The sequence below is a fragment of the Culicoides brevitarsis genome, chromosome 1, assembly GCF_036172545.1.
Source record: "Culicoides brevitarsis isolate CSIRO-B50_1 chromosome 1, AGI_CSIRO_Cbre_v1, whole genome shotgun sequence".
NCBI lineage: Eukaryota > Metazoa > Arthropoda > Insecta > Diptera > Ceratopogonidae > Culicoides > Culicoides brevitarsis.
Window position 1 is genome coordinate 21,724,777 of NC_087085.1, and position 445,136 is coordinate 22,169,912.

The 445,136-nt window shown below is 31.5% G+C and overlaps 53 protein-coding genes, 3 long non-coding RNA genes and 7 other non-coding genes across 72 annotated transcripts; 37 read left to right on the forward strand and 26 right to left on the reverse strand.

The window, feature by feature from the left end:
- Window positions 1-5,551: 5,551 nt before the first annotated feature.
- LOC134827422 (uncharacterized) lies at window positions 5,552-6,448 on the reverse strand. The gene is made up of 3 exons (XR_010161790.1): window positions 6,175-6,448; window positions 5,838-6,097; window positions 5,552-5,688 (listed from the first exon to the last, which is right to left on the reverse strand). It is a non-coding gene; the product is annotated as an uncharacterized LOC134827422 (long non-coding RNA).
- Window positions 6,449-7,277: 829 nt separating this feature from the next.
- On the forward strand, window positions 7,278-8,990 carry LOC134832622 (protein slit). The gene has a single exon (XM_063846716.1). The coding sequence runs from the start codon at window positions 7,331-7,333 to the stop codon at window positions 8,750-8,752; it is 1,422 nt and encodes a 473-aa protein (XP_063702786.1). The 5' UTR covers window positions 7,278-7,330; the 3' UTR covers window positions 8,753-8,990.
- Window positions 8,991-16,108: 7,118 nt separating this feature from the next.
- Window positions 16,109-16,851, forward strand: LOC134827004 (general odorant-binding protein 56d-like). The gene is made up of 3 exons (XM_063839526.1): window positions 16,109-16,219; window positions 16,285-16,524; window positions 16,602-16,851. Exons 1-3 carry the CDS (start codon window positions 16,166-16,168, stop codon window positions 16,701-16,703), a joined length of 396 nt encoding a protein of 131 aa, XP_063695596.1. The 5' UTR covers window positions 16,109-16,165; the 3' UTR covers window positions 16,704-16,851.
- A 192-nt stretch (window positions 16,852-17,043) lies between these two features.
- Window positions 17,044-17,680, reverse strand: LOC134837447 (uncharacterized). The gene is made up of 4 exons (XM_063852822.1): window positions 17,617-17,680; window positions 17,376-17,510; window positions 17,206-17,310; window positions 17,044-17,145 (listed from the first exon to the last, which is right to left on the reverse strand). The coding sequence occupies exons 1-4, from the start codon at window positions 17,662-17,664 to the stop codon at window positions 17,044-17,046; spliced, it is 390 nt and encodes a 129-aa protein (XP_063708892.1). The 5' UTR covers window positions 17,665-17,680.
- A 590-nt stretch (window positions 17,681-18,270) lies between these two features.
- On the forward strand, window positions 18,271-20,031 carry LOC134838338 (peptidyl-prolyl cis-trans isomerase, rhodopsin-specific isozyme). The gene is made up of 5 exons (XM_063853848.1): window positions 18,271-18,376; window positions 18,438-18,570; window positions 18,627-18,946; window positions 19,596-19,699; window positions 19,754-20,031. The coding sequence occupies exons 1-5, from the start codon at window positions 18,302-18,304 to the stop codon at window positions 19,896-19,898; spliced, it is 777 nt and encodes a 258-aa protein (XP_063709918.1). The 5' UTR covers window positions 18,271-18,301; the 3' UTR covers window positions 19,899-20,031.
- On the reverse strand, window positions 19,177-19,295 carry LOC134828244 (5S ribosomal RNA). Its single transcript, XR_010161874.1, has one exon. It is a non-coding gene; the product is annotated as a 5S ribosomal RNA (ribosomal RNA).
- LOC134828245 (5S ribosomal RNA) lies at window positions 19,444-19,562 on the forward strand. Its single transcript, XR_010161875.1, has one exon. It is a non-coding gene; the product is annotated as a 5S ribosomal RNA (ribosomal RNA).
- An 8,458-nt stretch (window positions 20,032-28,489) lies between the features above and the next one.
- LOC134828246 (5S ribosomal RNA) lies at window positions 28,490-28,608 on the forward strand. The gene has a single exon (XR_010161876.1). It is a non-coding gene; the product is annotated as a 5S ribosomal RNA (ribosomal RNA).
- Window positions 28,609-36,749: 8,141 nt separating this feature from the next.
- Window positions 36,750-40,717, forward strand: LOC134827988 (toll-like receptor 7). The gene has a single exon (XM_063840909.1). It carries the CDS (start codon window positions 36,810-36,812, stop codon window positions 40,554-40,556), a length of 3,747 nt encoding a protein of 1,248 aa, XP_063696979.1. The 5' UTR covers window positions 36,750-36,809; the 3' UTR covers window positions 40,557-40,717.
- A 66,784-nt stretch (window positions 40,718-107,501) lies between these two features.
- Window positions 107,502-107,620, reverse strand: LOC134828247 (5S ribosomal RNA). The gene has a single exon (XR_010161877.1). It is a non-coding gene; the product is annotated as a 5S ribosomal RNA (ribosomal RNA).
- Window positions 107,621-130,468: 22,848 nt separating this feature from the next.
- On the forward strand, window positions 130,469-131,365 carry LOC134836899 (trypsin-1-like). The gene is made up of 2 exons (XM_063852171.1): window positions 130,469-130,972; window positions 131,040-131,365. Exons 1-2 carry the CDS (start codon window positions 130,481-130,483, stop codon window positions 131,313-131,315), a joined length of 768 nt encoding a protein of 255 aa, XP_063708241.1. The 5' UTR covers window positions 130,469-130,480; the 3' UTR covers window positions 131,316-131,365.
- A 307-nt stretch (window positions 131,366-131,672) lies between these two features.
- LOC134837448 (trypsin-1-like) lies at window positions 131,673-132,498 on the forward strand. Its single transcript, XM_063852823.1, has 2 exons — window positions 131,673-132,160; window positions 132,217-132,498. The coding sequence occupies exons 1-2, from the start codon at window positions 131,675-131,677 to the stop codon at window positions 132,496-132,498; spliced, it is 768 nt and encodes a 255-aa protein (XP_063708893.1). The 5' UTR covers window positions 131,673-131,674.
- Window positions 132,499-149,016: 16,518 nt separating this feature from the next.
- On the forward strand, window positions 149,017-236,329 carry LOC134838053 (calmodulin). Its single transcript, XM_063853497.1, has 5 exons — window positions 149,017-149,031; window positions 227,372-227,447; window positions 231,894-232,068; window positions 232,673-232,915; window positions 236,027-236,329. Exons 2-5 carry the CDS (start codon window positions 227,445-227,447, stop codon window positions 236,053-236,055), a joined length of 450 nt encoding a protein of 149 aa, XP_063709567.1. The 5' UTR covers window positions 149,017-149,031; window positions 227,372-227,444; the 3' UTR covers window positions 236,056-236,329.
- Window positions 153,215-153,333, reverse strand: LOC134828248 (5S ribosomal RNA). Its single transcript, XR_010161878.1, has one exon. It is a non-coding gene; the product is annotated as a 5S ribosomal RNA (ribosomal RNA).
- On the forward strand, window positions 153,486-153,604 carry LOC134828249 (5S ribosomal RNA). Its single transcript, XR_010161879.1, has one exon. It is a non-coding gene; the product is annotated as a 5S ribosomal RNA (ribosomal RNA).
- LOC134838173 (protein Wnt-5) lies at window positions 201,294-204,169 on the reverse strand. Its single transcript, XM_063853646.1, has 3 exons — window positions 203,955-204,169; window positions 201,724-203,890; window positions 201,294-201,659 (listed from the first exon to the last, which is right to left on the reverse strand). Exons 1-3 carry the CDS (start codon window positions 204,002-204,004, stop codon window positions 201,633-201,635), a joined length of 2,244 nt encoding a protein of 747 aa, XP_063709716.1. The 5' UTR covers window positions 204,005-204,169; the 3' UTR covers window positions 201,294-201,632.
- Window positions 204,265-204,990, forward strand: LOC134827406 (uncharacterized). Its single transcript, XM_063840027.1, has one exon. The coding sequence runs from the start codon at window positions 204,360-204,362 to the stop codon at window positions 204,918-204,920; it is 561 nt and encodes a 186-aa protein (XP_063696097.1). The 5' UTR covers window positions 204,265-204,359; the 3' UTR covers window positions 204,921-204,990.
- LOC134827405 (protein preli-like) lies at window positions 205,573-206,914 on the reverse strand. The gene is made up of 4 exons (XM_063840026.1): window positions 206,519-206,914; window positions 206,241-206,457; window positions 205,964-206,119; window positions 205,573-205,908 (listed from the first exon to the last, which is right to left on the reverse strand). The coding sequence occupies exons 1-4, from the start codon at window positions 206,608-206,610 to the stop codon at window positions 205,762-205,764; spliced, it is 612 nt and encodes a 203-aa protein (XP_063696096.1). The 5' UTR covers window positions 206,611-206,914; the 3' UTR covers window positions 205,573-205,761.
- Window positions 207,033-208,716, forward strand: LOC134827404 (AP-1 complex subunit mu-1). The gene is made up of 3 exons (XM_063840025.1): window positions 207,033-207,077; window positions 207,174-208,301; window positions 208,361-208,716. The coding sequence occupies exons 1-3, from the start codon at window positions 207,036-207,038 to the stop codon at window positions 208,457-208,459; spliced, it is 1,269 nt and encodes a 422-aa protein (XP_063696095.1). The 5' UTR covers window positions 207,033-207,035; the 3' UTR covers window positions 208,460-208,716.
- On the forward strand, window positions 208,820-209,871 carry LOC134827403 (uncharacterized). Its single transcript, XM_063840024.1, has one exon. It carries the CDS (start codon window positions 208,908-208,910, stop codon window positions 209,787-209,789), a length of 882 nt encoding a protein of 293 aa, XP_063696094.1. The 5' UTR covers window positions 208,820-208,907; the 3' UTR covers window positions 209,790-209,871.
- Window positions 212,784-216,047, forward strand: LOC134827881 (uncharacterized). Its single transcript, XM_063840744.1, has 5 exons — window positions 212,784-214,923; window positions 215,029-215,145; window positions 215,204-215,379; window positions 215,441-215,648; window positions 215,704-216,047. Exons 1-5 carry the CDS (start codon window positions 212,897-212,899, stop codon window positions 215,921-215,923), a joined length of 2,748 nt encoding a protein of 915 aa, XP_063696814.1. The 5' UTR covers window positions 212,784-212,896; the 3' UTR covers window positions 215,924-216,047.
- Window positions 216,056-217,741, reverse strand: LOC134827883 (transmembrane protein 39A). The gene is made up of 5 exons (XM_063840746.1): window positions 217,026-217,741; window positions 216,899-216,967; window positions 216,642-216,838; window positions 216,403-216,569; window positions 216,056-216,343 (listed from the first exon to the last, which is right to left on the reverse strand). Exons 1-5 carry the CDS (start codon window positions 217,670-217,672, stop codon window positions 216,101-216,103), a joined length of 1,323 nt encoding a protein of 440 aa, XP_063696816.1. The 5' UTR covers window positions 217,673-217,741; the 3' UTR covers window positions 216,056-216,100.
- On the reverse strand, window positions 218,967-220,628 carry LOC134837449 (probable cysteine--tRNA ligase, mitochondrial). Its single transcript, XM_063852824.1, has 3 exons — window positions 220,563-220,628; window positions 220,439-220,503; window positions 218,967-220,345 (listed from the first exon to the last, which is right to left on the reverse strand). The coding sequence occupies exons 1-3, from the start codon at window positions 220,577-220,579 to the stop codon at window positions 218,967-218,969; spliced, it is 1,461 nt and encodes a 486-aa protein (XP_063708894.1). The 5' UTR covers window positions 220,580-220,628.
- LOC134827882 (DNA repair and recombination protein RAD54-like) lies at window positions 220,943-223,687 on the forward strand. Its single transcript, XM_063840745.1, has 5 exons — window positions 220,943-221,016; window positions 221,079-222,074; window positions 222,135-222,962; window positions 223,103-223,266; window positions 223,324-223,687. Exons 1-5 carry the CDS (start codon window positions 221,014-221,016, stop codon window positions 223,643-223,645), a joined length of 2,313 nt encoding a protein of 770 aa, XP_063696815.1. The 5' UTR covers window positions 220,943-221,013; the 3' UTR covers window positions 223,646-223,687.
- LOC134827884 (B-cell CLL/lymphoma 7 protein family member B) lies at window positions 223,644-224,468 on the reverse strand. Its single transcript, XM_063840747.1, has 3 exons — window positions 224,296-224,468; window positions 224,101-224,223; window positions 223,644-224,041 (listed from the first exon to the last, which is right to left on the reverse strand). The coding sequence occupies exons 1-3, from the start codon at window positions 224,341-224,343 to the stop codon at window positions 223,814-223,816; spliced, it is 399 nt and encodes a 132-aa protein (XP_063696817.1). The 5' UTR covers window positions 224,344-224,468; the 3' UTR covers window positions 223,644-223,813.
- A 3,455-nt stretch (window positions 236,330-239,784) lies between the features above and the next one.
- LOC134837450 (probable cytochrome P450 6t3) lies at window positions 239,785-240,859 on the forward strand. Its single transcript, XM_063852825.1, has 4 exons — window positions 239,785-239,922; window positions 239,986-240,316; window positions 240,379-240,539; window positions 240,596-240,859. The coding sequence occupies exons 1-4, from the start codon at window positions 239,785-239,787 to the stop codon at window positions 240,857-240,859; spliced, it is 894 nt and encodes a 297-aa protein (XP_063708895.1).
- Window positions 239,793-246,402, forward strand: LOC134838052 (juvenile hormone esterase-like). The gene is made up of 10 exons (XM_063853496.1): window positions 239,793-239,922; window positions 239,986-240,316; window positions 240,379-240,539; window positions 240,596-241,550; window positions 243,931-244,206; window positions 244,718-244,809; window positions 244,863-245,117; window positions 245,176-245,515; window positions 245,572-245,969; window positions 246,032-246,402. Exons 4-10 carry the CDS (start codon window positions 241,512-241,514, stop codon window positions 246,312-246,314), a joined length of 1,683 nt encoding a protein of 560 aa, XP_063709566.1. The 5' UTR covers window positions 239,793-239,922; window positions 239,986-240,316; window positions 240,379-240,539; window positions 240,596-241,511; the 3' UTR covers window positions 246,315-246,402.
- On the forward strand, window positions 241,948-243,804 carry LOC134830542 (ubiquitin carboxyl-terminal hydrolase MINDY-3 homolog). The gene has a single exon (XM_063844058.1). It carries the CDS (start codon window positions 242,142-242,144, stop codon window positions 243,450-243,452), a length of 1,311 nt encoding a protein of 436 aa, XP_063700128.1. The 5' UTR covers window positions 241,948-242,141; the 3' UTR covers window positions 243,453-243,804.
- A 1,739-nt stretch (window positions 246,403-248,141) lies between the features above and the next one.
- LOC134838224 (uncharacterized) lies at window positions 248,142-254,559 on the reverse strand. The gene is made up of 9 exons (XM_063853704.1): window positions 253,848-254,559; window positions 250,071-250,216; window positions 249,819-250,007; window positions 249,430-249,487; window positions 249,305-249,362; window positions 248,996-249,044; window positions 248,787-248,936; window positions 248,653-248,726; window positions 248,142-248,591 (listed from the first exon to the last, which is right to left on the reverse strand). Exons 1-9 carry the CDS (start codon window positions 254,044-254,046, stop codon window positions 248,393-248,395), a joined length of 1,122 nt encoding a protein of 373 aa, XP_063709774.1. The 5' UTR covers window positions 254,047-254,559; the 3' UTR covers window positions 248,142-248,392.
- Window positions 254,560-254,837: 278 nt separating this feature from the next.
- Window positions 254,838-261,847, reverse strand: LOC134828164 (proteasome-associated protein ECM29 homolog). Its single transcript, XM_063841157.1, has 9 exons — window positions 261,818-261,847; window positions 261,484-261,614; window positions 261,302-261,415; window positions 260,984-261,246; window positions 260,423-260,920; window positions 258,916-260,360; window positions 258,676-258,857; window positions 255,679-258,406; window positions 254,838-255,268 (listed from the first exon to the last, which is right to left on the reverse strand). Exons 1-9 carry the CDS (start codon window positions 261,837-261,839, stop codon window positions 255,069-255,071), a joined length of 5,583 nt encoding a protein of 1,860 aa, XP_063697227.1. The 5' UTR covers window positions 261,840-261,847; the 3' UTR covers window positions 254,838-255,068.
- A 48-nt stretch (window positions 261,848-261,895) lies between these two features.
- On the forward strand, window positions 261,896-262,377 carry LOC134828165 (uncharacterized). Its single transcript, XR_010161851.1, has 2 exons — window positions 261,896-262,078; window positions 262,139-262,377. It is a non-coding gene; the product is annotated as an uncharacterized LOC134828165 (long non-coding RNA).
- A 722-nt stretch (window positions 262,378-263,099) lies between these two features.
- Window positions 263,100-264,117, reverse strand: LOC134837451 (lipase 3-like). The gene is made up of 4 exons (XM_063852826.1): window positions 263,945-264,117; window positions 263,389-263,706; window positions 263,251-263,335; window positions 263,100-263,108 (listed from the first exon to the last, which is right to left on the reverse strand). Exons 1-4 carry the CDS (start codon window positions 264,115-264,117, stop codon window positions 263,100-263,102), a joined length of 585 nt encoding a protein of 194 aa, XP_063708896.1.
- A 2,086-nt stretch (window positions 264,118-266,203) lies between these two features.
- On the forward strand, window positions 266,204-267,101 carry LOC134827828 (large ribosomal subunit protein eL21). Its single transcript, XM_063840670.1, has 3 exons — window positions 266,204-266,250; window positions 266,481-266,626; window positions 266,689-267,101. Exons 2-3 carry the CDS (start codon window positions 266,498-266,500, stop codon window positions 267,037-267,039), a joined length of 480 nt encoding a protein of 159 aa, XP_063696740.1. The 5' UTR covers window positions 266,204-266,250; window positions 266,481-266,497; the 3' UTR covers window positions 267,040-267,101.
- Window positions 267,102-267,161: 60 nt separating this feature from the next.
- Window positions 267,162-268,776, reverse strand: LOC134827825 (ubiquitin carboxyl-terminal hydrolase 46). Its single transcript, XM_063840668.1, has 5 exons — window positions 268,646-268,776; window positions 268,441-268,521; window positions 268,006-268,381; window positions 267,608-267,942; window positions 267,162-267,543 (listed from the first exon to the last, which is right to left on the reverse strand). Exons 1-5 carry the CDS (start codon window positions 268,646-268,648, stop codon window positions 267,274-267,276), a joined length of 1,065 nt encoding a protein of 354 aa, XP_063696738.1. The 5' UTR covers window positions 268,649-268,776; the 3' UTR covers window positions 267,162-267,273.
- LOC134827826 (uncharacterized) lies at window positions 268,743-270,009 on the forward strand. Its single transcript, XM_063840669.1, has 2 exons — window positions 268,743-268,815; window positions 268,893-270,009. The coding sequence occupies exon 2, from the start codon at window positions 268,912-268,914 to the stop codon at window positions 269,653-269,655; it is 744 nt and encodes a 247-aa protein (XP_063696739.1). The 5' UTR covers window positions 268,743-268,815; window positions 268,893-268,911; the 3' UTR covers window positions 269,656-270,009.
- Window positions 269,680-271,982, reverse strand: LOC134837453 (mutS protein homolog 5-like). Its single transcript, XM_063852827.1, has 4 exons — window positions 270,524-271,982; window positions 270,265-270,373; window positions 269,888-270,208; window positions 269,680-269,833 (listed from the first exon to the last, which is right to left on the reverse strand). The coding sequence occupies exons 1-4, from the start codon at window positions 271,971-271,973 to the stop codon at window positions 269,680-269,682; spliced, it is 2,034 nt and encodes a 677-aa protein (XP_063708897.1). The 5' UTR covers window positions 271,974-271,982.
- Window positions 271,983-272,055: 73 nt separating this feature from the next.
- On the reverse strand, window positions 272,056-280,729 carry LOC134827642 (uncharacterized). Its single transcript, XR_010161802.1, has 4 exons — window positions 280,469-280,729; window positions 280,260-280,294; window positions 272,257-272,416; window positions 272,056-272,194 (listed from the first exon to the last, which is right to left on the reverse strand). It is a non-coding gene; the product is annotated as an uncharacterized LOC134827642 (long non-coding RNA).
- On the reverse strand, window positions 272,843-274,670 carry LOC134835276 (eukaryotic translation initiation factor 2D). The gene is made up of 2 exons (XM_063850151.1): window positions 274,324-274,670; window positions 272,843-274,265 (listed from the first exon to the last, which is right to left on the reverse strand). Exons 1-2 carry the CDS (start codon window positions 274,645-274,647, stop codon window positions 272,919-272,921), a joined length of 1,671 nt encoding a protein of 556 aa, XP_063706221.1. The 5' UTR covers window positions 274,648-274,670; the 3' UTR covers window positions 272,843-272,918.
- Window positions 275,058-278,135, reverse strand: LOC134838475 (85/88 kDa calcium-independent phospholipase A2-like). Its single transcript, XM_063854012.1, has 2 exons — window positions 277,450-278,135; window positions 275,058-277,390 (listed from the first exon to the last, which is right to left on the reverse strand). Exons 1-2 carry the CDS (start codon window positions 278,053-278,055, stop codon window positions 275,312-275,314), a joined length of 2,685 nt encoding a protein of 894 aa, XP_063710082.1. The 5' UTR covers window positions 278,056-278,135; the 3' UTR covers window positions 275,058-275,311.
- LOC134827641 (E3 ubiquitin-protein ligase RMND5A) lies at window positions 278,447-280,252 on the forward strand. Of its 2 annotated transcripts, none has more exons than XM_063840375.1 (5): window positions 278,447-278,675; window positions 278,795-279,078; window positions 279,140-279,679; window positions 279,742-279,896; window positions 279,951-280,252. In XM_063840375.1, the coding sequence occupies exons 1-5, from the start codon at window positions 278,540-278,542 to the stop codon at window positions 280,030-280,032; spliced, it is 1,197 nt and encodes a 398-aa protein (XP_063696445.1). In that variant the 5' UTR covers window positions 278,447-278,539; the 3' UTR covers window positions 280,033-280,252. The 2 variants fall into 2 exon arrangements, with proteins under 2 accessions (XP_063696445.1, XP_063696446.1); XM_063840376.1 differs by having other exon boundaries at window positions 279,742-279,890.
- A 39-nt stretch (window positions 280,730-280,768) lies between the features above and the next one.
- On the forward strand, window positions 280,769-283,761 carry LOC134827639 (ornithine decarboxylase 1-like). The gene is made up of 5 exons (XM_063840374.1): window positions 280,769-281,139; window positions 281,549-281,689; window positions 281,761-282,291; window positions 282,594-283,370; window positions 283,432-283,761. The coding sequence occupies exons 3-5, from the start codon at window positions 281,852-281,854 to the stop codon at window positions 283,523-283,525; spliced, it is 1,311 nt and encodes a 436-aa protein (XP_063696444.1). The 5' UTR covers window positions 280,769-281,139; window positions 281,549-281,689; window positions 281,761-281,851; the 3' UTR covers window positions 283,526-283,761.
- Window positions 283,762-284,732: 971 nt separating this feature from the next.
- LOC134833063 (spondin-1) lies at window positions 284,733-288,816 on the forward strand. Of its 2 annotated transcripts, none has more exons than XM_063847240.1 (10): window positions 284,733-284,819; window positions 285,134-285,335; window positions 285,396-285,508; window positions 285,570-286,008; window positions 286,073-286,212; window positions 286,270-286,890; window positions 286,952-287,054; window positions 287,212-287,628; window positions 287,682-288,161; window positions 288,586-288,816. In XM_063847240.1, the coding sequence occupies exons 2-10, from the start codon at window positions 285,158-285,160 to the stop codon at window positions 288,759-288,761; spliced, it is 2,667 nt and encodes an 888-aa protein (XP_063703310.1). In that variant the 5' UTR covers window positions 284,733-284,819; window positions 285,134-285,157; the 3' UTR covers window positions 288,762-288,816. The 2 variants fall into 2 exon arrangements, with proteins under 2 accessions (XP_063703310.1, XP_063703319.1); XM_063847249.1 differs by lacking the exon at window positions 284,733-284,819 and adding an exon at window positions 284,872-284,984.
- Window positions 288,712-289,762, reverse strand: LOC134833076 (uncharacterized). Its single transcript, XM_063847260.1, has 2 exons — window positions 289,353-289,762; window positions 288,712-289,298 (listed from the first exon to the last, which is right to left on the reverse strand). Exons 1-2 carry the CDS (start codon window positions 289,717-289,719, stop codon window positions 288,976-288,978), a joined length of 690 nt encoding a protein of 229 aa, XP_063703330.1. The 5' UTR covers window positions 289,720-289,762; the 3' UTR covers window positions 288,712-288,975.
- A 54-nt stretch (window positions 289,763-289,816) lies between these two features.
- On the forward strand, window positions 289,817-292,998 carry LOC134827010 (vacuolar protein sorting-associated protein 11 homolog). Its single transcript, XM_063839533.1, has 2 exons — window positions 289,817-289,869; window positions 289,938-292,998. Exon 2 carries the CDS (start codon window positions 289,962-289,964, stop codon window positions 292,953-292,955), a length of 2,994 nt encoding a protein of 997 aa, XP_063695603.1. The 5' UTR covers window positions 289,817-289,869; window positions 289,938-289,961; the 3' UTR covers window positions 292,956-292,998.
- A 275-nt stretch (window positions 292,999-293,273) lies between these two features.
- On the reverse strand, window positions 293,274-294,705 carry LOC134835287 (small ribosomal subunit protein mS31). Its single transcript, XM_063850161.1, has 3 exons — window positions 294,593-294,705; window positions 294,127-294,522; window positions 293,274-294,064 (listed from the first exon to the last, which is right to left on the reverse strand). Exons 1-3 carry the CDS (start codon window positions 294,625-294,627, stop codon window positions 293,413-293,415), a joined length of 1,083 nt encoding a protein of 360 aa, XP_063706231.1. The 5' UTR covers window positions 294,628-294,705; the 3' UTR covers window positions 293,274-293,412.
- A 40-nt stretch (window positions 294,706-294,745) lies between these two features.
- Window positions 294,746-298,499, forward strand: LOC134836931 (dynamin-like 120 kDa protein, mitochondrial). 2 transcript variants are annotated; one of them, XM_063852215.1, is made up of 8 exons: window positions 294,746-294,885; window positions 294,975-295,172; window positions 295,235-295,446; window positions 295,503-295,634; window positions 295,783-295,815; window positions 295,893-297,967; window positions 298,028-298,232; window positions 298,297-298,499. In XM_063852215.1, exons 1-8 carry the CDS (start codon window positions 294,857-294,859, stop codon window positions 298,359-298,361), a joined length of 2,949 nt encoding a protein of 982 aa, XP_063708285.1. In that variant the 5' UTR covers window positions 294,746-294,856; the 3' UTR covers window positions 298,362-298,499. The 2 variants fall into 2 exon arrangements, with proteins under 2 accessions (XP_063708285.1, XP_063708287.1); XM_063852217.1 differs by lacking the exon at window positions 295,783-295,815.
- A 2,867-nt stretch (window positions 298,500-301,366) lies between these two features.
- On the forward strand, window positions 301,367-306,684 carry LOC134827126 (protein chiffon). The gene is made up of 4 exons (XM_063839674.1): window positions 301,367-301,868; window positions 301,974-302,089; window positions 302,562-302,771; window positions 302,836-306,684. The coding sequence occupies exons 1-4, from the start codon at window positions 301,802-301,804 to the stop codon at window positions 306,253-306,255; spliced, it is 3,813 nt and encodes a 1,270-aa protein (XP_063695744.1). The 5' UTR covers window positions 301,367-301,801; the 3' UTR covers window positions 306,256-306,684.
- A 742-nt stretch (window positions 306,685-307,426) lies between these two features.
- On the forward strand, window positions 307,427-320,831 carry LOC134827675 (G protein-coupled receptor kinase 1). Its single transcript, XM_063840436.1, has 13 exons — window positions 307,427-308,167; window positions 308,691-308,767; window positions 308,838-308,911; window positions 310,315-310,416; window positions 316,342-316,478; window positions 316,545-316,596; window positions 317,042-317,233; window positions 317,733-317,888; window positions 318,924-319,250; window positions 319,308-319,627; window positions 319,697-319,903; window positions 319,966-320,116; window positions 320,181-320,831. Exons 1-13 carry the CDS (start codon window positions 308,055-308,057, stop codon window positions 320,361-320,363), a joined length of 2,091 nt encoding a protein of 696 aa, XP_063696506.1. The 5' UTR covers window positions 307,427-308,054; the 3' UTR covers window positions 320,364-320,831.
- On the reverse strand, window positions 310,389-315,891 carry LOC134827673 (uncharacterized). The gene is made up of 5 exons (XM_063840434.1): window positions 313,433-315,891; window positions 312,165-312,355; window positions 311,400-312,110; window positions 310,811-311,340; window positions 310,389-310,748 (listed from the first exon to the last, which is right to left on the reverse strand). Exons 1-5 carry the CDS (start codon window positions 315,612-315,614, stop codon window positions 310,604-310,606), a joined length of 3,759 nt encoding a protein of 1,252 aa, XP_063696504.1. The 5' UTR covers window positions 315,615-315,891; the 3' UTR covers window positions 310,389-310,603.
- On the forward strand, window positions 318,764-318,835 carry Trnaq-cug (transfer RNA glutamine (anticodon CUG)). Its single transcript has one exon. It is a non-coding gene; the product is annotated as a tRNA-Gln (tRNA).
- A 6,766-nt stretch (window positions 320,832-327,597) lies between the features above and the next one.
- On the forward strand, window positions 327,598-359,380 carry LOC134827674 (uncharacterized). The gene is made up of 14 exons (XM_063840435.1): window positions 327,598-327,895; window positions 334,155-334,331; window positions 354,923-355,153; window positions 355,236-355,372; window positions 355,447-355,715; window positions 355,963-356,040; window positions 356,255-356,446; window positions 356,519-356,738; window positions 356,926-357,092; window positions 357,166-357,293; window positions 357,396-357,500; window positions 357,575-357,726; window positions 357,789-357,979; window positions 358,041-359,380. Exons 3-14 carry the CDS (start codon window positions 354,931-354,933, stop codon window positions 359,176-359,178), a joined length of 3,000 nt encoding a protein of 999 aa, XP_063696505.1. The 5' UTR covers window positions 327,598-327,895; window positions 334,155-334,331; window positions 354,923-354,930; the 3' UTR covers window positions 359,179-359,380.
- LOC134836748 (fasciclin-3) lies at window positions 336,186-350,583 on the reverse strand. Of its 4 annotated transcripts, XM_063851953.1 has the most exons (10): window positions 350,265-350,583; window positions 349,897-350,194; window positions 343,236-343,550; window positions 342,858-343,169; window positions 342,392-342,573; window positions 342,170-342,311; window positions 341,792-341,902; window positions 338,840-338,870; window positions 336,817-337,051; window positions 336,186-336,567 (listed from the first exon to the last, which is right to left on the reverse strand). In XM_063851953.1, exons 2-10 carry the CDS (start codon window positions 349,949-349,951, stop codon window positions 336,367-336,369), a joined length of 1,584 nt encoding a protein of 527 aa, XP_063708023.1. In that variant the 5' UTR covers window positions 349,952-350,194; window positions 350,265-350,583; the 3' UTR covers window positions 336,186-336,366. The 4 variants fall into 4 exon arrangements, with proteins under 4 accessions (XP_063708023.1, XP_063708022.1, XP_063708024.1 ...); XM_063851952.1 differs by having other exon boundaries at window positions 349,897-350,583; XM_063851954.1 differs by lacking the exons at window positions 336,186-336,567; window positions 336,817-337,051 and adding an exon at window positions 337,089-338,138 and having other exon boundaries at window positions 349,897-350,583.
- A 3,327-nt stretch (window positions 359,381-362,707) lies between the features above and the next one.
- LOC134837087 (limbic system-associated membrane protein) lies at window positions 362,708-375,146 on the reverse strand. The gene is made up of 12 exons (XM_063852401.1): window positions 374,326-375,146; window positions 371,567-371,675; window positions 366,033-366,176; window positions 365,766-365,966; window positions 365,567-365,653; window positions 365,420-365,454; window positions 364,752-364,837; window positions 364,476-364,537; window positions 363,814-363,911; window positions 363,564-363,685; window positions 363,150-363,501; window positions 362,708-363,069 (listed from the first exon to the last, which is right to left on the reverse strand). Exons 2-12 carry the CDS (start codon window positions 371,622-371,624, stop codon window positions 362,878-362,880), a joined length of 1,437 nt encoding a protein of 478 aa, XP_063708471.1. The 5' UTR covers window positions 371,625-371,675; window positions 374,326-375,146; the 3' UTR covers window positions 362,708-362,877.
- Window positions 375,147-376,402: 1,256 nt separating this feature from the next.
- On the reverse strand, window positions 376,403-377,819 carry LOC134837968 (ragulator complex protein LAMTOR1). The gene is made up of 5 exons (XM_063853365.1): window positions 377,664-377,819; window positions 377,398-377,567; window positions 377,268-377,338; window positions 377,065-377,201; window positions 376,403-376,880 (listed from the first exon to the last, which is right to left on the reverse strand). The coding sequence occupies exons 1-5, from the start codon at window positions 377,739-377,741 to the stop codon at window positions 376,788-376,790; spliced, it is 549 nt and encodes a 182-aa protein (XP_063709435.1). The 5' UTR covers window positions 377,742-377,819; the 3' UTR covers window positions 376,403-376,787.
- Window positions 377,820-377,860: 41 nt separating this feature from the next.
- LOC134837967 (GDP-Man:Man(3)GlcNAc(2)-PP-Dol alpha-1,2-mannosyltransferase) lies at window positions 377,861-379,680 on the forward strand. Its single transcript, XM_063853364.1, has 2 exons — window positions 377,861-378,184; window positions 378,255-379,680. The coding sequence occupies exons 1-2, from the start codon at window positions 378,168-378,170 to the stop codon at window positions 379,669-379,671; spliced, it is 1,434 nt and encodes a 477-aa protein (XP_063709434.1). The 5' UTR covers window positions 377,861-378,167; the 3' UTR covers window positions 379,672-379,680.
- A 1,933-nt stretch (window positions 379,681-381,613) lies between these two features.
- On the forward strand, window positions 381,614-388,836 carry LOC134837454 (fibulin-1). The gene is made up of 24 exons (XM_063852828.1): window positions 381,614-381,617; window positions 382,275-382,531; window positions 382,730-382,892; window positions 383,067-383,235; window positions 383,292-383,407; window positions 383,539-383,571; window positions 384,270-384,455; window positions 385,062-385,250; window positions 385,378-385,490; window positions 385,553-385,799; window positions 385,861-385,926; window positions 385,988-386,062; window positions 386,952-386,972; window positions 387,029-387,073; window positions 387,181-387,272; window positions 387,349-387,385; window positions 387,449-387,504; window positions 387,562-387,618; window positions 387,679-387,763; window positions 387,825-387,944; window positions 388,012-388,087; window positions 388,154-388,207; window positions 388,263-388,499; window positions 388,587-388,836. Exons 1-24 carry the CDS (start codon window positions 381,614-381,616, stop codon window positions 388,747-388,749), a joined length of 2,661 nt encoding a protein of 886 aa, XP_063708898.1. The 3' UTR covers window positions 388,750-388,836.
- Window positions 388,837-391,956: 3,120 nt separating this feature from the next.
- Window positions 391,957-396,936, reverse strand: LOC134827025 (trace amine-associated receptor 1). The gene is made up of 8 exons (XM_063839551.1): window positions 396,651-396,936; window positions 396,468-396,593; window positions 396,265-396,381; window positions 394,863-394,935; window positions 394,523-394,728; window positions 392,704-392,832; window positions 392,527-392,652; window positions 391,957-392,444 (listed from the first exon to the last, which is right to left on the reverse strand). The coding sequence occupies exons 1-8, from the start codon at window positions 396,867-396,869 to the stop codon at window positions 392,034-392,036; spliced, it is 1,407 nt and encodes a 468-aa protein (XP_063695621.1). The 5' UTR covers window positions 396,870-396,936; the 3' UTR covers window positions 391,957-392,033.
- A 6,275-nt stretch (window positions 396,937-403,211) lies between these two features.
- Window positions 403,212-408,081, forward strand: LOC134838027 (prominin-1). Of its 4 annotated transcripts, none has more exons than XR_010162340.1 (13): window positions 403,212-403,305; window positions 403,844-403,988; window positions 404,208-404,278; window positions 404,510-404,757; window positions 404,818-405,005; window positions 405,076-405,171; window positions 405,231-405,442; window positions 405,507-405,663; window positions 405,719-406,545; window positions 406,602-406,855; window positions 406,908-407,180; window positions 407,548-407,710; window positions 407,941-408,041. XR_010162340.1 is itself a non-coding variant. In XM_063853467.1 (13 exons), exons 1-13 carry the CDS (start codon window positions 403,303-403,305, stop codon window positions 408,050-408,052), a joined length of 2,664 nt encoding a protein of 887 aa, XP_063709537.1. In that variant the 5' UTR covers window positions 403,212-403,302; the 3' UTR covers window positions 408,053-408,081. The 4 variants fall into 4 exon arrangements, 3 of the variants coding, with proteins under 3 accessions (XP_063709537.1, XP_063709538.1, XP_063709539.1); XM_063853467.1 differs by having other exon boundaries at window positions 407,548-407,625; window positions 407,941-408,081; XM_063853468.1 differs by having other exon boundaries at window positions 404,223-404,278; window positions 407,548-407,625; window positions 407,941-408,081.
- Window positions 408,082-408,351: 270 nt separating this feature from the next.
- LOC134837455 (uncharacterized) lies at window positions 408,352-409,185 on the reverse strand. Its single transcript, XM_063852829.1, has 2 exons — window positions 409,174-409,185; window positions 408,352-409,080 (listed from the first exon to the last, which is right to left on the reverse strand). The coding sequence occupies exons 1-2, from the start codon at window positions 409,183-409,185 to the stop codon at window positions 408,352-408,354; spliced, it is 741 nt and encodes a 246-aa protein (XP_063708899.1).
- A 2,704-nt stretch (window positions 409,186-411,889) lies between these two features.
- On the forward strand, window positions 411,890-412,597 carry LOC134837456 (pupal cuticle protein C1B-like). The gene is made up of 2 exons (XM_063852831.1): window positions 411,890-411,901; window positions 411,968-412,597. Exons 1-2 carry the CDS (start codon window positions 411,890-411,892, stop codon window positions 412,595-412,597), a joined length of 642 nt encoding a protein of 213 aa, XP_063708901.1.
- Window positions 412,598-413,357: 760 nt separating this feature from the next.
- On the forward strand, window positions 413,358-416,535 carry LOC134838251 (ER degradation-enhancing alpha-mannosidase-like protein 2). The gene is made up of 7 exons (XM_063853743.1): window positions 413,358-413,540; window positions 413,601-413,708; window positions 413,770-414,284; window positions 414,353-414,644; window positions 414,714-414,800; window positions 415,101-415,438; window positions 415,493-416,535. Exons 1-7 carry the CDS (start codon window positions 413,419-413,421, stop codon window positions 416,473-416,475), a joined length of 2,445 nt encoding a protein of 814 aa, XP_063709813.1. The 5' UTR covers window positions 413,358-413,418; the 3' UTR covers window positions 416,476-416,535.
- Window positions 416,536-416,642: 107 nt separating this feature from the next.
- Window positions 416,643-420,181, forward strand: LOC134827752 (succinate dehydrogenase [ubiquinone] flavoprotein subunit, mitochondrial). The gene is made up of 4 exons (XM_063840542.1): window positions 416,643-416,792; window positions 417,353-418,020; window positions 418,461-419,538; window positions 419,605-420,181. Exons 1-4 carry the CDS (start codon window positions 416,739-416,741, stop codon window positions 419,782-419,784), a joined length of 1,980 nt encoding a protein of 659 aa, XP_063696612.1. The 5' UTR covers window positions 416,643-416,738; the 3' UTR covers window positions 419,785-420,181.
- A 3,424-nt stretch (window positions 420,182-423,605) lies between these two features.
- On the forward strand, window positions 423,606-441,459 carry LOC134837457 (uncharacterized). Its single transcript, XM_063852832.1, has 7 exons — window positions 423,606-424,277; window positions 434,034-434,263; window positions 435,336-435,479; window positions 437,135-437,241; window positions 438,196-438,369; window positions 439,427-439,861; window positions 439,941-441,459. Exons 1-7 carry the CDS (start codon window positions 424,145-424,147, stop codon window positions 441,457-441,459), a joined length of 2,742 nt encoding a protein of 913 aa, XP_063708902.1. The 5' UTR covers window positions 423,606-424,144.
- The last annotated feature ends 3,677 nt before the right edge of the window (window positions 441,460-445,136 follow it).

A 445,136-nucleotide genomic window follows, 5' to 3' on the forward strand; every position in this document is an offset into this window, starting at 1 on the left:
AAGTAGTCGCAGGAAAAAATTCGTTGAGGAAGATATGAGGAAGTTAAAAAAAATGTAAAATGTTATCAAATTGAATGCCATGCAACAGAATGGATTTTTTGAGGTGAATATTTAATTTCTCATCTCCCTCTCGCTCTGTCCAACCAAATTCGAGAACCAAACGGTTAGCCAATGAGAAACGTCCATTTGTTCAAAGTATTTATTTTGACTAATGAGCGATTACGAATGAAGCACATTCCCTCTTAGGTTAAATATAATTTTCGTCGTGTGCACGTATGCGTCTGTCTGTATATGTATATGATGTACATAGTACGAATTTCATGAAAATGCATAAAAGTTCAACAAAATTAAAAGTAATTAAGAGTAAGTTGTATAATTGGGTAATTTTTTGATCTTTTTTCGAGCTAGAAATAGCTATTGAAAAGCAGGTAATATTTTTTTCATTTTTTGTTACATTCTTCATATTTTTCCTTTTTTGTTACATTCTTCATTTTTTACTCATTTTATAACAGAATGACAATCCAAGATAATTCCACCGAATACCTGATGCATATTGATGACGTAGTCTTACGATAAACATAAAAAGAAAAAGTTGATGACGATTTGTGCTTGTATCAAGACATCTTGAATATTATAAAGTGTTTTTCCTACATCAAACAAATGAAATATTTTTTTTCAGATCGTTGAACATCAAATTGTATTAAGGTAATTGCATATGGTGTGACGCGTGGTAGTAGATTAGAAATAGACTGCTGGGAGAATCATCGGCCACCCGTTACGCCTTATTCGTCTGAAACATCAGGAGCTTCAGGAGTTGTGGTCCCACTTGCTGAAGACAAAATATATTGTCCCAAACAAAAAATAAATTATGTGTCAGTCTAATACTTATGAAAAAGTGTGACATAAAATTCAGTGCGAGAACTCCATCATACTTTGCTGGAAGCAAAATAAATTATTTAATTTTTAAAAATTAAATTAAATAAATTTAAAGAAAAAAAAAACACGACAAGGTAAGAGAAATAAGTTATTAAGTTAACATAATGGAGCGTCCATACATGGATGTTAGTGAGCAGGAATGGAAAAAATTCCAAAAAGACTATGCACTGATGCAAGCTTCGGACGAGCGTATTGTTCTCGAGTCAGATCTTCGCGAAAGTTGTCTCATGAAAGCAAATAATGACGGAGTTGCACCACTTTTGATTGCAACAGATAGTGGCTATGGCAATTGTTGCGACCCGCACATCATGTCATGCCACAAGAACGCTAGCACCGTTCCATTCTGTTCGTCTGAAGAGAAATACTTCAGTGAAGTGGTGGCCAAAGTTGAACTAGAGCTCTGCAAAAACGTGATAGCTCAAGTCAAGAATAAATTTGGAATTTTTCGGCGAGGCCACACCGTAAAAAGTTTCGAATTGATTCGCGACTTGAGTTTACTCGCTTTCGAGCTCTACAATTATTCGCTTCAAGAAGATCCTTCAGAAGAGTACAAGACATTTTGTCGAATACTCGCCGAACTCGAAATTCCAAAGTGCACCGGTTTCCTGGCTGCTATGAGTGCCGCAGAACGTGGTAAGTTGGGTAGAAATACTCAACTTGCACTTCAAAGCAACCAATGAAACAAAATGCCTTCGGTGAAAACGTTCGGATCCACTTCCGCCTCCTCCTCCGTCTCTGCTTCTGCCACGAATGCTGCACCGAGATCCTCAGCAGCAACAACAACAAAAACCAGCAATGACAACAGCAGCAGCAGCAGTAACAACAACAACAACACAAACAGCATAAAGAAATGCACGGTCATGCTGGTACGTATAGGAGGCAACAACACAAACAACAGCAACAACAACACAAACAACGCAAACAACATTAATAAATGCGACCCTTGTTTTTAGACGTGTGATTCATGATGGCATGTTCCTGTACAAAGTTGTGGATGGCATCCTCGACACTACTGTCAGAAATTCTCTGGTATTTCGTCAATGTACGGAATATGTCTTTGTTCGGATTATGTTACCACTCGATAAACTGCGCATTCAATAATGTCATGCCAAGAACAATGCGCCTCTACAACACTCTCTTTGGAGGCCGTTACATCTTTGATGGCTCTCCTGAGTTGTTTAAGAAGTACTGGACCGAAACCATCACAACACGTGGATGTGGAAGTTTTGCTGCATACATTTGAATGTGTTATTTTTTCTACTGATATTTATGTTTTTTAAGCTGCGGACAAAATTAATTTTTTTCTATATTATATGAATATTATATGTATATAATTCGTATATTATTTGTATATAATTTGTATGTTATATGCATATAATATGTATATAATATGCATATAATTTATATATAAAATTTTTATATACTAAATATCAAAAATTTTAGCATAAATTGAAGTTTGAATTATATAAATTAAATATAAACACTCTTATTGAGTTATTTTTTCATCGATTAATGGTAAAATTTTTAATTTTTAGTATAAAAAATTTTTATATATACATATTATATGAATATAATATACAAATTATATACGGATTATATGCATATAATATACGAATTTCATACATATTATATACATATAATATGCATATAATATAGAAAAATTAATTTTTTTCAAAATTTATTTTCAATAGAAAGAATAGACGAAAATTAAATCGATTTTTCTCAGTTTGTTAAAAATGTTAGTTGTGCGATTTATCCTTTTCGCCCGGGAAATTATATGCATATTATATGCATATAATATACATATAATATAGAAAAAATTAATTTTGTCCGCCACATTAATGTTCTTCTTTTGAATTATTTCTGTTTTTTGTCATATGTGAACATTTGTCAATTTTCATGAAACGTTCATGTCACTGCATTCATTTTAATTTAAATTACTCAAAGTGTAACGGGGTTAAATTGCGTCTTGAGCGTATTTCGTTTAAATTGAAAAGAAGGGAAACAAAATCTTACACCCACTCAAAATTGCATGATAACTTGAAGGCTGACATTTTTAATGTTTACTTAGCAACAATTTCCAAAAATTTTCTCATTGAACAAAACACATATATACACTCGCCTCAATTTTTACCACAAAATCAACAAAGGATCAACAAATGAGTAGAGGAGTAAAGTGGAAAATTGAAAAAAAAGAAAAGTTTTTAAATATTTTTTTTTCTTTTTTTATATTTTTTTTCTGCGAGTCCAGTCTCGAGCATAAATTCCATCCACTCACCCTGTTTTTGCTCTACGGGATCCAAGTCCTCTAAAGCAAGGTACTTGCACAACGCCAAGTTCGTGTCTTCGGGATGTGGAGGCGACGGCGGAGGACCGCTAGAGGGCCCAGGTTGTAGCGAAGCAGGCAACAATGGCAAGTCTGGTGACAGAAAGCAGGCTAGAGAATGAGGCGTAGAGCAAGGAAGACTGACACACTTTAATGGTGCTGCTGCTGCCGGCGATGACGTTACTGCTGATGTTGTTGCTGCTGCTCTAGCGGGAAACGGGACGGTGAAACTAATAATAACCTTCACAAGCGGGACAACAAAGCCGGAGCCCCGTTCCATTGATGTAAGTCGTCACTTCCTCATTCGCCTTCTCAGTGTGTCTCACGGTATTTCACACCGCCTCGTTCTCCGTCTCCTCACTTGGTATTGTTGCCACCATCGCCTTTACCTGGCCCCTTCAGTGGTTCTCCGTCGTACCCGACCCAGAGGAGAAAAAAAAGTGATTGGCATAGGATCGAGGCAGGACCGACAAAAAAAGTTTTTTTACAATGCGTATCGTCGCCGCTTTTGTTGTCTCCGTCTTCACCGTAGCCTCCGCCTGGTCTTTTCAGAAGCAACCGAGGATTTGTCACCTGAAAAGCAAAAGAGACAAGAATGACTAATGTGAATTTAAAGCAAAAAAGTAAAAACAAAGTCTTAAAGTATAAAATAAAATAGCGTGTTTAGTTAATACTTACTTAATGTGCCCAATATATTTCACCCTTAGGCCGCTCCAAATTTTTTTCTATGTTTTTGTCCCCTGCCCCATTTCAAAAGCCAAAAATCCAATGGGGCAAAATAAAAAAAAAAGTTAAAAATTTCATCAAAATTGACCATTTTTTGGTCCTTTTCCTTACTTTTTCAAGGAATTTTCGAAAATTTTTTAAAATATTTTCAATTTTTAAATTTTTTTTGTGCTGAAAATCGTATTTTAACATGAATTTCTTCTTTAAAATTTTTTTCAAAAAAATTATTTTTCAAAATTTTTTGACAGTTATTTTTATGAAATTTTTTTGTTAAAATTTTTAACTTGAAATACTTTCAGATCAATTTTAAATCATCAAATCTCAATGTAGATACCATAAAAACATCTAAAATATTCATAAAAGACCAACATTTGTTAAAATTTTTTCATTTTGTATGAAACAGTATTTCAAAACTATTTTTTTTTATTTTGCCCCCCCCATTTTGAAAAAAATGTTTTGGGACAAAAACATCGGAAAAAATTTGGAACGGCCTTAATAAAGTTTTCATAATTTTTCACAAAAAAAGGTGAGAGAAAAGTAGATCAAGTTAAATTGAATGGATTTTTCTGCATTGCATTGAATGTTTTTTCATCCCTCTCGTTTGACCAATAAAATTAAAGTATTTTTGTTTTGACCAATAAAATTAAAGTATTTTTGTTTTGTCCAATAAGAAACGATCATTTGATTGAAGTACCTATTTTGACCAATTACTGTTCACGAATAAAGTACATTACCTTTGTGAAAGACATAGGCCTCTGTCCGTTTTTTTTTAACATTAAGCTTTAGGAATTGTATTGAAATTCATCAATATCGATAAAAAAAACAAAAACCTTTACGAAAACTCAAGTCAAAATGAACTATTCAAGTTCTTTTTTCATGATCATTTTTTTTAAAACTTCTTCAATATTTTCTATGAATAATCGTGATAAAAATAAAATACATTTTCAATCATAAATTTGCTTATAATTTATCTTCAGACTAACCCAAAACGATTTTTACATTCGTTAAGTTTTGAATGCTGTATTTAAGCCGAGACATGAACCTTAAATTTGAATTTATGACATAGATTACAACATCAATTTCATTCGACTCAAAATTTTAGTGTGGATTTCATCATGATTTCCAGATCATTCTATATAGTGAATTAAAGTGAAAATGTGAGAGCTCGAATCTCAATTTAAAACTGCGAGTACTAATACGAATACTAAAGATTGGGTTCGAATCCATTCAAAGATCTTAAATATTTTTCTAAAATATATGAAGTATGTAGAAAATTTATAAAATTAATGAAGATTGAATCTTTCCTACGTAAGTTAACAAAAAAAAAAAAATAAACTTTTAGTTTTCTTACCGGGTCATACTATTTTTTCGTACTACTTTAAGGATTTTATGTCAAGTTTCTCTCTAATCGCACATCTTTAATTTCTTAACGATAATCAGAGCTGTAAAATTATTTCATTAATTTAGAATCTCTTATCATTTTAAAATTTCATTTTATTAATTTAATTTAATTTAATACTAATTAACAAACATTTTTAACTAAATAAATTACTTTGCTATACCAACTATGTTTTTTTGTTAAAATTTTAAATTGCACAGGACACAAATTTGATTGGCATCGGCTACACTGGGGAATATTTCGTTGTAGTTGTTAAACTTTTTAATTTTTCTCCCTGCTTCCTTTTGATACTGACGTACTTCTGAGGAAAATAAAACGAAATACAAGATAAAAAATTTTAAACTAAATTATTTCATTGAAGAACAAATTTGATTTTTGCCATCACAAGAGAAATCCTTCTGCGGAAGGATGATAAAAGGGCTAAAATTGAGTAATTTTATCAATGCTTACCTCTTGTTCTTTAGATTTTCGTTCTATCGTTGTGTAAGTTCCTCGTATACTATTTTGGCGCATTAGTATAGCACGACGTCTTAGGTATTCAAAATATGCAAAAGTTAATAAACCAGCCACTATCATGCATACTATTAATACTGTTAAAATAAGTTTACTGTCAGCAGATCCGACAAAAACAGGAGTACATCCCAAAATAAGTATGAGAACTATTAATAGTGAAATTAAGACTCCGACACGATAACAGCCATAATGCTTTTCTATAAAAAAAATCATATCGAAAGTGTAAAACCAAAGAATTTATGTTAATTTTCTTTTTATTTGTAGTACAACCAACCTGTTACTAGCTCCTCATTTTTTTGAATAACACCGCTATGATGATGACGATCTTTGTTATTGTTATTATTGATCGTGTTCGTGTTCACTAGTTGAGTTTTGCTCAAAATAGCTTTATTATTGCTCATTTTATTCGTTGTTAAGAATGTAAAAAGTCTAATTACTGTTTTAAATATTTTTTCTTGTCATATTGGTATAATTTTGTACAATTCAAAATATTTTACGCACTTGTTTTAACTTATGAAAAAAGATTTGGATTTGAACACCTATCTCATTTCACGGTCGAAGCTTACTGAGCATATAACTCGAGACAAAAAGACTGTGTAGATCGTATAGAAAGAAGACAAAATACACTGTAAACAATTTTTGTACCTTTTTTTGTGAAATAAATTCTAATATAGGTACTTCTTCCATCCAATATTAAGCAACATTTGCAAACTTTGGTACATTTCATTACGGATCAATTGCATAAGTTAATTTCACAATTTACATCAATGATAAAAATTTTGTTCAACGTTTGTTTAACAGTGAATGTCTTTTAAAAAATATAAACAACAAAATACATATTTAAATGATTTTCAATACAAACACGTTTTTCTACACTACATATCATGTTTTATACACTTTACAACACTTTCTTGCACAAAGCTCCATAGCACCTGTAGTACCTTCAGTAGTGTTTGTATGTTTTGTTCTGTTGTCTGTAATAAACAACGTGATAATAATTACATATTTTTTCTCACAAAAAAGTAAATCGATTTGTTTAGAGTGGGGACATAACATAAACGATTACGTTTAATACACTATTACTAAAATACACAAAATAAGCCAAGATTTTTAAAGTCTGACAGTGTGGTATGCAATGAATATTAACATTTAGTTGAAAACTATTTTCCATAATAGTCGATATTAAATTTTTAAATTTTATGAATGAAAAAAAGTTAGTACGAAAAAATTTTAATTTTTGAAATAAAATGAACAACTTTACAATGCTGAATGAACTCAAGAAGCTTATCTTATCATATCGTTAGTAATCTACATTGATAAGAGCATTGTATTGCTATACAAAGTGATATCGAAATTAACTTCGCAGTTAGCGATCTCATTTCAAACTCAACTGTTCATAAGTAAACTAGAAAAAGTTTATTTTCACAAAAATGACACAAAAATTGAACTTTTTAATTAACTGCATCATTATTATATGTTTATTGTACCAAATTGAGTGCAAAATAGTAACGAACTTGTGCGAAAAACCAATTAATAATCCAGTTACTGAGTCACAAAGCTTTTGCGAATGCGTCACCGAAAACTCTTTAAGGTGGGGCGAGCTTGTATTGGTTATAAACTGTGCTGAAAAATCACTTAAAAGTGAGGACTTTAGAGCCAACATTTTACCAAACTTCACAGTATCATTGGATCTATCATATAATCAATTCAAAGAATTACCGTTATTAGAAGGAGATGAACTTAGTTTTTTGGACGCTTCGTACAATGAAATTGAGAAATTAGTCGAGAACAATTTCGCAAGAATTTCTAATTTAGTTCATTTGGACCTCAGTAATAACCATCTTGCGGAAATTGATAAAAATTCATTTAGTGCACTAAGCAAACTTACAGAATTGAATTTGGCGAACAATATGTTACACATTTTACCGGAACAGTTGTTTTCTCCTCTACAAAGTTTAAGTTTTCTCACGTTAAGTGGAAATATTGGACTAAACGAAACTTTTAGTCAAGTTGGTATCGATTTATTCCTAAAATTAGGAGTTACGCCGACATTGAACAAGCTGGAAATCGAGCGGTGTAATTTAACTCGCATCGATTTAGGACGTGGAAGTTGGCTGAGTGAGGTTTATTTAGCCAATAATCTAATCACTAATTTAAAAGAAATGCCATCGCGAATACGGATATTGGATTTTAGCAACAATAATATTGAACGGCTTTCTGAATTGTTTTTTAGTGAAATGATTAATCTTGAAATGATTTTGCTGCAAGATATGCCAGAGTTGACAACTGTTGAAGCTAAAAGTTTTTTTCCGTTGCTCAATTTAAAGCATGTCAGTATTAGAGGTTCAAAGAAATTGACCTATATCGATGCCGAAGCTTTTGGTCCAGTTACAGGCGATTCAAAATTGCCAAGTTTAGATATCCTGAATTTACAAGGAACAAAACTCACGTCACTTAATGAGTCTTTGTATGCTTTGTTGAAGGACACAAAAGCCATCGATCTTAATGGAGTGCCGCTGGAATGTGATTGTCATTTGCGTTGGATAAAGAAACTTGCTGTGGAAACAAATGGACAATGCCGATCTCCCAAACATTTACGAGGTGTTCTGCTATCAGGAGTGCCAGAGAAGAACTTTGAATGTCGCCTCTTTCCCAAATGGGTTTACACATCCATAAACGGAGTGCTTATCTTGGTTGTTTTGATTTTATGTTCTCTTGCGGTCTGGTTTGTCACAATGAAACTCAAAAGGACAACAGATAACCGACACAAGACAAATGTCCATTCATCAAGTCCATACGCACCCATTACCATGGCAACAAATGTCAGAGAATCCAACAGTCCGTATTATTAAAACGAGCTCAGAAGTATATCAAATGGTCATAAAAATGCACACCATAAAAATACTTTTTACTGGTTTTTTTTTTGTGCTCATGTAATGTAAGTTGCTCCAACAAATCTGTGAGAAAATGAAGAAAAACTTTTTTTTATTTACTTGAATATTCTGGAATATAATAATAATTGAGAAGTGTAGCAAAGTCTATGTATATTTTTCTTTTGAAATTAATTAAAGCACGTATTCTACGAAGCCATTAACGAAAAGGAGTTTTCACTTTGAGGATTCATTATTATTAATCATGAGCGAGAAGAAACATAATTGCGACGTGCATTAAAATTCATTTTGTTTGTTTTCTTACTCAGGCATAAAGGACTTAATTTTCACGCACGTACTTCCATGCTCACGTATTTCGTAAATGTTCCTTTTCTACAACCTACTCCACTTTCCTCATTGGAGACGTACTTTTTGAATTTATATTTCAAAATAATTTTGAAAGAACAGACCGAGCTCATTAAAAGATTTCAAAGATAATGTGATAAGGAACAAACATACCAGAAGAAAATTTTCTTCGTACCTACGTACGATACACACAGTAAACACACTAATTCAATTGCGAAAAGTTTTGTCACAAAATTTTAAAACGTGTATCGTCCTTTTGCCAGTCGCTACACGTATGACGTACCTGCCTTCCCTTTTCTGTCTATTAAAGATGATAATTATTTACTCAATATGCGACACCCGTATTTTATGCTGCATGATTGCAAGTGAAAAATAAAAATACGAAAAAAAAATGAGGATGAGACATTAAATTATATTATTATTAGTATTGCTGCTACAACCGGGGTAACCGTAACTTTTATGTTTATTTTCCTTCCTTGGTGCTCGAGAGTTCACCAATAAAACACAAAAATCGATCCGGCTTGCGTTTTTCTTCCCGTGCGTGGTCACAAGCAAACACTTAAAAGTTATCGCAACAAACTTTACTTCAGACATTTGAATATATACACAACGAACGAAATGCAACCGCCAAAAAATTCCATAAAAAGTCGTGAAATGATAAATTCGAGTCACGTATCGACTTTTCCATTACCGTGCGTATAGGTGTTAAAAAATTGATGACTTAGTTGGCGGCGGTACATAAAAACTTTATTTCATCCGCTTCTCGTCGTTATTCCCATAATTTTTACACGAGCAGGAATTTTTTTTTCTTCACGATTAAAAATTCAAGTTATGTGTCTTGGGTGGATTTGGATGCGCCTAATTGATGGATACGATAAAGAGACAAGGACTAATGATATTTGTTTGGCAACACAAGAAAAAAAATACGCAAATGAAAATTTTACCCTATTAAAAAGTTATTTGTAAAACATCTCAGGTAAATGAATGAAAAAAAAGTTGATGAAAAAGAGGAAATAGCAAAAAAAGGTTGATACTATTTCTTGTGATGATGACGAGAGTCAAAAGAAATTTGTTTCAAAAAAACACCAAACAATGTATTTTGTGTGTGTAGTTTGAAAATTCCTCAAATTCTTTTGATTTCATTAAAATTTTCCAATCAAAGATACTCGCATAGCATGTTCGTATCCAATTTTTCATGTTTGTTTCTCCTTTCCTGAACTCTTAATGGAAAGGAATGTGCAAGGGTTATAAACTTTTATATGTCGGCCGTTGTGAATGCTATACACAAACATGATCTTAGAAAAAAAAGGTCTATATTTGCTCTTTTGTGTTTTATACAAGAGTGACTTTCAATAGATATTTTTCTTTTGACAGGTCATTTTTACAAGAGGGAACATGGTTGACTTGCATAATTGTCAAATAGGTCTGAAAAGTTTTTTGCTTCACTTGCGGTTCCACACAACAACAAAAAAAAATAAAACTCTTGAAAAAGAAACACAAAAAAAATATTCAAAGAAGTTTTACGTTAAAATTACATTCCAGGTTTTTCTATGTTTTTCTGGATCCTCTCTAATGTCTTTGACAAATCACTTGAAAATATTTCAATTTTTTCAGATACTTTCGTAAATTTAATTGAATGCATAGCTATTTCCCATCTCAAGTATCCTTTATTGAGATTCTTATTACAAAAGCAGTGGGTTCCTTTGTGCACAACTCAGTTTTCAATTAAGTACCGTAAATTCATTAAAATTATTCGATTGGAAATTCGTAGCTCATCGAATAAATAATTTGCTTTTTTACTTATTTATTTATTAAAAAAATCATAGCATTTTTAGTTGATTAAAAAAATGTTTACAAATATTTGCTGCTCTGATTAGGTTTTGTCTTCTGAGTTATTTGCTTTCTAATCATAAGAATTTGAATTAAAATGTTTGATGATCCATTTTTGAACAATCATTAGGTAAAATCTCAATAGAATTACTTAACAATGTGTATTTTTACTGAATAACATCAATATTTAATGAAGAAAAATTGTCAAGGGAAAATTAATATTTGTTTAACACCTAGTAGAGTACAAAATTGGTTTCTTGAATATTTAAATGAAACAAGGGAGTTTCTCACTTGTATTTAGTTATATCTGCATATTTTAAAATTAAAACTCAAAATAATTAATTTTGTAACAAAATCACTCAAATTCTGCTTCACGAATCTCCTTGAGGACTTTCGTAGTGTGTCAATTTTAGCTCAAAGGAGGTTTAAGAACGAAAAAAAAATAGAAGAATGTATGGGAAAGTTTAAAAATTAATAAAATCTCTCAAATATGTTGTGTAAGATTCATTGCATATTTCATCACAATTTTAAATCAAGGTTGGATCCAGAGAGCTCTGAAGGGGCAGGCAAAAAAATAAAAAAAATATCTTTTTTGTCAATTTTTGTAATTTTTATCACATTTCGAGCTGAAAGGAGGGAGCAAATCAATAAAAAATTATCTTTTTTGTCAATTTTTTGGGTGTTGTTAATAATTTTTAGTACATTTTGAGCTGAAAGGGGGGGGGCAAATGCCCCCTATGCCACACCATGGATCTGCCCTTGCATTAAATGATAATTGATTTTTGTTCCGAAAAGGAGAAAATCCAATAAAAGTTTTAAATGGCACAAAAGGATTATTTGTCTCATTCGATAGATTATTTATTTCGCTTTGAAGAAAATGAATTAAATGACTTCTAGGTAAATCCTTCTAATTACACGTCTTAAGTCGTCTTTGCGAATCTCAATTAAAAGTGTTTCTGTCCTAAAGATTAGCCACTATTTTTGTTGCTGTTTGTAATGATACATTTATCTGTATGTTTTGGAATATAGCAAATAACTAACAGCAAAACGACGACTAAGACGGCTTTTGAAATAAATCGTACACATTTATAAGTCTCAACAGTGTACACGGACAGCTGTCTGACGAGCGACAAAAAAAATGTATTTATGTACAAACAGAATAAAAAATTACATTCGCTGAAAAATTCAAGTTTAATAGCTGAAATAGTGTTAAGACAAGCAACGTAAACACCTTTTTATAAATTAAATCATTAAATTTGCATCAAAAGATTTGGAAAGTTGCTTCTGCAATTTACACCCTGATTACAGAGAGTTTTGTTTGGATAACGTTGTTAGCTTAACTTCATCTCCTTACTTTTTTTTTGGCGACATTTATTTTTACTTAAATGTTTTTATCCATAGAAAATATAAGTGGCAAGCATTAATCTTGCTTATTTCTTGTCTCTGCTGAAATAAATACTAGAAATGTTTTATCACTTCACTTTCTTAATGTTTCTTTTTTTTCGCAATGTGAATGTATTAGAAATTTCGCTAAGAAACAAATTTTCAGTTTGATAAACAAAACGTTGTAGATTTTTTTTTTGTAATCCAAAATTGAATTCAAAAGAAAATTGGATGTTATTTTTTGCCCGTTAAATATCGAGTAATCTTTCCTATATTTACTCGTCCGTTTAAAAAAAAATATACTTTATTGTAGTTTAATTACTTTCCTTTTAAACATTTTTGAACGTTTTGAGGCACTTTGAAAGTTGCCGTTTGTCTGTCAAGCCATTCTATGAAATTTTAATCGCAAAGAAGTATAAAAGGACGTAAGTTAATTCGCACAACAATTACTTTAATTCGATATTTTCTGTTCATCTTGCCAAATCATCCACCAGAAAATTATGTTGTTATTATACTTTTTGCATTATTATTAATCTATTGTTATTTTTTTTCGTGCGATACATAACCAATATAATCGGTTTTCTTTCAAGATTAGTTTTTTGGTAATGACAGATTAGAATTTGATTAAGACAAATGAATGTTTATTGTGTTTCAAGTATCATCCACATGGAATGTAATATATTGACTTTGCGCAAATTTGGAGAAAAGTTTGTTCGTGAAGTGTTGTTGTTAGTAAAATTATAAGAGCATCTTGCAAGCCACTTCATTTTCCGTTAATTTAATGCTGTGTGTTTTTTTTTTTGCTTGAGTCAATCATGATATCCAATTTCTGGAGTGTTCACTTCTCATTTTATCTGACACAGAGCACAACAACCCCCGATATCAGTGTTCGTTTAAACTGTTGAGAAATCATCATTTCACCACCGTTGGTGGTATCTTCAACATGCCATTTTTATATCAGTGTTGTATAACATTATTGTTCCATTTATGATATCTCCCCTTCTCCTTCTGCTTACAACGCGAAACGTATCATTTCACACTTAAAATGCCTATCTCTACGTATGGGTGTGTAATGAAAATACACGACGCGAACCGAAAAAAAATACTTATTTTTGCATCGTTCAAAAAGACGACAACGACGTGTTTCCATAACGTAATAACAGTTTTTTGTTGTTATACTTGTACATCTTTTGGATATTAAGTGGCTGATAGGATTCATTTGATATGAACTGTGATAGACACTTTTGTGGCAGCCAGATACGTTTTACAGCAAAATGTCTAAGTATAAAGTACAAAACATCGTGAGGGATCATTTCAAAAAATGTTTTATTAAATTACATGTTCTTTTATTTTCCTCATCTCAAGAATTCACGCCGAACGAAAAAAAGAAATCATTTACAGAGCTCCTTGTTTCTCTCCTCTTTATTGACGTCTATTACATTTTTGCATTGATTTAAATGAAGGCGATCATTCATTTTTGATTGAAAGGGCCGTAGCACCTAATTTTCATCAAAAGGCGTGAGTTTGATGAGAAACAAATAATAATCAAGCTTCTAACAAGAAAGGAAAGAAGAAAAAACTGTCAAAAGAGATAATTTTTACAAGCAAACAAACTTTTTTTTTCGTATCGTTTCCCTTGTTCAAATGTTCGACAGATAAAAATTTCGTCGCTGAAGTTAATGACAAAATGATTACTATGCTGGATGCTGTGTATTTTCATGCAATATCTGGGTTTTTACTGTCGAAGAGATATAAAATCCTTTTCATACGGATACATTTATTTAAATTTTATGATGATGAAAAGGTGAAACAGACGATATCAAAAATTCCATCAAAACTTTTATACAGCAACACACACCTTCATTGTTGATGAGGCAACACGGCACAACAAGAGAAGAAAATATTTTCCAAATACAACAGATATTATTATTATTATGTGATGTTCTTTTGCGTTCTCTCTATTTTTTTGTGTATAGTAAGTATGTATATGGCTCATCACCAACAAAAAATTTTTTGATTAAATTATAGTAATATATTTTATGCGAAAAAGATTTACCCTTTTGGATGATAAATAGTTCAATTTCCTTTGTTGTGCCAATGCAAAACAACAAAGAAAAGAAGTGTGGGAGTGAAATTATGTGCCAAATATTTCTTGCTAATGGTGAGATATTTCACCAGATAAATTTTATAATTCCTTTTTCTAATTTCAAGAACTTTTAAGGCCAGTGCAGTTTTGACAAACGTATCAAATAATAAAATTTTTTAAAAAATCACATTTTTTTATTTGCAGGGTATTTAAGGTAATAAATATGTATGCGAGCAATTTTATTAACTTTTATTTATTCCTGTTAACCCAAGAAGGTGCCCTCAAAAATCAATCAGCTCTTCCATAAGGTTTGGCGCTATCCATTTACGGCGTCGGATAAAATAGGGCAGTTTTTGACCCCCACCCAAAAATCGGAAACCGTCGAAATTCAACAACCCAATTCAACAATTTACGGCGTGTTTTTTAACCCCTCACTGAAAAGGAAATTTTTAGTATCAGTTCAAATTTCAATGAAAGCTCATGAAAAATTTGAAAAAAAAACTCAAATTAATGAAAATTAAAAAAAAAAAAGATTACAAAGTCTGAAATACTTCAAAAATTATTTTAAATAATTCAAAACGAAAAATTTTTAAATCGTGAATATGGCATATTTTTTTATACGTCGTACATTTCTGTTTACCCCCCTCCCCCCCTCGTCTAAATCCGTCGTAAATTTGATGAACCCCACCCCGCCCCTAATCTGCCGACGCCTTTAATGGATGACGCCTTTTACAGATTTTAATTTTAAATTGTAAAATTTTCAAATTTTTCTTTTAAACATTAAAAATTTATTCATGATTTTTGTAAATTTTCTGGGAACAAGATTTCCAGGTTCTTGCCCTTTTTTCACGATCAAAAATAGATGAAAGAAAATGATTTCATATTTTAAGGTCAAAATGATACAAAACATATTTTAAAATTATTGAATAATTTGAGGATATAATGAGAACTTTTGAATATCAGACGAAAGAAATATTACATCCTTCAATTATAAGAAATGTATTAAAGTACAAAAATGCCTTCAGTTAAGATAAATAACAAAAAAAACGGAAAAGGCTATTAACTGATTAATTTGATTAATTACAATACAGAAGTCACTCATGCAAAACTCGGAAATTATTGACCTATGATATAAACGCATCAAGGAAACCAACTGTCTGAAAAAAGTTTGTTATGTAATACATACACAAACCTCATACTTACAATTGACTTGCTAGAACAAAGTCAGAAATATTTCAGCAGTTTATTTGCTCAATGCAACAGAAAACAAATTAATCAATCAATCATTGTTATTTGCACAAAGTCACACACAAAAAGTAAACTTGAATGTTTCCACATTTCGCAGCAACAATTATTATGTGAATGAATGTATTAACCTAATCTGTAAATGCAAAAACTTTGTTCACCTACAACTTGATTGTTCAAATGTGTATTCAATACAAACATGAAAGAAAGTCAAGTTGTGCATTGGCATCTGTCTGTATAAAGAAGTTATCATTGCAATTATTACGTATAAATATTGTATGCATTGATAAGTGTTTGTGTTGTTAGCTAAACAGAAGTAAAGTTAATTACTTAAATAGAGAGAATTAGCAATGATAATCCCCTCTACTTAAATTAATATTCTAGACTTTTAGGTATAAAAGCAGCAGAATTTGGCGTTGAATGCATCAGTTGAGAGTCTTAACTTATTAACGTAAAGTAATTTATCAATTATTTATCCTTTTACAATGAAAGCCTTTGCACTTTTCGTCTGTGTCGCAATTGCCGTAGCTAGTGCCGGTGTAAGTATCTCTTAAATGTTGTGGGTGGAGACGGATGGTTAATTTTTATTTGGTAAATTTAACAGACAATTACTGATGAACAAAAACAAAAGGCTAAGGAACATGCTGCCCACTGCGTAAAAGAAGTCGGTGTGCCTCCAGAAACCCCAATGAAACTCCAAAAGGGCGACTTTAGTGCCAACGACGAAAAGACACAATGTTTCGCCAAGTGCTTCTTGGAAAAGGCCGGTTTTATGGATTCGCATGGAAACCTCAACGATGATGTTATTGTTGCCAAGTTATCTCAGGCAAATGACGAATCAAAGGCAAGTTTAAGTGCATTTTGAATAGAATTCAAATTTTATTTAACAAAACTTTCCACTCATTTCCTCTATGCGAACAGGTAAAAGCATTGTTGGCAAAATGCAAACAAGAAAAAGGAAATACTGCATGTGAAACTGCTTACAAAGTTTACCAATGCGCTTACACAAACAAGGCACTGTAATTCAATATCTCTACATCATTCCTCACATGCATTGACTACGAATGGATAAAATACCTTCGAAAACGTTATACAACTGTGTTATACCTTGTTACTTGATGCGTACATTGCCACAGATATTCATTATATTTGCAAACAATGTACGGCAAAATTAATTGTTTCCGTTTGAATAAAGTTTCAAATTGAATCAGAACTTTTGTGTTTTATGCTTTTCACATGGGAATCTGACTTTACAGATAACATTTGAAATTTTAAAATAAAAAAAATCTTCATTTCCTTCAATTTTGGACTTTAAGTCCGTTAACATTTATTTTTATTAATGTCACATAAGAACATTAATAACTTAAGCATTTTTTTCTGCTTTCATGACACATTCCATAATTTTGAAGGCCTTTTCGCATGGCTCGGCGGCACTTAGTTTGGCACAATCTGCAAGTGCTGTTTGCTAAATTTCCAAAAAACAGAATTGTGAACATTTTTACGCAAAAATTTGTAACGAACTTACCATTTCAGCGGGTGCTGCTCCTAAAAATTCTTTCATCTTGTCCTCGTTTAAATTCATTGAGGTGTCTGCCATTCCAATATTCACAAAGAAGCATTTGGCAGCGCACTGTTTCGAAATTTTAGCTTGTTTAATTTTTTTTTGCTAAACAAAAAAAAATTAAGTTGACTTACTTTTTTCTGAGCGTCAAAGCTACTTGAATCTCCTCCAGCAAACTGCTTGAACATTTCATCAGTAACTCCATGTTCAGCTCCACATTTCATACCAACTTCCATTAACATTTTTTTAATTTCATCTGATCCAACAACCTTAAATTAAAACATTTATGATATTAATTATTTTGCAATTTTTTCGTTCTCACACGATACCGAATTCTTGATATTTTTTAAATTTTTATACGCGTGAAATACTCACAATTTGAATTGCTGCAGCGACAATTAAAATTATAGTAAAGCACTTCATTTTATATTATTTTTTTTTTAATTTTATAATATCAAAGAGTGACAACTTTATTAATCCCTTTAAATTTAATACTGAGTCTTTTCGAAAAAAATATTTTGCTTTTATACAAATTTTAATAACATACCATGACATTCAAAAAAATTAAAATAACGATTTTGGGCAAAAATAAATATCTAAGTTTATACATTTCCTCTATGGAGCTGATCTTCAATATGTCATTAAAGTACAATAACGTTGCTTGAAATAATATGTGGACTTGATATATTGAATCGTGACTCTTCAGGATTCTTTTGACATTGTATCAATTTCGTTCACCTTGACAAGAAGCTCTAAAAAATTATTTATTGGAATAATGAAAGTAAAACTTTTTCCTGAAAGAAGTTTCTTATGTTGCATCATTCAAAAAAAAAAAAAAAAAATGAAGAAACCCAAATAACTTGGCAGGGAAAATCAATAGTATTATATTTAGCCAGGGGATCGCACAGGTATAAATTTATAAAATTGTCAAAGAAAATGCTCTATGCCATTATTGGACAACGCCTTTGAAAAAATATTTTTGCACTTTAATGGTTTGACTAAGCTTACTTTTGTTTTTAGTCGTGTTTTCATTCGGTAAGTGAAAAGTCTCGTTTCTAAAATGAGAATTTTCTTTGCTTTTTTTGTTCTCATCATCGCCTTTGTCTATGGATTATTCAGATTGACATCAAATAATGTGAGAATTTTTTCTGCGTTTTTTTTTATTTTTTCGGCACTATAATTTGTTTGCTCTGTAGCAAAATGTCCGATCATTTAAAGTGACGTCGCAAATATACATTGATGTGTCGCATGGTAGCAAGCCACTGGGTAGGATAGAGATTGGATTATTTTCCGAAGATGCTCCAAGAACAGTAGAGAACTTTCGTGAAAGTAAAATATTTTTTAATGTTCTATCAATGCAAAATTATTAACGCATAAGTTCCTAGTTTGTATCAATGGAATCAATGGGAAATCATATAAAAATAGCGTGTTTCATCGCGTGATAGAAAAGTTTATGATACAAGGTGGTGATATTGTGGCTGGCGATGGTTCGGGATCCATTAGCATTTATGGAAAGCAATTTGAGGACGAGAATTTGCAGATTAATCATACAGATGTGGGATTTGTGGCGATGGCGAATCGTGGACCCGACACAAATGGCTGTCAGTTCTACATCACGACGATGCGTGCGCCATGGCTTGACGGAAAACACACAATTTTTGGTAAAGTGGTAGCGGGACAAAGAGTTGTTCACATGATTGAGCAAGTAAGCATGATTTGAACAGTTTTCTAACGTGACCTGACAAAAAAAGTTCGAAAAAAAAAATTTCAGAAAGTGAAAATTCATATTTTCGATTACAGCTGATTTTAGAAATTTCACTTCCTCTGTCAATAAAAAAAATTATTGAACAATTTATTACTTTTTAAGAAGATCAAATTTAAATTATCTTTTCATTTTTAAACTCCATAAATTCCATAAAAAATTAAAAAAAAAAATGCCAACGACACGCGGCGTTCCCAAGCGGTCACCCATCCAAGTACTAACCACGCCCGATGTTGCTTAACTTCGGTGATCGGACGAGAACCGGTGTTTTCAACATGGTATGGACGTTGACGAAAATCTAACGCATAAAATCGGTACACATAGTGAGAATATTTTCTAATGATGAAAAATCTATGTACAGAAAATTAAAAGTTATTTTTAGATTTTCATACAATTTTTGATCATTTTGCATGTGTACCGATTTTATGCGATAGATTCTCGTCAACGTCCATACCATGTTGAAAACACCGGTTCTCGTCCGATCACCGAAGTTAAGCAACATCGGGCGTGGTTAGTACTTGGATGGGTGACCGCTTGGGAACGCCGCGTGTCGTTGGCATTTTTTTTTATTTATAAATTTATTTTTAAAAAGGTTAAAACAGATTCTGATGATATTCCAATAAAACCAATTGTCATAACTGATTGCGGAGACTCACCCATAGAGGCACCATTTTACGTGTCTGACAATCCTTATGAGTAAGTTGACCTATTTTACTCACTGCAGATGATTACGCAAACTTTTTGTTTCAGTGTTACGGGATGGTTGAAAGCATCAGTTATTCCACTCGGTATGTCATTAACTATCTTGATAATATTTCAATATTTCATCAAAAAACTCGAGAAATTAACTGAACCACACAATGATGATGATGATGCCGAGGAGGAGCAAAAGTGAAAGGATAGCAATTTATCTGCGGTAGTCATCAATTTCAAAAGACTCTTTGATAAAAAAAAAACTCAATTCGAAAAACAACAACACAATACAAAAATAATAATAAAAAAATGTCCAAACCAAAAATTTTCTCTTCTTCTTCTGCTTCTCTCTTGTTGTATTAAAAAAACAAACAACTGCAGTAGTTCTCAAAGGAGGAAGGTGGATGTGTCGTTATAGAAATTAAGGACGACAAAATAGAATAAAAGAAAAACCAATGTCTGAATTTCCTATGACGAGTATTGTTTTGTTAATCTGAACGCAAAAAAAAAATCCAGAGCACGAGTAGACATCACTGCGAATCTTCAAACTGTTTGTCACGTAGATTGCATTTGTTTGAAAACCCAGGAAAACATGTGGTGAGTGAGTTGTTTTTTATGATCTTCGACATATCTTGAATTGAATGACAGAACGATAGTGGAGACATACATACTTAAAGTGAAGAGGCAGGACAAAAATAATAAAAGAAGAAAAATAGAGAATGGAGCATAATGTAAATATACTGCTTACGACTTGTACAACTGCTTGCTAAGATAATCAATATTTAATGTGGAAACAGCAAACGTGTTTTTAATGCAGGAGAAATTTCATCATGAAAAAAGTATACATTTGAAGGATTTTTTTATCTCCACTTTATCTCTTAGTATATATCGAAAAGACGGAAGATTTGAAAAAAAAAATAGTTTTGTGTCATCAAACTTTAACGTTATCGAAGATTCTTTTAAATATAGAGATACCTTTTAGTGTTCATTTAATATTCCATGGAAGAATTCGTTTTTCGTATTAATTTTTTTTTGCTTTTCAACAACACTTGAAAAAGTCTAATTTTATTTAAACAAATCAAAAAGAATAATTTTAAGACCATGCTTAAGTGATTGCACGAAGCTTTCAAAAGAAATTTGTCTTATGAGTTTTTTAAATTGAAAAGTCCTTTTTAGTTTTTTTATTTATTTCATTTAAAGTTTTTTTTAATTTAACAAATTGTTCAGGGTCGAGAAACTTTTAACTTTTACTTAATGGACCTTAATTTTAGACTTGAGCAAAAGAAGTTAAAATTATTTGGCTTTATATGTTCAAACAGAGGCCAATTTTAATCAAAAAAGGGCCGAATTTTCAGAAATTTCCATATAAAAATGATAAAATTTTTGAAAATGGGTCAATTTTGGGCCTATATTCCCGGTAACTTTTTCCTTCCCAGTCCGCCTCTGTGTTGGAAGATCTAATATAATGAGGTAGGAGTATTATCAGGAGTTTCTAAAATCTAAATTGAACACATTTTTGATTTTTTTTTATTTTTAGGTATTTGTTGATATATTTTGAGTTATTTAAAAAACATAATTTTTAAAAATAATTTTTTAAATTATCAAGCAAAATCATTGATTCACTCCGCAATAACTTTTAAGTAAACTCAATTTTCGACCCTGCGAACAGTTTGTCTATAATTACAATTTTATTTTTTCATTCGTTTTTTGATCATCTTCCAAAAACAATGACTTTTTTATTTTAAAAGCAGTCTTTTATGCACTTCATGATTACACGTTCAGGATGCAATTTTCTTCTGGGAAACTCCAATATGAATGCCAACAAATGCTTGAAGTAAATCGTGTGGAAAGAAACGTATTTGCTGGTATAATGAATCGAAAACATTTGTTTTAATGTCAATCTAATTGACTTTCATTAATCAAAGAGTACTTTTTCCGTATGCACTGCAGCAGCACCGATAGCGTTGCAGTGGTAAAACAAATATAAAAGTTTTATCCGTTCATTCGAACGGGAAATTTATAGTTTTATTCGTAGATAGAAGACATTAAAAAAAAACATGTAGCATTTATTTAATTGGAAATCTAATGTGTTTACTCAGTTAATAAAATTAAATTAAATTAAAACACAAATGGAATGATATGCCTTGTGGTTGTTTAAATGGTGGTATGAGATGATAAATAATTTTACTGTAAATATCAACCCCTTTTTCATTATAAAAAGTAAAATTAAACGATGAAAAGTTACAGCCAGTGCAAGTGAAAATGAATCGAAGCGATAAATGTTTTCTTCCTTGAATCACTGTAAAAGGTACTGACGCGGAAAATACACGTGTAACTGTCAATTTTTTTAATCGACTACAATATTGCGTCTCATTTAATTCGTCGTACGTGTCGCAACTCAGATAAAGAGACTAAAAGTCTGCAAACAAAATGCACTGCCACTATATGTGTCACACAAAATTACGTATTCCATTTTTCTTTTTCCTATTCATCCATCTTCCTTTGTATTTATTTTTTGGAAATGAATGGCAAGGAGAGACGCAAACCATGCTTTTTGACAAGTGTGATGGAAAAATAAATTGATTTCGGGTACTTTATTTTTTTTTCTGTTGGTGAGAGTCATTTGTAAATATCATCGATAGGATGGCTAGAAATCGTGTAGCAAATAATTTTCCAGACCTCTTGTAATTTATTTTAAACAAAACAAACAAATTTTCCAACTAGATCTATATTTTGATTAATAGCATACGCAAACTTGTAGGCATTGCGTCACATCAATTATTTTTTACGCCCTCCCCCCTTTGATGGAAAACAACAACAGTGAGTACGACAAACTCATTGTAAAATGACATGTTTTTTTTTTGCATACCTACAAACAATCTGACAATTTACTCTGCTCTACAACAAGAGAAAGAAAAATTGTTGTTTAGAATCTCGTAATAGCTTTCTTATATATCATTATCGTGTGTGTGTGTGGTGTAAAATGCTGTTTTGTTGAATGTGTTTTGCGGTAGCAATTTCCATTGTTCCGCCGAAACAAGATAAATGTGTGTAATTCCATAACTAAGTTATAATCTTACATGAAGTGTTAAACCAGGGATCCGATTTATTATATGTTTGATGTGTCAAGACGAGAGAAAAACGTCTTAGAATGATTGAGATTTTTGTTTTTTTTTTCTTTGCAGATAAAAAAGGATAGACGAAAGTTTTATCAAAAAATTAGATTGACCTCTGCGAAAAAACATTTATTTTCATTATTGGGGCCAACGACCTTTTAAATTTAATAAATTCTACTTCAAGGGTTGATTCTTTAAACGGTTGGGAATCAGAATTCATTGACTTTTAGCATGGAATAAACATCTAATTCTTTCCTTAAGCTCCACTCTGTGCACTAAATCCGTTCCGTTTAAGACAGTACTATAAAAGTTCAAAAATCCTTGTGAAATAAACTTTTTTAAATTTATGCTGCACACTCTTGTATATGCACAACATGTTCATCTTTCAGGGGATTTTATAGAGAAAAATTTGTCGTTTTGAAAGTTTCTTACAATATTGGTGCATTTTGATTTAACCACGTGATCCATTCTCTTGTTGAAAGAAGTAATTGTAGTTTTGTATTCATGTATGCTGTGATAATTTTAATTTAAGTTAATTTTAAGTAGAAAAAAAAATGTTTAAGAAGACGAGTTTTTTGAAAAAATTTTCTCGTCAAAACGAAGGAAGGCGAACTACGTCACTGTTAAAGATCATTGTGCTGAAAAGAAGTGTTTGTCTCGATGCAAATGTGTTAGGCGTCATCCATTAATTGCGTCGGTAGTTTAGGGCGGGGTGGGGTTCATCAAATTTACGACGGAGTCCGACGAAGGGGGAAGAATTTTGAATTATTTAAAATAATTTTTGAAGTATTTCAGACTTTGTAACCTTTTTGTTTCAAATTTTCATTTAATTGAGTTTTTGTTTTTAAAAATTTTCACGAGGGCGTCTCAAAAAAAGTCCATTTTCAAATTTAGTTTCAGCTTTGAAACTACAGATCGCCACACAAACGATTAAAACCCATTTTTTATTTAAGAAATGCGTTTAAAAGAGAAAACTACTACGTCGTGTCGTCATCGTCGTCGTCGTCGTCATTTTTAAAATGACGTTAGACATATTAAGTAAACTTCTTATGCAGATGTATTTTCGGTAAATAAAATGTTTTCTTTGTATTATTCACATTTAATGCAGGTATTAGTGTATATTCCAAACTAGGAAAGTAGTATTATATGATATGTTGCTGCAGCATACAAAATGTTTGAAATGAGGTAAACATCACATTCACCTCCGTAGTTTTCATTTTCCGTGCACTTTTCTCTATGGAAAAAAAAGATTTATATTATGCAGACATTAAAAAGCAAATACGAAAAATTCAAAAGTGTACGTTTTACATACCAAAAGTAGGTATACCTTCTGTACATTTTCCGAGATGCTTTTTCTTCGTCGTGTTGCTTTCCAAACTTTTTTTCTCGGTTTGTCATAAAAAAAATTCCGTAGGTCAGAAAAGATTTTTGAAACTTTGCCTAAGCTCATTTTCTCATTGTTACAAATAGATTTACAACTTGATAGAAATCAAAAATTAGCATTTTTGCTCTTCTTGCTTTGGAAGTCAAATGAACAGATTTAAAGGAATTATTTTTTTTCAAACGTGCTTACGTTTATTCGATTAGAAGAAATGTAAAATTTAAATTTTGCATGGTTAGCAAATAACAATAAATATAAACAGGAAATCTAAAATTAAAATCTATAAATTCTACTTTTGCGGCTAGTTTCTATCTCTTTTAAGAACTTAAAATTTTACCCTTGATTTTTTACTGATTTAATAAAAATTAAAATTAGTTTTAAGGTTCAATGAAACATAATCAAATCAGATTTGTGTAACTTTTATATTTTACGTGAAAAGACCTCAAAAGGAAGAAATTTTAATGAAATAAGAATGGATTCCGATCAGAATGTTTAATGTTGATTGCATACTTTTAAATGTTCAAAGTAATTTTTGTTTTAATTAGCGTTCAGTTAGCGTTTTTTCGTTTCATTTCCTTAAAGATAAACAGCATATCGAGTGCTGCATTCATGGAAAAATTATTCTGAAAAATTTCACCAAAAACTAAACTTTACTAAAACCATCAAATAAAGATATTAAATGACCAAGATATCTATATTGAATAATCACGAACATAAATCGTCATTACTCTTACTTTGACGTTTATGTTTTAAAACTTTTTATTACTTTAAACTTAAATTTATTCTTTTCATCATATTTTGCGGCAATCGTCGTCGTCGTCCTGTAGTCTGTATACATGATTCCTTCTGTTCTAAAATGTTCAATAAGGCATTTAATGGTTTCAGTAACAGCTCAACATCATCAAATTATTTTTCATTTCATTTCACATGACTTGGCACCACCTCCCAGTCACTCGCGCCACTTCCATTACGTCTCGTACAATTTACATATAGAGAGAGACTTTTCCTTTTACCTCAATTTGTTATATTAGCTTTTTATACCTTTTAAAGTTTAACATAAAAATTACTTTTCTATTCATCCAGATTTGTGTAATCATCGTATCAATTTATAATCGAACACATTTTCAGCTGTACGGTGCGTCGCTTGTGTGCACGATTGAAATTCAATGACTTATAGAATCGTTGCTCTGTTGAGGAGATAGCATGAGTGGCAACCTTATCAATACACTTTTGTGAGTAATTTTAAATCGATGAGTCTCTATTTTGCGTGCACTATAATTAAACTTTTTTTTTGCTAAGAGGGGCTGTCGGATGATTGTGAGAAAAACGGAAGAGATAAAATTTTGTTTACAGTGCAAATGCGGAAAATGTGTATCATTTATCTGCCTTTTAAGAGTCAAATTCAATGATCATCGATTTTGTATACTTGTATTAAATCATCACAGTCAAAAAAAGATATATTTGTTACAGAATATGTTAAATCATGTTGTTCGTTTTTTTATGTGCATTAGAGAAATGAAAAGGAAATTCAAGGATATCTGCGCAAATTTATTGTCAAGACTAGAAAATAGATATAAAAAAATTCGTCATTTTCAACGATAAAGGTGTTTTTCTTTTAAAGTTAAGTATTTTTTTTTACCGCGATTGAGGACTTGAGAAATCACGTGGTTTATTTTTTTTTAGGTCCCGTGGTTTAAATTTTTTAGGTCACGTGGTTTGAAGATCTTCCAGATCACGTGGTCTAAAATGCAATACATTTTTTCAGATCATTTAGTTTGAAGATTTCCAAGTTTGTGTTTGAAAAATTTTTATAACCACGTGGTTGACGAAATCTAAATGATGTGTCCATAATAACTTTTAATATTTTTTTGAAATAACATCAAAATTTATTTTCTATTCGAAAACTGATGGACGGATTTCGATATTCTAGAAATAAAAAAAATTGAAGCTCTCATACTTGCAATGATGATGGGGTAAATCTTTCATAAAATACACACATCCGATGAAGTTTTCGTAATCCTTTTACATGCTGGAATTTTGGGATTTTGTTATTGATTTCTCTTCGATTTGGGAGAAAATATTTGATAAAATATGTGCTAAGCAAACTGTCTATGATTTCGATAAACAATCAATAAATTAAAAAAAAAATGTGCAAAAAAAAAATTGTAAACCTTTAGAGCATTTGACGAAAAAATTAATTCATTAATTATTCACAAGTCATGCATGCATTAATGTTTGTTTTACTTGATTCCTCCGATTATTCGATCGGATAAATAACGACAACACATAAATAACAATTCCATGCGGATGGATTAACTTTGCGAGTTATGAAAGTTAAATGTATTGAAAAATTGCTCCTTATTCCTCTATATGAATCGGAAAAATTTCTCTCTCTATTATTAATTTTTCTACTCAGCTCATCTATCTCTTTTACAAACAATAAAATTAAATGTGATTTGCACAATTCATTGAATTTGTACACTTGTATTCCTCCGTTGTATGACATGAGAGGTATTGTACTCTACAAACAAAAATGTTGTGAAACGTGGTTTTTCTAATAGCTTCATACGCACAGAGGAAAAAAGAGTGAGCACACATTCATTGTTGATTTTTCATTATATTAGGATGCAAATTGCTTTTATTGAATTATGTGTGGAACTGGAGAGCTAGACGATAATACGGCACATATGTCCTGTCCAGTGGTACAAGTCCTCTTGTTTATTTTTCCTATCGACACGCATTACGAGAGTGCCGGAGCAGAGTAATAAATGTTACTGTCGTGTTTTCATCCCATTCATGTATTTTTAACGTTTGCAGGATACGTTAATGTGTCGTTAAATTGTTACATATGTCATTGTATGTGTTTTTACTTTTGGTCCAGCGACTAAACAAATAATAAATGGTTTAATTACAAAATTTTGTATGCGATGTGCTGACCCATTTTACATGATACCGATCACACAAATGGTTAGATTTTGCAGTATTAAATGCATTCCGAAGGGCATTTAAAATATTTTTACTTAATTACGACATTCGTTTCGTTTCTGCTTCATCGTTAAAATTGTTTCCTCACCCTCTTTGAACCCACAAAATTAACGCAGAAGAATCGTTAAAAGCCAAAATTAGCACATGTTAACATTTCTAAAAGGGATGCAAGAGACAGAGAAAGAGCCTCTTGTAATTGTTAAATATGCATGTTAATAAACAAACAAAATTCATCTCAACAAGAAACAGATGTTTCAACTAGAAATAGATCCAAAAACAAGTTAATGTCATTTTCGTTCCGAAATGCAAAAGATGTACAACTTAGGAGGAATAATTTTGTATTTTTAAGGTCTGAGACATTCGTCAGCAGGCATGTTTTTGACACACATATGAAAAGAGACATGTATGGAGTAAAACATTTATTCCGCCCAGTGTCTAGAGTCTAGACTTTATAATTTTTGAATTGAATTCTCGTAACATTGTACAAAATTTATGGGTTTCCAGTAGCAACTATTGTGATATTTTTGTGTATAAAATAGAGAAATATTCCTTTTACCAAGTGTAAACACTTTATTGGGTTTGTATTAATGTGACTCGATGTAATTTTATAAACTGCCGTAGCAACGTAACAAGTGTTTGTATCATTTTAGACATTTCAGCAACTCTTTTCTTTAACAATTTCAAAACAACTTCACACAAATTAATAACCAAGGAATTGTTAACAAAGTACTTAGACATTTGTTCTACTTCAATTCTTAGTGTGGTTACGAAAATCACCGGTAGCAATTCTTTGAATATGACTCCTAGAGTGTTGCTTAGTCAGGACAAAACGATAATTAAAATGTTTTCAATTTTTCTTCTAACCTATCTGTTGAGAAATTTATTCTAGTTTAAAACTTAATTTTATTTAATTTTAATTTTTAAGTTAATTTTAATTTTATTTTTTGAATTAAAAAGCAAAAAATTTCATAAAAATGATCGTTTCAGTTTTTTTCATAATTTTTCTATTTCTATTTTTTTATTTTAATTTTTAATTTTGATCTTTTTGATAAATTTTTGTACTAAAATAAGTTTAATATGGATCTTTTTACTCAAAAAATATTTTTCTTAAAGTTACTGAACTAATTTTTAACCATGGATAAAAAGTTCAAAAAAAAACTAGCTTGCTTGCTTTTAAAAAGTTACACATGGTAAAAATTTTGTCTAATGATGAAGAATCTATGTACAGAAAATTAGAAGATAATTTAAGACTTTCATATAATTTTTGATGATTTTGCATGAATGTGTACGAAACTTATCTCTGTTGCTTTTGTCAACGTCCATACCATGTTGAAAACACCGGTTCTCGTCCGATCACCGAAGTTAAGCAACATCGGGCGTGGTTAGTACTTGGATGGGTGACCGCTTGGGAACGCCGCGTGTCGTTGGCATTTTTTTTTATTAATTTTTTAAGAAATTTATAAAATTTTTAAAAATTACTCAAAAATACTTTAGATTTAAATTTGAAATATTTTCTTACTTTTTCAAATTTTTAGTAAGAAATAATTAATTTAGCGAAGAAACAAAACCACCCCTTTTTATTTTAAAAATTTATACAAAGAGATACAAAAACATGTAAAGTCATTAGAAATTCTAAGTAAAATTCTTTCTTTTCAATATATGACCCAATTTTTTTTTAAAATATTTTAAAATTAAAAACATTCGATTTTTGTATCGTCCTTAATTGTTCCAAGCGTCGAACACGTTGTTGTTTTTACTTTGCGCACAGCAAGACAGCTTTTATCAAAAATGCTCTTGTTCTGGTCTGTCGATGACAAAATCGACGGCAAAATATCGCAAATTGTTGTTTTCAGCTAAAAAAAGAGACTCAATCCCATATTGTTTCATAGAATTTGTTCATGGACAATTTTGGTTGGCTGCTTGTTTGTTGTTTATTTAAGCAAAATGTTTTGTTATCATTTGCCTTGTGCTTGTCTGGCTATGCATTTAGGTAAACAATGTGCTTGTAATAATAACAAGTATATACATCGATTAAGAGCGATGGACCTTTAAACTAGCAAATTTCGCCGCTGGGCTTGGTGTGTAGTTATAGTTTCCGACATTTTGTCAATATTCTTGCCCAAAACATACACAACAAGATAACAGAACGGAAGTTTTACAAAACTTATTGGTTTTTTGACTCATTCGATTTTAAGAGGTTGTTTCCCAAGCTTGTTAAAAATAATTAAAGTAACCGCAATAAAAGTGATAACTTTGTCGAAATAACAGAAAAACTATTCAACTGAACCCTTTTGAAAGGAAAAAAGTGCATCACTGCACATATTACCATGCCTGTGACAGGAACATGTGTTTTTTGGGTAACTTTCTCCATAAATTATCATTCAATTATAATAATATGAAGTCACAACTAGAACTAATAAAGAATTTGAAACCAATAAATATGAAAAGGGATCACATATAATTACCATGTTTGTTTTTTCTGTCTCTCTAAATGGCCTTGTTAATGTTTCACAGTTCACAATTCCTTCGGTGTAAATGGGCCAGACATTTTTCGAAGTAAAAAAACATGCTGGAAACATAGACAAACCGTGTCATGAATAAAAAGTCATCATTTTAGATTATCAGCTAATAATATTTAAAAAAAAAAGTAGAAAGAAAGGAAGGTAGCGTTTGGGTAGCATTTAATTGTTTCAAGTATTAATAAATGTCACAAAATATAAACTCACATATGGAATTGATAAATATCTCCAAGATTTATGTGTTCTTTCAACAGTTTTATATATTGTATAAAAAAAAGTGATAGAAATAAAAATAAGAGGGAAAGACTTCCAAAAAACAGGTTTTTCGTTGCATAGACAACAATATAACAATAATAATAGAGACAAAAAATACGTAAAATTTCGAAGGATATTCTTCTGTGAAACTGTTGACGGCTGTTTCGGTTGTTAAAATATTTTTACATATAATTTTCGGTAGTTTTATTGCTCCGACCCGACGATTGAGAAGCTGTAAACAAGGATGCAAACAAATTATTTTTGTTCTTTTCATGCACCTGTAAAACAAAAACAAAAAAAATCACTTGTTCCTTCCATAAAGACGAAAAAACAGGTCAATTTTGCCGACAAAAATCATATTTCTTGTGAAATGACTTCTGTTTTACAATCATTGCCAATTCTTAGATTACAAAATGTCCCAAACGGACTTTTATGTCTTCTCGGTTTCGTTTTTATGACATTTGAGGAAAAAAAATTCTTATCCTTATAATTAAAGAAAAGGACTTTTTTTACATCATTACGGAGGCGACAATATCAAAAAAGGGCCAGCCGTCTTGTGCCTTTGAAGGAAGGCGGAGTAATTCAAAGTTCCGTTATTATTTTGAAGATAAATGGATATCTTTATAAGTGCTAAAAAGATTTTAAAATTTTATTTTTTTTTTCACCTCTCTTTTTAAATATTAATGGAGCTACAGATTTTTTGAGTCATTAAAACGTGGAGGGATATAATTACAAACAGCTGACAATCATAATGTAATTTCAGCAACTCTTATAAATATTTTAAAAATGTCACAAAATTAAATTTCATTCATTTCATTAACGCCAAAACGTCAAAAGCAAAACAGCGAAAGTGTCACAAAATTATCATTGTTATTATTATTGTTATGGGCCATTTAATGTGTACATAAGTAGCAGTTAAATAGCGATTTGGAGTCCTTTCTTTTAAACAGCGGGTGATTGTAAAATTTACGGTAGCACACGTAAATTTCGCATCGTTGGGAATCAATAAAAAAATGTGTCACCTAAAATGATGGAGAGAGAGAGAGAGGCAAGAAAAGGTTGACAGTCGTTTTTTTTTCTTCGTTTGACCTTCCGATTCATAAAATATTCCATTTTATTAGATGTTACAAATGATTTTTTGTTACACACAAAAAAATAATTAATTAGAAAATGTAATTTTCCCTTTTTTTACATTTCTTTTTTTTTTGTCTTCTAGATCGAGAAAGGGTTTTTTTTAAATGAGTTTCATGTCCAAATTTGAGCCAAAGGACGAAAAAAAGAAGAATAAAAACGAAGAAATTGTTGATGTTCGAACAGTAAGTTAATAAATTTTCGTTTTTGTTCCGTGTTACACATAAAAAGCTTACCTGAAATAACATTTTAGGAATTCCTTTCATTGTTATTGCCTTTGGTTTAGATTTAATAATAATAGAATATTTGACAAAAATGTCCTGTGTAAGCAACACCGCTCATCTTGTACAGTTAATGGACCGTACGAGTATCACAAAAAAAACAACACGAGAGAGAACAGCAAAAATGCGGAGAAAGGGATAACTTTGGGGGACAGCGAAGATTTAATAAAGTGAACGTATGTTTGTGTCTGCGATGTAAGTTAGTAGGCTATCAAACGATCACCATATTTTTTCATTAGATTTTATGAAACAAAACAGCAAAATAACAATAACCGCACGGCAAATGACAATTTTTCCACAGCAAAAAAGTCTCTAATAAAAATGAAATAAACGCATAAAGTCTAGGAGAAAGAAAAAAGAAAAAAAATAGAGTAATAAAATAGCTTATCTTACAAATCTTGGTTCTGTCATTCCATTCTTTACGACGATATAACGCTGCTGCTGCTGCCACACACAATGCTTGCCACTCATATCATCGAGTGAAATGTTAAAATTAATTGAAAATTATAGAATAAAGTTTTTTCTTTCAAAACATAGAAAATTACTTTCCTCTGATGGTTTTGTGGTTCCCTATCATCATTTCATTTCGGTGTCTCTCACTCTCATTCTACCCCGCATCACCATAAAAAGATATATAAAAGCCCCCCTTCCCAAATACCTTCCGTTTGTGCCACATATTCGCAACTCACGCAAAAAGTAGAGATACAACACGGACAATGACGACGACGACGGTGGAATATCTAAGGTAACAAACAGAAATAAAACTTCTATTTTATACACATTTGTGATGAGCAGCAGCGGTGAAGAAATATATTTGCGGTGCGTTGCCGTTGTTGTTATTTTTGTTGATATTATTGCCACTCTACCTTACTACACATTTGTTTACCATGGGGAATTGAGACGAGCGGTTTATTGTCAGAAAGATACGAACCAAAAGATACTAGACAATGGCATGCAATGCAAAACAACACTTAAATTCACTCAAATTTCACTTAGAATTTCAAATGGTAACCCTTAATGTTTGCAGAAAAAATTTACGCTTCTTCCTTTTCCCCATTTGCAAAAAAAAAGACGAAAGGAAGAATGGGAGCAAATAAAAGTGAAGGATAGATTAAAAGGTAGGATGTATTATCATTAATAGTTGATTATTATTTTTCATGGCTTTTTCTCTCCTTGTGCTCTTTGATGCATTACGTTAGACTTGCTTGTTTGCCATTCGGGTGAGTAAATTTTCTTTTTGTAAATTAGAACAAACAGTACACGAAACACTGTGTGATGATTTAATTTTTTCACTACTTTTTACTGCATCTTTTAAATTTTTCTTAATTTTTTTTTATGTTTTGAAATACTTTTCATACAAAATGACAAAATTTTAACAAATTTGGGCCCTTTATAAATATTTTAGTAGTTTTTGAGGGATTTAAATTGAGACATGATGATTTAAAATTGATTTCAAAGTATTTCAAGTTAAAAATTTGAACAAAAAAATTCCATAAAATAACTGTCAAAAATTTGCAAAATATTTTTTTTGAAATTTTTTTCAGAAAAGAAAATTCATGTTAAATTCGGTTTTTCAATAAAAAAAATTCTTAAAAATATAAAAAAAGAACAAAAACGGTCAATTTTGATGAAATTTTTAACTTTTTTTTTATTTTGCTCCATTGGATTTTCGACTTTTGAAAATAAAAATATAAAAAAAACAAAGCGAAAAAATAAAAAGAAAAATGTGAAAATTAAGAGAAAAAAAGTAAATGCAGAAAAAAGAAGAAAAAAATAAAAAAAGCAAGAAAAAGTAGAGAAAAAATAAAGTGAAACCACGGTATTTTAAGAAAAAAGTATACAATATTAACACGGAGATTTTCGCAAAACAAGTAACTGCCTCATTATTATTGTTTTCCTTTTGAATATTATCTCCGTAAAACAAAACAGCATCTAATAATAATTAATTAGGATGATTAACAAAACGAGCTTCGTACATTAAATACGGAAGTTGTGATAATTCGGCTTTTTTTGCTCCAACAATTCTGATTAGTAATTCTTTTGAGGATTGAAAATTGATAAAAGTGCACAAAAAGCTGAAACAACAAATTATTGTAACTATCCTCGCAAAATGCAGGTTTAACCATATTTTGACCAAAATATAATCCGTAAATATAATAAAATAATCCAACAAAAGTCAAAAACTGTCCTTTCGTTATAGATATATTTTCATTACACACTAACTGTGAGTGTCTCTATGCATCTTTTATCACACACATACTGCGTCCCATTCATTCAAAAACTGTTCCAGTGTCGGAAATTAGGGGATAAATTATTTAACAGTATGTTTTCTGAACGTGCCATTACAACAATAGTTTTTATTTAAGGAAGGGGATTTTGTAATTGAATTTACGTAGATTATGGTTAATATTTGCCATTTAGGAATGGTTAGTTACGTTATAGTTGCACTATTATCGTACATCCCATGCTAAATTTCATCTGTTGTATTAATACCTAGTAAACGAAGGGTAAAATGTGTGTCATTCATTAGTAAATTAATATATATAACCGAGAGCGACGACCGCATCTTTGAGTCTATTTTGTGTATTTAATACACACATGTTTGGTAACAATGCTCCTTGTAGGTACTGCGACTACATTATGTGCAGATGCTCGTGTCTCGTGGAGGAAGAGATGAATGAAATTCTAATAATAATGCAGGCGTATAATATTTTTTTAGCAGTTTATTTATTCATGGTGCCTGTATCGAGGATTACCGTTAGGATCAACATATATTTGATTTTGTATGATTTATCAAATCAGAGTCGCAATAAAAATCAATGCGTTGTTTTTTATGTCCATTTTTTTTCGTTCGGGTAAACTGTTTAAGCTGAAAACGAGAATAAATCAACAATAAATTGCCCATTTTTTTACGCCATTGTTATCAGTATTTATCATATTAGTAATGCCTGTGAGCGGATAAAAAAATTAATCATCTGGGAACATTTTTACAAGTTTACGAATTTTTTTGGGTGCTAATTGCGTCTTTCACAATCAGTAAATATTAGCCTGGCAAAAATGCATTTTTGTCGTTTTTTAAGACTTGGTAGCAAAATTCGTTTCATGTAATTTGTAGTTCCCTGAGCTCAAATTAATTTTAAATTTTTGCCAATAAATGCACAATTTGAACAATTTTTATAAGTTTGAGAAAATATATCAGAAAAAAATTTGATTTTTACAAAAAAAAGTTAAAAAAATTTAAATTTAAGACTTTTTCAGAGAAATACGAGAATTTTTTTGTATGTTTGTTAAAAAGTTTGAAAATGAAATATAAATAAAATTTTTGTTAGCTTATACATAGATGAATCAAAACTTTGAGGAATATTTATTTCCTAACTATTTGAAACATTATAATCGAATTATTTCGAGAATATAAAAATAAAATTAAAAATCACAATATAAAATCTAAATACAATTTTTTTTCAAACTTTCAAATATTTAAAAAAAATCTATAGAAATTATATTTTGAAATCATAAAAGGACGAAAGTTGTGTCATATTTCAAATGTTGTCTAGTGTTTTGTGTCTCGTCTAAAATCATCCTTTAATGATTTCACAAGCCGAAGAATTTGTAAGGTTCCAAAACACTTTGAATATACAAAAAGTGAAATAGTAGATAGCCGACAAAAATCGTAATAGAATGAGAGAATTTACCATAAAATAGAGAGAGAGAGAAAGGGAGAAAATCCGTTCAAAATTCTCTCAATCACAACGTCGGCATCGTAGTACGAAATACTTCAAAGCCGTATGAAAGGAAGTTCATTATTATTTATTAGAACAAAACAGAATTGTTGATATCATTAATGTTGCTATGCATGTAACATCGAAAGGATATGTCATTCCTGTGTTCTAACTTTATGACTGCTCTTACACGTTAAATGCATAAAATGTACACGATCATTAAATCATTAACAAATATTACAGTGGTGCACACTTACTTTGATTGCTATGTGTGATGTTATTATCATGTGCATTAAAACACATTTTATTATGCAGTAATTATGCAACATTAATATGCAAAATTTAGTAAGTAGGTGTTTTAATGGTGAGCGAGACACATTTTAAGCGGTCTTATCTGTTCTTATATGATCCGATCTCGGCAAAGTCAATTGCTCCACATGCTCTATAAGATCTTAAATCGGTTCTTTCAATTTTTTTCGTTAACAATTAGATGCCTGCGGCTTACACGTACATTGTGGTGATGTCGATGCGGTATTGAAAATTATTTGACAAAGTGACCAAAAATTTTATTGTAACTTAAGGCGGCATTTTTACAGCGTGCGTTTTATGTCTCGTATCTTGTCTTTTTATAAAAAAAAAAATAATATTTTGTATTGCATGGGAAAAACTTCTTCTTTTTATTGCCTTTTATGTACAAAAAGGACGTCGTTTTTAGAACGGTATCTGTGATGTGTATGCGTACGACGACGCAAGACGAAGGACGACAGACGAAATTTATTTTTTAAAGTACCAAAAATATGTACAAACAATATTAGAGCAAAAGCAAAAAGGTACCTACACCTTAACTTAATTGTGCAGTAAAAGGTCTTTTTAAAAACATGTCTCAAAAATTCTTACTGGTGCGTACACAGCAGCACCCATACGACGAATATTACATGTTACATGAGACTTCTTGCAACTGAATAAATACCTGAGGCAAACTCTTGAATTGAAAAAAAGTTTTATATGGAAAGACAACAAAGAGTAAAAATGAGAGAAGGAGTGTGCGACAGAGACAGAGAACACTCATGTTATTTCATTCATGCTTTCCACCGTATACATTCGTGTGTACATGGTGAGCGCTCACATCAGTAATTTTAAGGTTTAATGCAAGTATTTGTGGAGAAAATATTCAGTTGGAGTGTGAACGTGATTGAAATAGGACGCACAAAATTGTGACGGAAAGAATAAAATCCTACACTTGAAATGTAAAATAATATTCAATAAAATATATAACATATAATCACAAAAATTAAATTAAATAAAAATACTACGGAAAAAAAATAAATATTTGAAAGATATTTTTTTGCAAAGAAAAAAATATGAAATAAATTAGCAAAAAAAAATTGTGAAAACAAAAATGAAGCGATAGCAATAAAAATAAATGAAGCTGCAACAAAAATAATTAACAACAAAAAAAAGTTAATAATAATAAAATATGCAAAATTATAAGGATATAAAAAAAATATGATATTGGGCCAGTTCCTAACTTGATACAAAAAAGTATTTAAAGTGAATATTTTTATTTGTTGTTTCGACTGCATAATTTGTACAAAAAAAAATTGTCAAAATGTCATCCTACTTAAATTCAACTTTATTCGTTCTCATCAGTTTGCTGATCCTTCTCTGTTCAACAAAAACAACACAAGCCCAATGCCAATGGGAATACTACAACGAAACGACAGTTATGTGTGTAGTAAAAAATATCGATGCAACACTAGGATTAGATTTATCACCTGCAGAAGGCCGATCAAAACTAATAATAAAATGCATGGAATCGGTGTACCAAGAAAGCCGATTACCGCGTAATGTGTTTTCAAGACTAAAAAGTATAAAAGAACTGAAGATAAATGAGTGTAAATTACTTGAACTGAACGATTCAATATTTTTTGGACTTAACTCATTACAAAAACTTTCTATTAACACAAAAAATTTGGAATGGGGTGTGTCAAAAATATTAAATGTGCACCCATATTCGATGAATGGACTAAAAGAACTAGAAATATTAGACATGAGTGATAGTAATATAATATCATTACCTGAAAACTTTTTGTGCCCAATGACAAACTTAAAAGTGTTCAATCTAACGAGAAATAGAATAAGGTCCACAAATAGTCTTGGGCTAGTGAATAAAACGTGCAGTAATGCATTAGAAATTGAAACGTTGGACTTGAGTTTCAACGAAATTGAATTAATACCCGAAAATTGGGGCATCTCAAAGCTACGTCGTCTGGCGCATCTCTACCTGCAATTCAACAATATCTCAAAATTGTCGGGAGAATCGTTTGCCGGCTTGCACTCATTAAGTGTGCTCAATTTGAGTTACAACTTTTTGGATACATTGCCAGACAATCTGTTGGCTGGTTCACGCGAACTCCACGAGATTCATCTGCAAGGAAATCAGTTGTACGAATTGCCTCGCGGCCTGTTTCACCGACTGGAACAACTGCTTGTGCTTGATTTGAGCAGAAATCAATTATCTAGTCATCATGTGGATGAAACAACGTTCGCTGGTCTGATACGATTGGTGATATTGAATTTGGCTCACAATGCCGTAACACGTATCAGCGCCGGTACATTCAAAGAATTGTATTTCCTTCAAATTTTGGATTTACGCAACAACTCAATTGGATTCATTGAGGAAGGAACGTTTTTGCCTGTATACAATTTACACACATTAAATTTAGCCGAGAATCGCCTACACACATTAAATGACCGCATATTTGCCGGATTATTTGTACTAGAGAAATTAACACTGAATAATAATTTAATTACTATAATTGAGCCAAATGTCTTCAAAAATTGTTCAGATTTGAAGGAACTCGATTTGAGCTCGAATCAATTGACTGATGTACCGGAAGCCTTGCAAGATTTGTCTGTATTAAAAACACTCGATTTGGGAGAAAATCAAATTTCAACATTCACCAACGGATCATTCAGAGGACTGAATCAGTTGACGGGTCTCCGTCTTATCGATAATCAAATTGAAAATATCACAGTCGGCATGCTTCACGATTTGCCGCGTCTCAGTGTTCTAAATGTGGCAAAAAATAAAATTCAAAACATCGAGCACGGTGCATTCGATAACAACAAAAACATCGAAGCCATTCGTCTCGATAACAACTACTTATCGGATATTAATGGTATTTTTGCGGGATTAACGTCGTTGTTATGGTTAAATTTGGCAGAAAATCATTTGACGTGGTTTGACTACGCATTTGTGCCCACCAATCTCAAATGGCTCGACATTCATGGAAATTACATCGAAGCCCTCGGAAATTACTACAAAATGCAAGAACAAATAAAAATAAAGACACTCGATGCCAGTCACAATCGGATGGTGGAAATCGGTCCAATGAACATCCCGAATAGCGTTGAATTGATTTTTATTAATAACAACCACATTAATAAAATCCTTCCTAACACATTCGTTGACAAAATTAATTTGGCACGTGTCGATCTGTATGCGAACGCATTAAACAAATTACAATTACACCAATTGCGTATCGCACCCTCGCCGTCGCACAAAGCATTGCCTGAATTTTATTTGGGCGGTAATCCGTTTGAATGCGACTGCACAATGGAATGGCTGCAGAGAGTTAACAATATGACATCCCGCCAACATCCGAAAATAATGGATTTACCCAACATCGAATGCATCATGCCACACGCAAGAGGGGAACCAATTCGTGCCATATCTAAATTAGAACCAAAAGATTTCTTATGCAGTTATGAAAAGCACTGTTTTGCTCTGTGCCATTGCTGTGATTTCGACGCGTGTGATTGCAAGCAAACATGCCCGCATAATTGCAGTTGTTATCATGATCAAACATGGGGCACTAATATAGTTGATTGTGGAAATCAAAAGACATATAACATGCCAAAACGTATTCCCATGGATGCCACTGAAGTTTATTTGGATGGAAATGATTTTCCACTGCTCGAGGCACAAGTATTTATTGGACGTAAAAATTTGCGTGCACTCTATGTAAATGGCAGCAATGTTGCATCAATACAAAATAGAACATTTTCTGGGCTTCCGTCCCTCGAATTGTTACACTTGGAAGATAATCGCATTCAAAAGCTGTATGGCTACGAATTCGAAAACATGACGCACTTGAAAGAGCTATATTTGCATAATAATCATATAACGTACATCGATAATAATACTTTTGGATCACTAGTTTCCCTCGAAATTATCAGAATTGATGGAAACAGATTAACATCGTTGCCATATTGGCAATTCCAAGCAACATTTATGCGACAACTGAATTCCATTTCTCTGGGAAGAAACAATTGGAGCTGTAGATGCCGTAATTTACAAGAATTGACATCATTTGTGGTAGATTATGCTGTTATCATACAAGATTCGCAAGATATCTATTGTGTTGATGGTGCCGTGAACAGAGAATTGGATTTCAATGTGACATCTGTGTGCAGCGACTTTTATGCTGGCAGTTCCGTCTTGCACTCGGCATTGACAAACAATTATTTATCATTATTGATCATTGCACTTGTGACAATTTGTCTATTGTTGCTCGTTGTAGTTATGTTTGTCTTCCGAGAGCCATTACGAGTGTGGTTATTTGCACATTATGGCGTCCGTATCTTCGGACCCCCGTGCGAAGAGTCTGAAAAATTGTACGACGTCGTGCTCTTCCATTCCGCAAAAGACGCTGACTTTGTGGTACGCGGCATTGGAACTGAACTCGAAAATGGCCGACCACCAGTCCGTCTCTGCTTGCAACATCGCGATGTCGCCAGCGATGCAGCGTACCGTCAGTTACTCGATACGGCACAAGCATCGCGACACATTGCCATTTATTTGTCGCGCAACTTCCTGCAAACCGAATGGAGCCGCATCGAGTTTCGACGAGCATTCCACGAATCATTACGCGTCCGACCAAATAAACTTGTTGTAATCGAAGAGCCTGATGTACTTTTGGAAACGGAAATCGATGCCGAACTACTGCCATATTTAAAAATCAAAACAATTAATCGCATTCGCAGAACTGATAGAAATTTCTACGAAAGACTACGATACGCACTGCCCGTTCAAGTACAATATCGTGGAAATAATTACACAATCGACCATCACGAACACCATGAACGTATTAAGCAGCCAATTAGTCCTGGCATTATGTACAGACAAGCGCCACCACCTGCATATTGCCCAGAAATCGACGAAGCAAACTACTCATCGGCTACAACAGCAACGCCAAGTCCTCGTCCAAATAGACGCGCAACAATCGATGCCATTCATCGTCCACCCTCGGAGCACATTTACTCTAGCATCGACTCCGATTACAGTACTTTGGAATGTGAGAATATGATGGCCGGCATTCATCGACCAAACTGGCGGAATCACACACTCAACCATCCAACGAATCATATTCCACCAAACGGGCCTCCAGTTCAAGCTTACTTAGTGTAAATATGTTAAACTATTTTTTCCTTAAACCCTTATTTACCAACTAAAATACACACGAAAGAAATTGTAAAACATTAATTGCTATAGAAAAAAGGAAATAGAATGACCTAAATATTGTATTTAGGCTGTGCCAAAACATTTATTTAAAGACTGATTTCAAAATATAATGCACACTATTAGAGTAACATTAAAATAATAAAATATTTTCAATTGCACAGCCGATATACATTAAACATTATCACAGACACTCTTTTAAGTTAACACTACAAATTAGTTTCTCCCAAATGTAATAATTATCATTAAAATCGAATCAGTTGAAAAAAAACAATAGGATAAAAAACTATGCATTGATGTAAAATAGATATATGTAAATTTTGTAATTATTTCTAATTATTTATAAGACGACAAATCTTCCAGGAATGAAAATAAGAATAAAGGAAGTTAGGAGAGTGCACTAGATGCACGAGTCTGTATTATTGTATATTTAAAAGAAAATTGTAAAGCTAGATTATGGTTTATTTCTGCCAATAAGTAGGAGAACAAAAAAATTATATTATAAGCAAACTTTTTGTGATATTTAAGATTAAAAATTTGAATAACTGTACACATTATGAATATTGTAATTAATTATATTATATATACCAGAAAAATATTTAAAACAAATAACACACAAATTCCCACAAAATAAACAGCGCCTTTTTAATTTATTTCCATTGTCTCCTCCATCTTTTTTTCCTTTTTATTTTGTTTCGAAGAAATTGATGTGATGAATAGTAATGTATTTATTTAGCCGCATTTTATCTTTACTGTTGATCAAAACTTGACAAATAAACAACTTTTTTTGGGACTGCACGATTTCGCATAAATAATTTACATTTTTGCACACAAATTTGATGAAAAGTTAAATCTCTATTGAAAAGCGCAGGCTTTACACATAGCATTCAAAGAGGTCATTAATGATTTTAAGCTCATGATAAACGCTTTTGTTTATTAGTATATGCCTCTATAAAAGTTCGTGCGATATGTAAATTAATCCGTGTCTCGCAATTTTGTAATAACCAAAAAGTTTATCAGATCGTTATCTTCCTTATAAAAAAATATTTTATACGCATCCATATAGTTAAAGTTATTATTATTATTTGGCAAAAATTTAGCATTTTTTGTGTGTCTTTTTCACATTATCATCGTTGTGCATAACACACAGTCAGCAACGTGGCACATTTATATATGAGTAATTTATGACAGAGCCAAAATAGTAGCGCAAATGACACAAAAAGTGTCGTCGTTGTTGCCTCTCAAATAAATAAAGTGTGTGAAGCACTTTCGACAACGGCGACGAAGAAATATCATTATTTTGCTGGATGTCACGAACATACAGAAATTCGATGTGACATGTTATTTCGGTATATTATGATAATACGGAGGTACCTATATATCATAATATAATAATAGAATGTAGTAAAATGCACAGCAACAAATAAATTACTTTTTAGTCAACCTTGTCTATACAATAAAAATATATCTATTCTCAGAATGTTTTTGTTTTGTCTCTCCACATTTGGGATTTGATTCCGCTGGGACACATTTTGAATTCTATTTTTGTTTTGATTCATCCAACAATCCAACCGCATTCATTTACGCAGACAAACTATTTTCTTATTATTTATTTTTCACAAACTTTTACACTCCCCTTTGCTGTTGGCTGCCTTTGTTCCATGTATCTGTATGCCATATAGACTCCCGTTATTATTTTATTATATATAAAATGTCAAGTCAACTGGACTTTCATTAATAATAATAATCTTACGATGGAAAAGTTGTCTGATGTACCTACGGTGCGCTGTTTAAAAAGGGAGTGTTACATTTCTTCGCACACGTGTTTCCACATAAATTTCATGCCGTAGAAATGCGATACCATTTTATCATTAAAAAAATGATAAGAGAGTAGATTTGAGGGAATGTCACATCATGGCGAATGAACACGTCTGACATTCGAAATTAGACAAATGATGGGCTTTTCCATCACTCAAGCTTAATTACGACGACACTAATTTGCGCTGCATATGTGATCAACTGCCACAGGTTTGCAGGAAGTAACTCACTTAGCTGAGACTTTTATGCATTAGCTAATCATCACACCAATTACTTTGCGTCATAAAATAGCATAAATGAGAGAAAAAAAATCTAAATTTTCCGTCATAAATAACCCAACAACTGCATAAGAAAAATAAATAAACACAAATGAATGTAAATATAAATAGAAAAACAAACTTAATGACAAGTGTACTATAAAAATGTATCATAAATATCTAGACAAGAAATAAGCTTTTATTATATTATAATTTTATACCTATAAATATATTTATATATAAATGTAAAAAAAATAATTAATTTATAGAATAATGTACGATATTTAAATAAAATAATAATATCAAGAACACTTGAGAAGAAAATCAAAAGCGATTAAAATATGAAAACATAAAAAAAAATCTTATTACTTTTAATGAACTCAAATAACGAAAGGTTTGTATATTAATGACAATATTTTGACATCTTGCAAATAAGAGCCTCCTTTTGAATGACACAAAATTCTCTTGTCATCAAATACGCAGATGTTTAAACTCCATTTATCTTTCTTGGTCATCCGCATACGGAAAAAATAACGTTTGATACAAACAAATATTCCCTCGGGGCACGTTCAAATGAAAAAAATTGCTGATCCATGCTGGTCAACTCAAGGATATTTCAGTGAAACCCTTTTCTATTTGGTAAAGAGTAAACTTTTTTTTTATTGACGTTGTTACTCTGTTGTTGTTTTTTTTTGTATTTTTGCAAATAAGGTTATGAATATAACACAAATATTTGGTTTTAATTATAATCGATTCAGCGTTGCATAAAAATTGTACATGTTTTAATTAAAAATAAACGCACATACACCAAAAAATACACAGACACAATTTGTGCACTCAATTTTTTTTTCTCTCTCGTAAAAAATAAATATAACATGTGCTTTGCAGTTACTTTTGTGTGTGCGAATGGACATTGGAAAATTTTTCCTCTGGTACATATCAAAAGAATGGATGTTTTCAATGAATGTCCAGATTAGACAAATGGGTTTCAATTTTTTCGACAAGTACGGGATTTTAGTAAAAGGCAATCAACGAAAACGCATTTCCAGAAAAAATGCATTTTATTTCATGACCTGACTCCAACTATTTTTATTTTATACGAAATATAAAAATGTAAAAATGGTGAAAACAACAAAATAATAAAAATAATAATAGAACATCGTTAAAAAATTGGAATAAAATAAAATAAAATTTTAATACGCATAAAAACTCATAACGTTGACCAAATATCTAGTAGTTTTTTTTTATTTTGTGCAATCGATATGTATCATATTATACAAGCAAATATTTTTTTTTATTTTAAATTAATACACAAAATCGCTGGTTTGAACACAAAAATAAATTAAATGCACAATGTAAGTTTCCTATAATAAAAAATAAAATTTTACGCATGTGTCATCAATTGTTTATGATTGTGGTTGAAAAGGTTGGAAATTTTAGCTCCGGATGAACTTCTCGAGTTCTCTGTGACAATCTCAGGTGTTTTCTCAGGAGATTTGAAATCAATCTGTCTGCGAAATACATTATTTTTGCTTCCTGTAAACTGAGTTGCACTACAAAGTTCTGTAATGCGAATAAAAAAATGTCGCTGACAGAATCATTCAATAAAATTTCTTGCATCCGGTACTCAAATTACTGTATTTTCGTGACAACGACAAAAATCTCTTTTGAACAAACACACAACACAACCTTTATATGTCGTCTACCTGTTCAATATTCACACAAAATGACGCAAAGTATGGCTCTGAAAAAGAACGATCCTTCAAAAGTTTCACGCTTGTTGATGGTGGATTTGAGAGTGTAAATGCTAGCAAACATCACCAAGTGGTATCAAAAATGCAAAAGCTTCCATTAATATTTCACGTTGGATTTTTTCATGCGTATTTCAATGGGAAATTTTCTCATTAGTGGAATTTTTCGGTCTGTAAAGTTTGGAGCAAATGCGCTTACATTGCCTTTTTAATCCCTTCGTAAGGCTTGCTTGGTTAGGACAAAGTACATGATATGAAGCAACGCGTGAACGATTCACGTAGAAATGTAAAGTTAACGCAAAGTGTAATTTTATGTCAATATGTGTGCTTTGTGAGATGTGAAAAGCTGCCTTTTGCTGTGCACACAGAATAAAAATGACTAGGGAATCTCGTGGCGAAAAAGGAGCCACTCGAGCAACTTTTCTTCCCTATTCTAAAAAGTTAAGACAGGAAAAAAGGATCCCAGTAGAAAATTTGGGCCTTTTTTAAATTCTAAAATTCTCAATTTTTCGTTGTTTTTTGAGAAAATCAATACAAAAAAATAAATTTGAGTTACTTTGATATTTCAGGCCTTAATGATTCGATTTTTTTGATTATAGGAATTTTTTTCTATAAAAGTTGAATTAACTCAAATTCACATTTTGTTTCAATTAATTTCTTCGAAAAATAAATTAAAAATCATTTTAAAAAAGTTAATAAATCTGTTGAGGAACTAAAAAAACTCCTAAAGGTCCGGAAAGGGTCTAAATCTTTCACTGGGAAAATAATGAAAAAGAAAAGCTCTAATGATTTTTGTCATCTCTAGTCATTTTTGTCACCACTAGGCCTAGTGACTTTTCAATTTGATGTGTAAATACGAATGTGACATGACGGTTTCATTTCATTCTAATTTTTGCGCCCTTCTACTATTTTTTTTTTTCTTCATAGATGTGTATTTTTTCTGCTTTGCTAGTTTTGGTCCAATCACGCCCCTACTCGGCAATAAAAGTAGAACAGATGTGCATTCATGTGTGATTGTCGAAACGAGTTAGGAATCAAGTAACCTGAAGTTTTTTTTGAAGGGTTTGTCCTTTTTCCCCCGGATGGATGGAGAAAAACTGGCTCCCTGTTTTCGATACAATAAAAGTATGATTTTGATTTTATTATGACCGCTATTAGTATATTTATGTTTTACTTGCCTTTTTTTGTTTCCAACGGATATTGGTTTGATAAAAAAAAAGTTATCGATTATGATGGAAAACGAAGGGAAAAAGGGGAAATTTTATTTTACGAGCCTGACAATTGTGACTTTATTGTCAACATCATAGGAAACTTTTGTTTGTTCGAATCAATCGAAGTAGTTAAAATTATATTAAATATTGATAAGCTCGGGATTTACAGTGAAAACTTTTGAAATCCCTCTGAGATTTTATTCTGTTCAAAGTTGACTGTTTTCATATATAAAAGGGAACGAATTAAAGATGACGAAAATTGTTTTAGGCTACTTGGAAACAATTATTTAATAAAAAAAAGGATGTGAGTCACAAAAATAATCATTTTCATGCGGTGTGGTGTGTGCAGAATATGCATAGCTATTTTGCTGAGTTAACCGCCCGGCCTTTTATATGATCGCGTGTTTGACAATTGCGTGACACTTTTCGTATATTCGCTCGGTGGTATGAGATGGAGCACAGATCCATGAAATAATAATATACACACATTCAGTCAGCCGAATACTCACTTTTTTCTCCATACAAAAAGTAAGCAAAATGTTTCCATTAAATTTCTGCTGCTCTTGCTACGACGCGAACACGCTGCAAAGTAATGTATGATACAATTACACGTAATATTATATATGGTTTGGTAGTAAAATATAATAATAATAATAATAAAAGACGAACAAACATTTATACTATACCGATGTATATGTAACTAAGCGGTGTCCCCTGAGTAATGTTATGCAGCAAAATATATATAATATTTACATTTTTGTTTTGTGTGTGCTCTTCTACGGGAGGGAGGATAGATTTGCGGTTGCATTTTACTACGGTAGGCTACAACATTTTGATACTAAACTTTTTTGTTTGCTTGTTTGTTTATTAGAATGTACCTGCATGCAAAATAATAATGATTACTTTATTCTAAGCGTTCGCGATGTGTTTACTTTGGCTATGAAATAAAATCACTCTAGAGAAAATATGGAAAAAACTTGATTCAAACACATATCCCACTTGTGTAATTTTGTGGAAATTTAACACAGCAATTTTTAAGACATAAAAATGCGTTAATTTAACGAAAAAAGATTTAGAACTAATTTTTTTATTTTGATTTAAAATTTTATGATTCTCAATCGTGATTAAATTATAGAAAACTACGATTTGGAGCAAAACCTTGTCAATTATATATGTTTTGAAGAGAAAAAAAATTAGAAATATTTTAAGGTCTCATTTTAAAATTAACTGGACAAAACTGCTTAAAAATTGTTTAAAAACTTCCACTCAAACCTTTTTCTCAAAAATATTTTAAATTTGCAGAAAAATCTCAAAGTATGTCCGATTGCCAAAAAAAATTGATTTAAATTGTTCTTTTCATCATCATTAAATATCGCTTGAGAATCAAAACTTTAACTTTTTTCATTTTTGATTTTTAATAAGTTAATTAACAAAAAAAAATATTTTAACATACATAAGCATGTCAAAATAACAATTTTTTTTTAATTTTTGGAAAATTCGACTATTTTAAGTTTCAACAAGATTTCGCAAGTGGGATATGCAACAACGGCAAAACAAACCAAACCGCACTTCGTTCACGTGCAAATGTCATGAAAGTAAGCGAACACAAACTTTTTTCCAAAGAATCAATTTTGACTCCAAGGAAAACGTTCTTTCTCCTCATTATTATTGTTACCACTTATCGTTAGTATTAGTGGTTATGAATGAATTTTATGCACACACATTTTATTATTATTGAAATATATGGCGGTACGAAATGTATTTTTCATGCAACAAAGCAATTTTCAAAACTGTAACTTTGTTATTGCGCTTAGTTGTGTGTTTGCGAATGCTGAATACGAAAAACTTAATGAGTACTGCCACTGCAAGCACGTACAAAAAATTTTTGCAGAAAGATACAAAGTGTAGAAAAGATATAAATTACGTTGTTATTGTTTTTTACTCAAAAAAGTTACTCGTCGTACGGAAAAACTGACGACGGAGCAAGAAATGCAAAGTATAACCATAAGTTTATAATATTTTATTTGAATATTTCTACCCAACTAATATTGAAATTTATATAAAATAGTCTTAATACGATTTTCATTACTTTTCATGGTGATATTTTGTCTTTATGTTTCCAGCAAACTACGCAAACTTTGTTAGTTTGGAATTTTGTTTTAATTGTATAATTAGGTTTGCATAAATTTTTATTAGCTAAATTTAGATTTGAATATTTACAAAGAAAATGAAATAAAGTTAATTAAGTAACTAACTTTGGTAATTATTTTTTGTTTCGCAAAGTTAAGACGTTCTTTGAGTAAATTTTAATATTTTTTTTCTTTCTTGTTTAATTGAGAGACTTGTAATCATATTTTAAAACTATTTTAATACTACAACTCTGACCATAAGGCCGTCATGTACAACAACTTTTCAAATCTCAAGAAATAAAACTCTAACTGCATTTAATGCAAATGTCTCAAACTGGTTCAAAATAGGTGTGGTTGCCTATACAACACACATAAAATATCAAAATCTAATAATAAAAAAAAAATAATAATAAAATGTAAAAAAGAAATCATAATATCGAGAGAGTAAAAACTGCTTATAAGACCTCATATAGCGTACAAGTGTTATTTTAAACGCATAAAATATCAGCTACTTTATTAAAATATCATGCCCTTATGAAATACACACTCAGGCGTCGTCGTTGTCGTTGCTGCTGCTGCGTTGTGTCGTGTTCACATATCACAATATCAAATCAGTTGCTTTATTTTTTCCTTTTACACATTCATATTTTGCGTTTTTTTTCGAAAAGAATCTATATTACCTACAGAGAATCCACTTGCTACACTTTTTTTTCCTTCTCCGGGATACAACTCATAATATAGTCAACAGAAAACTCTTCTTCGTCTTCTTCGATATCGCGTCGTATATGCAAATTCAGGAAACTGTGTTTACTCTTTTTTTTTATTATAGCTTCAGATACGCCAAATTCATGTTGAGCAAAATTGCCGTTTGAACACACACACTCACTCTATGTCATCGTGTAAATTGTATTTGCAGCAGAGATTCATTTTTTTCGTGTTGCTGTTGTGTTGTTTATTTGCAGAATTGCCTCACGGTGAATGCGTGCACATAAGAAGAATATAATCTGCATGATGTAAGGTTATAGAATGTGAAAAGCAAGTGGATTTTATTATTATACAGACACACATGTAATATTCATTCCGTTTGAATAGTCATCCTCTTAGCACCTAATACACGAGATGCTGGAAAAAAACATTGAAGACAGGCAATAAGAGCAACACCAACAAACTAACATAAAAGTTATTAAAATGAAATGAGGAGAACAGCAACAACAACAACAACGCAACTAACAAATAAATATAATCAAAACGAAATAAATAAATGTAATTCGAAATGAAAAAGAATGTAAATCAGCTAACTGGTTCTCGTTTCACATTATTAGATTACTCTTTGTGTGTGTTACTTCTCGGTGTTCTCTTGAAGTGTCAAAACTTGATATATATTTAATTGTAATTGATTATAAAATAAAATGAATAATAACACGAGTGAATGAAGCAAAGAGAAAAAAAGTAAACAACATTAAAAACATAAAATTAAATTTATTGCAAATTAGTCCATAAAGGTTTCTACTTTGACCTCTCTTTTTCTTCCCCGCGATCAAAATTACATTAACACATTCCAATAAAGGTCATTACGCAAATATTTAAACTGACATCAGATAGTTACAATTTTGCCGGAGACTTCAGTACCGGTTCTTAAATCTCGGGTTTTATAATTTGAAATGTTTCAACAAATTAAATAATTTTTTTTTTAGTTTTTTATTTCTCAATCAAAAACTTTTGAAATTATTTTTTTGAAGTAATAAGAAAGGAACTATTTCTAAATAAAATTTTTTTAAAATAATAATTGTTTGTTTTACATTTTTACCGGGTGCGAAGTCTGATTTTTCAAAAATAAAATTTTCAAAGTTTATATTTTTTTTCGTAAAAAAGTTTTTAATCATTTTTTTTTTATTTTTGAAAAAAAAAATTTAAAGAATACGAATTTTCCTAATTGTTTAAATTAAAATTCATATTTCCTCATGATTTTACAATATTTATGTAAATTTTGGTCGTGTAATCGAGAGATTTTTCGGGTATCGGTGAGCTATTTTTTATCGCATTTCGACGAAAAAATGTGAAATTTGGAGTATACAATTATAAAGTGAGGAGTACGAAATTGTTATTTGAGAGGTGTCTAATATCGAAATACGGTATAGTATGTCGTTCTTTAGACGACTACTTCTCTATTTTTTATCAACTTTTGATTTTCGTACAATTAAATTTTTAAAATATTTTTTTTTAAATCAATTTTTCAATTTTTTGAAAAAAAAATCATAAAAAAGGCACAAAAACATATTAATTCCTTGGATATGATTTTTTGGTTGCTCCCGAAACAAGAATCGGGTTCAAGCTCTTTCAATTTTAAAATCTTCCGGAAACTGTAGTCTCTTAACTTTGCACATGAACAAGAAAGAAAGAAAGAGAGAGAAAATTGCGAGAGATTCAACATATTTACTTATCTACCACAGACTAAAGTGCTGTTATGATATTAAATTTACATAATAAAATAATCAAAAATTTCATCATTTAAATTTTTTCATACTCTCCTCGCTTATTCATTCATGTTTTTTTTTGCTGTATGCGATCTAGCTGATTAAAGTCTTTATAAAGACATAAAAAAGAATCACCTGAACAGAAACCAATAATATCATTATAATGTTAATATATTAAAATCACCTCCAGTAAACTAAAGTATTTTTATGTCAATAAAATATATATTGGCGGCCAAGCTTTTAGAGTTTGGCAAATTAAATGTATGATTAGGCTTACGTTGAAGAAGAAAAAATTAATCTGGTTTTGACGAAGTTGGAAGTTTTTTTTTTCATTATTAACGTTATTATTTTTTTAACCGTTAGTCATTAGAATAAATTTTGATTGAAAAAAATTAATGGCATAAGTTGAGCTTATACTTAATCATATTTTCTCTTTTTTCTTCTTTCAAATTCGACGCGAGTTTCTTGACTTTGGCTTAGATATATGTGTAAATTATCACACTACATAAATATATAGACAAAGACTTGAAACAAAAAAAATCACAGAGGAAGTAAAAAGTGAAGGAAGATAAATATGTAAAACAAATAATAATAATTTCATTCATTAACTTTTAGGAAAAAAAAACTATAGACAATGAACTGGTTTATTATGTAACACCTTTGTTTTTAGAATTCTTTTTTAACCTAAAATAGAAGGAATGTTTTTGTTATATTTAGACTAAAAATTAAACCAGATCACTTTGAATATATTAAAAAACGAGAAGAAAAAACTAATAAAAACCATTCAAGCCAATCAAATCGAGACCAAAAATCTTTTACATTTTTAATTAACACTCAGTAATTAAAAATACTTAAGCTCACTTGAGATTGAAAACACACAACGAGCGTAAAATATGCAAAAAACCACATGTTTTGAGTCACTTCGTGGGTGGATCTTAATAGCAGTATATAATTTTTATTTTATGTTCCTGATATTTGCATTCATTTTTATAAATACTACTCATTTAAATCTTAATTTACTCGTTTTGCTTTGCATTTCTTCAACGTGATATTTACACCTGACGACCACGATGTTGTTTATGAGTGCCCAACATTAAAACAAGGAATGTATAAATTTTGTTGTATTCCATGCAAAGCAAGGAATAAGAAAAACAAAAAATTGATGAACATGCCTCAGAAAATTAAGCAATAAAAATAATAAACGAAGCGGATCTGTAAAAAAATTTACGCGATTGCATGTTGCGCGTCCAGTCATGTTTAATAAAAAATTATTAATATTATCTCTTGATATATATTTCACATTTTTAGCGAGCATGAATCTGCATAAAAAACAAACATTGAATGGGCAAAAACTTTTTTTTTCTTTCATGAAACTTTATAAATCATTTAAACCAATTAAAGTTTAGTATCTTTCACACTTTTTTACTGCTTTTTCAGGCAGAATATTCATGACGGTTAAGGAAGACAAAGAAAACTGCTGTTGACAAAGCTTCCACTTTCTTCATTCTTTTGCACCACCATGCGCACACTTTAAAATAAATTAATTCTAAAAAGTTTTTTGGACAAACAAACGGGTTTTATTTTCTGTTTATTGTTTTGACAGCTAATCAATGTCAATAACAGAGGTAGCAGTTCCTCGCGCTGTACGAAAAACGTCGATGACGACGACGACAACGCTTTGGCAGTCGAAAAACTTAATTAATCCATCATTGATTTTATCAACGCCCATAATCAAAGATTGTTCTCTATCAAATTTGAATAAATTTAAATAGAATACCGAGCGAGAGAATATTGATGTGACACGCAGACTGAGCTTTAATATAAATAAACTTTCGTCTATACGAACCTACATCAAATATTTAATGTGATTGAAGTGAGTTTGACTGGTTTGATAATTGTCAACTCTCTTCCATTCTTCCATCCACATTGAATTCTGTTATGAATTATTATTTTTTTTTTCCTATCGTTCATCTACCAACCGAGCTATCTGATGGAGAAAATAAAGTCGAAAGACATGAGAGAATAAAATGCCTCGAGCATTCCGGAACAAATATGAATATTAGGCAACCAACTGAGATATATAAAATTAATTATACCAATCAAGAAGAGAAAAAAAAATGTAATATCGAATCGAGCAATACAGTTCACTTTAATGGCGTAACAAAAAAAGACATCGTTGACATGTTTGTGCGCTTCTGTTATAATGAATGCGTCAATAAAAATATGAAAGATAACGTTTTCAAATCATTTATATACCAAAAGGAAATTGATTTACTATGCCAGTTGTTGTTGTTGTTGCTGCTCTATAGCTCGATTGAAATAACTATTCAAGGAAAACGATTCCGATAGACATCGAGCTAGGACGTTACAATTGTAGAAAATGTTTAAGATATCTCATTTCTAATTATTTTAAAAATTTTTTAGAAGGATATCGAGCATCAAATATGTTAAAAGTAAAAAAAAACAACATTTAGTTTTTGACCAATTTTGAACAAAACTAATGGTCAATTAGCCATTTCAGTTAAATTCTGTCATACAAGTTTTTCATGGAAGTCTTCCCACTTCCGCTACGGACAGACAGACGGACGAACATGGACATATATAATAGAACTTTTTTTAGAAATGCGCTGAAAACATCAAAATTTCTGATAAAATCAGTTACTTATAATAATACAAAAGTTCTTAATTTAGTAAATTTCCAGTGAAAATGTTAAATTTTTGTACAAATCCTTAATTTTTAAAAAACTTATATTGAAATTCCTTAAAAGTGATACTTTTTATACTGCTCGATATCCTAATAGTTCTAATACCTATGAAATCTAAAACATTTTCGACAATTGTATCACCTTTATCGTTTACATACAAAAGTTGCTGATGTCCACATAAAATAATTTTGCGTTGGAGCCCGAAAAAAAATAAAATGTATAACGATGCCTGATTTTATTTTACTGTTTTTCTGTTATTATTATTTTTATTTTTACTGCGTTGTAATGACTGAAACTTCCGTCCGTTTATACATGCGTATTTTTGGTTCAGAACATTTTTGCCGAGCAAAGTGATGTTTCATAAACCAATAAATATGAAATCAAGGCGTAAATTTTGATTTTCTGTTTCATGCTGCTTTCAAAATAGAATTTTTAAACAGTTTCACAGGAAATTTTCGTCAACTCTTTTTAAAGAGAGAGAGAGGGAGTTAAAAGGAGTACATAAAAAAATATTAATTTACGAACAAAGCATATGCTTGGGTAATGAAATTTTCCGGTCAAGTATTTGCTTTGGATAAATTGATGTCTTACTTAAAAAAAAGAATTCTAATTAAATTACCAAGTAGGGTATTAACATTCCGAAAGCCTAATCCAATCAAAATATTCTTTCGAGTATTTTCCTCTCGAAATTGCTTCATTTTTATCCTAGATAAAAAAAATTCCATGCAAAGGTCTCTACACCACTTTCACATAGACTCTATTTTGTGTCTATTTTTGCTCGCAACTGAAAAGGGACGTTTGCGGTTAATATCTTTGGCAAGGTTTCCATTTATCAAATGTTGACTGCTCTGTGTGTAGGTTTTTTGGCTATTCACAAGTTATTCACATAAGCGGCTTATTTTCTTATAGTCTAACTTTTTTTTTTCTCTCTCTCTCTGACATGCATTTATTTTGTGACGACGACGGTATGGTCGATGCGGCAAAGAAACGTTTGTTTTAACGAATGTACAAAGAAAGCAGAATAATATTTACTGCAAAGAACAAAAGGGGTGGATCACGTTAATTAAAAGAATATGTGATAGATAGATGAAATTGAAATGGAAATGGGAGTGAAAGAAGTAGGGCTTTACGAAAAATAATAAAGGTTTTTTTTTCTCTTCCGTATTAGGATGGATGTCCAGTTCATATTATAGTTTCCTGTAACGATAATTATTCTTCTTCTTTATTTATTTACTTTTTTCTTTCATCTGCTCGTAATGATAGACAAGAATCTCAACATAACAAAAACTGTAGATAAAGATTAAACGAACACATGTCAAAGTATTTATGTTGACTTAGAGTCAGCTTAGTTCTAGTTAAATAAGTTTTAATGAGCGTTTTGTGGACAACCACCAAAAAACCAATATCGGAATGTCGTGCAAATAAAATGATGCAATTTCGCAGTATTTTTAGGTATTTGTGTGAAAAACAGCATGAATTAAAACCGTTTATTAGTAAATATCACAACAAAAAACACCAACAATTTGGTCGAGTTCTGAACACAAATAACAAAAGAAACATGAATAATAATAACATTTAATAATAAAATTTATATTTACATAACAACAAAAAACAAAACAACATAAACATCAAAATAATGAACGCAGCACAACAAATCATACAAACCGCAAACTGTAAAAAACATGCATTGTAGTGCGAGTTGGTATGGGGCGATTATAGATTGTTTATTTATTATTTACTTTTTTTTAAAACAAATCCACTAGATTTAAAGTATCTTAATAATATTCTTATTATTACCTTTTGTCTTTATTAAAAGTATAACTTTTTGCGTCTTGTTAAATATTTATTGTTTTAAAACTAAACAACACTAGGTATATTTACGGCAAAGAGGAAAAATATAATACAAATAAATTAAAAGAATGTTGAAAAAGTGTGTACAGACAGCAAGAGAATAAAGATATCGCGCACCAGGTGAGCAATTTATGCAGTCTCCCCGCGTGTATACGTGAACAACAAGAGCAATAATAATATAAATACGGCATTTAATTGTATTTAAAGACATTCATGTCATACTTTAAAACATAATTATAGTGTATTGTTGTGGTGATGAGCCCCATCACCCATTCTTTTTGTCTGTAGTGTACGATATTCGACAAAAAAATGCTAATGTGTCTTAAAAGTCGTCGTTAAATGACTTTAGCGTATTTGTATGAAATTATTATTTAAGACTCTATTTAAATGAACGATAAACTAAAATAAACCTAAAGAAAGTCAATTTTACATATTTTAAGAAGAAAAGGAAGGATGGCGAAAGTAGTAGCTGAATATGTAACGGTGAGTTTATTGAAGTTCCAACGCAACGGGTTCATGGCTTTGAATTCCCGCGGAACCTATGGTCTAACCTAAGTCTCTTCCGTACCGGCCATATACGATGCAGTTACATCTTGAATAAGTGGCGTTTCGTGGATGATTCCTTGTGTTCTTGTGGCAAAAGGTAGCAAACAATAGCTACAAGTTCTAATGATACTCCACATAGGAATTGTACAAGCGGACAGATGAGCATAGAAGGGGATAGAAGGCAGACGATGAGTCAAAGAATTGAATAAGAAATCTCGATACTACTTTTTAACGTTATGACTGTCTTACGATGATAATAACTCCATTTTAAAATAATTTAAAATAACTTAAAATAACTTAAAATAACTTAAATTTAACTTATTTAAAAACTTTTCTTTTTTTAGGTTGAGAAATACATCACAACAAAACCACCTACCAACAATACGCGAATTTTTTTTATTAAGATGTCCCTATAAGGGTTGCTGATTGCAGTTTTCAAGAGAAGCGCATTTAAGAAATCATAAAGATCATTTTCATATAAGAAATATGCAACATTAATTACATTTGTGTGAGAAGTGCAAGCAATGGGAAATGCGTAAACAGTGTCTGTACTTTAAAACAATATAAATTTGGTAACAAGAAAAAAAGAAAACTTTAGAAAAGAAGAAATTATAAACAAAAAAAAAATCGGTCCAAAAACTCTTGTTGGATTTAACTCAAAAAATAATAGAAGTGAAAAATGAAAGTGATTTATTTAAAACAGAAGAACTTTTTGTTTCAAATGCGTTAAGTGAAATAGGAAAGTTTAAAAAAAATGCAAAGTCGTCGGCCACATCGATCAAAAACAGGAGAGACCTTTTACTTTATCTTCACGCACATTTATAATTTAATACATTCAAATATTCAATACTCACTTAAAGTTAGTTATATTCCTCAAATAATTATTAGCAAATTTGTTAAGCTTAAGCTGACTTAGGGGCCCTTTACATTAATATTCTTTAACAGACCAAGGCCAAGTCAGGCTGGAAACGTAAGTAAGCAAAGAAGAACTAAATCAGAGGCGGACTGGAAAGAAAAATCGGCACGCGCATTCTGTATTTTCACCGGCCCATTTCATGATTTTTAAGGATTTTTCGAAAATTCGGCCCAAAAATTCGTATATTTCGTATATTCGTATAGGCACATATGGCCAGTCCGCCTATGAACTAAATAGACATTTAACACCGCAAAAAAGTGCTTTTTTTCTCTAATATCTAAAATGCATTAAAAATTTTTTGAATGAAAATACCGTTTAATTTTTCTTTCATGAATTTTTTCGTTGGTGGCGTTTGTAAACATTCACACACAATCACATGTACTTTATTTTGTTCGCACATTTATATTGGCACAAAATTTGAATACATTATGTCTGTTGGGTGTTACTTTGCATTTATAACAAAAAAAAACATTGTTGTCAGATAAGAAAGTTATTTGCAATTCGAAGAAAGCAAATCAAATTTTAAGGTTTGGCAGATGTTTTATTTGCTGATTGCACACGAACGACAGCTAAGGCGTTGCTTAGACCAAATTTGTCAACAAACATAAATTTGATAAAAAAAACTTTGGTGGCCATGTCCAAAAATAAAAAAAAACACACATAACTAATCATACTTTTGATTTTTTTCTTGTTAGGTATTCCTTGATTGGCATTTCTTCTCGAGAAACAAAAAGACTCATCAGTTTATTTGTTGAAACTCGATGCGTGGATGCCAGAGGAATTCGATTCCTTCAAAAAAGATAAGTATCTTTTCATTTTTTCGTTGCACTGTTTGTTCCTCTTAAATTGATTTCAACAGAATATGCTTCCCTAAGGGGTGATAAGAGTTCATCAATGTTTCTGTTGTTCATGTGTTTATACGTGCAAGCTTATCGAGTTTTATTACTTTTTTTTTATTCGTCAGCCGAAATTGAAGACATTTATTGAATTCCTAGAACTTTCTTTCGCCAGAGTTTTTATTTTTGTTTTGGAGTAACAATCCAGAACAACAAATCCAGGTACAATTTATTTAGTTACAGTGATTTTTTAAAGGTGAAAAAAATTGTATCATTAGTGTGGTGTTGTGCAATGTAACCCTTAACCCTATTTTCGCTGGCAGCGTGAAAAATTGCGTCGATGATAACAATTTATTTGTTTCAATTTTTTATGCGAATTCGATATGTTTTCACATTTACACCCTTTTTCACACAGCAAATACATGCTGACATCGCCCTGGCAACTGACTTTACTGACTGATTGATGAAAGTGAACGACATATTTTAAATATGGTATAAATAATAAAACATTCCAATACACTTTTGAAAATTTGATATTTTCCCCCTAATCTTCGCAAATCGATGATATTGAGAAATGATAGCGACTATATGTGTGTGCATTTAATTTGCATTTTATGAAAAACACATACCTCGCAGTCGACGAAAATATTCCTTTTTGTGCGTGTTTGTCACAAATTATTTTGGATTTTTCATGCGTAATGCAATGTGACATTCTTCACCATATAATGTCGGTATCATATGGTTTTGTAGTCTATTATTATCAACTCACTTTTGATTTATTGAAGGGTGATGACAACAACGGGCTTACTCAGGTGTGTGCAAGCTAGAAACGACAGTTTCCAATTTCTATAAAATGAGCCGACAACATTTCATGATGAAAATACTTGAAATGCGAAAATTGTTATACATAAGTGCTGGAAAATATTCTGTATGCAAGAAAAATGTATGATAAAATTGAAATTCGATTGCAAATAGTGCACAGTGAATAATCTACGTCTCGCGTTAGATGTGAAAAATTACATTTTTGAAACAATGGTAAGTTTAGAAGTTTTAATCTCTAAATTTTACGATGAAAATTCTCTTAAATAATCCTGCCCAATAGAAGGTTGAGTTAATTTTTTTAAAGTACAGGTCTTTATGATCTAATGAGATATATGGCCTTTTTCAAGACCTCGGAAGCTTGAAAATAAGTCCTTCAACTTTTAGGTACTTCAAAAATTTTACACAACCTTAAATTTTTGGGACTCTTTAGATTTTTTTCAAAAATTAAATCAAAATTTTTGAAATTTTAATTTTCAATTAAATTTTTTGTTGTCTCAAACAGATTATATTCATAACCATAAAAAATATTCGCAATCCTTTTTGTGCCTCAAAAAACCAAAAATATGATTATCCACGTCTCGCATCTCCTCTTTCGGTGAAATGTAAATTTTTCACTGTGTCCTAGAAATTGCATGGAAAAATAGGCAACGGTCCAGACCGTTAAATGATACTAAACAGAATGATAATAATAATAACATGGCGGCAATGGCGTGATATATAATGATGTGGTAATTCAAAACACGCATGATATAACAAAATGATTGTGTTTCTCAAAGGTCCGAGAGTGTTTGTGCGAGCCATATGCGAAATCATGTAATAATTGTTTTGTAGCAGCAGCTTGCGACTACAACTGCAAGCAAACAAGCATCTACCTTGTGGGTTTTTGGCTCTTTTAATGATGATGAGTGTTGATTCCGACACACTACGTTGTTGTTGTTTATTTAAAGGTCTGCCCCGACGTCATCATGGGCATGTGTGTTTTAGCTCTAAGGTAGGATAATAATTTTCTGAATTAGAAAATACTATATTTTGTTGTTAATATTAGATGCTCGCACATGGTCAGACAGAGAAATTGTGTTATACAAAACAACTATTTACAAGATTATGCAATTATCCTATTATTTCAAAATAATCCTCAAGTTATCACGTAACCATTTTAAAGACACTCGTGTTTTCGTATTCACAGTTGGTGAAACTATACAAAACGCACAAGGAGTGTTAGAAACAGGTGAGTTTTGTTAATTTAACATCAAAATAAAACACATATGAAATTTTCGTTAGTTCTGCCATAAATATATAATGAAATACCTTGACCATTTATGGATTTCTTATAATAAGGAAAACATTTATAATAAATTTATATCTTAAAGATAATAATCGCAAACAAGATATTGAGAAATTGTTATTGGCTCAAAAATTTGTGCATATTTTTCGATAACGATTGGGAAACATGCAACATTTGTTTGCCTTGCATTCCGTTAAGTTGATTACTCATTCTGGAAAATATGGAAATAAAGAGATTTTCAACTTAATTGAATTTCTGCAAAATAAAATAAATCCTTCTTACAGTTAAATGGGGAATTATGGGTAATGCAAAGCAATCTAACACTATTTTTTTTTTGTATGAGAAAGTTTCGAGCAAAGCAAATATTTCTTTAAAAGGTGTTGTTATTTGAGAGAAATTTAAAATTAAAAAGTATTTTATCCTTTAAACAGCTTAACTCCTAATGCGTAAAAGCAATACAAAGTGTCAGATTATAAACTTTAACTTTTGAGTTCCATTTCCAGTCCGACGTCGTAACAGGTAAGATTTTGTTTTTTGACGAATGTCAAACACAAATTTTGGCCGGTCAAAGATTTCTGAAATCTCTTTTTCTTTTTTGAGCAATTTAATCTTCGATGCTGGGTAAAAATTGAAAAAAAAACGACATTCTGTGAACTTTGTTATTTTAGGTTTTACCATCATCAGAAGACAATTGTTTTAAAATAAATATTATTTTTATTCCTTTTGGATAGGTGTTCATCATGTGAAAGTTGAGCAAACAATTTTAACAAATTTTGTCTTTTTTAAATTCTTCTTTTTTTTAATAAATATTCATTTTTTGTTATTTTAGTGTGTGTTCGTTTCACCATAGAACTGTCAATATCATTAAAAAAAGCACTTATTACATCCCACACAATTTGACATTTTCAACTATGGTAATGTGATTTTGATATGTTTAATAAGGTAATTTCGGAAATTTATTGGTTTTTTTAAGAGTATTTTTTGTTCACCTTTATCTTTGACAAAACAGTCAGATATGGATGTGATTTTTTTTTCTCATTTGTTTACCTGTGTTTAATTTGGTATACGTGTGTTGTTGATAAGAATGCTTGTTTTTTTAATTACATCTCCTTCCAAAAATTTACACAAAAATATAAATTACACAAGCTACATGTTTTCACCTAGACTAATTAATCTTATGGCCATATTAAATCAGCAATATTTATTATCTCAAGTCGACCAAATGTATGTCTGCTACAGAATTAATTGCGTAGATAAATGAATGTGTTACATATTTTACCCTTTTAAATATTTACATGTTACATTTACAAGATTTAACCGATAATACTCTCTGCTCTCTATACATGTTCAAAATTTACATATATTCTCAATTACTTTCAAAAAAACACATTCATTTTTTTTTTGTACTCAATCAAGTACTTGCGGCAAGATATTTGTATCAAAAAATGGTCTTAAATAACGTGTTCTCATTTTGTGGCATATAAGCAAAAAGGAAGAGAAATTAAACAAAAATATTAAAATTAGCACAAACAGAATTTTGGTATAATTATATTTGAAAGAATAACGACGTTTTTTGTTACAGTTATTATTATTCAATATTATAGGTAACGAAATGATATTAAACATTCCGGCACACAAGCATCCCTCGTGTAATTAAAGTGTGCTTTTTCCACAAAACTTTTTCCATCGTCGTGCACACAGAATCAAAAGCTACTGGGTTTTGAAGAGGCATGTGATATGGGAGTAAAACAACGATCTTATACTACTCAATATGGGTCTGGATGAGGCTCTCACAAGCAGTTTTTGCTCAATTGAGACCAATATCCTGCTCAACACAGTCTGGAGACAAAATTTCGCATCTTCAACTCAAATGTCAAATCAGTTCTTTTATATTAAGTAATGAATTAAGTCAACATTGAATTGGAACTACTAAAGTCGTCATTAGGATGCCATGTAGGTTACAAGGAAGCATTTTAAGCTGAGTTCAGTTATTAGTTTACCAACTCTTAGAACTCCTAATAAGGTCCCAATTCTGAAAGAGCTGAGTGTTTTTTGAGGGCGCCTTCTTAGCTAAGACCCATACCTCGGCGTTTACTGAGAAAGCTTACACAGATTTTACACTTTTACAGTATGAAAGACTCTTTAGACATCGCGGTGCGAGCCGTATCAGACCCTAAAAAGGAACTAGTAATACCCTAGCGTATCGGACTGACGAGTATAAGGTTGTTCAATGGTGCTCAGAGTTCAATAGGATTATTTAGAAACCCTTTTGAGGCGTCTAACACAGGGCAGATCGACCGACTCGGGTCATTTTTAGTTGTACAAGGCCAAGTGGTTTTTCATTCGATGTGTGAGCTTCTGTAGTTTTTGCAATTCAAAGTGCAGCAAGCAAAAAGAAAAAAATTGAAATTAACTGCTTTCAAAATATAAATCTTGAGCAAACATACGCGCAATGCACATTTAGGCAGCCAGTGTAATTAATTAAATTAATGTTGTGGTGGAGAAGTACAACAACTACTACCTCTACTACTGCTAGACACGCCACAACGAGACGCATTGCAAAGTGAGCTAGATACGCTGTGCCATGCATATTTATATGCTTTCAAAGAATATGGCCACATGATGCATTTAATCACACTTAATGGTAATTAATATGCACAGAAAATAGATGTTCATATAATATTATATATATAAAATCTTAAAAAGGAAATTAATAGCATATTGTATGCAGTTTATAAGCGCGCATGTTTACATCACATCAGCCTTTATTTAGAGCAGGAATGCAATATAAAGATAAAGAAAAATGGAATTCAATGCATTTAAATAGGTAGCTGATGTTTGTTTCATGCATTCTGTTGCTGTTGTTGTTCTTGCTGTTCCTCTCGCTGCGGAGCTTCTTGGGTAGACACTTATGTTACATATTTTATATGTACTCACATATTGCATTATTATGAATGCATACGTTGCTGATGATGTCGATGTAAAAAATAATTAATTTAACATCCTCTCTTTTTTATAATATTCTACACCACAATAGCAGTGGAATAATATGCAAAGTTCGTTTTTTCTTCTGTTATCATACACTCTTTATTTATAAACATTTTTTTTTCTTGAATAGTAATAGCAGCAAGTTCTAGTTTTCTTTGAAACAGCTTACAATTATAGTGGTGCTCTGCTCATTTAAATGCGAAAAAAGTTCCCGAAACGTGTACACAAAAACGTATGGAGGGAAAGCAATTAAAATTCATGTAAAGAATTTCACTTTGAAACATCAAAGCGCCTCCAATGAAACTTCTAGACAGTAATAATAATATGTAGATGATAAATTCACCTGTCCCGCATCCACAAGACGATACTTTCGTCGATCTGACCATATTACGGACAAATTGCTTATAAATTATAATATTACAAGCTCTGCATTATAATTTACTTGATATGATGATGATGATGACGACGACATCGACGCAACATGTTGATGATACGGGAAAGGATTGCTTATCTCGAGTTCATTTTTATACGAAAATATTCTTTTTTGTCTCCTTCTTCTTCTTTCTCCATAATAACTTACATTTAATTCCTTGCTTTATGTTAGAAAATTAATGTCAAATGCATAAACAATCCGGTGATAAAAATTGCGTTTATTTTAATCTCCTCTCAAAGTATGCATGAGAGCATATCTTCAAAAGAAAGAACAAACTGCTAACCGTAATTTCCATTTTTATTAACATTTAATATTTTATTCATATAATCATGTACTGATATATTTTCACAATTTTTCTTGTCAGAAAACCACGCATGCATGCGGGTACCGTCATACGAACTACCGTGAAATGGGATTAATTTTGAAACAGAAAAGACAAACAATATTAGGTTGAAGCATCTGAATAAACAAAAGTTTTTATACATCGCGGAAAAGTGAAATTTAAAACTTTTTATACCGCACTTAGAGGAAAAAATCAATATGACAAAGGTCACGTGGTTAAATAATTTTATGTTCCACCACGTGGTTAACAAAATTGAATTGACCCCTAAAAAATAGAGACCACTTGGTTTAAAAAGTTCAAATCACCACGTGGTTAATATACTATGAAGAGTAAGTGTTAAATAAAAAAAAAATAAAGAGACCACGTGGTTATAAATTAAAGATCTAAGTGAATAAAATGTCAGGTGACTAATTTAACCACGTGATTTAGATGACTAAGTTAACCAAGCGTGAATAAGGAAACGACAACTTTTTGTAAATTTTTCATATATTTTTTCTTTTTGTAAGTTACCCCATTCAAGAGTATTTCTTTCTTTTGCCAACACAAGAAAAAAGTCATTGAGCGCAGAATTTGTATTATGAATTTAATAGCTAGTTATAGTTGCATTAATATAATTTTGCCGTCTTTTTACATTCATTATAATGTTTCTCAAAGTCTGCATGTAGCAACATACGCGCGCGTCGTAAGTCGTTGTACCATACACAACAAGTTTTGATCCACTTGATACAAATAACATGCTTGCGCAAAAGACAGGTACATGTTCCTTTGCCTATTACTGTCTGCTAGTTATTATTATTATTCTGTCAAAGCTATAGCTATACACACGGGCACTACACAGCATTTACATAACATTCTTGGAGCAGCGACGGCAGCAGCAGCAGCGACCAGCAACAACAACCATCATCCACTTGCCTTGTCCATAAGAGCTATAAACTTTAATAGGGAAAGTAGGAGAATAATAATAATAATAATGGAAAAAAAATACGAGATTGTATGCGATGCTTGACTAGTAACAGTAGCAATATAAAAAGTATTAACGCACAATATTCTTATAATAAATGCAGTCATGCAAGTGTACACGGGATGCAGTTGCTCTGGCATGCATATAAACAGATCAAGATGGTAAAAAAAAAATATTGTTCGCTGTTCTTCTTTTTCTTTATTCATTTCGCATTTTGAACGAAAAAAAATAAATAGGATTGAAACCATCATAACGATAATCAGTCATGTACACTTATAATATTTTCCTGCATAAAATTCTTGTCAATATCGCCATATCTCATTGCAAACGACAAGACATTTCTTGTCGACACAAACACTCGAAACATTCACGCACTGCAAAACATGCAAGTTATCATGCAGCATTGCCAAAAGAGACTGCTGAAGAAATCTAATTGAAAAATTGCTTAGAACTTGTAAGCAATTACCAGTCAACGAGCGGTCACATTCCACAATATTTATCATTATTATTTTTTTAAGTTGAGTCAAAATTAATAAATCGACGTAAGTATGCGCGAAATTATTCTCTCGAATCGCTCATGCATTATACGTGAGATGTATGATTAGTTGCGTTATATATTTCTCCTTGTCGACATCTAGATGTATTGACTGCACACCGCACATTCAAATGATAATTTGAGCATGTTGCAATTCCTTTTTAAGCCAGAAGCACATAAATGGTGCTTTGTGTTAACATTCTTTCAGATCAAATTATTATTATATTATATACAGATACATGTAAGTGAGTACAAAGCGCGCTGTTACCATTAATTTTTTTTTTTTTGCATTTAAATAATCTATATACCTTTGAATGTATAAATAAACTCGATTGAAAGGTTTTTTACTATTAGATAGTATAATTGAACAACAATTTTGCTTATGCATAAGCTGACATAGCAGGGTTTGGAAACCACTTTAGAGCAAAAATACTTTGCGAACAACAAAACAGTCTTAAGGCCCCATCCATTAACGGCGTCGAATGAAAAAGGACATTTTTTGACCCCCACTCCCAATCGGCAACCGTCGGAATTTAAACACCCCCTAATTTACGACGTACTGTTTAGTAAAATATAAAAGAAAAATTGTTTAAAAATTAACTCAAATTTTTATGGAAATTTGTGAAAAATTGTACATGTTTACTCAGTAAGTTAAAAAGCAGATCAAAAAAGTTTGAAGCACTTAAATATTTCTGACAAATTGAAACAAAAAATCTTAACTATAGAAAATTTATACGACGTCGTATTTTTCTTTTACCTCCCCTCCATCTTCGTCGAAATCTTTTGGAAATTCATGGACCCCCACCTCTCCTCAAACTTCCGACGCCGTAAATGGATGGCGCCTTAAGGACTAGAATCGCTGCTGTAAAATTTAATGGAGGATGCTTATTTTCTGGTAAAGTAACTGATCAGTTTCAATCATAATTTAGTTTGTACTTCTTGTTAGAGTCCTTTTAAAGTTGTCTTAAAGCTCTTTAAATACCAATATACCAATTTTTCAAAAAAAAAAAAAAACTATGAACTCTGTAAAATTTCCGATGGAAGTTTGCAGGGTCTTAAGAAAAGCCATATCGTTCTACTAGATTTTAAATTAGCTAGAAACATAATTTTAAACTTTAAATTGCGCTCTTTAGCAAATCGTATTGTATTTTGTGAGAAAATCTGTTTACAACCCTGTTCATCCATAATACATATAAATTGGTTTGAATAATGCGTTGACACTTGAGTGAATTCGATTTAGATTTGATCATGTATTCTATTTTTCACAAAAAAAAAAACTCACATAACGTTAAATTGCACTTTTTCCTCTACTTATAGTACCTATAAGTCAAACAGCAACAACAACAAAAAATTATAAAGTAAAAACAAAAAATATTTACAAACAAACTAGACTTTCAAGTTTTCCTATAAATGCAAAAGATTAGACTTGCATTTATAACTTTAATGAATTTCAGTGCAATAAATGTATTCATGTTCGGTTATGTCGGTGTTCATTTTCTGCAATTCCTATCAGCGGTAGTGACATGCACCAGTTTAATCAAAATCACTGTCTTTCAAATAAATTTTTAAAATCTTGATAAAACACAAACAACGAACACATTGAGCAGTGGAACAGAGAGAAGGCGAAACAGGAAAAAAAATAACAACATGAATATGAAAATAAAAAGAAATGATGAATAAAAAAAACAAACTAAATGACTGTATGATAATAATAACAACAACTTCTGTACCAAATATGCAAATTAATTTTGATTAAGAAATAACAAACATCTATTTATTTTAACACAGACAGAGAACACCATGACAAATATTTTCTTTTTTAAAGAATAAATTAAACGTCGAAGGAGAGTTGAAAAAAAAACAGAAGAAGCAAAACCAAACAAAAACCAATACGACTAATTTGAATCAGAAAAGAGAGCGTTTCAAGTGTAAAAGTTCAACAAAACTCACAGTAGACATAAAATGATAAGTGGCACAATCCTGCTTCGTTCTGTGATGCACATGTACATGAGTGGTGGAAGGAGAAAAAAATTATTAAGATTACAACTTACTTTATTTAAAGCATTTATAAATACTATACACTACCTACATCATTCAATATTATATTATATCGTATCTTTCCGTTTTTTATTATTCATAGCGAAACTTTAGAGGAAGAGAAGAGTGTACAAAACAAATATTTGAGTATGGCTTTTTTTATTATAATAAAATAAGCATGCGGTCGAACACCTACCCAAAGGTTTGTGAAGGATTTACACACCTATAGCTGTTGAATATTCCGAATACTTGCTGCATGGTGCAATTTTATTGTATTATCTCATATTTAGCCATTCATGATAATCATTGCATCCTACAGACATTTTAATATTAAAAAACAATAATAATGCAAGACAAAAAATACGACAGGAAAATAATAACGCTAATACATTCTTTTGCCTTTCTGCATCAAATTAAATATGGATGAATTTTCGCAAAGAATTCTGACGTGGATGTTGAATAATAATCAATTAGACGTGTGAATTAAAAGGCAAGCGACCTCTTAAGAGTGTTTTTCTACCGCATTTCGAAGAAAAATATGGTGACGTGATTTGTAGATAGTTTATAGAAACCACGTGGTTAAAAAATTTAATAAACTTAATATTGATATTAAAATATAAAACTAACCACGTGGTTAGAAAGTCAAATATACCAAATGTTTAAAAAAAATTAAAGATATCGCAATAGAGGATTAATTTAAAAATTAAGTGAGTTTAGCACTTGGTTAAAATAATTACGGTTAACCACGTGGTTTAAAAAACCGTATTTAATGAACTCAAAATACGATAACATCTTTCTCTGAACGACAACTTTTTATTTATTTATTTTTTTTAATATTATGTTGGAAGGAAAAGGTTTCGGAAGTGAGAACCAACTATGAAGCAATAAATCTTTACGATAATTTACTTTTCACTGGTGCATTATTATTAATATTAGCAACAACAAAAAAAACTCTTTCCCCTTTTTTACATAATTTCACTAGGCTGCTTTTGATTTGCGTGACGTTCCATTCATATATATGTCAAAATTCATATTTTTCCTCGCGTTGTGTAGCAAACAAACAGAAAAAAACTGATACTAATAATGTGACAAATGTTTTATTACAAAATTATTTATTATCACTTGGCACGTGCATTCTGCAGTAAAATGTTTGTATTTTCAATTTAAAACAAGAAACGATGAAAAAAGAAGTTTTCCGAGACTCATTTCAATGCACGAACATTCAAATGCCAATTGTATTTTCAATTTAAAGCAAAAAATACGACTCATTTCAATGCACGAACATTCAAATGCCAATTGAAGCAAAAAATACGTTTATTGTTTCCACATACAATAAATAATAACAACGTAAACGCGAGTGCCTAAAGTAAAGTTAAAGAAAAAAAACGTAAAGTGGTTGTTTCTTTGTTTCTAATAACGGGGTTTCGTTTACTTAAAATTATTTAAAAGTACGCTCGCCGAAGTAGTTCAAAGAAAGTGAATTTTTACAGAATTTCGTAGCTCGTGGATATGTTTGATCTTAAATTACACTTTTCAGCTTTAATGTGTAACTCGGGCCAGTCTGTTCGACAAAGATAGATCGCTTTATTGATTTTTTTTACGATTTTTTTATCATATTATTTTTATTTGGCGAAGATCAAGAGTGTGTGTGCAAAAAAATTTACATGGGAACCCGATGCTCTTTGTCATAAATACAAATACTTTATATGAATATTGAAATTTATTTTTTTATCAGGTCCCAGATGCATAATGTTATGGAAAAATAAATCCTATGAAAACATCAGGGTACAGTACTGGTAAGCAACCCATTTCCACACATACCCATGTAAAATATCGAAATTCAATTGTTTTTTTCAGCTCCTTTTTTCATCTGTATTTCTGTATCCATGTGTAGGCAGAAAGGGCCTCTAGTTATTGCTTAAATCGATATCATAAAAAATTTAACAGCGTCTAACATATAAATATTGCGTACAATTCTATGTAACATAATTCAATTTTATTATATAATTTTTTTATTATTATATTGATAAAAAAAGACGAAGACATTCGTATTTTTTTTTTTTCAATACGCGCATACCCGTTCCATGCCAAATAATGTGCGAAATAAATAACCATTTTATTATTTATGATTTTTGTATTCTCGCAGCTCTTTTCATCTCATATGAACGAAAAAAAAATATTTTCCAACATAATCCCTTTGCTATCGATTTTCTTTTTCCCAAAACTCGTTACTCAGATTTTTCTGTATGTATGTGACTCGTCGTCGCTGATATTATATTAATATGTACAAAAAAAAAACGGAGTAATACAATAAAAATAAATCTACATTAAAACATTTCTTATGTCAAATTTTGCAGATATATTTTCATTTTATGCACCATAATTTTCATACATTTTAATCATTCAGTACAGAATATAATAAAAAAGAATTTTTTTGCTACTTAAATCAACGGTGTTGAGAGATGAAAAGTTATCGAGGTCACCTTTCGTTTATTTAATTTTCCCAAAATCAAAATTAATTGATTTACCGTTTTTGCTTTCCGCACAAAAAAAAATTAAATTTACGAAGAAAAAAAACGAATACCTTGAAAATATAATCAAATATTAGTCAAAGGTATTAACGTTTTCAACACCAACCACTTCCAGCATCTTCAAATAATTTCTCATTAGTTTTCTCATCCATTTATTCCAATTTCAGCATTTCCGTTGCTCATTCATTCAATTTATCCATGCATTGCTACACATAGAATGGAAAACCAAGAGGATGTATGAACAAGAGAGCCACGTGGGGTAAACTAGATCCACCAAGGCTTCTTCACTAGGAAGTACGAGAAAATTTTTATAGAAACTTTTGAAAGCAGAAACTGTATTCGTCAATGAATGCCTGAGACGGATCCTGAAAATATTCTGGCCCAACAGGATATCCAATCGACGGTCTTGGAAAAAGTGCGGGAATCTGGGAACCTGATTTAATAAAAACATAAAGAAATATAGAATTTTAAGATAAAAATGGGGAAATTTTATAATTTAATAATTAAAATTTGTAGAATTACTTAAAAAATGTATAAAATTGACTTAATTTATGATTTTTTTCAATATCTTAGGGTAAATATAATTTTGGGAAATTAGTTTGGTTCCCGGGAAAAAATAAACTTTTTCCATGTCTGCCAATCGTGAATTGTAAGAAAGCTGCGAGCAACAGCAGAAGGGTTTTTTGGAATCCTCGGTGCTTAAGGCAACACGGAGCTTCGAGCAGTAGTTTTTCATCCATTTGAAAAAGAACTTGTAACATTCTCGTGCCTCCTATTTTTCTGCTGCACCACTAGGCTTGGTAGTTTTTCATTCTGAGTGAAGTTGCTGGCTAACAAGCATCTGAATTTTCTATTGTACGAGGCACATTGTGTGAAACTCGTAAATTAATTTGGAAAATTAAATGTGCTGAAATAAAATATTTTCACATATACACAATGAATGTCCTAGCAAAATTAAATTATAGAAGTGTATGTTTTTTTTCGTTCGCCTTACACAGGACTGTAATGAAGTGTTGAACCGGAGAAAAAATACAAGTTATGTTGGCAAGATTGATAATAATTTTTCTTGATTAGTTATTATACGAAAGTATTTAATGAAGGAAGAAAAAAATGTCGAGAGATATAAAAGAATGATTACTGCATCAGTGTCTCCGGCGTAGTTTTGACATGTAATCGGTTGTGCTGGCGATGCTTATCAACGCGTATAAAAAGCGCATTACATTGTCCAAGCATAAATATTACATAAATCAAATTATAGACATTAATTTAACATTAAAATATTCAAGTCATGCACTTTTTTCATACATCAATGTTACCATCTAAAATATATTAATTATATTATTGCACACACACACGGACTAACCTTACACTTTTGTACACTGCATTTCTTGTGCATTTTCAAGTTTACATGCACGCAGTGCAACCCGTTCGCCGTATCTCATTCAAATGTTGTAAAATATAAAATGCAACCTGTGTATAAAATTGCAATTGAAACCTGATTTACCGGTAAAATTATTCTTGTACATATCTTTAAAAAGAAGGCATCTCGCCAGTCAGCCAGCATCTCTCTCTCACTCGTTCTCGCGCATATGGACATGAAATTACCTACCTGTTTGAATGCGAAAATAAAATATATGTAAGTGCGCGCACACAAGAAAGGAGCGAATACATGTACAAAAGAAACATCAATTATACAGTAAAATATATTAAAATGACAGAAGGTATAGAGGTGGAGAGAAATATCATTTTGCAATGATCACATAAAAACAACGTCTTTCAATTTAAATTTACATTTTTCATTGTAAAATAATTGCATTACAATTCTGTCAAAATTATGTTACAGCAGGAATGCAACAACAACGTCTCTTATTGCGGCTCTTCGTGATGCATAAACGAAGAATTCGCACACACAAAGATATGCGTTTTGATCACACACAGGCAACGCGCACCTGTAATGCTATAATTTTCCTCTGAATACGCGTTCGAGGTGGTAAATTTATTTAAATAACGTCGCACATACATTCGCAAGACATTGCCGCGCAACACTTGATTTTGATGTAGATTGACGCGTTCTATGAGTCATTTAATCACGCATACACAAATTACGTTGGATTTGGATGTCTTTTTTTATTTAATTACAGATCGGATATAAAATTTCACGAAATGAATCATTTAGCTCACATGAAAACATTTTTACCTGCACAATAAATGATTCAGAAATAATTACTAGTCCACCGTTTCCGAGAATTACGCGACCAATTTATTTATTATCATTATTATTAATTTTTACGAGCTGAAACGTGTTCAATTTTGAAATGGCTCGAAAGTTATACGTCAGAACTTTTTGAAAGCTCGAACAAATGCAATTTTCACATATTTGTTGAGGATTTTTGATTATTTTCACATGCAAAATGTTGTTGTTAACTTTTATATCATTGTTAATCGACTTTTCAACAATTTTACGAACAATATTTAGAGCCAAGAGCTTAATTTTTAATCCTGATGAACAGCAATCATTTTCATTTCCATTTCATTTATAATGTGGAAACCCCACAACCGTTACTACATTACCTATTTGTGATACGAACATTCAATGGATTAGAGGCACATTAAAATATTTATTTCGCATAATTGATGTTTTCCAACAAATACACACACACATCTCGTTTCATTTCAAAGTTATTTAATAATGCACAGAGAGTAATTAGAGTACCATTGTGTAATAAAGCTCGTTGTTTACACCAGGGCTACAAAATCTATGAATTCAATTTCAATTTGGGTAAAATAATTTAAAACTTTATTTTTTACATTTCTGACCTTGTTTCCAGTACTTGGTCTTGGTCTGTTGAAGAATGATGTTCCATTCGGATCGATTTTGTACCACAACTGTTTAGTGTATTAAATTAAGGGCCTTCCAATCTGCTTGAACGCAATCAATCTTTCTTGATTTCTGTCGCCCAGCACCTCAACCATGGGCGATCCAGGGCTCTGAAGGGGTGGGGCGGGGTCAAAAAAATAAAAAATTGTCTTTTTTGTCATTTTTTGTAATTTTTAGTATATTTTGAGCTGAAAGAGGAGAAGCCAATAATAAAAAATCATCTTTTTTGACAATTTTCAGGTCTTTTTTGTCAATTTTTGGGTAGTTTTTGTTATTTTTAATTTATTTTGAAAAAATAAGCTGAAATTCAGCTGATGAAATGAGCGGAAAGGGGTGGGAATTGCCCTTGACCTCAACGATCTTCAGCATCTTTTCTGCAGATAGTATCAAGGACACAGTTTCGATTCATTCATACTATATGATTTGCCTATCTCAATCGATAAATTAAAATGTAGCTGAATTCCAGCTAAACTCGCAAATTTTAATTTTTCACTGAAAATGATTTGCCAAAATACATTTTGAAAAAGTAGGTCTACGGATGTAAGTTTTTCAATTTAACTGAAGCTTAACTCAAAATTTCAATTAGTTTTGATTTAAAAAGTTTTGCAGCCCTGATATGCATACATTAAACATTAAAATGAAAATTGAATTTCATAAAAGTTGTTACTTTTCGAGATTTCGTGTAACAATCGAGATGCCAATTATCATTGACCATCTGCATCGAAAATTCGATCTGCTAGGCTGACACAGTTCCGTGTTTCATACACTTTTTTTATTGTTTACCCGAATCACATACAATAAATATCAAAACTAGTTATCGGTTGACACTGAAAAAATGCAGCAAAAGTGTAACAAATTTATCTTTTCTATTCAGTTTTTATTAGAGATCAACTGTAGACGCATACACACGAGCGAAATAGCTATTAAACCGTAAAATTTATTTTCTATGCAAGAAATATCCTCTCTAATACATAAATTTTGAACTGTAACACGGTCTCAAACATCCAACGACGACAACGACACAAAAACATGCATGTTTGTGTATTCAGTAGAAAAATTATGTTTGCAGATGCATCGATTTTTGTTCTACCGTGTATAATTTTATGTCTATTCAATTCCAGTAAAGCGAAGTGAATTTTTATTTCTACACACAAAATTTGTCGGTCTAAAAATATAATCTGATGTGTTCTCAAAAACTAAAGCTGCTCTAATGCCACGTGATTATAAAAAGAGATAAAAGCATGAAAACTGATTTAAAGGTTCACTTAGAAGCTCTTTAACAAATCATAAAAATAGTCATAAAAAATATTTCAGTTGTTGCTAAGAGATTTTTTTTGTCTTATGTAGTTTTTTCACACAGATATAAACACATTTTTTCCTTCCAAATGATAATAATGGTCTTAAAGAGCATTCTTACATCCTGATAACATTTTATTTGCATTATCAACTTCTTTGTGCACCTGAAGCTATACACTTTTTTCTTTTACTTTCTTTTTTTCTTCACTAAAAACAATTTCGTGTCATCTTGGCTACGTACCTATGTATTTTTTATATACTTTTATTTTCTACGAAAGCTTTTCTCTGTTAAAGTTTTATTTTACTAAAAATTATAGAAAAGAAGAAAAAAGCAAACAAAAAAGTCACTTGAAGAAAAAATACATTTTCAAGTAAAATTTGTTGGAATTTTCCTGCTTATTTGTTTTAAATATCAATTTTTGTAGAATTTAATATAATTTGGTACCGCATTCGGTCTCAAAAATCAAAACTGACCTTACTATTTTTAATTACTCCCACTTAAGATTTTCGGAAGAATTAAGTAAAATTATCTTCAGTGAAAAACATTAAAATTTGAATTTTTATCTAATTCTACTGAAATATGAGATTGATTAATTCCTATCTTAATCAATTTATTTCTCTGTTAATAGCCACTATAAAATTGTTCAAATTTAACTCTTTAGCTTCCTAAAAAACAATAAAACGTTAGTTTTCATCGCAAGCTCAATGGTCTTTAAGAATATTCCAATGTGTGAATCATAAAAAAATACAGTAGAAAAACAATAAAAATCTTATCAGATCGTCACAATCATGATAATATTATAATAATAAAATAAAAAAAGAAAGAGAATATAGATGAGTTATGATGCAATTTAAATTCAGAATAATTATTTTCTAACTTCTGTTCGGATTCATTTTATTATAATTTGTCACCATTTTGATAGTCTCTTTATGTGTGTGTGACTTTTTTTTCAACATCATTTCCATTTTGTGATTATTATGTTCCTATAATGATCAAAGAAGCAAAAAATAAATGAGTCAAAAGTTTATCCTTCGTCTCTATCGTTCGTTTTCCTCATTTTCCTAACACATATTTTTTCTGTGCGATTTATTTACAAACTTTTATCAATAGATGACCTACTTTTACAGGTTGCAACATTTTTTTCCTAATCATATATGTGAAATCTTTATTGTTGTACACTATGTTGTACACTAGTTGTTTGCTAAGAAGGATAGTCCATGTGTAAAGTTGATAAGGTGGGAACAATGATAACGCGTACATGCGGTGTGGCGCTCATAAGATCGGATAAAATACAAAGTTTTCTGTTTATTATGCAAATAGATTTTTTTTCTGTGTTATTTGTTCTGAAGGTTTGGCGCTTAGGTAGACGACTAGGCAGGATTTGTCAAATATACTTTTTTTTCTTATCATAAATATGTGTGTCTTTGTTCGGGTACAAAAGGTAGTCTATCGTCTTGATGAGCAAAGGCAAGTGAGTTTCGGTGTATTTTTAAAGTCATTATATAAAAATCTCCTCTTTCTTCCTTTTTCTTGCTGCTACTAGGTTATGAATAGGAGAAAATCATATTTAACATGTCAGAAATATAATCTAGGGCTTCAAAATAGTATTTTTCTTCTCTTTTGTATACAACTTTATATTTGGGGTGAATTATCATTATTCTTATGTGGATTGCAAAACAAAAAGTTACGGGATCCATCAAAGATTTGTGAAAAGGGAAGAAAGTATGTGTGTGTACATATCCTGAACCTTTATCAAATTTAATAATAAAAATATGAGATTTAAGTTTGAGTTCTGGAAAGATGAAACTTTAAGGTGCAAGAAAATTTTCTTCGCTACTGTTCTTAATCCAATGTCGTGTAAAACTTCAAATTTATATTAAATGACAGTTTATTTTTTTTAAGTAACTCAAATGTTTATTAATTCATTTATTTTTCGGTCTATTAAGAACGGCGTCCACAACAAACGAAACATTGTGTAAATCTATTTAAGGTCGACATTGTTCATAAAAAATACATTTATCATAATTATGTTTCACTTTTTTCTCCGTCTTCCAAACACTGTTTTTTAACGTTGACTTCCAAATGAATTATTAACCCCATTAACTAAAATATAGGCCGTATACAAACAGATTTGAGTTGACTTTATTTTTTTCGTATGTGTCTCAGAATTAAGGTTAATCAAAAAGATGTCGTTGACATTTAGGCCGATACAATAGTCAAAAATATTTTCAATTAACTTCTTTATCTTTTTTCAACAGGGGACAACGGAACATTGAGACGGTTAGAGAACAAAGTCATTCGTTAAATTTTCAACTTAGAATACATAACATCTCAAAACAAGATCTCTTTGGCAGAAACAATATTGAAGAGCCGATAAAATACAATTTTGCAATCAACAAAAAATCATCCTAAAAGTCCTAAAAAGAACAACCAAGCTTAAATACCCTTCCAAAGCTAATTTAAATCAGCATTATCATCATCATCATCAACGTTCTGCGTAGCTGAGAAATACATCGCCTGAAATTTTTTAAAAATTTTGTTACATTTTTGACTGAACTATTTTTTTTTCAACAAGATCTAAATTTCCAAATCTAAATTAAATAAATTTGTCTCAATCTTCAAAATTCAAAAACATGTAAAATTCTAAGTCGTAAATAGTGCATTCTAGTAACAAGAATCAACTAAGACCATCAAACGTTATACAACGAATTATCAAAAACCTGTGATATTAGTGAAGTGACATTGAATCAATTTAAAAAAAAGAGCAAAAGATTATGTGATTAAAAACATTAAAATATAGTAAACTAGCCCATATTAAGAACATGAAAAAGTAACATATCATCTAAATGATGGAAAAAATACAAGAACAACAAGAATGCTTAGAGAACATTTTTGATTTTTGTATCGGCCTTAGTTTCAATGTTTGGGAGATGTCGAAGAAATGTTCTTTCTAAGTTTTAACATGTACTCATGATTTGGAATATGCAAATTTGAGGAAAACTGCTCATCTCAGCATTCTTTAAATTTTATTATGAACTAATATTATGCAAAAATGTCCAAAGGGAGACAGCATCAAAAAAATAAAATAACGAAACAAGTACATAATATAATATAATAATCTACATTTTTGTCATGTTAAATGTCAAATTGTTAAAAAAAATGATGGTAGTAGTGTCATTTTGTCGATACTACATCAATCATGGGACTTGTGCTCGTTAGTGCTTAACATCAATGAAGAATTCCGTTTTGTTGTCTCTACCACGCAAGAATAATTTTTGTCAAAGGTGTCTGGCGGTAATGCAGATCAATTTGCCACTTTTATGTCGAGAGCAACGGAACAAGTGGATACCACCCCGATTTTTTTGCCTTAATGGGTACGCTTTTTTTGGAGTATTTTGCATGAGTTGTTGTACAAAATAATGTAACATGACTTTTTTTTCATGAATATTATAAAGCTTTTCTTGTGGACACATTCAACAACATCATGATGCATGTCGTAAATTGAGCAAAATAACCAAAAATTATTTTTTTATATCTTCAGGGATATTTTTTTTGTGTATGTTGTTATGTTCATTATTATTATTTATAATGATTGTGTACATTTTCGCTCGTACACGAGAAGAAGGATATGTGCGGAAGACAGCGACATGTACAAAAGTTTAAAAGAGGCGATCGCTTGTGAAATGAATTTTGAATCTGCCCATCAGCAAAATAATTTACACGACATACTGCCAGCCAGTATGCACACAAATATGCCTCGACTCCTCAATCAACAGACATTACCATAATTGAAGTGGCAGCTTTATTGAACCTGTTCGTTTTGCAAGCACAGAAAAAAAACTAAAGTACTTGGTGTCAATATCAAAACAGATACCATGTTATACAATTAGTTTGTGAGTTGAAAAAAGAGCAGAGACGAACATGTAAAGCAAAAAAAATTAGCATTGTTTCATTTTAGCTACATGTCAAAATGTACGAGGGAAAAAATGTCGTATGAATTTCGTAATAACGTCATTTTGGGAGAATATCATGTAAAACATAATTTGCAAGGTAAAAATAACAACATGTTGAAATGGAGATTGAAAGGTGGTTGAGGTGAGCAATTTTTTTCTTTGTACTTAATTTTTGTTTTCTTTTTTTAGAATATACACAAAAATGAGAACATGCTTCGTTTAACAAAAAATAATTTACTCCATTTTAGTGTCGATGTCGTCGTCGTTGTTGTTGTCATTATTATTATTATCATCCAATAAGAACGAAGCTCAACTTTAATTTTATAATGATATGTTTAGTGCACTCATTAAAATTGTACATGCTTTCAGAAATGAAGACGTAAGTTATTTTAAGCGGACACTTTATGTGCAACTCTTAAAAAGTTTAATTTTTTGTGCGAATTCCTTTTAAAACGATTACACATTTTGATTTTTACCTGCACTTTTCTCCTCTTGCGCGATAATTCCAATTTATTTGACAATAAAAAAGTAGTCACTGATGCTGGTTGTGCAAACAGAGACATTTTTATTCATCGCAGGAATTAAATTCCAAAGAAATTGTACATAAACTGTAAAAAATTTGTGCTTCTCAAATTAAAAAGTCTATAAGATCCTGTAAAATTTACAAAACTCTAGAAATTGAAATGAAAAATTTTGTTAAGTTTATGATTTCATTAGTTTTTAAAACTTACATTTAAAATAATTATGTATTTAAATGTAAATATAAAAAAAGATAAATAATTTTTTAAATAAAAATTATTTAAAAAACTAAATATTGAAGAAGATACTAAAAAGTACTAAAAATTGATATTTTGAACAGGTTTCTTACCATTTTGGTAGTTATTTTTATCGTTTGATGTTTGTGTGCTTGATGGCTATTCCTAAGAAAATCCTTCAAAAAGTTTAAAAACTTTCATAAAATCATAAAATTGTTAAATTTTTCATGTTTCGCAGATGTTTTGGATTGCGAGACACCAAATTTTTATGATGTACCTTCCTACCTTCTACATACAAGAAAGCGCACATTTCTTGACATAGCGTGATATTGAGCTACAAATTCATTGAAAGCACAACTCGCAGGTAACTGTAGCATTTTATGATCCGCAGTAATGCGAATTTACGTACATAAGAAACTAAGGTAACAATTACTATTCATTTTACTTCAATTATCCGAGACATTATAGTATAATTGGCTAAATAGCAGTAATAAAAGTACGATAAAGTTCATAGTTGGCCACGATTAAATACCAAAAGAGGTCTTTTTACCGTATGGAATTCAATAAGCATGAGCTTAAATCACGGTAGAATGTGTGCATTACAGGTGCATTCAACAAATATTATGAGACTTTAAAATAAAAGCAGTTACGTTTATTGCATTATATCAGCTTAAAGAACTCCGGGCTACAGTTCATTAGACGTTTTTTTTTGTGTGTCTCACGCGTCATCAGCGCGCCACTTTTAAGTCAGTTATCACCTGAAACAAAGAAATCTTGTTGTGCATGCCAAATCCGAGAAGATTTGTAGTTCAAAGGAAATGCAAATTGTGTTTATCTGAAACTTTACAAAATCCTATCAAAAACGTTGAAAAATAAAAAAAATCAGGTAAAAAAATTTTTCATGTTTCGCAGATATTTTGGATTGCGAGACACCAAATTTTTATGATGTACCTTCCTACCTACTACATACAAGAAAGCGCACATTTCTTGACATAGCGTGATATTGAGCTACAAATTCATTGAAAGCACAACTCGCAGGTAACTGTAGCATTTTATGATCCGCAGTAATGCGAATTTACGTACATAAGAAACTAAGGTAACAATTACTATTCATTTTACTTCAATTATCCGAGACATTATAGTATAATTGGCTAAATAGCAGTAATAAAAGTACGATAAAGTTCATAGTTGGCCACGATTAAATACCAAAAGAGGTCTTTTTACCGTATGGAATTCAATAAGCATGAGCTTAAATCACGGTAGAATGTGTGCATTACAGGTGCATTCAACAAATATTATGAGACTTTAAAATAAAAGCAGTTACGTTTATTGCATTATATCAGCTAAAAGAACTTCGGGCTACAGCTCATTAGACGGTTTTTTGTGCCTCACGCGTCATCAGCGCGCCACTTTTAAGTCAGTTATCACCTGAAACAAAGAAATCTTGTTGTGCATGCCAAATCCGAGAAGATTTGTAGTTCAAAGGAAATGCAAATTGTGTTTATCTGAAACTTTATGAATCCTATCAAACCGTAACAGCAAAAAAAAATCAGGTAAAAACAACGTACGTGTGTTCTGGACAAACCTTTTGTCTTTCGCTATGACTAAGAAGTTTGTCGAACTGTTCGGTGCCATTATCCTCACCTTTTGTCACATTAGAGAAGTTATTTAAGAAAATAATAAGCTTTGCATTGTTTCGCTTTCACAATTATGACAAAATCTCGTATGGTGGTATGAGGTCTAGTCTTGGTACATAAAAAAAACTAATTTTGTGTACACTGCAAAAGAATGTTAATTCCATCATGTATGCAAGCACACTTTCAGAGGATAATGTTTTGTATTGTGTTGCAGGAGAATAAAAGGCACAGTCGGAGTATTTTGATGTTGTCTTGGTGCTAATACGACTAAACATAAAATCGATGCTGGACACCATTTTTGTATGCATAACATTGATGGAATATTTGAAAACAAATGACAAGCAGGACTGATTGAAGATAAAGAGGAATGTCCTTCAAGCTCGCTGTTGATGCAAACGTGTCTTTAATGTTTGAGCAGCACGCGGCATTCGAGAGAATACAAGAACACCCTGGATTAGAAAATATTTCAAACAACAACATCCCAAAACAAAACTCTCTGCTTCTCCGTCTCTCAAGTCATTATAATAAAATATTTGTTTTTATAGGAGTACAGAGCCGTAAGATGCGACCTGACTATTAAGTAACATAAAAATAAACAAAAAAGGATTTATGCACATTAAAATAATATACTTTGAGCATCTTTGGAGTTTGTGTGCGGTACGTATCTACCTACGAAAATTTTAATGCAAAACACTTTACTCGTTCTAAGAATTTTTATTTTAGAAAATTTCACAAGATTACTATTTGCAAAGTCGGTGTACGCAGAGAAATGAAGACTTAATTTAGCTTGTGATTTGGCGCCAATTTTTATTAATACTAAGACAGTACTCAAGACTATGTCACCTTTATCAAGATTCAGAGTTACTTAAATCTTAATTAGCTCTTCTATACAGTGGGAGCCCATTATTAGTAAGGTACCTGTCGTGTATGAAGAAAAAGAGGAATGGCGGAAATGGTGGCTGGATAACCTTCCATGTAACGGCGATTTGATAAAAGATCCCACGGAACGAGCTCCAGCCTTTGATCTCCCTTGAAGCCTCTAGACCACCTTAAATCGATTTCGTACCAGCCATGGACGTTGCAACTACCTTATGAACAAATGGAGATTCGTCGACGACCCTTCGTGCTCTTGTGGAAACAACGAACAAACAACGACTCATATTGTGGTTGATTGCCCGTAAAGAAAGTTTTCCGGTGGCTTAAAGGGAATCCATGAGGTCGACGATGAAGCAGTGAATTGGATGGAAAATCTCGATTTTGTTCTGTGAATTTGATAATTGTTACATACGATGATAAAATTAGTAAGGTCTGAAATTTTTATTTTGAAACAGAAACAATAAAAGCTGCAGATTGTGCATAAAGATGAAGAGATATCCAGAAAAAACATCAGCGGTGGCAAAAACTGAGGATGAAGGTCTAACCTAATCACTTTAAAACAACCCGAAGAAGAGTATCGAGTTCTTTAACAGTCAGCTGAACAGCTTTATTTAATGCTAATATAACTTTAGATCTCTCTGGGTGTGTTAGACTGCTTTCCTTCTTTTACAATTGTGTGATGTTTGCACAGCTTTAAACAAAACACAGTGCTTTTACGGCGAAACCTTGTTGTGTCGTACAATAAAAGTAGAAAATGACGACTGCTCGCAGAGCATCTCAACACAAAAGATAACAATGCAACATGGCACAAATCATAAAATTTTTTATTTAGTTAGCATGTAAACAAAAAATGTCTCTCTGAAGTGTTTTAATAGGACCGAAACGGAAAGCGTAAATTTTTTTCTTCGAGAGGATGAAGAATAAACATGATCTTTTCTTAGCATTTTTTTTTCGACACAACATCAAACACTACACACAATAATTAACGAACGGAAAAAAATAAATGTACAACGAGGGCGCCAAAGACACAATCAAATCATTTCTTTGAAACTTGAGATTTATTTGTTTATTTATAGACAATGTATACGAAGGCACGGCATGTAAATAGAGAGAAGATTCATGATATGATAAGACTCGACGACGGATGCTGCTTGGTGTGTACACATAAATAATACAATATTAAAAGATGACAAAGGTGAAGCGGAATATTTTAAAATGATAAAAAGAGACGACCAAACGACTTTTTTTAATATTTAAAATGATTAAAAGAACATACTTTTAATGAAAATGGTGCGCTCGGTACCTTTTTACGATTATTATCATTATAATTTTTTTTACGATATTTGATAACAATATAAAGTGTACGCTTAAAATTATTTTGTTGTACATTTTTTATACATCTTCTCATTACTCTTTTTTTTCTTACGAAAAAGGTATGAAGACTTACACAACAAAGTTTTAACTACTGTTCTAAAAGCATCATAAAAACCCTTACGGAGAACACATTTCGACCATGCTTTAAATAATAAGATTTTTTTCTCATCTTGACCATAATAATAATAACAAAATATAATAAAAACTAAAATCGATTCCGCTTGATGATGTTTTAGGCTTGTCTTAACTGAATGCAGGCATTGAATAAAAAGAAGGGTCATTTTAACACACTAGCAACATGTTTAGGCAAGAGCAAAGGTAATAAAAGTTGATGGAACAGCTTGATGACTTCTGCTTTTTTATACTTCGTTTTTTTTCTCCCGAAAAAAATCAACCTTTTTATTATAATAATATAATAGTTTACGGGTCAGTTTGCTTACTCCTTTCTTATCTGCAGTAGAACAAAGCTTTGGACCTATAAAACGTCTTTTCTTTCGGAAGTTGTTGCATTTAAGAAACACGCCTGAACTATTTTTTCAAAAAAAAAAAACAATGTCGTAGAAAAGTGCAAGCATAATAATTGCATGTATTAGTTACACATAATAATTTCACATAAAAAAAGTAAAACAACTTTCCAAGAAGAAAAAAATTACGGTAGCATAAAATTCTAAAATTTCCTTGAATTAGCTTCACTTTAAATTCAATTACAACAAAAAAACGTAAAACAAAAGTACAAGTAAAACAATTGCATACATTTACATACATTTGCAAGGAGGAAATTTTAAAATGTTTTGTTTTTTTATTATACCGTACACAACACGTGTCATAAAATTTTAAAGCTTAGTAAAAGGTTCAAAAAGGCAATAAATTTCAGGAGCAACTTTTCTGTTGATGTTGTTGTTGTTGTTCGAATATTGATTCGAAAAGTCGGCTTTTATTACACAAAAAATGTTTTTAGCTTTCGAACAAAACCATTTTATTACCCACAACAGCATTTACAAGGAAAAAAAATAACAACAACACAAGAATACGGTAAATATATCCTTTAGGAAAAAAAAGTAAAAGAACGAGTAAAATCAAAGTTTGAAACAATGCACTCCAAACTACCAGCAGTGGGTTCGATTTGTGAATCAACTACGAACGAGTCAACATAAAAAGGACTGGGGGAATTGAATTAAGATTTAATTTGAAAGGGATTGGATCAATTTTTACAACATCGAATATTTTTTCTTGTTCAGTATTGATTTTTTTTTCTTGAAGGTAGTCCGTTTCAATTTTTTGCGAAAATTCAATGACATAGAGGAAGACCGTTTTTTGTATTATTTACACAATTTTTCAAAAAATTTTCTAATCTTCATTTATAAAAATTAAATTAAATCATTTTTGTGAGAATCAAAATTTTTAATTCAAAAAAAAAATTAGGAAAAAAACTTTCGAGCGTCCTTAATACGTTTTTTGCTTAGAACAAGGCTTTAAATAGAACATCTGTTAAATTTTACCTTTTCCATTTCTCAAATGAATGCGTCACATAAGGAAACTGACGTGAGCTTATATAATTTTTATTGATTATATTTTTTCTTAGCACATCGACACTGCACCGTGCGTCGACTTTTCTCCATCTCCTTTATAATAATGTAGTTATTTATCTTTGCCAGGATAGTAAATACTAGAAGCCCAACATTAACACACACACAGTCACAACAAATACGCCGAGCACAGGATGGAAGTAACATATTTCAAGATATAATATTTTATTCGTCGTATGCCGAACATTTTTGCTGCCATTGCTTTATAGAGTCATAGAGAGAAAAAAAATATATAACCTTATAATATGAGTTTTATCTGTAAAAGTTCAGTTATAAAATAAATCACATTCGAACATTTTGCCGTATCTTTCATCTTAACACAGTCCTTTGCTTGTACTTTTTTTTTTGCTGTTAGTTTTGTCGAATATAAACGAACAGAAAATGTAATAATATACTAGAAAAATGCCTTTTACGGCTGCGATGACCAAAAGTGGTCCGTGAAAGTTAGTTTTTATTACATATGTATGGGAAAACTTAATTTTTCTCTTTAACGAGATTTTCCTTCGAATAATTCTTTTCAATCTGTAATGATCAATTTTCTCTTGGATATTTTAAATCCCGGGCTTTTTCTGTGTGTGCGACAATTCATTGAAGGCATGCATGTGTGGTCCTTATTGTGTAACACTTTAAAAAAATTCCTCAATCGAATTAAAGGTAGGTCCTGCAAAAGTGTGACAATTTTTTTCTTTGTCTGATCTCAATAATGTCTCCTTTCATGATGGTGAGAAACTTGGCAAACAAATAAAATTGTTAAGTTCCTCTTCTTTTATTTTTTTGCTTCAGATTTTGCCTTTGCCTTCATTGACGATAGACGTCAACCTTGAATTTATTGTCAATTACAGAAAATCTCGTCGATTTTTTTCCCTTTCGTGAAGATGCCTAAATCTTCTCATTAAATCTCAATCTCGGCATAACAACGGATTTTCTCTCGTATCAGTGGCAGAAAAACGACGACGACTCACGATAAATACGCATGTGAAAATAACAATGGGAGTCTTTTTAAAGAGTGAAGGAGAAACATCGAAAATCTAATCAAACTAATCCTTCTGGAGATTAACGTTTTGTTCCCTTATTCTCATTTGAACGCAAAAAATGATAATTTGACCTCCGAGTAATGTTCTTCCAATACACGTTCGTGTCTGCCGCAATAACAACAGCAATAATAATAATAATAGAATTGTTTGTTAAAGAGGAGGAATGATATCTCTCGAAGATGATTATTGCCAAAATTACCGCCAAAGCTGTTTTTCTTGATCTTCCTCTACTCTGCACCGATAATACCAATATAATAACAAATAATAATCGTCGTCATAATAGATATATTTGTGCTTTGTGTGTGCGAGTACCGGCTCTCATACACCCGATATTTCTTTTAATAATAATTTTAAAAGTTCAGACCACCTGAGCGAATCAAATCTCTTGTTGATAAATTCGAACAATGCAGAATAAAGTAAAATGAAATACGAATAGAGAACTTTGTTTGAGAAAAAAATGTACAGCGGGACCCCTTAAATATTTATGCATTATTTTCTCATTCTTTTAGTTTGTCATTCGTTTATTATATTTATACTTTGTGTGCATGACTCTCTGTCTACACGTCTCTGTCCTTGTACATTTATTTTTTACGCTTCAACCTACCTACACCAGAATGTGTAGGCACTAAATGTTCATTTATATTCTTTGTGTCCTTTTCTCGAACGGGTATACGAACACGCACCTATAATCTTTTCATACTACAATTCAAAGTCTTTTTGTAACTTTGTGCCCAAAAAATATCACACACAGACCGAGAACGACCGACGGCATCGAAAAAAAATGTTAACAGAAAATCTCATCATACATTGTCAACGCTGTCGGAATTAATGTCCATTGAAATCTTTTTGTTTCTATTTGATGTGATGCGAAACAAATTGCGGTACTCTATGGAAAAAAAAATCTTTTTTTTTTGGCAGTGTTGCTTTCATGACATTGTAAAATTCCGTCCCTCGCACACATAGAGGATCTATCATTTAAAAATTAGTTACACATTTATGACATTTAATCACATGTCTCTGATGAGATGCGGAGAAAAAAGAAATGTTAGTCGTGTGGCCCGAACAGTATGTGGGTGGGTAACATAACTCACAGCAAATAAATCATGTTACACATGTTCTCTTACGCGCGCCGGACCACTTTCAGCACAGTAAATTCAGACAGCTTGTTACTCATCTCATTTAATGATAGGATCCATTTATCACTGGCGATGAAGAGCAAAAAAAAAGTTAAAAAAATAGCAACGTTGACTTTCTTTGTGTTAGAAAAAAAAACGAATTCAATTTTCTTAAAAGGATAAAAAACTGGATTTTCTCTTTTCTCGTTATTTTCATCATTATATTATTATGATACACACAGACTTTTCATTTTCAACAAGTTTGCCAAAAGACAAACATAATTCATATACGACGTGACAAATTTTCAATAATCTATTTAAAGTGCTCCATGTTTTTGTCGTTTCATTCGATCAGGAGAGGCACAAACAAAAGAAAAACTACTCACATCTCCTCTTCTTTCTTTCTTTTGATATGATTATTTTTCTTCGTCTCTGAGTGCCAGGAGTAAATTGGAAAAATTTCCTCTGCTCCTCTATTAAAAATGTGCTAAATTCCATCAATATTCATTTTACGCCTGAAAATTGTTTGCAGGAAAGAAAAAAAATTTCGAGCGAGAGAGAGAAAAAGAAAAGCTTATGTGTGAAAATGGTCTTATTTTGTTCACACACACACATGCACTCTCATACTCTTGAAATTTTTATAATGGTAAATAGTTATTTTTTAGTGTCCAATTTTCATTCTTGGATAGTGTCCAAGTCTCTCTAGTGAGCCAAACAGTGGGCATCAAGTCGACAATAGCAAATTTTATAGTAGCAAAAATATTTTTTTTATGAAAATAAAAAAATATTTTCGAGCCTACCGTTTTTCATGTGTATGGTTTGCTTGCAATCCTTTCCCAAATATAATAATATGTATTCTTTAGGGTGCACAATTTATACATGTGAAAAAGAAATTAATAATTGACCAAGCAACTTTTTATAAAAAATGGTTTTGCTTGCATGTGAGAAAAAAAAAACTAAACCTCAAACCTACATTTTATCAAAATTGAAAGTTCTTATTTGGGTTAATTGTTCAATGGAGCAAAATGGAACATTTTCATTATTTTTTCTGCTGTTTTTACCAGAAAAACGAAAAATTAAAAGCTTTCGTTTAAACACACAGTTTAACCGCATTTCAATTTGTTCATTTCATAATTTGGTTTCGATTTTCCACGAATTCACAGTGATTTCCGATGTTCTTCATTTTGCATAATGAACACGAGACTCCATCAAACATTTTAAGATTTTAAAAAATATTAAGTTTTCCTATTTTTAGAAAACTTCCCGAAATTTTCCATGAATTTCCCAAAACCTTCCACGAATTTCCCAAGACTTTCCACGAAGTTTCAGAAAATTTTCAACAAATGTTCGGAAACTTTTATTTAAACTTTAAATTAACATATGAAAAATTTGTCTCCACAATTAAAAAGTTTGAATTAGCGAATGGCAAAAAATTATACCGTTATGGACATACAGAAAGACGGAAATCATACATAATACCGCATTTTTCAAATTTGAAATGCGGTAAAAACGAAACTCTCCACCAAATTAATATTTGAACATTTATTGGCATTGTTAACAAACTGATTAGTGGATTTGCAGCAAAAAAAACTATATGCATAAGCACGAAAATGTTGTCCGACCGGCATTTGTGTACTTAAATAGCTTGCATTATAAACAAAATGCTTAAATTATATCGTTGACATATTCTAATCATCGGACACACCGCCACCAATATTTTGATGCCTAAATGTCCCAACAAATTAAGCATTGTATATTGTTATGATGATGGTCGTCAACGGCATTAGGATTAGTGCATATTATGTGTGATATCAAAGCAATTCAAAATTACATCATGCTGGCAAGCGTCCATAAGTGAAGTAGGTTTTTATTACTTCATACAGTAGTTATCGTGCATTTGATTTTTTGTCAGTTCTGTATGTACTTATATGCATATGGGAGCCATAGGGGGCCAATAATTTTTATTACTTCAAAACCTTATCTTTATAAATAATTTTATACATCCTTTTTAAGACGAAGACATAAATAGGTAGGAAGATTAATAAAAAAATAACTATTCTTCTGTGTAAACTTCACCTTATACTGCATCGGATTAGAGAACCAATATTTTAATGGAACTGATAATAATAAAAATATAACGTCTTCACCGCACAACAAATAAAAACCTGTTCTATTTTTTATCATTATTATTGAACACTAAAAAGCGGTCACCTTTAAGTGCTACCAAATTATAGAGAAGCTCTAATGCATCTCCTATAAGTTGTGTCATAAATTTTGAATGCTACCGAATATAATTTAACGAATATTACTTAATTTGTATTTCGTCTTCTTTTTTTTAGATTCTCATTATATTTCTATACATTTGAATATTCTTGATGAATATCAATATTTTAATTCAATTGTTTATCAAACAATTAAGTAGTTCGTTAGATGCCTTGATTATATCATCATATAAATGTGAGAGAAGAGGAAAAAGATAAGAATTTAATTCACAAAAGAAAGACATTATTGGGGATTTTGAACGTTTTCGTTTAAAAAAATATATTAATAATAAAAATATTGGTTTCTTAATCGAAATATTGTTGACAAGTTCAACAAACTCCAATAAAAAGAAGAAAAAAGCAAGTTTTTTTTTAATCCTGATATTTGTTTGAGAAATTATATTTATTTTTTTCAAGGTGTTTAAAATTAATAATTTGAATTTTTGTAATCCCTTCTTCATTTAGGTTTAAAGTTTTTTGAAAAAATCTAAAAAAAATTGTTAGAAAATGAATTTTTGAAAAATAAAACTTAAAAAATTCCATTTTATCATAAAATGATACAAAAAATTAACAAAATTTATTGTAAAACGCATCCACTTTTAGAAAATTTTATAATGATTATTAAACATTAGACAATTAAATAAAATCGAAATTTACCATTTGAAAAATTTAAACTCGAAATTTCTTCAATTTTTAATTGAAATTCAAAAACTACGTAAACTTAAAATACTTAACAATTAATAATTTAACATGCAAAATTTAAAATTGTAAAAATTAATTGAATCGCTCAAATAATTTTTTTTACAAAATACATTTTATTCTGAATTTAGCTAATAATAAATTTTCATCCATAACGAAGCGTTTTTTAGGAAATAACAATAAAAATTATAATTTTGTAAATCTTGCAACAATTATCTTATTCAATTCTCATACTTAGCCAATCAATAAAAGATGATCCTTATAATGGACAATGGAAAAAAAACTAAACATCAATTTGTTACATCAATCTAAGTGAGTTGGAGAATAACAAAAAATACAAAAGAGATAACTTTTCTTCATTTTTTTTTTCAAATTACCATACTTACCTGTTCCTTCTTCGACATACGGTATTACAATGAAATTTGTGTGAATGCTATTAAAATTTAATAAAAAGCTGATCCATAATTACATAACTAACTATTTTAAATGTCTATTCTTGATAATTTCTTTTATTAGACCTTTTATTAGAAATTAGGGGTAGCACCACGAGACGGATGAGGACAATTATTTTCTGAATAACTTTAATAATACGGTAGAGAAATCAAACATTTATAGAAGTTGCATGAAAAAAAAATCTAATATTACGCTCCGTGAAACTGAAGTATTTTCATGATTGAATAAATAACGAAAATGTACTCTTATTTCTAATATTATATTAATAAAGAGGTACAGTTTCTCCAGCTGATGCACATTCTTTTTTAGATCCATAAATTTTACATAAGTCATCAAGTATTCCAATTTAAACATATATTATACATACGAAAAATACAACGAAGCATGGCATTGCACAACATATTTTTGCCACAAAGTGAATTCTTCTTTGCATAGTTGTCATCAAATAGAAAATTTCTGTGGCGGCTGCGGCAACGTATCATCCGTTGTGTGTTTTAAATATTCGTCGTCGTCGTTGTTGATGTTGTGCTGCATACAAGAATATAATAATAAAATAATAATAATACACAATGCATAAAGTTATAATGCTAATAAATTAAAAAATATCTGCGAAGTTTTCTTTTAAATATAATGAAATGCCGACTTATAAATGCACTTTGTGTTCCTCTTGTCTTCCAGTATGACTTTTCATACAGCGAAGGCAAAAAAAAAATAAAACAGCAGAAAGATCACAAAATGCAAACACAATTTTTATTAATGCAAAATATGCCAAAGAATGTCTAAATATCATGAGGCAGCGAAGCAACAGCGGTGATGGTGGTACCATATACATAGCATAAAATAAAATGAATTATAATAATAGAAAAACTACTAATGCAGTCAAATCTTGTTTAATTTTTTTCCCTTCTTCATATTTTTATGATATTTTTCCTCTTTTTTTTTGTTATTTTTGCTGTTTGCTTTGCAATTCGAATGATAAAATAATAAAGTCAGCTCGAATGTGTATAAATTTTATGCAGTAGTCCCAGACGCTTATTAAATTCCTCGTCAAATCTTGATATTCAGCTGAATTTTTTTGATGTTGTTTGATCATTGATGCATTCAAAAATGAAAGAATATTTTATTTTTTGAAAAATTTCGTCGTCAGGTAGACAAAAATTAAATTTAGCGTATTTTTTTCCGACTTATTATATATAAATTTTTGATCACTAATGATAGTTTACTGATGTTAATTAATAGCAGCAATTCATCAATAAATATAATTTTAACTGTCAAATATGCAATAAATAATATTTCGGACACGATGGCCAAATAATCGCATTTTTCGCGAAAACGAATGAAGATTCGATGAAATTCGTTGATGATTTATTATTAAAAAATTATGACGTTTATAATTGTATGTTAAATACCGATACAAAAATTTACAAGGAAATATGTCTGAACTGGAACAAAATTTTGAAGAATAGCAAAAGGAAATACGAGAAATAATTTTTTTTGTTGTGAAATAAACAAACGTCAAGTTAGCAATCATTATAAGTCTGATTCCTGCCTGATTTTTTTTTAACTTTGCAAAAAGTTCCACAAGATGTTTCTGGAGTTAGTTTGGCTTCAGTCGCTGTTTTTCTTTGGAAAAAAAAGAAAGAAAGAAATATAAAACAATATTTCATGCTAGCCACGGTTTTCATGGCAGAAAGTTTACTTCGGAGAATTTTTCCCAGTTTCGATCTTTACCTTTTCAACTGCATGATAAATCTGTTTTTTATCTTTCGCCTATTCTAGAGAATATTATTTCTGTGTAAAATATCTGCAAAAGTGATACAATTTTTCTGCAATATACTATTATTATACATTTTATATACAAATGGGAAATACAAGAAAACAAAAACTTATCCAATTATGTACATATATTATTAAATTGGTTAAACTTTTGATATATTTATGATTATAAATATATATATGCAATTTCATAAAAGCAGTTTTTGATTTATTGCCCCTGTGTAGTCGCCTTCTTTAAAAAAAAAGAGCAAAGAAAAATGAAATAAAAATTATATTTAAATATAATACAACATACACCATACAAAACATAAATATAAATAAATAAAAATATACCAAAGAGTACATCATAACAATGCCGGATAATATAGTTTAAGCACGTAGCTGCATTTATTTCAAATGTTATTTTTTTATTGTTTTCCTCCTTATCCTTATCTTTTCGATTTCTGCAGGTATTTCTCGGGCAAACTTTGTGTGACGTGTATGCGGCGGCAACAACGGCAGCAGCAGCAGTGTTGTGTGCGATTAAAATCGGTAGCATTGTTTGAAAGTTCAGCAGCAAGCGAGTCGATTTACAAATCATTAGGGATATTGAGAGTAGATAACAACAGCAGCAGCAACGAAAAAATATGAGTTCAATGATGCAACGACGTTCAATTATAATCATTTGGAGATCATGAAATACATTTAACAAACAATAAATTACCTGCCACAAATATTATTCGATTATAATAAGGCAATCATTTGCAATAAAATCATTTTTGTTTGTCTTCCTCTGCACCCACAGCAAAGCTCACACATTTTCTCTGGGTGAGAGAGTGAATGGAGAAGATGATCAAAATACTTATCAAGTTCATGTAGGTGAAACAAATGACACAGAAAAAATAATAAGCATTCTTTTCATTTTATTCAAAAAAGTTTTTAAAGTTGTCGTGCGGAGAACTAACCAAGGATGAAGCCGCATTTCGATTTCAATTGCCTTAAAAAAATTTCAAACCACGTGATCTAAAATATTGTCAAACCACGTGACTTTAAATATCTTCAAACCACGTGATCTTAAAATTTTTCTAACCATGAGACTTAAAACATCTTCAAACCACGTGATCTTAAAATTTTTCAAACCACGTGACTTAAAACATCTTCAAACCACGTGATCTAAAATATTGTCAAACCACGTGATCTTAAAATTTTTCAAACCACGTGATCTTAAAATTTTCTAACCACGTGACTTAAAACATCTTCAAACCACGTGATCTTAAAATTTTTCTAACCACGTGACCTTTCAAATCCCGCGGCTTAAGAGATAATTTAGATCTCGTGGTATGGAAGGTCACGTGACTTGAACATATTTCAGGTCACGTGGTTTTATAATTTTTCACCTAAAATATCTACAAAGTAAAAAATTATTGAACCACGTGACCTGAAACGTATTTAAACCACGTGATCTGACACAACATCACTGTCAATATCAGAGTAAAATTTCGATTTTTTTCTCTGAAACGCGGTAAATTTATACATTTGATTGTGTCACACATATTGTTATACAAGTTCCTTTGTTTCACACATTGTGCTGTTAATAATGTTCTTTTATCTGGTTTATTACGTACTTGATCTTTATCATTATTTTGCAATTTTCTTATTATTATTACACCCAATAATATTTATATACTTTGCATTTCGTTTAGAGTGGAAGAGAATTTCCTCAATTGGCTAATCTTTTGCATAATGTTTTCGGTGTCCATGTCTGGCTAAGATAACCAAATTGTCCGATTACTTTAAACGTTGTGTGCATATAAAGTGCGAGTGATAAGAAAGACATTACCGTTTCGCCAGACGACGACGAAAGAAAAAAGAATGTAAGGGAAAAAGCCATAAAAACGGTTATTGCTGCGAAAGTAACGAACGAACACCATTACGAATTACGTACGAAAAATCATTAATGAGGGTGCCGTTTGAAAATGGGCAAAATCCAAAATCTTAATTGTTCTGTTCCATTTCGAATCAAATGTGCGTTGCCGTTTGTTATGGGGTGATTACGTTTTTATTTGTTTTATTTTATTGGTTTAATACATGTGACAAAGTCACCGTTGTCTAATTATGTACAAATGTTTCAAAATTCAACAATTGAGACCGAATTTTTCTTTCTCTGTTTTAATGCCATTGAAAGACAATTAAGGGTGACACATATTGGAATCGCATTAACTGTGGGGACGTAAGACGGGCGTATTAACTGATCATCTAGCTGTAAGTAAGTAATTATAAAACGCATTGTTCCGATGACATTTTTAAAAGATGGATGAGCTTCAGAACTAACAAAGGTTCTTTTTTTGTACAAAATTACTCATGAAAGTTGTAAATTCCATTAAAACACAAAAAGATTAATATTTACTCAACGATAATAAGTTGGAAACTAAACTTTTAGATACCAAACTCTTATTTGCTCAAACTAGTCACTTTTGTCGTTATTCACAGTTTGAGTCATAAAACAAAACTTTTGTCTTCGCTCAATCAAAAATTATACGCGTTGAACAAAAAAAACGAAAATAATTTGACAACTTTGATTTGTAGACTTCAATCCAACTTTAAACCTTTTGGGATAGCAATTAACATAGTCTTACAAATACCGGATGAAACACAAAATTTATTATTCAAAATCCATTTAACTCGCTTTGTAAGTTGATATCAAAATTTGGTTATAAAAAAAATGTTTGTGTTGTATGAAAGAAAGCAATCACAGACAGATTGAATAACCTAATATCATAAAACAAAATACATATATATTGGATAAAGCTTGCCGATCAATTAGTATCGAGGTGGTAATAGATCTATTGACATAATATTCAATGTATAAATATTTGAAATAGAAATAAATGAGCATGCATAGTGTGAGACGTGGAACAAAATGGTATTGTGTATCAGCAAGTGTTAAATCATAAAATTTAGGATCACTTGCCGTCCAAGCTATTCACTTTATTTTTTTGACGCGCAAACGAAGGAAATACAAATTCCACGAATTCTTTATCATTACATTCTCATTTATGTGAGAGAATCAAATTTAACCAATTAGAAGTGTTAAGGACTTGAATAAATATAGATTTTATATTCTCATTTTATTTACTTTTATGTACACACGTACTTAAATCTTTTTTTTTTATTTTTCGAGAAAAGTGAACTTTGATGTACGCAGTACTAACCCCGGATGTTGTGAACATATGCACCAGATAAACTTTTCTGTACTTTTTTTCCTCACTTCAAAGTTTTATATTTTTTTGTTCGAACAAGAGGAAAAAAAATTATGAATGATTCGTATTTAAACAAAGTTTTTTCTCTCTCTCCCCATTATGTATGCCATATAATTTTCTTATTCAAACAAGCTTGCTTCTGAAGTTATTGCTGCGCTACTTGAACAGAACGAGGTTTCCGATCAAATTTCGATTCGGATTGTATGTCTTTCAAAGGGTCCGTATGTAATATAAATTTTTTATTATATTTTTCCGTCGTTTTTATATAAGTTTGACAATAGTAGTGCCGCTTTCCGAATTGAATACAATGTCGATGGTAATTCTCTTTTTCCTCCGCTCAGAAAGTATGAAAAAAGAACTGTTAATTCTTAATTTAAATATATTCTTTGAATATCATGTTGAATGAAGTACGTAATATGTTTACTTAGAGCAAAGACAAACTTTTCGGTGAATAAATTTAGATAGTGATTTCCTTTTTACGAACCATCATCGAGACACGCATACCCGGTGTTTGTTTAACACAAAATAAAAAAAAAATTGAAGGTGCTGAAATCGATGGTTGTTTGTTCATAAATAAAATATTATGTATTGAATTGAATGAATAAGGCGTGACAACTTATTTCATTTTACGTTTTTAAATATTTAAGCTTTAATCAAAAGAGTATAAAAATGAAAAAAAAATTGTTTGGTTTATAAAACGATTAATAGCTTCCATTCGTTTTGTGCTTTTATCTGCTGCTGCTGTTGTTATGTTGTTGCAAACGAAGCCTCATCACAAAAGAGAATACTTTATCTGTGTATAACTTTATTCATCCACACTCGCGCTCATATAAATAAATCGAAATCTAAGCCAATATATCTTTTAAGTAGTATAAAGAAACTTATCGTTTTTAATATATATAAAGCTATTAACGGTCATCTATCTTAAATAAATGAGACAACATAATCTTATATACTGCGCCATACACTTCGGAGACATATTTATAAGGAAACAAATAAATGATAGCGAAAAAAAAAAAGTTTCCCTTCAATAATGCTATAACTCACAGTAGTGGTGGTGGCACTGCTACTTAGTGGTGGAGAAAGAAACAAAGCACGATTATAAATTACCAAACACTTAAGTAGTCTGTCAAGAAAAATGTTGACTACATTTGTTTAATCTTATCATCACGATTATATGGGTCAAAAGCTCTTTATTGCTCTGCCTCTCTCGTACACTCGCACGCTAATCGAATAACTTCATCTATACGGTTTGCCTCTGTACATCTAAATTTTTCGGTTGGTTCCTTTTTGGTTGGTTGATTCATCATCGCACCCGCGCCGCCGGCGTCTCCAAAAAGAAAACGAAAGCAAAAATAGAAATTAAATCCAAAGTTAAAGGACATTACAGATAAGATATTACGCGTACTGTCATTAGAATTTTATGTCTTGCTTGATAGCGCTACTATTGTATTCAGAGACATTTAATAGATAGAGTTGTTAATTTTAATAATACAGACATCTTTTGTTTTATTGGAATTCCTTTTGTTTATCACCGAAAAATAGTCACGAATTCGAGCGCAGGAATTTTTTCGTCTCTTCTTTTTCTTTGTAGATCTGGATACTTTGTGAAACTTGTTTATGTTACTGTTTTTTCTGTCGTAAAAAGTTTCTTCAAAGGCGCCAATGAAGAAGGTCCTTAGGTGCGTTTTTGTCTTCTTTTTAATTGTTTTTTTCTTTTCACAATTAAACAAAGTTAAAATATTTTGTGAATTGACTCGATGCTTTGACTTAAGAATCAAACAATTTTAACTTAAGCTTAATTTAAACTCATTTAAGTCATGATAGAGTTCAATTAATTGGCTTTCGTGACAAATTTTTTACAACTCAATAAATTGAAAATTAAATTTTAAAAAAGAAATGGTTTCAAAAGAAATAATTGATTAAAAATGGTTCAAAATTCAATAATATTTAATTGATTTTTTGGCATATTTTTACCACTATGGAATTCGTCATCTCAATAAATTGAAAATTAAATTTTACAAAAGAAATGGTTTCAAAAGAAATAATTGAAAAAATGCATATTTTTACAGCATTTCGAAGAAAAAATGCTCAAAAAATTTTTTTTAGTAATTTTTTGTTATCTGAGGTCTTTGGGCAGTCTCTTGGGTTGTGAGGTGTATGGAACTGTGAAATGGTCATGAGGAGTACAAAAGTGTGAAATGAGGGGAATGAAAATGTGACTTAAGGAATATAAAAATGTGACTTGAGGAGTATGAAAATGTGACTTGAGCAGTATGAAAATGTGACTTGAGGAGTATAAAAATGTGACTTGAGGAGTATGAAAATGTGACTTGAGGAGTATGAAAATGTAACTTGTAATGTAAATTGTAAAATGAGGACTACAAAAAAGATCGAGATGCGGTAAGTACTTATAGTATGTCGTTCTTTAGACGACTACTTTCTCTATTTTTTTAAACTTAAGCTAAAATAAAAAAAAAACTTTTGACACAAAAATATTCTTTGACTTAGAACTTAAGTTTAAGTTTTAGAATAAGCTCACAGGCTCACAGTTAAATCAAAAAATCTTGCAGTCCAGTTTTAAAATTAGTTGATTAGACAAAAGTAAAATTTTATTAAAATCGACTAAAATATTCTAACTCAAAAGTAGGTTTTTAGGAAATTAATTCGATTCTAAAAGTTTAATTTTAACAATATCATTTTTTGAAAAAAAGAAGTAATTTTTTTCAAAACGTTTTAATTTGCTTTTTTTTAAACGATTTTTAAGAGGAAAGGAGGAAAAACAAAAAAAGTCAATAATAAATTTTCCACATGCAACGGTTGTTAGTAAACTGGCTGTCACCAAAAGTAACCCTTTCTTCACTACTTTCCAGTAAAATAACTTATAGCTACGGCGTTTAATTATAATGTTCTTAACTATGCTATAAATTTAATTTTATTAAATGCATATCCCAAAATAATATCTTAATTACAAACAATTCCCCCCGAAAAAAACTGCCAAAAAACGTATCATTTGCATTCAAACAACGGCAAATTGAAATGAATAAATAAACAAAAATGTGAAAACAGGAGGGGGTTACAACATATAAAATTAGTTACATTTATATATTTGATTGGTATACTTTTCACAAATGAAAACAATTATTGTTTCTATTTGTATTATCAATTAATATCCTTAGCGCATGCAATTTGTGTAGCATTTCCCTTGCCGGAGTGTGGTTGCGCCGCATGGCATGCAATGACGCCGCGGCCGCTGGACATTTTTGTTGACTCAAACAATTGAAAATGCGTACCCATCGTTAATTAAAAGTATTTAACCCGAACATTTGACAATGTTGTGTGCACTATTCACTCTATAAATGTCAATAATATTGGTAATAATTGATATAATTTGATTATGAATGAATAAGAGTAATTGATTTAATGTGATATTGTAGAATATTTATAGCAACTTAATTTAATTTAAAATTTTGCATATTTGCACACACGAAACCAACACACTTTTCAATTATGTTTTATGCCAAATATTGAACTTTATTTAATGGCATCTAAAAAATAATAAATTTTCAGATTCAGTTTTAATTGAAAATTAATAAATTGATAAAATATTTCGTTGTTGATAAATCTGTATAAAATTTACACAACAAACTTTTTTTTTGTCAGTGATCGATATATATTGCAAACGACAGCTTCCTCTGAAATCCATTCTAAAACGAACTTCGTTATTTTTTTTATGCTGAATTGCAAAACTTTTTCATCCCATTTTTACCAGAACGAAACTTTTTTGTCGTTTCAATATTTTTTTTAGTCGCGATATTCAAGTGGGAGGGATAAGAATTTTTCAAGTACTTTTAATTTTAATAATTATAAATGAGCAGCAACTGTATAAACATTTTGTTCATCGATAATTCCTTGCCGTTGTCAATACATAATTAAGCAAGTATAAACAACAGATGCTACAATATATATAATGATGTAGAATATTTTATAGTTATTATTAAGAACTCAGCTACAACGGAATATTATAATTTATAATTCTCGGAGACATTTTTCTGAAACAAAATATTCTTTCTGTCCGTCTGGCAGCACGACAATGTTACGATAAAATGCACCACAGTTGACGTATCGAGGAAAATTATATATTCGTATGACATAATTCATAATATAAAACAACAACACAAAAAAATGATACTTATAATTTATATTTTGAAACTTGAGATGCACTTCTTGCAAAACTTTTATTATCATAAATTTTGATGTCTCGTCGCATAAATTTAATAAATTGTTCGTTTCGTATGATAATGAAGCTCGACTTTGTTTATTGGTTCGTTTGATCATTAGAATATCGACAAACTTCGTATTTATTGGCTAAAGTTAATAATATTTTATTGCAGCAAAAATTGAATTAAAGGACGACGTTAATGCATTTGAGCGTCATTATATGAGAAACCTTGCCGGAATATTTCATGAGAAACACTGCGGGTTTACTATAATCCCCATAACAGCAGTTTGAATGCATAAGAGAGAGAAAAAAAAGTCAATTAAAGCAAGAATTAAAACTGTTATTGTTAGGATTATAATATAAAACGGAGAAATTCGATTAATTTTCGGAATTCTCCTTTTTATTCCCCGTAGATTCATTAGGGAAAGACGAGCAGCGGGACATGCAGTCTAACTTTTTGAAGTTCTTTGAAAAGTAAAAAAAAATTATTATGAATCTTCTTTCTAATCAAAAAAAGTATAAAAGACTGAATATTTTTCATCATAAAAATCCATTCAAAAAAAGGATATCCACAACGAATCTCACTATTATTAACATAAAAAGAACTTTTATTACCTCATACGGTGGCATGTTCCTCTGCTACCTACCTTGATTAGTAAGTAGCAGAAAATAAGAAAAAGGACAGTGAAATATAATAAATAGATAACTATTAAGTTCCATATGTAGCATGTCGTGCACGATAAACGAACAGCATGTGTGTCCGTATATGATGCCAAGAAACATACAAAAGAGCAAAAATGCTTTACTCCAGAGAGAACAGATTAGTTTCGGAAGAAGTATTTTTAATAATGAACAATTTTTTCTTCGTTCCTGCATTACACTTAGCTAAAAATTATAAAAGACAGATTAGACATGATACAGTGAACTTTTATATGCATGTAAATTTATTGAAAAGAACTACAATGTTTAGGTGCTCTTGTGCTAAATTTGCACCAGGCCGTAAAAAATTACAGAAAATGTGTCGCTTTTGATAGGTTTTTAACTTTAAAACGTTAATAGGACGCTAGAATGACTTGTAACAGACAGCGCGATGAATATATGTATTTTTTTAAATAAATTCTATGACTGCGCATTTTTTTTGCTTGACATACCACAACTAATCCCTTGACACTTATATGAAGAGATAAACATATGTCACACTTCTTTCGTATTTTTTTTTCTTTTAACATGAATCTTCCTTCGCGGTAAAAACAAAACTTAATAATAATTACAAATTTACGGTCTGCTATGCGTAAAAGACAACATTTTAAAAAATATTTTTTTTTTGCTCACCCATAAGAAATGCCACCAACGTTATTAATTTAAAATATATATTTGAAAAATATTCAAATGGAAGAGACGGTGTGACGACAGAAATGCTTCCAAAGAAATTTATAATTTTAATTAAAAGCGTTACATTTGTTTTTATGCATATTAAATTCGAATTATCAGTGTTAGTTTTCAAAGAGAAATTTTGGACCTGCTTCGCTCATTTTCTTAATTATTTTTAAATGTGTGTAATTTTTATTACTCCTTAAGGATATCCTCGTTAGACACAGTTTTTTTCATCGACAGAATTATTTTCAGACATACCAGACATCCTGGAAGCATGGTATGCCAAAACCGCGCTGAGCTCATTAAATTTAAATCTATTTTTTTTTTTTGAATAAAAAACTCAACGAAAAAAGTCATCACAATTAAAAGGAAAAAAATACAGAAAAAACGGAGCAATGTAAACTTAATGTTAAAAGACTAATAATAATAATTTGGCAAATCACCAAAAAAGGAAGCCAAGCAAAAAATTAGTTCCCAGTAAAAAAAGTTTGTTTGCTCAAACCTCTTTGTAAATTTTTACGGATGCAAATATATCTCAATGATATATCGTCGCAAGTCCAACACTGAGATTGTCGATGTTTGTTTTTTTTGTGTAACCTTTAATTGTTTTTTTGCTATATAATAACATTATAAATAGCTTACAAAGGTAGCGAGCGATGCAAATGTAAATTATTTGATATTCAATTTACAAAAACAATCTTTCAATGTTAGTATAAGACACGATATAGAGCAAAAAATCGAACAAAAAGAATCTTAAAATAATGACCGTAATAATGTTATAAAGCCTATTCAATTCGTTTTGAAAGAGAAAAAAAATGTGTACTTGTGAACTGTCAATATCAATGTATAGTTACAACAATTAATGACTACAATGAAAGCTTGCTAATTAATTTAAATTTATTAATTTCTCTTCTCTGTGTTCGTCGATTCTGTCTTTGTTTCTACGTTTTCTGTGTGTACGTTCGTGTGTAGTGAACCATTCCATGTTTATTGCTATTCTGCGAGGCGAGCGCTTTTAGAAAAGGGTTAACATCGATATTCCGTCCAACATGCAATGATAAACATCAGAGTGTTAAAATAAATTGTGTTTTGCATAATTGAAAAGCCTCCTGTAGCCTCCCCACTATGTACTTAGGTTATGTTTACTTTTTCGTCTACTTGTTCATTTAACTCGCAATATTTATTTGTAACTCCTACTTCGCATTCATTTAAATATCTGTAATTATTTCAAATTGTCAACCGAATAAAAACGATACTTTTTTTCAACATACGCGACATGCACATCGTAATTGTGGTGATGTTTTAGTTTATAATATCTCATAATTCCTTCTTTGCAGTCGAGAAGTACATACCTACAGTTTTTTATGTTTATCCTTTGTAAACTCCAACATTGCGTGCATAATTTTTTATGCTGTATGAATATGAAGTATAACGTAATGAAAGAATGAAAACACACTGACGGAATGGTAAAATTATTATTATTAATACTGGTACATTTTTATTCATGCACGTAAATTAACATCAACAGCAGCAGTAACAACAACAGAAATATGCTTGTTACGTACACTGCTTTATTTTACAATTCAAATTATAGCTATTAATTTGTCTGGTGAAAAATGTAGAGTTTAAATTTTTATTACATTCAGAGTTTTTCTTGTTTTTTTTTTTGTATCACAACAAAATAGCGACACAGTGGTTTTTTATTTGATAAAAGATATGATTATTAAATTAATAGTATATCATACAATATAAATATTATTTTTTATTTTAAAAATGGTAAAAAAAAGTGAGATAGATATGAACGGCTTCACTGCGAATCAAAAGATTTTATTATCAGTAAACTAGTTGTGGATTATATTTTTTTATTTTATTTTTTTCGCAAAAATTCTAATAACGTACATCCCAGAATTAAACAAATGTCTTATTATTTAAAGGTTCAATAATAGAAATAGTAGAATAATAGAATAATAATAGAAAGTTTGGGACATGCAACGTTTTATTACAATTAATTATTTATTATTTTATTGCTAAAATTACCACTTCAGCATTTGCTATTTCTGGCATTAGTACACATAAATTAGGACGACAATTCGAAATTTTGACTTATTCTAATACTTAGAGCTATCTTAACATAAGAGATATTGGGACAGATCAGTAGTCGTTAGTCAAAACTTATAACATTCTTAGTTCATCGGATACTCGCAGGGAGTTGCTAAAAAAGTTTAAGTCCTTGTGAAAAATACTATGCCGTGAGTAGTTTATTCGGGATAGTGGGGTTAGGAGCTCAGATCTTCGCTATGTGTCATAGTTGTGTCGCTCTCAAACAAGAGGAATGGTAAAGTAAGTTTTTGTGTGACCTTTGATCATTTTGTAAATAAAAAGGCGCAAAACGTGGTGCGAGACGTGGCGCGAGACGTGAAAATTGATATTTTTGGCTTTTCTGAAGCAATGGTAGGTTTGCGGGCATATGTTTCATGGCCAAAAATGATCTACTCGAGACAATGAAAAATTCTAGTGAAAAAAATTTTTTTTTAAATTTCACCTTTACTTCGAATTTTGGCGAAAATCATGAATTTCAAGCAATTTTTAAATTTTTGGTCGATAATCAAAGAGCCGCGCGAGACGTAGATTTTTTACTGTGTAAAAAATCTGACAAAATTTAATGATTTGCAATCAAAAAGTTTTATTTTAATAAACTTAATATTATAAATTTAAGGAATACTTTTTAAATGGAAGCAGACCAAACACCCTTCTTGTGGTGAAATTAATAAAATTATTTCAATTCATAGAAATAATTCTTAATTTTTTTAACGTTACATGACTCTTACAATGCTTTAGTATTTAATATAATTTTATTTTAATCTTTTATGCTCAATTTACTAATTACCTACTTCAAAAAACTAATTGAAATATAACAATTATATTTTTACACTTCAACATAATATTAAGAAGGGACAAAACGCACTTAGTACTTATTTCTTAGTATGAAACCATTGAAGAGATTTCAAGCTCTTAAATTTTCTTAAAGTACCTTTTAATTGCACAAAAGAAAATAAAAAGGCATCTACACTTCAGACATCGTTACTTCGTCGTTCTTAAAAAAGCACAAGAGCAAGAATGCTGTTTGCAAAAAGTATTTTTCTAAGCTCTACAGCAATTAAAAGCAATTCGATTATAATCAAATAAAATATGTATGCGTAACGTATATTGAAAAAAAAAACAAGTTTCAACAATCTGCATACTTTAACATTCATTATAAAATCCAGAGCATTTGTACAAACAGTATAATAACAGAAAATTCAACATTTATATCTGTAACTCAATTAAGAATGTTAATAATTGTAATTCAAACAGACTAAGGGAAAAAACTTTACCTTGCTGAATTTTGCAATTTGTATTGAAAAAAAACTTAAATAAAAATAAAACAAAAATAAAATTGAACCACTGGAATTGCTTTCAAATATATGTAGGTAAATTAGTTGTCAGAAACTTTGACATTTTAAATTTTTTTCCCATACAAAAATTGTTAAAAGGATAATTCAAAGTGAACGGAGAAAAATTTATTATTATTATCATTGTTGTCATTTCATTATTATTATCGTAATATGCATTGAACGGGAATATAATTTTATATAATATAAAGTTTATGGTGACGATGAGGTTTAAATTTAATCTACATGATAAATTGATATTCATAAATAAAAGTACTGGCAAGGTCAACTTTTGTGCATATTCTCTCTTTCGCCGTGTACATGCAGAAAAAAGCAAGATTAATAAGGTTTATAATTGAACTGGATTTTTTAATTAATAGTATATGCGAATGTTTAATGTGACTAGTGGTTCGCGTTTCAGACAACGCAACGTTTAAGTGGCCTTGCTTGCATTTTACTACAAACATCAGGTCGTTATTTTCGCTATGAACTCGCTGAAAGAGACACAGCAATTTTAATTATAATTTAAATAATAACGTAGAGAGCTTATTATAAGACTCGGATTTTTCATCTAAATGATAATTTTTTCGTTTTTTATTGTTTTTGCTTCATTCTGTTTGTTTTTTTTTATTTTATTATATTTTTTGTGCATTTTATAGAAATACATTGGCTTAGCAAAGAGACACAGTTACATCATCATGGAAATAAAAAAAAGTAAGAGACATACGTCTATCAACATTAATGTGTTTTTAATAAACTTGAAATAACTGTTTAGCGTTTTTATGTCTTTTATTTTCGTTTGACTCGATAAATCAAGAATGCTTGGTAAAACCGAATGCGAGTCGTAGAGATAAATAGGAACGCAAGAATAACAATGCTTGAACAATAAAAAAATGTTTTCCTGTGTTACAACATTGATGAAACGAAATGCTGCTACTCGAATGTTTTTATATGATAAACATTGTTATTGTTATTTTTTCTCTCGCTCAAATATTAGTTTGATAAAAAAGCTTCAATTCAATTCTTTTTGTTCTATATTTTTGTTATTTTAAGCATATAAAGCAAATATGTAAATTGTGTTGCTAGCAAAAGGAAAGAGGAAACAGCATTTTACTTTTTTTTCTTCTCGAATATCACAATTCAAAGAAATCATTTTGAGCTCTTATTGCACACTCAATTGTATTTTTTTTTTTCAAATTGTGTCATTTTGTATTAAAAGACGTTTTTCTATAAATTCCTGTGCAAACTTCTAATTGAAAATAATTGAGTTTAAAATTTCGCTAAATAAATTATTTACTTTTTCTCATTAAAAATCATAACGGAATGCAGTCAAAAACAATGAATTACCTTAGTCTAGGGTAAAAAGGCCCCTTCACGGACATAATGTTAGGATTTTTATTGAAATTGAATTGCTCTGAATAAAAAAAAAGTTTTTAAGTTGAGGAACGGAAAATTAGATGAGCATACTACAAGCAAAAAAAAATTACGTAGAAACGGTACAACAGCAGTGTAATTTGAAAAAATGTTCAAAATAATGAAATGCCGAGTTGAAGTAAAGTTAAAAAAAAACTTGCATAAGTTTGTAAACAGGGTATAATAAAATTTTTACATTACTCCAGGGACCTATTTGAAATTATGAACAGAAATTTTTCTAGAATTTTCCACTTTTCCTCGTACTCAAGGAACATACAACTCGGTGGAATACGTTTTAATCCCATAAATTCACCGCTGCTGTCTGCATGTATTGTTACGGCGAGAAACAACGCAACGCGCCGCTCACCCCCGTACATGTGTGTGGCGAACAACTCTTGTGATAATTGTATTTAATGAGCGCAAATATACACTTTAAAAAAGGATGTTTATTGCGGTATATTTCGTACCTACGTACCTACATCATAAATAAATTCTGACTGTAAAATGTTTGTAGTGATTTTTTTTACAACATTCGGAATGCGTTTGGAACAGATGCGAAGCGAAAATCATGCGAGAATTTAAATAGTGAAAATTCTTCTTTGTTTTTCGGTGCATTATGAAAATAAAAATGCAAGTAGTTGAAAAATATTTTTAATTAAAATAAAATCTCATTAAAAAAAAGTCATGATTAACAAAGCAATGCTCATTCATTTAAAATTTTAGACCAAATAAAAAAAAATAAATTAAAATTGGTTTTGAAATACTAATTTTTTTTATAAAAAATGATAACATTTGATTAAAATTTGCAAAAAAAATCATAAACATTACTGTCTAAAAATTTTTAAAAATATAATATAATCTAAAAATATTTTTATATTTAAAAAAAATCAATCGAAAAATTTTCTTCGTATTTGATTTTTTTTTTCAATTTTTCAAAAGTTATAAAAACCGACCCACAAAAAATAATAGTTTTCAAGAAAAATTTTTATTTTTCTTTATTGGATTTTATTTTTAAGATTTATTTGGCGGCCTTACTGTCAATCAAACGATGATTTCATTCGAAAACGTAAAAACCAACAATGTTGTTTTTTGGAAAGAATACAAATGAAAAATAAAATTTATAAAAGTTGACCTTAAAAGACACTAACGTTTGACTATATTCCGTCTAATTTGGTATGCAGTGCTTCACACAAACTTATATCACTTTTTTTGTTTTAAATTATTGTCAAGAATTTTTTTTTGTTAGTAAAAACGTGTACAAAATAATGTTACACAGCTTTTGTGGCATAGGATAGGTTTATTTGTGCTTCTTGTTTATGGAATACACGGCGACAATAACAACTTATCCGCATGCAAAATAATTCTGAGAAACGAAAAAAAACCCAACATATTCTTCGTACAGCCTCTGTGTCAAAATAAATGCACCGCATAAATTTTTTGACTTAATAAAATTCACGTCAAGTATTTGCAATTGTATTATTATAATATGTAAGAATATATAACACGTAAAATGTTGAAAACACAAAAAAAAATACAACCGAAACGGTATCTACTTTGTATTATTCGCGCATAATAACAGACCGCAGACATTATTACTCGGTCTCAAGTAAGCTGAGGTTTTCTTTATTTTGTTTTATTTTATTATTTTTTTTTTTTACACATACTACAATAATAATAAAAATTATGCTAAAATGTTGTTCATATATCTTCTTAGTGTCGGAAAAAATATAAAAATTTTCATAAGCCATTTAACAAAATGTAGAAGATCATGATTTTTGACTGTGCTACATTTACTTACAGTAGAGTAAACTCCTCAAAGCACGACAACGTACTTCAAACCGCAGTTAATAAAATAAAATACTGGATTATCTTATGAGTGAACCGAGCATTATAGACCATTTTGCCGTAAAGCAACGGCAGCTGAACTGAATCCATAAACAGTAAACTATTCAAGTTTCGTTAGATTTAAATCATTTTTATCAAGTTCTAGATCAATTCTCTTTGTATCCCGCATGAGAAACTCACAAAACACACGAATTCACACACAACGCAGCATACAGAAAAAATATTTCGAAATATTTTTAACATTTTTTCCTTTTAATATTTTTATCAAAATTGTACTAATTTTAATATTTTAACAGTTAGACATGATCATAAATGTGACCTTCATGCATTTTATTTTATATTCACATATAGTTGTTACACTGAATAATGTTTGAATGTAAAGTCGTGTAAGACTTGCAAAACCACTTTCATCCGCATTTATATTTTCAAGAGAAGTGAATTCACACAAAACTACATTTTAATAGACATTTAATGAAGGTAGCCTTTTTAACGTGTAACTAATTTAACAATGCATGAATAAGATAGCAGTGTACGTGTACATTAATATTATATTAAACATATATTTAAATAAGATCGAATAGGATCAAGGTTCTCTACCATTATTGTTATTAAAAGTTGTTAATATTTTTTTAATGCCGTACAAAATTGTGAACACTTATTCATTAAATCAACACACTATTAATTGCATGCTATTATAATCTTTCTTTATTGTTTTCGAATATGTCGAAATTTTTGCTTTAAGTTTTTGAAATATGTTTATTTTTTTTAGCATATTAGCTTTATAGATTTATTTATCGTTGCATAAGAAGTTGTTTGTTTTCATGCTTAATTATTTTTTCATAAAATAACAAGTTGTTTAACTATTTTTTTTATCAACTAACCTGATTTTTGGATTTAAAAATTGAAATATTTTTATAATTTTTACCGCATTTAAGTTTTGTTTAAGTTTTTTGTTCAAGCATTGTTAGTGGGAAGTGAAAATTTCATACTTTACTCAGAACGTGAAAACTCATATTTTCGAATTTCACTTCAAATTGAATTTTTGTTTCACAACTGATTTTAGAATTTTCTTACTCCTCTGTTAATAAAAATAATTTATTTGAAAATCAAATTTTAATTACTTAAATTAGAATTTAGGCTTCTGAAATGCGGGTAAAAATACTGCTATTCCTCGTTTAAATTTAATTTAAAAATATTTTTGAGTAATTTTTAAATTCCATGAATTTAAAAAAAAAATAAAAAAAAAATGCCAACGACACGCGGCGTTCCCAAGCGGTCACCCATCCAAGTACTAACCACGCCCGATGTTGCTTAACTTCGGTGATCGGACGAGAACCGGTGTTTTCAACATGGTATGGACGTTGACGAGAATCTAACGCATAAAATCGGTAAACATGGTGAAAATTTTGTCTAATGATGAAGATTCCATGTACTGCAAATTAGAAGATATTTTTAGATTTTCACACAATTTTTGATGATTTTGCAGGAATGAGTACGAAACTTATCTCTGTTACTTTTGTCAGATGAATAAAAAACAAAAACGACCAAGACATCTCTATTTAAAATATTTCCTTCTCAGTTAAGGCAACGAAGCTATGGATTAATCCTCATTGAATGCAGAAAACTCTATAATCATGCAAGTGCGATCTCATAAATTACGAAAGAACCAACTTTGTTGCACCCAATAACCCAATACATATCATCGTTTATTCTAATTATCGCCTTTAATACTCACGGCAAATTACCATTTATATAACAAGTCCCATTGAAAATCACCTTACACAACAATCCGAACAATCGCATTTTGTACAAATTTTACTATTATTTCATGTATTATTTATTTTGTTAATGCCAACAATAAATTTTAAACCTTTACCTTTTCCTCTATATATACAATAAAATGCGCGAGCTACATTGCAGTATTGATGGTTTTTTTAACGCTGTGTTTCATACATGTTCTTTGGTAAAATATTTAGTTGTGAAGTAAAACCAACTACACTGGTTCGCTAAAAAAAAGAGAATAAAATAAAATATATATTTCAGTCAACAATATAAATTTCATATGAAATTCTGAATTATATGTTTTGCATAGCGGGCTCGATTATCGCATTGAATACCAAAATGCACTATTTCACAGGTGTACCGTGCCGTACAGCCACATTCAAAATTAAAAGCAGTAATAAGTAATAAAATGTTTGAATTAGTGTATGTAACGATAAACTAAATGTGTTCGCTGTTCAGATACTTATCTTCCGACGAAATTATTGCTCAATCGTAAAATAAAGTAAAGAAAAAAAACAAATTCAGGGGGACCGATTCTCAGATGAACATTTTTAATGTAAAAGGAAAAAAAATATTATTATTTTATTATATTTTAAAAAGCTTGTAAAGCATTTAAATGTTCATTTTCTGTTATTATTTTTGTTTTGTTGTGTCTATTCATGTTAAATGGCAGCAGCAACATATATGATCTTTAACATTTAAAATAGTAGTGAAGGAAGGAATTCGGTGTATAATTTGATTAAATGGAAAAACCACCAATCCGAGTGTTGTTTTGTTTACAAAAATGTTGCGCGATGACGTTTTAACGGCTTTTTAAAAGCAAAAATACTCAACAAGTTATTTCACGATTACGTTAAATTTTTTCATGATTTATTTGTCATCAAAAAAAAAATTGAGACTCGAATAAAATTTAAATTTACTCATAATATATTTATAGGAATTGTTACGACTTTTATACTGTTTTACGATCAAATTTAAAAATTTTCACTTTTTGCCATCGATTTTATCAAAGAAAAACAAAAAAAAATTGTTTGAGAAAAAAAATAAAATTTAAATCATTATAAATTAAAAACATTAAGACATCTTTCGGAATTTAGATAAAAAAAAGGTCACGTGACCAAAATTTTTTTTTTCAAAAATTTACAATTTGAGAAATGTAAGTTTAATTCAGAAATGGAATTCACACGGGATCCAAACTTTTTTCCCAAAACAAGATTTACAATTTCTTACTCCAAAGTCAATTTTATACATTTTTAAGAAATTTAATTTTCAAATTAAAATTTTTTTCATTTTTCAATGTGAATTCTTCAAAAATCCTGATGGAACAAAAATAAAAATATTAAATTTATTCGCGCGCTAAATAAAAAAAATCATCACACAGTATAAATTGGCGGATGTGAAATAAATAGAGCACACATTAAAGATAAGATGACAAACAAAATTAATTGCCATCCCGCTTTAAACCTGGCAATCTATTAGACAAACCGAACACGTTAAATGCCCCAATACACGCTGCAAGACATACATGATAATTGTTAGCTTCTATACATGATGACGGTAAATTATTCAAAACAAAAGATCTTTCGCCAATGCATATCTAACACAAGATATGTATTTGCGATTCCAAGACGTACGAAAACAAAAAAAGGTGTTTACAATTGTTACCCTGGGACAATAGACTCGTTTGTTGACGGATTTGCGTGAAAAATATTTGTTGAATTCACGCTTCTGCAAACAAAACATTGTTAAGGTTAGTCAAAAACAAACAATTCTTCGGTCCAGAAAAGGTATAAATTTTGAATAATATTATTTACACTCTCTTATATTCTTCGAAAGATCTGAAAACAGGCAGAAAATCACGATTTCATACATAAAATAAATAAAAATAAAAAATGTTAAATTTGATTTATTTTACGCGAGAAAAACGAAAATATGGCGTTTCCTTGAAAATACTCACCTTAATGGCCATCCAATTATGTCAAATATATATCACAAAAGGAACAACAAGAATCAATGATTTTAATTAAAACATTCCATATTTATTATTTTATTATATTAAAATTATGCAATTTCGATTAAATTATATTTAATTGGGTGAACACCTGCCATTTTGCTTGTCTTGACAGTACTTGCTCCACCTTTCTCATGTTAATGTCAATTCAAATGAATTTTATGCATTTAAATATTTAAAAAAAAGCGACTGACAAAATTTTTCACCGCACACACATAATAAAAATAATTTAAATCGCAACTAGTTTTGCTCGCGCACAAAATCAACAACATCTTGCAAGTAACCGATTTCTCATAACATTGTAATAAAAATAAAACCTTCAGGGAATTTGATGCCGCCGAAAGGATACAAGAGAAAAAAACGGCAAAAAGAGCTGAACACAAACAAATGCGCCTTATTACATAATATTATCATCACAATAGGCAAAGGATTATCTCAAATAAAAATATGCGAAGTGCATTTCAAAGGTAAAGCATTGTAAAATGAGCAGCATAAATACCTCTTTGTCGTAATAATAAAAAAGAGAACTTCAAAAGATATGATTTTTATCTCTTTCAAATAGAAAAAAAAATTGTATATCAAACATTCAACACTATTTCTTGGTACTATATTTGATGTTTCAAGCAAAATAAAACACCGTAAATACCCAAACGCAAGTTCTTAAAGAGATATAGTTTAGAGCACATAAGAAACATAAAATTTCGTGAACAAAGGGATGCAGTCTAGCAGAAATTAAAAGGCGTTAAATGTAATAAACAAAAAAAAATGGTTTGGCAGGATTTTGCAGCGACAAAAGGCATCAAAGTATTTGCTTTGAAGTAAGAGCTTTATAATTTTTTAAAACTGAAACGAGAGTTTATAAGCTAAATAGTTTCCTCGCTGTACTACACGTTCAACATGACAATAACAAAGAAAATAAATTTGAATGAAAACTACAGCCATTTTTAATTTTCATTCAAAAAAAAATTAAAACGCAAATTACTGTCGGTAGGTTTGTCAAAGTACAATTTTATTTCTATAGCAAATTAATTACTAGCTTTTATTGCATGAGTTTTTTTTGCGACCAGAATTTTTACATATGAATAATTCTGAAATATTAATTAAAATGCCGGTCGTTTGTGTGAGCGAGGGTTTTCAACAACTTTTCAAAAGGGTAGAAAAATAGTTTTGTTTGCTCAAAATATGAACAAAATAAAGCAAAATCGTTTGCAGAAATATTAAGTGCTTGATAAATTTACAGAACTGTCACTGCAAATAAATGTTAGAGTCGTCAAATTACTTCGTTTCTGAGAAAGTGATCTCTTTCGATCATTCTGAATACTTAAATGTTTACTTTTCGAGTCCTGTACAAACAAAAGACATTTTTTTAGGAAACCACTAATAATGTACGACATCTGCGGTATATTTTTTTTCTATCTTTTTGTAAAGAATAAAAATTGCAGTAGAAATTTAAGCAGTTGGTTATCTTGATTTAATTTCAAGATATTTGTCTTGAATCTATTGATCAATTGAGAGTATTATGATTGTTAATGAAAGAGATCTGTGTGTAGGATAGGTGCCCCTTGATTGAACAAAAGATGAATGGAAACCATGAAGAATTTTTGCTTACTGCTTCATTTCATTTTATTATTACTTTCATTATGAAAGTGAATCAGTCTCGAAGGAGAAGAAGGAAAAAAAACGTCAACAACAACCACAACAACAACATTTCAAGGGACAAATGTTGTATTTTAAAATTTACCTGCGCCCAATAACAATGCACAGAGCAACGGAGTGTCACCGCATGTCTTTGTCCTACTCTATATTTATTTTACACTGATGCTAACAAACACAATATGGTGAAAACATAAATTTCTTTACATTTTTTTTTGTATTTTCTTTTGACAATATGAACCACATATAAAAACAGGATATCAGCTAAAAAAATCAGATGACAAAATATTCAACATCTACGAAAAAGATCTCTCTTCTTTACGTTTGTCCGTCTATTTCAATGCTCTTGTTCACAATCTTTTTTCTGTCGTCTTTTTTTTTATTTTTTTAATATAATTTCAATAAACATGCCTACCTAAAACAGTCCCACGAATTATGATTGTTCAAACATGATAAGGCCATAGTGGGCAAGAAACACGTACCTACTTTTTTTTAAATAGTACGTTCGTTGAATTTACAAATAGAGCGACGAAGAATAATTCTGGAGAGCATTTCTCTCGCTCGCACTTTGAGTGTATCTGCCTCTGATAAATAATCTGCGGTAAGGAAATATAATATGTTCATTGAGCCCATTCAACGTTCTTTTTTAAGACACTAGATCAATATCTCGTACACATTTTTCCAAAAAAAAAATATAAATAAATAAATAAAAAAAGAGAAGACCTCTTGAAAACTATTCTAATGAATGCAATGAATAAAAATGAGGTTGTGGATTTCAAAACAAAACAAAAAATAACGTAGACAGGAAAAAATAACAAGAATGTTCTGTAATTGTCAACCAAATCTCGTAGTTCAAAATGATTACATATTTATGTGTTGAACGTGTTTTTGTAAGTTTTTTTTCTTTCTTTATTTATTCATTATATTTTTTTTTTTTGAGTAAAATGTAAAGAAATACGCGCGATTCTCAGAGATACAAAAGCGACATCCAAATAAACTAATAATAATAAAACGAGAATAAAAACATGAAAAAAAAACAGAACGAATCATGAACAAGAAAGACAATTAAGACACGTACTTTTTTCTTGAGTCTTTCAGTATTTTTAATCCGTCGTATGATTCATAAACTTTTTTTTTAAATAAAAAGAGGGTAGTTTAAACTTTTTATATTCCCAAAATGTCTTCCATCATCTCTTCATAATCACTCAATAAAGTACTGACTATCAAATTTCACAGACTTTTATGTTGAATAATGTGAATAAAACAATGAACGATCTTCCCCGTTGCTTCTGATTGGCCAGAAACAATGAAATAATTCCGTGTGCTCTTGAAATATGCATTATTATTTTATTTATGATTTTAATTCAAAGAGCAGAAAAAAATGGCGGGACTCTTCAACAATTGAATATTTTTATATGTTGTACAATTGAAGGAACGTGTTTGTGCATATTTGAGATTTTTTTTTTTTTTTGACATTTAATCAATAATTATTTTAATTTACATTTTTTGAGTGTTCATTCGGAAGGGACATTCAAAGTTTGATCACGAAAATACTTTACACCTTTATTTGTCTCCTTCGTGTGGAATATTAAAGTGACAAAACTTCCGTCGTCGCCAAACACCTGCAGGTATCATTTGAAGCTTATCATACTAAAGTATATGTAAAAACAAAGAAAAAAGTCTTCCATACACAAGAATTGAATTTTCGTACAAAATGTTACACCTGAAACCGATAGTATTCGCACCAAAAGCTGTTTGTGCAAGCGTCACATTAAAGCATCAGGCATCTTCGGATATGAAAATACAAATTTATTAATCCAGTTGTTAACATTTTACACCAAAATTCATTAAATTTTGTGTCAAATATTTCATATTCCTGGCTGCTGCTTCTTCTTCTACTACTTCTTCGCCTTGTTTTCGATGCAGACATGAATCATTCCCAACAGAAATTTATATAAAATATATACACGTCAGAGGAAGCACAAGGAGTAGAAGACGTAATATATTATTTGTGCATCCCGGAGGTGGATTTTTGGCATAAGAATGTGACTCAGAATCACATCCTTTTCATCATCGTTGCGCCGCATACGAAAGAAAATCTCTCTCACGCTCGAAATTTTTGATATTATTCAGTGTGACAACAAAACATTGCTTCCCATAGCTCATTTTATAATTGAATTGCCAGGAATAACCTGTATGCACTACCATTCACACAGACATCCGTGTATTTTATTATTGGAATATCAAATTCATGCATCCATACTTTATTTATTGCCTATAAATGGAAAGGCAGAAAAAGAGGAAGCATATTGGGTACATGCGGCAGTGACTGCACGAAGACTCGAGAATAAAATTTATATTCATGGTCTCTCTATATCTGTATAATAACAAAATAATAATAACCCCGTATATATTTCGGAAAATGCGACCATGTTAAATAGTACCGGCAGCACACACACACACATAATATACAAATAAAATAATTTATGAATATAAACCACTCATTTGTGCAATATTTGGACGTGAAGTGTAATTTATGCACATGTACCTACCCTATACGTGGAAGTGTGCAGTGCGAGTGAGAGTAAGAGGAAGAACGATTCCCCCGTGGAATAATGGGATCACAATTTTTGCATGACATTTTTTTTGTGTATTCATAATATTATATATTTATCGGAAATAAATAGGACACAGAAATGGATGATAGATTTAAATACACACCGGTCAACATTAATTTATGAGCTCAGCAGTGGGACCTGCTTACAGAGAGATAAAATGCATTTTCATAAAATTATGATTGATAGCGATTATTGGTTTTACCAGGTTTTTTCCATAAATATTTATTCATCTTTTAATTTCAGTAGCTGATTTAGGTTTGGCACCGCAGAACATTTGTTTTCAAACAAGGAAAATTTTCTCTGGGTGGACATTCAAAAAAAATAATTTTTTAGGTAAAACAAAGTTAACGGGTAACGCTCGAAGAAATGACCTTAAAAAATTGTAGTCCGCCACTGCTCCTTACATAAATAATCGTGTGCGTGGAACAAAAAGATGCACTTCCATTTTAATTGACTAACATTGACAGAGACTTTTTGAAAAATAACTATAATAATAAGTTTAATTTAAATTGCTTTTCATTGTATAAAAATATTTCCCGTTTTAATCATAACGACGCGACGACGAATCGCAGACAACAGAAATTATAATAAGTATTCTGCCTTTAATGGCATATCTTTTTTTATTGGTACATGACAGCTTCACGGTCATAAAAGTTCTCTCTTTTGTGCAGCAGTACTATGTAAGTGTAGGTCCATGTGCTTTTGGCCTTTACCCAACACTAAAGTACATACGCATCTTTTGTGCATGATGGTGTGTTTGCCGCATAGCGTTTGTAGCCTAAAGCAGCTTAACATTCATAAAATAAATCCCATAACATAAATCTGACATAGGTGATAAAAGTTATGTTTCTTTCATTTGTTTTTACACAGTTTTTAATATACTGCTATTATTTGGAGCACTCTGATGCTCCGCTAGCACCAGCAAACAGACAGACGTAAGATAAATGCTACCCTAGCATTCATTCATTGGTACTCAAGAGCAACATGAGAAACCAACAAAAATATTTGAATTGCAAATTTAAATTAAACGCGTAATTTCATTTCAAATTATCATTATTATTACTACATTAAAATTTGAATATGAAAAGAGTTAAGCTTTTGAGAAGCAAATGAAAATGTAAAATATAAGAGGAGAATTTTAGCATACGACCGAGAATGTGTAAGAGACAGCGTATAAGGATTGCAGATGATGGATATGTATGTCTTTCATTCAGAAAATACTTTACGGTTTTAAATGCTACGCAGCACTACTCCGAGTTTGAACTAATTCTATGTCATAACGACACGACACCAGAATGGTGATGATCATCATCATCATAAAATAAGTTTGATTTAAAACATTCTCCTTTTCATAACCGAAGAAATATTTTACACAGCGACGGAACAAATTTGCAATGCAACCTCAAGAGTATACATAATTTCTCGCAAAATGATTTATGAAGATGAATAAATATTTATCATTAATAAAATAGGTTTTAACACAAACAATCTAAGAATTTTATCATTAAGAAACACACAAACTTCTTCTGTACGTCAGGAAAAGTATAGCAGAAGAAGAAGAAGAAAATTTTGTTGATACAAAAACGCGAGTCCTTTCCTTACTCGTCTTATTATGATTATGATAATGCTACGGTAGGCACATAAACCTCTCTCATGACACAAAACGCAAAAAGATGGTAATCAGATAATTCATTTTAAGTGTTCATTTATTTCTTGTGAAGTGTTTACCTTATAACGTTATTTATGGTTCATAAGTTTTTTAATCTTAAATCAAATTGTGTTGATAAACTTCATCGATGTGCTTCCTCGCACGGAAGGACAGAAAACTCCACATCCCCATGAAAGAGATAGCAAATATGTGAGAAGTCCTTTTTGAGTATCCACTTGACCCAATTATTAAACTCTTGAAAACACAATTATGTACTTTGCACTGAAAATGACGTTCATAATATTCATAATTAGCTTTCATAATAATTGTTGAACTCTTGCATTTAATTTCATTCAATTTCTCTCGAGAGCAAAAAATGTTTATATAACAAAAAAAGGGACTCCAATATTTTTTTTAATAAATAAAATGTGATTAATACTTAATAAATGTTGTTAATTAATAGGAATTTTCAGTATAACACTCACCCGATTTATTTTTTTTTCTGGTGGTGTTGGTTGGCATATCAAAATATTTAAAAATCCCGACATATGAAATGATTGGTTTATTTATGACATTAATCCTATGTGGTATTCAACAGAAATAAATAAAATTTTATAAAAGTACTACATACAGGTTCACCTACAAAAATTTGATCGACATGCGCCTAAAAATATTTAATACAAATCAAATATGCTGACATTTTAAGCTTTAATCAAAAAAAAAACTGTCAAATTATTAACGAACCTCAATGAATGTAATAATCGATTATATCAGGGAAAAAACGGTGACTATATTTTTTTCGAATGAAACAATCGTTTCAAAATAAGAAAAAAAGTTTTTTAAAGTTGTCGCTTGGAGAACTATCATCGAGATTAGCGTATTTTGTTAACTCATTCGTTTTGACCACGTGACCTGAACAGCTTTCAAACTAATTTACCAGAGTTATTTTTTGAGCCCACGTGACCCGAAAATTTTCCAATATATAAAGTTTGACCTACAAAATATTTAAACCACGTGACTTGAGTATTTTTCAAACCACGTGACCTAAAAATCAAATTTTAAAATCTGAGGAATTGTAAAACCACGTGACCTTAATCCTATTTTTCTATTATCTATTTTTTAATGACCCTTAAACATTATAAAAACCACGTGGACTGAAAAAAATCAAACCACGTGACCTATTTTTTAAACCACGTCACTTGGTTCACCGCCACCGTCAATCCCATAGTAATACCGTATTTTTCTCCGAAATGCGGTAGAAAATGTATGACGAAAACAATATGTGTAAAAAATGTTCAATACATTTTTTTTTTGTATTATTTCAAAAAATCGCTTGCAACCTCACGTAGAAAACAATAAATTCGTGAGAAAAATTCGTCTGATATCGTCAATGAATCTTTACTTTTATTTTTTTGTTATCTCACTGTAAAAAATATTAGATTTTGAATATCATTGTGTGTGATGCTGTTAACTAATAATAATAAATCATACACGGGAATATGCCCGAAGCTTCATAAATGAGAGAAATGAGCAACAACTCAACAAAAAAAAGTATAACGATAATAATAATAATAACAAACATATTACAATTACCATTATACTATTATATGTACATTAAAGATGAATAGCTATCGAAGCGTCAACGTTCGACTGACTCTTTTTTACGCACTCGACAAACGATTAAAGTGTTTTTCTGTGTGTAGTTAGATGACTCATGTAGTTGTATTGTGTGGTATTTTAGTAATAATTAACTTGTGTCATTATTAGCCATACAGAGCCAAAAAAAAAACAGTTTATATAGACAAATATTGAGCGTCCAAAAATTATTCGAGTTAATTGAGCAATGAATGTATGTATAAACTTCTCCTTTATCTATGTTTTTTTTTGTTATTCTTATTTTTTTTTTCTTGTTGTTATTAACTTAATACAGAAATAAGGAGGTAACAAGTTGTCAATGTTTGATGGAATCAAAAATATAAACAACGAAAATAAAAAATTATATTTTTTTCTATCTGATGTCGTTACGACGAACTGAATAGGTTTGTCTACATATTTACAAATGATCATCGTTCAATAGAATGGAGAGCTAATCGCATTTTTCTCTTCGATTAAATAGGTATTCCACACAATTTATTCATATGGAAGATGTATAGTTAACCAAACCATGGTACTTTGTTTCCAATAAAAATAAATTAATGAAGATGAAAAAAAACCTGAGAATTAAATGTTTGTGTTTTTTTTTCTCAGTATCACTTCAATATTTTTAGTGTTAATGATCATTTTTGTCCCTTGTATGAAGATCTCTGTTAACAAAACAAGATTAACGATACATGATTAAAGGAAATTATCGAGAAATAGAAGTATATTTGGTCAGAAATAGAAAGTCTCGAGATACACCCAAAAATACGAACACTATTGATGCTTACTGAAAAGCAATTTAAATATACAAAATTAATGTTTTTGTTGTTATTGTCTATTGACACTTATTTTTTGTAGCACGAAAGCCACGACCTTCAAAAATATTCAAGTAAAATTTATTTTATAGCTAGCGGAATTCAGATAATTTGTAGCTCTAGTTTTTAGTCAAATAACATTAAATTTTATATGTCTAATTTTAGTCTTTTTTCCCAGATTAGTGCTCCAAAAACATAATTTATTATAATTTTATATAATTTTTTAATTCGTTTGGCTTGAGAGACTCGTTTTAAATTATTCAAAACAGAAATAGTTTTGCTTCTGCTCTCTGCAAACAAAATTCATTGGTTCCATTTTATTCGAAAAAAAACTATGTGATTCATTACTCTCGCATTTCATTATTACTTTATATTTTATAGAGTAATATGAGAAAATAACTAAATATTTTACATGATGTTTAACATAAAAAGACCACCAGCATTCATCAACTTATTTACACAAACCATGGATCACCATAAGACAACAAAACAAAAAAAAACGAAGACGAAAAAAAACTTTCAACAGCTCCAAACAACATAAATAAGCTGTCTCCTACATCTCCTCTATTGTTATGTTATACATTTTATATGTCTAATATATATTAAAACAGACAAGCATCGTGTAACAACACCAAAATACATAATTCACGGGTGTATCTTATCATCGTGTCACGTTGAAAATTTATAAATAGATCATTTTAAGTATTCTCTTCTATTATTATTATTTTTTTTAACTTTTTTTGTTGTGCTCTTGTATGTTTTCCAACAGAAGACGAGGTTGACAACGGGTGAGACAATTTGTGACACATGCAGTTTTTTATCACATCATGTACCAAACCTCGAAACGAGTTGATAATATCTTGTTAGAAAATTGAAACTAAAATGTCTCACAACGCCATTTTTTTAATGAATTTAAGTTTTTTTTCACATATTTTCCATCTCATATCTTATCGTCACCTCCATTAGTGTCTCTGTGTAATTTTATGAATGCATAACACGTCCATCAGCTCAGAACACCCGCATAACTTGTACATTTTGTATACATATCGACTGCAATAATCCTTTAGGTGAATAACTTCGTTTTTATTACATTATCACACTTTATTTTGGAAAAAAAAACTTAAAAACGCACATAAATTTAACGTTTACTACCGTTCCATAAATAAATTCTGGAAACTAATAATAATAATAAAAATGATAAGTATATGTCACCTGTCATATTTTTCAAACTGCTCCATCACATCACGATGATTGTTATTTCTGTATGATGTGCTGTATATTTATGCGAAGCTATTAATTACTCTCATGAATAATTTAAACATACTTGTCTTTGTTTCGTTCTCTCTTATTTTTTTTTCGGGTGTAATGTTGTTGATGATGATGATGTGCATGAGCCCTTTTGTTATCTTAAATATATTTATTTCATTTGTGTTGATAATGAGGTAAAATATACCAGATAAAAATTGTAAATGGACACAATAGGCGAAAAAGTGAATGGAGTGAAGAGCCTCACTGATTGCCTTTCAGTATTTCATATTTATTTGGTTTTCGACAGAAAAAAAAGCATACAATACAATAACAATAAAAATAAAAGCCACTTAAACATTTTATGGTCATATGATCTTTTTAACCCGTTTTTAAATAAATTTCGAATACATGTGAGAGTCTTTGAGATCTTCTTCATTTTTTCGGAGTGTTCTGCTCAGATTTTTATATGCTTTTTATTGTAGTTTTAATGTTGTCTTTCTTTCATTTTGTCATCGTGTCAATTTTAGATATATATTGAGTAACAATTGCATCAAGTCACTGAGCAAAGACTCAAAATGTAAATTGGGGTAAAAATATAAAATGTATCGTAGGAAATAATTTTGAAATGTACATTGGGGTATAATTTTAGATAATGCATTGGATCAAAATTTCAGAATATGCTTCGAGCAAAATTTTAGAATATGCATATGCCCTGGTTGCCCTGCTGTCCGGAAAGATGAAGAACTATATTATTGCTACAATCATGAGCGTTTTCAGTTGAATTTTGAAAAATTGAAGGCTCGCCGCGTGTCTCAATGAAGACGAGATGGAATTGAAGCACTTAACTTCTTCTTGAAACGTCCCCCAGCGACCAACGTTTGTGTGGGGATGTGGAATTCTTACGAGCGAGTGTCTTCTTGTTTGATGGTTGTGTATTGAGATGCCCCTCGGAAGAGAGATACTTGTTCTCAGAAGGCCGTTCCTGATTTTATTAATTGACATGCAAAAGTTGAAATGAAGCAGCGCCTGATCGCATGTATGTGTTTTGGGGTCACGGTTGTCTCTCCAAAAGATATATCGCATTGCTTTGCGTTGGATTTTTTCAGTTGTTTTAGCCTTGTAGTCCCTGTAGTTTCCCATAATGAATTTTAGATGGCAATTATGTGGGTAATTCGTTAAATGAAATTTAAATGTATTAAATTAAAGATTAAACAAATCCTTTAAATTTAATAATAAACCAAAAAGTAATAATAAAAAAATTAAGTAATAAACAAAACTTTTAGAAAACTTGAGCAAGAAAAAATATAAGCGTCTTTTCATAAAAGCATATTTTTAAAATATTTTTTTTATTTTATGACATCTGCTTAAATTTTTCCTGCATCGATAGATATTTAAATTTATTATCCAGCAATGTTGTTGCTGCCTTTTTTAATTGGAAATCTGGACTAATGCATTTTTTACGAGAGATTACAGAACATGTAAATGGTTTATATTTAGTCGACTTTTAATTTATCTTTAAGAATTATAAATTATATTTTGTAATTGTTGCTTCTGGCATTCAACCTACTTAACTGCATTTATGTACTAGCACTTCTACATTGTATATCTAACATCAGAAAAAAGTCATTGTATACTTTTTTAATGTGTTGTGTCCAGTTAACTTTTAGCAACAATGTACAAAGACATAATAAAAATGAAAATAAAAAATGAGTTATTACCATCGGAATGGCTTGCCACATTACTTCGATTCTCACGAGCGACGTAAAAATCCAGCAGGACATGTATTTGGAACGAAAATAAAATCCCAATTTTATCCAGAAAATGACCATAAATGTAGCGGAAACATGTGTTCACAAAGATTGTTATGATATCCATTGCCAACAGAGAGATTGTTATTACTGTTAAGTAAACATAAATATATATTGTACAAAAAAAATATATGTCAAAGATAAGTTATTTCCGCATTGTTGAACTCTTTTTATTATTTTATCATCATTAACATTAACAACAAAAACTTACCATTCGTATACCTTATGTTTCACTTTTAGACAACATTTTTATTTTTTCTTGTACAAAAATAGGAAAATACGGACGAAATCATTTTAAAACTATTACTTAGACGTATAATTTTCTCAACTACTCTTGCAAGGAAACATGAAACAAAAAAAATAATAACAATTTATTGGAATTAAAAAATTTAAGTAGACCTTTTCCTCTCATGCGTATAGACAACAACGGTAAGTCGGAACATGGTAGTTAGTAATCATCAAAAAATGGGTAGAAACAATATATATCATAGATTTTTATCAAACCAGACAAAAGATATTATACCACAACACGCAGTAAATGTGTCTAGGATGTAAGAACTATTAATGTGTCTCTGATGTTGCCTGCTAAAAGGTCAACATTTTTAGTGATGTTACCTTTTAACCGAAATTTTTAAATGATTGAGTGCGGCATGGAGAAAATGAATACATACAAAAATTGAAGCTAATAATTATATGTTTCAGAAGGCCATTTTACTATGAAACAACCAAACTAATTTGGATTAGGGTGTCAGGTTTCTACGATTTGTCGATCATCTTACTCTGAGAAATATTATACATGTCTTGAAATTTTAAATTTGGAGGGAGAAACAACCTAGTCATCTGTTTTTCTCAATGAAATAGAACAAAATCAAAACGGTGAGCAAAAAGATACTTTTTGTGTGGTCAAAAACTCTTTTACTGATATTTCCTTAAATTTATGAGATTCTGCATCCGAATCAATAATTAACTTGAATAAATTAAAAATAACTGGGAACTAACAGAATTTTTGTCTTTCATCAAAAATTTTTCGTTCCTGACCACTGTGTAGTTTTTTCTCCTCTTATTATTTTATGAGCCTCTATGTTTAGTAAATTATAATTGAACACTTCCGGTAATTACTATTTTAAAACATTTTTAAAAGGTTTTTCTACATTTTTGACCACAACAACAACAATATTCTGACCAAGCTACTTGTACATCAATTACAGACAATAAAAAAAAAGAAGATAATCAGCTCAAAAGAGTGTAAATTGGTGAAAGATGATGTTCCATTGTTGTGCTTCGCATAAATATATAACTGTGTTTGTCGTACAAAATAAATTTACGAAAGATAAAAATTTACATTAAAATATTAATGTTAACATTATTTGTTGAAAATGTTGTACGAAAAACATGTAATTACTAATTATTATATTTTTTCACTTCTTAGTTTTAATGTAAATTTTTACAAAAAAAAAAAACTTATTATAACATCATAATTACCTTTTAATAATGCAATAATTTATGTACTGCCACAAGCACTGGCCCTCCATTTTTTCTCTTAATTTTTTTTTTCATGAAATATGTTCAGCTCATTTTTATTTTTGTTGTCGTCTTTATCAAAGGCATCTATTAAATATGTATGATAAATATTATTGGATAATTCAGAAACAATTGAGCATCCTCCCTCTTTTCAATTTCCATTGTGCGTTCTATTATTATTCAATCTCTAATAAATGGAAAGGAATATATTTTAACTCGTTGAAACCTTTTATGTCATATTATGCCATTCATAGTTGTACATACGAAAAAAAAACAATAAATAAAAAACTTACCGCCACTTCGAATACTTACTATTATACAAGCAAAATAAATGTGTAGAAAAAAAAGAAGAAGAAGAGGTACCAACCATATTCCCATATAAAACACACATCACTCAACTTTAACAAAAAAAAGCATAACAAAAGCATGATATTCTTATAATATGCGCGTGTACATAATAATAATAATAATGACGATGTTCCCATATGTGTCTTATATACTCGTATTTTTAGGCATAGCTGATATTACAAAAGAAATTTTTATATAATAAAAAAGCGGCGTTTTAACAGAAAGAACGATGTCAATGTCATCCACAACTTTTTTTTAACTAGTCATTCAATATTTTTGATTGTCTAAGTCTAATCCTTCATTGGGTTTTTGAAAGTTCGCAACGGTCGGCAATCGAAGGTCACAGACATTTTTTAATTAGATGGTCTGCATTTTTTTTAATATTTATTGTTATTTTATGATTTTTGATTGACCAGCTTATTATAAAAATATTTTTAAATTTATTTCCTAATTTGGCGTTGCTTTGTACCTACAGAAAAATGCAAAATATATTTTTTTCAGAAGAAATTCCGAAGAAGAATAACAATAACTGTCATTGTGGTATAACTTATTTGCTCATTTTTAAGAAAATTGCTTAAATTAAAAGAGTGTGTGTGTGTTTCTTGTGCAAAGGTATAAAAAAGACATAACACAACACTTGTTATGCAGAACATTTAGTGGAATCGTGTAAAGCAGATGAACGTTTTTTCTCAGATGAAACCAGTTCTTAAAAATAAAATTATAAAAAAGTATCATGTTATGATATAATTCTTCACAAAAAAAAAATTAAAACAAAAAAAGTCACATCAATTTGATTTTGCTCTTGCTCTCTTTTTGTCTCTTTGATTCCAAACATCCTTATAATTTATTATATTTATGAAACATATGTAACTATGACGAAAACAGGTTTATTATTATTTTATTTTATTTTATTTAATTTCATAAAGAATGATGATGATCTTTTATATCATATTTTTTCATCTAGCTATGTTTATGTTTTTGTTTTGTCTTAAGCGAAATGAACGAGTTAAAATGCATAAATTAACATTGACTTCTGTGTAGGTTTTCATATATGTACAAAAGTACGAATAACTTATTAAATATGTATGACAAGTTTTTTTTTCAACTATATCGTGTAGGATGAGATATAATTGTTACATTTCTCTCTTCTATGTTGATATTTATTTTTATTTTATTCAAAAATAGTGAATGTTTAATTAATCATTTGTCGGAAATTATGGAAAGAATATTTTGTACCTACGACGCATTTTATGAACAAATTGCTGACAGTTAAAATTAGCAATCATAATGTTACAGAGATAAAAAAAATGTTTATTTTATAAAAGATAAGAATTTTTCCCATAAAAAAATAGAGAAATAGTGAAAATAATTATCTTTTTAGTGTCAAGTAATCTTGATTGTTTTTTTGAGTGACAACAAAATTTTCCCTTGTACCTTAGCTTTCCCCTTTCACTCTAATTTATTTTGCGTCTCATTGTAGTTTTTTGTCCTAAGCATGACACAGAATAACAAATAACTTGGATAACTTAAGATGAATAGGAAAATAAATTTTATTTTTTCCAAATAAATATATAGGACCTACGGAGGAAAAGATATATTGATAGACTACAGAATTTATTTTTTCTACGACCCATGTTATACATTTAAAATAATAAAATACATTGTTTTCTTTCCATTTTGTCTGAATAATGAAAACTTCATTAATATAATGATAGTAGAAACGAATTTCTTTTCTTTCTACATTTGTAATGGTGCACGCTATATAATCAAAGTGTGATTGACATTTTAAGTATATTTCTTAGCTGTTTTTTTTTCCTTGTTATTATTGTATTCTTCTCGCTGCTAGATGAAATATCCCTAGAGAATAGATTAGTTTTTTTTTCGTCGATTCAATTTGTCTCAACACGAAGAAAGAAGAAGGATGATGATGATCAAAAAGGGCATGTAGCCATATGACAGTGGAGAGAATGTGGTTAGAGCAAGGTGCATTCATGCAGAAAGGATACGACCGACAACGCATATCTTCGGTGTAAGACACAAAAGTTATAATTAGCTCGCCCTTCCTTTTTTTTGCCCAAAAGTTCTATGAATGTTTTCCCGTAAATGTAATGGACAAAAATTCCTCGACATTATTCTTCGGTGCGCTTTGTACGACGACGGCACGCACCTATTGTGTCTGCTATTTTCACTTTGTTAGACATATTCTATTTATTTTTTTGTTAGTTTAATGTATTAAGAAGTCTCTGTGCATGGGCTGTATTTGTTCCAATCATTAATTTTAGGATAGATGCCATTGTAAAAACAAAAAAAAAAACGAAGAGAAAAGAAACACCCACATAATTAATAGAATTTGTGAAAAAGGGATATAAAAATTATATGTGAGTAAACACAAAATGAATGTGTACGAAACAAGTTGATCCGATAGAAATCTAGATTCATGAATGAAAAACAAGATCCGTACCTGATCCATTCTAAAAATAAAAGATTGTACTCACTCAACTGTCTGACAAGTTGGCTTTTTTTATTCTTTCGTTACCTCAATTAATAAAAAGAATAATTGCTGCCATAGAACAGGTAAAAAATGTGAGACTGTGTTGTTTGGAGAAATACATTAACTCAATAAAAACAAATTAAGTGGCATCGGACATAATGATGATAATAACAGTTAGTCAAAAACCAAAATTTTATGAAGTTAATGTTACAAAAATGCTATCGAAAAATTTTTTATAACTTCTTAGAAACGCCATATAAAAATCATAAACGTTAAACTTGAGCGGTTTTCAAATTTATGTGACATTAAATTAATTAGAATACCAAATTTGATGGTCGATTGAAATTCTTTGCCATATTAGAGTTTCTTCTTTTTTTTTACCTTTTTCAAATAAACAAAATTAATGACCCTGATGCTACAATCTTGAGACACTGCCGCGACGGTTTTTTCTTAACTCTAAAACAATCATTAATTAAGCCCTTTTTTCACTTATCTAAACAAATGATCCTTTAATTACCATTCATATTTCATAAATGCAATTTATACGCGATTAACCTTTGCCACTTTTAAGTGCAGATGTAACACTGTGATTGTAAGAAACACAAAACACACACTTGAACGGTGTAGTAAAAAAAAATGTAGAAGGAACAGTAACCAAAGTGTATTTAAGATAATTTAATGTTTGTTTTATTTGGGAAGTCAGCCGGAGATTTTTACCTCCGGTACATGAGAATACACAAAAGGAAGATTATGATAATGATACTAGCCATTTTATTAGAAAAATATTAACTTTACAAGGTGGTAAGGCTAAAGGTTGCAAAAAGAAATCAAAGAAAAACTTTGTTTCGACAAAAAAAAAATAAGAGAAAGGAAACACTCCAAACTTCGTAGGTACTTTTTCGACTTTTATGGTCTCTATAACAATTAATGCCTTGCTTTGTCAATATTCGAAAAAGGGAGTAAAAACAAAAGAAAATTGAGCATAAAATATCAAAGAACCTGCGGCGTTTCCTATTTTTTTTCAGAGTATGTATTTTTGTCAGTTGTACCCTTTTTTATATTTTTTACACTGAAAAACTGATATAGAAATTTGAAAAAAAACTTACTTTAAGGAAAAATTATTATGACAGTGTAAAAAATTAATAAAATGTTCTTAGCAGACAAACAAACTTTTATTAAGCACATACAACTTCGAAAACTGTTTCACATAACTTCAAACACCAAAATATTAGGATGGAGTGACTACAAAAAATTTGTAAATTCGAACGATTTTTACCTTTTTATTATATTTTTATTTTCAAGAAAATAATTAAACATTTTTAGATTTTCAGAATCGATGGCGGTCAATTAATCTCATATTCAATGAGCTTCGGTCAATTTGAACCAAAAAAAGTAATGAGATATTTTGTAGTTTCAACTATTAAAGCTTAAGAAGCCACCTTGTCTCTTTTGCAAAAAAAAATCCAATAATTGCCGAAAAACTTTGTCCTAATGAGTTCATGAGTGAAATTCATCAATCACTTTAAACCTTTATTAGAGATTCTTCATTTCAATTGTGTTAGACGAATTTTCTTCGAGACGTCCAGAATTACCGATGCACGTCATGTAACCTTGACCACCGAAGTTGCGTAACCTAATTTTTCCAAAGCTGGAATGACTCCGAATTCCCTGTAAATATAAAAATTAAATTAAGGAAAAATAATAAAATGTTCAAAAAATTCACAAATTATGGCCAAAAGATCGATTTTTTAAGCATTTCTTCTCAACATGATGAATATTTTAATAACAATTACCTCTTTTCTCTCTCTTTGATGGTATTTCATACATATGCGCTGCAAATAAAAATTATTTGAAAGCAATTAAAATACTCAATTCTAATCGCATCATCTTTCCGATATTTTTTAATTAATGAAATATATTTTAAAATGTCAAATGAAATTCTCTACAATTCACACTTCTATATTGGATTCTTAAATTGCATAAAATCACGCGAACACGAACGTTGCAGTTTGCGTTTCTCCCTTGGCTTGAACAAGGAAATAATCCAAAAATCGCACTTGTTATCCAGACTAGTGTGTATGTGTTTTAAGCAACAACGAAAAAAAAAATCGGAGAAACAACATTTATGTTCATATATATTTTATTTTACACGTCTACTGTATAAGTTGCCTTTTTCACATATTTAATTTCTTTTCACTCTGTTCCTTTTTTTTTTTATAAAAGTATAGATTGTTTATCATTTTTCAATGTTTTATGTTTTTGTTACACATTAAAAACACTTTGTATGTGTTTTTGTATTCATGTCACTGCGCTGGAGAGAAGCAGCAGCAGCAGTGCAAACACCAAGTTATCGCAGTCCGGTTCCTACTGAAATCTTGAATAATTTTAGAATAAAATGTTAAATGCACGTTGTTTTATAATTTTTTTATATGCATACAAAGTCGCAAGCGATATTTTTTCTCTCTTTTATTGAATTGCATGTGTTTCGACCGATATCTCATTTTACATGAAAATTGCATGATTTCTTTGGTGCAAATTTTTTAGAGCATCCAGTAGCGCGAATGTGGCTTGTGAGTCACAAAACTATGTGCAAACGTCTAACCAAGGTGTAACTTTTTTTTTCAACGGTGACAGTATCATCAAGTACTCATCAACTTGCGATACAATCAGGAGCAAAAAAAACAGAAGGTGTAATTGAAAAAAAAAATAAATAAAACGAGGCTTATTTTAATTACCAGAACAATATAATGACACAACAACCCATTCTCATACAGTTATTTTGAATACATCACCTGACAAGCATAAATAAAACAATTAATAAGTCATCAGAGATCGAAACATTTATAGAATACCAATCAAAATATTGTATTGTAACATGACCGCATGATATAAGGGAAACACAAGCATTACATGGTACACTGAATGATTAATTGTTTTACCGTAACATATTGACATTCATATCGTTATTCTATATAAAAAGAGTAAACAAGAAAAATACTCGATAATGAGAATTGACAAAAGTTAAAAAGAAGAAAAAATTTAAATGTGAGACTTTGGATGTCAATTTTTTGAGTTGTTTTGGAGTTTAGTTCAAGTCAATCAATATACGCGTATAAAAAGGAATGAGAAAGTTCGTTGTAACTAATTTAAACAAATATTTTTTTCAAATCTTAAAGTGAGTTCATTATTAAAAAAAAAACATAAAAAGTACAAAAGTATGGTAATTACGCGTGTAAATGTTCATTGGCTTACAAACAACTACTTATTTTGACACGTAAAAGAATTGCTAATAATGGTACAAGCAAAAAAGGAAAAATAAGTGCGTGTAATGAAAGACGCTACATACGTTCATATTTATAAAATCAAAGGTATAATTATGTATATTTATTTATTTTAATGATCAACTGCGAGACTTTGGAAGCATGTGTATCGGGACTAACACATTTCACGAGAGAAGTACCAGGTGGTTACCATTTCAATCTATCAACTGTATTATTTTATGACACATTGATGATACTTTTGCTGCTGTGTACTCAATTTGATTTAATATCATGCGAAAAAAAGGCTTTTGCCGACAAAAGATCGGGCAACTGAGAATTCCGCAAGTACAGCACTTATACTTAGTAATGATGAATAATTGGAACGACTTGTTAAATTTTTTTTTGGCACAAAACAAGATAATTAGGAAGTAGAAACCAGATCGAATTTCAATAGCTCACTTTTTAATCAGCACCACGTAGATACAGCAAAAATTTTACTTCTCGCGCGAGACGTGAACAATCAATTTTTTGGCTTGTTTGAAGCAATTTTTCCATGGGTTAATGTCTCGTCTTAAGTAGATCATTTTAATGATAAAATATTTACTTGCCTTTTATTCAAAAAAAAAAAGTCAAATATTTGATTCTCATATCTCGCATCACATCTCTCGCCGCGAAACGCAGATTTTTTACTGTGCTGGAAAATATAACTCACCGTATTCTGTCTGGTAAGCACGAAATGCAAAAAAAAAAGTCAGTATATTGTGATACTCACTAATCATGACAATTTAATACCATAATTATATTACCGTGATTTTACCTTCTTACGGCTTTTGCTATAAGTATACACTAATAACTTTTGATTTATACCTTTCAAATTAGCTATTAATTATGAATAATCGCTCATTGAAGGAAAATACACAATACTTTATATTGTAAACTCATATATACACACGGAGATAATCCTGATTAGAAGGTAACGTTAGAAGCATACTTCACAAGGATCATTATTCCACTCACTGACTTTAGATAGATATTTAATTTGTTTACCGTACCGTATTTTGTTATTATGTTGTTGACCTCGAAATTTAAAGTTGAGAAAGACGGATGTTGACTAACGAGGGTTTTTTATCACAACAATTGCATAATTTTTTCTAATGCATAGAAACAATTTCAAGAGCTCCAGAAATTACGCTAAATGTACGTAATAGATTGCTAAAGTAACCATTCAAAACTTAAGTGGAGAGATAAGATGAATTCATTCATCAATAATTTCAAGAGGAACTTTCCGTACGTCAATTAAATTCCGTTCAAAGAATTCTTCGAACAATATAAAAGCACATTGAATTTTCTCTTTCACTATCAGTTATCAGTCTAAAGCCGTAAACATGAAAGTATTAGCTTCTCTCCTAATTTCAACTGCAATTATTGCATCTGCCTACGCAAATCCAATCCAACGAGTAGTTGGTGGCGAGGATGCCATTCCTCACGAGTTTCCTTATCAAATCAGTATTCGGTCGGCATCGGGTATACATCACTGTGGCGGAAGTATTTTGAATGAAAACTACATTTTAACTGCTGCCCACTGTATCGTCCCTGAAGGATCTTTGGTTGTAGCTGGAGCTCACAATTTATCAAGCCCAAATAAAAATGAACAACATCGCTTAATTGAAAAGTTCATCAGTCACGAAGATTATCCGGGATCAGTGGCTCCATTTGACATTGCACTCATCAAAGTTTCGGAGCCCTTTGTTTTGAACAAATTCGTAAAAAGTATTGCATTACCCAAGGCTGGAGAATATCCAAGTGGAAAAGCTATTGTGTCTGGATGGGGTTCAGTTAGCAATACTTCGAATCCATCGTACCCAATAATTTTACAAGTAAGGCTCACTTTTTTTCTCTTTAAAATAAAAAAAATAATAAGTAATATTTTCCGCACCTTTACAGAAAGCCATTTTGCCTATCCATTCGGAGGAAGAATGCTCAACTCTCTGGATGATTAGTCCTTATGAGGACACAAATGTGTGTGCAGGTGAATTAGATGGCTCCAACTCTGTCTGCTCTGGAGATAGTGGTGGTCCATTGGCACAAAAAGTTGGAAAGGAAAACGTCGTTGTTGGAGTTGTTTCTTGGGGGAACATTCCATGTGGATCTCCTGGAAAACCTGGCGTTTTTACTCTTGTGTCCTCTTATATCGACTGGATTCAACAAAACATGAATTAAAAACAAATTAAATATAAAATATCAGTTAATAAAAAAAAATTTAAATTTAATATATCCACAAATTTACTGTTTTACGTGATTTTTTAAAGAATTTGAATTAAATTAATTAAGGAGAAAAATTTTTTAATGCCAATGCCTGATTACAAACATCACCAGATATTTCTGCTTAAAATTATTGGAAATTTTACTAACTTTCATTTTGAGAGTTCTGTAAAGTGATAAGGTGATAACAAAAATTTTATCAATCAATTGGGTTTTTTCAAGTTGATGATATACTTTTCTTATCATCAAATCTTCTTAAAAACCAAGATAAATTTGAAAATTTGGCTCACTTTAATATTTACAATATAACAGTAAACATGCAATATTTCCTTTATTTTGTTGTCATAATTGCATTTTTGGCTTTATCAAGTGCCAATCCGGTACAAAAAATTGTCGGAGGAGAACCCGCTATTCCGCATGAATTTCCCTACCAAATCAGCATTCAGATTGAATTAGGTGAAACTCATTGTGGCGGAAGCATCATTAATGAAAATTATATTTTGACTGCTGCTCATTGCAAAGTTCCCGAAAATTCATCTGTTGTTGTAGCGGGAGCTCACAATATGGTCAAACCAAATGGACATGAACAAACACGCAAAGTCGCCAAATTTATTCGTCACAAGAAATACAAAGGAGGCGATGGACATCTTTATGATATTGCCTTGATCAAAGTTTCGAAGCCTTTTATTCTGAACGATTACGTCCAACGAATTGAACTACCACCGCGCGATGAATATCCCACTGGTGAAGGTGTTGTCTCGGGATGGGGAATAACAAGTGTTTCGGATCCAATTATTCTACAAGTAAATAATTATTTAAGACACATGATAAAACTTAAAATAACCGCATTTTTTTCCAGAAAGCAATCTTACCAATTCACAATAGACAAACATGCGAGAAAATGTGGTTTGATGTGCCAAACTACGATCAAACTCATGTTTGTGCCGGTAGACTAGACGGATCCAATAATGTATGTTCAGGAGATAGCGGTGGCCCTTTGGCACAAAAGCAGGGAGAGAAAAATATCGTGATCGGAATTGTATCATGGGGAATGATTCCGTGTGCGACTCCTCAAAAACCAGGCGTATTCACTCTCGTTTCTTCTTATATCGACTGGATTCATGAAAATATGCAACAATAAAAGAATTGCAACTAAGCTGAATTTTTTTTTTTTTTTTGAAATAGCAAATTTGGTGGTACCTAGTTGTCAATATTTTTAGGCGAAAGTGTCATTGGAATCATCTGTTTGCTGTAACTTATCTTTTTTTGATCTGGAGTTGCCAACCAACTGTGCGTATTGACCAGAAATGTTGAAAATGTTTGCATACTGTATTTGGTTTTCTCTTCAAACATTAGATCCCTTGTTTGTTCAAAGCTTTGAAAACGAACAAATTCAAAGTCAAATTATCACCTGCTAAAACTACTGTGGATTAAAAAAAAAGTGAGAAAATTCTGTGAAAGGACCTTGTTAGTGTCATGCATGATCTCAATCTCTGTAAATTTTTTTAAACACTATCCTAACATAATCTCGATTTCAGAGAATTTTGCATTGCTTTCGAAAATTGCATTGTCTGACGCATTTTTCACAGTACATATGTGTTCTCTTTTTTATGTGTATTTCACAATTTAACACCTTTTTATTGTGTATATTCTACTTTTGCAGCAACAAAACGTGCCTGAATTCGCACTTAATACTTTTTGCTTTTTATATTTTGCATATGTACGCAAAAAAATTAGTATTAGGTATTATTGTTTGTTTGTGTGTGCGATGTGTGTGTAAGAAACATGACAGGAACATAACAAAAATACACATCTGAATGTTGTTTCATACTCACACTCAACAATTATATACACATGAATAAATGGGTTTCGGTTTGCAATTTTCAAACATTCTGCAAGGTACATATCTGATTTTGATAAGACTGTCTGTCGTACTAGTAGTATACGTATATAATAAACACCAAAAGTCTGGACATGTGAGTTTGTGAAATTGTGTTTTGGCACAAAATAACACTAAACTAACGTGTGTGCAAGTAGCATGAAGTGTGTTGAGCAACATATAGCTTGTACCAAATTCTAATTTATTTTTTTCTTTGGTAAAGTTATAATGGTACGGTTCGGTCGTAGTATGAAAAATTAACAAGTATTTATGGCTTTGAAATGGTTTGGAGAAATAATATCGTGTGGTTGAGTACCAAACACATGTGGATATGTGTTCGCTTATCACTCATGTCAGTCTGCTAGTTACATTTAATCCCCTACACATCGATTCCATGGCCTGCAAACGAAAGGCATCAGCAAAAACTTTGGGTATAAAACTTTTTATGTTTTTGATTCGACTTAGACTTTCTCTCTCACAGGGTAAGATAATTAAACAAGAGTCTGCATATGACAAGTTGGATAGTGTGAATTTGGGTTTTATGAATCGATGATTAAATGGAAGAAAAGTTTGCTTTTCTTAAAAGGCAAGTTTTATGCGACTTTTAGACGACAAAGTTTCTTCTTGTACTTCCACGAAAACCCATATTGTATATAAATCAATATTTGTGTGTGTTTCTCTCTTGACGACAAATGTATAAACGATCGACTTTTTTATATAAATAAATAACAATGAACCTCATAATAAATAAATTGACACCGTAATGACTTTAACGCAATTATGACATTATATTCATTCAATTATACCATTACTTTGTTCAAATAAGGCCCAACTTTGATAGCAGCATACAAATTGTCTTATAACGATAAACTCCCTAATTACATTAGGAAACCATCAATTTTACTTTGTTCATAAATACATTTTGTATTAAAGCATAAAACACCAGGTTTGTACAGAAATCTGTTTATATAAATAATTTAATGGTTTGACACTTGTAAGTCAATCAAAAATTTTAATATAATTTTACACCCGATAATTTTTCATAAAGACATTTACACGGAAAATTACTAACAACCGTAAAAACTTAAATAATTAACTTACAAAACTTGACTCTTAGTTCTTTTCTAGTGAAATATTTATCACATCTGACTCGAAACATTTATCCTTTTTTTTGAGCAAAACAAATTTGCAAAATTTTTCTTACTCGCGCAAATTATGATTTATATCCTAGTATGATTTATAAATATTTTACACACAAAAAATCTATTTTGAGGGAAAAAACACCTTGTCGGAACTTTTTTTTTTCAAAGAGCAAACATACATTTAGGTGATAAAGAAAGTTTTAAAGCCGGAGCAGTCAAAGAGAAAAAAAAACAAAGCAAACATATGTATATTTTCCCCCTCAATTTTCTAAACCAATTTGCTAGATTTGCTACTTGTTAGCATAACATAGCAGCACACTTGCTAGCTCGCTTTCTATCTTTCTTATAACACAGCCTTAGAGTACGAAGAAAGCGCAGCTATTGTACCAGTATAGAAGAAAGTAAATAAAATTGCTTTGTTTCACTGCATACTTTGCTTTTTGATCTTTAATATATTATCGTCGAGCACAAAAAAAAAGATAAATATCAGACAAAATAATTTTTCTTTGTTTTTTTTTATTATTTTTAGTTTTTAAATGAACGACCTGATTTACCAGATACGGAAGAAAGTGTTCATTATAATTATTATTATTTGTAAGCCTGCCTGTCTAACGCGTGCAAAAAATAATGCTGAAAAGTATGAAATTTACATTGGAATCACGTAATAACAGAGGTACATGTAGCATTTCTTTCTGCAATTTGATGCAGTTCTCAATATAAATCATTAAATATTCGATGTGATTGATTCGACAACAAAACATTTTTTTTATTTTTTTTTCAGCTATCGCGTGAATGCTTATATTTCGGTGTTTAAAAATTCTTTCGGACTAAATTTTTAAATTGGCTCATTGCCTAGAGCTTTCTACGGAAAAAAAAACAAAATATAAAATTAAATGAGCGAGTCAAGAATTTATCATCGTTCATTCCGTGCAAGAAGAAAACATTAACAGAACATTCAGTGGATTGCCGGTCAGTCATTGGTGCCTTTGGTATTTTTGTTCTGCTTTATTTCTGACTGTGTCTTTAAGAATTATGGCATTTTATTACCAGAAAACAATGTATATAGCTACATAAACTTCCTATTCTAATGACTTTTAAATAACATACATTTTGGACAATCATGCAATTATCTGTTATTTTTTTTCTTTATAGTCTAGAGTCCTCGTAATTTTTTGATGCTACAAGATGAAGAGCAACAACAAAAAAAAAACACAACGCTAGTTATATAAATTATACGTGTTTGTGTATCATTATTAACATTATTATTGAGCAGGAGCATCCACAAATTAAACATGAAAACGACATACCACGGCTTTCCGTTTACGTGTATAAACAAGCATAAAGAACAGAATGCAGCAAAAAAAAAACGGCAAAACGAACGAAATAATATGACGTGTGATTCAATGCGTTTCGTAAATTCCGTGTGGATATAAATTCAAAATAAAAATTATGATTAATAAAGAATGTGCAAAAGCGTAGCAGCTCACTTACGGTGCATTTTGTTCACTCATTCGCCATAAATGGTGATTTTGTGAATGTAGACGCGCGGAGATGTATTATTATTATTATATTTGTGAAATGTTTTGCTTCATGGATCACGCTGACAGAACACAAATAATATTTTAGTCAAGTGGTACATTTTATACCTATACTATAGTGTTTTGTTGCCATAGAAGAAAATGATGATCAATGTTATAAAATTAGCACACAAACTGGGTATTTCATTTAACTATGTACATTTTATACACAGTGCACTTAATGTTACAAATATTATTTTAATGATAACCTTTTAATAAAACAACAATAAAAAATGTAAAATGCATTTTAAAGGAACATTTTAAATTATTTTCGACCTAAAACTGTTGGCAGGTAACTTTGAAGATTTTTTTTTAAATTTTCCTCATTTGTCAGTATTTTTGAGAGTATTTTAAAATTTAAAAACTTTTATGGAATGCTATCGGACAATTTTGAACAAAACATAGCTTAATTTTTATTCATCGATATTTTTGAAAAAGGTAATTTTTATTTTAATTAATTATTATTTATTTTTTTTATAATTTTATTTAGGAAGTTTAAAAACTCTTAAAGTAATTAGAGTTCGCTAAAAAAAAAATAGAATGGCAGACAATCAATAGACAAAATATAAAAAGCGACTTAGAAAAAAAAGTATGTAAAAACTTGAAAATACTCTGTACATTTTTTCCTTGCTATAAATTCTCTTCAACTTTCAAATATTATATTCAGAAATGAGGAATTGTAGATGAAAAATTGGTGTGCACTCTGTAAAATGTAGATTGCAGTGCATTCTTCTGCACAAACCACTTCATACGTAATGCTTATTTAATGATAAACGAATGAGCATTTAAAATTTGAGCATATCTGAATAAAACATTGCTTATAAATCATTCGCCCAAAAATTGATTGCAATGTGAGCAAAAATTATTGTAACAGAGATACTCATTCTTGTACGTTCGCCAAAATCATCCAACAATTTTAAAGCATTTTCATTTGAATAACCTTGCTGGATCAAGCGCATGGCTTCGACAGTAAAATTATTATCTGTTACGCACATATAAAACCTAAAATTTTTGTGTTTTTGAGTGTGACTTTATTATGTTATATTCTTGATGGAGACAGCGAGCAAAGTGCACGCACAACTCAGTGTGCATCAACATTCAAATAAATTAATAAAAGGTCGGTCAATTTATAAGCCATAAACATAAAATGAAACCATTGAACGAATAAACGTGCAGTATAAAAGGAATGCAAACCGTCAGACACAGATGAAAACTAATTTTTGAACATTTAATTCATCGCACACTAAATTTTATTTAGTTAATTTATGTTTATTATAGTTATTATATTTGTGCAAGACATTGTAAGGTTATTACGGACAAAACGCACGGCTAACCCTTCAATTACAAGCGAAAAAAAAGTGTATTTATTTCGGTCTGTATGTGTGGTTAAAACAATCATAATAAAATAATTATAAAGGGTAGCCAATATATTTTGTTATGCCGTTTAATTTATGCGTTTTTTGTGCATAGTACCTGCTGCACCCTATAATTTTCGACTAAAGAACAACGGAAACGAAGAACATTCGACACATTTATCATACGGATACGAATGAAGAAGTCAATCTTCCCAGAGTGAAATATAATGAAGCAGTTGGATGTCCTTCGCTTGACGCGAGATCTTCTATCTCAAAAAATGACCGTACATTTGGAGAAACAATGCAAGAGAAAAGAATTCATCATTCATATTAATTTGTCTCATAAATCCTGTTGGAAACAATCAAGTTTGCATCTTCCCAATTTATTTGTCTATCCATCAATTCTCGTACACAATAGTGTCATCTTCGTCGCTACAATTGATATGCATACCAGAAAACTATGCGACTGTGATGAAGATTACATCAAAATGTATTTATATTGAAAATAATAAAATTATATCTTTTCATTCAATGATGTGACTAAATCAAAAATTTATCACTCAAATCGATCGTCATTCTTCGTGTATACAGACTGTCGATGCTATTTCAAATATTCAATCTTTCAATTTTCTATTTGGTACGTGTACTGGTTATAGATCAGTATTAAAAAAAAGAGTAAAATAATAATAATGGGGCACATACAAAAAAAATGTTGATATGAATCAAAAATGTTTTACTATACAATGCAGTTGTTAGTTGTCAATGTGAGCGATTTAAACACTTATCAATGGTTTTCAATGAATAAATAAAAAAAATGTATTGTATTTTAAATAAAATGCAACGCGATGATAAATAAGAATCATGTTATGAACGAGACAAATAAAAAAATAATAATAATAAATAAATATATAAATGTATTTAATGTCGTCGTATAAATTTTTTTTTTGAGAATCAAGCGAAACAAAACCATTGTGATCAAAATCTTGATCTCTATTAAAAACATTATTTATAATAAAAATTCAATCGATCCGTTTCTGCGTACAGTCGTCTTATCTGATTGTGGTCAGAGCAGAGGATTTTATTCTGCCATAGCACTCAGGTACACACAAAAGTGACATTTTTTTTCTTCTCTTCGCTGAAACCACAACAAAGATTTAAATTTTAAAGTGTATAGATAATCATTTGATTATATGTAGCGAGGCTGCAACAACAGACAAAATGCCAAAAAGAAAACATATTAAAATGCAATGAAATAAACAATGTATTATATTATTATTGTATATTCCGCAACAACAACAAAAAAATCTTTTAGATTTTTAATTGCCCGATTCTGCTTTAATTTGCTTAATACTTTCATTTCCTTGTGATTGCATTTTTTATTATATTACCTGTCGTCGTTGTAGCTCTAAAAAGAAATTTTTTATAATGATTTTTTTTTTATTTATCAGCTAGGCAGAATGAAATCGACCAGCAGGCGACAAAAGAGTAAGAAAAAAATTAATTCCAATATATGAGACAAGAATTTTAAACATGATTTAGGTCTCAAATTAAGTCAAACGACAAAAAAAAGTGTAACATAAAAATGAAAACAAACTATATGATAGCTTAAATTTCATGCGGCGCGCCATTCAGCAGTGTAAATGACACAAAAATCTGTGAAAATTTGGTAGTCTGCTGTAATTATTATTATAAGTATCCCGAGAAAGTCCGCGTTGCGCTTATAACATGAAAGATGTTTAAATAACATTGTCAGCACCTTTACTAATTTAAAAAATGTAAATATGGATATTATTATTTATCAAAGTCTCCTACGTTTTTACGTTGTTTCTCGTACATTTTTAATGTATTTATAAAATAAGCGTGATATTTCTGTATTTCAACCACAATCATCCACTTGTTTGACGAAATAAATACATTTATATACATATATTTAGTCCCATCTTTTTTTGACTATAATCCGATTATTTGTCTCTTCTCCGCGGAAGATTCTTCACGCTACACACATTTTTATAAATTTAATGACATCGTTATTGTAATGGGCATATAATAAGGAATAACAAAAAAATATCGTCTCGAAAAAAAACTTTCATAAATTTCAGGTTTTAAAAATAAATTGAGTTGTCTTCTATACTTCTTTTTAGATACTTTTTTCCCGTATTTTTATCTGGCTTTTAGTCAACACTTATAAAAGTGTCTCACACACCGGTACATTCCACACCAAAAACAAATATATTAATTTATTATTTCACTTTGCTTTGTAGCATTTCAACTCAACTAATAAGACAATCACAAATCTGATATCTTGAAAGAATTTTTTTCTCCTTTGTTGCTTAGAGTAGCATTATGATGATAAATGCTACAAAAAATGTATTCTTATTTATGATCTTTATTAATAAAGAATTCAGTTGCATTTATACATTCACACTGTCATAATTCAATGACACTGACAAACACGATGACCAGGTACGTATGTATTAAAAATTGAGGTGTAACGTGAAGCCTAATTTGTTTGAACATTCTTTTGTCTATTTGCAAAACTTTGCGTTGTGTATTGCCATACTAAAATGAATTAATATCAAACAGGAAGACATCTCTCTTAAGCTATCACCTGGTATCCGATGTACATCAGAACCATCGTTGTCTAGAGTGATTGTTGAAAACGGGGAAGCATATTACTTAGCAGAAAAAAGATCAACTTCTTTCGTTAGCTTTAAATTTCTAGTAAATAATAATTTCAATTACTCATTTTGTACATGATAACAAAATGATACCTTACTACCCCGCTAATCAACAAACTTAACATTTCTAGTCATAATTTCACGTCATCTAATTTACAAATTATTCTCAATTTTAGTTTATATCAAAAAATTCTAAATTAAATAATTTCTTGTACAATTTCTTCGATTATTAACAGTTTGCGTCCTTTTTATTTGATCTCTTGTAATCCTAAAACATCGATTCGACGCCTTATAATAATATTAAAAAGCTCGATAGTCCTCCCTGTTAACGAGCCTATATTCCAGGTGGCAATTCTCAAGTTTTCAGAAGGAGGTCGTCAAGCTCACTTGTGATGTCAAAAGACCTGCATGTGATCAATTTCTTTCTTTGTAACGTGAAGAGCCCGTTTTGTATCGGTAGAGTGCATATTGAACAAAGGCTCAATCGTCCCCCTAAGGGTCCTCTACCAATGTGACAAATGTCGGGATCGGAAAAATAAAACGACAGTTGTTGTATTTCTGAAAGGTGAAATTAAAAAAGAGTGATTCCATTAAAGAACAGTGCTTTTATAGGAGATGCTCTCTAACGAAAGATACCTTGACGTTTTATGACTTACATAGAATAGGTCCTATTTTTTTGACTGATCAATTCATACAAGGGAAAATAATAATTATCCTAAAAGGACTTGTTCGCTGAAAAACGACTTTAAATTTTCGCTTTCTAACTTAACGCTATTTATTTCAAACTTCCCGCAATTAAATCTCAAATTTTATTGTTCAGATTTTTTGAGACAAACTGATGTACTGGTCACCGTGTTGTTCAGTGTAACAATAAAATAATAGAAAATGTCAGAGCAAATCGCATCATGAATTCATGTAGCAACGCGAGAACAAGTGGTTTTGCCGAAACCGAACGGTGAGACTTTTTCAATGGACATCTGTTTAGTAGTAACAATAGCTAATTTTTCCTCACACATTTACTATCATTTGTTTTATAACCACAACACTAATGTTCTTTCGACATTAATTAATAAGGTCTTTCTATTCTTATTCATGCCAATTAAGTTTTATTATTGTGTCTGCATGACATGTTACGCGTATGTTCACACACAACGAGAATAAAACAAAGATAGTCAAGAAGATTTTAGTGTGGAGGCAAATTGAATAAAATGATATTATAAGAGACTCGCATTTTGTTCGTACAAATAACAACAACAATAATAATAATGAGATGTGTTGATGTATGAATGTGAACAAGCACAGCGGTACACAGCATTTATTGTAATATCGAGAGAGCGACGTGTTAAGTTGTATAATAAACAATCCAAATTGAATGGAAGTTTTATTATTATTATATTATATTTCGCTAACAATAATAATAATATTAATATGAACATACAGTTGAACATGTGTTTTGACGAAACTTAAGAGATTTCAAATGAGACACAAGGCATATAAACATAAAATATAGTAGTCGGCAAAGTAGCAAACATAACACATATTAAATCATGTCATCAAAATTATGTTCATAAAGCGCACAAATCTTTCACACACCACATTGTTCTCCTCCGTTCCTTCGTCGTCGTCTTCTGCGTATGTTTGAAAAATTATGATGATGGCACTTAATAAATTTACGCTTCCTTTATTCCACTAATGATGTAGTTGATATGGAAGAGGATCATTCTAATTCGGTTCTCTGAATGCAGATTTTATTAAGAAGATGATGTGATGCACTTCATAATCTCCGTATCTGTCTCACATAGTGCCAGTAATAGATAGTAAAATGGTTCATTTACCAAGGTTATGCTTATGTCTGCTATTTCTGTCTGTTTGTTTTCCATCATTTGCTGACTGACATACATGCATTAATAACCATAAGTATAAATGTATGTTTTTCACACTTTTCGAGTCATTAATCATTTTAATTTAAGATCTAACGCGTTTATTTTCAGATTTCATGTGTCACATCCAGCATGCAGTCGAATGGTGCGAATGATAATAATCTCGGAATGATGTAAAAGTTCTCTTCACGACTCGTTAGACTTCTTGATTATTCAGGTTCGTATCTCGTGATTTGATGCTAATTTGGTGGTGACATCGTTTTATCTCCACCGGAACAATCATAAAATGCAAGTCTGAGCCAGGAGTGCATCTAGCGGGGTTTCAGAGATCTCTGAGAGAAAGGAGCAAATCAGGCTTGTATAATTTAATTCAAAATCAAAAAATGATCTGATTTTTTTAGGAGACAAATCAAATAATGATTTGCAAATCAATAAAAAAATTTTCAAAACTGAATTTTTTTCGATTTGAATATTGATTTAAATCAAAATTATTTCAAATCGAATCAAAACGAATCAAAAAGTCTCTTAAGGATAATTTTTTCTGATTTTTTACGGAAAGATGTTTCAATATTGTTAATAATGCTTTGCATCAAAAGCTTTTAAGTTAATATTAGTAGCTCTTATGCTAAATTTAAGTCTTATAGGTCGTTTATGTTTAAGCCTATTTTATTTTTAGAGCTCCGATAAGTTCTGAAACAAAAGAATTTGCATGTGATTGCATTTTATTTATTAATTGCTTTTATTTTCCGCTACGATTTATTCACCTTTTTATTTGTTCCTGCGTTTCTGACACAAAAACAATACTTTTGATAGTTGAGCACAAACATTTTCCGCACACAACCAAACTCTTTTGTATTTCCGGTAGAATAAGTTGTCTAATATATTGAAATGTTTTGTGGCAAAGACAAAAGTTTGAATTTATACTACATGTTTTAGAACAATTTACCTACTAGGCAAAGAGATGTGTAATATACTTGGTTGCTCCATATACATCTGAGTGTCGTCAAGCCAAACAATGATAAGATTTTACACGACGCTCAACATGAACTCTTCTTGTTTACTTTACAAAATAGTTTCTTTCTTTTGTACCGAAAAGCTGTATTTTATATTTATACACCTAGAAACGGAAAATAAGAGGAAAATTCTCTTTTCCATTCAATACTTTATGTCGAATACACACAGTCAAGCAGCCACTCTCTACACAATACGACTTTTGTCTCGAATAGCCTGAAGCATTAAAGTTGTTAACATTTTCTTACACACAGACACAAAATAAAGCCTTTCCTTTACGCGCTGTATCATGTCCTCTAATACTTTCTTTATATATCATTTCCTTTTTAAAGCATAAGCTGATAAATAAACAATGAACTAAGCACACACACATCAAATAATTTGCTTTCTTTGTTGAAAATAGGTAATTCTCACAATAGCCGAAAGCTACCGTTTAAAGTGTTTGGCTTCAAGTTGCTTATTGTCAAGGACTATCAAAGTTTTATTTATGTCAAAAGAGCTATTGTGTCTTTTTAAGCTTACGGTGTGCCTTGTTATGAAAACTTTGCAACAAATTTGCTCTTTATCACACCTCATTCTTGTCATTTCCTGTGACGATGACCACTAAAAGATGTTCAACAAACCATGACATATGGCCGGTGACAATATTTTTAGGTTACAATTAACATCACGACACATCAACAGCAACTTGAAAAGGGAGATATCGTAACACTAATAGGATAAAAGCACATCAAATCTGTAGAAGCTCTTGAAAGACGAACATGACCTGCATTTAAAAGAGGATGAAAAAGTGACGTCTAAGCATGTAGCAACGAAGAATAACGATATAAATTAACACTTTTGCGGTCATTAAAGAAGTCTGCTCTCGTAAGGAGCAAAAAAATGGAAAATGTATTTTTTTTAAAATGATTTTCCGTAAGAAAGAAACAAACAACGTTAAATTACATTGCAAAGAAATCGATATGAAAAAAGTGATGCAAAGAATAGTTGAATCATTACGTCAAAAACTTTCGCAATACAGAATAATAGCACACTTGAAATATTTCTCCCTCTCTATCTCTCCTTTCTCGCCATAACGAGCAGCAGTTGTTCTTGATGAGACTACAAAAATACGGGTTGCTGTAAATAAAGATGTTTTGAAGCATGGGAGGGTAAGGTTAAAAATTTGGCCCATTTTTTTCATATTTCTTGTTTATTTTATTTGTTGCAAACAAGATACGAAACCGCAAGATCTCCTCAGCGAAAATATTCATTTCATTGGTATTCCAATCAATAGTTGTTCCTATTTCTATTTATAAAGAAAACAAAATTAAATTCAATAATAAATAAATCTGAAAAGTCTAACAAGCTATTCATTTGATCTCTCTTTCTCCGTTAAATGCCACAGAAATTCCTAATTTGTCACCATTGTAAGTTAGACTTTATGTGGTTTTTCGACAATTTACTTAGAATTTATTTCATTTATTACACAGACACACATTTATAAGAATTTGCAAAAGATCTGTGTATAAACTAATATACAATAACTTCGTTATCGTTTCCTCTTTTCCTCTTTTTCCACTCATGTATAATAAAATCACATATGGTTTCAATAGAAAAAAAAATATAACTTGTGCACGTTTCTCCTACATCCACAGACAATTTCATCATTTTTGTATTCATCTTCTTGTTCAGACACAAAATTTGTCTCAGTTGGGTCTCTTTCCTTTATTTCCTTTTTCTTCCTTTGTACTCTGAAGTTGCTTTTATTTCATGTTTATCAGAAGAAAACGAATTTTCTACAATTTCTAGTCAAAAGGTTGCCTGACAAATAGTGGAGCAAGCAATTTTTCGAGACACCTTTTTGGAACGAAACAAATTTGAATATATTGAGTTTTCTTTTTTCCTATTCCTTTGCTATTTTGTAAATATTTACTTGTAGCTTCCAACAATAAATTATGATATTTTAAGAACAGTAAAGTCAAAATGTCACACACTCTTATCCAAGACGTCTTTATTTTTTTTCTTTCTTCATTTTTTTACTGCATTTCAAAATATGTTTCATCAGATTGTCTTTCCGTCAGTCCGTAAAGAAGTAAATTTTACCATGTGCTAATTCAAATTTTTAATTTGCATGAATAAGCAGAAGACAAATTCATAATGTGATTATAAATTATGTTAAAAAAAGAAAAAAAAGAAATCTTAAAAATCAGCAAAATTCTTTAATAAATTATAAAATTCTTAATTTTATGAGCATGGAAAAATTGTGACGAAAAAACTATTTTTTTTACTATTTTTAACTTGACGAATATAAATGATCTATTTTTGAAGTTGAAAACTTCTTATATAACATATTTTTTTAAATATTTTTTTTTAAATAATTTTTTTAATTATTTTTTTTAATATTTTTTTAAAAGATTTGTTTTGAAAAATTTTTTTTATTATTTTTTTTTTGAGATATTTTTTTAATATGTTTTTTTGAAATAATTTTTTTTATATTTTTTTTTATATTTTTTTTTAAAACTTTTTAGTGTTGTTCAGGTCCATTTTAGAGATAATTGCAAATTTTTAAAAATTCTTAAAAAAAAAAAAATCAGAAATTTAAAAAAAAAATCGGAAATTTGCAAAATTCTTTAATAAATTGTAAAATTCTTAATTTTATGAGCACGGAAAAATTGTAAAAAAACTTGACATTTTAAAATGTGATTAAGTTGTTCGTTTCAACAAATGCTTTTCAATCTAGATTCATCACTTTTTTTCTTATTCATTCATTTGCGTATTCGTCATATTGTTACAGACACGCCAGTGATTTGATGCAGTGCACCCCAATATAATTTTATTATTGTCTATTTCGTCTTCGCCGCCTGTACTTTTAATAATAATATAATACAAAAAGACGGAAAACTCAATATAACTCATTCCTAGATCCCTTTTATATCTACTCGAATATTGATAAATGTTGTTTTCAGTACCTATTTTCTCCAGGGGCAGACCATACAATACAAACGTACATGACAAGTGTGTTGCTTGTGAAGAATACATTATTAAGGAAAAAACTGTAGCATGCCTCTTTCTCGGATATCGACACAACAACCAGGCAGAGGAGCATCAATCGAGAACACAAAGAAATACCTAAATCAAATAATGATATTAGTAAAACTGAAATGTTGATCCAATTTAATAAAGGTATAGAGATGCGTGCGTGCTTTTGAAAATATATACACAACGGATACAAATAAAGTCACATAATATTAGATCGAGAAAAAGTATATTTGAAAATGTAGAAGAAAAAGTTGGTGTAGAAATGTCTTTCGTTCTATCTACTCGGAAAAAATAATGTAAAAATGTCCCTTTTGTTCTATTTCACGTTGCACAACAATGGCACAACATGGAAAAGAAAGAAGGAATTTATGAAAAATTGATGCACTCTCCAAATTGTAAACATAAAATATTGCCAAAGAAAACACATTTTCGAAATAAATGTACGAGGAAAACTGTTTTAAAAGAAAACATGCCACATCTTTCTTCTTCAATTCTATTTTATCATCTCTCGTACGTCTGTGTCGTCCAACTGAACTCGTGTAAAAAATTTCAAAGACACAGAAAAAAATAAGAATGTTTTATACAAATCACATACAACATTTCTAGTGATGTGTCATTTGTTTTGTATTATGTGTGGCAGATTACACATGTTATTCAAATAAAACAAATTAAATAGATCATTTACAAGAATTTCTAAAATATATCTGAATTTTCATGCAAGACGACGAAAAAAAAATTTTTCCTTTGAATTCATTTTTACGCTAATGATATTTTCTTTAATTACGTAAAAAAAAATATTTGTGTTAAATTATGACAGCGTTCGTATTGAAAATCTGTTTTGAATAATCTCTTTTGAACAAACATAACGTGATAATATTTCGGCTAAATTAGTTTCAAAAATTTCACACTGCTTTGATATAACACAAATGTCAAACACACTTAAGTAGAAAATTCATTTGTGCGCGCAGAGGTATTGCTCATTTGTTGACCTTGCAAGCATTATTCTTTGCTTCTTGTCACTTCACTTGTTACCTACATCGAGTTTTGACAGAAAAATCTCTTTTAAATGCACTAAAAATCCATTATTTGATTTATCTAAGACGCCCACCAATTTGTATTTTTACACGCATACTGTTTGTCCCAAAAATATCAACAAGCCGTGATTTATACTTTTAATATATTTCTTTTAAAATATTTTGACGTTTAGTGTAAAAAAAATAATTTTTGTACATCAAGTATTTCACTTATTACTTTTTTAATATTAATTCACCACTAAATGCCCAGCGGGACGAAATGGCTATTTTGAGGCCCTGCGGGTCATACTTTTCTGATTTTTTTTTATTCAAATATTTTTTTTAATTTAGAAAAAAAAAATAAAATTTGAAAGAATTTCTCGTTAAAATTTAAAGGGCCTGACTTTGAGTCTTTAAAAAAAGTCAATGAGCCCCACTGGGTGAAGATTTTTTTTTTAATATAGGAAAAGTTAAATATGAAGCCTTAGTAATTTGTCCTTTTAATAATGATCTCATAAAAAATCCAGACACAATTTAATGGTGAAAAATTCAGTTTAATTGGAGAATGTCAGGGAAAAAATTTATATTTCTTTCCATTTTATGACTTTATTTTTTTTTCTTCCTTCTTGATTTTATGACGACGATGATGACAAACACGAAGGAAGTAACAATATTTGGATATTTATGCGAACGAATCATAATGAAAACGCTTTTATTATGATCATTTATATTGCGAGACTCGCAGTATTGGAATGGGACATTCATGAATTTTAATTTTTGACGTTGATGCTTTTGTGATGAGTGTGATAATAATAAAATAATTGATGATGTCAGGGAGAAAAAGCATAAAAAATTTTTTTTTTGTTTGTGCTTGTCGAGTCTAATTGAAAAACTTGGAATGCTACGACACTAATAAAGATTTATTTATTTTATTTTATGTCTTGTTTTTAAGAGTCAACGTAAATTCAATTAGACCTCTTTATTTACGGAACAATTTTCAGTTTAAACAAAAGGGAAAAATATGTCTCGAATGCAAGGAAAATTTTATTGTTGGAATTACAGAACCCTTAAAATTGCCTTTTTTAAAATCTGGTGATTTTATTTCAGTTTCAATCTGATATATTAAAAACTTTTTTTGATGTGAAAATAAAACAACTGACTTTTTGCTGTGAAAAAACATTGCCGTTGGTGCACTTATACACAAACTGTTTTAATGTCATAATAATCTAAAATTGAATAAACTTGTTTATCTTCTTCCTACAAACTGTATTGTTTCTATTATTATTATTATTATAAGTCTCTTCCATTTAGCTTTACTCCTGAGAGACATGCAAGTGAAAATTTACTAAAGTTTCGTCTTGTTACACTGAGGATGAGGAGGCATCGAGCTACACACACACACATTTTTGATATTATTTGTATACGTGCTAAAAACCTAACTAAATTAATATTAATCACATGATGCAAGCGGCCATGTACCAGAGTATATTTTGGTTTTGTAAAGAGAAAACTTTTTCTACATTATCTCGCATGTAGATTTAACGTTACATGCCTATATCTCGCTCGCTTGTGTTGCTCCAAATGGAAAAGTTCTAACATGTAACAACAAATATTGTTTTTATATTATTTTTCCTTTTAGACTGTGCACGAATCCCCGTACGTAGATAGAGCAAGAGATGCATTAAAACTTAATTAATGCACTCAAGAGAAAACATTTTGATGGAAAATTTTGAAATACTTTTTGATATTTTGATTATGACTCGGCTTCAAGTTACAATTCGAGGAAACTTTTGATTCGTTATTGCACGTGGGAAATAAATTTTGATCTTGCAGGATTAAAATATGCGACCTACCTAACGTTATTTAATTTTGACTTGCATTGTTACATAATATAATATGGGAAAAAAAGTACGGGAGGCATCTGGTTCATTTTAGTTTAAATTTCAATAAGCAATTTTATGTCTTCAATCTGGGTGTACAAGACGATACACCGGCTTGTTGCGAGAGCAAATTTCGTTGTGTATTGCCTGATTACTTGTTTCATTTCATGCTCTCTTAGCACATGGGCCTTGACTTGTTTCATGTGAATCGTGTGTAAACCGAGATAAAACGCTTATTGTGAAAAGTTGTCGAAACAAAACCCATAAGGATTCTCAACTTTTTTTTTTGTAAAAATGAAATTTAGTGGCTTTATAACAAACCATCAAAAGTTACAGCTCATATGCCATTGCGGAAAAATTTTTATCAAACAATTTTAATTATATTCAAAAATAAAACTAACAATGTTAGAAAAAATTTTTTAAACAATTTCAATTTTAAAATCAAAAACAAAAAAAAATAACAGGAAATCCTCTTTTACAAGGATTTTTCAATAACAAACACGTTTTAAGTATATATTCAATATAAAATTCACGTAAAACCTATGAATAAATGATACAAAATATTTCCGAAGATGCTATACCATGATTACGATATTTTTCAATTAACTAAAAGTTGAACGTATTGTACTGCTTTAAAAGTTTTACTTTAAAAACTTTTCTTGTAGCTGTTTTCGAAAACTGTTTGCAACTCTTCTCGTGCATTTTTTGCTATATTTTCTACATTATTCACATAATTTTGCTAATTTTGTTTAATTTCACTAATTTTTCACGGTCTTCTGGAAAAATATTTATCTCTTCCATTCATAAAACATCAAAAAAAAAATTCAAGCTTAGATCATAGGGCGCAGTATTCGTGCAGAAAATTGACCACAAAATGAATTGGATAAAGGATTGAAAAGGCATTAAACTGTTTATTTAATATTATGAATCATAATTATGTATAATTACCAGTTATTATTTGTTGTTTTCTAAACGAGAATATTTTGTTTTGTTTTCGAATTATCGTTTAAAGAATTCAAAAGTCATTTAGACATGCCACAAACTCACAATGAACACACCAATTTTATCTTTTTAACAAACGATTCAGAGATTGGTAGGCCGTCATTTTCACGGTTGCGTTTTGATATCATTTATGATTTCTTATGAATAAATAAATGTTGCCTAATATATTTTTTTATTTTTTAACAATGAAATGCATGCTAAGCTAATGTTCTTTTAAAAATGTGTTTTTTTATTCTTATAGCTTTAAACCTGAAACTAACTTTTAAATGATCGCGTTTTTTTTTACTTTTATGATTTTTTGATGTTGTTATTATTATTATATAATTGGTTTAATTGAGCGTGTTTTACAATAAATATAACAACGATTTAGTCAAAAAGTATTAAGTTTCATCATATTATTACTAAATTTACCATTATAATAAATATCAAGATATAAAAAATGTTTTGTGTTGAAGTCAATTTTATTTATTCGAGAGAATTGTTGTTGCGAAATTTAATACGTTTTTAAATAAGAAGCTTAGAATAACGTTTTTTTTTAAGAGTTTCAATTTAATTTTAACTGGGTTTTGATTAAGAAAACATAAACTTCGATGGGTCTTATTTTAAAATTAAAAAAAGAAGCAATTTCATACATCCAATAATTTTTATTCAGCGTCCAATTTTTTTTTTATTTTTGCCCAAATTACACAAACAATAAACCAAAAATATTCATAATACAATTAATTTATTCCCTGCATAAACAACATGCGATTATATCGATTAATATGAATTCATGGCATCATCATCAGTGTTAAGCGCATCTGGAACAAAAACAGTCATTAAAAATTTAATCTTATTGTGTCTGCAGGGGTTTAATTTGCACAAACACATTATGTGTATTTCAATTAATTATTGATAGCCAATAAAAGTTGTTTTTAAAAAAGGCTGTTTTTTCAGGAATTTTTTTAATAAAGACATATTTTATGTAATCAGCATGCTGTTGTTTTAAAATTTATTTTTCCTTCGTCATTATTTTTTTTTTGTAATAATGAAAAGTGTCCTGCTGTAATAAAATATCATCACTGTCCGACACAACAACAACAAAAAAAAATGCTAATAAATATAAATACACTTAACATAATGATGGATTCATGTTGCTCGTCAGCCCAATAAATAATAATGCTGAAATAGAATACGCATGGTTAAAAAGCTTTTACATTTATTTTTTATAAAACACAAAAAAAAGTCTGGTACATGTGAGGTTCGGAAAATATTCGTAGACCAACACAAAGGAAAAAACTTGAAAAGTGGATCAACCAAAATGATTTATTATTACCGACATCCGTCCACTCTGTGAAAAATTTTAACACATATATTTACAAGCCATTCATCTAAATTTTTTTCCTAACCCAAACAGGATACTCTTGCATTGTTGTGGTACACTCGTACTTTTTTTTAATGTAATACAATAACTTACAATGATGTATTTCGCTGAAATCAGGCTTCCATATTCATTCAACAATGTAGGGCGGAATCTCTTGTGTATTACAATTACACAAAAAATCCATTTAACGCAAACAAAAAAAGTTTGGGGAAAACCCAATTTAATTGATATTTGTTTTGACGATGAAGTATCCTGATTAAATTATACGAAATATTTGGTTTAAATTCGATCGCAAAATTTGATTTGTTTCGAAGAAATTTTTTATTTCAAAATAAAAAACAACAAATAATCGCTTTAAAAGGAAAAATACATTGTGCATGAAAAATGTGAAAACTGGCAGAAAATCATACGTCAATGTTATTTTTACATGTATTCACATATCATCTACGAAGTGTCTAAAGTGAACGAATATTTCATTGTTATATTCTCACTAGTACGGCTCTTTTTCAAAAAAAAAAAGTATTTTTTGCTTAGATAAAAAATGTGTTTGTTTTTTTTTTCGTCTTTCACAGGCGTAAAAGGATTACTTGTCAAATAAGGTGCTTCATAAATTTTTTCTGAATTTTTTTGATTTCCCTTGCCAAGCAAAGGAGGGGCCAGAACATGACAGGAAAAATATATCATTTGACTTTTTATTACGTAGGTGCTATGCAAAGACACCCAAATTCTTTTTGTGAAAACGAAAACTTTAATTACATAGACTACATTATTTAGCTACTTCTGATAAATTACATCATTGTCGCACTTGATCTAGCATAAAGCAAGTAATTAATTCTTCTCGCTATGGAAAAACAAAGAAAATTGATTAGATCTTAGTGAAACATGTTGTCTTCAAAATGTTGCAGAAACACGCTTATAACAGGCGGCGTAGTACAACGTTGAATGAAATATTTTAAAATTTTATTAAATTCCTGGCCATTTTGGTATTTGGATGAAATATCTTGTAAACACCATCAAAGTTAGTGAACGGTTTCTTCCAACAATGCAATAGAGAAAAAAAACGTTGAAACCACAATTATTTACTGATAAAAACGTTCAAACGGTTGAAAGTTTCAGCCCCACCAAAATGAAATATTTTATCCATGATGAATATTCTCGGTTGGAACCCAAATCGCAAAAGTAAAGGTGTAATATGTGTAAAATAAGAAGGATCAAAAACAAATATATGGGGTGCGGTGAAAATTGAAACGCCAAACATTATGGGTCATTTGAGCTGATACCGATTATTGTTCACTCCCTACCTCCAATAAAGGTCCCCCGTTACGTATTGGAAAAGCATTTGAGGATATGATATGTGATGTTTTTTCGGTTAGGGTGAATGATATTACATATTAATAATATTATGCAAAAATAAATGCTCTTTAAAGCCTGAATGAATAGACCTTTAGGTATGGAAACTTGTTATTTACGCATTATTGAGGACAGGTGGCATTCTTACGTTTAAATAAGTGTCATAACGTTCAGACGACACACGATATGCATATTTTCTAAACTCATGAGGGCAATCGTATAGTATTAAGTTATATTTAGCACGTTCTTTAAAAGCGCATGAAAGAGTGAAAATGTCGAAGAAGAGGTGAAAATTGTAATTTTGGGGACAGAAAGGTCAAGAGATGTATTAAATTTCGCATTGAATCATATTTCTTTAGTGATTTGTCTGTGTCTGTCTCATCGTTTCACATTAGCATAGGAAAAAAGTGAATGAATAAAATTCAAATAAAACCCTTATCGTTATTCTAATTCATAACAATGGGCAAAAAAGGATACTTTTCTTCGTGAAGGTTTTTCTCAGTTTTCTATTCAATTATAAAAGTATCAAAAGTATGAGACTTGACGGAACATTTTACAAAAAAAAATATCTATAAAATTATATTTTTCTCACTATCAGCACTTTTAATAATTTGTAACCATTGATATAATTGAAGCGTTACTATTTTTACAAATTTGTTTCTAAAAATTATCAGAAATGGTAAAAATTATTTTTTAGAACAAAAAATGCCAACGACACGCGGCGTTCCCAAGCGGTCACCCATCCAAGTACTAACCACGCCCGATGTTGCTTAACTTCGGTGATCGGACGAGAACCGGTGTTTTCAACATGGTATGGACGTTGACGAGAATCTAACGCATAAAATCGGTACACATGGCGAAAATTTTGTCTAATGATGAACATTCAATGTACAGAAAATTAGAAGATATTTTTAGATTTTCATACAATTTTTGATGATTTTGCATGAATGAGTACGAAACTTATCTCTGTTGCTCTTGTCAACGTCCATACCATGTTGAAAACACCGGTTCTCGTCCGATCACCGAAGTTAAGCAACATCGGGCGTGGTTAGTACTTGGATGGGTGACCGCTTGGGAACGCCGCGTGTCGTTGGCATTTTTTTTTTTCTTAATTTTTCAAGAAATTTATAGAGTTAAAAAATTATTTATAAATAGGTATTTTAAGTTTAACTTTCACAATTATAAAATTTAAATTTGATTAAAAGAAGATTAAAATAATTTAAATTTGATTTATTTAAAATTAAGAAATTTTTATCCACAGAGAAAAGTGAAAATTTTAAAATCAGCTGTGAAAATTGGATTTTGAAGGCGCCTGCTCTGAAGTTTTCGAATTGACATTATAAGCACATAAAAACGCGATGCAAGCCATTATAAACCACTCACATTTCGAAAGTAGGAAAAATTATCAAAAAATACATGTTTTCAGTAAAACAAAAGTTTTTGCGGTATTTTTAGTCGAATCCCTCATACTTTCACAGTCGAATAAATCAGGCAAAAAAATAATGAATCACAAGATTTTTTTTTTATAGCAAAACCTTATCAGAGCTGTAGAGCACAAATATATTGATGGTGATATACAATAAATATGCTTAAACACGAAACGTATTTTAAGCCGGGCGAATGCGCTACACCACAGCAAGTAAGAGAAAAATAAACGAAAATATCATTGAGGATTATACCTCTCTATTATTTGCCTTTATAAATCCTAATCCATACAAATTCAGGGATGTAGTCAGTGCGTCAAAGTCGATTAAAAGTTTATTATTCCCGAATCGCTACAGCTAATCGATCATAAATTTCCTCAGACTCCAACAAAAATATTACTTTGCAAAAAGAAAAAAAATGTATAAAACGAAAATCAATTAGCACCAACTGGTCACACCTCTGTATGACTTTGTGATTTGCTTTTCTTGTACAAGAAAATGTTCCAATGAATCTTTTAGTAGGAAAGAAAGAATTAAAGTTCAATGAGAACTAATGCAAAACTTCTTCTTCTTCTTCTTCTGTGCTCTTTTTCTTTATATTCAGCATTGAACAAACATTTTTCTACCCCTTGTCAGAATGATTTTCCTTCTTCTTCCTTTTTTTATTATTATTACATAAGCACATAAATATATAGAAGACTCACCGAGTTTTCCCGATTCTTTTATTTCTTATACATTAAGCAAAAGTAATAAACTTTTTCTTTTCGATTCATCATCACACAAACAAACACTCATACTTAGAGACACGATGAAATGCAAAATTATAGAAGATTTATTTTGCCAGAAAGAAGAAAAAACTTGTAAGTAATTTGATCACATGAAGTTGAAATGATGATGATGATGATGATGATAACAACAATAATAATAAGAATAATGATTGATTTTTTTATGAGAAACTAGGAATTTTTCCACACAACTAAGTCAAAGTATTGTTCATTTTTGTACATATCCTCGAGTCGACAATTGAACCGAAATAACTTATGACAAACGATGGCACACATTTTTACCCAATGAAAAAAATAACAAGTAAAAAACATCCAATAATGACGTAATTTGTTTTCCTTTGATTGAAAACAAACAAGTTTTTGATGAAGAAATCTACTTTATCACACACACACACAAGCTCACGTCATAATGAAAATAGGAAAAAAGATACAGTTTGCACGTTATATTTGATGGAGTGTGTCTGATGTTATTATTATGTAAAAAAAACAGATTTTTTGTTCTACTTTTCCCCGGTGACGGTTGTGATAGAACATAGTGGTACAGTGGGCGTTACATGAAATAGTATTAGCGGTGATGAGTAATGATGTGATCAGAAATACATTCGATTCAATTAAACTTTGACATTCGAGGGCGAACTCATGATTGATCGAAGATATTTTCTCTTTTTCGCAACTTTTTTTTATGAATAGACTAATTTTCATTAAAATCGTGAACACATGTGAAGCCTTTTGAATAGTTTTTTATCTGAACCTTTTAGCCAATAATCACATATAAATAGAATCACTTACTTTTTGCGTAACACAAAAATACGAAAAAATCATAAATCAACTCGGAATATGTTGTTTTGAACATTTACATAAAAGATAAAAAGAAAACAATGAATAAAATTAATGATAGCAAGTCAAAGAAACAAGTGCAAAAATATAACAATATGTTTTCATTATAGATTTTTCACATTATATAATTTGAGTCAATAATTCATAAGTTTGTGTGTGCTGGCACAAACGAGACACCACCACCGCACGGCATGCAGACACGTCAACAAACGACACAAATCGTGCACATATGCAAAAATATGATATTATATATGCGAATGGAGTAATAAATTTTGCCCATGCTTTGTTTTTTTTTGTATTCCTCCACTACTCACACACACATGTCTGCAATAGATATTTTATTATGTTTCAGGAAAAGAAGAAAAAAACTTTTAAATAAATGTCTACACATAAAAAGTAAAATATTGAAACACAAAAAAAAAACAATAGAAGAAAAAAATGTTACAAATATATAAAAAGGTAAAAAATTAAATTAAATAAATGCAGAGCGAAGAACAAAAAGATAAAAAAAATAAATATATTGCAAGTTACTTGTCGTCGTAACCATTGTAGCGCGAATAAAAAAACGTTTGAAAAGATAAACGGCCTACATAAACATATTATATCGGTTGACTGGTGCATCGATTGATCATTATCAAAAACTTTTCGCTCTGAATAGTTTATAATAAAATACATATCTTCTGTGGCATTAGTATTCTTTCATGTATTTTTTTTTCTTTTTTTTTTAATAAGAAGAGCAAAAAAACTTAGTTGTGAGTTCGGAACCACCAGATATTAAATAGAGAATAAAAAAAAACATTTAATTTAATATATATCGTCGTTTGCGCTTCACTTAACCATTTTTATTGTTTTCTCATTGTTATTGATAAATAAATCAAGAATTTCAATTGACATAATAGCGGATACTAAATGATACTTGATAAAAAAAAAAGACTAACGAAGCACCAATATTTTTATTTATATTTTTTTCTCTCTTTTTACAAGTAAGACAATAGAGGAAAACAAGTTTGTGCTTGAGGTTATACATTACACATTTTGGTTTGAAGCATTTGAAGGCATTTGCAGATTGCACAAAACGACGACATTTGTTCACTATAAAAAATCCATGTTTCGTGAGACAAAATATCTGCGGCATTCTAAAATTATACTTTTTCTGCCCCAGTTTTCAATCTAAAAATTTACCCAACACACATTCTAAATTTTCCCCAAAAAGATATTGTCCCAATGCACATTCAAAAATATGTCCCCTAAATCTAAACTTTTTTCCGAATACAAATTCTGAAATTTCACCCCAATGCACATTTAAAAACCTTGCTCTAATACAAAATCTAAAATTTGTCCCAATGCACTTTTAGAAATCTTGGCCCAGTGTACAATTTTTTGTTGGTTTTGAATATTTTCTTCCTAATTTTCACCGTGACTCGCAAATATTTATTATCTTACGAAACATGCATTTTTTGTAGCGTTGTATTTTTGCACATGTGAATAAGAAGAACATCGACAACGACGACGACAGAAAAAGCACAAGTGGGCTTTGTTTCATTCTTTCTGTCGTTTTATTTATTTTTGACTTTAATATGTTTTAAATTATTGGTTATTGTTTACATTATGAGCTTTCAAAATGTTTTATTTATGAAACATTAAACACCGCCGCAATTTTTCATAATACAAAAATGGAATTTTTAATGATAAAACTGATAAATTTTTAAACTTCTAACACTGTTTATTTTAAATTTTTTTCCTGTGCACTTTTAGTTGGCCATGTAATACTTTTCAATAAACCATTGAATATTGGTGCTGAATGTGAAAATAAAAAAAAAATCTCATTAGCTTCCAGTGAATGTGAGTAAGCCAAACGGAGATTGTCATGCATCATATTCAATTTATATCTGATTAAAATAAAAAAATAACACAAGTATAATCGATACCTGATCACAAAAAGAATTTTTGAACCTGATAAAATCAAATGATATAAATTGTGTATTATTTGTTTTTTTATTTATTTATATGCGATCCATACGCAAATCATAATAACCATAAGTTATTCAATTTCGCATTCGGTCATGTATACACGTTGGTTTTTTGTTGCACTTTTGAAATGTAAATAAAATACAATAGCCGGGCAAAAAACGATCAAATTGGTGACCAATCGTTTCGTGAATGTGTAATCCGATGTGAAAAAAATGTTTTTAAATTAATTGCAATGATATCGCAGGTGGAAATGAATGCGTGTGTGTATGAAAGGCTCTTTCTCTCTCTACACACATATTTATAAAAATATTTTATCGTTCTTGTTATTCGATACCAACACGACTTAATTGACTTATAAGTGCCGTATAGTAATAATATGAAACGGCGTTCAATATTGAACTTGGTGACGTTACAAATGATCCTTAATCGCCCCATCCAATGGTAATGCCACTTTTTTAAACAGTATTCCTTATGCAATTTATTCTAACGCGATGCATTTATGCAGTGATATGCATTCGATTGAACCTGCTGCGGACCAGAGATAAAGCAGCAAATGCATGCAGAAGAGAAAAAAAGAAAATTATATGTGAATCCAATGACACCGAGGGAATATAAATATTATCAATCGATGAATATAATTTTGTTACTTGATATATGTTTCGGATTTAAATTGATAAAAGCAGGCAGGAATGCGTTTTTAATGCAGATTATTGATTATGAATAATTTATTCAATTACTTGCGAACAAACAAACCAGATTTTTTTTTCTTTTTGCCACAAATTTTTGCTTTCGCGTTTTTTATTATTATTTATAAAATGTTAAATATTTTATCGCCATGTCCTTAATTTTAACGGAGAATCATAATATGTAATATCAATGAATAACAACTGAAGCCATTCAAACGAATATGCTGAAAAAATTAAAAGGTGGGATGAAAGTTTAACTTTTATTTCCAGAAACATCTTAAAATTAAAAATGAATATGCAAATTTTTTAATTTGCAAAATAAAAAACGCGAAATATATGTAGGAAAATAACGTTTTTGGGTGCTTTTCGTGCAATTAATGCAACTAAATAAAGTGTATCTGATGAAATAGCGCCCTGTTTGACACAAGTCATTGCACGTACTTAATGAAAATATCATTTAGAGATATTCACGAACACGTTCAGCCACGATAGCACCTTTCATTTACTCATGTATCGCCTTAATAATTTCATTCTAGTTAATGGATTTCTTTTAATCAATTTAATGATCACTTTTAATGTCCACGTTTATCTTGTCGCGTATTGCATTTCAATTCTGCAGGTGTTCCCTTTATACGCTTCATCAAGCAATGCCATATTAAATGATACCTTTCCACGTCTTAGGTCTTTATTCTAGAACTAGTGTGGAGGAATTACTTTAATTGAAATACGCGGTTGGTTAAAATAAGTAATAATATTGTTTAAATTTTAAGACAAATAAATAATTCCTACACTCTGTTCTTAAATAGTCACATGAATTACGACGTTTTCTCCGTTGTCTTGTCTTGTTTGGTTTCAGTTCGAAGCACTCGGCAACAACAAAAATTAAAAAACCATTATAGAAACACTCAACGCCATAACACTGCGTGAAACTAGTTCAGTTATAATCTTTAGACAAAATCTTGCTTTCTTTTCATCGTACTTCAGTTTCATATCGCAAAATAATTACCGGTTATTATTAACATTTTACTCAGTGAACAGTTAAAGATAAGGCAAGGCATGTCATTCAAGAATACTTTTTTTAAATAACAAAAAAACGTGAATTGCCAGGCAAACACTTTTCGTGGTCAGTTACATTCGCAGGAAAAAACCCAGCATCTAAGCGACGATTGTAAAGTTTTTACTGGTGATTTTCATTTCAAAACATTCGTGTCTGGTATTTCTCATATACCAGTTGCAACTTCGCTCTCAATCGCTATACTTTGTAAAATGCGAGGCACATTGTTTATCTCTAAGCAAGATAATTTATTTAACTTGTTCGAAAAAAGATATTTTCTAATGTTGCTACATATCGCTTGGTAGTAATTTATAATAATAGATCGACCTTATGTTTTGGAGTAAAATACATTCCTATATAGCTAGCAGCTGATCGTGCCCTTTGCAAGTTGTAGTACAAGTTTAGCAACACACAACAACAAAAACGGTTTAATTGAAACATTGCATTGACGTTATATGACCGTGAAATAGATATGTTGTTAAATTGCATTGGTAGTTCGTCCTCGGGCACTTTACCAATTTTCTCCAAATGGGTGTGATCGTTATTATTATTACTTTACTTTCTCTAATTATTTTTCTTTATTTGTCTCGTACACATAGAATGAAAAACGATTAGGCTTTTTTTGAACTAGGAAAGGCGCCACAAGTTAAAAACAAGGGAATAACGAGGAAAAAATAAATATTACAGCATCGCATCCAGTCCTTGACGGGGCCATTCTGATGTCCAAAACTGCTTGTCAATTAACCACGATCTGAGACTCTAATCCCGATATTTCGACATTAACTTACTATCCATGAACACACGACCAAAACGGGATAAGACCAAACGGGAAAACCACATCAGGAAGATAGACCACACGCAACACATTGTCCAGGCAGTGAAAAACTACCTTAATACGCCATGGCGCGCCACAACAGATACAACGAATACTCCTGAATGAATAAACTCTGATGAATGAATGCGCCTTAATTCTACCTTCAACACTATCTTTTTCTTTAAATCTATCACTGTCCTATCTTTATTATTACTATGCACTCTGCAACATCTTTTTACTTCATGCCACTTGATGGGTTGCCGTGATGAAGAATTATCGGAACATATTCGGTACTACTGTACTGCATTAGAGTAAAGATAACGAAATATTTTCAACAGAATAGACGGTCAAATTAACCCCACTATGGATTAACCATAGTGGTTGTTCATTTGTAGTGAAATTATTCACTTGCAAATAAATAACAACTAGTTCTATTCAGATTTGGTCCATTTTTTTTTTTTGCCTTCATAACTTAAGGACGATCTCTCTATCGTTTCCATCATCATGATTAACTTTAATGATATAAAATGAGAACATTAAAAGTAACGTTAGACACGAAAAATATTGATAATTGGTGAATAATATTGAGCACGTACTAGCACGTTGCAAAATTATGTTTTGATCATGTTATCATATCTTTTATTCGTGTTATTTCCTATGCCAGGGCATTGTGAAAGATAAATCGATCTCTTTCAAAAAGTTCATGATTCAAAGGCATACGATTTTCTCCCGACTTCAGTGCACAAGTACCATAATAAATAATAATGTAAGAAGTAATAAATGAGGAATATATATGTATGTATAAAGATATTGTTTCTTCCCATTTTATTTACGGTTAAATCTGCCGTGATTAACAATCACGAAATCATTGACATCCAATTAACTATTATTTGCTGGAACGTCTCTATTTTTATTATTTTCTACGTATTTTCTTTGTACGCGCACACAGTATTTTACCCAAGAAAGGCAAAGATTTATAGTATTTTTATTTACTGCCTTAATTGACATATTTAATATTTTATATAAACAGTTATTTCGAAATGAAATTAGTAAAAATTTCTCAGCTGGCAGGTATTTCATTTTAATAAAGGGCCTCTTTGCAAACTTGAAGATAAAAATCGCTTATTTCGGTCAATCGATTTTGTAAATACAAAACCTAAAAGAGGGTAATCCAGTAAATTGTTTTAACGCTTTCTTTAATTATTGACGTATCGTGTATCGGAAGCCATACAAAAAATTTTTGTAAAAAATTGCAAAAAAAAATGTGTGGTAAAAAAATTATTTACTTTTAATAAACTAGAACGTTTAAAAAATTTCAGAGCATACTTACAAGTGATTAACATGGTTTAATCATTTAACAGACGTGTCCAAAAAGTGACGTGAAAGAAAAAAAAAATGAGCAGTATATTGGCCGTGTTTACAGACGCGTGAATCACAATAAATTTTGCATTTACACACAAGAACGAACGAAAAATTTTGCACAGACGATTTATTATCAAATTTTATGTAAAACAACTTCAAAGGAAATGAAAATATCTTATGGTTTCATTATGCTTGCTTTATATTTTTTTAGTGTTGCTTGTAATGGCAGCGAGAAAAAATATCATTTTTGCGAATACATGGTACGAAAAAAATCTTTCAAACCACAAACACTATACCGCTTAGAGTGCAGACACACACGATGATAAAGCCATTTCGCAAAGTTTGTTTTTATTATTTTCATTTTTTTTTTCACTTTTGCCTTTTTCATAATGCTTACAATAATACAGTAAGTATATGCATAAAACCATATGATTTTCTACGTGTGCGTACGAATGTACTAACCATCTCCCTCTTTTATTTTACTTTTTCTGCTGAAAATATTTTACATAGAAATTCACTTTCAAAATACATTCTTTTTTCGTTTGGATCTGTAATAAAAACATAATATTATAGCATCAACAACGTCTTTATAGAAATATTTGGTGAGTCAACATTATAAGCTGAAAATACTAGGATGGAAATTTTTTTTCAAGATGCAATATAAATGCACAAGGGTCGTGTTAGAACTACATAATAAAATATTTTTCTTTTTTTTGCAATGTCATATAGAGTTGATTTGAATTTTATATGATACGGAAAATTGTTGACATGGATGTGTCGAAATATGCAGATAACGAGGGTTATTTGATCTTTTATTGATATGTTATATTAAATATTTTTCATGATCCAAAGAAATTTTTATTTCACCTACTTGTGTGACCTTTTATTTATTCAGACAAGTTTTTTTTGTCATGTACATTCAAGTGGATATTCGGATACTTGTGTACATCAAAAATTACTTGCTGTGTTAAAAAATTGATGATTCAGCAAGAGAGCGATAAAAATCTAATTTAATTTTATACATTTTTTTGAGCATGCTTCCTTCTTATGGAGAAGAAAAAATTTAAAATGCACTAGACTTGCAGTTTTTTTTTTGTTCGACGGTAGATACTTCGACTTATCATTATTACTTCAATACCTGCAAAGATTATCTGGAGAAATTGCTGTCATGGTTTTGATTACTAAATTAGATTCTTATGCGTATTCTGCATCGTTTCAACCTTATTTTTACTTGAATTTCCACTGCTGCTCACACAATTGCAGTAGTAAATCCATTTATAATGATATAAAATAAAACGTGAATATAAATTGAACCAAATACTATACGGCGACCAGCGGATGCGAATAAACCCATTTCATTTCATTTTACACTCTTTGCCGTCCGTGAATAGGATAGTGTAATGTTGATTGTGTCGTGTGTACGTTCCATTCCTTCGTTTCAGTTTAATTCCTTTTGGTATTATTATTATTACGACTGACTGCTATATTATTATTATTATTATGCGGAAACACACTTAGGAATGCATTTTGATTAAAATTTTATGCATGAATCAACGTGCCGTACACGTTCACTGTTTGTTGTCATCAAAAAATGACTAAAACAGAATTTTTCAGATGAAATACAGTCGTGCAAGAAACAAAACCAGCTAAATTCAGAACAAACGTTTTTTATATTAAAAAAATTGCAAGCATCATCTTCATACGGAGCGCAACTATTGAAATTGCACGAAGAGTAAATTTAGGATTAAAAACATCTGTTTCTGCATTAAAATGAATTACATAAAATAGATTAAGCTTTTACCCATTCTTTCATATTGCATTGTTTTTAGATTACAAATTCATCTCTCTGCGGCGCACATACAACAGAGGAAATCATTGAACGAGAGAGCGCAAGAGATATGATACAAGTTCATCACATTCGAACATGATATGCAATAAAATATAACACAATGCACACGTTGTTGCCATTTTTTACCAATCTGATGAGAATCTTTTTTTTTTGTTACAAAACCCAATAAATGTGATTACTAGTGCCTGCTAGTAAAGTGTATTCAAACGAGATACAGACATGTAGAAAATCATGCTCTTCAGACATAATAATAGTGTATGGATGGAATCGATCCAGTTCCACATACACACAACATATCGCACGAATGTGTGAAACAAATAGTAGCACCCAACGAACTCTCAATTTCATTCAAACATTTTTTTCTTCCTTACATTCGCCAGATTTTGTGTGCTCGAGCCAGCAACACATCGCACACAAAACCAATATCATTAAATTGTTGTTGGATCAATGAGAGTAAATTTGTACGGTCGCAACAAATATATGGGTCTCTCGCATCACGAACAGAGTATCTTTTAAAAATGAAAACAACAACAATGTGAGCATACAGCGAGACGTGTCTGATATCGTTACAAATTGTGTAAAAAAAAGAAAATCATGCACTTTTACGAGAGAATCTCACAAGACATGCGCTCTCCCTCTCTCTTTCAATTTCAATGAGTTACCAGATCTAGTACGTTTATTCCCGTACATGGCTGTTGTAAGGTTCCCGGACACTCTTATTGGATACCAGTGGAATTAAATTTTATAAATCAAATGAATTCCAAGTCATCATCGGTAGCAAATTTAGATAAGATTTATTTCGTCATGTATTCTACATTCGACTCAGACACTTATATGATTAACATGCAAGAAATTGAACAAAATAATTTTCATGTGATGCAAAATAAATTTAAGTTTATTTGATCTCTTAATTAAATATGCCTTTTGTGAATTTCGATACATTTATAGGTATTTCTTCCGAAGATGAAATAAGAAGAAGCACACATGTTAAAGCAGATCACAACATTGTATGAGAATTATGCTACCACGGTATCATATAATATGCACGATAATCAACGCACGGAAAGCGGAGAGAAAAAGAAAAAACAAAAAAAAATAACATTAAATAAATTATAAAAGATAAGCTAAATTTGAAAAATCAATTTGATATTTATAATGGTTGAGTGTTGAATGCGCACACACTTTTTTTTTGTTTTTGTGAATCCTACAACTCTTTATTTTTTTATTTCATACAATTTAAAAATCTGTGCATGTTACAAAAGAATTAAACATGCATCTCTTATACATGGTGCGTTCTCTTCGGCATTCAATTAAGAGGTTTTACTTTGTTATCTCGTAGGCTGGTCCAGATTAAGTCAGAAGTCAATTATAATTAATATATTTAAAATAGTAATTTTTAATCGGAATTGCTTTTTTAGCCTCCTCTTCGACAAATATTTAATTTATTCTTGTTTTGAAATACCATCGACTTGGCATGTTTATTGCTAATGCTATATTTATTAATTATTAAAAGCGCCGTTGTATCAGTGCCGCCGCCGTCTTTCTTTGAACATGATTGATAAGTGATACAGCTTATATTTCTCAGATAATTTAGAATACTGATTAAAATGTTTACAACGAAATAATAGACTGTTGTAGACTGTCTGAAAAAGTAGACTGAATAAAATGCTTTCGTTTTCTTTCCATCTAATTTTTTTAGAAATTCTAACGAGGGATCGATTCATCAAAAATTTAAGAAAATAATCATTTTTTGGTACTTTATGAACAAAAAAATGTTAAAGATAATAAAATTTACGTTAAAAAAAACTTTAAAAATTTTTAGTAAAAACTGGATAAAAACTAAAAAATTTTGTGATAAATAAATATTTTTCCCCCATAAAAATCTAAAGAAAATTTGATTTTATTACATTGTTCGAAAATTACATATAAAATTTTGTACAACTTTCAAACATTAGGAAGAGAGATATCGAGCTATTTAAAAAAAATCTCTAGAATTTTTAAAATTTTACACGTTTTTTGTATTTTTTTTTTTTTTTTTTTTGAAAATTAGGGGAAATGAATATTTTTTTCACAAAATTCTGACACAATTTGTCAGTTTTGTTAACTTTAATGTTATTTTTGTTCAAAAATTGATTATTTTTTACATTTTAAACCCAGATTCTCCACCTGAGAATTTATCAAAAAAAAAATACTTATAAGGAAATCGAAATCATTTGTACATCAGCCTTACTTATAATTTCACAAGCATATAAAAAAGTTAGTTTGAAAAAATACTAAGTACTAAGTCTACCATAATAATTATCATATTTTTTTAATAAAATAAAAATGTATATTTTGCCTCATAAGAGATATATGTAGAAATTTTCAACGCTTGTTAAATAAATGACTTAATTCAATATTATATGTGCTATTGCGTTCCATCATTCGCACAGACAGTCATATTTTTTCACCTCACATAACAATGGAAAAAATCACAATCATATTTATCATGAAAGAACCTATCCTTTTTTCTCGCTTCATAAATACAAAAATAAAAATGTATGTGCCTTTTGAAGAAAGAAATTTAAACGTCCATGATAATAATTACATATATAATATGCATGAAATAAAAAAGGTAACTTATAATTAAAATGTAGATTTTTACTTTAACACGCCTGATTTTTATATCAGATTTATGTGATATTGTATGAATTTGTAGGTACACAGAACAGACATTTTATCGCGCTTAATTCTATTTATTCATACAAACATGACTTTATTACGTATATGAAAAATATAAACGCGTATATCCTCATTGTGCACGTAGGTACTTCTTCTTGATTCATTGCCTTTTTTGTGCTCTCTCATACATTGTTTAGTTTTAATTTAACTCGCATCTAGAGTGAGATATTCAACAAAAGCACCTATAAAAGTACGGAATAATGATGATTGTACTTATTTTATTGTTCGATATTAAAAGAGATCGACTCGCTATAAAAAAAAGAAAGAAATAGTGTAAAAAACACATCGACAGAATAATTCAAAAGTAAACCGGTTAATTTGTTCCGCCTTTAGGTACATGTTGTATCGTCATCGTTTTCTATACTTTTTTGAATGCCACGGACCACGATGGATATATAAAGATGTTAAATATCTTGATGAACGGTGTACGAACGAACACCTCGATTCTCTTTCGTTTTTTTTTCTATTCATATTATTGTTCAATAAAATTGTGATAGGTGTGAAGGTAGAATAGATGATGATGTAGCGACGACGAAGAAAATAAAGTTGTTTATTTAAATTACCCAAATAGATTCGCCTCACGAACCGCGTTATTTTGTACATGGCACATTAGTTACGCATAAAAAATCTTTATTTAAATATATCTCAAAAGCACACCGTTTTCAACAATTTTTTTTCTCGTATTATAACATAAATTATATCATCATATGCTATCCTCCGCATCCACACTCGATACTGCATATTTTTCGAAACTCGATAAAATCGAGCGAACCGCCAGACGGGTATTCACGAATTCACCTGAAATATGATTGTTATGTGAAAATTTTCCAGTCACTTTTACATTTCATCAGTTGTGAGCGGCTCAATTCACGCCGAAAAGAAAACAACCGCATATCGGCAAATCTCTTTAATCCGACAATTTTTTTCCACTAGATCATGCAGCACATTGTTTGTCACTGGCGAGCCCATCAGATATCTCTGCGCATTTTTCACTCCTTGAATACATTGTCATAAGCAGGTGCGAACATAGAAATATGCGAATGTTGAGATAAAAAAATATTTATATGAAAAGCAACCAAACATACGCTTTTTCCATATTAAATATGTATTTACTACAATAAATCAGCTATATTTTGTGTTTATATTGTGTGAAAAAAGGTAAATTGATATGGCAAAATTGGTGCACGAGTGCTAGTTCTAGAAAATATACATGTATAAAATAAAATATAGATATCAATAATCCTCTGCGATATTTTCCGGTCTAGACATCGTCATCAAGTCACAATATCGTGAATGAAATGTACAAAGTTCAGCACTAAAGGATATATTATATACCAATTGGTGAAATTGAAAAAAGCTTTCAATTTTTATAATGGTCTATTCAATAATATATTATATTGTTTGTATAATATGATGAAATTGGATAAAAAAATAAATGTTTGCCTGTGCCATTTGTGATGTCGTTGGAAAAGAGAAGTCTTCCATTGTATATTATTTTCTTTCGCATATGCGAGATTTTCAGCAGGGTACGGTAGCATCAACGAGTTAACGACATCTTATTGTCAAATAATCCATGTGATGGTTATTGTATCTAACAATGTTTTCTTTTTGAACCCTGTTTGGAAAAGAACAACATCCATGATTTATATATTTTAGAGAAAATAAAATAATATGACTGCTGTTGCAATAAAAGATGAAAATAAGTGAAAATAACTTATTTCATTTTTTTTTCTTCTCTCCCTCTGCAAGGTAACAAGCATCTTACACTGCTGGATGGCGTACTAATGCGATAGAGGCCACAAAATATACATTATCTACGGGAAAAAGATAAATTTTCATTATATTAACTTGGCAGTCAAAGGCAAAACTTTTGTACACAGAATTATGATGCGGTTAAAATCAAATTTATTTAGTTGAAGAATTTCCCTTCTAGACTTATTATTAGTACCTTCAATCTCTTTCTCTAATTCAAATTTATGTTGCAGAATATTCACTCACAACGCTAATAAAACTATAGAAAAATCATTATTCGCCTAATTTCAAGAGGGTAATTCATTAAAATGTTCAAACTAATGAAGAAACTTAACTTTATTACGTTTTTGAAATGTTCTGGGACTCAAATGGTGAAAGGTTATCCAAGTCAAAGTGAAAATTGATATACTACCGATAAATTTGTATCAGAATAAATAAAAGGTCGTCTCAGGGTTTTTCATTTGTATATGACACAAAATGGAAAATGTGACTATTTGTGGACACTTGTTTACCCATATACTTAATCTGTGTAATTATTTGAAGATAAAGTAATTTTCTTTCCATCTTTCCGAAGCATTTGAAAAAGGTACGTAACTAAATAACTAACTGGGTGTATGACTCTTCAGGGAAAAATTAATCAACAAGTAATTTTGATTTATCACAATAAGTTTCTTTCGAGTTACTTAGTCTCATACATTCATTCTTCCACAAGTATGCATCTGAAAAGACGAGGACAATTTTTGCTAGGAAAATAAAACTTTTTTAAAACTTCTTGTCGTACAGTTGCAATCCTTATAATACTATTTAAATACTTGAGACAAAAGTTTGCCATAAAAACCATTAAAATCTATTTATACGAAATGCAGACCTTTCTATTTGTGCAAAAAAGGGAAAACAATTTAGGTGCCAAGAAAAATTTTGTCATAAAGATCATCATTGGTTTCCTCAATATATGTGCAAACAATAGTTGTCTGAGAAACCTCAATCACTTGTCACGCAAAAAAAATAGTTTTTTTTCTTAGAAATTCTTTTCTCCAGTAGCAACACTGACATTTTCGCATTAATGTGAATGAAAAGAATTGACAACACTCGAGATTTTTGCCTCTTTTCATCTTGTCATTTTGACTATAATGGGGTTGAATCATCTCTACAAACAACAATTGCCACCATTTCCCTTTGTATGACTTTTATGACTGGATACACAATGATGTCACTGACAATATTTTGGCCCCAAGTGAAATTATTCCCATAAAAAATATCACAAGTTTCTTTATATTCGCAGTTATGGTAGACATAGGAGTTATTTCAAACATATTGCTAACGGTGAAATATGAGAGTTTTATTTAATGGCAGCTCTAGAAAATCATTTAGGTATGACATGAGTTCAAGATAATTTTACCTTTTGAATTATAATTAAATTGCATCCGTTTTTATTTTTCGTAACTGAGCACTTGGCACTTGGCAAACTGAGCAAAAAATTCAAGAAAAAAAATAAAGATTTTTAATTTTTCATATTCAATTTATTAAATTTAGAAAATATCCTATTATAAAATATTAAAAGTTCCTTAGAATTATTTACCAAAATATTTTTGAGTGGGCTCTACGTGTTTTTTTTTCTGAGGAAACCCTTCTTTGTCTGTCGTCTTTTCCTTATTTAAGGCCCTTAAATTAATATCCACTGGGAAACGTAAGTCATAACCACATAACATAAAAATTTTCAACTTAGGTACATTGTTCTACATCGTACACTCTTTTATTTCTGCAAAAAAAAAAAAAAACAGAACATTTTATTCATGAAAATTGAAGAGCATGTTTTTAACCTGATGTGCTCCTGCATATAATGTCATATCGCGTAGTAATAACAACAACAAAATGTATACTTATAAATACTATAACATGAAACATAAAAAAATCGTCTGCATTTGTGGCAATAATGCCATGTCATACCATTTAAACCCGAAAAGAACTCGCATGCATTGTATTGCCAACATCAACATCATGTGCACAAAAATGTGTAAAACGATATAAATTTTTATTATTTTTGATATTTTACTTAAACTGTATTTCGTATTTATATTTTTGTATACGAATGTGTGTTTGCCTCTCTAAATAAAATAACAATATGATTTCTGTTGTATTTGCTTTTGATACACAGAATTTTCATTTTTTTTTTCATAATTTAAATATGACATTTGATATATTATTATATAGATTTTGTTCACGTAATGACGACGATCGAGGACGACGACAGCGATACAATAAAATCCACATGAATAAAAACGTTTTTACTTGTAACGAAATGCACTTGTTTCTCGAGTGCTCGTACAAAATTCATATATTTTTTTGTAGTTTGAATTATTTATTGTTATTTTTTGTTGCATGATGCCAATAACTGTTACATAAAAGTATTTATTTTGATTCGAATTAAATCGAATATTTACTTTTTGCATTATGAGCAATGCATCAGTGCATCTCGACACACACGCACACACCGGATTAAACTGCCAATGTTATTCCACATGCCTAACATAAAATTCAAATCCAATGAAACTCGATACCGGAAGAAACTATTGTGGCCATTTTTCACAGTAAAATCTTAACTTTTGATCTTAAACCACATTTAACGAACAAATTTTTAACACACGGTGTTGTTTATTTTATTTTACCTAAGATAAAAAGTTGTAAAATTTATTTCCTTGAATGCTCGTAAGAAGCACACAAAATTAATATGACGCTACTTCATAAGTAAAAAGTTAAATATCAGCATTCCTTGAGGCTATCACTCAGCGATGAGTTGAGCATTTATTTATGTTCAACCAAAATTACCCGTCTCATATTTTATATAATACTACCGTGTACCTACTTTATATTATTACACTTTTAGCAGCACCAGAAGAAATTGTTGTTACCTTCATGTGTTGTACTCGAAAGAAGCAACACAAAATATACACTTTAAAGAATTAAAAATTGATGTAACGGGAGCTTTTGTTGGAAAATGTTTATGTATAGTTTTGGAAAATCTTGAAGAAAATAAATTAAGGTGGAACAGACATCAAGAGATACATGTACGTAGTTAGCACGAAACAAGAGAGATAACAGAAAAGAAGCCTTTATCTTAAATTCCTCAATACAAGAACAATACTCGCATTGTTTATCATAACTTTTTCATATAAAAAAATTTTTCGTCTCATATGAGAACCCTACGGTTTAAAAGTGGGTTAATATAACTCTTCTTTTCCTCTCGTATTCTTTTGACATGATCGAGGAGTCCTCACTGAAAAGGGAATTTCTGATTAAAGTTAAAACTTCAATAGAAACTTGTGTAAAATTTTAAAACTTTCAAAACTGAACTGAAAATGCTTTCAAAATCGGACGCCATTAATGGATAACACCTTTAAACCTTTGGAGATGTTATTTTTATACCCATTGAGGTTATTTTAACACCTTTAGGCCTTGAGATGTTTACTTAATCCTTTAAGGAATTATTATAATCCCTAGTGAGAACAAAAAAAGTAACAGATAGTAAAAAAAGTGAATTCACCTCTTTTTGATTCGTAGGGAATACTTCTGATTAAATTTACAACAACAGCCCATATATTTTTGCGTATCTTTGTTTCACGAAAAGACAAAAATGATGTGAAAAACATAAAAGAAGGTTTAATGTACTTGTGCACACACAGAAGTTCTTTATTTTGATTCATGTGCCTTTTCTTATTTTACACACTGCCATGTAGAACACGAAGAAACTTTCACACATAACGTGTTAAATCATTATTACTGCTGTTATTATATTTTAAAGCGACGCCTGTGTATTTACATGCCTGAAGAATTAAACTTTTTCACGAATACACACACATAATATTGATTTATATTCACAGAAGTTTATGGATAAATAAATTTATATATGAATTAGCATACCAATAATATGAACTTGACACATCGCTTCGTACATGGAGGTGTATAATTAGCACTTGTGCGGACGACGACGACAACGACGACGTAGATTCATTAATGCGTGCGCCTTAAAATGTAAAAATTATGTTTTTGGTGCGAGAAGGGTTTAATTAGTGGCTTGCAGTAATGCATTTATATGTTATGCTAACTCTTGCTTCATGACTCTGACACGATAATAATGAATTATTATTACGGTGTGAAATGAATGTGGTGCAAGTACATTAAAAATGTTCATACTGCATTGAGTGTACAGTTATTAAACACGAGTTATTTTGAAATTAACAAGTTAAAAGTTCTGTTTCGACGAAAAAAAAGGTGAAAAACAAAAACACCAGTAAACACGATTAGCCACAACTCACTACATACAACAATGTTGCATGCAACACAACTTTTCCTTTATTTTGTTTCATTTCTTATGTGTAAAAAGGGATCTTGCTTCAAGGGGTAAATGACCGAGTCATAAAGTATTACAAGAAGTCATAAAACGTTATCTCTTGAATTCCAAACAGAATACATTTGTTCCCTTTTTATAACATTTCGAAGAAAAAATGCGATATTTTCCTGGAATTGACGAAAGGTGTCCAGGTCACGTGGTCTAAACATTTTTCAGATCTCTTGGTTTGAAAATTTCAAGGTCACGTAGTGATCTTCTAGTTTAATCACATAGTGAAATCACATAGTTTACTAATTTCTCAGATCACGTGGTTTAATACTCCGATTTGAAAATGTGTAAGCCATTTAAGTTTTATTTTTCATTTTTCAATGCTCTTAAAACTCGAGTAGTTTACGAAATGAAAATACGCTCTGGTAGTGCTCCGAACGACAACTTTATATATTTTTTCATCTTAGACAAAATCCATTCGATCCCACTCCATAAAAAAAATCAATACACTTAAATTTGAGCTTCCTTCCATTCATTCATTCAGGTATTTGCAAATAGTAGAAAAAGATGAATTGATAAGAATTCCTTAAGGCTATATCGGTTGGTTTTTCAACTTTTCTCTATCCGGATAATTGTATCGTCATCAACATAAATCGACCTCTGGCATCATCAGTGGGTAGTTCAAAAAATAAACATTCCAATTCAAGGAAAACACAGAGATCAATACGTTGACTCAAAAATATCATTAGCAACAATTATTTCTCTGAAATAGAAATTTTGTACAAAATAAACAGACAAACAACATTTCAATCGCAAAAGGACTTTGATACACAGAGAATCAATTCGAGGAATGAAAATACTTGTTAGAGGCAAGACCAACTAGGTACCTCATTTTCAAAATATTTTATGATAAAGTTGATGAATACAAACAAAAAGTAGCCCGAAGTGATAAAGTGTTAGAAATCATTTCAGATCATTAAATTCATCATCTAAAATTTGCCTTCTTTGTACGTAATGTGCATGATAAATAAACATTGACCTGAAGATAAATTACATTTCGTCTTAGATCTTTTTTCCTTGACTCCTATTATTTATCTTTTCCCGAAGAATATGAAATATTATGATAATTTGATGTTTTGATAAGATTATTTGATTGGATACCTTTCGCTTCTTGTTGTGAAGAAATAAAGTGAATTTTATCAGCGACTAAAACTTTTGCATATATAAGCTCTTGATGAGTTATTTTTTAATTAATCATTTCATTTCACTCCAAACGATGATTGCGTCAAATCATACGTTGTCATGGCATTTTAATATTTTTCATACAAGAAAGAGTTTTAAAAATAAGCCGTAAAGCCAAAATTACAAAAGCACTAAGCCGACCTTTTTTCACGGTGTACGAAAAAAAAATATTTTATACGATAACTTCTATCACATGTCATATTATAAAAGAAGCCTTTTTACGTTTCACTGGAAAATTATGTTTTCCATACATGAGTTTTCAATGAACACAAATAATAAAAACTCACTTTTCAAAAGGATAGACTAAAAGTGCAGTTTTTCAGATTTCTTGGACTATAATTTTACCTTTAGGAATTTAAATTATTTTCAAGCTAAGATGAGAGTTAACGTGATACGAAAAATCATTGAAAACATAGAAGAAAATTAGCTGTTTTATCTCGACGTTTAAAATATACACTACGCCTGATAAGAACAAAAGCAAAAGATTAAGAGAGTTTGTATTTTCATAATATCCACGCATACATTTTAATTAATGGTGCGAGTCGATTTTCAGTCTGGAGCACTCTTTAAAAGACACATAGATTATCTTCTGAATCATGTGCTCGTTTTATCTAACAAATTGCATGTTTTGAATGACTGAGCGCAACCCATAGAATTTGGATGATCGCCATTTAAGAGTACAAACTCGTCAACACCATTCATGGTTTAATAATTTCATCGGTTTTTAATGCCACAGATAATTGAATTCTAAACATACATACTGTGCTAGGTACGAGATTAGGATGGTAAATTATTTGCCAGTTTTCAAACATTAGCACTTCCACTTTGCATCGGCACATCGCTCGAGATACATGAAGATAGGAACATTGTGCGAGACTTGTTAAAATAAAGGATTTCGTTAAAGCCCGTGATACACGGTTTTTGTCATTGGTTTTGTATCATGACGTATCGTCGCGTGCATAAAGGTAACAAAATCTATATAAAATAAATGTCCAATGTTGAAGGACGAGATATTCTGCAGCAACGATGAAAAATATGTATAAGCGAAAGCATTATTAATCATGTGAGCAGTGTGCAATATTACCGGGCGTTGTTGGCTGAAAAAGCACCTGCAGTATTAACTCTAACGCAGCACACAGAGAATTTATAGTTAAACTTTTAATAGGTTATCTTCAGTATTTGTTGAGTTGTCATTTTTTGAATAGGTGAGCACAGTATACAAAATTCATAAGAATACTTCTCGTGTATCTTTAGGAAACACAGAGTAGTGAAAATAGCAAAAAAAAAACTTTAAACACGAAAAATATCAAAAGTGATGCAATGCGTATAATTCAACCAGGGCTGCAAAAACTTTTAAGTCAACATTTATTGATTTATTAGTTAAACTTAGTAAAAAAAAACACTTCTGTTGTTGTTGTTGTGGTTTGGAGCTCCATCTTTCGATGATATTTCATGTAGGGCAGTTTCACACTTGATTTCGTTTCTTTTTTTCACTATTTTTGATTGTTTTTCTTCTATTATTTCACTTTCATTTTTTGGTTTATTTTTCACTGGGTTTTCTTTTTTTTTCATTTATTGGTCAAAACTTAGATATCACATAGTCTTTTAGTGCGTTCTTAAAGTTATTCACATTTTGGTGATCAATCAGACATTACATTGTATAACAAAACACCTTTGTAAAGGACGGAGTTATGGACGATTGATTAAGTGCACGCTGGAGGTCTTAATATATAGGAGTTTCTCAACTCAATCGCAAGGGTTGTCGTTCGCCAACGTTAGCAAAAAGTCTTGACAAATACTTTGGCAATAGACCATGCTGTACCTTGTAAATCATCAGCAGAACAGCTTGACAGACAGCAGTCGCATTTCTTCCAACATTGTTTGTACACTAGCGTATCGGTCACATCGCAAAATAATTCTCATAGCGCGATTTTGAACTCGTTGTAATTCAGCAAGGTCACTTTCACTTGAGAGAAAAAGTACTGTAGAACAGTAGTCCAGGTGGGACTTAACATAGTTTTTTAAATTATTATTTATATTAAATTATTATTTATATTATAATTTATAATAAATTAATTAATTAAACTAGGAGAAAGCACCTCAGCAAAAATCGTACTTCAACAGCCGTCAACTATCTCATACATGTCAAATCGAGTCCTATCTACGGCTATGGAGGATCACGATTACCAAAAAAGTTGTTCCTATTTTACACTATAAAGCTCCCGTTTTCAACAACTTAGTCGTTAACTTAAACTTATGTGAGACTTTATTTAAGTTTGGGTCAAAAGTTTTTGCAACCCTGCGACCTCATTCTTTCAATCGAAAGAAAACTCATGAATAAACCGAAACCACTGATAAAAGTCAATATTTAAATTTTTGTTAATTGTCAGAGATTGTAACAACAGAATACATATACATTTTTATTTGCAATCTGATATTCATATGTGATTTTCACTACATTCTAAACATATGTTTCCCAAGTCTGGAACAGTAAATCATGTCACCACTTAAAAATACATATACCACACATTTGCATTACAATTTATGCATAAACAACACTGGAAAATGTCCTATTCTACGGCTTATTTTCATACAACGAGAGAGAGAGCAAAAACGAACACGGATGCCAACTAAAATTCTAATAGAATTCTGCGTCAAATTTGAAAATACACAATGTTGTATTTTTCTAATTGAAATATTTTTGATGATATTCTTGTTGATCAAAACACGAGCAAATTTTCGCACAAATAATGACAAATTTTTGATATTTCATCCTCGGTTGGATTTAAATACATTCCTCTCTCTGCAAACTGGTTGAAAATTGAATCTAGTACTTTCTGCTGCAAATTGTACTTTAACTATCATAAAACGTGCCCCCATGGAATATTTAAAGGATTATTACTTTATATGGTGAAATAATACAAATTTATGATTCTCGTAAACCTTCCGTTAGATTTAGGGCTATTCCGTTGGAGTACCGTGAATTTACTGCACTTTTATTTGTGAAACATGTACCAACAAAAAATAAATTAAAAGTTTTCATGATACCTGGCTTGACAAACTGGATTTGTTTTTTTCTGCTCTACTTTTAGTTGCTTATCATTACACAAACTCATTAAAATCTCATGAATCAGACGACGAAAGAGCGCGGTGTTTTTTCAAAGAAAAAATTATGCTGGTGTTTTGATTAACACAATGCTTATAAAATATTAACAAGTGGGAGAGAAGGAAAAAATTCTATAAAAACATCTATGATTAAAGAGCGCACATCTTTTCTACAAACAAAAATTTATCTAACAAAAATCCCCTACAACCTAGAGTTTTTCTTCACAAGTTGTGCATATAGAAAAACAAGGTACAGCTTTTTATGTTGCGAGCGTAAAAAATGACTTGGTAAACATTATTAAAGATGCAAATTTTAATCAACTGTAGGTTTTTGATATTTTTTTCAAAATGAAATCAAAAGACCTCTTCTTAAATCATCATTAATTTATGGAAAATTTATGAGATGTATTATACACAAAGATACTACTTGATTATATTTATACATGAGCTTATCCTTTTCTTGTTTTTGTCCCGATTTAAAATAGTTTTGCATATTTTTAACTAACTTTCGTTGAAACTCCTTGCGAAGACTGTGAAAGTTAAAGGAAAAGAAACTTTGTGAAAGAGGAAAAAGTTTGAGATACGAAAAAAGGTAAACATTGTTCTACTCTCGAATTTTAAAACTAACTTTATAAATGCATTATTGTAATTTGTTTTTAAAGAAAACATTCCATAGGTATTCAATTCATCTGAGAACTCTTCTCTTGCAATAAAGTTATTGATTGAAAAGCATCATGAACTCGATGAACCAAAAAGTAACTCGGAATGCTTAAGTTACTTGGCTACACATCACTTCACCCACATATCTATTTGCTTTTTGCAGTCAACAATATCTGTAGACGCATGTAACACAAGAGTCTCTCTTTGATCATTCAATTGCTTTAGCAAATAAATCTAAACCATAAATATATCTTAGAGACGTCGTACTTTCCCCCAACTCGAAGATGTATTGAATCCAATTTCATCCTTGTCTAACTTTGAACGTTCCCAACTAGTGTCTTGCGTTTTCTCAATCGATTCGATGTACATAATTCGAGAGTAGTAGTCGTCATCGTAGCAGTAATGTGTAACCTAAGTTCGCATTTAGATAAATTGAATTTGTTATTGACTTGTCAAAGAACAGTCACAGAAGAAACACACAAACTGATTCCAAAATAAACAAGGAATCACATTTTAAGTGGTACGGCATGTCGACAGTGGTTAAATTTTTTGTCTCAATTTACCCGTCAAGATATTTTGTGAAAAAAATAATTGTGACCACAATCTTAGCAGGATCTGATATTTTTCGGGAACACCAGTCACAAACACGAACAAAAGTTTCTCGTTATACAAATTATACAATCAACCAAGTATAAAATCTCTTACTCATACTCATATCCTTTATTGTGTGTTTGCGTTTCCCGATTAGCACCTGCTTATAGCAAGCGAAATGTCAAACGTACAGCAGGATAGAGTGTTGACAGAGTATAAAATTTTCCTTGTTCTGCTTTTACTGCATTAAGGTCTTTTACTGCCAGTGAACTTGTCCGTCTGTCTGTATCGTTTTGCCTTTTGCCATTTGCTAATTCAAATTCTTCATATTGAAACATTTTGAAAAACATTCAATAAGTGCTTCTTTTGAATGAAATTAAAAACTCGTTAAAATTATCAATCTTCCGGAAAAGCTTCAAAATGAACGAAGCCTTAAATGTTCGTAAAAAATATAAAACTCTTGAAAACTTAAAAAATGAATCGAATTGAAATGCGCTTAAGCTATTTGTTTCAACGAACGCTATAACTGTCGTTTTTTCATGAGACCAAATATTTTGCATAAGAAATGCTGTCTAAATATTAAAACAATAATATTTAATAATAATAATTTTATTTTGAATTTTCTCCCTTTTGCATAATAAAGTACCTTCGTAGACGTTTAGTAAATTTGTGACATATTAATTAAATCGTAAAGAATATTAAAATGTCTGCACCTTACATATTATGACACTTACTCTTTTTACACAAAATAAGTTTGTGTGTTGATCAAAATACACGCAGTGAGTTGTTATTATACGAAAGTTGTCATGCCGTCATGCTATGTTTTAATAACATTCAAAACTACTTTTTGTTCTTCGTACGAAACACGCAAATAATAGAGTTGTTCCTTTTCGAAAAAGAGAAAATGACTTAGAAAATTTAAACATCGTTGATGAATTTTGTGTGATAAAACCTTTTATCCTGTGAAGTTTAACAATTTTCATTGTGCAAGGTAGCGTAAAGAATCGAAGGTAAATATACAATCAAAAACCAAAAAGCTTCCTGTCAAACGGTAATGGTACTATTACTAATATTTCCTCGTTCAAAAATTCATGAAATAAACCTTTGAACAAAATTATGTATGTCGTATATTCACGCGATATACCACTAATAATAATAATGATAAAATATTGATTGCTTAATTAACCAATTAATTACCATTGTATACAATACAGGCCACAAGATAATTACAGCTACCGAAAGCACTGCATTACACAATAATCTTCATAATTAAATTTTCCACAATATTTGAGCCTCACAAAAAAAACAAAAAAGTAATTTGTGTTTTTTGCAAAGCCACCAAAATGATTATTAATGCGATTTTGGATATTAGAATAACAGTTTCATCGACATTGAAAATGCATCATCAAGTTAATTGTTTAGATTGAACCATTTTTGTTCCCGGTATTTGCTTTCAGTAAATAAAACAGCAATAAAACATTCAGGAACTACACTAACAGTGAATTTTTTATTCATTAAAAAAGCTTTAAAGCATTTCCTTCTTTTCATTTTTCACGTACAATGCACTGTACCCCTTCGTACACTGGATCATACGAAACGACAAAAATATACAACTGGAAATATTTTTGCTTTTGTTTAAACATCTTTTATTCATAATTCATTCTCTTATCTTGCCCCATTTTACTTTCCACTCGGCAAAAAGAACTGCTTGCAACACATTCTCGCACTGAAGCTTGGCTTGGAAGACAGCAGATATATAAAACGGGCCTTTGTAGCTGCCATGCCGCTACTCTCTTTTTAATAATTTGTACACTTCTGCCTTCACTACTATGTAAACAACAGATGAATATGAAAGTGAGCATAAAACGTTAATGTACAACGACTCTGTATATATTTTTCTTCCTTCTAGCTCTGAATGCAACTCACTTAAAATGACAATGAATACGAATTAACATACGACCACCCTTATTTTTAAATTCTGAAGAAGGCGAAAAATAATAAAAAAAAAACGAAGTACCATTGTTGCATCTCTCTACCTTAACATTTTATCTTTTTAATTCGCATTTCGACTAACAAAGGCATTCACGCTCGTTGACGGAAAGGAGACATGTATAAATAATTTAATGGAAAACATACAGATATTTTCTTTAATTTAAGTTGAATAAACATTCCCTTTTCTGACAAGTACCTTGCAAAATACACACCACGATGATGATTATTCTATATTGGCAATGCATTACCAAGTCTCGCCTCGGGCATATAAACGTGCTATTGTTATGCCTAAAATTAGTAGGGAACATGGAAATGTTAAGCATGAGGTGAAAATGCTGTTCGAACATTGTAAGAATCCATTTAGGCTAATACAATATTCAAAAATTACTTCCCACATAATGTTTTTAAAAAATTTTAGGAAGTATATTTTCTCTAGATTTTGGTTCCCGATCACTGACAAAATAGCTTCTAATAAACAGTCATTTGATCCACGACCCAAATTACAAAATCGTTTTCGAACAGGAAAAGTCCGTCCGAATTTCATGGAAAATTTCTATGGAACTGAAATCATTTTTGATTTTTGTAACGGCCTTATTTGCCAAAGAGAAATATGTTTCTCATTTGTTGGAGTCAAATAAGATCAGAAAGTCAAAATCATTTCAGACAAGCACCACTCTCGGAACACATAACTCATATTTAGCTACACCTACTCCCGAACCGAGAAAAAAAAATCACAAGTGTCAAAAGATTCGGTGTGAAGGCACAATACCCACATATTAATGTCACTTGGTGAAAAACCTGTACAAAAGAATCAAATAAATTTACCATTAATTTGTCTTCTAAAGTTAGAAAGACGAACACACAATGGTACTTTGCACTTTTATTTCTAACGACGAGACCGAAAACACACAGAGAGAGAAAAAAATTAAATTTATAGCAATTTTATTTTTTTCCACACAAATCTAAATTTATGATCATTTCATCTCCCGCTTTTTATGTGTAACTCTAGACAAGAGACTGGCGCTTCAGTTTGGGTTAAATATTTTTTCTCTGTATTTTTATTCTATTTTTGCCAACAATGCAAAAGATATTTGTGTGGAAGTTTTCCTCGCTTTTTTATTACCGTTTTTTATACTTCTTCTTCTTTTTTTTCAAACATTCATTCACGCAAATGCACAAAAGGCAACATAAACAAACACCTAGTGTCGCGGCCCACGTACAGAAGGAGGATATATGGAAATGGATGTGTTATAGTTCCACGAGTAGATGTGATGTTTTTTTCCTTTTGTCATGTCCTCGTATAATTTTTTATTTGTGCAGAGTAACGTGAGACGCGTTACAGTCATCATCGTATTATATTTGAGTCTTCCTTTTTTTATTCAAAAGGAAATTTATGTTCATTCACATTAAATGGTCAAATACTTGACATTTGATTGTTGGGAGCGAACATCTCTTATATATTTATGTGGAGAAAAAACAAAAACAACGGCAAAAAAGATGGAGATTGAAGAGTATATGGAGAAAAACAGAAGTGATGATGATGGTAGTTTTTATGCGTTTTATTGGTTGAAACTGTGTTCACTTTTTGCATTTTCATTCAATGTTGTTTTTTTTTATTTCAATATGACGCGTCGCGACGTTATGTTTTGCACTGTGTCGGAATGATAACTACCTGAAACATTTCTTGTGGAAAGGACTTTTCAAGCATGACGTTTTTTGAGTGAAGGAAATCATTGACGACTTTTGCACTTGGACCGTTCTTGTACTAGGGGAATGTTTGAAGTTTTTTCCGCATTGAAGCATTTTCCGCATTTTTCCGTTTGAAGGGCATTCGCTACAAAATGTACTAAAAATTATAAAAAAGATCTGAAAATTTTCAAAAATGACAGATTAGCTCCCCCTCCTGTTCATAGGTTTCTGAGAGAGAGTAAAAATTTTATTTAAAATATTTTTGAAAGTGGAACTTTGTTTATCCAGAACTCAAGAAGAAATAAAGGTTTTTGAAGAAAATTTTTATGATTTTCTCTAAAACTTTATGCTAATTAACGAAAAAATATTATTTTTGATTTTTTTTTTGCTTATTTTCGGTATTTTGTTTCACTTCAAAATTTATTTAGTTTTTCAGATTGCTTTTCTTTGCCATATTTTACGTTCATATAAAATGTGCCCAATTTTCCTCACACACACATCACTCATATGTTGGAAACATAACGCAAAAGATAGATGAATTATTTTTTGATGTGGAAAAATTTACGATGTATTTTTATTATGTATCGAGTATAATATTATCATCCAAGCGAATATATTTTATTTATTCAAATAACAATAACAACATGGTGAATATTTTCCTGACTGCTACTCCGACTGTGTCCAAATATGAGATTTATAAAAAAAATGGTAAGGCTCCCATTCCTACTTGCATCGTCATTAAGGAAATATTTGCTTAAATTATTAAATAACTAAAAAGACAAGAAAAATAATTCTCAGAAGATACGAAGCCAAAACAGCAAAATGTCATTAAATGAGCTGCGTGGTTATTTTAAGCTTCGTCAGATAAACATGAAAAAAAAATAGTACACGCAACATTTCTTAGAAACACTCTCGCACACAAACACGTAAGCCAAATTATAATGAAATTTATTATACTTATCAATTTTCTTGATCTTTGAGCCATTCAGATGCGCGTGTCTACGAGACGTCATTGCCGTACGCTGAAAAATTGTGCTTTTTATTATATTATCATTTTAATTCAGTTTGAAATGAGAAATATTTTTCGTTTCTTCCGCCCGTGATTCTGCTAGCTTTGCGAAAACTAATCTTAAATTAAAATTGGAGCACAATATATCTCATTCAAAAGTAATGACAAACGTTAGGCATCAAGAAGTTATGAAATAAAATGAGCACCAAACCCCTTCTTTTGCACTCACTGTGGATGGATGGATGGATATAAAATGAAATTATAAATACACAAAAATACTGTCTTTTGTTGGTTCGGCTGCCTGTTTATATGGTGAGTAAGCGAATAATATTCCGTCTATTCATAAAGTTTTTTCATTATAAATATTTTCCTTTTGAAAATCATCATCATCATCAATTTGAAAATGATATTTTCCACATAGACACCGAGCGAATTAACGTTTCGCGGTCTCATTTAATTTTAAGGATTTGCTCCGTGCGGCATTACATTGACGAAGTGAACACAAATTTTTCGACAATAATAAAAAATAATAACATTGTTCGTGTACGTAAGTAGAAACTGTCTTATTGTAAACAACCTAGCGTATCATAGCCGTGTAGACACTTTTTAAGGGAAATTTTATGGAATCAAAGCGAAAGGGAAAAGAACATAATAAGTTAATTATCAGATGATAAATTAATGAAAGCGTAAAATATCTATCTGTTTTTTTTCTGTGTCTCTTCTTTTTACTCAAACACGCTCATAATAATAACAATATTTCATTATTTTCCCGAAAGTCAGCAGTTAATTTTGTGTCTTTTTGAGTTTCTTTTCGTAATTAATGAAGCCTTCATTATATCGCACACTCATTTTCTATTTTTATTATCAAAACAAGTCTGGAGAGAATCTGTTCTAGAAGTTTATTGGTAACATGATAAATGAGCATAACTTTATTGTATTTTTATATATTTTCCAGAATGATATTTAATATTTATATGATGATGATAAGAGATTCTGTTTATTCTTTCTAATTTGCCACTCAGATTTCGTTAGAGCGCTAGACAAAAAGATGTAAAAATTGTAAAACGAAACTTGAATTGAATTTAAAGCGAGACAATGAAAAACAAAAGGAAGTACGTTTTTCCAATTACTTTATTTTATTTTGCACAAATTGTCGTCGTCATCGAAAAAGTGAATCAAGAGAGTATGGCAATAATTTCAACTCTCATTACACACGCCATCTGACGCTAAAATTTAATTTCCGTTTTAATAAAGCTTATTTGCATTTCACCGTATCCGGTTCGTATTCTTATTTAATGAAACGTGTATTAATATAAAAATAAATCCAGGAGAGGAAGCATCATTCATTTTTGATGTAAAAAAACAATCCTTAAAGAAAAAGCACTCTGTAACTTACCAGGCTTAACTCATAAAACTAAAACCAAAATCCTTTCCGGATTGACTACTTACTAATTGTCCAATAATTTAGACTAATTAAACAAACAAGTGGCCTCTGCCATACTCAGCTGTGAATTATACTTTTTTTTACACACAGCCTTTCTATTCATTATTACTTGGTGTCACACAGCATTTCATTTGTTAAATACATTCCCTCCCCAAAGCCGACACAAAAAAAGAGGTCACGAAATATCCATCATGAATTATATTAATACAGTCAGCGCGCACTTTACACATCGTCAACTTCTATTATCCTCAACACTTAATCATAAAAATGTGTAGTTTTTCTGTGTGTATTCTATTGCTATTTTGTATATTCCAAAGCAAAAAAAAATCCACTCAGCAGTATATAATACACCATAATTAGCACCAGCCATTCGTAACATGGACAGGGGAAAAACAGAGACAGCGTAAATGAAATTATTGTTACAAAAGTGTATTTTTTTATGAAAAAAAAGGAAAAAATAAGACATTCCGAAAATATTAAATTAAACAATGTCTCCCTCTGCTGCTTGCTCTTGTATGTCATAGTGCTTTTAGGCAGCGTTACTTCGAACAAGCGAAAGACGACAAAGAAAAAAAAGCTGAGAGATGTAACGTAATGCAACAGTTCTAGAATGACTTTAAAGTGCTTTGTGTTTTATGGTGAGAAACGAACCGAAACAAATAATGCTCCATGACTACCATTTATTTCCAACAAGGGTGTGATCTATGACTTTTTTTTACATTTTTTATACAAGTAATTTCAGTGTCATCTATACAATCTGCGAACGTACGTCTCTTATCTCTTGGATATTTTCCATTATTTTACATTTGTCTTCTCTTTTGTTATTTTCATTCCGTATCAATTTTTACCTATTTAAATCTGTCTATTTTGTGGAGATGCTAGCTACATTATTTGCTTTAGCATGAACATGATGAAAACGAGACGAGGACAAGACTGCTAAAGAAGACACATATAACCAAATTATTTCTCGGCAGCAATTCATTATTTTATCCGCCAAGTGCTCTTCCACTTCCCCTTATTAGTTTACTCAAATACACTTTTATTTATTCTAATGGTTATTATAAGATTCATTATTATCTTTTCTTTCTTCATATTTGCCTCAGCGAAAAGTTTGCGCACTGAATGACAGCACAATGATTTACCTCAAGAGGCTGAAACAAGTACAAAAACAAAAAAAAATATAACATTTTTAAATCATAATGATGAAAATATTTCAAGAAGTCATTGAGAGAGAAAATAAAACTCAATGTTTTTAATTAACGCACATATCTCAAGTGTACTTGTACTCGGCGAAAATTCCTTGGCGCGTTGTAAAGCCATTCATGGAACGCTAGATAAGTGTAATTGTGGTTGCACCAAAATTGAATGGTTTTGTAAGTTTATCTTTGTAGGGATTTTAATGGTTTAAATCAACCTCAGCGTGCGTATTCCAGGAATCTCTTTGATTTAAACTTTCAAAAAGAAAAATTGCAATTCAGTAATTATGATATTCTCTATTTAAAATACAAATATGCACGTGTAAAAGATAAAATAGATCCGACAATCGCTTTTTTTCTCTCTCATTTTCAAAATTAATTGACATATAACGCAAATTTATGCATGTCGTTACATTTTATTACACAATTATCTTAAAATAAATAAAAGTACATTACACCAATTTAACATATCCAAATTTTCAGCAATGATACACATTCTATACTCTTATGGGTAAAATCGCAAAAAATGAAAATAAGACAAAAAAGCAAAAGATTATCTTAACCTTAAATATTTTTCTCTTGTTCCTTGATTAACACATGTTCACATGAATTATCACGATGATGAAATTTGAAGATAAATTTAATTACCTTCAATATTTCACACAATAAATATAAATATCAAGACTTGAGAAAGTGATACCAAAAAGAAGCCGACACATTTTTTGTGTATGCTCTTTGTGTCTTTCGGAATTGTTTTTGTTGCGAGTATTTTTATCCCGATTACATCTCATAATTGAGAAAATCTCGCAATTGATAAACGAAATTGGTGTCTTTATTAACTTCATTTTTATGGAATTTTTAATTAACAAAAGCTGCAACACTTTAAAAAATATTTTTCTTTTTTGTCAGGCCCGTAGCGTTATAAGTTGATGGAGTGGATAGGGCCCCTTTAAAAAACATCCTTTTGATTAGCTTGAGGGTATTAAGATTTCGAAAAGACAATCGAAGCTTTGGACAACAGCTACATAAATAAGTTCAAAAAATAGCCTAGGTATAGAAGCAATGATAGTCGAATTTATCGATTTTTAATTACAACAGAAATGTCGGGACGTCGTAAAAATATGCCATATTTAGGATTCAAAAATTTATCGTTTTGAATTTTATTTATTCTGTCTAAAATTTTTTGAAGTATTCACATTGATACTTACATGTATTTTGGCGTTAAATTATTCTTCTTTAACAGAAAATCTTGAGAAAAAGTAAATCGTTCGATTTTTTACTATTCTAAGAGCGATAAAATTGTCAAAAATGTTTTGAATTCCAAAGACCTTCAATTTCAAAGATCGAAAGATAGATTTTCTAAAGAATTTGCACCAATTTTGAAAAATCGGAAGGATGTTATAATCTCAATACTTAAAAATATTTTTTTAAATTAAAAAAAAAATATTTATTATTAAAATTTAAAAAAAAAATTAGATTGATACTAGTTTTCCTTCATGAGAATTTTCGAAATAATTTAGATGGACAATATCATTGCTTGTGCAATTTTCATATTTTTTCTTACAAAACATACCTACATATATAAACATGTAACGCGGGAATAAGAGTTAGTTCGTAACAAGACATTGAAAAGTGAAGTTTAATAAATAAAGTCTAAATTACACCGAGCCTTTTGACTTACTCAGCAACCTTTTGGAGCAGAAGAATTTGGTACGTTTCATTACATGGCTCTCAGGTTTGGTCCGCAGCATTTCCACGTGTAAAACCTTTCAACTAATTAAAAGAAATTCTGTTTATTCTCAGAAATAACGTTCCAAATAACAATACATAACAGTTCAAAATGGTTACCTCCGATTTTTTTCGCCGTCAGAAAATACAGGATGGACAATTATAACCATCAAAAATGCTTATTTAGACTTTAAAAAAAAATAATAAATAAATAAATAAAAATAGAAGTTTTAATGATATGTCGAGCATAAGTAAAGGCCAAAAAGTTAATTTTTAACGAAAAATAGGAAAATAATTATTTATAATGAAAAAACAAATCGTATTACAAGTTGAATTTGATTGAAATTTTTGAAACAAAGCACTCGAAAGAACCGGGTATGTGAAAATTTGTGAGTTAACAAAAAAAAAACGTGGTTCCTTGTTGAGGTACCAGTACTGAAGCTACGTCCCTGTCTTTGATAATGTCAAGTTTTCTTTCGTTAACTTTATATTAAAATCAACTCTTACGTTGAAGTTAAATTATTTGGTATTAACTCAATGTTCATTTTTATTTTGTTTTTCTTGTAAAATTTTTTTTTTTAAATTAATCATTGTTTAAATTTAATATTCTTTTACAATTTTAATATCAATTGAAATACGGCAATTTTTATGATATGACACAACTCACAGCAGAAAAAAAGCGCTGCAGCTTGACAAAATTGCATTTCTATACAAAAAGACGACAATCTGCAAAACATTAAACTTGAATTTAACAATATTAACTTTTGATCTAACGATTAAGTGACATATGCTCCAAGTCTTAATGTATATTAAATTACATACATGCATCAAAATACCATCATCCACATATGAGCTTCACTACTTTATATTGTATTCACCGGGAGAAAAAAACTTTTTATTATGTTACACTTTTGCACAGAATTTTTTTTTTACAAACAGAGCCCCGTATCTTTCAATTTCAACAAAACGAAATAAACATGTAGAAAAAAAATGTATAAATTAAAGTTAGAAAAAAACAGTATTTGATTATCTTGGATGCACGATGTTGGCAAGCAAATTATGTAATTTAGTTTATGTCTGAGAAAAGTCATTAAAACCTCTTGTACGTCCGTTGTATAGGTAGTTTTTTTTTTGTAAACTAGAACATTTGGCAAAACTACCCGTTTAATTTTTCACAACAACAAACTATATATGATACTCAATGGATCCTGGTACACTCATAAAAAAGCCATTTTGCCGCTTTGTAACTCTGAAATATTTTCCACAGTCAGATTAATTAAAAATGTTACACAGCCATGAATGTGTGTGTGTTACAGAAATTATGCAAATAAAGAAGAGGATATACAATTTTATCTTTGTGGTGTATATAACGCTCTTTAATATATACTCTGAGCTGATACACATGCTTGCACAACAAATAATTAGATTACAGCTAGAACGCACACGGCATAGTGTTAAGACAACATACACTTGACAGTGAAGCTTTTTTGTAAACAAATATTCGTCCTTTCTCCCTGTGTGTATGATGATGGTTAGTAAATCCACCTAAAAGTCTACAAAGTAGCAGTAGCAGAAAAATGCGTATACAACATAACAAAGTTATAAAACTACCCTGTCACATCTGTCCAAAATAATTTTTAGGTACTTTTTTAGAAAGTTCATGAGTTTGATGCTCAACATGTGTGTGCAAGTATATGATCTGGCGTGTATTTTTCCACCATATACGAGGAAAAAAGAAATTTAATTTAACAAAAGAGTAAATTTTATCACTATTTAATCTATGTTAATACCTTTTTCTGAGAGAGCATTATCTAGGTTAAGTAAACAAACTAGATGGGATAAACTATTCAGGGTTTCTGGAACGAAAGGTTATTGATTTTTTTTAAAGTCGTCTAACGCAAATCACAAGAAAAAGCTAGCACAAGCTCATTAAAATTCTGATTAAAATGCTGGACACTAATGCTCACTGAAATAATGTGACAATGGAGACCTAAGGAAAAACAAAAACCGTATCTTTTTTTTCTAATTTAATTAAAGTACCGTTATTGCTTGTCTTCCATTTGGTTTCACCGCACACGTAGACAGACACACACACACACCTTAATGTGATAGTCGTGCCTATCTCATGAAACACACCACGCAAAAGATAACCCTTTCAATAAAAACCGAAAACGAATGTATTGTTCATGTATTATGCACATCCGTATACAAACATTGTACTCGTGTAACAACAGGTAAAAAGCTGTAATTTAGTGACATAAAAACGTAAAAGTGTACTGAAAACTTATTACTTTTCCCTTTTTTGCCGTTACATGTGCGTTTTAATATTAATAGAAACAAGAATGATTCCTCGTTGAGTTGAGTGAAAATTTTTCTTTGACTTTCCCGAATCTGGTAGAGCTTAAATTTATCTTTCACTTTTAAAATTTACAAAAAAAAATTGTGTCGAATTAATTCCTCGTGGATTTCTCGTGAAATTAGCTTATCCTGTTAATGTTTGCCATGATAATATTTACTCAACCCCTTTAGGAAGGAGGGACAAACACTAATGTTTAGTCATACACGTGATACTTTACTCTGCTTGCATTATCTTTAATGTGATCTCGCTACTGGATGTTGCAGCGACGTCGACAACACTGCCTGAATTTCATTATTATTAAAGTTTGTTTTTCATCCGCCACACATTACTGCGAGAACATCGCAGCGCAGCAGCAGCGACAGTATACCGTTATTGTCGTTCACCATCATCTTTTATTAATACATTCATTTGAGAAAAGTGGAGCTGATGTGTGTGTACGAACATATCTAGCTAACTCATGTTGGCTGACTTCAATATTATAACAATAAAGTTTTAAGCTTTTGTCACTTTTTCTGTTCGTTCGTTTTTTCGTCAGTACGTACGTTGAAGAAAAAAATTCATGACATATAAAGTTTCCTTTTGTTCGGATGTGTAAGAGGTTCATATAATAATTTTTCCTCGGATATACCTTTCATCACACTTTCACGTAACATATATATTGCCGCTGTGCCGTTTCAGTGTAGAAATAAATGACAACTTTATAGCAAAACGTGTTGTAATTTACTTGTGACATCATTTCTTTTTTTTTTTGTACATGACATGTTAACACGACCAACGAAGTAAAATAAGGAGTAAAGAATAACAACAAATAAAATGCTTTATGACTTCTGACTGCTACCGAGGTTTATGTCTTTATCTTAGATTATGAGGAACGCCTTCATAATTGACTGTGTACCTGAAATCGATCCATAAAAGAAATTGCTTAATCCGCAAAAACAAACATGTCAAAGTTACGAGGAGCCGACTGGTGTTTAACAAAACTAATTATATCATGTGACGAGTTCCATGAACGGATGAACGAAATTCAAAAATCATGTTTTACGATTAATTGAAACTTTGCGAATTGAAAGATATTAAAAACCTAATAAACTTTTGAGTTTTTAATTTTTTTGATTTCTCCCTTAAATTCTCGAAAGTTGGAAGACAATACTACAATTCCCCTAGATGACGAGAAATCTGAAAATCCGAAAATGTAAGAAGTTCTTCCAATTGTTTTTAACCCTCAAAGTTTAAAATCCAAATCATAACTTTTGAAATCCGTTCATTTGATATGGAATTCGTCCTACATATGTATGTCACGAATAAGGACAAACTCTCAATAAAGTGTGACTAAAATGAAAAAAAAACTTGACATGGTGAAACACGTTCATCACTCATTACTCGAAAACTGCCAGCAATAAAAAAAATATTTCAAAACCATATTATATGGTGCATCGTATTAAAAGTTCTATGCTCCAATCATTTTATCGCATGATTTTATTCAAGTTAATCCTTTTCAGAATACTTTCCTAATGGTACAGCTAGACCACATTTAACTGAAAAGCGTGTTATCAAAACCCGGGGTGGGCGCATACAAAACCACATATTAACGGAAAAGTTAATGTTCCTTACCCTCTATTAGCTAATTGAAGATATATCGAAGTGTGATTGAAATGAAAAAGCGTTTCACTTTATGACATTTTAATTCCATCTTAAAATGTTACTGCCTCACTGTATCTCTTTCTTATCCTTCATCCTCGTTATGTATATTGCTTTATATTTATGGAACATCAATGGATCTCTGGTATAACGTTTTATTATTATTATTATATTTAATATGAAGGCATAAAATCATAATACTGATGTAAGTATGTACTTATGATACTTGACATTTTGATTGTTTACCGAATCGATTCCTCACTCACTTACTCGCACACACGACCTACGTATGCCAAATGAAAGGCGTTTGATGACACGACGACGACGATACATGCCATACCACATCATTATGCTCATATGTACTATTCAAGGTAAATTGAACAATTTTCCTACAGATATTCCGAATGCGGAAAGAAGTTAAGCTCTTTGATATTTTGTACGTACATTTGATATACTGGCACGCATTGCGAGTGTTATTATTATTTTCTACATGATGTGCGTTGAAAAGGATAAGAGATTTAAGATTTAAATACAGATTGCTTTTGAACAGGAAGATTATTATTATTATTTTATAAAACCTTCTGCATGCAATGGAAATCATAATGAAATGAAAAAACATTACACGTTTCGCACGAAAATGGTTGAATGAATTGAATAAAATGATTTTAGACTTTGATTATTTCTACTTACTTTTATTTTCTGCGTTTTTTTCTTTCTTCCTTCCTTCTTCTAGAACAACAACACTTTGAATCTGTTATCGAAAAAAAATAATTATCGAAAAAAAATAAATTGAATGTAATGCAACTTGATATTTTATTTGTTTATCAAAACTGTGCCAACATTGCGTGTACAACGCAAAACCTTTATTGTAAAAGTCCTCGTTAATTTTCGTTCGTATACCTTATGTGACTAAATTTAATTTAAAAAAAGAATAATCTCAATTTATTTTTTAAATTACCTAATTTGTTTTGAAAATTTTTTAAAATTCAATAAAAATTTTCCAAAAATTATTTTTATTTTTCCCCCTGAAATTTGTCAATTTAGTCGCAGTGAGATGGAAAAAATTTAAATAATTGAATTTAATTGCCTCTCTCTACTGACGACAGTCCAAAAAACGGCCAAAGAAGCATTTTTATTTATGCAAACAGAAAAAAATAGGACAAAACGACCACTGATGATTTTATGTCTCTAATCATTCAAATTAAATGGAGTCATTATGTAATTCCATGGTATGGAAAAAAATTGAGTATCTTTTTTCTAATTATTTTTTTGTGTGTTTCATTCTTATACTCGATTGCAATAATTTACTTTGCTCCCCAACACAGAGGAAAAAAAAACGAAAATGAATAAATTTGATACTTTGTTGGTACGTGTTTTTTGTTGAAGTGACGACTCCGAGTCCCTTTTGCAATTAATTTTGCTTATGTTTCAGGCGTTAGAAAATACGTACGAGCAACACAAAAAAAAACGTCGTGGCTTGGCATCTATTCTATGGAGGTAAATGTGTAAATGTTTTTGGCATTGTCACTTGCGTTATATAGGAGGAAACAATAACATTTAACAGAAAGAGAAATAAATGTAATAGCAAAGTGAGAAAAATTATTTTAGAAACACACATATACGATGGCAACAAAAAACGATAATATTGAAACCTCAGGAGGGCAAAAATTTCAATTAATTTATCTGAACCTAATTTCTGTGTGTTTCTCCCAAAGATAAATATTTATGTGTGTTCTATTTGTTTGCCACCGTTTGATATTAGATTATAGAATTTTATTTGGATTGCGTTGGACCTCCACCCTTTTCCACACAAAATATACACATATTAAGAAATAAACGAGCTATATTCAACCAAATTATCATTTGAAAATCCGCCGTATACTCTCCAGTGTTTGTTTTTCAGTACACATGTGCACGTTCTTGACGCTAAAATACCACTTAATTTAACGCATGATTGGTTTTTGTTTGTCGTTTATCTCCTATCTCTCTCTCTATCTATTTAAATAGCTCTTAAAGAACAGACAGATGGATCACAAAAAGGGAAATACACATTAACATGCATAAAATTATCCAACTAATACTGCCTTTCTGTCGATGCATAAATCAAATTAGTCTGTTCAATTTTAAAGTTTCCCTCAAATAGAGCATCATTTTGAAACAATTGCCTTTTTTTCATGGAAATTACTGATTGATTTCACAAAAATCAACAATGACAAGCGACAAATTAACCAAACTGAGTCCAACCACCCGATTTTGTCTTTTGGAACGCAACGCACAGGTAAACCGAAAATGTATACATAATACAGATGCGTTTGCATATTTTCCATAACTTGCCAACCACGATCAGGTAACATGACCAGCAGCATTGTGGCGACCAGTACGCAAGTAATAATATAATAAATAGCCCAGTAATAAATTTTGCGAATTTCATCGGTGACGAAATCAGACATGTGTACGGCAGTCGTTGGATATTCTGCGAAAATGTGTGATAAATTATTCAAGAGAAAAACATGGAGCCAGCTTTTAAGGTGTATACGTTTTGTTTTTCGCATTTCCATCCAGTTGTCCCAATATTCCTGCCAACAGAAAAACAAACAGCAACAACAACAACGGACATCGATCACAATATACGAGGAATTATTTTAGCATACAAGCTATTTGGATTGAATCTCTTTCACTGCACAAACATTTGCGTAAATCAATTGAATTGTCCAGTCAACAAAGTTTGATTTAGAGATGATAAATAATCGATGGAGTGTATTATGTTCGGAATATGCATGCGACCGACTAGTCTCACATGGATTTGTAAGCTCTCCGCAAAACATGGTCCTGATATTTGTTCTCATGAATTTTGTTTGCAGTGCAAATAATAAGAACTTGAATTGAAACTCAGACAGGTGTAAACCAGCAAAATTATTGTGCGACACAAAAAAAAATAGCTGATGTTTTATTTATTCTTTTGCATTGACAGCGGTTCCGATAAACGATGAAAATCCTCTTTTGTGTTACGTAATTTAACATTAATGTGGTGTAAACTAAAATGCAGTAAATTGTTTTAATTTAGCAACAAAGATTTTCCAATCAGTGCTGCATAAAAGACCGACGAAAACACGTTTCTTTGCTACACATGAATAAATTTACGTACCTACATTTGCAACTAATTAATTTTAATAAAACGTTGTTGTTAGGTTGCCACGTGCACATGATACTTACTTTGCAGCATAAATAATAATCATTTGACTCGTGTCGTCGTGTCAGAGAGAGGGTTTTGAAAAATCATTGAAGCCTACAATTAATCAAAAGTGGAGGAGCGTTACCTAAGATTTTGTCGTGTACCGATATTTTGTTACGTGAGACTGATACATTGTGAAAAGTTGGTGTTTCGCAATTTAAATTATCTGCGAGACATGGATCTAATTGGAGAACTGTCAAGCTGATCTTTTTTTCCTGATGAATGACAATTTTGTGGTTTAAATTTTTAGGCCTACACAATAGATGACAAATTATAAAAGAAACGTGAATTAGATTATTGAGAAGACTTATTTCAGCCAAACTTCCGCACAAGATTATAAGACATACGTCTTCAACTTGTTTAAGCTTTAGTGATACCACATTTTTTATATTGTGATGTGATTCTGAGTAATATTAACTAAAAATTAAGACAAAAAAATTGAGTGAAGCTTCATATTGGTCAACTGTTTTTTTTTTGCAGTGTAAAAAAAGCGTTCGATCGCCTATTTTGGAATTGAAGGTGTCCTCATCTTTTAAACATCATAGACAGAAAGGATGATGCGACTCGTTTTTTACTCAGTTACCTAATGGAAAAGGTCATCATTGAAATGAAGAAAGCAAGGAATAACACAAGTCAGAGCTGCTTATTTACAGACTTTATACTAAAGGACAACAAAATTCTAAATTAAAAAAAAAAAACAATTAAAAACCTTTGTTGATATAAATAGTCAGTAATTTAATTTTCATCTTCTTCAGTAATGCACATAATTTTTCTGTAGTCAAGAGCTCCATAATAAGTTAGCAGATTTTATTAAAAATATAAAAATATCTTTAAACAATTTTTCATCAACTCAAGAATTTTAGATAATTTTGAACAAATTCTCCAGTTAATGTTCCAATTTTCAAAATATTTATATAGTATCTCGCACATTTTTAAGCTTGCGAGACACTAATTTTTTACACTGTACTGTATATGTGTGCATTAGAGGTAATAAAGAGGGGTTGTATTACGTGTAAAATTATGTCCCCCAATATGACGATATCCGATGCAAAAATGTTGGTTGCTCGAGACAGCTCCCCTGTGTATCACGCATTTAATTAAAAAGCAATGTCTTGTATGCGATACAAGAATGGAGACGACGCGTTGAAGGGGGACCTGAGTTTTTAATTTTTAACAAGCAAATATTTTGACAATATCACCCTGATTATGCTCCCACTTGATCAAAAGGTCCCCAAATTAAATTTTACAAATTTAAAGTTATCATTCAAAATTTTTTAATGATCAATGACGATGACGACGATGGCCATCACATCACTGCATTAAGATAAAAGCAGTGCTTATTAATGACTGTTATTAAATTATACAATACAATAATGTTTTTGTTGATCATAGTAACATTGCTATACCTCTCATAAATAAATATGCACAATCAATGAGTTCTAACATAATTAATAATTATATAACATATTGTGCAGACATCATTTAGATGGGGGGTTAATTTCTAATGTGTACTCGAATAAACTCAAGCGCAAAATGTCACCTTGATGTTAATAATTATTATTGACATTGTTGTATGGCCTCCTATTGTTCTATATTTCGCGTACTGTAACCCTTTTATCAACCATTCAATAAAATTAATGAATATTTAATTCAAGCTACATCTTGTATAAGGAGAAAATTTTAAATGCAGTTTAGAGGCGTACACATGTAAATTAATTGAAGACTGGACACAATTTGTATACTAATTGGTGAGAGCTTTAAAACAGGAAATGCTGCATTAAAACGAATTTTCTTCTGATTTCACATTTATTGAATGACCAAAAATTCTAAAACTTTATTATATGATAAAAACTTAAAACTACGTACAATTTTATTTTGTTTATGATTTTAAAAGTTTTTTTTTCACTTATTTCATTATATATAATATTAATCAAAAAACACTAAATATATTTTTCAAACTAATTTTTCACAATTTCTTTTAGATAAAAGTTGTTTTTTTTTAGAAATAGAAAATTTCAGTAACTACGACAATGGTAAATAATTTGAAGTGTTTAGAATAGTTTTTGTTTATTTTTTGATGACATTTAGAATTTTTAAGAGTAGTGTATAAATGTTAAAAATTCTAAATTAGGAAGACATCAAGATCACGTTATCAAACTTTCATTTTATTAATTATAAAAATTTTATTAGTTAAGTACTTTTTTAACAACCTTCAAATTCTTAAATCTCACATTTTTTTTTTTGCAAAATCGAAATCGATTATTTTATATGTACCTCCAATATTTTAAAACAAAAAACAAACCATTAAACATAAAGAAGAGGAGCCAATTTTGTGTCAAGCTGTGAACATAAGATAAAGAATGCAAGAATAATTTAGTATGGAAATGATAAACAAAAGGAGGAAAATCCTCGTTTATGGTAGAACAAAAAAGGAGCAGTTAATAAATTGCTTCAACACATTAATAATTGCTGAAACATGCTCAGTAGATACCCACACACACACGATGAAAAAAGGTAGCAAAACAACAACCAAAAGACATACGGTCACAATAGTTTATAATAATAACCCACCCTTTTTTCGGTATTAACAATAGACTCAAATAAGAGATTTCTTCGTAGTTAGTGTAGTTTTATTACAGTCCGACTGCTGTTGATGTGACTTGTTTTTCATGCAGAGACGGAACCACGTAACAGACTAGTCACGAACGCACCATTAACGAGACGAATGCTGCGAAAATCCTCCATAATCTGCCCTGTTGGCATTATTATTCAAAGAAAAACACAAAAAAAATATTAACAGCGATTATTAGCAGTAACACATGCTGCTGACACTTCATAAATTTTATTTGGAAGAGTTGGAAGTCTATACCTACCATTGAAGGGTTCGACACAAATAGGTCAAAAAATTGACGTACGACTAGACTGAAAGCGAAGAACCGCTAGAATAAAACGAGCAAATGTTTCAACTGCCGGAAAAAAATTGAATACTTTACTGTTGGTCCTTTGCAGGTGCCTTTTTGCTTGTTTCCTAGCTAGCTAAAACGTCATCAGAACGGAATATTACAGTGAACAAATTTCCCTCATATTAATCATGCTATTTTTACTAAATCTTCTTTGCTACCATTTTTCTCCTATGTTCGCACGTCTATTGTCTGGCACATTTTGTCATAGCGACTCGACTCGGACAAAAGTGAAAATCTTTACTTTTTTTTATCACTCTAATAACACGTACACACCAAGTGACAATGTCGAAAGATATCGTAGCAGGGTGAAACGATAAATTTGAAACGTATGGCCAGTTGTGTTTTCGCCGCTGTTCTTGCTGCTGTTGTTGTTCTAAGCTCTCTTTTATTTAATAAATGTGCAGAGATTCATATTAATAACATGCCAGATATAATAAAAGCATATTTCTGTTTTATGATAGGTACGGTCGCCAACAACGACGATGACATTATAGACATTAACAAACTGTAGCCCATCACAAATTTGCTAGTATTGCTGCACGTATTTCCTTCACTCTGTTGTGTGTGTGTGGGTACCTAAATCCTCGTAACAATGGAGCAGGATTATAATCTGGACTAATTCATGACATTAGATTAGTCTTTTTCTCTTCCGTTTCATAAAATAAACTGCGTATGGCAACGACTAAGCTCCAAAAAAAAATGAATGAACCGAAAAAATGTCTGCCTTTCATATTAAAAAAAAAGGTTTTATTTTTGTTGGTTTCACAAAAAAACGAAATAAAGTAAAAAATAACTATCTAAAAATATTTAATTATGAAAAAAAGTATACTTACTAAATATTAATGAAGAGCAAAAAATAAAATAAAAAATAAAATTAAGCAATTTATTTATTTAATTGTAAATATTTTCCGGAAAAAATATGTCAAACAAAAATTAATATAATAAAAAAGCCTCATATTGTTTAAAATTATAATTTTTAAGTACTTTGTTTCTTATTGTTTTAGGAAAAAAGTTTTAAATATTTCATTTAATCAAGTCTCAAAGGAATTTCCTCCTCCATTATAACTAATAAAAAAATATATATAAAATATATAAGACCTAATATGCAGAAAACTAGATTATGAGTATTTCATATGTTTGTACTAATCTGAATAAAATTAATCTGTTGGAGCGTTCAAACTGGATATCAGCCAAAAATTTAATACCGCGGATAAACTTTATTATTAAAAATTTCCAAATTAACAGTTTTTATTTTTCCAAACCAAAGCGGATTTCAAAAGGGTTATAGCTAATACATGTTTTAATTTGAAAATCAAAGGACAGACAAGCCCACCCATTTAAAGCTTTTTTATTTCAACTTAGAAATGTTCCATGAAAAAAATCAAAGCATGTCGCAGCGATTTTCCTCTAATTAATTAATGATAATTACATTACATTTACCCCGAAAAAAAAAACGAGAGATAGAAAGGAAAACGGAAGGTACGACAAAAATTAGAAAACAAATCCAATTATCCTAATCAAAATTAATTCAAAAGCTTTTTTCCCCGGATACATAATTAAAACTCCGCTACACATGAACTGAACATGTGCTAGCACAAATAAATGACTTCTATTTAACGAACGATTGGCATTTAAAGTTTATGGCAAATATATATTTTTTTTTCATCTAATATACCGTCTAACGACCAGCTATAACCCACATAACGATCCGCCATAAATAATAATATGAGTAATGAAATACTGTTTTATTGGAGACTATCAATACGGTGGCGGGCGCTTCTTCGATATTCAATCTAACACTCCAACATAATCAGATCTGGATTTTTTTTGTTTTTAAATAAATATGGCAAGATAAATTCAAGTCTTTTGATTCTTCTTTTTGTTGAAAAGCAAATTTTAATAAAAAAAAAATAATATAAATAATACTGGTGGGTTAATATTGAATCGTAATTTAGAAAAAAAAAACTGAAAAAATGCAAGTTTTATTACAGTAATTCTAGAAATCTGTCTTTCTTTTAAAAGTCCTTTCATCAGTTATTATCTAATGGCAGCGATATTAGATAAGTTTTAAGATATAAATTGAATATGAAAATAAAATAATTGCGAAATGGCGAAATTTCGTTCATCCCTCCGCTGTTGTGACTGCGAAATGAAAAGTTTGAGCACAAAAATACCCACTTGGGATTCAATAACTTGTTTGTATATATTACTCAAAAGTCAAGTTGTCGACAAAAATGCATAAATTGGACATTTGGATGTAGGAACCATATCTAAAATACTGAAGCAAAAAAAAAATACTGAAACCAGCAACGACACTCATCATTAAATTTAAAGGGAAAAGTTTGCCGTTACAACGATAATGTATTTTTTCTCTCATTTCTCCATGTTGTTAAATGTTGAAACTTTTTCGTATCTCGGACTAAATTTTTTTTTCTGTTCTTTTTGAGAAAATATAGAAATTTAAAATAAAAAGCTACGTTATGTGACAACGTTCGTAGGTCTTATTGAAAGACAGACCACATGAAGCTACTTGACTAAATATATTGCGATAACATTTAACAAACGTAATATTTTTTATGTGACTGTGGAAAAGAAAATAAGCTAACAAAAACATTAACTTTTCATTTTTAAAACTGTGAACACGATACCGATGTCTAGCATAGGTATGTACGCATTTAAACATAACTCAATTTTTTGTATTCTTTATTGTTTTATATCACATCTGGGAAATAAACGGAAAATTCATGTCCTTGCCAACATGCTTCGTCTTGAGACGAGAGACGCAATACGAATGACGAGGTATCTTCAGAAATTAAACTTAAATGTTTTAAAAGAGAAAAGTTTTATCGCGGAAAAATTATTTCACATTATGTTATTTTATTTGTTTGTTTTTTTTTAGTCAACTTACTCATATGAAAATATTTCATTAAAATTTGGAAGGAAATCCCAAAAAGCAATAAAACATCTTAAAAGTTTGACGAGATAACGTTATATGTGGACTATATGAATAATTGCTATGAAACTTAACAAGTTTCTTTTGTGCTTTTTTTTGTCTCTTTAAGCGCATCTCTACAAGTTTCGAAGCTGGCAAAGTCACGTTTAAAAAAAAAATGTTGAAAACTTACCCCGACAATAAATTGTTGGAGTGGCTGATCCGTCGTGTATGATGTGTACGTATAATGGTAGATATAAATTAAATAAAGGACCTTTTCCAATGTAATAAAAGAAAAGTTTTTTTTTTCTTAGGATGTCCTATTTTGACAAATAACTTTGTACTTTGTAAAACATCACCTAGTTTTTGTTGCACCCAAATGTCCATTGATAACATCTACATTTTCCTTGGGGAATGTTTTGTGCACACGCTTGTCTACTTTGTTTTCTTTTTATCAAAAGTCGACAAACCGTATACATATGTCATAATTTGATGTTATTTTCATTAAAAGTTTTCCTATACTTTTCAACAGAGAGAGAAAAAAAACGAAAGAATTCATGTCTCCACTTATCTCTGTATCGATTTAATGTCATCCTTTTTCCGCAGTTAATTTTATTTTCAATTTTTTGTTATCTTCTAATAATATGAATAGCATGAAAGGACTTTTTTGGAATGAATATGACAGAAAATATTTAATATCCGTGTGTTTCTTAAATAAAAAAATAAAAATGTATATAAAAATGGAATGTATGAGCATTTTTTGAGCATTATAATTTTTTTTCGCTTGCACAAGTTTTCAATTAATTATTATTTGTATTTTTTTTTTTGATTGAGCAAATGTTACTTAATTTTTTGAAACCACAGTTAAAATATGTATGATCATAAGAATTTTCCAAAAACTTATCTTGTTTTGCGTGAACATTTTTGAATAAAAATGATAATCAGTAACACAAAAGTTTTAGAAATTTTGAAATACTTTGAAATTTTTTTATCCTTTTAATTTAATTTAGTTGTTTTGAAATATTAACGTTTTCAGCTATTTTAAAAGAATATTGAAGAAAAAAGTTAAATGTAAATTTTTAATAAATATATTTTTCATTTGATTGACATTTTTCAAAATTAATCAAAAATGTTTATAAAAAAATTAACTCAAATTAATTTAATAAATTTTGTAAAAAATCAATTATTGAATTGAATAATTAAAATCTCTGTATCCCTATGATTTATTTTTCGAAATGTAACGCAAAAACAAAAATAGCTTTTGGAATACCCTTAATAATTAGTAAATATGGAGGTAAAGGTAAAAATAACACTGACGTAAAATTCACATTAATTAGTAAAACTTTCTTACATGATTAAAAATGTTTCAAAATTATTGTTTTTTTTAGAAGACGATTGTTGGACGATTAATACTATTTGAGTAAATATATGTAATGTATATAAAGTATGTATGAGATTGCCACTTTCATACTTTTCTAAAAAATTTAAACTTTCTGCTTTAGGCATAATTTCTATCTTCATCCATAAACCTACTGTCTATCTTTACTTTACTGGGAAATGTTTTTAAGAGTATATTTTAATTGTCATTATTGTTTCAAGTAAATTATTGTTCTTTTTTTGAGATTTCCTGTCATCTGTCTATAAACTTTGAGCATTTTTGCTTCTCACTACCTCTAGTATTTCTTTTTTTTTCTTTATAATATTGTTAGATTTTCTTGTTATTTAATTATTTAAATATTTTAAAACTTAGAATTTACTTACATGTGTATTCTTCTATTGTCTGTGGAATAAAAATAAAACAAAATTTAATAATTTTTCTTTTTAGATGGGAATTCAAGGCATACCTTTACGCAAGTACGACATTTGACCGTACAACACCAGTGGAATTTGCAGTTGCACTTTTCGCGAACCACGACTTTGCGCGTGTTAAAACCTCGACCGCAACAAATGTTGTTTCCAAAGCAGCTATCGGGACCCTTTGAGTTGCGATTACAAACGCGTCCTTGAGTACCCTTCCACCAGTTATTCTTGGGACGACACCAGTCCGGACTGTTTTCAATGTAAACGAGATCCTCGGCATTCGGGATGGTGCGACGATAATCGCGTACCTGCAACTTTTTGCGCTGATTCATACGCACCTGCGTGGCCGAATCATACTTTTCCTTGAGATATTCGGCGATATCCTTGATGGACGTCAGTTGTTGCCAGCACGTTATGACACTGCACGAGCCCGATACGCCGTGGCACTTGCAATTAATTCTAGACTTCTTTACGACGGCACGACGACCTGCCTCATTGTTGTGCAAATTCATCAAGCTACGTGCCTCGAGTTGCGTATTAAATTTAGTGTAGCCTTTGCGGCCTTTGTGTTTGCCATGTTTGTCCTCGTGCGACGACAAAATGGCGGGCGGAGATGTGGACGTTGCCGCACTTTCATCCGTCAAATTTAGCTCTTGCTCTAGTATTTTGGGTATTTCTTTTGGGGGAGCCGAAACAATAGCTCGTGTCAGTCGTCGCAGCTCTTTTTCGCGCGAATCGACAAAACGTTGCGTAAATTTGTACGCAAATTCAAAGTCGTCACCGCAACCGCCCCAGACCCACTGATCTTTGAGCGTTTTTGGACGTTTCGATTTGGAGCAACCGCAAGTGTTGAAGGCTCCGTCGCGACATGCACGCGCCACAAAACTCATCAAAGAGGCGGAGCTCAGTGCATGAACGTAAGCCATTTCCGAGGAACCAATGGAAATAATTGGTCCGAATACTGTGGGATCGTCGATTGTTTGGCAGTCCCAACGACGATTTTTGAACTGCATCTTGCAATTCTGGAGGGCGCTCCGGGCAGCGCGAGATACAACGGGCATCACATTAATATTAGTACCACACAATTTTTGCTGCCCATAAGAAAGTACGTCTGGGATGTAGCAAAGTTTCGGATCGAGTGAGGAAGTCTCGAATTGTTTCTCGATCACGTCAATCGTATTCAAAATCGATTTTTTACGAAGTTTACTGGATGCTCGTCTATTACGAGAAACCTTGCTGCGTTTGAAATTCGCCTTTGTTTCGTCTCTCTCATTCCGAATGGCTTTGTTGATGGATTTTCTGCTGTGATTGGCACGCGAAGACGGACCCATATTCGGACTTTGAGTTCTTTTCAAGTTCTTTCGTTCCTTGCGACGACGTCTTTTCTCGAGTTTACGTTTCTCCTCGTCACTTTCAACTTCTGGATCATCGGCAGAACTCTGGTCATTTTGGAGAAAAACTTGCGGCGGAGCTGCTGTCGTCGAAATACGAACCAAATTTCTCGAATTAATTCTGACCTTTTTAGCACTTGTTGTTCTGGGTGGCGTCGTGGGAGCTTCCGTCGTGGTGCTAGTGGTTGTTTCATTGCTCAAATGCGGAAAAACGACAAATTTACTTTGGAATGTCTTGTCGGCTTGAGCGAAATTTTGCAACATCAAGATGTGATTCTTCAAGTCATCAATGTGCAACGATGTATCTTGAAAAACGGTCGATTTCTTCTCTTTCTCTGTGGATGTGGTCTTGAGAGCCAGCGGAATAATGTATTTTTTCGGCTCACTTTGCAACGCCTCGGCACGTTCTTGCGTCTCCACAATACGAATTGTCTTGTCTGGAATTTCGGTAGTGAAGTGCGTGGGTGGCGTAATCGACAAAGATGGATGGTGCCCAAATAAAGCGAGAAAATCCGCTGTTTGGCCTCCAATGTTGAGAGTCAAGCGTTTCGGGACTGCGGGAATTGTCGTTTTGGCAGCCATTGTCGTAGTGGAAGGAGTTGTCGTGGGACTCGTGACCGTTTGCATCTGCTTACTCTGAATTACGTTCATGTGTTGCGTAAAATTGAAATATGTCGTGTCGTTCGACAAGGTCTCGAATTCCGTGGTGAATTCGACAAAAGGAGACTTGATGCCGAGTGAAAGCCACCATCCTCCTACGTATCCAGACTCCAGATCTTCACTTGTCTGGAGAACGGCTTGGCAAGAAACAAAAATAAGCCTGCAATCAAAGGTAAATTAGTGAATTGGCACTCGTGAAATCGCAGAAAAAATGAAAATCTTACCCTAATACGTAAAAACCATAAAAAACCATCTCTTTTTCTTTGTGCAACATTCTTCTGCTTTAATCTTTTAATTACCGTGACGAAAAGAAAACCAATTATTTGAGATTTAACGAATGTATGGAACGCTCAAAACATATCTAATGCTTTTCCACTCAAATTCGACCGTCACTCGTCTGTTAGTGCATCTTTTAATTGATCTTTTTCCCAAATAAATCTCGAATTTCGTCTTATTTATTTATTTATATTTTGCTTTGAACAAACACAGTAGCAGTCTTTCGCCAAAAACAAACTCGGGCACACCACATGTCACGGCTGAATTAGCAAGTGCAATTTTCATTAACTGTATTGACTTCAGATTTTTCATTTTTGCTAAGATTTTTCATTTTTTACATAATAAACCCGAAAATGTTAGCTATTCGCAGTGGATTCGCTCGTTCCCTTACACAATGGCGTCACCTTTCCACAAGTGCACGTCTGAGAAGTGCTGCCACAGCGACGGCCACCACACAAAAACTAGAAGTTCCACCACCGGAAGGTGCGGAAAAACCATTTAACCCAAAATTGAGTAAAATTGTCGACGAAATTGCCACACTGAACTTGCTGGAGGTGTCCGAGCTGAGCAGTTTGTTGAAGAAAAAGCTAAATTTGCCGGATGCCCCCATGATGCCTGCCTTTGGAGCGATGCCAATGGGTGGTGCTGCACCAAAAGCCGATGAGGAAGAAGAAGAGGTTGCCGTCAAAAAGGTCCAAACTGCATTCAAGGTGAAACTCATGAAGTTTGATGAAAAACAAAAGGTCGCACTAATCAAGGAAGTGAAAAACCTCCTGGAGGGCATGAATTTGGTACAAGCGAAGAAATTCGTCGAAAGTGCCCCGACCATCGTGAAAGAAGATGTTCCAAAAGAAGAGGCTGACAAACTGAAGGAAGCTCTTTCCAAGGTGGGAGCTGAAATTGTCGTAGAATAAGCCACAACTGATAATGTGTAGTTTAAAATTTAAATAAAAAGCAAATAAAACCAGAAAAAATTTAAATTTATTTTTTTTATTTATTTTTCCTACGCGAAATTTTTCATGGAATTGCTGTTTAACATAAGTAGTATGTTTAATTAGCTTGTTACATTAAACGATTACCATACTGGTCATTCTTTTGGGGAATGGAAAAGGTATTTCCAACCTTTAGTCGAGCCCGTTAGTCAAAAAGATATTTTTTTATCTAAATTAAGCCGCTCCAAATGAAACTCAAAACTAAAATATTATTTCGAAAACGAGTAAAGTCAGTGTTTTGAACATCTTTTACTAATTTTTCTAAAGTTAATATTAAAAATCGTCATAATATTTCAAAACCATTAAATTTGTTTCCACATAAAAAAAATCATAAAATTAAGTTCAATGGATTATTTTTTAAAATTTTCTAAAAAATATTGATAATCTTGATTAAAAAAAATTAATCTGGTTTTTTATTTAAATGTTTTTCCTAATTGAATATTTTGTTAATATCTCCCAATTAAATTTTTAAAAAACTCTTTTTTTTTTTTTGAGTTTAATTTGAAGTGGCCCTAGTTAATTGTAAGTTCTATGCAAGTATTTTTTTATAATACGGACTCTTTGAACTTTTGGGTAGTTTTTAGATAAAATATATTTTCAGCAGTGTCAAAGCCTGAATTGGCCTGCCACTTCTGCTTTGTACTTTTTAAATCAACGATTAGATTTACTGTTTTTTTTTTTAAATTAAAATGTTAATGGCTAAAGTTCTCGAGGAAATTGAACCTGTTTGTTTTTTTTTTCTGTGAGATCTTGACTAGTTGAACTAATTTTTTACTGAATATACTTGATAAATTTGTTCCGCGGCCGTTTTTGCTGCCTCCTTTATTTTATCTGCCGGACTTCCAATGTCTCGTTGTGAAATGAGGACACCAGGAAACATATGGTGAAGCACATGATTAAAACCGAGCACCTAAAAAATTAATTATTTCATACGAGTTAAAAAAAAAATTGAAAAAAACTCTTACCGTCTTTGCACAATTCTTTTTAAATCTATCCAAACCAAAAGCCTTTAATGCAGTTGAAAAACCATAAACTTGCGAGTCAATCCAGGCACATCGCACTGCTTCAGTCTTTGCCGATGATTCATTGGACATCCTGTATGTCACTTTCTCGACCACATTCTAAGCAAAAATTTAAAAATAAAAATGTATTTTTAATCACATTATCGAACGACAATGAACTTCAGCAAAAGATATGAATGAATTGCAGTGACGCACGTAAAAATATTTAACACCGGCTTACCATAATTTTGTTAAAACCGATATTTCGTGTGTACGTGACGATAGTTTTTTCCTTTGGATCCACAATCGATTCCTCTACGATACACACGAATTTGGCCTTGAAGAATCGCTCGCCCCACTTGGGCACACGATTTGTTTTTGTCAGCAATCGCTTGGAATGCAATTTTCCGTCTCTGGTCACTTCGCGACAAAGTGTGTCTTCGCTGAGAACGTGCGAACTAGTTTTGCGGATTAAAGGTCATTAATTTTAATTCGAATAATTCAATTATTTTTTTTTACCTGTAGGGATTTGGATACTTTCGCCAGAACGCTTGTGCAACTTGTTCCCATGAATAGTTGAAAGTGGTGCGACTTTCGTGAAATTTCGCCATTCTTATTCACAAAATTCTGTTTTTTTTTCAGCTTAGATTGTCCCAAATACCGTATTCACGTAATCACTGCGTTTCTCAATTAGTAGAAAAAATGTGCAATGCGGTTTGTGGTCATTCACTGTTTCAGCTTGATTTTCTTGAATTCACTTGTAACAACAGTCTTGTTGTCATCAGCCATAGATTAGGTCTCTCGCAAACCCGAAATTTCGTTGAAATTCCTCGTAAATGACCGAAAAATGCGAAAATCTTCCGCACAGACTGAAAAAAAACAAAAGATCGAGAAATCACTGACGTTGACAAGAGACTGTCAGATGTCGCAAGTGACATTTCGGTATGAAAACATTGGGCGAATGAAATTGGATTCGAGAAAAATAGGGAAATTTGTCAAGTATTTTAGTTGAAAAGCGTTTAATTTCACTGCGAAAATGTCGTCGTCCGCCATCTTCATTCTGGACATCAAGGGAAAGGTAAGAGACGCTCGCAGAGCACTTGTAGAAAAAACAGGTGCAGCAATTTCCCTTCAATACGTGTCCTAATTACTAATTCATTGCGTTTTTCCGCAGGTGCTCGTTAGCAGGAATTACCGCGGCGACATCGATATGAGCCTCATCGACAAATTTATGCCGCTGGTGATGGAGAAGGAGGAAGAAGGCTTGCAAACGCCCATCATCCAGCTGGATTCCGTCTCCTTTGCTTACGTAAAAACAAATAACCTGTATATCGTGTCGATTACGAAGAAAAATGCAAACATTGCAATGGTTTTCGTGTTCCTTCACAAGGTGGTGACAGTCTTTACGGAGTACTTCAAGGAGATGGAAGAGGAAAGTATTCGCGATAATTTCGTGTGCATCTACGAATTGCTCGACGAACTGCTGGATTTTGGGTATCCCCAAACGACAGACAGCAAAATCCTGCAAGAATACATTACGCAGGAAGGACACAAATTGGAGATACAGCCAAGAATCCCTCTGGCTGTCACAAATGCCGTTTCGTGGCGCTCCGAGGGCATCAAATACAGAAAGAACGAAGTTTTTCTCGATGTCATCGAAAGTGTCAACTTACTGGCGAACGCCAACGGGAATGTCTTGCGATCCGAGATTGTGGGTGCAATTAAAATGCGCGTTTATCTCTCGGGCATGCCTGAATTACGACTAGGTCTCAACGATAAAGTGCTCTTCGAGAGTACCGGACGTGGCAAATCCAAGTCTGTCGAGCTGGAAGACGTCAAATTCCATCAATGCGTCCGATTGTCACGCTTCGAGAACGACCGGACAATTTCATTCATTCCGCCCGACGGTGAGTTCGAGCTCATGTCCTACCGGCTAAACACCCACGTTAAACCCCTCATTTGGATTGAGTCCGTGATCGAGCGTTTCGCGCATAGTCGCGTCGAGTACATGATTAAGGCGAAATCCCAATTTAAACGGAGATCGACGGCGAATAACGTGGAAATTATTATTCCTGTGCCGATGGATGCGGACTCGCCAAAGTTCAAAACCACCATTGGCAGCGTTAAATATGCGCCGGAGCAGAACGCCATCACATGGAGTATCAAGAGTTTCCCCGGTGGCAAGGAGTATCTTATGCGGGCGCATTTTGGACTGCCTTCAGTGATGTCGGAAGACACGGAGGGAAAACCCCCAATCCAAGTGAAATTTGAAATTCCCTATTTTACGACGTCGGGCATTCAGGTAAGTTTTTTTTAATTTTTTTCTGAAACACAAAAAATTTATAAATTAAAATTTTTTAGGTTCGCTATCTTAAAATTATCGAAAAAAGTGGCTATCAAGCTCTGCCATGGGTGCGCTATATAACACAAAACGGAGACTATCAGTTGAGAACAAATTAATTAACACTTTGATTTCGGATTTTAAGTTTAACAGTGCACTTCCATTTTAATTTAGTATTATTCCATATAAATATTTTATACAATTTTATTAATATTATTGTTAAAAAACATTATTCAAATCTTAGTTTGAGTCGTATTTTGGCTTTTACGCAAAACGAAGTGGCTAGATCTACCTCGGACGGCAGTTAAAATTAAACTTAACTATTATTTTAGCAATTATTATAACAAAAAAAATGATTATGAGAAAAAAATAAAGAGAAAATTAAAAATTTAAATTGAATCCATCGATAAACAGACAGACGGACTGAAAGAGCTTCCGAATTTTTTTACGGAATGTGTTATAAATACCATAAACACCGAGTATTTCAAAACAATATTATTTACCGCCAAAGTGAAAATCAACAAAAAACTTGATTTCTTATTAAATTTAAATTGAATATCGTAAAAAATGGAGACCAGAGCATCAAAACGTCGTCGTTTAACTGATGAACTCGAAAATATTAAGCCGAATATTAATGTGGACGACAAAACTGCCGTTATTAAGAAGAAAAATCTCAAAACTCCAAAGACTGAAATCAAGACTGAACTCATTCTCTACGAACCTTCATTAGAGCAGCTCTCATCACCGGACATTTTGGACATGAAATCTCTAATTAGGTACTTTGACGGAGACGATCCACAGACATTTATGGATCATTGTCGCAAATACATGAATTCTACGTTGATGAGCATTGTCGAGGAAGCAACTATTCAGCAAGCAGATACTCCAATTTGGCATCAAATGCGCTTAGGACGCATTACAGCCTCTCGCATCCACCAAGCTAGTCGTTGCAAAACGAAAAATGGATCGTTAGTGGATTCAATCATGGGGAAAAAGTCGGGCTGGTCTTTTGCCATGCAACGCGGAACCGATTTGGAAGACAGAGTTTTTGCCGTACTCAAGAAAGAACTCGCTTCGGAGAAATTAAGACAATGTGGGATATTTTTGGATGCAAATTTACCTCATTTGGCGGCAAGTCCTGACGGTATTGCCGAAAATTTTGTTGTGGAAATCAAGTGTCCCGCAACGCCAAAAACTCATGCGGAATATTTGACTGTTGAGACTCTGAATCCCAAGTACTATGGACAAATTCAATTGCAAATGCACATTACGCAGCGCAAGAAGGCTTTGCTCGGTGTTGCTGATTTGAATTTCGAACGCAACAAGAAAGTAACTAAAGTCTGGATTGAATATGACGAGGATTACGTTAAGGAGCTCATAGACGACGCAAATTCATTTTGGACTGAAGCTGTTTTCCCTAAATTGCTCAAATTTAAGACTAAATATTAATTTATATTGACTTTGTTTTTCTCAACAATTGTTATTTGAAAATAATTTAACAAGCTTTCTAAAATAATTATTTTTTCATTTAAAAAAACGAGATTTTTCACTAATTTTCTTTAATTTTCCGAAGTTATCCAAGAATTTCACGAGTTTTACAAATTTTTTAACTTTTAACGTTGATTACTAGACTTCCACAATGATTTTAAGGCTTTGAAATATTTCAAGTTTTCCAAATTTCCCAAGAATTTTCCGATTTTTCCCGATTTTTTCCAAGTTTTTCCGAATGTTCTCTCAATTTTTACTTTAATGTTTACTTCAACGGTACTCTCATAAAAATTTTATCATTTTATGAATCTGAAATTCATAAAATTTTTCCAATTTTCATAAAAATTTTCTTGATTTTCCACAAATTTCCACTGGAAAATATAAATTTCACTTTTCAAAAATTGAAAATGCGCTCAAGTTGGTATTTAATAGTAGTGATGTAAATACCGAGTACTCAAACTCACCAAATACTTGACACCCCTACTCTTTGAAAGCGGAATTTGTAACTGACAAATTGTGCAAAACACAACAAACGCATAGAAGGACTGATATTTTTGTTTATTTCTTGTGTATTTCATTCATTTTAATCAACAAAAATGAAACGAAACAAGAAAAGATCTTCGGTATGTTCATTTTGACGCAATCGAAAAAGTGAAAATATAAATTAAATTCCTTTGCAGATCCTAAAACGTCCGTCAATCAGTAGCAATGAGAGCAACAGCCCAGTAGTCGATGATGCTGGAGTCACAGTAGCCACGAAAAGAACGTCAAAAAGAATTTCGTTTTGTGGAAAATCGAAAGTCAAGTAAGAAAAATGCGTTTTGAAATACTCAAAATATTTGAAAATTCTATTTTTTTTTTTCGTAGGGAATTCGCTAGTGGTGATAATTGTATCACAATTTGGAATAATTCGTATGAAAAATCCGCAGAACATTGCAGCTCATCTGCCATCGTAACAAACGAATCGACTGCCGCTCCCAATCACACGATGAAACCACCACCGCCGATTTTGTCGGGACCAAATAAGGAAAATATCATTGTCAGTGATTTGTCGTTGATGGGCTCAATGAACGTAAGCATGTCCGCAACGCTATCAGCAACGCTCCAATTTGACTCAACAATGGCATTGAATAATTTGGTCTACAAAAGTCCGGGAAAAGTCACCAAAAAGTCAGAATCAGTGGATAAAATTCTAGATGACTCGATGGAACTCGAAGATATTCAAGGAAATCCTGCTGCAGCTGCCAGAAAAACTGTTTTTAATGATGAAATGTCATTAAGTGGCGAGTTTCTGGAGACAAACGACACCAAACCAGAACTAGAAATTAGTTTCGAGAAAAAACCATCGATTGTAAATCGACAAACTATCGTTTTTGATAAAGAAAATATTGAACTTAGTCACACTATTGCACCCAGTTCCAGTGAAAATGGTACCGAACACACCAAAAAACGAAATCGAACGCAAACAAAAATAGAATTGCAAGAAATGGATTTGTCAGGAGTGAATGTAACACCAACTGTGCCAGCAAAGAGAGACAAAAAGAGTACATTTTCCTGTGATATGGATGTAACACTGACGAATGAGGTTCCAGATGCCCGTAAAACGATTGTTTTTCACAACGATCAAATGGTCACAGAAAAAGAATCAAAAACAAGAGAAACCATCGTTTTCAAAAACGAACAAATAAACGACGAAAACATGATTCACCCGGAAGAACTTCAAAAAATTGCTGGATTAAAGAAAGTTCGTTCAACGAGATTGCCTTTTCAACCCGCAAAAGAATCTTTTTATGTCGCACAAGAAATGCAAGAAACGTTAGTTGAAACAAAAACCGCCACAATCAGGAAAACTCAACACTTTGAAAGTGATCAAATGATTTTAGAAGACACCAGAGATGAAACATTGAAAGCCAAAAATTGCAGAGCTACAATTTACACGACGGAAAATATGAGTGAAACTCTGACAACACAACAGGAAAGTCAGAAAATTTCAATTCAACAACGAAAAACGAAGTACTTTGAAAATGACTCGATGGCGATAGAAGCAGCTTCAAACAAAAATAGACGACAAACCACATTAGCAGCTGTTCCAATGAATGCATCACTAGAGGAGCAACTGCTCGTTGAACCCGATATAAAAGTTAAATCAACCCATGTCAGAGGAACGATTTATTTAGCGGATGATATGAATGAAACGATGCCTCAAATGAAAGAACAAAAAAGCCAACGACAAACAAATGTAGGTCCTGTGCCGTTAAATGAGTCCGATATTGAAACAGAGCCCATTTCTTCTGCTGCCACATCAACATCACAATTTACAAAGCAACGAGGAACGATTTATGCAACTCAAGACATGAACGAGACAATGTCCACTCAACAGCCGCACCTCTTCAAGGCACCAAATAACAAAAGACAAACCACTGTTGGTCCGGTGCCATTGAATGAGTCCGATATTGAAACCGATAACATGGTTTTTTCTCCTGCTGCTATATCAACGACACGATTTTCGCAACCTTCAAGAGTTACAACCTTCGCTCCTCAAGAAATGAATGAAACTTTAGTTGATGAAATTCCGAAAATGTCTTTAGTGAAGGAAAAAACAGTCGTAGAGCCAAGTTTTAACATGGAAAAAGAGTCTAAAATGGGCCGTCAAACAATTTATGCCACCGAAAATATGAACGAAACGTTAACTGATAAAGAAAATTTACCTTATCAGGGGAAAATGAAGGATCGTCGCCAAACTACGATAGCAACTGTACCAATGTGTGACTCAATAGATGAGTTCATGACCGTGGAACCGAAAATAAACACTCAGAATGCTTCAAATACTAAAGCTAGAGGAACAATTTATGCGGTAGAAAATATGAATGAGACCATGGATCATCAGGATTCTAAAATTTCACGTCCAAAAAATAATCATCGTCAAACAACTGTTGGTCCTGTGCCTTTAAATGAGTCTGATATCGAACAAGTTCCTCTCGCATCGACCAAACAGCCTTCCAGAGGGACGATTTACGCTGCACAAGACATTAATGAGACCTTGATGGATAATGAACAGACATTAAAAGATGATTTCCGTAGAAAAACGCAATATGATGGTCAAATGGCAGTTGAATCAAATACCCAGCAACATTCAAAAGGTGCCTAAAATTTGTAGAAAAACGACATACAATGCAGAAGACATGAACGAAACAATGGCTGGTCAACAAAAACAATCAAATGTCCAAAGTAATCTTAGAAAAACTGAACATTTCGTGGATGAATCAATGAAAATTGAATCGAACAAGACGAATAGACATCAAACAATATTAGTTCCCGTACCAATAAACGATTCATTGGAGGACCAAATGATTCTTGAACCAAAAACCAACAAGTCTTCTAAAATTAGAGGCACCATTTATGCTGCACAGGACATGAATGAAACCTTGGAAGCAAAAACAGTTGAAAAAGGTCAAAAAATCAGACGACAAACCAATATTGCACCAATTTCCATGAACGAATCCGATATAAATTCATCGAATGTTGTAAATGGTCACCCATCAAAGTCAGCTAGAGGAACGATTTATGCTGCTCAAGAGATCAATGAAACGTTAATTGATGAAAACATGATGATTGAACCCAAAAATGAAGGTCAAGAAAGAAAACAAAGCAAAAATTTAAGACCAACAATCTATTCAACTGAAGACATCAATGAAACGTTGACCGATGAAGAAAATTCTAAAAAGAATCTGTTCTCAAATAAACGTCCAACAAGCACAGAAACAATTAGCATGACGGAATCCGATATGGAAACAACGCAAAATTTAGTTCTACAAGCTGCAGCTCTCACTAATATCCCACCCCGACTGAGCAGAGGAACAATTTATGCTCCCAAAGAAATTGATGATACATTGCACGAAGACGAGAAACCCGAAAAAACCCAAGAATTATCGAAAAACGCACTAAAACGGAACAGACGAGTAACAACAGTGGAAAATTTAAGTATGAATCTTTCGTCTTTGAATGTGACACCACCTAGCAACATCCCGCGAAAGAAGGAACGAAGAGAATCTCCCTTCCATCGAGACAGTGTTCCCTATTCTGATGCAGATTTAACTCTAGGTAATTTGTCTCTAGCTCCAAATGCACATTCGACACATCATGGAGCTCGAATTCAGCAAGACATGAATTTAACAAAAGGCTCCACACAAAAATCCGGACGTACTCCAAGCAAAATACCAGTACCAGCTAGAATGAAATTGGAACCAAAACTCACGCAAGGCACTGATCGAAAGATTACGTTTGATAAGAGTATCGAAATTGAGAAATCTCGTCCAAAAGAAGACATTTGTGACTCGGATGACATGGAAGAAACACTTGTTGCGGAAAAAAGTGCCATGGAAGAGCCCAAAATTGATGTCAACGAAGAAAAATTTGATCAACCAGATTCATTGAGGCGACAAACAGTGGCAAATCCAATGAACAGTATTCGTTACAGCAACATTCAAATGGCAGAATTATCGACAAGACGCTTCAAAGACCTCACCATTCAGGATAACGAACTTTTGGACAAAGAATCTGATATAAATCTCACCTTAAGTTCTACCTTAACAGAGCCAATCAAGAGCAACAACGCATCTGTCTATCAACCGTGCTCATATGCAAACATCACGCTAGAAAAAGTTGTGTCGCCACAAGTGTCAATAAATCCCGTGCTCATCGATTCATGCGTTTGTTCGGACACCTCGATGCAGGAAAACTCATTTTCCGTGTCGAAAATCGCCGGAATCAGTCCAAATGTCTCCGTTCGCATGAGCCTCGGGAACGAAGTAGTTGAACAAATACGTCAAAGGGTATTAAAGCAATCACCGTTATATTGTAAAAATTGTAAATGCATGTCAGAGTCACGAGTTAATCAATCTGCTTTCAATTCTGCAACGTCTTCAGCCGCTCCATTGATTGATTGGACACGATTTCCTCAAGTCCAACACAAAAATAAATCGATTGATCAAATGGAGAAAGACTTTCTTCAGGCTTATCAATCGACTGATAACAAAATTAAGCAATATCCGGAAATTCCACCGTTCGTATTTTTAATGAAAAACTTAAAAGAAAGGTAAGAAAAGTTTAAAAATTTTAAATCAAATTTGAATTTTAGACTTTCTTGATTTCAAAATTCCTAAAATCAGCAAGCTTATCTCGTTATCACGTTTTTTTTCAGTTTGAATGAACAACTTAAAGAGTTTGAAGAAGAACTTTTATCGACTGATGACCGGATTCCTGCTCCATTCCCTTCTGACAAACCTTTTGAATTTTTGATCAAAAATAAGTTGGAAAGGTAAAATATTTTTTTCAATTTTTTTTTTATTTTAATAATATTTTATTCATTTTTTTAGTGAAAACTTACCGTGGAAAGTTACTAGATCATTGCATGCACCAATTGGAAAATTCCAGCTGAGAAATAACAAATTGAAGTCAGTTCTTCTGCATTTTGAGATCGAACCAAATTCATTAAAATCAAAAGAAATGTTTGTGTATCAATCTGTGAAGTTCATTAAGAATATTTTACATCGTAAGTTTTTTAAATTTTAACAAAATTCATATAAACAATTAGCAACTTTATTTTTTTACAGCTCCATCATCACCTTTTTCTGCTGTTTTATTCGATACCTTTACAAAAATAGTACCAATTGAAACGTCATTGCTATTTATGTGCCAAAATTCAAATAGTTTATTTGAATTCCTAGCGAAAATGGATGAAACAATCTCACAAATTCATGCTAACGTTGCACGATTGTTTTCTATCCTCACTGACAACAAAGCCAATGTCTACATAGAAAAGTAAGAAAATTATTTAAATTTAAACTTAATTCAAAAATTGACAATTTTTTTTCAGCTCAAAATTGGTTGCAAAAGTCTCCGTTATCGATGATGGATTTCAAATTATTCGAGTTTTCATGAATCTAGCTGATCCAAACAATTTTCAACTACAGGACATTAGAACCGAACCGGATGTCCCAGACTTTAGAGAATTCGCTGCGACTTGCAATTTGAAAGGAATTGAATTTCTCGAACATTTTCTAGGCAATATCAAACAAATCGTACTGAATAAGTAAAGAAATAAATTTAGGGGCTCATTAAAGAGAACGAGATATTTAAATGTATCATAAAAGTTAAAATAAGTAAAATGAAATAAATCACGTTCATTAGAATTGTAATTCATTTTTTTTATATATAAAAAGAGAAGATCTTTATTTTTTAAAAATATTTAACAATAAAAATAATTAGAAAATTCACGTGTTTCCATTCCTCAATTTTTCATTGACTGCTGTTTCCGCTGAATAAATACTTTTTGCAACTAAAAAGTCTCGTAAAAGTTTGAATAAAGTGTAAAAATTAAACAATATAAGAAAGCTGAGCGATAAAACTACGGGCCATTCCGAACACGTTATCAGCATTAAGAGTTGGATAACGACAATAATTGCCTGTATCGTGGCCATGATTGAGTAAATATTTGATGGATTTTTAAAAATTGTCTAAAAAAAATTATAATTCACTAAAATTACTTGTTAGCAATGAAAAAAGATGAACTTACATAAAACCTATAATGACTATTGTTTGCGGGAGTTGCACATGTTGAATAGGAATTTGATCGATACACTTCGCCAGAAAATTTCACATATGAGCCAAAAGACCATATTATAGACTTATTCCATGGAATCGGTGGCGGATGATTTCTCGTCGATGTTTTGTTCCAGACTCCTGTAAAAATTAATTTTTATTAATTTTTTTTTAAAAAATTTAAATCAGCCCAAAAATAATTAAAATATTTACCCAAATGCAAACTAGCTCTATGCAAGACATCACTGTATCTCACGGGAAAGCAATAAGCCAGTGATGTTGTAAAAGCTCCAAGAAAAGCGAAAGTCAGATGTTGTGTTGCCCATAATTTATCAAAGTACAGGTGCCGATTAACGAAACAAAGGGGGATAAATCCAGCGTAGTAAGCGTTCAACACGGACGTGAAAACACTGTTTTGAAATACAAAAAAAAAATTTTTTTCATCTTCTTTGAAGAAATTTTCAACTTACACTTGCTTAAAACGATTATTGAAGTCATTCTTAAGTGCCTCAATTTCAGTCCGAATGGTATGAGCGTTTCTACAAATAAAATACATAATTAGTAGTGTGTCGTTAATTTTTTGATTCTTGTACTTACATTGAACAACTGTGAACTGGAAAATCATTCATTATTGTGAGATTATCCGAAGCGTAATTAATTTTCAAAAACGGATCGATTTTCAGCCGAAAAATAAAAATGTACAAAATCAGTGGATACGATAAACAAATGATGTAAAGCAGACTGTATTTTTGGAAAATTTTAAAGCTGCATGCTAGCAACAAAAATACAAGAACTGTAAAATATGAATATTTAATGTAATTGAGAGTCGACTGTTCCAAGGTGATTTTTCGCTTTGCACAAATAAAATCGCATCCACGTTCCAGCAGGCAATAGAACAATCTGCGGGAACTGATGACAAAAATGAAGTACACCAAATACTTATCGATCAAGTAAAAGTTGACAGTGGTGCTGGAACTTTGTTCGAGCCAAAAGGTTGTTCGGTAGAGATGAATAAACTGCAATGCCGCACACATGATTGAGAAAACGAACAAATAAAACTCATTGAAGAGCTCCGAATTGTGCGGGACTTGGGGAAATGGCAAGTGCTTTGGGAACGGAAAATAATCGTCATTGGGATAGTCTGCTGAGGCGATTTGTTCGGCCTGGTCGGGAATATTGTTGAATTGCGGCGTGATTCGATTGTTCGAGAGTGTTGTGATACGACGACGATTTGTGACCGTCATGATTTTACATTGATTTATCCACTTTTTAAAATTTTTCTTGTAATTTTTCGATTCTCTGTTGTTATTGTTTTGATTCTGAACAGCTGTCACTTTAAATACATTGCCTCTTTGGGGATGTTAAAAAGATCGGTATTGAACGCAGGTTTTGTCTGTCTGTCTAAAATAAAAAAAAAAACTGAAAATCCATGAAAATTGTGTAACTAAGTATATTTGTGCTTCGTTAATCTGTTTGGTTTTTTTTATAGAGTATCAGAATTTTTTTTTTTTTATAAAACAGTCAATTTTTATTTGTCAGTATTTTTTATAAAAATAATATTCATAGTTCAGTTCAGTCAGTGAACATCATCGGAAAATTTTCGCAACTATCCCTGGTCGTGACCAATACTAATTGCCTTACGTAGCGCCAAAGTTAAGTAACAAGAGCAATCAAGCCTCTGAAAACTCAGTCTGCGACTCCGGATTTCCCGGACTACTATAATGCATCATGCCAGTGCGTAAAAAGTGTACAGCAGAGTATCAGAATAATTTTGTCATTTATTTTTTTTTTTAATTTAAAAATAAAAAATTTGTGGTCATCCATAATGTGGGTCATCCACACCTTCAAAGCATTCGACATTTCGTTGTTCTCAAACGGCAGTGCTTAACCCTAATTAAGCTGGTTGTGAAAAAGATTGGAACGACGTACGGACTGAGCCATCACTAAACACATCGTTCGTTGTCAATCGGCAAAAGTTTTTAGGGAATTGTGAAAAGCTCAATAGAGCTCGTAGAATTTTGAAAAAAGAAAACAAAGAAGAAGAAATAACGATGACTTAAAAAAATTATAAATTAATTTTGAAAATAAATTACTGAGCCCTGATGATGAGCAATCAAATTTGCTCGAAACGTCGGCAAAATTAAAAAATCGTTTTAATTTTTAATTGACCAAAATCCCATATTCTCAAAATAAAAAAATAAGAATTAATATGATCGATAAGTTCTTCAAAAAGATGAAGAGTAAGTGGTAAGTTTTTCAGCTAAATATTTGTCAGACTTTCTTATTCAAATAGTGAAAAAGCTTACTATTTTCTTTTCAAAGCCAACATTTGAAATCTTATGACAGGATGTACATAAGCAAAAATATTCAAAAGTAATAAGTTTTTATCTAATCACACATCGGAATTACGGACAGACGGAAGAAATCACTAGAGCTATATCACTTTTTAAAAAAAAAATGAAATGTGTTAAAGAATGCGAAAAAAAAATCGTGATCCCTGAGCTAATTAATAAAGTAAAAGTTTATATTTGAAAAATTTTATTCTTCAACATATTTCCAAGAAGTATTTTTCCCATGGTCTTTGATTTCAATGCCATTTTCTAACAATTGTTGTCTAATTTTATCACAAATTACAAATAAGCTTTTATTTTTATCTCTAATTGCGGTTGCTCTTATTTCCTGCCTGACATCAATCAACGACTGAATTAACTTATCTTCAATATTTCTTTCAACCGCGACAGATTTTGTGCTTTTCAATTGAAATCCCAAATTTTCCAGAAAATTAACAACAAAATTGTGAATATCTTGAATGATAACAATATTGGAAGTGCCAGTAGAATCACCGAAAGTGTCCTTGGAATTGATTATTCTATTTGTTTCTGATATAAGATTCAACAAACACTCGATAGCTTTTGGCGTATTGAAGTCATCCTTGAAAAGTTCGATAATTTTTTGTTCAGTTTCTTGCCGCAACTGAATTAAATTTTCAACATCGAAATTAACTAACGGCTTTTCTCCGTTCACATAAGCTCGAGAGTCTGCAATAAAAGTTGTCATACGATGCAGAACTGCTTTGGCTGATTTTGTCGTTTCGTCTCCAAATTCAATGGCAGAGTGATATCGCGATAACAAGCATAACATTCGAAATTGATTTGAAGTACAGGTTTTTAACAAATCCCTCACCGAAATTGTATTTTTCAAAGATTTTGACATTTTTGCTTGATCTCCCGTGGATCGTAGTTGTCCCGTATGAATCCAATAGTTGACCCATTGATCGGTCTTGTGAAAACAACAACTTTGAGCTTCTTCGTTCTCGTGATGCGGAAATTTCAAATCTAAGCCACCAGCATGGAAGTCTATTGAGTTTCCAAACACAAAACTAGCCATTGCAGAGCATTCTATGTGCCATCCAGGTCGCCCCGTGCCCCAAGGAGTCTCCCAAAAAGGCTCTCCTGGCTTTGCTGCCTTCCAAAGTGCAAAATCTGTAGCATGGTTTTTCATTGGATCATCTTCGGTGGTGATTGTGGTGTCGGAAATGCGTTGTAATTTTCCATATCGACTAAATTCCTTTGTTTTGAAATACACAGAACCATCATTTGCGACATAAGCTGCCTCTCGAGCCAACAATTGCTTCACAAAATCCACTATCAAATCCATACTTTCAGAAACTCGAACTTTGATATCGGGCGGTGTGACATTCAGCAACTTAAGATCATCCCAAAATTCACTTTCGTACCTTCGCGCCACGTCTTGAAACGAAACTTGATCCTGGAGAGCCCTTTTAATAATTTTGTCATCGATATCCGTGATGTTCATGGCACTGATGAGGTTAACGTGAAAGTATTTCTTTAGAATTCGCTGCAAAATATCCACTCGAACGTAAGTACTGGCATGTCCAATGTGAGCTGAATCATAAACTGTTGGACCACAAGTGTACCAAAATGATAAATTCTTATTTTTCAGTATTAAAGGAGTATTTTCTCCCAATATTGGATTGTAAATTGCAATACCGGTGTCGGTTCCAACAGGGATTTTCCATTTTGAGAAATTGCGGTGAAGGATGAAGAAACAGGACCTGCAAAATTAATAAACTTATTAAAAAATTAAATAGAAATTAAAATTTTTATGTATTACCTTAAATTAAACAACATTTTCACGTAATTTTCATTAAGATTTCATGCATTTGACTTTTACTTTCGTCAAAAAATGTAAACAAATGATTTTAGTTAGTTCATGCAACAGAGACAAAATCGCATTTTTAAATATTTTTAATCTTCACTAAAATTTATTATTTTTGCATTTTTTCTAATTTACAGTCCTAAATTTTCATGAAAATTTCAACAAATTTCAAAAAATAAAAAGATTTCACTGATACAATATTTAAAATTAAACAAGTAAAAATATATAAGAAATCCCAAAAATGCGCTCAAGTAAAAATTTCAATTTTTGATTTTAATTTAGCGGGCACCTTAAATTTTCGTTAGTTTGTTTTGATTCAACAAAATTAATTTTTCTTCAATTTTTAATATTTTTTCGCAGATATTTTGTAAAAAAGTACAAAACCAGGCACCAAAATTTACTCAAAATGGTAAAATATCTTAAAAATTGTGTGAAAACTGAAAATATTCATTAAAATTTGTTCAATTTTAGCGTCGCAGTCTCGCCCCCAGTCAAATGGGGTCCGACGCTGGTCCAAAGGCATTCAAAAGTCCCCTCTTGGTGGAAGAACGTCAAGCACGACGATGCAGAGAAAAAACTGAACGCGACAAATTTGTCGAGCCACCACAGAAAATGAAGCCATCTGAGCACGAAGCAATGATTGCAAAAATTCTCGCTCGTGAATTCCAAGTTCCCATCCCGGGCTACGTGAAGGAACACTCCAACCGGCATTTGGGCATGAAAAGATCAACAGTTCGTCGGGCACTTCATGATCCCTTTGCCTGTAACGCTTTAGTTTTGTGGACCCCACCGGAAATTAGCGAACATGAAAAGGTCAAATTGGATCAGAGCAAAATTCAAGTTCATGTTGTCGTGGATCCAGTCTTGGGGAATATTTTGCGTCCGCATCAGCGGGAAGGCGTCAAGTTTATGTATGAATGCGTAACTGGAGCCAAAGGAGAGTTCCAAGGTTGTATCATGGCTGACGAAATGGGCTTGGGAAAAACTTTGCAATGTATTACGCTTGTGTGGACCTTACTCCGGCAAAGTCCGAATTGTCGCCCGGAAATCGTCAAAGCTATCATTGTGTGTCCCAGTTCGTTGGTCAAGAATTGGTACAATGAGTTTGGGAAATGGTTGGGAGCGCGTGTAAATTGCTTAGCAATCGATGGAAATTCCAAGGAGCAGACCACAAAGTCACTTGAGCAATTTATGGCGAATCAGGGAAGATCTTGCAGTCCAATTTTGATCATCAGTTACGAATCATTTCGTATGTACTCGAATATTTTGAATGAAAGCGAAGTTGGGATGGTATTGTGCGACGAGGGGCATCGACTGAAAAATTGCGAAAATCAAACGTACCAAGCACTTATGGGTCTGCAGACAAAGCGTAGAGTATTATTGTCCGGAACACCGATACAAAACGATCTCACCGAGTACTTTAGCTTATTGAATTTCGTTAATCCTGGAATGTTGGGAACAACTCAGGTAAGATCGAAATTTTATTCTACTAAATCCAAACTACAAAAATATGTTTTTTTTTTGCAGGAATTCAAACGTAAATATGAAAATCCTATTTTACGCGGACAAGATGCCAATTCGACGGACAGTGAAAGAGAAAAGGCCAATGAACGTCTTCAAGAATTGACTGCTTTAGTAGATAAATGTATGATTCGCCGTACTAGCTCGCTTCTCACCAAATACTTACCCATCAAATTTGAAATGGTCATTTGCGTAAACTTATCGACACTTCAACGAGACATTTACAAGCAATTTTTGGAATCGGACGCCATCAAAAAGAGCATTTTGAACAAAACGGACTCCACAAAGTCAACATCTTCCGCATTGTCGAATATCACGTCGTTGAAAAAGTTGTGCAATCATCCAGATTTGGTGATGGACAAAATTACAGAAAAGGCGGAAGGATTTGAAAGAGCTCTCCCCCTCTTGCCTCCGAATTACAATATGCGAGATTTGTTGCCGGAATTAAGTGGTAAACTACTGTTACTCGATACGATGCTCGCCTCCATCAAAGCAAACACCAGTGATAAAATAGTTCTCGTATCGAATTATACGCAAACGTTGGATCTCTTTGAAAGGCTCTCGCGGAAGCGTGGTTACAGTTATGTACGGCTCGATGGCACCATGACAATCAAAAAACGTGCAAAAGTTGTCGAGAGTTTCAACAAACCTGAATCGAAGGAATTTATTTTTATGCTTAGTTCAAAGGCAGGCGGATGTGGATTGAATCTGATTGGAGCCAATCGTTTGGTAATGTTCGATCCAGACTGGAATCCGGCAAATGATGAGCAAGCAATGGCTCGAGTATGGCGCGATGGTCAAAAGAAACCCTGTTACATTTACAGAATGTTAGCTGTGAGTTATTTTAATTTTAATGGTTTTGAAATACTATGATAATTTGAGGCAAAGTGCTAAAAATATCAAAGAAATCGAAGATTCGATGGTCATTTGGCAGATTTTTTTAACTTTTTCTTTTAATTTATATTTTGTTTTAGACCGGATCCATCGAAGAAAAGATTTTTCAACGGCAAACACACAAAAAAGCCCTTTCCAATACCGTGGTCGACAGTAATGAGGACGGAGAACGGCACTTTACGAAGGATGATCTCAAAGATTTGTTCAAGTTGGAAGACAATGTTGTTTCGGATACACATTCAATGTACCTAATCATTATTTTCTCTTGTTTTGCAAAATTTTAATTGATTTATCATTTCAGATTCAAATGCAATCGCTGCATCAAAAACATTCAAGTAAAGCTACCACCGGAAGACAGTGATTGCACATCGGATTTATCGCAATGGTTTCACTGTTCCAACAACAAAGGTATTCCCGACGAGATTTTGGCACGTTCTTGGGACATTACGCGAGCCATTTCTTTCGTATTTCACCATCGTTCGAGTGCCGTAGCCACGGAAAAGGTAATCCAGCCGGATGACGCGAAAGAAAAAACGACTGAAAAAGTTTACATGAGCGACGAAGAGATTTTCGATGATGAAAAGGAAAACGACAATAGCAGCGACGAAGACTTTACCCTTTAAATTACATTTCCTTAATTCATATTTATTATTTGTTCAAACTAAATAGCTAATGATGTAATGTAAATAAATCGTTACTTTTCAAAAAGAAGTCATTCTTACAGTCTGCACTTGCTTAAAATAATGTAAACTTACTTCTAACATAAAATAATACAAAATGAGGTAAAGCATCTATTTTATCTCGCTCCCTTGCGAATTGGAGTCTTCTGAGAATGCCATATTTGAGCCCATGAACTCGCCATGCGAATCACTGACCATCGAGAAACACGTATTTGAGTCTTCGGTGCCCATTGCAAAGTTGGAATTCGAATTCGAGTCCATTCCCGTGGGCTTTCGTGCATTTTCCTTGTTCTCTGAGATGGCGAGACGTTTCTCAGACTTTGAAACCATTGGAACCCACTGAAATTTTACACTAGTTAATTTATTGATTATTTGTAAATTTTGCTTTGCATACGTGCCTTGTAAATTTTCATAGTAGTGTCTCCAATTTGAACCCATTTTTTCTCCCACTTGCGAACTTTTTCGACATTCTGCATGACCCGCTTGATCTCATCCTTGGCACGACTTCGAGTTTCTGCTCTCTAAAGCGAAATGAAATGAATGAAAAAAAATTAACAAGTGTTCGAGACTCCATTTGCCCAAAACAAACATACGGATCGGGATTGCGGTATGAAAGTCTTGTCTTTTGGAGTAGCCACCATTTTCGTTGAACGTCTATTTAATTCCAGCTTGCTGCCGTTTTTCTGCAAGGTTTTGTGCAATATTTGCCAATTAAATTCGAATTTTAAATTGTTTACTTTTTGAGAGCTTGACGTTTGGTGGGCCCGTCCATAGATTTGTGGGACCGTCCATAGATGACGTCACTTTTGAGCCGAGTGCACCCGAGCACACATTTCGCTCGTATTTGCATCGGGTGTGTGCTCGGGTGGCACACGAAGTGCTCGGGCGGTATGCGGAAAAAGTAGGGCGAGATGCGGAGAGTAGCAATATAGTACCGATCTCAGAATACTGCAAAATCACGAAGACTGAGGGGAAGCACGCAGACTCGGCAGATGGTGTGTTGTGCATACGTCCTGAGCCGAGAATCAACAATTTAACGAGATTCAACAACCGCATTGCTGTGGAACGGCCAACGGAAAACATCTACATATTGAATATGTATTTTTTGCACAGGGTTCTCTCACATACCATGGTTAACACATGGTGTCTGCCGTTAAGTGATGATGGCTTGCTTTCTTTCCATATCCTTCTTTAACTGTGCTGGAACTCTTTAAGAAAGAAAAGATTTCTTTCAGTGAGAAGTCTCTAAATTCTTCAGGATCCATAATGCCATTCGTGCTACCTAAAAGCAACATTATTTTATGTTTCTTCTGCTATAACCCATTCTACTCATCAATTTATTCAATCTTGCATGTCTGGTTAAGAAAGCAACTATGACTCTAATTTGAGTAATATTCATGTTAATCAGCTCTATTGTTCTTGTTAAAAATCTGTTTGGTACAAAACTATTGACATGTTCTGACAGCCTCCTTTCTTCCAAGTCCCAGTTTCTTGTGGTTTCGTCTATAAGCCATTCAAAAATAGCACTCTTGGCTATTTGTAATGCCAGCAATGCCTAAACACGGTTCTTTTTCTGAGTATGTTCTTTCAGATCGAATCAGTTTCGAATTAACTTTATATCTCTTTAGAGCCTTTAAAGGGTTGCTTTAAAGGTTCCAGGTTGCGCTCTTGACACCTATTGACACATTCTTTGATTGCATATTTCAGTCAAAAATACAGTTGAGAATTTTCACAAACTATTGTAATCTTTAACTCTTAATTTGTCAATAAAGATTCCTGTTCCTTTGTTTTTTTTTTGATCCATCTGTGTAACAGTGTTTTCATCAATATTACGTCTTTTCATTTCATTTTCAAAAGCAACATAAGGAATATTATTAAAAGCTCCCTCAATATCTATAAAAATGCATAACATAAGTTCTCCTTTGGTTTTTATTACATCTCTTGCTCTGTTCACCAATGATGTAAATTTAACGACCCTCTTTTAAATTTATTTTGAAAAACGTTGAAAACTATCATTCTAAATCTCTTAATTTATTTCTTAAAAATCATTTTTAAATAAAGTTTGAGCCTTGCATTATCACCTTTCGATTTCATTTACCATGAATGTTTAATTACCTTCTACAAGTCGTTTTTGATAATATTTAAGTTTTTTTTTAAAGTTTTTAAATAAAGTTTTTGCTGTAAAATGTTTAGAAAACTGAAAGTTTATTCTTAGAATTCTTGATTGGAACTGAAAGCCACCCACAGACAGTCAAGCAAGTTTACAAGCTTTACTAAAAACAAGAACGACAGCAGCTCAAGTTAAAAAGTGTAAGGAAATAACAAACGAAACAGCAAAACAAAACAATTTGAAATCGATATGGGTTCCAGGACATGGCGATATTTTTGAAAATGAAATGGCAGACCAAATGGCAAGAGTCCAATCAATGTGATTTCTTTCAACTATGTTCAAATCTATGCAACCTCATGTAACCTATGTAATCTCAATGATAATATCACAAGTAAGAGTAATAACAGTATTCTTAACAGGTCATGCCAAAGTACTGAAATACCTTAAAAGATTGAACATCATATCTGATGATACACGCTTTAATGACAAAGAATTGCCTTGTTTTAGAAGAAGAAAGACGAACTATTTTTAATAGAACTGACGGTCAAATCAATCCGACAGAGTTTCTGGAATATAAATCAATAGACATATTCAAATTCTTAAAAGGATATACCCTTCTTAAGAGAAGAGTAGTATAACCTATAAAGATTTCTACTTGATAAGCTCAAAATCGAATGGGTGGAGATAAACCTGAAATCATCATCAAGGTAACAAGTAGTCTATTCACTGTGATATCCTTTATTGTTAAAATCTGTGCCTTTGTAGAGTCCCTTTGAAAGTTTATTAAATTATGTATGTAACTTAAGTATAGCCATCTCATGTAAATTAAGTCGGAGGATTAAAACATTATTGTATTGTATTTTTTACGTGTTTAACGATCAACTAACGGCAAAAGAAAATTAATTATAGGAATCTGGGTTCAACAGTTTTTTCTCAAAATATCAAATTTAATTTCATTTCTTCCTTCAACCATCAAGTAGAAACAACGTACATGAAAAATAGTCCAAATTGCCTTTGCAGGTATAACAATTTCCGATTCCAAATAAAAGCCTTGTTCTCATCAGTAATTGTATCATCAAGGTAACGTGGAGGATTAACTGGCAATGGGGCTTAAGGCTAATTGACCTTTTTCAACCATTTTGAACCATTTTGGGGCCTATTTTAAGGAATTTTGTTCTACAGAACTCTCGGGACCTGGGGCTGCAGCCTTATCAGCCTACCGGTAAATCCGCCACTGATCAAGGTAACGGGGGAATGGAAAAAATCCAATATGTGGCAGAAATTTCATTCAAAATCACTTGAATTTGCGCCAATATGAGGGGAAAATGGGGGCCGTTAGTTTTTTGGAGGGTTTGCACTTTTCCCAGAGGGTTTTTCATCGTTTTCATTCGTCTCAAACCTGTGCACTCGGCCCGTACTCGGCAGTTTTCAACGAGAATTAACGAAGAAAGGGTGCCGAAAGGGCAGGAAAACGGCCATAGGAAATCGAAGCTCCGCATTGAAGAACACCAAAAATTTCTCGCATTTTACTCTTAACTGTCGTGTGATAAAAAGCTGAGTGTATTTTAGTGTAGCCACCAAAAGAATTTTAAAATAATACAAAAAGCAAATTTTAACTAATTTTAACTCAAAATGGTAACTATAAAAATATATCTTGCTATTTGCACGGGGTCTCTGCCTGGTGTGAAGTTGAGAAAAAGCTCAGAAACGCCTTCGATTATGTGTAGTACCTTTTATCTACGTGTTGGTTTACGATTAAATTTTTACCGCAATGCGTCACATTGCTGATCAATGGTGTATTCTTTACATGTAGTGAAAATACGTCTTTTCCCAGCTAATCTGCGGGAAAAACAGTGCAAAAGGACGCGAAAACTGTCAACAGGCTAGTTTTTGAGGCAGCTTTGGCACAATGAGCGCGACCAAATGGCCATTTTGCAGCGAAAATCGTGCAGCGGATGTGCAGAGAGCGACGCGAAAATGGTTTCTACCATTTTTGTTTCGCTCTGGCCCCCAAAACATGACATTCACTTTGCTTTTCGCTGTGCTAATTTGTCTCCTAATCTCATTTTTGAAGTGCATCATCGCAAACTAACACTAAAAAATATTAGTCATCTACGTGTCGAACGCGACGACGGCGACGACGACGACATTCTTTTTGCTAATCGCAAAGTGAGGAGAATAAAAACCTTGTCTATGCTGGTTTTTATTCCTAAATATTATTCATCTTATTAGTAGTTGATCGAGCACACAGTCGTTGTTTTTTAGCACATTTCGAATCAAAAACCCAGCCATTTCAGAAAAGGTACTTCTCTACAATTACACGAAAAAAAAACTGAGCATGTATATAAAAAAATATGTGTGTGTAAATGATGTGTGTGTAGTTTATATAAAATGTATGTACGATAGAATTTAACGGAAAACTGACTACTATATAAAAGTTAACGAACTTATGAGCAGAGAATCGATTGATAGGGAAGCCTAATATTATCATTTAAAATATTTTTTTTTTAAATTTTGATCCGTGCCAAAGACCACGTCGACAGCTTAGAGCTTTCAGTTTGCAACGAAAATCATAATTTAATTAGGCGCTGCTTTTAAGCTTTCTCGCGGCAATGAAGTTGAAAAAACGCGCCTACTATGTGTAGATAATAATAAGTTATTCATGCGACCTGTAAAAACTTATGAAATGATGACACACACATGATAATAATAAAATAGGTGTATTTGTTTGGACCTTAATACGTCCATCAAGCGGAATTTGTCATGAATGATTTAAAGAGTGCAGAGTGTGTATTGCACACTGAAAGGACGACAATTAATTGTCATTTTTTGTTTGTTTGAAATTTACTCTTTTTTTCTTTTTGCAAGACGCTTTTTATTTTTGTCGCAAAAGAATAAATACATGTACTTTTGTCGATTGAAACGACAATTGAATGCTCAATTAGTCTTTGAAAACGGAAACTTTCTTGTACAATTCAGCATTTTGCTGTCTATAATAATGAAAATAATAATTATTTTATTATGATGTCTCCGTACCTGTGCCACGAGCAACTTTTGATATATTCCATGCAAAAATTTTCAACTGTCACAAGCAATTTTATTAGCAAAAAACGAAAAACTCAGGGTCATCGTTAATATAAAAGCGAAATGTTTACCTTGAGAGCTGGAATAAAGAAAAAAAAATAGTTCTCCCCGTTCTCCGTTCTACTGACATGTTGCTGAACTTAACAGCATGATAAGAGTCATTTAGGACACAGCGAGAGAGAAAACCCTTCATTACGCATGAAAAGTAAGCTAATTTGAACAAAAAAAAAGGAAGAAAAACCTAAATACTTAAATGATTCCGTACATGTTATCCGCAATATTGCGCAAATACTGCAGATATATGTTGCGACACACTCACTGTAATAAGTACAAAAGGGAGCCATGCGGACATATTATTATTATTATTATTGTTATTGCAAATAACTTATAATATTATCTATATACTTATCTTTCATACAGTAATAGATTGAACGATGACAAATTTTAATATCAATAATTTTTTTAGTATCGTCCTCTCGATGGAAAAGAAATATTTTCCAAAAATCATGAAAAAAAAATTTTTTTAAACGGTTTCAATTTTATTTTTAATTTTATTGAATTGTTAAAAATTAATTTAAATCAAATTATTACATTAAAAATTGTACCTAAATTTTTCCTTTGAAAAATTAAAATATTTTCATGATTTTTGAAAATGTATTAAATTGTAAAACTAATTTAATTATTTTGAAAAGGAAAATTTTTAAAATAAATTTGAGTCCTAGGAAAAAAATATATTTTTTCCATCTCTGGCCTTTAAGTTGCCTCTAAAAAACATGAAAGAAGAAAATTATGTGCACTTTTCTATCGATTTTCCGTTTTTTTTTTCTTTTTCAAGTCGTTGGATCGTGGATGGATAAATAAAAGAAACATAAATGCTTATGAATATTATTAGTTTTTGCTCTAAATACCGAACACGGGCGCCTACTTCTAATGAATTAAAGGACTTTTTGCGTTTATACAATAAATAAATAACACTCAGCCTGGAGGTTTTACCCACAAAATGGGTACACACATACACACACACGAGAATCAATATTAATTTCTCTATTCCACTGTTTTATTAATTATATTTTATGTTGTACATGTGCATGTGTTCAACATTTCGTTTTTATTATATTTTTAACTATATTGCATATCATAAATATAAAACACAGAAAAATTCAACATGTTATCAAGGACACTCTGTCGTACCAGGAAAATAAAGTTTTTTTTTTCGTGTGTCTATGTGAATTTTCATCGTACTTTTTAGTTCCTTTTGTGTGCAACACTCTGAACGAAAGATGATTAGGATAATAATAATCAAAAAAAGAAACTTAAATTTATGATATCATGCGAAAATTTGGCCTTGATTCACGAAATGATCAAGTTTAAATGTTTTTTCTCTTGTTTTTTTTTACGAGTACAAAATATGGCTGTTTAATTGTTTATTTGTTGAAATTCTAAAACAACCTCATTTTTTGTTGCCTGATTTATATTCAGATTACCGAGTCATGAAAGGATTTGTGAATAAATTCATAATAAAATGCCCAAAACGAAGAAGAACAGAGTTGCAAAGAAGCAAAAAAGGAAGGAAATAATGATTTATAGACTTCCTGTACCTACGTTGGAAGTATTTCTTTTAATTATTACGGAACAGGGTCACCTATAGGGACACATAATGTACCCACTTTAAAACACGCGCACCGCCTCTCGTCTCTCGTACTGATATTGCGTCTTGCCATTTATTATACTATCGATGTTTATGATTAACTCCTTTATATAATAATATGACATGAAAAAAACAATTTTTTTATCTGTTATTTAACACAAAGTTAATAATCATGTCCCATATATTTTTTTATTATTATAACAATGCTAATATATATATAATAAGATACTGGGCACAGTGATAAAAATTTAATCGGAGCACATATTTTTTTCACGAAACCAACATTTTGTCTAGACAAAATATTAATTATTAGCAAAATTTTAACGCTTCTGTTGATAACTCGCTTCAATGAGCCTCGTTCGTTGGGAGGCCAAGTAATTCTTCGTGAAACATGTTTAACATGATGACTTTTAGCGATATTAAATTCAAACTATATCACGCTAATCAAGAATTTATTTCCACGTTTTGCATGTAATTAAACTAAATGATTTTTTATATGCTATATGTTGAATATTCTGAAATATCTATACCCGCAATGTTGAGTGTACATGGAAAAAATAAAATGACCCACCCCTAAAAAAATGTATTTAGCAAAAAAAAAAAAGAAAATAACACTGGAAAAATACAAACCTTGAATGACGACATAGCGTGACAAATACTGATAGAGAAAACTAAATATATCGTAAAATGCGAGGAGAAAACACTGTTGGACAAAAAGGAATAATAATTATATTAGTTCATATAGCGAGTTATTAAATGATTTTCTGATGTATGTTTGTTTCTTCCACAGAAATTTATTTAAATAAATCCAGTAGTTTGCCTTTTGTTGTATTTTTTTTTTCACGAAATTGAGAAATTAATGCTAATTCGCCATTTCAATATAAAAAAAAAAAATAAATTTGTTTTGACTTCGACCGCCACATTATAAACTGCTGTTCCGTGTGTTTGTGGACCATTATTTTTGTGTGTAAAATTTGTGGTATGACCGTTATTATAATTTTTTCTAATTACGCTCTTTTGCTATGTGCAGCTATTTGTGTGGTGTTTTAACGACTAAAAATAAATTACAATTTTGCTGTACAAAAATGAATAAAATTTTAAATTAGACTTTATTTTTCAAAGCTTTGTACACTTGTACTTTTATTTTTTGAATGAATCACACACAAATATTTACACATGTTGACAAAAAGTATTTTGATAAATATACAGCCATAAAGTGTATTACGGGGGTTTTCCTTTCTTTTGTCGCTTCCGATCATTTTCTCAACTTGTTTAGACTCAAATTTCAAAATATTATTACTTTTTCACGCATTCATGTTTTTTATATATTTATTTATTTATTTTTACAGGCCGATCAACTTACAGAAGAACAAATAGCTGAATTCAAAGAAGCTTTCTCATTATTTGACAAAGATGGTGATGGCACAATTACCACGAAAGAATTGGGTACAGTCATGCGATCATTAGGACAAAATCCCACAGAAGCCGAGCTACAAGACATGATCAATGAAGTCGATGCTGACGGTAGGTATTTTTTTTTCATTGCGAAAAAAAAAATTTTTTTATGACATGACACGCGTCTGATTAGAATGACAAAAAAAAAGTTATTGATTTTGGTGCGTGTAGTATTAAAATTTAATTCAAGAAGAGCAACAATTTTTTGTTACTTACACAAACACACATTTATAAATATTCGCCGGTCGTTCGACTAGAGAAAAAAATACAAACAAAATGAGTTTTCCAATTATTTTTTCGATCAGTGTACGCTCCGCATACGTTGTCGTGTCTTTTTTAGCAGAAGACACCTATTTATTTGTATGCGCATGCTATTTATAAGCAGTACCACTAGCGTCTTTCTCATCATGTATTTGCATTCTAAATAACGCACACAGAGAAACTCTACTGCTGTGGATGTGGATGGAGAAATAATACTGTATACGACTTTTATATGAAGTCAGAGAGCAGATGATGATAGTAGTACTGCAACTTGAACGTTTCAAGTTTTTTTTTTTGACGGTGTCAAAGGAGCGTGTGCGCTGCGCTGTTCTCCTCTTTTCAATTTATTTTATACGCCACTCATATGGATCATAATTTATTTATTATTATTATTTTTTTTCCCATCTTTCAGGAAACGGAACCATTGACTTTCCCGAATTTTTAACAATGATGGCTCGCAAAATGAAAGACACCGATAGCGAAGAGGAAATTCGTGAGGCTTTCCGCGTCTTCGATAAGGACGGCAACGGCTTTATCTCAGCAGCTGAATTACGTCATGTGATGACAAATCTCGGTGAAAAGTTAACAGATGAAGAAGTAGATGAAATGATTCGTGAAGCTGACATAGACGGAGATGGACAAGTTAATTATGAAGGTAAATATGTTGTTCTTACCAAATATATATAGATATTTATACTATACTATATATTATTACAATAGAGTTAATTTTAATACCTTGAGAGAATGACATTTGCAAAGCAAACAAATATACTTCAGCTTAGTTTCGCTTTTTAAACTAGAATTTACTGCATTCATTGTTATAGCGCGAGTTTCCGACTTTTTTTATTTGTATATTTTTTTTGCACGGCTAATTGATTGCATATCTTTTATTATTATTATAGCTAAAGTTTTAGTACATTTTGTTTATACTTTATTTATTGTGTTTTTCCAATCAATATATCCAAATAGATGCCTCTGTGTACTTAAAACATTTGATTCATTATCAGAAACATATTGAAATAAAAAAAAAAACTTGTAGGACTTTGTATTGTAAATTTCTTGTTTGTGCAAAATTTCTATCGTCATTCTTTCACGACATTAAAATTATATTATTTGTCTCGTCTTTAGTTGAAATGATTCTTTTGTTGATATTACTATTGCATATTTATCATTGAATGTTCTACCATTTATTAGTTCTTTCTGTCAAACTTTGTTCATATAAATATTTCAAAACAACTAAAAACAAAAGTAACACACGACAATAGAAAATCAATTCCAAGCTTCTTTAGAACTTTTTTTTTATATAAATACTTACAATGTTAAGTTAACATGCTACATGCTGAATTTTTCGTATAGATTTACCTGTAACGTATGAGAAACATTGTCTACCGAATGTAATTGATTCAAAAAAAGTACTTGTATCAATATGTGCTAGGCACAGACCGAAAATTTATGATTATTGTAGGCATTTTATTATCTTGTAAGCAATTTTTAGACCCGAATTTTTTCCAACTTTATACGGAATTTATCCAATTTTCGTTATTTTCTATTAAAATAAATGCATATTAGCGTTATTGACTTATTATTCAAGGTATGACAAAAAAAATCAGACACACTTTTTTTCAAAAAAAAAAAAAATCTTTATCTTTCAATGAAACCTGCAATAACCCATTCTAACTGTCTATGTGACAGCACAACTCATAATAAAATCAAAATTGTGATGGTATAGATTTCAACACCCTACGAGACGCATACTATAATATTATAAATTATTGGACACCATCCAAGTGTGACTCTTAATGCTCTAGTCCGTCCATTATAAATCACATAGATGTGTGTACATAACGAAGAAACAACAATAATCAGAGAAAAAACTACACTAAAAAAGTGAAGAAGAGAAAGAGAGACTTTCAAAATAATAATGCTATAATGTTTATTATAGAAAATGCTTTTTGCTTCATTTAAAGCCTTTTAAACTGTTTTATACATTTTAATGAAAACTAGTCAGACCCTTTGCATATTTGTTACATATTAATGTTTCCCTGTAGAACATTTACTCCCTATGTGTTGACGTGCTTTCATCTTTTTGCAAGAAACACCTTGATATATTTATCACATATATAATAATTATATACATATATATATATATTTATACATATATCTTTTAAGTGTCGAATTGATGTACGTTTCAACCAAAAATTGTTCTTTTACAAGTTTTTCCTTGTCACAGTTTGTGTTTTTCTATTTTTCCAGTTAATACCTTCAAAGTTAAATGTGATACTCAGCATTTGACAATTTTCTCTCGTTCTATTTCACTCTTTTCAGAATTTCAAAAAATAGCCATACCAATTTTTAAACAACAGTCCAGTACTGATTAATTAACTTTTTAATCAAAAATATAATAACAAAAAAGATCTCAACATAAAAAATAAATGACTCAAAGTGAAATCAAAAGCAGTTTATAGGCTTTAAATTTAGCTCCAAATAGTTAAATATTTAAGGAAAAAACAGATATTAATCCCGATATCAACCAATTTATTGGTTTTGAATTATTATAAAGTTATATTATTATTAATAATAATAGATGATACATATACGAAACGGGTTCCATTACACAGATCACAGGAGAGAAAACATAACTTATTGAAGTTTTTACCAAATTTTAGCTACTCAAATTTGGCCTCAAACACAAAAAAAATAAATACTTTACAGTACCTTATGATAACAAATGTTTGCACAATTAATTTTTAAATCAATAACGTTATGAATTTTTAACAGTATGAAACTGTGTAATGGTATTTTATGAATATTTTACAAATAAAAAAAAAACAATAATGATAAGTAATAAAGTAATAGGAAATTTTTTAAAAATTATTTTTGTCTAGTTGGGTCATTCCAAACCGATATTATATCCAATTTTTTACGTGATACGGAATGAAAATGTTTTGTGGATAACCTCAATTAGTCAAAAACATATATCGAATAGTTCTAGTGTTAACAATAGAAAAGCATTTAACAAGGGCCATTACAATGTTTTGTCAAAAAAGAGACAAGTTTGTCAAAAAGTTTACACTTGTCATGGCCTAAAAAGTAGTTTAGATGAATATACTAGTAGCGCAATACACACATTTTAACTTGTTGATTATTTATAATCCTCGTAGTGATTTAAGTATAAGCGTCGTAGATTATGAGAAAAGAAATAATATTATGCCTTCGATATTACCAAAAATTTGTAGAATTAAAATCGAACAGGGCTAAATTTTTATTAGTTCCAGTTGTTCGGAATTATTTAGAATAAAATCAATAATTTGATAAAGAATGAAAAAAAAAGAAAAGAGTTGTTGATGCTATCAATTCCGACCATACGTTTATCATATTAAATATATTGAAAAATGGGTACACATATTTTTTCGAAATCAAAGAAAAAAATCAAAATTGTTAAGCGTTACTGAATATAGATCTGTGATATGATAAAAAAAAAATTAATAATTTTGTATAAAGTAAATGTCTGATCTTTTGTTGTTACTAAAACATAGAAAAAGTGTTACATTAGTTGTTGTTCAAAAAAAAATAAATAAAAAAAATTAAATCCATGAATAAGAAGGAGATTGTCAAGCTTAATGAGCAAATTATTTTCTTCTTCTATATAACTTACACTAATAATGATTAGAACATTCTAGCTTTTTTCTGTAGTCTTGCTTACCTTTTCTTGATCGTTAAAACCAAACAAATAATAAACTCAAAATTTTGTCTTTTCTCATTGTAGAATTTGTAACGATGATGACATCGAAGTGAGCTGCAGATTTGTATTGCGCCTTTCTATTATTTTTTATTTTTGAGAAGACTGTAGCCATGCGCAACTCCAGCCCGCGCAAAGCTGTTGCTATGGATATAATTATTACATTTAAATTAACGAGGAAAACAGTAAAAATTTAAAAAAATATATATATAACATCAAAAAAAATCTATCAAGGTTAATTTCTTTAAATTAAAAAAAAATGCAAAACTTAAAAATAATATTAATAAAAAATACATTAAATTTAAAATTAAACATAATAATTAAAAATAATGGTAAAAATCTGAAAATACTTGAGTAAAATTAAAAGAAAAAAAACATTTACTGTAATAACAACCACAATTTTTTAATCTATAAGAGTTCTTTATTAAAACACACACTAAACACTCGTATATAAATATAAAATTAAATAAAAAAAAACACATTGTTACATTTAAATTTAAACAAAAAAAATGAAGGACAACTTAAGCTCTTTAAATATATCAACTCTCAACTATCAATAGTTTCATTTATTTATTTTTCCACTAAAATATATCAACAACATATTTAACTTTTTGACTCCAATCAAATTTCCAAATGTTCAAAATAAACATCCATTAATTTGATCAATTTCTTCACCTTTTTATTAATGAATAATAAATATTAATTATTATAAACAAAACAAAATCAGCATTCTAGTTAAATATACTTTTGTGTAAATTTTTGTAAAAAAAAATAAAGATTGTTAGAAAAAATCACACAAGAGATTCGACTTGAATTTGAACAATGATATGATGATCATTACTATTGTGTACTGTTGTAGTGTAAACAACTCGAGATATCAATGTAAAGTACCAAGCAACGTAAGATTTGAAAGACTAAACCATAAATAATTGATTCCGAATATTACATAATATCGCGGCATGCAAGTGTTGAAAGTTCGATCGAATAAATTTAGCTAAAACAAATACAAGATTAAAGTGGAAAGCTCATTCACAGAAAAGAAAAAAAAAACAAAAAAAGGAAGGAAATTGAGTTTTGTTTATGTTTTCTCTTTAATGATTACGGACTTAAAATATAAAGTAAATTAAATGAACGACTCTTTTTTTATTAATTTTACATCTATAGTACTTGTGCTCTTTGATAGCTTTTGCACACATGCTAGTAATTTGTTATAAATATACTTTAGAGGTACAGTTAAACATTAGTAATCCAAAAAAAAAGAAAATATATATATATAATATATATAATACTAATATTAAAGAAATAATCATAACCGTTCAATATCGCGATGAGGGGAAACAAACAAAAAATTGAAACAAAAAGATGAGACGAAGGTAAGCAGAGTGATACATGAAACGAAGAAGTACTTAGGAGTATGTGCAAGCAGATAGACAATCATCTCAATTGGGCTTAAAACTATTGTTAAAGACAACAAAAAAAGATATATAACTTAACAGTAGAACCTCTGTGCGATATTGAACAAAATTTGTAATATCAATTGGCGAACAAATTGAGTGGAAATTTTTGCAAACAAAACATAAAATTTAAAAAAAAAATTAGCAATCTAAAGCAACAACACATTAACAGTTTTCCTGCATGAAAAAAAAAGAGAATCCTACCAAAAACATACGAATCTATCAATTAAAAGGATTACACATGATATAAAAGAAAATTAGACATTGTTAAGTTCATTTGAAATTTACTGTTTGACTCATCTTTGTAGACTTGTTAACAACTAACAGCATTAAAAAAATAATAAAAAAAAAAATTAAACATCTAAAAACCCCGAGTAGACCACTTGAGGCAATTAATCTTTACTATTTGTTATAACGAAGGTCAGAAAAGCAATTCCATTTTACTTATTTTTTAATTTTCACACGACTTTTCTTTATTAAATCATATTTAATGGAGATAACAATACACACACACTTGTATACTTTTACTATTTATTCTATTTTTATTTTTTGAAACTAAGAGTTGAGCAAAGAGAAAGCTTTTGACGAAAAAAAAAATTGGGATATGTATTGTACTGAATGCGGTACTTTACGTATAAATTGTTTGTGTTGTTTGATTGAAAAATTGTAACATCTTATCTCTTCATTAAAATCACGAAAAAAATACCTTCTAGTATTCTTGGATTATATACATATTTACATTGCATCGACATATTTAAAAAAATATATATATTTAATAAACAACAACTTTTTAAGTACTTGTATGAGATCATATATCATATATGATAAAAAATATATTATTATGATTTCTTGGAAAATATTTAATTTTCATTGATTTTTTTCTATTTTACAATAGTAAATAAAGCATTTACCTTTGATGATTCTTAATACAGACATCTTCATTATTATACTATTAGTTATTACTATTTTTAACTAAAGTAAAGTGTTAATGCAAGAGAGTTAAAGAAAAACAGAAAATATTAAATACATAAATTTAATAATAAAAATGAAAATATGTGTACCTAGATGAGAGAAGAGTAAATTAAATAAAAAAAAACTTGATTAAAAAATCACAAAAAAAATATATTTAAACAAACAAAATGATAACAAAAACTATTATGTGTAACTTCTCCTTAATTTGTCTGTGTATAAATACGAAAAATAAAAATAAAAGCAAAAGAAAACAACAAAGAGTTATTTTCCGGATACTTTATTGCTTATTTTTATTTTTTTAAATTATTTCCTAAGTTTAATATTTTTATTTTACTTTATTTTATTTTTTATTTGATGTCTAGAAAGGTAAGTAAATAAAACATTATGAGGTATGAAAGGTAATGTATGTTGTTTTCAATCCTCCAAATAAAATGATAACATAAACACACATACAAAGAAATGCATTTGTATGACGTTGTTGTGTTAGTAAGACACCCTAAATTTTGTCGACCAACAATAGAGGATGTTATTCAGTATAGAGAATTCCTTCAAAGCGTATGGAACCCAAGCGAATTTTTAACGGAAAAAACAAAAATGTACGAACAATCATTTAGTGTTGTGTTTTTGTTCAATCTTGGCCTATTTTTCCTCGTCGTAATTTTAGTACGATTGTGGGCATTGAGACGCAAAAATTACTGGAAAATGCAAAATATGCCACAAATTGAGTCAAAGATATTTTTTGGAACATTTGCATCAACTTTCATTCAACGAAAATGCATAACCGACGCTTTTTTAAAAATATACAAGGAGAATGAGGAAGATCATGTTATTGGTGCTTGAGCTGAATTTTTTGACAATTTTCATCATGATCGTTAATTTAATTTTTTTTTATCAGGAGTCAATATTTTACATAAACCAGCTTTAGTGATCAAAAGTCACGAAATAATCAAAAGAATATTGACGGAAGACAAAAGTTTCTTCATCGGAGGAGAAGAAAGGTTTGTCTTTGTTTATTGTTTAAAAAAAAATAAGTTTTGATTCTAATAAGATTTATTCCAGTCATTCAAGCGTAAAAGTCGAAAACTCGATCAACTACAAATACATAGCGGAAAAACAGGAAATGTATGAATTTTTGTACAAATTGGAGTCGGTGCTTTCATCTGTGACATCTGAAACAAACAACTCTTTAATAAACGAAATTTTTGAATCAGAAATTTCAAAGGTTGGATTTATACCTGCTTGAAAATAATATCAATACGTGTCTGTAAACTTCCTTCATGATCATAGGTTGGGCACAATTTACACAATTTTTGTGCAAAAATCACTTCCATTGATGCAAAAGACTTAGTGGCGTACTATATGGTGGATATAATATGCAAGCTAATTTATAACATTGATGCAAACTGTTTGATTGATGAGAAATCACCATACAGAAAACTCAAAAATGGCCTGTTTAAGTACTCAAAAGTCACGGAATGGGTATGGAAAAAATGGAAAGTATGTTTTTAGCATATCTTTTAAAATGAAAAATCTTGATAACATTTTTGTTTTCACCCTTAGACGAAGAGAAACGATTTCGTGTGGCGCAAAAATCTAATGCAAATACTAAAATCCGGAGACAAGTCAGAACTAAGCATTTTAATGAGAGCTTTAACGGAACCGTGTGATCAAAATGATGTTGAAATTCATGAAATGAAGACTTTGGAGAAAATTTTACGTATATTGATCGATAAATTGAGACAATTGTCGTCAACTTTAATTTTTTGTCTGTATGAACTTGCCAAAAATCCAACGGTACAAGAAAAGTTAAGAGCTGAACTGAGAGAAAATTTCTCAGATGATTGTTCATACTTAATGGAAACAAATACTTTTTTGCACAACGTGATTCAAGGTAAGAAAAATTCAAAATACTAGATCGAATTAAATTGAAAAAAAAAACATATTTTTCCATAGAAACTTTACGTCTTCATCCAATTTCGAGTGTTCTGAGGCGAGACTGTGACTTTCCCGATGATGAGGAGGAAGGATATTCGTTGGCACCCTTCTACAAATATAAAGTCCCGCGTAAAATGCCGTTTTTAATACCGGTTCATGCGATACTCAGAGATGAAAAGGTTTGAAATCAATATTTTTTAAATAATTTTTTTAATATTAATTAATTTTTTTTTAGCTCTTTACAAATGCAGACAACTTCAATCCAGATAGATACTCGGAAAAAATTCACGAAATTCTCCCGTTATTCTTAAGTCATCATTTAGAAGGATCAAATACGACAAAATTCGTCGTTGCTGTCATAAAGCTTTTCATTTGCAATATTATTCGTAATTTTAAGATTAACTTATCTGATGACCAGAATGACTCCATTAACTACAATCCAATGTCAGTCATGCTTCTACCAAATGATCTAATTTTAATGTTTCTTGAACAAATATAGCAACTAGTCGATTTGAATAAGAAAAATTTTAAAAACGTGTATAATCTTACGTAAGAAAGAATATATTTATTGTCAATTGTAAACAAAAAAATTCGTATTGAAACAAGTGTTTATTATCTTCAAGGCGTATTCGTAAAAGTACGTGGTGACTCATCACAGAAACAAATCATTATCAATCGCTTATTCATAAAAAAATCTTTTAGGAAATGCACTTATTCGTCACCTTTTGGGGCACGCAATCCCCCAAGATGACGTTTTCCGAATTCTTCTTTGGTTAAATCGGAAAATTGATTGATTCCCATGCTCCAAGTGACTTCGCCCTTTTCGAATTTTTTATTGTGCTCCTCGACGTCTTTGACAGCTTGGAAGTAAATCGCTTTTCGTTTTTGTTCCTCTTCCTGGTCTGCATACTTCTTCTCAAATTTGACTTTGTAGTCTTCCCATTCTTTGTGTTGATCGTCGGTGTAAGACATTCTGAGGCAGAAACTGCAATTTTAAAGAATTTGTGAAGGTAGAGAACGTATTGAATTGACAATTTAGCAAATAGCTGTCACTTGTTTTGTGTTTAGCTATTCAGTAGGTTTCAAATCAATCAAATATTATTTAAATTTTGATTAATCAGTTAATCAACCAATTAGAAAAATAATTATCTATGATATTATTAAATCGACTTCAAGTCAAATTTTGCAAAGTAAGTGATTTGAAAAATATTCTTGCCAAAAATTACATTTGAAATTCAGCTAAAATTCAAAGGTCCAAAGTACAAAATTCAGTAACAGTAAATTAAGTAGCCACAGTAAGGGTCTTGAGATTTCTTAGAGATTCTGGCTCCAACAATGCTTCTACGCAGTCGAATTTGAAATGAAACAAAGTATTTTTTGTGCGTTTTAAGTTTTTTTTACTTTTTGAAACTGTGCGCCACCGGATTCGATTGCAATTTCGACTGTCAATTTGATCGAAATTCCTAAAAATTGGGGTTGTTTCGATATTTTTTAACTGTTTTTAATTTGTTTCAATTAATAAAAAAAAAGTTTTTAAGATAAACTCTTGAATTTTTCATGATTTATGTCAAATTTAATCATTTAATGAGTTCGATAGAAAAATAAATTGTATGACATCATAGCGCGTTACGAAATCACGAGACGATCCCTAGTTTTAGCCACCATTGGAATACAAAAGCATTCAAAATACTTATGCTCGAGAGAAAATTTCTTGTTAAATTTCACTCTAAAATCAAATTTGAGATTTCATGCGCTATTCGTTTGCCTAACGAGCGACAAAAATGTTTACAAATCACAGTGAGCTAAAGGACATACTGAATTTGGTGTGGGGAGACGTAATAAAAAGTGATGGCGGAGCATTTCGACTTTGGTGTCAAGGTTTCGAGTTTTCCGAGGACGAGCCAGCAGCGTTGCGCCAACGATGCGGTGGTCCGTGCGGCGTTCTGGCACCCGTGCAAGCGTACATCCTGAAAACGTTGTTGTCCGAAGCGATGGGACAGAATTTCAAGGACTTGACATTTGAAAAGTGCAAAGCTGTACTGGTGCAGGCACTGTGCTGCATCCTGACAAAATGCAAAAATCAAACGACAAACTACTACGTGGTCACGTTGAAGGACAAATTCGTGAAGAAGGACATCAACGAGGAGGGATCGTCGAGTAATCCCACGACGGACGAGCTACCAGAAGAGGAGAATTCGAATGTGTTTCATCAGCGCCTGCAAATTGTCGAGATGAAGGACATCGAGCACGTAAGACAATTTTACTTGGACCATTTCCACACGCTCGAGAACCAGTATGGAGTATTGGTTTTCCTGTACACCGTTTTGTTGACCAAAGGAATGCAGAATATTCTGAGTGAATTATGTGATACGTCGGAGCCGCTGATCCACGCAGTGTACGGGCACGCCTCACAGCCTTTGATTAATCTTATGTTGACGGGACGGATTGTGCCTTACGTGTGGGACGGAGACAAAAATATCGGCGGGCTGGCGTTGCGTGGCATCAACCAGCAGTCGGACATTGGTTTCCTCACGATAATGGAACAAATGCAGTACTGCACTGTAGGCAATTTCTTCAAAAATCCGCGACATGCTGTTTGGGTCCTCGCCTCGGAGACACATTTGACCGTACTTTTCAGTCCCGAGACGAAACTTGTGGCACCCGAGACGCCACGCGAACAGGCAATTCGTGTGTTCCAGCAGTTCAACAGTGATGGCGCCAGTTTTATCGAGAGCGGTCATTTGCAAGAGGTCCTCAAGCAGCTCGGACTCGTTAGTGTACCTGAATACGTCGACATAATGCGCAAGAAAATGGATCCTGAGAACCTAGGCATCATTCTGCAGAACGCTTTCTTGGAGGAGTTTTTCGAGGAGGAGATTTCCAAATGTCCCGATATCTTCGATCTGTACCACTACAACGGCATCTCCAACTCGAACCTGCACAATCAAGTGAAATTCCGCAAAGGCACCGCTATCTTGCTCGAGTCGAATTTGCAAATGTGCGACTCGTCCAACCCCATACTGACATGTCTCCAGACAAAGTGGCCGAACATAGAAGTTAATTGGATGGAAAATGTACCTTCACTAAATTAATTAAATGTGTATTTTCTGATGTACATACCTACATATATATTTACATTAAAAAGTTTTGGCGTATCACTTGAACAGACACACATATATATACGAAAATCTATTAAATACCATTAAACCACAAAATAACAATAAATATTAATAATAACAAAGCTAATAATAATATAAACACATATACCTACCTAAATAATCCTCAGTTTTCGACACTAAATCTGAGTCTTTTTTAACTTTTTAATTTCAAGTATTTCAAAGAACAAATCTTATAGTATTTTATAAAATTGAGGACTTTCAAAAAACCTTTAGATTAGATAATCTAATCATTCTTTGTTTGAAAGCTTGGAGGAATTCGATTGAATTAATAAGTTAAACTTGTTAAACAATTTAATAACCATTAGATGTATATGAAGAAAACAAAAAATATGTAAATTAGTTGAAATAAAAACTATCTTTTTTCGAAAACTAAAGCACGTTACATTTTCAGTTTTATTTTTCCACAACAAGAATGAGCAACAGTTGCACAGTGACTCTTAGACAAGGAACTATTGTGGGTTCCGAAAGTCTCTTGCCCAATGGTAAAAAGTTTTATAGCTTTAAAGGAGTGCCCTATGCTCAACCACCTAAGAGATTTCAAGCACCTTTACCAATAACGTCGTTCGGGGAGAAGGTCTTACAATGTACGGAAGAAAGGGCAGTTGCAGTCCAGAGAGACATGTTTGGGTCGGAATACATTGGATCAGAAGATTGTCTATTTTTGAATGTATGTAAATGAGATTAAGACGAGTAACTTTATAATTATTTGAATTTTTGATGAAGAAATGCAGCTGAAAAATAATTATTTGATTTTTTATGGTGCTTTTTAACGTTTTTGACCGTAAATTAATAAATTTGAAATTAATTGTTATTAACTTTATTTCCAATATTTATTGGCATTATTTTTAAATGAAAATTAAAGAATATAAGCTAAATGGATTTTTTTTTTTTTTTTTGAGAAATTCGATTCAAATTACGTGACTTTAAATAAAGTCACCTAAATTCTTTTTTCTTATCAAAACAAGTTCAGTTTTTTTTGGTATTTTTTTTAAGTAAACTAAAATTTTTCAAAGCTTACAAAAAAAAATACATAAAAAAATAAAAAATAAAATATTTATACATTTTTTTTCTTAACCAGCTTTTCAAAATTTGAGAAGGGGTGACAAAAATTCAAATAATTAAATAAAGTCCTTAATTTGAAAATTTATTTACTAAAATATATTTTTTTAAAAATTAAGATTTACACTCCAGCTTTAAATGGGAAAAAGTTGCCTGTTATGTTTTGGATTCATGGTGGAGCATTCAATAGTGGCAGTGGAAACTCAGATTTGTAAGAAGACCTTTTTTTATGTCTTTTTCTTGTAAATTTAATTATTTTTCCAGATACTCACCCGAATATTTGGTGCAAGAAGATGTCGTGGTTGTCACTATCAACTATAGATTAGGACCTCTGGGATTTTTGTATCTTCCGAGTGCAGGTATTCATGGAAATTTCGGACTAAAGGATCAACTTCAGGCATTGAAATTCGTTAGTCAAAACATCGAAACGCTTGGCGGAGACAAAGATAATATCACTCTTTTTGGCGAAAGTGCCGGAGGGGCTTCCGTTAACTTTCATTTTTTGTCTAAGGAGTCCAGGTAATAATTTTTTCAACATTGCTTAAATTGTTTTAGTCGCTAAGGTTTTTCTGTTCAGAAAATATTTTCACAAAGCCATATGCCAAAGTGGCGTAGTGATGAACGATTGGGTCCTTCAAGTTGCTCCCGTTGAAAAATCATGCAAATTGGCCAAATTATTAGGTTGTAAAGATGTAACGGATCATCAAAAGGTGCGCGAAACACTGTTAAATGCATCAGCTGAAGATATTGCACGTCAAGCAAATCATACAGTTAGCGAAGATGAAAAGCGCAGAAGTTTTATAATGCCTTTCAGACCAGTTGTGGAATCGCAAAATACAGTGGATCCTTTTGTCAAAGAACATCCATTGATAACAATTCAACGACAGGATACTCTTTCGGACATTCCACTCATTTCAGTAAGGAAAAATAACATATTTTTTTAAATTTTACCACAAATGTTTTTATTTTTTAGGGAGTGACAGACATGGAAGGAATGATAATGCTGAAAGATTGTTTGATGAAAACCAAAAGCTTCAATGAGGATTTTTGCAAATACATTCCAATGTCCCTTAACGTGCTTCCAGATTCAAAAGAGGCTGTTGCAACTGGCAAAACAATTAAGGAATTCTATTTTGGATCAAAAGCTCTTGATAATTCAACTGAAAAAGAAATTTGTGAATTTATGACAGATTTTCACTTTTCATTCCTTCATTACATGCATGCCGAGCTGATGGCTAAGCATCAAAGAGGAACAAAGCAATATATTTATCGTTTCTCGTTTGATGGTGAACTCAATATGTTTAAAAAGTTTTACGCTAAGACACCTGTTAAGGGAGCTTGCCATGCTGACGACATTTTTTACCTTTTCAAGTGAGAATTAAAAATTTTTTTCTTAAAAAACTGATAAATTTTTCTTCCTAAAAAAATTTTAGCATGACCATGGCTCATGTTCCGGTTGAAGAAAACAGTGATGAAGCTGTAATACGTGCCTCTATGACAAAACTTTGGACGAATTTTGCAAAATATGGTGAACCAACACCAAAAAACACTAATTTAGGATTCATTTGGGAGCCTGTTGATCAAGTGGATCCACTTAAATGCCTTGATATAAATAAACCGTGTAAATTAGTGACAAATCCCGATGATCGTAGAATACAATTTTGGAGAGGAATTTACAAAAAATGGAATAAAAGCTCTATACATCCAAAATTATAATATTATAATATAAAAAATATAAAATTAAAATTATAATACGGGAGAAATGTTCAATAAACGAATTTTTTAAACTACAAGCATTACCAGAATCGCATACAAAGTACTTTTATTGTTCCTGCCTGAATCGACATTTGTGTAATGTCATAATATCTAGAATCAAAACACATTAAAAATTTTAAAAGTGCGGCGAAAAAAACAAACACCGTCAAAATGATGAAATTTGCGGGAAATGAAAGACTTGCAGATGATTCGGCCTGCGCTGGTTCGAGAGCTGATTTGAAAATGTGTCTCTTGGAAAGCGATTGTTGCAAAATTGTGAGGTTTTTTTCTTCGTCTTTTCAAACTCAAAATTGTTTCTAGATTCGACCATTTTAAACAAATTCTAAACACTTTCACCTTTTACAGCATAAAAAGACGCCTCGAGAATGCTTAAATGTGACCGATGGATCCGTTCCAGCGGAGTGTCAAGCGCTTAGACGTACATTTTTTGAATGCAAAAGATCATTGGTGAGCTCCCAAAATGCTAATATTCTCATTTTATTTTAATGAAAGTTTTTTTTTCATTTTTAGTTGGACAACAGAATCAGATTTCGGGGTAGAAAGGGAGATTAGAAGGGCTTTTAAGTCAAATTATGTTATAAAATAAAATAGTTCACATTTTAAAGTAAAAATTTGTAGTTTATTTTAATTGATATCTCAGTACCAAATTCAGTCGAATTTAATGAAACACAGTTTTCGCTTATTAAACATAATTTTTTATTATTCTTTTTATATTCTCATGAATAAAAACTTAGGAAGTGGTGCAAATATTTAGAATAATTTTTTTAAGATGTATGATCATGACGGATTTTTTTTTGTTTGTTTTGAAATATTTTTACAGAATAAATAGGTTTAGTGTAAAATTTTTAATTTTATTTATATATTTTTGCAATTAAACGAAAGTACATGAGAAATATTTTTTTAGGCGTAAGAGTAATTTCTTAATTTCGTTTCCACTGGCATTCTTTATGTAGGTAGGTCCAACGTTTTATATATCAGAGCAGTCAACAATTAAATTCATTAATGAGTTAGAAGTAGTTTTTGTTAAACGTTGTAAAATTCCTCTAGATACATACTAGTGATAATCATAAAAATTGATCCGTCTATTCTACATGATGATTAGATTTTGTAAATTTATATTTTCCAACGCAAGTTTTTTTTAAGACTATAATTTTTATGTATCGTATTTTGTAGCTTAGCCAATAAGCAGAAGGAAAACTTTATAGACCGATTGTTCTTTTTTTTTGTTCCATATTTTATTATTAAAAAGTGTTTTTGCTATATTTTTCGTAATCTACTTAATTTGACTTCAAACTTTTAAATTTAAAGATTTGAAAATTATCACAGTACTACTAATCTAAATATTATCGTATCTAAAAATCTTATTAAAATATTGGATAAATTTTTTTTTGCCATTAGATAAAAAGTGAATGACCGAAAATGTTGTTGTCAGGCAGTAAAATATGAGATTTTTTCTTCAAACAATTCCATTCTACGGCATTAATTTATGTAAATATATTTATATATAAGGCTTTTCGTAATAAGTAACCTATCTATAAAAAAAAATTAAACTTAATTTTTGTGAATTTTTAAGTTATTTGAGCAAATAACAGTCGTACGTAAAATTAAACTAAATTTCAATTTATTATTCCTGTAATTATTTAAGATACTAGTTATTTTTTACGCTAAGAAACCACTTGAAAATCGAAAAAGAAAGACTTAACTTTTCACGCAAGTGTTCTTATTTATAAATATCGAAGGAAGAAGAGAGGATTAATTTATACTTTATGTATATTTTGTATGGTATACTGAGAAAAAGAAGTTGTCTTTGTAAAAGCTTGCATTTTTCGCTCAGTGTTTAATCCTACTTATTGATTAGGTGCCTTATTTAGCGATTTTTTTTTTCAAAGATTTCACAACTCTTCTAACTTGATGATCGTAATTTTTTGTATAGAGTTTGTTTAAAAACTATGTATAAGTATATGCAATAAAGTCTATAGTTGTATTTATGTAAAAAAGCGATAAAATTCCTACTTAGTTTAAAAAGTTTGTATTGGTTTATATAAACCAGTGTATCCGCATAAACGGGATCTTAGTGTAGGAATCAATACGGCAGCTCCATTCAAATTCTTCAACAAGTCCGCACATTCACAAATTAACAAATACATTTTGTCGCCTTTCGCCGATGCCGACTTGTGTAACGTTATTTTTCTGAGGTTTACACTGCGTGGCAAGTATCTAAAATTAAAAAAAATAATTAATTTGTATTTCAAAACCAACAGAATCTTTGAAAACTCACCTGTACATTGAACGAGCTCCTGTCCAAAATAGCCAATTTCGTTCAAATCGTTCTCCATCATCTCCTTCGAATACCTTTGAAAAAACAAAAATTATATAAAAAAAAAACAATTTATTTAAAAGTCTTAAGTTTACCTTGAAAACGCTTATTATGTAGCCAGTGGAAGGCGTGAGAGATTTTTTAAAGTTTCCCAATTCGTTTTGACTGAGACAAAGTGGCGGTCTGCAAATACTCGCTACTTCCGAGTATAAATCCAGTGTGTGGGCAGCAGTGTATCTTGTTACCTTTGAGATGTAAAAGTAAGTATTTTGTTAATATTTGGAAAAGTTTTTGTGTAATTTACCTTCGGTTCAAACTTTGCCAGTGATTTTACTCTGACACCCGTGTAAAAACTGCTCAAAAATAATTTCATATTAATATTTTAAATTCACTTTGAGGTCGCTTTAAATTTATTTTTTAACTTTTTGTCCTTTTTCTCACTTTTAAGAGTCGAAAATTAGATTAAAATTGAAAATTTCAAGAATGTTTTTCAGAAATTGTGTTTTATTTTTTAATGTTCTTACTTGAAATTTTTTGAGCTTAATTTAATGAAAAACTATTGAGACAAAAAGTTAGAAATAAATATAGAGAGGCCTAATTGCTATTTTATTACCTATTGGGATCCGTTTGTTGAGTATTGATTACATAATAACTAATGAATGGAAACTCAGCTGAAAGAACGAATAAAAACCAGATTTAATTACTTAATTTAAGATAAAGGGATAGTGAAATTTTTACCCGTCCGTTCCATGTTGGCAAGTAGCATTCCACCTAACGCATTGTTTCCTTGTTGTATCTACGAAATATTTATGTTGGTTAATTTAAGAAATTTAATAAAAATTTTAAATAAAGTCATTCCAATCCAAATTAAACTCTTGTAATGACTAAAATAAAATGAAATGAAATAAAATCCAATAGTTTAGGTAAAAAAAAATTGAAAAAAAGTTTCTTAATTCGATTTTTTACTGAAATGTAACGTAACGTAAAAATCAATGATTATTGTCATAATTTAGAATCTAATGAACTTTTTTATTGTTTGTATTTTAGAATCTAAAATGGAACATTAGATAATATTAACTTTCATTTGGAAGGATCTTAAATAGAAAAAAAAATTAATTCATATTTACTTCGTGTAGTAATTCTGATGCAGCAATGCGTTGTTTGTGGATTGGATGTATTAACGGAGACTCCAGAACGGGCTCTATTGGCTCATACGTTGACATCAAATGTGCTAATATACACAATTTTGGATCTGACACTTCCAGAACATTGAGTGGACCCTGTTTCGTATCTGTTGAATCTATTGGCGGTGGAAGCTGTATTTAAAAACAAAATATTTAAATTTTTTATTTGAGCTAATTTAAAAAAAAAAGACTTACTGGCACTCCGGCTGGCAGAAATCTGTCAATGGCATTGAATGGTATGATGAAACAATCCTTCTCTAGAGCCGTCAATGAAATCGGTTCACTCCGGGAACTGACAAATCCTGTGGCCTTATTTCCGTTACTACCTGCACCAACATTTACTATTAAGTATCAAGAGTTTGTTCAAAAGAATAGCTTGGGATACTTATATGAGAAATAGCATAAGAGTTTTGTTGTTGTTGTCAATTTTGGCTTTTTATTAAGTTTTTTTAGGCTAGATTTGGAAAATCACATTTTGGTGACATATCGTGTTGAAAAACCATTAATTTTTACATATATTTACATTAGAGTTGCACGTTAATGTTAATCATAGCATTGTTTCGTGCAAGTTTTTTTTTATGTTTGAAACACACAACAACAAAAAAAATCAAACCTGGCCTGGCAGCTTCAAATAAAGGCGTTTGACTTCTATTATTCGCCCATTGAAAATCACTTAGCATAGCATGATCAGACGTTCTACTACGGTCAACTAAAGGCTGAGGTGCATCATACTCAAACTGGTGCGTGGTAGTATCCGAATAATTTTCTAAAGCACCGGCCAATGGCCCACATTTTTCTGTAAAATTAGGCAATGGAGAAATTTGAATCTACTTTTATACGATTACAAATGAAGGCTATGTGAAGGAGGTCCCCCGAGATTTATATCATGTTGTTAGAAATTTCAGCAAAAATCAAATGCACACCCTAGAAGCTTTCAAAATAATAGTATGGCTCTGATTTTAATCACTTTGTTATCGCAAAACATTACCATTATTATTTTTTTTATTATTAACTTTGTTTCAAAAAAAATGACGAAACTTTGTAGCATTAATTTTATTATTACTCTGCTTGATTATAACAAAAAAAAATCGTTTAGCTGCGCAGTTATTAAAATTTTATTATTCAATGAATGGCTCAATATTGAAGAAATGTTGGAAGACGTCTGTTTTTCATAAAAAAAAAACTTAAATCGTCAAGAAGTTAATTATTTCACTGTGGCATGGTTTGGTTAAAGTATTCAACTTGTTGCGGAGTAAAAAAAAACACATTTTTGTAAAAAATTACGAGAATCTCACTATTTTCGATAGAAATGCGCTTTGGTATGATATACTCCATTTCATTTTAGATACTTTTGAATATGTTTCTTTTTAATTTTTTTACAAGCTTTACATTTGCCATTTGCCACTTTTTGGCTCGTTTCATTGTTTTAAATTTTCTTGGCAAATATTCAAGCTATGATTTGTAAAAAGCTCAATATCACGATATATTATGATTTGATTGCCGTAATAAAAGTTGCATCTAAATGCCACTTCCAAACAAACAAAAACAACGACATTTTCTACAATCATCACATGAATTCTACCTTTCTACGAACAACTTTAACATTTATCGAACAAGTGGTGAATATTATTTATTTTTGTTCAAACATCAATATATTGATAAAAATAAAAAAAAAATCACGAAAAGGAAAATTTTTTTAAGTATCTGATTTTACTTCCATCAGTTATTCATGAGTTTGTTCCGTAGTAAACTCAATAAAAAGTTCTACGTGAATTAAAGTTGAAAATTTACAAGAAAGTAATTTATGGAAACTCTTTTCCGGCAAGCAAATGGGCATAGTTTACAAACTAGCTTTGAGTGCATATGTAAATAATAATAATTTGTGTGGGAATAGTATTTATAGAATCTTATAATTTTTATTTATAGCTAGTATAATTTTGTCACTAACGTGTGAATGTAGTACGTTTGAAAATATAGTAAACTGTGTCCGAACAAAAGGTCTTAATGGAATTCGTTAGACGAAATATTTTTCGCAAAGCTATTTGGCGTTCTGCGTAATTTTTTAAATTAATTAAATTATTATGAAATCATGCAAAAAGTGGCACAAAATACATTTTTTTAATTAAAATATTAATTAAATGCTGCATATAGACGTAACAGAGTATGGGGATGCATGATAAATCAAAATTTTTCTTAACCTTCTACTGTATCCTGATACCCAAAACCACCACCTTTTGTGGCACTAAAAAAGATGTGCGTGCGAAAATGATAGTCGTCATTTGACATCCCCATATCACGCGATCTCTTTGCTTGATAGCCTTTTTTAGTTTTTAAACCAGCTGTGCTTTTAGCTCCACCACCACCACCTTCGCGGAAATTTTTGCGAAACATTAAATTCATTTTGATTTAATTCTTTTTTTTTCTCTTGGAAAATATTGAAAAATTAAAGGATTTTATTTTTCGTTTTTAATTTTTTGACAAATTTTCGTCGACACAGTTAATAACGCACGACAGTTTTACAGAGACTGAGAGCTCCAATAGTACAAAAAATGTAATATTTTGCGATGTTGATCTAAATAAAATAAGAGTCTGTACAATGATGAGTTTGTGAAAAAGATGAAAATGAAATTCTCAGTTAATATTTTCTCTTTTTATTTTTTTTTTCTTAATATTATTCACCTTTATGTAAATACAGAGGATTGGGTATGTCGCTGTCATTATATTTATTATATACATAAATAAAACGACGTCATTCAAAATTAAATATAGAATAAATGTTGACAAAATTATTGTTAGAAAACCTTGAACCAAACAAAAACAAAACTGATCGGATCCTTAAGACACGTGTTTAATGAGCATAAATTAAATAAAATAGTAAACAATACCAAAAAAATGTGGAGGCGTCTGGTTATTTTTTAAATTAAGTACAATATAGCGTTAAATTTGTTTTTTTTATTATTTTTCAGAGCAAAAATTCGTCTTTGGAACTATGCAATTAAATTTTCAAAATTGTTTTTCCTTACGAGAGTAAAAAATTTTTTTTCTTGGATTTCTTACAAATTTCTGTGTAATTTTAATACTAAAACCTTCTCCAGTCAAATATGAAAAAATTCGATCTCTATGACCAAGTCGCTAATTTTTACCGTTTTTGCGTTATTACATGTCAAAAAAAGTATGGAAATGAGCGTTCGTACCATTGCGTTAGACAGACATCTAATAAATAGTTATAATAAAGTACACCTATTATTTGTAAACCTAATTTCGCTTCGTGTAAATAAATAAGTAAATGAAAGTGATTTTTTCCTTGATAAACAGTCCAAGTTCATTGTTCGTTTTATTGCATGTCATCGGAATGTGTGCTTTGGTGTCGTTTGTGCTAACGAATGAAACATTGCATTGATATAATTTGAATTAAGTTATGTTTACAGCTTCAAATAAATAAATAAAAAAGACCTGCAATGCGGTAAACCCAAATTATCTTTTTTTGAGAAATACAAAAGAAATCGTCAAAGATTATAATCTTGTACATTTATTTTTCTTTTGACAAGATATGGAATTTTCTAAAGTATGAAGAGCCAAAATTTTTATAAGGAAACGAACGCTCGTAATACAAATAAATAAATTTATTTGATTAAATTTTCAAGTTTTCAAGGATTTTTTTTATGAAAGACACAAGATTATATTTTATGTATGTTTTTTTTAAGAGTATCGATATCAACAATAACATGTTGAGGATATGGCAAAATGTTATTAGGTATAATAAAAAAATACAAAGAATGACAAATAAAATGCTTAGCATTTTATGTTTTCCTTAAACTTGAACTTGTTGTTTGTATTAAATTTTAAAAGCACTTCGTTTTGCTTCGCAGAAACTTTAGCAAGAAAAGTATATAATCAGCAGAAAAACAATGAGCAACAACAAATACTCTATGAAATTACAAATACATAATTTAAAAAGTGCACCGAACAAACCATCTTTATATCCTGCCATTTTTCCATGTCGTTGTGGTGTAGTTTGTATTGCTGACAGTGGAATAGCTAGAGTTTTCGGAAGTGGTTTTGAGAATTCGTCATCTGATTTCGGACACACTGAATACCCGAACTGGGCATTGCCCATCGACGGACTAATTTTACTGAATCTCCGCAACCTTTCACCCATTTTATCACTCATTTTGATTGGTCGTCAATTTTTATTTTACGATGTGGTTCCGTATGTGTGTTTGTGTATCGCCTTATTTAATTATCACACTTTTTTGCCCGCACCAATGATTTATTATTCATTTCGTTATTTTGGGGCATTTTACGTGCATTTGCATTATTTTTAATATCACAGAGTTTACAAAAAGGAAACTGTGGCTTACAATTAGGGTACCACTAACATTGAGAAACAACATAAAATAAATAAAAATGTATACACGTTATACGCAAAATTGCAGGTATCACTTTTTTTTTATTCCATGACAATTAAAATCTGGATTTTCTCCGTTTATTTTTCCTCAGTTGCGCGGTTTTTACATAGAAAATTGTGCCCATTATAGTTAATTTGTGGAAATGCGTTCGATTCGATGTCAATGTAATTATTGTGACGAGTCAAAGGATAGCGAAAAATGTACATTATTATTGATATAATTTTTATTTATCACATATACATATTTATATACAACATAGTCGTGCACACGATTAAAAAAATTATAACACTGACATTGACCGAAGCGAAGCTAGCAAGAGACTGAACAAGATAAAACGGAACAAGTGCTGTAGAGAAATTTTCCTCCGTATGCGAGAGTCGTTGTCGTCGTCGACATGCAGCATGAAAAACTACTATAATTATGAAGGTTGTCATTTGTGTAGATCTGTACGTGCCATGAAAAGCCGAAAACAGCTGTTCTGCACCGAAACTATAGTTTACATCATACATAAAAAGGGGGTTTACATCGAAAATACCTACAGTCGTAGAGACAAATTTTGCACAAACGCACAAATTTCCTTCCGGTTATCAACTATCGTACAATTTAAAGTTCGTTTTTCCGCATCGACGGTTGGTTTTTCATTTTTTTTTTTCGTAAAAAAATAACAATTTAAATAAGTTAGTACAATGATTTATTAAAACCTTAACATAGAAAAAGCCTTATATCAATGCTAATTTGTTAGAATTTAATCAAGTTGACCTAAAATATAAGATCAACCAGAAAATTATTTAATTTTTTCCTCAATTTCCTTCAAACGACATTTTATCTCGGGTGAATTGTCTTTTTGGAAATTTGGTAAAATTTGCAAAAATGTCTGTTTTACTAAACTTAAATGGTTTTTAGAGTCTTTTAGCGCCTGTAATTTTTTCAACAACGACAATATAATGTTTAAAGCCTCTTTTCGTAGTCCAGAGTGAGGAATATCTGAAAATAAAAATATTTCCTTGTTAGTTTCAAAAGGTTTAATTTTTCAGCTCCAAGTGAAACCCAAAAATTAGTTCATGAAAAAATGAGACAAAAAAATAATTTAATTGTCACTCTGATTGAATGAAATTAATATTAGTAATTGTGATAGTATTTCAAAACCATTATGAATATTTTTTCCTAAAAAATAAATTTTTGTAAAAAAAAATTGTTGGTTATTTAAAACTTGACAAAAAAAATTTTTTTTTACGAAATAGTTCTCTAATTGAAATAAATCAATAATTTAAAAAAAAACTTTTTTAATTTTTACTAAAATTTCTACTTAATTTTTTTTTTGTTTACATGCCCCAATATGTTGAAAAAAATGGACCTCATTTTTATTAGAAGCGGTTTAAAATAAAATAACTTACTTGACACATCTGTAATAGCTTTTAGGACAGTACTCATAATTTCATCCAAATCCTTCGCATTTGCGTCCAATTTCACCTTCTTCTCTTGTGGATCTACCTGATCTGAAACATTGAGAATATGTAGTTTTTCCACGAATTTCCCAAGTGCTGCCATAAGACTCAGTTGAACTTGACGCGTATTCGATTGCAAGCAATTTGTACACTTTTGAGCAAACATCAGTTGATACTTTTGCTGTGTCTCGATTGAGTTAAGTGGCCATGCCTTGCCAAGAGCTTCGCAAACAGCTTCTTTTAGATTTCCCAAAATTAGCATTTGTTTGTTCTTCTCGTCTGCCGTCATTGTGGTATTATTATCATCATCATCGTCTCCATCGAAGGACAAATTTGTTTTGTCCATGATGAACCACACCATGTTATAGAGTTCTTCGAAGCGATCTTCCTCTAATGCTTCCAAAATATTTCCGATAGCTTTGAGAGCGTGCGTTTTATAAACGGGATTTTCCTTTTTTCTTGCTTCCTTCATGACGGCATCGATAACGCGAATGTGCAAATTTGAGTCGTCCGTTTTCCAGTGTTTCGATAAGCTTGCCAAAGCTTCCAAAATGTTCTCCTTTCCTTTGTAAGTACGACCTGTGATGTTGTTTATCAGCAAATTTATTAGTTTCCGTCTATCGTCATCGGACAAATCCTTGTTGAGACGTGTAGCCAAGGTGTTAATGGATCTCGCACTCTGCGCTTTCACTGTAAAAACTTGACTTTGGAAACACTGTTCTAGCCGATTGCAGATTTTTTCGAGATTAAACTTGATTCCCACATCTCCAGCACTCACTTCATGAAAGACATCCTTCCAGTTTTCGACATTTTGACGAGATTCCTCTGTGACTTCTTCGTGAATGGCCACAAATATTAGCGGAATGATTTCTCCCGAAAAATCTTTTAGCAATTCAGGATATTTTTTGTGAATTGCATGAATAACCAGAGGAATAGCTTTTGCCTTATTTGACTCGGGATCGAAATAGGCGTCTGTTAATTTCTCAAAAAGTTTCAAAATACTTTGATCTTTTGCAATTCCCACGAGATGTCCAATGGCACTTGCATAGTATTTCTTCACCGTTGGGTTTCTATCGGAAATTCCAGAAAGACATGCTGACAAGTATTTCCCCGACAACGGCGTCATTTGGTTGCCGAGATGCACACTAACGAGACAAATAAAATGAGCACATGCCACCTTCGTGCCTAATTGAACCGTAGTTTTCATGATATCGATGATTGCTGGTGTCATTTTCTCCAATGCCGCATAATCGACAAATCTGATGCATCTATTGAGTGCGTCCATGGTGTGATGTTGCTTCGCCATGTCTGCCCGGATCGTGTCAACAGCTTCTTGAGTTCTCGAATCAGATCCGAACATGTTTGAGAGATACGATAATTTGACACTGTCCAGTTCGCCCGTCGCTTTGAGCAAACAAGGAATCAAAATATCCAAATGGGGCTGAATTAAACTGCCAGACGACTCAATTAACTCTGAGACAGTTTTAATTGACAGCTGCCGAATTTCAGCGACGTTGTGTGTTACTCCCGATTCCAAGATAAACGGCAAAATTGAACTCGACACATTCATTCCACTCTTACCATGTCCCGATGATGCTGCTACCACACAAACCTTGCTAAGTAATTTTACCGTACCCTCAGCTGCTTGCCGCGTTCCTTCGTGATAGTCATCCATCACTCTGAACAATTGTTGCCACAAAAAGAGTAATTCGGGCTCGGGAACACTCATATCTGTGTCCATTGAATTGCTTGGTTTCGGCGTTCGATCATCACTTCGCAACTTGAGCCCTTGTGGTCTTTTGATCAAATCCCGAGCTCCCAAGCAGCACGACATGCGAGTTCTCCAATCAGAGCTCGTCAAATTATTGAGAACATCATCCAAAATTTCCCAATAATATTTTTCGATGGTCGCTTTTGAATCCACCACGACCGACTCCCAGATGCTAATCATCGAGTTTTGGATTTTAGGTGTCGGATCGTATTTGTAACGGAACAAACGAGGGACAATTTTTCCAAGATGTTCTTGCATGCTGATTTTTGCCACTTTTGAAATGGATTTGATACCAAAGGCAGCTCCTAATTTACTATTAAATGTAGCGTTGTGATTAGCAAGCTGCATAAATTGATAAATCATCTCCGGTTGGTTCAAATCGGAAGCTAAAGCACAAAGCTCTTTGTACGTTGACAATGAACCACCTGTTGGAGCATTTCCTAGAACTCCTTCTTCAAATACTTTCGTATCTTCTGTGACTTTCATTACTTGTTTTTTGTTGCCAGTAAGTTTTTCCAAAAGAACGTTCGAAAGTTGTTCTTGAGTTCCGGAATCGCACATCGAATAAATGAGACCCAAGCCGCGCGATGCCAAATCCTGTACCATCTCGTTGTCCTCCGATAAAAGATCGATGAATGCATCTTGCAAAATGTGTCTCCTTTTTTGAATGGGCGCTCGTGCGGAACAATTCTTGACAAGTGCCAACAAGAAAAATGCCGCGGCCTGACGCGAATTCGGATGAGGGTTCGGCACGATTTTAATGATTTCTTCCAATAACCAGTCAAATGTTTCGTCACTAGTTTGATATTTAGCAGCGTCAGTTTCAGTTGTATCGACAATAGATTTCCCTTCCATCGTGATGACGAGGGATTGAGCAATCGCAATATGAATTGAGGGATTTTTCGTCTGTAAAAAAATTAAAAAAATTATTAAAAAATTATTTTAAAATTTTTGTCACATACATACAAAATTAATGGAGGCAAAATAAACAAAAATAAGTTTTGAAATACTCGTTAAATATTTTTTGATGTCTTGACCAAAAAACAGTCATTTTTAGTATAATTTTATTTTTTTTTTTATTTTACTCCATTTTTGACTTTTCTAACGGAACAAAAAGTTAAAAATTAACTTGGAGCGCCCCATTTTGAAATAAAAAACAAATTAAGTGAGCTTACCAATTTTATCAAATCCAAAAAACCTTGCAAAACCTTCTTAGTAAAGTATTTTTCATCACCGTTTGTCAAATATCCAAGACACAAAGCACTTTGTTCACTGATTTGGCCACGTGAATGAGCAGATCGGAGATTTTTAAAAAGCGTCTTCAGCAAGTATTGTTTTGTTAATTGAGCAACTTCAGCTAAAATAGAAAAACATAAATTAAAAAACTTAAAAATATCGTGAAATGCATTTCTTACAATCTTCCAGCTGAATATTTTCCTCCTCTTCTTTCAACGGAAGTGGCAAAACGGATCCAATTAATCCGATCCCTTCAATTGATGCCTTCAACATGAGATAATGCGGGCTGACAAGTAACGTAACAAGTGTCTCAATGGTCCGAACAAATGGTGGCCAGTTAGAAATAGTTTCAAAACGGACACGATTCTCCTTTTTCAATTTCGTTAATTTTCTGAACATGGCATGAGAAACTCCCAAAATCGATCCATGTTGATTTTCAAACGATCTAGATTGGAAAAGCAACAAATCATCAACATATTTGTGGAATTCTGTGTCATCCGAAATTCCGTATGCCAAAATTGTGCCATAAATTTTAGCAATGAGTGTTCTTTCGTTCTCCGAAATTTCTCCCAATCCAAATTTGAGTGGCTCTAACAAATCAATGTTGAATGGCACAATTAGTTCGGGAGCAGCACCGATCATGTCCCACATACAACCAAGCTCGACGGGACCTTTTCGTGAAATCACCATGCATTTTGTCAGTTCGTTGTACATTTCAACATATTTTGTTTCGTTTTGATCGAACAATTGGCGCAAGTAATGTCCGATGCGTTTATTTTTCTCTTCCTCTGACGGATATTCCGTGATGCCAGCTGAAAACCAGAGACACAGACGCAAATACTCTAAAATTTCGGTAAACATGTCGTACGTGTATGCCAAGTGCATTTTTCCAGAATGCTTCTCACTTATAGTCGATTTTTTCTCGGCCTTTTCATGAACGTACTTCACCATTTCCTTGAACGAAGGCAAAATTATGAATCTTTGCTCTGCAGTGAGTAAATTTGTTTGTTTTTCATTAGCAGCAGTCGGATTGTCCACAGTTGTCACATATGCATAATTGATATTGTCCTTTTTCGAGTTGCCGTAGAGGTAGCTCGTGACCATTTCATGCAACATGGGACTGGATCCAGCGATCATCAACAATAAATATCTCGCAGGGACATAGTAGTCCGGAAAGCAAGTCGTTAAAAATACACTAGCGATATTTTGAACGATTGTAGATTTCGATTCTGCCTTTTCAGCCAACAATCCAATCAGCAAAATTTGATTTTTGTCTGGAGTAAAGGAGTAACAATTGCTCGTTGCTGATGACGATGATGGAGTATCAACGTCCATGCGTTCAGTTGTCGAGACTTGCTCCCATGCAAAAGCTTGAGCCAGTGCCACAAGTGCTTCTCGAATATAGCTGTGCATTTCTGGCGGAGCATGATGAAGATTCTCGAAATATTTCACAATTAAATTTACGTCCTTGTTCATTGTATCGGGACAAACTGTAGCTAAGCGGGCAATGGCGTTGTAGGCATTATTTTGAACGTCAGTAGGCTCTTGCGTCTCGGGTCCAATAAGTTTTGATAAGCCAGTTAGAAGAACAACAGACAGTTTTTTGATGAGTTCTCTGTCCGAGCTAAAAAAATTGAAAAATAATTAAGAAATGTCAAAAAAAAAATAATTAAAATAAAAACTTACTGCAAAATCAAAACATCCGTAAACTGTAAAGCCAAAACCTTGCTCTTCTGATTTGTGTTGGTTCCAAAGAGTGACTCGAAAATAACTTGAATCCCCTTGGCAGTATTCAAACCAGCTCCTCGACATTTAAGCAAATATTGAATCATCTTTTGACGAACCCGAGTATTTGTCGGCGTAGTCTTCCGATCAGGAATTTTAGATCCATTTCCCGATATCAACGTGTAAAGCGGAGCTGTTAACTCAGCACTTGTCCAATCTAAAGAATTGCCAATTTTACTCAATTCTTGAATCGCAGTTGTCGCAATGCTAAATCGCGTGTCAGCACTAGCCACAATTAACAACGGCAATACCTCTGAATCGGAAAAGGCACCTTTACAAAGAAAAGTTACTATTCCCTTTTTTAATTGTTCCAAATCTTCAGCTTTTAAGTTTCCACTTATGGCCCTTTTGAATGAGTAGGGACTGAAACCGGGTGGCAATTCAGATTCTGATGTTACACTAAAAAAAATAGAAATAAAATAAATTAAAGAATTTACAGAAAATGTTATTTTAAAATTTTACCCATAAGGAAGCAAAAGCATGTCCAGCATCAAAGATAAAAATTGCCTCTTCGTGTTTGGTTTGTCTGCCAGACCAAGAGTTTCTTGAACCTTTTCCGCTGGAATTTTCAATTCTCCAAGCAGTGGTAGAATCAAATGAAGCAACTTGTCTTGATGAATCTCGGGTTTTCCTTCTAAGCAATTCAGCAAAAGTGGAACCAATTCCACAGACTTGTCATGGTCAATTCTCGGGAATCCCAAGATTATGTAAATAATCGCAAAATTCTAAAAATTTCCGATAATTAAAATTTATTTTGGTTGCAAGAAAGTTAAAAATTACCAAAAGAAAACTCGAGTTCGATTGCTTGTACATCGTCAAAATCGTTTCCAAAGGAACTTTAACGGTAGGACGGCTCTTCAACCGTTTATTGATATGTGTTAAAATTTCCATCACCTTTTCGAAGAAAAAGGAACAAAATTAGGCAATTAATTCAACATAATTTGACTTTTATGCAATTTTACCTTTTTCCGGGTCTCCTCATTCGGCGAATCTATCTTCAAGAGTACTGGTCCCAAGAACTTGTTGATGGAAGCTTCGAGTTGCTCGTCCGTGTCTGTACATCCCAGCTTCAGGAGAACCCGCTCCAATAAAACTAAAATAATTTAAAATTGCATATTTAATTGTGATTGTCAAAAACTGCAAATCATTCTTCGGTGAACACTTGAAACTAGTAGATTTATGAAGTATTTTGTTTGAATTTGAATGATTTTTTACTAAAACGGGCTCAAATATTGCATTAAACATCATTTTATCTCAATCCAATGCTTAATTTCTTGTAAAATTAAATAAAATTACCTATCTCCTCGTTTGTTGACATTTTTTTAAATTTTCACAGGCAAATGACTGGCATGCCACTGGGTTTCAGCGTTACTCACCTCAGTCATGTGAGGACGTGAAAAAAGGAAAATATTTTTCAATGAATTCAAAAGTATTATTAGCGAATAAATGTAATGGAAAATAGTTTAGACAAAAGTGAAGCATCTGTAAACATGGCACCAAACATTGATGAAATAAAAATTCCCGAAATGAGTGACTTTAATGAGGAAGAAGATGATGGTATGTTTTTCCAAGTTTTGTTTATTATTTTTCAATTTGATAAAAATTGCAAATTTTTAGACTTCTTCGATGTCTTGGACTCTGATATGGACAACATAAATTCCGCTCTGGATCAAATTGAGGAACGAGCAAATACAATTCTGGAGGCTATTCAAGCCTTGACAAAGACCATGAAAGAGGATCGAGTACAAAATGAAATTACCGAGGGAATGGAAAGTGCAAAAATAGACGAAAACAACACAGAAAATAAAAAATAAATTGTTGCAATAAATATATGTTGATGTATTTTTAATTCAAATGCTTTGTGTTTTTTTTTCAAACTATTAAATATTTTTTACATATTTTACATGGAAACAGATGTTAATTAGTATTTACATAAAAAAGCAAGTTCAATGTCACTCATGTAAATATTAGTGCAACTTTATCACAAGTACTTCATGATTTTATCAAAAATCCTCTGTTTTGCATGATCACTAAACACCAAATCAAAATGATTCCAGTTTTTTAAATAGTAATTTTTGGTGACCTTAATTTTGTTGAGAAAAGTCTTTGAATTCTAAAAGGAAATTTAAAAAATTTTGTAGAAAATTTTAAGCTAACATATTATTTTTTTTTACCTCGTACGTTACTAATGCATCTCCAGTCCCGAAAAAAGTGATGATGGTTTTTGGCAATTTTTTTATTATATATTTAGGTGGATGAAAAAAACCATATTCCCGAAAATTTGCAAACAAATTCCCATAGTCGTACATTTGGAACTTTCCAGTTTTATAAAATTGGTAAAAATGAAAGATTTGCTTCACAGACATCGAATCAAAAGTAAGTCCAGTCATGTTTAACAATTTATTCTAAGAAAAATAAAAAAAAATCATTTAAAGCTTTGATATACTTTTATCAAATAAAATTTAAAATAATTAAAATATGCCAACTTAAAATTTCAATCAGAGCAAAAATTTAATTTAAAATTATAAATAAATTTTGTGAAAAATATTTTTTAAAGAAAAAAATCAATTTCTAAATATTAATTTTGCTAAGTATAAAAAATTTTCAAAATTAAAATGAAAACTTAAAATATTTTTAAAAAGAATTTTTTACTCTAATAGAATTTGGACATTTCAAATGACTCAAGGGACAATAAGTTGAAAAAAAATTAAAAAAAAAATAATACTTACAATGTCAGTTTCTCCAGAATTGGGACCCATGATGGCAAAATACAAAGCTCTAGAATAGTAATCTACACTAGGATTAGCCAGAATACTAAAAAGACAAAGACTTTATGATAAAACAAAATTTAGTATTTCAAAACTTACTTTTCTTTTGCCGAATCTAAAATTTTTCGATCAAGCAAAATCCCGTTCAGGTGAATCAATCGAAAGGATTCCTGTATTGTTGGAGCAAAAATATATCCGATTTTGATAAGAGTGCTAAAAGATCCTCCTATCACCATCGCTGGTGCCAGTAAGAATGCCGCTTTCACGCGATTTATTAGCTTAGGCTTCGTCGCTGCCATAATCATAAACAAGGCACCTCCCTGCGAGTGACCCACATACTGCAACTTGGCCACATTTGTCTTTTGCAAAACAAATTCCATCATTGTTGGCACATCAATAGACCCGATTTCGTGAAGACTAAAATGGAGTGCATTTGTTTCAATTTTATGAGAAAATATAATTCGCATATAATTGTAATAACTCATTTAATTGAAAGATGATTATTGTAATTTTTATGTTGTTGCATAATGTTTAATTGAAGTGTAAAGCGTGAACGCCCGATTTAAATCATGAATAATGACTATGCGGAAAATTTGATGTCCAAAAATATTATTTTATTTTGAAAAAATCTTTCATTATATTCGTGTCATCTTACCTGTAGTTCCAATATTCAGGGTCATCCGTCGTGTACTTGTTGTGAAATTGGGAGAATCGTGTTCCACGTGCGTTACCCATCCACACATCATAGCCTTTATTTACAAAGTTATAAGCTAAGCTCTGATTTGCATTGGAAATAAAACATCCACAACTACACATGAGACAATGCATCATAAAAACCACTCCACGTGGCTTGAAATAAGAATTTCTTGATTTAATGCGCACCAGACGGAGAGTCCATCCATCTTGTGTCTTCACTTTGTAAGTTTTTGGCACATATCCATCACTTTTGATTTGTCTTAACTGTAAAAATTATTTTTTTCAAACACATTTTTTGAAAATAATTTTTAAAACACTCTTAGAACTTTTTAGAAAAAAAAAATTTCTCACCACTAATTCTTCTGAATATGTGATATTTACAAATGTAAGAACTAAAAAAATAATAATCACAAAAATATTAAATTTTAAACTAAGCATTTCACTGTCCTTTCGTTCTTTGTAAAAAAAAAACAAGGAAATTATTTTTGTTTTATTTTTTTAAAATCATAATCCCGCACAAAATAACGGAAAAAATTGTCCTGCTAAGATGTTGATGTCTAAGTGTTATTTTTGTAAATGAACAAATTGCAAGCCGAACAATGGTATATAATATCGCGGTACTTTTCACACAGCAATTGCAAGTAACAATATTCTCTATTGAAGCCTAACATAGTCCCGCTGATTATTTGGAGGGAGAAATTATGAGTTTTAACGGATCGCGTGCAGCTCAAAGCTGCCGTATCCAACTAAGCGACTATTTTCCTCAAATATTAATATTCACAATTAAAATACACATTTTTGAATAGCACTGCTAAATAACGATGATTTTCAACATACATTTCTGTCAATCGCTCCTAGCAATAGAGTAATTCATTTTTTCAAAATACACATAAATATATACTCAAAAATGTTAATATAGGGCGAATGTGTTGCATAGTAAAAAATAATAATGGGTATATGTTCGCACTTACGGGTCATATTCAGGTGTCAAGGTTGCTTGTTTGAAAAAAAAAAGAAATTGAACATTTTTTTTGCTACGATTTACCATTGTTTTGTGTAATTTTTGTGCCAAAAAGGGTAATAATGTAGGGTTTTGTTTAACTAAACGTCCAATTAGTATGATGTTTCACGCATCATTTTATTTAAACATTAATTTCAAATTAAAAAAAAAATAATTTTTTTTTGCTTCTTTTGATATTTTTTAATGGTATTTTAAGATGGTAATTTATTATCTCATAATTCAAACATATAATTAGGATGATATTTATTTAGTAAATATGTTGCATGTAAAACATGTGACTTAATTTTTTAACGGACTTAACGGCATTAATTTATTTCACGCGTATATAAATAATTTTTGATGGAATATTTAATTTAATTTGAATTATTTAATTTAATTTGATTATACCTATCAAATAAATATTAATATTTATTTTTTTTAAAGAATTTATTTCAAAGTAATTTTCTTAAAGTAACGGTTTAACTCTTAGCTAAAAAGGCTGCAGCCTGAGGTTTTGAGGTAATTTTTTTTTATTAAAAAGTCTTTCATATTTTTATTCCTTTTGGACTGATTTATAAAGAAAAGGCTTAAAAAATTATTTTTAAATAATATTTTAAAATAAAACAACTTCTTTTGTTTATTTTGTTCAAATTTGTTTTATGTAATTGAATGTGAGGGTAAAAGAAGACTTCTTTTCAAAAAATTAATATCAATTAACAAAAACATTTCAGAAAAATTTTTTTTTTACAAAACTTGATTCTCTTGTGAATCTCATTTAAAAGTTCTTTTGTCACAAAAAAATTCAATTCTTAAACAACTTTCAAAAAAAAATTCGGTCATTTATTTTATTAGTACTGCCAATTCTTTAAAAAATAAATTTGAAAAGCTCCAATTGCCAAGCGTTTTAATTGTTTTATGTATGCATTTTGAATTTAAAATAGTGAACGGGATGCAATTTGTCTTCCACACTCATAATAGCCTTAACAAGAAATTATGTAAATCTGACAACTGCAATTTAGGCATATTTATTATATTCTAAAGAAGCTTAGGGATTAACTTACTTCAGGATATATTAAGAATGTAAGTTTATCGTTCCTATTAAAGTTAAAATAAATTATTTAAATTAAAAAATAAATAATTAACGTATAATATTTCAAAACATGTCCCAATAAGCAAAAATTCAAGGAATCCCACTTGCAATTTTCCTAAGACGTCAGAATCGTTTTTAGGTTAGGTCTCTTTTTTTGTTGATTTCGTGATTAACAGTATGTATTCTGAATTTTAATAAATTTTTAATGTCTAACTTGGTTTTTTCCAACTAATTTTTGTGCAAAGTTGCAATTAAAGCTCCCACAAAAGCGAGAAAAGTGTTAGTTTTGCCTCAGAAACGAAATTAGTTGGGAAAAAACTAAAAAATAAAATTGCACCGTAGTGTGTAGTATACACGTGGAATAGTGTCCAGGCATTAATTGAGTGCTTTCTTGTATTTTTTCAGAATAGTTTATCGGCAAAATGACCAGAACTCATGGTTATCGTCGCGGTACCCGGGACATGTTCTCCCGCCCCTTCCGCAAGCATGGAGTTATCCCATTGTCCACATACATGAAAGTATACAAATGTGGCGACTATGTCGACATCAAGGTGAGAATCAAAAGTTTTTAATTCTTTTATTGGTATCAATCTAATTTTTTGTTTGATTTTAGGGTCACGGTGCCGTTCATAAAGGTATGCCATTCAAAGCGTATCACGGAAAAACTGGGCGCGTTTACAACGTAACGAAGCACTGCTTGGGCGTCATTGTCAACAAAAGACACCGCGGAAAGATCCTTCCCAAGCGTATCAATGTCCGTGTTGAGCACGTCGAGCAATCCAAATGCCGTACCGACTTCTTGCGTCGCGTCAAGGAAAACGATGCCAAGAAACGCGAGGCTCGTGCTAAGAAACAAAAGATCATCTGCAAACGTAAGCCCGTCGAACCATCTGAAGCTAAGATTATCTCTAATCCACCAGAACCAATCAGACTGGCACCAATTCCATACGAATTCATTGCTTAAACAAACAAATGATTGAAGAACGCCAATAAACTGATTCAAATAAATATTTCGCAAGAAATAAACTAGTTTTTTTTTAATTTTTCTCCTCCGTCGACAAAAAAAAAGATTTTTTTAAAGTTTAGTATGAAGTAATTTTATTTTAGAGCATCTAAAATTTTCATCAGATACCTAAATGCACTATAAATAGAAGTTTAACGTATCTAGTCTAGAGAATAGGTCAAATAATAAATATAACTAACAATTATAATTCTTGTCAAAACTATCGCGTGACTGATAAAATAAAATATATCCCGTCTCCGAGGATTTTTGGATGTCGGACGTCAAGCCGTAAAAGTCCTCGATGGTGGATGCCTCAATCTTGTCCACCATATCATCGTCAAATAGCAGCCAAAATTTGTGACTCTTAACTATCGAAATGTAATGTCCTCTATTGGGGCCGGATCCGCAATGGATAACAACTGCCATCAAATCGTACAGACGATCAGGATTAACAGCGTCATCCGACTAAAAAAAATTTTAAAAACGATGCAAAACCTGATTTTTTTTAGCTTCAAAATTTGTCACTTACCGTATTGAAAAGTCTCAACTCTAATGGGAATACTACTCGATGTGACACTTTGATGTGCCTGTTGAACTGTTCCATGTATTTGAATCTCTTTAAATGCAATGCCAGAATGATTGGGGACTTTTTGACCCTCATCCGTTTCTGGGCTTCCTGATAACTACAACAATTATCACATTTGAACTTGTTTTCGTTACTTAGCGTCTCCGTATTGCTGAAGCATCGCAGGCAGTACGTGATACTAGTGTTCTGATCGACGTCCACTTGTAAATCGAAAAAGTGCTCGTCCTTGCTGCTCACTGTTTCGCAGCACAGGCAGCGAGTTTCACTCGTTAATATTCCTAAAATGACGAAAGAGTTCAAAAATCTCTTCTTTGGATAAAGAAAAAAATATTTTTTTTTACCTTGAAAGATCTCATGTACCCAAGTGGGACTCTGATCACTTCCAGTGGATTTGACATTTTTTCCCTGATTTCGTTCAGCCAGAATAATTTCGTTTATGTGGTTTATAAGAAAATTTAAGAATTCGTGGGCATCTTGTTGCATATAGTTGTCAAATTCTTCTTTCTCCTTCCTCAAACGAGCGATAAATTTTTTGGGTGCAATCGAACCAACTTTCTTCTTTTGCGTGGCGATGCTGTAGAATAAATCGGCCAGACACGACAACAAGGTCTCCTTCGTCCTTTTGTTCTTGGCCTTATACTCTAATACCTTTTCTCGGAATGGCTTACAAAAATAAAGTGCTTGTAATACTGAATTGCTGTAACACGTATTACCAAACTGCAAGGAAAAATACAGTCACATGAAAAAAATCCCATTTGGAAAATTCCAAAACTCACATTAACTAGTCCAAAGTAGTGTTCATTTGGTGGAAACTGTTCAGAGCCGATATCTCGCTCCAGTTGAGATAATGAAGCTCCCTGGAAAAAATAAGTAAATGACCAAAATTAATTAAAATCGATTAAGGTGTGTATTTTGTGATGTTTTATATATTTTCAGAGCAGGATGGAATATTTTCTTGCATCGGTAGGATGCGTAACTTACCATTATTTAATGCTTTTTACACCTAGGATTCCATAATAAAGCAATATAAAAATAATTTTGCCAGAAAAATAAAAATACAAATTGAATTTTCAGTACAAATTACCCAATGCGCAGTGTCCCGGGCCTCAAAGTGAACTGTCAAAACAATCAAGCATTGAAAAGTTGTTAAGGTAACTATTTATTCATCTAATTTACTAATTATTTCTTCTTTTTTCAATAAATTCTAACATTTTATCTTGATTTTTAGTTTTTAAATCTAAATTGCCATGAAATTCAACAAAAACAAAAAGCCTGGAGGCAAAGGAGGTGGTGCCGGTGACCAACGTGGAGGCTCGAAAAATAACAAGTTTTTCAAAAGAAACGACGACAACAAATTCAAATCATACAAAAAGAAGGATCAAAAAGGATTTGCAGCGAAACACGACAAAAATGGACAAAAACAAGGATTCAAAAAGAATTTCAAAAAAGATGACAAGAAGAAACCCGTCTTTGCTGGTCGTCGCCCGGAAGATAAAGGTGGATACAAACAGTATCAAAATCCTCCAGACAAAGATGAACAGAAAAAACTCGATAGAAAACAGTTATTAGAAAACATGAAAACAAATCAAAACTCTAAGCAAGTCCAAAAGCAAGGAAATAACAAAAATTTCCGAAAAAACAATCAAAATAATAACAAAAACCACCAGAAAAAACCTTTTGAAAATTCGAAAAGACCAAACCAGCAGAAAAAGCCTCAACAAGATGACTCGGATGATGATTCAGAAGACGAAACTCCAGTGAATTATTGCATGGCACCGAATTTGCTGGAGGAAAAGCTCAAAAAGAAATCACAAAAACAGCAAAAGGAAAAGAAAGTCGATAAACGTGAAGAGTATCTCAAGCAAAAACAGAGACGAAATGACATTTTGAAACAGAAAACACGCAAAGGACAACCAGTAATGGCTGGCAGAATGCAATTACTTTATGAAAAAGTAGCGAAAGTCGTTGCCAAAGAAAACGAAGGTCGATAACAATGTTAAATTTTTATTTCAAATTCAAATAAATTCTTTTAAAGTTGCATTTTTGAGCAATTCAAAAATCTCTTTCATGTCCAGATTTTTGTCCTTTTTGAAAATGTGGAGTAAACAACGAGCGAATGCAAATTTAGATATCAAAAGTGTGTAGTACGTTGCATTAACATCAATTGCTCTACAAAAAAAAATTATTTTAAAATTTCGAAAAAAAGATAATTTTTTAATTTACCTTTCGCCACTCATAATCATTTGTTTAAACAAAGCGTTAGTTTCATTATAGTCCGAGACATTGGGTGATGTGTATCCGTCCACTAGCTCATAAAGTGATCGGAATCCTTCTTCATTTTGGATAGTTCTAATAGTTTTTAACGTTATGTTGTCGCAAGTCAATAATTTTAGCACTTCAAGAAAATGTGTCGTGATGATTGTAATTGAAGAATCCTTTCCACGGGCTGCCATGTTCTCAATGCAGGCAGCCAAAAGGGCCTGACCTTCTCGAACGTTCGTTCCTTTTCCGAATTCATCAATTAAGACAAGAGATTTGGTCGTTCTATAAAAAAAAATAAATAAAACTTTTATTTGGTAGGTGTTTAGATGTTTTCTTACCCTTTATTTAAAACATGAGACATTTGTTTCAAGTCAGAGAAATATGAAGATTCATCTTGATGAACAGATTCAGGACAGTAAATTCTTGTGTAGATGGCATCTAGTAAACCTGCCAAAATAAAAATTGATGAATTTTTCTTTTTTTTTCCAATTTTGACAAAATAAAATCAGGTACAAAAATAAAATAATTTTAACATTTTCCGACATTTTTGATAAAAATAAGAATGAAAAAAATAGTTTTTTTTTAATAAATCCTTACCAATTTCAGCAACTTCAGCTGGAACAAAACATCCAATGTGAGCCATATATGCGATCAATGCAGTTTGCTTCATATATGCACTCTTTCCACTTGCATTTGGCGCACTCAAAATTGTGATCAAATTATCATTCGTTTCATTGATATTCGTGTCATTCGGTATAAAAGGAACTCGAGTTTCAATTAACGGATGCCTTCCTTGCTTGATGAACAAACCTCGTGTTGTTACGATTTTCGGCTTAACATATTGCCTTTGCAAAGAGACACTTGCAAACGATATAAGACAGTCCAATTTAGCGCAAAATTTGTTGATACTAATCAATTCTGACAGAGATTCGAGCAGATATTTCACGAGACGATCAAAAATTCGTTTTTCATGACAACAAATATCTCCATATAAATCACCATATTTTTCATTTAGCTCGTTACAATAAGCAGTTTTGAAGTAAATCGTTTGGTCTTTACGAAACAACAAATCTAACGGCTCTCCGGTACTCGAATTTATCACAGAACTTGCATCTCTGTTTTCCAATTCGACTGCCACGACAAATCCGACGCCTGGTAAGAAAATCAGATAGTACTCGTGAATGAAACTTGGTAATCCCAGTCTCTTTGTTTGCTCCGGTGCATAAATCGACTTTTCAATGTCCGTTAAAAGGTCCTTTTTTCGATCTAAATCCTCATCTAGGCCTATTTTAACGATGAATCGATCTTCTTTTTCGCTTGCCACCAAGTCAACTACTTTGTCTAAAGCGAATAAAACTCCTTTAATTGTGTGACTTTTCGTTGTGTAGTCTCCCAAAGTCTGAAGGAGTGTTCCATCCGTTCCTGTGGCTTTGGAACATTCTTCGCAAATTAAATAAGCGTAATAAATGCTGCTTTTCATTAGTTTCACATCTTCTGCTTTTCCCATGTAAGTAGTAATCCGTTTGGAAAGTAGACTCAAATTTCGGATTTTTCGAAGATGTCGTCTAAATTTGACCACAACATTGAAATTTTGCTTCTGAGACAGCCATTCTACTGTGTTGAGACGCAGATTTAATTCGTTCAAGTCTCGTGTTGGCATCATCATAATTTCTCTTAGAACGTTCGAGCCCATGGCACTGACACATTGATTCAATAAATTGTACAAAGTGAGATATCGTTTGCTCTCCTTCGAATTTGGATTGGACGTCGGACTAAAAATTTGTAAGCCATAAAAAGTGGAAAGATCCATTAAGAGTTGGTCATCCAGTTGACAAACGTTAACATTTGTGATAATGAGAGAATCGTGACGATACAAATTCTTAAATTTGGGCTGCATGTAATCCAGTAAAGCGCCCAAACTGTAAATTACTAAAGACTGTTCAAACGGTATCACACTCGAAATGTACAACGATCTCTCGGATTCCGATGCGTCCTCTGGCATTCCCGGAAGATTCAATTTTGAAATGCATGTTCGAATAGCACCCATTTTTCGAGTGTCGATATGCGACAGTACAATACTGGATTTTGAAAATTTGTTTTTCTGTTTGCGAATCAAGGTTCGTTGCATGTCCTCAGGTAAGTCAAGATGATCCAAAATTTCATTGGCAAATGAAGTGGGTCCATTGATCAGCAGATAAGCCGGGCAGATTTGACGAAGCAAATTGTTCAGATACATGAAACTGGGACGAGTATCAACCGTTTCTTGGACTTGTAAAGAAATTATGAATAAAAGTTAGAAAATTGGTTTTGAAATACTGCTTTGAAATTACCAATTGTGAGTTCCATTGAGTTCAAATCATAGTATACTGCTCCCAAAATGGCATTATTCCAACTTAGAGACAGAAGGTAATCGGATATGTTTGCAGAAGTAGCAGGTTCATTGTCTTGCACGATATTTTCATCTTCTTGTGACATTGTACGATGTGAGGTCTGGAAAGATTAGTTTTAAAAACAAATTAGTTAAGCCACTTCAAATAGAACAGCAATAAATTTTCCACAATTTTTGAAAACAAAATAAGGCCGCGCCAAATTCCTTTTAAACCTTTTGTCTCTTGCCCCATGAAGGTGCGGAAAATTTAAAAAAATAAAACTTTTCAAATTATTTTTTTTTATTTGATATGATTAGAAAAAAATAAAGTAACATCCAATGAAAAAAAATTAAAAAAAATAAAATTATCAAAAATTAATAAAAAAAAAAAGTTGAAAACTCTGAATACTCTGATTTTTTTTTATTATTTTAATTTTTTTTTAAATTTCATGAATTTTCATTATATTATAGAGACAAAACAATCAGAAATTATTAAAAAAAAATTCAAAATACAATTCAATTCAACCAACGAAAACAACAAAAAATATTAATAAAAAAAACTCGAAAAGGTGTTTCAATTTAATTTTATTTACAATTGAAATTTTAATAAACTTGTCAACTTTTTTATTTCTTCTTTTTCTTTTCCTTTTTAGCAAACTCCAATCCAGTGATGTTGCCTCTTGGAATTTTGTACGTATCGACCAGTAAATTATAAACAAAGGAAACGTGATTTCCTTGCACCAACAGTTGTTCAGACTTGTAGCCTGGCACTTCGGTCATGCTGGTACTTGCAGCCACAGCCAATTTGATTGCCTTTGCAAACTCCGTAATATTTACTCCGTACAAGTCCAAATTACTTATTATTGTAACCTTTTTGTTGCCTGTCCTCGTGGCCGTTGTAATATGAATAACGGGCTTCTTTCCTCCTTTCACCGGTGCCTTATCTTGCGTTCGCATCTCAAACGATGCATTCATACTGTTTTTAATCATTTTCGCAATGTCATCAACGGATAGTGGACCTTCAGTGAGACAAATTTCCGAAAGTACCTCATCCAAATTGACTTTTTGGATTGTCTTATCGAGCAACTTTTTGCGTCCAGCATAGTCTTTAACGTGATCTTTTATCTGTTTTTCGTCGAGTTTTGAGCCCACGGGCAAATTAAAGTTGGAGAAAAAGTTGGCGGTGTTTTCGGTAACCACGTAAACTTGTGTCATTTTTGTGAGAAGCAATTGTGGCGCATTTTCGGTAGATTGTGCGGCTTGTTTTTCTTGTTTGTTCGGAATAAAATCCAAGACAGCAGGATGCTCCAGATTCAAAAACGAAATTTTTTCGATTCCTTTTGCCTCTTCCTGAATTTTGATGAAATTCTGCTTTTCCATCTCACGCAAAAACGCAGATACTTTTTTGTAAGTCGTCTTTTTTATGTCTATGGGACTCTCCAAGGCAGGTTGAATATGTTGCGGGTAGAAAGTGCTTGTCAGCATTGGTAATTGTATTTTTTTACCCTCCAATTTGATGCAATTTAAGAATGCCCGATACAATATTTCATCTGGAGTCGCTTCTACTGGTTCCTCTTCTTTTTCTGTTACCTTTTCGACATCGTCTGAAACCTCCAATTTGCTTACTTGTTGCGTGACCTCCTTAACTGATGGTGGCTCTGCACCTAATGGAGGAAAATCATCGTTTGTCGGTACAGCCATGACTGGTTTCATCATCGGTGGTTGCTCGCACATACTTGGTTCCATGCCCCAAAGCTTATCGCCAAACACATGAAGGACATGGACGGCCACTCCTCGACCTCCACACATGTACAAGTCCTGACTCGAATGCGCAAGAAGTCCGACTGCGATGACAGCCTTGTTGGAGGTTAAATTTATCCCGAAAATATCGTCCTTTTTGTATGAACCCCAAGACTTGAGATCTCCTCCAGACTTAACCACTCCGGGAATCATCAAATCTGCTCCATTTGCCTAAGCAAAAAAAATTAATTAATCTTTGTTGAATAATATTTTTTAATTTTTTACGTACCAGTTTTGGTAACACATCGGAATGAGTTGAAAAGCACGGAATCATGTCTGGAAATTTCCACAATGCATAAACTGTTGGAAGAAGCTTCCCAGAGGAAACGATCTCAAAGAAGAAAGGCTGTTTATCGATTGTGTAAATCAAAATGTTTTCCTCATTGTGTGTTACTGCTTTCACTGAAGACACCGTAGCCTTATTAGAGAGCACATTTGAGAATTCTTCATCTTTTAAATTGGGGAAAGCACTCAAAACACGAGATTTCAAGCGCTTCTTGTCCGATCCCTTCAATTGGATATTTCCACGTGGCTTAAAAGGCTTGATAAACATGATTGAGATTTTTCACGTTTCAAATCGGCAAAAAATATATGTAAACAATAGTCATCAGCTGTGCAAGAAATTAGGGCTGTAATACAAGGTACATTTTAAATTTTTAATTCGGTGAAAAAAAAACTTTTACTTACGGATAAAATGAAAAATTAAATTTAATTATGAAATTTATTTATTGTCTTTTGTTGAATCAAATTTGAATTTTTTAAAACAATTTTTCAAAGAAATAGTCAATTACAAAGCTAATTTTTCAATATCTAGAAAATACTTTAAGAAACTTTAGAAATATAAAAATTAAGACGATTCGACTGAAAATAAAAAAAAACTTTTTTCTTTCGAAATAACGTGACATTTCTATTCTTTTTAATTTTTTTTTTTTTAATTCAGAAAAAAAAACTTTGAGCCTATTCCATAACTTCCGTCCTTTATTATTTCGAATTAAAATTTTAACATAAATTAATTTTTTTTTCATGATTTTGGCTGTTTTTGTACCATGAAAAAAATAAATAAAGAATGTAAATTAATTTTTTTCTTAATTTGTTAATAATTCATCCATTGAGGTATCATTTTTTCCGATATTTTTTTTTTTTTCAAAATTAATTCATTGTAAAATATGGTGGGTGGTCATATTTTTTGTTCCTATCTAACTAAGTAGTTTGTGTCTTTATTTTAAAATGTTGATCATTTCCATAATTTTATTACGGTTTGCATGCATATAAGCTTTCGCCTCCCACAGCATGTTCACCAAAACGGCATCATTTTTTTCATCCATTGCCACATCCACGGACATTTGAGGATTGAATCGGAAATAAGGCACGCCAATCATGCTACACCATGCACGTGCACGATCAACGACTCTCCCATCCGAAGCGGTTGCTTGATCAACAAGCAAATTTCCAATTGCCGATATCCCGTAAGCTAACTTTGCCGTGTCCCAAATACTATCTGGTCGAAAAACGTCAATTTCCTTAAGTTCCGTAACGGGAATGAGTCCCGTACCGAGTGAAACCACAATTGATACCGGCACAACTTCCTTTTCTCGACCAACGGATTGCAATGCCATGTTATATTCGTGAATTTCGGTCATGGCATCGAGCGTAGGATTGTTCGAAATCAATCCGCCATCAAGAAACCGTCCAAACGCACGGAAATAACTGGGAGCAGCACCCGTAGCTCGAGCAGCGCGCCACAACAATTGCTTATCGATCGTAGGAGGTGGAATTCTACGATTATTTGTGGGTGTTACTATGCCAAGGATTTCACTGGCACACGTGTAGTTGCGGAATAAGTGTAAATCAACGGGTTTTCGATCAGCCATTACACCGGTAACCATTAATTTGGGATGTTTGATGTCACTCATAACGGTATTTTCGCCCAATTCATCTTTCAGCACTTGTTCCAATGGATCTGATGGATAAGGACGCGAACCGACAAACGCGATTTCCTTCATTCGCAGATACAAACACATGCATTGCATCATAGTTTTGCCACAACCCAGTCCGAGGGCAAGTATTCCACCGGTTGACGTTCCGGCAATCCAATCAAACATGTGGATTATTGGCGTTCGTGATAATTTTTCGATTTCTAGAAGGAGTTGAACGAGAATCAGTCCACGAATTCCGCCTCCATCTAAACATAAGAGTCTTCCGCGACCATAAACTGATGTATCTTCCTCAGAATTTTCGTCAACAACATCGACATCTACTTGAGCGTCCATATCATCTGCTTTCGGAGGCGTTGATGGAGAGTCCGATAGTGTCGCAGCATCAACTTTTGTAATTATTTTTCCGGTAAACATGGACAGAAGTGCGTCCATAACACTTGCACCCTTTCGTTCGGATGAAACATCAACTACGTTAACGTTTTCCTTCGCTTTTAAATTGTTCATAGCATTAACAACGGACTCTCTGCGACTGTTACTTGTAGATTGCAAGACATTTTGTATGTGATCTCGTCTATCAATGGATTCGGGTTGCGCAGGAGGTACCCCGTTGTAAGTTCCTTTGGCGCTGCATCCCGGCGGACAATTTTTGCTGGTGTCCGGACACCGTTTTGCCCCAACGGAATGCAAAATGTACAATATCATATCATTATTTGTGCCATTTGCTTCCTTGCCGACCATGTGTCGTGGTGTTTTTCCGTCGTAATTTGGCATATTTATGTCGCAACCGAAGACCACCAGTGCCTGAACAATTGGAATGTTCTTTTTTTCGACAGCAATATGAAGTGCCGTATTCCCGTCTTTGTCTTTTAAATTTACTTCAGCTTCGTGCGAAAGAAGACACACCACACAATCCAAACGTTCTCGTTTTACCATGACATGCAAGGCGGTTTCCTGATTGAAATTCAACGCATTTACATCACAGCTACGGTTTATCAGAGCACTGAGCACTTCCCGACTGGAGCTCCAGTGCAAGGGAGTTCCTCCGTATTTCATGTCACCAGTAAAAAGTTTGTTCTGATTCGTTTGAAGAAAGTCCGCAACAGATCCTGGCAGAACTTTGCTTGCCGGAGAACTTTTACCATTTCCGTCTGTCGTCGAAGTTGAGCTACGTGATGAATTTGGTGTTTGTTTGTTAACTACTGTGCTATTATTGTGCTTTGCCGTTATATTAACATCAGCTCCCGCCAACAAAAGAGCCTTGACGCAATCCGGTTTATCCCTGAGACAAGCCAAATGAAGTGGAGTGTATCCATCGGAATTTCGGTGATTCAAATTTTCGGTGCTATTGGAAGCAAGTAACTAAAAAAAATTAAAAATCAATTAACGTCATTTAAAATGCGAAAAAATAATTAACAAACATTAATCAGTTCTTTGGTTGTGTCTGCCGCAAAATGATAAATGGAATTACTATTTATGTCCAAGTGTTCTAGTTTACATAACGGAAGCAGTAATTTCACCATCTCGATGTTATTTGTTCTAATCGCCAGTTGCAGTGGTGTCATGTACGTGACGTGGTCCGGATAGTCTACATTTTCCAGGATTTTCGGATTTGTCAGGTATTGCGTGAGATTGAAATACGCAATCAAGTGGGTGAGAGTCCACGACGGGTTCGAAATTAGGGCGTCACAGACTTTTTGTAATCCATTCACGTTATACATTTCTTTGACAATTCCCAGAAAAGTTGGAAGTCTTTGGAACAGTAAATTGAATTTTTCCTCGGCATCTTCGGCCGTTTGTGCTCTGTAAAGACTGTAGCCATAGATGTTGGCCTGTTCCGAGTATGGGCGGTGCAAAACAATTTCGTAAATTGATCTTCTGTCCGCCTGATTCACCGATGGTCCATACAAAATTATATTTTCCTCGCGACGAACGACAGTTAGCGAGGCATGTGCGTCAGTTTTGATCTCTTGGACTTTGTTGGCAGGTGTATCGACTCCGAGGAGCCTTTGTAGCGCGTTCAACATTGCTCAACACTTACTAATGACTAATTATTTGTACTTTTTCGATTTAAAAATGAACACTACGTATTTACTTGTACTATTACGATGGGTTTGAGTCAAACAACACACCCCTGTTGACAACCAGAAAATTATGAAAGTAATCGTACTGAACAATTACGCAGAAAATTAGCGGATTTTCTGTAAAAATTATAAAAATTAAATGATTTTTCATTAAAATTTCAAGCAATATTCTGTTAATTTCCAATTTAAAATTACTTTTTAATTATATTAACTGAATAATTTCTATTTTTTAAGTAATTATTCAAAAATTTTAAATTTTTTTTAGCAGACTGACAATAACACGCATAAAATACTGCAGTTTTTTCCAGAAAATGTTTTAAAAAATATCGAGACGACAACAAAAGAATTTCAGACGGACAAAGACGGAGAAAAATAAAAATCGAAAAAGAGGAGATTCTTTGAAAATAAACGAAATTCAAACAGCAAAATGGATTCTTGCCAGGCTGTAGAGAAGGAAATTGATAAGGTGATACAAAAATTCAGTGGCATACAGTCCCATTCAACGAGAGTATTGGACGATACAATCAAATACATTGAGCAATTAAAATCTTCAATTGAAGAAGGTAAATAAATATTTTTTCCATTAGACAGTTTTTTTTTCTTGCAAATTTTCTCTTGCCATGTCTTTGTTTGGACGAATGAGGTCAATGTCTTCACATTTTTTGTTTTCTATAAATTCTAGCGCCAGAAGATGGAGAAGTTACACCTGGTCAAATTGGGTTGTGGCGAGACGCAATGAATAAAACAAAGGAAAAATTACAACGATTAACCACAGAACACAGAGACTTACATGGCACAGTTAGCAAAGTAGGCAAATCAATCGATCGCAATTTAATTGCAGACTTCACAGCCACATCCCGCATTGACCTGTTTGAATCGGAGAAAAACATAAAATTGCTAGACAATATTATTGCACAGCATTTCCACAGACAGGGCATGGATGATATTGCAGAGACTTTAATAAAAGTAAGAAATTTTAATTCCATTTCTCGTTTTTTTTTTCGCTAAACCGCGTTTTTATTTTTAGGAATCTGGATTGGCACAAGAACAAATCACACCAGAACCATACGCGGAACTGCATCGCATTTGGGAAGCAATACAGAATCACAACTTGGGACCAGCACTCGAATGGGCCACACGATTTTCCGCAGAATTGGAGGCGAAACAAAGTGCACTGGAATTCAAGTTACACCGTCTGGCATTCATCCAAATACTAAATGGTGGCGTTCAGTCGCAAACCGAAGCCATTCACTATGCCCGTCTTAATTTCTCCAAATTTGTGAATCGTTTCGAGAAAGAAATTCAAACGCTCATGGGCACGTTAATTTATTTGCCCATGGGCATCGATAATTCACCGTATAAATTTTTAATGGCACCCGAAATGTGGATCGAAGCTGCCGACACCTTCCTCAAAGACTCGTGCAATTTGTTAGGCATCATCAAAGACTCCCCATTATCGGTTATTGTGAATGCCGGCGGCACTGCCCTTCCAGCACTTTTAAGTCTTAAGCAGGTGATGCAATCGCGACAAGTCACAAGTATATGGAGTGGACGTGATGAACTACCAGTAAGAATTTCATCATTCACATGATCGTAAATCGATTAATTATGTAATTTTGCTTTGTTTAGATTGAAATAGACTTGGATCCCGAACACCGATATCACTCTATTTTCGCATGTCCAATTCTGAGACAACAAAGTACTGAAGAAAATCCTCCCATGAAATTGACTTGTGGTCATGTCATTTCGCGTGATGCCTTAAATAAACTGAGCAATGGGTCAGTGTAAGTAATAAATTTCGAAAAATCACGATCTTATCTAATTGTTTTGTTTTTTAGTATGAACAACACGTACCGTTTGAAATGTCCCTATTGCCCATCCGAAATGAATCCCAATGATGCTAAACTGATATATTTTTAGGCAATCGCTGCAAAACTTTAATAATATTTATTATTTTATTAAAAGGACACTCTGTTAAACATTTATGGATCAATCAGCACAAGCTTCCAACTCAACTATTTTTTTTTAATTTAAATAAATAAATATGCTTTAGTTAGTTAACTAGATTAAAGTAAACCATCATTCGAGGTTTCACAACTATTGAGAAATTTGAATAAAAAATGTTTTAATTTCTAGAATCCACTAACCTTGGAGTTTTTCTGTCACTAAGTCAGAGTTTTTCCTATTCGATGAAAAACAGAAAAGGTTATTAGTACAGGTTTTGACAAAAATATAAAATGTTTTCGATTTCCTCCTCAAATATTTTTTGTGAAAATCCCAGGAGTTTCGAGTATTTCAATTTTTAGTACATTTTTGAATTTACTTTTAAAAGGTTAAAAAGACAAAATTTTCTTACTTTTTATAGGGCACCAACTTCACTTATTAAAACTTGATTATCAAAACTTTGATTTGTAAGATGAAAAATATCATATTATATTTTTCGATTATTGACAATCGATTCTAAAGAAAACACATAGAAAGTGTAAAATTAATGAATAAAGCAAAAAAAGGAAACTAACTTTGGAGTTTTCCTTGGAAAAGAAAAAATCTACTGAAATAACTGTAAATTCGAGATAAGGATAAGGACAACCCTATCACGATGAAAATAACGGGGAACCCTAATGAATCAACACTGAAAATTGCAACCCTAATACAAGAAAAAAATTTGGACTCGTATTTTTAAAGTACTGAAAAATCGCCTGGAAGTAGTTGTTAATACTTTGTTCGTAGCAAACCTCTTGCCTATCAAAGTCTCAAAGTGCACTATTGTGTAGAGACTGATTAAAAATACGAGAATTTTCAAGTAAATTTGGTATTTCACCATACGAGTCAATTCGTGAAAATCATTATCGAAAAAATAGTCAAAGAAGGTGTCACATGCAAGATTAAATTGCACCAAATCGACGATACTTTGTACCCATTTTTGAAATTTGAGTTGCTGCATGAAAGGACAAAGCCAATAACGTCGCGATAACGATTTTTCACATTGTTTTTGCAATAACAGAAGAAAAAACAAGGATTACAGGTGTAAGTACTCCCTCTTTGCATGGCATAACAACAACAATTCAAAGATGGATGTGTCCTTTGTTTGCAAAATATTTTTGTGCAAAATGGCTGTACGAGTAATTTTCATCGAAACGAGATTCTAAGAACTTTCTAATCCAGTTTTTGTTCGGTTACAACTGCTTCGAAAAAAACTTTGATGGCATGATTACACACTCACACTATCCCTTTATTATTCGTGCAACGCAGTTGATAACGTTGTAGTAGTCAATGTTAAAAGTCAATTGTTTCTTATCTCTTAGAGATTTCTTAGTAGTGTCCATTAAATTTTGATTACATGCCTGATGTGCAAAAATAGTTTAGTAGACGACGAGACATTGTCCCAAACGAATCAAATTTCTTATTGATCGTGCGTTTTCTCCTCCATTTCTAGGGTGAGATATTTCGCCAGCGGGGCCCTTTGACTGGTGGGCAACCTGGCTACAGCAAACAAAATTTGTTGTTAGAATTATCTTGGTTAAGTGAATTGAACGGTGAGCCACCGTGGACTTGCTGATACGTTGGGAGCTGCCTCGTAAGTTTTTTCTATAAACAAAAAAAAAACATTTCCACTGAAAATTTTGTTTCTTCTCCAAATCCCAACAGTTTATTTGGTTTCTCATCAAAAGAATATTTTCGATTAGCATTCGCTTCATAGCAAATTTTTATTACCTTAATTACTTTAACTCCTGGAAACATGAAGTTAATTCCCAAGGACGATGACATCAACTACGTTGTAGAGGAAAAAGCTGATGTCTGGAAGATAATTCAGGAATTGTGTCAACATGGACCTCATGACAATCCCTTTTACATTATGAGTCTCGATGATCTTGTTTTCAAGTTCAATCTTTGGATGTCGAAGATGCCACGAGTAAAGCCGCATTATGCTGTCAAGTGTAACGACACCAGTATCGTGCTCGCGACACTTGCTGCGCTCGGTTGTGGCTTTGATTGTGCCTCCAAAATGGAAATTGCCAAGGTTTTGGACTTGGGCGTTCATCCCGACCGCATAATTTTCGCTAATCCGACTAAACCGAGCTCCCACATTCGTCACGCTGCCAAGGAAAATGTCCAGACAATGACGTTTGATTCGGAGATTGAATTGAGCAAGATTAAGCTGTACTATCCCGATGCAAAGTAAGTCTAAACATTTCATTTACTCTCGATTTCCGACCATAAGTCAAGGTTAATTCATTCACCTTCCTCATTTAATTAGTTTAAATGGAAAAAAATATTATCTGTTTGAAATTTGTTTGCACCTCTAAACGTTGATAACACAAAATTACCTCTTTTCTTAAAAATAACAATTTTCGTTTGTACTTCACATGATCGATTTCACATGAATCATTCTCTCAATGCAGATAGTGAATGTGTATGGCGAAAGTCAGACAAAGCTGGTTTTTTGAAACTAGAAATAATTGGTTTCTATTATTTTTCAGACTGGTTTTGCGCATCCGGTGTGATGCAGAGCGCTCGCAATGTCCCTTGGGCAAGAAGTTTGGATGTGATCCGTTCACTGAAGCACCATCGATCATCGAGGCAGCGCAACGAATGGGTTTGGATGTCATCGGCATCAGCTTCCACGTAGGTTCCGGATGCTCTGACTATCCCATCTACTACAAAGCCATAAAAATTGCCAGAGACTTGTTTGATTTTGCGCTCACTCTTGGCTACGAATTCAAACTTTTGGACATTGGTGGTGGCTTTCCTGGCGACAACAATAAAATCTATCAAATTGACGAGGTGGCACAGTACGTCAATTCGGCCATCGATGAGTTCTTCCCGAAGGATTGTGGCGTCGAGATTATCTCGGAACCAGGAAGATTCTTTGTTGCCTCTGCCTACACATTGGTAACGAACATACATTCCAAAAAGGCAGTAATTTCTGAGGTAACTGGCAAGACTCACATGATGTACTACATCAACGATGGTGTCTACGGGAGCTTCAATTGTCAATTGTACGATCACCAGAAATGCGTACCGCTCTTGTTGAAGGATCAAGTCAAAAAGGCGAAGAAACTTACGTACCCTTCGATCATTTGGGGACCAACTTGCGATGCATTGGACCAAATCACCAATGAAATTGAACTTCCAAACATGAACATTGGTGATTATGTGGTATTCGAGAATATGGGAGCCTACACCATGTGCTGTGCTAGTGCTTTTAATGGTTTTCCAGTACCGACCTCGCATGTTTATGTCGGCCAGTCTACTTTGTAAGTTTTTTTTTAATAAAAACTTGATTTGTTTTCCTAATCTTTACATTTTTTCAAACAGGGAAATGTTAGAGCCACTCTTGCCAGCTGACAGCCCATACTTGAGTTTGATTGCTGAAAGTATTAAACAACGTGGAAAACAACAACAAGCATGAAGCCATGCCATTCATCACAGTAAAGTCATGATTCCATCTGAAAAAGTACACAATATTATTTTAAGTTGACGATCCTTTTATTTAATTTATTATCTAGAAAGATTTCACAACTAGCCATTTTTATTCGTTCTTTGCGATTTTACAATGTGAAACAATTTATACATTTTGTTTGATTCGATTAAATAAAGGGGCAGCCCATCATTATACTAGCATAACAAAATATTTTTTTTTAATTTTTCATGTATTTCACTCAGTGGCTTCAATTTTACAAGAAAAATTATAAAATTACGACAGATAATAAAATTTTTAAAATAAAAATAGTCTGAAGGTTTTTCGCCCACTGTCGTAATAACTTTTAGAACTTTGTCTTGGTTTGATTTCACTTTTAATTTCCGTTTAATATTTTAGTTTCCTATGCTGAGTGGTTGAGATTCTGAGTGAGTGAAAGTAATTCCAATGTGTTTGTACTTAAAATGAAGAAAATTTTGATTTTACGATTAGGCAATTAAATTTAATTTTTTACACTTTTTCGTATCAAAATTATTTTTCAAAAATTGAGTTACTTTGCTTGCCATGCACTACTTAAAATCAAAATTAAATTAATATTTTCGCTATTTTAAGCTTTTGTTACCTAATGTAAAATTGTACGACTTTTTCGTCAAAATAATTATTTTTTTTAAATTTCTGAAAAAATTTTACTTATAAAAAAATGTAAAATTTTATTTTAGTGACTTGAATATTTTTTTTCAAATAAAATTTGATAGAAAATAAAAATTAGCAAAATCTGTCAAAAAATTTAATTTTTTCACTAAGGAATTGAATAAGGTAATTGAATTTTTTCATACAAATTTTTCGACAAAATAATCAAAATTAAAAATAAATAAAATATTCGAAACACTGTACTTCCACTCTTCCAGTGCTCACGTGTCGTTTGAGAAATTTAAATAACGGACATTTAACGGTTTTCTTTAATTGCGTTTGGAGTGTGAATTTTACGAGTAAAATGGTTTTACATGTTCAAAAAGGCTATTTTTAATCCTTCAAAACCTAAATTTCAATTCCGCAAGGAAAAAACGGTTTCAAGAATTAAAAGTCACCAACACATAGTCATATCGTCATCAATTAATGAATTCTCTCATGCTACTAAGGGACCCAATGACGAGTGTATTTTGTTTATAAAATCTCAATTTTAATTCAGTTTAATTCGAGCAATTGACAAACAAACAACGCGATGAGCTATTTGGAGTGATAAGACAAAAAGAGAGACTAGTTGTGATTTGTTATAGTATTAAAAGTTGGTGTAATTCTTATTTTGATTTTTTCGCTTGAAGAGAGTTTCTTCTTGGCGAATCGTCATCACCTTTCTGATAATATACGTATTTACGATGAGAAATTACGAGATTCTACCGGACAATTAATATTTTAAAACGCATATGGAAAAATCTAGTTGAAACTTTTGGTTAATTACTTTCGCATTGACTTTATTAATATTAATTGCTTGTTTGTGTAGAATTTTTTTCTCCTCGTGAATTTGTTTATTTAAATATTTTGTGTAATTAATAAGGCAGGAAGTGTAAAAAGATTTTGTATTTTTTTTTTTTATTAAAGGTTTAAAATTATTAAAGTGTTTCAATGAAGTTTGCGTTTATTTTGGCAATATTAGCCGCATTTTTACTACAAAACACAACAGCTATTCGTTGTGACAGAAGCCCCGAAGGCTTTAGTGCCAGCAAATCACCTGCTGATGGAAGATTTCGCTTGAAAATTACTGGCAATCCTGAGAGATATGCTCCAGGAGAAGTTTACACAAGTAAATTATTAATATTTTTTTATTGTTTAGAAATCCAATTTATTCAAATTTTGATTTTAGTTACGTTATATGGAACCAGACCCTTACAAGTGCCTCAAAAATTCATTGGATTTGCAATTGGAGCCGAAAAAGAAACTGACAGTAAAGATCAATTTGTATCATCTTATCGTGCTGTAAGTAAAAATTGAAAAATATTTATTTATTTTTTATTAAGAGATCCTTCGAAACGTCTAGAAAACCCAAGATGTTGGAGAATTTCAACTTGACACGTCAGATGCACTCGCAATATTTAGCAGCAGATGTCCTGGCTTAATTCAACACAGTAGTTCGATGCCGAAAACCGAAGTTCAAGTACTGTGGACAGCACCGTCCGCTGGTGCCGGATGCATTGCCATCCGAGCAACGGTGATTGAACATCGGGACATTTGGTACAAAGATGACGGTCCCTTAAGCAAAGTTCTTTGCGAAGATGAGGTGGATTCTTTGGACTCGCAACCAGCGATTATGGAGGAATGTTGTGCATGTGATGAAGCAAAGTACGAATTGACCTTTGAAGGGTTATGGTCACGACACACACATCCAAAGGATTTTCCCTCAAATGGATGGTTGACGAGATTTAGTGACGTGATTGGAGCAAGTCACACCGTTGATTATCGTTTTTGGGACTACGGACGTTAGTTAACATTAATTGTTTGCATAAAAATATCAATTTATGTTTTTTTTTTATTTTTTAATAGGTCGGGCATCTGATGGACTACAACAAATAGCTGAACATGGATCTACAAGGAAGTTAGAATTTGAGTTGAAAGATGAAAGTGCACACATTCGAACGATTATCAAAGCTAGAGGAATATCATATCCGAATGTTACTGGAAAGGTAAAAGCGATTTTCATCATTTTGCTACTTTTTTAAACGAAAATTTTCATTTTTCAGACTTTTGCGGTATTCAGAGTAGATTCTAGCAACCATTTGGTATCTCTGGTTTCTCAAATCGATCCATCGCCGGATTGGTTCCTTGGAGTTTCCGGTTTGGAACTTTGTCTCCCGAATTGTTCTTGGGTTGAAAATAAAGTTTTGAATTTATATCCGATTGATGCTGGTACTGACAGCGGACCTTCGTACATATCTCCGAAACAACCGACAATTCCACGTGACGCCATTCGTCGCATCAAAACAAACTATCCAAACGACGTGAGATCTCCGTTCTACGACACTTCGGGCAACGAAATGAAACCAATGGCAAGACTTTACTTGAATCGTCAGAGAATTTATGAGAAGGTTTGTGAGGGTGGAAGTCAGGAAGACACTGCAGATAAGTCTTGTGAAGTAACTTCCTGGGGTCCGTGGTCAGAATGTTCCGCTCAGTGTTCGCAAGGCAAGAGATACCGTCAACGATCGTACATTAATCCATTAGCTGCTAGTCAAGCTGGCTGCAAGGTTACTTTGACGATGCGGCAGGTGTGCCATGGAACCAATTGCGATGAAAATTTTGATATGGGAGCTGAACCTGACGATGAAGATATGGAAACGGTTGATCCTGATTGTGCTCTAACAGTGAGTTTTGATTTTTTTAACTGTTATCTTAATATTCTAATGCTTTGATTTTTATCGAAAGGAATGGTCAGCATGGTCTGAATGTAGTGCCGAATGTGGAACTGGCACAAAAACTCGGACCCGTAAATATAAGAATAGAAATGCACAGAAAAAGTGTACAAAAGGTAAGAATTTTTTTAATGTTTTGCGACTAAATTTAATTTTTTCATTGGGTAAGAGCAAAAAAAAAATTTTAATTATTTTTTGCTGTTGAGTTTTTTTTTTTTTTTTTTGACAAAAATTGAAATAATTAACTTGACCTTTTAAAATTTGTCCTTTTAGGAGATCCAAGTCCTCCACCTTTACAACAAGTTGAAGAATGTCGTTCTGACAGTGGTTGCGGTGGTGATATAACTCCCGAGCCAGTAAGCGTTGGACAACGAGGAAAGCCCGCCAATGCTCGTTGTAGAATGACCCCATGGAGCGATTTCAGTCCTTGCAGTGCAACATGTGGGCTAGGATTCAAAGTTCGTAATCGCATGCCGATGCACAAGCATGCCGATCTTGACAAATTTCACAGAAGAGTCACAGATTTGTATCACAGACGAACACAAGATACAGACAACGACGACGATGATGAAACAAAAACAAGAGTAACGGACCCCAATGATCCATGCTATAACGAGAAAATCATTGACGAGGTAAGATGTGGCCACGATAATCCCCCATGTTCCGGTCAAGGTCTTTATTCGGTTCCAGGTAAGTTTTTATTTTCATTAATTTAGGTAAAAATTTTACAAAATATTTTGCAGAATTCTGTTTCCTTGAGCCAAAAGTTGGAAATTGTCGCGGAAGTATTAACAGATGGTACTATGATCATCACAAGAAGGATTGCAAACTTTTCCCCTTCACCGAGTGCGGAGGAAATAAAAATAATTTTTTGTCACGAGAGGATTGTCTAGATATCTGTGCTCGTGACAATCAACACAACAATCTCATTATTCGTGATCAGATTAGGGGCGATTATTTCGAGAGAGATCGTTACGACACCGTACCGGAAAAGGTGGATTGTGTGGTGTCCGAGTGGAAGAGATCAGCATGCAATGTTACATGTGGCGATGGATTCCGTTTGAAGACACGAACGATAATTACACAACCCAAAAATGGTGGTCGCAAATGTCCAGCGAAATTAAGGAAAGTTGAACGGTGCGTGGCTCGTTGTGAAGCCAGTAACGACATCAGTTCACTTTTGCAGAACACAAATAAAATTGCGAATGAGTATTCGAATATGGGTGAGTTTTTGTTTGTTTTTAGTTGAATCGTTGAATAAAAAAAACTTTAAAAAATTAGGTCTAAATTTTTTAAAATCAAAACGAAGAGTAGAATTTAAAAAATTTTCATTCTTACTTAAAATTGTCTAAAATTAGAATGTTTCAAAAAATTTTCTTTTTTTATTCAATAATTTAAAGTAAAGTTTGAGTAAAAAAAAATTAAGTATAAAATTTTAAAAAAGTTCAATAAATTTTTAATAAAAGAAATTTTAGTGGTTTTGAAATACTATGAGAATTTTGTAAATAGTACTGAAAATTCTTTAAAAATCGTTCATTTTGATCGAAATTAGGCAAATTAAACGTATTTTAATATTTTTGAGTTTCATTTAAAGCGGCAAAACCATAAATAAATTTAAAAAATAATTTTTATTTTATGTCATTATAGAATGCGAATACTCACAATGGTCAAGTTGGACACCATGCTCTAAATCATGTGGAGAGGGAGCTGTTCAACAAAGAACGCGATATGTCCTTAATCCAGCTTTGGCGGCTTTTTGCACTCATAGATTAGAGGAGAGACCATGCACGCATATAATGCCGTGTCTTTTGGGCAGAAAATAAATTATATTTACCTACTTTATAAATTATTCTTGAAGTTATAATAACACTTGTTTAACTAAAATATTTGTTTTATTCACGACTATCTAATGACATCCGTCTTCTTTTTTGGCTCTTTCGACTTTTGATTTAGCCAAACGGACCAAAACATGTATTTTAACGCAAGAAGCCCTACAAAGGCAGTGCATATCTTTAAATTTGTCTTTGAGCCATCTAGTCACTGCGAAGGATCCGTATGATAAGACCGAATTTGTTGACTATTGGCTTCCGTATTGCTTGGGGTGTCAACAGGAGCAGCCGCCGGCTTTGGAGGAACTAACGAAAAACGGATATCTGAGCCACTGACTCTTTTCTGAAGAACTCTATTTGCAGGAACAACTTTTTCAATTTCATTTGCGATGTGTTCCACCTTTTCGTTGTCGGTGCCATCTTTTGAAATGATGACACGAACTTCGTAGTTCTTTGCGAACCATTTTGTCACCAATTTGACTTTGCTCATGAGATCTCCCGAAGCAATTTTACCACTGACTTGCAGCAATTCTACAATAAAAATAATTTTTAATTGAATTTTTAGGCATAAAATTCAAATCTTACTTTCTCCCTTTATATAATCTTTCTTCTTTTTTTTACTTTCGCGATTCTCTAATTCTTCTTTGAGATAATCTGCGCTAGAGAGAAGTTTATATATTGGTCGTTGGGTCTTCACATCCATGTCTACCACTTTGACTAGCTTCAAATTCCTCCGACTACTAAGTTTTTTAGCTTCTTCCAAAGTCGTAATTTCAATATTGGTGCCATCTGAAATCAGGGTAATTTTTGGTATCGCAGGCTTCTTCTTCTTTTTCGCAGTTTTCTCGTCTCCGTCAATGGCAGGGGGCTGAGATGCCAAATTCCTTGCCACATATCCTTCCTGATTCACAATCCGGGCAAATTGGAGTATTCCTCGACGACATAAGTACATTTTTTTTCTGAAAAACGAGTAAGATTGTTTTGTTTATTTTTGTTTTTGTACTTCAATAAATACCTAAAATGTCAAATTGCCTAGTGACAGCAGTGAATTAAATATTTTGATTCGCCCAGAAATTTATCTCCAACTTTAAATTGTATTTTAGTGAGTTTTTCTAGCATTTTCAGGACGAAAGTTTCATTCACGAGTTGAATTAATTTTTTTTCTTGCAGATTTCATGTGAGAGGGCGAAAAAAATGGCAATTTACGAATGGCGAAAATTTAATTTTTTCGAACTGCGTTCCGAAGCGGATAATGGAAGCATTCAGAATGAATTGGGCGAGGTCCGGATATCCTCAGCTACGTGTGGAAACAATCAAATCGTCATTTGCGACACCGAGGGCCAAATTCACGTATTTTCCAAGAGTTGGCAAGATGTAAAAGTCAAGGGACATGAGTCATCGATTCCCTTCTGTGCAATTTCGATGCAAACAAATCTGCTGGTGACAATTGGCAATGAAGAAAATGGCTCGGCACCGCTGTTCAAAGTATGGAATCTCGCCAAAGCGAGTCAAAAGGCCGGAATGTATTGCATGAGGCAAGTGAAAATCCCGATGTCACGTCCTTGTGCCCTTGGAGTTGCCGATAATGGCCAATTCATGGCTGTCGGCTTTGAACGGGGACACATTTCTCTTTATCGTGGCGATATTAGTCGTGAGAGATCAAAAACGGCAAAGAGCATAACAGCTGGCACGTCGGCAATTGTTGGAATTGCGTTCAAACAGTACGATAAGACGACACAAATGTTTGTTTGCTCGAATTCGGGCGTATATGTGTTCAATTTGCTCAGTAAAGATAAGGAAAGTCGTTTAGTGCTGGATTCGGAATCTTCAATTATGCGATGTTGCGCCCTACAAAACGGTTACGACGGACATTTCATGGTAGGTCGCGATGACGCGATTTATTGTTACACTTTCGATGGACGAGGACCGTGCTACGTGCTGGAAGGCGAAAAACAAATGATTAAATGGTTCAGAAATAACTTGATTATTGTGTCTGCCTTCAAATCCGCGATGCCAAGTGTTCCAGCGAAATCTCTGATAACCATAATTGACCTCACGAACAAATTTATCGTTTATACGCAGCAAGTCACGCGGATCGTGGCGTTATTCGTTGAATTCGGGACGTGTTTCCTCGTGTCCGAGGACAACGTTGTTCATCATTTGAGCGAAAAGGATTTGCAAAGTAAACTGGATCTCTTATTTAAGCGAAATTTATACGACATTGCCGTTCGAATAGCCAAAAGTCAACAACTCAATAACGAGGGCTTATCCGACATTTTTCGTCAATATGGTGATCATTTGTACAACAAAAGTCATTATTCAGGTGCTGTGGAGCAGTACATTCGCACTATCGGCTATCTCGAGCCATCTTACGTGATAAGAAAGTTTTTGGATTCGAGACATATTCAATTTCTTTCGACTTATTTGCAGGCCTTGCATGAAAAACGGCTAGCCACACCTGATCACACCACCTTGCTGGTGAACTGCTTTACGCGCCTCAATAAAACCGTGAAATTAGAGGAATTTTTCGATCTGTACAACACGAATGACCTTTCGTTTGACGTCGAAACTGCGGCAAATGTGTGTCGCGAAACGATGGCTTATGACCAGGCCTTGATGCTGACTGAAAAAAGTAAAAAACACACAATTCATATTGACATCTTGCTGAATGACTTGAATTCCGTGTCCGAAGCGTGTGCCTACATAGAAAATTTGAAACCAAGTTTGGCGAAAAAAGCTCTTTTGCAATATGGATCGCAAATGATGGATAAAGACCCGAAAGCCACAACGAAATTGCTGAAACAAGTGTGTCGCGAGAGTTCCAGTAATCCGGATGATTTTTTGTTTGTGTTTGCCGATCATGCAGATTGTCTGCTAGACTTTTTGGAAGACGCTACGACTTATTCCAGCAACTTGAGTCAACTCGTGTATGATACTTTGATTGAATTACATTTGAAAAACCAAACGCCAAATACGGAAAAACGCCTCATCCAGATACTGATGGAAAAACGCGAAAATGGCTACGATGTTGGACGCGCAATTACACTTTGTCGCTATTACTCGTTTTTCCCCGGACTAATTTACCTCTTTGGAGAGGAGAGATTGTCTCATCTAATTGTCAGGTACTGCGTGCAACAAAAAGACTACGAAGAATTGTTGAATTGCTGTCAGCGTCTCGGAACTCCTTCGTTGTGGCTGCAAGCACTAATGGGCATTCGAAATAGCGAGTCCGTTCCAGCGGATTTAATACAAAAAATATTGAGCGTTATTACAAATGAAAAACTTTTGTCGCCTTTGCAAGTGCTCAACAGTTTAGCAGTGGACAATGGACCGACACTCGGAGCTGCTCGTGATTTTTTTACGCGGGCTTTTAAAAAGGAATCGGATTTATTTAAACGCGAGGAAAATGCAATCCGCAAATATAAGGATGATTCCGAAAGTCTGAGACAACAAATAAAAAATATCAAGGAGGAGCCCATTGAATTCCGTGGATCCGTCTGTGATTCATGCAAACAACCGTTGACACTACCATCAGTTCATTTCTTTTGTCGCCACTCATTCCATCAGGATTGCATTCGAAGTTTCTCCGATACCGAGAAGGATTGTCCTTGTTGCATGGAAAAAAATCACCAGATTATGGATGTCCTTCGTGCCCAGGGCTCTGTGCAGATAAATCACGATCAATTCCATACGTTGCTGGAACGTAATCCTGAGACATTTTCCGTCATCTCCGAATATCTGGGTCGGAATTTGTTTAATCGGTTTTTGGTGGTAGAAGATGTCTCGCAAACAAATGTTCAGCCTCCTGTGAATGTTGTAATACCGAAAGTCACCGAAATCCCGAAGCAAGTTCCGGTTTCTTCGCCTAATGTGGCGATACCAAAGTCCCAAGTAAAGGCGGAAGAGACAATTGCGTCATACGTTACAAAATCAGACGTCAAATTACGTGCTTCTCCACGTGCCAGTCCGAAGCCGTCGCCTCAAGCAACGGCACGACATGCTGTAATGAAAAAGACTCCGTCATCTAGTAACAATTCCATAGCAAAAGCAGTATCTAAAAACCCTTTTGGAGATGCCGACGAAGAGGAAGGCAGCAAAAACCCCTTCGAGGAGTACGATGAAACCAAAAATCCTTTTTCAGCCGATAGTGATAATGACTATGATAACAATTTGAATCCATTTGCTTAGATACACATATTTACTACTTGCTTTGCTAATAAAAAAATATTATATTATTAAATTCACCCTTTTTTACTGTGTTTCGATGGAAAAATACTAAAATTTTCAAACTTTCTAAATATTAAAAATTAATTTTAATTTTTTTCATAAATTTAAAAAAATCCAATTGAGGCAAAAAAGAGTACAAATTTCATCAAAATCGTTTTTTATGCTTTTCTTTAATGAAAATTGTCAATTTTGACCAATTTTGTAAGTGTATTTCAAAACCAATATTTTTTTTATTTTGCCGAAAAAAATAAGGGTTTAGTAGGGAGATAAGAAAACCAAAAATTATAAATCAATTGCGGTAAAGTTCGACGTACCTCAGTGCAAAAAATGCTATTTCTCGTTTTTTTTGTTAATTTTTAAATTCCTTCTTTATTTACTAGTTAAAGTAATTGAAACGACTACAAAATTTTTTATCGGTCTACTGATTTGAAAGTTCCTTCTTGTCTCCTGTTTTAGACTCTACGATAATTTGTTGCAACAAATCCTTCTTCGACTCAAAGTATTCTTTATAAAAATTTATGTGATCGTGCTTCTCCCGTACACTCATGTAGGGATTTTTGGACAAACCGACAGTTACTAATTCCATGAAATGACGAACAGGTCCTTTTTTCGGGCACCATGGCTCCAATTGTTCCTCCAAGAAAACATGTTCCGAGAAATCAACTTCAGCCTCGGCTCCAATATCTTGTTCATTATCGATGGGGAAACGCCAAAGCTTGCCTTGCTCCGTCCACAAAGCCATTTTTTCGAAATAGTTGCTGGGTGGATGCGTAATAGACAATCTCAATTCACGTTTTTCCAACGAATCCCACGTTTCGAGGAATTCCTTAGGAGTTGCCTTCGTTTCCGTGAAAATGTCCAGTGGTTGTGCCCCAAACAAATCTATTTTAGCTGTTCGCTTTGCAGGTTGTGTTGGACGTGGAGCTTTTGGTTTTCGCTCTCGGGGTTGTTGGAAGCTCTGACGTTTATCGTTATATTCCCTCATTTTGTTTCGCACAAACTCAGCGCGACTCGGATCTACCTTTACCAGTGGTTCGTCTCTGTGAATTTGAAGTCCTGAGATAACATTGCTAAAGAAAACATATTTTTTTATAGTAATCAGTCTAAAAAAATAACATTACGGAAAAATTACCTAAGATTTGTTTTTTTCTCTGTATCACCTTTCGCCGGAACACCCAAAATTTTTGACAATAACTCCATTTCTGTGAGTCGTTGGTCGCCTTTCATCGATTTTGCAACTTTTTTGGCAGCGTCCACGATATTTTTTGGTTTTTCATCGTCGGAATCTTTGTTTTTGAAGCGATTCCTTTGATCCTTCTTGGGTCTTGGGATCTCCACGGTTTTTTTGTGCTGCACATTTTCAGTGGACATTTGAGAAAGGAGTTTGTTTAAGCGATCGGATGCTGCATCAGCATCTTTGCTCGTGTCTTTGACCTTTTCTGGAGCAGCAGCAGAGACCTTTGAAGCGGCATCATCGTCTTTTTTGTCACAAAAATACCGTATCGATGTTCGGGCACACGTGAAAATCCTAAAATATGAAAATTTATCAGAATTACAATGTTAATCGAAGGTGATTTTCAGATATTTTCATCAAATACCTATTGTATGATGGTTTAAAGGCTTTTATCAGCATTTTACTTGATGAAATATGCCTATTTTTCGGAAATTTCTAATGTTTTGATTTTTTACACCACGGAAACTCACGGTATTTACACATTTGACACTTGGTGATGACACTTCAAACGTAAATAGTGGAAAAGAAAAATTAGTTAGCACTCCTTATTTTCGCGATAGTGATGTGAATTGAGGAAGTTGTAGCTAGCAAAAGTGGTAAATCGTGAGAAGGAATAACAGCGGACGAAATGGCTCACTTATTACGTGGAAAGTTTGGGTAAGTCCAGCGAAAAAAACCTCCGAAAGTTTTTGTTGCATCTTTTCCTTATTATGTAAAATTATCGATTTTTGCATTATTTTTTTTAGATTCAAAGTATCAGCCGGAGGATTGCGACCTGCAGTCTTGAGCTTAAGTAGGGTCAATTTTACATCGTTTAATGGTGGAAAATATCATCAGTATGACCGGAACGAAAGGATTTACAGAAAAAAGTTCCTTCTGGACGTTAATAATTTATCACGACCTTTCGTCATACCACGTCGAAGTTATGGAATGCTGATAGCAAGGTAAATAACTTTGAATTTGTTCTTTTATTGTCTATTGGTTACATGAAATTCGATTCTTTTAGAGCTGTACGAGGAGTTTTGAAGATCCGGTATCTGTTGTTAGGTGGTGCCATTACAGGAGGAATGACGGTTAATAAAAAGTACGAAGAATGGAGAGATGGATTGCCGGATTTAAAATGGTTAGATGAAGTTTTGCCAGATACCGATCAGTGGAGAGCATTTAATAAGAATCTGTCGACAACTTTAGCTTCCTTTAAGAATAGCATTCAATTGGGTAATAATTTGAAATTTATTATTTTAAGGTATTTTGATTCAAAATTTTTATTTTAGATCCTCGTATTAAGCAAGCCGGCGAAAATAAAATAGCAGAATTGCGTGATTGGTTTGATACCAGATTGGAAAATGCAATTGAGGCTGCCGAAGAACAAGAAAAGAAAGAAAATGGATTTGAAAAAACTGAACGTACGTACCACAAGAATGCTAACCCTTAGCTTAAATTCAAGAATGAACTGAAAAAGCCTGTAAATTTTGTGTTTTACCAATGTACCTTCTTATTAATTTACTAAAAATGTCTAATAATTTCTTTCTCTCTCTCTCCCGTGCTTTATAGGTTCTATTAATGCTTTGAGAGATTTTGTCGAAGGTAGGTGTTCATTCTTGAATTTCTTCATTGCGTTTGCTCCATTGAAACTGACACGAGAATTATTTTGTTTCTTGCAGCTGCAAAAACGGAAGTACTTAAAAAAGGAACTGTTCAAGCCATAACATTTGGAGGGTCAGACGAAGGTCGCAAAAAGGCTGAGACGTTGCAGCAACAAGTCGATCAATTGCAAACGGAAATTATGAATGTTCAGATCAAGTACCAGAAGGAGCTGGAAAAGCTCGAAAAAGAAAATCGCGATTTGCGCCAACAATATTTGCTGATAAAAACAAACCGAAAAACGCCACTGAAAAAAATCAAAAAGTCTCTCATCGACATGTACTCGGAAGTCCTTGATGAGTTGCAAGGTTACGACACGAGTTACTCCACCGCAGACCATTTGCCTCGAGTTGTAGTTGTTGGTGACCAAAGTAGCGGAAAGACATCCGTGCTCGAAGCAATTGCACAAGCGAGAATTTTCCCTCGAGGAAGTGGAGAGATGATGACGCGAGCTCCTGTTAAAGTAACGCTTTCCGAGGGGCCGTATCACGTGGCGCAGTTCCGTGACTCTGATCGCGAATATGATTTGACCAAAGAGAGCGAGTTGGCGGATTTGCGTCGTGAAGTGGAAATTCGCATGAGAAATTCGGTACGTGGTGGAAAAACGGTGTCTCGTGAGGTCATTTCGATGACGGTCAAGGGTCCGGGCTTGCAAAGAATGGTTCTTGTGGATTTGCCGGGAATCATTTCGACACAGACCGTCGACATGGCTACAGATACGAGAGACATGATCAAGCATATGACGGAACATTACATGAGTAATCCAAATGCCATTATTTTGTGCATTCAAGATGGGTCGGTTGATGCGGAGCGCAGTAATGTCACGGATTTAGTTAGTAAATGTGATCCAAATGGCCGACGAACGATATTTGTCCTCACCAAAGTAGATATGGCAGAAGAGTTGGCTGATCCAGATCGTGTCCGACGAATTCTGTCGGGAAAATTGTTCCCTATGAAAGCTATTGGGTATTTTGCTGTCGTTACTGGTCGCGGCAGGAAAGACGATCCGATTCAGACAATCAGGGAATACGAAGAGAAATTCTTCAAAACCTCGAAATTGTTCCAAAGCTCCAAGGGAATCATGTCTCATCAATGTACTACGCGTAACCTGAGTCTTGCAGTTGCGGATCGTTTCTGGAAAATGGTTCGTGAGACTGTCGAACAACAAGCTGATGCATTCAAGGCGACCAGATTTAACTTGGAAACCGAGTGGAAAAATAGTTTTCCGCGTCTGCGAGAATCCAGCAGAGACGAGCTGTACGAACGAGCCAAAGGAGAAATTCTGGATGAAGTCGTGAATTTGTCTCAGGTGTCGGCGAAAAAATGGGACGAGATTCTCAATGAAAAGTTGTGGGAGAAGTTATCCAATTATGTGTTTGAACACATTTACCTTCCTGCGGCACAATCAGGGTCTCAAAGCACATTTAACACCATGATCGATATTAAATTGAAACAATGGGCTGATGAGGTTCTACCCACGAAATCAGTCGAAGTGGGATGGGAGGCTTTACAACGAGAGTTTTCGGATCTCATGGAAAAGGCCAAAAAGTCTCCGGATCACGACGATATCTTTGACAACCTCAAGCATGCCGTGGTAGATGAGTCCATAAAACGTCACAGCTGGGAAGACAAAGCCATCGATGTCCTGCGTGTGATCCAAATAAATGCCCTGGAAGATCGAAATGTGCATGATAAACACGAATGGGACACCGCTGTGCGGTTCTTTGAGCAATCGGTGCGGGAAAAATTGCAGCACAACGAGGGCACGATGTACGAAATGTTCGGACCCTCAACCACAGAAAGATGGTTCAAGTGGAAAAACTGTACAGAGGACCAAAGTAAACGACGACAGGTCAAATCGGAGCTCGATCGGGTGCTGCATAGTGATGCTAAGCATCCACCAACTTTGTCATACGACGAATTAACAACAGTGAGGAAGAATCTGCAAACGAGAAATATTGAAGTGGATACAGACTACATACGAGAAACATGGTATCCAATTTACCGCAGCCATTTCCTCAAACAAGCTCTTTTGAGAGCATATGATTGTCGTAAATCGTACTACTTGTATGCGCAACAAGGAACCGATTGTGAAGTAATTTTTACACTAAAAAAGTTAGATTTTAGTCGTTAATTTGGATTTTTTTTTCTTCAGGTTAATTGCAGTGATGTCGTTCTCTTTTGGCGAATCCAACAAGTCTTGAAAGTCACTTCAAACGCTCTACGACAACAAATAATTAACAGAGAAGCAAAACGACTAGATAAGGAAATCAAATCATTCCTTGATGAGCTCAGTGATGATGACGACAAAAAAGTTCAACTTCTTACCGGAAAGCGTGTAGCTTTAGCGGAAGAATTAAGTGAGTTTTGTATTACAAAATCTAGATATAAAATAAATAATATTTTTTTTATATATTTTTTTAGTTCGTGTTCGTCAAATACAAGAAAAACTAGAAGAGTTTATAAACGCGTTGAATCAGGAAAAGTAACCCGATGGTTTGGCTTCGCTCTTTTTTTACTCAAGTCCTTAGAAATAAATTGAGAAAAATATTATACCTAAATTATTTTTCTTTTTTGTTGAATTTTGAAAAGAGAAAGAAATAAAAATACTATTGCGTAAAGTTAGAAAAAAATCAAAAAGTTTTTACTTTTATTGAGACGCTCCATGGAAATATTCTTGTAAAGCTTTATGAATTGCTTCATCTTCATCGTTTTCAGCCATTAAGTCGATATAACACCTCACACTTCTTCATAAACAATCTAAAAAAAATAAATATTTTTTATAATAAATAAATATTTGCGATTTTGTTTTTCTAAGGCAAGTACAGTTTTAAATAATGTTACACATTACTTTGGACTTCAAGAATGAGGAGGGGGAACAATGAATAGAGATAATTTTATTGTCAATAATTTTTTGTACTGAAGTACTGAAAAGTTAGTTAAAAGTTAGTTGAAAGACGTCATTACGCACGAAATTATTTTCGGAAACTATTTTTTCTAATTGAGTAATTAAATCTTCGTTAAACTCACCTTTGACTACTCATATGATATCCTGGAAACTGCTAAAATTCATCCATGGTGCTTGGTGGAGAGCCTGAAAGTACATAAAAATTTAGAAAGAAGAAATAGGTAATATACTATGAACTTGTTCTTCTTTTTCAAATGTGCCTGTAAGTGCTGCTGAAGCTTAGGCCCCTTTCCGCAAATCGGGCACAAAAACGAGGCACCGCAGTGCACACGCTCAACATTTAATTTGAGGTGTTTTTGAAACAACTTCAAGGCCCTGTTTTCTGGACAAAGAGACAAGTTACAATTTATTCTTCTATATATTATCTTTGTCTTTTATGGTAGTCTTGACTATCATCTTAACTCTGCCTTTGGAAAAGTCAGAGGAAAATCAAGAAGACCGAAGGAAAAAGATTAATGTTTACCTCGTCTCTGGATAAATCATCATTGATGAATTCAAAAGAAGAATTCCATTCATCTGTTAGCAGCTCGAATTCGGCACTCATTTTAAATAAAAATTTTGGTAAATTTTACTTTAATTTTTTTTTAAATTTTTGCCTTTAAGTGCTGCTGGAGCTTAAACCCCTTTCCGCAAATCGGGCACAAAAACGAGGCACCGCAGTGCACTCGCTCAACATGTAATTTGAGCAGCTTTTTTCTGCAAAATCCTTTGTCGCAGATTAGATCTACTTTTTCGTCCTTAAATTAAATTTACAAGTAATAGTTAAAATGATTATTAGGAAATGTCAGGATCACTGTGGTCCTAAAAATGATGTACATTCTTACCTCGAGCTCTGGCTGTGATTTCTCGTCTTGAACACTCATCTAATTCTTTGAATTAGTGAAACTTTTTTTATTGTATTTTTTTTGATCTCATCTTGACTCTGCATTTGGAGAAGTCTAGGGGAAATCAGGAAAACCGAAGGAAAAAAGTGATTTTTACCTCGTCTCTGGATAAATCATCATCGATGAATTCAAAAGAAGAATTTCATTCATCTGCTAGCAGCTCGAATTCGGCACTCATTTTAAATAAAAATTTTGGTAAATTTTACTTTAAATTTTCTTAAATTTTTTTTCAATTTTTTTTTTGAAGTGGACTTAACACTTTTTTTTTGTACGCCGGTACTGAATAGGTTAAAAATTTAGTTTAAAAGACGCCATTTGCACGATTTACTTTCGGAAGCTATTTTTGCAAATTAAGTGATAAAAAGCTCTTAAAACTATCTTTAGTTGTTCTAAAAATTGAAAAGGAATCAGGAAATATAAAAAAAGAATCGCAAAACTTCCTCAGAATTGCTGTATGACGATCATTCAAGTTCATTTTTGGCTCCGCATCCGGAAATTGTGACACTATATCTCGTTGCTGCTGTTCATTCCCTAGCATTTCAATGGTCAATCCGTCCTCAAGAACAAAAATCATTCAAAAGCCTAAAAATATTAAAATCGTATAAATGTCCCTTTTTTCAAAAATGAAACGTGAAATAGAAACCAACATTGGAATACCCAAAGTAACTTAAAGACGCCACTGCGCAAAAAAATTTTTTTTTTAAAAAAAAATATCGCTAATTATTGCGTTATATTACATATCTAAACTATTGGAAAAAAATCGATATTCAGGAGACCATCAAATCGATAAGAACTAAAAAATCGTAAATTTTGATTTTTTCGATTTAGTATTTCAAAACCAACCATATTTTTGAAGCTGAAAATCCCTATAAATCACAAAAATCCTTTATAAATTTATTTTCTCTATTTTGCATACACATGCACTGCAACGTGCAAAACAAAAATTTTAAGAAATTTTATATTTAATTTAATTTAATTTAAAAATCCCGTTAAGTCAATAATCTAAAAATTTTTGTAAAAATTATTTTTTTTTTCATGAAATAATAACACAAGTTTTATAAAGCTATTTTTCGATGAAAATTTGATCATTAATTTTACTCTTTTCAGAAGTCACGGACACTTATTGGCTTCTTTATTTACACAGGGATGTTATTTATTAAAAAAAAAGTTACTGAAGAAACAAATAGAATCCTCGAAATGCCAAAAAGAGTTAAAATTCTAAAAAGTTAGAATTCTAATTGGAATTTAAACAGACAATTTTTGCAAGGGAAGTCTTGACGTTAAGATTCCCATTAGTCTCCTTCCTACTCTTCAGATGCCAATGTCCAGACCCATCTGCAAGGCCTAAGGAGTCCCAACGTTCAGTTTCAGACCCATTTGCAGATTAAAAAAACCCAAAAAAAAAGGTTCTTTTGAGCATTCTGAAAAAAATTCATTAAAATAGGCCCCAACATTGTTAAAAAAAAGCCCAATAGCCTTTGGCACCATTGCCCCATTTTCTGAAAGCCCAAAAAAGCTCTAGCCCCCAACGGATTTTTTGAGGCTCGTAACGGTATTACCAGTATCCAGTCACCAACCTTACATGGATGTCACCCCTGTTACTATCCTCACGAATGCCGAGTAATAAGTCACTAACCTCTGATTTGTGAATATCCCCAGAACGGAAAAACAGGAAAATTCGGCAGAAAAACGGGAAAAAGGAACGGAAAAACTGTAAAAATAAACACTTGCACCCCGTGGACGCATGCAGAGCATGAAAAGAGACTAGCATTTGCTGGTGCAACGCGGAAAAAGCCAGAAATCAAAAACTGTCATGGTGACTAAAAATCGTTTGTATATATTGTAGTGTTTGTATTGAGGCGTCTACCAGCAAAAAAATATATATTAAATCCAGAAAAAGATATCAAGTGTGCGAGTTTTCACGCAATACATGCGATAAGAATAGAAATCAAACTAGCTAAAATTTGTGTAAATGTGTACTTGAGACAAGTAGAATAAAAAGAAAAAATTACATGTACTTTTAAATTGTTGGAATATTGTGTACTATTGTGAAAATCTATCTAAATGTTTGGAGGAAATGGTTGAAACCTCCTCACCCAAACCAACATCCAAAGTTGCTGATAATCACAAAGCAAATCCGCCATGTAAGCATTGTTTATATAAACAACTTTTGTGCCAGTGATGCATCTTTCTTTCTTTCTTCCCTGTGCTTTGACTAAACGAGTTGCTCTTTTTATTTACATCCACAGATAAAGTAAAACTAGTGAAAGGCGCTAATCCGTTGGTTCATCACAAATTCTACTTGGACGTGGAGAGACACAACGTCGCGAATAAAATCGAAAATCAAATCAAAGAGCTTGGTGGAGTAAGTTGCAATTGCTGTCCTAAAAAAATTAAATCGAGAAAGTACATACAAAAGAGGTTTTTTACCTCGAAACTCTACCAACACAGACACACATTCTCACATTTGTATGTGTACTATCTACTACATATCGTGCATATGATATCCATATGTGCATAGATGCATTCATTTTTATGTCAAATTCTTTTTGCAACCAAAAAGCACACATTTTTCTTGAGAACTTGCAATTCTTTTTTTGTAAAATGATAAATAACTAAGAACACCCCGTATATTGAGAAAAAAATAATGCTGCACTGTACCGGTCATATGTAGTATGTAGACGTTGCATAGAAAACTTCCATTGATGTATGGCCTCTTCTGTACGTACACATTAATTATATTCGAATGTATTTTTATTGATTTCATTTTTATATTATTGCTGTATTTATTTTGTATTAACACGTATGTTTTTTTGTTTCCTCCCTATTTTCCGCAGTCGGTCGAATTTTTCCTCAGTAAGGACATCACACATTTCATAACTGACAAACAGCATCCACAAGCAACTGTATCCCGGACAAGTAGTCAGAATCAATCAAGTACCACTTTTTCGCCTCTAACATCTGCGAATCAGACTCCGCAGACACCGGCATCTTTGGATGTGCAAAGTGTCTCGTCACCATCGTTACCCACTGTCCTAGAATCCAGGGTAAGATTTTTTATTATACTCTACAAATTCATCCTTTATTAATTTGTTTTTATTTATTTTACAGACAAATAGCATAAATAACAAACAAATATCGAGAGCGGAAGCATTATTGTTGCGTGCCAGACAAAGTCAGTTGCAAAACTCCCCGAATACACCGCGAAACTCGAACACCGCGAACTCGTCTGCCGAAAAGACCCAGAGCCCCATCCAAGTTGCGAGAGCGTGGGGTCGGCCCATTTGGACGACAGAACAAACACTAAAGTTTTTGGAAAAAGTCTCGTCTGCCTTAAAAATCTATGCATCTGGTGGCAAGACTGCCTCGACTGCACAAGATATCACGGGAAATCGAATATTAGCTTCAAACGCAAATACTGCTGCTGCTGCTGCTCATCGTCACCACAAATCGACAAAAGTCAAGTCGCTGCGCGGGGACTTTATCAAAGTAGAGACACTCGATAAGCGCTATCGTCCCTTTTATCAGGAGCTGAAAAAGTGGCCAAAGCTGAATTTGCTGGCACGCCTAACGCACAGTCCCTTTGAGTCAACGACGGAGCTGGATAAGACACGAGACTCGCAAAAGAGCAAATTCAAAAAGTTCTCCAAGATCGATAGTCGGACAAATACGACTAGTAAATTTAAAACAGTGGGTACTATAATGACACGTAAAAGCCGGCCGACGCAACAACAAGAGACAGAGGCAGGCACAACAACCACAACTACAACCAACAACACAGTCGCTAGTCGCGTTAGCAAGAGTGGAAGTGACAAGCATTGCGGATACTGTGAAATTTGTCACGTGGAATACGACGTTCTCAAGGTGCATTTGAAGAGTGAGGAACACTTGAATTTTGCGAAAAACGACGACAACTTTGTGTCACTAGACAAACTCATAGAAAGCGGTGCGAGTGTTCAAAAGCTCCTGAAGCTGAGTAATGAAGTGAAAAAAGAAACGGTTCTCAATGGATTCATAAAACGTGCTAACAACAAAAATTCGTCGTATATGAAAAATGGTGAACACCAAGATTGTGAAACGAATGGAATAAAAAATGGTAATTCAGACGAGGAAATGATTGAGGAGCACGAAGAAGATCCATTGTCGTTAGAGTCACCACGTCCCAAGAGAAAATGCATGCAATCACCAACACCCACATTAACTAAGGGTGGCGGCAAGTCAAAGACGAGAGACTCGAAAGATGCAGACGATACGCCAGCAGCCAAATCGATTGAATCCAAAATTCAAGCAACACGTATTCGAGGATTGCGGTGGAATGCACCGTCACCCGATTCCCGGCCACCCATCAAGGAGCCACCAGTTTATAAAGTGACGCAGAACAAAACTCCCAATTGCGTCTCAAAAAGTAGCACAAAAGCTACCAACGATACCAACAATACAGGAAAACAAGTTGTAGTCAAGCTAAAAAGAGTACGACAATCAGAGCTTAATCTATTGAATAATGAGGCCGAGCAGTTCATGTTTCCAAAGACACCGACTTTTAGTGATAGCGATACAGACGATGACCGCCAAACGTCCGAAGTGAATCGAACGAACAACACAACTATCGATTTGGCATCCAGTGAGCGAGACGTTGCGAAGAAATCTAGTACGATCAAATCCAAAAATGCAAAAAGTGCAGCAAGTCAACAGCCGCCACAATCGTCAAAAACGTCCAAAGAGATCGCGTCACCGAGCTCAAAACGTGTCAATAAGAGACTAGAAGCCTTGATTGAGGAAAACGCCAAGTATACGCACGAATCCTTAGGTCGTCTGAGGTTTCAAGAGGCCCCCATCCAGCCGCAAGTAACAGTTAGCACAGCCACACACTGGTTATCGGATGATAGGATGGGGGATAATTCGTTCTTGAAGAGTCCCGGTGGCTCTACTCAATCGCGATGGGCAAATTTCCGCAAAAAGTACCAGGCTATCGACGAGCCACACAAATTCAACTTTGAACGTGTACCGCACAACGAGCCCTGGTACGTAACCTTCCATCGGCAAGACGTGGGCTTCGAACGTGCCTACGAGTACTTTGGCAATTCCACATACAGTAAGTTGCCCTACGAACTTGGTCCACTGCCACCGGGCAAGGAAGATTGCTGCAAACTCGAAGAGCTTATTCCGCCAAATCTCAAGGCACTAACGGGTTCCACGAAGAAACGCGGCAACTCGTGTCCTCGCATGCCTTCCATCGCCAAAGTGAATGATCGAACGAGATCTTCGACGGCAGCCATCATCGAGGCAACAAAAGTCGTCGATGCCAATGACGACACAACTAATGACAGTATTAAGACCAAATCGTATTTGCCGCTGAAGAAACGGAAACTCTTTTTGGATGATGTGCCTCGGAAATCGCCGCGAGAGCATGCATCGACACTGGCAATCCTTAGCAGCTTATCGAAGGAAGGCAGTAGCACGACGTCCAGCGTGTGTGGCGTAAATCGCAGTGGAACGAAACGTGAACGCTTACCTAGTCAGCTGTCCCTGGAAGACGACGACGAGAACAGCAATTGCACAATGACGAGTCAGCAGACGATCAAAACTGAAAAAGATAATTCCTCCGTATGCAGTATTACGAACACGAATAGTATAAAGCTAAACAAGTCTGTGAATATTGTCAAGTTGTGCAAGCAAGTAGACGAGATGTTGGTCAGCGGCAGCAGAACAGACGAGGACGACATGTTTGACATCTGTTTGAAACCTTTCGCCGCAGACAAGTGTGAAACAAAATCGCAAGATGACTTTGTGCTAATCAACTCAAACAGTGATATAGATATTAGTAAAGTAATGGACATTTGTTCGACGCAGGAACTCACGCTCAAGAGTGTTGCGTCGAAAGAGAAAGAGTTGCAACGAAAAATTACCTACACATCAAAACCAAAACTCGTCACATCGGGCTTTAGATTCAACAAGAAACGCCGAAGTAATCGTACTGGTTGGCAAAAGATCCGAAGAAAATCCTCACAACCGCTTAAGGAGGAAGAGCATCAGACCGAGGAAAAAAATAAAAATATCACTGCAGACAATTCCGACAGCATGTCAGATAGTTTGGACACGAATATTGCTGATTTCGTGAAAAACGATGTTACTGCTGCTGGTGCCAAAGAAGATCCGAAGACTAATGGTATTCTACCGGAAAATGACGAATCTGATGAGCAAGACGAAACGGCAGACGACGATGAGCCGCCAACAAGACGGAATCTAAAGTCTCCAACAATGAAGCCTTCTCGGTCGACGAACAACGTGTTTTGTCGCGGCATTGGCAAATATCAGTTTGAAAAATATCCAAAAGTCAATCTCACACAAATTTCCGTCTCAAATATGAAGACGAGATCCTCCGATTTGCAAAAACGGAAAAGCGTTACACCGAAAAAGTACACAGACTCTCAGAACGAGGCACTGCGATCACCCGGATCGAGTTCGTCACCACAAAAATTTTCGCCTCGAAAACTGAGAAAACCACGGGGTCGTTGGTATCGCGAAAGATAGAAATACTAGAAAATAGGAATTTATTGTTTATATTTTGTCGGACATCAGCACGAAATGTGTTTTATTGATAATATTATTTAAATTTTCATTTACAAAAAAAAAATCATAGTTTTAGACAGTAAAGTACTTATTGTAAGCTCGTAACTGCGTATTGAGTACTACTTAGACTGAAGTTTGTTAAGAACGTGTTCCCATTTTTCATATTTTTTTATTTTGTTAAAATTTAAATACGTATAGGACAATTATAGATTTTTAAAATATATTATTGTAATTTAAAGGTATTAATAATTTATGCTAATTTATATTTTAATTTCCTGACGAATAAACAGATATATCTACAATGCATAAATATATACTGAATGAATGTTCTCAAACTAATTTTCTTAAAGTTGCTGTGTAAATAAATAAATACCTATAAAAATAAGTAAATACATATTATTTCAATAAAAAATGAAACTATAAAATCTTAGACTTTTCTTTTCGATTGATTTTTTCAATCTAAATTTTCTACTGAAAATTCGTTGAATAATTCTTTGAATCACTTCTTTAATTAATATTAAGGTAAAATCATTTCAATCATTTACATTATTTCCTACATGGTCATTTTAATCGTCCTTTTTTGACCTCGTGTAAGCTTATGCTGATCTCATATGACCTTCTAAAAGATCATTTGATCTTCTGAGAATTTCAAAAGATCCAATTAAGCCTGATACCTTCCGTTTAATATCTGACAAAAGACAAAAAATTAAGGAAATGAGCCTTTTTACTGAAAATCTCAACTTTAATAGAAAATTTCGACTTTTTTAAGCTCTTAATGAGATTTAAAGCAGATAATGGGCTCTTCTGAAACTTCCTTGGATGTATATTCGCCTTCTCGAAACTAATGAATGCTTAGAATAGGACAAATTTCGACATCTTAGAACTCTAAAATAGCTCATTTCATCTTCAATCTTCCTAAAAGAGCCCATAAAGGACTTTCTTAACGGTAAATAACGGTCAAAAATTGTCCGTACTTCCGAATTGAGGACGCTCTACCGGATACGGGCTTTCCGGAAGTGCCCTGCTGCGGAAATTGACGGCGGAAATGGAAACTAAAACTGGGCGGAAATCCGGTCTCCCGCCTCCGAAATCCGAAATTCCGGTTACTCGCCTCAACGTAAGCAGGTAAACATCAAATTTTCTCGCGTTCTAAAATCGCGAAAATCAGGAAAAACGAATAATAAAACTGTCGCAACACCAAGCCCATTCGTGACGGTCATCGCGCGATTAATCGGACAATTAGAAAAACTGCGGAGCTACGATTTAGTGCAAAGGGTACAAAGGCGTATTATCAACACAAAAAAAAATTATAGGAAAAAAAGAAGAGAAGAAAAAGTGAAAATTGTGAAAAACTATTGTTATTGATTTTACTTTTGATATATTTGTGATTCAAAATGAAATTAATATTGGTATAGAGCAAAACGAATTGCTTTCGCAGTCTTGGTGGAAATAGTGTTTTTGAAATTTATGTGCCATAAAAGCCTACACATTTAAGGTCAAATGTATTTCAAGAAAAAGAAAAGTGAAAAAAAGATTGCCGTCTAAGAAGAAAATAAAACGCACACAAGAATATTACGATGCAATACGTGAAAATGATTGAAAAATAGTTCAAGTTGTTAACGAAGAGTGGCAAAGTGACGAGTGAAGCAAAAAAGAAAATCCGAAATTCAAAAAGAAAGAAATTATCATTACAATAAATAAAAAAATACACAACCTACTTATATATAAATATATATATATTTCGAGGAAAACTCATCAAAATGGCGGATTTAGAAGCAGTATTAGCCGACGTGAGCTATTTAATGGCCATGGAAAAATCAAAGTGCACACCAGCTGCTCGAGCCTCCAAAAAGATCATTTTGCCAGACCCAAGGTAATTGAAATTCACATACTACTCCAATGTATATGTACTTCAATATTATGTATCTACACTCGAGTGTCTGTGTGTCATCGCAATGTTTTCATTTTTGCATAGTGCTCTACCATGTACTAGGTATTTAGTACCTACACACATCCAAGTTGACTCAAAGTAAATGATAATTTATGCTAACATTCATGTAGTCATATAATTGAGTCATTATTATTTCCATTTTTATTCTTCTTACTAAAAATAAAATAAAAAAGGCAGTAAAACATGCCGGCTGCCAATAATTTAGCAAAATAAACGACGAGCTTTATAAAAGTGTACATAAACACGCTAATACTCTATTATTTAATATTATCTAATAAAATATTATTGAACATGTATTCATCCTGGAAATGCCAACTAAAGGTATTTTCCTCAATCAATTCATTCATAAAATTATTTATTTTGATACAAATGGAGGTGACTGGTGTTTTTTTTTATTTTTAATATAAAAAATTAAAAACTAATAATTATTTTTTTTAATTTTCAGTGTTCGGAGTGTCATGCATAAATACCTAGAAAAAGAACAAGAAGTTAATTTTGACAAAATTTTCAATCAAGTTTTAGGTAATATCCTCAATCTGTTATTCAAATTAATGGTTTTTAAAGCGTCATTATGATTTTTTTTTCCTTGCAGGTTATTTGTTATTCAAAGATTTTTGTGAAAATGTGTCGGAGGAACCCGTGCCACATCTAAAATTTTACGAAGAGGTAATAAATTTCTTTTCTATATTTGATATTACTACAAACTCACATGTACTACGTCGGTCATCATCGTCGTTTTGTTGTTGTTGTAATATTAATTGTTATATTTCGTAGGATGTTTACACTCAAAATAAGTAAAAAATGTTTTTTATGATACTTCCATATGTTCCAAAAATTTTTTTTAAAAAATCCGCTGTATGAACGCTAAATTTTTGTATTTACAGAAAATTAATTATTTGATCAAGTGCAAAACAAAACTTTTTATGATTAAAAAAAAAACAAATTTTTCATTACATATTTAAAAACGCACAAAAGGAACAATTTTTCTACAAAATGCACGACAACGTCTAGTAAATAAAATATCAAAAGACTGCTTTTCTCTCTCTCGCTCTATTCAAGATGTAACCTAAATATATATTCTAGCAACGCTAGAAGCCATTTGAAAAAAAAAACTAAAGTATATTTGGTATCTTTTGCTTTTATCATTAAAAAAATTTTCAAAACACATAAAGCACTACCTACGTAGCGTGGATTCTCATTATGTATGTGTATAACATTTAAAAAAGTTTCTTCAATGTTGACAGTAGACATCATAAATAGAGTTGATAAAACAGTTTAGCAAAGAAAGTTTTTTCTTTTTCGTGAATGTGTGTAAATATCCCTTGTGTATTTTATTTTGAAAAAAAAAACTAAATGAAAGTATTTTTTCCTCTAGAATTTATTATCAAGGGCATTCCGAATTTTCGCTGAAGTAAATAAATAGCTGTGAAGAAAAATTCACTTTTTTATGATATTCCTATCTAATTTTGTTATGAGGGAAAAGTCTTTGATATTTTTTTTCGCTGTAAGATTACATGAGGACGCTATTCGTTTAATTTGTTTTGTTTGAACACACAACATTTCTTTATTTATTTTTGCCTCGGAAATTTAATACTTAGGTACATAGGCCGAGAAAAGAAAAACAAGTGCTAATACTCTATCGAACGGCAACAACTTCTTATAACTTATTGCCGATGAAAAAGTTTTGCGTAGTACAACACTTTACTTAGTGTAATAGTAAATTGAAATTCATGAAATTAGAATAATGTTTGTTATCTGATAACGATTTCAGTGAGTTTTTTTTCATAATTAAGTCGGGTCGTGACTAAATTTTGTTCAGAATTTTTGAAAATAAAATAAAAAGTAAATAGAGATTTCGTCAAAAAAGGTTAACAAATTTTTTTGATAAAGTTCTATGTTTTGAAATACTACTAAAAAACGTTCAATTTAAATAACGAAAAAAAAAAATAATATTTTTGAAAATATATTTAAATTTTTTTTTTCAATAAAACTACTAAATTCCAATATGAGACGGTCTTATCTTTTTAAATACCTACATACTGATTTTTCAATTTTGTGTATAATTACAGATAAAGAGCTATGAGAAAACCGAGTGTCACGATGAAAGGCGAAAATTAGCGAGAACAATATATGATAATTTTATTATGAAAGAAATGCTGTCACATACTCATGTAAGTATAACCAGATTGAGTTTCAATAAAGATAATTATTATAATATTCACCGAATTTTTGTCAATTGTTTTCGTTTATTTGTTACAATGTTAAAACACGAACAGTAGAATAGGAAAAAATTAATTGGGAATGATCAATCATTCAAACAAATAAAGTATAATACTAAAGAGAAAAATCAACGAAGCATTAGATTCCGAATAACGATTTAAGATCGTTTACAGTGAGACGATAATTGTTTCCAGTCGCTCCTGTTATTATATTATGAGCGATTTTCAATTTTTGTTTCTGCAAATTAAAGATCCGCTCTTCGATCGTACCGCTTGCTCTAAATCTAAAAAAAAATATAAAATGAGGATTAGAATTAAACTCTTTAAATTAGAATATACATCTTACTTGTAAATGAATACATTCTTTGTTTGGCCAATACGGTAACAGCGATCTTCTGCTTGAATTTCGTTCTGAGGGTTCCAATGTGTAGTCATTAGAAAGATGTGATTGGCCTTTGCCAAGTTTAATCCAACACCTCCAACTCCTAAGGACATCAGCAAAATACGAGGGTTCATGCAGTCACTGTTGAATCTCTTTAAAATTTCTGGGCGATCCTTCATATCTGTTTTTCCGGTAAACATTTCGAAAGAAAGAGACATTTCCGACAAATGATCCGCAATGATATCGAGAAAACTTGGCCATTCACACACAATTATTCCTTTGTCTTGTGTAGGGATAAACTTTTCCTTCAAAACTTCCATTAGTTTTGCGAGTTTTGTGCTTGGCCTTTCGCTACTGAATATCTCATTTTTAATATTGAACAAGTCCTTGTTCTCAATGGATTCGTTAATTATCTGACTAATGGCACTAACGTGTTCTGCTTCAACCTCTTCGTTTTCCAAATCATCCGAATCTAGTTCTCCGTTAGTCAGCATCTATTTTTAATAAAAAAATAATGTTATAAATTCTCAAAAAAGTTAAAATCTCGTCTTACGGATTTAATCAAAGCCGGGTGAGTGCAAAGTTGTCTGAGACGCAACAATAATACAAATATGTGGGTATACTGCAAGATCCCGTTAAGTTTGCTAAACATAATTTTTTGCAACTTTTGCATTTCCGCTCCGGTGTACGCGCAAGTTTCCAGTGTTCCCTCTTGTTGAGCTTTGTGATTTAAATAAAGTTTCATTAATGCTTGCGACAACATCATCAATCGTTTGTAAGCTTCGGCTTCTACCGGTTCTAAATCGTATTCGATATCAATTACCACTTTTTCTGCTGATAATAATTGGAGCTCCGCTTTTGTTCGGCGTATCATCAAAGCTTTCAAAATAACGTTTAAACGACTGGTGCCATCGTGCGATCCCTTTCGGTTAGTGGTCCATCTAGTGAAAATGCGTTTTTCGTCGAAAGGAGTGCATTTCAAAAATTTCAAGTATGAAAAAACGTCATCCACGCGGTTATGGACAGGTGTTCCTGTAAGAATCCATCGCATTTTTCCCTGCAGAGCACATATTGCCTCACACTGCTGCGATTCTGAATTGCGAACAAAATGTCCCTCGTCCAATACGATCCGTTTCCAGTACACTTTGTACATTAACTTTTTGCCGAGACGTTTTTCATTGACGACCGCATAGTAGCTGGTTATGACAACATCGTACATCATAAACTCTTCAACTTGTTCAATTTTAGTTGTACCGTGATGGATCTGCAATGAAATTTTGATTTAGATGGTTTCACTTTAAATTGAGTTAAAACTTACAAGCACTTTGATGCCTCTGGAGGATGACGAGATCTCGGCTGCCCATTGAGCTGCGATTGATGGCGGGCATATGACAAGTGTCGGTCCTGTATACCTAATTCCTGCAGGACGAAGTTTATCTGGTATTTTGCGTGAAAGTGTCTCAGCCACCAATGCTATAATGCTCATCGTTTTACCAAGTCCCATGTCGTCTATAATAAAAATGTACTAAATTAGGTCAAAATAATAAAATAGAATTTTCTTGATTTCCTTCCTCCTAATTTTTTTCAATCTTTCGGGATATCTAATATATTTCTTTTAAATTTTGGTTCAATAAATGATTGACATTTCTGTTTAAATAAATATTAATACGACAAAAAGCTAAAGACTAAGAAAAAAGCTAAAATTTTCCTATTTTTAAGACAATGGTCAATGAGGCGTATAAATTTAATATTTTCAGTTTTTTTTTCAACAGGATTTTGATAAAATTATCAAAATATATTAAACTAATTTGAATCCAAATGAAACTCAATAGTTTTGTCCAAAATTTTTGAAATAAAAATAGGGGGGGGACAAAAAAATTAAAAACTTCAAAATACTTTTTTTCATACAATATTACATAAATTTTTTTAAATTTTTTGATCGTTGATCAATATTTTTGAGTTTTTACATTGATTATTAAATTTAAAAAAAAATCAAAAAAATTAAATTAAGGCAAGTGCAATTTCAAAAAAAAATATAATAATGATAATGGTTTTGAAATATTTTTATACGAAAAATAAAAAAATCATCAAAAATTGTTTAAAAAAATTTTGTTAACAAAATTCAAAGAAAAAAAATTAAAAAAAGAAAATGCCAAAAAATTTAAAGTTTAAAAATATTTAAAAAAAATTTTTTGTTCAAAAAATTTTTTATTTTAAAGCACACAATTGAATATTAAAACCATGAAAAAAATCCTTTGGATTTTTGACTTTTCAAAAAATGGAAACAGAATCGCCTAAATTAAATTAAATTATTAAATTAAAATTAAAAAAAACTATTGAGTAATTTTTTTATTTTTGGAGCGGCCTTACTAATTAACTAATTTAAAAAAAAATTGAAAAATATTTTGGTCACGTGACCATTATTTTTTTTTATCAGAATTTAAAAAACAAATTTTTGTTCGTTTTTTGTATAATTTTGTGTTCAAATTTAAAAAATTTATAGTTTTCATGATTTTTCGATAAAAAAACGCAAAAAATAAAAAAAAAATGAAACGATTTTTTTTTTTTTCAAAATTTTATACATACCTGCAATGATGCCTCCAGCAGGATCTTGTGTCTCGCGCCAAAGCATGAACTTTAATCCACTTTGTTGATGTGGCTTCAGCTGTTTTGTGAGACGTGCTGGTGTGGCTTGCAACATTTGAGATGTGGGACGGTCGTTCAAAGATTCGTACGTTGTCTTCAAGCGAGGAATTACCCGGTTACGATCCATGATATAAGAACTAAAATCCTTTTTGCCATACAATTTGCGAACCGAATCCATCTGGTCCACTAGTTCGTCCCACGTTTTGAGATCCCCATTGTTTAGCAATTCCATTAAATGGTTAGCCATCACTTCATCATCCTCCTCCTCGTTTTCTGCATTCTCATCTTCGTGTGGTAGAAGTGCGGGAAGATCGTTTGATGCTCCCAATACGAAAGACAATCCTTGTAATTGACGATCATCAAGGTCTGGAATGTTGCGACGAGGCGTTGTAAAGTTCCGGGTTCGATTTGTAACGAAGCTACTTGAGGCAGTAGTGTTTAATGGACGTTGTTTTCGCAAAGGAGACATGGGGGGAACTACTGCAACATAGGTTTTAATGTGCGATACTGAGCTAGTATTTTGTACTGAGTTTCCACTGAAACTGGGCAAACTTATATTTGTCTGCCCTGTCATTGGTGTGGATGTACTAGGCCGTGCAACACGTTTTCGTGGCAAACGTGGAACTGTGTGCTCTAATTTAACCACCTCCTGCTTTACCACAACATCATCTTCCATTTTGACGAAAGATTCTTCCTTGATAGTGGCCAATTTTGTTTCGCAAAGTAAAACATCTTCGTCGTCGTCAAGAATTTCAATCATTTCGCGTTTCACTTTTGCAAACGACGTTTCACAAAAAGCCGTTTTCTTATCTTCTTTCTTGATGCAGAAAGAATTTCCCGGATTTGATGTTTGTAAATGACGATCTGCATAGTTGTGCCGAAGTAGCAAATCATTATTCGTCATTGTTGAACTACCAGGAAGAGGATTGCTAACAAAAGTGCTGGTCGAAGCAGAAGCATCATTTAATCGGCGACGTTTCGGTAGATAAGCTTCAGGAGTGTTCGACACATGTGAAATTCGACTGAGATCGTGAGATGTGTCTCCACTGAATTTTGGCAAGTTGATATCATTAAGTGCTCTTAAAGGTGTCGAAGTGCAAGGCTTCGGAACGAGACGTGCACGCTTTCTTGCCATAAATGGAACTGTGGCATCTAAATCAATCACCTCAGTTTTTACGACTGTATTGTTCTCGCATATTACAACATCTTCCTCAACTTTGATGATTTCATTTTTGAATGCAGGCACTGCTGTTCCACAACAAATTATTTCATCATCATCGACAATTTCGATCAACTCACTTTTAACGACGTGGTTATCCCTCTTTCGTTTGGCGCTTTGACGAGCTGTTACATAAAGTCCAGCCTCATGTTCTAAATCAATTGTCGAATTCATGATTCCAGTCAAATCGATTGTTTGCGGTGCCGTTGGAACATTTGAGATCGAATTTGGAATATGGGTCAAATCAATCATTTCGATTTTAGGAGTGTGATTTAAGGCGAGATTGCTTTTCGGTTCTTCCGTTTGGATTGCTTGATCCTTACTGCTACGTGGCAACGAATGAGCATGAACATCGGGCAACGGGACATTTTGAACCGGGTTTTCCAGTATAATAATATCATCATCGTGAACTTCATAATGTGCTGCTACATTTTCCTCGTTTGCTGTCGAATCGTCCAAAATATCAACTGTCTCATCAATTATTTCGTCATGGAGAATTTCTGAATAAGCAGCGGCGTTTTCCTCGCTTTCTATGGAATCGTTTAAGAAATCGAAATTAACTTCAAAATTGTCAACTGAAGGACGCGGTGGATCTTTTGAGACTTCGGAATTTGCTTCGACATGATTTGTTTCATCATTGGAAGTTGAAGGCCGCGATGGTGGAACTTCAACAATGGGATCTTCGGAATTCGCTGAGACAGTGACTTCCTTTTCTGACGAATCACTTCCGAAGAATTCTTGGGTGCTTGCAAACTCCACGTTTCTCAATGAATTTAGTTGAAGAATCAACTGTACTTCTTCATCGATCGTAAGCGGAGAAGATGCGTAAATCTCGTCTTCGGGGTTGTAAGCGAACAGTTCTTGAAGATAGCGGTCTTTAAATCTAGTATTTAATTTCGACATCTTGCCAAAAAAGTGACGCCAACTTATTTCTTCTTTTTTACGTAAAACTACGTAAATATCTGGAAACTTTTCACTGAATACACAATTGATGGATGCTACTTTCAAAGTTTTTCACACATTTACCGCGTTTTTGCGTAAAAAAGCACGCTAATTTCACAGAAATTCTTATTAGAAATTTGATCTGGCAATGGCGGTTTTTGTGAATTAAAAGCCTGGACCAATGAGAAAGCTCTTTGATTTTGAACCAATCAGGACACTTTTTTGAATTGACGTGATTGGTCATTAATTGGCCCATGCCCTGCGGAATGAAAAGTGTTCAAATTGATCCCTTAAGTGGTTAATTTTACTCCTTGAGCAATTAAATAATACAAATTGATGGTTCTTGCGACATCGATTACTTTTTTACAAGATTACGATTACTTTTAACTTTTTTGTATCTTTTAAACTTTTTTTTAAATATTTTGACTTTCAATTTCTCTAATTGATTCACAATATTCATAATTTGTTCATAATTTTTCTAAACAAATTATGAATTTATGAAAACATAATTTGAAGATATTTTCATAATTTTGGACAAATATCTGAAGTTTTATTGTTTTACCAATCTGTTTTTAAAATTTGACACCTTTCTTTCTTTGAAATTTGTTTCCTAGATACCTAAGTTGAGGAAAATTTATTTCACTATTTTTAGAATAATAAACATTTCAATTATTTTTTTTCCTTTCAGGAATACTCAAAAGAGGCAGTTGCTTATGTGCAAAAGTATCTTATGAAGAATGAAGTTCCAGTTAATTTGTTCGAGCCATACATAGAGGAAATCTTTAATCACCTAAGGGGTGAGCCATTCCGAAAGTTTCTTGAAAGGTAAAAAAAAATTTTTTGACGATGGACCTTAAAAATTATTAATTTTTTTGCTCATGGTTCTCACAGTGACAAGTACACGAGATTTTGTCAGTGGAAAAACTTGGAGCTAAATATACAGGTGAGTTGTTGTTTTATTGCTGCAAATATTCACATTATGCTTTCATACTTAAGTTTTATTTCCATTCATCCCCGAAATGATGTAACGAAACGTTCTCCAAGCAATTCCAAAGTTTTTAACACTTGAGCTTTGCAGACACGATACCGAAAAAAAGAAGAGACGAAAAATAACACATCTAGAAAATAAATAATAAAAGAAAATTGTTTTGCACATAATTTGTCTCCTTATCCTTCCTTTGTGTGTGTGTGTGAGTGGAAGACATTTCAGCGAAAATGACGAGAGAAAGAGCAAAGTAGATAATCTCACACGGGGCTGTCTGTCCGGTAAATTCGCTACATTTACCAAGGGGGTGAACATATTTTCATTTCACCTAATTCCAGAATGTAATGTCACATAATAAAGACATTCTTCTTTTATTTTTTTCTCCCTTTTTATTGGCAATCAGCTCACAATGAATGACTTTAGTGTACATCGCATAATTGGACGTGGTGGTTTCGGCGAAGTGTACGGTTGCAGGAAAGCAGATACGGGTAAAATGTATGCCATGAAGTGTTTGGACAAGAAACGTATTAAAATGAAACAAGGTGAAACGCTAGCGCTAAACGAGAGGACAATGTTGTCGTTAGTTAGTACGGGGGTAAGTAAATTTGTATTTTTGTCCTATTGAAATTTTGTGGCGTGTGTGTGTGATAGTAAAACTATTTTTTGACTCCCATCATCATCATCATCATCGTCATTATAAAGTTTTCATGCAGCAGTCATAAAAATAGAAAGAACAAAAAAATCAATAAAGTTTACAAGTTGATTGAGCAATGTCGTTCACCTCATTTTACGCATTAGGTATTCGGTACTACTACTTACTATCACACAATTTCAATGTAAAACTAATTAGACGTAATATTTCATGGTTGTGTGAGCGACTTATTGCGCTCGATAAATAAATATGATTGAAATATAATTGATCAATCATAGCACTTACCACATGAAAAACTTGTGAAAAACGTATTCGCTCAGAATATTAATTGTTTCATTTTTTTTTTAATATGATCTAAGTCGTTTATAGTAAAAAGCCTCGCTATTTCAATGAAAGATATTCTCTAGAGCTTTTCTGATTTTCGTTTTTTGTTTTGTTTCAGGTGGATTGTCCATTTATAGTTTGCATGACATACGCCTTCCATACTCCAGATAAATTGTGCTTTATTCTCGATTTAATGAATGGAGGCGATCTGCACTATCACTTGTCCCAGCACGGTGTATTCAATGAGGCTGATATGAAGTTTTACGCAGCAGAGGTAAGGCAATTTCTTGTTTTCTTGAATATTTTTGGAAAATACGTCTTTTATCTTAGAAAAGAATACTTTTTTCCCCAAATTGGTTTTCAAGTTTCAAGAATAAGAAATGACCGATAAAATGTTGATAAAGGCCAATTCCCGGTCTTCCTAGTGAGCCAATATGTGAAGAAATTTTGATTTTTTTTCGAAAATTTGTACTTTTTTGCCCAAAAATGTGAATATTTTGGTCATTTTCTCCAAATTTGCCCCCGTCGTACAAGTCCGATAATTTTTAATTTCAAATTCTTTAGAAAACTTTTTAGCGTTGAAAAATTAGCTTCTCATTTGCATCAAAAACAAAAATCACTAAGAACTTTGAGAAATCCTTTGCGACCTTCTTAGAGAGCTGAGTGAATTTTGAGGATTCTGCTTTGGATGACATAAGAAATGTTAAGATCCATTGTCGGCGTTTCCTGAGAAAGCTTTTGATTTCACAGGACTCTTAAGAGACTATTTCGTATCTCTAATAATTTCTCACAAACTACCTGTCGTTTCCATTTTTGAGTTGTATGAAAGTGAAATCACATAATTCGCCTTTCATGCTAATTCAATCATTCAACGACAGTGACGCCAATCCGGATGTGCGACAAAAAGCACAACTAAATCGTGAGACGAATGAAAATGATGACCGGATATGTCTCGGTGTATTTTTAAAATTTGTTATTTTGACTAATTTTGAGGTTTTTAAGTCTCAAAAATGCTCAAAATAGTGATTTTGGACGAGCGATAGGAAGGACATGTACAAAATGTGTTCAGAACTTGCAAATTGGTGCAAGTCATGCGCACAAAAAGACGCGTGGATAGTAATGGGCCTTTTGCTGCCATACAAGTACACTGGTCCTATGGTGTAATGGTTAGCATATGAGACTCTGAATCTCAGGATCCCAGTTCGAGTCTGGGTAGGACCTGCAAATTTTTTTTCCTGTTTATCAATTTTTTTTTATTTTGTTTTTTATCAGATATATATTTATAAATATTTTTTTTTTATAATTTCAGGTAATTTTAGGATTAGAACACATGCACAAGCGTTACATCGTGTACCGGGACTTGAAGCCGGCTAACATTTTATTGGATGAGAATGGACATGTGCGCATCTCGGATTTAGGCTTAGCTTGTGACTTTTCCAAGAAGAAACCGCATGCATCTGTCGGAACACACGGCTATATGGCACCTGAGGTGTTATCAAAGGGCACACCGTACGACTCGAGCGCTGACTGGTTCAGTTTCGGATGCATGTTGTACAAATTATTAAAAGGCCATTCGCCTTTTAGGCAACACAAAACCAAAGATAAACATGAGATTGATAGAATGACGTTAACAATGGTAAGTTGGGTCTCCTAAAATGCTTCATTATATAAAATTTTAACTTTTTTTTTGTAGACTGTTGAACTCCCGGACTCGTTTAGCAAGGAGTTGAGAGGCTTGTTGGAAGGTTTATTGCAACGTGATATTGACAAGCGATTAGGATGTAAGGGAAATGGAGCTGACGAGGTGAAATCACATCCGTTTTTCGCGGGAATCGATTGGCACCAAGTTTACATTCAGAAATACACACCACCGCTTATACCACCGCGCGGCGAAGTAAATGCCGCTGATGCATTTGACATTGGATCATTCGACGAGGAAGACACAAAGGGCATCAAATTAACGGAACAAGATCAGGAACTTTATAAATATTTTCCACTTACAATATCAGAAAGGTAAATGAGCTTGTTAAAAAATTTCGTAGCTTGTTTGGAAAAATATATAAATATTTTTTTTTATTTTAGATGGCAACAAGAAGTTGCTGAAACCGTTTTCGAAACTGTCAATTCAGAACAAGATAAACTCGAATCGAAACGCAAATCCAAACAAAAGCAAAAATTCGATGCTGACGAAAAAGAATCTGACTGCATTTTGCACGGCTATATCAAAAAACTGGGGGGAGCATTTGCGTCTGTCTGGCAAACAAGATATGCAAAGCTTTATCCCAACAGGTAAGATATTGAAAAAAAAAATAACGTTAATGTTGGATTTTTACTTAAAACCATTCAAATAGGCTTGAATTACACACCGAAAGCAGTAGTACGAAGCCAGAGCTAATTTTCATGGATCAAATTGAGGATGTCTCCCAGGATTATGTCCAACACAAAAATGAGCAATGTATTCAGGTTAAGTTGAGGGACACAAAAATAGTTTTAACAAATCAAGTAAGAATTTTCGTGCTATGAATCCATGTTTGCTAGATAAATAAAACCATTTTTTTCTTCTTAGGACGAAATTGGTTTGAAAGAGTGGGCACAATCATTGCGTTCCGCACACAAAAAATCTCAAGAGCTTCTTGGTTCAATGGCAAAGAAGGCCGGAAAGATATATGGTACTGAAAGAGAGGCTTCCAAAACAGCTTTAATCACCGGAGCACAAGTGCCACAGAAAAACACGAATGGAAGCAACTAGCGGTTGCTTCTACGATCGCGTTCTTGTTTCATAGAACCGAATCGTTTAAAAGATCCACTACTAAAACTAAAATGCAAGGACACATAAAAAGTTGCAACAAAACAAAAAGAAATATCCGCGAAACAGATAGATTTTTGATTCTTGCATTTGAACTGCCCTCTCATTTTCCTTTGTAAATGTACAGCAAAAAAAAACTTTTTTCTTTATCAGTTACAAGAATCAGATCTAAATTATCACAATGTATCGTAATAACAAAGAAAATGTTTGTATAGATATGAAATGCCATTAATTGTGTTGATCAAAATGAAACAAAAAAAGCAAAAAATATTAGGTGTTTATACGTAAGCGAAAATATAAAAAAGGTAGTCTCCAAATTGAGTGTTCAACTTTCTATAGTGATATGTTAATGATAATTTAACCTAAGATTCCTTTCAAACTTTTAAAGTTTTCTTAATTTATTGTTCTTAATTTACCTACGTTCCTTTTCAAGATTTCCTAATACTATGACTTAATTTTTAAATACTTATGCATAACAACAAATGATTTTATTTTAGATACATTTACTAATTTACTTAAAATGTTTCATTTGATTAAGAGATAATCAAACTATATGTACTTTATATTATTACAAACTCACTGTTTTAAAACACCAACAATGTTAGGTTAGAATTTTGAAAGTGTTTAATGAACAAAGAAATTACAATCACTTCATTTTTTGTAATACTTTATCATCAAATTTATTGACAGATAGCCAAATTTATTCTATTTTATGTGTACTGTGATTTGTTTTAAATTAAGATATACAAATTAATAATATTGAAAGCCATACTATCAACAATTATTATTATAGAAAACAATTTTTTTAAAATAAGTATTTTCTACACGAAATTTGTTGTAAAGCTACAGAAAAAAACCAACACTCAAAAATCTTTTACATGATGTCATTTACAAAACAGTGGAGAAATTAATGATCCTTTTAGATTCAAACACTTGGATGCGTATCAGTTTTTCCTATTTTTATACATTAATTAAATAATGTTAATGAAATTAACACAAAATAATATAATTATAATAATAATGAAAACTAGAAATTAAATAAAACAAACTGACTGTGTAATATCGTTGAGATAATGTATAATCAATTAGTGTCTATTTATTAAAATTAATATACGATGATGATGTTCTTAGAAAATATATTTATATGATGAGGAAAAAAAAGAAAATCCAAAATTTTTAGCAAATTACCATTAAAATATTCTGTAGAAAACAGCGTGACACACATTGCAAATGAATAGACAAAATTCTTGTTAAACAATTCAGTGTGCAACACATAAATGTTACAATGTTTTTTTTAGAAAAGATAAACAAGAAAAAACAATATAAAAGTATATTGATATTAATACTGAAAAAGGGTATTAAATATTATAAATACACAAGAACAACAAAAACCATTAAAGTGCATAGATTATACAAATAATGGACTATATATACATACATATATACTGAAAACTGAATTATAAAATATTCGCGTAGAAAAAATATTTATATATTAAATCATAATTGTAAAGATATAGATATATGAATATTAAACAAAACAAGAGAAAATGACGACTCTTGCAAGTAAACAACAATCAACATTTATATACTGTTTTTATGAAAAAAAAAGAATAATAAATAAATAAATTGTTTGCCCTTATATTTAAAAAAAATATAAATATAGCGTTCCTACTAGTTCCTTTTTATGGCGAACTACATGAATCACATTTTTTTTAATGATAAACATTTGATACATTTAAAAATTTCTAAATAAAAAAAGAGGTGAGGACGAAAAAATGAATAAAAATCCACAAATCTTCAATATATAGGACAATCAAACGTATTGGTTTCAGCGATCTTCTTATATTTTCTATCCATCATCTAATTATTAAACACTAAATGAATATACTCGATATGTAAATCGTAAAACCTTTAATTTAATGTCACACTATATCGGTTAGCTAAAGGGTAATTTTGGTATGTGTACAAAAAGTAATTGTTAGAATTTGAGGTGAACATAAAATTTTACTGTAAAAAATCACAACATTATTTTTATAGCTTTGTTTGTGTACATGAAAATGAAAAGAATATAGTTGCCCTTCATAATGATAACATAAGATAAATATCTATTTAATGCATTTCACAAAGAAAAAAGCAATGCGATTATTTATTGAAACAAATAAATGATAAATTCTAAACACATACCTTTTTTGTTGTTTCTTAATGGATAGGAAAACGGAAGTGTTTTAAAATATAAAGTAACATAAATCGTTGATAAATGTTTAGGCTTAAAAAACCAACTTCACAATTCATCATTATTCTTAAATAAAATAGAAATTTGATAATTGTTTCGTACAAAGAAAATCATCCTTTTCGAATCTCTTGAATTTACATTCTAACAACATTGTTTAAACACATTTGTATGATTGAGTTTGAATTGTTTTCCTGCCTTATAAGCATAAAACTTTCAATAAATAGCTTATATCAAACATACATTGAATAGTGAAACCATTATTACGAGTATTATTAATAAAGTTAGCATATTAATTAGTTGTTTTTTACACTTAGACCATGCTACATTTATCTAACGCTCAATCAATAAGCGAACAAATATTTATTTGCCATACAAACAACAGAAATTTATTTTTTTTTCGAAAACTATTTTAAATTATTTAAAAAAAATCTTATATCTAACAATAATAAAATGTATTTAAATTTAGTTGTTTTCATATAGATTAACATTTAACGCATAAAGATTAAAATATTATACCATAAAAAAACAAACAAATATAAAAAAATCAACAAGAATGTAATTCATTACTAAAACCTAATCATTAAGTTTATTTATGTAAAAATATTTTGAGAACAATATAATATATTATTTAAAATAAATATAAAAAAAACTGGGTTATCTTAATAATAACATAAGGAAAACGAAAATTATTGATATTGGTAATATTTAACCTGATGGAATATTTCATCGTACAAAGATTCAGGAAATTTTTCGTAACTTATGCAATGCATGCATATTATCATGAAAGGGAATCATACAAAAAAGGGAGAAACTAAAACTTTGACAAATGACTGTTCTTTTTAAGGTAACCATGGGAGTTGAAAACTTATTGTACAAAGTTTTCGTCATCGGTCACAAACAATTTCAGAATGCTTGATAAACACTTTTGCGATAGAACAAAAAAAACTCGAATAAAACTTACGACTCCCTTTTATATATATAGAGCTAAAATGATTTCTGTTTGCGTTTTAATTTATGTTCTTTTTATGCCAACTTTAATTTTGAAAAAGTTGACTTTTTTTTCGCACAATAATAAAACAATACAAATTCGTATGTCTAAAGGAGAAATTAATTTGCATCACTTATTTTCACTTTACTCTTTTTACATTTTTTTTGTTGCTTTAATAACTGTTATGAAAACGTAGGATCACATAGTTTGTAAATTGTTTCTGAAAAAAACCACAATGGTGTTTGCTTAGTAGAGCAATAATAACAACAATAGTACGTCTGCTTGCTACAACAACACATGCGATGATATTCAATTCGTGCTGTTTGTGGTTCCTGCTGCACATAAAAAAGCCCTTTTAATTGTAGAGAGTTTTTATTTACTTTGTACAAATATACAACAGAGTCTCATTACATTTTACTCAACTTTTTGTGTTATAGCTTTCAATTAAATAAGTAAAATCCTTTAATTTAAATGGTTAATTTTTTGTACTTTGCTCGTTTATAAATTATCCTTTTTGCATTGTGTGAATATATATTTAGCTGGTCTAATTCAAATATAAACAGAAGGAACCCTCCTCGTTTGTGTACCTACACTTCTGTACACGGTACCCTAATTGCTAAAATGAAAAATTTACTCGCTCATTTAGAATTCCTTTAGCGTGTGTAAATTTTATGAGTAAATGGTTAGCAACGGCATGGCAGCTTTAGATGGGAGCATTTGATATTCGAAAAGAACAAATTATAGATTTACGATTAATGGAGTGACTCAATTGATCGAATATCAGAGTTTTCTCGTAATTGAATTGAATAAATTAAATAAGTTCGGAGAATTTCCATTTATTAGTCCTGCCTAACAACTCTCTAGTAGTAATGCTCTCAGGTTGTAGAATACACCCGATTCTATGTAGGAAGTTTAAAAAAATATATGTATACATAAAAAAAAGTTATGCAAGTATTATGAATAGAACGTGAGCATATAGATTGCCTGATCTCTGCTGTTAAAGCACCTCAATAGTTGAAGGAAATTATTTATTTTTTCAATGTTTTCTATTTATTTTTCAGCTTGTATATAATTCAGCAAAAGTACAACCGTTAAAAAAGCAGAGTGCAAGTTGATGCGTTTAAATTCAACAACCTGAATTCTATTTAATGCATACCTATTTTGGGCCAAATGAAACTAAAAAATAAAGTCCAAAAGTTGAGTGAGGCAAAAATTCAACTTAAAAATTTCGTCGATGAAAAATGTTTTTTTTTTGTCGGTTTTTTCATTTTTTTAGAAAAAAAAAACTGTTTTGAAAGAATTAGATTTAGAAGAAATTTTCCTAGCTAATTTTTTTTTTCATCTAATTATTCATAATATTTTTTCAAATTTTAACATTTTTTTCTCACATCAATTTAATTGTTTAAATAAATTATTAATCTCCATTTAAAAAAAAAAAAACAACAAAAATAATCTTTTATAAAAATAAAAAAATTGTTTATTTGTTTCAACTTTCCCAAATGTTATTTTTAAATTTTGGACTTTAATTTTTCAGTTTCACTTGGAGCTATTTATTTATATTAATAAACCCAAGCACAACCACTCTATTGGTCACAAAAGAAAGAAAAACTCTGATGCAGCACCTCGTTATTATTATTTGATAACGACATGATTTACACTAAAATAAAAGTGCTACCAATTTTTAAGAAGTTGTAAAAGTTAAAGTAATATTAAGGAAACTTTTTCTCACACTCTTAAAATTGGGATTTATGCATTTTCAGTGTAATAATAATAATGTAAGTGGTGTGCATACCAAACGGTTCTTGTAGCTAGCAACGCTTAGCGACGAATGCGTAAGAAAAATCTGAAAAAAAGTTTCACGAGAAATATATTTCAGTTTATTTTGATTTACAATCTGGTTATAGGTTTGAACATGTAAGCTCCGTCATATGTGAAATATTTCGATTTTTGTTTCGGGTTTTCTCTTAAAAGCAAATTTATGTATAAACAACGCAACGTTGAGGGATTTAAAAACCTGTCTAATATATTTTCTCTGTTTTTCTTTCCCATTTTTTTTTTTTGAACAACATCAGTTATAAGATCGTACCAAGATAAGCACTTTTCTTTTGAACATACCTAGAACGTATGTACATTTCTCGTAGCGCGGGCTACAATAATGACTCTCGGTACAGGCAAAAGTAATGTTAAATGTCAATTTTCAGAAGAAAAAATATTTTATAACTGTGTGGTGTCGTGTCAAGCTAGTACCTTGTAAGGCGGCAGCAGGTTTTCTTCCTTTTATTTTTTAAATAAAATAAAATGTGTGTGCCACACTAAACGTAAGGGAGAAGAAAAAATAGCAAGAAAAACATCTTTGATTGAATCCATAGCATTCCGCAAGGGTGAATTTTAATGTTTTCATGATTGAAAATTACTTTTTAACAATTTACATAATTTCCAATTCTAGTCATGCAGAGTTATGTTGGTACGTGTAAATCCTACAATTGTTATAGTCATGTACCTATAGTTTGTTAAAGTCTATTTTCAACTCTAATCGTATAAGCTGGCTCAATACAGCTGTACAATAAAATGTTTGAATAGCCTTTTTCAGTTAACGTTTTTTTTTTTGCACAAAACACATTGCTACTAATAGTATAACAACTGTTAAAGAGGTTTTCATTTGTATATGTTGCACGTACTAGAACCTCTATCGATATACTGGCAAACATAATACGGAGAAAAACCGGGATACACCGGCCTGGACCTTTAACAGACATTTATTTACGTTATGTGCAAAATATAGAAAAGTAAATTTACGAATATGTGTCGAAAAAAGCAGTTTCAAAAGTTAAAGTTGCCATTCGTGAGAGATGTGTCTTTTATGAAATTGATTTGAAATTTCGGGTGTCAGCATCCACACCCTATGAGCATACAAATAGCTGTAAAATATGTGGAAAATTATGCAATTTATTTTATGACTCCACACACAAGCACACAGACAAACTCACATGAAACATAAATTCGTTTTCTTTCAAGGAAAATTACTTTTGCGAGACAACGAGTATCGTCCTTGCATACGTCTTCCTTGTGTTGTACATCTCCGACGTTGTCCTTGATGACTGATCATCATCCAGACACTAAATTTGCGAGAGGCAAACTCATTGAATTTATAGGATATGTATCTTATGAGTTTCTCGCTTGCACGTGTGAGCACGTATTGTGCTACCAAAAAATGAGCAAATTTTCATTGCGCATGCTGGGAAATTCGGGGTTCTGTAGTATTTTCAATAAAATACCGCTATGTATACGCTACGATAGAATTTTGCTGGATAACCAAAAACAATTTCTCATTTTCTTTAGGGTGTATCCGATTTTTGATGCTAGCAACCTGCTGATATATAAAAGGATTAGCATGATGAGCTATTGCAAAAATTTAACCAAATTTTCAATTCTTAAAACTAAAACTGTATTTTTTTTATATTTTTCCTTACAAAAATGTTTTTTTATGATTTTTGAAAAAAACTTAAAAAAAAATTTCATCTGAAATTCATATTTTTTTCATTATTTAAAAAAAATCGTAAAAATTTCACAGGAATTATGGATTTCGTGTGTTTTCCAAGAGGGACAAAGAGATTTTTCGTGTTGAAAGTGGTTCATCCTATAGTTGCAGAATTATTATTGTTGTTGTTTTTGTATTGCGTGTGTACGACACAAAGAGAAAAATGCCTTAACGTAAGGATACAATTATTTGTCGGAGCATGTTGAATAAAATGTATAACACACAAACATATGAGCAGACGCAGATTTAATTTTCCTTTTTTTGTGAGTGGTGGTAGGGAGGTACCTCACATCTGTGCTCCCGTATCCGTACTCGGTGTATAAATGTGTATTTGAAAGAGTCTAGGTGAACAAGGGAATCACGATTTTGAACTTCAGTCAGTCTCACTTGAATCGCGTTAGATAATGCACGGAAATCTCGCTCATTATTATGCTGCATTAAGGTTTTCAAGCTAGAACAATCAAGTGGTACAACTACTGCTAGATACATACGTGCTGATGTGTACTGAGAAAAAGTGGATAGATTGTGCATTTTTTTGCAATAACAATATTTAATAATAACAAGGAATGCTTGTTACACGGCACAATAGCATTCTGTACAGATCCGGAAAAATTAAAGATTATGGCAAATCAGTGAAAATGACATAAGAAAAGTATATAATAATAACAATCATCACAACAGAACAGCATACACTATAAATTGTCTCCTCCGCTAAGGTATATAATACGATGTATAATAATAATAAAAATAGAATTTGTGAGAAGTATAATGCGCAAAAATATGTTTCAAGGAAGGATAAAAAAAATTGAGGAGCTATGATTTAATATAGATGCCAAACAAATTCTTTTGTATTAAACGTATATATAATAAAAAAAAAGTTGGACTGTTATGTGTGCTTGACTCGTCGTGCCACAGCAGATATACATACCTAGGCACATCTAAAAGTGAAACATTTGGACAAAAAGTTTTCCTCCTTCAAATTTTAGAATGTGTTGTCGTCATTCGTACGTGCTTTTATTATAATTTAAACGACAGGTCGGTAAAGTTTTAGTTTTGAAGACTTTATTAATAAAATAAAATCTGTTCAATATTGTCGGAACGGCATACGAACGCTCTTATTATTATTATTATCATGAAGTTGCTTCTGTTGTTGGCGCACAATCTTCTATCAACACAAAAAGCATTATAAAATATAAAAGTTGTTTTAAGCTGCTAACGAAGAAAACATGAAAAACCATTTTCTTTTTGATTGATAATTGCAAATACTTGTTTTGATCCCCAATATTTTCGAAAAAATAAAAAAAAATGTTTTATTATTATTAAATTCTCTCTCAATATGATGTAACAAACAATTTTATTGGCTTATTACTAATACAAGGTAGTAAATCAATTTTTCTCGTCTCTTTTCTGCGTACAAAACAAAAGTTGTTTTGACTTTTTGATCTTTTTTTTTGCTTCCACGATGCTTCGTGATATTTTGATATTGTGGAAATTCCACAATGTTGTCAGCCAATTTTGTAAATATTATTCTTCATTATAATGTTTTATCTTGCCTATTCATATACATTACATCCTCTTGATAGATGCTTTGTAATAAGATTTTTTATATAAAGTACTTATAGTTTCCTACTTTTTTGTTTTTTGGCCATAAAAAGTTTGTATTTTTTATCGAAGGAACGAAAATGAGCGAAAAAATAAAAGTCATCTTTCTTGGGTGTACTTTAGATTTGATAAAATAAATATTTTTTTCTATAGTCATAATAGGCATGCTTTAAAAAAAAAATCATGAAAAGGGTCATCATTAATATATTATCAGAAAATATATTTTTTAATGTAAATTAATTGATTTTAATAATAATTTATGTGGTTTTTTCTGTACCGAATTTTCTTAAACGTCAATTATTTGATCAATCATAATTTTATTTTTGTGAAATTTGGGAATTTTGTAGAAAACTTTTCATCTTTTCACGGATTTTTTTTTCTTTTGTAAAGATGTTTGAGTTCTTTTTTTCCTTTTTGGTCCCAAAAGAAATGACGTACCCTAAAAGTGCTTAACATTTCAATCGAAAAAGCATTCACACTAGACCATTTATTATTTAACATGATAAAAACATTTCGATAAAGGTCCACCCATTGATTTATTAATGTAACATTTGGACACATTAACGACATGACATGCCGAAGAAAAAAAAGTTTTAAATTTATGATTTATTCTCACAAGTCTTTGATCAGACATATTTTTTTATTTTCCATGATGAAAAAAAAAATCTATTTTAGGTGAAAAAGAAAGAAAATATAATAAAGCAGTTATTTTTTTACTCTTGATTGACACCATTTGATGTGTCAAGTTGTACCATTATTAGAATAAAATGTAAATTTTTGTGCAGGGTTTTGACACTTCAGAGAAGTATTCCCTCAGCGGCAATACGGGGGTACTCGTTCGCTGTGTGTTGTAGCGGCAAATCGTCATGTGCCGAGAAAAATCTCCGTCAAAGTTTTTAATAATAAAAAATATGACACACTAAAGTATTTCGAGTGCCAGCCAATGAAACACAATACGGGGAGCGAGAGAGCCTAAATAAGAAAGATTGCCATAAGGGCGTTGAATGTGTCACTAAGAACGAAGAATGACATGAAAGTAATGTCATTTCAAATAAAAAAGTCGCCTAAGGCTTTGCTTTCATGTATAATATACATCAAGTATGTTATAATGTTACATTTTACTATACGTTATGCTATTCACGATGTTTAGTTATTTTTTTTTGTTGCGATTCTGTGTAAGTACAACAACATGATTAAATGTTGTAATGTATAATCCAATTTTTCCAATTTCGCTTATCTCATAATCTTTTACTCAACGTATCCATTATTCTTGCTCAACCTACCTAAACTGTGCCTGTGCCGCTGCCGCCGCATTCACATCTCTTAATTTAATTGACAGCGCGCTTCAAGTGTATAAAAATTTAATGTGAATGGGCAGTTTTTTTCCTTGTATGCCTTGAAGTAGCAGTTCCACAATTTTTATTCGTGTTCTTTTGCACTTGTTGTAGCTCGGTAGCATAAATTGTTTGAAATGACTGTAATATTGCCCGGAATAAATCATGAACCGTTTATTTATTTTCCACCGTAGTAGTAAGTGTTAAAAGCAATTGTACCTGATGCCTGCCTGACAGAGACTTCATTTTCCCGGGAATTTTTTGTTGACGATTCTCAGGGACGGGTATTCAGTTCCGAGACCTAAAATAAGATCAAAATCAAAGAAAAAGTATTTTTGTTTTTAGATTTTCTCAATTTTGTGTCCAAAAGTTCAAACGGAAAGTTGTTTAAATTTTAAAAAACTATTATTAGCTATAAAATTAAACTGCAAGGGAAGTTTTTTAAACGATTTTTAGTAATTTTTAGATTTATTTCGTAAAAAATGTCCAATTCAGTAAATTTTTGGCATTAACTACTATCGAAAAGTACACCACTACAGAATTCTTTTAAGCTCTTTTGTAATTTATAGACTTGTCAAACTTTTTAATTACAAAATGACATGTAATAAAAGAAACAAAATAACTCAAAATACCGAGAAAACTGCAGAATTGACTTTAAAAAATTGTCCATTTGTTCGGAAATTGATTAAATTGCCAATAAATTCGGAAAATTTTTGTTAAAATTAAAAATATTTAAAAAAAAAAATGCTTTTGCTCCATTTTCGGTTCTGATTTCAAAACTCGGGAAATAAAAACCGTGACTGGAGTCTCTCATGCCACTATTCAATGGTCAAAAAAATAAAAAGAATGACCACATACACAGCAGGTGTATCCTGTGGTAATTTCATAGATATTGATTTGGAATTTTGTTATGCTTTTTTTTAGCTTTTTATCACCCCTATGGGAAACAATTTTCCACAAGTTAATGATTCGTTTTTTTTTTCTTTTTAAATTACATGTTGCGTGTTGATTGTGTTACGGCTTTTCTTTTTGTTTTATTATCACGCAAGTGGTTGGTAGCCTCAATTGTAATAGGCTTATAGCTTTTCTTTTGTTACCTAGCTCAAAAGAATTATATGCTTCGAGTGTGTGTGTGTGCGAGGGAGAAAATTGTAGACCAATTGAATTGATGTAGCACCGGAAGCCGCTTCTTTTGTTTCGTCTGGTATAAAAAATATTGCTTTCCATTACTTTTTGAATGGCAGGTATTATTTATGTTTTATACATTTCTAACGCATTTTATTCTGAAGCAAAAGTTTTTATCAATGACTACTTTTTTTTCATGAAAAAAACTCGTTTTTCCTTAAGCTACTTATAATAGTCGGCAAATGATCTAACACATTAATATTTGAACAAAGGCTAGGAATAAGTATGTTACCGAAAGCTCTCTATCGAAAAGTTAACTTATTGTCGAGACATTTGTAAAGAACATCCTGAATTTTATTTCCTCTGTAACGTAAACCATTTTATATCAGCTTTGAAATTTATCATTGAGCATAATGCTTCTTCTTTTTTTCTCTATAAATTTGAAGAAACTCGAAAAAGGTAAAATTTTTTAAACGAAAATAAAAATTTTGTTCTTTTTGAGGAAATATTTAAGAAAACATTAGTTGATGTGCAATTGCGTTCGACGAAACAGTAATAAATATAATAATAAAGATGAAATGAAAAAGTCAAACTTTCCGTGTGATTTTTCTCTTTTTTTTCACTTGCAATTTATCACTATGGTATTAACAAATATGTGGCGTGTGTAGGCGAATATCAAATAGAAATGAAACAGAAATGTGCCTTTACGATGATTCATTGTCTTTATGAGATTTCACTAGGCTTTATTTCTCATTTTCTAAATGTATCCACCATTGCTGTGTATTCTACCGGGCAAACACAATGATAAAAATAAAAAAAGGAAAAAATACACGTTCATCATGTCTAAATCCCAGCGAATCAGTATGTCAAAAGAGTTCATATCGTTCAATTAAGAATATTAAAAAAAAGGAAGAAAAAAGTCACAGTCATGCATATTATTATTGTTTTGCGTGTCTGTCAAAATTTTCAATAAAACGAGAAATTTATAGTTTTTAAATCCTTGATGACAATTGAAAACTCTTGTACGTCGCATCTACGTAAGGTGACTTAAATAAATGTAGGATCACAGTGAGTTATGACATTCTTAGCGCTTTTCATGACATATGTTGATGATGGTGTGAGTGCATGCATGCGTTTGTTTGTCCACAAACAATATGTCATGCAGCAAAAAATGTTAAAGTTTATATTTCATGGCAAGAAGTGAAGTTACGTATGTTGCAAAACCCACTGTAGTCATTCATAAATAAAATCATAATCGATTTTTCTTTCTTTTATCCGAGCCATCGTGGCACTATAACATCATTGGAACGCGTAGCTCGTATGTTTGTGTGGGCTTTACTAGTTAACAGCAATGGGATAATTTTTAAAACTGAGATTTCGCTCTTCTCCTGCTTCATGTGTGAGTTCCGCCGCTGTATTGTTGTTAGTTTGTGCTGAGCAGGCACATACACACACAATAGCAACAACAATATGAGCAAGTTGTTACCTAAAAAAAAATTCTCCTGGTTGTTATGCCCGATTATACATACATTTGTTTTGCTTTGCACTACACCGATTCGAACATACACCGAACACAGTTTCAAAATTTCGATTTTGCGCACACCTAAAGACTACTGTTATGTTGTTTATAGTGCCTGCTCTCGGTATTTTCCGATGTTTTTAGTGTCTAAACAAAAGTTGTTTGTGTATTTGTCTCGAAAAATATTTTTTTTTGCAAGATTTTGATCAATTTTATTTAATTATCATTCCATCGGAGAAAAATTTGTGATGCGGACAATAAGGAATCAGAATTATTGGACACTTTTTGGTGTCCCTCAACAAAGATTAGTCTGATGCAGCAATTAAAGTTACCGGTTGTCATAGACTTTCCTCTGCAAAGGGAAGCACGTCTGTGATTTAAAATCAATATGGTATGTTTATGCACATTTTACACTCCACATCTTACTTTGCATATTTTCATCCAGCATACATATGTCCCCATGACTGAAGTGAAATTATTCATGTCATGTTTGAGCAAAATGTACCGAAAATGCAGATTTCGATTGTATATGTCAAAACTATTTATTTTATTTTATTTCATTTTATGTACCGTCGTGCGATGTACGAAAATGTGCACATTTAAAAAAAATATGTACATAAAAATGCTTTAATTAAAACACTCGATATATAATATATCAACATTGAGAAATTGTTTTACTATTTGTCCACCATTTTGACGCAATCCGTAATATGCTCCTGCACTGTACGTTAAACAGTGAAAATGCTTTTATTTGTGTGTACACAAGCGATGTCGTCGTCATCATACACAGCTGAATCTAGGCTTTAAAAGCACAAGCAGAGCGAAGACAGAAAATAATTGTGTATGTGCTGCGGTACTCGGCCGCCTCATCTTTGATTTAAAGGCCCACAAAATATTTTTGTTACAGCTGACCACCGAGTTTAACAGGGATAACAGAAAAAATTACGTAGCTTTGCAGTTTATAGTCGAGGCTTAAAATAAACGGCAATGTCAATTATGATAAAAATACTTTTCTCCTATATTTTATCGATTTGACCAAAACCAAATTGATGCACATTTGGTTTCTTTCCCAAATAGGTACGTGTGCCACGAAAGAAAGTTTAATCGTATTAACTCAGAAGAAGCATATAGCACCTAGAAAGAAAATTAAGGGGATTAAATGGAATGAAAGAAATTTGTCCTTTCGTAACTAATTCCCTTTTCTTTGATTTTTTCCGATTGTAAGCCTATTTCGTCAATACTCTTGTGTGACTTTTCTGTATGGACTTGCGTGAAATCCAATCGTGTTTGTAATCTTCGAGCCAAATCCCGAAAATTTGAGAAATTCTATCTCGTTAATTACTTTTTTCGTACGATATGTTGACACCATGCACATTTTTTTTGTCTTTTTTTTAGAAACTTGACCAATTCACTGCTGACAAGGTGAAGATTTCTAAAAGCAGCAACAGAATCTTTGTACATAATACTGTCAACTTCATCAACGTCACCCAAAGTATTTAACTGTCAGTAGCAACAACTGCTCCGAGGAGTACAAGCAGCACCAGATATATGAATGAAAATTTAATAATAAAGGTAAGAACCCCATTTATCAGTATACATTATTAAAATACCATAACTATATTGAAAATGTCAACTCATATCTCTTATTCATCGCACAATATCATAATAATAATCAAAGACTCTTCCACTTGTGTACAAATTTGTCAACTCGTGTAGGTGGCTGTAGATCGAGGTTTTGTCGGCAACATGCATTATATTCATAGTTCAATTTAATTTGCCAAGTTCTCTCTAATTTATAAATTGTTAAGTTGAAAGTTGTCTTCTCTTGCATATCTCATCATCATTTAAAATGCTTAGATTGCAATTTAATTTTATATGATTTTGATGAATATGCCAATAAGTTATTGAATAAGGCATATCGGCTCAATCATTAATATTTTGCTTACATCCGTGTCAGTAAATAATGGTGAACGAGGAATTTCTTTCATAATGTCTTCCAGGTCACATTGCTGTCGCTCTTTTGATATCGGAACCCTAATATGTTTGCCCAGAAAATTATGATTCAATGATCCCTTGTGTAAAATAACAAATATGCTTTTTGTTTATATTTGACATTGCTCGGCAACATTAGGATAATCCAAAAGCTATTTCTGTTTTGAGCTCTTTAGGAAATTCAATTATTTTGATATAAAATCAATTACCTAATTAATTTTCATTAAAAACTTTTTTCAATATTTAAATTTACTAAAATAATAAATTAATATTATTAAATTTATTTTAGAAACAAAATGAATTATTTTTTTTTTCAAAATATGTATTTTAAAAATACATACCATTAAAAATATTTTTTAATTTTTTTGTTATTTATCATGTTCACAAAAAACCTTAAAAACAATTAACGGTTAAAGGATTAAAAAACTTAATAACAGATATTATATAAGAAATAGTATTTCAAAACATATATATCTAAAATATATTTTTTTTGATGAATATTATTGGGGAGAAAATGCAAAACAAAATAAACCATTGGAACGCCCTAAGACAGTTAAAAATATTTACGAAAGGATAATGTTCTACGAAGATTTTATGGGGTTTGATTGAACTTTGGCCATTAATAAAATGATAAGCATTGATTCTATTCAAGTCGATTAACTGCCATCATTTGATAAGTAATGACTTTGGTAAACAAATATCGTTATAATCGCTTACCTTCTGCTTATCTCTTGCTCCTTTCTAATCAAAGTATCTCCCAAAATCATCATGAAATGCATGAGAGAAATTTTTTATAGTACTTCGTTCTCACCTAAGTAAGACTTTAATACAAAATCTTATTATATAAGACATTAAATATTTACCGTGAATGTAGGAAAAGTTTATCAGTTACTTCTAATATACAATACTTACATGTGTTCCCACATCATATTTGTACAATACATACCATTTAACTAGAAAAGTTTAAACACAATCGCGTTAATTTTCATACACATGGGACATTGCATGTTACAGACACCACAAAACTGAAAGATATGACTTAACCGCAGAGGAACCACGTAAGAACCAAAAAACACTGAGAGAATTGCATTTAATTTAAATTTTATTTAAACATTAAATTTGTCATTTTTTGTTATAATTTATATTGAAAAGTGTGTAAAATGGCCATTTCGTGTTTTAAATGCATGTGAACTTACATATACGTTCTTTTTTTTTAAATATATTTAGGTATGAAGATAATTATGTAAATCTTATAATTTATCCTAAGTAGATTTTATATTTTTTATGATATCTGCAAAACCTGCTCTGGTACATTTAATTTTAAGCTATACTAAAACTAGCACCTCTTATGATTTTTTAAAAAAGTTTTTCAATTCATATTAAAATGCATAATAAATACATGTAGAATATATTAATTATAATTTTGTATAATCTCTCTTAAGATATTCTAGTTTAGTTGTACAAAACGCTTTTCGATAATAGACAATTTGAGGAAAAAATCTAATTTAAAGTACAAGCGGATGTACGACAAAATGGATAAATTTAATAATAAAGTTGCGTTATATTTCTAAAATTTAAAAAGAAAAAGAAAAGTAGAACCTATCTATGGAAAATATCACTTAATTTCAATTTCCTTAGATTTATTTTCCGATTCGCTGCCGTCTTTTGCTGCGGATGTTTGAGGAGAAACATACAAAATTTCTGCGTATTCCGTTTTGTCTGGATTTTCAATTAACTTTTTTCCACTTGGTCTATTGGTTTGCACAACAGGTTGGGTTTTGATATCCAGCTCTGCATAAATTAATTGATTGGGATCCTACAAATTACAAATTATGTATACATGGAAAATTTTTCACGGTAAATGTGAATAGAATAGGCATATGGATTAACACTATTAAGTAAAAATGGTGTTTATTTAGGGTTTTGACTCGACATTACACAAACTTTATGTTTTATGCAAACCCTCACGAAAACACACACTTGATTAAATAAACTTATATCCACATTAAATGTTGTACTACATACAAAACAGTATTAAATTAGTACAAATTATGGGTCATATTACCTTTTGCTCTGTCTTGTGTTTCGTGCCAAGTGCTGCGGTATCATCTTCCAAAATCGCCGTTTCTGTTGACATCTTTTCGTTTTCCTCGTCATTTTCTTCTCTGTGCTGCACGCCATCGTCATTTCCGTCACATTGCTTTCTCATTCCCCGGGCACGAGCAACCATGCCGAGCAACCGTTGCTTGAACGGCTGGATGTGTTGCCCGATCGTTTTGAGACCACCATTTTCTTCATCACTGGGTACGTGGCGAACGAGGTACGGTTTTGCATTGAATGGTTGTTTCACGGTTGTTAATTAAATTCGTATGTAAATGCAAAGTAAATCAAAAAGGGTGCAAATAAAAATGCAATTAAAATTTTGCAATTAATGTTATTATTATTATTATTATCATCATCTTTTTTTTTACTGTACAAATATATATGGCAAGAATTAAAAATGTATATAATTTAGTAGGTACAGCGAAATGTATTATTATTTAATAAAAGCTTGTATTGCAAAATTGTAGAGACACGGTTCAAATTAAAGTGAACATTTGTAGGTGGGGTGGTGCAAAAAATTGTTAGAAGCGCTGCATTGAGCTGTGAAAATGCACTAACTACAAAATGGGTTATAAATCCAAACCTAGAATTATAAAACGCTCCACACCGTATTTCGGCGAAAACTGAAACAATGAGTTCCGTACAATTATTATTTGTATAAATAATAAAAAAGTAAGTAAACCTTTTGTTAGGTGCAAAAATAATGCAGAGTAATAAAATCATCATTAAGCTTTAAAAATTATGTATACAATTATGTTATAAGTATAATAATAATGGTAGTAGTTATAAATATACTGCTGTTCACATCATAAGTACCAATTTATTTTGTACGCGAATATACAAATTTTATTAAATAGAGAGCGGCAGAAGCCATCTGCTGTGCGTGTACGTTAATGAATATCAACATTTTTTTTGTGTGCTGCTTTGATGGCAAAAGCAAAGCATCATTAAAACAGATTAAACACTGTTGTTACGAACACAGAGAGAATATTTTTACATGGATATATGTCGTCGTAAAAAGAAAAGCTAATTTAAAATCCGATTTTCTTATCGTAGCTTATACACACAAATAATGAGATTCACTTTTCTTTTGTCAATGGCCTAGAACGTTTGTTGGACTTTTTCTCTTTCTGAATATAACTTAATTTGGGCTTCCTTTCGTCATTATTACCGGAATCAGATATGCTAGTACCATCGTGCGGAGCATTATTCTCATCCCAAGTAGACGAGTGACGGCGTGGCAATAATTCTGGCAACATTGCTTCGTCAACACCTTCTCTACCACTTTTAATCATACACCACCAAGCAAAGTTTTTGTATGTACATGCGTTTTGTAGCAGACGGGAAAGGAGTGTATGTACAAGTTATATATATATAAAAGAAAATTAAAATCTGAATTAGTATCTACGTGATTGAGTGTATGAATGGGGATGATTTTTAAAAAATGAGTGAATGTAGTAAAAGTTTTGTCATAAAAGGAATGATCTGAAAGTTGGACATTTACAAGAGTCTATCATTAAAAATATTTTTCCTTGTTCAAGTGATACGGATGTATCAAAGCAAAAAATTTAATAACATTTTTTTTCTTACATCCTTAAATATTTCTGATAAATCTTGGAGCCTTGGGGTATTTACTTTAGACGTTATTTCATTTATCTAGGTATTTATTGTTTTTGATAAGTAGATTCAATCAGGAAAACAAATATGTGTAACTCACATTAATTAACCCTAATTTCTATCCCAAAAGCAAAAGTAGACAGAGAGAAGCAAAAAAAGAAAGAAAACATCAAAAAATTAATACGGTAAAGGAGAAGTTATGAAAAAGGACCCTATTAATTGTTTGCATAGCAATAATAATCTATGTACACATGTGATATCTTATAGTATCATTCAGACGGTATATTTTTACGAAATATATTGAATTTTTTTTAGTTGTTAAGGGATGTGCCTGATACACACACTTGATTGTATGTATTTATACTTACTTTATATTACTTGAGGCGGCATTTGAATTTTCTGTAAAGAATAAAACGAGGTGGATTAAAACAAAGAGAGACAATGTTGATGATAAAAACACATAATACACACACATCTCTTATGTTAGTACACACCAGTAGATATTTTCAAATGACAGGAAAAAGCCGGTTTTTGTTTTTTCAAGTTATTTCAAACATAAATATTTGTCTTTGTTTGTGCATATTTTAGTAACTCTAGTTTATTCATTTAATTTATTATCATTTTATATCATAACTAATTACTATATTTAATAAAATATTTGTCAATCCAGACATTTTTCACGTAAATTTGTCCATAACTATATAACTACAATTTTAACGATACAAAATCTATTTTTTAAGAAATAAGTGCCAAAAATTTACATCTATTCTATTTTTATTATATTAATTTTATGTTTTTATTTATTTTAGCTACTAAAATATATATGACGGTCATTTATTTATTCCTTTTCATTTTTTTACATAAAATTTTAATTTAAAAAAACCTAGTTGATATAAAAACTCTATCAATTGTTTCGTATGTACTTTTTGTATAATATAACCTTATATTTTTTTCTTTCTCTTTGATTTGTCTATTTGCTTTTTTCTTTTGTTTTACTATGTAAGTAAAGTGGATCTAATTGTTTCATTTCATTCGTTTGTGTCACAAATTACAGTCCTCTTTTTTATATTATTAAACATTTAAATGCATTTAAAATGGGCAGTTTCGATTGTTTGATTCATGGTGTAATACAAAAGAATAAAAAAATAAAAAAAAAGTAAATGCGAATTTTATTACATTTATCTTGAGACCTGTTGTATGAGCGAAATTCTACTATGTATAACTTTTTTTGTTGCAAAAGAGTAATAAAAATGCATTAAAAGAATGCATTTAAATGTTCGTATTTAGCATGGAGTTCAAGTATTAAATTTAACAATGAGATATTTAATACGTATAAAAGAAGCAATAAAAACCGTATGTGCTTAAAACAATGAGCGTGGGTAGTTTTTTACCGTTTCGAGCATTTAAAAGGATGAGATTCGTTTTTTAGCGCATAGACAATATTTTTTTTATATCTAAAAGTAATATGAGAATTTTATAAATTCATGGACGTCATTGAGATTTTGTCTTACTAATAAGTAGTTTTTAAATGAGACTTAGAGTTTTATCTTTGAAAATATAATTAAAAAAAAGTTAAAGCAGAATAATATATGAGATTATCTATGGGGTTTTCGTAAAACATTCTTAACATTTAAAGTACAACCAACATTTTCGGTTTTGATAAATCATTAAAAGTTTTTTCTTAATTTTTGGGATTGTGATGCTTGTTTGTTTAATTTTCGTAGAAATATATGTATTTCAATATGCATATTACATAAAGAGATTATTATTGTTTTTTTTATTGTTCGGATAACAACGAAATTTGTTGTAAACTACGAATTTATGTGTTTGATATATTGTTGTTTGGTTTGTTTTTTCTTGTTTAATTAGGAAGCAAAACAATGCATTTAAATAGTTTGTGTTCTGTATAATTTTATGAGTCTCACTTCAACACATTTTCAACTTACATAATATTTATTTTTCGTTTTCTCTGCTACACAATATATTATATTATTATATAAAATGGTAAAATTTAATTTGTGAAAAATATAAAGTTGCTAAGTTTATCACTGGCTGAACAGTTGTAGAGTCATCGTTGTTTGCGTTCAGCAGGATTAAAAGCATCGAGTGTGCATAGTTGATATATTTTCTTAACTTTATTAATTTGTTTTAAATTTAGTTTCTGCATTATAATGGCGTTTCTTTCTCTAAAAGTTAATAAAATAGTAATCGTACTATTTTCTTTTTGTCTTTTAATAATACAATTTTATCATATTTTCAAATAGTTCTAAAAAAAGGGGTTATGTCTTCATTTTTTCATTTTCGTTTCAATATTCAGACCGACGTATTCGTTTTGAGATCTTTTCCATTTTCATGTTTGCCATTTTCTTTTTTGTCCTCATGCGTATCTTCGGGTTGGTAGTGCTCGTGTGTTTTCTCATCTACCTCATCGTTTGGGGATATTTGTGCTTCTGAATCTGGCCCAATATCGGTATTATGAGAAGCGCCTGCAATTACATACAAATAACATATTTAGGATTTTTTTATTGTTTCGATGGTTTTTTTTTTCATTTTGAAAATTCTGCTTTTTCATAATTATCTGAAAAATTTCATTTTCAGATGAAATGGATTAGTCAACCTACGTCTGTTAATTTATTTTAGTTGATTCATATATTATTCAACGTCTTATATCATCATCATGTATAAATTAACGAGAACTCTATTTACTCTATGAAAATATTTTACATACTAGTCGAGTTGATTCACGCTCTGACAAAATATGCATGAATTGAATCGCTGAATCAATTTTTTTCGAGATTCTTGTATGTATGTAATATCGCGATAATTAACTTAATGAATGAATCAACACACTTTAATTTACTTTTATAGACATGAAAATATGTAAATTGGCTAATGGTCATTTTTTACAATGATGAAATACTAAGATTACCTATATCGATTAGTTGTTTTTTTTTATAGTGGATATATGTTATAAATATATAATATATGTATAATACATATGAACGTGATTTTAATTGTGTTAGAGCAAATTGTATATTTTTACTTGTATAAATCTACGAGTTACTTTGTAATTGCAGGCGTTTGTCATCGTTTTTTCTTCTAACAATTCTAAATGAGTTCCCTATAATATTTACAAGAGCTTTTTGATGAGCAAATTTTCTAAACTAAATGACATGAATCATCGTTTCGTTACTTAAGCATTATATTATTATTTGTTTTGTTTGTTCTATTTGAATGAACTGAATTGACAAAGCGTAACATAAATAGTTGTTCGTGTTATCACAATGCTTGATTAGATTAGTAAATATAATCTAAGTTACCTGCAAAGCACCATCGTCCTGTTGCTCGGGCAGCAATCAGCAATCCGAGAACCACAATTACCAAGATACAGGCAACAGCAATTCCAATGATGGCACCCATGTCAAGGTCAGCTGTGGAAATGACACAATTTTTGAATGAGTAATTTGAATTGAAGAAAATTACAATTTAATATGATCAGCATGCATGATATCGTTACTCATTATATTAGCATTGTTATCAGTATGTCTTTGAAAAGTCTATTATTTAATAAGTGTATCGATGTAAGAGCATATGTAGATTTTAGATTCCCGTTATTGAATAAAACAATAAATAATAATAGACTATTCATTTGATAAATTCTGATGTCATGCATGATTTATAGAACACGTTTTACGTACCAACGGGCGCGTCACTGGGGCTGATTTTAATCATGTACTCTTGGCGGCCTAGCGCATTATCAGCAATCAGCTTGTACGACTTGGTCGTATCCTCCAACGTGAGTTTGTCAATTACCAAGGTAACGTTCCATTTGCCTTCTCCCTAATTTTGCCAAAGAAAATAAAAGAAAAGGAAGGAATTGCTTAGCTTAAAGAAAATAAATAAATGCCATTACAACTTACAACTTCTCTCGGTGCCTGCGCTTCGTAGCGTTCCTTCGACTCGCCCTCGCTCATATGAACTTTATTGTCAATGCTCCAGTGTGTGTTTGGTTGTGGATTTGATTGAATTGTTACGGTAACGAATGCCGTTCGTTCTAGCTGAAGTCCGTATATAGTTTTGACTGGCTCAGGAACTGGAGCATCTGTAATCAATGATTCGTTAAAATATTGCTTGTGAATTATTTGTTTGCTCCACTACACTGCTTGTGTGCTATAAATATTCTGAGAATGTTCGTACTCGATTGCTCGATTGAAACAAGATGGATTGAACGAAATTGGAAGAAAAACCTAAATTATTATATGTGTTTTATAGGTTAAGATCGTAATTGAATCATTTATATCTCAGAACACTCATTCGTAACACAAGCAAAATTTGTTAGTAGTCGATAGAAGGGTACATGCATTATATATGAAACAAGTCTCTTACAATTTACTCGTAAATGGGCCGATACTTCTTTCATGCCACCGGGATATGCGAAATGCTCGGAACGACATGTCAATGTTTTGCCATTATGGAAGTCTTCAATCGTGAATGCAATTCGACGAACAACGTTAACAACTCCGTTTTGATTGTACTCTTCTGGATTCGAAACGCCATTAACGATCTCCTCGTTATCCAAGTAGAATGAAATATTCGCGCCTGGACGTCCATTCTCGACGATGCAACGATCTTCGAATTTGTTTCCTTTGGTTATCGGTTGACTGTTGAAGCTCTCGAAATGTGGTGGTGCTGGTTCGACTAAAATTCAAAATTTTTTTATCAATTAATACATGCTAATTTTCGTTTTTGTAAAATTGTTCTTACCTCCAACTACCAAATCAATTAAACCAGTATCTTCTTCTTCAGCATAGCCCAAGAAACATTTGACTTTTCCGTTGTTGCGAAGATCTGTTCTGTACAATTGCAAGCCGCAGTCTCCCGATTGAAATCCGTTGCCGTAATAGACGTAATTGTTTCCGCCTCGCTCGGATACACGAATAGCGGACTCCATGCCAGGGAATTCGAAACGGCAATAAAGTAAAGGATTTCTGCCTCGACACAGTAAGGTGACATTTTGTCCGTCCCGAACTGTGGCTACTGTTGGTTCTACGATGACTTGGCTTTGAGCAAAAACTAATCCTGTAAAAATATTATAATTAAATTAATCAACGATGAATCAAATAAATGAAAAAAAAATTATCTCATGAAAGATCAATGAAATTCGAAATTAAAAATACACTCGCTAATTTTAACGCATATTTATATACAAAAATTTATCATACATAAAAAAAACTTGTTTTGTTTTTATATTTATTTATCAAAGTAAATATTTTTTCCAGACCATGAGTCATAGTCATGTCTTTTTTATAATAAAAAAAAATTTACGGTTACAAATTTTTGAACTTTCATTGCATTTTAACCACTGTAAATATTGTGGAATACCTTTTTAACCTTTAATGGTTTTAGTTCTGGTTATTGACTCTCTGCAATGTACCAAAAACTGATTGAAATATTTTATGATCGATAAGCTCAAGTTGTTTATTTTGTAACCTGTAATAATTTTGTAAGTGGAACCACCAAAAATTAAACATTTTGAATAAATTATGATTGTGATAAATAACTATCTTATATAAATTCATTATAAAAAGTGTAATTGACAAACGAATTATTTTCATTAAGTGTAAAAAGCAGACAATTTCTCTTTCAATTTATATCTTTTTTTGTCATGATTAATATTTTTACTTTATAATTCAATTATTACTATCGAGAAAACCAGATATTTTTTGTTAAATTGTACAAGAGTTTTAATACAATTATCACAGCAATGTACAAAGCAGGATTTTGCTGCATTTTTTGTGCAAATTGTAATTTTATTTAACATGTACTGGAGAAAGTTATCGATATTTTTTTATTTAACACATTAATAACGGTTGAAATTGCCTGACAATAGAGAGAAGCTATAAACAATTTATTTAATCAAATATAATATATTTACTGTTGTAACGATAGAATATAAAATGATTAGGTTAGACTTTTTTGAAACTGTAATACGAAACTTTTTTTTAGTTATCTAGACCGACCGCCTTTCATCATTCACGCCGTTTCTGGTGTCTGTCATTCGTACATATTTTAAGGTATGAGGAAAGTTTATACGAAAGTAATAAAATATACTGAAATGAGTTTATTGATATGGGACGGACATGTCTAGAATTTTAAAGAGACACTTTTCGACCGTTACTGTAGTCAGCAGTTTTTTTTTTTTGCTTGACAAATCATTTTAGTTTTATACAATGTATGTATGATGATGACACTTATTAGGAATGTGTATTCGTAAAATGAATCAAAGTGTACGTGCTATTCAAATCTTGGCAGATTATCACGCTTTACTTTGCGAAATTTGTAGATTTGGATAAGATAATGCTCTTCTTTGTATCGTTGATTTTTGCCATTACAATACATTCCGTTTTAATTCTGTTCGTTTTTTTTTCTAACGTTCAATTCGCCTTACTCGAGTACATGATATTTCCTTCTGATCCGTTTTCTGGTAAGCTAATACTTTTGCGTGTTTTTTCAGTGTGTTATTTTAGCAACATAATGCAGAATCGTGATGATTAAATGTAAACATTTTTATTCCTTCGAATTTTTTGCACAATTGTTTATGTATTCAAAATAAAGTTTGAGTTCGTGTAAACAGATCAATGGAAAAAACGTTAGCGTTTCATCATGAAAAAAATAAAATGCAGATGGTTAACAAACACTTGTTTCCACTTGGCTTTTACAAAACAAAAAGACCTTGATACAAATTCATCACATGGATCACAAGTACTCCGGTTGAATATAAAAAGTCTAAGGCACTCCTCTTAAACTTTAACTTTTCTTTCATCTTTTTAGCACAAGAAGCGCAAGAAGTCATAATAAAGTTATTATGCTATAAAGCAATTCTGTGTCAAAAATTTTGCGTAATATAATGAAATTGAAGTTAGCATTCTCCTCCGAGTCAAAGTGTTGCTCGTAAAAGTTTTGCCATTCTAATCCTGCTTTGAATAATTCATGTAGTTTAATAGTGTAAACAAAATTTTTGTCATATTCAGCACACTTGTGTTAATGTTTATCGCATGGTGAGACACAAACGGCTTCTTTATTCGCCCCAAAAACATGACGATAAGCTTTTAGCACGTAGCTTTTGATTCATTTCATATTAATAATGATATTTTTTGACGAAACTCAGTTGTCACTTTTGTGCTTCTTCGCGTATAAAGTTATCATGAACAACGGTATATGTCTGTCAGCTTTAAATTTATTTGGTGGAATAATGTGTTTTATTTATAACAATACACTTGTTGCCGGAAATTCGAGCTTGTTTATATTTGCCCATAAACATTAGTGTCAGGTAAACTATTTGGAATGAACGCCTCCACGTTTGAAAAAAAAGAAACGCAAACTCTTTCCATTCGGATGAGACGAAAAATAAAATACACAAACAAGTGCTCGATTAAATTATCTACTCAAAGACATTTTCGAATACGATATACTCTGAATTTGTTTAGAGATTTCGTTTGCGTACGATTAAAGGCATCATACATATAGGTACTGTAAAAGGGTATAAATATTTATATATAAAATGCTATAAATCATCAATGATTCATGTGAATTAAATTGATTTTGCAATTTCGTAATGACTTAAAATTTTACCAAGAAAATAAATTAATTTTTCAAGGCAAAAAGCAAAGCAATAGATAAAATTTTGCACAGTGTATGGTTACTACAGGTTATATTTCAAGTCTGTAGCCGCAGGTATTTCATCTATCTTTTAACTGTACCCAAATAAATAGATAGATGAAACAAACATATTTCTACATTAAATACAAGTTTAAATGGACTTGTACATATTTTGTGTATATAATAACATTTAGTCTTTAACCTCAATAATTGTGCAGGTATGTGTATTTTGAGTTTAATTGTAAAAGGTACAAAGCTCTGATCGTCGTTCATACGGACAAAATGGACCAACAAATACATTTACTGACCGTGTAGTGTGCAATAATAACGATTATTATTATTATTATTATTTTGTTTGAAAAGTTTAATTCTATTTGTTTCACACTATATTCATTTAATATTTAGGCATCTCTATAAACACAGAGATCTTGTTTTAATATATAAATAAAAGTTTGTTGAAAAAAGCAGCAACAAACAAAAAACGCAACGTAACTTGTTGTGTGTCGGTAGTTGTATTGTGTAAATATTCGTGGTTGTGCAGAACGCAGTCATTTTAGAGCCACAACGTGCAACTAACCAGAAATACGACAATTGTTGTTATAATAATATTAAAAATAATCACAGAAAAAATATCTCCATACAAAATATTCACTTCTATTATTCTTTAACTGGACATTATATTTAGAAAAAAAGCTATTGTAAAATATATTGTACATAAAAAAAGGTAGCGCAGCATATAAAACACTGAATGCATGACTACTTTATGTATATTTATATACTACCATACTACATAAATGAAAATAAATGTGTAGATAGTTATATTTAAAGTAGCAACAGTATGATAAGTTTAAGTTTGTTTCTTAAAATGTTTTCTCTTTCCCTTCTATTTTTCGTTGTTTTAAAAACTAATATTTCAAAGTATGTATTGATTTGTTTTCTTTGTGTTCAGAGAAGCTGAAACAATAATTTATCAAGACATTTCAAGTATAACTTATTGAAAAAGCATTTTGACTACGAATACAAGTAGATGTTTCAAAGAGTGATGAGTCAAAAGAAAATTTCATTACCACAAAAATTTCAAATAACTTGTTATGAGCAATATTCTTACAAGTAAGAAATAGTTATCCTGTAATTGTATTTTGAGTTGAGTCATGTATTTTATTAAATCATCGTTCAACTGCAAACTTTTTTAGGAATGTATTTTTTTCTGCCACAGAATTCTTTTTAAATGATTTGTATTCTTCCAGTCCGCACTTGGCTTCCAAAATCGTGTAAAATCCGTTACAGAAGCTTCAATATTTGGATTTTTTTTAAAGTGCCTTAAATTCTCCAAACTTTGAAGCTTCTTATCTTTTAACAGTTTCGAAGGTTTTTTTTTTATTTTTAAAGAATACGTTGATAATCTTTTTTATTTGTGGCAAAATAATAAATTCTTATGAAAATGTAGTTAAGATATCATTGGTGAGATTTTTTCCCTTTAATATTTTTAAAAAAAAATCTAATCTACATGTTTAAACGATTATGATACAGATAAATTCAAACACCTAACAACATGTCAGTTTAAAATTTAAATTTGAAAAATATTAAATACTAGGTAGTAATAAACTTGTTATGATGAAACCACATAAAAAAAAAGAAGAAAAGAATATTCATTAATTTTATTTTGAAGTTCAACATCCGAACTTGATGCTTTTTTCTTGACCCTTTCATAGTTCATTCACATTGCTAGCCAACGTAACTTTTTTTTTTAATTTTACACTGCTTTATAGTGTGTGACTACAAACACACCAAATTATTACTCACGTTATAAATTATATATATGTAATGTAGGTATATTTGGAGAGTAGAGGAATGCTGTTTGATTCTAGTGCGTTGATTTGTACGAAATAGAATAGATAAATTAGCTGATTAGAGTTATTATGGAAACACTGATGGGAATTGACTTGAATAATCTCTCGACATTTGTATTTCAAAGACATTTAAATGGCTTAGAAATGCATCTTCAAACGTCTATAAAAATTCAAGTTTATATATTTAGAAATATTATTTCGTACAAATATTTGTGATAAATCAAACAATTAAGTTTAAGAGATACTTGAATGAACGTAGGTTTGTTTCTCTTATCTAAGCAAATAAATAAATGAAAATGTATGTTTGATAAACATAAACGCAGATTAGTTACATAAAGTTGGAGTATGTAAGGCAACATTCATTTGAGATGAATTAGCCACGTGTGTTTAAAACTAAGGCCTTTAAAAGTTTTTAATAAGTACAAATTCCAACGGATCATAAAAATTGAAAAATTACTTTTTTGGGGATTTTTTCATAATTTTTTTAAAAATATGTTAATAAAAATTATTTTTAATTTTGTTGTAATGATTATTAATATAATATTATTTTTGAACAAAAAATTTCCGCTTTAATTTTTTTTAACTATGAAAATATAAAGTGTTATGAATTACAAACAATAAAAAATCTAACGGTCAAAAATTGTTTATATTTAATCATTTTATATAAAATAAGAATTTTTCAAAAATATTTTACCCCTCATTTAAAAAAAAATGTAACACAAAGTTAAAAAAAAATTGAAGCAGCCTTACTTTTAACTAAAAAAGGTAGTTGTAAGATGTAATTTGGTTGTCACCATTACAACCAGTCACTTTGTAATTTTGATTAAGCAACACAAAAACGCAGAGAATTTTAACTAAAAAAAAAACAACTGGTTTTTTATTTCTACTCGATTAAAGCTTGCAAAATTATTGTTAGGTTTTTGACATATTTTTTAAGATAATGGAAGGTCATCCAACTACAACTCCCATGGTTATTCAAGATTGAAGCTAAATGTTTTACAGAGTTTGAATGTAGGAAACGTGCGGATTATAGCATACTGCATGAAACAATTGAATGCCAACATACGTTTCTTATACCTGTTTCATGCATCCTTTTGTTCTTTACATATTTTTTATGACACTAAAACAACAGTGTTTCTGTTTTTTTCTTTTTCGAATGAATGAAAGTAACTCGACAATGCTTCTATTGAAATTGTACAAACTTTTATTCTATTTAGAATACGTTTTTTCGTAATTTAAAGCAAGTAAGTAAGCAATTACCTGACAAGCATACATATTCAAATAGCGTGATGCAGGTAAAAACGTTACTGGTTTTTTTTATATAATATTCACTAGAAAACGTGTTGCATATGTTTCGTGCTACACATGTGTTTGAATATAATTCTCTTACGTTTTGCTAATAAATTTTCTCATAAAAATTCAAAAGTGTACACAACATAATATGTTGTGCGTAAAGTTGTACTTTATTGTAAATTTGCTACAACAGCGGTGGAATTAATAATAATAATAGTCGTAATGTTGATGAAAAATATAATCGTGCAATGATGTCATCAGTTGCCGTGTTCTAAATATTAAGATAGGTGTAACTGTCATGCGAGTGCATGCACATTTATTTGGGCTTAACACACCGAAATCAACATTTTTTTTTCAACATTTACTTTTCACTCGGTGTCGCCCAGCAGTTGATGTTGGCATTAAGTAGAAAGTTTAAAAGCAACATTAGCTTATGTTGCGTTGTAGGTACGCCAGAGCAAAATTTGCGTTTTTTATTAGCGAGCATAATATAATGAGGTGCCTAACGTACATTCTGCATCGTACATGGAATACAAAAAGCTTTATATTATATGTGAATAATATCCCCTAAGTGACCAACCGTTGATATTACTATATGTAATGGGCAGAAATGTAACACTTACCTATACATAAAGGTAGCAAATAGATGCTAAGTACAAGTTTTCTTTTATCCGCCATTATTTAGGCTTGGCGCTTTTTTCTGTTTTGCTCGAAAATATCAGTAAAATATATATTTTGTTGTATATATAAAAGTATCTCTTTAAGTCGTTATATTTGATGATAAATATTTTATTATATCAAATTGTTAAACGGATGTACTAATGCGATGTAACCTTTGGATCACATTTATCTCAATTTTTTTTGTACAAATATTTCTTTCAAAAAAAGTAAGATTGCTTCGGATGCTGGATGTAAGATTTCCTTTATTTTTTTTCGGTATAAATTTTTATTATTTATTATGTGTCGGTATATTTTAAGAGACCTACATTACTTATACATAAATAGGAGTGACACCTGTAGATTTCTCTTTCACATGCAATATCTATTAAACGCACTTCTGTTTTTTTTTATATATGTGTATTTTACAACCACTTCACATGCGTTATCTAATTTTTTCTTCGATTCTAATATTTATCGGCTTTCAATATTTTTAATATAAAAGTATCACAACTGTTGCACAGAAATTGGACGAAATTCTATTTTAATCTGAAGTATGTTTTACGGTTTACTGGACATTCGATTTTTAAATAAAATTAAATTGTGTATAAATCTTAAGCAACACGCTTAGTTTTTGCTTTTTAATAACTCGAAGCTTTTGACACGACTACAGTCACTACAAAATATAACGTTCGCTTTGACTGTACTTTTTTACTTTACTTGCTCATTCTACTTAACCATATAAGCGTTGTAGATTTTTAAATGTTGATTTTGTGTACTGTGAACGTACGGCATTTCAGTACAACATGCATCATCTCTCTCGCAGTTGAATTCGTGTGGAAATATTATACATGGCCAAGAGTTTAGTTGTGTTTGTTGGCAAACCTAACCGCACCCACCTTGTATAATATTCCACTTTTTATGCGTCAGTACGGTTAAAAAAGTTTATCTGTGTGCATGACACTACATCCATACAAGTCCAGCAAGCCAGGTACTGAAGGCAGTCCCGCGTGCCAGGTAAAAAGGGCTCAAAAATATATTTTTTATATGGAATTACATTCAAGGTACTCTAAAATGTTTTTCTGTTTCATGTTGATAATTGTTTAATTTTGATTCATTTTTTTCTTCGAAAAACATTATAAAAAAAACTAATAAAATTTTTTTTTTCAATATTTTGCTCAATTTTCTTTAAAAATAACTTAAAATGTGAATATTTTTATTATAAAAATAACTAAATTAAACTTAGTTTAATGAAAAATGGTCAAAAAAGTCAGTCAATGATTAAGAAAAAGTATTTCAAAGCCTATACATATAAAAAATTATATAAATTTTTGATAAAAATAATGGACCAAAATTGTTAAAACACGAAGTTTGAAACACCCTAACGTTGAAAAATTGTTGTAAAAAAATCATCCAGGTAAACTTCGAGAGGTACATCCCTGTTTTGCAAACAAACAATTGTGAAACTAGTTTTAAGTTGCTCTTTTTATTGTATTATTCATCTTCTCTTTACTTTTCTCTGGTAAATGACTGATTTCAGTTTGATTTTCGTATTGTAAAACTATCACTTTGTCTTCGTACACAACGTTCAACGAGATCAACTCTCTTCTGCATTTGTATGACTGTATGTGTGTTTCTGCCTTTTTTATGTTCAACACCATCACTTTTAAGAAATACACTACGAAAGACAGGTTTTCAAGTAGTATTTCTCTTTTACTTCTTCTTCTTCTTATTGTTATTATTGTTGTTACAGTGAAATGATTGACCCGAGGATGGTGTGTAAGAGTTTCAAGAAGTGACGAAAGTCATTATTCTCTTTTTTTGTTTCGTAGCTAGAAATAGAAAGTAAGCTCACAGAGCTTTAAAAAATGATGTAAAATTATTTGCTTGTCACTTTTCAGAAATTCTACTTTAAAATTTCGTCTTTCACACACATACACTCATGTACATTATATATGGCAGCGCGGCAGCTGTTCGTCACGCTGTCAGTTCAACATTTACCCATTTATTTAATATTCTATTTTTCAAACAGTTGAGCAATGTTTGTCAGCATTTATTTATCATAAACACGATGCTAAATACTCATGTATATATATTTATCGTGAAACTTATTAACAAACATTTCACAATTTTTCTCTCGTCAGAGGCTCGATAATAATTTTTAACAAGTCATCATAATCTACTTGTCGAAAATTTGCTTGTCCTGCGATAAAATGTAACGGATAATGATGGAGAAAGAGTCAATCGGATTGATGCTGCTTTAGTAACGTCTTTGCAAAAAAAAAAGTTAGACATTGATCTGAACGTTAAATATTTATTCAACAACTTTGTTCTGTAGAAACTTTTAAAGTAAACAAACGAAAAGGAAGTTGAAAATGCAAACAAAAGAGTTTTTTAACGAACCATTTTTATTCAGATACATGCTTGTTTAGGATAAAAAAAAAAGCGCAAAAATGTGCTAGTCTTTCGCTTCTGGACTCGTCAGATATTTCATATGACTTTTATTTGGCAAATCAATATTCAATCCATTAAAAAGCTGCTAAATACATCGGAATCATTGCCATTCAATTATCACTGACATAAAAATTCATAAATAAGAAATAAAGTTTCTCTTAACATTTTTTGCCAAAAGAAGCTGAACGAGAAGAAGAAGAAATTCTACCTGAACGAAATAAAACCTTTTAAATTATTCAATGAGTCTGACCATTCCTTTCAAGATCCTTGCTATTTTATTCCACCACGAATCTTATTATAAATGAACCTTTTCTCGAACGTAGGTAACGTACACGAGGGTTATTTGACAACGCATTATGCACATTAAGCTGGGAACGTGGCATGATGATAATATGCTTAAAACAATGTTTATTTTTTTTTGTATAGAGAAAATCGTAAAAATTTACATCTACCTAGCTAGGCAGAATTTAGAAACGGTAAAACACCTGTACAATTTCTAAAGCCTGTGTTATTTGCATTCTCTTCTAAATAACATGTGCGGATTTAGTACATGGGGAACCTAAATGTTGGTTCAAAGACACGCAACTCAAAATATTAAAATGTAAATTTATCAAGTAATTAGTCTTTAGTATCATTTAATTTTAATTATTTAAAGTATTAAAACGTGTACCATCTTCATTAACTCTCGGAAAAATAAACGTAATTCCATTACTATCCTCGTCGTTCATTACAAAGTAAATAATTTAATTTTGAAAAAGGGGCTGTAGATTACGTTTATCCCCATTGATTAGCTGATTTGCCTTTGATAAAAAAAAAATAAACGAAAAATGTCTTACCCTTCATTTGTTGACACGCCAAAACTTCCTTTTAATATTTCCTTTACCCATAATAATTTGCACAGCATATCTCTCTGTCTAATATTTTATTTTATTTTTTTTTTTCGTCATTGTATAAAATTCTATGCTTCTGTAGCACACACATGATGAATTTGAAATACCCCGAAATTGTGTCACTTTGCAAGCCTATTGTTTGTTTTATTATATTATCATAATAATATATAGCTTTACAATACACTCCAGGTTCATAATACCAGTTAGCTATTTAGTTAGATGTGGCGGAGAATTTTCAATGGAGTCGTAGATTCACTTTATCGAATAGTACGTGCGTTGCAGTTATGATCATGTTGATTATTATTTTCCATAACAGTTTGTTTAGGATTAAGTGTTTGTTGTAATTTTGATCCTTTTATCTGAGACACAAATTTTGATATTTAGGGATGTCATCGAGTTTCACAGGAAGTATTATAATAATGAAATATTGATGCTGCTAATTTAACACTAATTATAACAAAATGGCCTTTAGACAAATAGTCCATTCATACCCTTGATTTTATTTTATTTTTTATCTCGGTTTGTAAACAACCATTCGGAAAAAACATAACAAACATGGACCCCACATCATGTGTGATAAAATGTTTTGTGAGAACGGCAAAGTGGTGGAATGTTTGTTTCGCATCATTGAGGAATCATAAAGTCGCACATTGATAAACATTTTTCACGAAACATTGTGTTATGTGTCACACCATGACACATTTATCAGGAACGTAAAAAAATTGCAGCACTTTTACACTTTTTGAACGACGACTCTTGAATGATATGCTTTATGACAATGATGAAAGTGACATGTCAGTGCGGAGACAAAGCAATATTCAGGCAGTAGTCGATGTACTTTTTGTCGTACAATAAATAAACAAAATCAATATTTGTTCTCTTGAGAGTTTCGAATATATATATATTTGTTTGTTCATTTGTGGAACAGATAATAAAATAAATAAATAAATAGAATGTTTGGGTAGTTGTTAAAAAGCACATAAATTAGGCATAAATATAATAATGAGGTTTATTGTATTGTCGGGCGAAATGCTTAATGGCTGCTTCCGGTAGGGCTTTGAGTGCAAAGACGAAACACATTATCATTAACACTTATCTTTTTTATTGTCTATTTATAACTCGAGATATTTATGTCTTTTAGCACAATCTTTTTCACTCTCTCTCCTTCTCTATAAATAAATATATTGCCAACCCTTCAGTTTATCTATATCTTGTATTTTTTTCTGCACAAAATGCTCGGTTATTTGTTGAATTTGTGCAAGATTCTAAATTGAAAATTTTTAAAGTGCACTTTCTGGGACATCAGATGCAGTTAACTTACTCAAACTAACTTATCGTTGCTCTTAATGGATTTTCTTCTTCCGCCTTCAAAGACAATTTTCAGTAGGTTTGTGGTATGACATGGAAAAAATCAGATAAAATTAAATTTTTAGAGCGAAAAAGCGTGTTAGACACAAAATATCCTGTAATTATTAACGGATGGTGCCCAACCGCGATGCCTAATTGGCGGTAGAAATCATGTTAAAGTCAAATATAATAAATTAAGCTATTAAAAATTGCGTAGCACGAGGACACATTTTCATATGCGCATTCCACATTAATTTTGCTAATCATATTACTTACTGTTTTGTATTCTGTGTCATTACAGGATTTCGGATGGATGGATGGGTGTTTTTATTAGCGCTGCCACTCGCGCTAATTTCCAACAATCATGCAAACATTTTGCCTTTATTATCAACCGAGAATGGTACGGAGCTCGCATCATCATGCAAAATTTATGAATTTGCGTGTAATAACGGAACTTGTATATCAGCTTCCAAGTACTGTAACGGACATTATGACTGTATTGACAAAAGTGATGAACCAGATGGATGTTCTCGTAAGTATTTTTATTATTTTTGAATATAACGAACCATATGAGATGAAGCTAATTATCATTTTTTTCTGCGAATATCCAATAGCTTGCAATCGAACGTTGTACGGTGAAACGGGGAAAACGTACGAACTTGAGCTAAAAGCCAAACACGTTAAGCTTCCATTTGTTTGTAATATAAATTTCACTGCACTTGGTGGAAATTTGGGTGGTGACCTCATACAAGTGAGTGTCGATGTACTTTTTTTTAATTTAAACTTTTTAATTACACTCGTATCGTAATTCTGTTCAATTTGCAGATAAATTTTATTAAATTCAATGTTGGACGCTTTATGCTACAATCGGATCATCCTTGTGTCGATGGTTGGATGATAATTGAGGAGCAGGGCTTACCAAATACCAGTGGCAAATGGTGCGGACAAGCCTCGGGATATTCCATGTACTATAGTGAAACGTACTCGATAAATCTGTTGTTGGACATAGTTAGAGTTTATCAGCAAACAATTGGGAATAATTTTGAGTTTTATATCAAATACAAGTTTTTAACAGAAAAAGAGGCATCATTAAGGTATGTGAATGGGAAAATGAAAAATCTGTGGTGCCGTGTATATAAATAGCATGAAAAAAGTGAAAAATCTGTTCAGAAAATTATTTTGCACTGATATTTCAATTAAGAGCGTACAAGGCACGTTTATTTTCAGTTTTGTTATATAGTTTCCGTCTATCCAATGAAGTGTATGAAAATTTATTATTTTAATTGAAAAACTTTTCTTTTTTTTCTTCTTATTTTTACATGTTACCATTCAACGACGAAGAAATGAGATTGGGGTTTGGACAGGTGATTTAATTGAAAATACATATTGCAGTCGAAAGTTGTATGATTGTGACAGAAGGTGAGTTTTATTAAATTACAAGATTCAAAAGTGATTTTTCAAAAAGTTGAGCTTTATTGTCTCACTGTAACATGTTTTATCAATTAATTTTAAAAGCTTCAATGAACATGTAAAATCAACAAAGAACATTTATACCTATTCTTTGTATTGTCGAAACATTTGCATTTTCTTGATTACAAAATGAAGGATTGTTTGCTTTTTGCACTTGTTACAGAAAATGTCGTATCAGGTCACCCAATTATCCAGGACTTTATCCGAGAAATCTAACATGCAAATACTTCATTAAACATAACCAACAAGTGGCAAATGGTTTGCATGCTATGATTGTATTACGTCAGCCACATGGATTCAAGTTACATATCAAAGAACAGGGCGCGCCAATTGAACAATCGAGTAGGAAGCTAAGGTGAGAAATAAAACAGAGGATTTTTACATATTCATTCACACTTTTCCGTTTTTCGTGACAATAATTGTTTAGAACATGGGATCAATGTGACACGTCGCACGATTATATCTCCATCAAAGACGGAAAAACATCCGAAGCACCGGAGCTGGCTCGCATTTGCGGTGGTGACGCATTGCAAGACATCGTATCCAGCGGACCTGATATGGTTGTAGAGTTTCATACTTCAAAATATGATACTCCATTCCATCCCACGCCATTATCGTCGTTGCCGGGCTTTGAGTTGGAAGTTGATGTAAGTATCTGATAACGCACCAAAAAAAAAAAAAAACAAAAATAAATATAAAATTCCATCATTATTACTGACAAAACTTCTTGCCACGTAATAAAAAAAAATTTACAACAACGAACATAAACGGACGTTAATGTGTACTAATCACCCGCCATAAATAAAATTTACGCTTTTTCACACGCGCATGCAGGTGTTGTTCGTCAATTCCAACTCCCATTCGTACGTACGCAATCCACCTGGACGTTGTGAATTCATTCTGAGTGCATTCGAAAGTCAAACGGGGGAGATTGAAAGTCCCGCTCATACCTTGCCGCAACACAGTATGTGTGTCTATTACTTCCAAGGACGACGTCATGAGTAAGAAAATTTTATTTATGTGAGTCATTTTGTGATAATTACCTGCCTTTTTTCTTTTTTAAACAAAAATTAGGACGGTTTGGATTTCCTTTATTAAATATCATTCATCACTGGATCCTTCAGGCTTTGATAGCCAGTCAGATTGCGACACGCAGTTGCGTATTTGGGACGGAAGATGGTCCCCCAATAAGCAATCAGTCGGTACGTGGAGAAAAATTGGCTCATTATTATTTAAATTATCGTTATTATATATATTTCAATTACTCTCGCAAGTTTGATCTAATTTTGTACTTTTTTTCACAGGAGTGCGGAACGCAAGCTTAATTGAGCAAATATGTAGAGAGGAAGTTCCCCGTTTATGTTCCAGATCATTAGTAACGAAAGGCAGTAGACCGTGCTCTACACAAGGTAAATTTACGATTTTTATTAGAGCAATAAATTAGGAAGTACTGAATGGCGATAATATAATAAATTTATCACAGAGAGCTACTTGTCAACTGGTCCTGATTTAACACTAGAATATCGGCCAGGATCATCAGGAAACGCAAAAATATACGGACCTGGGTCATCATTCAAGTTGCGATATGAATTTGTCGATAATTCGCTAGGTGGTGCACCACTCGATAGATTTAAGGTAATTTTTTGACGATATTTTTTGTTTTGAAATATTTATCCAATAAATATATATTTTTTTAGGAACCTCATGCTCCTGAACCGGCTGCATTAGTTCAAGTTCACACAAAATCGTGTGACAGAGTTTATCGTTCAAGTTCATCCATGAGAGGTATCTTCAGATCACCATCGAATGTCTTTATGTATGGAAGGGGAGGCTCACCAAATATTTCCTGCACCATTAGATTTGAAGCAGCACCTACAGAATCAATAAGGTTTTTTTCTTCTTTTTTCAATTGTTTTTTTTAAATATCAATTTTGCTATTTTTTTTTTAGATTGACAATTACTCGAGGTCGTTTTGGTGCCAGACCCTGTTCGAGCATTCAAGATTATCGTACGGGACGATTTCATTGTAATCATTTGACAGGACCCAAGGCAGATTTGAGAATTAGTGAGGTGCCATGGCTAGACATTGGACCACTTCAACGAGATTGTTTATGTTCAGATGTGACGGGAGCTATAACACTGTCGCCGTTAGCTTCGCGAATTGTCGAAGTAAAGTTTAGTGCATCAGAGATGGGTGTCGATCAAGATTTTCGAGATTTCTACTTTGAGGGACGTTATGAATTCGCGAATGATGGTTGTGAAACAGACTGGGAGGATAGACGTCTCAAGGGAAGTCGCTTTGGCGATGGCGAGGGAATAATTCATGAGCAACCATGCATGCCTCTCATACAACCATATCTGATTGAGCCAGTGGTGTCAGCAGACAGCTTTCTGGTTCTGAAACTAAATGGATTCTGGATGCCTACTATTCTACATTCGGTCCCACCGTGTTTGTCCGATTACAGAATAACTGTATATTCGCCAGGCAATCCCGAGGATTCGCGTGATTTGTGTCCGGCAGGGCCCGAAGCCGTTGCGTATTCAGATGGTTGGGATAATGCCATGCAATTGTCGTCCTTAGACACTGTTAGAAGTCTTGTAATGGAAATCAGATTGCCAAAGACCCCCAATGTCGAACCTTTCCAGTACAAATTCTCGTGGATGGAGGTGTATCCAATGGGAGATTGTCCCTACAAATGTCCCGAAATACAGGCATGTATTCCAGCGGACTTGTGGTGTGACGGTATTCAACACTGTCCCAATGGATCAGACGAGAGTCCCGCAGAATGTTCTCTCTACAAGTATCCCGTGTCATTGTTGCATGTCGCAATCGCGGCGGCAAGTGTCACATTATTGTTATCTCTAGCGGTAGGATTAGGAGCTTGTTTACGACGAAAAAATAACGAAAAGAAATACCTTCAAAGACATCTAAGTGCAGGTGGAGTGAGGTATCCGGCAAATTTACCTCCATTACCGCCGCCCCATCATCATCATCATCACCATTTAGGGCCACATTCGTCTATGCCGCCACCGGGTCACGTTGTGCCACCTATGTATATCGAAACAATGACCAAGGATGTTTGTTGACAAGATGTTGAAACCTCTGTCTAGCACACGAGGTCAAAGGCCTACTTTTACTTGAGTAACGAGATGATCATGCAAAAAAGTGGGTCTCCAGAACACAATACAGATATATAAATATATATGATACTAACTATAAACTATTGATTAACCCAGAAGTAATTGTGCATAAATTAATGGTAATTTTAAGGACAATCATAGGGCATAAAAATACACAGAAAGAAAGTACGGATCAAAATGCTATAAAATTAAACAAAAGAAAAATAGTGATGAATAATGAAAATAATAATCTAGAGTTGTGAGTCAATTTAATTTAAAAATTATTAACACAAAGCCTTTGTTCACAGAACAATCTAGCAATACATCTAGCTGAATTTTAAAGGCAGTTACATATATTTACAGAACCTTAAGATAAAAAAAAATATAACGAAATTACCAAAAATAAGTACATATTATAAAAAAGGTAAAATATGTAACGTACATCAATATATACATTGTATATTTCATAAATAGGGTTGTGATTGCAAAAGAAACGTTAAAATATAGATTAGCTGTTTTTACATTAAAAATGCAATGAAGATACTAAAAATAGTATTAAATAGAAATTGGTTAAGAAATTGTACCTATGATCATATAAAAAAGATTGAACAATTGAATGTTCATTAATTATGTTATAGCGATCGTAATTTGACTTGAATGAAAACTTTTAGTATAAAAATGACAGTATTAAATAATTATTTTAACCGTAAAATAAATAATGTAAGTTTACAAAAAAGGAAAAAGAATATAAAAATACTACATTTAAGGAGAAAATTATTTATATAAGCTTATGTTATGTTTGATCGTTAGATACCAAAATGTAGAAAAAAATGTTTTATCACCAAATAACGCTTGAATTTTAACAGTTAGTTATATTTATTATGTTATATTTTTAATATAAATTTCAACGTGATATAATTGTTAAAAATTCACTTTTTCTTTTTAATCTTTGATTATTATGTAATTTCAATGCAAGAAGCGATCTATTTTTTCAAATCCTTAAATCGATGCATTTTGACTTTATATAAAAAGAGTTTCCTCATCAACTAAATTCAAGCAATACTATATGGCAGTGACTAGAAAAATTTAAATGCCAATGAAAAATATGTATTATTTTGTATACCTGAATTGAAAGTTTCCTCACATTCATTATTATTTTTAATTCAACTTCTACATTTTTAGAATTATCAAATCACATAGAGTGAGTTTGAGCAAAATTGAATTACTATACTGGTATGTTTTGACAATCGTAAACTAAATTATACATAAAAAATTGAATAAAATTAAAAAATTGATCATGCGAAATTGGATCTTCTCAAAATAATTTTAAAAGAGCTTCTGCAAAATTAACTGGTTGTAAATTAGGTTTCTTTTAATATATATATTTTTTTTGGAAAATACATTTTTATAATTCAAGTATCGCACATCTTTCTAATTCGCTCAATTAGTAAAAAATATATATATCCGATTGTATATATAAACTTTAAATGTTGCTTCCCGTCTCTGAAATAGTTCTTCGTTTAATTAAACTAAACACATTTTCCCAAAACAAGAATTCTGACTATGCACTAAATTTGGTACACATTGCATTTTATCATATGAAAAAGTAGTTTACCATGATCCTTTATAGTCGTAAGTTGGTTGTAAGCTTCAACGGCTGTTAAAATGTATTGATTAGTATTAATAGTCAACGGAAATAAATAATAATAAAATATATATTGAATTAGCATTTAAAAAACAAATATGAAGTTATATATTATATACATTAAGAAGTTGATTCGCGGCCTGAGAAAAGTCTCAATAAAAATATATAACCCGTAATAGTGTGCAAGAGCTACTATTAAAAAAATGAAGAAACTAATTGTATTATTAAGAATATAATGTTATACATGTGTTTGTATGTAAACCAAGATAAACGACAAATGGTGTGCTATGGACGTTTGCAAACACCCAATATATGATTTATGTTTAAATATACCACCACACCAATAATGTGATCCTTTTTGAGTGAGAAAATAAATGTAAATACAAACATAAACAAAGAAAACAAATATAACGATTTTGTTACTCAGTAGCTTTGTTATAAGTTGAATAGCCAAACACTAATGATGCATATTTTTATTTACTCTTCTATAATTCTATAAATATTTATTTAATAAATATTAACCATGCTAATCTAACGTCTCATAATAGTGTATCTTAGTCGATCTTAACGAATACATTTTATCATTTCCATCTATTTAAAATTAATTGTAGTCGAATATATACAAAAACTTCAAAAAATGAAGAGAAAAAACAACAAATACCGGTATATATAATAGTAATAATAATAAACATAAATATTCATTACAGTAATAGAACCATTCTTAATTTCTTTTATATATATAGTTGAAAAGATTTTCAAGCTTGAATTTTAATTAAATAACTTTTTACTAGGGACTCAAATTAGATAATTGCGATAAAATTATTTGCTAATGTATATAAAATATCTACAACGAATTAAATTTTAGTTTTAAAGAAAATTATGTGCAAAAATTAAGAAACAAGTATTATTTGCAAACTCAAAGACATTATAGAAAATAATGCATAAACGGTTGTGACCTATTATGAATCCCATGCAAAATAATAATTATTATAGTTAATTGTTCCTACCACATGATACAAAAAATATTAAAGTTTTAACTATTATTACATATATTTTTTTTTATTATTGAATGAACAAACGAATGGGTGAAAAAAACAAGACCCTCTATTCTATTCTCAGAAACATTTAACTTTTAAAAATAAAATACGGATAACAATTGAGAAAAAGTTTCAACATTGAATATGAGTTTAGATCTCTTTTATTTGCTTACTTTTCGATTAACATCTTATAATGTCTTAAAAAGGGACGACGCAGATAAAACAATAAGAATCAATTTAAAAAGAGCGATAAAAAAGATAATAAAATTATATTGATTGCATCCCCTAATACTATGAAAATGATGAAAACTAAGGAATAAAGAATATTACTGCCCAGAGGAGTTCTTTCAATAGACCGAAAAATGATTTCCGAAAGGTTTTGTAAATTTACTTACTTTTTTGTAGGAAAAAAATTAACTTGAGTTGGTTATTTTGCAAATGAAACGAAAAGAAATCGAACTTTTACAAATGAATTAGAAACAAGGAAGAATTTTAAAGTACATTATAAACCACAAAGATACAAAATCTGTATTTTCCAAACATGGTTTGTGTCATCAGAAGAAAATTAAAGAAACTCTTAATAAATTTTAGACTTATTCTAGAAAATAACTGGCTTATGTATGACTTTAAAAAAAAAACAAGTAGATCTTATATGATAAAGTGTTTGTAAATAAAGATGAGAACCATGTTTCTAATATCTCGAAACTTGAAATCAGTGTTTTTCATTCCTTCATTCATTCCTCAAAAAGAAACTAACTAATAATTATTTCTAATAATTTTTATTTTTTGCTTATTTTACAATCTATTTTCCTAATTCATACTGTTACAATCATCATATGTCTATTAAGTCTTTAATAATCAATTATGAAGTGTATTTCTGTAATTTTTTTCTTAGGGTAAGTACATTTTCATATTTTTTATTTAATTTTTTCATTGAATTTTTATTACATATTACTTTTCCGTTTGCCTGCAGAACATTGACATCTAAAAATGGTTTAAATTTATTCCTAAGAGACAATATGATTTAAGTAGTAAGTACACTAAAACTAGATTTTTAAAACATGCGTTGATAGTAATAGCAGTTTGATTTCCACTTGAGATAGAACTCATTACGTATTCAAGGTCGTCCAAATTGTATTCGTAGCCCCGTGTATAAAATTGATGAATATCACTGATCTGTAAAGTGGATGACGTTACGTTTAAAAAGGGATATTGTGTTAGATGAATTTTTTAATAAGGCCGATGGAAAAAATTACCTCGTTCCATCCGTACATATTCCGTGCCTGCACCATGGCCTCATACACTGAATTATGGTCAAGCTTGCGAATTAAGTATGACATGACAAAATGTGTTTGATCCAACCGTATGAGAGACGGTACCAATATGATATCATGCCATTTCCCAGGATGCTGATATGTGTCATTCATCATTAGCTTTCTGTAGAGCAATTTAATTTCGTCTAGCGGTGGAATCGATTCAATTGTCCAAGTCAAGTTGTAACGGTCGAGCGTATTGCTGTACGCGGGCGAAATAAACTCTGCAGGTCCTGGTCGTCCCGATACTTCAATATATTTTTTTGTGCGTCCGAGAGCGTTGTCTGCTACACAACTGCAATAAAATATCAAAGAAGAAATTAAGTTACAGTTTACGATAAATTGATGAAATTTTACCTGTAGTTTCCGAAATCAGATGATTGAAAATTTTTAATGCTCAGAATATACCGGTCGTCCTTTGAATGCATCGATCGTCTGTCTGTCGCATCCAATAAGAACGAGTTTTGATACCACAACATCTAAATTAATTAAGAGCAAAATGGAAAACATTATCAATACAAGTCCACGGTGGTGTGAAAAAACAATTAAAAGTTTAATTTTATATATTTTTTTTTTCTGTAGCACTGAACTGTGCCGAACAAAATACCTCAGAGTTGACATCGCCATGAACGATACAAACTAAATTAATGTCACATCCTTCGGCGGCATGGACCCAATTTTTTTCAACTGTGATATCGGGCGGAGCTGATGACATAAAACAATCAGACAGAATTTTAGTTTTGCGAATAAAAATATTATTCATGTGCAGTGTACGGCAACAGAAAGACGAGAGAAAAAGTGATGCGAAAAATAGAGAAATAACAAAAATGAAATAAATGTAGGGAAAAAAAAAGAAAAGTTACACGCAACACATTCGTACTATTTTAATTTAATATTTTTTTTTAAAACAAAAAATGGTAAATATTATGTTCCTCTGCAGATACTCTAAGGGATTTTTAAATAATGTCGACATCTAGATGCATGTTTCATAATAATTGTTGATTTTGACTCAAAATTTTTGACATGAAAAAAATTAATTAACAAAATGATATATTACGGAGCGAGTGGTGAAAAAATTTCCCTTTGAAATAAAGAATCTAAGAAAAATTCGCGAGTATGTTTCAAATTTTCATTAACAAATGAGCATCACGAAAGGGCAGAAAAAAATTCGTGGCGTTAAAACAAATTATAATTTAAAAATTATATGCTTAATTAGCCGAGCACTGTCCATATTAGCACGAAAGTATATGATAATTAAATGACACTCACATAATACTGTTAACTCAATGTCAGTATATATAGGATCCCGGACACCATTGTCAGCCGAACACCTGTGTGCAGAAAAAAATGGAAATAAAGATGAATGCATGATTATTTTTTATCCACAATAATGATCTGTGTGTTTCGACATTTCAGGATTGATTATATTCATATTCATTTGGTTATTTATTTTATATTTTATTTACTAGCACTTTATTTTTGTATTAAATGAAATGAATTTTGTGTGTGTATTTCAATAAAATGGGAATAAATTTGTTTATTTACCTATAAACACCAGCGTGATGGCGTTCTACCCGTTCTAGTACTAATGTTGAGCTTTCTGATAGATGCGATGTGGTTGGAAACGAATCCTGGGACATGTGATAAATATTAGGTAGATAAATCAATATTTTATTATCACATTTTTTTTGTTCCGTTTATAAATTTAAGTAATTATAGTACATTATACAATAATTTTATACAGAGGAAAAATGTATCAAACGTTCAATTCTTTCATAATGTGAAACAATTTTTCGTATGACATATTGTGAGGTAATTATATAGAATTTAATATACATACAAATGTATATCGGACTAATGATTATGGTAAATATTATAATAGATTAATCGATGTAAATAAAATGTAAGTTTTGTTGATTTTTTCGAATTACTAACGATTACGGTTATGTTCATTATTGTAGGTTCTATGTGTTTTTCCATTTTTTTTTTATTTTTATTTGAGGAGCAATTTTCTGTTTGGATGAACTAATGAAAATTAACTTATTTTTTCTATCAAAAAAAAAAGTGTGTGATGAAAACTTTTCGAATTTGTAAAAAAGGGGTACTTAATTAGACATCCCTCCTTTCCCAAGTTTTTCATAAAAAAGAACACGCTTAATTGCTAACTAAGGCACGAAGCCACATGTAACCGTGATAAATGTTTGGATTTTTACCTTCTTATGCCAATAAATTGTTGGTACAGGATTTCCTACAACAAATAGAATAAAAATAAAACAAATGAAACGATTAATTGTTATAGTGCCTCGAATTACCATGTAGAGAGTCTCAAAAATATTAATTATAGTTTTCGAAATACGTACCAGATGCTTTACATTCTAGCGTTACTGTGGATCCTTTTCTAGCAGTAACTTGACCGGTTTCAGGCACGGCACGCAATGTTGGAGGAACTGGAAGTAATAAAGGGGTTTAAATTATTTTATTCTATCCCTTGTTAAAGAAATGTAATAAAAAAAATCCAGTAACACTTATAAATAAATCAAGATATTTTCTTCAACCTACCTAATATTTCGAGCGTATGCACCTGATCTTTACTCTCCTGGTCACCTATCTGACAAACATAATCGCCTGCATCTTGTATTTTGACATCTGAGATTTGTAAATTGTAGCCGTCAACTAGTTTTAAACGAGGATCCCGAGTTATCATCAATGTGGCAGCCGTCAATACGGAACTACCTCGTCTCCAAAGTAGAATATAGGAACCTAATTAACAAAAATGAAAAATCATCAGAAAATATTAAATTAAAAAATTAATTAACGTTTTTATACCTAAATCCTGCACTTTGCACGGTAATATGATCGTATCACCAATAATGGCTTTGTATAAATGTCCTCGTGACACGAATTTGGGTGCCACTGTAGATTCCATATCAGTGACTGATATATATGCCTCTGAGAAGCTTTGACAAATTCCTACAAAAATAGAAAATACAAAAAGATAAACCATTAAAAACTGACCAAATATTTTGCTGATAACAGCAGTTAGGTGTGTTTTTTACTGTTATGCATAATAATTTATTTTTACTTTTTTTTTCGTAGGTACGTTGATATTTTTTTTTACTTTGGCGAAAAACTTTTTGAAGTTTACTTCAAAATCAAACTTTTCGTTTTGTACTTGAAAATCTTAATTATATTTTCATAAAAATTCGTAACTTTGGTGACTTTACCAAAATAACTTTTAGTTGTGTGTTGCCATAAAAGGTTATTACTTTATGCCAAAACGATACTCCCTCCCAACTAACTATTTATGAGTTTCTCCATACCTACAATTTATATTATGATGATGATGGCGGTTTTATCCAAGAATTTTACAACTGTTATTTATATCAAAGCAATAGAGTCGAATGTGAAATGAAATAAATAATAGATGGTTATAAGCTTTCACATGGAGAACCTCCTTTTTTTCCTAATGTACAATTGCCCCCGCTACACACAAACGACACCGCATTATAATTTTTTCAGCAGAAAAAGTGTGTCTACATTCTAACTAGAAGCCAGAGAGGAAAAAAGGCAGGTTGAAAATATAAAGATAATATTTCTGAATGTGAATTTGTAGCCAACAATGGCGCAAAGAAAGAAAATTAAATATGGTCAAAATGTATGTCAACTCGTAAAAGTTAATTGAAAAAGGAAATAGATCATGAACATAGATAAAAATAAAGAGGAAAGCAGAAAAAATCGTTTTTTATCCCACAAAATTATTTTAATAAATCAGGAAGTCGCCACGGAAGCACTATGGATGAAGTTTATGAATTCAGCTAAAGATTCTCTGCGCATACAAAAACAACACCACTAAATAAATAATAAGAAAATTGCAAGCAAGGCTTTGCAAAAAAACATCGCCATATATGATGTATGATGTTGATGGTGGCGAACAACAAAGTTCGACACAATGTACAAAGTTTGAGTAGTGCAAATATTTTTCTTATTATTTGTTCATATTCTGACTAGGCATATGAATGTGAATGTTTCTTTAAAGTGAACAGATAAGCATTTTTTAACGGAAAACTTTTTTTTTGTTTGAGATGAAAAATATTTCAAAAATAATGTCATTTTCTGAAAATAAAATAAGCAGTGACATTGTGAGCCAAATTGAATTTGTGTTGATCAAAGATTTAATCAAAAATTTAAATAATTTTTTCCATTGATTATAATGAATGAACAAAGGAAATTAGCAAAAAGACAAAAAAGGCGAGAAAGAATGGCAATATAAAATGTAAATCAAATGTTATTGTTCTTTATGTGAAATTAGATAAGTTTGTTGACATCGTGGGAGTCAACATCCTGCGAAAAAAACAGCGTCACATAATTTAACCAAACCTTAGCAGTTATCAAAATGTTCTATTTTTCTGCGTTATCTTCTTTGTCTTCTTTTTCTTGTACTTGTCGCCAAGAATAGACAAATATAATAAAAAAATTCTTTAATAATTTTTTACATTCTTTGCTTTTTCCTTTTTTTCTAGTAGAGGTACCCATTAAATTTAATTTAAAAAGAAAGTATTTTCATTCAAAACGACCCCTTAAAAATTTATTACATGGTACACGGGCGGGCAGCAGCACAAACCTTACATAAGGTAAAAGAAATAATAATATTTTTGTAGACAGAATTTTTCTATTAAAATATTAAAAAAAAAGTGTATGGGTGCGATTGTTTGTTGGATTGTCGACAGAGCCTGAAACTTGTTAAAATAATAACAACAAGAGAAAAAACGTTAAAAATCCATTAATTTCCTAAATTACCTTGAAGTAGAAATGATATGCGCGTTAAAATAGATTTGATTCCCTTAAATTAATAAGCTCGAAAGAAAATGGCCAACAAACACACAGTCTTACAATCAATGCAGAAAAATATTTAAAACGCTTATTTATGGTAATGGGCTGCATTATTACTTTTATTATCTCAAAATTGTTGAAATATCTAAATTGATAGCATATATCACGGAATTCAGTGTAACGAAAAAATTACAAGGAGAACGGACGATTATTATTTTTTCGGATCTGTTTTTTCTCTAATTTTTTATGAGAGGTGGTCTGTTGTTTGTTGCGAAATGATTTTTTAAAAGTACTTTTAAGACTTTTCCCTCATGTCAAACAATATTGTGCGTTCGAGTCACGATGACTCAATATCCCTGCCGTGTATCCCTATCGTGTCAAGCAATAAAAATTTTAATCAATCAATACTTTTCATATGCATATATTACATAATTTAAATTGTATTGCCGGTGCTGCCTTGTATTTGCTGTTATGGGGTGTTTTGTAATCATGGCAAATATAACGGGACAAATTTGCTATTTCGTAGTGCATATTTATATTTAGTGCTAGCGAGCTGGCGTGAGTATGTCATATTTGCATGTATTGAATGTAAATGTCGACAATATTGTTGAGCCACTGCTGGTTGCACAAAGTCAACATGCAGTAGCAAAAGCCATACTTTGATGATCGGAATGATATCATGAATACTACAAGTCCAGAAAGAACATTTCACACAGCCATTTTGACTATTCAAAGCCAATACAACAATCGAAAATCTTTTTGATTTCTTCCTACGTCATTTTTTGAGAAAACATTTTTCATTAAAAATAAAAAAAATAAAATTTTTAATTTATTTTTACGAAAATTTTTTATTATTTTAAATAAAATTATACCAAAATTTTTCTAACATTTGAGGTGCTCCTTGATATATCTCCTTGAGTTTTCACAAAAAGCGAGTAGAAGGAAATCTAAAACATTTTTGATGATTGTTTTGGCCTTTTGCTGCATATTTGACTTACGATCCTTTCGCAGGAAAGTTATGACAAACAACCTCGTTATTAGAAAAGCTTAAAGTGTAACGCCTGGTTGTTCAATTTAATCAATTGTCTTTTTATAATGTTTATTTTGAGAAATTGCTGAAGCAACATGACACGCTCACATAAAAACATCACCGTCGTCGTCGCTCGATAAGGTTCGATAATTTTTTACCCTTTTTGCATTTTATTACCACTTTAGTTCTTGATGACGAGACGGGTGTGAGTGTACGGCCAAGCATTTCAGAGTGCTGTGCTATAATATTATTGTTTCTCCAGTAGTGTTTAAATATCAACAACTTACAAACGATAATGCTCTCAATGGTAATATAAAAGTCTATGTAATTGATTACTAGCGTGATTAACTACAATTTGTACATAAATTAATCACCGTTTGTTGTATAATTATATTTCTATCAACGTGCATTATTATCGTTAGCCAGTATAAGTATTACAAATGTCTATTAGATGAACACCAGAAGGACTCTGTTGTATAATGTACGAAAAAAAATAGTAAATAATAAAAATAAAAAAAAGAATCAAATAAAACATGGTGATGGTGGGACTTTGCATTATCATAATGTAGTGTATTTCCAAGCATTGAAATTACTGTTTTTTATGTCGCCACATCATTTTAGCACCTTAATTTGATATTTAATGGTAGGTGCAACTGACGACGATGCCTACCAATGCCGCACGAAAAGCAACAACAATAGCAAGAAGGGCGCGTATAAAATTCACATTAGAAAGTGTGATTTTGTAGTCGTTGTAGGTGTATTCAATAAAATAAAGTATGTCCTTCCGTGAAGGGTTTATCAACGTTTAGATATTTTTTTCTGTCGTGCCAACTTATGAAACGCCGAATGGAGTTGCGTATTTTTCTTGTAAAAAGTTGGGGATTCTAAATGACGGTAACTTTAACGATCCCATGAGTATAAAAAGGAGATTCAAAGCTTCTGTAAAATTATTATTATTATCATTTTTTTAAAGAACTAGTTTTCTTGCAAAATTTCAGACAAAATAAATTGATATACTTTAAATGTTAATGAATATTAAGATTTGTTTAAATTATTATAATTGATAAAAATGTGTTTAATAATCAAAAGTGTCAAAAATTTAAACATTCCATAAATGGCATAATAATTTTCACTATTTTAAATGTTAAAAAGTGTATATCAATTATATTTTTAACTTAGTATAGGCAATCTAATGAAATTATATACTTTTTGTCATTCATTCAGATTTTGACAAAAATACAGGAAGAACCTTAATCTAAATCTTAAAAAGTTATATTGCCTTATATCGATTTTGACTTAGAAATTTGTCAATAACGTACAAGAAAATTAATTTAATGGAAAAAATCTACATGTAAAAAAAAGCAAGAAAATTAATTTTTATTTTATTATCACAAAAACTCAAATAATTAAGTTTAGTAGACCCAAAAATGATAAAATATCAAAAACATAAAAATATTAAGATTTTTTAATAAAATTTCATAATTTTGACAGTTTTTAATTAAAATGTAAAATAATTTAGCTTAATGATCAAAAGTATTTTTTCCTTTAGTTGCAATTTTTTTCAAATCTGTGAATAATATTCTGTGTTTGAAACAGATACAAATAAATGTATTTGCGTCAGTTATTGAAGTAATGTACAATTAAATGTTCGATGTTATTTTACGACTGTTTCTTTTTTTGAACATTAGTGTATGTCAACTGGTTTGAAGTACATTTGAATAGCAATGATAATAAAAAGAAGGAAAATAAAAAGAAAAATAACTGATAGTCGTACGCTCCAACAGACCCTAATTTGATTATTATATAATGGATAGTAGTGGAGACGCAAACAAACACAAAATATTTTACGTTTCCCCACCTCAGACTATGCATCACTTTGGTTTTTATGTTCCTTCTTTTCCTTGCGAAGTTGTCACATTGGCGAGGTGGAGAGTGAGTGACTCAGTGGAGCAGTTCGTATACTCTGCAGAAATTATGTTATGGTAATAAGGTGTGCTAAAATATATTTATGTGTGTTTGCTTGCACAGAATGGAGTGCGAGAGAGATGGTTAGACGACGATAGTAAAATACCATTGAAAATTTCTGTGACTTAAAAAGAATGATAAAATTTTGAAGCGGAAATATTTAGTTATCAATTCTTTTTTCTCTCCTTTTTTTTGTTGTACGCTGATTATGCTGGGTGGGTTGACGCCATCCATAGCAACATTTAAAATAGAAAATATAGAGAAAACAAAAAATTTGAGTATAAATGTGCTAATTAAATACGGGCACGAAGATGTCGTAAATGTCTCATGGATAATAATGGTATCCTTTTTTCTATTCCATTATTTTTTCTGTTAATATCCACCGTTCTGTCTTTAAATATCGTATCCAACGGGGTTAGAGCGGTTTAAAATGGAGCGCACAAAAAAGTTTTATGCATAACAGTATCATCGGAGGAAAACCCAGATATTATAATTTGCTTCGTGGCAGAAGAAATAAAAGAAAAAGTTTACTTACCATAATTAATCACAATAAATATAATTCGTAATTGTCTAGTGCTTATGTCGATTTTCATTTTGTTTTTTTTTATAAAGGGTCGCAGCTACTGTATATTTAATTGTATTGACTGAAATGAAATAAAAAAAATGAAGGAAAAATTTAATAGGTTGTTAAAAAAATCTTATTTGCTATTCTGCTTTTTTTGTGCATGAAAATTATTATAATTTTTATTTTTCAAGACTGCAAGCATCACACAAAACAAACAATTATATTTCATAAAAATATTAAATAACAAGAATTAAAAGTTACTTTTAGTAGCAAGGCAGTCAAGCAGTTGTTGACGGTGGTGTACAGCAGAACTTTTTAATAAGTCCACATAATTAATGAAAAGACGACAAAGTTGATGAATTACCAAAGAATGAAGGATCCTTATTCATTATCTTCTAGCAGCTATTCGGAAATAGAAGGGGCGTCGAAAGTTTTTAATTAATTAGTTCGCATCAGTAGCCAAAAATATTATTAGAAATTGCAACAAGTTAGTCTTCCGCCCGCCATTCGCTTTGTTCGTCGGTATATTCGATATGTGTCGGCAAAATCATTGAACTTCAATAATTGATTTAATTCAGTAATTTACTTTTTCCTTACACTTCATTTTTCTTCTATTTTATTATCCCTCAATTGCATAAAAGCAAACTCTCTTTCTGATTTTTCGTTTTTTTTTTCATAAAATGTAGAAGTAAAGATGATTTATTGAAATTCGTTTCACGTTTGAAAAGGAAATGCCAAACATAGAATTGAATAGAGTAGTTTTCCTTCCTCCTCCTTTTGTACGAAATTTAGTTTAAATTTTAAATCATTTTTGTCTGGATCGGCTGTGCACGAGAAGAGATTTATAAATGTGTGCAGATATATTGAAATATCATTATCATCAACTTTTAGTATTAATTTCAAAAGTGTGTATGCGCCTGCATGGAGTGAAAATTCAAGAGAAAATGCTACATTTGTGAATTTTTATATCCGTTCCGCACAGCGTACAACGCATTTCAAAATTGATTTAACCCAAAAAGAGATGAGAAGAAACGAATTGAATCTGCTTTGATTGAAACATAGTAAAAAACTTCTGTATTTGAATGGAATTTTGTAGTACGTACGTTGCTTGTTGTTATATTATATTCATGCAAATTGAATACACACAAAAGTGTTGTCTGAAAGTTTGATACTTAATCTGATTGAAAACAAAAATACTTTCAATGATTTTATTTACCGAAGTAACCATCCTGTTCAAACTTTTTACGTCGCTTGCTGGACTTTTCAACAATGATTATTTTTTTACTCGGTTCACGATGAACACAAACTAAAATGATAAACTGAAAGCACGGATTTGTAATTAGGTAAAATTTTTAAATGAATGCGTTTGTCAGGAAATCATAATTATGTTTTACCAGCTACAAAGTTTGTTGTCAAATTGATTGATTTTTCACAGTTGATTTGCAATACGAACTTATTAGCTACGAATAATACCAATGACTTTATGATATTAATTTTGTACCTATTAATTTAAAAAAAGTAAAATTTTAAATAAGTCCTAAAAGCCGATTCAAAAAACCAAAAATATTTTTGATTTCACAGACATTTAAAAATAGCAATTTTTATTATAAAAAAGAACATAAATTTTGAAAATTAAATAGAAGAATTAAATATTTTTAAAGATCATTTATTGATCATTTTTCTTTGAAAAATTTGAAAGCTTAAGGAAAAATATGGAAATAATTTTAACGAAATTTTTATTATTCTCGATTTTAGATATTTTCTAAAAAAAATATGTATAGGCGAATAGGAAAATCGAAAACATTTTAAAATATTCTATTGGCCTAAGACGAAACCTTTAATATTTTAAAATCTCTCAAAGTTTATCAATCCTAACTCTTTTAAAACTTTGACATGCTCAAACCAAAAGCTTTATTTCGTGTATGTATTCAAATACGCTAATTGTATATATTGAAGCACGTAAAATATTTCTGGCAATCGTTATACCCGAGGGAAATAAGAGATATAAAAATGTAACTTGTAGAAAATAAAGTTAACTTAAAATATTATTCAGTTTATGTTTGAAGGTACAAAACTGAAACTGACCTAAACTCAGTTGTTATTAAAATTTTATTGAAGAAACTTTTTTTTCGAGAGCTTGTTAGACGGATATTAATTTAGAAAACTGATAAAATTTCAATCACACCGGAAAACTGCTTGGAAAGGTTTTCACGCAGTTCAACATATTTTTATACGTCCATAAACACCCGCAGTTTTTGAATGAATGTCTTTTTTACGTGTCGTAAAAATAAGAGAACGAAGAGTTTTTTATTACCAAACCGAAACAAAGAAACACAAACGCAAAGGATTGGGAGTTTTCACCTCTTGAAGGTAAGTTTAGACTGAATTGAAGCTTAAGAAATTATTATTTTTTTTAAAAGTGTATCTTTTTAGACTACAAAAGGATGAGAAAAAATACGTAATTTTTATTCAAATTGATAAAGTTTTTCATAATGATAATATCGCACTGCTTCATATTCTAATACGCGAATGTCGACATGGAGAAAAGATAAAAACTTAGAACAACGCACAAAAATTTGGATAAAAAATAATGTGAACGGCGATGAATATATTACAAAAACAACAACAACAACAGCCGTCTTTTGCATGGAGCAGAGGTTCATGTTAATTTTTGGAGAGCATAATCTCAAAGTTTGTATTGATTTACTTAACTACCTCAGTTTGCTTACCTGTTTTTATTTGTATCTATGCAAAGAGTGTGTGTTGGTGTATATAAGGGTTGTAGGTCGCAATTTCGCCTATAATATACTGCTATTATTTTATTATGTATAAAATATGTAATTCAAAAATCCCGCAGACTTCCACAAAAGTATGGTATATTGCTCACTATTTTGTTGATGGCTTCTAGCTCGGTATGATATATGATGCGAGCTCGAGTGTGTGCTCAAATGCGTATCATAAATTTTCTTAACGTCTTATTTTTTGGTTGCCAAAATTCATACACACATCGGTTAGCTATCTCAAGTGAGTTTGGTTTTGTAAAGATCTCTAGCAATGGGACATTTTATTACACTAATAACATCCATTTGTTATGAATGGTGAGCTTTAGGAAATCTGCTTCGTCGAAACAATCTGCTCACACATCGCATTGTGCGATTCGATAAAACTCGTCATTTTAGCAGCACTGATTCTTATCGTCACTTCTTGCTTTTTATCTCGGAAATTCAGTCAGATTTTCTTTTAATTAAAAAATAACATGTACAAGACTAGTAAAATTCACTGCTGCGCGCGGACTCGTACAAACAATATTACTTTCTATTTGGAAAATTCACCATCAATGAAATGTTTGTTTTTTTCTTATCAATTTTCGCTTTAGATAAAGCATTTTTTCACTTTTGCTACACTTATTCTGATACTTTTTGTGCCTGTAAAACTATGTAACCTGTTTTGATTATCTCAAGTAATTGAATTTTTGTTTAAAATAGACATATTTTCTTTATTGAAATTGTTCGCTGTAAATGGAGCTCGCCACAGTGTTTTTTTAGCTACATCGTATGTAAAAGCTCATAGAAAACTAAAATCAATCGCATCGGTGACTCGGAAGTGAAGTAAAATTTTCGCCTTGTATCAAAATTGAAAGCGGACGTACCTTATTTTAATTTCGACGATTCGTAACTGCTCTGTATGCATGGAAAACGCATAGGTATATGGGTTGTAAGAAGAGTCTTGTACCATGGCGAGCGCACACGACTCGGAATGGTATAAACAGATAGAGGTGACTGATTTCTTCTGGCGCAAGCGCTCGCCTGGCCTTTCTCAGATATGTGGGTATGTATGACGGCGAGTTGTAGAACAGTGTAACCAGCAGCTTGTGTGGCACATAGGCGTGCTGCAACTAAATCTTTGGCTCTGTTTTATGTCTGTGTCGCTCTCTACAAATATTTTGGAGTGATATAATAACAAAGGTAGCACAGTAATAACAACATAGCAATAATTCAAATGGAACGAAGGAAAGAAACGTCTTTCTTCTGTGCTCCTTACATTATCCTTAGACCAAATATTTCCCACTTGTATTCAGCCGCGCGACAATTTTTTTTGTTATAGAAATTTATGCATGTAAAGCGTTGGCCTAACGATAATGAAACAGTTTAAATGGACCAATTAGACTAAAATAAACAAGAAAAAGAAGATATTGTAATATATGAATGTACAACGTTATTATCCATTTATCTAGATTGAGGATGGCATTATGCTGTTTAAGTTATTAAAACTTAATTTTTATTTTTCAATTATTTGCTTTTTGGATTTTCATTTGAGTTTGAAGCAAAAGTTTTTTGTCGAGTACTTTTTTGAGTCGAGACGGAAATGTGCCATTACTGAAATTAATTGAATGACCGGCACTTTTTTACGAATCAAATGCCTATGGTTATTTTAAGGACTTGCTAATTCAATATTGGTTGTATTCAAAGCTGAATATTCCAATCAATTTATTTTTTTTTTGGGAAATACATTTTCGGAATGGAAAAAATATTAAACAATTTATTAAATGAATAATAATTAATTTTTTATCTGATGAAAATCTGAGTGATTTCAAAGCAAATTTCTGCATTTAACTGCAGAGCGATCATAATCGTTAAAATTATTGTTAATTGAAATTGTTGATCTGAATTGATTTGTCATTAATTTAAAGTGCCCTACGTACAGAGCTCATATTCGAGTATGTCTAAATAAAGTCACATTATTGAAAATGGCATGCAGACAAATGATTTCAACAAAGGATTACATATTGAACATTAATTTTTTTTATTCTTTCCATCCTTACAAATGTAAATTGTTTTTTTTTATAAGAAAATATTAACAATTATTTAAACACATATTCGCATGTTTATACATCGTTTTTAAATTTAAAAAAAGAATAGAAGCTTAGCAATTAGGATAATCTTTATATTTGACGGTACTGTACAAATTTAATTATGTTGTGCTTTTTGCGCTATTATATATATTTGTAAATTCAAAATGACTTTTTAATTAATTAAAAAAAAAAATAAAGATTTTGGAAGAAAATATAAAATTTATAATATAGAAAATATGACTTTAGTCAAATTTATATGCTTGTATATAAACTTTGTAATTATTTGTTCATCGAGAATTTCGCAAGGATGCCGAACATTTAGTCTCGGCCTTTTATTAGCTAAGGAATACGGAAGGGCACCACCAAGTCTTCCTTGTGTTCAATTTTCATTTCATTGATTGCAGTCGCCAGCGATGACACACTCGTTTTTATCTGTAAATAATTTTGAAATTTTAGATTTTAATAACGCTGTCGGATCAAAAATCCTGCAAAAAATTTTAAATTTTTTACGGAAAAATTATTAATTTTGATTTTTAAAAAATTAGGTATTTTGAGTTTGGATCCCGGTTTTTGAATATTTTTTCCATCTCTAAAGTGATGCCTTTATGATACTTACAAGAAACAAGTCTTCATTTGAAATAGGCACTGATGCCAAAACTAATTGGGGATTGGGAATATCTTTTAAAAGACCAGAGTTTTCGGTTTTCGGATGGTTCACCGTATTCCATAATTGGGCAATTTTATGTTGGTACGCTACAACAAAAAAAAAACAAACATCAAAATAATCAACATTTGATAAAAATATATATATGTTTTTACCATTATAACGATCATTGTATTCTTGAGGTTCTAAAATGTGTGAGTCCATGGCTGCAACATCGATAATATTCCTAAAAAATTCCAGGGCAAATTAATTTTAAGTGACTTTAAGATGAAAACAAAAACTCACGTTGCTGTATCCTGTACAATAATATTTAAAGCACTTTGTTCTTCTTTTTTATTTTTAGGCAAGGAATTGGGATATTGATCCAGAAAGTCATCCGTTTCAGATGTGCGAATAGCAGGACTACTGTTGTTTATTGAGCCAGGCAACAAATGTGTCCTTTCCGTCGGTTCATTCTTTGAAAATGGAAATAATTTAATTAGTAAATATTAGGGCGTAAAATCATGTAAATGGTAAAAACGCATTTTTCGGTCAGTTAGACGTGTGCTTACCTGATTTCCTTCTTCCTTACAGCCAAAACAACATCCTAGATTGTTGAAAAAGTCCACCGTTTTGTGAAAACACTCCATAATTTCTTCCCTTTATTCGATTTGTAATGAAATGTTGTTGTTATTCACAATCAGCTGGCAACCCAATGCATAATGCGGTGATATTCTAGTCTGACCTAGTATACAAAGATCGTCATTCATGCATTTTGTCAACATTTGATGTCCTATTATCCTAATTATTCAATTATTTATCGACCGAAATTGATGTGAAAATGCATTTCATATTTTAATTCTCACCTATTTGACTGTCTGTATGGCGTGACAGACTTGAACGTGTGAAAAGTGCACTTTAATCCGTTATATTTCATGACGACTTTGACAACTTGCTAAATAAAAACACGTATTGCTGAGCAAACAAAGTAAACTTAGTCTAGAAACTAGAATAACATGCGATTTATGGGACTTTTGAAGCCGCAATAGCATAAGAAAATCTGTAAAAACATCACAATGAACTCTGAGAGTCTGTAAGTAGCAAAAAATGTTTGTTTTGAAATACAAATTAAAGTTTTTCAATTTTTCCATTATCAATTACAGGCAAAACTTTATCATTTTTGTCGGTAGTTTTGCGTTTTTTGCCACGTTAACGTTCTGCATTTGCGTCAAGTTGATTGTAAGATCACGACGAAAGGATGCCCGGAAGGACACGAACGTCAGTTTGCACGTCGGATTCTTCCATCCTTACTGCAATGCCGGTGGTGGCGGAGAACGGGTACTTTGGTGTGCCATACGATCGATTTTGAAGCGATACAACAAAGTTAAAGTAGTTGTTTACACCGGAGACGTTGATGCACCTCCAGCGAAAATTCTTGCCCGAGCTAAGAACTCCTTCAATATCGTGCTGGATGCCAAACGCATAGAATTTGTCTATTTGAACTACAGAAAATGGGTAGAAGCCGAAAAATATCCGTACTTTACGTTATTGGGTCAAAGTATTGGGTCCATGATGATGGGATTAGAGGCGCTAATCAAGTATCCGCCAGATATATTTTTCGACACCATGGGATATGCTTTCGTGTATCCAATATTCAAGTATTTCGGAAAATGTCCGATTGCATCTTATACGCATTACCCTACCATCAGCACTGAAATGCTAAAGAGAGTGCAAAATCGAGTTGTTGCTCACAATAATAGCAATTACGTTGCTACCAATCCCTTCCTGACCTGGATAAAGCTAGTTTACTACCGGATTTTTGCTCGTCTTTACAGCTTCGTGGGACGCAAAGCTAATGCCATTATGGTTAACTCAAGTTGGACGGAAAATCACATTTTGAATTTGTGGAATGTCCCGTACAAAACTCATCGCCTTTATCCACCGTGTGAAGTTACGCATTTGAAAAATTTACAGCCCGCACACTTGGACGATCAGATTGTCATTTTGACTGTCGGACAATTTCGTCCCGAGAAAGATCATCCACTCATGCTCCAATCCATGTACGAATTGAGGACGTTGCTGAACCATAACGAAGCCCTTTGGAGCAGAGTAAAACTCTTGATTGTAGGATCTTGTAGGAATGAAGCTGACGAAGAACGCGTAAAAAACATGAAAGATCTCACAAGACACTTGTCACTAGAAAATAATGTCGAATTCAAGGTGAATGTCTCGTATTCGGAGCTAATTCAATGTTATCAGTCCGCCACTATCGGCATTCACACAATGTGGAACGAGCATTTTGGCATCAGTGTCGTTGAATGCATGGCAGCAGGACTCATTATGGTAGCAAATCGTTCGGGCGGTCCCTTACTGGATATCATTGAGACATCAGAGGGTAGTCGGACCGGGTACTTGGCTGTAGACGCAATGGACTATGCCCATTGCCTTGCTGCTATTTTATACAATTCCAAAGAGGACAACGATGCAATTCGCAAACGAGCTCGTGCTTCAGTTGACCGATTTTCCGAACGTGAATTCGAAAATCAATTTTTACGCATTGTCAGTCCCTTGTTTGAATAAATAAATATTAATTAGTAAACTCTTGAATTTTACTGGAATTCCAATATTTACCCAATCCCCTTACTTAGTTTTCCAATGACATTAATGAACAGCGCCTTTTGAAATTTTGGTGCCCAGTACAAATCTCACATGCAGTCACACATCAGCTGAGTTTGACAGTAAACAAAGGACGCTGAAATTAAAATAAATAATCGTAAACATGAAATTAAACAAAAATTATTTGTCCTCGAACATGCATAGTGTGAACAACGACCACGGTTATCAAAAGGACTACAGAAAAGCTTGTCAAGCTTTGGCCGAAAGGTGTGAACAGTTGGAGAAGGATAATCAAAGATTGGCTTGCAAGTAAATACCGCATCATGATATCATTTTTTTGTGCTTCTTAAATTAAATTCTAATATTCAGACTTCAGATGGCTAAACAACTTACCAAACAGAAATCAAAAGATGTAGCGCTACTGAAAACCAGACTGGATTTCCACAGAGATGAATGGCGAACAGCGGGACCAATAAATTAAAAAAAATATGTTTCCAATTACCTATTTTGTATGATCTGAAAAAAAAATAAATAAATAAGTTTATAATATAAGGCCTCAATTCTTGATTTTTCTTCTCATTCCTCATATACAAGGAACGTTTTGTTTAATTAAAATGTTAGAGTGGTATGAACTCAGAAAAAAGATAAGAATTCTTATCGTAACCCATTAAGCAAACAGACACAAAAGATGCATGACCCTTAAAAAATGTTGCTCTTCCAAGAATTCTCCTTCATGCACGTATGAATGAAATGTAGAATATTTTTATTACCCTACATAAGCTAATCAAGCTACACAGAGGTAAACTTATCTATGTATGAAATAAATAACTATACTTGGTTAAATTTACATAAGACGTTAGTGTTGAAATTTAAAAAAAAATTGAATTCGAAAAACTGTTGCCAGTTCAAGAGTTTCTCACAAGGAGGAAACACGCGATAAATTGGTCTGTTCTTAAAAATATAAAATACAGTCACGGAACAAAAGAGCATACCTTTTACTTAAAACTACCATTATCATACGTACACGTGTTTGTGCAATTATTGAACGGTTGAAAAAGGAAAAAAATATTACGTTTATAACAATATCCTGGAACGTGAATTATTGAAGTTTTGTGAAATCTACCATTTTAGGTCGAGGCTATCGATCTATAAGGATACAATAAAAATTTAAAAAAATATATAAAATTCTGTCAAAGAATGATTTGATGGATTATTAAAAAAAATAAATACTAAAAGTGCAATCATTTTAAAACAAAAAAAAATAAAATAAAATAAAATGAGCAAAAGCTACACAATTTCATTATTAATTTTAATTTTATCCAAGTTTTTTGTCACTGGAAATGGTATGTTCTCTTATTTTCTCCTTCATTTCTCTTTAAAGTTGTAGATCGTAACACGATAACATGTTCTATGTCAATAAAAGATAAAATCATATGTTTAAGTACCAAACATTCTTTATCGCGTTTCGGAAGTGTTATCTATCTTTTTCCTCATATTTTCTACCAATGTAGAATCAACTCAAAGAATGTGTCTACCAAATTGACATTATTATGTGTGAACCGAACGACACGACAAACTAGACCTAATTACCTATATTGATTTTCAAGATCACTGCTTTAAATTAATTATAAAGTGAATTGATATGATATAATATTGGAGTAAATAAAAAAAAGAACTATATTTAGTAAAAGACACATGGTGACTTGTTGTCGTAGACACAATCGAAACCAAAAGTTTTAATTTATAATTCAATTTGTTTAATGACCTTTGTGACATCAAATAATAAAATTTGTAAACTATACTTATAACTATACACTGTGTGTAAATTATACTTTCGTGATTTATTCTATCTTTGCTAAATACCAGCGTCTCCTAATAGATTTATGCTTTCAAACAAGGAATTACAATGAGTACGATACAAATTAACATAAGTTAATCAAAATATGTTTCACATAATAAAATCATCATTAATTTCATGCGAATCCTATTTCGATGGTCATTCATTAAGCATTTGAGCCACGCCAAATTTATTTATATCTTTTTGTACCAAAATATTATTTATCTTTTTCTGAAGAGAAAATTAAAAAAAGTATTTTGAAATACTTTTTCATATAAGATGACCAAATTTAAAAAATTTTTGACTGATCATCAATTTTTTTTGTTTTTTTTAAGTAAAAAATAGAAATTTAAATTTTCCAAGGAAATTTTCAAAATTTGGGGCTCATAAAAAAAATATTTGTTCTATGTCCCCCCACGTTACTGTTCAGAATAGACCAAGTTAAAATAAAAATTTTAAAAACTCAGTTCGGTGTTAAAATAATTTTGGAAAAAATTTAAAAAATATGAAAAATTTTAAAAACCAGTTATTTTTAACTTTTTCTGCCCCATTGGATTTTTGAATTTTCAAATAAACAAGGGACAAAAATTAAAAAAAAAAAACCGAAGCGAAGATTTTTCTTTTTGGAATTCAAAGTATTATTTCATGCTTGAAGGAATTTTGTTTCTTTCCCAAAACGCATTGTTAGAAGTTGAAAAAGTTTTCACAAGAAAAATTACATTTGTTGCAGACATTGCAATAGATCAAGTTGTTTCATTATGCTGTAACGAAGGAGAACGGTGGGGCGTTGAGCAGAAACATTGTTCCTCATTCGACAACCGTGTAGATGTGGCCGATGAGCTACAAGGACTTTGTCTGTCTACTGTTGAAATTTGTTGTTCAAAGCAACATCAAATATTCCAGTGTGCTGCCGGCCAAATTGCAGCCAAAAATGGACTTAGTTGTTTGAGCCAGAATTCTTCTACCACAGGAAGTGATTTCTTCAAGGTTAGTTTTCCAGCAGATGAATTCTCTTGTTGCTACTATTTTTGTTGTTGTGTAAATTTGCAAACTCATGATGTAGTAAAATTTACATAATAATGCGACAAAGTTGTAAATTTTCCGTAATTTTGCATAAAATACATTTTGTAGTATTAGACTAATTTGGGACTTGTAACTAAATAGATAATGTTAATTTTTGATTAGAATTGTTGTGAGTCATGCAAAGTTGGATTATTGGTAGCCTCAAACAGCAACAGATGCTCCTTGGATCCATTCCATTTTGGAGCGCCTTGGGACGAAGCTTATTACAACTGCTGCAATGAAATTATTCCAGATGACGAATTTATTCTTACAGAGGAAGACGAAAGTAATTAAGTATTAAAAAATTATTAATTTATTTGTCGACTCTTATTTCATTCTTAATCCAATTTATTTCTGACAACTCTATCATTTGGAATTTCACTTGAACAAAATTAAGTGATTGAAGCAACATATCTCAAGATTGTTCTTACTTTGATTTGCAATTGCACTTAATTCACAGAAAACCTTTGTCAGAAATTCGATAAGCTCTGTACGCAAATTTGTGAGAATACGGACCACTCGTACGTGTGCTCTTGCTACGACGGATATGTTTTATTAGAAGATAAGAGAACGTGTGTTCCTGCTGGAGATAGCACCGAAGATAATGACGTTAATTATAATGGGTCTGAGTAAGTTCAAAATTGAAATGCTTTTAATAAGAAAAGTTAACACTTTGGTTTTGCAGTTGTCGCAAAGGTTACATGAGAGACCCGAAATCTAAAATATGCGTGGATATTGATGAATGTGCTACAAGTGACAACGATTGCAACCCAGAGGAGCAAGTCTGCTTTAATATAGACGGTAAGTAAAATAAAATACGGTAAAATATTTTTCATTTCGATAATTTTTCATAAAACAAATCCAAATTAGTTAAAAAAAAAATGACTTTTCAAGTGATTTCAACGGAAACTTTTATCAATTTTTTTTTTTAGGATCATACAAATGTCTTAATGTCTTGGAAGCCAGTAATTGCTCGGATGGATATAGATACAACGTGAAGGTAGAATTTTTTTTTATTTTAACTCACTTAACGATGCTTCTTATGCTAAATTTATAAGAGATAATTGTCTATTCATTATGTTTCGCGTTCTGAAGCGAAATATAATATTTCCGCAGTCAATTAAGTATTTTCTCTCGTATTTTCCATACGCTCATCAACATCGTTGCCGTACATTTCCAGACAGAAACATGCCAAGGTAACAAACTTTCACATACACATATTTAAATTTTAATTGTAAGATCCCGCTTGAACATACCGCATGCACTTAATGTTTAATTTACCATCTTTTACTTTCAAAACCGCTTAATACTTGTCGCAAATCATAACCATTTAACGTCATCACCGCTAAACTTTTAACATGCACTAACGTCCAAACGCATGAAACACTGTAGATGTTAACGAGTGCCTTGAAGAACTACATAATTGCGAGCATAATCAAAGGTGTTTGAACACGAGAGGTGGTTTTCTCTGTCAAAATAAAATACAAGAAACGTGCTTATCAGGGTTTGTGTACGACGCGACAACTAAGACATGTCAAGGTTTGCAAATTTTTCTTTTTACTACTTAAATAAAATAATTACTATTTCATTCATTGAATACTATTTTGTGCCGGTGTTTTCATGTTTTATTAAAATTACAAATAATACTTACACACTCTTTTAGATATTAATGAATGCGAGCTGGAGGATGCTTGTGATCCAGGATTCATATGTCAAAACGTTGTGGGATCATTTGAATGCATTAAGCGAGGACAACCAACCTCGAGACCATACATCAGTGGTCATCTTGCAAGCCACTCGCAAAAACCATGTGCTCTAGGTTTTCGTCGTCATAAAGATAAATGCATTGGTAAAATTTTAACTCAATATTTAGAAATTTTACTAAATATTACTATAATTATATATTTAATTTTAGGCCGCGCCAAATGAAACTATTAATAGTTTTGTCCGGTGCCCCATTTTATCAAATATTACCGTTTTTTGGTCTTATTTCATATAATTTTAAGAAATTTTGAAAAAAAATGCCCTCCCCCCTCATTTCTCAAAAATTTTGGACAAAACTATTGAATTTTATTTGGAGCGGCCTTAAGAATTTTTAAATTATAAAAGTTTCTTGAAAAATTATAAAAAAGAACAAAAACGGTCTTTTTCGAAGAAAATTTTTAATTCTTGTTTTGCCCAACTTACTTTTTGGATTCGGGGCATTGGACAAAACTGTTGATTTGCATTTGAAATAGCCTTATTTGATGATGATGCCTTATTTGATATTAAAATGTTTGCTATTAAATTAATTTTTGGTATCATTTTAATATTAATAAGAGTTATTTATGGTTCTGTAAAAAATGTAAAAGAAAAATCCATTTTTTTCCGTCAAAATCGAAAAAAAGTCAAATACCTAATTTAATTTAATCTTAATATTTTTAATTCTATGTTGATTAATTAACTTTTTTTTCAGACATTGACGAATGTGAATCGAATCCATGTGATCTCTATCAGACGTGCCATAATGAAATTGGGGGCTTCCGTTGTGTATGCAAAGTTGGATTTATGTTAGACCCGAAGACGAAAGCCTGTGTGGACATAAACGAATGCCAGATAAACAATCATGAGTGCTTGGAGTCGCAAAGATGCGATAATACAATAGGTAAAACCCTTTAAAATATTTAATAGCAAGTTCATTCAAGTTTTTGTTATTAATAAGGCTTTTCTTTAAAAAACAAAACATAAAGAAAGAAGTTGTTGCAATGTAAAGTTTGGTTTTTTTTTTGCAGGAAGTTATACTTGCATTCGATTGCAGTCATGCGGAACTGGATACACATTGAATGCAGAAACGGGTCAATGCGATGATGATGACGAATGTGCTCTTGGGCGTCACAATTGCCAAGTATAATCGAACTTTCTTAGGTTTTCCTCTTTTTATTCGAATATAAATTTTTTCCAATTTAGTTACCATACGAGTGTCGCAATACAAAAGGGTCATTCAGATGTGTTTATCCTCGAACAACTACGACGACGACGACAACTACCACTACAACCACCACTCGTAGGCCACCAACTGTTTCTACGAATTCCCGGAATACATTTACATCTTCTAGAAGTGCCAACAACTATTGGCCTCCTCCAACAACACAAAGATCCATCTTTGGCTTGTGTGATGTTGGCTTTGAACGAAATGCTGCTGGTGCTTGTGTTGGTATGTGTACATATTTTTAAAATTGTTTTTCCCACAATTCTTATTATTTATTTATCAAAAGACATCAATGAGTGTGAGTTACGTAAAGGAATTTGTCAACGCAATTATCGGTGTATCAATACGAATGGTAATAATTATTTCATTTAATTGATCGAATAAATTGTTTCACATTTCACGTTGCTCAAAAGGTTCATACCGGTGCACGCCATTGATTAATTGCCCTGGTGGTTTCATGGCTAATCAAGATGCTACTCAATGTATAGGTAATATTTTTTTTTACTTATTTTCAGTGGAAACGCCTGGTACTTAATTTATACCAGAATTGTTTTTCTCTTGCAAATTTTATCGTGACCTTTTTATTATCAGAAAAGAAAAAGTTGTCATCAAGCGATAAAAATGTACAATTTATTATAACTCATTTATATATGTTCGTTCAAATTGACATTGGTTAATGTTTCCTAGTAATTGAATAGTCCTCTTAGTTTTTATTTTATACGGAGGCATGAAAAATAATTTTATGATGATAATTTTACAACAAGCACTGTATATTGTAGCTAATTCAAATTTATAATATTTCTCCACTTTTCGCTCTTACATGCCTAATCGTCTTCTGCGAAAAAAAGCTCAGTAAACTATATATCTTATTTTTAACTTCCGTATGCCACAGAAGAAAAAATTGTATTTTATTGCCACATTTAAAAATGCATTAACATTTTCTCCTCACTTATCTTCGTGGTTTGTTGTTTTTTTATGGTGATGTCTTTACTCAAATTCTACCACTTATTGTCTCTTTTTCAGCATTAACATGGCAGAGACAGATTTTTAATATGTGAACTATATAAAAATAATAAAAACATTTTAAAACAAATGCATTAAAGTGCCTCTGTATATATCCACCATATTATCTACTAGCAAAGTGTTTCATAAAAAAATTAAAGGAATTATTCATGCAATTTGTTATTTTTTTTCTCCAGAGTTTTCTTTCGCTTTAGGGACTAAAATGAAAAATTATTAGAAAACTTTTTTTAAACTTTAAAACAAAACTTCAAGTTTAAAGGCACGTTAAAATTATGAATTAAACCAGAATTATTTGTAAATTTGGAGTGCTTAAAAATGTTTTAGCTTTATTAAATCTTTATTTTTTTGTTTTAGATATTGACGAATGCGCTACAGGTAATGAAATTCAATTCTTGTCTAAATTTTAAATAATTTTTTTTTACACAAAAAAGGAGAAGCAAACTGTGGACCAAATCAAATTTGCAAAAACAAACCCGGTATGTATACAATGACGTTATATACAAATATTAGCAGAACAATTAAGAGTGGATACTTGATATTAATGGGTTTTTATTGTTTTCTTTTAATCCGTTCCGAACAAAAGGTGGTTATTTGTGCAGTTGCCCTCCAGGACACGCTTTAAACAAAGATCAACGTTGTGAAGACGTCAATGAGTGTGAAAGTTACAAGGATACGGTAGTAAAAATTTCATTAAGCTATTGTGCAAAAATTGACCTTTTTCAAATATTAATTATATTTTTTTATGTGCAAGGTTTGTCCATCAAATGCTGTCTGTATAAATACGATTGGTAAGTTTTGGATAAAAAATTAATTTAAAAAAAAGCTTAAAATGTACTTGGTTCAACTTTTAGGATCGTTCTTGTGTGACTGTAAACTCGGATTTAGAAAGAAACATGCAGATGATAAGGTAATTTGTGTATTTTAAGGTTTTTTTTCTTTTAATATTTTTAAATTTTCTTTGTAGGTTTGTGAAGATATTGATGAATGTCGAGAGATTCCTGGATTGTGTCATCAAAGATGTGTATGTTGCTTTATTTCGTAAGAAAATATGCCTCTCTAAAATTAAAATTAAATGTTGCAGATTAATTATTGGGGATCATATCGTTGTGGATGCGAACCTGGTTTTAAATTAAATGAAAATAATCGCACATGTGACGACATCAATGGTAATTTGAATTTTAATCCTATCCTTTTTGTATTCGTTTAAAAAAAACGTTGCTGTATTAGAATGCGAGGTTCACAAAAGTTACGGTTTGTGTATGGGACTTTGTCAAAATACTCCAGGCTCATATAGTTGTGCTTGTCCTCCCGGATTTAATCTCGGTTCCGATGGAAGAGTTTGTGAAGGTAATTTGTTTTCATTATTTTTTGTTTTACATTTGAAAAAAAATTGCTCGTACACAACCGGAAATAGATATAGACGAATGCGCAACACACAACATTTGTAATCAACGAAATGAAGTATGCACAAATCTACGAGGAAGTTACAGGTAATACAATTTAGCGAAATAATGGTTTTTTATGATATGTACAAGAGATTGGTTTTCCCTTTGCAGATGCACGAGAATCGACTGTCCATATGGCTATTCAATCGATGCCGAACGTAAAAAGTATGTTGACACGAATAAAATAGAAAAAATGGACTCATCTTTTTTTTCTTTTCAGTAGATGCAAGAGAAATGATATTCGATGCGATTACGGTGATACAGATTGTTTCCGCAAGCCATCTTCCATCTCCTACAACTTTATTACGTTGACATCAAATATATCGGTTCCGCCAAAAGGAAGGGGGTTATTTAATTTGCGTGGACCAAATTGGTATGAAAATATTGATTTTGATTTGAAAGTAGTTCGGGTGGATGCACCACCACACGTTACCAAAGCTACGGAAGAATACTTCAGGTACGGCTTAGCCAAACAATAGACACCTTTTAATTATTCATTTATCCACCTTATACAAAATTTTAAATTTTCTGACACATGTTCCAGCATGAACAAGATGCAAAATGAGGTTTTCCTAAATTTGGTGAAATCGATTCAAGGACCGCAAGACATTGAACTTGAACTTAATATGACAGTTTTCCAGAACGGAGTTGCCAGTGGATCAAATTTAGCTAAAATTATCATTATGACATCGGAATATACTTTCTGATTAAATGATTTTTGAAATTTTATGAGTAAACTAAATTTAGTTTGTAGAGAATATTTTGATACATTTGACTTATCGAAATAAAAAATATGTACCTATTTTTCCATTTCATATAATTGAATTTAAATTTTTCAATTTTCAAACACTTGTTCCACTGCAAGTTGGATGATTTAAAGTTTTAACTCTTTTTTTTTAACCGGAACTAAAAATATGAGTTATAAAAAAAAATATATATATTTTTGTTGTGAAAAATATTCTGCAACGTCATTTTCGTAATTTCCTCTCACGTTATGGTTCATTGTAACAGAAATAAAGCATGTGAGCAAAATAATAATGTTTATCAAACTAACCATTAAGTAAAATTGTTGTCTTTTTACTTAAATTAAAGTTTTGTCTTATTTTCATTGTTTTTCACAGAAAGATATTTAAAGCTTGATTGAGCTCAGATGTTTGATATTTGTATAACTTACAAAAAAAGATATATTTAAACAAAATATACACATGAGATTTCGGTGAACTGCAAAAAATATTTTAGTGTCCCTTATAATTTCTGTGACAACGATTAAAAACTTACGTTTATTCATATCTTTTTTTTCATAAAGAAGCTGTTTTCAATTTTTCAAGAAGCATTTTCAATAAATAATAAAATAGCATCTTTTTTTAAAATTAATTAAAAAGATGTTTACTGCATTTCGTATTATTTTTCATCAAATACAATTTCACTTTTCTTCTTCAGTCTTCCATTAGGTAAGGTGGAAAATAAGTTTTTAGTTGCATTTTTCAATAAAATTTCCATTACCTAGCGGAAACTAAAGAGGAAATGAATTGAAGATTTCAACTAAGTAGATTGTAGCTGGTCTAATTTGTTGTGCAGGCCTGAAGAGATAAAAGAAAATCATAACTAAGTCAAGTGTCGGCATAGCACTTTATTTTCGACTAAATTTGTTATTATGCATGCCTTAAGCTAAAATTTACTTTAATCCCTAGCAAGAGATCAGAAATAAATTAAACTTTAAAGAAAGACAGTTCTCGCAAACAAAAATACGAGAAATTTACTATGTTGCTCTTCTTCCAAATAAAAAAAAAACAAACACAATTTTTAGCAAATGCAAAAACTCAAAAATTATTATAGTGGAACAACAAATATATTATATCATGAAAATATAAAATTGTAGGTACCATAACTTGCATAAAAACATGCCACATGCTGATAAAAGCTGAAATTCATTGTTTCTGATTTTTACATTAAACAGTTTTTTTTTAATTGTACGAAAAACGTTTAAGAAATATAAAATCTCAGCATTTTATTAGTTTTCTTTCAGATAAATTCACACTTTTCCGGCAGTAATGTAAGAGACTACAAATTTTATTCTAAACTTTACGATTATTATTCTTTTCTATTGTGATATATTTGTCTGGCTGCAGTGGTAAAAATTTACGATAACACATAAAAAGAGTAAAGACGATGAAAAGAGAGAGATCAGTAGATACAAACCATATTTCTGATTTTTTTTTTCGATTTTTACATTCTTTTGTGAGTTTATACTTAACGCGAACATCAAAAAATCATTATATTATACTTACAAAGAAAATATTCAATATCTTGAGGATATAATTTACATCAAAAAAGGATAACTAGTTAATGTTCATAGCCTTGCTTGATGAGTGACCCAAATTGCTGCTGCGAAAGATCAAAACAAAAAAACGTAGTCGAATTTTATTCTATGTGCGGTGACAAACTGGTTTTCGGTCTCAATACACTGTCTGCTACATTCGAAAGAGGCGTTTTATAGTTTTGTAAGTTTGCCAAAATTGTACATTTTTTTCTGGATATAGACGATATACTAAGAGAATAATGACAGTCCATAAATTTGATGATTTTCGGTTTGAATGTGTAATGCTGAAAAATAATGTGAAATTATCCAGGAATAAGAGCTTTCTCGAAATGCAATTTGAGCGGAAGCAAAAATAAATCGTATTCATTGAAAAATATGAAGGTAACAAATTTCCATAGATTTTTTTTTCACGTTAAAGAAATCACCTCATCTTTATTTTCAATTCGGATTTATTGATTATAATCTTGTTTAACTGATTTCTACCTATGACACTTTTTACATAAATTAAACATGTTTGTGCTCACTTTAGTTGTTTTTCGTTTTCAACTAGGGTACTTCTTTACCTCAATTTCTATATTCTAATCGGTGTCATATTTTAATTTACAATCTTACTACGTGTTACTTATCATTAAATTGTTTTTTTTTTAATGTGCTTCTTTATATATGCAGATTCGGAAATAGTTTAAGAAACAATAATGAATATTAAAAATTTGATTCTTATTAATTTATTAAATTTAACAAAATAATTTTGTTAACTCGAACAATAACTTTTTTTGTTTATCATATTTTTCAACAAACATTATAAAAACACCAGTTTATTTAAAAAAAATGGTTAGTTTTTTAAAAAAAATTTTAAAGTTTTTTTATATGGGTCATTTAATATATTTTTTTTTAAATATTAAACTTAATCTTTGTACGGAAACCTTTTAATTGCGAAACATTGTTCTCAGACGGTTCCTAGCATTTTTATCCATTCATTTTTTTATTATCTTTCTACACTTAATTTTCGTAGATTAATCATAAGTTCTTTAGAAATAAAATGAATGAAAGAGAAATAGGATTTGACGCATTCAAGAGCAAAAGTCAGTTTTTTTTCAGTTTAATGTTGTGCGGCAAACGACTCGCATTGAAAAGAGATATGGGTTGAAAGGAAAGAATGAAGGAGTGGATTTAATGTTGTGACGATTTTTTTTTAATGATTTAAAAAAGAGGAATGTAATTAAGTCAACTTCTTTTGTATTAAATGTCGGATTTGCAATTCATTGAATAAAAATTTTGTTAACATTTATCAATCAGAGAAAAAATGATGATCATTAATCAAAGTTTAATTGATTTTTAATAGCAACTGGAATCTTAAATTTCCGTTTTAGTATTTTTTTATGCTGAACTTCAATTTATTATGAATTATAATTAATTTTTGTGACCTTAATTGGATTCTTTTGGTTCCGGTCCAAAATCACGTCCATTATGTGGTACAAAAAGAAAAGTGAAAATCATATCCTGATGGAAAAAAGAGACTTACAATGGATGTCACAGTCATTCCGAACACCAATGTTAATGGATAACGTTTGTAAATCATCTGAATGTTGTTGGCGATGACACAAGAATTAAAATTCACGTGTATACATTTCATACAAACCATTTAATTTGTTGATTTAACAACAACGGATACTACATATCATCGTCGACACGATTGAAACCACCAAAAAATGCTCTGTTCTTGGCACAGTTGATGTCATGTAAATCATGTTCGCATAATCTCGGCTCGGAACACGACACATACCTCAGATGATTTGTATCGCTTATTTTTCCACTTATACTATCGATGTCACTACTTGTTGTGCCGTCATGAAACAATCTATGATTGGTATTTGTGTCGCCATATGTACGTTGCAGCACATGTAAACTGTTGGAGCTGACTGTGCGCTCTAAAATTTCGCCCCAGTACTTCTCTGCAAGTCCCTCAATGTCGGAACGCATTCTACAGGGTGGCTTCGGTGGCAGTGGCAGTGCAATCATATTGTCGCATTCGAAATTTACATTATAACATTTTTGGTGATCATTTGGCTCACCATAGAGACACTGTTGAATTAATTAATGTGAAATTTTCGCGGTTTATTACATGAGCGACTCGAATTACATGCTTGTTAATGTGAATAAATACCTTTGAGTGAAGCATATCCTTACATATTCGTCTAAAGTGCGCATTCAAAAGCCAATATAAAAAGGGATTCCAAAAACTATTGCTGATTGCCAGCCATGTGATCGTAAAATCAAGATATGAAGGAACCTGTGTAAAAGGTGTGTAAATATGCTGTAAATAATGGAGCTAAACTGTTACCTTTGAACCTGTGCACGCTGTTACTATCTCGAGAATGGTCCAAGGTGTGACAATCACAATGAAACCGAGCGATATTGCCGCCATTGTTCGCGATGTAGAGCCAGATGTGTGCAACTCCAATTCTGTAGGCTGCGAATGACAACAAAACAGTTTGCTTGCATGAGAATTTTTTTTTTTCACAACATTAAAAAGAAACCCATGTAAAGTCAACCCTTTTATAATTATTTATATTTCTATTCACAATTCTAGTATTCATTATATGCTGATTTCTAGAGAATAGTTTTTCACTAGATTTACATTCTTTTATCTCGCAGGCTCTACTTTGAATAAAAAATCCTTTCAAAAAGATTTTAGGACGCTCCTAAATGTAATTTTGTTTAATTTTTTTTTGGTTTCGACAATATTAAAAAAATATTTTTAAATACTTTTTTTTAATGTCTAAATTTCAAAAGTGAAAATTTTTTTTATGAAGTGTAAATTTTTTGCTCAATCAGATTTTAGACTTTTCAAGTTTAACATGGGAAAATCGGAGTGGCCTTAGAATGGAATGAGATGATGATTATACGTTGAATGACTAATATTCTAACTTCCTTCTATTTTAATTTTGAATTTTCAGCATTCTTATCGAATGGACACAGATATAGAAAATTGTATATTTTTCCGGAATCCAAAAAAATACTTCAAAATGTGTGATATTTATACATTTTTTAGACTTTATTGAATTTTAGATTCCCACTCTTTTTCGTCATTGGACAGAAATACACTTGCATTTGAAACTGTAGTAGACGATTTCACTTTATTAAAATTCTTCAAGATTTTTTTTTTCTAAAAAGTCGAAACCAGATGAAAATCTTATTAGTTTTCTATGTATCATTCAATGAATACAATGTTCTATGTCATCCGATGTGGAAACATACAACACTATACATCGTGATAACACTTTTCTTTTGAAACCACAATTTATCATATTACCACCTACGTATCATTACACAGAGCAACTCTAAGAGCTTAAGCAGCGTATTATCTGAAATAATGTTATATTTGCTAAATGACATGAATTTTTTCACAGTATCCTATTTGATTTCATTCATCCAGAATGGCATATATCATGTTGTCTACATATGGTAATAAAATTTGATTCAGTTTATGCTTCTTCGCTTTTCTCTCTTTCTTTTTTTGCTTGATCTGCTTCTCGATAGTATCAGAGCAGCCGCCGTGTATGTAAAATGTGTTTGAAACAAGTAAAATAAAAATACATCCTTAACATTTTTTGATGTGTATTCAATACCCGATTCTCTATCATAATAAAATGTTTATCTATCAATAAAACGAGCGAGCACTGGATTTACGATATATGTATAACTCAATATAACTACTACTATTAGGATGTCTAGCTTAGATTTTCCTACTTCTTTTTCGCATGTAAATTGATGTAATTGAAGTCAAACAAAAGTGGACAGCTTCGTGATTGTGATTCAATGCATGTAATAGATATTGGATAACTTAACTTTTCTAGATGGAATAATTCTTTTGTCAAACGTTACGGGAATGGCCCCAGAAGGAGGTTCTAAAATGTTTTTGCTGACTAGGATCTTCTTGTTCTTTCAATGTTCACCACAATGTTTAATAGGGTTTCTGTACTTTTTTGCTCTTATTTTTTCGTTCTTTATTGTTTTCAAGACTTCAGTGTCATTTGTCGTTTTCACAGGAGGTCTTGTCATTTTCTTTGTTTTATATATCAAACAAATCAACTTGAAAATCTTTTTCTTAATTTCCTAAATTTACTTTTCCGAAATAAATAATTTAAATGAAAACTTACCTTTTCATCTGATGACTGTAGTCGCTGTGTTGCGGTAACAGTTGGCGTCACAAATCTTCTACGATTCGCATGAAAACTCGAGCCATAACAATACATTAGTGCCATGGTGGTGGGAAAGTAAAATGCACAACTGGATAAAATGCGAAATGACGGTTTACTGTAAAATGGCTCACAAGCCAACAAACCAGTGCTGTTGAAATAATAACCTAATAATATGCGGACAAAAATATAATTATGATTGTAATATTAATAAAAAAGAATTTTTTTATTGTCGTAAAGTTACTTCTATATCTTTAGCTACAAATGGTAGATTTTGTTTTCGACATTTGGTTGAACTTACCTTTTGGCAGGACCAAAACACAGAAGAACGTCACGCATAAAATCCATGTTATACTGAGTATTGCTACACAACCCTGCGTTAAAAATTGAAAAAATAAAATAAAAATGCCCTCAAAGCAGAACTTAATAATCGATTAGTTCAACATGACAAATATAATCCAAACATAAAATGTGATAAAAATATTGATTTTCTCTGTCAAATTTATTGTAGTAGACCTTAGAAACCATATTGCGTTACAAGACGATTTTTGGTTACGTTTTTTTTTATCTATTTTATAATAAAATTGAAGAGAGGAAACATATTGATGAGATTGCATGTTTAGCCTTTTTCTGGCGTAAGGGACAAATTGTAAACATATTCAAGATGGAACAAAAAAAACACTTTTAAAAATTGGGTCACGATATAAAAACTGCTAGCTAATGTGCAATAAGGCGACTAAATTTACGTATTTCACTTTTTGGCGCACCCCCTTCTATTTTGGGTAAAATAAAATCGAATTTTGTAATTTTTTAAACTATTTTCGACGTCAAACGTTGATTCTTAACATTGAACTTTTTATTACATATTTTTAAAATTGAAATTTAATCAGAGAAAAATCAAGAAAAAATCGGAGAGGGGGGGACCAAAAAATAGAAACATAAAATTTAGTCGCCTAATACAATCTCGATTAAAACTTAGATATTTTTTTTTAAGTAACATGACCAAAATCAACTTTCTATTTTGGTAAATTTAAACTTTAAAATTAAATATTTTGTTCTTTATCCCCTCCTTGATGCAACAAAAAGTCAAATAATTAAATTTAGTCGCCTAGGACGTCAAGATTTTGAAAAATTAGTAAAATGAGCGAAGAAACCAAATACCGTTAAATGTATGGAAGACAATGGTCCGTCACATAACACATGAGAATGTGTTTGCGTTTGATAAATAGATAATATAAAATTTATCAACTTAACAAATCGATCAATTTATTTACGCTCACTAAATAAGAAATTCAATCAATCATTATTGATTGCTGTACTTGTCGTTTTGCTTTTTGGCAACTTAATGGTCAAAGGAAGCAATAAAAGTCATATTTGAATAAATATCCCATTTTCGTCCTACACATCATGTGCTAAACGCAATATTTTCTCCTTTTAGTAATAATGATGTATGTTATTCATAATAGTAGTGTCGCGCCGAATACAAATTCTAGTAGTACTTTACTGTCATTAGTGTTTTACTGATGTTACGAAGAAATGCACTTGCTTTCCAACACGGTTATTCTTGTTAAAAAGTGTAAAGTGGAACTTTATTTATTCCCATGACGCTAAATTTTTCATTTAATTTTGAATGGAAACTTGTTGCATCGTCAAGCGCAGGTAAAATGTACAATATTTGCATAATTATAAAGAACAATGAATACCTTTTTACTTGAATGCAGGTGATATCTCTTTGGATGAAGTGCACATATATATCTATCAACAGCCATGCAGACTAAAATTACTGCGCTTTGTTGTAATAAAGCACCACGTAATAATGCCTGAAGAGGGAAGTGTTAATATATTTGTTTAGTAAATTATATCAGAGATAAAAGGATGCAAAGTGGAAAGTTTTTACAAAGCTTACTTGTATCTGGCAAAATATTTCTCCATATGGCCAACAGTTCAATAAGGCAGGAAGTGCGGAAAATGGCGTGATGAGGAATCCGATTGCTAAATCATTCAGAGCAAGAGACGTTAACAAATATCGAGGCTGCAATAACAGTCAAACAATTAGACGTGCAATCATAAAAACAAGAGATGAACTGACCTGCGGATGCAAATATGGTCCGTACCGACGACTGTTAATTACAATAATTACCGTCAGATTAGCCATAATTATGAGAAACGTTAAAACTATCACAAAAAATGCTTGTATCGTGTCATTTGGTCCAATATTGTCAAGAATGTTGCCCGAATACCGAGGATGGAAGCAACTAACATTGCGAATTGCAGGTGGTGTCAGTCTGGTATTTCCTTTTGTATCCATTAAAACTACTTTTCCGTATTGTTGGTAAGTTTTTTTTTGTTGAATTTCTATGACGACACTGTCGTAGACAATTTTTTTCTCTTCCAAGCTATTTCATTTTGTTGATTGTGCAACATCATTGTGTGACATCACTATTTCCCCTGCGTCTTTTCATTATTTTTTCCTTTAAATAGCCACAAAATGGGCAAATATCCTGAAGCGATAACCAAACGTTTGTTTTTTTTTTGTATAGAAAATAAACACAAAAGAGTACGTAGGTACAGAAAAAAAGGAAAAGAAAAATCAGAACTCATTCATAAAACTGTATTTTATGGTGTTATGAATAAATGTCACAGAAATTGCATGTGGCAACAATGAAAAGATATAAAGCACTCGCAAGTCAAAAGTTCATAGAGTAAAAAAGTAAGAGAAAAGATAAAAAAAGGAAAAAAATTGTTTGTACACAAACATCACACACGAAACCTCAAGAGACATATTAAATAGTTCCAATTTTAATATATGTCTGAAAGAATAAAACGTTTGCTGATTTTTTTTTATTTTTTTTTCTGGAGAACGCTGCAAGCGATAGAAAAAAGAAGAATGGAAAAACTGTCCAAACACGGATATTGGACAAAAAACTGTGAATGCAATTGATGTTAAAGTTTCATATGGCCATAAAATAAACAAGAACATCTCTCCTATATCTATTTTTAATGTCAATTACCTTTGCACTTAAATCATAAATTGATGCTCTTCTATATTTATTGAACACATAGTATGTTTTTTTTTGTTTGTTATTGTCATTTTTAATGCATGTCTGACAAATATCATAAGCCTCAAGTAAAAAGAGAAGTAAAATATTGGCTTTAGATTTTTTCTGGACTTGTTTGGTTTTGTTCGATCATCACCCGCATTTTTTAAATAAGTACCTACTTGAGAAAATAAAAAAAAAATAAATGAATCATATTACACCTTTTTGTTATGAAAGCTAAAGACTTCAAAGAACCGAAAAGCTGGTTTCCGGTTAATTTTTTTATAATATAAAATATTGTAGAAATATTAAATTTTTTGTCCCATTAAAATTTTGATAAAGAGTTAAATTTTATGCTCTTATTCTTTTTTTTAAATTTTTTGATGTTTAATAAACATTAATTGCTTATATTAAATTAATTTCATTTTCAAACATTTCTCTTGATTTTTTTTCAAAAATTGTTAAAATTAATTCCATTTTATTTTTATTTACTTTCCCGATTTTTTTTTTTTTTTTGACAAAGATTTAATCACCTTAAAAATAGAACAAAAAATTATCGTATTTGTGTACCCGGTTTTGGTATCATCAACTGAAACTCATTAAATTTTTGCAAAATATGCATTTTCTTCTATGACGATTCAATCTAATTGGGAGAAAATAGTAAGTGGTAAACACCAACAGAAAGTTAATTGCATGGAAAAAATCACACTCTTATGGAAACAGAATTTACGTTGATCCAAGACACAAGATCAATAATAATAATTATCATAAAAAACTGATTAATAAAATACGTGACTAATTTGGCTAATATTTGTTATTATCACTTATTTATTATGGGAGAGACAATTGTTTTATTACTTTTCTCCCTTCCGTAATAAAACTTTATAGACTTGACTGGAAGATGATTTAAGAGAAAAAAACATGGCAGCTCATTATTTTCAGATGACCAAAATCCAATGGTAGGTAGGTATCTACTATTGTGATTTTGAAATTGTCTTGGATTACAGAAATTGTCTCTCCCATAATATTTTGACATGTTATGAAAATTATACGTTTTGAATTTCATCTGACTTCTATTGAAATAAGAAGAGTAAAATCTAATAACAACTTTAGAAATAGCACAAAAGACACATTCTCTCATTTCTACAAACTTAATTCAGACGCGTTGAATCGTTGTAAATCTACTTTATTTTGTGAAATGTAATAAAAATACCATTTTACACTGTCTGACTGTCAAAGACAACTCGCATGTATGCAAGAAAAAGTTGCAATTTGAAGAAAAACTGTCATCAATAGACTGAAACCATTGTCTATAAAATGTAGACAGGTTTAGATTCAATTATATATATATTTCATTTTATGTTATATTTTCGAAATATAATAATAAATAATGTAATACAACGACGAACACTGCTTTAAAAAGAAAATGTGAAAATAATTCAATTTGTGACATCTTAAAAAGTCAATAAAATGAGAAAATATCCGCTCCATTTTAGGCAAAGGTAGTTAGGTAGGTGACACGATGGTTTCACAGTGAATGAAATTTTGGTAGAGAGGGAAAATAAATGGGATTTATAGAAATTTCCCCGTATGTGAAACACATAAATTTAAAAATGTAATTGGAAAAAAGAATTGGATAATTACCTGCAAGAAATGAAACAAACATGTAGCTACCACATCCATGAATTTCTCTTAGTTAACGTGACAAATTGCGATAGTAGAAATAAATTCATGTACTTTTGGTAATTATCACGTTCCAGAGTATTTTAAGGAGCTCTTAATATGTGTCCCGATTTTTATCTAAAACTTTTTGCACCAAAGAAATCATAAATAACAGAAATAAATCCGACTTAAAATCTTTAATTTTTATGTCATCGTGTTTTTTTTTCCTACAAACGGTTGAATAAATAACCTCGTGGCCTTGCCAACATAAAATAAAAAGAATTATGTGTGGAAATTTGAAACCACAAGTGAACAAATACAAAAACATCAGAACATAACAAGCGAAAACGATGGAAAAGTTATCGTCAGTGTTATTTTATCTAACCGATGAAAAACAAAAGGACTTACAAACTGGTGCAAAAGCGTATTATTTCAAAAAAATGTCCCTAAGCTGCATTTAGCAAAGATAACAATGCAAGTAAAATACAATGTTTAGTACAAAAAAAAAATGCATTTTAAATAAATCTATGTGCCTTGTTTTCTTTTAGTCAAAGTGAAAAAATAGAATAAACATGAAATAGCTTTGTGCTTTTGCACGCTTTTTTGTAATAAGATTGCGATGGTTAGTGGACAAACAACCAGTTATATTATTTTATTTTTAATTTGCTGTCTTTTATGAAAAATTCACCACGCACAAGAAAATCTCTTTATTTAAATGCAAAATTATTTCAAAGTTGCAGCACATGACTCGTTTGTTGGCTTATTTATTTTGCTTATCAAAAACTTTATTTGTTGCATTTTACAGAAAAGAAAGTTTTACATGCTCAATAAAATAAAACAAATGCATGTAAATGATTTCTGGGATTATCAGTAAACAGATCATGGTACTTTGCATTATTACAATTATTAGGTGTATTTCATTTGTGTATTTTCTGTCGTCGTGCAACGGGATATGAATGCAAAACTATTTTAAACTTTTTAAAAGTTGCATCTTACACCATAAATGTGATAATATGTGCATTGACTGGGATTTTACTTTGTATGTTAGGAAACTTTTGTTGTTTTACATTTTATTTAAATGTTTTTTTTTAAGTTTGAATATATTACAAATAAGTAAGGGTAAACTTTCAGAATATTTGCTTCGATTGGTGAGTATCTGGGTAAAATAAAAATTGCTTTAATCGACGATGAATATTTTATGGAAAACAATTGGATGCATTTAGGAAGTTAAATAACCACAAACGATTGGTCTTGCATGTCAACGTATTTAATTAAAGGAATTTTATCAGCATTGGCTATAATATGTAAATTTTTTCTTAGTTTTGAAATTCATACTTTATTAACAAAAGTTTTGTCCATTTATTTTTTTAATATTGTTAAGAATGTTCTTAATTTAAATTTGCTTTTTTTTTTGTCTGACAAAAAAACTAGTTGAACCGTTATTCAAACTTTCGTGAAAAAGTTTTTTTTGTTGTGGGAGGCACACAGATGTGCCTCATGTATATACTGCAGATAAAAATCTGCACTGCTGAGAGAATGATATCATAATTTTGTCATAATTGCTTTCTAAATTAAATTATTTATTCACCATCGCTTTGGTATAATCAAAACTTTTTACTAGTAATTTCCTGCAATATTTTTTAAAATAACTTTTTTTTAGCTAATTAATATAAATTTACATAAACTACTAGATACTTAATTACTTGGAACACAAGGACACTTAAAAAATATATAACAATATACATGTTAGTGCAAAACAGTAATCATTCCATATTTTTTTTTTTTTAACTAAAATATAATCATAATTTGCTATATATGTAGTAGTTTCAATTGCCTCAATCCTTGCACAAAATGAAAACCATCATAATATTTAACATTCCATTTAAATTTGTACAGAATCAAATAACAATTTTACCAAAAGCACTTTTATAAAAAGTGTTCTTAATTTTTATTATAGCTGTGGTTTAATTTTGGCATGTATTTATCTGTTCACAATTTTGTCTCTTTTTAATTTTAATAAAAAATGACGTTGTTCACTTTCAACAAATCTATTCTATTCTTTCTGTTTTTTTATAATTTTTGTTTTGATAGAATATAATGGAAATTTTAAATGTTATTTTTCTCTTATTGCCTTTTACGACGAATAATTGAATAGAAATTCTTTGTTTGTGTTCAAACTAATTCGTTTTGCACGGCTCACTTTTTAACGTTCTTGCATCTGAGTTTTACAATGTCTAGATTTGAACTAACGTCTGATGACTTTATTTGTATGCACAATAATAATAGAATGATACATACACGGATGAAAAGGAGAGAAAGAGAGAAAACTCCACGTTTATTTAATACTTAGTGTAGCGGTATAAATATCCTTGTAAAGGACTTGTAACTAAAGTTCGAGTTCTCGGATTTATGTTATAAGAAAACTTTTTTTTTCCAGAAACTTATCTTGCTTATCAAAAGTGATGAATTTATAAAGTACATATGCATTTATGGTTTTGAAATATTTTTCTTTACTGATTTTAATATTATTATTTGAACCCACATAATTAATTTATATATTTTAAATCAAACATTTTTTTAAGCTTTTCTATAAAAGCTGGTCAAAATAAAAAAAAACAATTTGAAATAGTTAAACGATATGGTAAAAATTTCTAAAATTAAAAGTATTAAACAGGATATAAAATTTCATTCGGTATATCGAGATGCCATGAAATTGAAATCTATCTTTTTTTGCGGAGAGAGAATTATTTTTTCATTTCTCTCTCTTTTTCCTCAATATGAGAAACGTGTTTTTCCATCCTAGTAAATAACATTTACTGAAAGTTGTGAATGAATTTTACTCTATATTCATAGGAACTACTTCATATGTGTTGAAGTTGAAGTGCAAGCTGTTGTTTACTTATTGACTATGAATTTTAAATCAATCTTCACACAAAAAGTACTTCAATACACTATTTGTGTGTTTAAATAACGCAAATATAATTGTTTTGAAAATAAATTTAAATATTTTGTTTTTTTAGTATTTCTTCAAAATTTTTGTTGTTTGCATATTTTGTATAAAAATACATATCAGGTATCATAAAAACATTAAAAACCAATAATGTTTGACTAATTTTATCATTGAATACAATATAGGTATTTAAGTCTCGTATCATCATTGTAAAATTGTCGATTGCACATTTTCTGTTAATGTAATAAATTTTTATGTGTCTCTAGCGGAAATGTTTTATCAAGTCTCCGTCTATGAATGGAACAGCATTTTCTTTTTACATGTGGTGTAATCTTGTTCTAATGTGTCTACATGAATATTGTTGTTGAGAATGCTGTTCATTTTACCGAGTCTTAAAGATTTTAAATTGTCTGCTAGTCATAGTAATTATTAACAGTCTTATGTGAGCATAAACTACTTAATTTACAAGTTTAGTTTCAGTCTCTTCTGCTATAATCTATATTAATTATAACAAGAATAAAGTTTTCGTTCTGACTAAATAAAAAAAAACTCTCGATACATGGAAAAATAGTTTGTCATATGTAGTTATGTTTGAAATACACACACAGAAACAAACCCACTTTTATGGCTTGAAATATCTCTTTGCGAAACAACAATGACAATTTTTTTCATAAATAATATACTTACATTGAACCGAAAGAGCTAAAAGGCTCACATTCGAACACAAGTCAATTATTAGTTCACTAGTGCCTTGCCCCTTTGTATTTTTTTTAGTTTATCAACGTTTTTCTTTTCATGCAGTTCACAAAATATTTTTCCTGTTTTTCGGCGTGTCTATTTGTTTCTTTTTTAATTAAATTATTCTTAACACATAACCTATATTATTTTGTGTAATTTTGGATTGAAAGGAAAAAAAACAAGATGAAGCAAAATTTTCATCAAAAATATGTTTAAAATGTTAAATGAGTTAAATTTCATTATATTAAATGTAAAATGGATCAAGAATATCAAATTATCTATAAAAGTTAAACTTCATATAAAAACGTAAAATTTAGTATTAAATAGGAATGCTGTAAAAAATATTTAGCCTCATGGTGAGTTTTTTTTGAAAAGTGCAGTGAAAACAACAAAATAAAATACATAAATTTTTCTGTTCTTAAAGTTTAAAAAAAATTATAGTCAGTAGTTGTTTAAAGCTTTCTAATATCATTAAATCGACGTTTTCAAGTGTTTGTTAATACATACGGAGAAATAATGATTCTTTATAAGCAGGTTTTAATGATGTGCTTGAATACAAACTTCAACATTCAGTTTTTTTAATTGTCCTTATTAAAAATCACATTTTAACAATAAAAAAAATATGAAACATCGAAACAACCTGAAATACAGAAGCTTTATATCCTATAACTTAACTCATTAATAAGGGATTTTTGTAATACTCATTCTTTTCATGGCAGCTACTGTCAATTGTTTCAACGGGTGACATAGCTGTAGGCGCAAAAACTCTCATTTTCACCTACTTTTTTTTTTACCCACATTTACATTTTTTATATCCAGGAAAGTCTAATGACAGTGTATATAAAAAATAAATACCTAGAATGTATAAAAAGTTTTTTTTTCTATTTTTTGTAGAATAGTGAAATATCGTTTGAGTATCCAGAGCCCAAGCCAAGTGGCAATTATGTGATATCATCTTTGGATTTGCATGATGGAACCTTTCTTTTTTCTTACGTTTCAGCGTTTTTGGCATATGTCACACCTCAAGAACTGCCAGTAGGTGAGTTACGTATAAATATATCATTATAATGAAAAATCTAATTTTCAAGTTCTCATCAATCACATTTTAGACCTTTTAAATATTTCCAGCACTTTTTTTTTGTATTTTTTAAGTAAATCTATCTTTAATTTTGTCACTTTTGAAAAATGTAAAATACAAAAAAAAATTATCATGCATCAGGGTAAAAATCCATTACACTTTTTTAACTTGATTTTTAAGTCTATTGTATTTTAGAAATTTTACGCGATGCCATCCACGCAAAAGTTTCGATCCTGCGACTTGTGCTCGAGGTAAATATATATTAAAATGAGAAAGTTTTAATGAAATTGTTTGTCGTCCTTGCGTTTTATTACATTGGAATATCATAGAGTTTTTTTTATGGTGAAAACTGATTAAAATAAAACGTAATTATTAACGCTTTTGCGTACAAGTCAATTGCATTTTTTTTTGTTCGTCATAAAGTTAACGTTTTCATAAAGTTAATGATTTATAGGAATTCTAACCTTTTTTATATATTTCAGGCTCTCAAAGTGGAATCTGGTTTTATATGTTTGATGGTTCTGTTTTTCATGATTTCATTGATTCCATTAGGCTATATAATTGCATGGGGCTGTGCAAAGACAAATGACAAGGAAGAGAGAAATAATGAAAGTAACGACCATAACGGCATGGATAATTTAGTGCCTACGGAAAATACGATGCTTACATCTTTAGAATGTCGTCGAAAGTGCTTAGTTATCACATTACAAATAATTTTGGTGTTTTTTGTGTAAGTTTTTTTTCGACACTGTTACGACGAAACCAATAAATAAGACATTAAAATGTCCAGATTGTGTGTCATTATCATGTTTGTAACGAACGAACAAGCATCATCAGCAATCGACAAGACACCCCTGCTGATACGGTCAGCCTTGAAGGATTCCGAAACATTTTTAAAGGATATTCATCATCAAGCAATTTTTACAATTTATGAAGGACTAAATACAGTTAATGACAGAATAAAAATTGATCTAGAAGGTAGGAAAACTTTTTCTTAAACTTTAATAAGTTTTTTTCGGAATCAATTTCTTTCTTATTGTGTCTGAAGATATTGATAAATTGTTGGGAGATCCAATTCAACACAAGTTGCTGGAAGACACGGATTTAGATGGAATTTTTGAATCATTGTTGGATATTTGTACAAGTAATTTTTGTCATTTGTTCGTCTACGTTAAAAATAAAATAATTTTCTTGGAACAATAGGCAGTAATAATTTATCACATCGGATATATCTGCTACAAGACACGCTAAACCGTGCCACAGCAATTGTTTCTGAAGCCGAAAGTCGTTTGGATGAGATATCAATACAATTATCGGTTCTCCAGAAACAGTGTACATATCGTGATCGACCTTTGTGCGACACAATTCATATTAAAAACATGGACGAAAGCGGGTTAAACCTTAAATTTAAAAAGGTAACTTGTTTGTTTTCGCAAATTATTTCGCATTAAGTAGATGACAGATTTTGATAAACCGTAGTTGCGCAACGACGTCTTGCTGAATAAACTCAAATTGATGGGAGACATGACCAACGAGAGCATATTGAAAAATTTCACAGCGGAAATCAAGCATGCAAAATCTGCTTTTAAAATGTATCCACAACGCGTCGCTCAGGAGACAGCAAATTACAAAGAAGGTCCGTGACTCTTTGAATTATGGCACTTTTTAAACAATTTATTTTTTTCCGACAGAAACCTTGAATGAAATTATTGCAATGAGAGATACAGTTCATTCACAAACGCGTGTTTTTACATCAACTATTCGGTCACTCGTGGATCGAATCGATCATACATGGGGTTATGCCGAGCCCTTTTTGGACGAATTGAGCAAAGCTGGATTTATTCTGTGGATTGTGGGATTGACAGCATGTTCCCTCGCATTAGCTGTGACACTTTTGTACATTCTAGCTCTCAGCTGTGATTGTTGTCATGCGAAAAGTAAAGCCCGAATCACGTTAATCATAAGCGCAATATTTACCTCGATCGCTGCCATTTTTTTGACAATTTTTCTCATTTTCGAAATGATTGTTGGTGGACATACAGAGCTGTTTGTTTGTCGTTCCTTTTACGAAGCTCCTAATTATACAATTTTAAGTAAACTAATTGACAAGCCTGGTTTGATATTTGCTACGGAGCCGGCGAATGGTATCCTGGGCGAACTCATTAAGTCTCCCGAATACACGTATACACAAGCAGCTGTTAATGTGTCAATCAGTCAAGCATTGAACGAATGTGAAAAGGGAAAATCGGCATACGCTACATTCGATTTGGATTCGTTATTAAATATCAGCACCTCATTAGACTTTCGAAACTATGACTCGTTGAACAATGCAATATCGAAGATTGTTGCCTCAGAGGCGGAATTTTTAAGTATCACACAAACGCTGCAGAAGTATTTGCACGAAATGATGATTGATTCTGAAGTAAATTTAACATATCATCGCATGGAATTGGTCCAATTAACGCCGGAAAAGGATATGATTACATTTATCGATCAAATGCAACGTGTTTCTTTGCAGGTACAATCTTTTATACAATTTACGAAATGCAAGTTTTAATTGTTTATTTTAACTAGATACAAGATATGGCAACTGCTGCCAGAATGACCACATTGGGAGGTCGAGCAAGGCGATTGCAAACTTCCTTATTGAAACCACTGGAAAATTTACGTTCTGAAATAGTTTATCATCTGACTGCTCTGGAGTTACAAATTAAACCGTGGGCACAACAGGTGAACAAGAGTCTCAATCAACTTAAAACGGCGCAGATTTATCTTGATGGTCAAACCACAAATATTTGTATGGATGCTTCCGAGACTTACCAAAACAGGTAAATAACAGAATATTGTAGATAAAAATCTTAAATTTCTTTTTACTTTCAGATTAAAGAGACATTTGAAATTTTATCGCAACCATACAATGAATATTATTGATGGACAGAGTGGATCATGCCGCCCAATGTTTGATATTTTTGATGCAATCAGACAATTATTTTGTCGTCACATAGTTGATCCTATAAACGGTTTATGGTTTTCTTCGTTTATTTTTATTGTTCTTCTGGCTATCTCGACTCCAGTGTCTCTGGTATTATCAACAGTTTTCAAAAACATTCACATTCTCGATAAAAGACTCAAGAGAACTTCTTCGTCTTATGTGTAAGATTCGTTTTTATGAAAAATTTACTTTGAGCCAAATTAAACTCAATAGATTTGTCCATTTTTTCCAGCTAGAAATCTTGGATAAAAAAATTTAAAAATTTAAATGAGTTTTGTTTGAAATGCTATTCCAACCAACAAAATTTAACAAAACATATATTTTTTCAAAAATGTTTTTTGAAATTTTATTGACGATTTTTTATCATATTAGGTATTTTTTAAAAAACGCTTAAAAATCCGCGAAAAAAGATCTTTTTGGTCATAATCTGGACAGTGTTTAAACTTTTAATTTATTTTATCTAGGTTTTGAAATACTATTGAGTTTCATTTGAGGGACCTTACTCCATTTTTTTTATATATTTTTTAGGGGAACTGATGACCAAATCGTCATATCACAACAAAGTAATTGGGGAACACGTTCCAATATCGCTGCCGATATTGATAGGTCAAATTGGTGATTCATCATTAAAAACATCATCATTATCACAGTATGATAATTCTCATCATTGTGCATTAAATGTTAAAAGCCTGTAAAGTTTAAACAATTGATAATTACGTTCATAGTTAAAATGCTACGTTTTTACGCTGTGCACTTAATTTTATGCATTTTTATCAAAGTTTTAAAAAATGCTTGTTGAGCACATTCTACAACATTAAACCACATTGTCCGCATTTTCTTTTTGTTTCTAGATAAAGTCATTTTATGCATGAAAGATTAACAATTCTTAAAAATTGAAAAAAAAAATTTTTTTTTCTTTAGAGATACTAACGACATTTCACTTGTACGACGAGGACCCGATCAAGACGGAGAGATAGTTCAAATAATTTTTGATGATGAAGATTCAACTGAGCCACGAGAAGCACTAATTTAACTTTAATAAATAGATTCTATTAAAGCGAATGAAATGTATATTTTGTGTTTGCTTTTTTTTCAACTGCGAAAGCTATAAATTTTCCGCACATGTTTTGTTCTTCGGCACTATTTTGGATTAGACAGAAATAGCTTGGAACGACAATTTACCAAAATGATTTATTTTCAGCGCCTCATGCGAATCTCAATAATCAAGACGATAATAAAAGTCATTGTTTTGCGTAAATAAATATTATATTCTTTCAACGACGAAAGATAATTTGATTTACAAAAAATTGTGCTAAAACAGTTTCATTTGTTTTACCAGGCATAGTGGGCGATTGGGCTTTCGTATGAGAAGTGGGAAACAGCGCTGGCTGGGCTGTATGAAACTGTCTTTGTGGAGTGAGATTCCAAAACAGGTTGGACAGTTTTGACAACGGGAGCAGCTTGGGTATATTGGACAGCAGCTGGTTGATGGTAGGCAGTTTCGTAGCTCTTCAAAAGTGGTTGGGCATGAACAACGGGCTTGGCGGCATAATAAGCTTCTGGTTGATAAGATTTTACGACAGTGGCTGCGGGTTGGTAAGATTTGACAACAGTGGCAGCTGGTTGATAAGACTTGACAACGGTGGTGGCTGGTTGGTAAGATTTAACGTATGTGGGTTCTTGGTGGGCATAGTGAACTTGAGGAGCGGCATAGTGGACTTGGGGAGCGGCAGCATAGTGAACTTGAGGAGCTGCGGCATATTGAACTTGGGGAGCTGCGGCATAATGAACTTGTTGAGGTTCATAATGATGGTAAGATGGGGCGGCATAGCTCAAAGTCTTATATCCGTCATTTGTTACGGTTTTCACGCTCTTTGTGACATGAGAGTGAGGTGAAACTACCTGCTTCGAAATTTGCGAGACAGTACCTCCATGGGTGCGGAGGATGTCTTGGCTCTGGACACCATGCGAATAATCTCCATGAGAATATTGGACTGCAACTGCAGGCTCTTGCAAGAGACCGGCGTTAGCAAGGGCGATGGTTGAGAGGAGAGCGATGAACTAGATACGAAAGAAAAATAACAATAATTAGAAAAATCCTGCCATATTTGAGTTGAATAAATTTTGAATTATAGTTTATGAATTTTTACTTACTTTGAAAGCCATGATGTTTTTACTAAGACGTTAAAGAACTTAATGATTTATTTTCGGAGTGACCCACTATTTATATGGTCGATAAGTTTGTTTTAACCTCCGTACAAGATATGCTCTCGACATATACAATCCGTATGATACAATTTTTTTACTCTGTTATTTCATTCATCATTTGTAGTAGGGAGGTAGGTACCTATGCCAAAAAAAAATCGGTTACTCTTTTTTCTCTCACTTAAGGTTTCAATTCATTTTTGATTGAATTACGAATAAACATATACTGGAGTAACCTTTTGTGTACGATAGTTTGTTGATAAATGGGTGTCTGTACCTTTAGGACATTATATCATATTTTTATTAAATATTTGATACAATTTTTTCAAATTAAGGGAGATCGAGTATGGGTGTTTGTTGGCACATGACTCTTGATATTGTGTAATATACTTACTCATGATTGTTGAATGAACTAAAGACCCTCGAATTGGCATGCGAATTTAATTTAACTTATCCATTAAGATTAACGATTAATCATTTATTCAGATAAAATTTACAAAAATCATAATTAGAAGGACGCTGTTATAGAGAAAAGTGTTACATTGTTATCGAAATTGTTGCTAATGGTCGAAATTTCAAAGTACAATAAAATAATAAAGCGGATTTATGAGTGATGAATAACGCGCGTAATACATGTGTTATAATATCTTTATTATTGTGGAACGACCCTGGAACGTACGATATTGCAGTTGAGCTAACAACACTTAAATATTAAAGTGTAATTTAAAGATCTTTAGAAGGAACACCTTCCTCTTGATGTATTAATGGAGTTTTATTGAGATTTAATTATTACATTGTTCTATATTAGATGACTTTTGATCTCTCCTCCTATTACATGACTGACATTGTAACTACTTCCGATTGGTATTTTGTTATTAATTGCTAATGAAATTTCATTTTAAATTTTTTATATTTTGTTGTCCTTGAAAAATAGTGTTTGCAAAGAAAACGGATATGCCAAAAGTGGAAGCATACGAATTGAACAAAATAATAAATCGCACAAAAAAATTATCCACGAAATACATTGTCCGATTTTCGTCATCTTGACCGAATTAAAGGTTAATTTAGGCAATTAAGTTTATTTATTTTAATTTTCAAAAGGGTGACTTTCGATTTTGTCTGCAAATTTCAATTTTTTTTTTGTTGAAAAAACATTTTCATATTTTTGTCTAAATTAATTTGCTTTAGAAAATTATTGAAATTTAGATGAAAAAAATTTGGGTCACACGACCAAAATTTAATGTTTAACGTCCCTCATAAGCAACAAGAAAAAATATTTAATTTTTTCGCCTTATTAATCTTAAGCTAGTACTTCACGCAATTGTTTACACGGATTGCAAATTAAGAAACTTAGACATAAGAAATTGCATATTTCTCGCACTTACATTTCATAAATACTTCAGGGGATTGTCAAGTATTATTTTTGGTTTTTGTATTGTTATTCAACTAGACATTCCTGCATCTCACTAGCCGAAAATTATTTTAACCGATCAACTATGGTTATTAAGTATATTATACTGCGGTCCATATAAACACATGATGAATGACATAAAAAATATTATTCAAAAAAATTATTGTTGTTGTCATAGTAGTAAATAGTTTATCGGAATAATATTTATATTCATGTTACGTTCCATGGCAGGTACCTAGAGTAATTATTTCGCACAAAATGTCTTGTATCTCACGTGCACGAAGATTGAACGGAGAAACAAAAGTGATTTCACTTGCAATGTCAACCTTGAATTTTGCTCTTATTATTATTATTATATACATCTTGAACGACTTAAGATAATCGGTTCGAATTACTTATCATTTGAGTTTTTATAAATAAATTATGACCGTGATTTTAGAAACTCCTCAAGGAATGTCCCTAGAACGAGACAGCGGTTATAATAATGAATTAAAGTAGTGTGAAAGAAAACATAAAAAATAAAACTAGTTATTATGAAGATTTGTTTATAGTCTTGTATAACACTAAAAGAAAAGGGTAAATCTTTTTTGTTATGTGTCTGTCTAGTACTTTGATTTTCAAATTCATTAACCTCTGTGCATTTCAAACTTTTACAAATTAATTTTAATTGATATTCATTATATCAGGAGGTTAATTTACATATTTTTATTTATGAAATATGCCGCATTAAGCCAAAATGCCGGAACTCAATTTTATTCAATTGAACTTTGGTAAATATTACATAATACGAAATTACAACTAAGATGCAGTTTTAAAAGAAAACAGAAAAAAAATAAAAATCCTTCACAAGTGTTCTTTACTTCCTTTTATTTTACTAAACTACTGCAAACTTGTTCAACGAACATGTATACAATAATGTTTGTTTACTTTTTTTCGTGGATGCAAAGACAAGAGACACTGGCGCAGAATATAAAACGCCGAAAAAAATCGTACAAAATTTACGTCACCTTGGATTGTGTTGAAAAATTTGCAATAATTACATAAATTTTTATTATCATTGTAGGAGATAATAAAAGTTAAGCATAAGCAAATGCGTAAACACGGCAAAAGAATTGTCGAAACTGGTCTGCTTTTACTTTTCCAATTTTTGACGATATGATGTTCTTAAAGGTGATCATGAAAATTTTTCGTATAAATAAGTTGATTTAAATTTTAGCAAAACATTAAGTAATATTCGTTACAACATTCAACATCATGGCATTCAAGGTATAGTTTTGCTATTATTCCATAGAAAAATCAACAATTTTATTAAATTTTGAATATTTCCAATAGTTTATCGTATTTGCTGCATGCGTTGCCTTTGCTAGCGCTGGATTATTGCCAGCTCAACCACTTCACTATTCATCTGCTGCTGATGTCAGCCATGTGTACAACTCTTACCATGCTCCCCAATTACTTCATCATGGCTCGTACAGCGATGGTCATTTGGCTCATGGAATTCAACAACAAAACATTTTGAGAACACACAGTGGAACTATTTCTCAAATCTCCAAACAAATTATTTCACCCCACTCTCATGTCAGCAAATTCGACACTCGCATCAATAACGATGGTCTCAAAACCATTGCTTATGCTGCTCCCGCAATTTCTCATGGATATGCTGCTCCTGCAATTTCTCATGGATATGCTGCTCCTGCAATTTCTCATGGATATGCTGCCCCAGCAATTTCTCATGGATATGCCCCAGCTCTTTCACATGGATATGCTCCAGCTCTTTCACATGGATATGCAAGCCAACCAATTGCCATCAAGAGTGCTCCTTTGATTGCTCACTCTGCTCCCTTGGCTGTTGCCCATCACCAACCAGCCTTGGCCTCACACGGATATGCTCAATCACATGGATATGGATATGGACATGGTCATGTATCCTATTCCTCCCCCATTGTTAACTATGGTTGGTAAATAACCAAAGATCATGTTATTTGTAATCTTTGAACAAAAAAATAAAGATTACCTCTTGTGCAATAACAAAAAGTTGTTTTAATGTTATTTTGTTTCGTCATAACATTTTTGATAAAAAAAAATTATGAATTTGGTCTAAAAAATGCAAAAACAGGTTTTACAATATGTCCTAAGACTTTTCTAAAAATTAGCTTTTGAATTAGTTTGAAATTATTGATTCAAGAATTTAACAAAAGGCATTTTTACATTACAAGATTCAATTTAAACTTAAAACTGAATAATAATCTTTTAAATTTAACAAAATTTTCAAAGCTTTTTTTAAAGAACTGTCAGAATTAACATATTAAAATCTAACTATTAAAATTTGTTTAGAATAAAATTAAAAAATAAATGAAATTTAAACATGTACAAAAAAACTAAAAGTCAAATGAAGAGTGAGAAATGAAGTTGAGCTTAAAAGACTTTATTTAATTCCATTTGTGTATTTTCTATCTTAAAAATGTTAAAATTATTTCATTTTCTTTATTGAATCACAGCTTTTTATTTAGTTTAATTTATTAACTATTCTTTGATTCTTTTCTAGTTCCCTCTTTATTTAATAGCATTTTTTTTTGTAAATTTTCTTAAAATTTTAACTGCTCTTCTGTGTGGCAACATTAAATTTAACGATTTTTTTAAAGAAAAATTTTTGAAATACTTCATCGGTGGCGTGTCGAGTAGGTACAGTATTGAATGTCTTTCTGTCAACTAATCATCAAACTTACGGCCACGTAATGCCAGAGCAAAAGCATTCGTTGTTTTTATTTAATTTTATATAAAAAATGTTAAAAATTTACTTTACTAACCTACAAATAGTAATATTTATAAGTTTAACTATCATCCTAGTATCAAAGTTCGTAACTGGCGTTAGAAAATACACAAGAGAAGATGTGATAAAATTTAGGTAAATTCGAACTCTTGTTTTTTTTTTGTTTTATTTACATTTTTTTTCGTTGAATTTCAGAGAAGAAGTTCGAGCCGAGTTTCAACATGCATACGAAGGATATTTGAAGTATGCATATCCTTTCGATGAACTTCGTCCATTGAGCTGTGATGGTGTGGACACATGGGGGTAGTGTTTAATTTCGATTTTTATTCAGAATTGAAGTTTAACATTTTGTTTTGTATTTTAGGAAATACTCCTTAACACTAATCGACTCCCTTGACACACTAGCTGTTATGGGAAATTACTCCGAGTTCCGTAGGGTAGTGAATTTATTAAAAGAAAAAAAGAATTTCGATGCCGACATCAATGTTTCAGTTTTCGAGACTAACATTCGAATAGTCGGCGGGCTACTTAGTGCACATTTAATGATGAACATAGCAGGCGCTGAGCTGGAACCAGGATGGCCGTGTAACGGACCTCTGTTGAGACTAGCTGAGGATGTTGCAAAGCGATTACTGCCGGCATTTAATACGAGGACAGGAATGCCATACGGAACAGTGAATCTGAGGCATGGTGTGCCACCGAAAGAAACAACAATTACATCTACAGCAGGCATTGGGACATATATCGTCGAATTTGGGACGTTAAGTCGTCTCACTGGTGACCCTGTGTACGAAGAAACGGCGTTGAATGCGTTATATGCATTATTTAATCACAGATCTCCCATAGGATTGTTCGGAAATCATGTAGATATACAATCAGGTGTGTGACAAGTTACCTTTTAAGACGAATAATTTTAAATAATAGTTTTTTTTTTTGTATTTTTCTAGGACGATGGACTGCTCAGGATGCTGGTATTGGAAGTGGAATAGATTCGTATTATGAATATTTGGTGAAAGGTGCTATTTTGTTGAATCGTCCGGAGCTGATGGTGATGTTCAATGAAGGAAGAAAAGCAATCGACAAGTACCTGAAAAAAGACGACTGGTTTGTGTGGGTTAGCATGAACAAGGGTCAAGTAACGTTGCCAGTATTCCAGTCATTAGAAGCCTTTTATCCAGGCGTTTTAAGTTTAATAGGAGACACCAATGCAGCAATGCGTAGTTTACATAATTATCATACGTAAGCTTTTTTGAACCATATATACTCACTGAGAGTGGAATGAAAACGGTTTCTCTAATTTAATTACAGTGTGTGGAAACAGTATGGATTCCTTCCAGAATTTTACAATATTCCAAATGGTGAAGCTGCCAATGGGAAAGAATCATATCCACTAAGGTAATTATATTACTTTTTAAGACGACCAAATATAATCATGTGATTTTTTTTCAAAAATACAAAAATTTTGACATCCTCTATATTTTTTCTTACAAAAATGTCATAAAAAATATCTTTTGAAATTTAGATGAAAAATATTTTTTCAAGTCACGTGACCTATATCATCTTTTTAAAAAATCCATTTTGGCTGATTTAATTGCTTTATTTCGATTCGAGGATTGCAACAAAAATTCAAATAATTTAATTTAGTCGCTTTTTAGAATAAATATATTTAATAGTCATACATCAATATTGTTTCAGGCCAGAGCATATTGAATCAGCGATGATTTTATATCGAGCGACGGGTGATCCATTTTTACTAGAGGTTGGAGAGGATGCTCTCAGAAGTCTTCAGTACTCCGCGAGAACTGAATGCGGCTATGCTACAATAAAAAATGTCAAGGATCACAGAAAAGAAGACAGAATGGAGTCATTTTTCCTAGCAGAAACACTCAAATATTTGTATTTGCTCTTCGATCCGGATAACTTTTTGCACAATGATGGAAGAGAAGGCACCATCATTAATACCCCGAATGGCGAATGTATCATTGAGTCCGGAGGCTACATTTTCAATACTGAGGCTCATCCAATGGATCCAGGTAATTTTTTTTCTTTCACTTGTTATAGTGATAATAATGAAACTTTTCTTTTAGGTGCCTTGCGTTGTTGTCACGAAGTAAGTCACGAATATCCGTTGGAAGGGTACGATCCAGATGTGGTGATTGGCGAAAAATTTGTCGAACGCCCACGCCACAAAAAAGTAGAGAAACCAAAACCAGTACAACCTCCACCTGTGGTAGATCAACTTGAGATCACGATCGAAGAGCTTCAGCAGTTCTTAGAAAATGCCAAAAAACTTAGTGAATTAGAACAGAAGACGGCAAATAGTACGCAGAATGTGTCGAACGACGACAGTATTATTCTTGCTGTCGAAGCCCAACAAAATGAAAAGGAAGACCCAAATATTCAGGCACCAAATATTCCAAAAAGTAAAAATGGCGAGGATGCATTGCCAGAAGTTTTGAAAAAACGTCTCGAAAAAATGAAGGAACAACTGAAAAAGGTATCGGAAATATCTGCCGAAGCAATGCAGAAACAGAAGAACCTCAACACCAATGAAAAGACTGATAATATCGTGAAACCCGATGAATCAGATGTAGAAATAGTCAAACTTCCTAAAGAAACTGCTCGCGATGCGGACGATCAAAGTGCCACACAAGCAAAACGTTATGCTACCGAAAGTGCTAAAACAGATACTCAGCAAGCTGCAGCTCAAGCAACCACCACCACCACAGCCAATGAATTTAGCAACAACAACAATAACAATAGTGATAATTACACAATCATTTACAAGGAAAATCTGTCGAACGGTGGCGTTGTGATGGACGAAAAAGTGATGATGAATAATCTGATGAACGACTCAATTACCAACAATTCGGTGTTTCAGGAATTTGTACAAACAATTATCAAAGTCACCGGACGATCTAACACATTCGATCCTCAAACGTTCTTAGAACACATTCGGACGCATGGTGTCTATCGTAACGAATCGTGGAGCCAACAATATCAATTATTGCGATGTAAAGCCCAACCGTTCTTACAGCGCCTCTCAGTCCTCGGCCAATTCTTCTACTGACATTTCCTCAAATTGTATATAGGCAAATAATACATTTAATCGATAATTAAAAAAAACTCAAAGTACAAGAAAAAATCGTTGTTTGATCTAAACTTTGAAATTTGCTCCTGCTTATTCAAACAAACCAAAACAAATTGTATGCCGGGTTCGTTTGTCAGTCTGACAGAAATTTAATCGATGTCGGTCAGTGAAAAACTTGCTGCAATTTTCCAAAATATTCAAAATAATTAAATAGTTGAAATTTTTCGAAGATTTCCATAGCGATGAGTAGCTTAATCCGCTTACCATCATTATTGGCTAAAAATACTGCGGCATCTGTAAGTTGAACACTCTTTTTAATAAGTTTGATAAAAAACCGACTGATTTTCTATATGTATGCGAGTATCAAACATTACCTAACAGTAGGTACGATATACATACGTTCAGAATGAAACTTTTTATCTTATTATGGTCTTATATAACCATAAAAATATTTTTTGAGATGGAAAATATAACAGAACCTTAGGAAAATTCTGACCCAGTAACGGTTAGAACGCTTAAGCGCGAACTGAAGAATGTCTTTTGAGTGCAAAAATGTTCGGAAAACTAGCGAAACGACCTTGATTTGATATTAAAATCGCGAGTTTTTCAAATTGGCGTACATGATGGTTCGGTGTGACGTTGAAAATACTATTACTACCTACATGCTGATACTCTTACTATTATTTGATTTTCCATTTAATAAAATTTAAAAGTTGAAAAGACGCTAAAAATATTATTTATTATCGCTTATTATCGAAAAGCAGATCAAATACGAATTATTTGTGCGCATTTTCTATTTATCACTCATTGTATTTCCGACAATGACGATATTTACTTTTTCTTTTTTTTTTCGTAGTTGAGATGCTTGGCAGGTGTTCCTAGCCGTAATCTTCACTTCACTGTCGGACAAAATAACGCAAAAGCTAATCCTGATGCGATTTCACGTGAATATCCCGTTGTCGACCATACCTACGATGCCGTGGTTGTAGGTGCTGGAGGTGCCGGTCTTCGTGCTGCCTTTGGTCTCGTCGAAAAGGGCTTTAAAACGGCTGTCATTACAAAATTATTCCCCACACGGTCGCACACTGTAGCCGCTCAAGGTGGTATCAATGCTGCATTGGGAAATATGGAAAACGATGACTGGAAATGGCACATGTATGACACCGTCAAGGGATCCGATTGGTTGGGAGATCAAGATGCCATTCATTACATGACACGTGAGGCACCCAAGGCAGTTATTGAACTCGAAAACTACGGAATGCCGTTTTCACGTACGCCAGAGGGAAAAATCTACCAACGTGCTTTCGGCGGACAAAGTTACAACTATGGAAAAGGTGGACAAGCTCATCGTTGCTGCTGTGTCGCTGATCGTACGGGACATTCTATGTTGCACACGTTGTACGGACAATCATTGAGCTACGATTGCAACTATTTCATTGAATATTTCGCATTGGACTTGATCATGAACGAGGGTGAATGTGTTGGTGTACTTGCAATGAACTTGGAAGATGGCAGCATTCACAGGTAAGAACTGAAAGTTTGTAAATTGAAGTTTTAAAATTGCCAAAAATTATTTTGAAAATATTTAGTTAATGTCAAAAAATTAAGAAAATTTTAGAAGGCCAAAAAATATCAAAATTTCTTTTGAAATCAAGTTTGTAGCAGAAATTCTTATTTTTTGAGTCCAAAATAATTTTATTTGCAAAATCTTAAAAAAAAATATTCATTAATTGATATTCTTCTTTTCTAATATATAAGATGCGTATTAAATTCAAAACATTTGCGATAATTGATCTCCCTTAATTATTTTTATTAGAATTTTATTGTACATTTTATTCCGTCTATTTAATTAATTCGTGCGATGTAACTATTGCTGACGAAAACTTTTTGTTTTATGTATGACGCGACTATTTTTAACTCCATGCTATAAATAAATTTTTTGATTATTACCCAATTTTTTATAGATTCCGCGCAAAGAGTACAATCTTAGCGACTGGTGGATACGGACGTGCCTATTTCTCATGTACCTCAGCTCACACATGCACGGGAGACGGAACAGCAATGGTTGCGCGTGCCGGACTACCAAATCAAGATTTGGAGTTTGTGCAATTCCATCCCACGGGAATTTACGGCGCTGGATGCCTCATGACTGAAGGTTGTCGCGGCGAAGGTGGCTATCTCATCAACTCTCAGGGTGAACGCTTTATGGAACGTTATGCTCCAGTGGCCAAAGATTTGGCATCTCGTGATGTTGTCTCACGTTCAATGACTGTCGAAATTCGCGAAGGTCGTGGATGTGGACCTGAAAAGGATCACGTTTACTTGCAATTGCATCACCTTCCTCCAGAGCAACTTCACCAACGTTTGCCAGGTATCTCCGAGACTGCAATGATCTTTGCCGGTGTCGATGTAACGCGCGAACCTATCCCAGTAATCCCCACGGTCCATTACAATATGGGAGGCATTCCCACAAACTACAAAGGCGAAGCACTTAAACTTGGCAAAGATGGAAAAGATCAAATTGTACCTGGTTTGTATGCATGTGGCGAGGCAGCTTGCACATCGGTTCATGGTGCGAATCGATTGGGAGCAAACTCCTTGTTGGATTTGGTTGTCTTTGGACGTGCTTGTGCTCACAACATCGCAGCTAAACATAAGCCCGGTGAGAAGATTCCAGACTTGAAGTCAAACGCTGGCGAAGAGTCCGTTGCAAATCTCGACAAAGTGAGATATGCCGATGGTGCCATTCCCACGGCAGATCTTCGTTTGGAGATGCAAAAAACTATGCAAACGCACGCTGCTGTCTTCAGAGATGCCGAGACATTGCAACAAGGTGTCGCCAAAATGGACAAAATCTATCAGAAAATTAAGGATGTAAAAGTAAGCGATCGCTCCCTCATTTGGAATTCTGACCTTGTCGAGACATTGGAATTGCAAAACTTGTTGCTTTGCGCAAATATGACCATTGTAGCCGCTGAAAACCGCAAAGAATCACGTGGTGCTCATGCTCGTGAAGACTTCAAAGATCGAGTTGATGAATATGTAAGAACATTTGAAAAAAAAAACTTCTAAAAGAATCATTTCTAATACACATTTTTTTTATTTTAGGATTATTCCAAACCAATTAAAGATCAACAAAAACGTCCAATCACTGAGCATTGGCGCAAGCACACTTTGATCACCATCAATCCAGATAACGGCAAAGTTTCACTCGACTACAGACCAGTTATTGATCAAACCTTGAGTGACGAGTGTGCCACCGTTCCACCAGCAATTCGTTCATATTAATTCTATTTTTTCTTCAACGAACGACAAGATCACGAAATCAAAAGCACATATTCTTTTTTTTATTGTAAGATGAAAAATATCCAGTGAAGCTTTATTAGGAATCGTCTGGTACAAAACTCGTAGATTTTTTTTTGGTCTCATAAAAATTTTATTTTATTTTAAAATCAAAATTGTGTTCAGTATTTTTTGTGTTACAGGAAACCAGTAACTAGTTAAATAATCTCTATTTTATTATTTTATTTATCATTATTTATTGAAATTGGAAGTAAAAAAAATATATAAAAAACGCGACGCCAGATGTTTCAATTGTAAATCCTTATAAATATAAATAAAGACTTCAAAGTTGTAAAAACAGCACTTTGTACGGTAAAATTAAATAAAGCCAATTTGAAACATATTTTATGGATTTTTTATTTTCTTCATTACAATTATTCATTTTTTGCAGAAAATTACCATTTGATTAGGTATAATAATAAGTATTTAAGCTTTTTTTAAAGAAAAATTTTCTGAACTCACTTTGCTTATCACTCTTGTTTTTAAAAATACATTAATCATATTAGGCCGATACAAAAATTTTATTTTATCGAAAATTTTTATCTTTTAAACTGAAGTAATCTATTTTTTATATCATTAAGGTATCAAGAAATTTTACATGAAGCTTTAAAATGTAATCTAATATTCTATTTTTTAAACTTCTTATAAACATCTCCAGTTTCAAATAAAAAAGTTTTTCAACTTTTTAAATACTTCATCAAGATATTGTAAAAATTTAAAGCTATTTTTACGTTTTTCAAGAGTTCGGCCAAACAAAATTTTTCACGCATTTGCCTGCCAAAGTTTTTCAGTCAATCATTTAAAACTTAATCATAAAAACGATCATAAAAGGAAAAAAAATCTGAACCTAACATTAGAATAAAATATGTTTGAATGAAACTAAAATGAATAAACAAAATCCTTATCGGAAGATAGAAAAATGCGACATTCAAGTTTCAATTTAAACATAAAACAAAAATAAACTGAAAAAAATACTTTTTTTCACCTAGAATTGTAGAATTCCTCGAAGACCGTACAAAAAAGCGAGAAAATCAGTGTGAAAACAAAAATGAAAAAAGAAAAAGATAAAAAAACTTTTAGCAATAAAATTAAATTAGGAGTTGCTTAGACTACACACATTTATTTTTATGATCCAGGTGGCCAGAAATCAATCTTGAGTTCATGCCAAAATTAAATTATATTTTTTTATCTGTTTTTCTTCCTTTTCAATTTCAGATAAGATATTTTATTGTGTGATTTACACTCTCTCAAAAGTAATGGCACAGACTTATGAAATATGATTATCAATAGAGATGTACCTAATATTTGACAAACTCATTCGGCTAATTATCCCTGAGAGGCATATCAAAATCCAATTTCTTTTAAAAAGGGGCTTTCACAAATAAAGTAGATGATAATGGGTTTATGGTTGTGTATTTAAGCATCATTTTAGCATTATGCCTCCGCTTCTTCTCTACCTTGAATGCCTAAACATAATGATAATTTGTAAAGAACGAGAGAAAAATTGAAAAGGGTACTTAAACCCGACTCAAAAAGTATTATAACGGAGGAAATCAATGACTTTCAAATTGGAAATCTTCATTTTATTGATTGACATTTTCATGGGAAATGTTTCATTGGTAGGTATAGTCAATTAATTAAACATAAAATTGCTCTTCAAGTCCTGTGTTATTTTTTTCTACTCCACTTACAATTTGAGGATGGTATAATATTATCGTGAAAATCATTATTGTGAATCGTAATACCTTTTTGTGTATCAAAGATCTGATTTTTTACACCTACCTACAATCTACATGTAATCGCATTTAAGGTTTTTTTTATATAATGCTCTTCTTGCAATATTCAACACTGATAAAGAAATCACATATATCACCACAAGATTATAGCTCAAATATCCTTACAACGGCCATGAGTGCGTGACGGAAAGAAGTGGAAAAATATTTTATGTGCGACGGCGGTAAATATTTCGTTACATTTCATTTTTAGATGGTTTTTCTTTTCATATTGAAAAGTAAGAAAGTCTTCAAGAGAATCACGTTTCTTGCTTGATGTAATTGTTGACATAGCGCGTAAGTGAACGATTTTTTGCCACATGACGACTTTTAAGAATTTTAATATATTTGGCACACGTAAAAAACATACCAAAGATCAAGAGGTGTAGAAAGCGTTCGAGCTTTTGTGGGGGAGCAAAAAATGTATGTATCAATAAAATATCTTCATCATGTTTTTTATAGCGTGAAAAGCTCAGGGGAATAATATAGCATAAAACGTGACAAAAAAAATATCGTTTGATTGTTATTAGTCAAGCGTATAATACCAGTACAATACTCATTTCATCCAATTTTATTATATATTTTTTTTCTCTCATCATATTTCGGTGGTGCTACATCGCGTGGCTTCTTGGTTTTACACTTTTGGTTAGATATATGTCTGTGTGCTAAATTATTTCCCATGACGTGTTAGAAAATAAATAAATAGTCGAGTGTTCGGCACGGGTATCAAAAATAGAATGAAAACCTAAAATTTACTTTTAAAGTCAATCTAATATACAAACGAACGAAAGTGTATTGACACAGGTTTTACTTTGCATAATTTAGGATTTTTATTGACATTGACATCGTTTATTAAGATTGAGTTGTTTACTTTTGAGCTTTACGTCGATTTTTGTCGTCTCCAGCGAATTTCTTATCTGATTTCACGCACACTGTGAGTGACACAAAATATGATTGATTACTTGTAATGAATGTTAATGAATTGCTTGAAACAGATTTTCTCCTCTGTCACAGTTAGACAGGCAACTAAACGTTTTGAAATATTTTTTTCATGTTAGGTCATTCCAAATGGAAATCATTTTTGAACTTATAAAAACTAAAAAAAAATCATGTTATGAAAAAAAAATGAATTTAAAAAAAATTATTTGAAAAATTTTATTAAACAAATCAGATCTTTTTAAAGACTTAATTAAATTTTCAAGAAATTTTTTATGATTCATTAATTAATTGTTAATTTCTTCTTATATGAAAAATTTTATATATTAACGTTAAAACAGTTTAATAATTTACTGCTAAAAATCGATCATTTAAAAAGTTTAATATTTTTTTGCTTTGCTTATTTTGTTTTTTTTTTTGAATTCTAAATTGTAGCATTTTTCAACTTCTTTTAGAGCAACTTTCTTGTAAATAAAAACAGCTTCAAAAATGATAATTTTCCTTCATTGATTAATTTTATTAGCTACATGTAAAATCAATTTCCACTCGACGATGTAACTCAGCGTTTTTAAATAAATTTGTAGTAATTGTTTAACAGCAGCTGTGTGTCATCATGCAACATTTTCTTATGCATTAAAACTTGATGCTGCATCAACATATTTGTTTATATGTTTCTCACGATTTACTAATAAATATAAAACTGATTTTCTTCCTTGCATATCCTGCAGTTTATTTGTGTGCAAAAAAAGTCAACGTGTTCACAAAGAAAAGCATGTACAAAACGGCGATCATATGGCGTAAACAACAAGAAAAAAAACAATTTGAGTTACCAACACATTTCATTTTTTTCTGTAGTATGGAAATGAGAATAAACAAATAATGAGTGCAAGAAAAGCTTTTCTCGCGCACGAAAGCTCTGGCATTGTTATGTGTGTGTGGGGGAAAACTGTGTATGGTTGTCATGACGATCAGCTACGCAACTGTGGTATAAATGACGAAAACGTAAAGGAATTTGATTCAGTCGTGTTCAGGTCTTCGGTTTGTCCACTTCGCTAAAAAAATCACAAATAAAAAAGAAGAGAAAGAAGAAAAAACGGAAAATACGATGTGTGTGTAAAGTGTGCATTGCAGTAGTCAATTGAGGAATAAATTGGGCCAAATTTAAATAAATTATTTGTACTAGAGCACATGGTGTACAAACATACGTAAGATAATCAAACGAGAGACGTGTTAGTGACGTGAATCTTACTTGTCGGATTTTATTATCCACCATACATACACACACACACAATTTATAAAATATTAAGATTAATAATAGAGAAATATACAAATAAGTTATTGTGCAGTGTTATAATTCAGTTGATGTGAGCAAATTGAAACATAAAATATTCAAGGAGCAAAAAAATCTGAAGAAAAGGGCAAAACCACCCCAAAAAAACAAATAAATATTCATTATATTATACCGAAAGTGCGAAACAGGATACATGCTGTTATAATATAAATAATTTTAAAAATATTATAATGAGTTTTTGGAGCTGAATCTCTGCATAATTTTAATTTTGTGTTAGAAAAGTGGAAATAGATAAGACGTGTTAAACATGTTATCTAATTTATATTATATAAAAATTGATGAAAAGTTGAAAATATGGGCACAAATATTTCTATTTATAATATTATTTGCGCTTGTGCAGACAACATCATCGCCGAATTCATCACCACCACAGAAGCGAGGTATGCCAAATTGTTTTTTTGTCGTATATTTTGTTGTAGACAGCCGAACTTTTATTGTGCGAGCTTACATAGTTGAGAGTGTCCTTCGTAGATATGTCGAGCAGCGTGGCTGATTCGTGCTCGTTTAGCGCTGTATGAAGAAACGAAAATGAAACACAATAAAAAGTGCTGAAAAATATGAATAAAATGAGGACAATAAAAAAAAGAAGAGCGTAATTTGAACGATACAAAGGATTTACGATAATCACGACTAAATTTCTGTGGTTAATTTTTGGGACTTACTTTTGCATTTTTGATGATGTTATTTGAATCCACATTAACTTGCATGTACTTAAATTTGTGTAAATTCAGTTCTTATCGAAAAAAAAAAATATGGAGTTAGATTTGAATACAACAATGAAAAAAAAAAGGAAATTTCAGCACGGCATGAACGATTAAAAATTTAAGCGGAAAAATTGCATTTTAATAATGAAACATTTTCCAACGCAAAAGTATAAAAATATTCATTTGAAATGCTAATGAATATTTCCATTTCATTTATCATAAAAATTGTATTCTACCGGTGCGGTGTTATTTGGGAGCTTTGCATATAAAATACACTATCAAAAATTTTCGTATAGAAAATAATTATAAATATCATGTTTTGAAATACTATATAAATTTTTAGTATAAACTGTAACAAAATATAATTTTAAATAAAAATTTACCATGATATTATGTTTTAATGTGAACATTAACTTTAGGCTATATGATAGATTTCATTGATATTAAGCTATTTACAAAATATTTGCGTCATAACTGAGAGAATTTCTATAATTTTATCAAAAATTTATTTTTCCCTTAAATATTTGATAAATATTTATAAATCAGGATTTTAAATCAATTTTTTTTCACTTTTTTTTTTACTTTCTGTATATTTAGTTTAATATTTGAAAGTAAATACTTTTTCAAATTGTATTTTTTTTACTTTTAAAATAATTGTACTTCTTTCGAAACTTAATTTCTAAAAAATATAAAGGTATATAAAAAATAATTTGAAGCCTGCTATGAATAATAATAAAAAATCTTTATAAAAAATTATATTTATTTTGTTCGTCTAACAAAATCTAACATATGTCAAATGTAGATAAACACCTTATTATCCAAACATAAACAAACTAACACAACTATGACTGATAAAAATCCTAACAAAGCCCGTCATTTTCTATTGTGTTGTCTGTTTCTATCCTTGTTTGGTTTACGAGACCTGAAAGTTTGAAGAATGGCTCAAAAGAAAATTAGCATTATCACTCATGCATATGTTGACGAAGAACAATGGGGTTTATAGATTATATGTGTCTTTTGCATATTTTAGACGTTGAAGGATTAAAAGAGGACTATCAAGATCCTCTCCGACAAATATTTAATTTTCAGCTTATTGAAGTACGGATGAACATATTTGATCGACGGATTAAGAGAAACCGAAAGTTTTGAGCCTATTTTGATTTAATAATAAATCATATACTGAGATGCTAAGCTCCAGTCTGTAAAGTGGCGAGTCATTAGAGTACACAGAACTGCTTTTAATCTATTTTATTTGATAACACACATTTATTTACGTTAACCGAGCTTTGACAACGCTAGGTACTGCTATTAATCCATAAAAAAATATTACAATAACGATCCAACAAGTTCTGTATCGTGTATACGGGTAATTGATTTTTATTGGTCAATAAAGGAAAAGACATAAATTTCATCCTTTTTATTACATTGTCCGTTCAAATGGCACTTGTGTATTAAATCGTTGCGTTCGCATAAAATGCGTCATATTGAGTGGCAGGCTTTGCTCAGAATTTAAGATGGTTTATGCTGATGTTTCAAGTAAAATCTGTGCACTGTGCAACAGCAGGAAGTATTAGAAATATTAAAAATGGCTATTAGTATATGTCAATTAAATGACATGAACTAAAAGTGCACTTCTGGTTAGAGACATTGAAGAACATATCTCTATTTCAACGATGCACAACAACAAGAAACTAAAAGCATCCGCGCTTAATTGAAATTGTGTGTTATGTCAACCTGAAATTGAGCATGTTTTCGCAAGTTCTTTGTCTCTCGTCATTCGCAAAAACGAAAAGTACACTGTGGTTGTCATTTTTTCGTATCGCAACAGTGATGTACTTTGAATTTAACTGCGATATTTTTTGAAGAAGGATTATGTTATAAAAGCGTAGATTATGTCATGCATTTCATAGGTTTTATCTAGATCTAACACAATGATGTGAAAAAGTTTCTTCAACACACATTTTTTTATCAATTATATTTTCTCATTTCAATTAAATCTACTTGAATCAGCATTTTTTTTGTTTTTCACTTCATTACGTGATAATGCTGATTGTAACACATATGCGCTGTAACATATTTTATATTCTTATCATCGTCGATGATTACCAGTATTCTTAATCGTGATTATCCAAAGAGAAAATAAGCAACGTGAAACATTCGTGAGATTAAAATTTTCTCATCTTTTATCGTACACATAAAATTTTCACACGCATGTAGAAGCAATCTTTGCGTATACGCTACGTTTCAGTTTTATGGATCAGATGTTCCTATTTTTCTTTATAATGTTGGAGGAACTTTTTGTATTATGTCTTATCACTTTGGAGGTCTTATACCCTCGAGAAGACAGAGAAGTTTTTAAATTGCCCCTAAAATTAAATGTTTCTTCATTATTATTTCTCACAGATTATTCAAATAACACTGATAAGTATTCAGCTTCTTCTTGTCTCTGAACTTTGCAGATGCCTTGCGAAAGATACTAAAATTTTTCATGGATCGCACAATGGTAATAATAAGTACTGTTTATGATAACTAAAATGAAAAGGGAGAAAGCACGTACTAAACTGTAATTTTCTAATCTCTGTCTCTATGTTATTGTCTTCTTCGTATTGTCTTTCTTCGTTCCAAGTTTTTTTTTGCCGTTTTTTCCTTCGAGATTGTATCCATTGGAATTTTTCTTTTTTTCATTCTGCTTCGTATTTTTTTACAATTTTATTTTTCTTGTATTTTTTTTTTGTGTACAAATTTGCTCTAAAAATTGATTTGTCACGCTCATGTTAAATTATCAGTTCATCACAGCGCAATCATCATTTGTCCGAAGAATAAATTTGGCGTCAGCTTGTCTGTAATCCAAAACATTTCATTGTATCAATTTCTTGCGATTGTAAATGCTGTACAGTACACTCTATGTAATAATGAAGATTGTATTGTAGTCTAAATTTTCTGTTACAAAATGTTTTGCGCCAAGTGTAAAATTCGCTAATGAAATATTTCAAAACACGCGATGATGGAACAGGAAAAATATATTAATCGCAACCTCTTGCTGAAACACCTCCTCCTCTTTTTTTATTATTTTCATCATGATTTTTTCTCTATGATTTTCAATGAAATGAGCTGAGAGTAGGATGTCCCTATACAAAAGAAGAAAAAAAAATACTTACGTGATGCATAAAATAAACTTTTATAATTTCCTTTTCAAATAAAACGTACGTAATTCTGACATCTTACGTAATTGAGTTTTTGTTGAAGATTTTCTCTTCCTCTTCGACGTTTGCTATAATGATGCCGTTGATGTCGGTGAAAATGATGTTGGATTAAATCGCATCTAGTTTTATCGATTTATATAGCTATTTTACCTCCATGCCACTTCGGTTATGTGAATCAATAGTGAAATTGAAATAAAGAAAATTCCGTACACCAGCTTGTCTGTCTATTGGATATTTTAAAAAAATATCAAAACAAAATTTAGATTGAACTGAATTATGAAAAGAAAAATATGTTTTATCTGTTGTAGTGTAAAGAGTGAAAATCCATGTCTAGCAGTGGCGTGACGAGACGTAGCATAAGACTGTTTTTTGGCATTTTTTGTACAATGGCAGGTTTGCGAAAAATTATCTACTTGATACAACAAATATTTTTACTAAAAAAGGAGATCGAACTTATCTTTTATAAATCTTAAAAATAGCCCAAAAATTTAAAGTTAGATGGATTTTTGATTTTTGAAAGTCAGAAATTGCACTGCTTGTGGCGCGAAAAATACATTTTTATTGTGAAATATTCCTAAATTGGTTCAAAAAATCTAAATGAAAAAAGATACTAAATAGGAGCAAAAACTGCACACCTCCAATAAATCAAACAAACCCATTCAATTAATTTTCTATTCACGTATTATTCATCATAGTTGTCTAAATGATAATAATATCTGGGTACAGATTCCCATACATCGTCATTTTGATATATATGATTAGAGACATGATACGCAAAATTTGCTTTATTACGAGAAGGCATGTAGACAGTTAAGCGTGCATGTTTGTAAAAAACAAATATCTGCCGTATCTACGGAATAAACGATGCCACGCATTATTAATTTATTAATCCCCTAATGATAGTTTTGTACTTCTACCGATAATTAATGTGATTTAAGCTGATTTCATATCGGCACAAATTGATATTGTTCCGTTAATCAAAACATAGCACATAGCACGAGATAGACAATATATGATAAGGGTGTTGCTGACAACAATGTTTCATTTTTGTCTGTTGAATATTCAATGATAAATGTTTTCAGATAGAGTTTTGTATGGCACAATTCAGTTTATAGTGTTTATGGTATTTGTCAATTTAGAATTTTTAATTAACGATAAACTGTGGACATTGATTCGATGAGCTTTTGATTTTTGCTCTTTTCAATTAATTAATCCTATTTTCTTCTCAAGCTCAAATTTCATTACAGTAATTGAATGCATCTCATGGCTTTGTTCTAAAAATAGCTTTTGAGATAATTTATGAAAAGCTAGATTTGACAAATTGGAAACCAAAACTATGCAAACCTTTTATCCACACACAAAGTTTGTAACCACAATTTTTCCGCTAATACGAAACATATTTTATGATGCTACATTAAAAAAGAGAGGACAACTTTTAGTACACGAGCTAAAAATATTTTATGTTTTTTTGGGGAATTGGATTGAAGTACATAGTTAACAGTGCAAGTAAAAGCATGTTTAATGTTTGTGGACGTATTTTCGCATATGTACAATGAATCATTCGGAAAATAGGTTACTGAAAACTTTTAAAAGTTGTATATTCGGGTCTTTTATTTTTTTTTTCATCTTCATATTCATGGACAATTCAATTACACATGAACAGTTATCGTTCCAACAAATTTTTTTCTTTTTCGGAAGGATCTCTAAGAACTCTATCAGTTTTTATATAAATATTCTTTATCAAATTTTGAAATAAATAATAAATAATTTAATTTAATTTAAAATTATGATTTTATTCATGATATTGCTTCGCCACCATTATCTACTATTGATTTATTTTCCCTTATTATTTAATGCTTTAAATAAATGCAGTGATTTCTCGAAATAAAATGTAGTGCAGATACTGGTAAAATTCTTAAACTAAATCACAAATTATAATACTGAACATGTTTGTACGTTGGAAAATCAGCTTCTTCAACTTTGTCAATCACTTTAAATGACGGAAAGAGTCCCAATTGATGTGTCCGCTCATTTTCTCCCTTTGAAAAACCATTCCAATGGTTACCTGCAATACCGATTAGATCCAGGGCTTCAAAATACTTCTGATTTTACTTTTACTTTTACTTTTTACTTCCATGAAGAGTATAAAAGTAAATTGATTTTCCTATATTACTTTTAAGAAAAGTAAAATATATTACTTTTTTTAAAAAGTACTTTTGTAAAAATATAAATTACTTTTACTTTTCTAAAAAGTAAAAAGTAAAATAAAAAAAAAATAATTTACTTTTTACTTGAGTAAAGAGTAAAATAAAATTTTTAATGTTCCTTTTTACTTAATTAAAAAGTAAAATATTTTTATTTATTTTACTTTTTGCTTTTCTTAAAGTATAGAAAATAAAAATTTTATCGGTATTTAGATTATATATTTAAGTTCTATCTGTTTTTATGATTGATTTGTCCAATGTGACTCACTAATTGTATTTATAAAATGCAGTTTTATATTAATCTGGATCCGTTATTGAATTTTGTCAAAGAAAAAAAATTTAAGAAAATTGAGTATTTAAGTATTTTAAGAAAATGAAAGGGTAAAAATAAAAATTATTTTTTTTCACATTTTTGACATTCAACAAATTATATGTATATTTTGATAAGGCTTGTCATTCTAAGCAAAAGCCAATCGGTCATTTTGAATTATGACTCGCGAATTATTTTCGCGTGAAATCTTAAATTGCCAATACCTTCACAACTATAAGTCTGATTTTAATGATTGACTTTGAAAAAAAATATTTTTTGTTGAAAATAATAAAGTTATGGACGAAAAAATGCAAAATTATGGCTAACTTTGAGCCTCCATAAAGTATATTTTGACTCATAGTACAGATTTCAAACCTATACTGAATTATGGATTTTTTCACAATCACGATTTTTTCACACGCGAAAATCAGGACTCACTTAGGACTTTCGAATAATCCAGAGAGACTCGTATGATGATGACAAGTTCCCGAAACGCAACCAAAACTTGTGCTCGTATCATATTTAGGTATTATTTAGTTCTGTATTTACTTTACTTGTAAAATTTTATGAAAATTTTCAATAAAAAATGTTAAATAAAGCAAAAATATGAGTAATTTTTAATAAAAAATAAATGAGGAATAAATGAACGAAAAATGAACCGTTCATTATGCAACTGAGAAAGTTGGGACATTTTCAACTGATTTCTCAGCTGAAATCTCAGCTGAGTTCTCAGTGAGAAATCAGGTGAGATCTCATCTGAAATCTCACTGAGACAGATTACAGGGTCAAATATTGTATTCAGTTTTATCATCGCCACTACCAATAAAAGTGCATTTTGTGCTATCTAAAATGTATTTCACCTGTGTGTGAAAATACGTTCTCTGTGGTTCTCCACAATATTATATTAAATAATATTTTCCGGTTCTTCAATATTTTGAAAGAAATAAGTACATACTAAGGATATGTCAATAGAGGAAAGAATATAAGATGAGATCTACAGAATTATGATTTCTGGTCATGATAAAAAGAGAAAAATCTTGAAGTAATTTTCTTGCATGGAATAATAAAGTTTTATGTAAGTCAATATTACATCATCTGTATTACATAATGAATCTATTTAGCCACATAGGTTGTAAAAATTGATTTTATCGTTCTACTGGTCGGAAAACATTTTGTTTGTATAAGATCAAATGACTTTCTTTATGTTGTTATCATATTTATTTTGTTATTTTTCTTTAACATCAAAATATATATGAAAAAAAAAATAAATAATCTGTAATAAATTGACAAAAAGGAAAGAAAACATAATGTCTGGGCCGTAACAAACATATAGAATGCCAAAGGAAAACCAAATATGTCACTTTGTCAACAAGTCTAACAAAACCTAATAGGACTATGAGAAAAAAAACGATTTATCTTTCAATATAATGATATATGACAACGTTGGTAAATGTTGTAAAATATTGTTTTTTCAACTATAAAACTTAGAAATGAAAATAATAAAATTCCACCACACTCAAACATTTAGTTATGACTTCCAAAAATGTTGACGACCAATGCATTTCGTTTTTAATATTAATTGACGCATCTCATCAAAGGCATTTTGTTCTCTTTCATTCGTATTTTGTGTGCTAAACAAACTGATTCCGTATAAATATGCGCAATTTCACATAAATTTTTTGACAACCGCATTTTAAGGCAGAGGTCCACAAAATAATATATGAACTGTTTTGTACAATTTATATATTGCACGAAGAGAATATAAAACACAGCCATTAGAGCCACAATGGCATTTTGTGAGTGTTATAAGCTAAATTGGCAAACATGATCAAATTATGTTTTATTTGGTGCGTAATAGTATATCATACAAAAGTTTCAAATTGGCCAGAATAGTATAAATATATGTATAAATTATATTTGAAAACCACTACCTAGGCGGACACATCTGTGTCACATTTATTCACTCAATTTTCGGAAACGGACAGCCACAAAGCGAACAAAAAAGTTTTGCATATTCAGTGATCTTTTAAATGTAAGCGTATTCCTCTTTTGTGAAATTCCTTTAGGAAAACTTTAAAATTGAATGTTAAAAAAGGAATTAATAATTTTTAAATATTTTTCTTAGTCGATAAATTTAAATAAAATAAATAGGAACAAAACATGATAAGAGATTTTCTTTGCGAATGTGTCTGGAATTGAGGTTAATTAATAATAGTATGTTAAACGAATTATTCGGTGGTTGAATATTTTCGCAAATTATAAGGCCGTACATGTATTGAACACCGTAATTAAATTCCATGTTGCTGCTCGCACTAAATAATAATTATAAATTGTTTAAAATTAATATTTCTACAAGTGACAATATATTAGGCATATTGTTGTTTTATTATTAATTAAAAGAAAAGTTCATTGAGATTATTAAATGCACTAAAAATACTAGTTTTCGACGGCATCCAAATTATCATAAGCAAACTAATTAAACTTTGTTTCCAAAAAACATCCAAGAACACAAAAGTTAACTTGAGGGTATTAGAAACGGAGTATACACAACAAAGTTTTTGTGAAAATCATGCCATTAGCACTTAAAAAGGAGAAAGTAGTTCGTTATCTTGAAATATATGTTCTACCACACGGAAACAAGAAGACTAATTGTGCAGCTGAGATAGAAATTTACCTCTAATTTATATTCATTGGAGGTTAAGTCACAATTAAGGTAGTTAAACACTTGAGTTCTACCATCCCAATTCCCAGTAATTACGTATTTGGAATGATTTTGTGCTGTATCATCACAATCTTTCCATTATGAACATTATTGTTTGATGAAGACAAACCGTTCAAAGGATACCGGAAACATTTAAAAAGCGATATTTGAGAATAAAAAATCAATTACCTAATATATTTTTTATACGCGATGGAGTTTTATAACAGCTGACTCACGAAGCTCCATAAAGCGAATTTTCAATTATTTTGAAATACCTTTGATTATTACAAAGTTTTCCAAATTATGTTTCGTATAATTTTAATGTCAGAATAAAAACGTGGATTGCAGAACGAGCTTCTTCGTATGTTTCTGATTGAAAAGGTATGAGAATAAACATTAAATAGTGTTTCGTTTACAAAAATTGCGTCATTACTCATTGTTCAAAGAAATATATGCAGAAAATAATTTCTTCGTAGGTGTACATTTAAAATATTTTTTCTCAAGTTTATTTTATTTTTACTTTAGAGCACAAAGCTCCTATTTCATTGTGAATTTTATTTCATTTTTGTGAGCTTATGTTTTTCAAATTGCCTCGACAAAATTTTTGGGATCGCTACGCTCCTGAATACAAAACGCCGGCATCCTGATGTTTGATTATGTTTTTAGCTCTCAATTTTTCTTGTCTTGTAAGGGTGTACGAACATAATAAAACTAATTTTCCCGAGATGTATCGCGGGTCCTTTTTTTATAGAAACTAAGTTTTTTCCTCCGTTATAAAAATTTAATAAAAAAACGGGACATTTTCTAGGTATTTAAAATTTTGTATGCACTAGTTTGTAGAGATGTGAAGTTTTGAACTAAATTTATGATCTAAGTAATTTATGCAAGGCAAGTCACATATTAGATGAATGGCTGTATAAACTTGTAATTAAGACAAAATTTAAAGATGTGCGAAAAAACAACTTTAATTCACAACGGTAATTAATGTAATTTTCCTTTGATATTATTTTGCAGCTGGAGGAACGGAAACAATAAAAGACCATTGCAACAAGACAGTTGATATATTTGAAGATGTGACATCTCCGGAGTTGACTAGTTTAAATAGATACCGTCCAATGACATGCTCCTATCGCTTTAGAAATATTCGCGGTACTGCCAGAGACTGGGTATTGCGATTGAGATTCAAAAAGTTCAAAGTCGGCTCATTAGTAAATGCTACGTACTGCGAAGGAGGGTATTTACAGGTGAGTTATTTATACCCATATTTATCAAAAACAATACTGTAATTGAAATCGAATGTTTTATGGTCGAAGAGATATTTATTTACCATCGTAAATATTTTTTCTCTGTGCTTCTCTTTCGATCAACCATAAAAAGGAATTGAACTATCGTAAAAACACGAACGAATATCTAAAAACCATTAATAAGCACATTTGATTGAACGCATAAAGTTTCATCGCTTTTATGATTCTATTAGGAAATACAAGTTTCACCACCCAATATTTTTCACAGGATAAAACATCATAAATCGAAATATAGAAAATTTATTTCCTAACCTAAATTTACTTATGCGCCACAATCGACGCAAAAAAAATGAAGTATGTGTGTGGGCTTGACTTGTATTGTCGCCTTTTCATTTTGATGCCAGAGCAACCAATTTGACACCAAATACGGGAAAAGTATTAGGTAGTCTTATTTCCTTTTTATATGATTGCCACTCCATCAATAGTCATAATCATGCAAAATATCTAAAAAAGTGGTTATCCTTAATAATGGTGAAAAATTTTTGGGACCTATTCTCTGAAAATTGCTTTTTTTAAACGCGTTAATGAAAAATATAAATTCTGGTGATACAGGCACTCAACCGAATATTGACGATACCTATAATCATATTGTTTGTCGTTCCTGTCCTTGTCTTTCGAAGCTACTATACTACCATTTTAATGTTGTGTTTTTCGCTTTTTTTTACCTTATTGAAAGAACATCCTAAAATGATACAACAATTGTTAAAACGGTCACCACAAATTATTTCGATTTCAAAGCGTTTGAAATTTTTTGGAATGTGAAGTTTTTGAAAAATTACAAAAAAAAAAAACATTTTTGAAATACTTCATTTCAAATTAAAAAAAAATAATAAAAAAACTTATTATAAACTTAAATAATAAATATTTTTAAACACGAAAAATAATCCATTTAAAATCCAGAATCTAATATATTTTAAAATAAATCTTTGCAAAAATTTCAATTTTAAAAAAAATTTATTTGATAAGTCAAAGTTGTATACCTGTATATTTACACCTTTTATTTTAATTTCAGATTGTTGATGGAAATGCCAAAACAGATGTGTCAAACAGACGAGAACCAGGAATGTTTTGTGGTGAAACCGAGCAACCACAAATATTTATTAGCGAAACAAGCTATGTTAAAATAGTGTTTCATACAGACAACTTTACAGATCAGGTAATTCTCAAATGAACTAAAAGCTTGTAACAAAAAATATTCAATGTTTCATTTTTCAAGAATATTTGATTGAAAGATTAATATCATATAGATTTATCGCATTGTTTGTATTCGCAGAATATTTGTATTTACAACAAATATAAAAATTCTTTTGCAGTTTATGGTTTTTGCTACATCTCTTGTGTACTCATACTAATATACTACTGTTGAAACCCATCACGAATATGTAATCGCAGAGTGACCAAAAAAATCTCTAATGTTTTACTTTTAAATCTATTTAAATGTTGAACATTTATTTTAGCTACAATTTCATGTCTAATTTGATAAATAACAAAATAATATAAACCAAAGTGCTTAGCATTGGGAAAAATACATTTATTCTTATCTCACCCTATTTTTTTCCTATTATAATGTTGGAAAAAATAAAACACTTTTTATCTAAATTTATGCATACAAAAAAAGTATGTTTGCAGAATATAGACTGAAAGTTTTCATGAGTAAATAATCTTAAGGAAAAGAATAAAAAACACATTCCAATACATTCAGTTCCTCCCAAACATTATGAAACCATTAGAAAATAAATTTGATAATGGAGGAAAAAAGTCTGCAAGTCTTGCCATCTGGAAAACAAGATTTATGCATATTTATTTGGTAGCAAACAAATATATACAACGGTGAATTTACTCGTGTATTTTAGGATTAAGTTGAACATTTTTCTACAAACACTGTTATTTCAATATAACTATGATGATGATGCGAAATATTGTAAAGTGGTTTTATGCTTCCAAGTACTGAAGTAAAAATACATAGCGAAAAAATCAAAAAAATGAAGTCATTATGGCAAAGCATACATGCGAAGAGTTTTACACGAAAAACTTTGGAATATAAAACGAATGAAATAATGATGCTGTTGCAGGTTAAGTGTCCACTTGTACATATTAAAAGGGTTGCTCGACTATTACGTTACATGTTTAATATACTGTTCTGTTTCTTCTAAAACACAAAAATAACAACAGTTCACGCTTTTTAACGTCAAGTACATTAGAACGCATTTAATTTTCTTCCACAAAAGAATGTGTGGTTGAACAATTCTCGGTTAGTCTATATTATCACTACAACAAGGTGTAAATTGCTTGAATATCGTGTATGTATTTAATGTTGGTTATGTCAAATGTAAATGTGAGTTTTACGTTGAGCTCAATTTTCAATTTAAAAAAGGAAAATAACAATAATAAGATTGTTGACCTAGTTGACACAATTTTTGACATGGAAAAATATTTTAATCTTTTCATTTTTCTTGTTATTTTTAAAATTTCGTAAAGAGATAATATCAAAAGTTACAAATTATGTAAAACATAACGACCTCCAAGCTTGCCAAAAAATTGTATTTCAAAACGTAGAAGAAATATTGTTTCTTGGATTACTGTTGAATATTACTCCATTTCTGATTTGGATAACAAACAAATATTCTTGAAAATATTAAAATGTTTTTCTTGGGAGATATTTAATATCGCAGGTCATAATTTAATTTTTTTCTCTACCATTAAATTTTATATACTATTTTTTATGGTTACAAGCTCGTTGTAAAATTTAGTCTCTCTTATATACATACATATTTAATTTGTTAAAATGCTTTTCCTGTCTTTTTTCCGTAGACGTACTTCTCTTTTGATTCACGAGCTGAACAACAAATGGAAGTTTATTTAAGATATGGACAGCATCCAGAACTCTATCCGAACCGAAGAGGTGAAGTTGTTTCAGGGTAAGTTGTTTTGTTTCATATTTCGTAGAAAAAAACATCAAAAAGAAAAATACAACAACGCTTTAAAAAAAACCGGAGAGTGCATCGTAGATATGTGGAAGGATGATAGAATAAAAATGTTTTTTGCGTTTAACGTTAGATATTTATCCAGACAATGCATATTGTTGGTAAGCCGGTTTTCAACGTGGAACGCTTGCTTTTATAACCTCAAACGTTGTTGGTTGCTTGACATATCAAATGGCAAATGTCCCACATATTGTTCAGCAATAAATCAGCATACAATAAAGGTCTATTCATTTTTGCAAAGTAGGGTGTTCTGGCAGCAGCAACTACATCTCTCGTACGAAGCAAATCGTAAAAAAAGTTTCCCACATAAAATAAAAATGGAGGGACAACCAAATCAGTTTTCGTTCAATTTACCATTACTTAAATTGAAAAAGTTTTCATCGTTTCAAAATATTGATATTTTATTTAACACGTTAAAAAGGCGGACAGACATTTATTCTTTGCATCTATTCCACATATTGATCCAAACAGTGGTCGGATCTGTTAAATTTAAAAATATTTTTTGTGCTGTGCGAAAGCCCAAACTTTGAGAAATTTATTGAGTTGGAAACTCACAGAATGTTTATGTGAGAAAATAATAAATGACACAGCCGATCTCCGCTGTCTAAAAGTAAATACTTTGTACGTGTTTCTAGCTATAAATTTATAATAATCTTGCTGCACACATTCAAGACTACTGCTAGGGTGTAGTGCAAAATAGATGAATTCAATAAATTTATTAGATATGAGTTTGAACCGGTAGTGGTTGTGTGAACACGAAAATAAGTTTTTAAATTGCATGAAATTCAAATGGAAAACTAGGAGTTTAGGCAAAATGAATTTAAAAAGTTTTTCTTTGCTATGTAATAATTTTTTTCCTATTTTTTTCTTCTCTTTTTCTCTCTCTAGGTCCTACTGCGAACGAGAATTTCGAGACTGTCGCCTGCAAACTTGTTATGTGCAGTCACCTGCATATCCTGGTATCTATCCAAGAGCATTGAAATGTCGTTACCGTTTACACACAAGGCAACCATTTATCAAACTTTATCTACAAAATGAACAATTCTCCGTTGATGGACAAAGGTAAGTGTGACGGTTGCTATTTGCTGTCATGTTGTTCATCTCGACTATTATTATCTAAATGAAAACTATTTTGCCGTATTGTTTCGCACAAACGCATAAACAATCAGACAAAATGTTTCCCTTTCAAAAAGCAATCAGGTTTCTGTTATCAGTAGCATATGATCATTACATATTACAATTTGTCTGTTTCCCTTTTGATAAAAGTGCAAATACGTTGTTAATTTATTGCTGTCTATCATTCCTTCAGTTCGGCATGGAGATTCTGAAAAGTGATTCATTACCGTTTGCCATCATTTCTGTCAGATTTTTTCCCTTTCTTTGTGTGTTTTTGACAAAAAAAGAGCCAACAAAGAAAAGCCAAATAATCTTGTATTTTCACCTTAAACTTATCTCTATTTCTCTTTGTATTAAATTGCTTCTAATGTGTTTCGCACACAAAAACAATTAGAGCAAATGAAGGCGGAACGGAAATAGAATAACAAAATGTTCCTGTCGACTTCTATTAGTGTTTGATTTTTCGATTTTTTTTTTGTTCTTGTTTGACAATACGGAAATAAAAAAGTAATTTCTATTTTTATTTCACGTAAATTAAAGCTTTTTCTATCAATTAAAAAGAACTAAAAACAAAATAAAATAATAAGTAGGAAAGTTTTATCTCGCTCGTTTTTGTAGTCTTTTACTTAAACATAGACAATTAATTTAGTTCTTGCCCATTTTGATTACAATTATATTAATGACAAGAGCAATAAAGTGTGTGCACTTTTATCAATAAAATCGACAATATAAATCTGTTTACAACATATTATTAAATCCTGATCAGAAATATGTTCTTTCATTTCGATTTTTACTATGATTTAATTGAATTCCAACTTTTTAATTAATTTCAATTATACGTGTGAAAAAAATGCATTCAGTTCCTTGACTCTTACTATGACTTTTTGTTCAAAATAATAAATTTAATTTTATTTTTTTTCTCTGTCCATTACTTGCGCTTGTCAACGAACCTATCGTCATCACCATCGCCATCATCACCATAAATAATGGAATAAAAATATAGGTGTGAGAATATAATGACATGTCCTATGAAGGAAATTGGATCGGGTTCTGAGCATTGTCCATATGACTGGCTAGCAGTGTATGATGGACGTGACGAGCATGCACCTCCAATCGGAAAATTCTGCGGAATGGGTAAATTTCCGTTCAGTATTATTGGCACGTCGCAGTACATGTATGTGGAATTTGTATCATCGCCCGCTGGTCCTCTGTTGAACACCGGATTTCACTTTAACGTGGGCAACTGGCCAGGGCATGTTGACACTGCCGGTATCAAGCACGGAGCATGTGACTGGCTTTTGTCATCTGATGCCTTGAAATTAACAAGTGCCTCTGAAGGTATATTTTTAAGTGTGGCGCATTGGTATCCACCAAACACATCGTGCAGCTATCATATCCAAGGTCATGAGGGAGAAATAGTTCGTTTGTATTTCCCAAGGTAAGACAAAAATTTGCTTTATTTGAAACATTTTTGAGAAAATTTAACGGAAATAATCGCGAAACTCGCAATATTTCAGTTTTCGCATCAACCGCATAGAGGCACCAATTATCAAGCATGATACAGATTGTGCTGAATCGTTGACCATTTATGATGCAGGACATCCTGATCCTGCTCGGATAATTAAAACGTTCTGTGATACATTCTCGCGTCCCATGGAAAAGGTGGATTTCGTGAGTACGGGCCGGTCGTTGTTTGTTAAATTCGTTAGTAAGACCGGTTCCTACAGCGGCAGTTCACTGTATTACTGGGCCCACTATGATTTCTTCAACAACACAAAGCACGGAGATGCCGTTCCGGGCACAATGTGTGATGAAATATTTCCGGCATGGAAATATACAAAAGGAAGATTAAGATCGCCACAGAATACATTAATTTACAAACGGGCAGCTGGCAGTGATATCAGGTGTCAGTACAAATTTTCGCCAGATAAGCGGTTGTTCGCTCGTGTTGTCATTGAAGTAACAAATATTTCATTCAAAGTTGATCCTTACTCTCCCGCTTCTTGTACGAAATGTCACGAGGAACGCGTAGATAAATTAATGTTGTGGGAAGAGAAAAATAAGATACAACACAGAATGGCATGTTTCTGCGACAATATTCCACGACCGATTCGTGTAATATCGTCGGGAGAGCATTTGAATTTGGAGTTGATGATTCAGGGCCAACATGCTGTAAGTAGTTACTTCAAAAATCCAAATACCTTATTTGAAGCATCTTACGAGTTCGCGCACGGTCCCATCTGCGGTCCAACCGTATTGGGACCAGCTAGCAAGGGCGATCTCATATTTCCATTCAGGAATGCTCTGGGAATGCCACTAGTAACAGAGCAACGTCGCGAAAAATGCATTTGGGAAATAAAAGTGGCACAACAAAGAGATCTGTGGTTGCACTTGGAAAAACACAAATTCGGTGACAGGGGATGCGAAGGAGCAAAAATTGAAATTTTCCTATCGGGAAGACTCGAGCCTAAATACGTTATCTGTCCTGAAAATGCCTCACTTGCTGCCGATATTCCAATTTTGTCTGCAGCTGAATTAGGTGCGACAGATTTGACACACGAACCGCCCCCAGTAATTATTCAATACACCGGAGATAATTCTCCGGGCAAGAATATTTTCAAAATTCAATGGAGTGAGTTGTACCATCTACCACGGTTGGATCCCAGTTTGACACCAGCGCAACTCGTCGATGGCTGCGACTTCCACTGCCCTGGCGACTCAGGTATTTGTCTGCCACGCCATTTGATATGCAATGGCATTATTAACTGCCCCAATGTTTCATCACACACATTCGACGAAATTCTGTACAATGTCGAAGAAAATCTCGATCGTTTAGGTATTACAAACAAGAAGATATTTAAAAATATTAGATATTTAAGTGACGAATCTCCTGAACTGTGTAATTTAACAGAAAATGATTTAGTTCATGACAATGAATTCACTAAATTGTGTCTTTTATTCTTCGGAATGTGTTCCGTACTCGTCATTTTTATTATGGTATTATTTAAAATGTGTAGGAGAACTAAAACTGTATAGAATAAAGACTAACTAAAATTCATAAGTAGAAATTATATAATAATTAATAAGAAATTATAAAATCCACAAAAGTAAATTACTCAAGAGATTTATTGTTTCAAACTTTTGTTGAAATAAATTCAATCATTTGATAAAAAAAATCTTGTGATTTTGAAATAATCAGAAAAAAATGAAATTATAGCTATAAAACATTAATAAATAGAAAGAACTGCACAATTAAATAAAAATAAGCACATTTGTTATAAACACATAAAAATATTGTACAACTAGCATACCAATGTGGAACACGAACAAAATGAGGAAATAGAAATAAATATAATGAAATAAAATAATAAATTAAGAGTTTCTGCCGGAAAATCGCACTGTGTGCAAAACTCAGCAAAAATGTATTTATTGTTTAATATATTAATTAGCCTCGATAATTCTTTAGCACTACAAACTCATCGCAAACAATGAAGCGGAAGAACCGTTCTTTTATTATTTCCAAATTGATCGAACGGAATGAGCACGAGTGCACAACTCATTGTTTTTCTCAGACTACCTTTCTTTCGTGAGCACGGAGAAATAAAGGAAACAAAATAAATTGCGGTAATATAGAGGAGATTATGCATTGTGATTTTTCCCACTTTCCGCTGATAATACATTTTTCTCAATGTTTTATTTTTCTTCTGTATATTTCTCCAAGTGAATAAAAATCTCAACTGGTTTATTTTCCCTTTTTTCGGTAAATCAGTTTTATAAATTCAATTATCAAATATGTGTAAACTCCAGTGTTACAGACAGATTTTATGGAGCACCTGCAAATATGATGATAAAAAAGTATATATTATTGGTTTAAGTTTTTTTTTGAGTAATAAAAAGATACAGCTTATAACTTTTCGTATTTATTACTTTATTTTATTTTGTTCGACAGAATCATAACCGAGCATAAAGGTTCAGGTGTATCAAAGTGTATAAATAAAAATAAATAAGGTTACTGTAAAAAATAAAATACAAAGCAGAAAAAAGAAAAAAAATACGATGACACGTTATGAACAAATCTTATAATAATATTAGAAACCCAGCTCAGAATATAAGCCACCCAAATAGTGAAGTTATTATAGAGACTTAGGACAGTAATCTAAAAATGAATATTGACTCAAAGAAAAACACAAAATATAATAGAAAGTTTACAATCCGTGCCCTTCCAAGATATAAAATATGAAGCATTTAAAAGTGTAGGGAATATTTTTTTACATATCAAAAAATTAAAAATTAATGATTGACATATAAAAGATACATAAAAATATATGGTAGTGATAAAAATAAAAAATTATTAAAAAATGTAAGCAAAATGACAGAAAAATATTAAAAATTATCTAACAATTTTTCCAGACATTCGACAGATTTCAAACAATAAACGAAATCTTTTTTTTATTTATTCAGTCTTAATTTTTTGACAAGGAAAGTTAAGAATTATCTAAAGAGCTATAAAATAGCATTATTTACCATCTGCTCATATTTATTCCATTGCAAGTAATTACAGTATTTCTGATTTGACGATGCCTTCCAGCTGGATTTCACTAAACATAATATTATCTCCATCCTTATTAAGCCTTTGGTGATCATCCATAGCGCACAGGGAGGGCGTATTTCACATCATTGAATACAATTTGCGTTATGAAAAAGCGAAATATATAGGTATGAAACTTTTCCATTTTCTCATTCTCGCCGTTTCATACTTTTTTTTCCATCTTTACACAATTGATTTTTTTTCGCTATCTCAACATTCATGTACAGATACAATTGTAGTGAATAAAAAAAGGACTGCACGAACACATTCAAAACTTTTTCTGTACACTACTTCCATTCTCTCAATCTGAAATAAATCTAAACATAATCATTGTGCTATGATGATGACTATTACGTGGCAACCACGCGAATAGAATAACAATAATATTGTGAAGATAATAACCTGAGAATTGTAAATTATGAACATATAAAAAACTTTTACTATGGTGGATGAAAGAAATTTCTTTTTTTTTTATGAAAAGAGGACTTTTGTGCAACACGAAGTCAGATGGAAAGAACAGAATTCTGAAACAAAAGAGTAAAAAACGTAAAAAATTATCTGATGTGCATTTAAAGCTGAATGACAAAGCTGACTGTATTATACACAACACAAAAAAAAACAATAAAGAATTTATATAGTAACTTTTATCACTGCTGGACTGTTAAACTGAAAAAATAAAACAAAAAAAAAAGTTGTTAAGTTTGTAAAGAGTTTAAAAAGATGTGTAAAACAATGTTTGTACGAGCTTGAAAAAATATGAAAGTTGATTATAGTGTTCGAAAATTATTGTTTAATGCAGTAAATAAAAAATAAAGAAGTTTGATATTTTGATTATACTAGAGATTATATGCTAAATAATAAATATAAAATCAACTCGTTTAATGATACTCATGCAAATGGAGACGTCTGGTAGTTTATTTTTCGATCTTCTGTTCTGAAGCAAAGTTTTCATAAAATTACGATAAAAGTTTTACCTTCAGAAACACAACAGATTATTACAAGCATTAAATCATTTGAAAGTATTGTGTTCGTAATACCGCATGCTTAAAGTTCAGATAATGTTTTTCAACGCAAAACTATCGTAAAATAATGAATAATAAGTTTAATATAAAAGCAATAATGAGAATTTATTTACATTAAACTATTTTATTATACGCAGAGCGTTCATCTTCTGGCTTAATAACGAATTCTCGTGGGTCGTAACTGAATAAAAACAGAATCTGTTGTTTAAAATTAGACGAAAATTATAATTTACTACCCTAAGAACCGTTTTTAATTTTCTTTATCATAAATATACAGTTTTACAAAAAGTGTTTTATGTTGCCTTCTTAAACATTTTTTTTTTCAATATACCAAAACTTTTAATGAACACTATAAGAAAACCGTGATTTTGGTATTTTTTAGAATGGAATGCACCAAATATACAGTTTTACAAAAAGTGTTTTATGTTGCCTTCAAACTATAAGAAAACCACAAAGTTACGCGCAACAGTTCTTATTTTTTGTTTTCAAAAAACAAGAAACTAATATAAAATATAAATATTCAACTTTGAGATCACTGCACTATGACAAATTTCATAATAATAATCTAAAATCCTTTTCTTGAGAAAAAAATGTTAAGGCACATTATAATATAATATAGCGATAAGCTGAGTTCAATAAAAAGCTAATATGCAAGAAACGACATAAAAAAATGGAAAATATAAATACACATGAAATTCTAGTAGAGAAAAAGAATTTAGTTATGTAGTACCCAACAAAGGATAAGAAAAAAAATGTAGAAAATTTTAATAAATAAATCCAATTACAAAGATTAACATAAAAGTCATTAATCTTTGTATTCTTAAATACATAAGATAGTTTTTTTTATTCCGTCAAGTCTTAATCAAGTCATTTTACTGAGGTAAGTCATGAATTCAATTTCGTAGGTACGTAATTTTTCTCTGAATAAATGTAATATAACACAAACAAAAATAAAACCAGTGTTTATTTTAACAGTTTGCTGATGGGATTATAATAATGCTGTATGACACATCAGATGACATGTCTTCCTCTTTGTAGGCAATTAAAGGGAAAATTTTACTGTCCCTTTACGGTAGTCATCATCTCTTTGAATGCATGTTAAA

What these genes read in the sequence shown, in the direction of transcription:
- LOC134832622 (XM_063846716.1), top strand. Translation starts at nt 7,331, where the DNA reads ATGACACAAAAATTGAACTTTTTAATTAACTGCATCATTATTATATGT.
- LOC134827004 (XM_063839526.1), top strand. Translation starts at nt 16,166, where the DNA reads ATGAAAGCCTTTGCACTTTTCGTCTGTGTCGCAATTGCCGTAGCTAGT. An exon ending in TTGCCGTAGCTAGTGCCGGT is followed by an intron (nt 16,220 to 16,284) that starts GTAAGTATCTCT and finishes TAAATTTAACAG; the next exon opens with ACAATTACTGATGAACAAAA. An exon ending in AGGCAAATGACGAATCAAAG is followed by an intron (nt 16,525 to 16,601) that starts GCAAGTTTAAGT and finishes CTATGCGAACAG; the next exon opens with GTAAAAGCATTGTTGGCAAA.
- LOC134837447 (XM_063852822.1), bottom strand. Translation starts at nt 17,664, where the DNA reads ATGAAGTGCTTTACTATAATTTTAATTGTCGCTGCAGCAATTCAAATT. An exon ending in TCGCTGCAGCAATTCAAATT is followed by an intron (nt 17,511 to 17,616) that starts GTGAGTATTTCA and finishes TTTTAATTTAAG; the next exon opens with GTTGTTGGATCAGATGAAAT. An exon ending in GAGCAGCACCCGCTGAAATG is followed by an intron (nt 17,146 to 17,205) that starts GTAAGTTCGTTA and finishes TTGGAAATTTAG; the next exon opens with CAAACAGCACTTGCAGATTG.
- LOC134838338 (XM_063853848.1), top strand. Translation starts at nt 18,302, where the DNA reads ATGAGAATTTTCTTTGCTTTTTTTGTTCTCATCATCGCCTTTGTCTAT. An exon ending in TCAGATTGACATCAAATAAT is followed by an intron (nt 18,377 to 18,437) that starts GTGAGAATTTTT and finishes TTTGCTCTGTAG; the next exon opens with CAAAATGTCCGATCATTTAA. An exon ending in AGTAGAGAACTTTCGTGAAA is followed by an intron (nt 18,571 to 18,626) that starts GTAAAATATTTT and finishes ATAAGTTCCTAG; the next exon opens with TTTGTATCAATGGAATCAAT.
- LOC134827988 (XM_063840909.1), top strand. Translation starts at nt 36,810, where the DNA reads ATGTGTGTAGTAAAAAATATCGATGCAACACTAGGATTAGATTTATCA.
- LOC134836899 (XM_063852171.1), top strand. Translation starts at nt 130,481, where the DNA reads ATGAAAGTATTAGCTTCTCTCCTAATTTCAACTGCAATTATTGCATCT. An exon ending in CGTACCCAATAATTTTACAA is followed by an intron (nt 130,973 to 131,039) that starts GTAAGGCTCACT and finishes GCACCTTTACAG; the next exon opens with AAAGCCATTTTGCCTATCCA.
- LOC134837448 (XM_063852823.1), top strand. Translation starts at nt 131,675, where the DNA reads ATGCAATATTTCCTTTATTTTGTTGTCATAATTGCATTTTTGGCTTTA. An exon ending in CGGATCCAATTATTCTACAA is followed by an intron (nt 132,161 to 132,216) that starts GTAAATAATTAT and finishes ATTTTTTTCCAG; the next exon opens with AAAGCAATCTTACCAATTCA.
- LOC134838173 (XM_063853646.1), bottom strand. Translation starts at nt 204,004, where the DNA reads ATGTTGCACAAAGAAAAAGAGATGGTTTTTTATGGTTTTTACGTATTA. An exon ending in TATGGTTTTTACGTATTAGG is followed by an intron (nt 203,891 to 203,954) that starts GTAAGATTTTCA and finishes CTTTGATTGCAG; the next exon opens with GCTTATTTTTGTTTCTTGCC. An exon ending in AATGTCGTACTTGCGTAAAG is followed by an intron (nt 201,660 to 201,723) that starts GTATGCCTTGAA and finishes TTTATTCCACAG; the next exon opens with ACAATAGAAGAATACACATG.
- LOC134827406 (XM_063840027.1), top strand. Translation starts at nt 204,360, where the DNA reads ATGTTAGCTATTCGCAGTGGATTCGCTCGTTCCCTTACACAATGGCGT.
- LOC134827405 (XM_063840026.1), bottom strand. Translation starts at nt 206,610, where the DNA reads ATGGCGAAATTTCACGAAAGTCGCACCACTTTCAACTATTCATGGGAA. An exon ending in AAGTATCCAAATCCCTACAG is followed by an intron (nt 206,458 to 206,518) that starts GTAAAAAAAAAT and finishes CCGCAAAACTAG; the next exon opens with TTCGCACGTTCTCAGCGAAG. An exon ending in TCGGTTTTAACAAAATTATG is followed by an intron (nt 206,120 to 206,240) that starts GTAAGCCGGTGT and finishes ATTTTTGCTTAG; the next exon opens with AATGTGGTCGAGAAAGTGAC.
- LOC134827404 (XM_063840025.1), top strand. Translation starts at nt 207,036, where the DNA reads ATGTCGTCGTCCGCCATCTTCATTCTGGACATCAAGGGAAAG. An exon ending in TTCTGGACATCAAGGGAAAG is followed by an intron (nt 207,078 to 207,173) that starts GTAAGAGACGCT and finishes GTTTTTCCGCAG; the next exon opens with GTGCTCGTTAGCAGGAATTA. An exon ending in TTACGACGTCGGGCATTCAG is followed by an intron (nt 208,302 to 208,360) that starts GTAAGTTTTTTT and finishes AAAATTTTTTAG; the next exon opens with GTTCGCTATCTTAAAATTAT.
- LOC134827403 (XM_063840024.1), top strand. Translation starts at nt 208,908, where the DNA reads ATGGAGACCAGAGCATCAAAACGTCGTCGTTTAACTGATGAACTCGAA.
- LOC134827881 (XM_063840744.1), top strand. Translation starts at nt 212,897, where the DNA reads ATGATTTCCGTAGAAAAACGCAATATGATGGTCAAATGGCAGTTGAAT. An exon ending in CATTAAGAATATTTTACATC is followed by an intron (nt 215,380 to 215,440) that starts GTAAGTTTTTTA and finishes ATTTTTTTACAG; the next exon opens with CTCCATCATCACCTTTTTCT. An exon ending in GCCAATGTCTACATAGAAAA is followed by an intron (nt 215,649 to 215,703) that starts GTAAGAAAATTA and finishes ATTTTTTTTCAG; the next exon opens with CTCAAAATTGGTTGCAAAAG.
- LOC134827883 (XM_063840746.1), bottom strand. Translation starts at nt 217,672, where the DNA reads ATGACGGTCACAAATCGTCGTCGTATCACAACACTCTCGAACAATCGA. An exon ending in CCAGTTCACAGTTGTTCAAT is followed by an intron (nt 216,968 to 217,025) that starts GTAAGTACAAGA and finishes TTTTATTTGTAG; the next exon opens with AAACGCTCATACCATTCGGA. An exon ending in TAGAGCTAGTTTGCATTTGG is followed by an intron (nt 216,570 to 216,641) that starts GTAAATATTTTA and finishes TAATTTTTACAG; the next exon opens with GAGTCTGGAACAAAACATCG.
- LOC134837449 (XM_063852824.1), bottom strand. An exon ending in CCCTGTTGGAACCGACACCG is followed by an intron (nt 220,346 to 220,438) that starts GTATTGCAATTT and finishes GTGGTCCAACAG; the next exon opens with TTTATGATTCAGCTCACATT.
- LOC134827882 (XM_063840745.1), top strand. An exon ending in GAATGTTGGGAACAACTCAG is followed by an intron (nt 222,075 to 222,134) that starts GTAAGATCGAAA and finishes TTTTTTTTGCAG; the next exon opens with GAATTCAAACGTAAATATGA. An exon ending in GTTTCGGATACACATTCAAT is followed by an intron (nt 223,267 to 223,323) that starts GTACCTAATCAT and finishes TTATCATTTCAG; the next exon opens with ATTCAAATGCAATCGCTGCA.
- LOC134827884 (XM_063840747.1), bottom strand. Translation starts at nt 224,343, where the DNA reads ATGGTGGCTACTCCAAAAGACAAGACTTTCATACCGCAATCCCGATCC. An exon ending in TCATACCGCAATCCCGATCC is followed by an intron (nt 224,224 to 224,295) that starts GTATGTTTGTTT and finishes ATTTCGCTTTAG; the next exon opens with AGAGCAGAAACTCGAAGTCG. An exon ending in CTACTATGAAAATTTACAAG is followed by an intron (nt 224,042 to 224,100) that starts GCACGTATGCAA and finishes GTAAAATTTCAG; the next exon opens with TGGGTTCCAATGGTTTCAAA.
- LOC134838053 (XM_063853497.1), top strand. An exon ending in CAATGAAGTCGATGCTGACG is followed by an intron (nt 232,069 to 232,672) that starts GTAGGTATTTTT and finishes CCCATCTTTCAG; the next exon opens with GAAACGGAACCATTGACTTT. An exon ending in TGGACAAGTTAATTATGAAG is followed by an intron (nt 232,916 to 236,026) that starts GTAAATATGTTG and finishes TTCTCATTGTAG; the next exon opens with AATTTGTAACGATGATGACA.
- LOC134837450 (XM_063852825.1), top strand. Translation starts at nt 239,785, where the DNA reads ATGGTGGATATAATATGCAAGCTAATTTATAACATTGATGCAAACTGT. An exon ending in GGGTATGGAAAAAATGGAAA is followed by an intron (nt 239,923 to 239,985) that starts GTATGTTTTTAG and finishes TTTCACCCTTAG; the next exon opens with ACGAAGAGAAACGATTTCGT. An exon ending in TTTGCACAACGTGATTCAAG is followed by an intron (nt 240,317 to 240,378) that starts GTAAGAAAAATT and finishes ATTTTTCCATAG; the next exon opens with AAACTTTACGTCTTCATCCA.
- LOC134838052 (XM_063853496.1), top strand. Translation starts at nt 241,512, where the DNA reads ATGATATTATTAAATCGACTTCAAGTCAAATTTTGCAAA. An exon ending in CGGACATTCCACTCATTTCA is followed by an intron (nt 245,516 to 245,571) that starts GTAAGGAAAAAT and finishes TTTATTTTTTAG; the next exon opens with GGAGTGACAGACATGGAAGG. An exon ending in GACATTTTTTACCTTTTCAA is followed by an intron (nt 245,970 to 246,031) that starts GTGAGAATTAAA and finishes AAAAAATTTTAG; the next exon opens with CATGACCATGGCTCATGTTC.
- LOC134830542 (XM_063844058.1), top strand. Translation starts at nt 242,142, where the DNA reads ATGTTTACAAATCACAGTGAGCTAAAGGACATACTGAATTTGGTGTGG.
- LOC134838224 (XM_063853704.1), bottom strand. Translation starts at nt 254,046, where the DNA reads ATGAGTGATAAAATGGGTGAAAGGTTGCGGAGATTCAGTAAAATTAGT. An exon ending in AATGGCAGGATATAAAGATG is followed by an intron (nt 250,217 to 253,847) that starts GTTTGTTCGGTG and finishes GATACTTAATAG; the next exon opens with TAAATGTTGGTGCAGGTAGT. An exon ending in TGGCAAAGTTTGAACCGAAG is followed by an intron (nt 248,937 to 248,995) that starts GTAAATTACACA and finishes TACATCTCAAAG; the next exon opens with GTAACAAGATACACTGCTGC.
- LOC134828164 (XM_063841157.1), bottom strand. Translation starts at nt 261,839, where the DNA reads ATGTCAACAAACGAGGAGATAG. An exon ending in AAATATTCAGCTGGAAGATT is followed by an intron (nt 258,858 to 258,915) that starts GTAAGAAATGCA and finishes TTTCTATTTTAG; the next exon opens with CTGAAGTTGCTCAATTAACA. An exon ending in AGCTATTACAGATGTGTCAA is followed by an intron (nt 255,269 to 255,678) that starts GTAAGTTATTTT and finishes TTTTATTTTCAG; the next exon opens with ATATTCCTCACTCTGGACTA.
- LOC134837451 (XM_063852826.1), bottom strand. Translation starts at nt 264,117, where the DNA reads ATGCATTGTCTCATGTGTAGTTGTGGATGTTTTATTTCCAATGCAAAT. An exon ending in CCTGAATATTGGAACTACAG is followed by an intron (nt 263,707 to 263,944) that starts GTAAGATGACAC and finishes ACTCCATTTTAG; the next exon opens with TCTTCACGAAATCGGGTCTA. An exon ending in TTAGATTCGGCAAAAGAAAA is followed by an intron (nt 263,336 to 263,388) that starts GTAAGTTTTGAA and finishes TTGTCTTTTTAG; the next exon opens with TATTCTGGCTAATCCTAGTG.
- LOC134827828 (XM_063840670.1), top strand. Translation starts at nt 266,498, where the DNA reads ATGACCAGAACTCATGGTTATCGTCGCGGTACCCGGGACATGTTCTCC. An exon ending in GCGACTATGTCGACATCAAG is followed by an intron (nt 266,627 to 266,688) that starts GTGAGAATCAAA and finishes GTTTGATTTTAG; the next exon opens with GGTCACGGTGCCGTTCATAA.
- LOC134827825 (XM_063840668.1), bottom strand. An exon ending in GGTACATGAGATCTTTCAAG is followed by an intron (nt 267,943 to 268,005) that starts GTAAAAAAAAAT and finishes TCGTCATTTTAG; the next exon opens with GAATATTAACGAGTGAAACT. An exon ending in AGTTGAGACTTTTCAATACG is followed by an intron (nt 267,544 to 267,607) that starts GTAAGTGACAAA and finishes AATTTTTTTTAG; the next exon opens with TCGGATGACGCTGTTAATCC.
- LOC134827826 (XM_063840669.1), top strand. Translation starts at nt 268,912, where the DNA reads ATGAAATTCAACAAAAACAAAAAGCCTGGAGGCAAAGGAGGTGGTGCC.
- LOC134837453 (XM_063852827.1), bottom strand. Translation starts at nt 271,973, where the DNA reads ATGGGTGCTATTCGAACATGCATTTCAAAATTGAATCTTCCGGGAATG. An exon ending in AGCTGAAGTTGCTGAAATTG is followed by an intron (nt 270,374 to 270,523) that starts GTAAGGATTTAT and finishes TTATTTTGGCAG; the next exon opens with GTTTACTAGATGCCATCTAC. An exon ending in ATGATTATGAGTGGCGAAAG is followed by an intron (nt 269,834 to 269,887) that starts GTAAATTAAAAA and finishes TTTTTTTTGTAG; the next exon opens with AGCAATTGATGTTAATGCAA.
- LOC134835276 (XM_063850151.1), bottom strand. Translation starts at nt 274,647, where the DNA reads ATGTTTATCAAGCCTTTTAAGCCACGTGGAAATATCCAATTGAAGGGA. An exon ending in CCGATGTGTTACCAAAACTG is followed by an intron (nt 274,266 to 274,323) that starts GTACGTAAAAAA and finishes TTTTTTGCTTAG; the next exon opens with GCAAATGGAGCAGATTTGAT.
- LOC134838475 (XM_063854012.1), bottom strand. Translation starts at nt 278,055, where the DNA reads ATGTTGAACGCGCTACAAAGGCTCCTCGGAGTCGATACACCTGCCAAC. An exon ending in CAACCAAAGAACTGATTAAT is followed by an intron (nt 277,391 to 277,449) that starts GTTTGTTAATTA and finishes AATTTTTTTTAG; the next exon opens with TTACTTGCTTCCAATAGCAC.
- LOC134827641 (XM_063840375.1), top strand. Translation starts at nt 278,540, where the DNA reads ATGGATTCTTGCCAGGCTGTAGAGAAGGAAATTGATAAGGTGATACAA. An exon ending in TTGCAGAGACTTTAATAAAA is followed by an intron (nt 279,079 to 279,139) that starts GTAAGAAATTTT and finishes TTTTATTTTTAG; the next exon opens with GAATCTGGATTGGCACAAGA. An exon ending in AAACTGAGCAATGGGTCAGT is followed by an intron (nt 279,897 to 279,950) that starts GTAAGTAATAAA and finishes TTTGTTTTTTAG; the next exon opens with TATGAACAACACGTACCGTT.
- LOC134827639 (XM_063840374.1), top strand. Translation starts at nt 281,852, where the DNA reads ATGAAGTTAATTCCCAAGGACGATGACATCAACTACGTTGTAGAGGAA. An exon ending in CTGTACTATCCCGATGCAAA is followed by an intron (nt 282,292 to 282,593) that starts GTAAGTCTAAAC and finishes ATTATTTTTCAG; the next exon opens with ACTGGTTTTGCGCATCCGGT. An exon ending in TATGTCGGCCAGTCTACTTT is followed by an intron (nt 283,371 to 283,431) that starts GTAAGTTTTTTT and finishes TTTTTCAAACAG; the next exon opens with GGAAATGTTAGAGCCACTCT.
- LOC134833063 (XM_063847240.1), top strand. Translation starts at nt 285,158, where the DNA reads ATGAAGTTTGCGTTTATTTTGGCAATATTAGCCGCATTTTTACTACAA. An exon ending in TTGTATCATCTTATCGTGCT is followed by an intron (nt 285,509 to 285,569) that starts GTAAGTAAAAAT and finishes CGAAACGTCTAG; the next exon opens with AAAACCCAAGATGTTGGAGA. An exon ending in ACAGAAAAAGTGTACAAAAG is followed by an intron (nt 287,055 to 287,211) that starts GTAAGAATTTTT and finishes TTGTCCTTTTAG; the next exon opens with GAGATCCAAGTCCTCCACCT.
- LOC134833076 (XM_063847260.1), bottom strand. Translation starts at nt 289,719, where the DNA reads ATGTACTTATGTCGTCGAGGAATACTCCAATTTGCCCGGATTGTGAAT. An exon ending in AGATTATATAAAGGGAGAAA is followed by an intron (nt 289,299 to 289,352) that starts GTAAGATTTGAA and finishes TTTTTATTGTAG; the next exon opens with AATTGCTGCAAGTCAGTGGT.
- LOC134827010 (XM_063839533.1), top strand. Translation starts at nt 289,962, where the DNA reads ATGGCAATTTACGAATGGCGAAAATTTAATTTTTTCGAACTGCGTTCC.
- LOC134835287 (XM_063850161.1), bottom strand. Translation starts at nt 294,627, where the DNA reads ATGCTGATAAAAGCCTTTAAACCATCATACAATAG. An exon ending in TTTAAACCATCATACAATAG is followed by an intron (nt 294,523 to 294,592) that starts GTATTTGATGAA and finishes TTCATATTTTAG; the next exon opens with GATTTTCACGTGTGCCCGAA. An exon ending in GAGAAAAAAACAAATCTTAG is followed by an intron (nt 294,065 to 294,126) that starts GTAATTTTTCCG and finishes TGTTTTCTTTAG; the next exon opens with CAATGTTATCTCAGGACTTC.
- LOC134836931 (XM_063852215.1), top strand. Translation starts at nt 294,857, where the DNA reads ATGGCTCACTTATTACGTGGAAAGTTTGG. An exon ending in TATGGAATGCTGATAGCAAG is followed by an intron (nt 295,173 to 295,234) that starts GTAAATAACTTT and finishes CGATTCTTTTAG; the next exon opens with AGCTGTACGAGGAGTTTTGA. An exon ending in AGCTTTAGCGGAAGAATTAA is followed by an intron (nt 298,233 to 298,296) that starts GTGAGTTTTGTA and finishes ATATTTTTTTAG; the next exon opens with TTCGTGTTCGTCAAATACAA.
- LOC134827126 (XM_063839674.1), top strand. Translation starts at nt 301,802, where the DNA reads ATGGTTGAAACCTCCTCACCCAAACCAACATCCAAAGTTGCTGATAAT. An exon ending in TCACAAAGCAAATCCGCCAT is followed by an intron (nt 301,869 to 301,973) that starts GTAAGCATTGTT and finishes TTACATCCACAG; the next exon opens with ATAAAGTAAAACTAGTGAAA. An exon ending in AAATCAAAGAGCTTGGTGGA is followed by an intron (nt 302,090 to 302,561) that starts GTAAGTTGCAAT and finishes TATTTTCCGCAG; the next exon opens with TCGGTCGAATTTTTCCTCAG.
- LOC134827675 (XM_063840436.1), top strand. Translation starts at nt 308,055, where the DNA reads ATGGCGGATTTAGAAGCAGTATTAGCCGACGTGAGCTATTTAATGGCC. An exon ending in ATCTAAAATTTTACGAAGAG is followed by an intron (nt 308,912 to 310,314) that starts GTAATAAATTTC and finishes GTATAATTACAG; the next exon opens with ATAAAGAGCTATGAGAAAAC. An exon ending in CCACTTACAATATCAGAAAG is followed by an intron (nt 319,628 to 319,696) that starts GTAAATGAGCTT and finishes TTTTTATTTTAG; the next exon opens with ATGGCAACAAGAAGTTGCTG.
- LOC134827673 (XM_063840434.1), bottom strand. Translation starts at nt 315,614, where the DNA reads ATGTCGAAATTAAATACTAGATTTAAAGACCGCTATCTTCAAGAACTG. An exon ending in ACCCGGCTTTGATTAAATCC is followed by an intron (nt 311,341 to 311,399) that starts GTAAGACGAGAT and finishes TATTAAAAATAG; the next exon opens with ATGCTGACTAACGGAGAACT. An exon ending in AAGAATGTATTCATTTACAA is followed by an intron (nt 310,749 to 310,810) that starts GTAAGATGTATA and finishes ATTTTTTTTTAG; the next exon opens with ATTTAGAGCAAGCGGTACGA.
- LOC134836748 (XM_063851953.1), bottom strand. Translation starts at nt 349,951, where the DNA reads ATGGCGGATAAAAGAAAACTTGTACTTAGCATCTATTTGCTACCTTTA. An exon ending in AATTGATTTGGTAGTTGGAG is followed by an intron (nt 343,170 to 343,235) that starts GTAAGAACAATT and finishes TTTGAATTTTAG; the next exon opens with TCGAACCAGCACCACCACAT. An exon ending in CCCCAGTGACGCGCCCGTTG is followed by an intron (nt 341,903 to 342,169) that starts GTACGTAAAACG and finishes TCATTTCCACAG; the next exon opens with CTGACCTTGACATGGGTGCC.
- LOC134827674 (XM_063840435.1), top strand. Translation starts at nt 354,931, where the DNA reads ATGGATGGATGGGTGTTTTTATTAGCGCTGCCACTCGCGCTAATTTCC. An exon ending in GCTTTGAGTTGGAAGTTGAT is followed by an intron (nt 356,739 to 356,925) that starts GTAAGTATCTGA and finishes ACGCGCATGCAG; the next exon opens with GTGTTGTTCGTCAATTCCAA. An exon ending in CCCCAATAAGCAATCAGTCG is followed by an intron (nt 357,294 to 357,395) that starts GTACGTGGAGAA and finishes TTTTTTTCACAG; the next exon opens with GAGTGCGGAACGCAAGCTTA.
- LOC134837087 (XM_063852401.1), bottom strand. Translation starts at nt 371,624, where the DNA reads ATGAAAATCGACATAAGCACTAGACAATTACGAATTATATTTATTGTG. An exon ending in CATTGAGTTAACAGTATTAT is followed by an intron (nt 363,912 to 364,475) that starts GTGAGTGTCATT and finishes TTATGTCATCAG; the next exon opens with CTCCGCCCGATATCACAGTT. An exon ending in ATGGCGATGTCAACTCTGAG is followed by an intron (nt 363,686 to 363,813) that starts GTATTTTGTTCG and finishes TAATTAATTTAG; the next exon opens with ATGTTGTGGTATCAAAACTC.
- LOC134837968 (XM_063853365.1), bottom strand. Translation starts at nt 377,741, where the DNA reads ATGGAGTGTTTTCACAAAACGGTGGACTTTTTCAACAATCTAGGATGT. An exon ending in GTAAGGAAGAAGGAAATCAG is followed by an intron (nt 377,568 to 377,663) that starts GTAAGCACACGT and finishes CCATTTTCAAAG; the next exon opens with AATGAACCGACGGAAAGGAC. An exon ending in ATACAATGATCGTTATAATG is followed by an intron (nt 377,202 to 377,267) that starts GTAAAAACATAT and finishes TTTTTGTTGTAG; the next exon opens with CGTACCAACATAAAATTGCC.
- LOC134837454 (XM_063852828.1), top strand. An exon ending in CAGGAAGTGATTTCTTCAAG is followed by an intron (nt 382,532 to 382,729) that starts GTTAGTTTTCCA and finishes ATTTTTGATTAG; the next exon opens with AATTGTTGTGAGTCATGCAA. An exon ending in GTGAAAGTTACAAGGATACG is followed by an intron (nt 387,273 to 387,348) that starts GTAGTAAAAATT and finishes TTTATGTGCAAG; the next exon opens with GTTTGTCCATCAAATGCTGT.
- LOC134827025 (XM_063839551.1), bottom strand. Translation starts at nt 396,869, where the DNA reads ATGGATACAAAAGGAAATACCAGACTGACACCACCTGCAATTCGCAAT. An exon ending in GACCATATTTGCATCCGCAG is followed by an intron (nt 396,594 to 396,650) that starts GTCAGTTCATCT and finishes CTGTTATTGCAG; the next exon opens with CCTCGATATTTGTTAACGTC. An exon ending in AGGATATGCTTCACTCAAAG is followed by an intron (nt 392,445 to 392,526) that starts GTATTTATTCAC and finishes TTAATTCAACAG; the next exon opens with TGTCTCTATGGTGAGCCAAA.
- LOC134838027 (XM_063853467.1), top strand. An exon ending in TCCGAGACTTACCAAAACAG is followed by an intron (nt 406,856 to 406,907) that starts GTAAATAACAGA and finishes TTTTACTTTCAG; the next exon opens with ATTAAAGAGACATTTGAAAT. An exon ending in ATCGCTGCCGATATTGATAG is followed by an intron (nt 407,626 to 407,940) that starts GTCAAATTGGTG and finishes TTTTTTCTTTAG; the next exon opens with AGATACTAACGACATTTCAC.
- LOC134838251 (XM_063853743.1), top strand. Translation starts at nt 413,419, where the DNA reads ATGTTAAAAATTTACTTTACTAACCTACAAATAGTAATATTTATAAGT. An exon ending in TCATGTAGATATACAATCAG is followed by an intron (nt 414,285 to 414,352) that starts GTGTGTGACAAG and finishes GTATTTTTCTAG; the next exon opens with GACGATGGACTGCTCAGGAT. An exon ending in AGTTTACATAATTATCATAC is followed by an intron (nt 414,645 to 414,713) that starts GTAAGCTTTTTT and finishes ATTTAATTACAG; the next exon opens with TGTGTGGAAACAGTATGGAT.
- LOC134827752 (XM_063840542.1), top strand. Translation starts at nt 416,739, where the DNA reads ATGAGTAGCTTAATCCGCTTACCATCATTATTGGCTAAAAATACTGCG. An exon ending in GAAGATGGCAGCATTCACAG is followed by an intron (nt 418,021 to 418,460) that starts GTAAGAACTGAA and finishes AATTTTTTATAG; the next exon opens with ATTCCGCGCAAAGAGTACAA. An exon ending in AAGATCGAGTTGATGAATAT is followed by an intron (nt 419,539 to 419,604) that starts GTAAGAACATTT and finishes TTTTTATTTTAG; the next exon opens with GATTATTCCAAACCAATTAA.
- LOC134837457 (XM_063852832.1), top strand. Translation starts at nt 424,145, where the DNA reads ATGTTATCTAATTTATATTATATAAAAATTGATGAAAAGTTGAAAATA. An exon ending in GCGAAGGAGGGTATTTACAG is followed by an intron (nt 434,264 to 435,335) that starts GTGAGTTATTTA and finishes TTTTAATTTCAG; the next exon opens with ATTGTTGATGGAAATGCCAA. An exon ending in AGAGGTGAAGTTGTTTCAGG is followed by an intron (nt 437,242 to 438,195) that starts GTAAGTTGTTTT and finishes TTCTCTCTCTAG; the next exon opens with GTCCTACTGCGAACGAGAAT.